The 576,716-nt window shown below is 37.9% G+C and overlaps 1 protein-coding gene, 2 long non-coding RNA genes and 1 other non-coding gene across 9 annotated transcripts; 3 read left to right on the top strand and 1 right to left on the bottom strand.

Annotated features, from left to right (window-relative positions):
• Positions 1–22,409: 22,409 nt before the first annotated feature.
• On the bottom strand, positions 22,410–37,612 carry LOC106782684 (uncharacterized). 2 transcript variants are annotated; one of them, XR_001379945.3, is made up of 3 exons: positions 37,500–37,612; positions 24,033–24,197; positions 22,410–22,597 (listed from the first exon to the last, which is right to left on the bottom strand). It is a non-coding gene; the product is annotated as an uncharacterized lncRNA (long non-coding RNA). The 2 variants fall into 2 exon arrangements; XR_001379944.3 differs by having other exon boundaries at positions 37,361–37,514.
• On the top strand, positions 37,366–430,455 carry TMTC2 (transmembrane O-mannosyltransferase targeting cadherins 2). 5 transcript variants are annotated; one of them, XM_001490789.6, is made up of 13 exons: positions 37,366–37,443; positions 37,526–38,568; positions 192,452–193,022; positions 229,150–229,978; positions 254,250–254,364; positions 281,108–281,193; positions 281,672–281,856; positions 283,149–283,227; positions 300,343–300,464; positions 337,604–337,685; positions 354,561–354,675; positions 367,216–367,279; positions 427,807–430,455. In XM_001490789.6, exons 2-13 carry the CDS (start codon positions 38,486–38,488, stop codon positions 427,984–427,986), a joined length of 2,511 nt encoding a protein of 836 aa, XP_001490839.1. In that variant the 5' UTR covers positions 37,366–37,443; positions 37,526–38,485; the 3' UTR covers positions 427,987–430,455. The 5 variants fall into 5 exon arrangements, 4 of the variants coding, with proteins under 4 accessions (XP_001490839.1, XP_070110323.1, XP_070110322.1 ...); XM_070254222.1 differs by lacking the exon at positions 37,366–37,443 and having other exon boundaries at positions 37,516–38,568; positions 192,452–193,150; XM_070254221.1 differs by lacking the exons at positions 37,366–37,443; positions 37,526–38,568 and adding an exon at positions 117,399–117,455.
• Positions 44,272–45,372, top strand: LOC138921243 (uncharacterized). Its single transcript, XR_011433668.1, has 2 exons — positions 44,272–44,408; positions 44,740–45,372. It is a non-coding gene; the product is annotated as an uncharacterized lncRNA (long non-coding RNA).
• On the top strand, positions 328,647–328,753 carry LOC111771139 (U6 spliceosomal RNA). Its single transcript, XR_002804807.1, has one exon. It is a non-coding gene; the product is annotated as a U6 spliceosomal RNA (small nuclear RNA).
• Positions 430,456–576,716: the final 146,261 nt, after the last annotated feature.

A 576,716-nucleotide genomic window follows, 5' to 3' on the forward strand; every position in this document is an offset into this window, starting at 1 on the left:
TTGTATTCCAGTGACTATTACAGTAATCTGCCCATAATGGATGTTTAACAGGTGCATAAAACAAATGCACACAAATCTTCTCTGTCCAATTTCCCCTTGTGGATGGGCAGTTTTTCTCTGTTAGAAAAGGAAAGTCTAGTTATAGAATGGCAAGACTATGTAACAGGTTCTTTTCTGCCTTGTGTCATTTTCCAGAATTCAGGAGTATGAACAGTATAAATCCTTGAACATTAAAATTATATAAGCTTCAGCTTCTAAATAAGCCAAAAGCATAAGAATGACAGACCCTTCAATGTAGCTGCCTTGGGAGAGCTATATTTAACTGGTGGGCAGAGGTAGTTAACCTCAGCTTGTATGCCAGTTTCCTTGGGCTAATTTAGTATCTTTTAGTGTCTATACTCATTTTGTTTCCCAACCTGTGTATACTGGAGACATATTAAAATTAGAAATTTAAATTGTAAATGCTTTTAAAGATGTATGTTTCCCCTTTAAAAAAATTTTTTTACATTTGAATCCACACACGTTTGGGGATGTTCAGGATAAACAGAAGTACTGACAGAGATCAAGTGGTGATTTATCTTTTTTGTAGTTTCTCTTTAATATATTACATTGAACATCTCAGCAAATAATTATCAATTGCTTTATTTGCCAGGTCCACTGCAATCTTACCTTACCTGTTTAACAAACATAATAGAAAATTGATTTTTCTCTTTTTTATGAAAAAAGGATCAATAAAGATTAAGTACATGCTAAATAGATTGAATAATGAGATCTCACTCAGAACAAATACTAGCTGCTGAGAAAAGGAATATTATAGAAAGAGTTGTGTAACGCGATAATGGTATCCCTGAAACCTCCCACAGGTTGGCATTAATGATATTCTTCTATGTTTAAATTCCCAACTGGAAGATAACAACAGATGAAAAACAACTACGCGGTTATGCATTATGGTAAATGGGTTTATTTCTGTGGGCCTGTTTATGGAAATTTTTTTTCTGACAATAAACCTTTTAAACCAAATTCCTACTAAGAAATGCATATATTTCTTCACATTTCAAAAACTGATAGAAAGAGAACATGGCCTCAGAACTCCCACGGTTCTAAGAAAAAGCTTTCTAAAGTAATCAATGGCTTTTCTTGTACCTGGCTGAAAATGACAAGGGGGAGTTTTTGTTTTAAAGAGATATTACACACACCCCATTTTTAGTTTTGTTTCATTTATTCACACAAATTTATTGAGCACTTACTGAGCCAGGGAATGGAGATAGTGAAAACACAAATGTGGTCCCTGCTCTGGTAAATATATGTTCTATGTGGAGGAGACAGACGATAGGCAAGTAGTCAAATTTATAAACGAGATAATATCACATGGTGGTGGGAGTTATAACTGAAATAAAAGCATCGAGCGATGGGCAGGGGAACGCTACTTTAGAAAAGGCGGAGAGGAAAGTCCTCTCCAGGGAGTCCAGGGAGTCATTTGGGCAGAAATGAGAATGTTGAAAAGGAGCCGGCCATGCAAAACTACAATAGAAGGTTGCTTCAAGCAGAGAAGAGTGAGTGGAAGGGCCAGCAGGGAGCTGGCCGGTTCACCGCACAAATCATTGTTTACCATGTCTGTGTGAATTCCATTTTGAATTAAAAGGGAAAGCGCTGCTATAATCACCAAAGCATGCCTTACCTAGTAGGTCAGTCAGTACCTGTCCTGAGAACAGTGATGATTTGCATTTAATTGGCCACTTTAATTTTCATACCCTTTAATTCAGCAATTTGCAATTTTGTGCCCAGCAAAATTTCCCTGTCAAACATAGTGTACAGATGAGGGGAAGCTTCTGATTTATCATTCAAGTCATTCAGGTCCCAAATCACAATCTCTTTTTTCCCCCAATAAAATAATATAACCACTTCACTGCACTGGCTGAGGGCTTTTCAGGACTCAGTGCATCTTACAATTGCCCGTTTCAGCAAGATTTGGCTGTCCACCATCTGCAGCGTGCATTCTATCAGGAAAGCAATGCCAATTCTGCAACATCAAACAGCATAACCGTGACAGTCATGGAAGGGAGACCATACCCCCCAACAATGGCTGATGGATCCTTCGTGCTGCTGTTAGAATTTTTCTTGAGAAAGATCACTTTCTAACATTAAGCCGGAGACCATAACTCATTAACAAGAATGAGAGACTCATTTGTTTTTAGTTAAAAATGAGATGAGAATGTTTTTCGAAGGGAAGAAAGTCTAAATTGGAGGGGGGAAAATGCAAATAACAATTGAAATCTGCCTTCAAAGATTTTAAGCAGGCTATTTCAGCAGGAAAAAGGGAAAATAACAAAGAATAAAGAACCAAAAGTTTTAATGCAGTTTCTGCTATTAACTCATTATTGTTCGTACTTCTTGTTCAACAGTATTATGACTGCATAGAATTATAGTGTATTTTCTCCATCATAGGTGAGTTGTGACACATAAATAATGAAAAGTAAAATGCTATTTAGCCACTTCCTAAAAGATGAGAGCATCTGCATTTACACCTCAATAATTCAGAATGGTTCAATTAATGAGAAGTAATTAAGGAATATCTGTAAAGACATAGATTTATTACTTTCAAGGGCACAGTCTCACTTAAGGTAATGAACAACAAAGTTCTTTCAAGCAGAGGTTATACAAGGGTCTATGATTTTGGAGTGTTTGTAATTAAGAGCATTGATTATGTGAAAAGTATAGAGAGCGCTTATAAAAATTTAATCTTCTTAAATGCATGCATTTCCTTTATAATCTTTTAACAAATTTGCTTTTGCATTTAGATGCATTTAGCATCATACAAAAATAAACTCAAATGCCTCTATTTCATAATTTTGAATCTCACCAATAAGACAATGTCAGACACCATCAATATTTTTAGAGGCCATATTTCCAGAACTAAAATTAGACAAATACAAGAGTCATAAATATTGGAATTTTGAGGACCTTGAAAATAATTTTTAAGAATAGGCCTGACCATTGATGAAGACTATTCATCAAACCTCAGGACATGTAATGGCCACACATTTATTTCAGTTTTTAGGGCTATGACCTGCACATTCAAGTTTTCAGCCAGGTTGGCATGCTCTTTGACAAGAGATTTTCACATATTGAGGTATATGGGGTAACTATTCGAGTTCAAAACTGAATCAGCTTGAACTAGAAAGCCTGACTTGGCCTATCAAACATACACTGCGCATCTGCTTATCCCCTAAAGTCAAGAATGCACTCTCTAAGACAAGAATGCACACTTCCCCTCCTACGCCCTTTTGGTAATGCACAGATTAATCCCTTTCCTGACATCAGGGTCATGTTGACCTGCTAATTTGCAACTGAATACCTCTTTGAAATTTTGATGGAAATGTATCCTGGGCATGTTTAACGTATGTTCTTTGTTCTAAAAAAATACAAGACTGGACTGAAACCCATGCTTCTCCAGAACGCCTTCTAAATCCTTCCCAGGTTACAATCCTCGCTCTGGCTCATAATAAACTCACCCCAATTTTGATTTATAGGTCGGTTATGGACTATTTGCATCAACAGCTTTCATAAATTCATATTTTTCTACAACCTAGGCCTGCTCACTAACCTTCTCCTTTAACTCCTTCACCTGGAGAATTTCTCCTCACTTTTAAAGTCCCAACTTAAATAGTGTCGCCGCAAATAATCCATAACCAACCTATAAATCAAAATTGGGGTGAGTTTATTACGAGCCAAAGTGAGGATTATAACCTGGCAAGGCCTTAGAAGGCGTTCTGGAGGAGCAAGAGTTTCAGTAGTCTTATATATTTTTTAGAACAAAGAAGATACGTTAAACACACCCAGGATACATTTTCAAAGAGGTATTCAGTTGCAAATTAGCAGGGCAACAGGACCATGATGCCAGGAAAGGGACTAATCTGGGAGTTACCAATAGGGTGTTGTTACCAACAGGGAGTAGGAGGGGAGTACGCATCCTTTATCTCAAGAGAGAGTCTTTAATGGATGAGCAGATGTACAATTTATGTCTGATAGGCCATAAATCAGGCTTTCTAGTTCAAGTTGAATCAGTTTTGAACTCGAATAGTTATCCCATATACCTCAATATGTGAAAATCTCTTGTCAATGGCAAGAAATTATGTATGTTAAAGCTAGCTCCTGTTTATTGCATGGCTACCAAGTGCCAGGTATCAGGCTAAACACTTTCCAAATATCTCATTTACTAGTTACAATAAGTCTGTGATTTTCCCAGATAAGAAAATTTAATAAAGGGTTTAATGCAAGTGCTCTCAAACTATCTGTGGTAAAGGACTATTTTATTTTTATTTCCAACCCATCATTGACCAAAATTTTTGTAAAATATAATAAAAATAAATAACTAAAAACATGAAATGAAAAGCCTATAAAAATACATACCCCAATTTATTATTGGATTAAATAGGCATAAGTTGCTCCATCAATCTGCTCTAAAGGTTTCTAATTCTATATTCTGTGCTTTCTCGTCGCTGACCGATAACACACACTTCCTGGCCTACCTCCGATGCACAGACTGTCCAGTGAGCAGTGCTGTTCAGCAGCTTGTTCCTGAGGAGCAAATCAGGATTCTTTTGACTCCCAGGTTTTGTCTGAACTCTTAAGCAATAAGACTTCCTTCCACACTTGAGGAATCTGGAGCAAACTGCCAAGGCCCCCAGAGAGAAATGCTTTTCTCAGACACATTTCACATTAAAGCTTGCCTCATTTCCTGTCCCCATTCTAACCCTTCTCCATGTGAAGGACAGTGGGAACATTCCTTAAGGAATTATTAAGGAAACCCCACCCACAAGGGTGTGGCCCTATGACTCAGTGGAACAAAGGGGCCACTGTCGCTGCAGTCAAGTTATTCGATGGTAGATAAGCCACAAGTGAAGCGTCAAGTTTCTCTGTCAGGGTGTCCTCCACAGTGAGCTTGATGCCCGCGGGTGTTTCCAGAACTCCCTACCATCTCAGTTACAGATTTCCTGGAAACAGTTGCCTGAAGGAGAACACCCACAACTCTCTGGGAAAACGCAATAATCCACAGCCCTGGGAAGTTTTTAAAAATTAACATTTCTCTCAGAGACAACCAAATCCACAGAGGCCAGGTTCTGCTACAAGGTACTCAATTTACACCTCCAAACACAACAAATGGCTTCTTAGACGCGAAACATTTGCGTCCAAGGAACTTCCCTGTCTTTCTTCAGGGCGGTGTGAGGGATCTAGTTTTACAATTTCGTAACGAAAAAGCCCACGGTGGTGTTTTGTTTTGTTTTATTTTTCCCCAAAAGCGAATGGGTGGTCTACCTCAAAGGTAAATACAAGTGTCTAAAATTTAGAAGACCAAAACGGATCACGTCATGTATTGCGTTTTTTCCTCATCTTGCTAACAGTTCAAAAAAATCTTAAAGTCCTGTTTCAGCTGGTCATTTTAATTCAGAATTTAATACACAAAGTCTATTTATTTCAGAATTTAATAACTTACTATAAATACCAATTTCTCCCTTCCCTTCAAACTGCCTGAAACTAAAATAAACACTGGAATATATTTCTGAGAGGTTTAACAGCATGCTGGAGGAGTCATTGTAATTTACACAACTGAGTACTGTCACAGGAGAAAAGGCAGGCGACAGAAGCACCTGTTTGAGGTGAGTCGCCTGACCTGGCACTTGACCAAGCCCTGAACACGCTTAGTGGCTTCTGCCCTCACCTGTGCAATCCTGTCATCGGGCATGCAGAGCTACATTTCAAACAGAAGACAAGCACAGGGCAGCAACCTCCCCACTCACGACATATTTGCAAACTGTGATGGCAGGAGAAGCTTTATTCTGAAGTCAGCTTCAAAAAGCTTTATGCTGGCAACAAATTATCATGTTGATGATCTCTATGGGTAACATTTAAAAATGAGGTACCATTTTCGCTTACAGAGACCACCAGCATGATAATTTTAGAACGTGATAGAATGTTCTTCATTGTTGTTATTTTATTTACATATCCCAGTACCTGAGATGGGATTGATGGGGTTCAGGGCAGGTTGCTCCAAAATATGCCATTTTGGCATATTGATTATTTTGAATTAAAGTGCAAGAAGGACATTCTGACCCTCCTTTGTCGCCCTGAAGGCAGGAAACAAATCTCCCGTGTGAAAGGTCCCCTTCCTGTACCAGGAGAGTAGAAGACTTCCTCATCACGAGAGAGAGGGAATTTGGGGCGGAGAAGACTGGATAAGCAAAGCTTGTTACTTCTTTACTAGTTTACTATCCCAAGCCCAAACCCCTTTGTCTTTTAATCTCTTCACAACTTTATTGTTTCTTTATCTAAAAGGTAAAAAATCTGCCTGCTTTGGTCACTTCTCTGAGCATCATATTTTTATTACGATATATATTATTTATATATTTTCATTCCCATATGTACATAATTAAATTTTCTTTCTCCTGTTAACATCAATTTAATTATTAGGCGAGGCAAAGAACCTAGAAGGGAAGAAGGAAAAAGTTTTCCTCCCCTACAGGGTTCAGGACAGGCTACCCCAAAACATAGCGCCTTGGCATATGGAAGATTTTAAGCTGAAGGTGTTTGAGAAACAGCAGAAGCGTGAAGGTCACCTTGACCTTCACCACTACTTCTCTCCTGAAACGGGTCATACAACCGTCATGAGAGAGTTGCTCTGCCTGTATCCCTTCTCTCCAAAGCATCCTTATCTCCAAAGACAAAGGGGCTGTGAGAAGAGCAAACAAACAGGGCTTGCTAGGCCTCCCCAGCTTATTATACGTACCTCACACTCTTTAACCTATCATATTCCTCTTGACTGTCCATTCTTCGCCAAACCTAGCATAAAAATGCTCACGTCTAACTATTTCTCTGGGTCTTCATTTCCTACGAAGGCTCCTATGTCATGCAAAGCTTACATAAATATTTATACTTTTTCTCCTGTTAACCTGTTTTTGTCAGTTTAATTTTCAGATCTAGCCTGGGACCCTAAGAAGGTTGAGGAAATCTTATTCCTCCCCTCCACCCAATTATGACCAAAATATTGACATCAACTTCTGCTTTTCTTTTTTTCTCTCCAGACTACTACCTCATAAGACCTAAAAAATTCCCTCTATCCATCATCAGTCATCTCTTAGTTACCTGGGACAGATTTTCCAAATTGAATATTATCCATTTCTTTTTATTTTCCTCTTCTGCTTTGTGTCCTTTGCCATTTCAGTAATTGAGTAATGCTTTCAAAGATCTAGTGGGAAGCGGGTAAAAAATGAAACCAATTCTGCTGCTTATTAGGAATTCTCATAAAGTTACGACTGAAACCAATGGCTCAAATAGGATTTTTCTATGCAATGCCTCCACATCATTAGCGTGGAGAATCAAGAGTTATCTGAACACTGATAAGCAGCCTGGCAGTTTAGAATTATCCTGTGGCAATGTTCAATTTCTGGTTGTTTTCTTTCTAAGTAATTCTCTTCTGCAGTGATACTGTTATTTAGTTATTTGTCTTGCATTTTCTCCTCTTTCAGGAGAGTAGATCTTCATTCTTGTGTAGCAAAGATTTTTAGTATTTCTCTTAAACTTTTTGCCAAGATCTCAAAAAATTTGCATCTATATTGTATTAGCTTGGACTTTTTAGTAGCAAGTAGCAAAACTCAACTTGAGCCGATTAAGTTGCAAAGGTTGATTTATTGGAAAGATACTGAAGTATCTCCCAAAATGAAAGTAACTGAAATAAACAGGGCAGCTCCATGGTCATTGGGGGCTGGAAATGAAGACTCTCCTGTAGCATCTCTCTCTTTTTTTGCTTCTTTCTGGATGTCGGCTTGTCCTTTCAGGCTTTCTCCCTGGGCAAAGGACATGGTTGTAGCAACTTTAGGGTGACATCCTTAAGGTTCCACGACTGTAGAGGAAAGGGAACTTTTCCTGTAAGAGCCACTTAGAAAATCTTGGGAGGGACTACTTTCTGATTCAGGCTGGGTTAGCTTCTCATTCCCAGCCTTGTTACAAGTCAGATGTTATTGGGGCAGTTTCTCTTTATCATTATTAGTTTTTTTTTAATATTACTTCTGATCTCAATTTACCAACTTTTTGTTCCCTTCTCTATCACAGATTAAATAATGACAATATAATGGTTGTAATACTTTCAATAACGTTTTAGATCTAACTTTATCTGAATGCTTACTGTGTGTCAAACTCCATGATAAGTGACATATGTATAACCACTCTTAGTTCTCAAACAACTATGAGATAGGCCTTAGAGTGAAACTGGAAAGTAACCTGTTTCCACTGATAACTGATCATCAAATAATGGCTTCACTACTAAAACCTAAACCCATCATTGTTGAAGTCTCAAAGTTGAGCTGATGAGACATAATTTTTACACATAGGCAGAGCCAAGATTTTAGCTTTTGTCACATTACGTGTGAGGTGAGGACCTCTGGCTAGCCACATCTGGTCTCTGTTCTTTGTGGACTCACATGTAGCTAGACTACATTTCTGAGTGTCCTTGTGGAAGGTGTATCTAACTGGTTGAGCTTTAATCTATGGCAAGCGACATGCGCATCTTCTAGACCCTGCCTACAAACCTACCCCCGTCTCCTCCAAGCTCTTTCCTCTTCCGCTGGCTGGATGCAGACAGTGACAAGGCATAGGGGGAGGGGAATGACGGGGCAGAGCCCAAGGAGAGTTATTCTGGCTACTTGAGCCGCTGCCCTGGACCATAACAAGAGATTTCAAAATCTATATGTTACTACAGACTACTCTACCCTAACCTACACATTAGAGATTTACCTTATATTTTATAATTAATTTCATAAACACATGCAGTTTTTATGCTTGTAACTAGCAATAAAGAAATAATAATTAATTACTTATTTTTTAAAAAATCGGTCCTGTCTGGCTAACTGATTGACTTAGAGCAATTGTGCTCCACGATCAGGGAAAATCATCTTAACTGACTTCTCTGTAATTCAGCCAGCTAGGCTTTTAGAGAAATCTTCTGCACTAGAAATGGAGAAGTGTCTTTACGAAGAGTCTACCATTTCATAAGCCTCAATTCTTACCCTTAAAATATTTGTTATGGGAGGAGCTCAGTCATATTTTAAATTTTTCCCAATACCAGTATTATTGGACCCCGTTGTGTGAGGAGACTGTATTAGTTTTCTATTGGAACCATAAAAAATTATCACATACTTAGTGGCTTAACGCAGCAGAAATTGATGATCTTTTTCTTTTTTTGAGGAAGATTAGCCCTGAGCTAACATCTGCCGCAAATCCTCCTCTCCCTGCCCAGGAAGACTGACCCCGAGCCAACATCTGTGCCCATCTTTGTCTAATTTTTTATATGTGGGATGCCTACCACAGCATGGCCCGCTGAGCAGTGCCATGTCCGCACCTGGGATCCCAACTGGTGAACTCCGAGCCACCGAAGAGGAACGTGTGCACTTAACTGCTGTGTCACCGTGCCCCAGAAATTGATGATCTTAACAGTTTTGTACATCATAAGTTCGACATGGGTCCAGTGGGCTAAATCTAGGTGTCCACATTCCTCTCTAAAGGCTCTAGGAGAGAATCTGTGTCTTTGCCATTTCCAGCTCCTAGAGGCTGCCCACATTCCTCGTCTCTCCACCTTCTTCCTCCATTCCACTCTTGCTATGTGGCTAACCCATCTTTGTGACCCAGATTTGGTTTGTACTCAGATACTATCAGCTATGTCTCTCTAGGATTTTTGACATTTTAAACACCTCTGTCTTGTACTAAAATAAAATTCTCCAAACCTAGTGGAGACACTTTTCCCCCCACAGCATAAATAAAAAAAGAGTGTGTCCACACTCTGCCACAGATCCACTCTCTGCTCCTATCTGTCATGCCTTGTTGCACAAGAGGCTGGCCCCTATGGACTACAAATCCCAGGCTTGCTTACATATGGCTTCTAAATGGGAGACAAGGTTGGGAAGGGAGTTAGCATGGAGTATTTCTCCCCTACACCCTCCCTTCTTTGGGGCCGTATTCCACATTCCTCCTCAACCATCAGTCCCACTGGGAGGCACCTGGTCCATAGCCCCAGCTCCCACTGAGCCTTGGTGTCACTATTTCCTCCCCCCTCCCTTTGGTACTAAGGGTAGTAATAGTTTCCCACTGATACTGGTCTCTGGAGCTTCACCATCCCTTGTTTGTTTCCTCCATTTGCGCATACTTCCATAAGAAGTTTTTCAATAAGTCTCTTCATCTGAAATGAATCTCGTTTTCTGCTGGAACTCTGACACAATATCCCCAAGCAAATTTTTCAAAAAGCTAATTTTTATCTTTTATTAATGGTAAAAACAAACAGATCTCCAGCTCCGTGGAGCTCTCACTTCTGCTTTGATGACATATAAAAATGGCCATGAAGAAAGGAAGGGATGTAGCAGGTAGGGTCTTCCTGCACTCTCTTTGTATTTTATAGCTCTCACCCTAGAATTGCGTAGTTTTCTCATAGAAATCAGAACCACCGTTCATTCATTATTCAATATTTATTTGGAATAAAATAGTGGTTTTATTACACTGATGTGCAAAACAGACACTGCAGGAGCTTGTAGCTAAGTAGGGGGAGGTGGAGCGAGACAGTTCTCAAATAATCACACAAATATAAAATTACAAACTGTCTTAGCTGTTATAAAGGAAAAGTAGAGGGGACTATGAGCATGGAAGTAGGGGGCTAATTGGCCTTGGAGGAGGGTCAACGGAAGCTTCCTCATGAAGTGATGTTTGTGCTGAAGTTTAAAGGTAAGGAGTGGAAGTGGGGACAGAGAAAGCATGTAGCGTGGTTGTACAAAAGCCTCAAGCAGAGCACAAAGCGTACAAAGGCCTCCAGCAGATGTAGAACTTAACAGTTCTGAGAAATCTAGAAACCAGTGAAACTGGATTGTAGAGAGCAAAGAGAATGGTAAAAGTTCATGTGGCAAACAAGTGACAGGCCGCATCACTCAGGATTTTGCATCCACGTTAAACATTTGGTCATCATCTTAAGAGCTATTGGAGGCTATTGAATGGTTTTAAGCAGATAAGTGATGACAAGACTTGTGTTTCTGAATAATAACTTTGGCTGCTACAGAAAGGATGGTTTGTAAGACAACAACAGGATATGAGGTTAGCAGGATGGAAGATTTCTCATCCAGGCAAGTGGTGAGGGTAGCCTGAACCAGGATATAGATACCAGAGATAGAGAAAAGGGGACAAATTTGAGGGATGTTTAAAACTGACAGGAATTTGTGAAAAATAGGATATGAGGATAAGGAAGAGGGAAACGTCAAGAATGGATCCTCAATTTTCAGTTTGTGCAACTGGATGAGGCCTTTAATGAGACAGGTACCATTGGATGAAGTCCGGGAACAGCACGTTTAGTTGACGACATGCTGTATTGATATGACTTTCATTTTTTTTTATTTTATTGTTTTTTATTGTGGTAAGAACACTTAACATGAGCTTTACCCTCTTAACAAATTTTTAAATGTACAATATAGTATTGTCAACTATACACACGTAAGAACACTTAACATGAGCTTTACCCTCTTAACAAATTTTTAAATGTACAATATAGTATTGTCAACTATACACACTATGTTGGACAGAAAAAACAATCCTAAAATTCACATGCAATCACAAAAGACAAGGCGTAGCCAATGCAATCCTGAAAGAGAAGAATAAAGTTGAAAGTGTCACACTTCGCCATTTCAAGATATGTTCCAAAGCTACAATAATCAAAAATACTATGGTACTGGCGTAAAAATAGACCAATGGAACAGAATAGAGAGCCCACAAATAAACCCATGTATGTACAGTCAACTGATCTTCGGCAAGGGAGCCAAGAATACACAATGGGGAAAAGATAGTCTCTCCAACAAGTAGTGTTGGGAAAACTGGATATCCACATGCAAAAGAATGATATGACTTTTAGACGAGGCACCCAACTAATTGAATCACCAAGTATAGAGGCAGAAAGTTCCCGCCTCTTTGAAGAGAGGGCTGAACAGAAGAAATATGCAGATCACTAGAGAACAGATAGTGGCAGACAGACTGAATAAGGAGAAGAGAGAATAGAATGAGAATAGATGATTTTCAAGTTTACAGTTTAGCAGAAGTAGGCATTGTGATTAATCCAGGAGGTACTAGATGAAATATGTCATATCCTTTAGAGAAATTTACTGAAAGTTTTAGGATTCCTTGACTCTTTGCCTCTCATTCCTTTACTTACGAGGCTATACTGTAGTGTATATACACGATACTATATACAGTATATTATCCTATAGCTATATTACTGGTTTCTAAAAAGAAATATTCTACTTCTCTTTTTCTGTTCCTTACCTTGTTGAAAGAAAATAATCCAAACAAACCTTGAAATTTTTTCTCATATTACAAAGAAAATAAATAGTTCAATTTTCTAGTATTTAATGATTACTTTATAATAAAAATCCAAATTTTTATTTTAAAAACTTTGGAATGGAGCTTTCTTTGCAGTGGATCTTAATTTTGAGATGTCACAGGACTTTGAGAATCTGATGAAATGGTAGACTCTTGTCTCAGAAAAAAGTGAATATGCCTACATTTAAAATTTTGTAATCATATTTACGAGGCTCTGGGACTGCCCAAAGTCCATCATCCAAGCATAGATTCCCTCGAGGTGGGAAATTAAATCCTTCTGCTCTAAAAGAACACAGCAAGAGTGTTTTGCTGTTTCTATCTTAATTTTAATGATATAACAAACTGCTTTGATTTTGGATACATTAGGCATCTTTTTTAAGGACTTGAATTTCTGATATTTTACATATGTTTTGTTTCAGAACTCATGACTTTTAATGATTGTATATTTTAATACTTTTCCTTACACTGAGCTTCTCCACAAATGACAAAATGGAAGATCAAAGAAGTTTTGAAGGAGAAAAAAAGCAAACCTTGGTTTCACAAAAACTATCTCTAGAGAGTAACTTGCAACCTGATAGATTTTCCCTTTGGCAACCAAATTATTTTTTCCTTATGCACAAACATATTTATTTGATTTTTCCTTGTTCTTTTCCCCTGGAGGAGTACACTGAAACTAAGCTGCATACAAAGTATGAGAAATCTTTTCTAGACCTTTATCTAAAACATAACAGATTGTAAACACAGTAATGCAAGACATGCAAAACTAATGTCTCTGCTTTTCCCATAATTTTTTAATAGCAACAATTCTTCCTTCTGACAGTCCCTTCCTGAGACTGCAAAGCCACTGGGTTTTATTGTGGGTTTTAGTTTTTGGCATCCCGTTTTATTGGCTTTCTAGATGCAACATAACTGTAGATATAGGAGATTCTTTAAGATACCCATGTAGTCAGGATTGCTTTATTCAGGGTCAGTATTGCTTTGGCCACGGGACAGGCCCTGAGTACAGGAGAATTCTGTTACCCTGACCCAAGTCCGTCACACAGCAAGCCCTCAATAAGTAATTGCTGCCACTAACCAAGCCAACTGTGACTTGCTGATGATATAAAGTCTAACTCAGAATCCCAGCAGCAGCCCTGCTCTCATGCAGTTTGAAGGCCAGCCCTCTGGGAAGCATCCAGTTGGTGAGACTGGTGTGCTTTGTAAAAACATTTCCTTAGAGACATAACCTTGTATCTGAAATGAAAATGAAGACGGAACGATTTCCAAGGCTCAAGCTATGCCACGAGGAGGGGAGAGGCTATCAGAGTTGGCAGGCAGAGAGCTGGTGATAACAGTAATGGAGATAGTGGTTCACAGAGTGAAAGGAAAAACACAGTAAGCCAAAGGTTGTGCTCGTGACGACATGCAAAGAACGTGCTGATTTTATATTTACCGCCTAAATGTGATAACCCAAAAGGAGGGACAGGTAGAAGATTGTCATATCTGTCCGTAGTTTCAGTTTCCGTAAGTACCGGTTTTTGGAATAATATAAGAGGAGCATAACAAAGTTGTTGCATTTTTTAAAAGCCTTTACATTCGTCATCAAGACAACTGTAGCATTAATGCAAATGCCTGTGGCAAGAATCAAACACAGATCCAGCAACATTTTCTTTTGTGGTTAGTTCCCATGGCTATGACAAGGTGGTCCTGAGAATTTGAATGCATACTGGGGAATTTTGAGACCCACATTGGTAGATCTGAGCATAGATATGCAAAGTCACCTACAGCAGTCATGGCTTCAAGGTACATGTGAGTGGTGGGGAGGAGGGAGTGGAAGATACCTTCAGGGGATACCGACTTTATTTTTTTATTCTTTTCCAGCTTAAAACAACAGAAACTTGGGGCTGGCCCCGTGGCCGGGTGGTTAAGTTCGCGCGCTCCGCTGCAGGCGGCCCAGTGTTTCGTTGGTTCGAATCCTGGGCGCGGACATGGCACTGCTCGTCAGACCACGCTGAGGCAGCGTCCCACATGCCACAACTAGAAGAACCCACAACGAAGAATACACAACTATGTACCGGGGGGCTTTGGGGAGAAAAATGAAAAAATAAAATCTTTAAAAAAAAAAAAAAAACAACAGAAACTTGTTTTCTTACAGTCCTGAAGTCCATAAGTTCAAAATCCAGGTGTCAGCAGATTGGTTCCTTTGTGGGGCTCAGAGGGAAGACCTGGTCCGTGCCTCTCTCCTAGCTGCAAGGGGTTGCTGGCAATCCTTGACTTCCTTGGCTTGCAGGTCCATAATTCCAGTGTTTTCTTCTGTTGTCACATGGCTGGCTTTCTTTTGTACATCTGTGTCTTCATATGGCCTTCTCCTGTTTCTGTCTCTGTGTCTCTTCTCTTTTATAAGGACACCAGTTATATTGGATTAAGGGCCCACCTTACTCCAGCATGACCTCATATTAACTATTACATCTGCAGTGACATATTACCAAATAAGATCACATTTGGAGGTCCCAGGAAAGACGTGAATTTTGGAGGGACACTACTCAACCCAGCACACCTTCCCTGACTGTCAAGTTAAAATAGGCTGGATTAGTGGAACTCTATCTATCAACACAGTCACAAATTGTTTATTACTGGCTAATGATTAGCAAGGCACTTCATTAGACCACATTTCACGTGTTGTACTCAATTTTGGGCACACCATCCTTGAGAGGGAATGTAATTGAACTAGGATGTGAACAGGGTTCTGAAGATTTTAGAAATCATGGTATATGGGTAAGAACTGGAGTTGCTTAGTTGGAGAGCAGAAGATCTGGGAAGTCATCACATCCCTCCGGAGGAGGACTGTCCCTTCAGAGGAGGGGTAGTAAGGAAGACTGGATGGTAAGTTAGAGAGGTCACAGGTCTAGACTCCTGTATGTGAGAAACGTGATTCTGCCTTTTGGGAGGTGGGCACTGGGTCTTTATCCTTTTAAATTATACGAGATACCACCCTCCATCTCTCAAAAGAGAGAGGCCCAGTGGTCAAATTTGCACACTCTGCTTCAGTGACCCGGGGTTTGCCAGTTTGAATCCTGGGCATGGACCTAGCACCACTCATCAAGCCATGCTGAGGCAGCATCCTACACAGAAAAACTAGAATGACTTACAACTAGGATATACAACTATATACCACTATGCGCTGGGGGGCTTTGGGGAAAGAAAAAAAAAAAAGAGGAAGATTGGCAAAAGATGTTAGCTGAGGGCCAATCTTCCTCACCCCCTGCTCCCCCCAAAGAAGAGGATACTGACTTTAAATACTAACCTCACTACAAAAAGACTGAATCGGTCAGATTATGAAGCCACTGATCAGACTTAGAGGTACAGGAGCCAGCCCTGATGGCCCAGTGGTTAAAGTTTGGCGCTCTCACCGCTCCAATGGCCTGGGTTCATTTCCTGGTTTCAGAACCACAGCACCCGTCTATCAGTTGCCATGCTGTGTCAGCGGCTCACACAGAAGAACTAGAAGGACTCAACTGGGATTTACAACCATGTACTTGGGCTTGGGTGAGGAGAAAAAAAAGAGGAAGATTGGCAACAGATGTTAGCTCATGGTGAATCCTTCCCTGCAAAAGGAAAAAAAAAAGTACAGGAAAAAAAGAGAGAAACCTGTCATATTAATAATAGCTAAAATTTACTGAGAACTTAGTGTGTGCAACCTCAGTACTATTTAGTTCTCCAATTATTTACTTACCAAACTATTCCTATTTTATGGAGGAGAAGAGAGAGGCCTAGCGCAGTTGAATAACTTGCCCTGGCCACACAACGGAGTGGTGGACTGTGAATTCTAATCCAGGGCCCGGGCAGTTACTAGCAGGGCATCCTGGGACAAAGAACGAAGATCTCTGAATTCAAGTGCTCAGTTCTTAATGCGTGCCCACTGCTAGCATGAGAGAGATGCATCAGGGAATCTCATCCTGGTGCCACCAGTATATATTCCACTCATCATTTGTTATTTAGCTATTTGGCTAATACTATTGAATATCTGTTATGGGCAAAATTGTGCAAAGTCTTAGGATACAAAATCATCCGTAAGAACAGATGCAATTCTTTCCATCCTGGATCTTACGAACGTAAAATGGCAACAACGATAAACGCTGTCAAGGAGGGTAATGGGGCCATGAGAGCCTACACCAGGGCAATTTGTCCAAGTCAGTGAGGCCAGTGAAGGGTTCCCTGAGGACGTGCTATTTGAATCAAGATCTGAAGGATGTGCAGCCGGAGCTCCATGCAGGCGGAATGGGTACAAGAGTGTGCTAGACAGGAGGAACATTACATGCAAGTTGCAGTGGCTAGGGGAGGTACAGCAAATATGAGAGACGGGAACACCAGGATGGTTGGAGCTGTGAGCTGGAGGGATGTGGAGGAAGACAAAGTTGAAGAAGGGCACTGAGACGGTGCAGAACCTCAAATGCATTTAGGAGATTTATATTTAGTTATCCTAATAGGAGCAGGAAATCACTGCTGGTGGAGGCTGGGGGTAGTTATAAACGTTTTAAATAAACCGTTGTAGTTATGACAGGAAGGATACATCGGAGAATGGAAGTGTGGAGGTCAGATGGAGGCTAATGTGGTTGGCCAGGTGAGAGATGAGGGTAAGCTGAACATGATTTTGTTGATGGTGATGGATTGAAGTGTAGAGTTTTGGGAGATTCTTTTCGGAAGCCAGGATCAACAGGCCTTGGAAAAGAATGGTTATGGGGGTGGTAAGGGAGAGGACATTATCAGGATGACTCTTTTTATTCTATCTTATGCAGCCAGATGAATGTGGTGCCATTCACTGAGACAGAACAGTGGGAGAGACGGTTTTGAGTGGGAAGCTTATGAGTTGGTTTGGCGAACGTGTTTATTTTGAGATGCCTTTGAGATATTCAAGTGGAAATGTCAAGTAGGCAGTTAGATATATGGGTTGGAATTCAGAGAAGAGGTTGAGGTTGGGAGATACAAATTTGTGAGTCAGCTGCCTCTATTAGTGATGTAAATGATGTGTGTGGGTGAGATAGCCCAGGGAGAGGATATAGAACGAGAAGAAGAGGGCCAAGAAGGAAAGCTGGAGAAGGTTCAACATTTATTCCAAACTCTCTATCCCTGGTTTCTGTCTTTCAAGCAACTTCAGGCTGGGGGTGATCTGACCATAGGAAGAGGAACGCACTCACCATGGGGGTACCAAGTGTCCTCATCCCTGTGCCACCCTTTCTCAAAATAGATCCAGCTGTTGTTTCTGATAATGACGGGGATTCTCATGTACAGGTATGCATGAGGAGAGAATGTGCAGATCACGTGTATCAGACAGTTACATTTCGTGTTTTAAATTAATACGTTGGCATTCTGCTGCTATCTCACTTCTGTGCATTTCAGGTATGGCGAGTCAGTTTCTCTGAGCCGCACCCCCTCCCCCCGCCCCCCAGTTTCTCTGAGAGACAGCCTCAGAACCTTTCTGATTTTTACATCCTAGCAGTCAATCTCCATAGAGCCAAAAGCAAGGTCCTGCCATCTAGAGATTCTGAAGAGATCCAGACCTTAAGGAAGATGAAAATGGTTGGGAACGAGCATGAAGTGAAGTTCTGGGGAATCAACGTGGTATGAGTTAATAATTGCCTGAAAGTAAAGACCCAATTTAAGGTAGAGATTCTGAATTTCTGGAAAACCTGGGCTACACTGTTGCATGATTTTCTTCTTCAAAACCAGGTAGCCTAGCCTTAATTTCTTATCGAGGTCTCTAGATGGGTTTTTTCGAGAGAAAAGCAGTTTATAGTTCAACATTTAACAGGGATTTATGTTTACAGTAGGGAAGTATAATGGGTAAATCTATTGTATTTTGGTTTATACTTTTATTATCAAAGGCATTGTTTAAAAAGTTTCTTCCCTAATTTTAGTCTTGGTAAATATATGTTCATGTTTCCGTAATTATGTTCACATTTGACACATTTTGCTTTTCAGACCTTTTGTTTGGCTGCCATGTAATTAAATGATGTCCTACAAATCAAAGTGTGAATAGAAGCAGATGTAGACAAGTTACTTAACCTCTTTGTCCCTCAATTTTCTCATCTCTCAAACAAGGACAATAATACCTTACAGAACGGGGAAAACAATTTTCTCCCAATTTTCTCATTCTTCTCACATTTCTGTCACAAAATAGAAACTTCTCCCTCTTGGAGATATTGGATTAAAGCTTTCTACTTTTTCTTTTTATCTTTCACACTGGCTTGTCCCCACAGGATGAGAAGCAATTTATATAATTGGTGAAATGAAGAGAGTCTGACATCCATTAGCCTGTGTTTCTCCATTGGGCAGAGATGATGTGTTGAAGCTTGGTGTACACATATGTCCTTTCTCTCTCTATACCTCTGTTTTGGTCAGGGTAAGACTAGCTACATAGACCCACATAGACCTAAATAGACCGCTAATGTGTGTTATGACTCACTTACAGTAAAGATTGATTTCTCGGTCTATAACAGTCTAAGGCAGGTGTTCATGGTCGGTGGGTGCATTTCCTTGGTGATTCAGAGGCTGAGAACGTTTTTATCTGTGGTTCTGCTGTCTCCTAGCTTGTAGTTGATCTGCATCCCCCTGGAAGAAGGGGAAAGACTGTTCAGGGACAAAATCCTTTTTTAAAAGTCTTGGTTCAGAATGGCACACATCAGAGGTTTGGGTGAAAATCCAGTAGTTTCTCAGGCTTTTAGCCATTCAGTCTCTCTGTGCTTGATGGGCTTTGAGGCAGGCAATAATTCTCCGTGACGCTCTCTAAGCCAAATTCACAGAGTGGGTCAAGAGAGCTATATCTGGGCTGTTATATTAGGAGGACTCTGCTGGCTTCAGGGCTAAATTAGATTCTCCAGTCCAGCTTCAGAGCATACTGGCTAAGTGCCATGTTCTGAAGCCAGTCTTCTTGGGTTCAGATACTGGTCTACCACTTACTATGTATCCCTCTTTCATTTGGTTACATAATTCCTCTCTGTCCATTTCTCTCTGTTGCCTCTCTGTGAAATAGGGACTACAATAGAGCGTTTGTGTTAGTGCCATCCAGTCACTTCTGACTCCTAGCAACCCTGTGTGCAACAGAACAGAACCCTGACCTGGTCATTTTGTACCATCTTCCTTATGTCAGACAATGCTCCACTGCTGTTCACAGGGTTTTCATGGCCAAGTTTTTCAGAAGTGGATGTCCAGTCCTTCTTCCTGGTCTGTCTTAGTCTGGAAGCTCCACTGCAACCTGTCCACCATGGGTGACCCTGCTGGTATTTGAAATACCAGTGGCAAAGGTTTCAGCATCATGGCAACATCCAGTCACCACAGTGTGACAACCAATAGATGGTGGTGTGGTTCCCTGACTGGGAAACTAACCTGGGCTGTGGTGGTGAGAACTCTGAATCTTGACCACTAGACCACCAGGGCTGGGTATAAAAACAGAGAGCATACCTCGAAGGATTATTAGGAGATTAGTTTAATTAATCCCTGTAAAGCACTTAGTAAATGCTCAATAAAAATGAACAATTATTATTCCTGTTAAAAAAAGGTTTATTTCAATCTCTCTCTGACTTCTGTCTGTGATTTCTCGGTTGGACTAGAATTCAAAGAGAATGGAAGTGCCTTAATGATCATCCTAGGACTCTGACACTTACTTTCAAGTAGTGCCTGGCACTGGTACATGCTAGAAATATGATAAAAATAGAAAATGTTACAGGTTTTCTAGTCACTGTCCCCAGTTTGGGGCCTTAATTTTTGTTTGTGTTTTGTTTTGTCTTTAGTCATAACACATGCTGCCATTCTATTCTCATTCATAGTCTGTAACTTGCTCTGTCAGGATGCTTAGATTTTTCAATTTGAATTTAATGCACATAGATTTTTCACAGATGACTCTTCACGTGGTCTCTGTTTACTTCTTAATTGATGTTTAGTCATGCTTAGAGACTCTTTCTCGTATGTTTAGTAGCCTGAGATCACTGAATATGATTTTCAATGCCCTGCTCATTCTATTAAGAATTACCATATCTTTTGATTTTCCAGAAAAGCCCAGTACTTTCTTCTGTGTCAACCCTTCAGATGCTCTGGACAGTCTACCTAATCTCCCCCCAATTAGAATCAGATGTCTGTTATTCTACATACAGACTCTCCTTTGCTGATATCATCAGGATAGCTCAGTCAGCTCATGGGCTAACTAATCACCACCAAACATTTGTCACTTTGGATGTGTAACTCACGGAGCCATAATTAGAGAATACTCTAAGTGTCTTATATTTGTACAGTTCTTCCAGCTTCACAAATTTTATTGTCCATCATCTCCTTTAACATCCAAGTAAACCCTTTGAGCAAGTTGCTCAATTTCTGGATAAGCAAACTAGGGCTCCAAGAGGTGAAGTAACTTTGTCAAGATCACCCACTTTTTAGGAACCTGGGCAGCAGCACAGGAGTTCTAGTCCCCTATCTGGCCTTTCTTTCCACTTAAACCACACTTCTTGTGAAATTGGTAAATAGACACAATTTCAGATTTCAACGCTGTTACTTTATGTGTTCTGCCTTCCATTTTCTTCAACTCTCAGATGGGACTAACAATATTGACCTCTTAGGATTTCTGTGAGGCTAGCCCTTAGCAAGCATTCAATTATTACGTTAAGCAAAAGGAAAAGAAATCAGAAGGAGCAGAGGGTTAAGTTCTCAGAGAGAAACAAAATGATTATGAGATATTGTCTTGTTTTGCTCTTTATAATTTTCTGTCCCCTCCCTGGATCTAAGAAGTTCTCCAGGGCCTTTGGGGTCCTTTGTCTTAAGAGGAGTATGTGGGGCACAGCTAAAAACAAAAGTACCTGAAGACAACTCCTTCTTCTTGTCTAAACACATAGATTAAAATATGCTTGGTATCTAAGATTAAAGGCTCAATGGGGTTAGTGGGGATTCTCAGCCATTTTCAGCATACTCCCTTGCAGTATATGAAAGAAGTGACAAGATCTTAAGAAAGGCTTGGTGGACCCTGGGAGGTGGAACACTTGGCTCTGAGATGTCGGCACCAGTGAGATTCCCGGGGTCCCAAGCGTGGCAGAAAGGCTGCTGACCTTCAGGGCTTACATGGACTTAGGCAATGAGAATTATCTGCAGCAACCATGATAGGCCGAGCATGAAGGGCTCTCTCATTTTAGTCAGCCACATAAGCCACAGGATGCTCAAGAAAGCCCAGAGAAAGAGAGCAGTTGCCCACCAAAAGATTGAGTTTTTTTCTACAAACAGCGCAGTGCAATAGGAATAGGGCTCCAGTTAGATTTCCTTGCTATTTAAATTAATTAAACAATGTGATGTTCCTTACATACCTTGTTTGGGGAACTAAGATTCACATCCACTAGAATAGCATTACATGGGGAGAGAGGAGTGAAGGAAGAGAGATTTATGCCAAATGTGAGAAACCACTAGAAAAAGAGAGAAGTGTGCACACGAGAGGAGAGAATGCCAGAATATGACTGAGACTAAGAAGACCAAGGGATTAAATACCAAAGGGCAAGAGTCACGAATTTCCATGAATCTTGCTAACTCTCCTGAGGAGGGTCACCATAGCTTCTGTGTAATAGTCACTATCGGACAACTATTGACCAAATGCCTTTGTCTTTAGAAACTAGGCTTAGCTGTGCCATCCATGGCAAAATACTAGAGGGGTATGAAGCCACCTCATGTTTGCATTCTTTGATGTTAAGAACTATGCTATGTCTTTCTCATCTTTACACACACAGCATCTTGTAAATAGAAAGTACTCAAAACTTCCCTAAATAGACAGTGGACTGAATAATGTAACAAATTTCACTTTATACAAAACCCTTGGGATGTCTTCTACAAATACTTCATTATTCACTAAAAAGCGATCCCAAATTACTTCCACTGAGATTTGTGTAAAGAACTAAGTGGGCCTAACCTCCCAATATCTTTCTATATCTATGATAACCATACCTTTCTGAAGCTGCATCTTACTCATTCTAAGCGATCATTGTTTACTAATCAAAACTCAGAGAATGCAGATTAACATTTATTTGCTTTAAAACAGTCAGCAGGACAGAGACCACATAATCACTCTCCATCTGTTCCTCGATGATCACATACGAAATTACAAGCGTCCTTCTTGTGAGCAATAGTTCTATGATGTGCATCTGGTGGTAGAAAAGAGGAATGCATTGCCCTCTGGTTTATGGTTCCATTTTAGTAACTGGAAAAAAACATAAAATAGGAAGACTGAATGTATAAATAAGTAACTGTGGTACATTTCTCTCCATTGTCGGTACTCATCACTTTCTAATAGAATTAACGATTTAACATATGCTAAGTTGGACTGTATCATAGAAACCAAGTTTCTTTTTAAAAAATCAATGTTCAAATTGCTACTTTATTTTAAATTGCCTCTTGTAGAGATAAATGCAGGGAAAGGATGCATTAATTCAGTCCAGCAAACACTTATTATGCAGCTACTGGATGCCAGCACTATTTTGCTAATTTGCCTTTGACCATAACAAGAGGGGCAAATCTCTGCTTTTTTTCAATCTATTTGGATATTTTCAGGCTATTTGAATTTTAAAAAATATTTATGCTTAGTGTGGAAGTGGAGGAGAAGGTCAAACAATTGTATGGCTTAACTGTGGGCAGAACATGGCTCTGCCTGGAAATGGAAAAAATAGATCACCCTATTTTTTTAAAGAAAACAAATTAGCAATTATATTGTGATCAAAATACCTATATGGAAGCCAAATTTTTGGTATTCCTAAAGGCAGGAGTCGTGTATTAGGTAAAATAGCACCATGCCATCAAAAAGTGTTTAATGTATAGCTGTCGTGGTACTGTTTTTATGTACACAATGCAACCGACAGAAGCACTCAGTCTTCAGTGTAATCACCAAGAGGAGTTGGCCTGTCCCTTCTAACTGGAATGTCTGGGAAATCTTAAAAGCTCAAAATAAGTATAACCAGGTTGTCTTTTGAAAATTAATAAACAAGTTGTGGTGGAGTGATGGAATATATTAAAATAAATGAGGAGCAGTTGGGAATACTTCAAAAGAATATTGTTTACTTATTTGGCAAATCTCAAACTTCTGCACTGCCTACGTATAGGAGAATCTCTGCTCTCCTGATCACGGCTTCTCACACATCAGATGCAACAGCTGTTTTAACTGGCACATCAACACAACCATTCCTGACAGGGAAGCGTGTTAGGACAGTGAATGCAATTGAAGCTGCAGAATTTGGGGAGGCAGCATACCATTGACCAACTGGGAATATGGCCAGAATATTGTAGCTTACACGTCTTTTCAGAGAGAGGGACATGTCTTGCACAAAGTTATACCGTCAACTCAGCTGAAGTCCTTCTCTCCCAGGCAGTCCTCTGGCTCTCCTCCTAATGACTGGCCAAGGTATGATTGTTCAAAAGTACCCTCCATGATATGTGAATGCCATCTTCTGGAAATGTATGTTTTGCATACAACCATTTTCATAGTTTATAAAACCAGATTTATACAGAATACACAGGGAAAGATAAATAATAGGACAGATAAAATAGTTGGATTATAGTATGGTGAAAGGATTAAAGAAAGTATTTTTATTTTACAAATTAAATTTTAAAACAGATCACTCGGGAATTGGACGACATACAACCTTCCTTGAGTGACGTTCGTTGATGGAGCAGGTGTTTTGCAAAAGTCTGGAGCACGAAAGGAATGAAGCTGTCTTTCAGCATTTTTATCTCAAGGGAAATTTTACAGAACGAACGACACAGATGGATACTGAGCCAACAGATGACAAGAGGACCGGCTTCATTCTCTGGAAAATATGATGATAAGAAACAGATTTCAGCTGTTCCTTGAGTTTTTCCTCTACCGGACAACAAATCTGCCAAAAATGAGGATACACAGATTATGACACACACACAACCCCTCCACCTGCATCACTTCCTGACAAGTCACAGCGTTTCTTTGATTCAAATGCAGGAAACCTACCCATAAGAGAAGTCATCTTCTCATATGAAACATTGTCTCCCATAGAAGAATCAAGCAAAACCAGTGGGTATTTCTGTGCCATTCTTTAGAAAGCAGTTTAAAACATCTTAACATCAGTAATCAGAGGCTCATATCAACATCAGTCTTGAAAGCAGCCTCCCACTTTCACCTCCAACAACACAGACAAATAACACCACCACCAAAGCTGAGAGAAATTAGGGGCAAAGTTCTGTCACTCTATTATAAGTACGCATTATTTTTCAGCTCTTGTGATATAAAATGGAACTTAGGCCTACCCCTAACATTTGTGGGGCCCAAAGCAAGAATATAAGTGGAAGCCTATATACATCTACCTTTTAAATCAAGCAAACAGTTCTTTCCTTTTTCTGTGACAAATATACTTTCATAGCAACAAAATCAGAAAATATATGTAAAGGTATGTCTTTTTCATATGACTTGAATTTGGCAAAATGCCAAAGATGAATGAATTTAATTACTGTTGCTCGTGTTGAGTGTTCAGTTGATGGGCTAGTGGCATCTTGATAAGTCATGAAATAAACAACCCTAATACATACACCATGTTTTCTATAAAATTTATTTTCTTCCATTCATCTCAGCAAACTCATTAATTTTGTTTTTGAAATCAAGATTTTCACGTAATTTGTTTTCTGATAACAGTAATGATCTAAAAACTAAATATGTAATTATATTAAAAGTGTACAAAATTTGAATATATTTTCATCAAAAATATTTATGCAAAAAATGTAAACATTTCAATTATTTTGTTTTCAAACTAAACTATATTCCTTCTAAAGTATTCATTAGAAGGAAAAATACAAATGATGACTATCAATGATACATATTTTAAAACAAAATTATGTAAATAAATATTAAATAATTTTGTAAAAATAGATCAATTTATAATTCTGTCATTCAGGGTTCATGTAATTGCCAATGTAAAGAATCAGTATCACATTTTATTACTAGATCTGTAAATACAAATTTCTAAGAAATGAATCCATATTCCACCACATTCTTCAGCTGCCATGTGCAACAGTTGAGAATACCACACTAAATTCATGAGAATCAAAAGAATCATGAATGGGGACATAAAAGAAAGCAAAACACACTGGGACCTAAGCAGCACAAGAAGGTTGAAGGTGGTGAAAAAGTAGTTACCACGGAATGAAAAACCACCCCAGCTGTTTGTTGGGCGACTTCATGAGGGGACTCTGTTGCAGTTCAACATGGAGAGTCCAAAAATGTTTGATGAATTTAGGCTTAAGTCCAGCAGGGATGGCTATCCAAGGAGATTCAATCTGCGGGGTGGGAACCCAGCCAGAGGAGTCCATAGGCATCAGGATATACTAGAAGTCATGAGATGGATGCAACTGTGGTTTCAAGCGATATGTAGTGGAACCCCCTTGAGTAGCAGGAGGACATGGGTAAGAGAGTCCAGCTTCCATTGACGAGCCTGTCAAAACTAGGCAGGATGTCAGGGCCCCAGCCAAGTGGGCTTGGGTGCAGGGAAAAGCTCTGTAACCATATGGGGTTTGAAATGATGAGCGAAAGCCAACACAACCAGGGTTGGGGGAAAGCATCGATTCAACAGGCAAATTGAGGAGGTGAAACAGAAAGCATGAGGCCCCCAGGTCCTCCCCACTTGCTGATGGTACACATGTATTTTCTGCCATGGTGAGAATTGTTTCTGGTTTGGGCTGAGGTTGAATGTGAATGGAAAGGGCATTCATGATTATAGTTGAATGGAGTTCAAGAAGACATGGGCTGAATAATTTTGTAATAGTATCATGGTGTGGCAGATTTTTTTAAGTGCATATATGGGAATGTTGGGGAAATTTAGTATGGTTTTAATCTATAGGTCCAATATATTGGTGAAGTTTAATTTAACTTTAATGATGATGACATTTTGACCTGATATTTATGGGCAAATTCCGTATGAAAACATTATGCAAGTTTTCATTATTTTAGGTGGCTGTATATATAAAATCAATTTTGGAAAATCTTTATTATACATCTTAAGACTCTAGAAACTGCTATTCCCTATGAGTCCATCTGAGGCCATGTGACGCTGCGATTACCTTCTTATGGATAGTTTTTGTGACAATGCTGAATGGCTGAAATTGTGTACTGCATTTTAGTATCAAGAGTAAAAACATATCTCTATTATGAGATTAAATTGATCCACGAATCAGCTCTGTTTGTGAAAATGCAAATTTATGAACACAAGATCTTAAAAGAAAGACAAGGTACACATATTCTTTCAAGTCCTAAAAATCAATTCTACATTACTTTTACCTTCTAAAGACAGATTTCAATGCTGTCATTTCAAAGAAAAAAGTTTTGGGTTTGGAATTTGAGTTTCAAGGGATTGACAAGGATGGGGCAGTATTCGCCTGCCCTTACTGGCTTTTACACTCCAAGGACTTTGTCTTTATGTGACACAGAAAAAGCATAATCAAGGAGCCAAGTGCCACTTAGATTTCAGGGCTCTACACTTTAATAATAAGTGGCAATCAGTGAATCATAGGAAGTGGAAATCATTTTTATTGCCTCTTTTCCTAAAAAAAGTCCTATCTTAAATAATATTTTAGCTGCACTGACTGATCTGAGCTAGGAAATGACCTCTCCTAAGAAAGCCCCTGTGTGGAAGATTTGTTTTGCTGATATTCAGGCAAACACTTTGATTTTAACTATGGCCTCATATTATATCCATTAGAAAAAGAGCCAACAGATTAATCTCCCTTTAAATGATGCTCCTATTTTGCTGAAATGATTGTACCAATGGTCAGCTTATTGAGGTGTGTTCCTGTTACCGAGATATACTGTAATGTGTATTTTAAAAATATATTTAGTAGAGTAACTTTAAAAAACATACACAAATGAATAATAATTCTTAATTCCAATGATTCTGACAACTTGAAATGGCATAAAATGGGGTTACTCTGCAAGTATTCATTAATTATCACTTAAAGTTGATTTCCCAGCATCACTTTATTTTTTTTAATTTTGGTAAAAAATACACGAGAAATCTATCTTCTTAACAACTTTTAAGTGTACAGTACAGTATTGTTAACTACATGCACATTGTTGTACAGCACATCTCTAGAACTTTCTCACCTCGTATGACTAAAACTCTACACCCACTAAACAGGAACTCCCCATCTCTCCCTCTCCCCAGCCCCTGGCAACTACTCCTAGCATTACTTCTAATGAATAATCCTTTATTTAATATTACAGTTTTAGAATTCCTTAAAAGTATCTGTACATATTATTAAAGAATTTTTTTGTTTTGAGTTGCTTTTACTGAATAATTGTTTCCAGAATCTTTGAATGCTCTCCAGGGAGGGATGGCCAATTTTTACTTTTTTGCTATCTGGCGTTTCTGTTCTAAAACATAAGTTTTAAGAGGTATTTTTAATAAGATGAAGAGATAGGAAATGTAAATTGTACATCTTTGTATGTGCATTGTATTTTTTAATCTCTGATCTGGCCTTAAGGTAAAAGGCTAATTTTTCTCTATCTACAAAATAGTTTTAAAAGGTATTCCTTGATATCTGTCATCTACTTGCTTGGCTCTCACAACTAGATTGGGAGATAAAACTTCCAACAGCGGGAGTTAGTCCATTCCGCGCCTCAATCTTAGCTTCTCAGCATTCTCTGAAGGAATTCACCGCCACCAGTATTTCTATCTTTTATATTCCACATTCTTCACATCCTGCCAAGATTCAGTAGCCATCTGGACTGTCCCTCCATATTTGTTTATGCAAAAACTAAACATGGTTGTGTTTGTACGGCCCATGAGTCTATCTCCTTTCATTCCATTATCGCACAAAAATGTCACCAGAGCAAAGAAGAGGACACTTTGAAGTCCTCTCCAAAGCTATTCCTTCATCATTTTACAAAGGGCTTAAGAAGAAGAGAATCTAAAAAAGTCATTTCGCTCTGAAGATGGTTCTTAATACTGTTAATAACATGGCCATTATACAAGATTTAAAATAAAATAAAAGACTTTTGGAACAAGACAGACATGGTGTAGAATCCAGGGTCATCATTTACTAGTTATGCCATCTCACAAAACTTACTTAATATCTTTGACCCTCAGTTTTGTCATTTGTGAAAAGACAATAATAATATCCATCTGGCCAGACTATTATGAGAATTAAGTTATATGGTGTATTTTAAATACCTGGTATAGTTCCAATACACAGTAGATGCTCAACAAATTTAAACACCTTTCTTTTTCTGTCCCTACTTAATTTGGCAGTGGGTATGAGAGACAGAGGGGACTTAGGGAGGAGATTAGGAAAAACATTGTATTCAAACAAGGTATAGGGACCCATGTGGGCAGCCACAGTGCTTGGCTTTTAGTAGTATTATCTGGACAACGGAATTGGTCCTTATACCCAGAGCCAGGTTAAAGGGTGGGTCAGCCAGGCAGTCACCCAGTTTCTGATCCACTGGGGATATGAAATCACAACTGAAATAAATTGGAAACATAGTGCATGTTTGACTCCTTTTGTAACTGACAAGATGTGAAGCCGATGGATCCCTTGAACTGCAACTCAAAAATCACTTTGGGTCAGAATCAGCCTTCTCCTCTGGGTCTTTTAGTGGCATGCTTCTGTAGGTTGGCGGCACGGAGCACTAACTGGCCAGGCTACTAATCCTGAGACTGAGGTCTGTAGTTGCTGTCAGCTGAAATGTTAGAACTGACTACAGCACATGATATATGCTATCTGCTGAGAAGCAGTGATTTACAACTAAAGTTTAAACACTGTAAGATGTTTCCAAAGATGCTGTCTTGTTCTGAAATATCACAAAAGTAAAACTGACAATAGAACAGGAACCACAGGAAAATGGGAAATGTTTTTCTGGCATAAATGCACGAAAGAGAGACAGAGAGAAGAGAAATTTAAACACTAGAGAGTAACTTATAAGTATATCCATTAAGATCACTTCTCTCGTGAATGCTAGTGAGTAGTGCTGTCATATGACAGTACCGATGTGAGTGGTAGTTCCAGCTAAGTCAAAGTGTTGTGTCACTTTCAACGCATATAATAAATTTCTCATCTTGAACATAAAGAAAAATACATAAAGAGAAATATAACCATTTTAAAGATACTGGTTAGAAGAGGTGACACATGCATTTTTAATCCCACCCTGCCCATTTCACTAACTGCTGTCTTAGGCCATAAAATGTTCACTCTATTCTCATAGAGAAAAACTCACTCAGGGGACAGATGTAATCACGTTTTTTATACCTAAATGACCACACATATATAATCACAAACTTACATATACATTTAAGAAATTAAAAAACCAAGAAGAGGTGGAAAAAAACAAGTGCCAAGTGGTGGGGGCTTACAATAGCAAATAGAAATACAATAAAAAATGCTGTAATTAAATAGAGGTAGGGAATAACTTTGAAAAAGAAGAATAAAATTATAAGAATTAAACTACGCAACCTCAAGACTTACAAAACTTCAGTAATCAAGATAGTTTGATACTGGCATAAAAATAGACAAAAGGATCAGTGGACAGAATACATGTCCAGAAATAGACCTACATATATATATCAATCGACAAAGGAGCAAAGGCAACTCAGTGGAGAAAATAGACTTCTTAACAAATTGTCCTGAACGATTGGTTGTCCAAAGACAAAAACAATGAACTTGGAGCCATACCTCATCCTGTATATAAAAACTAAGTCAAAATGGATAATAGATCTAACTCCAAAACCCCAAACTACATTACTTCTAGAGGAAAACAGGAGAAAATCTTTGTGACCTTGGGTTAGACAAACATTTCTTAGATATAACAGCAAAAGCATGATCTAAAAAAAGTAACAAATAAATAAATTGGACTTAATCAAACTTAAGAACTTCTGCTCTTTGAAAAACTCTGTTAAGAGAATGAAAAGACAAGCCACAGGCTGAGAGAAACGTTTGCAAATGTTACATATCTAACCAAGGGCTTGTATTTCAAATAAAGAACTCTCAAAATTCAATAACAAGAAAATAAATAATGCAAGTATTAAAATAAGTAAAAAAAAAAAAAAAAAGTCAGAGAGATTTGAAGCTTGGGAAGGACACCACGCACCTGTTGCTGATTTGCAAATAGAGGGGGGCCTGGCGAGAAGGAAGGCGGGCAGCCTCTAAAAGCTGAGAGGCAAAGAAATGGGGACCTCAATCCTACAAGTGCAAAGAACTGAATTCTGCCAACACCAGAATGAGTTTGGAAGTGGATTCCTCTCAGCTTCCAGATGAAGCAGCCTCGCTGTCTAAACCCTTGATTTCCATCAAGTGAGACTTTGAGCTGAGAATCCAGTTAAACCATGCTGGATTCTGACTACAGAACTGTGAGCTAACAAATTTGTGTTGCTTTAAGCAGCTAACAACAACAATAACAAAAAAAGAGGAGAGACAAATGATTTGAACAGATGTGCTACCAAAGATGTAGGGGTTGAGAATAAACATGAAAAGATGCTCAACATCATTAGTCTTAGGGAAATGCAAATTAAACTATAATGAGATACCACCACACACCTACTTGGATGTCTAAAATTAGAAAAATTGATCCTATCAAGTGTTGGCAAGGATGTGGAGTAAATGAAACTCTCATAAGCTACTTTTGGGAATATAAATTGTATAACCACTTTGGAAGTTTCTTAAAATATTAAACACTATCAACCGAATGACTGAGCTGTCCCACTTCGAGGTATTTACCCAAGAGACTTGAAAGCATATGTCCATACGAAGCCTTCTCATGAATGTTCATAGCAGCTTTGTTTGCAGTAGCCAGAAATTGAAAACAATTCAAATGTTATCAACAGATACATGGATAAACAAATTGTGGTATAGCCATACAAATAGAATACTACTCAGAGATAAGAAGAAATGAACTATTAATACACACAAAAACATGGAAGAACCTCAAAATAATTATGCCGCAAAAGAAGTCAAACCTCCCCCCAAAAGTACATAGTGTTATTTCCATTTATAGAAAATTCTAGAAAATGCAAATTCATCTGCAGTAACAGAAAGCAGATCTGTGGTTGCCTGCCTCACATGTTTGCAATATAAATCACAGGAGACACTTGGCCAAAATTCTCATAGGCAATGGGTCATAACCTTCCAGCCTAGCACTAGCATGTCATTAACTTCAGGGAAGAGGTTTGGAGGGACGAGAGGCTCCTGACTGAGGTTCCCCTTGGTGCTCAGCTTCAAGTTGATGAATTCAATGTCTTCATCATCTGTCCACTTTAATCCAAGGACTGACTCTCTGGAACTGACTGCCAAGAAAATAGATGTCTTAGTTTCAAATCTACCATTGCAGACAACCTGTTTTCTCACTAGTTTGTATATCTCAGGTCAAATCTTCACATGTGCCAAGGTGACTTTGTTGTTTTGTGCGTTAAGATTTAAATGCCTTTGTAGGACCAAAACAGGCAAAAATGAATTCAATTGAAAAGGACGAAAAAAAGATGAAAGAGGTAAAGAGCATTTGGAAAGAAAAATACAGGGTGGTGGAAGTCTATATGTAAGGCCATAAAGATGTTATTCACTTGTAATTATTAAATAAAGTAAGAGCATTACAAATTTTAAGATATTAATTCAAATGGGCAACTTAATTAAATCTATTGCAAAAGTTTTAAATACATTGACATTCTGTCATTTATTATTAGACGAAGAGGCCAAAATGCAAATAGACTTTCTAATCATTTAATAGGAATAATAAATGGATCAAATATGCTAAATGAGGTACAAATTTGTAGTGTAGTGGGGTTTTTAACATAATAATATTAAGGCACTTTTATGAATGCTTTATTTGGTTTTCCAAATTGTAATTTACATTAATACTTTCATTATTGTGTTGGAGTTTGGGTTATGTTACTTATCCCAACTATTTTTCTAATAGATGGTGTGGATTATATTAGGAAAATGTCTATGCATGATTTGAATACGTTTATGTTTAAAAATATATGGTGTGTGTGTGTGTTTATTTTAGCGGGAGAGTTTCTATTATTGATTAGAGTGTGGTCTTTGCAGGTTTCTATACCAGATTTGGGAAAAGCCAGGTAAAAGTGGTGGACAGAGAAAGACTTCCACAGTATTTTATCCCAAATCATCTGAGGGAGGATAGAGGAGGTAGGATATGAATTTAATTAAACCAACTTGGTTGTAGCCAGAAATGCCCTCTCTTGAAGTAGATCCTAGTGGATGTGTCTTTTTGAATGAGAGAAGGGGCAACAAGAGTATACTGAGTAGTGGTTAAAGTATAGATTTTTGGAATTAGAAGACATACGTTCAAACGTCAGCTCCACCACGTAGAGGCCGTAAGACAATTTAATAGACTTCTCTGAGCCTCCATTTCCTTCTCTGTCAAATAGGGATAGAAATGGTCCCTATCACCCGGGGCTATTGTGAGGATTACATGAGATCATGAAAATGCCTTCATAAGGTCCTCAGTAAAATGCCCTAAACCTAGAAAGTGTTCAAGCTGGTAGCTATTTTACAAATAAAAGCAGGTCACACGTGGTGCAGAGCAGGTCAGAGCAAGAGGTTTGGGACAAATCAGTGGGAAGAGCAGGCAACTGGCTTTTATGTGAATTCTCCTGCAACGCCCAGGGTGCGGGGGCCAGCTATGGAGGTCCTGGCAGTTTAAGATGTGCTGTCCAATATAGTAGTCGCCAGTCAGTGTTGCTATTTAAATTTAAATTAATTAAAATTAAACAAAATTTAAAATTTAGTTCCTCAGTCACATTAGCCACATTTTAAGTGCTCAATGGCCAGATGGAGCTGAAGGCTACCACACTGGAGAGCACAGATGTAAAACTACCTCTGCAGAAAGTTCTATTGGACAATGCTGCCTAAAAGGGTCTGTGTTGGGCCCAACATCAAGGCAAGATTCACGAATAACTGATTAATTTAACAAACGTCTGCATCAAAACTGAGCTGCTCTCTACTCTTTATCTTTTATTTTACAGAATCTGAGGCTTATCAAAACTCTGTTCCCCAAGATTCTGTGCAATTTTTCAAGCTGTTAGAATAGTTTTGATCACTGTTTATACCAGTGCATGTGAACGCATTCAGGGGATTCTATGAAGGAGGCCGTCCTTGCTTTTCTTGATTGAGTCTCTGAATTCTATCATTAGCCTCAACATCTCTGCAATTATCCATATCTGGTTATTAACATGTTATTTCTCCACTCCTCCTGCTCCCCCTCTCCTCCCCATCCCCACATCCTTGGAAGCTAGGAGACTGTGAGATTCTTAAAGTGATCATTATTTTAGTAGCAGCTGGTTCTTAACAGCCCGGAGTTTATGACAGAGGTGACAGGATCTGTTTCCGTGGCCACGTTGTCCTAATTATATTCCTAATGGATCACAAGTTGGGGGATAAAGCGATGTTACATATTGCAGTCTCTGCAGGCCAGCATTTTATGGTATGCTGGAGGACGTCGAAATGTAACATGTGTAGCCAATGCATTTACCGTCATTAGTTAACCAAGCAGCCCGTCTGCCTCTTTCAGCTCTCTGACCCACATTTCATCCACGCTCCGCTGTTTTTCTCCTGCAGGGTTATTTCCTGAGTAAAGCCCAGAGCTTATGAGTCCCCCAGCAGAGAGCTCTGTTCTGACCTCCCGAAACAGGCAGTTTCACCTGCTGGGCTAGTGTTTTTCTGCTTCCTAGTCAATCTGTTAAGATTTTACCAGGAGTTTCTTGGATACCTTTTCATAAAACATATGGGAGATTGTAATTACTTTGGCCTGGTACAATTTTAGAATTGAGAGAGCACGGAAGAGGTGCAAATCTTCTGTTCATAAATAACCAAATCCGTGGGCATTTGAAAAGGCATTTCATGCAGCAGGAGAATTTATGTGTCACGTTTCACCCTTGGCACACTTTCCAAATGAATTGTTCAAAGAGAAGTTATATTAGGACAAATAGAAATGACGACCGAGACCAGATGTGGATTTTTAGTTAATATTTATGCAACACCCAAAGGGAAGATGGTATTGCACAATAAACTAAAAATGTCTTAGGCAAATAAGGAAATCTTTACCCTGAGGAACTGGCACTGCAAAGGTATGAATTATACAACAAAGGACGGGAATGAAGAACAAATGCAGGGTAGGTCAGGGCGACTATAAAAAAGAATTCACTGAGGAAAGGGTGGGGTAGCAGATGTGTGGAACCTACTTCAGGAAAACAAGGGCTTAGCGCTTTTTTGGCCAGTCTCGTGTCTAAGGTAGAAAAGTCAAGCCAAACAGCCTAATTTCCTTCATCTGTGGAAAGCAACAGTAGCTTTAAATAGAATATACATATACATTCAGAACCGAGGCCGCAATCCCACAATGAAGTAAAGACACCTTAACAAACTAAAAAGCAATGTCCCCAGATTGAAATGATCTCCAAGGATGGCGATGACATCTTTAATCCGATTTCCCCCTCCATGTTGTTCAAGAAAGGTAGCGGCTGCAGGCACTGGCTGCTTCTCAGCCCTTGGAGAGCAGACTGAGAGTGACTGAAGCTTAATGCACTGGGAGAACACTGAGACCCACATTAAATTATAATAGGGAAATTTGTTAAAAGCAACTGGATTTCTCAAACACAGCTGGATTTTCAGCCTTCCATTCATCAGGAATGGCAAGATGTGCTACTTTGCGGCATTTCTCACAGTCTCCCCGGCTTCCAACTCAGAGGAGTTGGGGGTGGGGAGAGGAGAAAATATTTATTTAAAACTAGTGGAGCCTTGAAAATGGAGACAACTCTGGAAAATGCTTCCGAGCTTTTAGCACACTGGACCAAAACCACTCTAATACTTTTATGCCTCTGAGTCGCCTTAATTATTGAAGAGAGCTGTCTGTGTGTGACTTCCCACCACAGGATTTTCTGCAGAGTTGATGCATTCTTAAGAATTTTTAACCTACTTCCTCCTTCTCTCCTTTGTTAATTCTTCAATATCGTTAACATCGGCAACACATCAGTCTGCCCTCTTCTCTCGCGATGAAAATGTGTGGATTTACAGTTATACAGCTGCTGCTGAGCATATGTATTTGTTCATTTGTTGATTGTCAACTTTTTTTTTTTAGTTTCTTCTACCTGTTCAGAAGGCTCTGAGTATGACGTGGAAAACAAGACTGATAAGGTCCCTGCCCTGCTGACGCTGCCATTGTAGTGGAGATTCACACATCCTGTGAAGAAGATAACAAGAGGTGAAGGGACAGGCTGGGAAAGTCTTTCTGGGGTCACAGCATTTCAACTAAGACTTGAATGCTGAGAAGGAGCTAGAGAAGATCTGGGGAGAAAGGAGTCCATGTGGGAGGAAGAGAAAGTGTAGGTTCCAGAGGGGAAGGATGTCTGTAGCTGGAGCGCTGGAGCAGAATGCTAAGGCAGAGAGGTAATCACCGCCAATGAGGGCCTGGCTGGCCATGGGAAGAACGACAATTTTTTCGATGTGCAACAGGAAATCATAGAACATTTTAAAGCAGAGAGATTGTAGGTTTTCAAAAGAATCTTGTGTCTAATGCCCGAAGTTAAGACTGGGGGGGCGGGGGGAAATGCAGGAGTAGAAGTAAAGAGACCACTTAGAAGGCGACCATAACAGTCCATGCAGGAAATGAGGGTGCCTTGGATGTAGTGGGATATGTTTTCGAAGTAAACATCTAGGTTTTAGTTAACAACTAAAAGGAAAGGAGGCAGGGCGAAAACATAATAATAATAATAGCTAACACTTCCCATAGGTAACAGTACCCATAGGTAGGTATTATTATCACCAGCTTATAGGCGAGAAAACTGAGGCACACAGAGGGTCAGTGACTGGCCAAAGGTCGCCCAGATAATAACAGCAGAGCAGGGACTCACTGTCTGTAGGGTGCTCCTCCTCCCGTGTACTCGAATCCAGAGTCAGCATGTAAGCACAGTAACAGCATGTAAGCACACAGATCCAGAGGACATTGATGGGACAACTGACAGGATTTTAAAAACTTTTTGACGGTGAGCAGAGGGTATGGAATGAAAAAAAAAGCTAAAAGATCAGTCCCTGTCTTTAAAGATACAATTCCCTTTTATGTATATTTACGTGCAGTATGTTTTTCCCAGGGGACGAAAACGGGCCCATCGTGCATGGCATAATAGGTCTAATAAATATTCATCATTTCATCTGTGATTACATAGATTTCCTTGTGAAATTAGGAAAAGATGGAGCTTTGTTTTGCAGATGCCTAAACCACGGTATTTGCTTTTCAGGCCACTGCCAGACATCCAGGGGGCTCAATTTCTTTCCGCAGTTTTTGAGAGCTGGCTGGTTAAGTTCTGCCCTTGGGGAAGGGGTGGGGGAGAAGTCAGCCCTCTGCAGGACTGTTTTCCATGCACTGTGGTGGCCATGCAGCAGGGGGCGCTGCAGCAGTGTGCATCGTGGTCCAAGGGACCACTCGTTCAGCCAGAAAGGGGACAAGCCAGGAGGAGGTGTGGCAGGCAGCCCACGGTCCTCTTTGGTCTTGCAACTTTAGTACCCAGAGCTCGTTCTACACAGGCCATTCTTCTACACCATATTTCATCATGTTGGACGCCTTCCATCTAGTCCTGCATCCGGGCGGAAAGGAAAGGGCATTAGCTTCCCGCCTTCCTAGGTTTAAGGACAGCGCTGTCCTGGGCTGCAGAGGCGTCTCTTCCCCATGTTCTTAGGGTCGCCTGACAGTCTCCCTGAAAATATGAAAGGCCCCTGCAGCTGCAAGATGTGTATATATGCGTGCGCGCGTCTTTCCTCTTTTTCCCTCTCCACACGTCTTTCCTTTGACATTAGGGACAACGGTAGGCTCGGAGCTGAAATCTCTCCCTCCTAAAATGCCCCATCAGGCTCTCCAATAGCTCTCTCTTGCCCCCTTTTCGGCTCACGCGCTGTGAGCGTGTGTGAGATGTCGCGTGTGTGTTTGTGGCAACCGAGGCTGCGGCACTCGCCAAACCTGTTCTTTCTCTCCCGGTCCCCAGAAGTCTCTCCAGCTGACCGGACTTAGCCTGGCAGCGCCTGGCACACGCAGCGCTGGGGGTGAGATGGAACCGGTGCCAGGCGCCACCAGGCAGCCGCCGGGCGAGCGACCTCACCCTTTTCGGTCTCGTTTCTCCTCTAGCTCCCTCTCCCCGGGCGCACTCCAGCTACCCCTTTGGGCTGTCTTCCAGCAGCGCCCTTGGGTCCCAGGGGCTTTCCAGAGCGAAATCGAAGGTGAAAGAAACAAGGGGAGGGCGGGAGGTGGATAGGAGGAGCCTCCAGACCCGGGAGGGTGGGAGGAGCCTCCAGCCAGGGGGGGTAGTGTGGGAGGAGCCATCGGGGAGGATCTGGGTGGAGAAAGGGGTTGAGCAAAGCCGGGATGGAGGGTTGGCCACGCAGGCGCGGGGGGCAGCGCCGAGAACCCCACGCGGGAGCTTCTGGAGTCTCCAGCCACCGCTTCTCACTTCACTGGAGAAGGGGCTGGGGCCGGGAGGGAGCTAATAAACAGTGAATGAGCTGCAGCCGCTGTGGCAGCCGGAGTCAGCCGGAGCGGCACCGGGGCCGTGCGCCCGGGAGGCGGCGAGGGGAGGCGGTTCGCCTTGTCCCTCCCACCCGCCCCTCTTTCTCTCTCTTCCTCCAGCTGGTCCCAGAGCCCGGCTCGGTCCGGTTCCTCTGTCCCCATCCTGCACTCTTCCACCTCCTCCGAGTCCCACTCCTCACCTAGGGCGCCCTGAACTGCCATGGGTTAGGGTGGGGGCCGCGAGCCGCGCGAAGGACCAGCCCTGTGCATCCGCCGGGGGGCGCGGAGCCCGAACGCCGCTCGCCGCTCGCCGCTCGCGGGCGCCGGGCATGGGGAGCGCGGTGTGAGCCCGCACCCGGGGAGGACGCAGGAGCTGCGGAGACGGGCGCGAGGAGGAGGAGGAGAGCGGTGGACTGGAAGGACCCGAGGGAGGAAGGGAGGAAGAGGAGGGAGGGTGGGGAAGCGAGGGAAAAGTGAAGCTGGGAGGAGAAGGCGGCGGAAGGTGGGGATTGATGCTTCTGTTTTTTGTTGCCGCTGCTGCCCTCGCGCTGGGAGTCGAGCCGGAGGGAAGGCGGTGGAGAGATGATTGCAGAGTTGGTGAGCAGCGCTCTGGGGCTCGCCTTGTATCTCAACACCCTGAGTGCGGATTTCTGCTATGATGACAGGTAAGGGAGTGAGAGGAAGGGGTGACGGGCTGCGTGGGGACTCCACGGTGGCTCTGAAGCTTCCCGCGTTAAGGCTCGAAGTGCATCTTGGAGGAACTGGTCCAGCCCCTGAGGGCTTAGGAGACGCGTCAACATTAACACCTAAAGCAAACGCCGGGGACGCGAGCGCGCTGGGCGGGCTGAGGGAGTTTGGTTCCTAGTTTGCAGCAGGTTCTCTCCCTTGCTTCTCCGCTGTTGGCAGAAGCTTAAGTTTCTTAGCGGAAATCGCAGCAATTTGGGAAACTGTTTAATGAACGTGTGTTTTAAAAAAAGTCTTAGGTATTTCTTGGTGCAACAAAAGCACGTTGAGCGATTTTACATCTGGGCTGGAAGGAAGCTACTCCCCGCCCCCTAACAGATCTTCCCTGTAATGTTTCCTTTTATTGATGGGACACTTTTATTTCCCGAGGTTAAAACACGTTTGACAGTTGCCAAAATAGTAGAGAGATCGTACTCTGCTTCAGCTTTCCCTTTTGACGTGTACTGCACTGTACTTTGAGCTAAGATAATGCTGCTGATGGTCTCCCCCGGCCCCCGCCTCCCTCCCCAATCGATGGAGTAGCGCTTTATAAAAAAGCCTGGCTTTCATTTCTCTTGGGGAGTTTTACCTTAGACGTTAGCGATTCTTTTGTGCTAATTGGGGAAGAGACGCCCCTAGAGACTGAAGTTGTCTTCTGCATTTGGGCTACTTTGGGTGGCTAATGAGACTTGAACTGTGTTGTCAAAGAAACTGCATCGATTTCTGGAAAATGTCACAGTTGTGCTCGTGTCTCTACCTATTTTTTAAACGTTGTTAGTGTTTAGAAACTGATGAAAAGCTCCAATAGCCATTAGGGAAAATCCCAATTTGTGCCTTTCCGGTGACTTAATCTGATTACAATTAAAACAGATGCATAATTAAAATATATTAGAGAGAACAGCAGGCCTGCCTAAACTTATTAACCGTCCTGGGGTGTTTCATGCTCTATTGAAATTAAACCATCCAAAAAGTGAGCACAGATTTACTTTGACAGCTTTTCAGCAGCCTCTCTGGGCTGTGGAAAGTGAATAGATCCCCAGGGTCAGGGCGAGGCAGTGAGTGAACTTAAGCAAAGTGGTTGATAGTGAGGGGAGGTGAAGGCAGAATCTTGTCCTGGTGGTAATTAGCCATCTTCTGTACTCTCTGGTGTGCCCACTCTGACTAAAAGCATGTTCATGGATGTATGCCTTAAATCAGTGAATCTTGGTCTACACCCACGTCTGTTATGAAATCCCCTGATACCAGGTGCAAGAACATCCAGCAAACACTTCTTAATGCATTCTATGTAGTGTCTATCCGAGACTAGTTGATAGGAAGCTACCGTCAGACATAAACTTTTTCTCAACTTTTAAGCAGTGTACAGATTTTGGCAATTACGCTACATGCTTTGAGAAATAAATGGTCTGTGTGTAAGAGTAAAGTAAGCTGCTTCTGTTCCCTACAATTTTGTGTCACTGTGTACCTGCTGTTTCTAGGGTAGTGGCAGAAAAGGCTCTTCCAAAAATGGGTGACTTTTCATGAAATGAGCTCAGGGATGAATCTGGGCAGTTACTGGCTCTGTTGGGGACAGTTTGAATAGTAAGCATTTAAACCAAAAATATGGAGCTTAGAAAAAAAGTAACTTACTGTAATACTATAACTATTGTAGAATATTGTGATAATTCAAACATTCCTCGTGTATGCTATTCTTTAGTGTCCAGTTCTTTACAAGGTATGTGTCAGAAGAAACTATCCTGTAAAGATTAAGGCTGGAACTAAGCTGAATTTGCATGGACTGTAGGTCTGATGCTGTAGATCTAATGCTTATTTTGTATTCCTTATTCATCAGAAGTGTCAGGACTGTAACTTGGGGAGAATGGTGTGAGCGTGATGATAAATTAGTTGTGCTTTGATATTTGGAAGTTGTTATAAGTTCTTTACATGCTAGAACTCCAGAGGTAAAATGGAGTGTCAAAATTCCTGACTTCCTCCTGGCTACGTAGATGAATTTAGTGTGATGATTTGCCCATATTGTCTAATTGATAGTGTGCTCAATATATGCTATATAGACATTATATCCTGATATGATGTTGTGGGCCAATTAATATGAATAACACTTTACTACAATTTGAAAAGTATATTTTACTCTGATTTTCTTAGTAGCAGAACTGCATAAGCAATCACACACTCTTAAGAGCATGAAATCTTAAAAGTATCAAACTTGGTTTCTACGGATCCTAGAAATTGTGAAATGCATATTAATAGGAGCATGGCACTGACTTGGTGTCTGCATAGCGTGTTCAGGTGATTCTCTGCCAAGGTGCCCTGTGAATTGTGGCTTTTCAGATATGCTTTCTGTCTCCCTACTCTGACTCATTGGTGTGTGAAGGGGAAGAGAGCTACGGAGTCAAGTGGAAACTGTAGGAAGATGATAATGTGTTTATTTCCACCACTCCATTTCAGACTACAAAGACTCAAGTTTAAAACTTTGTTTAAAACTACATCTGTGGATTCTGCTGTCCCCCAGGAATGTTTGTGAAATACAGTTTTGTAAGGAGAGGCCAGTGCTGGAACTGAATGAACAGTACTCAAGGAGGAGATGGCTCTTATGCTTGACTTGCTTAACTAAATCAAGACTGCGTTTTAGCTGTAGGATCTGGCATTTACTGTAGGAGGGCTTTGTATTGCTTCAGCTGAAACATTATTGCTGTGGTACTTCTCCAAGTTATCATTTCTTTTAAATATAGTGATCAAGTTTACTTTATAAGCTATATATATAATTACTTTCAGTGTTTGATGTAGCTTGGTTGAGATTAAGTGGTAATCTGAAACTTTCTTATAGCAAAATCAATTTCCCTATGGTAAAATTTAATACTTTGCAAGTGTTTCTGTGCTAAACTTAAGAATATGGCTATGATGTGATGAAACAAACAGTAGAAGAGTAGACTTCATCATATCTGATGAAAAAGCATATATGGTTTCAGCTTCATCCCTCCCCTCTCTCCTTCAATCTAGTAATGACTGTATTGAATCTTAAGTTGTGGTTAGAGTAAAATTGGAATTATAAATATGCAGACTCGGCCAAATTTTAAGTCATGTTGTATGTGACTTTCTGAAGGACTCCTTCATTTTCTGGAGAGATCTGGTGTTTAGGTCAGTGGAAAAAACTTGTTGACCCAAAATTCTCTGCTTTCATATATATTTATTGAGGATAACATTGCATCATTTTCCCTTCATCCTTTTTAAAAATACTGTTGTAAGTTTTGCATAGAGATAACACTAAAAGAGGAGTCAGTTTACTTCAAAGCAGCATAAGTAAACCATGATTGTTGTTTGATAGTCTTTCGTTTGGTACACATTATCTAATTGATGGCATGTCCTTTATGATTTATAACAAGTAAATAGGGTAACGCAACTAATACATGTTTTTATTCTTGTGTGAATAAAAGAAGACAATTTGAGGTTTTGGAAGTGGGAAATGGGTTTGTGGCTGCTTTGAAAATTTTTTCCTTATTGCCCATTTTGCATTTGTTAAATCCAACCAGGATCGTTAGCATTACTTTTAGGTTTCTTAGCTATTCCATTGTGCAATAATTGTGTGTAAGATGGAGAAACAGCTCCACAGCAGAATTTCTACTCGTGAATCGAAACTGCCCCAAGTTCCTAATAGCACATTTCTAGTTTAGCGGTTCACTTTGGTGTAAATGTAAATCTCAGCTTTTATGGAAATACCAGTTAAGATTTTTTTTTGTAAACTCATAAAGATTTAGATTAACAGTACTTAAAATGAAGGAATGGAAGATTTAAGGCATTTAACAAATTTTTTAAAAACCTAGCTTTTTTCCTAAAGATATTCAACTCTTCCTTCTACATCTTCTTGTAATGTGATTGTCAGTTTGGGTTTTTGGCCTGATATGGTGAGAATTCCTTGTGAAATGATCGATCGCTCTAACTTCCCTCTAAAAAGTTCTCTCTAATAGACTTGCCTTGGACCAATCTTGGATCGTTATCTTAAAATTCTAACATGTCACATTTAGAAGGACCCACAACTAAAAATATACAACTATGTACTGGGGGGCTTTTGGGAGAAGGAGGAAAAATAAAATGTTAAAAAAAAAATTCTAGTATGTTCAGCTATTGAAGGCATGCCTGGTATTTAATAAAAGACTGTTTAGAAAGAATTATTATAAAATCAAAGTAAGTAAGGGAGAAGTTTGCTTTGTGTCAAAGATTGTCTCATCAGGTCTATATTGGAAGAAACGAATGTGTCCAAGTGTGTTAATTTACTGATTTCCTTCCCAGTTTATAATACACTGAAAAAATCGCAAATGAATACAATTTATAGTTTATGAAATATTTTATGTGACGTTTTATTTTCTAGCTAAGTTTCGATTATTTCATCAAATCTATGTGGAAAAAATTCATTTTGCTGTTTGAACAAGTACATCTCCTACCAGTAAGTTAAAATTTTATGAAGCCATTATGGACCACTTTGCATTACCTCCATTGAGCCTGTCACATGGGGTTTATCGTAGCAGATGACCCACATACAGGCACCGAAAGGACATGTACAAATGCCATAGGGAAAATTGCTTTCCAGCCATCTGTCTCTTAGTTATTTTCGTATATATATATATATATATATATATGTTTATGTTTATATATTTGATTATTAATTTGCGTTGTCTTAGTTTTTCAGTGCTAATGTGCCCCTATGGTTACACTGAATTCCCTGCTGCTATAATTCTGAAATAGCGACAACCTTTTGAATTCCAGCGTGAGTTAGGGGCACAGTTTGTCTTCCTAATCTCTTTGTTGCTGTTCAGCGTACTAAAGGCACTTGTTTAAAATGCCCGTGATAGTGCAGCTGTTTATCATGGGCGAAGGGTAAATTTTCTCTAAAACAGGCACCTTCATAATATTAGGAAAGGACAGAGTTTACCCTTAAGGCACTCTGAAGAATCTGTGGCTGACAAGCTACTTTCTTATAACTTGATTTTTGTCACCCAACATGCTTTTAACATAGGAACATTCATCTTTTAAATTTTTTGATTCTCTCTTGGAAGCTAAGTATTATTTCAGCTTTGGGTACTTGCTTTAATTGTTTCAACAAAAGTGATAAGTGTGGCAGCCTTGATGGAAAGGACAAGTGGGTTGTTGAATGTAAAGACCTCACCTCTATGAATAGCTGTCCTCATTTAGAGTCTGGTTGGAAAAAAGTGGAGAGAGATGTCAGCAGGAACTGCATAGCTTCTGTTTTCCATAGGATTGAAAAGGCATAAAATTTTGAATAATTATAGATGTAATTATGCACAGTGCTAGATGGTTTCTTTGAAGATTTGATTTGTATGTGCTTTTGAGGAAGAAATGACTACATTCAATAATTCACTAATTATGAATGCTACTAAACATGGCTTCTCATATATATGGTGCATAATACAGAAACCGGCTGTCCACGCTTGTAGTTGAGTATCCCTACCTGTCTGTTCTTTCCCACCTGTACTTTAGCAGGTACTGTAAAGTGTTTGAATCTGAGAATTTGATGATAGCCTTATAAAAATGCTAATAGTTTGTCCTTTAGCAGAATTTCCCTGGCATTTGCTCATGTTTATTTTTGATTGATACTCAGATTTTAAAACTTATCGGGACTCTCTTGGCTTCTTTGCCAGAACATCTGTGTGAAGGATCCATGGTAGATGGTGTGAACTGGCCTTGTTCTTGGTCTGGTGCTCATTGGCACTTTATTCTTCCACGTGGAAGCTTTGGAATACCTCTCCCAAATGTCTCCTTCCTAATTGTCCAGGTCAGTTGTTTTCCTTGGAGGTTAGTAGCAGCTGAACTCTTTAAGTTAACTAGATTTGCCTTGATTGGCCAGAAGGATTGAAGACTTTTGCCTCAGAGATTTTTTTGGCTGTATTTTCTAGACAGTCAATTCCAATAAGATGCAGCACTGTCAAATTTCTATTGATCTCTCTCTCTCTTTTTCTCCTCTCTGACAGTTTAGCTTTTCAGTCTCATTGGTCAGTTTCTGTGGTACTCAAGTTTTCTTAGAATAAAAGGTGTAAATGTTTCAGTCTTTAGAAACTTTTTGGGATTACAATTTTGGGTTCAACTGTGACCTTTTTTCTTTACAGGTAAATGGGAAAGAACTGAGTAAGCCTGTCAGGAGAATTGTGAAGAAGGCGGGAACACTGAAATGATTTGTTTTCAAGATTCTACATTAAAAGTTACTATCACGTTTTTAGAGTAGTTTATTTTATTTAAGGACGTTTCATAAGATGCAGTTAATTTAGACAACTAGAAATGATCGTTTTCAGGATGAGATGGAGAGAGAGATTTTGATTTGCTCATGTCTAAGAAATTAATATGCAAAAGACATTAGAATTGAGCATTCTAATTCACCTTTAGAGTCCATTTAATTGTAGAATTAAGTGAAATTACATGTACATTTCCTCATTCCAAGGCTGTACACATGCCACATTGCTCGAGGGCCGTGCTACTGTATCTGTTTCAAAAGTACCTTAGTATTTGGCAAAGGAGATGCTATTTGCTTATGATAATTTGATGTAAGCTTTTGTTTCTTGATTTCTTGGCCAGGGCATTCTGTGATATCTCAGTGAGGCAGAGTATGAAACGTGGCACAGCATGTAGTTATAGTCAAGGAGACTGACTAAATTATATGATTTGTCAAATGAGACACGCATCAGTGCCCTTGGAATCGCAGCTGTGTGCTAGGTGTTGTAGCCAAATAAAATGTTTCTGTCAGATCCTTTTGTCTTTGATGATTGCCCTTCCTTTCTGTGGAATTTATTGTAATAAATGTGTGATTATTCCTCAGGAGCATCCAGTTGAAAAAGAAAAGAAGGAAAGTTCACTATAGGTGTATGATAATGGTTTAATTAGGAAACAGTTTGTATAAATATTGCCATGGGGTGAAGGAATTTACTGACATGTGAAACTGACAGATTCATAAGTTTTGATAATGACAGTGTTTTTTTCCTAATTGTGATTCCAGAGATTATTTATTTCTTTAAAAGTAGAAAATTTTGATTGTACTTGCCTAGAAATTCTCACTTGGCATCATTTAAGAGTATTTTAACTTCAAAGGATGTGTTATTTGCTGAAGAGCGGCCACTGGGGCGCAATACGGCTCTTGACATTTTGAACAGTGTTAAATGATGGCACTGAAGTATTTCAAACAGCCGTGTTTCAACATTGTTTAAAAATCCAGTGGGAAGAATGGCAATCCATATAACCCTGCATACTTGGAATTCTTTGGGTATTAATTTTAAATGCAGTTCACAAGTTTGCTTTCTACAAATAACGTTTTTCTTTTTTAAAAGATGAATAAGGCTAGTAAAATTTTTACAGCTGTGGCTTATGAAATTTTGTTTTCTTTTTTCAATCGCTTATAAGTATTCTATAAAGAGATTGAAAGGATGCAGACCATAGCCTTGTTTTTTCTTTTTGCTTTAATCTCTCAGTTGGGTTATGTTTAGGAGATTGTTATAAAGCATCTCGTTATTGAACTTCCATTATAAACCTAAGATTATTATAAAGCATCTCGTTATTGAACTTCCATTATAAACCTAAGATTATAAAACTAGTCCTTGAGAGAGGCAGATAAGTGAAAACACTTTGGGGAAAGTAAATATCTTGTTTTTATTAATTTCCAATTTGTTCCACAATGAAAGCGTGTCTGCCCTGCTTTCTTTTCTGTTAGTGCCATCTCTTGGATTAAGAATGAGAGTCAATGATTTAACTCTTCACAGTGTCCGTGCATGTTTGAAGTGACATCCCTGCAAATTGTGTCCTCGACAGGGGGTGCCTTACGAGGTGGCTAGAGAGATGACATTGATGGGCTTGTCGACTTTTCTCAGTTTGGAGAGGATGCTTGTCATTCCAGCGCCCTGTGGGAGAAGGGCTTCTTGAGGTGGGGCCGGCGGCTGTGGTGTTCCTTGGGGCACTTTTCTTGTTTCATAAACTGTCCTTTGGTTACTTCTGCTGCCCTACCTTCAGGTTTTTCAAGGTGTCATAACACTGAGCCTGCTGCCTGGGATTGTAAAAGATGTCTTCAGTAGAACACTTTGGGTCCAAATATTTTGTCAAGGGTCCTTCTTTTAGAATAGGATGTTCCCCTCCTCCTCCGAATAATTAACTATAGGGCTGCTCTCCCAAAGCAATTGAAAAGAGCTCATTTTGATGAAGCGAGCTTCTGATGACAAATTTTCCAACTACAAATTTGTGGAAGAAAAGTTTTCAGGTGATGAAGAAGTTTAATCAGGCAAAAAGACATTTTTATTTGCAGAAATAGGCCCTTTAGAGGGAGGCGATTATTTATAGCTGATGTGAGAAACCAGTCTACCTGAATTCATTGGTAAGCCTCATTTAAAATAGGAAGGTTATTCTTGTTATTCTATTGAAAAAAATAGTGCGGAATTGTGTCACTGAATTTATATTAAAGAAATAAGATTTTACACTTTAACCTACTCTTATAAGGAAATGTACTGATTTAACCAAAGAAAATGAATTTGAGGTTTGAATAAAAATCTATTAAAGACACCTGTGTGCAGCCTGAAATTACCAACTGTAGTTTGCCACATATGTCTAGTCTTCTGTTTAAAAGGTCCCGTTAAAAATAATCTCGTTAGGTTTGCTTCCTCCACTTCTATATTTTAAGAGTCTGTGTATTTTTTCTTTTAAAAAACAGTAGTGATTTTGCTTTTGTTCTGTATTGAACAGAAAATGAAGTTTCACTGTTTTAAAACCTCTCATTTGTCATCAATGTAGATAACGTAAAGCATTTCTATGACAGTATTTAGTAGCTAGTAGCTGCTTTTAAATTCACCTCTGATAGGATATTGGGGATGCCTCTGGCAGGCAAGGGGCCTTTAGACCTGGGCCTCTCATAACTTCACCCCCCGCCTTCATCCTTTGATACGGACAATTGCCTTTTAAGAAATCTTTGAAAATGCAGTTTAAATCCCCAGTTTCTTTGAACCCGGTGGATCTCTCTATGCCTCTCCTAAAGGGACGTTTTTGAGCTGGGCCTCTTGTTGGATCTCTGTCCATCTATGTGTATGTATGTGTTTCTAGATCAGTGCTTCCCAAACTTCAATTTACCTGCAAATCAGGTTGTTAAGATGCAGATTCTGCCTGGCGTGGGCCTAAGAATCCTCATTTCTCTCATTCCCAGGTGCAGCAGATGCTTCTGGTTCTTGTAATGTACACATGAGCTAAGTGTGTTTTACAGACATTTGGAAAGTCTGCCTACATTCCTGGATTTAAAAAGACTCAGGATGAGGCACCTGTCTTCTGCGTATGAGTTTAGCCATTTTATTTAATCTCTCTCTGTTTTATTTTCATCTCTGTTCAGTCATGACATCTTGAAATTGATCGTATGGGTTGGAGGTATTGTGTAGATTTTGAAAAGGTAGAGAGCCTGTTGAAATTCAAGGAGATGATCTCTACTGAAATATCTGTCACCATCTTGTATTACAAGATCACCTTCTTTATGACATTACTGTGGAGACAGATGTCGGATTCTGATTTTGACCAGTCAACTGATACGCAGTTGCTTGACTTGAATGGATGCTGATGTCACAGCTGAGCGTCTGTTGTCACTGCCTTACTAGTTTACACTTTCATTGAACAATCCCTTGTAAAGAAACTTGGCTTACGTTGCACAAAGATTTTGTAGGCTCTAGGCAGGCAGCAAAATATAGGTATTTAGGCAGCTAAGATCAGGAAAGATAGATTTATTAATGATATTCAAGCACTGAGTGATGCTCTCAGATGAAGGTATCTACACAGGATTAGAAATGCTTGAGCCCATAGCTTTTGGGCACTTTGGGGGATCTCTGAGTAGGTGCATGCCCTGTATATCTGAAGTTTTAAATCTCTACTTAATAGTACTCTTTTTAAAGAACTCTTTCTAAAATGAGTTATAATTTTTCCTTTTAAAAATTTTTTTTTTTTGGTGAGGGAGATTGGCCCTAAGCTAACATCTGTTGCCAATCTTCCTCGTTTTGCTTGAGGAAGATTGTTGCTGAGCTAACATCTGTGCTAGTCTTTGTCTGTTTTGTGTGTAGGATGTTGCCACAGCATGGCTTGATGAGTGGTGTGTAAGTCTGCGCCCAGGATCTGAACCCACAAACCCCCAGCTGCTGAAGCAGAGTGTGTGAACTTAACCACTACAGCACTGAGCCAGCTCCTACTTCTTTCTTTTTCAAATACTGTGTACTAGAGGCAGTGTCATGAACCAACACTGAGCCAAGATAAAAGACTAGAGTTTTAGTCTTGGAATTACCACTTTATTAGCTAAGTACTTGAGTTACTCCGCTCTCTAAAATTTGGTCTTATAATCAGTCAGGAAATGAAAATAATAATAACTGCTGACCACAGAGTGAGGATTAAATGAGATAGTACGATGAATGGTCTCTGTGTGTTTTAACAAGCTGCCTGGTTATGCCCTTAGATGCAGAGGTGTTGGACCAGAGGATGAAGGACTCAGTTAGCACCCTGTGCTGGCACCTCACTCTCTTCTTCCCTGAGGACAGAGCGCTGTTCTACTCCACCTTGTTGCTGACTTTGTCAGCTCGAGGCCGTGGCTGAGCTCCTGCTGTCCCAGCTTATGTTGCCACCCCCACGTGCCATCTCTGCTTCTAACCTCCATCCACCGTTTTGGTTGGCAGTCCTTGGTCTCTGCCCCAGGAGCAGTTTTTGCTCTCCTCTGTTTCTTTTCTGTTCCTTTTCCTGTGTTGCTTGTCTCTGTGCTTGAAGCCTTATTTTGAATAGACATTCTGGCCCATCTGCGCACTTCTTTCCTTCTGCAGCGTGAAAGGACCGATTACAGTGCACAGGGTGTGAATAATCTTTGGTACTTTGGTTCTGCTTGGCAGGGCATATTGTTACTGAATACTCGAGGTCTCCCTCTTCAGTGACATCCCTTTTTCTTTTTGGAGTATGTTCAGATTCATAGTAGTTCTGGCGGCTCAGTGATCAGGAAAGCTGTACTATGTCAGATAAGCTGAAGCTTTCCTGCACTGAAGTGTTTGTGTTAATCAGTGGGGTATTGAGAATTTGCAGTAAGTATGCTTAGCATGTGTGTGGGATGGTGACATCTAATATCTACACCTGGTGATATGTGTTTTCAACTAACTAGAAAATATCTGTTTCTTTTAGACCTTTTCTAGCAACAGATTAGCAAAAAGTAAAAAGACCACAAGAACTTTGGAATCAGATAATCTAGGGATCTAATCGCAGAACTATTGCGAATTGTGTACTTTTGAGTGTGTTACTAAAACGTTGCTAGACTCTGTTTTCCTATTCGATAGGATGAGGATAGTAATACCTACTTTATAGAGCTGTTGAGAGAACTTAATGAGATAAACTATATAAAGTGTCCGGTACAGTGTCTGGTGTCTAGGATACTTGTTAAATATTTCTCTTAATCAAGAAATTATTCATTAACTCTATTGCCGATAGTGTAAAATCACTATATAATAATATCTGAAAGTATTGTGGCATTTAGGGATTTTTCTTAAAAGCTAATATTCAAAACTTTAAACTTCCAGTAATATTTAACGTAGTATTTCAGATAGATTTAGAGTAACTGGAAGAGTTCAGTGAACTGTATTCAATAATTACTAATTTTGGAATTTAATTTTTATTTTGAGTTTTAAGCTTGGAGAAATAATGTTGAAACTTAACCATTATACACCCACATACCAATTTTGCCAATAAAATGATTGCAGTATACTCAATTAAAAGTCCATATGAAAAACAGAACTAGGATATCTTCCATCTTCTTCACCATAATTGACTTCCTTCTTTAAATTAGATAATACTGTGCATAGGAACAAATGCAAAATTATGATTTCTTAGCATATTAGAGTTGTTCTACTCTATGATGTGTATCTTAGAGAATGAAAAATCTTACCCAGTGAAAATATGGGGTTGTTTTCAGTTTTGTTGGGAAAGATTATGTTGAATTGAGTTAGCCCAAATCCCAGGAGTATTTTCATTTGCTTTTTGTTTAACACTGAGCAAAATTGGATATAAAAGCTCTGTTTGTTCTTTGAAACCTTTTCTGGGAAGCTTGTAATTCTCTCACTAAATTGCTCTCTCCGGTACCTATAACTCGCATTAATTTATTTATGGATAGTTTTGCATTTAAGAATATTGATCTCTCTCCTAATTAAAACAGATCTTTCTCATGTTTACTTAACATTTTTCTAGGAATTCCCTACTTAAAGAGGGTGTATAACCTTATAACACTGACATTTCTGGCTTTCCTTTTTTTTCCCCCCAGAAAAAGAGAAACTTCCCTCCTGGAAGTAGAGGTATGCTAAGTATGTTGAAGGTTTACCATATTGATAACAGGGCTTTCTCTTCAAAGCCAACGTGTGGCTTTAAGGATTCCCCAGGGTCCCTTCCAACTTAAAACAGGTCACAATTCTAGTGTTAGGGTTCATTTACCCAGGAAATATATTTGAAATTGGCCATTTGGGGGCAGTTAATAATGTTTTAAGCAAAACATTGGCCATATTTCCACATAGACAGTGGGAAATGAGGCACAGTAATACAAAAAACCACATCAACCAAAGATGTCTTTACCTCAGCTGTAGTCGTCATTTTATTTCTTACGTGTTCCCTTATTCTCAGTTGGAATACTTACTCCATTCCTATTGATAACTAAATTCTAACAGCAAATGGCAAGCTCCTAAAAAGGAGAACACTTTTGGTTCTTGTTGGATAGCAGCCTAGTTTTCTCTAGTGCACATCTGTTCCTTGGAACATTTTTAGAATATTCAGGTGACAATTCATCCAGTATTTTAATAAACCAGATTCTGTTACTGATGGGTTAAAAGAAATCAGTCATACTGTTTTAATTTATTAAAGGAAAACAACAAATGATTTTTGCAGGATGGCTCTCAACTCTCTGGAATTAATTTAAATCAATACAAGAAACCAATAATTCAAGACCTTATTAAACATGCCTCGCAGTTGAATTTTAAGACTAAACAAAAGATTGGCAGTTGGACTTCTCCAGGGTGAGGAGGTGGATGGGAAGGCATGGTTATCTGTTGTGAGGGAGAAGGTTAAGTATGACATCCCTGTAAAAGACCTTTGGTGGAACTGAGAGAAGTTGACTTGAAAGGACTCGGCTTCTTTCTTGCTTACGATACAGTGCTTTCCCTTTATGGTATAGAGTAGGGATCATTTTAGAGCAGTTTGGATGAACTTTCCTTATGAGGGGGAAACAGAGGCATTGCAGTGGAAGATGGATAGTTTTGATTGCTATTTTTGTAAATAGGAGTCAGAGCATTAAATGATTGTCAGCTTCTTCCGGTGAAATCAAGACAAGTTGTTAGAATGGAAGTCCTCTGAATTCAACTGTTTTTGGAATTCACTCTTTGGTGTTTTTAGAAATTCTGTGATCTATTTTGACTGCATGCTGAATTTTTGGTATGTGTTATAAAATAGCAGCTTGTTTGTATTTAAAAAAAAAAAGGCTATCATAGTAATAAATACCCATATGCTCATCTTTGTGTACTTGGAATTTGAATTCTGAGAATTTATTATTTTGGGGAGGGAGTTGGGTTTTTTTTCTAAACTGAAGCCCGAAAGAATTGGTAAATTTAATGTTAAATTGGACAGTTTATTCATATGCCACTGATAGATTTAAGGTAGACCATGGATGATATTTAAAAGTTAACATTTTTTTAATACTAAGCATAATCTTAAGTTTAAATTTTCATTTTTATTTCTTTTTGTGTCATCATCATTTACGAAAAATGGTTGAAAATAAAGTTCAAAGATTTCCTGTAAATTATAAGATTTGACAACAACATTATTTACTTTCAACTTTTTCTCGAAACCTGAGTAAAAACTTAAACACAAACCAGGACTTAGCCTGCATTTTTTTTAAGCATCTGTGAAAGTCTGTATGAAAACAGAGTAAATGCTTTGCATTCGACTTACCTATTGCATTTGAGGAAAATCTTTTCTGTATGTCTGCAAGCTATTTGTGTGTTCAGAAAGAGTTTACCAGAATAGACTGAAATTGGTAGGAATAGGCCTACGTAACACTGCAGCTAGAATTTTATGAAAACTGGGATGGTATGCTCTCTCAACATCTTAAGTAAATGGAAACTAGTGAATGATTTCCTTTGCATAATATTATGGGTTTTCATTAACTTAAAGAAAGTTGTTTGTACTTTAAGGATTTTTTTCCCAGAAAATCACAATTACTGCTAATTCATTGGCACGCTCCATAAACTGGCTTCTATTCTGTGTCAACCATATTATTAGAAAAAGAAGTAGATTAATGGAAATTAAGAAAGCAACAGAAATGATAAGCAGATAATTCTCCTCATACACATATCAACCAAAAGATTTAATGATATTTAGTAATGACGTTGTAAATTGTTTTGATGTGTGTTCTAAGTCCTTACCTCAGAGGCCAGAAATGGCTGTTGTTACTAGAAATGATGGAAAGAAAGCCAAAGTAAGAGTGCGTTTACTATTTAAGTAGTCTGATTTCTGCAAATTTTAGTGTAAAAATATGATAATTCTATTCAAAATTTGGGAGAAAGATTTGAATGTGGTTTATTTTAAATTGAGGAAATCAGCTCAAATAGGCCGTGGCCTTTGATTTAAACATGTTACGTCATTCTTATCTAGAAATGTACTATCACCCAGGAAAGCATCAGTGCGGGGTGCTTTAAGCTCATGTCATCCCTGTATTCCTTTAACAAGCCTTTGTAAGTGGTTAACTGTGTCGGGAACCGTGTTAAATACTGAGGGCACCGACCCAGAAGAAGATATAGTCCGTAACCTCAAGGAGCCTAGAGTCTCTTGGGGAGACTAAGTAAGCAGCCAGTTTCTCTTCAAATAGAGACATGCTTATGATTCTAAGTGAGGACGTAGAGGGGCACTTGACCCAGCCTGGGAGGGAGGGGTGTGGGAGACACTTGGGAGAACTGACTCCTGAAGAACAAGTAAGAATTAGCTGACTAAGATGAGAGAGAGGGAGGAATATTTGGAAGAAATGTGCAGAAAGAGAAAGACGTGGTGTCCAGAGAGCAGGCATAGAGCTAGAGGAGAGGGAGGGAAGAAAGATGAATTGACGGGTCAGGAGCTGGATCAGCGAGGGCCTGTGTTCCATGATAACACTGGGAGAATTGTCTGAAGGAGCGTGAAAGCCAAAGCAAAGAGACCAGAAAGTTGTCCGTTATGGGATTATATTGGCTACATAGGATTATATAGGTTACATAGGGTTCTATTGGAGGATTTCTGTTTCCAGTGGTGATGAGGATTAAAATAAGCTAGAAATAGAGATGAAAAGGAAATTTGGGTATATTAGAAATGGAAAGGTGAAGAAAAGTCGATCTCACTTGGTAACTAGCTGAGTGTGGAGGGTTGGAGGAGAGAGACTCTCCTCAGGTTTCTGTCTTGTGCAAGTGGGTGACAAAGGAGACACACAGGTAGACCAGTTTGGGTGAAGGAAGGTGGAAGGATGTGCTTACTTTCCTCAGAGCCTAAGAGGAGAGGTGAGATGTCAGAACATCTCTGCGCCCAACAGGTGCATGGTGTGGGTGCTTTGCAGTTTGGCATGCCTGGATTGCTGCTTTGAAGTGTTGCTAAAACACTGTCATTGGGCCTTAATTTCTGTTAGCGTATTATTTATTTTTATAATAAGGACTCTTGGTTGTAAGTGACAGAATCCCAATTCAGGGAAAGTAGCTCCTCTCGCTTGTCTGAACCCAAGAGCTCTGACGAGGTCATGAGGACTTCATTTCTCTCTCCATCTCTCCATCTCCATCTCCAACCTCATATTTCTTCCCTGACTCTTCCAGAAATGGTCCAGGGTGGACCTTAATTACCCTGACTTAGGTTGCAAGCGCATCCGTGTAGCACAGTTGCTGGCCAGGGGAATGGTGGGGTACTTTGGCCAGGCCTAGGCCATGTGCCTGCACCTATGGTCTGGATATGAGTGGAGAGGAGGCAGATTTACCTGTCCCATGCCACATACAATAGGTTCACTAACGGAAACAGGGGCTCCATTAGAAAGAAGGGCAAGGTATTCTGGGAAGAAGGAGAGGCCACTGATGTCCATGGAACCCATGATAGGCACTGCCAGTCTATTCTTAATACCCTTGACAATTTGAGTAGTACTCTTTGGTGCTACTCCATCATAAATGCAATCTCAGAAGTCATGTGACCTTACTCACTTATTCGGTGGTCAGCCCATACGAGGTAGAACATTCATATGGGTGGATGTGTGTATGTGTGTATTTTGGATTATCATCTAAATGGAGAGTGGGCACTAAGACCCAGGGGCCAAATCTGCTGTGTAACCTGTCTTTTAAACAGCCATACTGGTTTGGGTATGTATTGTCTGTAGCTGCTTTCTCTCTACAATGGCAGAGTTGAGTAGTTGGCGACAGGGACCTCGGGGCTTGCAAAACCTAAAATATTTACTATCTGACCTTTAACCGAAAAGGTCTGGCACCCCCAGATTTAAATGGAAACACACACTTTTAAACTCTTCTAGCAATCTTACTGATCCTTGAGAGCACATCTGGGCACTCTCAGGGGTTCCCTGACATTAGTCGGAAATGCAGGTCTAAGATATAATTTTTAGGAATTTAAGGTCAAGGTCAGACTTAGAGATGTAGAATTTCGCTGACATCCCTTTCCCTCAGACAACACTACAGAAAGCGCTATCCAGTGACTTTTGTAGATCTTGGCAAGCGTGCTGCCTGTGAGGCTAGGATAGCAGTAAGGGGCTAGATGGCATGGACCACACCACTAGGACCATTACAGGGTTCGTCCTAACTGGTCCCTCGATTCTGACAGCGTTGGTGATCTTGGTTTTCCCACAACAGTAGGTCTTTGTGTGCTGGTGCATCAGCCCCTGCCCCGAGGCCCTGGCAGTCACCTTTGGCCTGCAGGAAGCGCCTGCTGCTCCATCTCAGAGTGGCGGCCCCTGGGATGCTTATGTAGCTGTTTGTGAACCTGGCCCCCCCCCCACCCCACCCCCGCCTCTGTAGCCGCAAGCCTAGGTTTCCAACCAGTTGTTGCCCAGCTGTCTGCTGCTTTGTTACATTGTTTCAGGCTCTGCTTCAATGTGCTCTCCAAGTGTTTTGCTTGACCTCCCGTGGGTATCTGCTTTGCTGTAGCTCAGCACTAAGCAGCTGTTTGGTATTCTTCTGGTATCCATTTTCTCATGTGGTCAGCCCACGGGTCCTGATTTTTTGTGATTGAGGTTTTGACACCTGCAAAGTGACTCTGCATCACTGCTTGGTTGTTGATAGCCTCATCTTGATGCATTTTTGTTCTTTGGCCTGCCCAGGAGGCACCCGTGATAAAATGTGTTCAATAATGCACTGCCGTGATAGAAGTTTTTTTCTTATTGGCAAGGAAAAAGGCCGTATGTTTTTGCTTTGAACTGGATTGCCATCTTCTGCATTCTTTGAGTCCCCATTTTGTTGAATGGTTGTAGTTTGGATACGGTTGTCCTCAGGTAGGAAAATTGGTGTCAGGACCAGGATTGCCTAAAATATAATCAGATTATTTCTGATTCTTGTACTTTTCAGGAATGTTAACTAATGGGGCCAGAAGTGTGAATTTTACAAACAGTAGCACCTAGTTTTACAAAATTTGTAGCTCAAAGGTTGGTTTGCAAATTTAAAATAATACATAGATTAATCCTTATGGAGTGGAAAATGCTGCCTTCAGTATAATTTTCAATAGCGAATTTGAAAAATAACTAATTATGTATGCATATGAAATGAAACTGTAAGACCTGGCAAATAAGTGGACTACATCTTAGCCAACAGCTACCTGTTCTACTTAAAAACAACACCTAAAAAACTCTTAATTTGATTTTCAAGAAGAGCCTATTAACATTTTTTAATTCATAAGCCAGGTAGTAAACAATACCTATAAAAACAGACTTTTAGGTAGAGACCATTTGACCTGAAGCTCGTGAAATCAATTTAAAAAAAATTAAGCTAAAGGAGCCACGTTAAATCCAACATATATTATAATACTTGTTTAAAGGGTATCACAATATTCTGAGTTTGGTGAAAGTTCAATCCTAATATTAAATTTTATGATATGTAATATATATGCATTTATATGCAATTCTCTACTCACCATAAGCCAAAGAAGGAGCAATCAATTTACAAATAACACAGAGGCAGTAAATTTGTTGGCGGAAGTTCTAGGCCTGTTGTAATTCTGTAGTTTTTGCAATATGCAAGTGGTGAATTGCTGATGTTGCTGTGAGCCAAAGATGCGGTGATATGTGAACGTGTCCAGGCAGCGCTCACATTATGTAAGGCTTGGAGGTATTTCAATATCAGTGAAATACTTTATGGGAGTAATAAGACAATGTGTACTGTTGAAATCATGTCCATAAAATCATTGTTATGTTGACGTTTCCCTCCCAACTCACATTTCAGGTTTAAAGGTTTTGCTTGGTGCTATGTGATCAATTGAGACACAGTTCCCCTCAGGCAGGGGTTCGTGTCTGAATCTAGACATCTGATCGGTTCTTTTCTAATCACTGTGATCATTTTGCGCTAACGTCAGGGAACACCGTGGCTTCCAATATGGATGTCCTGTCTTCTCCTACAGAGGTTCAAAGTACATTGCAGTCTTCCTTCCAGTGGCTCCTCCTCCATCTGGCTGTCAGAGTTTCTCTCTTTGCTTAGTCCAGGGTGACTGCTATAAATGAGCATAGGCTTGGAGTCTTGCTTTTGCGAGGATACTTCTTTTTCTTCTGGGCAGCCCAGTATTTCCATCACAAGTCAGTTCCAGTTCACCTGTTGTATACCTAAATGAAGATCTGAATGAATCGTGATCCTTAGGAACAGGATAAATGAGTAATGCATTAAAAAAGAAACATTTGGAAGTTGTATGTTTTAATTCTCCAAGGGAATAAGAACTTGAGAAAATGGGCTAAATGTTTCCTATTGAAGAGAAGAAAAATCAAATATGATGGATTGTTGACTAAGGGGTGTCCTTGGGTTTATTCTTCAATATTTTACTTTCTGGCAGTATTACAATGGGCAAGTCAGTGGCTTGTCTGAACCTAGGTTTGCTCATCTATGAAGAGGACAGTAATTCCTGATCTCATAGGGTTGTTATGAGCATGAAATCCAATTCAGCGTCATACACTTTAATTTTCCATCTAATATGTCAGACATTATGTTAGTGGAGTGGCATGCAAATGCTGAATCATATATGGTCTCTGGTCTCAAGGATCTCAAAAATTTGTCAGATAGTCATCACGTAATTTGGTTTCTTATAGAATGAACGCTTTGCTGAGGTATGAGGATATGCAGTAGGGGGCCTGAAAGAAGACTTGACTACCTTTGGAGAGACTGGAAAAGGATTCATGGAGGAAATGTCAGGTTGTTAGAGGGTGGAAACCTCAAAAGTGTGACTGCAGGATTTTACATGTGTCCTCAGCATAGAGAATGAGAGATGAAAAGAAGCCAGCTGCCCACAATGATGATCCTTGGCTAGCAGATAATGAGTGCGGAAGGAGGGAGTGTGACTCAATGTTGTCGGGTTCAAGGTCGGTCTTGTTGGTGAAGTTTCTAACGCAGTAGTTTGAAGATGGAAACAAGGATCAGGGAGACGGTGCTCTGGCTCCTAGACTCATATCTTCCTGGGCCACAAGTTTTTTTAAGAATAAAGTAGGCTCTGATTTTGATGGTTTGAGAGTGGCGTGATATTGGCAGCAAAGAAATTTTAGAGAATGGTAAATATCTGTGGAAATATAAATAGTAGTTTGAAAAACTCCATAAAAATGTTTAGGGATTCTTTTTAATAATTAAATTTTGTGCAAAATATCATAGTAAGTTCTTGACCTGTTTAATTTCTCTTAATCCTCTCAACCCGGTAAGGCAGTTATTATGAACAAGGAAAGGGGCTCTGTGAGGTTAGGTAAATTCCCTTAGGTCATTGGGCCATTAAATGATGAGTCAGATTTGAATCCACCCATGTCTGTCTCTGGAGCTCAGGCTCCTGGACCAACTCCATTAGAGGATTGGAATAGATGAGAGTTCAGGAGATCTGAGTTTGAACCCTATTTTTTCCCACTAACTTGTGAGCTTGCACATTTACTCAGGCAAGAATTTTGTTAGTATTACCCCATCTTGTTATTGCAGGGTACACAGAGATGAATCTGAGCGAATTTTGCTTTTAAAGAAGTTTTTATTTGCGTGTCAAAGATCCCTTTGGCCATTTTGTGAAACCTATGGACATCTTCCTGAAAAATTGTCTTAGATGCGTAAAACAAAACATATAGAAGCCAAAAAATTGAAGTACATTTATCAAAATACTAACTACCCCCCCCAGTTCATTCTATAATATATGTCCTTCTTTATTAATCCATTTAATCACAAAACCAAGTAGTAGATCCATCAACTGCCATAATATCAAGGTAGTGATGAATGTAAATGATCTTTTGAGAAACTTGCAATAACTGTGCTGTGATAGAAAAGCATCTGTGATTCCTACTGCTAATAGAGTCACAACCATGGTTTGTTGCCTTTATTCATAATAAAAGGCAATGCTGAGTTTCCTTAGGACTAGTGAAAACTAAGATGTACTTGTTTTTCCATCCAAGTTCAGGGACTCCTTAAATTCTCTCTGTGCATTCCGGGATGAGAACCCTTGGTAGGACTAGAAGACATTTATTAAGATCTTGTGAAGAGACAAGGTAGAAAATCAGGGTGCTCAGGCGTATAGAAGTATAAGATTTCTTGGGCTTTCACCTCTCTAAACTGTAGGAGTTTGGCTGGATCAGTAGCTTGAAGCCTGGGAAGGAATGTGGAAGTTCATGATGAGTCCGTCATCAACTTGCGTTGAAACCCCAAAGCCTACAGTTATCCAATACAGGATTGTATAGGCTAACAAAATGTTGAGGTTTTGTTTGTTTTCTCTTGGGTTTTGATCAATAATTCTATAAATTCAGGACTCTTAACACTGGGTAGCTTATATTCGTCAGAAAATCTGATTGTTAGCCTTGAATTTTGATTAGTAAAATGGGAAAATACATTGTGAAACGACAAAGTTAGGCATAGACACTATTTGAAAACCAGGCCTTGGGTTGCGTGCAGGTGGATATACTTAAAAAGGTTTGTGGAGAAAATGTTGGAAATCACTGATTTGGATAATCTCTAATACCTCTTTTAACTCTAATTCTTTCACCCAAATATCCTTGATATTTATGGCATATTGAAATAAGTCTAGTTTTCCATGGATCTTCTGATGAAAGAAAAGAAAAAAAGTGAAAACAGATGGAAAACCTGAAAAGTAACTCTTGGTTGATTGACAGTAAATGTGGAGAATGCTTTAGAAAGGAAATGAAATGTTGTCTCTAACAGATGGAAGTGTATAAATTTTTCCTCCACTTGAGAGCTAGAATCACTGTGAGTGGTAGTGTTTCAGAATCAGAAGAACAGAAAGAAAAATTGTACGATTATCGTCACAGGTAGGAGGAAAGGAAAGAGTTCATATTTTTATTAAAGGCACATGCCCAAGAGAAATGCCCCCCCCCCCCCCCCCCCCCGCCTCAGAGAACTGGGATTGACCCTTTCTTCCTATCTCTCCTCTATCCTCCTTTTTCCGCAGGGAGTGCCCTTTATCTTTATCTTTTTCCATTTTCCCTCCTCCCTTCCTGTCCTTTTATATCCTCTCTTTTCTTCCTCTTCCCGTTTCTTCTCTCTGCTTCTCCTCCTTTCCCCACTAACCTCTCCCCTCCATACTTTCCCTTCTCTCGTCCTTCACCAAGTTCAAGTGATGCTGAACTTGGGCTCAAGAAGAGCCACCTCATTGAGTTGCTGGTACTGCGAGAGATTCTCTTTGTGTGTTATCTCTTTCTGCTCTGGACAGAGGAGGCACCTCCGAATCACGCTAGGTGGTCCAGGGAATCTGATAAGCAATGTGATATTTGAACTAAGATTTGGGAAAGGCAAATGGCAGTCTCGGAGATGCTGTGAGTTGACTACCGCGCCTGCAAGCCCAAGACTGGCTTACACATTCAGAAAATTGCGGGTTGTTCAGAATGAGCAGTGCCAAGGGTGTGTTCTGGAGACTGACCAGAGGTGGAAATAGAGAAGTAGGCAGACATCAGTTTGTGATGGACCCTGGGTAACAAGCTAAGGAGCTGAACTGAAAGCTAGGGGGAGCCCTTGAAGGAGAGAAATGATCAGACTTGCATTTTAAGGGAAAATCCTCTGACAAAGCAGGAGGGATAGATTAGAGGAAGACCTAGTTGGAGGCGGAGAGGATGAGTAGGCAGCTTTTGCACTAAATCAGGAAAAAAAAATTTCAGAGCTGTAGCTGAGAGCATAAGAGAAGAAGGCACATTCAAGGGAGTAAAGAGGACTCTCACACTTACTGACTGGATATGAGAATGGGTAAGAAAGAGTTTAAGAATTTGTTGAAGGGGCCGGCCCCGTGGCCGAGTGGTTAAGTTGACGTGCTCTGCTTTGGTAGCCCAGGGTTTCGCCGGTTTGAATCCTGGGCGCGGTCATGGCACCGCTCATCAGGCCATACTGAGGCAGTGTCCCACATGCCATAACTAGAAGGACCCAAAAGTAAAATATACAACTATGTGCCAGGGGGCTTTGGGGAGGAAAAGGAAAAATCTTTAAAAAAAATATAAAGAACTTGTTGAATTTTCCACTGACTGTCTGGATGCTCGTTGTCCCCACTGTGTGAAGCAACGTAGTTGGAAAGCAGATTTGAGGGGAGAGGTCTGGACTTCGTTTTGGACGTGGTGAAGCTGAGGCCCCACTGGTGTAGAAACTGTGGTAGAGTTACAAGCACACGGTGGAAGCGTCTTTTCTTTACAATTAGTGTCGTGTGTACTTGATGTATGTCAGCCAGTGACCTAAGCAGTTCACGTGGATTATCTCGTTTACTCCTTATAATAGCTCTGTGAGGTGTAGGTACCATTATTTGGAGGAAAATGAAACATGGCCAGGTTAAGTCACTTCACTAAAGTTACATATTTAGAAAGGGGTGGAATGGTGTATGATTACATTTATATGAAATGCCCAGAAAAGACAGATCTCTTTAGAAAAGAGAAAATAGATTAGTGGTTACCTGGGAGTGGAAATGGGATTAATGTGTATAAACATCAGGGATCTTATTAAGGGCCATGAAAACATTCTAAAACTGATTTATGATGATGTTTGCACCACTCAGTAAATTTGCTAAAAATCGTTCAATTGCACCCTTGAAATGGATGAGAGTTTTGTGTGTGTGTGTGTGTCAAGGAAGATTGGCCCTGAGTTAACATCTGTTGCCAATCTTCCTCTTTTTGCTTGAGGAAGATTGACCCTGAGCTAACATCTGTGCCAGTCTTCCTCCATTTTGTATGTGCAGTGCCACCACAGCATGGCTTGAAGAGCAGTGTGTAGGTACACCTGGGATCCGAACCCTTGAACCCTGTGCTGCTGAAGTGGAGTGTGTGAACTTAACCGCTACACCACCAGGCCGGCCCCTTGGATGAATTTTCATCATAAAATAAACCTCAATAAAGTTGTAAAAAAAAAAGTGTTTGGAGTTAGGATCATTATAAATATTTTATTTTAGCTGTTGTTTTCACTGGACTGTAATAAAAAAATGCTGTTAAAGGTATCAAGGCATGTCAGAGTGCTTCAGAAATGGTGTCCTGAAAATTGTGCCTGTATTTAAAAATAGGTGTTTTGGTCTTTTCTTTTTATGCCAGTCTTTCAGTGTTGCTTGATTACTACCTGTGAAGCGTCTTCCTGTTGCCTCCTGTAACTTGCTGTCTCTCATCTCCTTTGGGATAAAGTGTGAGATAACCAAGCTGGCCTGGCCTCCCTCCCCCCTTTCCTTTGCTTCCTCTCTTCCTTCTGTCTTCAGGAATTGTGTTAGGGACTGGGAATTAAGAAAAAGAGAGAGAATAATTAAAACATTCTCAAATAACTGGAATTCTAAAATTAGATATTAAAAATGACTCAGTGGGGCAACAAAAACAATTGCTTGCTCTGCTCCCCCCTCAACTCCCAAATCCTGTCAATTATCATCGTTTACTTTTATGTTTTTCATTATGAAGTAGTATATTAGATTATCCAATGTTATATAACATTTAATAGAGGGATAATAGACGTTTGAATCTTTTGCTTTATTTGTTTTGGAAAACTGGGTGTCTAAATCATTTTTTGTTTTTTTGGCTAAATGAATCTAATTTTGAATGCAGTGGAGACTTTTCTGGTAAATCTGGCAAATCTGGTACATCCTTGGGCAAAATGTCAGTTTGATGTATTGTTTAAATATTGTGTTCTAAGCATCAAGCTTTTATTTCTAATCTTCTATTCTTATTTGTGCCATCAGAAAATGGCACAATGTTGGTGGTAGAATTAAAAATGATAATGATGCTATTATCGGAATTAGTGGACACTTGTCAAGTGTTAGTGGTGCATTCACATTTGGATGCTCTGGAATATTTGCTAAGTTGTTTCTGTGAGTGCCAATTAAGCGTGGGGTCAGATGTAGGTCAAGCGCCTGGATTTATCGCCCAATCGATGTAGAGTGTCTTCAAGGCTGTGCTGGTCCTGGAAAACAGAAATAAACATCCTTACATTGAAAGGATCACACATCTAAAGGTGGAAGATGAGGGAGTGATTACCTGCTGGGATGTGCGTGCTCATGAGGAGTGTATCACCTCCACCTGGTGTGCCTGGGCGTTGAGGTCCTTCGAGCAGTGTGGTGATAAAATTCCTCACCACATTATCAACCTGCCCCCAAGACAAATTTATTATCTGTTCCTTGATATTACTTGTAAGAGTAACATGTGAAGGGTAATTTTTATGTTGTGTACTCTAAAAGGCTTATTTTAGGCACCTAAATTCAACAAATAAAAATCAGCTCTTTAAAAAATTGGAAACAATTGGAAAATGTAAAGCAGGAAATGAACCACACAAAATACTTTGAAATCTTTAAGGGACCTCTCTTAATTATCTAGAACCCATTCATTCGGTAAATTGTTTAGCACTGACAATGTGTCAGGCATTTTGCTAGGTTTGAACTTGTAAATTGGCAGCCCAGTTTTTTAATGTATCCTGAACTGTGTTGCAAAAAAAAAAAACCAAAGGAAAACAGAACAAAACAAAAAACAGTTTGTAGCCAACACCTAAAAATTAGGACACTTTACTCTTCCGTTCATATTTAAAGGTTTCTTAATTTAGAAAAGTTAAAAAGAACTTGACAATGATGGGCCCGTATTCTGGCATGGAACCAATTAGCAGGAGCAAAAGAGTGACTGCCCCCTTGTTACCAGTTTTATAGATGAGACAAGTTAAGGAACACAGGCGGTATCCCCAAGGACACGGAACTCATTGGTGTGGAGTTAGATTTTTAACTTCATCTAATCCAATTAAAAAACAAAAAAGCTCCTTTGCTCTTTCGTGTTGCAGAATATTGTAGAGATTGCAAAGCAAGATATAAACTATTTCCTACATGTGGAAATGCTTTAAATCTATGAAAGCTGCATTATACCAGCATATCTCAACAACAAATTTGTAAATCCAGACTGGGTTTAATTCCCAGATTTCAAAAGGGAAGCTATGGAGGCTCAGAGCCTAATTTACTCATGGTCACAAATCTAAATGACAGTGTCCCATTGTAACCCTGGTCCACTGGCCTTTGGTACTGGAGCTTTTGGAACACCATGCAGATCAGGAGTTGGCTAACAATCTAATATTAAGCCCGAACTTAGAAAATGTGTAATTCTTAAGCGTAGGATGAACCATATGGCAGTGCTGTCTTTGTGTGTCAAGAATAGTTATTCAAGATCAGCAATTTCATGTGGTTCAGCGAGTACTTCTGAACAGATCCATCCATTCACCATTAGTTTTGATATGTTTTACTTTATGTTTACAGATTTAACCTTTCATAGGAAAGTGGAAATAGGAAGTTTTGGACAAGTTTATTGAGATCCAAAGAGAAGTTGTGGATCCAAATGAGCAGATTGACCATATAGACCTAGGATTTAGATCTGCATGTACCACATTGGTGCCCAGTGTGGATCCTGGAGAGTTTAATCTTGTTTACAGAGAGGAAGTAGCACCTTTCCATTTTAGCATATATTCAGAATTCTGAGTTCTAGTAGATAGAGCTTACTACAGTTCTATGTCTTTTTGATAATATATATATTTTTTTTGAGGAAGATCAGCCCTGAGCTAACATCTGCCAATCCTCCTCTTTTTGCTGAGGAAGACTAGCCCTAAGCTAACATCCATGCCCATATTCCTCTACTTTATATGTGGGACACCTACCACAGTATGGCTTGCCAAGCAGTGCCATGTCCACACCCGGGATCTGAACCTGCGAACCCCAGGCCACCAAAGTGGAACGTGCGTACTTAACTGTTGCGCCACTGGGCTGGCCCCGATGATATATTTTAAATAAGCCTGAATCAGCAAATACAGTAACAAGATAAATAAAGATTGAAAATGAACGAAATAGTCACTTAAAAATTATCTATCGGCTCGTTGTTTTTCTGATAGTAGACTAGGGAAATATTTATTTAAGGAATGAGTGGAAATATCATGCAATACAGGTACACAATGTTGGGTGAATGCTTTTTCCTTCTCTATACCTAAATTCCTCATGTCATGATTTCCTTTGGGCATTTGTCTGATAGAGGAAACATGATTCTGTCTTATTTTTATCATGAGGTCATAGTTAGGGAAAGAGCCCAGCTTTGGCGTCAGGCAGCCTTGGGTACATGTTCTGGTTCCATTGGTTTTCTGAGTGACCACAGGCTCGTTATGCATTCTCTTAGACTCTTATTTAATTGCATAATGAAATACCAGTGTCTGTGTTTCAGGAGGGTTTGAGATGAAGTGGGTAAAGTTCCTGGCAAATGGACAGGCTACATAAGTGATAGTTTTTATTACTTTTTTGTTGTTCATTGAAATGATCTTTTAAGTGAAATATTTACAATTGAAGTGATTCCAGTTTTGAATTAAAATGATTGATTTAACTAAGCTCTAAAATTGCATACTTTCTACTCTCTTTATCCTTTTTCTTTCTTTGGTAACAGGTTTCTATATAGATTTGCCAATTCTGGACTATTCATATGAAAGGAATTATATAATATGTAATCTTTTGTGACTGAAATGTTTTCAGGGTTTATCCTGTTGTGCAAATAATCCATAACCAATCTATAAATCAAAATTGGGGTGAGTTTATTATGAGCCAGATTTGAGGACCATATAGCCCAGGAGTGTCCTACCACAAAGGAATGGAGCACTTCAAAGAAGTGAGGGTGTGCAGAGTAGTTATATACAGTCAAAGAGCATGTATCACATATGATTGAAATGTCCCCTTGACAATAGTCATGAGATTGCCCCATCGGCACAGTGATTAATGGACACAGCAGGTAGCAGGTCTGTTGTCTCTGTGGGCGCAGCAGGTAACAGGTCTATTGTCTCAACTTGGGTGGTGACAGGGTGAGTGAAGCAGTCAACTCCTAGTCTAGGGAGAGATGCTTATCTTTAAGGAAATGCCAGTGTGGGGGAAGTTGCCTCTTTATCTTAAGGGCATTTGTTCTTGTCCTTGGGACATAGCAAATGCTTAAAGCAAATATACAATGCGTGCTCAATGGCCATGTCAGGCCCTTTTGGAAAAAGCAAGGTCAGGCCGAATTAGGTTTACACCAAATGCCTTCCTCATATACTACAGTATATCCTATTGCTTGCCATTTGTTTATCAATCATGTTGTAGCGTGCATCAGTACTTCATTCCTTTTTATGGCCAAATAATAATATGTTGTATGGATTCCATTGTTTGGATATACCACATTTCGTTTAGCCATTCTTCAGTTGATAGGCATTTGGGTTGTTTCTACCTTTTGGTTATTGTGAATAGTACTGGTATGAACATTCCTATACAAGTTTTTGTTTGAATACCTGTTTTCAGTTCTTTTGGGTACATACCTAGGAGTGGAATTCGTGGTCATATGGTAACTCGATGTTTGACCAGTTGAGGAACTACCAGACAGTTTTCCAAAGTGGTCACACCATTTTACATCCCCCCCTAGCAGTCTATGAACATTCCATTTTCTCCACATCCTTATCAACACTTGTTATTATCCATCTTTTTCATTCTTGTCATCCTAATGGGTGTGAAATGGTCATGTCATTGTGGTTTTGATTTACATTTTCTGGATGACTAATGCTATTGAACATCTTTTCATGTGTCCCCTTGTCATTTAATTGTGACTCTTGAATAAAGCAAAAAGCTCTAATTTTTGTCTTATTTGTCTTGTCCAACTCCCAATGGCCAGGGTTGGTGGGGGAGGTGGGGGGCAAGAAAGATTTATTTGGATCTAGAAAGCTCAGCAAAAGCTGACTTAAATATTTCTCACCTCTGCTGTATTTTACCCGTGAGTAGATCGGGAAAGGAAAGCAAGAATAGAGCTAATTGCTCATCAAGAGAGGAGTAACAAATATAAGTGGTTCTGATACTCATTTAAATTAGATTACACTTAAAGAGAGGTTTTCTAAACGGAGTTAATTTGAAAGGACACACAAGTCATTGAGTTTAATCTGTGTACCTTCCATTAAAATAGCTAAAATCCCCCCTCCCAGCTCCAGTTTCTGGTAAATAAATGTTACCCTTCAGAAGAGCATTTTACTCCCTAATCCCATGCTCCCAGTGAATGGCAGCTGCTGGCTTGTTTCACTGGGATATGCCACCCGGTTAGGGAAGAAACTCACACTTGTTGGTTTTTCATATGGACCAGAAAACGTGGGCATTTTGACAAAGGAGCAGGGAAAATAAAAAAAGATTTTCTACTTGCATTTGCCCTCATAATAGGTTATATTGTATTTTTTTATTTTCTGTTTTTCTTTTCTGAATTAAACAAATTCTATTTTGGTCAGTTTGAGTATTAATATTTTTTTTAAAAAAGAAAAAGACTCCTTTATTGTAATTTCCTACTGAATAGGGAAAATGTCTCCAATTATGTAGAGGACCTATTGTCTGTAAAGACTCTTTGAGGCCAACAGTTGACAATGAGAATTTCTAAAAATAGTGGAGTAAGAGGACAACCGACTGATTTTAGCAAACTCCTTGAAAAAAATTCCAAGTTAATTTTGGTGAGAGAAGACAGAAATAGAGATTAAAATATGCAGGCTATTTAGATATTTATGGAAAAGTCAGTGCCTTACCCTGACTGAATTTCTCAGATTTCTGTGATATGTGTGACCATTTATGTAGACTGCAATACTTTTTCAAAGTCCTTTCCCATCCAGACTTGCGTTTGCCTCCTCGCGAGAACTATGTGGTATAAATAGGGCAAGCAGTATCATCCTCATTTTAGAGATGAAGAAATTGAGGTCTTGAGATGGTAATGACCTACCGAGTCTGTCTTCTGGTTATGGATAGAGCGAGAATTAGAGTCTGGCTCTCCTGCCATCATCAGTGCTTTTTCTCATATGCTCTGTGGCTGTTTCACTTGTGCTGGATTGCTTCTGGAGGAACTCTTAACGTTTTTTCTTTGTGTATTTTGCAGATTGTTCACTGGCTCTCCCACTCCTGCCGTTATAAAGACTCTCCTAATGAATAATGCATCAGCGTTTGACTTAAAAAAGAAAAATCAAAGGACTGGGATTTAAGTAGTATTCTCACATGGAAACATACTACTTCTTACATGCTTTTCTTTTCCCCTAAAATTGTTGTGAAAGATGATTTAAATATTAATGTGAAACCTCATATAAATGTTGCCACCTCAAGAATATGTGATTTACTAAGCTGGGGAATAGAGATAGTTTTCAAGAAAAATTAACTTCATTGGCATTACAGAAATTCTAGTTCTTCCCTCCTGATTTCACTGAGTGTTGGTAAAATCCGTCCTAAGAAAACAAAGTGGATTTTGATAAGCAGCCCTCACTTTCTGCCTCATGTTAAAATCATTTGAATTTAACATGCTCCGTCTAACTCATCTGTAAGACTGTAGGTTTTCATGGCAAGTGTTTATTCATTGCATCCTCATGTACCTAATACAGAGCCTGACACGTAGGCATGCGTTAAATATATGCTGAAGGCATGAATTAGGATTTGCTTGTTCATTATCTCATGTGGAGGAACATAGCCACAGAATTAAAGAGAAATTTATAGTCATCATTAGATCTCAGGTCTCATAGCTGGGTGCAGGAGGGGGTTTGAGGCTGAGAGTAGGTGGTGCAGTAGCTACTCAGAAGCAGAGATTCTGTTTGTGAGGGGAAAGCTTGAGGAGTGGAGGCTCCCATTTGTTTCAGTTTAGGAACTCCCACTGCAGTTTTCTGTTCCCTCTTAGCTGTGGTTGTGCAAGGCTTTGAGAAGTGGGATGCACCATGGCCTTTTCTGCATTACCAAACTAAAGCATGGGCTAAAGTACATTATGAAGCATCCTAGGACTTCTGAAAACACTCCGGCCTGCTCTGTGCACTGAAAAGCAGAGTACAGGCTTTCTACCCAGTAACCACTTGAGTGCCAACCTTCCTCTGTCACTTCTAGCTAAGTGGCCCCAGATAAACCACTTACTTTGATTCTGATTTCCTCATCACTAAAATGAGGATACAAAGAACTTCTGGATTTGTTATAAGAATTGATTATTCTTATAATTTAAGAATTAGTGATAATATAGCTTAAATGACCCAGGGAAAGAGAATCTTGTCCACTTTCCTTCTGACATAGCTCAAGTTTGAGCACCCACCATTGAGACTGTGCAATTTAAGCTAAAAATTCAGAAATAATTGGTTATTAATTTTGGAGTCTTTGATGAAAGTACCATGGTGAGCATTAAGAATTTATTATTACCTTATGAAGAGTGAAGGGAGATTGGCTGGTTAGTCAGAGCCTCTGATCTGTCAGTCTTAAATAGGGGACACAGAACAATTACGCTGCTTGTTAGACTTGAAGGAAATGAAATTGTTGGATGGAAACTTGGAAAGGACTGATAATCAATTGTCAGGCTTATATCCATCATAAATCTTTTAGAGATAGACTGGTATGACTCTCTGAGGACGTATGGCCTTTACTGAGTGACGTTATTGTCTCATTTTTGTTCTTGTAGATTGCAGTTTCCATTTATACTTCCCTAGGAAAAATATCGACTGATGTCATGACCTTTGACAGTATTCATGCTTGTACAATAAACACCTCTCTGCCCCTGGTGTGGACGAGACGATACATGCCAGCTGTAGAGCATCAGAAGTCAGGGAAGGTAAAGGTAGCTGTAAGCTGCTCCCTTGAATTTTCGAGAGCTGTTACTGTTAATTATCCAAAGTTTAGGGTATTCTTTTCTAGCGGTGGGAGAGCAGGAAGGGAAATTATAGACTAGATATAGAGCAAGAGGCCTTTCCTTTTAATAAAATGGCTTTTTTCTTTCTTTTTTTTTTTTTAAAGAGAATATTTAGAGAATATCTTTGGAAGGCATCCAGAATTGGAAGTAGGGTTAGGGGAGATGATTTTTTTCAAATATCTTGCTGATTTGTATAATCAAAGTTTGTTTCTTTTTACCACTTTTCTAGACCGACTTTTCAATTTTCTGTCAGTTTCCTAATAACTGGAGGTGTTTTCATTAAGTGTGAATTTATTTGTCCCAAGTATCTTCTTTTGAACGAGTTGCTTTACAAAATTGAAATTATTTATGGGTCACATTTTTGGGATGAGTAGTTCAGGAGATTTTTATTGCTGTTAATACTTTGATACCATGGCAAGAAAGATTGTTCTGGATCTCTTTGCTGTTGACAGGAAGTGGTTCCTAGTTGTTAATCGTGCTCACAGATTGAGATTAAAAACACAGGGACAACTGTAGATGACTGAAGAGTGTGCTTGAAACATGCCCACCAGATGATGATAATGACATTTGTGGTTCTTTTTCCTAGCAGAAAAACATTCTTTGAGTTTTTCATATGTGCCAGGTATTGGCCTAGGCATTTTACATGTACTCTCCCCAGATAGACTTGACACTGACCTTGGCAGGAAGGTTCTGTTGTTATTGGCGTTTACAGATAAGGACACTGAAGCCCCCAGGTATTATGTAATTTGCCCAAGGTCATGTAGCCAGAGAGTGGCAAAGGCAGGATTTGAGCTCAAATAGTACACTTTTAACCAATTATCCTATACTGCCTTTGAGTTGCTGTGTTTCCTTGGGAAGCCCCTTTTCTTTCCTGAGATGCAGTTGAGTGACATATTAAGTAAGGAAAGTCTGGTATTTTCTTTCTTCCCCTTCTAATTCTGATCTTTTGTGTTGGCTTTCTTTTTTTTTTTTTTTTTTTTTTATCAAAGATTGGCACCTGAGCGGGGCTGGCCCCGTGGCCGAGTGGTTGAGTTCGCGCGCTCCGCTGCAGGCGGCCCAGTGTTTCGTCGGTTCGGGTCCTGGGCGCGGACGTGGCACTGCTCGTCGGGCCACGCTGAGGCGGCGTCCCGCATGCCACGGCTGGAGGAACCCACAACGAAGAGTACACAACTATGTACCGGGGGGCTTTGGGGAGAATAAGGAAAAAATAAAAAAAAAATCTTTAAAAAAAAAAAAAAAAAGATTGGCACCTGAGCTAACAACTGTTGCCAATCTTCTGTTTTTTTTCCTCCCCAAACCCCCCAGTACATAGTTGCACATTTTAGTTGTGGGTCCTTCTAGTTGTGGCATGTGGGATGCCGCCCCAGCATGGCCTGATGAGCCGTGCCATGTCTGCGCCCAGGATCCGAACCAGTGAAACCGTGGGCCGCTGAAGTGGAAGCGCGCGAACATCACCACTGGGTCACGGGGCTAGCCCTTGGTTTTCTTAAAATAATTAAAAAAAACACTTGTAACATTTATTTTATTTTTCCCCCTCATAATGCCATTATAGAAAATAGAAAAAAAATAGAGGAATTAAACTGTGATTCTACACTTCAAACATATAATCAGTCTTAACCCTGCATTATATTTTCTTCTAATCATTTTCCATGTATGTATTGATTTATTTCTTCTACTGAGATTAAACCGCACTATTTATTCATAGCAATATGCATTCTGCTTGTTGGGCTTTGGATTTTCAACTTGATTCTCTTTTACTGGTGTGACTGAATCTTCTCCAGAGATGCCTGGCACCTCATTCCCAGGACAGGGGGTCCACAACTTAAATAAAATGTGTATTTTTAATTCAAGCCTTCACTCAGAAACCTGAGGGGTTGGGGAAGAGATTGTTCTGTAATATAGCTCCACTTGAAACACACCAGAGGCAGGATTTTTCAACAAGTCAAAAAACAAAAGAAAAGAGAAAATGAAATGGCAGAATACTAAATCGCTGTACAAATTATAGGTGTTAAGCACTTTCATGTCTGTTATTTTGGAGTCTCATTTTAACACTTTTTTTGTGTGTGTGTGGGGAGGATTGGCCCTGAGCTAACATCCGTTGCCAATCTTCCTCTTTTTGCTTGAGGAAGATTGACCCTGAGCTAACATCTGTGCCAATCTTCTATTTTATCTGGGATGCTGCCACAGCATGGCTTGACGAGCAGTGCTAGGTCCGTGCCTGGGATCTGCACCTGCGAACCCCGGGCCCCTGAAGCAGAGGGCGCATATTTAACCACAGTGCCACCAGGCCAGCCCTCCATTTTGACATTCTTGAAGTAGAGTTTTGAGAGCTTAAATCAAAGGTGTGAAATCCCTCGCATAGTGACAGAGCCACGGCTAAGAATCTGATGTTTGTCTCCTCCATGACTCTTCTTCCCGTGGTACCAGGCAGTCTCCTGCATTTGCAACACACACATCGGAATAGCTGGAAATGCCAGGCCCTCCTGGCCCCCAGCATCACTTACCTAATTAGAGTGCTTGCTTCTCTGTGGGCCCTCTGGCTGTGAGAATTTTAGGAATAGAGATGAAGTCTATTCTGTATTTTATTTTGTGTACCCCTACAGCCTGTTATATAGGAGGAACTTTATTACTTAAAATTGGTGTGAGATTATTTAACTTTCTTAATTTTTATAGAAAGTTTGTTTTTATGAAGATAATCCTTCTAATTTGAAAAGTCAAAATACTGTCAGTCTTTTAACGAAAAACAGACCCTGCCTCACTCACTCCCTGTCTTAGAGTTGTGTTTCCCCGAAACAACTACTTTCATCTCTTTGAGCTTTCCTTCTGCTGTGGGTTTCTGTGTATTGGAATAATAAGAGGGTGGCCCCAAGGCCGCTTATCGGTTGTGTGCCCTTAGAAAAGAAGTGGAGGTGGGTACCCAACCGACAACTCTGTTCAGTTTGGACACATTGACTGTAGTTGAGATAGATTTTCAGGTCTCCAGTAGAGGCTCGTGACTGTTGACCATTCTCTTTAACTGATGTCCACTTCAGAGATTAACACCCTTATCATATTGTTTTGTGCAGTTGTGTATCACCAAAAAATATTCTTTAGTGAAGGCGTTAGAGTGAGGTGGTTAATTTCAGAATCAGAGAATGGAATGAGAAGATAAATTTAATGGAGCCATCCAGGAAAGAAAGCTGTGGCCAGACGTCCAAACCCTTACATTATTGTGGACATCTTCTCCTTTAGAATTCTAATGCACACACTTGCAAAGTGAGATCTATTTGGAAACTGTGGGATAAAATTTTCTAGGGACGTAAATGAAGAAGTGGGGCATAGAGATATCTATTTTGCCTTTTCCAGTGTATAAGTTGCTCTGACTAATGTGTTTGCACATGGAAAACTATCGCATTCAGAGTAGCTGGCAGTTATTTCTAGCAGCTTGTGGAGAAGCAGACATCTTCAGTAAGGTAATTATTTTAAGTGCATCTGTAGCTATGTAATGTGCACATGTGTTTGTAATTACAGTTGGTGAATTTAGAATCAAGAGCCAGATTCATCGGTGTTTATATATTCAACAAATGAAAGAAGCCCATTTAATGTTGGCTGCTACCTTTACAAATGTGCATTGTTGTGGAGTTGCAAAGCACCTCACTTGATAGTTGTCACCACCTAAATTTGCCGTGTAATGTGTAGCACAAAAGATTGTGGTGGGTAATCAAACAGGCTTATCGCCGAGCTGAGCAAATGAAACTTCGTAGGTTGCCAACGTGGGGCTCCAGAGTGTCTGGCCGTGTGGTGGTGAGACTTGGCATGTATGAGTTCAGGGTTTTTTCTCATCTTTTAAAGAAAGAAAATTATACATTACTGAGTGCAGTAATATTTTCAGTAAGTAGAAATAACATGTTGTCAGGACATAATTTATGAGAAGTATTTAGTAGGCCATATACAAATTTTAGAGCAGTGGGAATTTTTGGCTAGAAATTTATAGCTGTTTGCTCTTAACAAGACTGTAGGCACCAGAAGCCTGCATTTAAATACTTGATATGTATATTAATTTGTTTACTTATCAATTTATTGACAGTTTCAGGCTTTAACTACAAATAGGAGCCTTTATTTTTGGCAAAGTCAAGAAAAATAACAAATGTGAGATTTAGCACAAGTTGTGTCTTAGATAATTTAGTTATGTGTAGGTTCTACAATTAGGCTGCTGTGTAATCAGGAGCTAGTAAACCAAGGAAAACCTTGTTTAGCTGGCAAGGTTCTATTTTATAAGGAACGGTTTGTGTAATAAATGACTAAATGGCTCAGCTTTATTTCTTGGATCATGCTAATATATGTAAAAACAATATAGAGCCAATTCTTGATTAATAGAAAGTTTACCTAATTTGTAAGTCATGAGGGCTTTCCCTTGTCCCTTGTTCATTGCTTCATCCCTTCCCCCTGCTCATTGTTGTGTCAACTAGGAGTAATGCTTACAAAAGGTTTGGGTGCGAGAGTGAAGGGGATTTATTTGGTAGCAATTTTGGCTGCTATTTTTGGAAGCTAAGAATTGTTAAAATGTTTTGCTGGTGTTAAATTTCAGGATTCATTTATTGGTTTTATGTATTTAAAAAATTATTCAGCCTTCTTTACCAAAGGCAATTTCATGTTGGCTCTGGCTGTGTAATACTGGTTCTGGAAGTTTAAAATTCTGTATCATACTTTACTATCGATTTTTATACAGATTCTTGTCGGAGTAAGTATCTCAATGGGGCTTATTTATTTATTTTTTTATTTAGGCTACTGTTTTATTGAAGAACAGCTATAACCTCTCTGCATTTTGGTTCTCATTACATTTAAGAGTGAACAGTTGAACATGGTGGTTACGCAGGTGAGGACTAATTTAGGTTTCCAGCTGTGTGGAAGCACGGCTTATCTGTATTTCTGTAGGCCACACAATTAAGTAAAATTATAGTTCTAATTTGGAATATTCCGGCATCTCCCTAAAACACTGTTAGCTAGAGCTTTGAATATGATAAAACAGATTCTTCTTGGGTGCCATCCAAATAGGGTTAATTGCTCTAAGCAGACCTTGTAAGGGCGTCCCACAGCATGGATGTTAATACCAGCATCCTTGTGAGATGTTAATGGGCTGTATTCACATAATTACAGCAATTAAAGGCATTGACTAATATATAAGAAATCTTAAATTTTTTTTTTCATTTTCATTGTTCTTAGAGAGCGTCTCTTAATTTTCTTCAAAATACTTTCCGTTTGTGAAACCCTTTCCCTATTCATTATGTATATATATAAATAAAGTTAAGAAAGCAAAATGAATAATAGAAATGATGCAGTTAAGAAAGGATGAATATTAGAAAAGATCATTTCTATTTAGCCTGCTGAGTGGTAAATAATGAATTCATTGCTGTGAGGTGAGGGGAGCATATGTGTTTAAGGATACGAAAAATCATCACAGATTTTAGTGCTGTTTGAGTTCAGTAAACATAGTATTGAGTACCTACTGTGTCACCAGGCATTGTGATAAGTGCTTGGGATTCAAAGATGAATAAATACACTGTGCATGCCAGCTCCCTCCTGGGGCAGCATTTAGGGTTATGGAAAGAAGTCAACATTAAGCATCTAATTCACTGATTTCAAGGGTTTGTGTATGTGTGTGTGTGTGTGTGTGTGTGTGTGTGTGGGAGGGGTTACCTTTCTGAGAACTGCTTATGGGCAGTCAGTCTAAGAGATTAGTTTACTTTGTATTCTTTCCTCTTGTAAATGACATGTCTTTGAATATAGCTCTCTTAGAAGGTAGTAGTTTTGAGGGAAGTTTTTTCAGAGATTATGATTTTGCTTGTTAACACACTGGTCTCTGAAAATGTGTGTTCTTTCAGCTGCTACTAGGATGCAAATGGCAAAGTTTAGCCCACGAATGTTAACAGAGGACCCATGTTAGTTGCAAGTTGCTTCCTCCCCTTCATTGCTGTCAGTAGCTGAAGCCTTTATTGAAAAGCCAGTGTGTGAATTCCTTCATCTCTTCCTCATCGACTGTGCACCTCTCATGTGTCTGCCCTTGGGCAGGTCACAGCAGAGTGTGTGGGTAAATCCCTAGGTCTTGATAATAAGGGGCTCAGATGAACGGGTAATTGTCATGCTGTCAGCTGGGAGTCACGCTGCTCTGTTCCTAGAGGGCATTCACATTCCTTCTGTGGCTCCCTCCATCTTCAAAGCCAGCAGTGGTGTGTCAAGTTCTTGTGCTTTGAATCTCTCTGCCGTCTTCTCCTGCCACTAGCCAGAGAAAACTCTGCTTTTGAAGGGCTCATTTGATTAGATTAGGTTCACCCATATAATCACTCTGCCATAATCACGGGAGTGGCACCAAGGGGCGAAGATCAGGAGGGTCATCTTAAAATTCTAGCCACCAAAGTTGTTACTGGAAATAGAAAAGGAGCACCAAAATCCAGCTGGAGAGGTTTAAATGTGGCTTCCTGGACTTGGCGATCTCTGAGCTGGAGGGACATGTGCTCCGATTAAAGTCTAGCTCTCTACTCATGGGCTTTGTTGTTATCATCCAACCAATGTTTGCTGAGGGCCTGTGTTAGGAGCAAGTCACTGCGCTGTCAGAGACTCATTTTCCTCAGTCATAAAATGGGGAGAAGTAATATTTACTTTGAAGGGTTCTTGTGAGAATTAGAAGTCATATAGGTAAAGTAGCTGACAAAGAGGGGTGCTCATACATGGAGCTATCAAAAGGCTATACTGGGGGCCGGCCCGGTGGCACAGAGGTTTAGTGTGCACGTTCCGCTTTGGCGGCCCGGGGTTCACCAGTTTGGATCCCAGCTGCGGACATGGCACTGCTTGGCACGCCATGCTGTGGTAGGCGTCTCACATATAAAGTAGAGGAAGATGGGCATGGATGTTAGCTCAGGGCCAGTCTTCCTCAGCAAAAAGAGGAGGATCGGCGGCAGATGTTAGCTCAGGGCTGATGTTCCTCAAAAAAAAAAAAAAAAAAAGAGTATATAGGAAAGAGTCTGAGATTTGTTGCAGATGGTGAGGAAATATTAACGTAGGTGACTTCTCACATTCTGCTCGTCATTCAACAGGTGCTTCTTGAATCCTCAACAGCAGGGCTGAGACTAGAATGAAGTGAGGGAGGTACTGGTCTTGAGCACAAAATTTGAGGGGGAGGGATAGTGCCAAAACCTCAGCAGTAAGGTAAAATTATATGCCAATGTGATGTTTTAAAAAATAAAATTAATGCAAAAAGTCCATAATGAACCAAATATCAGAATAAAGACAGAATCAGTAACCACTTGTGCTGAGTCATATTGTGCTCTGAGGCAAAAGGGAAAGTCAGTAATATTGATGCTGTCTTTATTTAAATATTTTTTTCGCATTAACCTTGATTTTTAAAAATGTTGTATTAATTTCTTTACCTTGATTACTGAGTTTTAAATTTCGTGCCCTCACCTCACCCTAGCCCTGCCGTGCTCACCTGGTATGAAGTTTTCTTTTCCATTTAGGGACCTTGGAAGTGAGCAACAGCACAGCAGTTAAACAAATAGTACAGAAAAGCTAATCAAAGTGAAACTTCACTTTGAATATTATTTTGACTACATTTAAATATTATTTTCAGTTAGCATCCTGGTATTCTTCTCAGCAGTTCTTCTGTTTCCTCATTTATTAAAATAATTATCAAAGTTGTCAAGATGATTAACTTATTTTTTAACAAACATGTCCTATGTATAAAGTACAGAATTCCTTTTTATTTTGAAGTTGCCTTAAACATCTTCCAGTATCAATAAAGTCCCATTAGAGTGTTCCTTTAATCACAAGTCTGTCAGCTTTGACTATTTTGTTTAATTCCTCTTTGATTTCAATGTCTTTATAATCATTCTTCTTAGCTATTGCCTTCTGTTATGCGTGCTCTCCAGTAATGTCAGTGGTTAGGGCAACTGCAACATAATATCAGAATGACTTTTTTATTTCAAATCTTTACTCCATTGTGTTTCCTTCCACAGCCTTGTCAGAAAAGGCTCCCATTTTCTGTGGTCTGGGCATTATTCCCATGAGGGATATTTAGTCCCATGATTGCTATATTATTGCTAGCATTTTAATGTTTCTAAGAAGTACAAACCAAGATTGCCACTTGCTATTTTGAATGTATTCCAAACAATAGACTTTAGCTGAGAATAGATAGTTGGACAAGGAAAATACTGGTTGCTTCTAGCTAATCCAAGCTGCAGTGAGGTCTCTAACTTTAGTGAATGTCCCGGTGACACAGCTTTTAAGAGATGGTAGGGAGACTTCTTAATCTCCCTTTTACCTTACAAGTGAACAGTGGCCCACTTTTATTCACTAATATACTCATGGTTTGAGACATTCTTAAATCGTATAAAATGTAGGCAACTAAAGCTCAGTTAGAATTTATGACCATTAAAATAAAATATCCATCAGGGCAGGCAGCGTTAATTGATCTGAGGGCGTTATACTTCCATTTAGAAATTCTTCTGAATGGTTATAAGCATTAAATGACTAATGCCATGAGTGTTTTCCTTAATAAAATTTCGACTAGAATTGTAAAATTATGGTATTGTTTAATCTCCATCCTTTTGAGAGACTTAAATCACCTTGATGTAATGATGAATTTAAATAACAATAAATATAGCACTAATTTAGTCAAATAATTTTTTACTATATTACGTTCAACTGAACAGTTTAACGTGTTTTTTTATGTCAGGTCTGAAATGACACTCCTAGGGGAGTAATGTTAATAATTAAAATTGTTATGTGCAGCTCTGTTTAGAAATTAATTTGAACCTGTACTCAAAACATCTACACTAGGAGACTAGCAGTTCTGTTTACTGCTTTAAAGCAACCGCTCTGTGGGACACTTTTAAAAATAGCCACATTAGTAATATATTTATTTAAAATGGCAAGCCGCTCTGTCTCCCCCAGGAAAGGAACAGGAAGTAGATGCCACTGTAAGCAACATAATAGGCTTGCCTCTTGGTTTTGTTTGTGTACCTATTGCAAATAGTTCAGCAAGTATAAATGGATAAATAGGCAGAACTTAAAGTTTAAAAAAGCACAGAACTCTCCAACTACGGATTTGATTGTTTGTAAAGAAATTTGAGGTTGATTTGAATCTGTGATGCTCAAGCTTACTGATAGTAAGCCACAAACAGCCTATTGAGCTTTTTTGTATGCTTTTTAAAGGGGGAGTATTTTACCTTTCCGATGCCTAAATAGCAGTGCCCAAAGGGAGACAATTTCCTGATGTTTTTCAGAGGATCATATTCAAAAGAAAGCATTTCAGGCAATGATGTGGAATAATAAATATATGTTGGGAGAAGGGAAGAAAGTCCATTGGTGTGGAATGCAAGCTTTAAATTCTCTCTCAGCTTTCCCAGTAGTAATTTACCAGGCGACATTGAATTGCTGTGGTATTTTTATTTTTGCCTGTCTTAGAAATTTCTAATAGTTCCAAGTTAAATAAAATGGTATAAGTCATTTGATCTAGTATAATTAGCTTTTTTTTTTTCTTTTCTGTTCATTTGCAAGTTTGAAAAGGACAAATGGCAGAAATTACTGTGTTCCTTTAAATTAGTTTGCCGGGGGACAAAACTATATTATCTTTAGTAAACAAATGGAAGTATCTTCATTGTTCATAAGACTACATCTTTACCAATGGTGAATTGTTAGAGGGGATGTCCTAGAAGAATTAATTTTTATCCTGTGGTTTTAGCTACTTTTCACCCTTCCTACCTTTCAGTTAGTTTATGAGGATCTTTCCTGTGATTTTGATTAAGAAGAGTGATCTGTTGCCTTTTAAATTTTGTGATCACTTACTGAGTGACAGAGACATGCATTCCAAGTGAATGCCCACGGGTTGTTAATAGTTACTTGTTTTCCCTCTTAAACTGGCACAGGTAACTGGTGGGCTCTTGTGTTCGTTTTAGTTTTACAATGTTTTTCAAGTTTTAATGCTGTGTGATGAGTTTTATTTAAGACGAGGGAACATTTTCCATTGAGTCACTTGGCATAAATTGTCTGTTGACCTAGTAGGAACACATAATAGTTGAAAATGCTCTCATTATATGGAGTGAGAATTCCAGATCTTTTACCACCAAATATTTAAATATTTTAAGGCTCTTGTAGCAAAGCAGAACCAGCTATCATTGTTAGTTATTTTAATGTCAATGGTAGCTATTTTGATCAATGATGAAAAAAATTAGTAAAATGATCCTTAGTAGGTTTTTTTTAGTTAATTGAAAATGATCCATAGAAAGGTGTTTAATAAATGCTTATCCTGTGAATAAATACGTCAGTGATTGTAATCACAGTGGCCAGTGTTTTGAACAGTGCCAGATATGTGTCAGACACTTGAAATTCAATAGGATACATCTCTGCCCTATAAGAGCTCAGATTTCCTAGCCTCTTTATGGGTAGGTGTGGCCATATGATTTAGTTCTGCCAATGGGACGTAAGTAAAAGAGATATGTGTAATTTGATAGGCATCATTTCCTTTCCTCTTTCCTCTGGCTGGAATGTAGGTGTGACGGTAGGACCCAGATGGGCCAAAAGCAGGTGCCATGAGTTGAATATAGCAGAGCAACAAGATAGGAGTCTGGGTCTCCTGTTATCAGAAGACCTGCCATTTCCACCACTGGGCTATATATTTATGTAGAAGAAATGAAATCTCATCTTGTTTACGCCACTATTATTTTGGAATTTCTGTTTATTTTTGCTGAACTGAATCTTGTGTTGAAATCTAATGAGATAAATTTTGTAATCATTGGTCAGGAATCCAGGTAGGCTAGGTGAATTGAATAATGGATGAAAGGGCCGTCCTTAGGAATTTCTGGGCTGCGATTACGGCCAGAGTCCAGAGTTATCTATCTTTATGTGAATAGGAGATGCTAGATAGCAATCCAGGAAGACTGACTCAGAAAAACTTAAAGGAAAACAGAGAGGTGTGTTGGAAAGAATACTAGAGTTGGCTTTGCAAAACCAGTATCATAGAACCAGTATTACCACTTACTATTTAGTGAGCCCTAGTTCCTTAAACTGTGAAGGTGTGATTGATTGTTGTAAAGATGAAATGGAACATGTATGGTAAATTGCTCTGTAAACCATTCCCTGGGTAATTAGCACATTGAATAGCTACAACTCATAGGCTGAGATCATAATGCAAATTTAAGTTGTTTTTCCTACTATCCGTTAAAATATATTCAGAGGGGAAAGTTTATCCCCGGTTATTAATGAAAATTCTAGCCAAGTCCTCTGATGTTTCTGGTTCTAGAAAGCCTTTAAATTGCCGTTATAATCTCATTTCGGAAACAAATCTTCACCTCTGGTGACCTCGTTAGGGAAGGGAATCTGCATCCTGGAAAGGAGGGTGTGTGATGGGCTTTCATTCATTGAACAGATGTTTACTGAACACTTACTATGTAGCAGGCGTAGTTCTAGGCTGGGGAATACAGGAAGTAACAAGACAGAGAAACTCCTGCCTCCTAGAGTAGACTTTCTAGTGGCTGCTGCTTTCTTCTTTGCTATTTATTCTCCCATTTACAGCTGCTGTCATGGGCTTTTCTGAAATACAGGAATAGTGTAAAAGGTTCACAGAAAGTTCTCTTTCGTGTTGTGGATTCACACTGGCTTTGCATACTCTGGACCCAGCAGGTGTTCGGCGTGACCGTTTCCATGTGGGTGTGTCTCCGAATCCATCAGACCCTTCCCTGCCGGGATCCTCTGACCACAGCTTCCCTGAATTGTTTTGTTTTCCCCTCTGGCTGACACTTTCCCTCAGCCCTTGTTTTATGGGGATCTGTATCACAGTTTTTCTCTATTGGGGACCCTCCCTGATGGCCTTCTTAGGAAGGATTCAAAATGGCTCCAAGCCAGCTCTTTTTTTCTCCCGGATCTGCTGCTAATCCACAGGGAACATTTGCCCATCTTTGACCTCCTCTTGGAAAGGGAAAACGTCTGGGGCTTCCCAGATACAGCACTCTGTCGTGCTGCTCCAGGCCACCCGATGTTTCTCAGGTTAGGGCCACCAGTAAATGGTGACTTCCACCTGCAGGACAACATAAGTTTTCAGTGTAACCTTGAGTCCTCTCTCTTGAGGTGGAGGAGGCAGCACTCTGGCTCCTGTTCTCCTCAGACTCTGTTACCTGATACTTTTGTACCCACTAAATCAACAAGGGCAACCTGTGATACCTGCTTTGAAATTTGTATTTCTGTTTGTACCTCCCTATGGATCTAATATTTATCATCTGAGGCCTCTACCAAAATTCTTATTTTAATATCTAGTTACACATGGTTTTCAAATATAAAAGTGGTTTATTTGTATTCTCTCTCAAGAGGGCTTTCCTAGGGGCAGCATAGATTTTTTTTGAATATTAATGCTTGATTAAATTGCTTAATCTAAGCCCAGATGTGCAGAGAAAATAGAGCTTCTTTATGAGTCTATTAACTGATCTGGACTTCCTTGCTTCCTGGATAGTTGGGGAGGGAACTCCTACATAGTCAAATAGAAGAAACTTAGTTCAATGCAATTAAATTGTATCTTTAGATAAAATGGAAAGGCTGTAGGGTTTGCCTTCCTATCTGTTTTCATTCAAGAAATCGTGTGGGTGTATGGGGGAGAGAGTGGGACATTGGGTAGAGGGGGAGATGTGGTCCTTAGGTCTATATGGAGCCCTTGGAATTCTTATCTGTTCCTGTCACTGCTATTAATGTGATCAGGGCAAATGATTGCTGAGATGCAAGTAGTTCTTTCTTTTTTTTTTTTTTTGAGGAAGATTAGCCCTGAGCTAACTGCTGCCAATCCTCCTTTTTGCTGAGGAAGGCTGGCCCTGAGCTAGCATTCGTGCCCATCTTTCTCTACTTTACATGTGGGACGCCTACCACAGCATGGCTTGCCAAGGGGTGCCATGTCTGGACCCAGGATCCGAACTGGCGAACCCTGGGCCGCCAAAGCAGAACGTGCACACTTAACCACTGCGCCAACTGGGCTGGCCCCAGTTCTGCCTTTCTAATGAGAGAATCTGGACAAACCTCTCTGTTTGGATCCCAGTTCTCTTCTTCCAGTCTACATATATTTTTTAGCATCTGTATTTCCCTTCCTGAGTAACATAAAATTCTGGGTCCACTGCATGCCCTGTGGAGGCCATTGTGAACCTAGTATGGCCAAAGATGGTTGTCATTACCCCAAATGTTTTGGGGCTCGTCCTAAAGCACATCCTTTCCCCTTGAGTGCAAGACCACTCTACTTGACTTTCATGAACTCTTCGGCATTCTGTATCCTTATGACCAAAATCCTTCAAGACGGACAGAAGCACGCTTTCATTTATTTCGTTCTGAAACTTCCCCTATGTCATTTTATCTTCCTTGATGTCTTCAGCTTCATGGCTAAGCCTAAATGAGACAAGGAGATCTAATCAGGAGGTCTTTCAAAAATATTGTGGTATCTACAATATTTACATTATATTCCACCACTATATGCTAGATTGGAATAGGAAGAAACTGGATAGTGTTCAAATGAGAAATAAGAATTTAGAAATAGCTGTCTTCTGAAGAAGCTGACTTCCCACTATATCCTGTATATTTTTCATTCCCTGGATCCAGTTGAGTTTTATTTCTGCTCTTCATCATCCATCCCTAGACCATGTGACCTCCTTGCTTCTAGTTTTACTCACTCCTAGTGCACTGTGATTGCTTCATGTATAGAAGTTACCTTTCTATAACAATTTTGACTGTCTGTACCTATTTGCCAGCTTTATTATGAAATTTCTCTTGCAGCTATGATAGTAGCTGTGTGGCTATAGACAGGTTACTTATTTTCTGAGCCTTGGTTTATCCATTGGTAATAAAAATAATAATACCTGCTTCATATGATTATCATGAGAATTAAATGGAAGAGCAGATATATAACATAGAGCACCATCCCAGGCATGCAAGATTTATCAGGCACTCAATAAATGGTAGTTTTTATTATTATTCCTTTGCATTGTTTTCCAACAAAAGCTTTCCATTTCAGCCAGGCTGGTGTCCTGACTTTCTTAAACATTCCTGTCCAATTTTGATCTTGGTTCCTAAATTTGGCTTGTATACTACCATTTTTGACTTCCTTTCTCCCTCCACCTAGCCTATTTAAGTGCTATCCATCCTTTGGAATCTATCACAAGCCCAATTTACTTTACAGGTGCCCTTCTGATAGCTTTATTTGCCACAGATCTGCCCTTTCTTTTAACTCCCTTAACACTGTAGAAAATATAACTCTCCTGACACCGTAGAAAATATGACTCCCTAGTCACAATGCATTGCGACTTATGTATTTCAAGTATACATTTTGTATTTCTCCTCATTGTTTTCCTGTTTTTTCCATTGTTTTCCTTAGCTTCTTCAAATAGAGAATATGCTCCTGAAGAGAAAACTTTTATCTTTTTGTCCTTTTTTTTTTTTTTTTTTGAGGAAGATCAGCCCTGAGGTAACATCTGCCACCAATCCTCCTCTTTTTGTCGAGGAAGATTGGCCCTGAGCTAACATCCATGCCCATCTTCTTCTACTTTATATGTGGGACGCCTGCCACAGCATGGTGTCCCAAGCGGTGCTGTGTCCGCACCTGGGATCCGAACTGGTGAACCCTGTGACACCAAAGCAGAACATGTGAACTTAACTGCTGCGCCACTGGGCTGGCCCCCAGATTTTTTTATTTATAGAGGCAGCATAAACTTTTGTGGAACTCTTGCCAGCAAACCTCCACTTACATCTCCTTCCGTGGAATAGTGTCACGTGGTGACTGCTCTCTGGAAGGTGGATGGTAGCATGGGGCAGCTGAGGGGTGGGGCAGATGCCAACAGTGCGCCTCACAAATATTAAGCAACAGCCTAACGAACTATTTTCCTAAGCGAAGCCCCACTCTGAAAGTACTCTCTACTACATGTCTCTCAGAAAAAATAACTTTCCAGGCTAATGAAACTACTCGTTTAACTTTCTGAAGGGAAATTGATACTTTTTTGAGGGGGATTCTGATGCTTATTGGCTTTCCTTTTGTTGTCAAAAGCTGTATAGACAAGATATTGCAATCTCAGGTTTGGTTTGAAGAACGACTCAGAGTATGAATCCTAGTTTTCTTACTGGAAGGAAAAAAAAAGAGTGAGGCACCCGTGAGCATCTTGAAAGACGCAACAGGGATTCACTTTCTCTTCTGTTGTGTGTGCCCTTAATTTTTTCATTCTTCAAGCAGAGCTCAGGCAACCCCAGATGAAAGCAGTTCACGCCGCTGCACATGATGATGAAATCTTATCTGGCTGTTCTGGAGATGGACAGATAACAGTTGTTGCAGAAAACCTTCTGGAGTATCTGAAAAGAGCTGTCACAAAGAGCACGGTAACTCCCCTGTGCTACAAGATAAATTAGATCAGCTCAAGTCCTTTGCAGGTAGCAGTCCCTTTAATATGTTTGAGATGTGTTGACTGAACAGCCATGGAGCGGCCACCGTGAAGTTTCATTATCCTGGGGCGCCTGTTGTAAATACCACAGTGTTGTGATGTATGTTTAGCTAATTTCATGTTCTTTTGAAGCTGCTCTTCAGTAGTTTAAAATGCTTATTACCGGTAAACATTGTCCATTAGTGCAGGAGAGCCTAGAGAAAACACCACTTACCCTTTGGTAATGGACAAATAGATAATACCGAAGATGGGAATTAATTATCTTTATGCAGATATCGCATCAGCCTGCAATAGAGTGGGATTATTTGTGCTTTGGAAAAAATACCATTTTGTTTTTATGAAGATGCAGAGCAGGCAAATTGCCGCTAAAGAAGAAATTGTTTGAATTGGCATTAATTCAGTGGCTTATTCAGAGCATCTAGGAATATAGTGCACATTTTTTAACACCACCCCCAACCCCCTTTTTAAATTCAAGAGGTACTGCAAAATGCTTCAGCCGTCTGAATTAGGAACGGTCGCCGAATGATTTGTTCCTTTTGTCCTGTTCATTACATGGGCGGTCTGTTTGCTGGGTGGCACCATTCAAGGTGCTGATCCTAAATTGTAACATTTACCGAGCCTGGCTGGAGAGAGCATTGTTTGCCTGTGTTACTGTGCTAGTGAAAGCATTATGGAATACATTTAAGAATTCTTACATTCTTTCTTTGTCTTAGAAGTTTCTTCTAGTGATACAAAGAGCTTTTATAGCTGTTAGAAAAAGGTATGGGACGCGAGAGTTTTTGGAATAACCAAGATCTTACGTGCATTTGAAAAATTCTTTCTCCTCTCTTGCTAAATTATTTGTCTTTTGATTCATATCTGGCATTGTCATATGGAAACACCTGACATCATCAGCATTTTATCCATCTGTCTAAAAAAGTATAATAAAGTGTATGTTTTGAGGGAGTTATATCGCATTTGTATCTCAAGTGCCAGGGCTCAATTAATAATGGCATCTGGTACCATGTGTGTTGTTGTCTACTGGGTGTATTTTGTTGAATTGAACAGATATTTATGGGACATATCATATTTCATCATATGTGTATAATGGGGATATAAAAATGACTATGGCTTCCAGCTTTGTGAAGGGACACACACACACACACACACACACACAGAGACACACACTCACACATTGTAGGCAGAATCCCGAGGATAGCCCCCCTGTATTTCTGTCCCCTGGATATTCAGTCAAACATGAACCAGGCACTATTATGAAGGGATTTTGCGGATGTAATTAAAGTCCTGAATCAATTGACCTTAAGATGTACAGATTGTCCAAAAGGGCCTGACTCCAATAGGGGAGCCCTTTAAAAACTGAGCGTTTTCTCTGGCAGTGGCAGAAGAGGGGGACAGAGAGATTCAAAGCCTGAGAGGGGCTTTACTCACGTGGCTGTTGCTGGTTAGAAGGTGAAAGGGGCCACGTGAGAAGGAACGTGGTCCACCTCTAGATGCTGAGAGTGGCTCCTAGCTGACAGCCAGCGAGGAAATAGTGACGACAGTCTTAGAGTAGCAAGGAAACAGAATTCGTGCAAAGACCTAAATGAGCATGGAAGTGAATTCTTGCCTATAACCTCCAGATGAGAGGCCAGTGTGGCCATCACCTTGATTTCAGCTATGTGTGGGACCCTAAGCGAGAATCTGAGTGAGTCACGCAGAATTTTTGACCTATAGAACTGTGAGCTAATAAATTTGTCTTGTTGTAAGTCTCTACATTTGTGGTAATTTATTATGCCACAGTAGAAAACTAATACAGTCATGTGTTGCTTAACATTCTGAGAAATGCATCATTAGGTAATTTTGTCATCTTGCGAATGTCATAGAGTGCACTTACACAAACCTGGATGGCACAGCCTACTACACTCTAGGCTATATGGTACTAATCTTATGGGACCATCATTGTACACGCAGTCCTTCCTTGACCAAAATGTCATTAATGCAGTGCATGACTGTACACATATAGATAGACAGGGTGGTCATTTCCTCTGTACCAGGGCAAGTTAGAGACACTCAATTAATTTCAGTTTTCAGGACCAACAAAAACAACAAGTTGGATAACATTAACAGAATTTTATATTAACCATCAATATCCTAATTCTACACATGAGAAAATAGAAGTCCGGAGAAGTTAAGATCTTGTCCAAGGTTTTGGAGCTGGCTAACTAGTGGCAGAACTGGGATAGGAGCTTGTATCCTGCTTCAAGGTTCAATGTTTTTTCCATTGTATCTCCCTGTGGTGCATAATGAGTTCTAGCTTTAAATGGGAACGAAATTGTAAAGAAGCCAAATAACGGCAATTTCTCTGTCATAATGCCAAATGTAAGCAAGGAAAGGAATAGAAAGAAAGGTAATTTCAGAAGAGCATTATTATGTTTTGCCTAAAGATTCTAAAGCATGAAATAGTGCGGTGTGCGTTGCTGTGGCTGGTTTGGTAACCAGTATGCAAACACTGACATGTTCACCAGAGTATTGCTCTTTTCTAAGTTGACCCATGGCTGAGGTCTCCCAATGATGCTGTTTGGCGTGTTTTTGGAATAGCTTTTTTACTTTAAACACGTTTAGATCTTTCTTTTGAGCATCTTCAGTGTTCATATAGCAGCTATTTGAACCTTGAGAGTTAATTAGATATTATTTCCAGATACCTTTTGGATAGTTCTGATATCAGGAATCAGTTTTGGTTATCACTGTGCATAATATAATAAATATTAGTCTGGGTAATATACAAGAAAATTGACCTGGGGAGTATAATAAAAAGAAAATACTGCTCTCAAGTATTAAGATGAGCTTTCCTATTTGTTTCCTAAGTTAAGTATGGTTGACCATGGTCTTTAAAATGTTTAGAAGTCATCTGGAGCGATGTTGGTGTGACTGGAGTAAGTACCCACCTGTCTCTTCTGGTGAGTAGTTAAACAGAATGTATACTTTGGAGAGAATCGAATCTTGACTTGACAACTTCTTAATTGCGGGATCATGAGCAAGTTACTTAACCTCTGCAGACTCTGGTTTTTTAATGTGTAAAATGGAGACTAATAGCATTGACTTTATGCCTGTCACGTAGGAGGTAGTCCATAAACGAATGAAATGAGTGGATTAAGTGATATCAGTTGTGTGAAGCTCTTACATATAAACCTGGTACATAGTTTGTGCTTAAGCATAGGTTGTATTTTAAAATGTTATTTTTAGTGGTAGTTAAATGTAATGCTCAGGTTTGATGAATAAGGGTAGCTTCTTGTTTCATTTGAACCCAAGAAACAGAATTCCCAGTGCATTCCATTCTTTGCTATTTCATAGTAGATTGCATAGAGCCTCTTTGGTCATGGCCCAGAGTGTGTCTGTGGACTTTAGGAGGAGGTGGAGTGGCTGGGTTCTTTTCCTGCCCAGAGGCCCACATTACCATGGAGTCACTCTGGCTTCTCTTGAGTGCGGCAAACTCTTGGAATTTAGACTTGCTTCTTCTTTAGGAATCAATATTCATTCATTCATTTGTATTTGCAGAGTGAGAAAACGAAATCTTTGTCCTCCTTGATTTATATTCTAGTGAGAGAGACAGACGACAAACATTTTTTTTCTTATCACAATCCATCTGCTTGGCCCCTCTCACCTGAGTCTGAAAATGTGGGTGCAGGTCCACTTTGCGGACTTGATGCTTTTTTGGTGTGGTGGCAGCACTCCTGACCTGGAGGCCCAGCTCAGCACAGAGAACCCAGTCTTTCTGTTGCTTTTGGTCTGGTGGGCTCCAATTCTCTGATCTCGTGCAGCCTTACTTGTTCTGCCTCCCAGGGCAGATGGAAGAGTAGCAAGGCTGGTGCTTCAAGAAAGACGATTAAGATTGTGTTAACAGAGAGAAACCATTTATTTTAAAGCAGTTGTTGATGGAAAAGGGACTAGTTCTCACAGAAAAACACACAATAGGCTGATTCAGATGTTTGCGTGATGGCGCACCGTACACCTATTTGTAGTTTTTTCCCCCCTTTCTCTTTAATTGTATTTATTTCAACAAGTTATGAAGCGACTCCTAAGTTTTTTACTGTTGAGCTCTAAAAGTTAAAACTGTTTTTTAAACAAAAAATAATTGACTTTAAATACTTCCTGTTATGCTGACCCAATGAGGCAGCTTTCTGTTGGAAACCAGTGTGCACGATTCAGAGGAAGGACATGATGGCCCTTGGCATCTTTTCCTCATGTTTTTGAGAGGTGACCCGAAACAGCATGGGGTTTACCATTTCTTAAGAGACTTAAAAGATCTTATTGGCCTTCTTCGCTCCATTCTCCTTACCTACCCTCCCCAGTGAGTAGAGAGGTTACATCAGAAATAATCATGATGTTAATTATTTTATAACAGCTGATATGTATAGAGACTTTTTTTAAGCTGAGGCTAAGTGCTTGGTATGAATTAGCTCATTTAATTTTCACAACAATCCTATGAGATAATTATAGCTATCATTAGTCCTGGGAGATAATAATAGCTATTGTCAACCCTGTGACTTTATAGCTGTCGCCTTTTGTTGCCTTGTTTCCGACACCGCATGAAATGCTTTATGTGTATTATTTTTCTAGTTCTCTCCACAGCCTTCTGAGGCATTGTCCCAGCAGCATCTAAGCTCTCTGAGGGCAGTGACTTTGTTTATTTTCCTTCTTCTTCTGGGCTGAATCCCAGGAGAGCAGCTATTATAGTGCCTGGTGCATGGTCGATGCTCAGTAAACAGCTACTCGATGAACAAACTCCCGGTCTTTAGATGAGACTCTTGAACAAAGAGGACTTAAGTAATTCGCCCCCCATCAAGCGGTGAAGCTGGAATTCAAACCCAGCAAGTGTGACTTCAGAGCCTGTCATCTTTACCTATGTGCTGTGAGAGTTATCTTTTTGTTAACAAGTTTCTGGGATAATGTTAAATTCTGAAGCAGAATGAAGCGTAATCCTAGGTTTCTGAAATAAGTATAAAGTTATTTTGGAAACTGTTCAAAAGGTTACTTTGAAACTGTTATCCATCATCACTTGATTGAAAAGTTATAGGTTTTTTTTTCCTGGGTTAAGGGATAAGTAGTTTTTTTTTATTAGGGTCATAAAAGTTTCTAACATTGTGAAATTTCAGTTGTACATTATTATTTGTCAGTCACCATAAAAATGTGCCCCTTTACCTTGTGCCCACCCTCCAAGCCCCTTCCCTCTGGTAACCACTAAACTCTTCTCTTTGTCCATGTGTTTATCTTCCACGTATGAGTGAAATCAGACAATGTTTGTCTTTCTCTGTCTGACTTACTTTGGAAAAGCTATAGATTTCGAGCGGCTAATCTTGAAGAAATCATGGATGTGAATATTGCTTGTTTATGGGAAAATATGAATGTAAATGAATATGTTAATATTTATGTGACTATATGAGTCTATTAAAATTATATGACACATTCGATAATGTTTTTAGTTCTTTTATTTTTTTGAGGAAGATTAGCCCTGAGCTAACATCTGCTGCCAATCCTCCTCTCTTCTTTTGGCTGAGGAAGGCTGGCCCTGAGCTAACATCTGTGCCCATCTTCTACTTTATATGTGGGACACCTGCCACAGCATGGCTTGCTAAGCGGTGCCATGTCCTCACCTGGGATCCGAACCAGTGAACCCCAGGCTGGCAAAGTGGAATGTGCGCACTTAACCACTGGACCACCGGGCTGGCCCCTAGTTCTTTTAAAGAAGGAAAAATTGGGGCTGGCCCAGTGGCATTGCATGCTCTGCTTCAGCGGCCTGGGTTTCGCGGTTTCGGATCCCAGGCACGGACCTACACACCACTCATAAAGCCATGCTGTGGCGGCATCCCACATACAAAATAGAGAAAGATTGGCACAGATGTTAGCTCAGGGACAATCTTCCTCAGCAAAAAAGGGGAAAAATTGAAATAGTTTTAGCAAATTTGCCAATGTTTATTTCATAAAATATAATATATAATAAAAATATGGGTTTTCAAAATTTATTGATATTAGCTCCTACCATTACTATTTCTTAATGTTTTTCTTTTCCTTTCCCTTTTAGAAAGAATATCTGTAATTATAAATACGTATGTTGTATGGATTCTGAAATGTGTTTTTGATGCTTACATATTTAGAGTGTTTCTAATTAAGCAGTTTTGTGTTAAAGGGGTGAACAGAATCCCAAGGTATTTCAAAAAGGATTTCACCAATTTCCACTTCCCTCAGAACATTTTGAACATATACTTTATTCTAACCAACATTATTGGCTATTAGTTTTCAAATTTATTGCAATTTTTCTAGGGGAAAATGGCCTTCCATTTGACTTGCAGTCTCTATTTTTGGTGAAATTAAACATTTTTCTAAATGGTTATTAACTAGATATACTCTCCTGTAGATTGTCAGTTTTTTCATTTATTGGGAGTCCCTGTTTTTTTTAGCTCTCTAGTTGGTTACAAGAATCTCATGGCTGGGGTTGTCCTGAGTTACTAGGACGCCAGCTGTTTATATTCTTGGGAGCATAAGCTAGGGAGCAGCTAGCTACGCTTTTGTATATTGACTTAAAGAACTCCTAAGACCAACTGCTGCCTCCAGCAAATTAATTTTGTGTTATGGATATATGACTCCATAACATCATCATATACCTTAGTAGACCCTAAGAAACATCTAGGATTTAGAACTTTAAAGAAAATAAATGCTACAATAAGGCTTTCCTTTAAATAGAAACAATGAACTTCTTAAGTAATCATCTAAGACTTTTGGGAGCAGTATTAGCAGTATATTAAGGCACGTCCCCTCTGGCTTCTCTGCATCCCTACTTGTCTCTGTGCTGTGGGTGGCGCAGCTAGCTCTGAAATCTCCCACATCAGGTATCATTGTCTTGCTGTCATTAGGCCCCCAGGCTCCAGTCACCTAGATCAGTTGTCCCTGCTGTCCTTGAGGGCTGCTGCTGTGAGAGTTTCTCTCTTGGGGTCTTTTCATCCTCTTTTTGAATGAGCGCTGCTGTCTTAAGCTGACAGGAAGGAGGCATGTACCATGTTGACCTCGTGGCTTTTCTTTTCCCGTAAAGAAGCGTTCTGGCAGTTACAGATACACAGTTGGTCCTTAGGCTGCTCATCTTGTCTCTTCATCTCTCTTGCCCTCCTACTCTCAGGAGGCAAGTACCTCTCCATAGATTAACTGTGCAAAGTTAATTTGTTTAGAAAAATGTACAAGGAGGAAATCATTTATTGCTGCAGTTTTGATATTGTTATGCCAGTTTGCTCACTGAAAACAAACTGACATTTTTTTTTTTTTAATGAAGGAAGTAGTTTTCTTAAAGCAAAAAGACTGACCGTGTTGGGGCTGGCTGGGTGGTATAGTGGTTAATTTTGCACTCTCTGCTTTGGTGGCCCTGGGCTTGCAGGTTTGGATCCCAGGTGCAGACCTACGCACTGCTAGTCAAGCCTCGCTGTGGCAGGCATCCCACATAAAACAGAGGAAGATTGGCACAGATGTTGGCTCAGGGCCAGTCTTCCTCAAGCAAAAAGAGGAAGATTGGCAACAGATGTTAGCTTGGGCCAATCTTCCTCACTAAAAAAAAAAAAAAAAAAAAAAGGCTGACCCTTATGTAAACATTTTTAAATTATTTCCTCGTTTGTGGCTTTACTGTGTGGAGGACTGAGGTTTAAAAGAAAATATGATGTTATTATAACAAGGGTTTATAACTAGTTTTTCATATTGGCCACTTTTATATATTGGGTGGCTTAATAATTTTAACTGGAGAAACATGACTAGGAAAATAGTTATTCATTTCTGTTTCCTGAATTGAGAATATGTAAAAAAAGAAAACTTCAAAAGTTCATTTCTTTCAAAGAAGGTATGAAAACTTTACACATAACTTCTGAAATTTAGGTCTCTCCTGTGAGATAGCCAAAGGCATAATAAATTCTCTGAGAGACCCAACTGATTAATGTGTAAAGCTTTTAAATTTTCAAAGATCTTCTAAAATGCATTTCTAGTTTTTTGATGCAAAAGTTAATTGATTCAAATGTCAGCCTGTGTCTTATGGTGATGAAAGTGGTTGCCCTCTTCGGGAAGTACAGGTAGAAGTGAGTTGTACTCTATTAATTAGAAAAGCTTGATAGACTTAGAGCCATCATTGAGTGCATTCTCTGGGGAGTGTCAGTAGGTGGTGTTTTGCCAGGCATTGGGACACTCCAGGATCCTGCAGTTACATCTGTGAAAGGACGAATGGAGATGTCACTGAAATCAGGAGAATGAGATTTATGCCTGGGAATCAACCTGTTTTTCCAGGAGATACCCCAAAGGAATGACATCTGCTCATATTTCCATTATTCTGCCTTTTATTTATTAGAAATAAGTTGAGAGGAGATCAGGGAAACTCAGGAATTTCTTAGAGAATAATAACCAAGGGTAATTGTATTGTTTTAAATGCACTGCTTTCTTAGTGGCTTCTAGAAACAAATATTCTGTTATTGATTTTTCTCACCAGTAGTTTAATTCACTGAGCTAAAAAGACTGTTGTGAAAAACAGCAAACTTTTATTATAAGAAGTAGACAGCCCTTACTGAAAATAATAGATAGGCTCGGCTAATTTATTTGTAGAACAAAGTTTGGTAAATTAAATATTTGGATTGTACTAGGAGGTACTTGCTTTTAAACAGGACTTCAGGGGAGTCAGTTCACGCAATACTGTATCATTCAGGGTGTGAAAGAGCACTCCAGAGTTTAATGTGGCCTTGAAACTAGGTTTTCTTATATTTGATTTTCTCAAGGCACAGGACAACTGTATGCATCTCCTTATGAGCAGGAATGTCTGAGGATGGCTTAAGAAAGCTATAGAGGAGCTATAGAAAGCATTGCAGAAGAAGGTGTCATGTAAGGCCTAATTATTTTCCAAGTTCTATCCGTGAGCAGCTTTTACCAATCAAAGCTTCCGCGAAATAGAGATTACAATCGAGTTCGTCTGTGTACTCCTGTATTTGGAGTGCCTGCCAACGTTCCAGCTCACAGTCACTTTGAGGGAAAATTCTTCAGCTTCATCAGTGTTGTAGGCAAATGTAATTTAAATTCTGATGACTGGGAACCTTATTACGGAGGAGGCATTGGGCAGGTGGGTTGAGCTGCTGGGTGTGTCTGTTTCTTCTTTGTTTTTTCCGGGTATGGAGCAGCAGTTGACTGTGATGGGTATCTGTTATTTGTGCCTCTCCACCGTCAGTTCCGCTCTTCTCTTTAGGGTATCTGGAATTTCCTTTGGGAAACTGCTCCTCCAATATTCTCAGTATGTGTGGTTCAAGAGGGCCTGCTTGCACCCCTCCCTTTACTGTAATGGACAAGGGATCCATCTCCTGCCCACAGGGTTTGTTGATGGCTAAGAAACCAATATTGGTCAATTGAGAATCAATTTTGGGAACTTGTGTTGAATCACTGGAAAAGAGGCTTTAGCTTTTTCCCCTGGAATTTCCTAATTAGTAGCAAGCAGGATAGCCTGGTGTTGGTGGGATATCTTCATCATTCCTGAGAGGAAGGCAGAGCTGGAGCTGGAAATACAGAATCCTGACAGCTAGTCTGAATACCTCATCACTTACGTGAGGCAAGGAATTCTCCTTTTTTGTGTAATCAGTTCGAATTGGGTTTCTGCCACGTGTAACTGAAATAGACCTGATTGACACACTCTTATTAGCTTAGTGTCAGATCCACCTTCACCCGCAAAGCTAACTTTTGGTATATGTACCATTGATTTTTTTGGTGAGTAATTTGATTAAAAAGTATTTTTTGCCACAATAAAAAAGTAAATAACTACTAAATGTAAAATGGTACAATAGAAAAGACAAACAAAACCCTTACATCCACACTCATAAGTGACGTTAGACTGTACTTGTCTAGTTTGGGAGTCAATGGCTCATAAAATGAGTTGAGGGAGCATTTCCTGTTTTTCTATCCTGTGAAAGAATTTGTGTAAGAATAGAATTACCTGTCCTTTGAATGTATGTTAAAATTATCTGTAAAACTATCTAGTCATAGCTTTATTATTTTCTTGTATTTTCTTTGGGTTTATTCTGTTTTACTTTTCTAACGTCTTGAGTTGGATGCTTGGTGTATTTTCTTTATTTTCTAATAAAGGCATGTAATATTATAGAAAAAATATTAGCAACCCTTGCCCCCTAGTTTCCCTTCCATCTATAGTGATGTATAATTTTCCCATGTAGGAATGTTAGGACTCTGAGGTACATGAAACGCTTCCAAGGACAGATATGTCCTTGATGAGCAGAGTGGCTGGGTTATTATGGTCTGTGTCAAAGAGTTGAGGGGCAAGAGTGGATTTTCTTAGCCAAAGAAGAGATTGAGTGTGCTTGGGAGCAATCATCCTGCCAGCGAAGCTGCCTGAGGATTTCACCTCACTGATGTGGCCTCGCTGCCTTGGCAGGTATTCCTGCTTCCAGATTTGGTCACAGCATGGGACAAAGGCATATACAGACCTCCTTCCTGCCTTTGCATAATTAGCGTCTGCATAGGCTCCTGAACAGTGATCGGATCTAAACAAATCAAGCAGATAGAGAACCTTCGAGATGTGGCTTTGGGGAGCCATTTAGCAATAAGCACCGTCTCTGTTGAATGTGGCGACATTTGCGGATTTTGACAGCATTTTCCTTTGGCCCAGCAGCCGTTACATTTTTTTCGATGGAATCTACCACATAGTGGAAATGATGGCCCTACTGGTTGTCCACACAGATGGGCAGCCGCCAATCCAAATAGCACACTGCGACAGGACGTTCCCGCAAATGGCTCCATCTGAGCCCCATGCCTCAAGGGCCTTTTTCTTCCTGTGAAGAAATTTGAATCATTCTGCTGGTGCTGATCATAAAAATAGTGCTATTTTAGAAGTACTTCAAACCTCTTGTGTTTTTTAGTCCAGGTTCTTTTCCTTAAACAAAACCCTGATTTCCAGGGATAAAAAGAAAAGACGTGACAAAACAGTATAATCTCAATTTTGGCATGGCTCACCGTGTGTGGATGGCCTTCACTTTGCTCAGTATAGATATGTTCCTGTAAAGTCAAAAGTAAGTGGCTCCTATTTTGAACATAGCTGAAGAGCTTGCAGTTGAAACAGTTCCATTGGGAGTCTATTAGGAAGCAAATGAGGACCTTCCCAAGCGATCTTTGCGACATGCTGGGGAAGTATTCCTCTATTATTTGTCATTATGTGCTTTGTTCATTTGGTTGTGAGTCGAAATAAATATTGCTGCTTTTGTGTAATTGCTTTCTCTTGCAATTTGCTCACAAATGAAATCTCTGCAAAATATTAACATTTGATTAAATGTACTTGACTGTTTATGGAGTTTCTCATATAAATTGTCTTAGCTTCTTTATAGCAACATTGAGGGGCCAGCAGTTTATTGGTGTTCCCGTGGGTCAGTTCTTTGAAGGCTACTGGGAGGCTTTGTTGAGGTTAGGAAATGTAATTAATGTTTAGGAACCCACCTTGTGCAATGCTTTTTTTTACAGTTCCTGCAGTTTTGAGGTTGCTGTCAAAAACAAGAAAATATTGATTAATGATTTGTCATATTTTTCCTTATTCGTGGCTCTCTCTCTGCTTAATCCTACCAGCATCTCCACTCTTTGGTGTCAAGTTGACGAGTCTTTTGCTGTCATCTGTGAACATCTCAAAATCACATGCAAATGCAATGCAAAATACACAATCAAATTGGACATCTTGCAAAGGCTGCAGGATTCCGTGAAGGCAGTGGAAGCGGCTCAGTAAGATCTGAGTTAACACATAAACTCGTAGACAAATGGGGGTGTGACAGGAGTGGATCAGGCAATGATTACCATGGTTAATGACCAGAGAGGCCCTTCAAAAGAGAATGATTGAAATATCAAAGGATTAGGTGAGACTTGCAGGAAGATCAAACTCCTTGACTGTTTTGGCAGGAATAGTGTTTTTTAAGATTTTACTGTAATGTGAAGTAAGACTTGTACAGTGTGCTTATCACTTTAAAAATGTTCATATTGTTTTATACTTTAAAAAGGAGTATATGTAATATATAAATGTCTCAAGACTTCTCCTAAATCCTATATTTTTGCTTTCACCAGAAAGAAACGCCATTCAGAATTTTGTATAGATATGTTTATTATTCTGCTGTTTTCTTAAAGTAGTTTTACCATGTATGTGTATATATCTCTATTTAGATTTGTCACTCACTTTTAAAAAACTCAGTGTAATGTTTTAAAAAATCATCCTTGTTGTGGTATGTAGCTCTATCTTCCTCATTTCTACTGCTGGATAGTAGTCTACAGTGTAACTGACAATACCTAGAGTCGATATGGGTCCATGGGAATTCTTATATATTGAAAGTGTGAGTGTAAATTGGTATGAAACTTTGAAAAGCAGTTTGGCATTAACTTCTAAAGCTGTTTGTGCAGTTTCATTCCTGCACATAGATACTAGATCTAGAAGGATAAATTTGAATTATAAATTTTATAAAATTATCCGTGACTGTTCGTTTTTTAGATGTGTGAGCTACACATTATCCCTCATAGTGAGCATAGGTTTAACAATAGTACAAACCCTGAAGATAACATCCAGTAATTTTGGTTAGTTTAGCATGGTTTGATGTAGATATATATCCAGTAGAGCTTCCCATTTGTTAATCATTTAACATGAACTTGATTTGAGAAATGTGAGTCACTGTCTGAGATGTCGCGGTAGGAGGCAGTACAGGCGGAAGGGAAGGATCCTGGGTTGGGTGTCAAGGGTTGGGATCCGCCCAGAGCTCCACCTCTATTGCCTCATCTGATCCTCACCTCTGAACATCACTTTCATCATTGATAAAATAGGAATGATGGTACCAGACTTGCTTGCATGACTGTATGTCAATAAGTGACACAGAACACGGGAAAGTTCTTTCCATGATAAAGTGCTGTATAAGCTGATTGTTACCATCACTGTTGTTTGAAGAACCCTGCTCTAGGAAGCAAATCCAGATCACATCTCTTGACCGTTTATCAAGAGAACGGGTTTCAGTGCCCTAGTATTTATTGAAGCAGACTTTTTTAAAGAACACCTTGAACCCTGTTTATTACCAAACGTTGCTTTTATTTTGTTACATAAAATGAGGAAGAAACTGTCCTAAGAGTTTAAAGTAACTTTTCCCCCTTCCAATTGCCTGTGTGAAACATCTTAAAAGAGAGATAAGATTGTCATTGTAAATTTTGAATACTTCCTTTGCTCTTGATGGAAAAATTCCCAAGAATGATACAAAGCGCCTTTATGTGATGTGGATACGCCATGACCTTGAGGCCCTGCTCCTATGTGTTGGTAGCTGTCTGAGGTGATGACTATATGAGAGCAGAGTTCCAGCTCAAGCCCTGGTAAAATTCCAGTACTTGATTGATATATTATAAACTTTATTTATTCTTTTTAAAGATTGGCCCTGAGCTAACATCTGTTGCCAATCTTTCTCCTTTTTTTTGTTCTTTTCCCTAAAGCCCCCCAGTGCATAGTTGTGTATTCTAGTTGTGGGTCCCTCTGGTTGTGCTATGTGGGACGTGGCCTCAGCATGGCCTGATGAGTGGTGCTAGGTCTGCACTGGTTGGGTTTTACCCGAACCAGTGAAACCCTGGGCTGCTGAAGCAGAGCACGCGAACTTAACCACTCGGCCACGGGGCCAGCCCCTATTATAAACTTTATTAATAATAATTTTAAAATCTTGCTTTGTGAAAAGCTAGAACTGTAAAAGATTAAAAAAAAAAAAATCAACAGTTTTTCCAAACTCTAGTAACAAATAGAAGTCATGCCCATTTACAGGTAACAGACCAAAAACTGGTTTGTAAACTGTAAATAAATTGTAAATATCCACTTGAATTAATGCTTGGGTAAATTAATGCCTCTGGGTTAGAAACCTGGGAGTTGATGTATAAAGTAACTCAGATAAATGTGAGCGTCTTTAAACCTTCAGTATTCCTGTAAGCTAAGTACAAAGAAGATTGTTTTAACAGATTTTGGATTACCTCAATAACCTAATTTTAGAGAAGTATGTCTAAAATAACGATCTGATGGATGTTGATGCCCCTGGATTATCTCCTGTGTGTTGTCCTTTCCCATTTATAATTTCTTCCTTGTTCAAGTCGTGCTATTACTTTTGTCCAAAGTTGGTCTCAGGATTAGAAGAAGAAACTAACCAAATAAATTTAGAAAGTAACTCATTTATATAAAGAAAATAACTGGCTTGTTTTCTAAAATTTTATTTTAAAATGTGTAGTCAGCATTTTTGAGGCGCTCTCATTTAGTTGAACCCTTACACAAATATTTGTGGCATCTTCCTAGCAAGATTCCTAGCAGTCATTTGGCTATATCTTTCTATTTAGAGCCAGTGTAAAAAACCAGACAAACACATAAATATTCTTAAATTTTCATTCAATGACTTTATTTCCTTAGCTTTAGGAGAATATTAAATCATCTACTAAAATTATTCCCTACTGGTCTTTAGCTCGCAGAGCGCTCAAGGTTTCTATGGAGAGCCTCCAATGGCAAATTGGCAGTTAGAAGCTAAGCATTCGCCTCTAGAAAGGGACATCTTAGCTTGAGGATGCAGTAGAGTGAACAGGAAGGAGTGTGGGGTTTGGTCTCAGGCAGATGAGTTCAGTTTTTATTCTTGCCACTCAATAGCAGTGTGATCTTGATCCAGGTTTTTAACTTCTTGGATCTCCCTTTTCTCACCTCTGACAGAGTGGAGTATATTTTTCATTGTACAAAATGTTAAAAGAGATACTGCTAGGAAGTGCCTACCTGTCTGCCTGGCGTGTCATGGTGCTTGGTAATGGTTTGGTTAATGGTTTGTTGTTATTATGAATTATGAAGTGTGCACGTGATCACGTAGGAGAAATTGCAGAGCATTCAGTTGGAATGAGTATGGTGTTGGTTGCAATGGTGATGGCTCATCAGGGAGACACATGCAATCCAAGCCATGGCCACTAAATCCCCAGAGATCCAAGCAAGCATTAGCTTGGATTCCTGTCTCACATATGGTGGAATTCCCTGTGACCTTACTATCTGTAAGGGTTCATGGAAGGCTCTCGTTGTCCTAGCCACAGCCAACTCTAAGTTTCTGTTTTTGCTGAGGTCTACATGGATCTCGGTTACACATTATCTCCTGCATGTGATGTCTCTTTGCCACTCCCTGGAACCCTGCTGGGCTGAAGTGACCTCTTTATTTCCCAGAGCCCCACTGATGTCAGTGCTGTGTACCCAGACTTTAACAAAGGTTTGATGCAAGCGAGGGGTTTACAGTGCAACACAGCAACAACTTGAAACGGACCCTTAGAAACCTGTCTTTTAAAGCCCCTCGGCTATTACTGCCCTGGGAAATGTTCACTGATGGCTTCTTTCTCTGTTCTACTCGGGCGCCGGCCTTCTGCCACATTGCTGGGCGTCTTCTCTCTCCTGTTTACCTCTGTAATCCTGATTCTCCCAACTGCTTGAACAGTGCTACTGAGAGGTGTTTAAGTATCTTGTCGTGAAGCATCGTGGTCTTCACACATATGTACTGCCAGCCTTATCCCCAAACGCTTCTCTTCCTGAGAGGAACGCTATGGCCACTTGACCTCTTTCCCCCTCCCTGTTAATCAAGGCGTTATTTCTTTTGATAAAGCTTGAGAGCTTGAACGTAAGGAAGGGATGAAGAAGAGAGATCAACGAGTCCAGTATTTCTAAACCGGGAGACGAGAAGAATAGTACTGCCTACAGGGCAAATGGGATAGTTGGTGAAGGAAACTGACCTGGTGATAAAGGAAACACTAATCTGAATATGCAGGAACTCTTTGCCATATTTGGCATTTTCATCAGGCTAGATTTAGAATTATTGTCTTTATAAAGAAGTAGGCTAAAAAATACAACTATGGAAGGGCAGATGGCAGCAAAACCCATTCGCTGTTTGTTGTGGCTCCTCTAAGAAGGAGGAAATGAGGCGCAGAAACTAAGTCAAAACAATATAGCCAGTGATCAGTCGCGGGCAGATGTTTGTCCACTCTTCCGGGCTTAGGGGAGGATCATCACGCTGGAGGCACTGAGTCAACACCATCTTCTTTCCTTGGGGTGTTTAGTTGATGAAAAACAGGAAGCTGGGAGAGACGTCATAGCGCAGTTCCTTGGGATTCTTCCCAGGAGTGCGAGAGTGTAGTCACAGATAAGAGACCACATTTGTTAGGATGTTCCAGGAAACTTACAGTGGGAAGTGTGCAGCCTGAAGGCAGAAGGAGGGGGGCAGCTACAATCTGAAGCGTACTCAGCCCTGTGATGTTGGAAATAGGTAAAAGGCTGGAGCATTTTCTGCATCAGTGTTGAAAGGCCAGACACAGAGAAACTTCTAAGCCTTTAACATCCAAAGTGGCAAGAGGCTTTTAACTCTAAAGCTGTCAGACAGTTCTGGGTCCCGAGAGCCTGGGCCAGGACCTGAAACTCTTTTTACTTGGCTTACAGAGCCAGTGTACATCCTAAGTAAGTCTCGCTCCTCACAATCCTTGTAGAGTACGAGCTAAACCATGTTGAGACCCACTGAGTTCTTGAACATTTTGAAGTGTTTTCAATGAAAAACTTTATTTGGTAATCTATCCCTTTTTTTGAGTTTGCTCTCTCTCTCTCTTTTTTTTTTTTTTGGCTGAGGAAGATTTGCCCTGAGCTAACATCCGTGCCAATCTTCCTCTGCTTTTTAGTATGTGGGCTGCCAGCACAGCATGGCTGCTCACAGAGTGGTATAGGTCTGTGCCTGGGAATCGAACCTGGGCCGCTGAAGAGAGTGTACTGAACTTAAACAGTAGGCAACCAGGGCTGGCCTGAGTGTTCTCTTTTTTTTTTTTTTTTTTTTAATATTAATGTTATGATAGATTACAAGCTTGTGAGATTTCAGTTGTACATTTTTGTTAGTCATGTTGTGGGTACACCACTTCCCCCTTCGTACCCTCCCCCCACCCCCCCTTTTCCCTGGTAACCACCGATCAGATCTCCTTCTCAATATACTAATTTCCACCTATGAGTGGAGTCATATAGAGATCGTCTTTCTCTGACTGACTTATTTCGCTTAACATAATGCCCTCGAGGTCCATCCACGTTGTTGTGAATGGGCCAATTTCGTCTTTTTTTATGGCTGAGTAGTATTCCATTGTGTATATATACCACATCTTCTTTATCCAGTCATCAGTTTCTGGGCATGTAGGCTGGTTCCACATCTTGGCTATTGTAAATAATGCTGCGATGAACATAGGGGTGCAACGGACTCTTGAGATATCTGTTATCAGGTTCTTAGGATAGATACCCAGTAATGGGATGGTTGGGTCATAGGGTATTTCTATTTTTAACTTTTTGAGAAATCTCCATACTGTTTTCCATAGTGGCTGTACCAGTTTGCATTCCCACCAACAGTGTATGAGGGTTCCTCTTTCTCCACAACCTCTCCAACATTTGTCGTTCTTGGTTTTGGATGTTTTTGCCAATCTAACGGGGGTAAGGTGATATCTTAGTGTAGTTTTGATTTGCATTTCCCTGATGATTAGCGATGATGAACATCTTTTCATGTGTCTATTGGCCATATTCATATCTTCTTTTGAGAAATGTCTGTTCATGTCCTCTGCCCATTTTTTGATCGGGTTGTTTGTTTTTTTGTTGTTAAGCAGTGTGAGTTCTTTGTATATTATGGAGATTAACCCTTTGTCGGATAAGTGGCTTGTAAATATTTTTTCCCAATTAGTGAGCTGTTTTTTTGTTTCAATTCTGTTTTCCCTTGCCTTGAAGAAGCTCTTTAGTCTGATGAAGTCCCATTTGTTTATTCTTTCTATTGTTTCCCTCAACTGAGGAGTTACAGTGTCCGAAAAGATTCTTTTGAAACTGATGTCAAAGAGTGTACTGCCTATATTCTCTTCCAAAAGACTTATTGTCTCAGGCCTAATCTTTAGGTCTTTGATCCATTTTGAGTTTATTTTGGTGTGTGGTGAAAAAGAATGGTCAATTTTCAATCTTTTGCATGTGGCTGTCCAGTTTTCCCAGCACCATTTGTTGAAGAGACTTTCTTTTCTCCATTGTAGGCCCTCTGCTCCTTTGTCGAAGATTAGCTGTCCATAGATGTGTGGTTTTATCTCTGGGCTTTCAATTCTGTTCCATTGATCTGTGGACCTGTTTTTGTACCAGTACCATGCTGTTTTGATCACTGTAGCTTTGTAGTATGTTTTGAAATCGGGGATTGTGATTCCGCCGGCTTTGTTTTTCTTGCTCAGGATTGCTTTAGCAATTCGCGGTCTTTTGTTCCCCCATATGAATTTTAGGATTGTTTGTTCAATTTCTGTGAAGAATGTTCTTGGGATTCTGATTGGGATAGCATTGAATCTGTATATTGCTTTAGGTAGTATGGACATTTTAACTATGTTTATTCTTCCAATCCATGTACAAGGAATGTTTTTCCATCTCTTTATGTCATCGCCTATTTCTTTCAAGAAAGTCTTGTAGTTTTCATTGTATAGATCCTTCACTTCCTTGGTTAAGTTTATCCCAAGGTATTTTATTCTTTTCGTTGCGATTGTGAATGGGATAGAGTTCTTGAGTTCTTTTTCTGTTAGTTTATTGTTAGTGTATAGAAATGCTACTGATTTATGCACGTTAATTTTATACCCTGCTACTTTGCTGTAGTTGTTGATTATTTCTAATAGTTTTTCTGTGGATTCTTTGGGGTTTTCTATGTATAAGATCATGTCGTCTGCAAACAACGAGAGTTTTACTTCTTCGTTACCTATTTGGATTCCTTTTATTTCTTTTTCCTGCCGAATTGCTCTGGCCAGCACCTCCAGTACTATGTTGAATAGGAGTGGTGAAAGTGGGCACCCTTGTCTTGTTCCTGTCCTCAGAGGGATGGCTTTCAGCTTTTGTCCATTGAGTATGATGTTGGCTGTGGGTCTATCATATATGACCTTTATTATGTTGAGGTACTTTCCTTCTATACCCATTTTACTGAGGGTTTTTATCATAAATGGGTGTTGGATCTTGTCGAATGCTTTCTCTGCATCTATTGAGATGATCATGTGGTTTTTGTTTTTCATTTTGTTGATGTAGTGTATCACGTTGATTGACTTGCGGATGTTGAACCATCCCTGTGTCCCTGGTATAAATCCCACTTGATCATGGTGTATAATCTTTTTGATGTATTGCTGTAATTGGTTTGCTAAAATTTTGTTGAGGATTTTTGCATCTATGTTCATCAGTGATATCGGCCTGTAGTTCTCCTTCTTTGTGTTGTCCTTGTCAGGTTTGGGGATCAGAGTGATGTTGGCTTCATAGAATGTGTTAGGGAGTTCTCCATCTTTCTCAATTTTCTGGAACAGTTTGAGGAGAATAGGTATTAAGTCTTCTTTGAATGTTTGGTAGAATTCTCCAGAGAAGCCGTCTGGTCCTGGACTCTTGTTTTTGGGGAGGTTTTTGATTACCGTTTCTATTTCCTTACTTGTGATTGGTCTATTCAGATTCTCCATTTCTTCCTGATTCAGTTTGCGGAGATTGTAGGAGTCTAGGAATTTGTCCATTTCTTCCAGGTTGTTCAATTTGTTGGCATATAGTTTTTCATAGTATTCTCTTATGATCTCTTGTATTTCATTGGTATCTGTTGTGATTTCTCCTCTGTCATTCCTGATTTTATTAATTTGCGATTTCTCTCTTCTTTTCTTGGTGAGTCTGGCTAGGGGTTTGTCAATTGTGTTAATTCTTTCGAAGAACCAACTCTTTGTTTCATTGATCCTTTCTATTGTCTTTTTTGTTTCAATATCATTTATTTCTGCTCTTATTTTTATTATTTCCCTCCTTCTACTGACTCTGGGCTTTGTTTGTTCTTCTTTTTCTAGTTCTGTTAGGTGTTGTTTGAGGTTGCTTACGTGAGCTTTTTCTTGTTTAGTGAGGTGAGCCTGTATTGCGATGAATTTCCCTCTTAGGACTGCTTTTGCTGCATCCCAAATGATTTGGTATGTCATGTTCTCATTTTCATTTGTCTCCAGATAATATTTGATTTCTTCTTTAATTTCTTCAATGATCCATTGTTTGTTGAGAAGCGTGTTGTTTAGTCTCCACATTTTTGCACCTTTCTCTGCTTTTTTCTTGTAGTTGATTTCTAGTTTAATAGTGTTATGATCAGAAAAGATGCTTGATATTATTTCAACTCTCTTGTATTTATTGATGTTTGCTTTGGTTCCCAAAATATGGTCAATCCTTGAGAATGTTCCATGTGCACTTGAGAAGAATGTGTAACCTGCTGTTTTTGGATGAAGTGTTCTATATATATCTATTAAGTCCATCTGGTCTAATTTTTCATTTAATTCTATTATTTCCTTGTTGATTTTCTGTCTGGATGTTCTGTCCATTGGTGTTAATGGTGTGTTGAGTTCCCCTACTATTATTGTATTGTTGTTGATGTCTTCTTTTAGTTCTATTAAGAGTTGCTTTACAAATTTTGGTGCTCCTGTGTTGGGTGCGTATATATTTATAAGTGTTATGTCTTCTTGGTGGAGAGTCCCTTTTATCATTATATACTGTCCCTCTTTATCTTTCTTTATCTGTTTTGTTTTGAAATCTACCTTGTCTGATATTAGTATAGCGACACCTGCTTTCTTTTGTTCATTATTAGCTTGGAGTATTGTTCTCCATCCCTTCACTCTGAGTCTGTGTTTGTCTTTGGGGCTGAGGTGTGTTTCCTGGAGGCAGCATATTGTTGGATCTTGTTCTTTGATCCATCCTGCCACTCTGTGTCTTTTGATTGGGGAGTTCAATCCATTTACATTTAGAGTGATTATTGAGACGTGGGGGCCTACCACTACCATTTTGTGTCTTGTTTTCTGGTTTTCTTCAGTTTCCTTTGTTTCTCGTCCCATGGTTTAATCTGTTCTGATGTAGAGCTGCTACTCTCTGTTGTTGTCCTTCTACTTATCTCCTCTGCTCTTGGTTTTGTAGCCCCTTTCCTTTTTTGGATTTTTCAGGAATGAGGGTTTTCCTGAGGATTTCCTGAAGAGGAGGTTTTGTGGCAATGAACTCCCTTAATTTTTGTTTATCTGGGAAAGTTTTTATTTCTCCATCGTATTTGAAGGATATTTTCGCTGGGTAGAGAATTCTCGGCTGTAGGTTTTTGTCCTTCAGATTTTTGAATATATCATTCCACTCTCTTCTAGCCTGTAAAGTTTCTGCTGAGAAATCTGCTGATAGCCTGATGGGGGTTCCTTTGTAGGTTAGTTTCTTTTGCCTGGCTGTCCTTAATATTTTCTCCTTGTTGTTGACTTTTGCTAGCTTCACTACTATATGCCGTGGAGTTGGTCTTCTTGCATTGATAAAGTTTGGAGATCTATTGGCTTCTGTCACCTGAAGATCCATCTCCCTCACCAGATTTGGGAAGTTCTCAGCCATTATTTCTTTGAATAGGTTTTCTGCCCCTTTCTCCTTCTCTTCTCCCTCTGGTATACCTATAATCCTTACGTTGCATCTCCTAATTGTGTCTGATAATTCTCAGAGAGTTTCTTCATTTCTTTTAAGTCTTGCTTCTCTCTCCTCCTCTGCCTGCAACAATTCTATATTGCCATCTTCCAAATTGCTAATTCTTTCCTCCATATTATCGGCCCTACTGTTCAGAGCATCTAGATTTTTCTTAATCTCCTCTATTGTGTTCTTCATTTCCAATATTTCTGTTTGGTTCTTCTTTATCGTATCAAACTCTTTTGTGACATAGCTCCTGAACTCGTTGAGTTGTCGGTCAGAATTCTCTCTTAACTCAGTGAGTATTTTAATGATGGCTGTTTTGAAGTCATCATCATTTAGGTTATATATCTCATTTTCTTTGGGATTGTTTTCTGTGTATTTGTTACTTTCTTTCTGTTCTGGAGATTTAATGTATTTTTTCATATTGCTTGATGATGTTGATTTGTGCCTCCGCATGGAGATAGAGTTTAGTTGCTCCTTTCACTTGTTTCAGCTGCTGCGGTGGGGGGAGCAGCTGTTTATACTTCACCAACCAGGAACCCTGTCCGTAGTTGCTAACTGGGCCTGGGCCCCTCTTCGTAGCCACAGTGGCCCTTTGGATTCCCTCCTCTGCCGTGGGGGCTGTCACAGGGGGGCTTCAGGCTGCAGGTGCCTACTGTTGTTGCCCACCTAGATGCGCTCTCTCCTTGGGGTCTGCAACGGTGTTATGGGCTTTTCCAGCGGCCAGGGGTGGGATCACTTATATTTGTCGCTCCGTTGCTGTCGGCACCCACCAAATCTCACTTGTCCTCTATGGGTCGCAGGAGAGCTATTGGCATCTTCTACAATCTGTGGTTAGTACACCTAGCTATGCTGCTTTTGCCCTGGGGTCTTCCAGCCTTGTGGCTGGCGGCTGGGTGCCTTCTACTGGTGCTGTGCAGAGGCTTTCCCTAAGGCTGCTGTGAGCCTGTAGGGTTTCCCCCTAGGCTACTAAGCTGGGTCTCTGGAACTCTCTCCAGCCCCAGTCCTCTCCGAGATCTCCGGCAATCCCTAGCCTCACGGGGTGGGCAACGGCAGCTGGGGGTCGCCCCGCCCTCTGGGATTCTCTCCGGGCCTCTCCCGGAGCCGTGAGTGCTCAGCGTGGCCCCTCTGCTAACGGCACACAGAGAGTTTTGTCTGCTGCCCGGGCGGAGCTCCGGCACTTCCCCTCCGGGTCGCCGAACCGGCCTTTGAAAGTTCCCCCAGCCCCGGTCCTCTCCGAGATCTCCGGCAATCCCTAGTCCCACGGGGCGGGCAACGGCAGCTGGGGGACGCCCCGCCCTCTGGGCTTCTCTCCGGGCCTCTGCCGGGAGCCCTGAATGCTCAGCGTGGCCCCTCTGCTAATGGCAGACAGAGAGTTTTGTCTGCTGCCTGGCGGAGCTCCGGCGCTTCCCCTCCGGGTCGCCGAACCGGCCTTTGAAAGTTCCCCCGCCCCGGTCCTCTCCGATCCTCTCCGAGATCTTTGGCAATCCCTAGTCCCACGGGGCGGGCAACGGCAGCTGGGGGTCGCCCCGCCCTCTGGGATTCTCTCCGGGCCTCTCCCGGAGCCGTGAATGCTCAGCGTGGCCCCTCTGCTAACGGCAGACAGAGAGTTTTGTCTGCTGCCCGGGCGGAGCTCCGGCTCTTCCCCTCCGGGTCGCCGAACCGGCCTTTGAAAGTTCCCCCAGCCCCGGTCCTCTCCGAGATCTCCGGCAATCCCTAGTCCCATGGGGCGGGCAACGGCAGCTGGGAGACCTCCGTGTCTCTCTCTGGGACCCTCTGGGCGCCCCGAGCACCAGGCTGGGTCTCCCCGCCAATGGCGGGGAGAGACTCTCCCCGCGGGCTAAGGTGTGCAACTCCAAAGTTTCCCTCTGCGTTTAGGAGTAATTGCGGGGGGTTTAGGTAGGGTTCTGGTCACCTGTTTCCACCGTCGCTCCTCTGTTGTGTTCTCGCTCCTGCCCTAGATGTGTGTGGATCCTCTGGGGGCGTCCGTTGGAAGAAAGCCGCTTGCGGGTACTAGGCTGCCCGTCGGGGTCGGAGAGCCTTCACCTATTTCCACATCCTCCCGGAGGAAAGTCCATCCGCCTTCCGATGTATAGTCGCGTGGGTGTCTCAGACGTCCTGAGATGCTGTCTGGATATCCTTTGTCAAGCGATAAGTGTCCAAATAATTGTAGACTCGAAGGGCGAGAGACAAAGAGGACTACTCATGGCACCATCTTGGCTCTCTCCTCTCCCTGAGTTTTCTCTTTTAATAGATAGAGTCTTCCTAACTTTTCTTTCATTCCTTTTTTTTTTTTTTTGTCAAATACTTTTTGAGCCCCAATGACATGACGAGAATGAGAAAATGGTGAATATGATGACAGGGTACCTATTTTAGGGAGCTAATAATCTACATGGGGGAAGGAGAGAATTTAAGAACACTTAACATACTGTCTGACACAGACTAAACTTTAATACATGTTTATTATTGAGTGAATGATTAAATACTGTGATACAGAAAGGTACTGTGAGTACATGGGCGAAGTGTGGTCTTCCAACAAAATGTCCTTGAGCGTTTATACCTCTTAAAAAAATCCCTTCATTGATGTTTCACTGGGGTTTTGTGAGAGAGTAGAGGGAAATAAAATGTTACCATTCTGTTGTCTTTAACAGACACCCTCTATTTAAAAGAAAAAAAATAGGTAAATGTTTAGTTACCCATTTTTCTGCCTTCACATATTGATGTAAAGAATTACACTAATAATTTTCCTATAACTAAGTGAATATTACACCTGAGAATAAATCAACGTAAGTACAGGGTGATATATTAATACACTGCTATAGTCTATTTGCAAGTAGTTATTTTTGTACTTGTTTTTGTGAGTGAGATTAGACTGCGGTTTTCTTTTCTGAAACTGTCAGGATTATGCTAGCATCACAGTATCATTTGGGAAGCTTTTATGTTCTCTGAAACATTTTATATGACATGAATATGTGTCCCTTGGGTTTGTATGACTTTTCTCTATGTAACTACATTGGCCTGGTTCTCTTTAGAAGGTATTTCATTGACAACCTTTTATGTGTTGCCTTTGTGGCTATTGATATGTTCAGTTCTATTTTTCTTTTTTAATCATTCTTTTTTCTTTTTTTCTGAAGAGTAATTTGTGTCTTTGAGTACTGAAAATTTATTAGGTTAAAATGGTGAATAGTGTTTTCTTATAACTTGAAAAATCTTTGTCATGTTTTTGTTTGTGTTTCCTTCTTATTATTGAGTCCTTTTATTTATGTATTTATCTTTGATGGACTTGAGCTAGGTATAAAACATTTTCTGAAGTTCTCAAAGAGTTGTCCTCAGACCCCAGGAATCAGAACCACTGGGGTGCTAGTTTAAGGTGAATAGTCCTGACACCATCCCCTGCAGTTGACTCAGTATGTTTCTAATAATTTCTCCAAGTAATCTGCAAGTGCAATAAATTTTGAGAACTGCTAATCTAGAGGGTTCTCTTTTTCATCTACTTTTATTTCATAACAGTTGCTCTTAGATGTATTGGTCAGGTCTATAGTGGTTTTTCTGTCTTCTGATAAATTTCTGACTTGATTTTTATCTCTTTGTTCATTTTTTGTTATATTTCCAACTTACGTAGTTGAATGCTTATTGAACTTTTTCTACATTATAGCACTTAGAAATGAAAGCATTTTGTTATAAATTTGCCTCACATTACTACTTGGCAGCAAAGCATGAGTATTAATTTTATCATTATTTTCTAATGGTCTCTCTTTTTAGTTTTGACTTATTTTTATTATTTAGTAAAGTAATATGTAACTTACAAATTTTTTGTTTATACATTTAAAATTTATAATTTCAATTCATTTTGATAAAAGAAAGGCTCCCTTTTTAAAATGAGCTGAAGTTTTGTTCTGTTCTAATACAGGATTAATTTAAAAAATACTGCCTAACAGTGAAAGGTGTACCTTTTATAGAGTGTAGAACTTAATGTATGTTCATTAAAGCAGCCTTATCAATTGTAATATTCAAGTTCCCTGAATGTTCATTTCTTTTGCCTGTTTAAACGGAAAAAAGAATGAGAGATGTTAATATTTCCTACCCTATGTTTCTAACATTTATTTCTCTTTTATTATATATTTCTGCTTACATGAATCCTCTCTAATTTGCAGATTTTCATTTATCGTTTAGGGATAATGCCTACTCCACAGATTGTAGTAATGTTCGAACGTCCTGTGTTGACATTCTTGTCACAGTCCTTACCTTTGGTCATAGAATAGATTGTATGTATGTATGTGTCTCCCTCCCTGCTTCCTCTCTTCCCTTGCTACATACACAGACACCCCCCACTTATCTTTTTGCATGTGTATGTCAGTGTGTGTATCTTTCCCTGTATTTTATCTTTTCATTCTAAGACACTGTCTTTAAATATGGGAGTATATGTCACATATGAGATACGTAAGAGACACATAAAAGATACAAATATCTTGTGTCTTTTATAGAGTGTATCTTTGTATCTTCTGCTTTCATGTAGTTTGATGCTGTTGATAGTATTTGTTTTTTAAGTTATTTGAGAGGAATGCATCTTGTTTAGTTCCAGTAATACCTACCTTAAGATTTTAAAGAGCAGGAGCATGTATTTTTCTATTCATTAATTCATTACTATAAGAAGAGATACATTGATAGCCTCTTTTAGAGCTGACAATATTTACATAGTTTTACCTTCCTTTTATTGCTCTTCTCTCTCTATTTCTCTTTGGCCTATTCTTATTGCTTCTTTTTATATTTTCATAAATTTACATTTTTTCTTTAGAAGTTACTTGTGCCTTTTGCATTCCCCTTTATGACAGCATTTACAAAAGCTACATATTTTTTCATCATTATATCGGCCCTGTATGTGTCTGAATAGTGTCTTTACACACAAACTTGTAAGGCCTTTGCAGATCTGTTGTTGTTTTCTGTTTTCAATCATGAATCAACAACTTGTGAGAGGTGTTAGTCTTGAGTTATGATATTGCTCCCTTAGCTGCTCCGAAAGTTTGAAGCCAGTTTGATATTTTCCTCCTTTGTAGTTTTTAAATTTTTCTGATGATCATTTTGGGAGTTTTTAAAAATTATTACGTTTCAGGGGCTGGCCCCGTGGCCGAGTGGTTAAGTTCGCGCGCTCCGCTGTAGGCGGCCCAGTGTTTCGTTGGTTCGAATCCTGGGTTTGGACATGGCACTGCTCATCAAACCACGCTGAGGCAGCGTCCCACATGCCACAAGTAGAAGGACCCACAACAAAGAATATGCAACTATGTACTGGGGGGCTTTGGGGAGAAAAAGGAAAAAAAAAATCTTAAAAAAAAAAGTTTGTTTAAAAAAAAATTATTACGTTTCAAAGATGAACTAGGATATGGCTATACTTGGGTCAATTTTCATTACTTTTGCCCAGTATTTAGTATTACCTTGTCCTGAGTCCTTCAGCTTTTCATCAGTCTCTGGAAGTTTCTTCCCCACAAATGTTTGATATTTTCTTCCTTCTCATTTCTTCTGCCCTTGTAAGGTTACCTGTATATCAGTTTCTGCTCTTTCTACTCCTTACCTAGCTTTTCCTTCTTCTTCATCTGATATTTCTTTGTGTTTTCCTTGGGATGGAAGAAATTTGCTTTCTACCGATTGATTCTACTGTTGTTTTCTTCTTATGAAGATTTAAATTCTGCTATTGAATTTCCAGTTTCAGTGAAGTATTTCCTAAAGAAACACAACTACCTTGAAATTCTGCTCCTTCCTCAGCTAGTCCTCTCCTGCTTTTTACAAAATCTCATTCTATTTTCTCAGATCTCTTGTTTCATCAAGGCCATGTTTTCTCAAATTGTATTGAGAACACAGTGGTGAGTTTAATAATGTTTCCTGAAATAGCTGTTTTTTAAAAATAAGTTTTTCTTCATATTATTGTATGTTTTAAAGTTACTTCATTTTTTTTTTTTTCTGCTAAGTCTTCTTTACAAATGGAGAAGTCTGTTCAAAACTGGAGTTTATCTCCCTCTCCTGCAGGATTACCATGAGGCTCCTTCTCACAGAACTTGTGCTGAGTGCCCGTTGATAAAAATCAACACCACAGGAAGGTCCTAGAAGTTAAAGGGGAAGGCAGGAAGGAAGATGGATCTCTACAAAGTCAGACAGAGGCGTTTCGTGTCTTCTGTCTTTCCCTCTGCCATTTGATGTATCTGTAGTGCTAGAATTCACACTCAGTGTCTGAGTTTTTGCTTTGACCTCAGTACCAGGTTTCTGCAATGGCTGTGTCTTACTCCTTTCTGATACTTCAGCTTTTTAGAGAAGGAAAAGACCCTAACACACTTGTTTTTCTGCATGTTGTAGAGGCTGTGTGACTAGTGGGCCGTGTAACATGGGCGCTCTGCGTTATGCTAAATAGTGTGTGTCCATCTCTCATGGCCTGTCCACACTTCCCGCTCCCAACCCTGCGAATTAAGGTGCATTAGTGGAACTCTGCCAACCATGCTTTGTTTACTTCCTTCAATGCTGGGTAGTTTTCTGGTGGTGTGGCTAGTTCTTTAGGCCCTTAATGTCTTTTTAATTAGGTTCAATATGCAGTATATCAGGAGAAATTCCTCGAAGTTCTTCACATCTTCATAGGGCTGCTTGTCAGTTTATAGTGTTGATGCAGGATTTTCTACAGTTGTATGTTTATTGGTCATTACAGTTGAGGTTCTGAAAGCCTATCGTTTTTTGTGTGTGTCTGGGATCAGAACCAAGTGGGAGAGAGTACAAAAATCAATGGAGATCATGCTCCTCAATTACCAATAAGCTGTTTTGAATGTGGCATAGATGGTGACAGTTGGGAGTGCAAATACTTTTTTCTTAACAAGGCTTCCACACCTGGCCGCAAGCAGCACTGGCAATCAGAGACCTTCTCTTCCTAGCACAGAGTGGGCCTGGCTGCTGTGTGCCTAGAGAGCATTCCAAAATCTGCAGTTTCTGCAAACAGGTGGATCCAAGGAGTGCCAGGGAGGGACTGAACCACCCGTGCCCAGCTCAGTCCCCAGTTAACTCATCCTGTGAGTCTCCTCTCAGGAGGACCAGTGGAGGGGCCGCAGAGTCTGGCAGTATTACTCTAATAGCGATGTAATGTGAGATGGAGAAGTTAAGTGCAACTCCTGAACAATTAAGATGATGATCCAGAAGTTGCATATATTCAAGCCATCATCTTCCCTAGATGTTTCTGGAGCATAAAAGTGAGAGGTGATGTAAGAACACTTACTTTCATGGATCTGAGGTTTGTTTTCTTTTAATATAATTCTCTCAAAATCTGACAAACCAAGATGCCTATGTTCTGACTTTTTACTGAAAATTATATTTGTTACCCTAAGTATAAAATCCTACTACGAGTTTAATTTTGTGTGTGGCTGTGAATCCCATTAGAACTTAAGTATCCTTGAGTAATTTATTATTATACCCTTAATAAAATGCGTAACTGCAAGTCAAATTGTCACTTTTACTTGAGTTTACCTAGGAAATAGTAAACCTTCCAGTCTGTGAAATTTAGTATCCCATTTAATATAATATGACTGCAGTAAATGGGTAGGCAATTAAATTTCTTAAACATATGCATTCGATGAATTGATTTGTTTCTAGTAGCTCTCGGCCCATGGTTTAGAAGAGTTTCTGAAAGATTTAGAGTTTCAGATTTTCAAATACCTTTTGCTCTATTACAGAATGTTAGAGGAACTGAGTGTTCTGTTTTAGGTCAGCAGGATTTTTCTGTCTGTTTGGGGCTTCAGTAACTTTCTTTCAGAGTCTACCTTACAAAAGAGGATATGTTAATTCTCAAAGAAAGGTAAATAGACACAATCATTGACCTGAAAATAGCCACCCTGAGCCTTCCCTTGAGGTAATTTTATCTTTCATTTGTATAAGAAAAGCCAAGGGAGAGATTCATTTACCCTAAGCAGTTAATCTTAATGAGCCCATCGCTCTCGAATCGCTCTGCTTTACTTTAGCTGTAACCTTTATGATTATCTAACATTAATTAATTTTAGATAATAAAATTAATTAATGCATTAATTTGTTTTCTTGTTTATTATCTGGCTGCCATATCAAAACATAAGTTGTCCCAGAGCGAGGAACTTAAATATCTTTTCCATCAGAGCATTCCTGGCTGGGTGCACTGGAAAGATTGTTTGAAGCAAGAACAGTGAATTTGCCTAGAGCACTTATTCCTTAGGGCAGAGATCAGAAATCCGTGGCCTGCAGGATCTTGCTGGAAGAGTTTGTTTGGTGTATGCACTATCTTTTTTTTTCCCTTTTAATTGAGTAAGTTAAACATTTATAAATTGGATTTCAAATAAACGCCTGAGTTTCTGGCTTCTCGTGAAAACTTGAAAGAGTTGGCAGCCCTGGCCTCACGTCACTATGTGGCGTCACCAGCAGGGACTGAGTAATGGCTGTCACACGTTAGACAGGGCACCTTTTATTTTTTCAAACCTATTTGACCACTGAAGGCTTTGAGTTTGGTACCCTTGCTTTCAAACCAGTCCTAAATTTTATTATAAATAAGAGCAAATAGTAGCATAGCTTAAATGTAATCCTTTTGCATTTGACAATACAAATTGTTGACGTATGGGTAAGACAAAGATGAATAGTTGAGTAGGACAGAGAGGTTATGTGTAAATAGCTAATGAACAATAGAAAGTGGTAAGTCCTATTTTAGTGGAATTCCATCATACCTACCTTTCATTTACATGAATTGAAATATCTAAAATGGTTGTAAAAGAGAGAGAGAGGAGGCCAGAAAGGAGATAGATAGTTAAGGAAGAAAGGTGTGTAAGCAGAAGAGGGGAGCAGTAGAGAATAAAAGAGAAAGAGGTGCTATTCTGTGGGTTCTGCCTGTACTGCATCCATGTTTGCACCAGAATAAGTGTGATATGGGGCAAGCGAATCTTCCTTTCCCACTGTTGGTCTCATTTACATTGTGCCTTTCCCTCTGTTGCTGTCAATGAAATATTTAGGTGTGAATTCTGCTTATGTCTTGGCTCTTTAAATACAAATTTGCGGGGCTGGCCCCGTGGCCGAGTGGTTAAGTTCGCGCACTCGCTGCAGGCGGCCCAGTGTTTCATTGGTTCGAATCCTGGGCGCGGACATGGCACTGCTCATCAGACCACGCTGAGGCAGCGTCTCACATGCCACAACTAGAAGGACCCACAACGAAGAATATACAACTATGTACCAGGGGGCTTTGGGGAGACAAAGGAAAAAAAAAAAAAAATCCAAAAAAAAAAAAAAAAATACAAATTTGCTACTGCACTGCTGTTTAACTGAACCAGCAAGAGCTTGTTTTCCACCTTGGGAGAAAAACTGGCTAGACTTTGATGCGGGGTCACTGAGCCGAGGAGTCAAAAGAAAGATTTCTTGAACTCTCAAGGTCTGGCAGTAGTGCTCTTTTATTTAGAGAATAGTATGGAATAGCATGGGGACAGGACCCATGGGCAGCATGAGCTGCTACTTCAAACCTGGGTGGAGAGTAAGGCTAAATTTAAGGCATAGGTATGTGAGTTATCTCTGTACAAGACAAAGGAAAGAATATGTAAAAAGAGTTGTTAAAATGGTATCAGTGCCGGTAGGTTCTGGTTATTGGGTGGTCCTGTAACTTTTAGATAGGAATCAAACTGAATTAAGTAAATGGCAGAAGCCACCACTTAAATATTATCTTCAGCTAAAGACGAAGGAGGATGTTGGGGGGAGGTCACTTACATGAGGTTGCCAGACAGTAAATAACTTAAGTTCTTGCCTTCCCCATTAAGAGTTGACTTCCTTCACAAATGCAAATGTCTCTCATCAAAGGGCAAGCAAATTCCACTCCTCAGACCCTCCTTCTCATCTGCAGTTTTAAAAGTAACCAGCCTAAAATAATCCTCATCAGACTTGACTTAGGAATTACTGATCTTCTTTATAAGGGATTCTTTTTTTATTTTTGCTGAGGGAGATTCACTCTGAGCTAACATCCGTGCCCGTCTTCCTCTGTTTTGTATGTGGGTCATGGCCACAGCATGGCCACCGATGAGTAGTGTAGGTCTGCGCCTGGTAACTGAACCCAGACTGCTGAAGCACAGTGCACCGAACTTTACCACTAGACCATGGGGCTGGCCCCTGTAAGGGATCCTTAAAAGTAATTTTGATTAAACCAAATTTTTGCCTTATGTGCTGACCTAACCCCATGCAACTTCTCTATGTATATTTAAATTACTGGAGCATAGCAGAGGACAGAGGTCTACCTTCTAGGCTAGAGGATCTGGAAATGTTTCACTCTTGGAGCAGCATTTGAGTGGAGCCTCGAAAGATCGTGGGGATGGAGCGCCATCTAGACCTGTGCTAGCCAATATGATAAGCCACTAGCTGCTTGTGAGAATTAAAATTAATGAAAATAAAATAAAGAATTCAGTCCTCACAGGTACTAGCCACATTTCTGGAGTTCACTAAACTCTGTTGACTGGCGGTTATCTGGTACAGAATGTTTCCATTGTTCCGGAAAGTTCTACTGACAGTTCTACTGTCTTCTGATGGTAGACATAGGAAGTAGTTTTCATCATCACAGGAGGTAGAAAGGTAAGGTAAACAGTGGATAGTTAACTTAGAGGATTTCCTCTCTCCCTTGAACCCCCCACCCCAAATAAATTTAATTCTTCCCCAAGAATCAAAAGCTAAGCCAAATAGTACTACTTTCCCAAGAAATTCTGGAATTTTACAACTATTCTAATTCTATATTGGGTGCTTGTTTTTGTTAATGATCTGTGGAATTGCTCAGCTGTTGATACAAACTGGGAAGCAATGTTGGGGAGGTGGAGATATCTTTCCTAGGTATAAAAGAAAGAGGCAGGATAATTACTAATTACTTTAGGAAGTTGTCCTTGTAGTTCTTTATTGACACAGGTTTGAAAGAAAGTTTTGTTTGTTTTTAGGTGTGGTTTGGTATCTTGATGTATGTGTGGTTTATAGTTTTCCTTCATGTAATTTATATGTCATATTTTTTTGATGGGAAAATTGAACCCGACTGAAAATGTTATATGTTGTTTTGCTGCTTCTAAACTTTGTCCCACCTGTCTCCCCTCGCAGTGATTCCTGAATTAGTTATATTGGTTGTCACCAGCGACTCCCAGCTTCTATGTCTTTTTGGCAGTTTTAGAGTCTTGTTTCGAATTATATACAGTCAAAAGCTAGACAATGATTTGTTATTGCCCAACCTCATGTTCTTTTGATTGTATTGCAGTTTGTGATAAAATATCTGTTGATTTGTGATAAATAATTAATACTGTTTGGACTGTTGGAGTTTCCTAGGTAGTGGTTTGTGTCTTGAGGACTAAAGAAAATTTGTCTAGCATGTAATTTATCCACAGCAAAATGAAGAGGGGTATTTCTTTAACCAGGATATTAATGCTTGAGTCCTAAAGTAGTCCCTGGAGTCTTTTTTTTTTTTTTTCTTTTCCATTTTGTTAAAGCAGATGTTACCTTTTTTTTCCTCACAATTTCAGAGATGAGAATTTTAGGGCAGATTTTCTGTGTCAGAACGAAAAGAGTAATTCCTTGGTGTGATAATAGCTACGTAAATGTATTTTTTAAATGTAGAAATTGCACATTTTTTAGAATTGATATTGTCTTGCCAATGGTTAGGAAGAATCTCTCTTTCATCTAGGATATCTTTACCTTTTTCCCCTATTTTTTCTCAAAAATGAAGACCAATGAAGAGAATGAAGAGAATAAATTGATTTATTCCTCAATTTATAGATTGTTGCTGCTATAAAAAAATGCCAAAATAACAGTAGCCTCAGTGTGATAGAAGTTCATTTTTCTCTCACATAAAAATTCCTGTCTAGGGCTGTAGAGCTCCTTCAAGCCGACTTCAAGTCTGGGCTTTCATCTCATGTCCCAGATGGCTGCCATGCCTTCCAGGATAATGTCTCCATTCCAGGCAGTACTGTGGAGGAAGGAGTGGATGGCACCACTTTTTTTCAAGGGCAGAAGCTGGTAATTGTCCCGATCACTTCCACTCCGTCCCATTTTCTGGAATTTGATCACATGGCCTCAGCCAGCTACCAGAGGTGTTGAGAAACAGTCTGTGAGTATTCGTGGTCTCTGCCCAAACTGAATGTTCTTCTCTAAAGAAATAATGGGAAAAGTATATCACGGAACAGGAAGCTGCTTCTGCCGCAAACCAACTACTTGATTTCCATTCAACTTTCAAATAAATTGTGAGTCTTGTCATTGGTAAGACTGACACCAATATGCCATTGGTAAGCACGGTTTTATTTTAGGATTTATTTTGTTCCTAATTAAAAATCTTAATCACAAGGGGAAAATAAAGCAGGGGCTGCCTGTATTTTAGGGCCTGCGTGAAATAGAATCAGGATTGCCCTGCTCAGGAGTCATGGGGTCAGTGTCCATGAGAGTAAACTGTGTGAGAGGTACATCTGAAAGGAGTATTCGGAGAGAATGAGTCAAGTTATTATTGCTGATTTCGGGCCTCATGAAGTACATGGAGTTCTAGGTAACTAATAATGGTCACTGAAATTTTTGCAATCTCAAAAAGAAAAATATTTTTACTGGAGAATAAAAATGTTCTGCTTGAGGCCTGCCTTAGTCTCTAGTAGCAATAAAAGGCTGCGATATATAATGATGCTCATATTTCTTCCTTTTTCAATAGCACTGTGGTAGGGAATGTAAATGTACCAAGTCATATCTAGTGGAAGGAGACAAAATTCAGCCTGTTTTCCTTTTACGCTTGGTTTGATTTTTCTCTGACACATTTATAATCTTTCAGTTTCTTTAGTCTCTAGTTGGCTTGGCAGATTTTCATTCTTTGAGAGGATTGTGTTCTTTCCTTTTAAGAGGAAACATAATTTAGGAAAAGACTGGAAATGGGTTGTCTGAGTGTGTGCATAAAATGCAATTTCTGGTTTTACCGAGAAAATCAAGTATGTATAGGTACAGAGCATCCCACTGAATTGAAAACTTTTATTGAGTTTCTAGTGGTACATACATAAATATCGATACTAGCTAATGTATGTCAGGAATTTCTTGGCTTATTCGTGTTAGCATTTGCAATAGTGCCTGCTTTATGTTTGGGTTCTTTTTCAACATACATATGTTAAACATAACATAGCATGGAGCAAAGAGAGGAAACAGCCAACATAGGCCTTCCTAATGGTTCCTGGGCATTCCCAGATGGTGGGGTACTGTAACTGTTTCCAGGGAGTGAGAAAGCACAGCATCCTGTTTCCACTCTGGGTGTGTACTGGATTTAGGGTCACCTGCATATTTTATTTTTGTTCATTTTCTGCTGGGGATTTAGTTTGGACTCTAAAATCTACTGGACAAATGTGTATCATGTTAAACAATCTTTAAAAGTATACCTTAAATTGCCCTGAAAGTAGGAGGCAGCCATCTCCATGGTCGCCTGTTCCACTGTGCGTATGACACAACTCTAGGGGGCGTCATATTTGTAGATTTCAGTGTGAATAGTGCCCCTTCGGATTGTGTAAGAGGAAGTCTCTGGTCATAGCCTTGAGATTGCTTTGTTAGTTGTAGTATGTTATAGCTAGGATGACTTTATCATTTATCGTCCAAGCTGGGACCCCTTTGAGATTGAAAGGAGACATGATTAATAACTATACTAGAACAACACAGATGAACTCGGATTTTCTTGGAAAAGGGGCACTTATGGTTCTTCTACTTGTAGCAGTCAATATAGAACTTGGTTGCTTACTGAGGTAGGTTAAATAAGTTTTTTTTCTGTTTAAGACATTTCTATTGATACAGCAAGGCAGTGAAACGAAGGGATTAAAGTGAAATGCACTAAGAATGATATCGTCTTCCCATACTGTGTGTTTTCTAAAAGGAATCTTTAGAGGATGCGGTTATTTTTGTTTTGTGGCCATCTTTACAGAGGCTTCAGAATGTTCCTTTCTTTTATGTGTCCAAGTCCAAGTTTCTCCAGCTGCTGAACCGTTAAACTTCTATTGAATCCTAGTAAGGATTTTCCCAGTGAAACGTTTGGGAGAGTACCATTTAACATGTCTTTCTTAGATTCTTTAAATCTGATGTTGCCTTGCTTAGAAACTGCCGGTTGCAAACTTTTATATACAATCTCATTCCAAATGCCTTTTCTTGCCTTTGCATCTCTTTGCATTCTAGCTCCATTTCCTACTCCCCAGCTGAAGTTTTTGCTCTTGCAGATCTCTGTCTCCACTGGCTCTCAAATTGTTGATGTTCATTCTGTTTCCATTATTTTTCATCGTGACTTAGCTGTTTTCCCCCTTTCTACCTGTCAAGATGCTTGCCATTCTTCAGAGCTTCTATCCAAGCCCCTTTCCTCTGCCTGCTTTCTCTGTGGGGGTTGTACCATGGAGGAGAAAGTGAAGTGACAATGAGTTATAGTAATATCCTCGAATCATGTTCCATATCCATCATTAGGAAGAGTTGTATAACCTTGTGACGCGATTTTGTTTTCATTAAGTTGGGTATCATGTAAATCACTTCTTTACCTTTCTTTACAAGGATTAAATGTAGTAACATATGGAAATTACTTTATAAAATATAAAATACTATATAATCTTCATCATTATTATTCCAATCTCTTGTTTTTGGTCAAATTTTGTTAGTGTCTACTATTTTTTTTCGTGTACAATAGTGTTACCTCCCCAACAATATTCTGCATACCTTAAGAGGAGAGGCGATGTCTTATGATGTTTCATTATCCCCCAGCCATGCCTAGAAAGCTATGATGGGCACATTATTAAATATTGAGCATTCTAGGTCTATCCAGAGTCTTTTCTCTTCTTCAGCTTCATCCTTCTGAAGAAGTTTGAAATACAGCTTGCTGAGTTTTAAACTGGAGAGTACTTTTTATTGTGACTGTCAGTCGATTAAGAATTCTTGCACAGCCTGACACCTCAAGGCTGAGTAGCTCTCCGGGCAAACAATGTGGCAGAGAAGGACATTCCAGACAGAGCATAACATGAGCCAAGGCAGAGACGCCTAAAAGCAGGGCAAGGTAGAAGGTGTAAGGAAGTTTGCAATGGTTGCAGGCCTGGCTGATGGTGTTGGTAGTGATGGGAACTGAGATGGGAAAGGTTGTCAAAGGCCTGATGCTCATGGGCTTATGGTAACCATGCCAATGGGGAGATACTGAAGGATTTAGGCAGGGGATGTCAAGTATCAAACAGGATCTATTAAATAGATTATTGTAATGTAGTCACTCATAGAGGATAGCAAATAAGAATGTTTCATGTGGTAAGCCTTTCACATGTAACTCACATTTATTATAATTTTGAAACTTGATATTCAGGGCACAGTGAACATTGTAAAACCTACCAGGGTAAGCTTATGATTAATCTCTCTGTTATTCGGAAAGTGTATACTAGTGGGTATCAGTTGGACTGTGATCAAGAATAGTAAAGATGTGATAATAGATGGGATGTTTTAGCAATTTCACTTAGCATAAGCAATTAGACAAAATAGCCACATTCTTATGATGTTACATCTCAGAGTTCCAGCGTTAATGGAGTCTCATCGATTAGATTTCTACTTCCAGAGTAGGGGTTGTTTCTTTAAAGATGGATGTTTTATAGATTCCTTTCTGTACCATTTATTTGTAAATATTTAATTACAGGAAAGATTATTTCTACTAATTATCTGCTCTCAATCTTTTCTGTTTGCCTTTTAGCACATCCACACCCACTGTAAGATTGTTAATGAACTGAGCAAAGGAAAATATGAGCTTTTGGCCAATATCTGCTTTTTAAACTTTTGCCTTAAGTATTTGATGCAATGCTGCTGCTTACTTGTCTGCTTTGGATAATCTTAGAGTGAATGAGAATATTTTGCTCATTTTCATAATCAAATGAGTTTTAACTGACTAGTCTAACACCTAAGACAAACAGTTTTCTTCAGCTTCAAAGAGCAATAAAATACTTTATCCTTTTTGTGAGAAATACAGAGTAGATGGCTTTGAGTTAGTTTCTCCAAAATATCAGACTCTGGTGCTTTTTGACAGCAATCACCGCCTGTTTTGTTGAATGTCCATATTATGTAGATATTATTGAATACAGGATATGAAGTCTTTGTACTGTACTGATGCCTTATGATATGAATATATAAAAAGCATAAGTAAGTAGCATTGTATCAGAGAAGTTCTCAAAGTTAGTTTACACACTCCTTACCAGTCAAGTGGAATGATTGAGAACTGTTAGGAAACGTGCTTTTAAAAAGTCTTTTAGAAGGAGGATTGGTGGCGGAAGTTAGCTCAGGGCTAATCTTCCTCAAAAAAAAAAAAGTCTCCTAGAAATATAAACAGAAAAAAGTATTATTTGCCCTGTGAGAAATTTGAGCTAACACTTTCAATTTTGTGGTAAGTATGTATTTGTCTTCTCAGAGGTAAATTTTAAAGAATGCATGAGACACAAAATGTACTTAGGTATTTAAATGAAAATATTCTATCCTCCTTTTTTATTATTGATTTATATTATTGATTTCTCAACATATCAGAAGTTTTTTTTTTTTTAGTAGACTTAATGGGCTTTCTGGCTGCAAACACTTGTTTTTAAGTTGCAGTCTCTTTGGAGGAAGAGTTTCTTGGTAGGATTAGGTCTCATTTGTTTTTGTTACAAAGACAGCTTTCTATTTTAGAAAGTAGGGCTAGAATAATGAATGCTAGATTTCGTTTTGAGTTTTCTGAACTTCTGTTTCTTTTTGAGTTATCTTGGAAAAATTTTGCCTTTGCAATTATAAATATTTTCTGACCTTAAATAACTTATTGCTGATATAAAGTCTGTTCTCATTCAGAGTAGCTGAAACTTTTCTCAAGTTAGATATGAACAAAAGCAAGATTGAAAAAAAGAGGAAACCCGAATCAAAACAGGGCAGGGGTCTTGGTTGATGATCAGATCAAAAGTAAGAGGATTCAGAATGCTGCAAATATCTCTCTCAAACTTTTCCTAATCAAATTTCTGCAGTTATCTTGCAGTAATTTGAAGAAGGAAGAGTTTCTCTTGCTAGGAGAATGGAAAAACCAACAGTCCTTTAGTACATTTTGAGAAAGGGGTTCTTTGTCATATTTGAATAGCGTATGTGTGTGGAGTTTGCTCTGTATTATTTTTTTCAACGGAAAAAAAATCAACAAGTTGGCAGTTGGTTGTACGGATTTCCTCTTTGTGGTGGAAATACTGGGATGTTGTGGGAGAAAACCGCTGCCCATCTTAACACAGATGCTAATTGTGTTCTGTAATTCTTGTTGGTTGCCATTGCGATGTTCTTAGCTGCCTTTTATTTCTTGTTTCTCCGGGACAGAAGTGATTGCTAATTACGTATCATGCTGCACTGCAGAAGTGGGCCATTTGGTTTTCTTTTCTTTTGTTTCCTTTTTTTCTTTTTTAGGAGGGGAAAGTGAAAGGAGGATCTGAGGTCTTAGTGCTGCTGCTCATCCCCTACATGCCTGGGCAGCTTCCCTAATTTGCATGGGTACCTTGGGCATTGTCCTGTGGGACTGGGGTAGCTTGACCTCTTCTTTAGTTTAGTGACCCTTGTCATCTTGTTGTTCATTCCTGGGGCCTGTTTAATGCTAATTAGGCCTTCAACCAGTTGCTGTTTACAACTGTGTGCTTTAGAAAGCAGGGCCCTCTCTAAAGGCCACATTGGTGGTCTTAAACTGAACTAGTAGGATTGAAGACCACCCCCTCAGTCCCAGAGAAGAGCCTCTGAACATTTCTGTTTATTTAGAAATATGTAGCAATCACATCATTAATATAAATAAACTGTGAAGAACTGAGTTTTTAGCCTTAATGTTTCTTAATCATGGCTGATGCTCCTTAGGAAACTCCAGGGTCCTAAAAACATAGACCATCTCAGCCTCCCCTCCCACTGTGAACATTGGATAAAGGTATGCCAGGGGGGCTGAAAAAGAGAGGGCAGGTTAAATGACCCCAAGTTTAGGAAATATTTGCACTATGGTTATCTACTGTTTGATGAGACTGATTGAACAGAAGGAAAAAATTCTGTGGACCTCGTGCATGAATGTGTGTTTGACTTTGGTAAATATGTCCCAGAATTTATTACAGATTTATTTGATAGACATTGTGTCTGCATTTCAGCTGAGAGCTCTACTGGCCCTCCTGGTGCTTGGCTAATGGAAGGATCAGGAATGTTTTACAGACTCTGACCAACACTGCCGTCTGTCATTCTCATCTTTTGGAGGTGTTAACTGAAGCCAGTGCAAATCAAACACCTCACCTTGATCACTTTGGAGAGCTGGTTACAAAGCCACGTATTGAAACAGAACCTCTGAGATCAGTGTTTGGCGTAGTCACTGAACCACACTGTTTGTGAAAAGAGGACAATGGAAAGAAATCTCTGTTCTGCGAACATCGATAGTCTCCACCCTTCCTAGACTAAGTACAATGTGGCTGCTGAAAGCATTAGGATTCAGGGCTTATGTGATGCACAATACCTTTGAATTACTTCTGAGTAGGCTTTTTATTCCTAATTTTGATAACGTGACATATTTATTGCAATGAAATTAACAAAAAATTATTGAATGTTTCTTTTTGCACAGAAAGAGTATGTGGAGTTTATTGGGGGGGCAATGCTTTCCTTTGGTCTTTCATAACAAATCTCACGTTGACAGGCTGCTTGGCTTGAGAATCTTGTTTCTGCAGCTCCTTTACAATGAAAAAAGGGTCACATTAGAATTTTTGATTAGAAATGCTTCAATTAGGGACAAATGAGCTTGGATGCTAAATGGATTTGAATAACTTCCTGGATTTGGGGAAAATTAATAGGTACTGAACAGCAAGGAAAGCAGGTCATTTAAATAGAAGTCGTTGACTTAGAACAATTCATGGCATTAGAAGATAAACCTATTTTCTTGTTGTTTTTTGGGCAAGTTTTCAGCCTTTAAATAATTCTTTTGTCTCTCTTTTTACAAAAAGTTGGGGATATAAGAGAGAGAGTGAGTGTCAGAGAGACAGACAGACACTCTGAGGGGTCCTAAGGCCAACGTAAAGATCCTCCCTTGCCTTTTGTCTCTCAACTTTGTCTCCTTCTCAAATACAAAGAAGAAGAGGATGCATGGAGGAACACCTTCTCTGTCATTGGCATTGATCTGATACTAGGATATTTGTGCCCAGTGAGTAGAAATGTGTTCCACCTGTAGAATTCTGATTGTGGCTTTTTCTTTAGTGGGTAGTTGATTCTTTTCTCTACTTAAATTCTCGTTCTTCTGACTGAGGGACTGGCACTTGTGATTTCATCTGGTTTTTCATCTGGCAGGAAGAATGGTCATGTGGTTGTGAAAATCGCAGGGAAAGGGCTCTATACCAAGTTGTCATTTCATGAAGAATGTATCTTACTGGTTTTCTCCACCACTTGAGGGTCCTCAAGGGGGTGAATTTTATCTCAAGGGTACAAACCTCTGAGGCAAATGAAGTGGAGGAGTGGAGGAGCAGGCTGGGGAGACGCCGAAGCAGCAGTCACCCTCAGAAGGTTCTTTCCAGTTCTTGGTTTTCTCAACTATTAAAAATTGGGATTGCACCCCCTCTACCTGCTGTGTCATAGCGTTGTGATAAGTCAAAATGGGGTAATGTTTATAACAGTACTCTGCCAGTTGTAGAGTGGGATACGTCAGGATGGTGGCCATTCTGATTACAGCCATATTTGCCATTACTTACTCTTGGCAGACACAAATATGTAGAGTCAGCCTGCCTGAATGCTGGAGTAGTTAGTCTCTTTTTTTAGACCAATTCACCCTATCATTCCAAAAAATTTGAGAACACATGTACATTATATAAATATTTCTACAAAATATATACATATAATACCATAGTAATATATTTTTTACAAGCCTACAAAAATGGAAACCATAATAAATAGATACAAATGGAAGCTTCAGTTTTTTTCTCCATACCCCAGTTGATTGTCTTGTACCAGCGTTCCTCCCTGGAAGTTTGAAAACCCCCTCTGAAGCTATTGGCTGGGGGACCGTATCCTGGAGAAGATGGCTTTGTTGTAGGAGAACTTGCATATTCCAAAGGTGGAAACGGTGCATGACGTTGACATGGTGTGTCATTGTTAAGTATATCTCCTCGGTGGAGTTGAGAATTAGGTCTGATGTAATTGCTATGTTCCCGTGGCTTGAGAAGATTGTTGTTTCCTCCTTGCCTGTCAGAAATTAATAGAGGGCCACAATTTGATACTGTGCCATGCTTTCCTGACTTACTGCTGGTGGCTAGGCTGAAGTTGTGGACATTCAAAGGAAGCAGCCCACTAGCCTTTGTCCTTCTCACCCATCTTAAGTCCGCCTCACTTCTTTCCTCTCTCCAGCTGTAAGTGAAGGCCGACTTCCTTTTAACTTCCCTCAGGAAGTTAAAGTTAGGAGTTAGGAGTTGATTAGGGAATGTAAGGCTAGCATTTTTTCAGGACAACTCATGCTTTATTTTTTGGTTTAGATTTTTAATTTTCCCGGCGTATATTCAGCTGGAGGTAGCAGCATATTAATTTCCTTAGTGGAGAGCATCAGCTTTATTACTGAATTCTGCCCTGGAGCTTTCCGAGCATCATTGATTTGTCTTCTGTGAGTGTGTGTGTGTGTGTGTGTGTGTGTGTGTGTGTGTTCATTCCAATCACTTTAGATTTTTCCGAGAATAGCCTAGGTTATAATTTTTGTGTCTTTTTTTTTTTTTCCACTTTCTATTTGGGAAAGATAAGAGAGAATAATTGAAAGCTGTTACCTGGCACAGAAGGGAAGAGATTTGCCTTCTCTTCTTTGGGGTTTTTGCTTCTCTTATAGGTACAGTGATGTAGGATTCATCAAGATCCAGGTAGTGAGAAAGGACTCAGTTTTACTGTGCGGCTCTCCTCAGGGCCAGACGCTGCTGGGGCATTTCGTGAGCACTAAAACATTACATGGAAAAGGTATAGAGGGAACACTCCATTTTGCTTTGATTTTTGTCAGATTTGGGAAATGCTGCTGGAAAAGGAATTTCCTTATCCTGTGCTTAATCCTGAGTCCTCTTATTCTGTCTCTTGGTATCCACTATTTTAATTTTAATCTAAAACAAAACCCCCCAAAACAAAACAGAACATGTTCTTCCTGCACTGGGATGTGAGAATTTCACTTTTTCTTTTCTTTGTATTCTGCGAAGATTATTGGGTTTACCAAGTTGCTGGCAGTAAAGCTCTTTGTTATCAAACTGCAAAGTACATTTCGCAAAAAAAAAGAACTATATGGCTGAGAGTTTTTCTTCTTTTTTTCCCCACATGACTGAATTGTATGAAAAATATTGTGAACTGAAGGAATCTTTTCAATGTTTTAAAATTAATAAAATGATTTTATTAATCCCTTTATTAAGAAAATATATTGAGTTTGTTTTTATCAATATCATTTCCTACATGGGTTGTCCATTGATGGAATTTTTTTAAACCAAGTGCTAATTTTGCCAATAATTAAAACTAGAAAACTTATTTGTTATTTTTTTGATGGAGAAATTGCCATAGAGACTGTTGCATTTATCTCCTCCAACCCCCTCACTCTTTTCAGATAGAAGGGAGTTGGTTCTTAGATGCAGAATTTAAGTTTTTATAAGAGATCATACTTGTAGTTTTATATATATATATATATATATATATGCATGTATATATGCATGGGTGTATCTATATGCATGTGTGTATATGTGTTTGTGTATACATGTACATATATCTATGTCTATTTATTGCTAGACTGCGTAATTTAAGTAGACTTCACAAGACAGGGCAGCAAGAAAAGGAATGGTTTATTGCCACATTCATTCTAATATCCCAAATGCCCTAAAGAAAATAGTGACATTCAAGAAAAAAATGACAGTCTCTCATAATTGAAGCTGACTTCCAGACCTGAGGGCTGGTTCTCTTGGTTACTTTAGGGTTCTCTGATCTTTGTGATTCCAGAAACCAGGCCTCAGCGTGATCTCTGACCCTGGGGGTTCATTTCTGCAGATATTTGTTAAATAGCTGATAGGTGGAAGGCCTGGGTAAGAGTTTATGTGCCTGTCTCCATTTAGGTAAATATTAAAATCCTGAGTGAGGCAAGACTGCTTTGTATTTTGTCCTTTCTGATTTTTAGATTTCTTCCCAAGTTTTGGTCACTGAAGCAACTACTGTCTTTAAGTGTTTTTAAATTTTTAAAATAAATTTTTTTCCGTGTAGAACAATATAGAAAGTTCAGCTGCCCCAATACCTGATGGTTGTTTTGCTGGTGTCTTTTTCTTTTCCTTATTTCCCTGTGTTCTGTTTGCTGAGAGGTTTCCTTTCTGTTAAAAAGCAGTAGATCAGATCATCCAATATGTATCTATCTTCATGTATGCGAAGTGTTAGAAAAATTACAAAGAAACATCTAACCTACCTTCCTTTTTCAAAGGAATTACAATCTAGTCCAGAAATTATGACATACACACTGGAAAGGTAAATATATCTTCCCACCCCAATTTAGGTAACAGTATAAGGCAATAATGGAATGATGTCAGAAGGTGAGGTACAGTATATATTGCCCAAAAAATGTAGTGGCTCTCACAGTTCAGAAGTGGAGATTATTTTATTCCTTTTATTGCACTCATTTAATTCATGTTGACACAGAGATCAGTGGTACTGAATTAATTTCCTCCAATTTGTACTTTGAGAATTATTTTTGCCAGCTGGTATTTGATAGGGAAATAGATCTTTGATTACGTTTTGGGGAAGAAATGAGCATCTGCCATTATTTTGAAGTAGCACTGATGAGTTAGCATTTAAATGTTGATTTTGCAGACTCTCATTTATTGGGAATTCCTTGATTAGAATATTGCTTGCTGCATTTCTTCCCTTTGTCTCTAGCAGTGACCAGCCTGGCGTCTTTGCCTGAAAGGTCTCAAGTCCCTTAGAGCTCTTAACTGAGAGATTTTCCTCATCTCTGTGAGTCCGTTGGAGTGGGAATAACTCCAATTCCAAGGGATCTTGTTGTGGATATGTTTCTTCTTTCTAAGAGCAGTTTTACTCTTCAGTTGTGCTATAGTTCGTTTATGTATATAGGCATACCAATTTTCTTATTACAAGCTAGAGAAGATGAAAAAGTGCTTAATTTGTTTTATTTCTCTTTATCGTGCTGTGGGAGCCTATGTAACAATCCAGTTTCCGTTTAGCACTGACCCTTTTGTTTGCTCAATGAGCTTCATTAAGCGGATTCTTGCTAACACATGTTGTGTTTTGGTTGGGCATGGGGATATGCATTTTAATTATCATACCCAATGGAAACTGGCAAAAATCTTTTTCATTTTTATATTTTCACTATCTACTAGGTGAAGCAGTTTTTGTCATTTTCTATATTTCTGTGTTTTTTCCCCCCCAGAGTTAATTTTAGATGATGTGAACAGAATGAGATGGCTAAGGGATATTATTTATGAAATGTCATTGGACTTATTTTCTGAACTGAATTTCTACTTTAAGTGTAATAGCTTGTGTGCTATATTAGCTGTTTCTGAATTGGAAAGGAGATACTATTAAGCAATTGTTTATAATGATGTTTAGACTTTTAATCTTGAAAAATTCGAATAATACAGAACCCATCTATATGTAAATGAATTTATATTTTTCCCTGTGTGTTAGTATTTGCTGAACCTTCCCATACTGTTGCTTGCTAGGTTTGCTTCTTTTTTTTTTTTTTTTTTTTAAAGATTTTATTATTTCCTTTTTCTCCCCAAAGCTCCCCGGTACATAGTTGTATATTCTTCGTTGTGGGTTCTTCTAGTTGTGGCATGTGGGACGCTGCCTCAGCGTGGCCTGATGAGCAGTGCCATGTCCGCGCCCAGGATTCGAACCAACGAAACACTGGGCTGCCTGTAGCGGAGCGCGCGAACTTAACCACTTGGCCACGGGGCCAGCCCCTAGGTTTGCTTCTTAAAGTCTTTATCTCTTATAGTTATCTTGGGCCTAATTCATTTTATCATATTAGCACAGATTTGTATTTATATACTTCTCTTAGCTGATTAAAAACAGATATTGAATGTTCGATATTCCTACACCAACAGTGGGCTAAACTTTTCTTTCCTTGCTCCATTCTGTAAAGGGTGTCCTATTTTAAGAAAATAATATGTACTTCCCCAAAGTGCCATTTTGGTGTGAGATAAGAATAGACTTTCCAGTGTCCTGATAGTGTTCCGATGATTTCCTTACAAAAAGTCTGTCATGGGTTTCCTTAAGAAAAAAAGTCAAACCTGTTTCTATATTTTAAATATGACTTGATAAAAAAATTCTATTATTATATTATTATGTAACATTTTGGAAACATCTTTTATGTAAAGCGCTTTTTATTTTGGGGAGATTTTATTATAGTGATATTATTCAAGTACAGAGATGATACAACAGTACTTCTCACCCTTTATATAGATAGTTGGAATAAGGGAAATAAGTATTTTTCCACAAATTCAGTGGAAATATTCAAAATTCTTACATCATTGCAGGTACTTGTAACTACTAGCAAGATTGGGGTCAGATGGCACGTATTTGTCGAGGACTCTGTTCACATGGTTGTATGGTTTTATTTTAATAGCAGTGTTTGGTAGGCTAGGAACAGCAGTATTATATAGAATGGGTTTGCTTGACTGGGGGATTGGTGATGCTGGGACTGTAAATATGTCCTCTCTCCCCTTTGCAGCACCCCCGCACCCCCCACGGTTAGTTCCTCTTCTTACGTGCTCCTTTGTATTTTGCATATGTCTCTTCACCTTTTTATAATTTGTTTAGTTGCAATCTTCCCAGTAGGATGAGAAAAAAATTGCTAGTTTTGTTTGCTTTCCTTTCTCTCCCTCACAGCTCCCCCCAGACCTTTTTCATGTTCAAGAACTAACGTCCCCATCTTTTCCAGCTGGCACTTCAGTGTCTCTGGAAAATGCATATAATAATTATGTCCTTAACATCTCATTGCACTCACCATAAGCACTTAACTGCTCTTGGATTCTCGGCCTATTCTGTGTCTCCTTTTTCTAGAATTCTGAAGTTCTAAACCCCTGCAGCTTTTCTCCCACTTCACCTTCAGAACCAAGAAGTTCTGGATTGATTTTTAAGGGAAAGCTTGTCCCATATTTCTGTCACTGGATGTTCCTAGCTCACTGAGGGGTGCTCCTTTCAGGTGAGAGAGCCTTTCCTTTTGCCAAATGGCTTCCTAAGGTCTCCAGATTCATTCCTGTTGTCTTTTTGAAACAAACCACTGAAACGTGGGATAAACAAAATTAAACAGGTTTTCTAATCTTGTGAATGGCAGGTGTAAGAAGTGGGGTTTGCCAGGCAATCAAAATCAACCACACCAGCCTTGGGAAAAAAGAAGACTTGCAACCTGTGGGCTATACATATGCTGAATTCCAGACGTTGTTAATAAAGAGAGACGAATGAGTAGGTTTAAGTACACTATAATAATCAAGAAACATTTAAAATAAGAAATAGACACATGGACATATGGAGTCTATAAATATTACTATGATGAATTCATGGCATTAGCAACATGATCACTGAACAGATTCATTAAACAAACTTTGTCTTTCCATCTAGTATGAACAGTATTGACTTGAAGTAAGATGCCGTGTCTGATTTGAAATTACGTAGAAATATTGACTGAGTCAGGCTCTCTGCTGGGATATGCAAAAACTCTGGTTCTTGATCACCTTTGGAGAAACAGTAGTGATGAAAAAAGCAAGGGGACCTAAAGAAATTTGTGCTGTTCATGTGTATGGTGACACATTGTAATTAGTCTTTGGGTGATGTAATCACCCATCACATAATCTACACAGAAATGGAAATATAATGATGTACACCTGAAATTTATATAATGTTATAAACCAATGTTACCAAAATTAAAAAAAAAAAAAATTTGTGCTGTTAATACTCTGGAAAGAATCCTGACTGATGGGCATTTGATTCATCTTCCCTTCTTTGCTTATAACGTTGAGTCTATTGTAAAATTGTGATAGGAATACACAGAATACGAGTTTGTGATACGTTATGGTTCCAGCTTGCTTTCTATGTTCTATTGTATTTGCTTTTCGCATTTAACCTGTGGAGCAGGCAAGGCGAGTATTATTAATACGATCCTTCATTTTACAGAGGAAGAAAGTCTCAAAAAGATGAGTCAACTGCCCAAGGTCATGCTGTCGGGCCGGAGTCCTGTACTTTCGACGCTGAGCCAGGGCTTTGTCACAATTGGAGAGGGATGGGTTGGGCTGGTAGGAGCTGGTTTTCTCTCTGGCTGAGGTTTATTGTCCCTGTGTGAAAGACTCAAGATTTGAAATTTCTGTAATATCAGTAGTTTGTTTTGCTTTGGTTTCGGAATGTCATTTGATAAATCTTTTTTTTTTTTCCTTTTGTGAATTCCCTTTGGAAGAGGCGGGTGCTGACTTCTCTAGCAAGAAGTAAATTGCTGGGCCAGATTCAATGTGTTTGAAAAAATTCCTTCTTTTCCTTCCTTCCCTTACTTTCTTCCTTCTTTCTTAATATATTTGGAACAAAATGTAATAATCGCTGGTGTATTATAGTGCCACTTGACCCCTGTTTAGGTGAGCTGGTTGAATGAGCTCATCCATTTCACTCGTATGATGTAGGTGGAGGTGGGCATCACCTCTGGGCTCCTCTCTGAAGGCATTCTGTGTATCCAGCCCAGTGAACAAGTCATCTTGGGTGTGTTTTGTTTCTGCCCTGGGGAAGGAAGCCTACTCAAGAATATAAGTTTTAAACTTCAATAGTACAGTACTATTCTTTTGCAGATTTAGCAACATTCAGCTAACACATTATTAGATTTTTCTGATTAGAAAGCACTTTCGGGAGGAGACACATGCCTTTACTGTAGAGAGAAGCCACAGCCCCAGAAAACATTAGCCTGCAGTGGACTTACTAAATCCCTCCCTTCTGAAGTTGGTATTTATCAGGAGGAAAAGCTTTTACCACTTTTCTCATGGTAAGGAACACGGCTCCCACTCCTGTTAGGACTGTGTCTGATTCTTTTTTCTGAGAGTAGGTGCCTGTCTTAATTTAACCATTAGCTCTGTAACATGTCAGAAAACGTGTCTCATCTTTGACTGTTCTTTCTGCGTGACTTCCCTCTAGTTAGTCACTTCAGTAAAAAGTCTGTTCCCATATTGTGTAGTTTGTTTTGCTTTGGTTTCGGAATGTCATTTTAACTTTCCACATTGCTATGGTGTTTTATTTTTGACTACCTTAACTATAGGTTGTGAGTATGTTTACCTCCAAACACTTTCACTGTTATGCTAGTCTAAGTTTTCGTTGCTTTTTGCTTTGGACATTGCAATAACATCATGTCTATTCTCTGGTACCAGTCATATAAAATGTTATATACATTTATAACATTACATTGCTCTCCTCCTTAAAATCTTCTGATTATTTTATAGGCCAGAGGTTCTTAAATTATGGTCACCAGACCAGCAGCATCAACATCCCTGGGAACTTGTTAGAAAGGCAAATTCTCAGATCTCATCCTGGACCAAGTGAAGCAGAAATCTGTATTTTATGAAGGCTCCCAGTGACTCTGATACACCCTGTAGTTTGAGAGCTACTGCTGTAGGTAATGGGACAAAGTCTGTACTCCTTACGAGGCATGTAGGGCTTTTGACAGGCTTATACCTCAATATAAGCTTTGTCTTCACCACCCACATGTCCCAACCGTCGCTGTTCTAGGCTTTTTGTCAGTGTCAAAGCATGACAGATGCTTCCATGCCCTGTGCTTTGCTAAGCTGTTCTGACCTGATCAAGAGTGTTCTTTCTCAGCCCCAGCCCCACCATGCTTGGTGAATTCCCACAGATGCAGATATGCTGAAAAGAGTATGAACAGGCTTGATTGAAAATCTGCCTACTGTCATTTACTGGATGTGTGTCCATTTTTAGCCTGGTTTTTCTTATCTAAAAATGGGGGTAATTATACCTTAGCACGCTGTAAAGACTGAACGAGACGTTCTGTATAAAGCACCTATCATATATTCTAGAAAGAGTTCAATATTACTTTAATTTTTCTTCAGGTGAATTACACATAACATAAAATTTAACCATTTGAAAGTGAATAATTCAGTGGCGTTCAGTACATTCACAGTGTTGGACAACTACCACCTCTATCTAATTCCAAAACATGTCCACGCCCCCAAAGGAGACCCTGTACCAGTAAGCCATCGCTCCCTATTCCCCTCCTCTCCTCAATGCAAGTAGTGTACAGTTCTTTTTTCTGAGAGTAGGTGCCCAATGTAGGATGTGTACAATTCATGTTTTCATTATGGTAAATTAAAATGTGTTGAGTATCTAAATCAGATCACAAAACATGGTCAATTTTTGCCAGATGAAATTAGCGTATGTTGTACAGTCATTATAATTCCTTTGTGATTTCCTGAAGTGTGCTGTATTTTTATATTTACTTGAGCAGGGCGTCTTTTGACAGAATGGATACACATACCTCTATACACACAAGCTTTTCAGTGTTTAATCACACAATAGCAGTATGGTTAATTATTCTGAATAGTTTCCACAGTGTCCTTAACCATGTAGGTATTTACAAAAGCTTAACTGTCAGTGATGCAAAGGATTGAACATTATTTTCTTTTTTAGGAACCCCTCTCTTTCACCTTCTAGGTCTTGGGTTCCTCAGCTCTCAAAATAACATTTAGCGTTTATAAAGGACTTTGTATTTTGTGAAGTTCTTTCATTTACATGTTTCATTTAATCTTTATCCCAGGATACTAAAATGATCGACTTAATCTTTTTTTTTTAATTAAAACACGTCTTCCATTCTAAATATAGGTACAGATTGGCTTTGAAAATAAAAACTTCCAAAAAGCATTATTTAATTAATGTTGATTGAGTTTTCCAATGAAATGATACAAATCCAATTTATCCCTAATACTTTATATACGGAGGAACATGCTTTTATTTTAAATGACTAAATTAGTGTTACTCTCTCAAATGACACTTGATGTCACTTTAAAAGTCTTAATCATAATAGGGAATTGACAGCATGAGGATTTGGACAGTTTTTACGCAGCACCTTCCAGTGCCAGTTAGAAGTGATGTAGGAGTTAGTAACATGGTGTGGGATGGGAATGGGGGTTTCCGAGTTGGAACGCTGGAGCTCAGTAGCATCTTTCAAACCCTAATGCTGTTTTGTTTCGGATAGATTTATTACACTGTCTTTCTCCCCAATTCACTGCAGTGTGTGAAGGCTCAGTTGGAACAAACAAAAGAGATATATAACCCCTGAGCCAATTAGCATAGCTTACAATGTTCTTAATAGGCTTATCTACTGTATATGAGACTTGGGAAAATGACTTAACTTTCATGCTTCCTTGATCTCTAGGGAAGTTTTTCAGCGTCAGCTGCTTTGTACCCACAATGTAAACGTCACATATTTGATTTTCAGCTTTCTGATAGAAAACCTTCTTTACAATTTGATGGCTCCAGGGGGCCGTAGTCACTCACTGGCAGCTATTCATTTATTTGTACGGGGTCTGTTGATGCGTGAGAAGAGGGCACATGTGACTTGGTCCCGGGGCAACTCGCTGCCCCCAGCCGGCATGGAGGACAGGGCACAGGCCTGCAATTTGTTCAGCTAGTGCCGACTCCTGGGGCGCACGCCCTCTTTCTAACTCTTCCCGTTAGCCTTTCTCCTCTCTCTTTTTACTGCTTGTCATCGAGCTTTGGTTCCTCTTTTGTTCTTGAAAGGTATAAATGATGCACATTTCCCCTCTTCCACTATGTCTACCCCCTCACACACAAAAAGGGTTTCTGTTGGGGGAAATAAATGGAGGTATATTGTTAGCGGCATTTCGTAGAGCAGGCCAGGCCCTGCCTTGCTTACCTAGAGAATGTTGATTCCATGACCAAGCGAAGGACTGGACCTCTTGTGAATCTGGCTGTTTTACATTTTAAGTAACGGCATCTTATGGTTTTATTTTGTGTTAGGTCAAAAGAGGTGTTTGCATTCCTACTTTTTATAAAGACTGCTATACAAATGTATGAAAATGATACTCTAATTACCATAATGTATGATATTCCAATTTGAGAAGGTGAATTTAACCACCTCTTGACAGTATATTTGTTAAGAGATTAGAGTATGAAGCCAGAGAGACTTGTCTTGGTTATTGACTGTTTGATTGTAGGCACGCTACTTAACTACTCTAAGTTTCAGTTTCTCCATCTGCAAAAACGAGACAATAATCATGGGATCCTTGTGAATATTCATATAAAGCTCCTGGTAACAGTCTGTGTCTTGTAGTAAGCACTCAAGAAAAGGTAGCTGATAGAAACCTTCTGGAAAAATTTAGAAAAGGAGCCTAGGATCCTCAGAAATGTAAGGCATCATAGAATCGTTCATTAATGAATCTCTTGAAGCAGAAGTAGTTGAGAAAATTATATGGAAGGGCAGCCTGTTCATTCCGTGAATTCTGTCTTCTATAGAAAACTGTCACCCCCATCTTGATGTCCTGGTCCTGAATTCAGCCTACTGTTTGTATCTGAGGGGTAGAAATTGGGTTGCCTTACATGAATGTGGGTTCCCACAGATTTACAATAGGAAGCGTGACTAGATAATTTCTCCTGCTTTTCCCTCTTATGTTGTAGATATAGGCTTATGTGTTATTAGTGATTTTGACCTTTCAGAGATAATAAGATGTGTCAGAATAGCAGGTGTGTTCTGACACCAGACACTTAAAACAGTGCCAGCCACAGAGAAGCCACTCAGTGTGTGTATGTGAGAGGAGTATGAGAGAGCTCCTCTGGGTCTTTGAGTTGTTGCACTTCATTAAGATGGGTGCAGTGGGGGAGAGGTTTTGCTGGGAGGAGAGGGTGTTTGTAGCCAAGGTGACCTGGCCAGTTCGTTGCAGCCCTGTATTCCAGTGAAAGCATTGAGGACGACAGAGGGGAAACAATAGAGCTGGTTACTAAGGTTATCTTGAAACAAGGCTGAAGAATGATTTTATTTGCTGTGAAAAAATAAGTTTTACGATAGACTGACACCAGCTGAAGACGCTGGTGGTAAATTGAACCCTTTGGCTCCTGGTTTTACTAGTGAAAAAATTTCAGGGAAATCTAGTGAGATTTGCTCTAACACATATAATGACTAATTATTTCCAGTCCTTTACATATATTTTGTTACTCAACAGCCTCCTTTATCTTTTGGTGAAAAGAATTGATAAAAATAACTTCAGCCTATTATAGCAATTTAAATAGTTGGTCTGAGAATAGCTTTTGTTAGGGTGGTTGGTTTAGGGAAAAAAATGTATTCTGTGTAGCATATTTAATAAAGTACTAGTGGGATGTATGTTAAATTTGATGTGTCTTTTGGAAGTTAGGCATAATTCTATATATCCTAAAAAATAGTATTTCAAGAAGAAGTGATATTTGTAATCTATGTAATGACTGGAGAGTAGACTTGAAAAAAGTAGATGGCAAAAAATTTTAGAGAAGTAGTATATATTTAGGTGATAATGTAAACTTAATTTTGTGAGGGGAAAAATGATAAATCTTCGTTTTGAAGATTAAATTGTGTTTAATTTTGAATATGTATTAGCCACATGACTTCACTTTCATTCTTTATCCTTTCTTTAATAGGACCATGTAAATACTGTACATTTGAATAATGCAGCATCGTTTGAAAAATGTGGCCATTTCCTGAGCTAGATCCCTGGGGACGCAGAGGGCATGGGACACCTGAAATCTCACAGTCTTCCCGAGCCGTTTCATGTCCTGAGTCATCCTGTGTTCCCTTCGTGTGGCACAGCAGTGTAATGGAATCAGACAGGCCTGGCTTTAGATCCTGGGCTTCTTAGTAGCCACGTGACCCTGACGAATATGATTAACCTGAGAAACTCAGTATTCTTCTTTGTTAACTGTCCCTCACAGTACCTGGCACAGAGAAGTCACTGGAAAAAGTTCCCTCTATTTCTCCTCTATTAGGATATTTGAAAGCATTTTGAATAATGTTTAACATCTAGCTTAACAGATGTAGATATATAGGTGTATATTGAATTTATTTAGTCTCTTACCTTTTCCTGTCATTACCTCTCCCCCCTTAATATAGCTGAATGCTTATATTAAACAAGAATATGCATTTCACTTGATTGTCAGAGATTTTGTTACCAGAAATAGAAAACACCTGGAAGACATGGCTGGCCTCCTGCCCTTGTGGTCTTCTGCCGTGTAGTATGGGTTCTCTGGTGGACCTCAGGGTGATTCCTCCGCCTGGCGATGTTGAGGCTACATCGGGGGGTGCCCAGCTCTTCAGAGCCACGCTAAGCCCAGAAGGGACACCCAGCATCAGTTTCTGCATTTCCTTCAGAGGCCTTGCCTGAGGTGGGAAGTACCCTCCTCAGCAGCCTCTTTGGCCGAAGCTTGGTTGAAACTTCTCCCCAAGCTCTTTCATCCCAGGCTGGTTCTATTAAGAGGTAGAGTGGTCTGAGGATCAAGAACAAGGCATCTTGGGAGTCTGGGATGTAAATGCAGGTTCTCCAACTTGACAGCTACTGGCTATGACCTTGGGCGGGTTACTCAACTCCTCTAAGCCTCAGTTTTCTCACCTGTAAGATGGGAATATAAAAGTTCCTACCTCGTGTATTTGTGAAATTCTATTTAAATCATCATATGAGTGGAATAATCAACTTGAAATGAAAGTTAGCTCTAATAGTAAAAAAATAGTATTTAAAATATGTCTGTGTAATACAAGGCTAAATGTTGGTTCATGCTATGATTTATGTCAACAGAGTATCTGAAGTCATAGTCTTTAGTTGCCTTTCAAAGTCAAACTATTTATACTGTTCATACTTTATATTGTTCATTATCTTCCCTGCCTTGTTTTCTGCAACACTGATTGGCAGTTCTCATAACATTAGGGATATTCTGCAGGTGATTTTGGAGTTTTAATTTATACTATTGGAAAATAATTTGCTGTAGTATTATTTCCTCTGTAGCCTAGTAGATGCTACTGTGAGGCTCTGTGTTGCTGATTATAATTTCAATAAAAAGGGTGCGGGGCTGTCTTCTCGTTCACTGTTTTATTCATGATGGCAGTCTTTATACTTCTAAAGTGTAATGAATCAGGCAGTCACTCTGATGTACTGCAGAAGAATAGGCCTCCTCGTCCTTACAGTGAATAGCCCGGCTGAATTTCTCAGAAATCACCGTGTGGTATACTGATATGTGGTCTTTTAGGAATCACTAACTGTTTTTTCAAGTGTCATCATATGTAATTGGTTGCTGTGTGAAATCAGGTCTAGGCAGACAAAGAAATAAAAATCTTGTCAAGAGCATGTGTAAAAACAGTACCTCTATTTTCCCCATTCTGTGAATAATGCAGTAAATCAGTTCCTAAGTTAATAGGCTGTAGTTCATTAGCCTTTGAATTATCTGACAATGGTGTGCTGGCGTATTCATGTATTTAATGCATGTTTTTGAAGGTTTCTGTATAGGTAGAACCAGGGCAATATTACGTCATTTTAGGCTCATGTGGGGAAGATTGGGTCATGTGATTTATGTAAAATACTGTGAATCTCAGAATTCCTAGGTACTGTGGATGTCTCCAAGTTTTTGTTTACAGAACAGTTTTTCTTTTTTGAGAGTAATTCTTTTTAATGTAACTGATCCAAATTTTATTATAAAAGATGTAAAGGCTTGCTACTTAGAGAAATTGTGACTAATGAACAGCCAGAGGTAAAGAAAATATACATTTGAAACACATCCAAGTGATGATATTTACAGGAAAAATTTTCCTTTCAAGAGTCGTGATCTCTACTTGATGCGCTCAGAAAATCCCATGTTGCATTCGTCACGCCAGCAAAATTCTCAGTCCTCCCCTTTACAACATAAGGTCACTCTCTTTGCCAGCCTATGCATCAGTCTAGCTGATATTCTATCTCACAAAATATTTTCTTGGGAGAATTACTACCAGAGAATTATCTGTAGTCGCTATTTATAATTTTGAAACTTACCTAGAATTATTGCACTCTTGGTAACAGTGATGAAAAATGTCCTCAGTCCTGCAAAACAGAGATGAGGTTGTTCCAGACTGATGGTGGGAAGAACTGCCTTGCTTGGTAGGGCGTCACTTGGCTCTGTTGCTCCCAGCCTGCCTGTTGCAGGAAGAGAGGTCTGCCCTGCTGTTGCCCAGGTGAGAAGTGGGCTTTACATTCTAAGAGGCGTCTCCCAGGGAATACATGCAGACCTAGAACAGAAATACAGCCTCTTACTTGCTACTGTGGGCACTTGTCTTTTAAATTTTTGGAAGGGGAGCGTATTAGTTTCCTAGAGCTGCCATAACAAAGTACCATAAGCTGAGTGGCATAAAAAAACAGAAATTTGTTTTCTCCCAGTTCTGGAGCTAGATGTCTGAACTCGCGGTGTCAGAGTGTTGGTTCCTTCTGAAGGCTGTGAGGGAGCATCTGCTCCATGCCTCCTCCCTAGCTTCTGGTGATTTGCTGGCAATCTCTGGCCTTCCTTGGCTCTGGAAGCATCACCCTGACCTCTGCCTTCATCTTCACATGGCATTTTCTGTCTGCGTGTGACTGTGTCCAAATTTCCCCTTTTTATAAGGACACCAGTCATAATGGATTAGGGCCCACCCTAATGACCTCATTTGAACTTGATTATCTTTGTAAAGACCCCTTCTTCAAATAAGGTCACATTCTGAGGTAGTTAGGACTCTAACGTATTTTTTACGGGAGAACACAGTTTAACCCGTAACAAGAGTTGCTCACTGGGGTGTTGAATCCAGGAGGAACATGAAGAAGCATCGCGTGAGTTTTAACCAGCATATATGCCAGCATTTAGGCTTCTTTTATTGTCCAGAGTGCCCAGGCCCAAGGGCACACACCTACCTGTCTATTCAAGCTCGTTAATGAATCTACCAATTGTGATCAGAATGGCAGCCCCACTGCTCTGATTAATATTCTCAGAGCAGTTAATTGTGCTTGAATGTCTTGCTTTCTTGCTTTTATGACTAGATAAATAGAATACCTTTGGAACACACACACACACACAAACACACACACACAGAGTCCTAGGCCAAGTCAAATTCTCTGGCCTTCTGTGAGACCCACATAGGAATAAATAGTAAACTAATAAGGATAAATAATAAAGTATATAAATATAAACAAATAAAAACCACTATAATATATGTTTGTAGGTGTGAAGAAGAGAAGTTAGGAATTTAACCTGGTTTCAAATCTGGCCTCCACTAGCTGTGTGGCCTTGGGTGTGCTGCTTAACCTCTCCAGCCTCAGTTTCTTCATCTGTAAAGCAAAGGTAATAACAGTACCTTCCTCACAGAGGACTGCTTGTGGATTAAGTGAGATAAGACTCTTAAAACCTTACATATGGTGCCTGGCCTGTAGTACAAGCACAGTAAATAATAGTTAATAAGAAGCCAGACGAAAGGCCTGCAGCCCCTGTGGATGTGAGCAAGCAGGACTTGCCCAGAGTCGGGAAGCGTCTGGCTCGTTATCTGCAGTGCGGCTCACCTGTGTCTGCCACCACCCCACGCTGCGATGGTTTCTGCTCCCTTCAACTGTAGGGTTTGGGCACTTGATCTCAGCACTTGTCACCCAGCTGGACCTCAGCTTTCTTCTCTTTGAAGCTGTCTCATTTATTGTGTTTTCAGAGCAGGGCTCATATTTTTGTCATTAAAGCAGGTTATTGGAGGAAAAGGGAAAAAACGTGAACATCAGAATTTACTTAGGCTCCTAAAATAATAAATACTAGTTAACACCCCCTCCCCCCAACCACCGGCATTGTAGTAGTTTTAGTGGTCCCACACTTGTGAACTTGGAAATGTATGATTTATTGTCACTGATGAAATAATAAAAATGTCACATCCACACTTTTTTGCAGGGGTAGGGAGAAAGCAGGGTTTGTCCTTGTTGATTTTTAACTGGTAGAGTTGAATTCTATACAAACACATTTTCCCTGTTAGCATTTACTTGGAAACATGGAATGTGTTTGTGTGTGGCTTAGAGCTGTCCTTGTTGGTTGTAGATCATTTTTAAACAACAAAGAGGGGGTTAAATCAGAAACACAAGTTGGCATGCTTAGAAGGCATGTTAATGGAAGTTCAGAGTACCAGGCTGTGTTTTTGTAACTTTTATGTATTTTTTTATTGACTACATTTATTTTTAAGCCTTTTAAATGGGAGGCAAGAGTTTTGACAACTTCCAACATATGTGCTCATCATTTTGAAGAATCTCTTATGTGCAGGGCTGTATGCATGGGATGGGGATGAGGAAAGCTTCCGATGTAATAGGGACATAAAGTAATCAGCTGAGAGCGTTTGCAGAAGAACTGATTCCCAATTGTGGAATTCAAGGAAACTTTATTTTTTCTGTTGAGGAAGATTAGCCCTGAGCTAACTTCTGTGCCAAGCTTCCTCTATTTTGTATGTGAGATGCCTCCACAGCATGGCTGATGAATGGAGTAGGTCTGCACTCAGGATCTGAACCCATGAACCTGTGTCACCAAAGTGGAGTGTGCAGAACTTTAACGACTCGGCCATGGGGCTGGCCCCTCAAAGTAACTTCTTTAGTTTTCCTCCTTAAAGGATGAAACTGACAAAGAAAATAGGGTAAAAGAAAAGGGAATTCCAAGAAAAAGGCATGGCATATACAAAAGTGAATTGCCTGGTTTGATAAATAAAGTTTAGAGAGAAGGTTGGAAAGGCAGAATGCAAATAGATTGTAGAAGGTTAGAATGGGCAGGCCAAGGGGTTTAGACCCTGTGGTAAGGAAATAAGGAGCAACTGCTGTGAGCAGGCTCTGCATCGGGGGGGTTAGAATGATAGTGTCAGATACTTAGAGAAGATGGTCTGGTGATGTGGAGATAGTTTAAGGCACTTCTGTAGTATTCCTGGTTTGTCACCGTGAGGGCCAGAATGTTGCTCATGGAAGCTGGAATGTAGAGAAAATGACACGGTGTATGAAATAACGTAGAGGTATTATCAACAGGATTTGATGCAAGTTAGAATATGAAGGAGAATCAAAGATGGCCCAAATGTTTAGATCCAGGGTTTCTTGGAAGACTGGGTACCTTTAGCAAATGTAAGGAATGCAGGAAGAAGATGTTTAATTTTAGATTTGCTGAGTTTGAGTGGCCGATATAACATCATGACATCCAAATGGATACACCTAACAAGACAATTGGAAATGTGAAAGAGACTTGGTTGGTGGAACAAATATTGGACTCATTCTCATTGACACACTAAGACAAGACAGTTGAGTTCTGTGGGGTGGATACTATTTTGAAGAAAACAATAGAGTTAAAAGCTTTCTGATGTAGAGGAGGAAGTGGAAACAGAAGAGGAGAGAAAATGAGCTTCCAAGAAGAGGAGTACAGCGTCACAGAATAGTAGAGGAGAGAGTTTTAAGAAGGAAGGCAGTGGTTGATAGCATTAAATGTTTTTGTGAGAGTGAGGAGGTTGGCTACCTTTCAGAAAATAGTTTTGGGCAAAAGGTGGTGGGGGTCAAGATCAGAGTATATGGAGTTAAGGAGTCTGTAAATGTTAAAAAAGTGAAAACTGCTTATATTGACGTTTTCCCCTAAAATTTTCTAGAATTTCTTTAAAAACATCTTGATGGATTATTTTTGTTACTTAGAACCTGTTTCTAAAAGACAAATCTTGAGGTTTATAGTTAAAGAATGTTACTTCTTTGCCCCTGGGATCTTCATAAAGCAATGATGAATTCGATTTTGGTTTTAATAACAAAGGACAGGCTTTGCCTCGGACATAATAGGTGCTGAAAATAAATATTTGTTTAGATTCCTCTTTTGCCCTACCTTATCCTTTCAGGAATATTAAAGGACTTTTTACAAAGTAAGGGCTCATCGGATGCCTACTGATGAAATTATATCCATTTAAAATCGAAGTCAATTTTCAGAAGGAGTAACTTATTCCAATAATGGATAATGCAATGAGACTTTGTTTTCTAGAAATTTCTATAAGTGGAACTCAGTTTTCATGAGAAATCCGGTATTTGAAGACACTGGAAGTTGGAATTCTTCAGAACTCTAGGCATATTACAGGTCAACCAGATCTGTGACTTGACAGGGGCCCTGTGTAAACACAGCAGGCTGCCCTGTTGTATATTTACTTGTCCACTAATTTTTTGTAGCTTTTGCCTTTCATTGCTGCCATCAATGATGCTACATGTCTCTTTTTTTTTTTTTAATTAACTCCCAACCTATATTGAGGGTCTATTTTGTGCTACTTCTGGGCATATGGAGGTGAGTGATATGATTCCTATGCTTGAGGCATATGCAGTATAGTGAGGGAGACAGAGATGTGAATGGATCAATTGCTATTCAGCCCTCATAGGACATGAGCAAAGTTCTGTGGGGAGACCTAGGTGGGAGGAAAGCTAGGGAAATTAGAAGGGAGTCTTTCATTATATGCAGTTGAGTCAAACATTGTCAAACAGCAGCAGCTCAAACGGTTCACAAATGATAAAGGACTCTGAAAAATCTATTTCCTTTACTGTTTCTGTCAACAGTATTTTTTTTTTAAACAAGAAATGACTCAATTAGTTATACAAGTACAGTAACACTTAAAATTACTTACGTCCAGTAGTTAGGAGTTGTGACTATGATTTTCCATGGCAACTACAGTTAAATTCCTCTTCAACTTGCCCACAAGGGCCAAATAAATATTCAAATGATAGTATTTGACATTTGTATTTATTTTATCCTTGGTATTTGGCATTTCTGTTTATTTTATTTCCCAGGGGGAGAAGAATATTGAGTGTGGATATGTATGTACACCATTCTTAAATACATGGATCGCGTACATGTTTTATCTACTCTTAGAAAATCTACCCATGACTTTATGACACCTAGCACAGGATTCCCTTCTGTTCTGTGGCACTTAGTACATATGATTGATTGAGAAGTTGTTTGAAGCAAACAGGAAGGGGAATGTAGACTTTCAAATTCTAAATAATTAACAAATATTCAGAAATAATCTAGGATACAAAAGTACTGCCTCAATCAATATATGATTTTTAAAGCTGTGAAGTAGATATATAAGGATGTGATTGTGTTCATTGCCAAATGATGTTTCTCTTCATAAAAGGATTCACCTAGGGGTCCTTTAATTAGTAGTTTACCCAGTACATTTAAGTGTTGGTTTTCAGACCATTAACTCCTTGACAGAAGACCGGAGGGGTGGAGAGCTTAAACCAGAGTGTTAGGAACAAGCCTCTAAAGTGTATTGTTCATAATGGAGCAAAAAGAAGGATAACTAGTTCCTTTTGGTTCGATGTCGATTGTTGGGAAAATATCATTTCATTTTCACATCACGTGTGAGTGCCGCCTCTATGACCTAAAGGAAGTAGTGCAGTGTAAGTTTCACCTGTGACATAATGCACCAAGACTTAGATGCACCAGAAGGGTAATCTGAGACAGTGGACATTTCTGTCACTGATGTAAATAATATTCTGTAAATCTGTTCTTGGACTTTAGATAAATTATACATGGCCTCAGAATGTGAGGCCAAATTGAATGAGGGTACATGAAGTGGCATCATATGAGGCAAAATCCACCTTCACTGAAATAACTAACAAATACAAAATATCCAGACTCTTTATTGTGGGACAGCATAAATAGACCAGTAACAGAATATTAGTTCAATAGGTGATGGAATCATCAAAGTAGATTCATTCAAATTGAGATTTAGGCTGGAAAGGATTTGTCTGCATTTAAGAGAATATCAAATGAGTAAAATTAAAGGAAAACTATTTAAAATACAGATGGATGATTAAAAACAGAATTATCTAATTTATGTTTGTACCTATCTGAAAGTTACTAGCCCTTTCATATCTATAATGCTTTCTAAGAAATTCCAGACTGAAATTTATTTGAGACTGTTTAGTAAAGACTTGGATAAATTTTAATTGGATATTACAAGTTGGCGTTTCTAGATTCAGTCTTTAAAAACTGGGTCGTGGTTCCTTCTCTGGGGATTAAAAACCAGTAGAAACTATTAATATAAATTGAACATTTGTATTAATTACATTATAATATAATTACAAAATTATAACAATTTCATTAAAATTCCAGATGCCTCAGAAATTATTAACTAAATTACCTAAAAACAACATGAACTTTTTTGAAATATTTCAGAAAAAGAAGTGGTAGTATAATTAATGTACACATATCCTTTTTAAAAAGAATGTCGACAACTTTTCATTATTATGGCTTGAAAAATTGTTGGCAATATTTTATTTCCCTATGTAATAGGATAATATGTTAATTATGATCAAATGACTTGTATTTTTATATTGCTTTGTAGTTTTAAAAGCTCTTTTATGTTTATAATCTTATTTAATCTTTAAAATCACCAGGTAAGGGAGGAATTATTGCTGTAGGCTTGTTGATTCAAAGTCTGAATTGAAGATCAAATAAATTAATCATCAAGCATTATGCACTCTCCTTTGTTTCGTTTGTTCATTTATTTATTGTTCAGATGCTTCTGGATCATGCTTTATGTGCTGGGAGACCCTTTGTCAGTACTGGAGGCAAAGCTTGTGCGAGTTCTTTAATTTCTAGTCCACTGTTCTTTGCACTAGTCCTTGCTGCATCTCAAATACAGTTCAAAATGATAATCTAACTAATCTCTTCTTGTCTGTTTTGTTCAGATATCATAAGAAGCCTTTTTACTAAGCAGAATTTGGGATTAGTTCTTAATTTTTCTAATAATAGATATATTTTTCTTTTCTGTTAACATTTTTGTACTCAGGTTTTCAATAATCAGCTTTTTTTTCAAATGTAAATTTTTATAAGCTGAAAGTTGTGTCCATTAGTATATCATATTACACTTAAAGTCTTACATAATCTCTCTCTCCACTTGGCATTAGCCACTACTTTCAAGATTTCTTACTTTTTTAAATCCATTACTCAGTGATTTTTTTTTAATGAGAAAAGAAAGATATCTCCATTGACTTTGATTTATTTATCTATTTATTTTTTACTGAGGAAGATTGGCCCTGAGCTAACATCTGTTGACAATCCTCTTTTTGCATGAGGAAGATTTGCCCTGAGCTAACATCTGCACCAGTCTTCCTCTATTTTGTATGTGGGTTGCTGCCATAGCATGACTGAGAAGTGATTTAAGTCTGCGCCTGGGATCTGAACCTGTGAACCTGGGCTGCTGAAGTGGAGTGCACTGAACGTAACCACTAGGCCATAGTGCTGGCCCCTCAGTTGACTTTCTACCTTGAATGAGAGAAAATAAGATTCAGAAATTATTTGTTTGTAAATCTGCCAGTATTTAGAAATAGTAAGTGAAAATATCCATGATAAGATGTAAAGGATATTACAACTGGTCACCAGTAATATCTATTGGCATAAGGAGGAAAATTTCAAATCCAGTTCAATAATTTTTCTTGAGTGTCTGCTTAGTATCATGCTAGGTACCTTACAAGATAAAAAGAAAAAGCCTTTGATCTTGCTTTTAATGTCTTTGTAATCTTGTTGGGAAGAGGTTAATGGTATGTTCTCTAAGTATATTAAGAAGGGGAGTAAAATCAGTGCAACAGACTTCACTGCGTGTAAAAAGGAATGCCTAAATGCTCTCAGTGCAATTTTGGTCAGTTTAAGGAGAAAGTTGCATTGAAACTCATTTTAAAGGATGAGATTTCTTTGGAGGAAATGGACATCTTGAGATGATGCCACAGAATGAAAAAAGCACAGAATTAGTGTAAAAATACAGGCTATAAATGTGGCTAGAAATAGTCTTTTTGCGTTATTGCTTTTAGATATTCTTCCAAATACTTGTTAATTATTCATTTGCATTTTTTCTTGCTTTTTGAACCTGCAGTCTCTGGGCATAGACAGGGGTTGGAGGCAGGAGTAGATTCTGTTCCTATAATCAGTACTCGCTAGTTACCTGGAGCCCAGTGGTTTTGGGACTGGGGTGTGAGGGTAAACTGGGGGTTCATGTCATGGGTGACTAACATACAAAAAATAATCCTTTCTTACAAGTTTTCCCTGGACTAGTGACTTTGAGGAGAAGCATGGGAGTAACATACTCAGGATGTGCAGTGTTTCAGCTGCCTTTCGTATTAGATAGAAATGCTTGTGTTATGGGTTCTATCATTTGAATATCCTCTAAATTAGGCTACTCCTTTTCATGTATTTCGCCTTAATCTCTTTCCATTTTGGAAGAGCTGAAATGCTGAGAATTTATATACAGAGCCTTTTTCTGAAGAAACTTGGGATGCTTTGGTCATGTGTAATGATATTTACTTTTGTTTTGGATACAAAGAGAAAATGTCGCTCATAATCAAAATCTCTACACGCTTAGTGAGAGAGAAGACTGAAGTATAATCAGTTGTCCTTACACACGGCTTTCTTCAAAAGCAGAGTGAAAGAGGGGCCGGCCTGGGGGCGCAGTGGTCCGTTTTATGGAAAATGTCAGCAGGCTTAACTAACTCTTTTGAATGGAAGGGGCATTTAAAGTGACATCAAATCGATGTGAAAGGTGGGTAGAACTAAAGTCAAGTGTTTTATTAACTTAATCCATTGGATGTTTTCTGTATCATGTGGAATAGCGATGCCAAAGACAGTTAAGATAGAATTTTGGAGGCTGACTTTTAAATGTAGTAAAAGGTTGTCTCTGGGCTTATTGAAATCAATGAACACATTAGGTTTAAATCCTTGACTGCCTTGGTCTGTCTCCCTTCCTCCCTTTCTTCTTTTCTTTTATTCTTCCTCATTTATAAATATCTTGTAAGTCGGAAGAAAAATATTGAGAATTAGGTGTTTCTTTTTGTGCCAGAAATGTGACTGATCTAATTTTTTTTATGATTAAAGACAAATTTTAAGAAACAATAAAATCACTTATAACCTCTATTCCTAAAATGACAGTTTTCATTTTTGATTATTAGATTTAACTAGTATATATATAAAATACTTGATTAAAATCATACTGTACACCCAGATTTTTATCATTCTATGGAAACTCATATTTTAACAAACATATCAGACCAGTACAGTCACAGATTCCCTAGCCTCACTGTAGGTATGTTTATCAGTATCTTTTCCTTTTAATGTACGAGAATTCAGCTACATAGTACTTAGGGCAATATGTATATCTTAAAATTTCCTAGCATCTCTGGCAGATGTTATCTGGTTTCTGTTTGAATGCTTATGTTTATAGAGGACTCATTACTCTGTAACAGGACCCTGATATATCCCTGGGCATCTTTAATAGTTGTTCTGTTAGTTTGAGTCAAAATATTCTTCCCTTTACATTTTCCCTCATTAAGCCTTGTGAAGCCATGCAGAAGTCTGCTATTCTCTGTATCAAGCGACACCCTTTCAAATATTTTAAGGCAGTGGTCCTATCTCCACTTTAGCTTTTTCTTTTTAAATATTCCATGTCCTGTGTTCAGAAGTTTCTTATTTGGCTTTGTTTCTACATCGTTAACCATTCTGGTCACTGTTCTCTTGACACATTCTATTTAATCAATGCCACGTTTAATATATGGCCTTGACTGAGCACTCCCTGAGACTTCTACCTCGCTTGATCCATCAGGTATATTTGTGCAGTTTCCTAAGCTTTTCTGGCAGCCAGTTTATGCTACTGGGTTGGTAATTTTTTTCCCCTACCCTCCCTACTCTTTTGAGCTATGTTTCCTTCTGTTATCTTTTCTATATGCAGTCATGTTTTTACCATGTCTGCTGTATTGATTTCATATCTATCATATCTATTGATTCATTCATTTATGTATAATTTCAACAAATATATTTATTGAGCTATTAGAATATCTGGCACTATTCTAATAGATGCTGGTAGATCATGATAATCAAGATATAATGCCAAACTATATTTCTTTTGGTGTCACATTACATTGATTATATTATCAGAGGGAATGGGGAATGATAATGAAGATGGTGATGATGACGACGATAGTTGGCAGTTGTTGAGTGCTTAGCAGGTACTGGCACATTTAGCTCTCACAACAATCTGTAAGGTACAGGTACTGTTATTGTTCCCATTTTACAGATAAAGAAACTTTGACTTATAGAGATAAAGCAACTTGTTCATAGTCGGCTAGTGGGTGGCAGAGCTGGCATCAGAGTCCAGATGATTGGCCTGCAAAGTCTATTTTCTTAGCTACGATCCTAGGACAGAAACAAGGTGTTATAGAAGTTGAAGTAAGGGAAAGACTTTATCAGCACAAATGACAAAGGCTTCTTTGGAGAAATGAGCTTTTGAGGCAGATGTTTCTAGTGGAGAAAGTGTCACCTGATAGAAGTACTGAGGTGGGAGAGTACAAAGTGTTAAGGGGGAATCCTATTAGTGTAGTTGGGCTATAACGTAACATACGTATAGGCGTGTTGAAGAATATAAGATGGGAAAAAGAGACTAGAGACAGACTGTTGAGAACCCTAAGTGTCATGCCAAAAGAAGTGTATTTTGTTGGTAAGTAAGTAGGAAATCAAGTGAGCAGAGATGTTCCATAGTCATCTCATGCCTTAAAATTAGAATCTTGCTATAGTCTTCAGAGAGGATGAGAAAGGAAGCATATAAATAACAATCAGGTGGGAAACAAATTAGGGGCTATTTCAGTAATCAAACAAAGAAGTAACGAGAGCCAGAACTTCCAGTTATTAGTGGAAGGAACATAAAGAACAGTTGAAAAAGAGAGGGCATTGATCGAATTCTTAGACTTTGAAACCAAATGAAAATTGGAGTAAGCGGGAAGTGTACCTGAAAATGAAGATGCTGCTAACAGAAATAGTCAGCTGTGGTTGAGGAACTAATTTTTTAAGCAGATGAGGAGTAGTTGACCTTGAAAAATGTTGACTTTGAAGTCCTGCTGTGAAATTCAGATGGAAATATCTAGTAGGCAATTTGAGAATCAGTGATATGGAGGAAAAGATAAAAGTGGCAGATAGAAACCACCTTTACCTGTAAAGGGGTAGGTGTCAAGCATAGTACATAAGGGTGTGAAGGAGGGAGCGGACATCGTGTTATGATGAGGGAGGGAGTTCTCTGCCTGATTCGAGATCGACCTGCAAGAAGACAGGAGGCAAAAGCTCTCAGATCTTTCTCTCTGATTCAGGATTTGGGTCAAAATTTAAAAGGTTAGGGAGAACAGGCTGGTACATGGAAACGCTGGTGGGGCAGGTTTTGATTGGAGAGTTTTGAACATAAATGGTAAGGTTTAAACATCTATGCTAAGCTGTGGAAGCGGCTTTAACACTGGATCTTGTAAACAACAGACCCCTCACCTCTGATGACAGTCCAACGTTCAAGTTCTGATCATGTCTTGGTCCTTTGGTTCCATGAGAGGGAGAATCTTTGGTTCCAGTGTCATTTCAGGTCAATATTTTCTCTTCTGCTTATGCTCTAGCTATGTGGCTTTGCAGATTTTCTGAAAAACAACTTTTAATCACTCAGTCGATAAGATGGGGTCAGTTAGAACTGATCCTAGTGGGCCCATGGTTACAATTGCAGATGCTGCTTCCTGGCTTGAAGATGAACAACGGGATTTTCTGAAAGAAATATGTGACAGACATCAGTTTGCCTATTTTCTTAAGGACTTTGTATATAATTTCTTAAGGACTCTTCATTCATTCACTTCCTGAATTTTTATGCTTTATTCCATGAGTGGGTCAAACCTCAAACACTTCATTACTAAGACCAGATGCTAATTCCATTATCTTGCCAAAGTTTCAGATTTTACTTTAAATTTTACAACCAGATGCTTGCCTTATTTTCATTCCTTTCATCACTTGGCTGAAATTCTTCTTGCCATTTTGCTGAATCTTTCCTTTTGTACTCTATAAATTCTACTGTCTCCTCTGATTGCATATTCTTAAGGTCTCTTATGTGGTTAGCGTCTTGTGGCCCACAATCCTATGTACGGTAGGATTCACCGCCAGATAGGCTGTGTCTACTGATTTCATTGAGGTTGCTGTAAAGCATTGCAGTTTATCTGTATTGCAAAATGTAGCTTGATTTATATTATTTGGTGCTGATTTCTTTGGGACTTGCTGTGTGGTCTTCAAAGTCTTAGAAACTCATGGCCTAACATGCCTCTGGCAACCAAGCAAATTTGTACTGATTAGTGGTAAGATTATTATATTTGAAAATATTTAAAATCTTCCTCTTAAATACTATGCTTTTAATTTTACAGACTTTAAAGAAACAAACAAGAATTCCCTTGGGGCTTGATCTGACCTCATGTTTAATGTTTGAGAGGAAAATGTAGCTCCTCTGACATTTAGGGTCAGGAATTGAATTCTCTATTATCCTTGCATTTTAAAGGGATTATAACAGTCAATCCCATTGTGGGAAATCTCTCCTCCAAGTTTTATTGATGTTGGCAACTGTTCTGCTGAAGATAAATACATTTTTGCTTACTGTATCCCAAAAAGGAGCAGGAGTGAAAGTTTGTAGGCTAAAACATTTAATTAACTCCACAGTGAAGTGTGACCCAGCAAATTTAATGCTTCAGATTGACATGTTGAATCAGTCTGAAAGATAATTCTGCCCTTTCCCAGGAGAGGATAATGGGCTTCATTAACTTCCATTACACGGGATGATTCTTCATGGAGCGTGGGTTGAGGTTGGAGTGGGAGTGGTGTAGTCTGAGAAAGTCTTCTCCTCCCTCTGCTTCCTGAGGATCCCAATAGACCTATATTAGCTTCGCGCCTCCCCCCTCTGTAAGCAGATCGTGCTCATCCTTGCATTTCCGTAACTGAGCATAATACTTGGTATAATAAGTATGTCTTAAATAATTGTGTATAAGTGCATGAATGAACAAATTTTATTTAAAAGGAAGTTTGCCCATTTAAAAATTGTTGTTGAGTTGAATGTGCTAGCTCTTCTTTTTCTTATTCTTCATTTTAGAAAGGAACACTGAAATTTTCCATTTACAAAACATTTTACTTGCTATAAAATGTATAAACCTCAAGACGTTAGGAAAACCTAAATCTTTTCAAAATGAGTAAACATGGCAGGGCTAAAGTTCTTTTAGTGAAATTAAGCTTCACTTGTGAAGGCCATTTAAAAGTGAAGCATTCATTTGATGCTCATACGCAGTACTGCATACTCTGTTTCATTGCCCTGGAATCTGGGGCTACTTTAAACTCTTTAATTCCTGGAGGGCCACAGAGGTTTTAAGAGACTACCAGGAAGTCTCCAAAAACTCATTAGAGGGTGTGCTGGCTATGGTTTTAAAATGTTGTGGCCTCTGAGACCTAGTATAAGTTTCTGATAAGAGTGTGTGTCCAGTACAATAGACTTCCATTATCTTCCTGTGTGTGTTTGCATAGTGGCCCCCTTACCTTAGGACCACCAAAAAATCTGCTGTTTTTACTTCGAATAACATTAGGCTGAGGTTAAGACATGTTAAAAAAAAATGATTAAATAAGACAGTTTTGGTGGTACAAACAAACTTAATTTAACACTGCATGAAGTGGATAGTCTCCTTTCACACAACTGCAAAATGGGCCAGAAGGCAGTGAGCTTTTATAGGATAAAGAATACAGAACAGGGAAGAGAAAAATAGAAATTATGTGATTGGCTGGGGCTACCCAGTCAACCTTGGTTGAAGTTAGAAGGCCTAGAGTTGGTTTGGCGCTTGGGGATTGGTTGACCTATATACTGCGTTTCTGGTAAAGTGGAGCATTGACGAGGAGCACAAAAGTTACCGTGCTTCAGTTTGCTGATGTAGCACTCTGGGCAGGAACATCTCCATCTTGGGCCTAGAAATTTATTTCAACAGATGTGAGGACTTTTTTGACCTGTAGTTGTCTCTAAAAACAGGAAGGGCTGGCTTGCAAGTTAGTAAATTTTCAATTACTGGAAATATTTAGTGGAGATTGGAAAAATTAAAGAAGATTCTAATTGGAATCTTCTCTTGGAAGAAAGATTGGCTAAGATTTGTCTAGGCAAATGAAACTTTTCTTCTGCTTGTTCCAATCCACACTCTAGAAACAGTTTATGTTGAATTGTTGAAATAAATCTAGCGCAGTATATGAACATAGGAACAAACTCAGAAGAACCAAAAACTTTTCTTTCTTCTATTTTGTACGTTTTACCTGATATCTAAGAAGTTTTCTACATTCCCTAAAACCATTTTGTGTTTATTTTATTGTTACATAATATGCTTTCAGGAATTGAGCCTGTAGTTCAGTAGTTCTGTATAATGCCATTTGGCCTATATCATGTAATAATTCTTGAATGTGAGTCTCTGTAAGTAGAATGACAAAAGGCCATTTGTGCTGTTAAAATCTATTGCCCTTGGCAAAGGAAAAAAGAATCACTTTATGTGTGTGTGTCAGTGTTTACTACCGGTGACTTCTTTGAATCAAATTGTTCAATGTTCTTCATTAGGTCATTTATGTCTTTAGTCATTAAACTTTGTCTCATTTCTCAGCAAGAGTGCACACAGTGAGACCATAAAAGATGAAAATGACACTTCATTCGGTTACTTCATAATACGGACTTCCCTACTTCCAAATGAACTCAAGTTGGGTAGATGGCCCTGATAACTCTTATCTTTTTAAACACCGGATCGGTTGCCTTTTGCCTCTCTGCAATAAAGAAGATAGAAATTAGAGTCTAAAATTTTCCATTATCTCAAAGGTCAACCTACACATCCAAGAACCACTGGTGTGTGCCCCACGCTTGAGCCTGCCACTGAGAAAATGCAGAGAGGTGAAAGGGAATTGATCCAGAGTTTATACAGATCAGTTATCAGGGTCATCTCATCAACTCAGGTTCATTGGAAGTCCATATTATGGAGCAACCGAAGTACCAGTTTCTTCTTTTCTTCACTGGCAGGCTCAAGCTTGGTGGCACATGCCAGTCATTCTTGGATGTGTGGGTTGACCTTTGTGATAATGGGAAATTTTAGGACTCTAATTTCTATCTTCTCTATTTTTGGTAGCATTTTCTGTATTGTATCAGGTAGCACATTTTACTTACATTTACATTTTAAAGGAAGAAATGAGCTGGAGCTGTGATTTTATGATGGGAGTAAAATTGCTGGGTTTCCCCCTGCCTCTCACTGTCCAGTACTTGTATCTTATCTTTTCTTCATGAAAATAGTTTTTAGCGTTTCTTAGACATGGAATCTTAACTTTTGGACTTCCCAGACCTGTGTTTTACTTTTTACTTTATTCTAGTAATTGCCATAGAACTCTCTGACTAGCTATTTTTAATGTTTTAAGTTAATCAGTAAAAAAAAAAAAAAAAAAAAAATAGAATTTCAAGTACTTCCAGATGAGGTATATTATAAAAAAGTAATTTCTTTTGTTTTTGCTTATGTTGTGGTCTTTTCTTCTCAAGATGAGTTTTCCATAGTAAGTCTTTGCAAAATTAAAACTGTTTCTTACCTGGCGGGGGGGCGGGGGGGGGCGGGTCTAAAAATTGATGGATGCTTAACTTTAATGCTTCCATTCTTCTCAAACATGTAACAAAACTTTGCCTAACTCTTCCTATACACTAGGCCACATGCCGTAGACCACGCTCCCCATGCTCCAACAGAAAGGTTAATTGTAAGGTGCTCTAGGTCTGTGGTAACACTGAGCACTGATGGAGGTGAAGTATTTGTGTTTATTTCATTGTGTGAATGTATCAAGAGAAAGGCATCCCCTGGTTTGATGGTTAGCATTTTGAGGACTCTGTGAATCTCTGTAATGCTTAGTATGGCAGTGCCCACTAATAGTTGTTTAGTGAATACTTTGTCATGTTAAATAATTTTCTAGCATTGTCAGCCATCGTTTATTTACTCTCTCATGTTCGGCCTATTAGAATTTTATGATGACATGGGGCTTGTCCTGAAAAGACATCTGTTTTGAACCTCATGAACTGCAAACTAATTGAAGTTAATATGAAAATAAAAAGTGGATCATTTGATGGTGAAATGTGGAGCCATAGACTTCGTCTCAAATCTGAAAAAGTTGTAGTAGATAAACTCTTACCACTATCATGCATTTTAATTACTTTTGATTGCGCTGTGTAAAGATGAACTTTATGGGCCAAATTTACAATAGGCACAAAGTTAATGTAACCATGGGCCCTCTATGACCAGTTCAACTCACCCCATCTTATCAGTAGAGTAGTTGAGTGATTTTTCAGGAAGTGAGAAATGACTCCTTGTCCAGTTCAGACTGGTTGAGACCATCAACCCATTAGCTGGGCCTGTGCAAATGCCCTCTAAGTGATCCTTTTGACATCAAAGAGCTGAAAACTCCACCCTCAGATCATGCTAACACCACTATTTTGTGAACATGAGTCCTATAAAGAGCTATGAAGCTTGACTATGATTGTGCTGATCGTCAGTTACCTCACTTCTCCTTACCTCCAATCATCTATCTCCACACTTCCGACCGCCCTGCCCATCATCCCATATATTGTGCCTCAAGCCCTGGATCGGGGAGACAGATAAGAGCATATGCCTCCTGTCTCCTTGCAGATAGACCTTGCAAATAAAGCTACATTTCTTTTCCCAAAGCTGATGCCCTAATAATTGGCTCTTTATGCACATTGGGTGGCGAGCCCTTGCTCAGTAACATTAATATCTAACTTTTTCTAAATAATTCCTAAAAATTAGTCCAACGAGCATTCTGTAGTGTTTAAGTAATGTTTCACTTAATTTTTAGTATTATTTATATTTCATCCTAGATGTGAGGAAAGTGCTAGAATTACAGCATCTACAATATTGCTTAGAAATGGTCATCTAGTCCCTCTTTGAATGCTTCCTTTGAAAGGAAGACTACTGCTTTAGGACACAATTTCTTCCATTCTAGCAACAACTCTAATTGTTAGAAAATTTTTATTTCAATTGAAAGTTAATTTCCTTCCTAATCACTTTCAACATTCATTTCTCTTATAACATAGTGGCTCTTTTATCAGACTTAACATCTCATAGTTTCTAACCATTTAGATAACGCGGTTCCTAGACCCTCCATTCTTCTGATATTCTTCTAGATAATCTCCAGTTTATCATGGTTCCTTATGAAGTGGGGGATTCAGAATATGGGGTCACCTTTGATGACCTCACATTACTTTCTAAGAAAACTATATGTTTTTATTAATTCACCTTATGTTTGTATTAATCATTTGTGCAAATCATAATGTTGATTCTTAACCTTGGGAATAATTAAACACTCATCTTTTCTGCTATTAAACCAGAGCCCCCTCACGCTTTATTGGTGCAATTGATTTGTGGACCTGGATTCTAGGTTTTTATATTGAAGTACATTAAATATCGTTTTTCTTTTTTTAGTCTGTTGAACATGTTTTGAATCTTGACACAGCAAACAGGAGAGTGAGTGCCTCCTTAAATTTTGTGCCCTAGGTGTCTCACTCTAGTGCCGGCCCTGCCTTCCTCCTTCCTTCACCATTTTTATTTTCCTGGAACTAAAAAGATTTATGTCCCCAAGTTCAAAATATTGTTTTAATTAATTCATAGTAATAGTGACTACTGATAGTAGCTCTCTTTTAAATATATTCTTCTCATGTTACAGGTGAGGAAAATGAGGCTTAGAAAGATTAAATGACTTCATTTGCGTGTTGACTTATTGTATAACATATTCATTCAACAAGTCATTTACTGTATATCGTCTGTGTGATAGGAACATGGAAGTTCATAAACAGATAGATGTGGTCTCTACCTTATACATCTTGCAAGGTGCTGTAAAATTTTCACCAAAAGTACTCTAATACAATGGAATATTATTCAGCGCTAAAAAGAAATGAGCTATCAAGCCATGAAAAGATATGGAAGAAACTTAAATGCATATTACTAAGTGAAAGAAGCCAATCTGAAAAGCCCACGTACTGTTTAATTCCAACAATAAGACATTCTGGAAAAGGCAAAACTGTGGAGACAATAAACAGATCAATGGTTGCCAGGGGTTCAGGAGGAGAGAGGGATGAATGGGCAGAGCACAGAGGATTTCTAGCAGTGAAACTACTCTGTATGATGCTGGAATGGTGGATACATGTCATTTTACATTTGTCTAAACCCGTAGAATGCACAACAGCAAGAGTGAACCCTAATATGAACTATGGACTTGGTGACAGTGATGTGTCAACGTAGGTTCATTGAGTGGAACAAATGTACCACTCTGGTGCAGGATGTTGATGGTGGGGGAGCATGTGCATGTCATGGGGGAAACAGTGGGTATATGAGAACTCTGTACTTTCTGCTCACTTTTGCTGAGAGCCTGAAACTGCTCTAAAAAAATAAGTTCTATTTTAAAAAGTACTTTTATATAGCCTATATTTCTTCCTTTTTTTTTTAGTGGGGGGCATCTACAAAGATCATTAGGGCTTTATGAAATATCAAACTAAAATTCAAATACTCTCCTAACAAAGTATTCCCTGGGTATACGAGCCTAACCTTATCAGCCTGTGATACCAAAATGTTCCTGGGTGATTTTGTGACAAACTTGACTTCCAGTGAACATCTCCTTCAAATTCCAGTAGCAAATGGAGAATTTGACAGTGTTACTAAAAATAGATGACCTTTTTCAGAAATCATTTTATAGAAATGCCTGTGACTCTCCTACTGTGATGTGGTTGTTTTGTCCTGGGTACAGCTAAGCACGTGCAGTATGTGGTAGTCTCCATTTTCCATGTGGTGGGCTGGCCGTGACGAAACAAATTATCCTTATAATCCTTACACAGCCTGGGACGGAGCCACAGTCTGGAGACAGGTGTGGGGAAAATGCTAGAAAAAGACAAGAAAGAAAGAGGATGGAGGGGGCATCTAAAAAGGCTTCTTTGAAAAGATGTCAAAAGAAAGCCTAGAATATTTTCAGCATTTTTTTTGTTTCCTTCAGTTTTCTTTTATGGAATTGAAATTAACCTGTGGGAGTTTCTTTTCTACCACATTGTTGTTTCTGGGAAATGACGTATTCCATAAATTAATTCTTTTATTAATGTAATATTAGCATTTTATATTCTGACATTTCATTTAATAAAATGGTGGGAAATCTTTCTAGAATATATTCCATACTTCCCTTTGTAATTGAAATATATTGAATTCATTCTTTCACATGACTCATATGCCATCATTATGATGATCGAATGTTGTTTTTTGTTGTAATATGTAGACATATTCAGGAGCTCGTTATATGTATAGGAAACTTTTTCCCTACACAAAATGACCCCAGACTGTTAGTTTGATTTCAGTATTTTCAAAAATACCTTTGATACTTTTTCCTTCATAATTATACTGCCACGTGTTACTTCTTGCTCTTCACATGAGTACTGTACCAGGCTTTCCACATTTCCTGATTTGTTAAATTCAGTTTGCCGTGGAATGAAAAATAAAAGTACTTAGTTAGTGTTTGTAAGTGTTGAGTGGATAATTTTGAGCATAGATGTTTTCCTTGGCTCAAAGAGGGATGGGTAAAAATCTATAGTGGGAGAATGTACAATTATTTTAGGATTTGGACCTTTTGGTAGTTCTCATGTTGGCTCTCCTTCATTATTTCCACAGGGAAAGCCCAGCTAGTCCTAGTCCTGAGAAGGGGATGGGTAGCCATTGCTTCTTTTGCTGTTACAGTCTAGTCCTGAGCTTCTTCTTGTGCTGAAGGAGATGGGTAGATGTTTTTTATCTTGGCCTGTGTTCTAAACTTGAGTCTCTTCTTGTACTTCTCTTGTCCTTCTTGCCTGTATCTCTGTTCCCACTGCCTCCCTCCAAGAAAAAGAGAGCGAGGAAGAGTAATGTGTAGATACTAAGTCCTGGTCTAGGTGCTAATTGTTATTCCATTTCTTAAAAAACAGATATTCTTTCTGGATCTTATAGTGTATATTGCAAAGACTTGACCTTTAAAGAGAGACTATGTAATAATTTATGCAACAGGCTGAATCCATTAGCAGAGCCCAGAGCCCTCTCTGCTGATGAGGTTTAGTGGCCAGACTAAGTCAATATGTGACCTTGGTATGCTAATAAAAATGTGCATTATTAATTATAATAATTTGTCTCAGAATTGTTTTATAACTCAGTTATCAAGTCAAAGTCTCTAGCACATAGCAGACACTCAATAAAAATAGAAGTGAAATCCTGATTAGGTGTCTGGATGAAAATAAACTTGTATCACATATATCGATATATGCAGAAGAAGAGCGATGCCAGTATTTTATATAAGGAAAAGATATAGAATGGATTACAAAGAAATGAATAGGAATTTTATGCCTGTAAAAATTCAGTAAAATTAAATGGCCTGCGAAATCACTGTTAGCTAAGATGTTAGAAATGAATGCCATAGATACTATGATCTGTGATCATTGAAATTTGCATTTGAGTTTTAAGCTTTCTAGTTAAGTAATGGTAGGAAACTCACTTTTGATGAGATTATTTTCAGGACGTAATCTATTAAAAATAGATATGTAAGTGGTTTAGAAGCCACTGTGTGTGTTTCTTTCTGATTTACCATTCCTTCGACAGAAGAGGTAGGAAAAGTAGAAGATTTTGTTTCTTAAATTGATTCAAAGTTGACATCTAAGGTAATTTTATTTGAAAGTTTTTGATCTATTAATCACACTGGAAACAGAAGGTATTTATAAGGGGAAAAAAACAGTTGGAAATGTGGAGTGGGGTGTCCTCTTTTTTCCTTTTCCTGCTGAATCTGAATGGGAAGGGCAGACAGGACTCCCAGAGTCGGTCAGCCATAGGAGTACAGATTCGCAATGCGTGGAGAGCCGGCAGACATGGCGGGCACGATGTGCTCTTGTAAAGTAACTTCAATTTCTCAATTCAATAAAATGTTTTCAGTTCTTCACTGGTAGTTTGTCCTGTCACTGGCGCTTCTTTTTCTGCTTTTCACGCATTTTATAGATAATTGCTTCCTTTTCTAACTCCTTCTCTTCTGACAGTCTGCCTGCAATCTCCTCAACCTGGTAGGATGAAAAAAAATCCTATTATATGTTTAAAAGACAACAACAAGAACAGAAAGGAACTCTCCTAAATAGGTGTGTGTTTATATATGCTGTTGTAAACATAATTATTCAAATAATCAAATCGGATTCTCTGTGGAAGACTTAACTTTAGGAATTGGAAATTTTCCTATAATAAGGAAAACTGCCCTGTTTAGGTGAAATTTTATACTTTTGTTGCCTCCCTTCATATGTCTTCCAAGTTTGTTCAGTCTGTAATAGAGAAGAAAAAAAAACAACCCACCAGTTTGCTGGAGACTGAGTTTCTTCAGTATTAGTAAGTGAGAGAGTACACATAAATAAATAAAAGTTAATTGAAAATTTTACCAAAAGTTCAAAAAACTTATTTCAGTGATGGTTGTAGTAAGTTGAGGGGGAAGTGATAGATGATCCTGGGTTTGGATAAATTTACATATATCAAGTTATCTCCAAACTTCTTTTTTTTGTGAGGAAGATTGTTGCTGAGCTAACATCTGTGCCAATCTTCCTCTATTTTTTTTTTTTGAGGAAGATTAGCCCTGAGCTAACTACTGCCAATCCTCCTCTTTTTTTGCTGAGGAAGACTGGCCCTAAGCTAAGATCCATGCCCATCTTCCTTTACCTTATACATGGCATGTCCACCACAGCATGGCTTTTGCCAAGCGGTACGGTGTCTGCACCAGGGATCTGAACCGGCGAACCCCAGGCCGCTGAAAAGCGGAACATGCGAACTTAACCACTGTGCCACCGGTCCAGCCCCCAATCTTCCTCTATTTTATATGGGATGCCACCACAGTGTGGCATGATGAGCCGTGCTAGGTCCATGCCCAGGATCCAAACCTGTGAACTCTGGGCTTCCAAATTGGAGTGGGCAAACTTAACCACCACCCCTCTGGGCCACCCCCCAAACCTCGTTTTTAAAAAAGAATATTCAAGTAAATTTATTAATCTATCCTGAAATATAACTTAAATGTCTTTTCATCCAGTGAAGGCAATTGGTAAATGAGCACATGCTTCACTGTGGTTTGAGCTTTGATGACAGAACTGTATATCCTGTACTCATCGTGGTATGTCCTTCTTTCTTATGAAGATTTTAAATTAAAAAGATAATTATGATAGAAACATATGTGGGAGTGCCCTGACGTGCTTTCTGTTTTCATGCGTTAGAACCCCAGAATATCCCGCTAAAGTTGCCCCAATAATGGTTTTACTAAATATGTAGTCTTCTGGTTTTGAACTTTGTGCTGCATTTTCATCTTTTTACTCCATGCCTCTGAAGGTTTTTCTTGTTCCCTGGTAAGTTTGAGAGTCCAAAGTATAATTTTAATGGTCTGCTTAAAAAGGATATTTTTAAGTTTGCATTCCATTTCGAATCATTTACTCACATAAAAGGACTTGCAGAGATGGAGAGCCTCAATTATGTTCATATGTAATTATGCAGCAACATTTGCTTCAAATCATTGCACATCTTTGGTGGGAGTAGAAAGTATTTCTTAATTACTGGATGGACTGATTTTTTTTTTTCCTCTGGTTGAATATATGTGGTCTTCTTGATGAGCTATTTGAAATTCTCTCTTACGTGGCCGTGTAACATGCACTCTTACTTACTGGGGATTGAAATATCTTTTTGGGGACCAAAGCTGTGAGAAGCTTTCAAGCCTAACGCCTGAAGCCTTGCCCATGTTTATGAAGTATAAATGTCTGCAATTTGGCCTTCTTTTCGGTGAAAATTTGCTTATTAGATCAACATTTGTCATCTTAATATTATATATCCATTTTAGAGCTAGAGAAGATTTTAGGGAGCTCTAATTCCTTTATTTTACTGATGCAAAGATTAGAGTGTTGCGATGTTAAGTGATTTGCATATCAATTCTTAAAATTACTGACACTGTGACTTGAATCCAGCACTCTATAATTTTATTGTGTCATGAAATTATAATATAACTAGGTCTACTAACGTAAATAAATGGTCAGAAGGAATATTAGGAGTAAGATGTAAAACATCAAAGACATTGGAAATTGGCTAACCATGGTATCTTCATTAAGTAACCATAAGAAGCTGGTTTTGTTTTATGTAGAGTTAAAAACTTTAAAGATGCAATACTTACGTCTTTCCTTTCTCATATAAAAAGAATAGAAAGAGAAAGGTAGGTCATATTAACGAAGCACTGACCCCTTGTCAAGCGGTTGAGGAAAATGGGGCTCACAGAAGTTGAGAAAATGGCCCAAGTTCACTCAATTAGAAAGAACCACGCTGGGACCGGTCTCATGCTTGCTGGCGTTCGAAACTGTTTTTGTGCTTTGCATCAAATGATGCTACTTTTAAGTATAAGAGGGAAACATGTATGCAGCTTCTATGAGCTTTGAAGATATGATTTACTCTGAAAAGCCCAAGTTAAATTTTATGTTTTATTGTGGGAGAATAGATCAGAGGTGTAAAGTTTTATGAGAAGGTGGAGAAGGTTCTTATGGGACAGGGTCAGCTAGTAACCATATCCTTGCTTGATGTAGCGCAAGCATGACCATTTAATTGATTTCAATTTTTTTTTTTTTTTAAGATTTTATTTTTTCCTTTTTCTCCCCAAAGCCCCCCGGTACATAGTTGTATATTCTTCGTTGTGGGTCCTTCTAGTTGTGGCATGTGGGACGCTGCCTCAGCGTGGTCTGATGAGCAGTGCCATGTCCGCGCCCAGGATTCGAACCAACGAAACACTGGGCCGCCTGCAGCGGAGCGCGCGAACTTAACCACTCGGCCACGGGGCCAGCCCCACAATTTTTGTTTTTTTTAAAGATTTGCACTTGAGCTAACATCTGTTGCCAATCTTCTTTTGTTTTTCCCTCCTCCTTCTCCCCAAAGCCCCTCAGTACATAGTTGTATATTCTAGTGATGAGTGCCTCTGGCTGTGCTGTGTGGGACGCCACCTCTGCATGGCCTGATGAGCAGTGCCATGTCCGTGTCTAGGATCTGAACCAGTAAAACCTTGGGCCCCCGAAGCGGAGTGCATGAACTTAACCACTGGGCCGTGGGGCTGGCCTCTGCTTTCAATTTTGAAGGGCCTTCATATACTCTAGGGAGAATGATTTTTGTGAAATAGGCAAATATTTAAGCATTTACTATGAGTTGTTCAGAGGAAAAAAGAAATAAAGGACTTTTGTCCTCAAAATGTTTGCAGTTTAATTGAGGTGCCCTATTAGTGCCCATAAAACCCTTGGACCATGTACATAGTGTCCAAACAATTGCTGAATTGGCTAATACACATCAAGATGATAGGTACTTCAACTTAGAAAAAAACCTAGACATTGAGATAAAACAAGCAAGAGACTCAAATTTAGAAAGTTACTCTTTTCTTTCGCTGAAGAAGATTCACCCTGAGCTAACATCTGTTGCCAATCTTTCTCTTTTTTTGCTTGAGGAAGATTAGCCCTGACCTAACATCTGTGCCAATCTTCCTCTATTTTGTATGTGGGTGGCCACCACAGCATGGCTGATGGGTGGTGCAGGTTCTCACCTGGGATGCAAACCTGTGAACCCTGGCTGCCAATGCAGAGTGCACTGAACTTTAACTACTATGCCATGGTGCCAGCCCCTAGAATGTTTCTATTTTCAGGGGCAATAATTTGGGAAGTTAGGTACTGCCTAATATAGTGATTAAAATACATGCAGAAGTATTATTTATTGAAATCAATGGTGTTCTCAGTAATCTTAAGGAAAACAAAAATGGGAAAAGTAATTAGACCTTGTTATAGCACCAAATTATAACAATGTGAGTACTTTGACGATAAAGTGTTTAATGTGCAGACCAGGGGTTATGTTATTTGATGGTGATGCTTTTCTATGTGGTATCAGGGTTGTCCATATTAGGCAGTGTTGTTTAATTTCCTAACTGGGCCATGGTTTTATCATCCTTATGTAGTTGTGGGGTTTTTTTGTTTTGTTTAGTTTACAGTTGAGAAAACAAAGATATAACTGATTCAGAAAGCTTTTCAGGATTCTCATACATATCCACAGTCAGAACCAAACCTACTTCCTAGAGCTTGAGCTCTTTTCAAGGTTATATTGTAAAAACGTAGATTGCTAGAATTTGAAGGAGATTCAAACATCAGTTGTCTTGATCTGTCATTTAGAGATAAGAAAAGGCCTTTTGCTACAAAGCTTGTGAGTAGCAAATCAAAGATTATCTGCTAAGGTTTTATTCGTTTGAATTTTATTTTTAGAGTGGCTTTTTGTTTTCATTTAAAAGAGAATTTATGCCATCCAAGTTTTTGGTTTTTGTGACTATTTAAAAAAATATTTTACAGGTGAAGAGATCATTGACTTTAAGAAAAGAGTCCTCAAAGCAATTCTTTCTTGATGATAGAAATTAGAACTAATAAGCATTTAGCTAATTTTGGCAAATATCACCCCTAATTGATCGATGTTAGTTTAAAAAACATAAACAGGTTAGTGCTGTTTATATATAATTATTTTTGTTTTTTTTTGTTCAACCTCTTAAACTTTAAGAAGATTATATGACTTCATAATTGTATAGGCGGAACAGTGCCCAGTACATACCAAGGCTATGAAAGTCTCTGCTAAATAAATAAGGTAATCTGGATGTTAATTAGACTTATTGTGGTGATCTTTTTGCCATATATGCAAATATCCAATTATTATGTTGTATACCTGAAACTAAAATCACGTTATATGTCAATTATACCTTGATATAAATGAATAAATAAGTATTAAGTATATATAATAGAATATGATACATGATCTATGCTTTCTAGTTCTTTAGGAAGAGGATATATGAGAAAAATTTTAAATCTCAATATTCTGAATTGCCAAATTGAAAAATATAATTTATAAATATTAGATGGTTGATCTTTTATAATGTAGATGCCCTTAATCTTTATTCTGCCCTAATTTATTTTAAGTCAGCTGTTGTCGTTTGAAAATAGATGAAAAAGTAAATGTCAATGGAAATATAGACTGTGCACATATCAAGACACAGTAATTGCACAGCATTCGGATTTGTGAATGAGAGTATTTGTAAGTCATTTTATTTAATGGTGATGATTGTCATAATGCTATATTCATGTTTCTGAGGAAGAAAAGACCAGAATGTGTCCTGCAGTATTTGTACTCTGTGGAGGTACCAAGCCTGCATTTGGAATTAAAATTGTCTGCTGTTTGGTGTTTGGTATTATTTGAAATTTGTTTATTCAGCCAGCATTTGAGAGTGTCTACTGTGCGTCAAAACCTCTGACAGTCTCCCTTGCAGCATTTTTATTGATTTAGAGCAGTTATTTGAGCACCTGCTATCGTTAGGCACTCTTCCAGGAGTGAGGAACACGACGGTAGAAAAATGAAGCGTGACTCCCGCCCTGTGGCCCTTGTAGTCTAGTGGAGCGGAGGATCGTTAAGCAAATAATTACAGTTGTGATAGGTGTCATCAAGGTAAAAACAAGGAGACCTCATCTACTCAGAAATGTGAGGAGGGTTTCTGAAATCAGCTTTGAAGATGAACTTTGACAGATGAGGGGGGTGTAGCAAGGTAAAGGTGGACAAGGTGGAGACAGGAGGAAAAGCTTTAGAAGATCTTTCCAAAGATACTGAGGGGATTAAGAGCTCCGTAAGAGAAAGGATAAAAGTCTGATGTGGCTGAAGGTTTGATAGTCAGGGAGAACTGGCCTCTGATGTGGCTGAAAGGTGAGCGGAGGCCGTATAACCCTGAGCTCTGTAGACAGTGTTAAAGGTTTTCTTCTTTGTCCCAAGAGCAATGGGATGCACTTCAGAACATTTTAAAGAATGGAGTTAAGGATGAGGTTTGCAGATTGGCTGTAAAAGCAACTTGACAGCTTTCCTTTTTTCTCTCTAAGGGGAATCTGTTTGGGCTAAATGTTGAATGCGAGATTGGAAGGGTTGAAGCAGCATTTTCACAAACTAAATTGCATTGTCTCAAGTTGAGTTCTATTGTGTTTTTATAATTGTACCTTTGTGTCTCTGCCCAGCACAGTGGCCTTAAAGTGTTTATTGATCTACTCTTCCCTTAGCCAATATAAATGTCTCTGCAGTGTAGAACTATCTGTTTAGGGCCCCATTGATGCACGTTACATCTTGCCCTTTAGGGTTGAGGATAGTCTGTTGGTGATACTGACACTAATTTACAAATAGCTGGAGATGATGTTAGTGGAAGATCAGATAACAGTAGTGTTTTCCTAAAGAACAGTATGACCTGTAGCCTTTTTTTTTTTCCATGCCCTAATGGTCTCCCAGGAGATGTACTATATGTCTTCAGTTTTAATTTTTTCATATTTAGTGCATAATTGGAAGACTAAGCAATAGCTTTTAGTTTTATGTGTTAAAAAAATATACGTTAGGGGGCTGGCCCTGTGGGCGAGTGGTTAAGTTCACGTGGTCTGCTTCGGTGGCCCAGGGTTTCACCAGTTTGAATCCTGGGCGCAGACATGGCACTGCTCATCAGGCCATGCTCAGGCGGCATCCCACATGCCACAACTAGAAGGACCCACAACTAAAAATACACAACTATGTACCAGGGGGCTTTGGGAGAAAAAGGAAAAATAAAAATCTTAAAACAAAAAATATATATATGTCAACCAAAAAATTGGAAACAATCAAAATGTTGGTCAGTCCACCTGGATGGTAGAATCTTCATTCTGGAATACTCTATAGTAATTACAATGAAAAAGGTGTATAAATATGGATAAATCTTAGAAACTTGTTAAAGGTAAAAATGTGGGTTGCAGAATAAAGCTCAGCTTACAATATATTTCAGTAAGTCTTAAATACACAAAACAATATTATATGTTTTACACGGGAAAATATTTAAGTAGTGAAAATATAAAAACATAAGGTGAAGAATCGTACCAACTTCAGGATGATGGTAACTCCTGAAAGGGAAAGTGAGGAATAGGAAAGAGGTAGGTTGAAAAGTAGATTTGAATTGTATCTTTTTTTTGTTAAAAAAAAAGCATAGTTGAAATAAATACTACAAAAATTGAATTTTTATTCTGGATGATGAGTAAGATATGTGAAATATCAAATAAAGAGACAGATAAATAAGGATATTATCCAATGCTTTGACTTTGCTGGCAAATAAGAGCTGATTAAAAGTGGCTTAAACTATAATAATGTTATTTCTTCTCTATTTAATAAGAAGTCTGGAGCAAGGTGGTCTCAGGCTTGGTTTGGTGACTTAGCCGTGATGCTAAGAACTCATGGTCAGTCCATCCTTGTGTGTCAGCTATTTCTCTCCTATTTGTAAGGTGGTTGCAGCTCCATACATCATGTTCTCATAGGAAGTCACCCAAGTGGGAAAGGGAGGGAATGAAGAATACTTCTCTCTCTTATGAGTGAGAAAATATTTCCCAGAAGAGTCTATTATGTCTCATTGACCAGAGCCTGGGTTAAGTCCTCTCATAGTACGGAGCCTGGCAGATTGTAGGTGCTTCATAAATAATTACTGAATGGACATATCTTTAGTAAAGGGGACTGGGTTGGTCTCAATTATTCTCTGAGGTTTGAGTTTGTGCTTTATCTTTATCTTTAGGCCAAACTGTTGATGATGTACTTTTACTGAAATGCTCAGTTTAGAAATTTTCATGTTTTTTTTTTAATGAACTGAAAGGGAGCTGAGAGATCATTGGTCTCAATCTCTTAATTTTTTTTTTTTTTTTTTTGAGGAAGATTATCCCTGAGCTAACATCTGTGCCCATCTTCCTCTGTTTTATATGTGGGATGCCACCACAGCATGGCTTGATAAGCAGTGCCTGTGTCTGCACCCAGGATCTGAACCAGTGAACCCTGGGCCGCCCAAGCGGAGCACATGAACTCAATGACTATGCCACCGGGCTGACCCCTCAATCTCTTAATTTTACCCAGGCAAGAAAGTAGATATTCAAACAGGTTGCAGGTTGTGGCAGTACTGACACTGGAACTTCAAGCCCTTGATTTCTGCTCCAGTGCTCTCTCTCTGAACACTCAAAGAATGTCATTGGCAGCATGAATCTCCTGAAGGGCTATACTCAGAACATTTGGTGAGGCTGAGAGATGTGTTAGGAAAGCTTTTGAGACGTATAGAAGTCCTCTTCGCATCCCTTAGTATTGGTTATGTCATCACTTGACTAAATTTGGACTAAATTGGACTCGTAGCACAGTGTTGCCTTTATAATTGATAGGAAATGGCTTATATGGAATATTTTATCTGTGAAACTGTTACCATTTTGAAGTGACCTGAAGATCTGGGTGTGCTTCTTGAGCTAGATAACCATACTTCTTTTCATGGAGTCAAACATGCTTGGGGCCTTTATTCTCTCGTACTTGCCATCTAGCTGAATTCATTTGGCTGTGAAGTTAAAAAGAAACTAATCCTACAACATAACTATGCAAGCCAAGTAGTTATGTAGCAAATTTTCTCGCTAAACTTGTTTCGTCATTTGCCCTTCCTTACCATGGCCAGACTTGAGTAAATTTTGTTTGAGAAACAGTTGCGGTTTTTAATTATGTGTACAGTTCTTTTATAAGTGGAACTTGTACAACAAATTTTCAGGCGGAATAAATAATATACTACTGTGGACTGTTTCACCAGTTATTTATATCACAAATGTTATCTTAGCAAGGGGCTTAAAATACCTCTGTGTTTTTTCCTGAGTGGTAATTTGTCCTACATTATTGCCTGGTGTATATCTTCTATAATCCCAACAAAATTTCTTTTGCAAAGCAGTGGTGAAGTTTTATTAAACGCTTATTAATTTATAAGGCTTAGCCAACAGAAAGAGAAATCTACTGAAAGGCACAAGTCTTCACTACAAAGAAATCGCATGCCTGTGGCAGCTACTAATTCAAAGCAGCTTTTGAATCCGAGCAGAAAGTTTTTAAATTCTCTGAATTATAGCTTTAACGTAATTTGTCATCCACAGAAATGAAACAACTTGTCTAAAAGGAGGAAGGAGGGTTGGAGAACAGAAGAAGATGTAAAAGCTCAGTCTTGGGAAGCAAATGTTGTCATTCCAGATTTGCAGTCTCAGTTCCATGCTGCTCCCACCCACCACAGAAATTCAATGTCAAGTTTGGGCCATGGTCAAGGCACTATCCAAGAGATTCAGTACTATCCAAGGACTGGCCATGATGGCTTCAGTCTATCACCAAATTCAGTCTAATTGTAGTTAGACCTGGCTGCTTTCTCTCAGTGGAGGGTTCCCTCCTCCCTCTGCATATTTGTCTTCTTTTCCAAAATGTCAATAAACTTTATGGAGTGGAACATGTAATGTTGCCGTATTTTCTAGAGTGTTTTTTAATGACAAAGTTGTTTATTTTTTAAGGTAGCAAGATGGAACTGTTTTGTTTCACCGCAGCATAATAAACCAATAAAACCAGCTGGACAAACATTTATCAACTAAAGTAGGTACTGAAGCCAGGCGAGAATCCCCTTCTGAAGTTTGATCGTGTGTTAAGAGCCTTATTTCAGTTTATAGTAGATATTTTCAAAATTACTAGAAAGGCTACATAGTAGTGTCAACTGAAGGCTTCTATGTTTTAAAATTTCAGCAGTTGGGCTCTGAGAAGCCTCTGCTCTTTGTTGAGATTCTTTCTTGAGGAAGTTGTGGAGGAAAAGCAACTAGACACATCTATATCTTTTCCTTAAAATGCTTCTTTACTTCATTCACTTGTTTCACTCTCTCAAAATGTATGGTATATTGTCGAATAACTCTGTGAGCAAAGTGGAAATCCCAAACAAATCTGCCAACTATACAGCTGTTAATCTGCTAGCTAATTGGAATATTGACAAATTCCATAATGTATTCAAGATTTTTGAGCTCAACTTTAAGAAACATTAATGTTGACCAGAGCTCTATGTTGACACTAAAGGCTGTTATTCCATTATATGAATAATTGGTTTCCAAAACCTGAGGCAAATACAGCCAAGTAAGTTGGAAGCCTGCAGAATGCTTTTCCACTGTCTTCTCTTAAACAAAACAAACAAACACAGCAGCAATACCAGAACTATACCAAAATATGAATATGACCCAACAGGTCTCTTAGAGGTGATTTCCAAAGCTTAGAGATTTGGGGGAAAAAATCTAATTAAAAAAAATGTATGCACTTTTGTAACTGAGAAGCTACAACAGTGTGTTTAATGGGTGGTACATTTGTGACTGATTTTAGGAGTTGTACACATAAATGTTTTAATATTTAAGGGTTACTATTAAAAATGTAATTAGCATGTCAGATAGTCTATGGATATTATTGCTAAGAACAAGGCAAAATGTAATAAGGAACATGAAGGTGAGGCAATTTAAAGGTAGATATGGAGTAAATTAGTAAGTCTGTGTGGCAGAAATCATGGAGGTTGTATATGAATGACTAATGTGTGGGAAACATTAGGTTATGAGTATCTGTTTTAAAAGTGATATCCTCCAGAGAAAAAGAATCATTGAATCCTAATATTTGGAATACTCTTGAAATTTGTCTAATGTAGCCCTCATCTGCCAGTATTCTATCATGACCATCTAGCCTCTGTTTTCCAGTGATAGAGAATCAGTAACTCCTGAGGTGGCATGTTCCATCACTAGAAATATCTAACAGTTAAAGTTCTTCTATATAGCTCATCATCTAGCAATTAGTACTTCCATGATCTCGGTGTGTCTTCGTGGTAAGTATAGAACAAGTCTGATCTTTCTTTAGTGTGATGCAGTTTCAATAATTTGAAGAAATTTCTCATCCTCTCTGTTCTAAGTCACTTTTTACTGATAAATAAACGTATTTTCTTAAACATCCTCAGAGTGACATGGTTCCAAGATTCCCATGTCATCTTGGTAGCTTCTTTGAATACTTTGCTTTTTAAATTATCTTCCCAAATGGTTCCCTACAGTTGGGTGGCTTTGGATGATTTAGTTCATCATTCTGAAAATGAGGATATTAATTTGAATGTTGTGGATAGTGAATTAGGATTCTTCTATTACAGAATTTGTCACATAAACTGTAATTAATAGATACCTATCATCGTCATCATTTTTATTATTAGTATGTATAAGAATAATATAGTAATAATATAGTAATACTGATAATATCTAGCGATGTCATAATAATATTGAGAAAATGTTTTGAGGTTATTATATCCTTATTGTAAACACTATAGCTTTTTGATTATGTATTATCTTTGTTTTCATTACAGTCTAAATTTGCATTTGATTTTTTCTTTCTTTCTTTTTTTTTTTTGGTGCCCACATCATACTGTGACTCATTGAGTCTTCCTTTTTTTAAAATCTCGCAAGTATTTTTCCATGTATATGTTGCTGACTCACACCTTCTCATCCTGTAGCTCCTCGCTTTGGGCCCAATTTTAGGTCTTAGGATCTAATCCTTATCCCTGTTAAACTTAACTTTCTTTACATAGTTCGTCATTCCATTCTGTCAAGACCTGTTTGGATACTGCCCTCTGCTAATCTAATCATCCCCCTGATTAGAACAGTATCAACACATTTTTTTTTAAATTAGGCAATCTTTGCAATCTAGCTTTATTTCTCTGATTAGGAATGTGATGCATACTCACTGTGGCAGTCGTTGGCCACCTGTATCAGTTATGTTGGGACACTAATATTTAGCCAGTTCTCACTGTTGTGACCATGGAAGTATTGCCTTCTGAGGCTTCCTCTTCCTTGACCATCCTATGCCCTCACCTGAGATCACCTGGACTTCCCCAGGCTCTAGGTACTTCAAGTTTAATGTTGAACAAAGCAGAAGGCTTCCTAGAAAACCCTGCTCCAGTACTGTGGCCAGTGCCCATTCTGTGTTAGTTGTTAATATTTTGACTGTCTCTCCTGGGCGTAACATAATATGTGTGAAATCCATAGCTGTGAACTGACCACTTCCTTTAGTTGCAAGTTCTAGTTCTCTGGATTCTATTTGAGGTCGAGAAGGGATGTTAGAGGGGGTTTGGAGTGATGAGAGCTTGTGGAGCTCTGCTATGGAAGTTGTCCCTCTCCTCACATCAGGAAAACCTTCTGGACTTTCTCTGTTCTACATATCAACTTATTCTCCACTTTGTCTTAATTGCATGCTGCTTCAGCCCTTTGCATCATGTTTTCTTTTGGTAATATAGTGAAAAATAAGAAATGCTAGTAATTTTTATCTATTTGTTTGCACATATAAATTGTTGGCTCTTGTTTCTGCATGCCTAAGGAGATTGTACCTTGTATGTTTTAGTCAGGAAGTGATTTTGATAACCTTGTTAATATACTGTGCTAGGCAGAATAATGGCCTCCCAAAGATATCCACATCCTCATCCTCAGAACCTGTGAATATGCTATTTTACATGGTAAAAGGGATTTTACAGAGGTGATTAAATTGAGGATTTTAAAATGGGAGATTATCCTGGATTATGTGGGTTGGCTAGGTATAATCACAAGGGTTCCTCGGATGGAAAGAGGAGGGCAGGAGAGTCAGGGAAAAGAAGAGACCATGGAAGCAGAAGTTGAGTGATGTAATTAATTGCTGGCATTGAAGATGGAGAAAGGGAGCAGGAGTCAAGGAACGGCCTCTGTCAGCTGGGAAAAACAAGGAACTGGATTCTCCTCTGGAGCCTCCTCTCTCTAGGAGCACAGTCCGGCTAATGCCTCGATTTTAGCCCAGTGAAATCCATTTTTGTACTTAAGGCCCCAGGAATTGTAAGATGATAAATTTATGGTTTTTTATTTTTATTTTTACCCCTAAGTATGTGCTAATTTGTTATGGTAACAATAGGAAACTAATACAGACACTATTATCTATGTTTATAAGTCATCATCTCTGGTTATCTAGGATTGTAATTCACCCCTTTTGCCGATAATTGAGCTGATCATGCTGTAGTTCTTGTAATGGTAAGTACAATCCAGAGGAGAGAAGATACACAACCGTTTGGCCTGCCTCCATTCCTCCACTCTCGTTGAGACAGGAAGGCTTGGGACTTTGTGTGGTTGGTGTTCTCACAAATTTCCTATTCAAATACTCAAAATTTCCTACTGCTACTCTGCCAGCATTTTTTTTTCCTTTTCATTCTCTAATTCACTTAGTTTCTAATCTGTATAATATATGCATTAGTCAAAAATGACAAGATAAGACCATTTTAGATTAAAAATAAAAATAGAAGTCCAATTTTCAGAAGAATCTTTTGACAAAAACTATAATACCTATTTTTGAAGCCCCCCCTTGAGATATTATTTGGAAATATGTTGCCTCCTTGTCATAACAACAAGTTTTATTCTTAATATGAGTTATACTGGAAGCTGACTTGCCTCAGGGTTAACCATCTACTGGGGTCTGCTTGATGTAAAATAAGTACTAAGGCTGAAGTTCAAGAAATAAGATGGATTTAAAAATTAAGCAACTCAAAAAATTGTAATATGGCTTCTCAGTAGAGTTAAGAATTCAGTTAATTTTCATTAGAGTTGAATTCTGGAAGTAGGAAAACTATAAAGAACAGTTTGGCATTATTTTAATTGTCTGTTTTTGAAGTTATTTGAAAACCATAAGGCTTTTGATCAATAGAAAAATCGATGCACTCAGAACACTCCATGATGAAATCCCTTCCATTCCAGACAGCTTTCCAGTATGTTGCACTAATTTAGCGCCATTTAGACCTTTTAGTCAGTGCTGTTAGTTGCAAAAGAAATGGTGTGGGCCAAAGGGAATTGACTAAAACATAGTTGTGCTCCTTTATTGTGCATTATTTTTCTAGAATAACCCAAGGTTTTTTTTTGTTGTTCTTGTAAATTATCAAGGCAATGGGGACAGAGTCCTCCCCAATGCAGAGATCTCAGACTGGAGACACAGTGGAGTAGAAGTGGCATGAGAACACCAGTCCCAAGATCTGATGTTTGCCTGATTCTGCTCCTTACTCACTATGTGATCTTGCATGAGAGGCTTTATTTCCTTCACTTTTTTCATCTGACAGGAAAAGCATTTGTAACATAACATGATGCATATAAAAATACTTTAAAAACTAGAAAGTTCTATACACACATTAAATAATGGTGGTTACTATATAAACTTTCCCTCGTTCTTCTCACCTCCCTTAGCCACATTGGGGATCTAGATGGAATCACAAGATAAGGCTGGTGCAACCCGTGCTAACTTTATTGTGGCGACAGCATTGGTGTCACGATGTCCGCACCCCGTGACAACCATGGCAACCATGTTGTTCTGATATTGCATCAGTCTCCTACTGTCGTTTCCCTCCCTCAAAAATACTGATGCGCTGTAATCAGTGTAAAAACAATGTTAGTCCCAGCATAGTCAGTGGTGAGAATGATACGGATAATGAAACTCTCATTTTGTTTGAAAGTTAGGCTTTTGGTTGAGTGCACTTCCTACCATGATGATCATTTGCAGCATGTGGAGCCCATTAAGCAGTGTTGGAACTGGATTCACAGTTTAATGTGCTAACACTGCATCTGTTTCTACCCTGATGATAACACCTGGATCAGTTTAGAACTTATGTAGAAGTTTAAGATGTGGTGTAGTTAATTTCTAAAACAACTGTTGATCTTTTATATGTGTGAACCCCATGGTCTTTCACATTCCAGGCGAATTCACTGCCATTTGAACATGCTTATACCTGTGTGTGCTTTCAGAATGGGAAATGAAAAACATGTGCCTTCCCCTCTAGGAGCTTTATTTTCACTTAAATTCTGAGGGGTGACAATGATGAGATTATTACTTTTTTATTTCCTTTTGGGATGGATAACAAGATTCCTTTATGTTGTACTCTTATAACCTTTATCAAATGTTCATCTAAAATGAATAGTTGATGGATGATTTTCCTTCCTGCTTTGTCAAAACCCATGCCTACCCACAGCCCAACCCATTTTTGATGCCATGAATAGGTCATTGATTCCTCTTGGGAGCCCTGAAATGGACAGGCATTAAAAATTAAGGAAAGGCAATTCTGTTAGCGAGGTTGCGCGCCTTATCTCTGTGGCTGGCTAAAAGCAGAGTGCCAGTTCACTGGAGCTTTGAAAAATGGCTTTTCCCAATGACCTACTGCCTTTTAAAGGCAGCAAAGTTTGGAGTTCCTTTTTAAAGTGGTAAATGCCCTTGGAGTGTTGTAGTACAGTTATATTCCCATTAGAAAGATTGAACTTCTCTCCTGGATGCCCTCAGGAAAGAAACCATTAGAAAACAGGACCAGTATAGCATTTCGGGATGCCTGTTCTGTTATCCTACCCAAGGCAACTTTTAATGTTAGTTTTTTAATGTGGAAATCCATCTGCTCTGAGTGGAGTGACCAGACTAGAGTGCGTTACATTGCCTTTTTTCACAAGGTGACCACATTTCTGATCTTAAACACTTCTTGATTGTGTTCCAGGCCATCAGAAATTATAGCCTATTTACTGCCCACCTGCATGGGGTTGGCTTAAATGAAGACTGTCAAGAGGACATTTTCAAATATTATGTTGACTTTTCTATTAGCAAAGATACAAGAGGTTTAATATACATTGTTCTGCTTTTTAGAAGTCACTATCTTTGAAAACATAATGATGTGTGTGTGCGATTGGAAATGCCTGGAGTAATTCTTTTCCTACTTAGTGTAAGAAAAAAATAGGCTTGGGAAGCTAAAAATAGTTTGCAGATCATGTTATAGTTGTTTTGTTAGAATTCATGATCTTTAGTCGAAAAGAAATGCCGAGCCCAGCATCTTTGGTGGTATGCAATTGTTGTCCTTCCAAGGAGGCTGCTTTCCAGAATATTCTAATTAGCTGTGCACTATGACATAAGTTCTGTGACAACTTATTTTTTCTGTTATGTTTTTTGGTCCCCTCACTTGACCTTGCTGTCATCCATCCTTCCAGATGAGTTAGACTGCCGTGAGCATCATTCTTGTGCTGTTAGATTGGCTGATGGGCTTATAATTAATACACGTACAATTTCATGTTGGTGTGGTAGGAGAGAGAGAGAGGCAAAAGTCCTGAAGACTATGCTCAGAGAAAAGGTAAATGACACCAGTGACTGAATGCTAGATGTAGTGGTGTTGGCCAACATTTCATAAAAAAGTGCTCTTTTCTGGAGTCCGGGAAGACAAGGGACGCGATTCATTGTACTAATAGTCATTTGTTAACCACCTACTATGTGTCGAGTTAACCTTCTTATCTTATTTAATCTTATTTAATTTTCACCAGAGACAGCAGGTTATAGATGAGAAAACTGAATCATACAGCTAGTGAGTTCAAGAGGAAGAATTTGAATCAAGATTTGGCTAACTACAAAGTGTGTGATTGTGTGTGTTTAACACTTAACATGGATTTTAGGAGTTGTTTCAGATAAAAAATGAATGTGGTTTTTTTTACAGATTGGAGTGAAAAATTAGATCTGTTATGCTTAGATTCTTCTGATTGAATATTGTCCTCCATTCCTACGCTTAAATTCTGCTTGTACATTTCATGCCTTGTGAATTTGTTTAATTAGCATGGTTACTGTGTGTTGAAAAAATTATCTTTTATTGGCAATAGCCAGGGTGACAGAAATTATGTTTGGTGAAGGCAGTGAGAGTCATGATTGAATAAAAATGATCTTGTGGTCTAGTTTGGGGATTTCCAGTCTTATGGAGGTTAGCTGATTTAGCTGTCATAGATACGGAGTGCTGAGGAAGATGCTTCTTATCTCCAACTCTTCCAAGTTTGAGAATTTGGGGGTCAGCAAAAGGATAAAATATACCATGCTTAAGATTCTTAAAGGGACACGTTGCTGCCTTGTAATTTGTTTGTAACGTGAGATCTGAAAGAGCTGATAGTTTCCATTTAACGTTTCGCATATGTATTTTGAGCGCCTACCATATGATTTATTTAAAGCGCTACAGAGCAGAAAGTGTCAGGATTTCCTGACAAGTTTAACTTAATTTATTCGTTGATCATTAAAGTTTGGTCAGTGAATGACGTCTATATTAGAAAGTACTATGTATTGGAATGCAGATAAATTTTAACGGTGGAGTTAATCTCTCTTTCTCTCCTCATTCTTGGCTGAAATATCTCTTGCCTTCCATGACAAATTAGAGAGTTGTGGTTTGTGGACCAAAAGTTTGGGTACTTTGTGTAGGCTCATCTATGTTAGTTTTAAATTGGAGCGTTTTCCTCCTTGCTTATCTGTTTTTCATCAGGGATGATATATTCTTGTGTCCAAGAAGACTCTGATTTAGCTGTGAGGCTGATTTTATTGTGGGGCTGTCTGTGTATCCTGTCATCACAGGCGACCCTGGTGAAACTTCTCATGTTGTGCATGTGTGTTGCTGCAATATGTTTAAAGTCTGATCTTTCTCAGATTGTGTGTGTGTGTATGTAACTATTTTATAGCTGAAAAGGGATGCAGGCAGCAAAATTTCTGCCAGAATATGTTTTCTATTATATTTTGTAATATGAAATTATAGGTTAGTTTTTGGCTTTCATAAAGCTGCCTCTTTCACCCGTCACTGGGAGACAAGTAACACCTTCCTTTGACTCACGTTTTCCAGGACTCCTTAGTGTTAAAAGAAGACTTTCTTTTTGAAATGCAGAAATTAAAAGAATATGGTACAAAAGCATTTTTTATAGCTTTATTGAGTCTTGAGGGCAGATATATGGATTCCAGACAAAATGCAATAATAGACTAGGATTTTACTTTCAAATCGTCTTGCAAACACTTCTCATTGAAGATTTATTGTACATGTGGAGGAACAGAGCTGCTTTGAAGGTTAAATGGAGTAGTTTGGAGAACAATGTTCAAGGTCTTTCTCTGCCTCTTATTAAGTATGTGTTCTCTTTTAACTAACTTAACCTGTCCAGCCTCAGCTTCCTATTTCATAGTGGTATTGGGAGGATAAAATGAGATTAACGTGTGTGTGCTTTGTGAGCTTTGTCAATCTCAGTGTAAATACGAAGTAGCCCTAGTGTTTTATTACATGTGTTTAGTTAGCGTTAATGCCCCATTGGCATGAGCAGGGGATTTTTTTCCTCTGATCGAGAACGTAGATAAATCCTGGTAGAACGGAGAGTAAGATACCACTTAAAACCCTATTTATACTAACAGAGCAGTTCAACTCCTATCACCTAAAACACAGCACCAGACATAGTATAGGAGAAATATGGCTTTTATGTGAAATCTAGTTTCCCTGAAATGCTGAAGGATAAACAGGGGGAGCGTACGTCGTTGTATAGGACGGTCTCTGGTGTATTTGTTTGCTGGGGCTGCCATAACAAAATGCCACAGACCAGGTGGCTTAAACAGCAGAAATTTATTTTCTCACAGTTTGGAGGGTTAAAGTCCCAGATCAAGGTGTCGGCAGGTTTGATTTCCCCAAGGCCTCTTCTTGGCTTGCAGATGGCCACCTTCTTGCTGTGTCTTCACATGGTCCTTTTTTCTGTGCAGGAATGCCCCCAGTGTCTAAATTTCGTCTTCTGATAAGATTGCATTAGGGCCCACCCTATTGGCCTCATTTTAACTTAATTACTTCTTTGAAGGCCTGATCTCCAAATATAGTCACATTCTGAGGTACTGAGGTTAGGGATCCAACATAGAGTTTGGTGCGGGGGGACACAATTCAGTCTATAACACAGGGAGGCCCATAGACGAGGAACTGAGGTTTGGATTCCGGTGTGGGTAGCTTACGTCTATACTGATGTAGTTGTCTCAGGCAGGACTCTTAAATTTCTCGTGTCCACATCTGGCCACATCTGCTTACAGGGTGGTGACAAGGATTTAAGATAGTCATGAACATGAGCACATTTTGTAAAATGTAAAAGCGTGATGCAAATGCAGGGTGGTATCGTAACATAAATACCTGTGAGGGAAACATTGGCAGCATGTGGAGGATTTTAAGTGGACAAGACACAGGATCATTACAGGCATTTGGCTAAAAGAAGCTTCTTGGCTCTTCTCTTTGGCTGAAGGAAAGGTGTGGATAAAGCAAGGTGATTTGGTTAAGACTTAATTCAGAGAAGACAGGTTAGGCTAACAGATAAGCCAAACATCTGGATAATGCAGCATGAATGTGCTCCCACCCCCAATGCCTGTTTTCTTAGAGCATGTTAGTTTCTCGTTTTTAAATTTTTTTCCTTAACATCATGGTCTGGCTGTGCTCAGGCTGAGGACCCTTGGTGAGTTCCTGAGCAGGGTTCGTGGCCAGAGGGCACTTTTTCTATTTACCTTAAGTGAAGATTAGGACCCCTCCTCAAGGATGTGATGTTTTTTAAAAGTAATATTTGAATAGTTTGGAAAACTACAGTATACTGTAGTATATCTGTTCTGAAATTTGTGCATAAATGTGTATAATTCTTGTACACATTTCTGTATGAAGACAAGTATTTTAACTGAAGAGGTGTGTTCTCAGCTTGCCATGCCTACCCATTTAGAGTGTATTTGGATAATCAAATCCTTAAGCACAAAGAATCTAGGGTCTAATAGAACCCATTCATTTTTGAAAGATTTGAACTTCATAAAAAACTGTAATCAGATATTCATTTCTCCCCTTAAAAAACTAGTCAAGGGGCCAGCCCAGTGGTGTAGTGGTTGAGTTCGCGTGCTCCACTTTGGCGGCCTGGGATTTGTTAGTTCGGATCCTGGGCACAGACCTACACACCGCTCATCAAGCCATGCTGTGGCAGCCTCCTACATAGAAGAACTAGAAGGACTTACAACTAGGATATACAACTATGCACTGGGGCTTTGGGGAGAAAAAAAAAAGAGGAAGGTTGACAACAGATGTTAGCTCAGGGCCAATCTTCCTCATCAAAAACAAAAAAACCCCAAAAACTAGTTAAACTTTTGTAATTTTTTTACAATAGAAAAATTATAAGGAACCAGTTGTACTTTACAACATGTCACTAATCCTCAAGACCCACTGTAAAGGAAACAGTATAATATAAAAAAAAAATTTATGAAATCCTATGAAACTGAAATTCATAAATTATATAAAATAATATACTAAAGTGGTTCATGTGCTTGAGTTAACTTTTGGGAACAAAAAAGCGTCATAGTACCCCTTCTAGTGGTTACTAATTTCAAGTTGGAAATATTAAGAATAAAAATATTTTCATTAAGCTTTTGAGTTGAGACTCTGATTCAGTTTAGTCCAGTGAGAAGGAGGTGAGGTGTGTAGTAATGTTTTATTATGTTAGGATGGCATGATATGGGTACACTGAACACATAGTTGTGTAGAAAATATTAATACTATTTTCATCATGCAAATTGCAAGTCAATGAAAACTATTTCAAGTTGTTAAGGAGCTAACATTAAGGTAGAGGATGCGTTTAATCAGTGAAAATAAATGCTTGGAGTCTGATTTTCCCAATAATCTCATGCTGTTAATTTTTGCTTTAATCTTGCAAAATGCTTTTTGTATAAATACTTTCAAAAAACATCTTTAGGAAGCTGATGTTTTAATTTTAAATGATCCGCTTGCTTTTAAATGGGTTATGAATTAGCTTTCAGGGTCACTTAAAGTTTTGTCTTCAATATTTCCTGTAGAAATTCTGAAAATGATAACGTTGATTTATCCGGGGAACTAAAGGTACTTTAGAAATATTTAGCCCAGGTTGGTTCCTCCTCCTCATTTTCTTCCACTAGGAGAAGGGAGTGTCTGGGTAAACTCTAGACATGGGAGGAGGAAGGAGCTGCCTTGTCTGAGGAAGCTCCAAGAGAGTGAGTCTCCAGCAGCTCGGGCTGACTTCAGCAGCAGCAGGGGCCACGTTTAATCAGAAGCGTACTTTTCTGTTTTTTAGGGGGCATGGAGGAGGTTTGCTGTGTCAGATGTAGCTCATAAGACTCCTTTGTTGCTTATGGAAAAAACCCTACAGGGATGGAAGAGCGGTCCACCAAGTATATTTCTTTAGTTAGAAGGCCGAGCATTCTCACACTTACGTTTTCACACAGCAAGCGGTTTCTTGGGGCCCCGTTCCTTGGATGTCTGACTACAGGCTCTTTGTTACTCCTGCGGCCTCTTTTCATTCAACGTCTGTAGCCTGACAATTTAAAAATTTTAAGTGCCTGTTGCTTAGGAAGACATCATCTCTGCCACTAAAGGGCTACAGTTTAGTAAGGGGAGATCAAGATAGAAACAAGCGAGTTAGTTATGTGTTACATGTGTAAGGGTAAGTTCATGCCTAAAGCACAGGACCTTCCGTTTCCACTGGGACCTGGAAACCTAACCCTGCCCCCGCCAGTCCAGCACCTTACATTGAAATTTACCTGCCCCACCTTAAGTTCCTCCAGGAATCTGAAATACTTTGCTTATCCCCAAACTAAGAGAGCCTCTAGATGTTATAGTATTTCTCTCATTCCCCTACCCTGTTAGGCAAATATTTGCATATTAACTCAAACTTTCTAAATATTCTGATGGCTTATCCCTAAAGAGGGACTCTAATGAAGGGATTATAGGTTAAGTAGCAAATGAGTGCCAAAGACATTTGGGTGAGCCAATTAACCTGATAGTTTTTCACAGTTAATTATCGTGGAGTGAGCAGAGGTTAGTGCCCGGAGTGGGTGAAGTACTTTTAGATGAAAGTGATAATTCCCTATATACTTAAAACAATGTAGAATTTTCCTAAAAGGTGAGTGCAGCTTATTAGTACCAATCATTTCTAATTAGAATTCAGTTCATCAAATATATATTGAATGCCTACTGTGTGCTAGGCTCCAAAAGATAAATAAGATGCTTTTCTGGGGCCAGCACAGTAGCACAGTGGTTAAGTTCACGCACTCTGCTTCGATGGCTCAGGGTTCACTGGCTCAGATTCCAGGCGCAGAGCTACGACGAACTGCTTGGCAAGCCACGCCATGGCAGGCGTCTCACATATAAAGTAGAGGAAGATAGGCATGGATGTTAGCTCAGGGCCAATCTTCCTCAGCAAAAAGAGGAGAACTGACAGCAGATGTTAGCTCAAGGCTAATCTTCCTCAAAAACAAAAAAAAGATGGTTTTCTACTTCTTAAGAGTTTACAGTGCATTAGGGAGATAAAGCAAGTTCAACCAGACAATCGCCAAATCAAACCTGAGGACCATTGGGGAAATTGATTTCCAGCCAAATTCCTTTCTATTCTCTGAAGGGCAATAGTATGAGACAGAGTTAGGCCAGCGATTCCTGCTGCTCCATCCCTCAAACTTCACTCCAGTCAAACCAACCTGTTGTATTTGTTCAGACCCCAAGCTTACGACCTTCCCTCCTGCCTCATGGTCTTCGAAAATACTGACTGTCAGGCTGGGAAGGTCTCTACAGTTCCCTTACTTCTTTTTTTTGAGAAAGATTAGCCCTGAGCTAACACCTGCTGCCGAAACCTCCTCTTTTCTCTGAGGAAGACTGGCCCTGAGCTAACATCCGTGCCCATCTTCCTCTACTTTATACGTGGGATGCCTACCACAGCATGGCTTGCCACGCAGTGCCATGTCTGCACCCGGGATCCGAACCAGCGAACCCCGGGCTGCAGAGAAGCGGAACTTGCGCACTTAACCGCTACTCCACCAGGCCAGCCCTCCTGTACTTCTTCCTTTAACTCCTTCCATGTATGTAGACATGCTTTCCTCCAGGAAGCTTTTCACCTTCTAGGACTGTTGGGCGTCTGTTCGGTTCTCCCATAACAGTAAGGGTTTCGTGTTAGAGGAGTAGTGTTCATACAGAAGTGAAATGACCCGCGCGCTTCTTTGCCTCCTCTGCTAGGCTGACTGTTTCTTGAAGTCAGTGACTATTTTGCTCACTCTTGTGTCTGCAGTGCCCTTTAGGATGTCTAGCCCATCACTGAATGAATGAATAAATGAGTGAATCATTTTCTCAGGACAGAATCAATCCATTTTATTGGGCAGCGACTTTCAATAGGGGATGGAAGAGGGACTGTTAAAATCACCTGTGCCCTGCTTTCAAAACATGTGTTTCCTCCTGCTCCTTCTGAAGTGTCTTCCACATATCATCCCACTTAAGATCCCTAATAATTGTAGTAAGAAGTTAGAGTCATTAATGGGAGAGGGTCAGTGCTCGATGTCAAAATCAAGCATATTTGCAACAGTAGCTAGGAAACGCTTGGGGAGATGGTTGTCGCTAATGAATGCTGGAGATTGAAGCATATTTGGAGAGATGCAACTGATTGAAGAACAGCAATCCAGGCAGAGGAAGGGAAGAGATGGTTTGAGCAAAGGCCTAGTGGTTGGGAAGTTGGGCTGACGTTAGATGTACATGGAGGAGTAACGGGAGATTGGCCTGGAAGTCATAATGGCTATGGCTGTGAATGCTGGGCTGGGAAGAGTGATTTTTATGGTAAGAAAGAGGGCATGAAGAGGGATTTTTGTGGAGCAGAGTGCTGGTGTTAAGAGTTATATTTCAGGAAGTTTCTCCATCGTTGGTGTGTGTAATGGATCAAAGTGGGAATGAGAACAGGGAGGGATCGCTATTCAGTTTCCTTTAACAAATATTTATGTTGTGCCTCGTGTGTGTTTGGCACTGGGAGAAAACATAAGGCATAATCCCTTCCCTGAGGGGACTGATAGCCCAACAAGGAAAGAGAAGAATGAACAGGCCACTCCTGTGAGCAGGCTACGCCATCCAGGTAGGGAATAGAGCCTGAAGGAGGGCAGAAGAAAGAGGAAGTCAGAAGTTCCCCGGGTTCCAGGGAAACTTGTGTATTGGATTTTCTGTGAGGTCCTGAACAGCATGAAAATGTCCTTAACCAATTTAAAAATAGACATAGGAGGAAAGAGAGGAGCCCTCATGCATAACCTCTATGTCAGTGATGGAAGAATGATGGTACTTAATGAGGGGCTTGTATGAAAAAGGAGATTTTTTTGTGAGGAAAATTATTTAGATTCAGTCTTAGTAAACTTAAGACAGGGAAAGGACAACTAACAATATTACTTGATAATTACACAGTGCTGTTTTGTTAGGACTCTTTTGGTTGCAGATGTCAGAATAAACTCACTTATGAGTAAGGGGCATTTATTGGCTTATTTAACAGTGTTAGCTTCAGGCATTATGGGATCCAGCTGCACTAGGAATTGCCTCTTTGTCTCCTTGATCTGAGTTCTTTTGTGCTGGCTTCATTCTTAGGTAGGCTTTGTCTTCAAGGAATCCCCTAGCAGCCCTAGGATTTCATCTCATTCTCAGAGGAAGATGTCCCTTCCCACTAGATTATTGGGACTATATTGACCCTGATTGACCTGGCTTGCTGCTAAGTTAATGGTCGTGGCCGGGAGTAAGGATGGGGGGGATATAGTAGACTAATTGGCCAAATCATATGAGAGGGAACCTTTCATCAGGAGGTGAGGGCAGCCTTACCCTGTCCACATGGACTGAGAGTGGATTTGGGCTATTCTCCAAAGGAAAAACAGGACACTGTTAACCAGAAGAAGAAGGGGTCCAAAAAACAGCAAGTGTCCATTACACAAGGCTATGTAATTTTCAAACATTGTAAGTTAACATTGCCCTGTTTGATCTTTAACACAACAGCTTGTGAGAAGTATTATTATGATTATCTACCAACCATAGGTAAGGAAGCTGAGCTTTAGAGAGGCTAACTGGCCAAGGGTGACACAACTAGTGTTAGTAGAGGAACCAGCATTTCATTTCTCTTTCTCTCATTCAAGTGTGGATATCACCTGGGCAATTAGAAACGTAAGCTCATGAGCAACACCCCAGCTGGAGGTATAGATAGAGAAGGCATCTCTGGAGTTGTAGGTGTCAGAGACTATGACCACATAGGTGGAAAGTGTAGGAAGAAAGAAGGTCAAGGGACAGAACCAGGAGAGCAACATCTGCATTTGGGAGAAAAATGTGGAAGAGATGCTAGCCAAGGATAGTTAGAAAGATAGGAGGAGAATGAAAAGAGTAACATGTTGAAGACCAAAGAGAAGACTTCATAAATTATTGTTATTTATTATCTTGTTCTGAGAGTGTCATTAAAGCTTAAAGGAATTTTAAGTGACATTCTTAAGACTGTGATCCATAGATTGTGAAGGCCATAAACGGATAAAAGAGCACTGTGTTTGCATTGATGGCCAGCATCAGTTGTTTGCTGTTGATGGTAATGATAATAATATTAATAATGACAGCAGCTAACATGTGTTACATATATTATATTACACATACACAGTCTATTACGTATAACCATGTACTTTTTGCTTATTAACTCGTTTACTTCTCACAATAATCCTATAAGGCAAGTGCAGTTATTATCTTTATTTTACAGATGAGGAAACTGAGGTATGGAGAGGTGAAGTAACACTGTGCATCCACCATCTCATAGTCTGGACTCCAATCCAGTTGGCTCCAGAATCGGTTTTCTTAACCACTGCATTTCAGTGCCCTTCCTGGACGTGGATGGGCATGCTGGAGTGCACTGAAGCAGGGCAGGTTAACAAAGGCCATGATCACTCTTCTCTCTTGCAGAGCAAATTTCAACCCATCATTTAAAAAAAACATTTTTTTTAGTTTAAATTTTGGCCTTTACTTACTTTTCAGTAGAACAATGGAAAGCACTCTGGAATAGGGTGCCGTTTGATGTTTGAAGAATCTAAGTGGCATTCCTGCTCTTCCGAGGACAAATGGTCATCATTTCTGTGGGTGTTTGTGACTGAAAAGGTCAATGGACAGAAAAAAATAGCAGTGAGAGAAACACACCAAAGGGCAGTTGAGATAGCAGTGTCACATCATTCATCAGTTTTACAATAGCGATGGCCTTTGTCAACATTTGCTAAAGGAAGAATCATAAGGCAGCAAAAAACAAAGAGCCAAAATGAACAAAACTGGAAGCAGGTTCAGACCTCCTTGAAGACTGGAGAGACTGGATCTTTTTGCTTCCAAAGACAGTCTCAGTCATGTGCTCTCTGGAGTATTCTGCCTACAATTGTTTCTTTTCACCTCTGCTGCTCTGATGTTCGCCACCTCTCCCAGAGTGGAAAATTTCCTAATTCCTTAGCGTCTTTCTGAATTTTCAATACCAATTCACAGAAGTAATCTCAGAAATTGTGTTGGCATGAAATTTTGTTTTGAGTTCAGGTTTTTCATTGGCTGAGAAATAGCAGAAGAGGTTTCACTATTTCCAGTTTGGACTCGTGTGAGAAAATGCAAATGGATGAAAATCTATTATGGTTAGTGTTGGACAACTACCATTACTTCTCATTTTGCTGGCAGATTGTTCAGATTCTGTTAAAGCCCCTTTGGTCCATATCTTTTTTAATATGATGTGAGGGATGCGTAATGCATCCCTTATCACTGACTAGCATATGTGACATGACTTATATACTAAAGCCCAATACAATTTCATCTTATTTCATGTTCTTTTGCCATAATATTCATTGGTTAAATAAAACCTGCCTAAGCAGATAACACCTGTCATAGGACTCTATCATGCTAACATCTTCCTTTGTCTAGTGTGTTTTAACATCTTCCTTTGTCTAGTGTGTTTTACACATGGGTGAGGCATTGCTTTGCTTGTCCACTTTTCTTTTATTAACACTGTTTTATCCTTTAAACTTTTTCTACAGTATAAATTTAGGGCTGTGCTTCAACCAAGTGTTTTCTCACAGTGAAATTATGAGAATCGTTAATTTTGTTCTTTGTTTGGAAACCCTTGTTTTGTGAGACTTAGACGTATATCATGTTGGCTGTTGCAGATTACTAGATTTATTGCTATAAATATAAAAAATTCTGGCAGCTTTGAACAAATTTTTAAAAGTGTGGGTTTTATTTTTCCTCAAAAAGTCTGTACAGAGGTGGTTATGGTGTTGAACTGATAGCATGTAGAAAACTTGGTTTGACTGTCGTTCTCCGTCCTTTATGGATCTGCCACTGCTAGGGTGAAGTACTGTCCTAAACGAAGCGTGCTTCCCAGCTTTCCTCACTGCATCGGCAAAGCCTTGTCCCAGAATGCTTTGCTGTTGAACTTTCCACCACCCTGACTTAGCATGAGTGTTTCTGCATTGAGATTAGAGAAATTCACGTCAATGTCTAGGTTAATGTTTAGGAGAGCCCAGTTGGGTTTTCATTCTGAATACTTGAAATCGGCTCTCTCTGACTACACTGTTTGGCAGTTTTTCCTATTTCTTTTAAATTTTAATTATAACCCATCAAGTCTTAAGCAATTACTTCTGGGTTAGACTCTTGATGAATGTCATAGCAGGGTGTTTTAATTTGATGGATCCAGAATAACATCTGTTTCTAATATTTTAACAGCCAATTTATGTGGAAATTCACTTAATACACAGTCAATACATGGAGACTTGTAAAAATCAAAATCAAAATGGAAAATCAAAGCACTCTGATATAGTAGGTCTTCTGTTAACATAAGATTTCTCTTATGACTAGGTTCAGCTGCCACTAGCTAACATCCAAAATATCGCAGTTTAAACAAGATAGCAATTTATTTCTCATACTCACAAAATGGGGAGGTAGTTAGCCTAGGGCTGGTGTGGTCTACTGTAACAGGGGCTCAATTTCCTTCAGTCTGATTGCTCTACTGGGCATGATTTATATCCCTAAGGACACCTTATAGGCCAGGATGGCTGCTAGGATTCCAGCTATTACATCTGTGCTACAGTCGGAAGGAGGTAGGGGTAGAAGGGAAGAATGCTAAGCTGTTTTTTTTTTTTTTTTTTTGTGAGGAAGTCTGGCCCTGAGCTAACATCCGTTGGCAATCTCCTTTTTTTTCTCTTTGAGGAAGATTGTCCCTGAGCTAACATCTGTAGCAGTCTTCCTCTATTTTGTATGTGGGATGCTGCCACAGCATGGCTTGATAAGTGGTGTGTAGGTCTGCATCCAGGATCCAAACCTGCGAATCCTGGGCTGCTGAAGTGGAGCATGTGGACTCAACCACTGCGCCATTGGGCCAGCCCCTAAGCTTTTTCTTTTTAAGGACACTTTCTGGAAGTAGTGCATAGTATTCTGCTTATGTGCTGTAGGCCAAATATTAGTTACATGACCATATTTAACAGCAAGAGAGATAAGAAATGAAGTCTTTTCCGTATGACCATACTCCTATGAGTATGGAAGAAGGGGAGAAGAGACATTGGGGAAAAACCAACTATCCCTGCCACACTGAGTATTTTTTGAGACATGATTTCAATAGACCTTCTGCCTTTTTCTGTGACTCTAGAAGAGTCAGCTGGTTCTCCTAAGTAGATAATCTGCGTAAAAGGACTAGCATGGTGTTTGGCACAGAATGGATATGCATCAACTGCTGATCAGTGTGTTTTAGTTCTAACCCCCAAGTGCACCTAATTTCAGAGGTTGTGGATCAAGCAGACTTTAATAAGGGACTTTAGTAGATGTGCCCCAGTCTTTGTAGAATAGTAATAACAGCAGCTAACAGGGCCGAGATGTCATTTGCACTAGGTCTCCAAAACAGTCATGTATCTGCAAAGCAGTGTTCTCTGCTCCTCTCCGTAGAAGATAAATGAGCAGTTGCAAGTGTTTGTTAAATGATTTCAAGGTAAAACTGTTACCATCATAGAAACTGAAGCACAGAGGGGTTAATTGGGAAGCAGTTGAGAACCAGCACTGTCTAGTCATTTGATCCCAACCGGAGTACTGACTCTGCTGTTTTCATTGGTTGTGTGTCCTTGGATAGGTTTCCTAATGTGTTAGAATCTCTGTTGCATTTTCTTATTTCTGAAGACAGTGAGTAAATTACAGAGGTGGAACTCAGGAATGTTTCTCCTCAATCCAGGGCTTTTCTTTTTTTGAAGATTTAATTTTTTTCCTTTTCTCCCCAAAGTCCCCTGGTACATAGTTGTTTATTCTTAGTTGTGGGTCCTTCTAATTGTGGCATGTGGGACACTGCCTCAGCATGGCCTGATGAGTGGTGCCCTGTCTGCACCCAGGATTCGAACCAGCGAAACCCTGGGCCACCCCAGCAGAGTACACGAACTTAACCACTCGGCCACGGGGCCGGCCCCCCCTTTTTTTTTTTTAAAAGCATCCAGGGCTTTTCTAGTCTGATTTTTGGTAATGTTCATATGGAAATTCCTTTGATCATGCCTGCCCCACAGTGGAAGGTAGAACTGGTGGAGAGGCTCGAGGTAAAGGTCATCAGGTCTCCCCCGACATATTCTTAAGTTACACGAATGCCTACACTCCCTTAAAGAGCCCTGACATCAGACTAGGCAAGAGGTTTCCAGTTAGGGAGTAGGAGCCTTGAGCGTCTTATTCCTACTTCCTTCTAACTCTTGAGCCTCTTTTGTGTTCTATAAGTACAGAGATAGGCGCACTGGGGAGACAAGACTCAAGATGCCGCCCTGTTCTCTGAAAGGTATAGTGGCCTAGAGCAGGGATCCTCCAAACTGAGTCATTTACATGCCACTGTCAACATCTGTACCTTATCCACATATACCAGTACTGTAGATTCCTTCATATTTATCTTTACATTGACTTTTTAATTTTTAACAGCTTCATTCTCAGCAAACGTCTATGAAATCCAGCTCTGATGTGGTAATTAAATTTCCTTTCAAGTACACATTAAAATAAATATAACCATTACAAATCTTTACAAGGTTTGTGTATCTTCTCACATCCTCCCTGTGGTATGTAGATCACATTTTGAGAAGTGTATCATATTGGAGAAAGAGCGTGGGCCATGAAACTCTACCCTGCTGTTTCCAACTAGTGTGGCTGGAACCATTGTTATTAATCTTTCTCAACCATAATTTCCTCACCTGCGAGATGTATATAGTAATATACACCTCCTCAGTTATTGTAAGGATTATCTGAGAAGATATAGCCAGGGAGACCAGCACGGTGCTTGGCAGATAGCAAGTGCTCAGTAAATAGTAGGCCATTCTTTGTTGAAGTCTGTTTGGAAATATGAGGCATGCAAACCTGGAACTATTAATTCTCAAAAGCAGGGGACAGTGAAGTGCCATCATGATTGCTATAGATGATAATAAGTCCTGTGAGAGCTCAGAAGGGGGGAAGGCTGAAGTTTCCTAGAAGGAAGGAGGAGAAGAAACATTTGGATAGATAGAGAGCCATTCTTCCTTGCCTCTCCAGCAGTCTAGGTTCTTGCTACTCAAAGTGTGGTCCATGGACCAGCAGCATCAGCTTCACCTGGGATCTTGTTAGAAACATGGATTCTCAGGCTCCTCCCCAGGCCTGCTGAATCAGAACCTGCCTGTATCAAGATCCCAGATATTAGTGTGTATCAGGAGCGTTGCTGTGGCACAGATATCCTATCTAAGGTGTATTTCTGGTAGGGGACTAGTCCTCACTGTAAGTGCATGCTCTGCACCAGTATCACGTGGGACCGTGCTTCTTAAAATGCAGATGCTCAGGCCTCACATCACCTGGGGCCTGGAATCTGCATTTTTGGCTAGGATACCACATGATTTTCAGGGCAGTTGTTTGGCAATTTCTGCGTTAAGGCTTAAATCACTGACGGAAACTGCATTTATTCTTCAAAGGTATTTGCATTCAAACAAGGAAGAAAGCTTTTGAGGAAAAGAAATACAGCCCTAATTGTGGTGTTATTAAGCATGAAGGGGAGGATCTGAATTCAATCTATATGTAAAGCCTTCTGTAATTAATCATGCATACCTGGAATCTCATCATAAAACCACATGACGATAAAGCTTTCCAGGAAGGGGCTATCTCAGCAATGTCATGTATTTTCTTTTTTTTCTCCTTTCTATATTTTATGTTTGATTCTTTTTTAACATTTTGTTTTTTAGCCGTGCTATCAAGACTAATCAGGACCTTCTCCCAGAAACTCCATGGACGCACATTTTCTACAATGACTTTTGGGGGACTCTGCTAACCCACAGTGGCAGCCACAAGTCCTACCGGCCGCTCTGCACTCTCTCTTTTCGCCTGAACCATGCCATCGGGGGGCTGAACCCCTGGAGCTATCATCTTGTCAATGTCCTCCTGCACGCGGCAGTCACCGGTCTCTTCACGAGCTTCTCCAAGATACTCCTCGGGGACGGATACTGGACCTTCATGGCTGGCTTGATGTTTGCCTCTCACCCCATTCACACGGAGGCGGTGGCGGGCATCGTGGGACGGGCCGATGTCGGGGCCAGTCTCTTCTTTCTGCTCTCCTTGCTCTGCTACATTAAACACTGTTCAACCAGAGGCTACTCAGCCAGGACTTGGGGCTGGTTCCTGGGGACGGGGCTGTGCGCAGGATGCAGCATGTTGTGGAAGGAGCAAGGAGTGACTGTGCTGGCAGTGTCAGCCGTTTATGACGTCTTTGTCTTTCACAGGCTGAAAATGAAACAGATCTTACCTGCCATTTACAAAGTAAGTGATTGTTGGCGCTCGAGCATTGGATTACTGAGTAATCTCCTTGCTTGGTCCTTTTTCACCATTTAAAAAGCAAATTTGTTCCTCCTCAAAGAGAATTTAAAATAAGTTACATTTGATCTTCGGTAAGTGGAAGTGTCCTTTTTGACTTTTTCCTACTAACCTGGGTTTCAGTCATTGTTGGTTTTATGTCTCAAGTTTCTTATTTTTATGATTTCAGACATGATAGGACAGTTTTGCCTTGGAAAGAATATGCATCTTTATTTATTTTTATTCATTCTTTATTTCGGCCCAAATTCTCTGTAATCCAGTAAATTGCTAATAATGTGTATTTGTGAAACTATCGCAGCTGATGATAGAGCTAGACGCTCGACTCTGGAGAGGGAGACTCCCCTGCCATTTGTTATACTGCTTTTTCTGAGCTGACTTTGGAAAACAACCCTTCTCTGCATCGCGTGGGAACTCGGATTCTTAAAGGATGAATCATTTCACCTTTTCCTTGTTGTAGTGTCTAAGAATAGGAGTCAAAACAGAAAGTGGTTATTATAAGTTTTGCCCTGAGACCAATTAAGACCTTGGCCTCAGGGCTTAATATTTATTCTTCTGTATTCCCTTAGTGGTTTCAGATGCAGTGTTGTTTGAAGGTCATATAAGCGGGTTAGGATCCCATCCGCTTAAAGAGAACCGAGCAGTTTTCTGCTGGGTGTTAAGGGGGAAGGCATTGGGAGGAGAAGACAGCTTGAGAAGCTGCCTGCCTCCCCATCTCCCCATCTTCCCTCCCCTACAATCAACTCCCCATCGCTTTGACTGTAAGGACAAAGACTGAGTTTGGCTAAGCTTTGCAAACCTCGGCCACGTTTGAGGACAGCTCCCTTTTCCTTTTGGACACTTAAGGGAGGAATTATAGTTTTGAATATTTACTCTGAGAATACTGCCAAGTTTTCTAGTTTTGATTACTTTTTTCCCTTTCGATTCTTAATTTTACTTAAAATCAAATTGGGAAGAAATTGAAAAACAGACAAAATTGATGGAAATAGAAACATTTATGTTTTTTTAAATGGCTATTTTTTTCACTTAGTACGTGGAATAATTGCTGCTATGCTTCTGCTCGCGGGGAAGCAGAACCTTTTTAGTTAGAACTCAAGTATCAGGTGCTTAATGAAGTTCTTTTGTGATTTCAATTAAATGCTGAAACTTTAAAAGGAAACTTTGGTTAGAGTTTGACTCTTGAAAACAACATAAGGTTTGAAAGTCAAGCTGTTAATTTCAAATCAATTTTAATTATTCCTTCAAGGAGATTTAGGGAGAATAATCTTTCCTTTTAAAACCACGTCGTCAACAATAGCAAGCTTTCTGGTTTTACTGAAATCCACATAGCATAAATGTAAATTGCGGTTCTTGTCCCATGGAGGGTGAGACCCGTTTGAGGATGTAGCTCTGTGCTGCTTCAGGACCTTGCACTGATGGCCTGTGAAACATTGTGATTTCCTCTACAGAACTGCCATTTTATCATCTCCTGAATTAGGGAATTATTTTGATATGTCAATTCAGGACTTGCTTTTAGAGATCTTTTGATGTTTTCTTCTGAGGAATTTTCAGTTCTCTAAGCATATTTTCAAGGACAAAGTTGCTGATAGAGCTCCTTACCATTCATATGTCTCATATGATATTTGGGATGTACTTATAATAGAAAATTATTCTTTGTCTATCTGAAATGAAAATTTAATGGGCATCCTGTATTTTACCTGGCAACATTGCTCATGTAACTGCTGCTTAAGAACATGAGAACTGCCACCAGCAAAGGAACTCCTAGGAGTAGAGAGGGTGAGGTGCCCAATCCTATATGAAAGGTTCAGTGTCCTGAGAAGTTTCCAAATGGAAACTTGCCTGGACTATCTGGCAACTACTGCTCGCGGGCAACGGGACTAGTTGGGGCAGCAAAAGCTTTCATCTGATAGTTCTGTCTCAGTTGAGCTCTTTCTTTCATTCTCAGGTTTTGGGCCAATGAGCTTAATGAGGACACTGCATTATAGATTTGTAAGGAACTATGGAGACTGTCTATGCCAGTCCCTGATTTCCAGCTGAGGTGTAGAGAACCAGAGACGTGAAGGTCACCCAGAAAATGGTAGACTCACTAAGACCTGAACACATATTTGTGACTAGTGATCTTTCATCACACTGTAATGTTAGGAGGATGAATAAATAGGTAAAGTCAGGTGACTGCACAGTAGAAGAGAAAATACTATGGAATAGAATCTTAACCCACACTGGCTGAGTACCCTTGGGCTAGTTCAGTGACCTGTGTCTTCATCTGCAAATGGAGACAGTTAATGTTCTCTCCTCGAGATGTTGTGAAGATTATATGAAATTGTGGGCTCTTCATTGTGAACTGGTTTCCCACTATTTGGAAGGCCCCTAATGCATATTAGTTGAAGGGAAAGAGGAAGTATCAATGGAAATTGTAATTCTTTAGCTTAAGAAAGAGCAGGCCAAAAGATAAACTTGTAGTCATCTTTAAACATAGAGTGGTTTGAAAGCATATGAATTAGGAAACGACTAAAGCTGGGGCATGCATATTGAAGCACAAAGTTTCACTTAGAATCTCATGACTATGGGGCTGGTAAACACTGGCATAGATTACATATGGAAGTTATAGAAAATTCCATATTCTGTCTTTAAAATATATAGATTTCTATGCCTGGGGTGAGTTAGAAGAGATTCTGAAGGAAGTGCATTAAAAGACTTCAGAAAGTCCTTTTCAACCTTAAGAGAATAATCATCTTAAATATCTTACCAATTAACTCTGCGTCATAGTTATCATGGTTTGCCAGAAGAAATAAACTTCTCTGCCCTAGTAAAACATAACTTATATATAAACAGAAAACTCAAGTGCACAAATGTTTAACTTTATTATGCAAATTAGAGAACCAGCGAAATACTCAAAACCTAAAAATGGTGGTCCTTTTAAAGCTGGAGATTATTAGGACCAGAGGGGCAAGGCTCTCTGTTTTTATACTTTTGTCAGTAATGTTTTTCTCGTAGCAGTCACACTCAGCTTCTTTCTTCACAGTGTTGGTGGTTTCAGTTCTGTACCTCTTGTCAGATCCTGGCCCCCAGACTCCAAAGTGTCCCAGGGCCAGGTAGAGGGATTGTGGTCAACTAGGGGTTATGCTCTGCAACCAGTGCTCCTGTCCACCTTATTGCAATAGGAAAATAGAGGTTTCAGTTTGGTAGAGTTTAATATTTTTCTCAGAAGATAGACATCTGGATTTTTGTATGACATCTTCTGTTATTTAATATTGGTTACTAATTTAAAAACAAACCTTGTTTGGGCCAGACAAAATTCTTGGGATGGCTGAATCTGGCCAGAATTCTTGGCTGCCATTTTTTGACTTTTGAGACTCATGCAAATGGTGCACATGTCCATATTATGTATAAGGCTTTTACGGTTCTGTAAAGGAAATATGAAAGTTTTACTTTGATGAAATGTGGGAAGAATAGTAAGTACCTGGCATATTGCAGAAATTTTATTTAATATTTAATAAACACTTATAGTGTTTATATCTGCCGGGTACTAGTCTGTATATGCTAAAGACATTAACATTTAACTTATTTAATAAATGCTTTTTGAGAGAGTAATATGACTTATGAAATAATATGGTTGAATATGGCATGAAATAATTGGTTGTCAATCATTAGGAAGATTTGTAAGAAAACGCTAAATATAAAACCTTCAGAAATGTGTATGAACAAAAGTATTGTTAGTTAACTATTATAGAAAAAATTTAAAAATATTCCTAGTTCTAGCTTCAGGATTCTGTTTAATGTGATTCCTACATTATCCTTGGCATCTAGTGTACCATCTGGCACACAGTAGGTATAGGAAAATATTGAATTCACACTTGTTTAAGAATTTACCTTATGAAAGTATATGTTTGAAATGTTAAGGTGAAATCTTATACTCTGCCCTTTATACAATGAGGATTTCATTCCTGGTTAGTGGGGCCTGGAAGGTGGGATTGGAAGAAAGGCATGTCAGAAAAGCATTGAAAATAAGTATTCTTGACCTCTCACTGAATGATTGTTTTAGCTTCCTTAGATGACTTTCACTTACTTAGTTTTATGTGGTCCAAAAATAAGGGGCGGAAAAAACCCCCTTGAAATACGCTTAAACTAGCCTTGCAAATAAATGCTAGACTTTTATCTGCCCACAAAATTTTTTACAAGTCTCCCATGACCCCAGGAGGTACATGGGTAATAAAATCAGTAAAAGCAACATTTTTCTTACTTACCCAACATCAGTCATTGCTTGCCTAGTGGCCATTTTCTGTGCTTATTTAACATCTGTTAAGTGTTTTAATGTGGAAACATCTTTTTTTCTCTTTCTTAGCCTCATAATCACTTATTCAGTTACAGGTGGAAAATAAAAAAAAAATTTTTTAAAAATCTGAAAGTCGATGTAGCAATTCTAATAATAGCCCAAGATAATTTGGAAAAATGAAGCCCTTTTAGTTTGATCTTTTGAGAATTTTTCTAAAGATGACTGCCGTTGTTTTGCTATAGTGGCTTCCAAGATGTGCCGTGTCTGGACAGCCTCCTTTTCTTAAAATAAAATTTTGTAGCTCTATTTCATGTAAACAAGATAAAGAGACTATATTATTAGAGCATGAAATGGGAGGCGTTGCCGCTTTTGAAAAACGAGTCATCTCAGTTGAGAAATAACTTTTTTCCCGCTAAGCGGGATTTGAGTGATGGAGGTTGCCTATGGTGAATGCAGGTTACCTTCGTCTTGGGTATCGCGTAAGCTTGGTTCTACATCAGGTTGTAGAGTGATCAGACCCAAATTAACAAACAACCCTGTATTTCCAAACCATTTACAAGGTTTATCTTCAGAATGGTTTCCAAGGGTGGCAGTTTATGTTCTGTTTAAGGTTTTTGGTTTGCTACTCTTTGAACGCTGAAGATGTTAAACGTGATGCTTCTGTACCTCTTACTATTTTGTGTGATGCCCCATGTATAGAACGGCATGAAAAGCCAGTCGCATAGCCTGCAGGTATTTGCACATTGAAGGCACATGTGCTTTTTCATTTGATTAGCTGCTGGGGATGGCATTGGCAGAATCTGTTATCATTTACGGCTTTGTGCCTTTTCTTTCTAGACTAGATTGTGGTTTTACTCAAGATGTGACCCTCATGTTGATTGCACTGAATGAAATATGATATATTCGCTGTTTCTGATTTTTTTCACTCAACGTCTGTGCCATCCTATTTCAAGTAGTGTTCCCACCTTCTTATGATTTTCTTTCCCTTCATTTGCCTTACACTTGACTTTGTGGGAATCCAGATACAGCAAGGTACTCCCATTCTGATCGCAGTATTTCCTAGCATTATTGAAACTGGAGGGCTGTCATGCACTTACAAATGAATTTGGATTTCCTCCCAGTAAACTTGTTGTAGCATTTAATATTCATGACCTGTAGTACTTTAAAACTTTGAACAGCTGCCAACACTGCTAACCAGATAATACCACAAATAAAGGCGAGGTTCAAAAATATTTTACAATTCAAAAAGTCAAAGATTAATAAGGTATTTTATTCCTGTAGGTTGGCTTCTTTGCTCAGTTGATTTAAGCTGATTCTGTATTCTAGCTGCAATTTAGGTTCAAGTTGAGTAATTTGAATTTGGGTAGCCTCGCAAGCTTCTGTAATGCTTGCATTGAAGTGTTAATACTTGGAACAGCGGTCTATTCACAAATTATCATTTAAAAAAAATTCATCTTTGTGCAAGGCACTGTATTAGGTGAAGTGGAAATTTAAAGATGAATCGACGAAATTCTACCCTTAAGGACATTTTAGAGTAGTAGGAAGTTGAAAATAGTGGGGGTTAAATACAGAAGTGAAATTCAAGCTGGAAAGTGGGGAGGGCTGGAATGGAGGCCCTGGGAGTCCTAGGGCAGTTGAAAGAAGGGGAGGGTACTTTCAGCTGAGGGGATCAGGAAGCGCCTTCTGGAGCAGAGAGATTTGAGCAGGGCCCCAAAGGAGAGTTTGCATATAGGCATTTATAATCGGAGAGGCAAGGAGAAGTGGAGGGTAGAGCATGTGCACTGCACAGAGAGAAACTCATAGGAAGGTACTGGAGATCTTTTTGGCAGGTACATAGCGTGCATGAATTTACAGAGGAAGATGAGTCCAGAAAGGTAGACTGAGACAGCTAGTGTGTGCAATGATGTAGGGGCCTTTTAAGATATGTTGTGGCCCCAACAATGTTGGGAGACCATGCATGGTTTTTAAATGTGCTTGAGCTTTGACTTGTCCAAGGGAGAAGCCTGGGAACGTGCACACGAGCTCCATCTTGCCACTTGGGGGGACTTTCTTCTCTGTCCTTCCCCTAACCTCAGGGAGGATCCCTTTGGTGATGAGTCTAAGAATCAGACTCAGGAGTGGAGGTTGCATCTCATTCAGGGAATGTGTCTCCTATTAGTGTTTATATCATTCTTTAGCATTTAAAAAAAAGGTTATTTTCTGAAGACCCGTATTATTTTACTTTTTACTCAGTAATATCTGGCATATTTTTATACACTCCTAATGAGAAAAACAGGGAGCCCTTCAGGGCTTTCTCCTGTGTCCGTTCTTCCAGCATTGCGGAACAGTGTTCAAATATTACTGTGAATGGCCGCAAGGACAAAATCCCCTTTGTTTTGGCCTCCTTCATACAGGAAGACAGAAAAATTTTTAAAAAGGGTCCTTTTTATGGTACAGAATAAAATACTCTATCAGCACTGAATTTCAACCAGTTAACTCAGTATACCATCAGTGAAAATGACACACAAATTGGACCTTGTGATGAATAAATAATGAGTCTCATTGAAATCATCTATGCTGTTCTCATAACACCGTCTGGCATGTGTATTACGTCACTCTGCTCGATTTTTGATAACCTGCTTCCTCAGAGGATTCAGATTGACTGACAGGGATCTCATGACGATCAGGTTACTCATATTCAACTTGGTAGTGTCAGTTTCACAGACAGTGATATGGTTTGCACAAATTCGAAATCCATTGTCATTGCCTAGAAGTCAGATTCCTAAGTGCCTGGAACAATGGAAATGCTAATTTAGTGTTGATTTCTCAAATGAAATTTAAGCTAGGAAAGCCAGATTCCTGGAGTGCATCAGAGATTCCCTAAAAGGCATGAACAGGGTGGGAGATGGCATAGATAAAAGTGAAAATTCAATCAAATTCATTGATAGCTCAAATATTTGTGAAATGTGATTCCATGGTAAGGTTGCATAGTGTGATAAGTTTTGTAGTTTTCCATCCAGTTTCATACCTATTGATCACAGTATTCCTTTCTTCAAAAAGGATAATAAGAAATCAAAAGGGAAGAACTCAATCTTCTAAGGCCAAAATCTGCAAGGATTTGGTGCCAGGAAGGTCGGTGTGCCCTTCTCCCTGGGCTTGTCTACAACTCTGCAGCCCCCAGATGGCTCCTGCATGCTCTGTTGGTCTGATTATAACTCTTGCATCAAGTGAAATAGCATGAATTCAGAATTTAATACATGTTTCCTCAGTAATTATGGCCTTGATTAGTGAAGTCAGTATTTCCGTTCCAGAGGACACTTTCTTTCTCCACATGTTTATTTATTTAATTTTAGGAAATCAAATAAAATGCAGAGATCATAATACTTCTCTTTAATATGACAGGGGCATCTGCAGTACCTGCGTTTTGGTATGTGGTTATCATTTTGCTTGTAATTAATCTAAGATTCAAGGAAAATAGGGACAGCACGAGAAAAATGAAGGACATCTAAAAACAGATAAATAACTGTTAGTTTTTAATAGGCAAAGGGATGGAAAATATATCTCGAATTTCCATTAAAACTACATGCCAAGTACATTTAATAGAGTCCTTGATCATATACAATATCAATTGTATTTAAAAATAATTAAATTTTGTGTATTTAAAACCCAAAAACAAAGGAAAAAAAAGTTAATATTTTGGTTTTGTGAATTTTGAGTTGTTATAACTGTTTGCAGTACCAACCCAGCCTTTTGAGGGCATTATCTTAGTTTTTAAGGTATAAACACTGAGTCCCCGCCCCCTATGAAAGGGTTTATGTGTGAGCATGTGTGTGTGGTGTGTTCCATCAGAATGAACTGCATGAATGCGTGCTTATATAACATAGTCAGATTATACCAAGGTTATACGTGAATGAGTTGATTGTATTTCCATAACTTTTATGAAATAGAAAACTCTAAATTACATAGAATTTTTCCTTCTCCCGATTTGAAGATTCACGCAAAAATTTGCCAGTTTACATAATGTTCCATTGAGCGTAGTTTCTTTTTTCTTAAGGTCTCATGATGGAAAGTGATAAAAAGTTAAGTATCTCTAATACTGTGAAAACAACTGCTGTTTACTTTGAGTAACCGTTTGGTGTTTGGCTAATCTTCTCATGCACAGTTGCAAGCAAGGCTATCGTGGAAGGGCCATAGGCGTGGAGCCTGCACGTTTAGCTTTAAATAGCCATGTTTGTGCCCTCAGTGGGTCTCGACTCCTAGAGAAGCTGTGTACAGCAGTGCCATGTCTTTTGCACCATCCTCTCATCTTCCAGTGCTGTATCAGATAATGCTGTTGCTATTCATAGGATTGTCATGGTCAATTTTTTTGGAAGTAGATGGCCAGGTCCTTCTTCCTAGTCTGTTTAGTCTGGAAGCTCCGCTGAACGCTGTCCACCATGGGTAACTCTGTTGGTATTTGAAATCCGATGGCATAGCTTTCAGCATCACAGCAACATGCAGCTGCCACAGTATGACAACCGACAGACGGGTGGTGTGGTTCCCTGACCGGGAAATGAACCCGGATGGCCGCGGTGAGAGCTCTGAATCTTAACCGCTAGACCACCAGGGGTGGCTAAATTGCCGTGACCTTGGATAAATTACTAAACATTGTGAACATCAGTTACATGGTCTGTAAAGTAGGAATATAATATTTGCCTTGCAGGGTTGTTGTTAGGTCTGAATATAGTAAATGTACACTCTTCAGCCAAATTCCTTTCCTCCAGTAGATATCGTCGTGGTCGTCATCATTCTCCTGCGTTACCACAGCGTTTCAATAGCCCGAGCCGTTTGTCTGTCATTTTACAGAACACTCAGTTAGCACTGCGAGGCTTTTCAAGGGCATGTGGGGGTGAGATGTTAATCAACAGGAAATGTTTGCTGTCCTGTTCACCAAGGCTGACAATTTAAAGAATATTGAGAAAAAATCTTTTTCAAGGATTATTCTTCTGAACAACACGATTTGATAATTTACCTTTGGTTTAATTGATTGGAAAAAAGTGTATGTAAGTCATTCCTTGATTTTTCTCCATTGCTGATATCTAGCCATCATCTCGTAGTTTTATAGCCTGATTGTTTCCCCTTTGGGCTCAGGATGGTGCTGTTGCTTATATATCTGAAAGTGGAGGGGAGCTGGTTTTCCTGTTCTCTGCCCACCACCCTGTTTCCTATATATTTCCTTTTAGCAAGGTTTATAGTAAAGAAGATTAGTCCAGTAGCTGCAACAGCTTGCGGCATTCGAGTCTTATTCTTTGGAGAAAGAGGAAGCGCTGTGCCACCCAAAGGTGAATGTTAATCTCTTTCCCCTCCAATTTTCCCCCGACCTGGTAGGCAATACTGTTGCAGCTGATTCCAGAATCTCTGTTATCACAAACCTCTTCAGGGAAACATCGAGGCTGGTTTACGTTGTTGTTCAAAGGTTTAGTTTTTTTATTTCCCCACCTCCTAGAGAGAGAATAGAAGACAAAAAGTTTTGTTAAAAGTAATGCTATTTTCTGGTTGCCACCAATTTTCTCAAATATTTTGGATCCCTTAATCCCATTCAGGCCAAATTATTTGTACAGAAACCTAAATCCTAGCAACCTTGGCCTGCTGAGACAAGTCTACAGGTAAAATTGGTTTTGATTTCAGAAAATCCAGTATTTAAAAATCTGATTTAATTGACTCGATGCAGGGAGTGGGTGGGGCATGGCGACTGTTTAAAGATTTAGGATCATCCTGGGTTTCCTTTGAATATTCCAAACTGGGATGATCGTCAGCTTCTCATGGGGAAGAAACAGAGGTTGTAGCACAAATCTGGAAGCTACTAATAAGAATCTTGTGGTCGGCTTACTTTTTGTTTGTTTCTGAGGTGTGGAGAGGGAGCTGTTGGAGAGGTTGCAGGAGAGAAACTACTTTTTAAAAGCTCTCCCTAGGATTTTGATGACTAGCTAGGTTTGGGACCCGTTGATGTACGTTCAGAATCTGATACCTCCATACAATATTAAACAGTATAAAGTTTTTATAGAAACACAAGATTTTGTGGCTGGTGACGGATATTAGAAACGATCTATCTATTTACATGCTACCCCCTCTCTGTTGACCGAATTTGAGGCCCAAGAAGTTAGGCACAGGGAGAGCGGAGAGTAGAGCCACCACAGTATGCCAGGCTTCCTCCTCCAGGTCTGATGCTTTCATCACTGCACCCACTGCTTCTCTGCCTTTGATTTATAAGAACTTGTTACTATGGAAATAATTTTCTGTTTGCCAGTTAAGACCAGAGACTAGGAATGGACCGCCACATACCCAACCCTCAAATTCATCGTTAAGATTCTGCCCTTCTTACTTCACCCGAGGTTCTTGTTTGCTATGTTACTAATTCCAGGGTACCTCTTGAAATTGAGTGAGTGGTTTTTGTTTCCCTCCTTCCAGGCCCCTCCTTTTCCTGTGCTTGCCCCGCCCAAACTATCTTCAGTTAGAGGTTTAATATTTGCATATTGTCATCCTAGGGCTCCAGCTGGATTTAAGGCCACATCCAAATGGAATATTGGCTTTTGTAGCTGCCAGAAGCTTAACACAAAGAGACTAAAATCACAGTGTGTTTTTCTTCCTAATTTGATTAATTTCCTTGAAATAGATTTTCCCTCAATGGAGGGATCTTCTCTGCTGATGCTGAGCCTGCTATTGGTCTAGAAGTGGTGAATTAATCGATGCTGGGGTAGCTTCCTTCGCCACCCTCCTCCAGCTCTCCAAGGCACCACTGCACAAACTGGGGAGCAAGGAGATTTTTAGACATTAGCGGTAGACACATCAGCTGGGTGTGTAGTCATTCACCCTGTTACTTGTAACTCTAGGAATGTGGTGGGATTTTTAAAAATGCCGCCATTAGTGTGTTAAAGATGTTTAAGGTTTCATTTGACCACACAATATGACTTTAATTTCTCACCGTTGGGTGAATATTTGAATGGGTAACATCCCTCAGGTCAAAAGTGACAATGATTCCCCAAATGAACATATTTCTGAGGTAAAATAGCAAGAAAGGAGAAAATGTAGAGGTGCCAATTGAAAAATGGGCCGGCTGAGCGAGCAAAGGGCTGAATTTACGTTGTCAGAGCGGCAGCCTAAAATTTGTGGTCCTTGGACAGGATAATTTGTAGTCTTTGATTCTCCTGCACTCTGCAGTATAATCTTCTCCATGGCCGTGCCGACTTCCATGTTGTTCAAAGAGGAAGAGAAGTAACCTATTTGAATTCATTAGCCTTCATTTGCATACACACAGAGCTCGCGGTAATAATGATAACAGCCACCATTTATCAAGACTTACTCTGTGCCAGCAAAGTGTCTTCTGTGTAGTTTTTTGTTCCATTCTATGAGAGTGGGTATCATTAACCTTATTTACAGATAAGGAAACTGAGGTTTATAGATGTGGAATAATTCACCCGAGGATTCACAGATAGTACATAGTGGAGAAGGGATCTCATTCCAAACATCTGACTCCAAAGCTCGTGGTCTTCCTATTATTGAGTTTTTGTACAACTTTAGCTAAAAGGAAAGATCCAAATAGTATTGTGAAGGACACAACCATCCTCTCATATTACTTGGCTTTGGGGCCAATGCTATTTACCTACAATAGCGTTAACTACAGATAATCTGTCCTTCCACATGCAATAGCTAGTTTTATGGGGGCTAAAAATACAAAGATGGGTAATATCCTAGCCCCTAGGAAGTAAAAGACATGTGTACAATAATTCTGTCACTCTGGACTAAGTGCTAATAGAATTTGATATAAAGTGCTGGAGAGGCACAAGTGTCCAGCAAATTAATTTAGCCTGGTTAGAGAAGAGTTTGAGAGAGTGACAGAAAAATTGTGGCATCTGAAAAGCTTAGCTCATCCAGGATTTTTTTTGTTTTATTTTGTTTTTAATTTTTTAAAGTTTATTTTTTACTTCGAAACCATTTCGTGCTTGTGCACTTCATTTGGGTTCAGAGTCAACTTCCATTTTTTTCCCCCTCAGTGTCTGTCACGTGACAAGAAATTTGCTAGCTCCTTTCTTCTTTTTTCTTTTTTCTTTTTTTCCTTTTTCTCCCCAAATCCCCCCAGTAGATAGTTGTATATTTTTAGCTGTGGGTCCTTCTAGTTGTGGCATGTGGGACGCCGCCTCAACGTGGCCTGACGAGCGGTGCCATGTCCGCGCCCAGGATGGGAACCAGTGAAACCCTGGGCTGCCAAAGCAGAGCGCACGAACTTAACCACTCGGCCGTGGGGCTGGCCCCCCTATTTTTTCATTTTTTAATGAATATGTACTGAGTGTCTTCTAGGTACGAGGCACAGTTCTAGATGTTGAAGATAAAGTAGTGAAGAAAACAGACGAAACTCCTATCTAATGGAATTTATATTTGTTTTCTAACTGAACTGTCACAGTAGCTCTGTGGGGTCATTATTTGTACCCCATTTTACAAGAGGTTAGTGAACTCCCCTGAATCGATCAGCACGCAAGAGAAAGGATTTCAAAGCAGTGCTAGTTCTAAATCTGGGGCAGATCCTTGTCTCTCAGTTGAGTGCCTTGAAGTAAAACATGGTCTGATTATTTATTTAAGGTATTAGATGAATAGTAGGGGTGTGTGTGTGTGTAGTTGGTTTGGAAACCTTCTTGAGACCAAGGACTGGGTGCGCTTTTTCTTTTGCATCCCCCTTTCCCAACAGGAGAACAGGCATTGAGATCTTGGTATTTCGAGCTTGACTATCAACATCACATTGGCCTGGAGGGGGATATCATGTCTACCATGACCTTGCCCTACACTGGACAAATGTAAAAGACAGGCATTGTACATATATCCTTTGAGGTTGGGCTTAGATTTGTTTCTTAAGCTGCTATCAGCTTCCTCTCCCTCCTCTGAAATGCATGGTGTTTCTCAAAAGCTTGCAAAAAAGAATTAATCTGGAGTCAGTTCACATTCAAGCATTTGGTTCAGCTCTGAATTTAATATTGCTGCATCATTGCTAATCAACTATATTCACTTATTTATGTGTCCTCCACAGGCAGTGCATTCCTAATGGCTTCATAAGGAATAGGATGAGTCTATGCAACAGAAGTTGCTTTATAATTCAGACAAAAATTCCTTCTCCTGCAAATTTCATTAAAAGATGAAAGGCTTAGACTAACTAGCAGTGTTGTGATGCCAGGGAGCGCCTGTGTGTATTAGTGGGTCCTGCACCGCATAGGATGTCAAGTCTTGTTTGATGTGGATTGTAAAGACTGTTTTTGGAATCTGAGCTTTCTTCTATTTAGACAAAAATTGGCTACAAGGGCTATAGGTTTCTTGATTTAATACCCAAAAACCTTGGAGCCAGATGTGATTCTGATTTTTAAAAAGTCATTCAAAGTATAGGGTGCATAAACTCTGTATTATTTAACAGTCCTAACACGGCAGCATTTCGTAGGAAGAAACTTTTACTATTTCTAAAGGGAAATATGAATATTTACGGTAAATGGAATAAATAAAGACTATAAATAGTCTCATGTCAGTTGAGGTCAGGCTTTTTTGTTATTTTTTAACAGTTTTAATAAGATATAATTCACGTATAAAATTGACTCATTTAAAATGTACAGTTTATTGATTTTGAGTGTGTGGACCAAGTTTATGGGACTATCACTGTAATCTTAATTCCATAGTTTGAAATTAAGGATAAGGGACTTTGGACCTGTAGTTACCATTTTTCAAGGATGTAGGTTTTTCTTTTTTTTTTTTTTCCCCCACTTTTCAAGTTTAACAAGATCTGTAGAGGAAAATTTTGACCTCACACCTTATGGGTCAGTAAACCTGGCTAAAGGCTTGCTGCGCCCCCTGCATGTTTTCACTGGAGTCTTTCCTCTGCTCGCCGCGCCTGTTACTGTTGAACAAATTGGTAGTGGAGCTGGGTAATCAGGGTATCTTCTTTGGGGTTATATTTAGGTCAGAAGGCTTGGATCCTTATTTTGTTTTTTTCACAACTATGATAAATTGTAGGCCCCTACATAAATGTGATTTTTCTGGAGTAGGAATCTGACATCAGTATTTGATTGCTTTCTTGGCTGTGTGTTGGGCACATGCAGCCCTTGGTTCTTGAATGAGTAACCGTGGTTTACAGTGTAAATAGGAATCTGGTACATCTTATTCTTTCCCATGTATTTGCTTCTCAGTGTTGTCTTACACATGCCGAAGTAATTAGGTTGCATTTAAATACATAGAATTGACTTGTTTTTAGCTTTCACCAGGAGTTTTATCAATGTCTAAAGGTGCTTATAAAATCTAGGATAAACCCAACTGTTGTTCTGTTACCTTTTTGAGAAAAGGAGACATATTTTTAGACATCATAAACATATTTAAAGAAGGCACTGAATTTGGAATATTTCTTCATCCCTTTCAGGAAATGACCATCCTAAAATATGCCCCAGCTTATTTCCTAAAGGCAAATTCACTTCTGAACAATTTTTAAAAAGCAATATCATAAAGTTAATTATGGAGAATGATTCTGCAAAAATGTAATATGCGATTGAGACGTTTGCTGGTTTACACCAGATTTATATAAAGGTTGTTTGAACCTATACCTTTGCGTCCAGCTGGTAGCCTTTTTCTGGGTTAATTGCACAAGAGCCTCTGAAAAATGTTAGACACTGAGAGAAGTTGTGATTTCAGAGAGAAAGGGAACACGCTGTGAAAAGTATGACCATGTAGCATAATGACATAAACCCTGCAGTTCTAATCAGGAGGCCTGGGTTCTCACACAGTGTCTGCTGCTACCTAGTTGTGTAATTGTGGACAAGTCATTTTAACCTCTCCAGGGGTTACCTTCCTAATGTGGGAGTTTCTGGGGATGCTTCAAGAACCAAATTTTATCATACAATTGTAGATCATAAGTTTTAAAAATAATTATATTGCTATTTTTTTTGGTAAAACCATAACTTTCTTTAAAATAATCTGGTTGGAAAGATGGGTTTATTTTGCGGATATTAAGTTCTTCATTTATTCCCAGGAACAAAAGATTAGATCCCAAAGTACTTAAAATATTGTTTTTTGAGGACCAGGTATTTACTGCAAACTGAAGTGGGCTGTATGTTTTGTTTCATCTTTCAGAAGAAACAATTTGTATTAAAATATCTCCATATCTCCCTTTTATCATGGTGGTTTGAAGTTATCTTTTTCATTATCTTTTAAACTTAAATACAGTTAACGCTTGATTTTCTGAAATGGATTCTCTCAGACGTCAGTCACACTTTCAAATTTTAATTTCCTATTCTAGTCTACATAATTGTTTCATTATGTCATTTTACATTAGCTGCGCTATCATTTTAGGCATATAATTAGAAATTGACTTTGATCCTTTTCTTTATGCCAGAAAAATAGCATGTTTTCCTTAAATACTAAAATGAATTTGCCATTCTCTATAGGGAAATTTAGAAAAAAGGAAAAACTAAAAGAAATAATATTATTGAGTGTCAAACAGCGATCTGGATGAGAACTCACCATACTTTATCCTGTATTTCAGAGGTCAGCAAACATTCAGTGTAAAGAGCCAGAGAGTAAATGTTTTCTGCTTTGCAGGCCATGTGGGTGCCATGACAACTATTCAGCCCTGTTGGCCTACTGCAAACAAATAGGTGTAGTTTTGTTCTAGTAAAATTTTATCTAAAAAACGGGCGGGCACCAGATTTGGCCAACAGGCTGTGGTTGCTGACTCCATCTGGTAACTTACTTGATACACTCATGTGTTAACTTCTAGAGACTCTCCAAAGAGATTAAGTGTAGGACAATATATTTATAGTAGTATGAATCACTCAATTTCATACAAATTGCACGCACTTTACAGAAGGCTTTCACATTCATTTTTATTTTTATCTGGATCTTTAATTCTTCTGTCAAGAGGATATCAATCTTCCTCTTTTACAGTTGAGGAAACCTGGGATGGTGTAATTTGCTAGAGTGACCCTGAAATCAGAAGATTTTACTCTGTTTTCCTGCTCTGTGCTTTATCAGAGTATAGTGAGCTCACTGAGCAGGTATTTCTTTGTGTTAGTAGGATCTCCTTTACCCTAGAATTTTGAGAGTAAATTCAAGTCCCAATTTAGCACTATGACCATTCTCTGGATACCAATTTCATTCAAAATAATCATACAAAGTAAACTTTGGTAACAATTCCCCCCTAAAGGAAGCCCAAGTAAGCAGAAGGTGGTTTCCAAGAATAACCAGCTCTAGAAGTTCACAGCAGCTGTAAAAATATATCTTCAGTTGAAATTTAGTTTGTAATGTAAGGGTACTTGAATTTTTCATTTTCTTTATCTTCATGATTTTTTTGCAAATTACTTAGAAATATTTGAAGATATTTGTTTATTACTCTTGATACAAAGACCAAACACTTTTATCATGAAGGAGAGCTGTCACTGGAAAAAATTTGAGAAGTAAATACCAGTTTAATAACATTTTTTTTCTTGGCCAGAGTTGTTGTTGGTGGTGGTAGGGGATGGTGGTATGTTTCTTATTGTGTTTACCTGTTGAGTAGATATAAAGTCATTGGCTTTGGCTTTTTTTTTTTTTTTTACTGTGATCAATGCATTGGTGGTTTGACAATGTTATATTTACTGTGTTATAGCTGTCATCCTGTCTCTTTGAAAATGAGCCATTTCATTCTGCCTGAATGAGGAGCACTTAGGGCAATCAACAGCATTAGAATTATTGGTTCAGAATTTTGAAAATCCCAGAGAACTAAATCTGCAAAGATCATTGTGAATTTGGTGCCTTTTTTTCAAACTCATCCAGCCAAAAACTCAAATCCTGAATGTTCTTTAAATACATTCTAGTAAATATTGTTTAATTGTTCTCTTTGAGTGCAAGTTTATATTTGGCCCTTTTCAAACTTTTTTCAGATTCTTTTGCAATGATTTTTAATACTGTCTTCCCTTTCTTAATTAGGCAGCTGGTTGTATGAGAAAATATAGTGCCTGTTTCTTTCTCTCCCCAAAGTCCCCCAGTACATAGTTATATATCCTAGTTATACGTCTTTCTAGTTCTTCTATGTGGGATGCCGCCTCAGCGTGGCTTGATGAGTGGTCTTAGGTCTGTACCCAGGATCTGAACTGGCGAACCCCGGGTCACCAAAGCAGAGCACGTGAACTCAAACACTATGCCACTAGGCTGGCCCCTGCCTTTTTCTTTAATAGTGACATGACCTGAGAATTCTGGTTTTATTTCTTTGTACCTCAGTACATCTCAAATCTAGGGTTTTTTGAAGATCAAAAGCATGAATATGTAGAAATTTCTGAGTGCCTAGAACAGTAAATACTGAATGTGAGCTGTTTTATTTTTATCTGTTTTAAGATGTCACGTTCTCTGCAAATTGGCTGATTTTAGGATATATGCCATAAAGATCAAGTTTGGTTATTTCTGTTATTATTTTCTTTAGAAGTGAAGAGTTCATTAGAGAATTGTAATAAATGTGAATACACTGATACTATTGTGTAACGTTGCAAGGATATTAGTCCATTTTTATATTCATCACTTGTTCAGTTTTGTTATTCACTCCAACACTAAACTAGGAAGTAACTGTATTTTTAACAGGAATATTTAGGAATGAGATTAAAAATAGCTTCCTCCCTAGGACCAACCACAGTCTCCAGTCACTGGGAAATATGCAATTACATAGAAGTTTCTCAAATCCCACAATAGCATCCTTTTGAAGGATCTGACATTGCTGTTTCAAGACTATCCTATCCCTCAGATCTGTAACCTCTTACATGTGTCTAGTGCTATATTGTTTACAAATCTTCCTAATGCCTCAGATCACCTGCTAAAGAGCTCAGGAAGTGAAGTGGGTATTTTAAGGCTCTTCATATAGCACTGAGGATGCCCAGAGTTCTTACATAATTTGATTACTGTCATCTTGTTCAGGAGAACTTGCGAGTCTAATGATTGAAAGTCTGGTCTTCCTGACTCCTTTTCTCTTTCCTTCCTCTCTCTTTGTCTCTCCCTCTCCTTTCTTTCTTTGCTTCCTTAGGACACTGTATTCTTCGCCTATTCATCATTGATTAAAAATAGCCCTAAGGATTAAGAACTTGACCTGACTTTGTAGTTCAGGTATATTTAAAATACATTCATAACTTTTTCTACAGTAAGGGACAGGCCTTAATTACTACAGAGCTTTAAATGTTTTACTATTTGTTTTTTTTAAAGATTGGCACCTGAGCTAACATCTGTTGCCAATCTTTTTTTTTTTTTTCCTTTTTCTTCTTCTCCCTAGAGCCCCCCAGTACATAGTTGTATATTTTAGTTGTGGGTCCTTCTAGTTATGGCATGAGGGATACCGCCTCAGCATGGCCTGATGAGTGGTGCCATGTCCGCGCCCAGGATCCGAACCAGGGAAACCCCAGGCCCCCAAAGTGGAGCGCGCGAACTCAACCACTCAGCCACAGTCCGGCCCCTGCTTTACCATTGTTTTAACTCCCAAATCAATACAGTACTCACCAGGGGAAAAAAATCAAATTGTTAAAGGAAACTATGAACACTGGCATAAAATATCCAAGTCAAAGAAATGAGCAATGCAGTATCACCTAGCCATGTAGACGTCAAAAAACCCCAGGATGACGAACCCTCTCTTTATATTGTCCTATATAGGTGCATAGACTAGAGAGATCAAATTGGACTATTTGATCTTTATATCAAGATTCTGGTGTATCTAAAATTGCCCTCAAATACTGACCACCAACTTCCTGTAGACTGCTGTCTTGGTTCATTGTTCTTTTGTTCATTCATTCAGGTATGTGCTCAATCACTCATGTCCTCATTCATCCATCTGATATTGAGTGCCTGCTCTGTGTTGGGTGCTGGTCTAGTTGCTGTGGATAGTATACTTCAGTGAACAAAATAGACAAGTCCCTGCCATCTAGGAGCCTTGTATTTGTGTGGGAGCAATGAGACTCATTTCTGAAGAGTGAGATAGTCATTAAGATTATTTATGCTTAGTGTCAGTTTGGGCCTTAACAACTTCAGACTTGACCTTTTACGATATATATCTTTCACATATGGTGCAAGTGATAAAACTGGAAAGCTTTAAGAAGGCAGGGATTACTATAACCTGGAGAAATGGGCAAGTCTGGTGGAAGAACTGGAATTTAAGCTGGAGGTGAGGGAGGACGTTTTCAGATAGTGGCAACATTAGGTTGTTGGATGCAATTTGGTTTTTACCTAGAATAATGAGGAGACCGATACTGGTAAGGGAATTCTGAAATTTCAAACATCAAAGATATTCCTTGGGGATTCTGAAGTTTACATAGTAAAGATGGGCCAAAGTTTTGACAGCTTTGAGTACTAGGCCAAGGATATTGGAATCTAATGATTCATGCTTTAGAGAAATACTATAGATTCTTGCTGAAGAGTAGTAATTAAACATATAATCAGAGGGATAAAGTACTATGCCATGAACACAAAGAAAAAATTGCTTGTCTTGACCACAACCAAATAGTTCTCTGTCCTTGGGGAGCAGGTTTAAGCTCTATGGACATCTGTTTTCTCACTGCAAAATAAACATTGAAGAGATGCTCTCCAAAGTCCTGGGGTTTTACAAATATAGATTTCTAATCTCTCCATCTTTTCTAGTATTTACCCATCTGTGACTTCATGTGGTTTTCCTGTAGAAGTGAATGGTCTTTTTATGTCAGATATCACTGAGGTTGGAGAGGGTGAGAGGAGAGTGAGCATCCTGGCTGGACCTGGAGATGGTGGTTGCGAAGTGGGTCCTGTGTGGTTTAGGGTGGTGTGGGTGCCTAGCACCCTGGACTTATAAAGGACATGGCTTTGAGTCCTAGTTCTTCTGCCTATTAGCTGTGGGATTCTGGGCTACATATTTCACCTCTGTGAGTTCTCCCTGCCCTTTTAGAAAATACTAATTTACAAAGTTTATAAACATAAGGTTTTAGAAACAATTACTTGAGATAATATATGGAAAAATATTCTGTAAAATGTTTAATAAACATTTATAATTAGTGTTGCTGCTCCTAATAAATGATTTCCCCCACATTCCATAGTGAAATATGATGACAGAATAGAATGTTTTTTTTCCAGGCATTGCTGTCTTCACTAGATGCCAGGACCTCATCTGGGAGGTATAAAATGACTTAACAGGTGTTCGAATTCATTAGGCAATTATACACAATTCTCTCTTTCCACATAATATCTGGTCTCTCATGGAAAAATATAATGGAGCTTAATTTGTACTCACTTTAGCATATCATCTGGATGACCTGCATTTGCTTAGATTGTTGAAGGAACAAGATATGTGGGTTGATTTGAGATATGGTGCAGAATAGAACAGAAATGGATTTATTAGGAAATATGATCCTCGCTGTAAAATTTCTGCTGTGTTTCATTTAGGAGTTGTTATGGAACCTGTTTAAGAATGGAATTTCCTGATATGACTTAAAAGGGAATATTTGAGTTACAGAGGCTAAATAAAGACTCTAGCGCATCCTGTAATTTTTATTATTTTCTGGTGATCAAAATTTATAGCACAGTGTTAAGATTTTTCATCTTTTGGTTTATTAATGTTTGACTTGCCCATAGCGTGGGTTGTATGAATTTTCTGCATGTCTAGGCATTGCTGGTGTTCACTGCTGTATTGAAGGTGCCTAACAGGGAACAGCATGAGGGGACAGGGGCGACCAGTGCATTTGAACAGGGGCATGCTAAGTAGCAAGCAAGAAGCCAGAGCCTTCTAGTCAGGTATTTGAACCAACCCTTTCCACTTCTCCTTCGCTTAGTCTAGATTTCCTAAATGCCCGTCCTGCACCTGGAAAACACTTCTTGCTTGTCTCCCAGCAGGGTTCTCGGGGCCAGGAGCCAGTCAAACAATGATTGACACTTTAGTCAGAGACCGTCCACTAAACCCCAACTGTTAAAGCAGACAGAATTCCCATTAGACGAATGCTTTTTGGACCTAATCCAATGATAATAATCCATTAAAACAAGTTGTCTAATCTTACAAGTTAACTTGAAAAGAGAAGTGGATGCGGGTTGAATCATAAAATGTTTGCACGTGTAAGTTCAATTTATTTAATTTTAAATAATTAGGGCATGGCAATGATTAGTGCTAATTGGAGCTGTGTCAGGCTGAAAGAATTATCCAAATATGTTTTGAAGACTCATGAGGGATTTTTGTGGGAAATCTATTTAACTCTAGAGGGGTTTTTTTTATTGATAATGCTAGAAATCAAAGATGCACATCTTAATGAAAAAAATACCAGATTTTAACCCAGTCTGAAATAACTTGAAATATAATAGTTTAATGATCACTATAAAGACTGGACATGCTTAAAAAGGAAAATTAATAAGGAGAGTTTTAATGGCCCTCAAAATAGATATTTAATATATATAGAATTCTTTTTTTTAACTAATTTGAAATAGGATCAAACTTTTGGGTTGTATTGGAGTCTTATTCAAGTAGAGGACAAACACTGCAATGATTATACGAGTTACACAGTTTTCAAGTTCCTTTATATTTCGAAATCGTCTTTTGAAGTTGCCTGCAAACTTTCTGAACACCTCAATTCCCATATATAATCTTTAAAAGTTCGTATATGATTAAAATTTAATTTCAAATGTCATGTTAGAAGAGAAGAAGAAAGAAATTAGGTAGATTAGATTTACACAAAGATTTCATCTGTTTAGATTGGTAGCCACCACCATTAGGGTCCAGAAATTGCATTTTGCCAAGTTGCTTCTGGCAGGAAGACATTCTTGGACAGGCTATCAGAACAGAACCTGAACTGAAAAACTTTTTAGTATTTTTGTTTGTTCCCAAACATCTGGCTCATGGCCACTTGGCAGCTGTATCAATCATTTCTGTTTCTGCATAACAGGAAATATGCAACTTGTTTCTTATTCATAAAGTAAGTATAATTTGAGGATCACTCTTTGGATGATTAATTCCAGCTAATAAAAGCATGCATTTAAGAAATGTTTATTTGATGGTACAGATATATTAATTGGTGCTCTTAAAAAAGTTACCCCATTTGTTTATAATAAATATTGGCATCTAGATTTGCTCTTCTACTTTTCAAAAAGAAATTCACTTTCAGAATAATAAGATGTGTAGGTGTGAAAGATGACTCTTCATGAAAACTCGAATTGTATTTTTTGTCTTTTCCCATATCATCCATCCTTAGACTCAGTTTTTGTTTTTAATGTGTTTTCAAATAACTAGCCTTCGGTTACTGTTGGCATCACTCTGCTGCTGCTCCTTACATCTCTTCCTATATTAAAGGGAACAAATCAAATGGTCCGCCCCACAAAGATTTGCAAGTTGAGTTGTTTTTTCTGTAATAGATTCTAGTAACCAAAACTCCCTTTACTACTCTGATGTACTTGAAAATTTGGCACGGTCGTACATTTGTGCTGCTTTCTTTTAGGCAGGAGTGACGGGGAGGATAGGTGATGACCCCTTGTGCTTGCTCAGTAAACCCAGACTGCTCAGCTGATCGTGTGAGGATTCCAGTCCTGTCTGATTCTGCTCTGAATGACTAATAATTATAATGCCTAAGTAACATGCCACAGGGTTGTCTGGGAATTTCTGAATAGTTGTAATCACCAAGTATTGAAAGAAGAATTATAAAATTGATGGATGTTTTCCCAAGTGAAAATTCTCTTTCAAAAACTCTGATTACTCTGCCTCAGTTTCCCAATCAAAAAACCCATATGTTATTTTATAAATCAGTGTGGCATTTTGAGAATAAAGGCAAAATCTACGAGAAACAGATAGATAAAGGGCTACATTTTTATCTGTGAGAAAAAGTAATCATTTGTCGATTTTGACATGGAATATACTCTTTATGTTTAGCAGAAGACAAGTATAGTTATAGTGTGGGAGCATAGTTCCATTTATGAACACTAAGTGTTGAAATTATGCTTATTAATGAACACCTACCTATAAGGTATGTATATTAAGTTTTATTTGTATATATAAAATGTTCTTTTTCTTATTGGTGTCTTTTGTATCTTCAAAGGCAAACTTCCCACACTCATTAAATAGCTGTCTATTATGATATCTTTGAGAGAAGACGGCTGTATCTTGGCCTCCCCACTGAGTGAAGTCTCATTATAATTTGTCTCTTTATGTTTCCAAAATGCTGGGCTCACATGCTTAACTCATTAATGAGACTGGAACGCATCTCATAATGGCTGATTTGTCGCACTAAAGCCACACAGAGTTAAAAGAATGTTGCAGTTTAATCCATTGGCGCAGGAAATGCATTTGCAATGCAGTTGCCCACTTGAGGAGAGATCGATGGAAAAGAGTTCCTTTTCCGAATTCAATTAATTTTGAGCTCTTTTATTTCAATTTCTCCCCCTTTGAGGTGTATTCTTAAAGTACAGGGAAAGAAGTTTAATAAAAACCAAAAGTGTTTTGATACTCAAAGAGAGGTGTCTTCTTTTGTTTAAAGCATTTTTTGTTTCTTAGGTCACAAAGGATATTTTCTTCACATATTTTCTTCATAAAGCCTGGATTGTTTCGTGGCTAACCTGATTTGACCATAGCGGGCTGCCTGGTGGGAAGTGTTAAACCTCTTATTTTAAGCTAAACAAGATTACTCTGAAGGCTGGCATTCAGGGGCTTGCTTTTTAGTGTAATGGGTTAGGGGCTGTGCGCACCCCTTGCAGTTCCAGTAATTGAACTCTTTGGGTACTTCAGTTTCTAATAGTTAGCTCTAGAAGGAGCTTGCCATGGGTACGCAAGAAATTGCTAACGGCTTGATTTCCCCATGTTAGCTTAATGAGGAAGAATGGATCACCATGCCAACAAAAACACCATAGCAATGGGTTTAGAAGCATCTTTCCTTGATACTTGCTTCTCATTTGGGGGTTTATAGTGTTCTATACATTCAATAGAGTGTCAGACAAAAACCAAACAGGATTTGAAATCAATATGTCATCTCTCAGACAATATATATATATAAACAATTGTGCTCATTTAACCTGAATTTTACTTCTTTCTATTGTTCTATCTTTTTAGATTAATTTTGAAGGCACTTAAAATGTTGATATGCACTTATGTTGATGTTAATTTTCAGTTGTTAATATTTCTTTGCTTGCAGCTTTCAGATGTTGACCTATCAAAGCCCATCTATTTAATGTCATTTGGTTTCTAAAACTTTTATTCTAGTAACAACCATTCTTTAAATGGATTTTGTTTTTTAGAACAGTTTTAGGTATATAGAAAAATTGAGTAGACAGAGATCCCAAGTATATCACACCCAGTGCCACCTATTATTGACATCTTACATTAGTGTAGTATATATGTTACAATTAATTAACCAGCGCTGAGGCATTATTATTAACTAAAGTCCACAGTTTACTCAGTTTTCCTTCATTTTACATAATGTCCTTTTTCTGTTCCAGGATGCCATCTAGGATAGCACATTCCATTTATTGTCGTGTCTCCTTGGGCTCCTCTTGATTGTGACAGATTCTCAGACTTTGCTTTTGATGGCTTTGACAGTTCCGAGGATTCCTAGTCAGATATTTGTAAAATGTTCTCCATTGGAATTTACCTGTCGTTTTTCTCTTGATTAGACTGGGTTTATGGGTTTTGAGAGGAAGAACACAGGTAAACGGACATTTTCATCACACAATATCAAGGGACTAAGGGTCTGTGCTTCAGCATGACTTAATCACTGTCCGGGCTGACCTTGATCACTGGCTGACATAGTGTTCCTCAGGTTTCTCCACTGTGGAGGTACTCCTGCCTGCTTCCTTCCTTTCCGTATGTGCTTTTTGGAGGGAAGTCACTACGCACGGCCAACGTTTATGCAGTGGTGGGGAATTATGCTCCCCCTCCTTGAGGGTAGAGTAGATACATAAATTATTTGGAATTCTTCTGCAAGGGAGATTTGTCTCTTCTCCCTCCTTTATTTATTTATTATATCATTTATTTATCAGTATGGACCCATGGATATCTATTTTATACTTTGGGGTTATAATCCAATACTGCTTATTTTCTTGCTCAAATTTTTGCAGCTTTGGCCATTGGGAGTTATTTAAGCAGCCTCCTGTGTCCCTTTGGCACTTCGACATAATATCCTCATCTGCGCGCGCGCGCGTGTGTGTGTGTGTGTGTGTTGCACTTTCTCCCTTTCTGGCACTACAAGATGCTCCACGCCATCTTGTATGTTTCCAGCTCCAGTCCTAAAATCAGTCTGCTTCTCCAAGGAACCCTGGTTCTTTTTATTGGAAAGTAGTACTAGAAACTGAGAAGTGGACACTAGGTAACATCATTTAAGGAATAAAAAATCCACAAACTTTTAAGCAAAATTAAGAAGAATCTCAAGTATGACTAAATGAAAGAATAGATGGTCATCTTAGGTTTCTTCTGTTTGCATTACATTTTTTTAATATTCTAAATTTCCATTTTTACCAATATTAGTATCATATGTATGAATAACGATTATGAGATATTTCAAATAGGTTAATATTTGTGATTGTAATTGAAATGAAAAAGAAGCTGTTGTTTTTGGTGACCTTTTACTACCAAAATAACCCAAATATGTTTGATTTTAAACTTTAGATAAATATCATGTGTCATTCATTATATCAGATAGTACATGAAATATGCTTTGATACTCTTTGGATTGTTTATATAACCGTACTCTCCTTTGATGAAAACCTTATTTGTAAAGTATAATCTGGTCTAAAAAAAATCTGTTTTCATCAGTGAATTTCAATCTATAACTGATTTATTAAGCTGTTAGACATTTATCTGGATATATATGAGTGCTTTCTAATGAATGTTTGAACTCAGTGGAAAGTATTATGGTGTTTTGTAGAGTCAGCTTGAATGAATGAAAGAATTCCTTATAATTTAAAGTGCTGGATATCTCACTAGCATACTTTTTTATGCCCTTAATCTTTAAATTCTTTCCTTAGGAAGACTGAATATGCCCATCCATTGAACCTCTTTATATCTTTTGAAATGCCAAACATTAAAATTCTTTTATCTTGTCTGTTAATTGATATGGAAAAAAGTTTCTGATTCTATACAGAGGGTAATTATTAATAAGGAAACTCACCTTCCCTTTGAAGGGAAACAGAACTACCTTGACAATTTGATTATGGCAAAATTTTGATTAATCACATGAATATATTCTAGAAACAAATCCTAATTATACTTTTAGCCATGCATTCCTTCTTGTCACATATTCAGAAAAATATGCTTTTATATTCGATTTTGGGGTGAGTCTCCAATGATAACTTTTAGAAAGAGGGGCAGCTAGGAGGAATCCTACATTATTGATATGAGGAAAGCTTAGACTTCAGTGATGAATGGTGGGGACAAAATAGAGGATGCTAGATTTGATGTTCTATCTGGATAGCCTTTTCTCTCAGTTATTCTTATAGCATTCAGGTACTGATTTTTATCTACTTTCTTATTACAACTCTACTGTCATTGCCAAGGGTTTAATTTGGAATTAAATGAGCCTTGTGCTTAAGTAATTTATTTTCATTAGTTTGCCAAAAAGTGAGTCTCATGATGGTTTTAATACTCTAAGGCAGAATGTTTACATTTTTCTTTCATTGAGTCTAAAATACTCCTTTTCAGTTTCCTTTATGTCCTACAAAATCTGAGATCAGAAGACAATATTGGAGCTGCCATCGTGAATGACAGTTTTCCTTGAATACAGAGACGGGAGCTATTACAGTTGATTTTGCTCTTCTCGTATGTTATTTCTTTAGTCAAAGACTCTCATAGAAGAACATAGTTCACTGCAGGGTTTCTATAAAGGCATCACCACTAATTAATATGGCAGGGTCTTCTCATCAGCTTTGCTTTCGTATTTCGGGTGATGTGTGGGAAATATTTTCATATTTTATGATAAATTTCACATTATTTGCTTATTAAGCTACAACTACATGCTTTTACTCCAATAGTGTGTCCAAAGACTAAAGATAAAATTGTCAACCATGAGCTTTCTATTCTTAGCTGATTTCCTATGTGTGACCATTCGAGAAAAACCCCTCTAAAATCTTGTAATTAGAAATATATAGTTTTTATTTTTTCAATAAAATGGAGATTAGAGCTGATTTCCCTTTTTATGTTAAAGAAGAGCTTTTAAAAAGGTGAGCATATTTGAACTTTTAGATAAATTAGAGTTTCATAAAGCAGATTTATATAATTTTGTAAATAAATAGTGAATGAAAACATGAAGGAACACTGTCTATTCAATAATTGACATGAAATGTGTCGGATAAAAAATTTTAGGGTGCAGTAATTTTCCTATTTCTAATTCTGCTTTTGGAAGGAAGTTGTAGTCAGGAAAGTGTTTCTCTCGAACATAAGTCATTGCTTTCAAATGTGCTTTGCATGGAGAGAAAGGGAGACCGGCAGAAAATGTGATATAAAACTGACTAGGCCCAGTTTCTGTGTATGATGACAACCAAGTTATTTTTAAATGGCCTTGGAGTTGTGCAATATTGTTTAATTTATGAGCCTTCATGGGATATTGGGTGTGAGAATTTATCATAACGGGATTTAAAATGTGTGAGATAATGACTTATGGTTTGAAGGTCAGAATTAGTTTAAGAATCATTAATTTGAATGCCTACAAATATCAAGCTCTCTATTAATCTCTGAGGATTCAAAGATGGCAGTTATATTCCAGATCTAAAGAGTGCTTTTAGGTAATGTTATCTTAATTTTGTATCCCAACTGGTATGCATTGTGTTTTTATCTGATTTTCTTGTGAAATTAAGAGATTCTCTACCAAAATTAAGGCAAGAATCACAAAACAATTGTAGGTAGGTTGAATTGCGGCATGGAAAAGTATTTTTTAATGTTGAGAAACAATGATTATTAAAAAATATCTACAGTAAATACTAAATATAGAAAAGTATAGGAAGAATCAGATACGTGCCCACAACCAGAATTTAGATTTGTTAACATTATTTGTATATTTGTTTCAAAAATTTTTTTTAACTCAAGAAAGGTAAGTTTAGTCATATCAGATTGTCAAACCTTTTAGTTTTTTCCAATAAACTTTTTGGGGCTGTGAATAAATAGCAACCATTCAAAAAATTGGAATTTTCTCCAATTCTCTTTTTTTACTTAGATTAGTTTGAAATATATTCTTTTCACTTTAATTTTCATTTTGATTATCAAATGAGATCCAGCATCTTTTCAAGTATTTGTTGGTGTCTTTTCTCTGAATTTCCTGTCTATACTTTTAAATCTATTTTTTTCTGTTGGGTTATTTACCTTTTGTGATTCATATTTAGGAGACTAATTCTTTTTCTGGGAACAAATCCTCTGTCTTCTCTGTATTGCAACAAGACTTGCATATTTCAATCCTGAATTCTACTTATTATAAAGATCTCAATTCCTTTGTAGCCTGACCTTCCTGACACTCGTTTATTATACTAAGAATTCAATTTGTCCCAGAGCCTGGGAGAAAGCGTTATTTATGTTTCATTATGGTTTATTCATTTAGAATGAAGAAAATATGCCATAAAACTTTGTGAAATGAAAGCCAGAGTCCAACAGTATTTTTAATATCAGTACTAAGAATTAGACTTGTCTAAATATGTGGTGATTCTCAACCTCAGCTGCATTAGCAGCTTCTATGGAGATTTTAGTCAGACTAGGGCATTGATATTTTTTTAAAGCTCGCAATTGATATTGATGGTCCTTTAGGTCTGAAAACTATCATTTAAGGCTCTATGATTCTTCTCCTTCCCAAATGTTTTTCTAGACAAAATAGAATATGCAGATCTCCGAGAGCACAGGCTCTCTTGCCTCTCACAGGTCTATCTCCAGGGCATACGAGAGGAGTACCTGCCACATACAGCAGCCTTAATGATATGTGGAATGAACTGATCATGTTTTTGTTATTAAATTGCAATCTTTTTTTTTTTTTTTGAGGAAGATTAGCCCTGAGCTAACTGCTGCCAGTCCTCCTCTTTTTTGCTGAGGAAGCCTGGTCCTGAGCTAACATCCGTGCCCATCTTCCTCTACTTTATATGTGGGACGCCTACTACAGCATGGTGTGCCAAGTGGTGCCATGTGCACTCGGGTTCCAAACCGGTGAACCCCAGGCCGCCGAGAAGCGGAACATGCGAACTTAACTGCTGGGCCACCGGTCTGGCCCCTACAATCATTTTCTAATGCTCCCAGTCAAAGGTTATACTCAGATCATGTTTACGTTTCCCAAATTTTGAAGTTGCATCTTCTATGTGTGGATTTTTACTAGTTTTAATTTTCAGGTTTGTGGTGGTAACTCATCAGAACCCTCATGCCTTATCTCGGAAATACTTTTGTTGAATCAATTTGATACACCAAGCCAAAAACAAAGAAATGCTGAGGCTAATTGTGTGGTCACTTGGCTCCTAGTTGTAGCTCAGTAAAAATTTCTTTCTTTTTTTTGGGGGGGGGGGGGGAAGATTAGCCCTGAGCTAACATCTGCTGCCAATCCTCTTTTTGCTGAGGAAGGCTGGCCCTGAGCTAACATCCGTGCCCATCTTCCTCTACTTTATATGTGGGATGCCTACCACAGCATGGCTTGTCATGTGGTGCCATGTCTGCAGCTGGGATCTGAACCGGCGAACCCCAGGCCGCCAAAACAGAACGTGTGCACTTAACCACTGCGCCACCGGGGTGGCCCCAAATTTCTTAATTTGATTTAATCCATAAATCAGAGCATAGAATAAAACGTTTTCCATGCTTTCTTTTCTTTCACCTTATTTTTAAGGCCATCCCTACAGGAACCGTGAATGAGGTTAGAAGAGAGGTTTGGTTTTACCAGAATCCCATTTTTATGGGTGTTAATTTTTAAGAAAATTTTATGAGATGGCATTAAAGAGACTTGGAAGTTGCCATTTCAAACTTAGACTGATACTTCAAAAGTGATAGCCAATCACGAGGCCTTAGAAATTCTTCCACTTTAAGCATTTTAACGTCAATTTCCTTTTACCTATTAGTTGATTTTCCTTTTAATAGTGTCACTTATTTAGCCCTTACGACTTTACCATTGTTAGAATGAATGTGTGAGAGCTTCTCACTTCGGAACTTCCTTAGTGTCTCTCTCTCTTTTTTTTATTGAAGTATAGTTAACATACAATATTATGTAAGTTTCAGGCATACAACATAGCGATTCGATATTTGTGTGCATTACAAAATGATCACTATGATAAGTCTAGTAACCATCCAAAGTTATTACAGTACTATTGACTATATTCCCTATGCTGTACATTGCATCTCTGTGACTTATTTCTTTTATAATTTTTATAAGTTTGTGCTTCTTAATCCTCATCACCTCTTTTGCCCTTCTTCCTACCTCCCTCCCCTCTAATGACCACCAGTTTCTTCTTTGTATCTATGAGCTTGTCTTTGTTTTGTTTTGTGTGTTCATTTGTTTTGTTTTGTAGATTCCATATATATGTGAAAACATACAGTATTTGTCTGTCTCTGTATGAGTTATTTTACTTAGCATAATACCCTCAACATCTATCCATGTTGTCACAAATGGCAAGATTTCATTCTTCATGGCTGAGTAATACTCCATTGTGTATGTGTGTGTGTGTGTGTATATATATGCCACTTCTTCTTTATTCATTCATCTATCGATGGACACTTTGGTTGCTTCCATATCTTGGCTACTGTAAATAACGCTGCGGTGAACATAGGGGTGCATATATCTTTTTGAATTAGTATTTTCATTTTCTTTGGATGAATACCCACAAGTGGAATTGCTGGATCATATGGTGGTTCTATTTTTAATTTTTTGAGTAATCTCCATACAGTTGTCCGTACTGCCTGCACCAATTTACATTCCCACCAACACCGTTCACTTTTCTCTGCTTTGCCAACACTTGCTACTTGTTGTCTTTTTGATAATAGCCCTTATGGCAGGTCTGAGGTGATATCTCATTGTGGTTTTGATTTGCATTTCCCTGATGATTAGTGATGCTGAGCCTCTTTTCATGTGTCTCTTGCCATCTGTATGTCTTCTTTGGAAAAATGTCTATTTAGTTCCTCTGCCCATTTTATAATTGGATTGTTTTTTTTTTTGGATATTGAATTTTATGAGTTCTGTATATATTTTGGATATTAGCCACTTATGAGCTATATCATTTGCAAATATCTTCTCCCAATTGTTAGGTTGTCTTTTTGTTTTGTTGATCGTTTCCTTCGCTATGCAAAAGCTTTTTAGTTTGATGTAGTCACATTTTTACTTTCGTTGCCATTGCCTGAGGAGAGAGATCCAAGAAAATATTGCTAAGACCAATGTCAAAGACCTGACTGCCTTTGTTTGTGTCTGAACTTTAGTGTCTCTTGATCTTAGTTATGTCAGTTGTTTAAAAGAGAAACTGTATGTGACAATGTTTTAAAATGTAAAATACATCATAAAGTAATGCTAGCATTTTATTACTACTTACGTTTTTTCATTTTTGTCATTTTCTCAGTGTTTAGTCTCTTACATAATATTTATCATTGAACAGTTTTCATTACTCACATCTTTATTTTGTAGTTTATTGTATTTAAATATTTTTCCAGCATAATAAAAACTAGAGTTGCTTTTATCACGTCTTCAATCTTAATGTTTTATTTTGGTAATAATTTATTAACATTTAATAGATTAAAGATGTTTTTATTAAAACTTAATGAATAAGGTAGTTTTGCCTTATGACATTTCTATCTTTAGTAGTAAAATGGAATTACATAATTATTAAGGCTCACTTCTGGAGTTTCATGACCAGCAAAGAAATCCAATATTTCCTTCCCCGTGCAGTTCTCTTACTTCTTTGCCTCTCTTTCTGCCTGGGTACAGCTGTTGTTGTAATGCCTTCTTCCTCTCTTCCTCTCCACTCGCTCCCACCAGAAGATAGTTGTAATAGAATGGCTTAGTTACACTTAGTACACTTAGATACAAAATGTACTTTTGGTATAAACTCAAAATTAAATTGTTTTTCAAGATCAGTCTTCTCTATTCGTGAGATCTTGTCTCATTCATCTTTGCCAAATGCTATGTTTCTTTCTTGTGTAATCTAAGACTACTCAATTACGTGATTGATTCATCAAGTTATTGCAACTTTTAACATATGGTTTTGTGTTAGGTTTTTTTTTCTAAAATCAAGAAATTTTAGGACTATTGTTGAGTAGAATTTCAGAAGGGTGAAAGAAAGGTTTGCGAAAGTTATTTTTAGATGATAATGAGGCTATTGACCATTTCATTTTGCCAGAACAGACCTGAAAGTTGAAGACTGGTGATGGCTGATATGTTACTCCTCCTATGGTTAAAATTCCCTACAGCATTACGTGAATTAATTTTGAGCAAAAGTCTGCCACATGTTTTAAAACACTGGGGCAGTTAATTCTGTGAATTTAGCATTGTGTGATCTGATGTTAATGAACAATCCTACCTCTTAAAATTGTCCATAATTTTCCTATTTGCTGCTTTTCATTTTCCTTATTCTGAATTTTTAACTTCCAACCTCCTTTTCCTTTACTTCTTTTATACTCAGGATTACCCCTCTTTAGATATTTAAAATGTTTTTCAAAATAATTTTGAAATGAAAAGTGGATATATCACCAAAAAAACCCTCAATGAGTTACAAACTTCTTGTTTTGTAGAGAAAAAAACTTCCAAGTTCTTAGAGTAAGGTCCCATTAATGATTTTGAAAGTTGGGAATAACACAATCTGTGTTACAAAGGGCTGGCTCACCAGTTAGGAGGAGACCATTGTGGTAATCCAGGTGTTGGCATTTTGGACTAGAGTGATGATAGAAGAGATGGAGAGAAATGGACCAATTTGGGATATGTTTTGAAGTGAAAGTGAGAGGACTTGGTAAGGGATGGACTGTGGAGGGAAGGAGAGAGGCTGTGAAGAAGAAACTGATTACATAGTGTTACCGTCTGTGAGGTGGTGATGATTGGAGGAGAAGCCATTTCGTTTCTGGAGGATAAGAAATCACATTCTATTTTGTGCATTTTTGAGTGTGAGATACTTAAGTGAATATGCCCAACAGGCAATTGAATAAATGACTATGGATGTGAGGGAAGGTTATGGTGGGGTTAGTAACATATATTAATAATTTTAAAAATCATGAACCTTCTTGAGATCATTAGATCCAGAGTAGAGAGAGAGCTGATGGTCCATGACCAGTGGCTTCCAGCAATTAGGGGAGGAGTGACTGAGGCAGTCTGAGGAGGCAGTTTAGTATAGAATACACAGAGTCTGTTTTGATAGAAGTTGTACGTGCTGAACATATATTGTTCTTTGCGGGGTTTTTATTGAGATATAATTGACATTAAACATTGTATTAGTTTTAGATGTGCAGCATGATTTGATATGTGTATATAGTGCAAAATGATTACCACAATAAGTTTAGTTAACATCCATCACCACACATGGTTGCGAAAAATTTTGTCTTTTTCTTGTGATGACAACTTTTAAGATCTACTCTCTTAGCAACTTTCAAATATGCAATACAGTGTTGTTAACTATGGTCACCGTGCTATACTTTACATCCCCAGGGCTTATTTACCTTAGAACTGGAAGCTTATACCTTTTGACCACTTTCACTCCTTCAACCATTTCACCCCCCCTGCCTCTGGCAACCACCAATTTGTTCTCTGTATCTATGGTTTTGTTTGTTTGTTTGTTTTTTTAAGATTCCACCTATAAGTGAATCACACAGTATTTAACTTTCGCTGTCATACTTATTTCACTTAGCATAACACCCTCAAGGTCGATACATGTTGTTGCAAATGGCAGGATTTCCTGATTTTTTATGGCTGAATAATATTCCATTGTGTGTGTGTGTATGTGTGTGTGTTAACAGATAGATAGATAGCACATTTTCTTTATCCATTCATGTGTTGATGGACACTTAGGTCATTTCCATGTCTTGCCTATTGTAAATAATACTGCAATGAACATGGGGGTGAAGAGATCTTTTTAAGATAGTGATTTTGTTTTCTTTGTATAAATACCCAGAAGTGGAATTGCTGGATCATACTGTAGTTCTATTTGTAATTTTCTAAGTAAACTCCACACTGCTTTTCATAGCAGCTGCACCAATTTACATTCCCACTAATAGTGCAAAAGGGTTTCCTTTTTTCCCACATCCTCACCAACACTTGTTATTTCTTATCTTTTTGATAATAGCCATCCTCTTGGTGTGAGGTAAGATCTCATTATGATTTTGATTTGCATTTCCCTAATAGTTAGTGGTGTTGAGCACCTTTTCATGTACCTGTTGGCCATTTGGATGTCTTCCCTGGAAAAATGTCTCTTCAGCTCTTCTGTGCACTTTTTAATCAGATTGTTTGTTGCTTTTTTTCCCTATTGAGTTGTATGAGTTTTTTATATATTTTGGATATTAACTTGCTATCAGATATGTGATTTGCAAATATTTTCTCTCATTCAATATGTTGCCGTTTCTTTTTTTTTTTTAAGATTTTATTTTTCCTTTTTCTCCCCAAAGCCCCCCAGTACATATTTGTATATTTTAGTTGTGGGTCCTTCTAGTTGTGGCATGTAGGATGCCGCCTCAGCATGGCCTGATGAGTGGTGCCATGTCTGCGCCCAGGATCCAAACCAGCGAAACCCTGGGCTGCCGAAGCGGAGCACGTGAACTTCACCACTCGGCCACGGGGCCAGCCCCTGTCTTTTCTTTTTGTTCATGATTTCCTTTGCTTTGTAAAAGCTTTTCAGTTTGATGTAGTTCTGCTTGTTTATTTTTGCTTTTTTTGCCTTTTGTGGATTGTTTTTTAAATTAAACATTTGGCATACCCATTGTACGGTTTCAGGCACCATTTTGAAAGTCATTGAGTAAGACAGTCCTATACAATTTCAGAAGGTGTGCGGTAAGAGATTATGAATCATTAAAGATGGGATATAGTGTCCATCCTTCCCCCTCCCTCACTTCCTCTTCAGGACTTAGATTGTTTCAGGTCGATAAATTCTTACTCAAGTTGAAGGAGTTTGCCACAAAATTCTCATTAACTGTAATGCGCTTTGGCCTTCCTCTCACTATTTTCTGTCTTTCTCTTGAAATAAGTAAGTCCATTATTAAAGTCATTTTATTTTTAAAAAGTTGTCATCAACATGAAAAATTTGGGACTCATGAGGAGTGTTGTTAGAGTTTTGATGTCACTGGTGTCAGTGACAACATGGTGTTGCAGATGAAAACCTGGTTTATAATTCTGCAAGTAGATTCAAGACAATGAGAAATGGGGACTGGCATAGACTTAGTTAAATGCTATTTTTCCTTTGAGTCAAGCAGAATCCTGTCATACTCCATATTTTTTGGCATGGCTTCTCTTTGTTTAACCAGGAATCTAAACTATAAAATGAAAGAATACAGTCTAATATATATATATATATACACACACACACACACACACACACTATGTCCCATGCAGAGTGCTAACTACTACTTTTACACTGTAGTCTCATTTTAACCTGATACCAGTTCTGGGAGGGAAATATATTCAGCCCATTTTATAGAGGTCAAGCAATTGAAGCTTTGGTTATTGGTATTTTAGAGAGGAAGAAGAAAAGATACTCATCAAAAGTTATATACCAAGTAGGATTCCACAGTCAATTTTTTCAGGTTAAAATTTCCCTAAGCATGTTTAAAAGGAGATGGAAATGAAGTCATGTATTTGAGCCCTATTGCTATGTTTTAAACTCTCCCTTTAAAAATTTTTTTCATCTCTAAATGTTAAGTGAACTGTTCCCATGCTGTATTGATGCTAATCGTAATTATTTTCCCTTCTCTTTTGGTTTCAGAGGAAGAACTTGTCTCTTTTTCTCAGCATTAGTTTGTTAACTTTCTGGGGGACTTCCCTTTTGGGTGCCCGTTTATACTGGATGGGAAACAAACCACCAAGCTTTTCCAACTCTGACAACCCAGCTGCTGATTCGGATAGCCTCTTGGCTCGCACGCTCACCTTCTTCTACTTGCCAACCAAGAACCTCTGGCTGTTGCTATGCCCAGATACCCTCAGTTTTGATTGGTCAATGGATGCCGTGCCTCTGCTCAAAACAGTTTGTGATTGGAGGAACCTACACACTGTGGCCTTCTATATTGGACTCCTCTTCCTTGCCTACTATGGTTTGAAGAGCCCAAGCGTAGAAAGAGAATGCAGCGAGAAATTTGTAACAAATGGCAAGCAGAATGCGAATGGACATAGCTGCCATTCAGATGTGGAGTACCGAAACTCAGAGATTAAGCCCAGCTTTGCATCCAAAGTGGAAAATGGCATTAAAAATAATGCATCACAGAGAATACAACTTCCTTCTACTGAGAACATTGTTGTTCTGTCTTTATCGTTGTTAATAATACCCTTTGTTCCTGCCACGAACCTGTTTTTCTATGTCGGCTTTGTAATTGCAGAGCGAGTATTATATATTCCTAGTATGGGCTTCTGCCTCCTCATTACAGTGGGTGCCAGAGCCCTATACGTCAAAGTCCAAAAGCGGTTTCTCAAAAGCTTGATTTTTTATGCTACAGCTACATTAATTGTTTTCTATGGACTCAAGACTGCAATCAGGAATGGAGACTGGCAGAATGAGGAAATGCTGTATAGATCAGGGATAAAAGTAAACCCAGCTAAAGGTAATATTTTATTTTCTGCTTTTGCCTGGACAGTTTACTCTTTCTGCCTTTTTCTATCTTTGCTTCTTGCCTTAAACACAGTATTAAGGAGGAAGAGGTCTTTTTATGCAATGTCCATATCTTTCTTTCTTTTTATTTATTTTGTTTTTATTTATTTATTTATTTATGTTTTGAGGAAGATTAGCCCTGAGCTAACATCTGCTGCCAATCCTCCTCTTTTTGCTGAGGAAGACTGGCCCTGAGCTAACATCCACGCCCATCTTCCTCCGCTTTATATGTGGGACGCCTGCCACAGGGCTTGACAAGCAGTGCCATGTCCACACCCGGCATTTGAACCAGCGAACCCCGGGCTGCCAAAGCAGAACATGTGAACTTAACTGCTGCGCCACCAGGCCAGCCTCTCTTTTTATTTTTTTAAGAGGTGAGCCTTACACTTATTTAGAGACACAACTAACATTCCATATTTGGAATAGGGAAGTATTTTTCTATGTTCCTGACTACATTTGTCCAGGGGAATTAGACCTCCTGTTGTCTAAAAATATTGATTATCATAAGAATTTAGAAAAATGCTTGGTTTCCGCATTTTAAACTTCTGATATGGACATCATCTTTTTCATCATGTAATAAAAGTCAGGTTATCCCACTTAAGTATTCTATAGCTTTTCTGTTTTCCAAGCACTGCCTGAGGAAATACCATGAGACTTACACTGACATGTTTAAAATATTTGGAAGTAAGGCTATGTCTGAATCTTGGAACTGTGTCTCTAGGTGTCAGTGTGGGTGCATGCCGGTGTGAGTCACCCTTAGCTCTGCAGAGCCTAAATAATCTGAGTGTTGCCAAGCAGTTAGCACATTCTTATTTAAGAGTTCGTAAGTCCCTTAGGGAAATAAACGTCTCACTCTACAGTGAGAAGATTGATCATACTTTTCGTGATTGTTTTTGATTTAGAAAATTATTTTAGCAAATCTCAGAATCTATAGCCAGAGTAGAAAGTTGTCTCCTTTAAAGCATAAATGGTCAAAAGCTGTTACAGTGATTTCTCTGGGTTAGGCAATGAAATGGTGGTGGAAGCTAGAGGGCAATTGAATGAAAATAAGGTACATTTTAAGTGCAGAAATATATCATAGTAAATGGTGCCAAATAGTCTTGTTCTTCATAAGCCATCTTTTAGTTATTTATCTTTTAAATTATCATTGCTTGCATAGCATTTGAACTGGGCTTTTCCTATTTTTTCTCTACAATTCTGTATCAGTATTCAAATAATGAAAGTGTAAAACTGTTCCAAATGTATGGAGTGGCCTGCTGATACAAATCAGGGTAGACATGCAAAGATCTAGACATCCCAGAAGCAATTCTGGCGTCCTTATCTGATTACCAGTTAAGTCAAGAGTTCAGTGAGCAGCTACACATTTCTTTAAGCCAAGGAACTAATTGTTGATATTTATAATGCTTAATAGATTACAAGGATTTTAATGGGAGTAGAAACATTAAAATTAGCTACTGCATAGCATAGAATTCTTCAACTCTCATGGAGAAATCTTTACTATGTGACTTTTGTAGGTAGTGAATGCTGCACAGTTTATTGAAAGCCAGAACACAAATCTGGCTGTAAAAATTGTTGAAATCAGTTCTCACAGAATGCTTTTCAGCTAGTTTTTCTTCACTGGTAGATATGAGTATATAAAACAAGGTTATGTTGCCAGGTTATTTTCCTGTCGTTTAAAACAGATACATGGTAAGGAATTAAAAGAAAAAATACAGCATATTAATTTCATCACAGGGTTGTTCTGAGGATTTATTAAATTTATTGGTTAAATTTCAGGTTAAACTACTGTAACAAAGAACCAAGATACCAGTGGCTTAAATAAGATAGAGCTTTATTCTTTCATGCGACAGCCTAAGTATGTGCAGCCCAGAGCTGATAAGATGGCGCCATGGGTTTTCAAGATCTGTGCTCCTTCTCTTTTGTTCCCTTGCCATCTTAGTAGTGTCACCCTGTCCATGTGGTCCAAGATGGCTCATTATCACATCAGCACTTCAGCTACAGGAAGACAAAGAGAAAGGGCAAGTGGTGGGTGTTCCCATTTTCTTTAAGAACATATCACAGAAATTGCACACACCATGTTGGCTCGCAGACTATTGGCCACACCTAGCTGCAAGGAAGGCTGGGAAATGTTGTCTTTATTCTGGAAAGCCAAGTACCCAGCCAAATTTTATTACTCTTGAAGAAGGGGAGGGCAGACTCTCAGATGCTAGAGTATGGGTAGCAGTCTCTGTTCCAGAGTAGGTGAAAGCATTTTATAAACTCCTAGATATTTTCCAGCTTTAGCTACTATACTGTTGACACTTATGATTCTGATTTTGATTGTTATTTTGGTGACATGGTGAAAATGCTTGATCAATTCTTCATGCATCCATTTCCTCAGTAAAACTAATTATTAAGCATTTCCTTGATTTTTGATATGTTTCTTTTATCGAAACTGAAGTGGGTTCCCTCATGGAGAGTTAAATCAGACTCTGCACCGGAAGTAGTTGTCTCACAAATTAAGGTATATTTGCAGCAAATAGGAGACCATGAGGAATCATTTCCAGAGTCATGGTGTCCCCAGACAAGGGGAAGCAGGGACATTTATTTCAGATGGGGGATGAATATTCAAAAGGGAGCCGTGGGTATTTGCTCGCGCAGGCTCAGTTGGAAAACATGCTTCCACATACACTGCAGGTTGAGGTAATGAGGCCTAAGCTCCTCCTGGAGCGATCTTAGCATTAAAAAGAAGGCAAAGGTCATGTCACTCATGTGGTGAGTCTTGGTCTAGTTCAGGTGAGTGATTGTTGCCTCTCCTTAACATAACAAAGGGCAAAAACCAATTTGGAACAACAGTGAAAAGCTTCCAAACCCACTCTTGAATTCCCTGGGGCGACTAGTCTGTGACATTTCCATGTCTCCTTCCCAATACTTAAGAAGTGCTATAGTATTCAGGTATTCCAGATTTTATTAGTTGAATGGATACATGACTGACCAGTATTATAAGTCCTCCGAGACATGAAAAATTGAATTCCTGGACCCCTCATCATCACCTGCACCCCAGCCAATGCTTTAACTTATAGCCTTTACCATCTCAGTTGATGGCAACTCTGTCTTCCCAGCAGCTCTGGCTAACTCTTTGGAGTCATCCATACCTCTTCTTTTTCTTTCACATCCTACATGCATTTCATCAGCAGATCTTCTCTGCTCTGTCTTCAAAAATATATCCAGAACTCCAACACTTTTTACCACCTCTACTGCTGCCACCACGGCCCAAGCCGCCATCATTGTTCATCGGATTATATTACTAAACGCCTCTTACTTGATCTCCCTGCTCTTCTTTTCTTGCCTTTTGGCATACCTTGTAATGTTGTGTTGAAAGTCAGACCTGATGTATCAGGTACTAGGCACTAAGATGAATAGGCTTAGTGTAGGTTTAATGTTAATCTGTGTAGGAATGGACTAGGTTTAATGTTTGCTGTTACTGTAGGTACCAGAGGCTTCCTGTATGCCTGTGTCTTTGTTCTGGCCTCCCCATGTTGTCTTTGGGATCCTATGAGCACACAGAGTCTGTTTTGTATCTCCTTCTGCTGTGATCCACTGTTATTATCCCAGAGCCTTGTTGGTGTGTTGGTAAAATGTGGGGGAGGGGAAGTGGTCTCTTATTTTCTGATTAAATCCTAGTGTCTCTGGGCTGTGACCTTCTTGAGTGTTTCTTAGCTTCCCCTACCTCCCCTTCCAGGTCAGACAGGAAGGCTAGAGGGGGCTGGAGGGAGAGGAATGCCCGTCCCCCGCAGCTCTGGGACAAGGCTTTGCTAAGGTAGTTCTCCTGGCGAGTAGACCTTTGTTATGGAGAAGGATCAAGGCCTATTTCAAAAGGTTTATTTTTCCCTTCCTTCTGCAAAGCCAGCAAGGCATCTTTCTTAGCTCTCACTGTGAGAAACTTGTGGGGTCCCTGGAGGCAAAACCCACAAAGGGTTAGAAGCCATCAGGACTTTCTCACCCTTAATTAAGCTAGTCCACATTCAGCCTCCAGGAGCTCCTCACAATTGCCAGGTAATTGTCCCCATCAGTTTCAGTCTCCACAGCTTCTGCTCCAGCTAATCTCATCTCTGCTGTGACTCGGGATCTGCCTGTCTCTCCAGGTGATGTTTTGCCCTGCAACCTCAGTTCACTGACGGTTCCAAGAGAAGTCATTGATTTTTCAGTTTGTTTAGCTTTTTCTTGTAAGAATGGCAGTGACAACTTCCAAGCTCTTTACATGTCTGTGCTGTACGTCTGCTTTCATTTTTACATCCTTAGAGTCTACATTTAACTGGCAGCTCTAATGACCCTTTGGAAACACAGGCCAGAGGATGGCATTCACTGCCCCTGGTCCTCCTCCACTGGCTCCCATTTCTCTCAAAGTCAGAGCACGCAGTCAGGGCCTCCACCCTGTGGTTCTACCAGCCTTCCCCTCGCTTACTCCAATTCAGGCCTCCTGCCCCCTTTGACGGGTCTCCTCTATGCCATGTAAGCTCCTGCCTCAGAGCTTTTGCTCTCGTCCTTGCTTCTTTGTGGAGTGTATTTCCCGGGATATTCTCACCTCCGTCTCCCTCACCTCCTTCAGGTCTTTGGTCAAATGTTGCCGTATCTTTTAGGTGCTTTATGAAAAATTGGCTACCCTTTAAAAAATTGCAGCTACCTCTCTGCTTTATCCAGCATTCTCGATCCTCTTTCCATGCTTTGTTTTTCTCATAACACTTACTATTCGACATACTGTATTTTCATGTTTATGTGTTTGTTGTCTGAATGTGTTATCAGCATACACTAGAATGTATGACACAAGCAGGCAGGGATTTTTGCCCTTTTTAATGCCATATATGTGGCAACTAGGACAATGTCTGGTAGAGAGAAGGCATTCAGTAATGAATACATTGAGTAGTAAATGTTAAAGCTATAATTCTTCTCCTTAGAGAGCTTATAATCTGTTGAGATAAGATATATATGTATTAAAGAAGGCAAAATTGTGAAAAACATTATGCTGCTGATATACCAGGTACCGAGGCATGCTTATATTATAGGAAGAGGGATTGAATTGGGAGTGGAGTTCATTTTGAATTCCATGACCACCTTCTGTGACATATGCTTCCATTTGATACAAGGCAAAGCTCTTCAAATCCAGGTTCCTTATTTTTTCCATCTATAACACGCTAATATTAATTCTGGCTACAGTTACTTCCTTAGCAATTATGAAACTGGTAGTAATCTTCCTTAAGGCCGATTTTTCTTAGTCTGTTATGTTATTGGAGCCTAGCAAAAGATTAGAAACACTTTAAGTCAGTCTTTCGTAAGGTTGTCTGAGATTACAGTTATTTCCTCGAGTTAGGTTTTTTCTCCTTCTTTGAAAGCCTTTGCAAATTTTGGAGTACTTTAGTCTACTGTGTGCTTTAACAGAGTATGATTTTAAGCCTCATGGAGCATTATACATTAAAGCTGCTGCCTTCAGTAATGGGTCCTCTAGACAGCTGCCACTCATTAACTGATTGCATGCAAATGATGATGGGCAAAGCCTGTCATAGTGACTGTGCTGCTAATTTATGCTTTAAATCTGGATAGTGGAGAAATGATAGCTGATTTGGACTGTGTAAACCACAAGTCCTGTCTCATTATGTGGTTGATAATGTCAGGAAAATAGTAGATATAGAAGATTACGGTAGTTTGCTGATTTCACAATGACTCTGCATTTTTGTGCTTAGGAAAGAGGAAATTTTCCCTGACGACTGCTTTAATGAGCAGTACATAATATTTGAAAGTGTTTTTTTGTGTATGTTTAAAACAACATATTTTCTAAGCATGTTGATTAGTATTTGCTTGAAAAGAGCATTTCTTACTTTATTACAAAGTGGTTAAATGTATGATCACCCTTCTTCTTGGCCTCCAGCCTCATCTAAATCCCCGCGTCCTTGGCCCTTTGCAGGATTTGGCACCATTCATCTCTGGTACTATGGCTTTCAAGGCTCTACACAATTTGACTCTGTCGTTTTCCACAGATGTCGCTTCTACAGTTTTGTCTCCTCCCTAAATTGATTCATTCTTCAAGGTTCTGCCCAAAAATTGCATTTATTTTCCTTCCTGTATGGAATCTAGAACACCACCTGGTATAAAGTATGCGGTCAATAAATGTGTCATTGACTTTCTAAGTTATTTTCCTCGTGACTTCATATCTATGTGGAACTTCTCCACCTGGGTGATTTACTAGCATCTCCAACTCATTGTAAACCAACTGCTTGCTGATCTTTTTATTAATTAAGGTCATAAGCACAGACTAGCAAAGTTATTATAAGTAGAGGAATGAGCACACACACACACAAAAGAGTGACAGTGTGCAGTCAGCATATCTGGTATATGAAGGGCATTTAAATTATTTTAAGCCATACATTAAAAAACAAGTGGTTCTTTAGAATGGTTGGTTTATTAACTCTATATAATTTTGCTTTAAAAAACATGTGACTATGATTTTTCATTGTTTGAAAACAGTTTCTTAAAAAACAATGAGGGACAATTAAGCAGGGTTAATCCAAGGAAAATTTCTTAACAAGCTAAAGTGTATTTTAGTGATGCCTGTTTCTAATGTAAATATCTGAGATAATAGATATAAAAATGTATATGTAATGATGCCCATATTTGAAAATCTAAAGGTGATGGCCCAAGGGTTCTATATTCAACCCCTCCTTATGCAAATGATGGAATACTGCCCATTAAGATACAGAAGAACAGAGACAAAATAGTTGTTTCAGCCATGCAATGTTTGACAATTCTTCTTCCTGGATTTCCATAAAATTGATGCTTCCATTTCAGCTTCACATAGTTTTCGATTTCAAGAAACAAGTATGTTGAAGGGATATCATTTTATGTAGGAAACAACTCATAATTGAAGTGAAATCTAAACCTCTAAGCCATGTGAAGCTTGACTAATTCATCTTGGATTCTATGGTCTCAGTTTTTGTTCTCCTCTAATGGAGCGTCTTCTTTAACTATGGTGAATTGCAGTTAACCAGCTAGCTTTGAAATTGTGTAGTAAGTTTTATTGTCTTTCTTAGATAATTTGTCATGTTCTTTCTACAGTAAGATGAAAATTTTTCCAAAGAGGTTCAGATCTTTGTAAAAAAATAAATTTATCTGTTAAGTCAGGAAGGGAAACTGGCATAGTATTTTATTAAGACTGGCTGGCCTGAGGTAAAAAGCTGTAAAATACAGATTTCATTTTAACAGAGGGATGTGGTAGGAGAGAGCTAGCTGATGTACTAGCAAAGGCTGTTCTGAGAGAAAAATGATACAGAGTTGAATCGGGCTTCATACCGGAAAGACGTTCTGTGTTGCTGCTTCTCAGTTCATCGCTTCTCTTTTCAGTAGAAAAAAGAAATATAAAATAATAGGGCTGATGAGAATAAAATGAATTTGTCTCATTGGCTCAGTGAGACTAAGGTATTTTAAAAAGTAAATATGCTAAATTGTTAAATTAAGGCCCCTTTTAAACGTGATTCTCTAAGAAATCAACTAGGGTTGTTTTTCAGTTGGGATGGAGTGGTCACAGAAGTTCAAAAGCATATCGTTTCCTTGCCTCTAAGAATGGAGTGGCACATAAATCTTGTCCTTTGTTCCTGTTCTAGTGACTACAAGTACAGTTGTGGGGAGAAAGAAACCAGAGCACAACAGACTAAATGAAAATGGTCCTATGGTGTATTTATCTATGAAGCAGGTGACATACTGCTGACCCTGACTTTGAGATTATCCATAACAAAACTTTCAGAATCTTTAGGGGCTTTTGAAAACCCTCAAACCTAAAGTTAGTGTTGCTTTAGATTGAATATATTTACTAGTGGTTGTATTCACAGGAATTGAAACTAGCATATGATTAAAATAAGGATGAAGTTAAAATTATTCTGATTTCCATATTAGTTTTCATATTTGATTCTTAAAATTCTCTGACGTTTCTTTTCTTTTATTAAATATGTATGAAATATATCATTCATTGAGAAATATATATATGCACATACATCGTATTTGTACTGTTTAGAGAATAATATTAAAACAAATACCCGTTTTGTAGCTTAGGAAAAAATATTACCTGTATTTCACATTTTTTTTTTCTTTCAATTCATTCTATGCTAGAACCTCCATTACAATGTTAAACAGAACTGATAACAACAGGTTTTTTGTCTCATTCTTGTTTAAATAAGAATTTTTGTAATATTTCACTGTTAATTATGTACATTTTATGGGTTTTTCTGTAGGTAACTTATCAGTAGGGTTTTCCTCTTATTTCTAGTTTGATTTCTTTTTATGAATTAGTACTGATAATGATATGGCTTTTCCCCTACTCAATCTGTTAATTTAATGATTTATATTAATAGATTTTTTTTAATGTTGAATCTACTTTGCATTCCTGGAATAAACCCAGGAATTACTTATGATGCATTATGGTTTTTATATTCTTCTAAAGTTGTTTTCACCCCTGTTATTGAGTGAGATTGGCAGTTCCAATCTTGTGGTGTCATATTCTGGTTTTAGAATCAATTAACCTTACAGAATCAGTTTGGGAGTATTACATCTTTTTTGTTTCCTGAAAGGTTTTATATAAAATTAGAGTTACATTTTTCTTCTATATTTGGTAGAATTTATCTATAAAACTCTCAGTTTGATGATTTGTTTATGAGTTGATATACTTTTTTTCTATTGATTTAATTTCATGATTTTGGAAACATTCAGATTTACTTTTGGATCAATTTTGTACTTTTTTTTCTGGATTTTGTTCAATTTAGGTTGAGTTTCAAATTTATTTGTACAAAGCTATATGTAATATTCTCACAGTATCTTTCTTGAAATCTCGATTGCAACCGTAGTTTGAAATATTTTTTTACTTTGAGATTCTTTGGGCAACGGGCATCATCTTGCCCCAAACTCTGTGAAGGTAGATTTATGCATAGGAGGAATTCCCAGGGAATTTTTTATTCTTTTTTCTGTTCACCCAGATATGTTTGACAGACAATGCACCCATCTTCTCTTTCTCTGAGTTTTTTTGTCTGTTTGTTTGTTTGATAGTTTCTAGTTCGTCTACTCAGTGTCAGAGGGCTTGAGTTTATGTGGCTTCTGCAATGGGATCTCATCTGTGAAGCCAGTTAAAGCCTGGGCCGTGGTTCCTCAGAATTCCACAGATAACGCAGGGTGAATACCATCTTCAGAGCTCGTTTACCTTTCTAGATTCCTGCTTCCAAGCAGTTTCCAGACTTGAGGATTCTCCTTACTTTCCCACCAATTAATACATTCATCAACAAATATTTTTTTTTTTTTTTTTTTTAAGATTTTTTTTATTTTTTCCTTTTTCTCCCCAAAGCCCCCCGGTACATAGTTGTATATTCTTCGTTGTGGGTCCTTCTAGTTGTGGCATGTGAGACGCTGCCTCAGCGTGGTCTGATGAGCAGTGCCATGTCCGCGCCCAGGATTCGAACCAACGAAACACTGGGCCGCCTGCAGCGGAGTGCGCGAACTTAACCACTCGGCCACGGGGCCAGCCCCAACAAATATTTTTTATCTAGCATTTTTATGTGTTCTGTACAAGGAAGGAAGCTCTGGGCATTGAGTTTCCCCATACTACCAGAAAGGGAAACCTACGAAATACCTTCAAATCTGGCATCTGTTAAGGAATGCTTAGCTATGTTAGAAGTTATATTTGAGACTAGAATTGTTTAAGACATAGCTGATAATTTTGAAGTTTTAAATTCTCTTTCGACGAAAGAGAACTAAGCTGCATAAATAACCTAAAAAGTGTATTAGAGCATTATCTTATACAAAATCACATTACAGATATTTGACCCTTATAAAACACAAAAGGGTTAAATATGTTTGTTTCCTGCTGTTGTGTAAAATTACCAATAATGTCACAGATATAGCAGATTTTCAAGAAGACAAACACAACATGTTTTTTAGTTTTACCCTTATTATCCACACCTACTTCTGGTGGTCATGAATTTAAAAGAAAATTCCAGTTAAGTCTCCAGGGATTATGGAAAAATCTAAGATGTTCCAAGTCATAGAATTATGGAAAAAGGGTTGGCTGTAGAAGACCATTTATGTATAACCCTTTGGGAAGATGGCTAAAACAGAGTGTGAACCCTATTTTTATGCATATGGGTGTTAAATTAGAAATCTCATCTTTTTAGCTTTGCATATTAGTGTTAAATTTATTTGTAATTTAAAAATATGGATTTTTTTTTTTTTCCCATCCAGGGGGATCTAGCAGACACATACATATTATGTACTTACTAAAAAGTAAATAAGGATCAAACATTTAAAAAATTTAGATTTAAAAAATGATAATATTGTTTTCCAAGTAAGAAACCTCAATCCAATTTGATCAAATAATAGAGAGAAACAAATTAAAAAACAACAACAACAAAACTTCTTGAGGGTAGAACTATGTTAGGGGCTATATTGTATCTCTTGTTTAGGATTCCCGTTCCCAGTAATACTAGCTGCCACTCTAGACATTCATTCAGTCATCTTAAACAGCATAATTCAATTCCTTTACGTAAAACACCATGGGATATTATATTAAAGTTTCAACATTAATAACTTTTTTGGAAGTAGTGTATGCATACATTTTAATTAGGAAAACTTTCTCTCTAGGAATTATAAGTGTAGAAAGAAGGGACTGGATTAGATATGCAATACAGCAGCTGAGAGTCAAATCTTGACAAGAACAGATTGCTGAGGTGTCAACATACTTTTTTTTTTAGTGAAGTTCTTTCCCTGGATGGCAGAGGAAACTTAACAGTCTTATGATGTCTGGGGCTCTGTAGATTGCAACTGGGAGTTTGTATAAGAAAGAAATGCGGTAAACACTTTTTCTTCTCTTCTCTTTCCTTGGGAAGAGAGTAAATTTTTCAAATTATATATCATGAAGCTAGCAGCAAAGACCAAAAGGTCTAAGATATTTTGAGATATATATTACCTAGTTTTACTTTATCAGTAAAGTGGCTTACTTTGAATTTTACAGATAAACTTTAGTAGTTTGCAATACTAGTATAGAATACCTCATTTCTCTACTTACTCTGTTCTAGAATAATCTGAATGGCTTCAAGTCATGTTCCTTGTAGTGGGGAAGATTGAATGGTGTTGTCCATATTCATGTGAGTGTTGAAAACAATTTTAAAGTAGAATTGAGTTCCTGGGCTTATGTAATGAAAACATAAGCATATTAATTAATGATATTGTACAAATCTATGTATTCTGCTTTTCTTATCTCCAATCACAGTGATATATTTGAAATTACTTTGGCTCTTGAAATTCTATTATTTGGAAGCAATGGCACGGGATTTTAAAGTCTCTTTTGCTGTTAACCTTTCGAACAATGATTTTGAGATATTTTTTGAGGGCAGGGGTTAACCATCATTGAAGTCCTACTTGCGCCATACCTCCCTGCTCTGTGGTGCCATTCTGGAAGCAAGAGGCTATGTGGAGCCTTGCTCAGAGGTCTGCTATGCTTTGTTTGTGACTGTTGGTTCTCAGCTCATTCCCAAATTGAGCCTGGAGGAGATATTGACTTTTGAGGTTTTAAGTTAAAAGTTTAGGCTTAAGGAAGTGTATCCTAGCCCCAATTGTGATTATTTGATAGGAAAATACAGCTTCCCTATGGGTTTAAATCAACCTGACATGTAAATAGTCTGAATGTCAACATTTCTTAGAACTCATAGATGGAATATATGGATATGCTCCTCTAAAACCACATATCTAGTCACAATTTCTAGTTGGTAATATTCGTTAATCACTAACAGGTGTCCAGTGGATGTGTTTGGTGCAAAAGATCTTTAATAGCCTCTGAGAATTCCTTGTTGGGATCTAGTGTAGTTAAGATTGGAGCTTCTCCTGGCTGACCCCGTGGCCGAGTAAGTTCATGCGCTCTGCTTCGGCGGCCCAGGGCTTCACTGGTTCAGATCTTGGGTGTGGACATGGCACCGCTCATCATGCCGTGCTGAGGTGGGGTCCCACAGAGCACAACCAGAGGCACTCACAACTAGAATGTGCAACTCTGTACTGGGGGGCTTTGGGGAGAAGAAGAAAAAGAAGGAAGATTGGCAACAGATGTTAGCTCAGGGCCAATCTTTGGGGAAAAAAATGAAAAAGATTAGAGCTTCAGGAGAATGAGTCAGGCCTGCTCCTTCTGGTAACTACTCAAGTGGTGTGATAATATCATTTTAGCATGTTGAACTTTCTGATTCTTCCTGTTTATTTTACCCATCTATGTACTAGCTTCCTTTTGCTGTTTGGAAGTAGAACCTTCTGAGTTGTACACTTAAGATTGTTAAATAAGTAACAGCATTCTTTGTTTCAATATCAAGTTTTTCAAGTGATGCAAAAATGCTTCAAACTCAAGTATTTGGCTGCACAGCCTTTCAAGAAAATCTGTAGTAGCAAAAAGACCAAGAAAATGAACTTCCCTCTTTTCTGCTGTTAATAGCTGAAAGTACAGAAGAAAATACTCTAAAATCATAGTTGCCCAAGATTTATGCATATAGCAAAGGTAATTGATATTTAGTTTTAGAAATTTTATAGTTATTTGAGATAATTGCTCTTTTATTCTCATTAGCATACATACATATTTTTTACTCACATAAATATTTTATTCCTTAAATTTGTGTTTTTACTGACCATTTCTTCTTTTTTATTTTTATTTATTTATTTACTTTATTTTATTTTTTTCTGAGGAAGATTAGCCCTGAACTAGCATCTGCCAATCCTCCTCTTTTTTCTGAGGAAGACTGGCCCTGAGCTAACATCCGTGCCCATCTTCCTCTACTTTATATGTGGGACGCCTACCACGTCATGGCTTGACACTCGGTGCCATGTCCGCACCGGATCCAAACTGGAGAACCCCGGGCCACTGAAGCGGAACATGTACACTTAACCGCTGTGCCACCAGGCCGGCCCCCATTTCTTCTTTTTTAAATCCTATTTTCTCTAGTATTAACTCTACTTTTGCCATGTTTGACACTTGCTGCTGAGTTAATAAGAGCGATTGTCAAAAATTAATATACTGAAGTTAATATAGGGTATAACATAGTGTCCTGATGTACGATATTTGAGATGTACCATATATATATATATATATTTCCTTTTTGTTAGGAAGATTAGCCCTGTGCTAACATCCGCTGCCAATCCTCCTCTTTTTTCTGAGGAAGACTGGCCCTGAGCTAACATCCGTGCCCATCTTACTCTATTTTATATGTGGGACGCCTGCCACAGCATGGCTTGATAAGTGGTGCATAGTTCTGTACCTGGGATCCGAACCGGTGAACTCCGGGCTGCCAAAGTGGAATGTGCAAACTTAACTGCTGCGCCGCGGGGCTGGCCCTGAGATGTACTATATTTTATCTTAGAAGAAGATTTTTTATTTTTTTAAAAAATAAAATATAATCTTTAGGATTTTCATTATTTTTCTTATCTTAAGACTGGCTTCTAGAGTATTTAATGTTACTCTGAGTTTTGTGTTTGTTGGCCTGGATTTGCTGGGCCATGAAAGTGAATAGCCTGCCCAAAGATGCTGAATACAAGAGATGCACTATAAAAGTGCATCTCTGATTGGGGATGCTTTTTATGGATGATAATCTATTAATGAAATATCATTCTTTTTCCCTAATAATGTACTTGTCAGAGAGTTTATACATCTATTATCTCATTTAATCATCTCAGTGAGGCTGGGGTTTAACTTGGGCAAGCATTGTATACCTGTTTCAAAGATGAGAAACTAAGAGAGAAGCAGAATGCTTAAGGAGAGACAGCGTGGTGGAGGGCAGACTTTGCAGTGAAGTAGATGTGAGTACCCATCCTCACCCAGGCCTGTAATAGCTGTTATCCTCATCCTCGCAGTGTTAGCACAACCTCTCTGAGCCTCAAGTTGCTGATCTGTATAGTAGTGCAGCAGTGCCATTGTGTGGTACTGAGTATGTGTCACACACCTAGCCCAGGGTTTGCCCCACGTTACAGGTTGACTAAATTGTTGCTTTTACTGTTGCTAAGAAGAAATTGAAGAGCCAAGTAATTCACTTCAGTGTACTCAGATCTAATTGGTAACAGGACTAGTACTAAAACTGAGGTTTTCGATATTTTGTTTTATGTTTTCACATCAAAGTTCCTTTTAGTGACACATAGGAAACTAACCTGAGGCCATGATGGCAGGGGTCCATCACATGATGAGAGGATTCACTGTGAGGTAAAAGGAGATTATGAGAGTGGATTATAAAAGAACAAAGGAGTGAATTAAAAAAAAAATGCATTCTCGGGGCTGGCCCGGTGGCGCAGCAGTTAAGTTCGCATGGTCTGCTTCTCGGGGGCCCGAGGTTCGCTGGTTTGGATCCTGGGTGCAGACATGACACCGTTTGGCACACCATGCTGTGGTAGGCGTCCCACATATAAAGTAGAGGAAGATGGGCACGTGTGTTAGCTCGGGGCCAGTCTTCCTCAGCAAAAAAGAGGAGGATTGGCAGTAGTTAGCTCAGGGCTAATCTTCCTCAAAAAAAAAAAAAAAAAAGGATTCTCTTTTTCCCCTGGGGTTGTTTAGAACTCCTGCCATAGGACCAGCCCAATGGCACAGCAGTTAAGTTTGCACATCTGCTTCTTGGCAGCCCGGGGTTCGCCGGTTCGGATCCCCGGGTGTGGACATGGCACTGCTTGGCAAAAGCCATGCTGTGGTAGGCGTCCCATGTATAAAGTAGAGGAAGATAGGCATGGATGTTAGCTCAGGGCCAGTCTTCCTCAGCAAAAAAGAGGAGGATTGGCAGTAGTTAGCTCAGGGCTAATCTTCCTCAAAAAAAAAAAAAAAAAGAACTACTGCCATAGTTGTCCAAGAATTTGGCCTTTCTAAGGATTCTTATCTTTCAGAGCTGTCTTAAATGATACCAATTATGGTAGAAGCAAGTTGGAAGGGATTCTTTGGGACAATTCCATTCCTGATATGAAATCAGAAGTAACTCAACTACTTTTTAGAATTTGTGGCCAATCTAAAGGTACCAGTTGAACAACTTCATGTGCTGAGAGATCAGCCAGATAGGAGGAATGTCTAAAAAGCCTTTACTGAATCAGCGTGTCTGTTATATAAAAAGCATCATATTTGTGGCAAGCCAATTATACATTCACCAAGTGTTTCATTGACTACTTTCAACAATGTGATAGGCGAAAAAGTGTCTGTCGGTAAGATTTGAGGAGAGCCTCTAGGCTTACATGCTTCCAAATTCTTCCCCGTTGTCTCGTTGTTATATTTGTAAATGCAATTGTATTAACTATCTTAATATAGAGTACTGTAGGTTAGTTAATCGGAAACTTTGCAGAGTACACAGTGTTGTTAGAAAGGGACATAGAGCAGATTTTTTGTTTTGTTTTGCTGGAGAGGCCATGGGGAAAATTCTGAGCACAAATGGAAAATTAATGAGTGAAGGCAGGAATAGGTAAGGCCCAGCATCACAGACCATGAGTGGTACCGGTAGTAGACACTGGACAATGGATGTGGGGGTGGCTCATAGTCAAAGGCAGGAATATGGTAGAGATTGAAGATGGTAAAATGCTAAGGAACAACCTTAGATATATTAAAACAAAAAAACCTACACTGAATTGTATATGTGGATATCACAATATGCGCCTAGGTGTTATAGTGACTAATAATTGTTAAGACAAACAAGGTTAACATATTACTGGAATACAAAATTTTATCTTTTAATTTGTAATGCTTTTTTCCCCTTATTAGGAATAAATTTAGTTTCAGGTCCATTTGAAGTAACCAAAGATAGACAGACAAGAAAAATAATTGCATATTATAATATTGCTATATTAATTAGAATTACATGTAAGTATATGGTGTATGTATTATGGTTTTCTGGTATCTTATGAATCGTGATCTTTAAATTATGTCCATTTTTCCACTTAACATTTTAACTAGACAAATCTTTTTCCTTTACCCGTTTAACATTAGGTTCTTCTGTGCAATAATCCAAGGTATAATTACTTTAGGAAAAATAAATTCTTGTACGATTATGTGAGCTCTTATTTCCCTGGAGTCATATGAGCTATCATACAATTAGTAAAAAGCCCAGGCTGTAGATGTTGACCCCTACAGTCTTTACTAATGGATGGAGTGTGAAAGCATTCTAGTTAAAAAACAGTGTATTCACATTTATCTTCAGTTTCATGCAGCTGCTTGCTTCCCCCCCGACCCTTCCTCTGCTTTATTTATTTTCTTTTTTCCCTCTCCACTAAGATTAGAAAGTTTAACACAGTCAACCTTTATATTTTAAAATGCTGTTTATTTAAATTATATCTTTGGTGATATCATTTTTGGCACATATCTAAAGTGCACTATTCCATAGTGGTTAAAAGCAATGGCTTTGGACCCAGACAGACCCAACATTTCCCTCTGTTAGCTTTGAAGTGTCTTCTGAAAGATTTTACTTCTCTGAGCAGTTTCCTCATCTAGAATCAACTGGGTGATAATCTCCTTTGTTATGAGGATTGAAAGAGAAAATATATACACAGAATTTAGCCTAAAAATAGGCCTATAATCTGAATAGGAACAGCTCTTATCAGATACGTTAGACACTCCTGTATTTATTTTCTTTTGCAGCTGGTCTTGCTTAGATAACTGGCAAGATTTCAAATTTTAACCCTTTTCGGGGTAGCATTCTGCCTTCAAACAAGTAAACTCAGAATTGGAAGAAGCAAAATTTAGGATTTATCACCTTATTTAATGCAGTTAAATATTTTCAGTTTTGCCAGATCTTTACATAGAGCTCAAGGTTTTGATATAGGGACTAAAGACATATAAAAGTTCTAAGGTCAAAATAAATTATAGCTGAAGGTAGAAATTAAAAATGAGAGAGAATCCTCACTGATTTCGGTGGCTGTATTCAGTGCACCAATGAAATGAAAATGCTGATATGATAACCCTGAGGCATGATTGCTCACAGAGACCTGAATGTTAAGTAGCTGAAATTTAAATATTAATATTAAGGATTCATTCATCTTATTAGCTAGTTTTTCAAGGACCAGTGTATTCCAAAATCACCAGAAAATTATTTTAACTTCTTTATAATAAATCAATATGCATATCTTCAAAGTTTCCTTTTTTTTTTTTTTGGTGAGGAAGGCCCTGAGCTAACACCTGTTGCCAATCTTCCTCTTTTTTTTACTTGAGGAAAAGTGGCCCTGAGCTACGTCTGTGCCCATCTTCCTTTGTTTTGTGTGTGGGACAGTGGGACACCGCCACAGCATGGCTTGATGAGTGGTGTAGGTCTGTGCCCATAATCCTAACCCATGAAGCCAGGCTGCCGAAGCAGAGTGTGCCAAACTCAACCATTACACCGCTGGGCCAGCCCATCAGACTTTTAATATAGAGTAAAAAATCCTTGAAAAAATTGCTCAAATCTTCTTGCATTAATTTTGTAAAATATATCAAGACATGTGAAATTGCAATAGTTATTTTAGAGTAAGTTTGAATTTGCTCTATGAACTTAGAACCACTGTGTATTTGAATGAAGGCTTTGAAACGGTTTCGGAGGTATTTCTTGCTGTAGATCACTTAACATTTCTAGAGGGAGCTCACATTTGGTTTTCTCTTTCAAACAGCTTTAGCATGATAGAAATATTTAATTGTTCTTGTGTCTTTCAAAGAACATAAAATCAGCGGTAGCAGCTTGTGGACTAAGTACAAGAGGAGCTTTCGTTGTGAATTAAGGCCAAGTTTCTTAGCAAGTGAATACCTTTTAGAGGTAGTCGAATATCAGCGTGAAGGGCCCTTGAGATTTAAGGGTTATTTCTGCTTCTTCACTTCCTGATTGTTTTTAACGGAAAAATTTCATTTTCTTTTTGAAAATAAAATAACTTCACAAATTAGATTTTCTAAAGCTTATCCAGTGATATCTCGAAGCATCTGTTTGCCTTCCCTTAATATAGTCGTCATATATGCTTAGTCTTAGGAAATAAATCCTGTCCTTGTTAAACCTGCTTTTGAAATCTCTGTCCTGTGTAAGGAAGGCATCTTCAGGGCACTTAGATTGTGATAAATGTCCCAAAGTCCCCAGCATCTTTGAGCAGCAACCATTTGTTTACATAGGTAGAGTATGTTCTATTTCCAGTGCGTTAAGTGGAAAATGTAACATTTAAAATTACATTCCCAAAGAAATGTAAAACACTCAATATATTGTTGGGCATTAATTTTTCTGTGGTATGGAAAATACATTATGAAATATGGGTAACAGATAGCTTTGTTTTGTTGTTTCTGGAGGTTTTTGCCCCTAGCAGTTCTGAGGGGATGACTCATTTGGATAATTTATTTTGTTTTCATATTATACTCCATTTCATCAATTAAATATGAAAAACATTGAGTACTATAATATGCTCGTTCTACTTTGGATTCAAACTCAGTATGGAGAAGGTAAGACAGCCTTACCTCTAAGTAGATTCCCATGCCTAAGACAGATCTGGATCTACTTTGTCATTCACTTTGCTACTTAGGGAGTTAACCTCAGTTTTCTCATCAGTGAAATGGGTACAGTAATATACTTCTAAGGTTTTTATTAAGTTAAATAAGTTCTGGACACTGTCAAGCATGTAGTGAGCTTTAAATTAATGAAAGCATTATTGTTATTTTTATTAGTATATTTTCTTATTCATTCTCCATCTCCTCTTCTCCCTTCACCTTTCCTCCTCTTTTCCTCTATCTAGGCTCATGAACACGGCAAGGTAAGGCCATGAGATGGGACAGTAGTTCCTTCCAAAGAGAGCAGCCTCTTATAATATTCATTTTGTAAAATAACAGGCGTAAAATGAGTACTCTGAATATTTTTAAACACTATTGGGAAAAACTTAAAAATTACGTTGAGAGTTTATAATAAACTAATTCCATTTTTTCATCTTCAAATAAGTGCTTTATTATGTTATCTCCAGAGTTTAAAGTGTGAATTAGACTCATCTGTGCACACTGTCTATTAAAATACAGACTTTAGAAACATGGATACATTTCTTTCAGGCTTCATCACAATTTCTTGGAGGAATTTCCTGGATTTTAGTCCAATAAAACTGTACTTTTAAAAATCACCGCATGAAATTAATGCATCAATAAAATGCATGGGCTAAAAATGTAAATGACATTAAATATTAATGAAAATACAAGATCTTTAAGTTCTCTTGGTCCAAAGTATAATTACCAAGTGAAAATTTGAAGATAATCCCAAACATCTGTTTCGAATTGTCTTAGTGTAAGAAAACCTCGGTGAACGTTAAAACCCTGTATTCCTTAAGTGGGAAATAGGATAACCTCATCTCTATTTTAAAAGAATGTGGGATGTGACCATAATTTTCCTTTTCTCCCTTTCCACCTCTCTCTTCTGTTTCTCTTTTCTTCTCTCCCCTGAACCCAGTTGCACAGGGTTAGATTAATTATATTCCTCGACTCATGGCCAGTTTTCAGGATGCTCCCTGCAAGTTTCCTCTTTATTCATGTATTTATTCCTTTTTTATCTCTATTCCTAGCTTCTTTCTTTCTTTGCACCATAGGCAACTTCACTCACATACTTGATTTGCATCTTAGATTTATAACATACCTTTGTAGAATATGTAGTGATATTTTGGGGGAGAATGAATTTTTAATATTTATAACTGGTGTTGTGACATAGAATGCGTTCTATATTTTGATTCTTTGTAGGCTTTTTAAGGTCTATTCATGTTGCAGTGTTTACATGGAATTTGTTGGTCCTCACTGCTACATCATAATTCATAAAGTTTATTATGTCCTACATGGTACCCCATGATGGACAGGTCTTCCTTCCCCCTGTCAGCCAGTACTGGAGGCTTGCATTAAACACCCTCTGACCTGTGCTCTTAGGTGAGAATTTCTTTGGGAGTGGGATTGTTGGTCAGGCTTTATCCTTGACTTAGTCAATGATATTTGCTGATTTCATTAATAAAGGAGGCTAACATATTGATTGGAATTATGTAGAATTTAAAGATTAATTTGGGGAGAATTGACATCTCTATAATGTTAAATTGTCCCATCCGTGAGCCTTGCAATATTCCTTATTTTCCAAGTTTTGATTTGGCCACTTTCAAGTAGTAAGACCAGCTAGACTGAAAAATTAGTCTGATATAAAAGAGTTAACTTGGTAATGTGATCCAATTTGTCAAGTAATAGATAAGAAAATTAACCCAGGGGCTTGCCCAGTGGCGCAGCAGTTAAGTTCACACGTTCTGCTTTGGTGGCCCAGGGTTCACCGGTTCAGATCCCGGGTGTGGACATGGCACCGCTCAGCAAGCCATGCTATGGCAGGCATCCCACATATAAAGTAGAGGAATGCCTGAGCTAACATCTCATGGGTATGGATGTTAGCTCAGGGCCAGTCTTCCTCAGCAAGAAGAGGAGGATTGGCAGCAGCAGTTAGCTCAGGGCTAATCTTCCTCAAAAGAATAAATAAATAGATTGTTTAAAATAAAAAAAAAGAAAATTAACCCATAGCTACACTGATTAATTCTGTAAGTTGATTATATAGCTGTGAAATCATCACATTAGTGCTTTTAAGATGTACTTTTTATAGTTCACTTTAATATATTTTCCTTTAAACTATCGTATATCTAAGTCAGATTTTAAATGGTTTTCAATTCAACAATGATTTTTTTTTTCAGTTTTTGTTTCATCATTGAAACATGGTAAATGAACAGATTTTATGAAAAGAACTACTATTTAATTGACCACTAATAAGATTTTTAATTTTAGGTCTATTCTATAGGATAGCTTTGTATTTTTAGAAGTGATCTTTATGTTAGCATTGAGTTTTGGTAGCATTAATGCAAAAATCAGCCATATTTAAATTTGAAAGTATGGAAATAGTGACAGCAGTCTTCACACCAAAAAGAAATATATAGCAATTTTAGGCTTAGTTTTGGCAGCTCTTCCTTAAAAACCTAAAATCTATTTTGGTAAACACTGTATGGAAGAACAATTATCCAAGGAAGAAGGGATTTTGAAAAGGAATTCTTTTCATATTTGAGTTTGATGAAATCCTCTATGTCAGTGCCTTTGAGCCAAAGACCACCAGGAGCACACTGGTAGGAAAGAAGTTGGCTTACTTACTCCTTGCACTGAGAGACCACTGCACCATGGGAATCCTGGGGTATCTTATTATATGTCCTATCGGAGGATTTGGACTTTGGTTGGGTGATTTGGGAAAGGATCTAAGGAAGCAGGTGTGTCCCCTAGATTGGATACTGGGACAATTCTATAACTAGGTAAAGGAGTCATTCATTTAGCAAGAGGGGGGATGTTTGCTATTTTGTGGGTTGTACAGTGGCCTTTTGCTTTTTCAAGGTTAGTAGAATTTTGATGTGATTTTGCTTTGGCGTATTTATTATGATCTCGAAGTAACCTTGACCCAAGCTGGTATTCTGTAGGACTGTGTATCTACAGTAGGAGAATAAAGTAGCCTGGTGGTGACTGTCAGATGAGTTCAGGACATCAAGACCCACCTTCTAACCCCCTTCCTTTCTTCCTCCCTCTCTCATCCATAAGCAATTAAAGTTGTTTTCAAAATATATCCTTTATTGGGGAATTTTCTTTTTCTGTTCCCAGTCATCCAGGGCAATGACTTAATCATAAAGGTGTGAAATATTTCCGTTTGGACAAAACCCAAGAAACTTACTATCACATGGTGGCTTTGCCGCACATAACCTTGGCGATGATTTTTAATTTCTAAATTGTAACCTCACTTTGAAAAGACCATCTCCTGTGCTGCCTGTCCCTGTGGAAGCCACCTTAGCTCCTTTGCTCTGATTTTATTCCCCTTACCGGGGATCAGGGATCCCTGCAAGGCCAGCTCCTTGTCTTTCATTCCTTAGAGGTCACCCATTTCCCTTGTTTCTAAGATGTCTTACTTTCTGAAGTTCATTCATTTATTCTATTGTGTGCTTCTCCCTTCCCCACTCCACTTCACTTCCCACTTCAAACATAAACTCTGAGTAAGTGGGAATGTGTATTTATGTACCATTCCAAGTGCCCAGCCCCCAATAAAGTTCCTGGCACAAAATAGGTACTTAACAAATATCTGTTTAATAAATGAATACATTTATCAATGAATAAATGAACAACCACCCAAATGAGTAAACATATCTTCTAGACATAACTATATGTCTGTTGATGATTAACAAGAGAAACACTTGTTAGTTTGTTATTTAGTTGAGGTATAAGTACCTGGAAAAAAAGGTCCATCTGTTACTCTGAAAACACGCCCTAAAATATGCAAAATAGTGCCTTGCTATAATGTTTCTTTCAGCATCTGAGTTCTAGGACTGTGGGTTAGATGGGATAGCATTATATTGATGTTTTCTTGCTGCTTACCTTAACATTTGGGTACATTTTTCTGGAATGTTTCCAATCTAAATATATTTTCATTTACTAATGTCACTTCCCAAATATGAAAGATTATTATGCTCTATAGATAATATAAAGGCATAAAATACATTTGATATTACTTCTATAAGTAATACCTGACGTGGTAAATTGCAAAGAGCATCAGCCACAATAATATTAATGATAATGGCAAGTATTTATTGAGTGTTTGCCGTGTGGCAGGCACTGTCTTAAACACCCTATATATATTAACTTGACTAATCCTCATCACAAAACACAAGAGATACTAATTATTTTTCCCATTTTACAGATGAGTAAACTGAGGCACAGAGTGTTGAATTATAGGGCACATAGGCAAATCTGGGATTGAAAGATTTTATAGTTTTTTTTTTTTTTTAAAGACTGGCCCTGAGCTTATATCTGTTGCCAATCTTTTTTTCTTTTTCCTCCTTCTTCCCAAAGCCCCCCAGTACATAGTTGTATATTCCAGTTGTAGGTCCTTCTAATTCTGCTATGTGGGATGCTGCCTCAGCATTGCTTTATGAGTGGTGCTAGGTCCACGCCCAGGATCCAAACTGGCGAAACCCCAGGCTGCCCAAGCGAAGCATGCAAACTTAACCACTCGGCCATGGGGCTGGCCCCTATAAATTTTTATACATTAAAAGTTGACACCTCAAGGGCCAGCCCCAGTGGACTAGTGGTTAAGTTCAGCACACTCTTCTTTGGTGGCCTGGGTTTGGTTCCCAGGCACAGACCTATGCTGCTCTGTTAGTGGCCATGCTGTGCTGGTGACCCACATACTAAAAAATAGAGGAAGATTGGCATGGATGTTAGCTTAGGTCAAATCTTCCTCAGCAAAAAAAAAAAGAAAAGAAAAAAATTTAATACCTCAAAACTCCTTTCATTCTTCAGATACAGTCAGTCATTACCGAAATAAAAATATCTTGACCCATAGAAGCCTTCTTCTCATCCCCATCTTCTAGCTGAGATGGTCTCTGGTTTCAGGACTTGACACCCTATCTCTTAGGGAAGGAAGGAAGGCAAGAGAAGCATCCAGGTTTGAGGGCTAGGTCTGCTTGACAGCCATGCTTTATGGGCAGCTGTTGATGGTGTGCCTTTTGTTCTTTTTAATGTTGAGAAATCATGATTATTTGGGGTGAAAAATTAAGAGCATACAGAAAATACTGATTTTTTTTTAACATTATATATGGAAATACTGAGATACTGATTTTCTCACAAATGAATTTATTAGCAAGAAGGATATAAAAGAACATTATGTCTGAATAAACCATATAAACTTAACTGTTTAAAGAAGCATAGTGTCTTACTGATATTTTCAGATGACTATTAAGCCTCTTTATAGCTTTGATCTTACATAGTGATCTTGCTTTTTATCCCCAGTTCTTCGTGTCATTTATCAGTTTTTTCATATTTGATGGAATCTTTGTTTATTTTAAGAGGATTTCTTATAGTTGCTGGTCCAGTAAGTATACAATAATTTCCGGCCACGAAGACCCCTACCGAAATTTGAAAGAGCGGGAAGTCTTTGTAGGTGATCCTAAGATAACGTTGTTCTTGGCCTTCTGATGAACTGTATATATATATCAGATTTGAGACATAATAATTACTTTAACTTTTTTTTAGACTTTGTATTTAATCTCCTGGTTTGATGAAATGTTGGAGTAAAGAGGAAATAAATTTTCCTTCTTAAAAATATTTTGTGAAAGTTTTCTCTCCCTGTGGCACTTCCTGGTGGCCTGATATTATGTCATGTATAATTATGTTGACGCTCAGCCTGAATACTTCTTTCTCTTCTTGGCAGCATGGGGTAACCTTGGAAATGTTCTGAAGAGTCAGAGCAAAATTTCTGAAGCTGAAAGCGCCTATAGAAATGCTTTGTACTACCGTAGCAACATGGCCGACATGCTTTATAATTTGTGAGTATGCATTGCTCTCTCTGGCTTGGTTCATCTTTGAAACTGTGGTAAGAGTGACTATTGATTTAAGTGCTGGACACCAGGATGATGATAGCTGTTTTTCTGAAATAGTCTTTTCATTTATCATGCCTTAGAGACTAGTAGGTGGATAGTATTTGTGATTTCTTTCTTTTGGGCCACATTGATATTCATGTGTATTGATATAGTATGCCTGAATTTTTTTGAAGTACTCTGCCCTATAACATAAAAATTGTTAAAATGCTTTCAGTTTGTTATTTTTTGTTTGTTCTATTAATACTTAGGTGGGTTCATAAAATAAGACTGCTATGTATGATACATTATATAATTGATATCTTGGTTATTAATAATGGTAGATTTTGTCCTCTATTAAGAGTTGCTTGTGTCCAAGTATATATAGAAGATGTACTAAACCTGGGGAGTTAGTGGATAAGATAATGGTTCTTTCTCTTTTATCCATGCTCCCCAAAGGTACTGATGATTAGGTTAGGATAGTGGGGTAATTTAGAATATTTGCATATGTTGAGTTAGAAAAATTTATAGAGGAAAAATTGGTTCTGTTCTTTGAATGGAAAGCCCTAGGGTGTACAATGAGATCTGAATGGATAAATTTAGATTAAACTGAAAACCCTTCTTTGTCTCTTATATTTATACACTTTTATTTTTAAGTAATAGAAACCTAGTCTAAACTTCCTCAAACACAAAAGAGAATTTGTTAACTCCAATAGCTGAAAATCCCTGGGGTTGGCTAGATGTCGGCACAATTAGATCCAGGTGCTTTGTTATGTTGCAGGAATTTGTCTCCATTCTGTGGCTCTGGTTCCCTCTGGGTTCACACCATTCTCTGTGGGAGTCTGTCTATATCAATGGGAAACGTGACTTCTGTCACCTTATGCATGTAGCATCCTGACTCTTATCAGTCTCAGAAGGAATTGTCCTGGTGTCTCTATTAATCCTGGGAAAAAGGTCTTTGACTGACCCTCCTGGGATCATGTGTCCTCTCTTGAATGAAAATTGGGCAGTGAGGTAGGGGCTGTAAGATGCCTCCGATGGCAGTGCCTCCAGAGTCGGAATGGAATGGAATGGAGGGCCAGTTCCCTGTAGGACAGGACCAGGCAAAGTAAGATGCTTACTGCTTGTGTTTAATGAATGCTATGTAATACTGGCAGTTTCAAACTAATTCGTACAGTTAATTTTTAACCTATATTTGTGCTCTGGTTACATCTAAATCTTCTATACTGGCTAAATCTAAAACAATAGATACAAAGAATTAAAAATAAATTAAAACAAACAGAAAAAAATCTAGATTTTTAAGAGAGCTTCCTGGTCGTACATTTACCTTGTCTTTAGCCTCCTAGACTTTAACACTGGGATGTCAGTCTTGTGGCCTGTGGTCTAAATTAGGTCAGCATGTGTTTTGTATTGACCTGTGTAGTGTTAGCTTAATTTTCTCTTTCTTTACCTGGAATGCCTTCAGATTGAGCATACCCTCTCCGGTTTGCATGATCCTTCATAGTATCTGCTGTGTTTCATGCTTCACCATATATATTACCATCCTTTACCTTGAAATAATTTGAATTTGCATCTTTTTCTTTACTTGAATGAATATATCCAGGTACTCCTACAAAGGGATTTCCCCCATGTCCTCTTCATCTAAAGAACGTGAAGTTCCTATATTCTTGACTAATAGTATTTTTATTTCATAAAGAAGAACCTTATCAGTTTGATACATTTATGCAAATGTTCTTCATTTTTTTACATCTGACAGTGGCGTTGTCAAAGGGGCTTCTTGCCTTGAATATGGGGTGCCAATTTCCTTCTGGTGTCCATTCTCCATACATTTTCGGGGGAGAAAGTAAGCTGAACGACCTGCATCTCTTCATTAAGCTTGTTTTTCTCTCTCTTACCCACAGCCACTGGTTAAAAAGTTATCGACTTCTTGATGATAGCTGTTGGGCAAGGGTGGAAAGACAAAGTCTGTGTCCAGGCCTAATGTTTGCTGAGAAGAGAAATTCATTCAATTAGCCAAATCCATTTTACCTGTAATTTAAACGCTGCATAAAACTTTCTTTTTGGATACATATAAACTATGAAAGCGTATGACCAGACCTTCCCAAACCCAAATGAAAAATCTTTGCTGGAGAAGTGGTTTAGTAACAAGTTCAGGGTTTTTCCCTAATTGTATGAAATGAGATATGTCATAAATGCCATCTATAGCTCCAAAATATTTTTATGAATATGATAGATTTCTAAACTACATTTAACTGTTAGCTCCAGTGGAGAGACTTAAATTCCACAAGAAATGTTGGCAGTGATTTGAAGCATTGGGTTATATAACCCATGGGGTTGACAGAATTCTGATACTCAATTATTGTATTTCAAAATAGGTGAATTCTTCAATGATTTTGTATCAAATGTTGATAAAATACACCAAGATCGATCTCTTACAATCCATAATATTTTAAGTATATCTGGCATCATATATCCTTAGGAGCAAACTTTTATTTTTTCTGTTTATTTACATAGGTAGGAAAAAAGTCAAGTTTTCTCATGGACGGTTAAAAACTATTTGATAAATAAAACATTTTTCTTTTGAGGTGTATATGCTATTTTCATTACATTATTTTCTCTGATGTACAGAAATTGTTCCTTGTTCTATTTCAAATCCTGAAAGGAGGGTAATTTTCTTTGCTCAGTCTTATGAGTAAAGTTAACCTGATAACACTCCTTTATTTATTAATGAACTTTAGAAGCTTTTGGGAAGCATAAGGTCCTGTTAGATACTCTACTTAACTTTTAATCAGTAACTAGATTTTTTGGGAACACATTCGATGTTGATAAATCTGCTTGCTTTGTAAATTATTGAAAAAATTTTACATTGTTAGACATTTTTATTAGGAAAATAATCTAGAGACATACATCATTATGTAACTTCAAAACCATAATTACTAAGGTGAAGTACGTTACCACTGGCCAGATACAGGATGGTTCTAGGTCAGAGAGAATCCTTAAATTGATCCCGGTAATTTTATTTTTATGTTTATATTTTAAAAATATAACTGGCATATCTAAATAGCACTTCTGTTGCTCTGGATGACTATAGAGGAAAAAAAGGCTGATTTGGAAAAATACTAAGTGAGCAACGGTACAAATGGTATGTGGTTATATCTGAAGGTTAGGGAAGATCACTTTCAAGATTTTAAAACTCTGAGGACAGTTTTGTGCAGGATTAATAGCAAATTATATCAGAGAGCTACCTACAAATGGTTATATTTCCTATTTATAAAATGATGGAATAATTTTAATTTTTTTCTTTTTTGCTAGCAATTACTTGAATTACTTCTATATGCCAAGTGCTCTTCTTAGTTCTTTACACGGTATCACCGTTTGTCTTCAAATGAAGCCTACAAAGTGGGGAAAATTAAACTCAGAGGTAATTTGTGGAAAGTCACCCAAATAGTAGAGGAGCCAGTATTTGCACTTAAGATGCTCTGACTCCACATGCACGCAACCATAATATTTCTGCTTAAGCTGGCAGAAATAAACTCAAGGTGCGGGAAAAAACCCTCCATATATCTCTTTCAAATTCAGAAAAAAATTTAATTGAAATCACCTTCATATATGGAAATAAAATGGTTGGAATTAAATCTAATAGAGACTGTAGGTAAATTTTTATGACATTTGCTGAGTTTACTGGACTCATGCTGTAGAATTTTGTCAGAAAGATCATCCGTGGGTTTGTAAAACTGAGCTAAGAGTTGCTTTCAAGAAGAAAGTGCTGTGGAAAGCATTTTTAATTATCTTAATCCACTAATTATAACATTGACTTGATATCACTTCAATCCAGGCTTATGTAATAGTCATATAATGTGAAATTTAAAACAGTACTTAATTCTACTCTTAATAGCAATAGATGTAGTGAACTTATTGTATAGCCTTATGTTTAGCCCTTTATCTTGCTGAGTTCATTAAAAGCCAGTGCTTCACACAAGTAACTTTTTTAAGACCAGATTTAACAGATCTGCATTATGATGTTGGCTTTTCTTTTCAAGTATAATAAATTTCCAGGACAAAGCAGATGGACTATTGTGTAGTGATTCCCACTGTCAGGTTTTATAAATACATGTCAACTTTCAACCTTTTAACTGCACCACTCACTGCCATCTGAAATGTAATTGATTTCTAGGCTGAAAAATACTCAGTCGATGTCCTTTCATTGTTGTTATAGATTTGTCTCCGTCAGTCTATTCCAAAGGATATTTAAACAGGTAATTCTGTGAACATTGAATATTTCATTAGGCATTAGATTTCAGAATGCAGATGATAAATTTAATGTGGTTTAATCAATTCTTATCTTACATAATAGAGGGAATCATTTCTGTGGATGATAGAGATTTTGCCACCATAAGTTAGTTGTCATTTTTCTTCTCTGTTGTGAGAATCGAAGTAATCATCTAATCTGAGAAGCTAGAAAGAAGCAATAAAATAAACTAATTTAAAGGAATTAAAAAAGAAAATATTCATAAAGCAGAATATGGAGAAACAATGAATAAATATAAGAGCTTGTTCTGGGCCGGCCTGGTGGCACAGCGGTTAAGTTCACACATTCTGCTTCAGCGGCCCGGGGTTCGCCGGTTCGGATCCTGGGTGTGGACATGGTACCTCTTGTCAAGCCATGCTGTGGTAGGTGTCCCACATATAAAGTGGAGGAAGATGGGCACGGATGTTAGCTCAGGGCCAGTCTTCCTCAGCAAAAAGAGGAGGATTGGCAGCAGATCTTAGCTCAGGGCTAATCTTCCTCAAAACAAAAAAAGGGAGAAAAAGAGCTTATTCTTTTTTTGAGGAGGAGGAGGATTAGCTCTGCGCTGGCATTCACCACCAATCTTCCTCTTTTTGCTGAGGAAGATTGGCCCTGAGCTAACATCCACACCCATCTTCCTCTGTTTTATATGTGGGACGCCTACCAAAGCATGGCTTGATGACGGTGTGTAGGTCCACACCCGGAATCTGACCCGGCGAACCCGGAGCCACTGAAGCGGAGCATGCGAACTTAACCGCTATGCCACGGGGCCGGCCCCTAAGAGCTTGTTCTTTAAAAGATGAACAATTTCTGGCAATGATAATATAGGACAAAATAGAAAACCTCAAATATACAACACTAAGAATGAGAAAGGAACTTCAACGAGATATACGGAAGCTAAAAATAATTGGGGCTGGCCCGGTGGCTCATCGATTAAGTTCACATGTTCTGCTTCGGCGGCTTGGGGTTCACTGATTCGGATCCCGCGTGCAAACATGGCACCGCTTGGCAAGCCATGCCGTGGTAGGCGTCCCACATATAAAGTAGAGGAAGATGGGCATGGATGTTAGCTCAGGGCCAGTCTTCCTCAGCAAAAAGAGGAGGATTGGCAGCAATTAGCTCAGGGCTAATCTTCCTCAAAATAAATAAATAAAAATAACAAAGCATTAGTTATGTATATGAAATCTATGTACGAATGCTTTTCTGGGAAAATATAAACGACCAGCATTAGCCCAAGAAGAGGTTGTCAATCTGAATTAAAATCCTTTGAAAAATTTGAAAACCGTATGAAAGAATTTTCTCCACAAGGAACCAAGTTATTTCATGAGTTCTATCAAATCTTCAATAAAGTGATATTTCTTGCACTAGTTAAACTTTTCATTTATTTTTGTGAAGCCAGCTCAAACTGATAGCAAAAGGTCTGACTGTATTTAACGCCAAAAGAAAAAGAATAATAACAACAACAAAATCCTCCAAAACCCAAAAAACAAAACAATAAGCAAACAAACAAGAACAAAATAACAGAACCGCAACAGGCCAATTAGACTTACAAATATAAAATGTAGATGTGTCTTAAAATTAATCTAGTGGATGCAGCAGCATGTTAAAGATTAAAACACTGCTATCAGATGGCATTTATTCCAAGATCCATGGTGGAGAATTCAGTATCACAATTTCAATTATTATACTCTTTCAGTTTAAAAAGTCAGAAGAGGGAAAGAACATGATCATCTCTAGAAGTGCCAAGAAGGATTTTGACCAACATCAGACAACAAGACTTACAGATAAACTAGGAATAAATAAGTACTTTTGTATCATAAAGAATATCTGTCTACAGTTAACAGCAATACCGTATTTAACGTTGAAGCACAGTGGTCATTTCCATTCAGACTCAGCTTCTTGAGGTAAGGGCAATTTCTAATGGGTCATTGTATCTCCCCATACTTAGAGGAGTTCTAACTGAGTTTGTTGATTTTATAAATGAATTCTGAAATCTGTATCAGGACATAGAAGACCCCATTGATCAATGTAAGTGACAAGATTAGTAATGGGTATTGGACAACCACGTTCTTTTGAAATTCACGTGTAAATATGGGTTCCTTGTTGCAGACTTTGTTCTGTTCTATTGGTAACTCATACCAAGAATAAATCATTTTATTTACTATAGCTTCTATAAATTTTGTATTTTAAAGGGCAGCTTTCCCACACTTGTTATTTATTTTCAAATACTTATTGATTATTTTAATGTGTTTTATCTGTAATGTGAACTTGATCATAGCCTTAAGTTGCATTGGAAGTCCAGTTGGGCTATGATTGGTTAGGCGGTGAGTATATATTAAAAGGAAGAGAGCTGACATTGTTCTACTCTTGAAGTTTCCCCTCCAGGTACATGTATTTCTACAGTTATTTCAATTTTTAAATTTCCATTCATTAAAATTTTGTATTTTTGTTCACAAGGTCTGACATATTTGAGGTTGATTTATTCTTAATGTTTTTAAAAAACTATTTTTGCTAACGTGAATTGGATCCTTTCTCTCATTATGTAATGAGAAACTGGTTGTTCCTGATTGTTCAGATTTTGCTTTTCCTACATATGCCTGATTCCAAGTTTTTGTTGTTGTTGTGGCTCTATCATATATCTGATTTTTAGTTGAAGGTTCTTTCTTGGAGTTTTCACAAATATGTCATATTCTTACTTGCTGGGAGGCCTCTGCACGTACGAGGCCTGTCTGTTTGCCTGCAGCTCTCTGCCTTTGTCTCCCCTTCATTCCTCTTTCCACCCTACTCCCCATCCTTTTTGCCTGGCTGATACCAGTGCATCCTTTCTATCTCAGCTTAAGTGAAACTTCCCTGGGAAGATTTCTTGATACTTCCGCTATTTTCAGAGTTGGAAGAGAGGTACCCCTCCCAAATCTCACCAGTGCAACTACTACTTGGCTCTTTTTCATCGGCACCGTGGTTATGTTTGTGATGCCGTGTTCCCCTTCATTACAGTGGCATCTCCATAAAGCAGGGAGGCTTAGGTACTATTCTTGCATAACACCAGGCAGCAGGCTTGAAATTATGTATATGTTGATTAATAAACTAATGAATGAGTTAAACTGTGGATATGTTGATTAATAAGCTAATGAATAAATTAATAAACTAACAAATGATCAATAAACTAATGTATAAAATAATGAGTGAAAATAAATCAACAAGGTTTAAGTTTATTGGGCAACAATCCCATGTCCTGTCCATTATTCCTGGCTGATCTCCTTCTTTCCAAGCTCGTGTTACTGGCTGTGTTCACTTATCTGACTCTTCGTATTGATTTATTCTACAACTTTTTTTCCATCATATATATCTATGAAAATAGTCATTGTCCAAAAAACATAAGAGTAGTAAGATTTCTTCACAGAGACCATGGTTATTGTATCCATACTGATGTGGGATGAAGATTCTGGAATATCTCATCTAGTGTCAAGGCTTGAGTTCTCTTTCTGTTCCTCCCACCAAACCCTGGAAATATTTTCTTTATTAAAAATGTATTGAAAACAAACTTTTTTTCAGAATTGGTAGAGAAAATAACAGATGTGTTGCTTCACTGGATAACCAGCCAACGGGATGTTTCAACAAAACAAATTCTGATATTTCCATTTGTTAATTAGAAAAAATAAATAGTAAATAAAGTATATAATTCTATTCTAATTTATTAAATATGGGATAAAATGTTTCTTGGTTCTTAAAATATTTATGGCCCCTTTAAAATCCTACTTGAGTTATAAGTGGCTATACAATTGACTTTTGTTCATAGAACTGCATTATTTAAATTTGTCTTTGAGTAATTTTCAATTCTGACCTGTAGACTCACTGTGATATTAACCACCTCTACAAGACACAGAGATCAGCTAGAATACCAGTGTAGCCTTTATTGAGAATATCTTTGAAAGTAAAAATTAGTGATTATTTGAAACTGGGGCAAATTAACCATGCTTAATGATTTCATCAACCATATATGCATTTGTGCATGTAAATTCTTGAATATACTTTAGCATTAAATTATCCATTCTTGAGTTTTGGCCATGATATACTATATTCCGAAAATTTGGCCAATTTCTGTCTTGTCAAGATGCCAGAATAGATTATGGCAAGAGAATTACTGTATAATGACCTGGACGTCTGCAGGATGATAAAGAGGAAGTCAGAAATGATTTTATGGAGAAGCTATAGTTAGAATATGTCCAGGTCAAATTTTTAAAAAAGCACAGATGAAATATTTTCTGTTGTAAGTTTTATGGTGTTACGCATCATATGTGATTATTAGGTAAAATTACAGATTGCCTGTAATGTCAAAGCTCATCTTGCAGCATTCAGTAAGTTTCTGAAAGTGGTCTGAGGGGAGAAACGGGATCTGTTCAGGTTCCTGGTACTTAGTTGCCTGGGGTGATCAGTCTGAGAAAGACCTACTTATATTAACAAATACAAACAGAAGGATAAGAAAGACTCTGTGTGCCAGTGTTTTCATGGGATTTCCCTTACCATGTTGTCATAAGTACTAGAAAGAATCAAAGTGCAGTCAAGTCTAAATGGTAATCACAAGTTTGTTTGGTGAGCATACCTATCCTTGTGTTGAAAACATTCAGTCTATAAGAGCATCTGGCTAAGGAGTACTGGATGAATGAGTCTATAATGACGTTAGTGTAAGACAGCTTGAGGCTATGAAATCCCTTGGCTGAAGCTCCTCCTTCTCTGGAAAGTGCTGGAATCAGTGCTATTGACACTGTCCGTTTACAGAGCTTTCTTCAAAGTCATGCCACCTGCTTTTCCACATACACCTTTATATTTTGTACTCAGTTGTTGTGTTAATATAGTTAGACAACTTACACTTCATACCTGCTGGGTTTGGAGCCATCTTCTTTCCACAGTTCATTTGGCACATCTGTTCTCTGATTTGTTGTGAGTTGATTTTACAGTTCAGCTCTCAGGGTGAAGTCGCCTTTCTTGCCACTATAAAATCCCCAACTCTAACAACACCGATGTCAAACATCACTAGCTTTCACATAATATCTGAGAAGGAATGACCAATTTTAAAGTCTGATTAATACTGACTATGTCTTCTGAGTACATTTATAGATATTACCACATTTTCAAATTTGTACATTTTTAGATATTAGCACATTTGCAAATTCATTCATTAATTCATTCAACAAATGAGTGCCTTCAGAGTGACAGGCACTGTATTAGATGGTGGGAATGAGATGACAAAGAGTATAGTTTCTGCCTTCAAGTAGCTTGAAGCTTGGATTTAAAATATCTAAGCAATAAAGTAATATCTTTTCTAAGAAATATGCTTATATTATTCTGAGAAGGTAGACAAAGAGACCTAACTCAACCTGGAAGAAATGGAAAAATAATAAAGAAAAAGAAAAGAAAAGAGGACTCACACTAAAAAGACAAATGAAAGCAGTTTGGGGAAAAAATTGCTCAGTTTTAGCTATGTAAGTTTCAGGTGACTCTTGGGCTTCCACTAGGTGCCTGGAATGTGTTTCTCGTGAGAGCATTCTGAGATAGAGGGTGTAGATTTTGGAGTTATAATTATCTAAGAAGGTATATTGAAACTGACTGTAAATAATGTGTGTCGGTGTATGTGTGTGTGTAATATGTATGAGGATAAATGAAAGAAGGACCCTGGATGGGATTCTGGGGAATATCAACATTTAAGGAGCTTGGTAAAGAAAATGGAATCATAAAGTATGCTCAAGGAGAAGGAAAGAAGAATGAGGTGTTTGATGTCATTGAAGCTGATGGATAGGACAGTAAGAAGGGAGAAAATGGTTAAAAGATCATGTACTCTAGAGAAGTTAAGTATTTCTATGGTGCTTTCATGTCCCCATGGGAAAAAAATAGTGGCATCAATCTTGGGTCTAGAAACTTGGAAATATTATTCACTTCTCCTGAATGAAGTAGAGAATAGCATTTTGCCATCACAAAGCTACGGGATATCCCAGAGAATAATTTTATCCTATGAAATGCATGTACACAATGACAAAAGAACTGAAATTCACACTAGGAGCTCCTTGGTGGCTGGAGATGTAAATTATTTATGTCTTTGTTTCTAGCACATCTTGACACCTCCTTGATACTCATCAAATGCTTTTGAATAGGATTGAATCAAACCACTTATTTTTTCACACTCATTTCTTTTGTAGTAATGGAAACTACACATTGTAGTGTTGGTGTCTAGGATTGCCTGCTGGAACTAACTGCTAAGTCTTGCGCTCCCCACCCTAACCCAAAGTAAAATTGGAGGAAATCAGAATTCTTTTAGAAATTGGAGACTGGCAAGAGAAAGAAGAAGATTGAATCATTCCTGTGCTCATTTGTATTATAGGTTTCTGTTACAAATGTTGTTTTAAAATGGCGCTGTGTGGGTCATGCTTTTCCATGTAGAAATATTCACTCAAGATAAACTATTTTCCATGTTGGAAAAATGATGAAAGGCATTTTTCTGAAATCTCATTAAAATGGCCTTTAATTTTATAGTCATTTTTGTCCAGAGCACTGTAGGTAAATTTGAGGACACGTAATAGAAAGCCCATAAAAGAGGTTTATAAAGAAGTTCATAATCACATCCTATTTTAATGCCTTTTGTTTGGTTTAACTTTAAAACTGATTGAAAGTCATTTTAATGGCCAGGAGCATTTTTTGTTGTTGTTCCTAAAATTCTGCTCACATGGAAAGTGTAGGCTGCTATGCAGCAGAATTTCAAGTAAATTAATTTCAGCTTTCTCAGAAGGAGATTTTGCCTTATGAAAAAGAATTGTCTCTTTTCTTCTGCTCCTGAAGAAAAATGAACAGATGTAAATTTGGTATTTGGGTCTTTCCAATCAGTCTTCTGCAGATTTCCAATTACTATGACTTAAGAATTACTTCCTAGACACACCAGGAAATATAGTAATCTTGTCTTTCGTTTAATTTATTTTTTCTGTTATATAAAACCTAAGCAAGATTTGCCCATAAGATGAAGTTGCTTAAAGTGTAATAGAAATTTGAGGACATCTGGATATTAAGATGACAGTGAATTTTCAAAATTAATGTCTTCTGCTGCTTATTTTGCCTTTATATGTTATTTATATAAATAATACATTAAATTATTTCTGTGGCTAAATTCTATCTAATCACTCACTTCTTTCTATACTTCGCTTCAAAGAAGTGCGTGAGGCCTCCCAGCAGACCCTACTTAAATGACAGCCCCCTACCACTCTCACAGGCCTGTTTTCCTTCACTTGACTCCTTCTTTTTACTTTGCATTTATCACCTTCTAGTGAACTATGTAATTCCCTAACTCTATATAGTCGTATTAAAATTAATACAAATTTATAGTTTGTTTAGTATATTGCTAAAATGCAATCTCTGTGAAGGTAGGGTTTTTGTAGATATCTGAAGTGCCTAGCATAGTGCTCAGCTCAGAGTACAAACTCAGTAGATATTTGTTGGATGTGTGTTACACATGCTGCCCATATACATTTTCCTTAAACTCCTGGTGTGTGAAGGGTGCACCATGGATTATTTCAGAAACTTTCCTCTCTACTTTCTCTGTCTTCCTCTGTCCCCGTCAACCTCTGCAGAATCGAAGAGCACCTAAGAATGCCCTTTTTGCTTAACTCCTTCGTTGCTTTTCATTACAAGCCCCACATTAATTTTGCCCCTAGGGACCATTGTTGGAGATGACTAGATGGGAGCTGGACAAAAGGCAAGAGGGAGGAGTGGTCCCATCTTGCTGTTTGATAATGAGAACAGTGTGAGGAAACGCTCACCACTCATTTAGAGAAGGAGGCCCAGATCCAGCCTTGTCAGTATAACCACATCTTGTCATCAGACTCAAAATGTCAGGCAGGCACTTTCTTAGAGAATAGAAATTCCAGGTTAAGGGAATAATCTGAGCTATCCTGAAGCCTAAAGGTAGAATAATTTTTAACACCATTTATATTCTGTGAATAGCTTTTTGTTTGTTTTAATGACTGCGTATGTGTGTGTGCGTGCGTGTGTGTGTGTGTGTTCCCTATATATTTGCCTGTTTGAAGTAAAAATCTTTAGAAAAATCTCTGAATCTTTGAAGACCAGATTTAGGGGTGGGTGCAAACGTGGGAGGCAAAATGTGTCCTACTCAGTCTCTTGAAACTTAGAGTTGGAGAAGAGACTGCAAGTTTAATCAAAAGCAACAGCTGATAGGGATGAAAAACAAGCAAGTTGGCTAATTTCTAGGCACTGTTTAAGCAAAAAAAAAAAAAAAAAAAAAAAAGAGTAATGGGAAGCATTCATGGCTGAGAAGTTTCTCTGGGTCAAGGCTAGTATCTTTATAAAACATGGGGATGGAATGAATAGAAAAGATAAGAAAAAAGCAAATGCTGCTGAAAGTATTCTCTAATTTTCTCTTCAGTTAGCCCCTTAATCCACAATCTTCCGTCATTCCATTCACATCTTTTGGCTCCCCTCCAGCTCTTGTTCCCCATCTCCAGCCTTAGCCCCTAGTTTGCCTCCTGCTCTCACTGCTAGGACCTGTAAATGATGACGACTGCCACGAAGAGACCCTTGCTCTCTTTGACCCCTGAGTTGGGTGGAGGGACATCTCTTTTCGGCACCAAAATGAAATCTGCAAGGGCGGTTTTAGGAGCATGTTTATAAATGGTGTTTTCTTTCAATTCTTCAAGTACTTCAGGATACTTCACTTGGAGAAGCCTGTGAGTGAATTGTTTCTAGCTTGCAAAATCCATTTCAAGCAAAAAAAAGAGAGACTCAAACTTTCATTTTTGGACCGCATCTTGCTTGTTCTTAAGTTAGAAACTGCTTGTATGACCTAACACCTATTCCTGCTGGTCTGCGAGATACGTGATACCTTTTCCTCTTTCATAATTGATTGCTTCAACAGCGGACTTTTGTTAGAGCACTGCTGTTAAGGGACAAAGAAAACACCCACTTTGTTGAACATTTATGTTTAAAGTGAGTACATTGCACTAAATCACTGTGTGCCCATGGGAACATCTGTAACCCAAAATATAACCATATCTATGATGGAATCAGGCCCTGAAGCTTTTTTTCTTTTTGACTAATATTTTTTTGAGTGTGTTGATTCCTGTAGAATTCACAAATGTTCTTTCCCGCCCCCCCCCCCCCCTTGCCTGAACAAACTAATTTGATAGATTTTCTTCTATGGACTTCCACAGTGCGTTGTAATGTATCATAGTGCTCTGCACACAACTTTGTTACTGCTTTTTAAATTATCTCTCTTTTCTGCTAGTCATTAAATCTCTATAATGGCACTTTCAAAATATATTTTAAATGAATGAATGAACAAATCAACAGTCTAATTACACTGACTTTTACTGAGCAGTACAGACTTATCCAGCTTAGGGGTTCCTGTACCATGACTGCACACCACCCAGCTGTAAGTGTTTCTCTTTCAAGAAATTATGTAATCATGAGGCATCCATGTTGGATAGCCCCAGAAAATAGGAAAGAAAAGATTACAAATCTGTATATAGGTTTAAAGTGAAATCAGTGGTACTTAGTGCCTTTAATATATTAGGTGCTTTCTGGTTTTTAGTTTTGTTTGTTTGTTTTTGAGGAAGATTATCCCTGAGCTAACTGCTGCCAATCCTCCTCTTTTCGCTGAGGAAGACTAGCCCTGAGCTAACATCCATGCCCATCTTCCTCCGCTTTATATGTGGGACGCCTACCACAGCATGGCTTGCCAAGCAGTGCCATGTCCGCACCTGAGATCCGAACTGGCGAACCCCGGGCCGCTGAGAAGCAGAACATGCGCACTTAACCGCTGCACCACAGGGCCGGCCCCTAGTTTTGTTTGTTTTAAATCACAGAATTCTCTTAGAGGATGAGGAAACATTTGAAAGAGATTTGACTACGATCCCAGAAAATATATATAGGCCTACCAGAAACGTATTTGTTTTCATGAGAAGAAGGGAGTAGGGAAGAAGGAAAAGTTTCCTTTTTAAAAAATTTAACTCTTTGCCACTTTTGCACCCTGGAGAGAGTTTCGTGAGATATTTGATAGCCTGGGCTCTGACAGCAAACAGAATTGGATTCAAATCTCCCATTTACTGGTCTTGTGACTGACCTTGGTCAAATTGCTAATCCTCATTCTTCACCTGCAAAATTGGGTTATGATATCTCCTACTGTTGAAGCAAGGATTAAATAAAATGCCTGGAAACTGGATATAATTCTATGATAAAAGTGAAAGAGTTTGTTAGTTGTTAAGTTTATTCTATTTCTAGTTGTTCACGGCTATGCCTATGTGGGGATATGCCTACACTCACTGGTAAGCATTTCCATGAAGAGGAGTGGGTCCTGAGAACGAGAGTAGCTCAAGGAAACCCTTTTATAAGTTGTATTAGATAGGGTTCGCCAGAGAAGCGGAACCAATAGCATATGTATATAACAAAGAGATTTGTTATAAGGTATTGACTCATGCCATTATGAAGGTTGAGAAGTCCCGTGATCTGCCCTCTGCCAGCTGGAGACCCAGGGAGGGTGGTGGTATAGTTCAAAGGCCTGAGAGGCTGGCGTGAATTCCGGTCTGAGTCTGACGTCCTGAGAACCAGGAGGTCTGAGAGCAGGAAATCAAAGTCCCAGCTCAGGCAGAGAGAAGGCAGATCTTCCCAGTCTCCTTTTCGTTCTATTCAGGCCCCCAACAGATTGGATGATGGCCGCCCACATTGGGGAAGGCATCTGCTTTATTCACTTTACTGAATAAAATGCTAATCTCTTCTTGAAACATCCTTACAGACACACTCAGAAATAACGTTTAATCAGATTTATGGGCATCCTATGATCCAGTGAAGCTGACGCATAAAATTAGCTATCACACAAGCATATTGGTTATGACATATTTCTTGGTAAAGTTGATTGGCACTGGGGGCTATAGTTTACCCACATCTGAAGCAAATCCAAGATGTTTATATATTCGAATGGATATGTATAAATAAGGAAAGAGAGAAGAGAAATTTATTGATACAGACAATGAAGCAGCACTGGGTATATGAGCCAGAGATACAGGGCAATTGTTTATGCTTAAACTGAGAATGGGCACATATTCCCAATGGACCAATGTAGGGGAGTGGGAAGACCGTGTGATTTGAAGCCTGGCAGCTGTGGATTTGAATCTCATCTTAAGACTTTCCAGTGTGTTATCATGGGCAAGTTAACTTCTCTCCCTGATGTTTTCGTATCTCTAAAGTGAACAGATAAAGTGAAAAGAGTAATAATATTTTATACTGCTGATTTTAAGGGTGAAAAGAAATAATATGAAAAACACCATCATAAAGCCAGCTAGCATTAGTTCTCTTTCTTACTTCCTATTAAGTACTATTTGTTAACTAAGAAAATATATTCACACCTATTATTTTATGATGTGTAGAGGAAAATATAGCCTTAATTATATATTCAGAAGACAAATATAAAGCGAATTATGCATATACTAATATACAGTGTAGTTCTGTGAATCTCAGATTCAAAAATAATTAGCTATATAGGTTTACGTTGAGTAACCATTCTGATTTTTGGGCTCCTTATTTGTAAAATGGGGATTATACTTTTATGGGTTTTTTGAGAGAATTATACAAGATAATAATTGTGAAGTAATTGTTTAGAACGTGTCACACAGTAGAAATGGACTTACGTAGGCCATAAAGGCTTATTTAGATGTTATAGTCCCAGTTCTGACTTTATAATGAAGGTTGCATTTAATTGAGACTTCACATATTTTTAAGACATGGTGCTATAGTGAGAATACATTTCTCTTTCTTTAGACCCTAAGCAAAAACTAATTTTAAAATTCAAAAAAAAAAAAATGAAAGCTACAACTTGTTCATTTTCCCCCCCTAAGATTAATTGATAAGGTTTTTGGTAATGCATTTGAAATATTTTTAAAAACTTGATTTGATTGGATGCCCACTGCTCTAAATTTGACAGGTTAGAATAAAAAAAAATTTCTTTATGAAATAGGATGTCATTATTGTACATTTTTTAGTTGTCAAAGTCTAAACAAAATCCAATATAGAACAAATAAACAGATCTGTGTCAAAAGAAGGATCCCAGAGAGGAGGCTTAACTGCATTTTCAGAAACCTTCTTGGCAGTTATGTCACACTTAGAAGTGACACCCTATGAAGAGGTTTCAGCTTTGGGGAGCTATGTAATAGAATCATGTGTGTGCATCTGTCTAGTTCATGTCGCCTGGTTGCTGTCTTTCTCTCCGTCTCCGTTTCCACTGTTCATCATGCAGTAAAAGTATGGAGCAGGGAAACAACCTACTCATTACTCCTCCCCGTAGAATTTAACCTCTTCAAGAAGGAACATCTTTTTATTTTGTTCACAGTATATATGATATATAATAAGAATGTGCGATAACGTAGGAGTAATTTAAAATAAGTATTCAATTAAATTATGCTTTTTGTGGCACATGTATGAAGTATTCTTCTTTTTTTTTTTTGAGGAAGATTAGCCCTGAGCTAACATCTGCTGCCAATCCTCCTCTTTTTTTTGCTGAGGAAAACTGGCACTGAGTTAACATCCATGCCTATCTTCCTCTACTTTATATGTGGGATGCCTGCCACAGCATGGCTTGATAAGCAGTGCATAGGTCCGAACCTGGGATCAGAACTGGCGAACCCCAGGCTGCGAAGCAGAATGTGTGAACTTAACTACTGTGCTACCGGGCCGGCCCCCTGAATTATTATTCTAATAACTTGAAATTATGTGTTTTAAGTAAAAAATTAACCATTTACATTCACTTTCTTTATTAGTGCTTCTCTGCCCAAAGCCATCTTCGTAAAAATGTCATTTTTTTTTTTTTAAAGATTTTATTTTTTCCTTTTTCTCCCCAAAGCCCCCCGGTACATAGTTGTATATTCTTCGATGTGGGTCCTTCTAGTTGTGGCATGTGGGACGCTGCCTCAGCGTGGTTTGATGAGCAGTGCCATGTCCGCACCCAGGATTCGAACCAACGAAACACTGGGCCGCCTGCAGCGGAGCGCGTGAACTTAGCCGCTCAGCCACGGGGCCAGCCCCGTAAAATGTCATTTTTACCTATTAAATTGAAACAGTTTAAGAAAAGAGAAAGAAAATTGAGTAGATGATTTGAGAAAAGAAAATATGAGTGGAGAGAATTATTTTGCTTGGTCCTCAAATACTCAAATACAAAGTCTGTTATCCTGGGGTGGCCTGAGGGCCAGGGAAGTGCCAGGTGAGACCGGAAAATATATACACAACGTGGCCTCCGGCATCACCCTCAGAACACAAATTCAATCAGTTCTGTCTCACTCAGTCTTTTTTCTGAGATGAAAATCCTGCCTATTTCTCTTTCACTTTATAGTTCCTGTGAGTTTCCTTCTTTCTAGTTATTTGGGGATTGAGAGGATTAATTAAAATGCTTTTGTAAAAAACAAAATACGACTAATATCATTACCCTTTTGGGCAAAGAGTACTAACTCCGACCACTCTGATGTCTAGGAGCTTAATTTAAGAGTCACAATTTCATGCACCCATTACACTCTTAAATTTTAGAATTTTAATTAAATATTTTAATTGCAGTTTTTGTACTTTGCAGTCGCCTAGTCTGGTTATCACTCAAAACCAGACAACTCATGCTTTTTATTCCTTCAAATATAATTAAAAGAAGTTTTCCTTAAAATTCTCTATGAGAGCCATACTTGATGTTGCATATTTTATGGCCTTAGATTGTTAAACAAACAAACAAAAATAAAACAAAACAATGCAGGTGACATTTTAGCAGTTGGGAAGACATTGGTTTGCGGGTGATAGGAAACTCAAAGTAACATTCGTTTAAACTAGTTACGATTTCATTCTCTGTCTTACAAAAAGAAGTCCCGAGGTGTGCAGTGCCAGGGTGGTAGGACAGTCTCATGAAGGGCTCAGTTTTCTAGGCTCCTTTTGGGTTGCTCGCCAGCAGCCTCAGAACGGGGCTTTCACCTTATAGTCAGCAGAACAGAGGCAGGAGAAGAGAGAACACGCCCCTTCCTCTTCAAAGACACTTCCTACAGGTGCCCTGGCCACCGTGCTCTCATCTCATTGGACAGAGTTTAGTCACGTGATCAAGCCTGGCTGCTGATTGATCATGGTTCTTTTTATATGTTCAGTGGCATTTTAGGTTCTTAATCTCTAAGCTGTTATGTCACCCTAAACCTAGCAATTACTGCAATTGATTCAAGTAGTGGTAACTTACTCATTTTATTTGCAGTATCTGTTTTTAAAAACGGACTTTGAGTTCGATTCCATATACTACTGGTATAGTCACTTGAGATTTTTGCCTGATATCTATTTTATCAAGAAAGTTTTGGGGGCGTTTGTGTGTTATGAGTATGACGTTATTATTACTTCTTTCTGATAATAGAGATTAAAGATTTGTTTTTCCAAGTGTTCTATTATAAACATAGTCTAAAACTAAGCGTAAATCTTGAAATAACAAAAGAAATGCAACTGTGATGCCATTTCACAAATTATATAAAATCTCATTATTAGAGCCATTAGCTAAATTAGCAGATTCAATTAGGATATTTGGATTAATGCAAAGTTCAAATATGACTCCAAATCAATGCTAATTAATTCCGCTTGGGAACCTTCAAACATATAAATACTTTAGGAAAAAAATGAACATCTAAAATTCATAATATTTCTTCTCTGAGGAAGAAAATCTTAGTTTCAAAGTACCTACATGTATTAAAAGATAATCAAACAGAATGCAATTCAGAAAAATGTCTCAATTTAAGATGAACACGATATTTTTGTTGGTAATTAGGCCTTAGGGATTATATGTTATTTTGTGAACCATTGCCTGTAAACATTAAGTTGTCTGATTTATTTTGATTACTAAGTATTTTTGCCCAGGGAATAGCCAAACTATTTATTACTGAAATATTCTCAGTAACATAATCTTACTTTTAAGTTGTCTTAGCTTTTCAGTTTCCAAAATGCTTCCTACATAGATTGTCATTTAATTTCCATGAAGCTTGTCATTATTGCTATTGGTAGATTAAAATGTAACTTTGAGTTTTCATATGGATGGCTCGATCTGTCTGGAACTCCATTCCCTGCATTCTTGACTTCTCTTGGAACCCCACCTGACCTGTCATCTTGGGAAGGTGTCCTTTTCATGGGTTCCCAAAACATTTTCTGCTTTCTTTACACTGCATTGTGATTGTTTGCTTGTCTGTCTTCACCATAAGACAGTTCATTAAAAAAATAGCTATTCGTTGTTTGGTAATCTTATTCTCAATGTTTAATAAGTTGTAGGAGTGCCACAAATTATGCTTCAATGGAATCAAAGAAAAGAAAGAAAGCTATTATCCTTGAGTATTTCCCGAGTTTTAAAGGCACTTGACTCTCTGTAAACCACATCCTGTTTCACCTGCGTTCTTCGTAGACTTCAGCTTACTCAATACATATTCTTGAAAAGTATACTTTTCATCTATTGCTATGCATTATTAATACTTACTTTTGAATACCTCAGATTTCAACCATTTTTAAAGATGTTTGTTAGACCTCAGACAGAAGTTTTACTTGAGGATCCGTATGTTTCGACAGTTCTACATAAAGTACAATTTTATTACAAAGAGCAATTGACAACTGGTTCGGATCTGCTGACAAGAGGTGGGGAAGAGCATGCTTTTTCTTCTTAATTCTTAGAAAATTTCATATTTCTTTTACTTTTTTAAATGAAAACACTCAGTAGAAATGATGATAGATTAGATTTTTGGGAAAAATAATTTAATCCCTATAGTTTGTTTTCATATATTCTTTACATGGTTCATGTGTGTGATTGGCAGGGACACGAGGACCTTATTTTCTGAAGAAATGTGTTGCAGTTGGTACATATGAAATACTAAATGCGATTTCTTAACTTCAGCGCTAGTGACATTTGGGGCCAGATAATTCTCTGTGTTGGGGTGGTGTCTTGTGTCTTCTGACATGTTTATGTGTTTTAACGGCATTCTTGGCCTCTACCCACCAGATGCCAGTAGCATCCATTCCATTGTGACAACCATAAATGTCTCCAGACATTGCCCAGTGTGCCCTGGGGGGCACATGTCACCCCTGGTTGAGAAACACTCTGCTAAATAAAAGTTCCCCTCTGTCTCTGTCAATATTTCGAATCAGCTAGGGATTCGTATGCCTGTGTATATTTAATGCTTGTGTTAACCCTGTCCAATGCACTATTATCATGGGTTTAGCTGGTTTTCATTTACCAACTGTCTAGATTATGGTGATTTCTGAAAAATGGTGTTTTAGACAAAGACAAGGTTGTTCGGGGAGACTGGGGTAAAGATAGGCAAAACTTTCACAGGGAAAAGAAATTCTATACACTCAGTGATAATTCCTAGAACATATGATCAAAATCAGATAAAAAAGCTGAGAGAATTTAAGGCAGGGTGTTCTGTTGTCTTTTTCTTGAAGTAAAGTGGCCTTCCAGAATTTAACTGTTAGAGTAAATAATATATATCCAGATGTATATTCTTCCTTTGACTAAAACAAGTGTATATTCTTTCTGTTTCCCCAATTTGTATTCTTCTTTCACTGGCTGCTCCATTTCAGTGACTGTTGTTCTGAAAGATAATTCATTGGAGGGGAAATACGAGAAATAAAATATTTTCTTCTATTAAAAAATACTATATGTCTACCTACACACACAGATATATAAAAGTGACCCTATCACTTATTATTTAGAGATCAGTAACATTTTTTCAATTTCTCCCCCGAAAAGACACCTTAAGTTCATATTAATGTATAGCATGGGCAGGTTTTCTTAACTGTAAGGAAAAGCTTCATATAATATAAATGAAATTATTTCTCATTAAATTCTGGCTTGTTGGTCTATTAAAATGTATTCTTCTTTTTAATGTACATAGAAACCTGAAGATTTTGTTGACATGATCAGCATGTAAATGAACTATGTTATCAGTTTTGAAGTCACGGAAAAGCCTTTGGTATGAATGATTTATTAAAATACACATCCTCCTTTATAATCAGACTGCTGGGCTGGAATCGTAGCATGCTTGTTACTGGCTCTATGACCTCTGGCATGTGGCTAAAGTTTTTCTAGCCCAAGGTTCATCACCTGTAAAATGAAGCTGGTAATAGTAACCTGCCTCATAGGATTATTGTTGAGTAATAAGTAAATTAATATATGTAAAGCGCATGACAGGTAAGTGCTGAATAAGTTTAGCTGTTATTATTATTATTATTGCCATAACTAATATATGTGAGAGGCTCCTATTTCTCTATCTTGTCTTCGGTAAAATAAACAATGGGTTCTGCAAATGTGGAAAACAGCAATAACAGAAGCTTGATTGTTACAGTGCTAGAAGTGAACTCAACTCATCCTGAATTGCCAAAATGGCATCGATTCCTTTTCAGAGCATCTGTTCAAGTTAGTGTTCTACAAAATCCAGAGAGTTTTAGAGCAAAAGGAAGTATAACCTAGGATGGCTGTATCTGGAATTGAATTATTTCATCTCTTTCCTCTTCTCTTTGCCTTCTAGAAAAAGCATGGGATTTAGTATCAGAGAAACTGTGTTCCAACGCTGGCTTTGCCTCTTATTAATCATAAAGCCTAGAGTTGGTTGGTAAAACCGTCTTTGTGGACCTCTCTTTCTTCCTATGTAGCATGGAGCTGATGATAACACTTTTTACTGCTGCTTACTTTCAAGCCTCTGCCAATGTCACTTTGACCCTGTCAGCCTTCCCTTGTCCATTCCCAAGCTGGAGTGTTGTTGGTCCTCTGCCCTCTATCGTAGTGATTTTCCACACCGTTTATTTTCTTTTTGGTCTTCCCCAGTAGATTGTGCATCCACAGGCGAGTGCATCTCTGTCTCGTTTACATTTGCAGCATGCGTACTAGGGCATAGTTGATGCTCGATTAAATCCTTAGCCATGAGAATTCCATCTCAATAACCATCTGACTTGGACTCACTCCATTGCTAACTTTATTCACATGCTGCGGAGGAAGATACTCTCTCATTCGAACAGCCACATCATATATAATCCTGGAGACCTGCCTGCTGCAAGGCTCCGTGTGACTAGATTCCTCCCCAAAATGAGGCAGGCTGCACAGGATTGTCTAGGTGTGGTTATCATGCTATGTATCATTTTCTCTTCTTTGTATATTTTATGAATTGGAAAATGACAGGAATATAATACGTCAGCACTGGGGAGCCCATCAGGCTGGATACATCAGTTTTCAAGGTTTACGGGCTTTGGGAACATTGTCAAAGATATGTGCTCATCCCGTCAGGTTCTTTCTGTTTAGCCTAACAGCTATTTGCCCTTTAGAAATGTAATTACATGGAGAGTAATTAGTGGGCATTGCATTATTTAGGTGACAGAAAAGATAAAAAGGGCCCTGATAAAGCCATAAAGATGAACCTTGAGGGGCAGAGTAAAGAGTATAAGAATTGGGGCTTTGGTGACTTTATAAAACATAGAATCATGAGGACAGGTAAAAAGTCAACAGTGATAACCGGGTTTCTGATTTTAGCAACTGCAGTGAGTGGTGGTGCTGATGGCTGAGGAGATTTTTTTCTTCTTTTATGTATTTTATTTATCTTATCTATTTACTTTTGAGTGGGAGATAGTGTTTTTGATTTTTGGAAGTATTGATTTTGAAATTTTAGGGAGCAGCTGGATTGCTGTGGCTCAGTAAGCTGTTGAAAACTTATCTGCATGTCAGGAGAGAGATCTCTACTTCAGAACTGAGAACAGTCAGCATATACGAGAGCTCCTTGTGTGCATGATGTCATGCAGAGACAAAATTGATGGAGAAAAGAGAAAAAGACAAAGTCCTGTGAAACAGCAATTTCTTTTAAAGAAATATATGAAAAGACACTGTCTTCATTCTCTGTACGATGGTCCCAAGGAGAGCAGAGAAAGTAGGGGAGACCAGTTTCCCAGAAGCCAAGGAAGTACAGAGGTTCAGGAAGGCAGCTCAGTTCAATCGTCACACATGTGGAAGGGGAGAGGGCGGTTCACCTAAGCTCACTGTCTGCGGGGTTGGATAATTAGCAGAAATTTCATTATGACCTTTGTAGGGGAGGAAGACATTTCCTCTACACAATGTGGGTTCGTCTGGCCGGAGAATGAATTAAATTCATATGAGACAGAATAGCAGGAGAAAATTAAACAAAGCTTTATAACATGTATACACAGGAGGCTCAGGCAAGCTGAGCAACTTGCCAAAATGGCTGAAGCCACCACCTTAAATATCATATCCAGCTAACACAAAAGAGGATTTTGGGCTTGGGGGGAGTCAGTTACAGGAGGTTACCAGAAACAGGAATAAGATTATTATGCAGATTTAAGTCCTTGCCTTTGGTATTGATTAAGAGTTTCTAGAGATAAACTCATCCCCTTTCTTCTTCCTGGCACAGAGAGGGAGGGACCTTTACAGATGGAGATTTCCTTTACAATGTAAATGTCTCTTAACAAAAGGCAAGCAAGTTCCACTCCTCAGAGCCTCCTTCCCTGTCCCAGTTTATCAAAAGCAACCAACCCAATAATCCTCATGCCAAAGAGACATATCTTGGCATGGCCAAGACCAGTCCCCCACACCTTGCAGGGGAATTCTTGGAAAGAGCCTAAACTGGATTTAGAGTCATTGGACATATACGCCATAGATCATTCTTAAAGGAAATCTGACTTTGAAGGAAGAACAATAATAAGCAGTGGTTAGAGGCATGTGCAGGAATGGATAACAGTTGTAGGGGTTTTTCTTTCCCTTTATGCTGAGAGACACATAAACGTTTTTGTAGTCTTAAGGGAAAGGAAACTGTAATGGGGAAAGAAATTGAAGATATTGAATAGAAACAGGCTTATGGAAGGATTTTAATTCCTAAGGAAGATAGAAAGGATAGGATTAAATATCTGGGTGATACTCCTCCTCTGGTTCCATTAGCTTTGTATCAAGAGTAGCACTTCTTTATCTGAATCACAAAGTAAAGCGATAAAGACAATTGAGGTTGTAGATAAGTTTCTGAAATGAGATCATGTATAAGAGCTTACTTAACTCAGAAAGCGTTTTGTCAAAAAAATTATTGTTGGGGCCAGCCCAGTTGCGCAGTGGTTAAGTTCACATGTTTTGCTTTGGCGGCCGGGGGTTCGAAGGTTCAGATCCCGGGTGCAGACCTATGCACTGCTTGTCAAGCCATGCTGTGGCAGGCGTCCCACATATAAAGTAGAGGAAGATGGGCATGGATGTTAGCTCGGGGCCAGTCTTCCTCAGCAAAAGGAGCAGGATTGGTAGCAGATGTTAGCTCAGGGCTAATCTTCCTCAAAATAAGAAAAAAATTATCATTATAAAGAATATTATTTTTTTTGAAAAGTATGTGTTTTTTCTCTTTATCAGTTTTATCTCCTTTTAAAGATGATTGAATATTTTCACAAACTCTTGAACATTGCAGGCAGGAAGCCTTGTTCTTCCTTGCTCCCAGCAACTGAAAAGTACACTTAACAGCAAAACATATCAATTTCACGATCAAATTAATTGTTTAAATTAATTTTTTATAGAAATATATATTTATGTATATATGAAAGTGATGTTAATGTATTTTAGAATTATTTGATCTATTCCAATGACTTTTTAACAAATATCAGAAGTAATAAGGTTAATATACATTGATGACACAAGTGAGCATACTTTAAGTCAAAATGGTTTTCTTCAGATAGTTTTTCAATATTGCCCGTTAAATAATAAATGAATATTTTAAAATACCCTACAAAATGATAAGTTTTTATTGGTAGGCTTCTCATTTCACAAACCTCCATTTTACCAACCTTTCAGAGGCCTCAGGAGCTGGCAAGTTGAATCAGCAGTTTGAACTTGTTACCAGCAATACAGTAGTTCCCCCCCTTATCTGTGGTTTCACTGTCTGAGGTTTCATTTACCGACAATCAACTGTGGTTTGAAAATATTAAATGGAAAATTCCAGAAATAAACAATTTATAAGTTTTAAATTATGCACTGTTCTGAGTAGCAAGATGAAATCTCACACTGTCCCATTCTATCCTGCCTTGGACGTGAAGCATCCCCTTATCCAGCATATCCATGTTGCATACGCCACCCACCCATTAGCCACTTAGTAACCCTCTCAGTTATCAGATGACTGTCCATGGTATGGCAGTGCTTGTGTTCAAGGAACCCTTATTTTACTTAATTATGGCCCCAAAGTGCAAGACTAGTGATGCAGGAAATTTGTCCATGGCAAAGAGAAACCGTACAGTGCTTCCTTTAAGTGAAAAGGTTAATTCTTGACTTAATAAGGAAAGAAAAAAAAAGTTGGATGCTGAAATTGCCAAGATCTGTGGTAACTTTCATTATATTACATTTTATTTATTACATTATATTACTACTGTTCTATTTTATTATTAGCTATTTTGGTTAATCTTTTACTGTGCCTAATTTGTAAATTACAATTTGTCATAAGTATGTATGTATGTAGGGTTTGGTACTATCTACAATTTCAGGCGTCCATTCTGGGGTCTTCTAATGCATCCCCCATGGATAAGGGGAGGCTACTGTATTCAGACCCAATAGAGGTGCCCAATGTTTATAAGATACTTGCTGATTACCAAAGAATAAGGATAGGCCAATTCCCTGACACTTATTTCCATAGACATGGTTATAATGGATTCTCATTTAGGTCGTGAGGGTGGGATCTAGAATAGCTGGGATAGTCCATGTGGCCACTGCCTAAGGAGTGCCCCATGGAGTCTGTGGGTCTGTAGATAAAAGCGTGTCTCACAACAGTGAACTGGAATTTGCATGGTGTTCTGAAATTCAAGCTTATTTGACCAAATCCAAAAATAAGGAAATAACAATGTGAATAACCTTCAGTCTTTTTCTTTGTTGCTTTCTTGCATCTGATTAAAATCTGATTCTCTTTATCCTATTGACTAGGATGACCTTTGCCTTTTGGGCAGTCGTGGGCCAATATTTCCCCAGCAATATGGCCAGCGAGAAAGGCAGCTCATATTTAAATATATATATCTCACTGGCTTAGATAAGTTTGCTTTCTGAAGTGATGAAAAAATGTGTACGCTCCAGGAAGAAATCCAGGTGGTTTGTAATTCTAGTGGGAGGGAAAAGACAGCTGGAAAGGGGAAAGTTCAGTGGGGGTAAAGGGCTTTGTGAAAATACTTCTTAATACTTTCTAATGCTGTATAAATGCAACTGATACCTCTCCAAAATTTTCTCTCCTGAGGAATCGTTTCCTTCTATTTAGAATTTATTTTTATAGTACCCGGTCAGCATTTTTACGGCCCTGTTAACCATTTTTATTTTTGACATATAAAATAAAAATGTGTGGGTTTCTGTCTGGTGATACAGTCCTGTCTCCACACTTGTGTTTCCTCCTACAGAGGGTTACTTCTACAGGAGAACAGCAGGTTTGCAGAGGCGCTGCATTATTACAAACTGGCGATTGGGAGCAGGCCCACCCTGGCTTGTAAGTAATATTCAAGTTCTTTCAAAATACTTCTTTCCATCCTTCCTTACCCATGAAACTTATCTTGGTGACTTATAGCGTCACAGAGAAAACACCGTGGTACTCCTACTTCTGACTACTTGCCAATCAAATTATGAGCCTCTAACAAGGACATCTCTCTCAATTTAGTCATGTTTTGATATCTGTTTATCATTTTGTAATATATTGAGATAAATATAATTTTTATTCATCTATGTTTTAAGCTCAAAATATTTTGAGCTTGTTGAGGGCAGACTATTTTATATATTTTTCAGCGACACCTGTCCTTCTTAATACATCATTATTCCTGTATATATTTGCTCACTAAGTGTGTATTTCTTGGTTTTCTTTTAAAATTGGAAATAATCCTTAGCAACTAAACTGAAGTAAAGATAGCTTTGTTGCATCCACAGCGCACATCATCTTCTCATAATTATATTTCCACCTTTTTCCCTTACAGCTGCATATTTAAACACCGGTATTATTCTAATGAACCAAGGAAAAACCGAAGAAGCTCGACGCACGTTCCTAAAGTGTTCTGAGATCTCCGATGAAAACCTAAAGGACCCTCATGCTCATAAGAGCTCCGTCACCAGCTGTCTGTACAACCTGGGCAAACTCTATCATGAGCAGGGCCACTATGAGGTCAGCCGGATCCGCTCTGCCCTCTCCTTCCCTGGGTTCTGATCCCGTCTCAATGTTTCTACCCAAAGATCTCATCACAGGGACACTGGGATCACTAAAGAAGCTAATATGTGTTTTATGAAAAGTCTCATGGTGAAATTTGTTTGGAGAAAACCTCTGCGAAACAAAACGGATTTCCTTACTATGAGTTTCTCAGAGCAGTTATGACTCTTCGAGAAAGGGAAATATCATGCATTGCTTCTCAGACTTTTTTGGTCACCATCTCTTAGGTTTATGATCCAAGACACATTGTTATTGTTATCATATATCCGGTGTTTGAGGTTAAAAAATACACTGTGCTCTGAGTATGAAGGAAGTGATTTGATGTAAATCTTACCTATTCCTTTTTATTCTTTTTAAAACAATAATAAAATGAAATTTAATTTAATATTTTTTTAATTGGGGAGAGAGGAAAAGTGATGGAGACAGGGCTTGTACAAGAAGTGGAGGTTTACCCAGCTCGTCCTCCGTGTGTCTCACTCAAAGCATGCTGACCTGGGGGCTGGCCCTGTGGCACAGCTGTCAAGTTTGCTTGCTCCGGTTTGGCAGCCTGGGGTTCGTTGGTTTGGGCCCCGGGCACGGACCTACGCACTGCTGCTCAAGCCATGCTGTGGCAGGCGTCCCACATATAAAGTAGATGAAGACGAGCACAGATGTTAGCTCAGAGCTAATCTTCCTTAAAAAAAAAAAAAAAGCATGCTGATCTGGGTTTCTTCTCCCACGTTCCATATCGCTCCTCCCTCTCTCTCCCTTTCATCCACACCCCCAGTACTCTTACACGACGGATTAAGACTGCAATACAGGATGAAGACACAACTTTTAAAGTAATTGCATTTAATAATCTCAGAGAGTGTCAGCTAGAATATTTGTTAGTTGATATTTTAGTTAGATTCTACTTTGTTGCCTGATAAAGTAACTACAGATTTTAGATGACTATGGTGACTTCCAAATATGAATTTTTAAAATTTTTTATTGAATAATCTATGTGAACTGAAAAATTTATATTAAAAGAGCATTTGTAACATTCTACTCCTTGTTAAACTAAATTTTTATATGGCCTTCTTCACTGACTGGGTTCAATATTTTCATTCATTAAATTGAGGCAGTATGATATCAAAGGACAGCTCTATTATTTTCCTCTAATGAACCACTTAGAAATAGCGATGGAAGGTTTTAATTTTGGAAGGATGTTATTATTTTATTTTCAGTGAATATCCCTGTACTTTATCTATTTTTTTTGTTTCTTAAATTAGGATGCCCTGAGTGTATATAAGGAAGCAATTCAGAAAATGCCAAGGCAATTTGCCCCACAGAGCTTGTACAACATGATGGGTGAGTAAAACACTAATATTTTAATTGATATTTCAGGGATCTGTGGAGAAATTAAAACCTGTGCTTCTGTTAAATGGAATTCTAATAAATCATATCATTTATCCTCACACACACACAAAACCTCTTTCACAACTGAGTGTCACATTCAAATTTTCACAAAGCACACTTATTCTGACAAGAGCAAGTAAATGCATTAACATAGTGATTCTCAGCAAATTGGCCAGATCTCGGAACTGTTGCAAGGGGCTCCCAAACCCATTTGGGATTGACTATAGTTAGACTCTAGAGACTGAAAAAGATGAGTAAAGTATATGTAGATTTTAATGAATTTATCAAATTCATGATAATTTTTGTTATTTTCTTAATTAGAAGATCCTCAAAAGTAAGCATGCTATGATGTAGAGATTCATGATTTTGATGTTTGTACACGATGAGAGTAACTGAGCCAACTTGTATGGTTTTCATTGATCAGGCCTTGGACCTCAATAGGTTCTTTTCAGAGTAGTGTTTTAGAGTAGAAACAATAGGTGAAGAATGTAAATGTGCTACTACAATTATTCCTTTCCTACATTGAATAATTACTTAATTATCACGTTAGTCAGAAAGTACATAAACTAGGACATGGAGTTTTCTGGGTACAAGAGGTCAAGAACTAGAATTTCTAATAAAATATCTACCATTGATCCATGACTGCCTTATAGTAAGGTGTTACCCCAGCTCTTTGATGGTACACACAACTGAAAACTGCCTGTTCACGTGTGGCTCTTGGAAAAGATTCCCTAAAATTTAAGATGATTGGTTGATTGAGTAACTTTGCTGTTTGAAGATAGGGGAGAGAAGAGAACGGGTCACTTTTGTCCTAAAATCAAATATTTCTTTTTCTCCAGAACACAAATTGTGAAAAGTTTCCCTTTTCACTAAACTTGGTTAAGCTGTTGAGTATTTCTAGGCTTCCCTCGTGTGTATAAAATAAATGAGACTATGTGATCCCTAGGATTATCTTATGCTTCTGTATTCTATGATTTGAGAAATTCGATACTAGCTGTACGGCTCAAGCACACATAAAAATATCCCAACCTCTCCCAAACTGGAGAATACATACCTGGCAAGGATATTACTTTCTCTTTTTTCTAAATGACAGAAAGTTTAGAAATAGTTTATAGATAGAATGAGGCACAGGTCAGTAAACAGAAAAGAATTATGATTTAGAAGAGGTTGATATATTCATTTCATGTCTCTAGGAATCCCGCCCCTAGTTCGCCTGTGCAGCAGCGAAATGATTTAATGTGCATATTAAAGAGGACACTGGAGTATTTTTTCCTTGCTGTTTCTTTTTCTCTTTGGTATAATTACTAAAAGATAAAAATCTACCTTCGTTAAATGTACTTTTGCCGTTAAACTCTTATGAATTAAAACAGTGACTTTTTCTCTCCAGCATTTTACCACAATCTGTCCACCTAGATGAAATGTGCATGTCCATAAAGTGTGTGCCTAAAGTATGTAGATTTATAGATGAATAACTTTTCTATGTCAATACTAGATGGTTATTCATGTCAAAATGAAGACGTAAAGGATCGTTTTCTCTAGCTTTGTCTTTATAGTTTTATTCTTAATGCTAATGCTTGGGAAGGCATTATTTCCAGCTTCCCTCAATTATCAAACAAGACGTCTTTCTTTAAATTAGGAAAGGACTCCTAGACCCTTGGCAACCCGTATGGCATCTTTATTATTAATAGGAGTGTGGTATTCACTCTAGCTAGTCATTTCAGAAAGTTCATTCAATTATTTTATGTAAATAAATTTGATTGAAAGTTCAGCTGGTACCTTGGGATCTGTCTCTCATATGGTTACACAGATGCTGAGCACATACAGGCAGCAAAAGATAAATGTGTCCCTGGGGTTATTGCTTAGTCCTTTGTCTTATTTTCCATTATAGAAGGAGGTAGTCGTTTTGCCCAGACTCTGAATAGCACGCTGACAATTTGCGAGGGGGAGAATCCCAATGTGATTTAAAATTCCAGATTTCTTTCATAATTATGGAGGCTGCCTTCTGTTTAATTTTATGTGAAGTTCTGTCGGCTGACCAGGTTTTGCAGTTTCAATTGTTCACGAAACTATAATTTTCTGAGAGAGAGTTCACCTCCTGATCAATTGGGTGAAATCCTCTGAGTGTTTGCTCTAACTCCTAATACATTTTGATTAGCCTCCATTTGACAAAAAAAACAATGGCCCAGGAGATAAGCTGTACTATCAGTGCATCAGTTTCATTAGTCTGTCAGCATGTGCTGATTATCCTATCAAATTTATCAACGGCCTTGAATGTGCTTTCTAATTCACACATTTACATATTATTAGTGCCCTTTAGGGATCAGTGATGGATTATAATGTCTGGCTGGATTTTGCCTGTAAGTATTCATTTTTCTCATGGCTCATTCATTTACGCCTTCATGACCACTACCCCCAAGCACTTGTGTGTATATAGACAAACATTATTTTTTTCCACCCTATTTTTATTTTATTTCGACCTTAGGAAAAATAAAGGAATATGCTTGAAAAAAAATACAATTATATTTGAATGTTATTATTAATTTAATAATTCATTGTAGTATAGTTATTTTTTTTAAAAAAATGCTCTAGTCCTGTGCCTTTTCACTTCCCTTGAACATTTTATGAAAAATTTACATTACTCTATGCTACATGCCACTAGTTGACTTATCCTGAACACCAGGTGAGTGTATTTTTCCCATTTGTGTGTTAATAGAAAATAACAAGTTTGATTAATTTACTTCCCAACTTAAACTTTTCTATATTTTATCCTAAGACTGTTAATTTTTATTCTAGTGGTTCACAAGTAAACTTATATTGTCATTCTCATTCTTCCCTTTGGTTTCATGGGACCAAGATGATTGAGTAACCACAATTGAGGAAGATCATCCCACCCAAAATTATGTGAATTATAAACACATACAAATAGTATAAAACGGATGCTAAATATTGCTCTATAAACAAAAATTAAACTTTTGCCTAAGTGGTGGTTGTAATTAGCAAGAATCAGAATATATGATATATTCAGAGACCAAATCACAAAATAACACAAAATCGTTCCTAGCCAGTTGTATGACTATTTCTCTGGGCCTTAGTTTCCTCTCGAGAGAATAGGCTGTATTAAATGGAGATTGCGTGTAGTGTGGAGTCAGATAGCCCAGGTTCAAATATGGCTTTGGCACTTACTAGCTGAGTGGTCTTGGGCAAATTATTTAACTGAAGCCTCAGTTTCTCCATCCATAAGATGGCTGTTTAAGGTCCGTTTGAGGATTGATTGAGATAATGAAGGTAAAGCACATTGGACCATATACCCAACCAGTAAGTGTTTCATAATATTACCTTCCTTTGTAACCATTATCGTTTCTGTGGGCCTTTAAGCTCCAAGAGTCAATCAATGATTGTATTCGTTGTCAGTTCTTTTCATATTTACCAATGTAAATATGGTTTCTCTATAAATAAGATTTTGTCATAGTCATGGCCTTACAGTTGCTGACATTCAGCAGGATTCTGTTAAGTTCTGTCTTGTCTAGAATTGCAGTATTTTCTCTCAAAGTTTGTTTCCCCTTGTCTCTCAGCAACTGCAGTCAAAATCCTTTTGTCATTAACTATGTTAACTAAAATGAAAACACATACTCAGTTAATACTCAGTGAACTTAATTCCATTGATAGAGCACTCCCTCTAAATTAAGATTGTCGTATTTAGGTCAGAGTTTCTTCTCCTTTTCCTGTCATGACATATTTTCCCCCTACACTTAGCCAAAATTACTCTTTATTTTGATATTCTTTACGGGCCTTTATTCAATCTCAACTTCTTTTCTTCTCAAATAATAGATGTATTTTAGAATCATAGAATGTTAGAGATGGAAGATTCATATCTTAAAAATCCTCCTAACATAATCTTTTTGTTTTACAAGATAGAAATTAGCATCCAAATAGTTGAGTTGATCTGTTTAGGATTACAGTTTGTGTTAGAACCAGAAGTGTAGTTTCCTGCCTTAAATTCAAATGCTTTCTCTCTTTAGCCCTCCTCTCTTAGTGAAACTGGCATCGCATCTTTACTATGTCAAGATAGCTTTTCTTTACCCATTTAAAAATCAGCTGTATATCATAGATATATATATATTATTCTTTGTCCAAATATATATTAAAAACCTCTTCATTTTAACTAAAAAGAATAAAATACCTACAAAATTGTGGTTTTATTACAGATGCATGAAATATGCAGGATATTAAAATATTTTTTTAATGTAGGATCATTTTTAACCACCCTCAATTTTTCTCTTTTTTATCTGTAGTTGTTTATTTCCCTTATTATGCATAGTTAAGCATTGCTCTTGAATAATCCTAAGAGATTATGGGAAGCTAAATTAGGCTGTAACTTTCAATTACCTTTTATCAGTTCGAGCCCTTTTAATCCCAAAGGTCATTTTAAGCCTATTTACTCTTTAAAATAAAATTACTCAGCTTTCTCAATTGCAAAGTGATCGTTGGGTTTAATTATATAAGCAATTTAGGTCATTCCGTCTTGGTAGTATATGTTGAGAACAAGGAATAAGAGAGAATCTGGATTTACAGTCTGGTTATTGCCATCTATAATCACTATGTTTAGAATAACCTCTGTGTGCAAACTAATATTTTTTAAGTCGCAAGTGCTGAGCGTTGGGTACGGAGGTGGTGGTGTGAAACGGAAATCGTTCATAGATTTCCTGCTCTCATGGAACTTTCTAGATGATTTCACAGTTGGTCTGGAGCGCTTTAGTACCTTTCCTTAGTGAGTAAATACCTATAAATAAAATGGAAAATTCTGTTATTCTAACCTTGAGAATATGTTGTCTGTAACTATGTAGGCTGTGCTATGTTGACTGGACCAATCAAACCAAACAAACAAGAAAAATCTCAAGCTTTTTTCTTTCTAATGCGACATTAATGTCACAATTTGTGTCCATATTCATATTTTCCTGTTCTTTAAAAAATATGTGTTTACAATTACAATGGGTAACGTGCTTTTATCTTAGGGAGAGATTACATTCTTCTTGCAGGAGAATTGCATAATAATGATTGATTGCTACTTATTGCCTTATTTGCCTTTGCTTTGGTCATACCATTTTGATTCTCTTATTCCTGATACTTCCCAGTTTGTTTGTTTTTTATACACATCCCTGTTACTTATAGAATCCCAGATCAGGATTGGAAGATTGTATTTTCCTCCATCAGCCTGCAACTAACAAATCTTTTACTGACATAGATTTGAAACTGAAAAGATGTTTTCTCCTCATATTCTCTAATAAGAAGGGAGAAATCTTTTGATTTAATTTTTGATTTTGTGAAAACAGCCCTTTGATTATGAGAGATTTCCCCAGTTTTATTGAGCTATTCAGAGAGAATGGGGAAAGAACTAATGAATAGCAATCGCAATGAATTTATTAGAGCAATATTCAGAGCAAAAAACTTCTCCAAATTTTAGAATTGTATTTTTGGGAAAGAAGCTTGTGGAATGAAAGAGTTAAGAGCCATAAATGGCTGCCGGTGTGAACTTCCTCACTATTATTTAGGTAGAAGAACTGACAAATAAGATGTCAAATGCACCTCCTGAAAACAAAATGCAAAAATTCTCCCTTGTAAATTTATCCTAACTCTACTCAAAGTACATACACTATATGCTGAGTTTACTTGGTAGAATGTAAAAGAAGTCTGTTTTTCTCTCAGCCTTTTGTTTGGCTGGTTTGTTGGCTGAAGCATTTATTTTTTTTTTTGGATTATTCGTGTTTGTGTGTGTTTGTGTTTGCCTCACCTTATTCCAAAATGTATTTAGAATAGAGATTTTCAGAGTAATTGATGGTTTACATGCTTAATGTTTTCTCCTCTGACTGGTGGTTCTTAAGTGGATTGCTGAAGGCATTTAGCATCCCGACTGTGAAAGAGATGGTTTTTAACTGTGTGAGATTTGAACTTCACATCTTTCAAGTGTGGAAGCATTAACACTCCAGTAGTGTTAAGCTTTTTATACCACCTGCTTCCCCTATTTTGAGTTCTGGTGATTTTCCTATGATGGCTTCCATTGGCACTCTTGAAAATCAGTGAGTCAGCCCTACAAATATGAGTATGACTGTATCTCTGGATTAGCCATTGATCAATGTACCTCCAAAAAGAATATTAACTTCTGAGTTTTAAGATAAATCTATTCATTGCAGTTTGATTTCTCCATCATCAAAAAGAACAAGAGACCAGTGCCAGGTGTGTAGTTTATCAGTCCAGAAAAGTGAAATTTGAGAGGTTTTAGAAGTTTGCTTTGTAAGCCAACAAGGTAAGGAAATCGTGAGCTTTTGGCTGTGTATCAAAAAGAAGAAATATGCAAAGTTCATGCACAAAATATATAAAATTTTCTCCTGAAAGTTCATTTCTCATTATAAAACTGCAGTACTTTAATTTTTTTTCTTTTTACCATTCACCCTTGATGTGAATCCTACATTATGTACTCTGGTTACAGATACTAATTTGCTAGGCATTAGTCTATACACTACAAACGCCAGCATCCAGTTCAGCTGCATTAAATAGGTAATATATTTTGTTTAAAGTTTCAATTAAACTCAGGACCAGAAGATATATGGTCCCTATGGGGAGTTTGAATACTTTTATGCCAATAGAAGGGTTGCCTAAGGATCATGGTAAGGTCTAGATGTCGCTTTCTTTCCTGGAAACATGATATGAGACAGTTGATTATATTTCATTGCTATTAAAACCGCATGAGGCCACCTGTTACATTAATTCATACTTTTGCCAGTTTAGTGGTAAAGGAAAAGATCGAAGCTTAAAATCCATTTTTAAATTGAGTTCTAAGGAAATGAATATACTCAAATTAATACCTAATTATATCCTTATTCTCTGATTCCCAAATAGTTTCAATATGTTCGTCTTGAAAAATCTGTTTTCTGAGGCTTCAGTGAAAATAAATGAGAAAAGGTATACATTTTACTCATTTATTGGGCAATATGCATGGAGTGAATCTTTTACTCAGTAGTAAATGCATATGTGTTGGGTTGTTCTTAAAAATTAAAGTGATATTATGTTATAATTGGGAAATTAGTTAACTAGATTGCAAAATCTGGCATTCTTAAGAGGGTCCAATTTTGATGACATTTCGATGAAATGGACATAATCATGAGGAAGAAGAAAATCCTGTATAAAGGATAAAATTTTGAAAATCAATGTCAAGGAAAGGTTATTGTTGCATATATTTAAAATAGGCAAGTAATACAAATAAAGTTAAAAATGAAACACAACACTAATTGTATGTTTCTATGTGTGTATTTATATCTGTTTTTCCTAATACTTAGGGAAAAGTTGTTTTCTACATAAAAATCTCGTTTAACTCCCCAAATGAGCAGTTATTTAGTTTTAATTTTGTCTACACTGATAGAGGGTATTGTCATATTCAAATCGAATAAAGAATTAAAATATAGCATGCAAAGTTTTGTTCTAGAATGCGTGTCTTTTTTGTCAACATGTTAATTATGGGTATGGGGGTTTGTGAGCTCTTGTAGAATCTTATTTTCAAGTATTCATTAAAAATAGGATGAATTTTTAAATTTCTGATATACCTTAGTAATTAACATCAGTATAAAAATTTATGGCATAAAATAAATTATTTATTGCGTATTATAGAGACATATTGCTTGATCCAGGAATACATATGAAATGTATTCCTAAGAAGATACGCATAAGACTGAAAATGCTTTTATTAAACATTTCTGATATTTTCCTGCAAATATTCACATCCTGTTTCTCTAAATACTATTATTTTCATGAATTCTTTCCAGGCCAGTACAACATTTACTAATTCTTTTTTCTTTTCTCTGCTGTAAACCTTTTTTTTTTTCTTAACACAGTTTAGCACTTCCTTGCATATTTCTAGTGTTCTCTGATTATTTCAGTTATATTAAGACATTTTGTGTACTCCATTGTAATTCTCTTGAGGATAGGTATTATATTTTGCGGGAGAAGATTATCACCTCCTCCAACATACACATGAACACACACAGTCTCACTTTCTCTTTTTTGGAAAATTCTGAGCACTTAATAGGATTGGCTCCAGCGTTCATTGATAGATTATTTTTAGTGATTTATTTCCTTGAAAACATAAAGGGAGTTGGATTAGCCTGGAGAACTTCAGGATCCCCAGTTGCAAGCAGAGAAATACTGACACAGGCGCCTGGCTTTTTTCCAAGTTAAATTTTGATGGCACGTCAGATGTTTCCTGTGTATAACCTCAGACTAGAAATTAAGAACCTTTAAGTTTAACTGCTTTTTTGATGGTTATTCTTTTTCCTTGGTGAAACACTTATTCATTTTTTTCCCCTGCATTTCCTCTCTTTGCTTTAAAACTACCCTTTCAGGCTTCAAGGTTTTCCTCTTAAGTTTGATGATACAGGACTAAGTGAAGAGTTACATATTGAATGTTTTCATAACCCCCTCAGTTTAAGCCTTGGATTATATGTCCTTTTACTTCCAATGCCTTCACCCCAGTGGAAGAAGTTATAATTGTTGACGTATGTCATTAGAGACTAAGTAGCTTCTCTAATTTCTGTAATCATTTTATTTTTTCTTTGTCTTTTCCTGCTCTGTGCAGGAGCTATTGAGGATTTCTAATAAAAACTAATATATCTGAGGCAACTGGACTGTGTTATTTTTATAAAGATAAGAAAAGACTGAGGAAATTATTAGGATGGAAATACGAGAGATTCACAAAATTTGACAGCCAATAGTTATAGCAAGTTTATGGCATAAAGAAAGAAATAAAGCCAGACCCCTAATGTTTCTATGTTAATGCTACACTGTGAAGTAAAAAGTGAGAATTAAAATCGCAGCCAGTGAAACTCTTGATAGAGTAGGCTCCTGATGTCATATGTTCTGTCAGACTACAGATTCTGGAAAAAGGAATTACGTGGAAATTTCTCTTCAGTGACATTTTGGGTAAAAATGTAAATCCAAGTGGATACATAATATGGTCAATTATGTCTTAGATATTTAGCCAGAATCTTTGGAGTCAGAGGATTCTGAACTTAGATTGGAGGACAGATAAAGAGATGAAGGGTTTTAGGTGTGGCTCTACACATCTCATAGTCTAGTTTGAGATCCAGAAGATTATAATTGGTGAGGTAGGTCCAATAGGTACATAAAAAGGGGGAGGAGAGTTTGAATAAATGAAGAATTGGGTACTAAGCTTGAACAGGGAAACTCGATTTTGTAAAACTTCCCTTCTTAAATTGATTCGTAGATTATAATTCAATAGCAATAAACATTCCCAAAATAAATTTGACAAAATGGTTCCAAAGCTCTTCTGGTAGACTTGACAAGAAAATAGAGCCGAGAAAGTTTAGAGAAGAATATTGGGTGAGACCTTCTCTACTCGAAATTAAAATATTAGAGCTACAGTAATTAGAGCAGTGTTATAATGGTATAAGAAGAGAACCACAGACAAAATGGAGACTCTAGGAACAGATCAAAGTTTACATGATTTCTTGGAGATGATGACTGTAGAATTAAATAGTGGTAAGGGAAGAAAGTTCTTATAACAGTTGATCTCAGACAATTGATTAAATGTTTGGAAAGAATAAAATTAGATACTTGCATCACGGCATGTGGCAAAATGTATTTCATATAGAATAAGTAGCAAATTTTAATAATGAAACTATATAATTAGAAGAGAATATATGTCCCTATGATTTGGAGAATAATTTTTTGTGCATGGAAGATAATGGTAAAGCTACAAAGGAAAAGTCAACTTGATTTGCATATATAAAAATTAAAATATTCTGAAATGAAAATTAATTTGAAACATGTTTTGCATATCATAAGGGAAAGGTAAGTATCTTAATTGAAAAATGACTTAAAACCATTAAACAATAATCTGCAAATAAAAAATATTACTGGTAAAAATTTGTGGAAAAAAGGTGAAAGTATGTTATTTTCATTAATAATCAAAATAAAGAAAATTGAGAGCATTTTTTTCATTTCAAATGGACGTTTTAAAAAGCATTAGAATGTCATTTTGATGACAGCTTAGAAAAGTTGTTCTCCTCATATACCACTTGTGAAAGGGAATTTGGTACAGTATTTTGATGGGCTAATTTGATAATCTGTATCCTGAACATTAAATTTTCCAATGCTTTTTAGTTCAAGAATTCCACTGCTATATATGTATTCTAAGGTAATAATAAGAGACATGAAAATAGAAGATAATCACAAAACAGGATGAGAACTGTTGAAGTAGATGCTGTACTTGCATAAAAAGTTTGGAGGAGAATTTGAATGAACAAAAAATTGAACGTGATCTTCAATGAGAAATTGAATTTTGGAAAAATCATCATATTTTTATTTAGTATAGTAGAACACTAGAAGGAACCTAAATACTTCAAACTAGCAAAATATTTTACTTATTATTTTTAACTGATTTTTTTTTCAGTATGTAAAATAAATCCTGGAAAAACACTAAAACTTTACCAGTCACTATCTATGAATGATGGAATTCATTCAATTGAATAAAAGTAAGATCTTTCAGACTTTCTACAATGAGCAGATTTGTTTATAATGAGATAGCAATTATATAAATGTTAAAAATTTTTACAAAGGAATAATTAGGACTTAATCTAGTCAATCTTGAATAGATCATCTAGAAAATCCCTGAGTATAATACTTGCTTTTTATACTAACTAGGATATCGTCAGTGGTTTGTGAAATGATTAAGTATAAATTACTAGACAGTAGTGGATCTACAAATGATTATCTATATCATTTTGGGGACTAAGGAATTATTTATTCTTAGCCCCTCATTTTGTAGATGATCAAACTAAGGCCCTGTCAAATAACTTGCTTGTCTACAACCATACAACTATTTAATGGCAAAGTAAGAATTTGGAACCCAGCCGCTAACTACTATTTTTGTATATGGTTTATACTTCAATGCTGTATCATAATTGTAAGTAATTTCAATAGGTGGATGAAACAAACCAAATTAATCAATTCTTTCATCAATTAAAATGTATTTTCTTCATTTTAAAATTATGTGGCAAAATTAGTTCCTAAGAAAAGAATTAAATGTAACATATAAAAAGGAAATGATCATAACAAGCTTGGAAATTGGTAAAGTACTTATAAAAAGAAAAATGACCAGCACATAAAAACACTAAGCATAAAAACCACTAAAATAAACCTGATATGTTAAATGGAAAATAAGCATTTGTTACAAATGGATGATTACCTTTGTGACTAGCCAAATCCTCAAACTTGGATTAGATTGGTTATGAGAGAGTGTCTGCCCTTCAGGCAGAGTATCCTAAAATTCACAGTAGGGGCAATTCAATGCTTTCACTGTGCTGGCTGCAGGAAGCCTGCTGGAAATCACGTGGGGGCATTTTATGAGTGCCTCCATTCTTCAGAGGCCAGAAAAAAATGCTATAACTTCTGTGAGGCCTTTTACAAAGATACCTTTTCTCCCCAGTGTGCTGGTATAGCAGTTTTTTACAAACATACTCCTGAAACTTTCATATTCCTCAAATTATAGGTCAATGTATGCCGCTTGGGGCCATCCACATCACATTCACTCGTGCTCTGCTGTGATGATTTTGCTCTGTGTTATTATTAACTTAATATTTTTCTTCATTCTAAACCATGATATCAATGAAATCACATTTCTTACCACAGATTAAATGAAATTTATAAATAATAATTTTGAAAAAGTTTTTGTTTTGTTTCATGTGCACCTAAAAATCAAACTTCGGAATATAACTGATAAAAATATTTCTTTGTCACTAGACCGTAAGTACCTTGAAGGCATGAATGAATGATATCTCATTAACATTTATGTTAACCACATATGCATTATCCGTGTTGGTTAACCTTAACTGATATGCAAGATAAGTATTCAAGAATTAAAAAAAGACATTTAACAGTAAGAGTTGAGTAAGGGGTGATCACTTTTAGTACAGGGAATCACAATAGTTTTTTTAGAAAAAATAGGGAATCCGGGGGAAGGGGAAACTGGATGAAGGTAGTCAAAAGGTACAAACTTTCAGTTATAAGATAAATAAGTACTGGGGATGGAACATAGAGCATGATGACTATAGTCAACACTGCTGTATGGTGTATTTGAAAGTTGCTAAGAGAGTAGATCCTAAAAGTTCTCATCACGAGGGAAGAACTCGTTCTTCGTATTTATCTAAGACGGTGGAGGTTAACTAAACTTGATGAGGTAATCATTTCACAATACATATATGTAAGTCAAGTCATTATGCTGTACCCCTTAAGCTCATACAGTGCTGTCTGTCAGTTATATCTCAATAAAACTGAAAGAAAAAAGTAGGGAGTCTAAACTGAATCTTAATGTAGAAATATGCTATCTTGAGCAAGGCCAGGAGAAACAAAGGTAACACTGGCGAATATAGCTAGCATGTCCCACTACATGCTCTGTTCTTTAACTGCAAGTTGGAGCTGTCCAGTGACTTGAAACATGAGACTCACTGAGATCTGGACTATTACAGCATCAATAATCCAGCATTCTTTCCTTTAAGGAGTTAGCCTTTGCCTGGGTTATTTAGACCTGGAGCTTTTTACGGAAGAAGAGTGACATTATTTGTTCTACATCTGAAACTGGTTTCTATCTGCCTGAAGCCAGCCTGGAGACATCCAAATCCCTTTTGTCTGTGAGTGAGTCGGAAATAAATCTGGGTGATGAACCTGATCGCTACATCATTGCACAGCAAATCTCCTCATTCTTATGAAAGTGCCTCTATTATGTCATTTTTTGCAGGATGAGAAGGAAAAATAGTCATCATTGCTCCTTTCCTCCTGGGTACTATAAACATTTTTTTCTATTATTATAAGTTAAGAAGAATTACAGTACCAGAGAAGATGACTTAACTTAGCCCTCCCCCCTCCCCCGACTCCTGAGCAAGGATCTTTGTTTCCTTCCTTATTGAACACACTGAACTTCCTTTTCCTGTGGTCATTTCCTTCATGAAATTTTTATGATTTTAATATTTTAATCAAGCTTGAAGAATTACATATATCTCATGCTCTCCAAAAACTGAATCCACTGATGGCACTTTTTTGTGGTTATTGTGTCCCCTCTCTGGTTATTTTTTATACTATTTGAACAGAATTGTACGGTAGAAAGAGCCAGAGAGAACTCTAATCTGAATCCTGAGTTGGGCATTTACTTGTTTTTGAACACTGAGCAAATTGATTAAGCTCAGGGAGCCACAGTCACTTCATCTGTAAAATCAGACTGATAGTAATTACAGTGTAGGGATGATAATGTAAAAGTATAAAGATAATATGCTTAAGACTTTAGTAGATATTCGGTAAATACTATGCTTTATATGGTAGGGAGTTTGTTGCAATGGAATAAGGCATGGGCTTTAGACCCAGTCAAACCTTTTAGGGTAGGACTATTAATTGTTTCCATGCAAGTCACTTTTCATTCCTGAGCCTTCTTCCTCATCCATAACATGGGTATTCTGAGCCCTACTCTGAATTAGAAATGAGAATTGTGAAGCTCCCACTTTGGCAGTGCCGGGGATATAGAAGTACTTGTTCTTGTATTGTTTATTGCCTAAATATTTATTGAGTTATCTTTTAAACACGTTTAAATTCATCCATGATCATTTTCTTGCATTTTTGCATCTTGATTTTATTACCACTTTCAGAGACTGTTTTTGTGTTAAGGTTAACCTTGGCACTAAAGTGCGTCTTATATGCTACATATTCCCCTCTTAAGAATTTAGTAGCATATGCAGCAGAAGCATTTTTAAAGGTCAGCCATGGATTATTATTGCTCTTTCTTATTCCTTTAATTCAATAGATAGGCCCAAGGCAAAGTGAAATGAACTTGGTGGCCAATGTATCACAGCTAGGAAACAGTTTTCCAGGAGAGAGAGGGTATAATTTTCACCCGAGCTGGAGAGTTGCAAAGTTTGTGATTGTTCTCTGCCAACTGATTAAAGCAACGTGCGTTGAGGTCAGGTCGTCCTGGGCTTGAATTGCAGCTTTACTACTTTCTACATTTATGATTTTGTCTATTTTATTTATCCACTCTGCTTCTCAATTTCCTCATGTGTAAAGTCCAGGTAATGACATTCCTTAATAAAAATTGAGATACATATGCAAAGCAACTCATATAGAGATTTAAAATATGTTGCATCTTGCAAACCTACTCTGCACAGTTGGTTGGTAGTGGTTGAAAGGGGGAATGTGTTGAGGTAACTTGTAGGCTAAATGAGAAAACATTCTACATGCCCAGAGGTATAGAATGAGAGGAGTGGGTGCTCACAAATCACACATTTGCTCCCTGTGGTTTGCTAGCCTAACTAATAATAAACATTCGGGGACCAGCCCCGTGGCTGAGTGGTTAAGTTTGAGCACTCCACTTCGGCGGCCCAGGGTTTCGCCAGTTCAAATCCTGGGCACAGACATGGCACTGTTCATCAAGCCATGCTGAGGCGGCATCCTACATGCCACAACTAGAGGGACCCACAACTGAAAATACACAACTATGTACCGGGGGGCTTTGGGGACAAAAAAGGAAAAATAAAATCTTAAAAAATAATAATAAACTTTCAATGAATGATTGTCATTGCCATTATTGTTATATACAATAAATAGTTACACACAGTTTTTTCTAAGTTGTAATGAATAGTACCCAAGTAGGCTAGTTATTTATCATTTTCATATACTTGCCAGGATGCATTATTACATTATATTTCTTGTTTATAGCCCTTTGATATTTTTCCATCTCACAAGCTTTACAAATTAATAAGATGCTTATGAATTCTTACTGAAGAAAATGGGCCAGCCACTAATTATTTAGCAAATTAATAACATTTCATTTTCAAAATAGCTTTTAATAATGATAGATTTCTGACAGAAAAAAGTAGTTTACTTTCTGAAATGATTTTCAGACATCAACAACTTAAATGTAAAAAAGATTTGAATCTCCAAACCACTCTGGAATTGGAATTCTCTCACACTCTTTTCTGTACCGAAAACCTACTGTTATTATTCTAAAACTTAGTTGAATTTTTTTGATAGATGAAAAGTAGAGGCTATGTTAAATGCAATGATTGTACAACTTCTGAAAACTAATCTATGAGTACTTGAAGACCCAGAGTGTAATTTTAGGTTGATTCCAAACAGAGCTCTTAACGCAGACCCATCTTTCATCTCTAATTCTGAACTTAGTATGTGTTTTCTACTGGCTTTAGAATCCATTTTAGAGAAAATATTTGGATAAAATTTGTCATTAATTGCTTTAAAATTTTCAGTACTTTAGTGATTGTGCACTTTTTTCTGTTACATGAGTCATGTCTAGTATTGCTTTAATATGAAGCTGTTCACTTTCCCTAGGAAAAATTCCTGTTTTCTTTATTTGGAAACATTTGTTAGTTCAACAGAGCAAACAAAAAACAATTCGTCTGACGATGTTTCGATTTTTATAGAGATATTATAATAAAACCAGTAAAATTATTACAGAAACTTATGAATATTATAAAAAGTCTGTGCCTAATTTTATCATTCTATCAACTGTGAGCATTTTGTTTGTTCCATTCCAGTCTTGATCTTTGCTTCAGTGTTCCTTACATCTCGCCCTGGGCGTGCAATTTAATCTAAAGAAATTCTTCTTAAATTCAACACACTTCAGGCTTTAGGAAAAAAATAAATTCAGCTATCATTTTTATCATAGTATAGTTTAAAGATTGTTCTAAGAACTAGAAAGACATAGATGTGTGTGAGTGGATACGTACATTTTTGTACTTATTGCATATTATTTGTCATCAATATTTTTTACTAACTGAATGAGCAAAGGGACTCCTAAGGTCAGGAGATTCAAATCAATTCAATTCATCAAACATTTGTGTTGACAGTGCTGTGCTAATACAAGGAGAATACATGAAAATAAAAGGAAGCTAGCTCTTCTTTTGAAGCAAGGATGTACAACCAGTGTGGGTAATGCATTTAGGAAAAGCCTCTGCTGATGCTTCTACATGAAAAAAGCTATCATAATCATGATTAGTTAAGCTCTAAAGGTCCACTTGAAAAATAATACGGGTTACCAGTCTATTGTCTGATCTCAGAAGTTGAGTAGCTTCTACATTTGCTTTGCTTATTAAACCTACAATATTTAATTTAAATGCACAAATCATCTTAAAATATAATTTTCCCATCAGGTGAATATTCTTCCATACTATAAGCATGTAAGGGAGGGGGGATGATGATAAAGCAGGCAACTCATATTCTTTTGGCTCTATTTCCAATTTCTTTTTTTCTTGCTTGGCTGTTAGTGAAATGCTATTTAGTAGGTAGAATTTGTATAACTTGAAAGTAATAACTGATGGCTGAAAGGTCTCAGACTAGCTTTGTATGAGATGCTTGGAATGCTAAATAGTTGTCATATATTCACTGGATTTTCCAAATGGAACTGGTAAAGTTTATTTGCTTATTAAAATATAAAATGCAAATAATTTCAGAAAAAACTAAAATCTAGCACCAGTGCTTAATCCAAAATATTTTAACTCCTTCAATTCATCTTACTTTCTCAGCAAGCTTGTAAACCATGAAGGGTAGGATCTTAAACTTCTTTCGTCTAGGTCCTGCCTAATGCTCTCCACTTAGTAGTTATTCTATAAATCCTTGAATTTCTAAAGTAATGAATGAATGTGAATGAAAAAGAACAAATGATTGTACATAAGAAAGAATAAACCTATCTTTAAAGAAAAAGAAAAAGAATTAGTCACAAAGGGCATATGCTTGGGAGTCACATGTTCCTACGTTAAAAATCAGAGCTTTACCATTTACTATATTTTTAACTTGAGCTATTTCACTTAATTGCTCCAAACTCAAGTTTTCTTACCTATAACATGGAAATTATGATGATGTTTGAGGAATCAAATGAGACAATGGATGAAAGTGTCTGCCGCAGCATCTGAAATTTCATGGACTATAAACATGATGATATGATTGTTGCAAATGCTGTTGGAAAGCTGTGTCCTCCGACTGAGCTTTGTGATCACTTTCCAGGTGAAGCCTACATGCGATTAAGCAAACTCCCCGAAGCAGAGCATTGGTATATGGAGTCACTGAGATCCAAGACTGACCACATCCCCGCCCATCTCACCTATGGGAAACTGCTAGCTCTAACAGTGAGTAACTACCTTCCTCACCCCTTAGAAACTGGTTCTCTCCATGCAGACTGACGTAGGTGGGGTTTGAGGTACTGGTTCTTAGCCAGTTAACTCAGATTGTTAAGACATAATGATGGTAATACCAAGTTAGAACCTTGTACAGAAAATTTGGAAAGATGTATTCCTTTGGCTGTGAGGTTTTTAGGTAAAAATGTGATATGTCATGATCCTTGATGCAGCTTAATGAAAATATGTAAATGGAGAACCCCAAATATATGATTATGTAGTGAAGTTGTCATGATATGTTCTACAAGCCAATGTTAACCCCAGATTGGCTATAGTGTAGAACTAAGTCTGATTCTTTCCAGATAGCCAGAGCTTTTTTTTTTCCCCCTTCTTCTCCCCAAAGCCCCTCAGTACATATTTGTATATTTAGTTGTGGATCCTTCTAGTTGTAGCATTTGGGACGCTGCCTCAGGATGGCTTGACGAGCGGTGCTAGGTCCACGCCCAGGATCCGAACCGGTGAAAACCTGGGACAGGGAAGTGGAGCATGCCAACTTAACCACTCGGCCACAGGGCTGGCCCCCCAGTTAGCCAGAACTTTGCATGCATGTGGATCAGTATCACGTAGAATTCATTCTAATTGGAAATCATTACCTAAGAGAAGTGGAGCCATCATTTGGCCACCCGCTATGTGACCAGACCTCTTGGAAGCGATATTTCCATCAAAGTGGTGTTAGTTTGAAGCATAAGAAATTGCTGAGATTCTGCCATTGTGACTTACAAAAATTATAATTTTATGTGTTTCAAAGTAATATTAATGTTTGTATTTTATACAACAGGGAATTGTCCAAAATATTTAAATAAATTTTCTGAACTCATCCAGCTAATAAGTAGTAGAATTAGCCTTTAGTCCTAATCTGAATCTATTATCTTAGTTCTTATTATCTTATCTATTATCTTAGTTATAACACCTAACATCTCTCCAATATTAATAAAAATAAATGAATACTAGAAAAATGTAGAGTAAATGGTCAGGAAAATGATTCCTAAGTGAATTCATAAAAAGCTATCTTATAATTATGCGAAAGTAATAGCATTTTATTTTCCACAGATGATAGTAGACTAAACACTTGAAATTAGTATGTATCCATTCTAAAAATACCTCTAAAATGCTATTAAAAAATTATGTAGTCAGACTGGGTAACCAGAAGACATCCCACTAAAAAATACCTAGCTATGTTTAATAATGTATAACACATATGCTCTTAACACCTAGCTGAGCTCAAAAAGCCGTAGGAGAATTTCCCAGGGACTAGAGAGGAAGTGGTAACTGAACACCAGAACAGTAAGTAGTCGGCTGCCCCTGCAGCTGCTTTGAGATCCTTTACCAGTTGTGGCAGCCAGTGGGAAGGGGCTTTTTGTTTGTTTTTATTCTTCCTGGAATAAGAGACAAAGCCGTGGACTAATGGAAGGCCAGGAACTAGATGCCTAAATAAAGCAAGGAAGTTGATACCCTCAGTGAAAGGTTATGTAGAAGGAGTTTGCATACTGATGCATGAAGCAGCATAAAGATTTGCCTCTCTCATCTTGGGATCTGAAGGTAGAATGAATGAAGTCTCTCTTGGGAATTTGTCACTACCAACCTCTCTTACCAGGCTTTGGGTTTTGAATTTATTTTACTAGTATGGTCAGGCAATTCCTAGGCCAAGAAATTAAATAAAAATCAGTCCACTAAAAACTTTTATTGAAGAAATTACTCAAGATATCCTTCAAAAGAAGGCAATTAAATCTAGGAGTTACTGAGTGAAGTGCACAAAGAATGGTGAACAAAGATTGCTGATCTTGTGGGTAAATCAGAAGAAAATTTATTGAATAAAATAATGAGAAGGGAGGCTAGCCTGGTGGCGTAGTGGTAAAGTTTACGCACTCTGCTTTGGCAGACCAGGATTCATGGATTCAGATCCTGGGCATGGACCTACACACTGCTCATCAAGCCATGTTCTGGTGGTATCCCACATACAAGGGGGGCTGGCCCAGTGGCACAGCAGTTAAGTTTGCACGTTCCGCTTCTCAGCAGCCTGGGGTTCGCTGGTTTGGATCCCTGGTGGGGACATGGCACTGCTTGGCAAAAGCTGTGCGGTGGTAGGCATCCCACGTATAAAGTAGAGGAAGATGGGCATGGATGTTAGCTCAGGGCCAGTCTTCCTCAGCAAAACAAGAGGAGGATTGGCAGCAGATGTTAACTCAGGGCTAATCTTCCTAAAAAAAAAAAAAAAATAGAGGAAGATTGGCACAGATTTTAGTTCAAGGACAACCTTCCTCAAGCAAAAAGAGGAAGATTGGTAACAGATGTAAGCTCAGGGCCAATCTTCCTCACCAATAATAATAATAATAATAATAATAATAATAATAATAATAAATAATAATAATAATGAGAAAGAATCCCCCAACTCCCAAGAAATTGTTAAATTGTTATCTGGAGAAACTGAATCCCTGTAGAGAAACACTTCCCATATACCTACACTTGGAGGTCCCCTATGAATGACAAGCTCCCAAACCAGCACACAAAAATGAATCTACCCAATTTAGAAAGCCCACCTTTGCCTAAGGAATGTCATTCAGCTGTTATTAACTCACTCTTAAATAACAGTGGGCAGCCAAGTTCATCCATCTGACTAGGAAAGCCTCAAACGTGAAAGATCGGAACTGAAACAAGTTATTAGGAGAAGGAAATTGGGGGAAACAGAAGAAAATTAAAGAAAAAATCCATAGAAAGAGATGTTAGCATAGCATTTCATGAAACATGATGCCATAAAAACATAAATAATGAGAAAATGAGAAAGAGCTTTTAGAAATTAAAAATATGGTGGTAAAACAATTTTCTCATGAAGGATGGGAGAATAAAGGTGAAGAAATCTTTCCATACACAAACAAAAAGACGAGGGAGTAAAAAGTGCGAAAGAAGAAATTACGAAAGGAATCAATATGGGGCCCAACAGACAGAGAATGTGAAAGGAGAGCAGTACTCAAAGTTGAAGGGTAAAAGTTGTGGTTTCTGCCATTTATAGGATCATAATATGTTGAGTTTAATCAGTTGGGAAAAAATTATTTTATAAAAATCTTTTCCATGTCGTATTCTGATAGGGTGATAAGTCATGCAGCTCCACATAAGAATAGAATTCACATGTACCTCTTGCCCTAACTACTATCTTTGAACTGTTCTTATGGAATTCATATGGAAACATTTTTAATTAGGTTGATAAATGACCACCTTCAAAACATATTCTATACAAGTTTCAAATGCCTGATTTTCCAAAAAAACAAAAGAAAGCCGCTAATAAAAGAAAGAAATGGAAAGCTTAAATGTACTTAATTCTGAATATACTTAGATCGTGACACTCCTTTGGATATAGAAACTGTGTGTCCTTTTTTTCTTCTTTTCAAAGCCTGAATATTTTAAGTTTCCTGTATCAAAAATATGATTTTCAGGGGCTGGCCCCGTGGCCGAGTGGTTAAGTTCGCGCGCTTCCCTGTAGGCGGCCCAGTGTTTCGTTGGTTCGAATCCTGGGCGCGGACATGGCACTGCTCATCAAACCATGCTGAGGCAGCATCCCACATGCCACAACTAGAAGGACCCACAACGAAGAATATACAACTACGTACTGGGGGGCTTTGGGGAGAAAAAAGGAAAAAAATTAAATCTTTAAAAAAAATAAAAAATATGATTTTCAGGCTGCTTAATTTTTTTAGAAGGCATATTTTAAAAACAAGATTTAGAAATTTTAATTTACTGAAACATATGGATGGGAAGGAAAGACTCATGTATTACAATACAAATTTTAACCTCTCCCCCCACCGACAAAACTTGTATAGTTTCTGACTTGCTGATTAGATGAAATACAAACCCGATTATGGAATGTTTAAACTCACAGTGCCAGAACCCCCACAACCAACTTTAACAGTTTCTTTTTGAATTATGAGATTTGGCAAATTTCTGATCCCAATGGATTGCCTTTGTCTAATTTTGGGTTTCTTGGCTTGGTAATATGCCATTGACTTAACGTGGAATTGGCAAGGTGGAAAATGCCACACATTTTGACTTCTGAATGTTTTAAATATAAAATATTATAACATGGAATTGGCTATTAGTCTCAAGAGAAGAGGAATAGAAATGGAGTGGTGTTTTTACTGTTTTGTCAAAACTGACCAAAGGCAAAAATGTGTGAAAATGACATGCAACTTTATTAGACTTAGACTGTAGAGTAGGATTTCGTATAAGAATTATATTTTTATGAGACAAATTAGAAAAGAATTGGTTATTGGTGCTTTTATTATAGCCAGTGGAATGATTCACTCAATACTTTTTTTGTACCGATTTTTCTTTAAGAATTTGTGTAGTATTTACGGTATTTAGAAAAGTTCAAAGGGATTTAGAGTTTCCCAGAATGCTTGACAAATTCCATAGGTCAAATCCTTTTTTATTCCTCTGCCAAAAATGTCCTTTTCCTCTCTTGCCGCTCAAATTTTATTTCCTCTGTGAAGTCTTGCCTGAATCTTTCAAGCAGTTATTTTTTCCTTTCTCTGAACTTCCACAGCACTGACCTCAGTGTCTGTATAGTAGCGCTTCTCAGACTGAATGGCAGACGTAAATCTACATCTGTCTTTTGACCCTAGTCATGGGGCAGGGTCTAAATCTTATCTTCTTGTCTCTTCAGTGTATAGCATTTCAGTATCTTGGTAACTATCCCCACACCCTCTGTGCACTTCTCTTTTTAAGTTATTTAAGCACTGGGTATATAACTTTTAATATTTGTTTCCCTAGCCTGATTCTCATTTTCTCATTAATTCCTTCATTTGGTCAACACATCTATTGAGACATTACTCCATGCTAGGCATCACTCTAATTCCTAATGACACATACTGAATAAATGAATGAGAGTGGCATGATTATAGAGTGGACACAATCTTCTAAGACCCCTGAAGGGGATGTGGGCACAAGAGGGGTATACATCCCTTAAGTGCTTGTGCTTGACATATGTTATTTCATGATTTGTGTGTGTGTGTGAGCAAGATTGGCCCTGAGCTAACATCTGTTGCCAATCTTCCTCTTTTTGCTTGAGGAAGATTATCACTGAGCTAACATCTGTGCTAATCTTCCTCTATTTTATATGTGGGATGCCCCCACAGCGTGGCTTGATGAGCAGTATGTAGGTCTGCACCTGGGATCTGAACCTGTGAACCCTGGGCCGCTGAAGTGGAGTGTGCTAACTTAACCACTATGCAACTGGGCTGGCCCCTATTTCACGAATTTTTACAATGAGTATTATTCTCTTTTTATAAATGAGGACACCGAGCTTCGAAGATTTAAGGGACATGCCCAAGAATAACTTAGCTACTAAATACTAGAATTGGATGTGACCTCAAGGTTTTCTGAGTTGAGTATCATTAATTTTCACTTTATATTAAATAATTTTAAATGTGGAGTTTTTTCTCCTTGTTAGACTTGATTGGAGATTCTGAAAGTAAGCCAGTACTTCCTCCCTCCCTTGTTTTGTAACTTATTTTTAGACATTACCTCTAAATACTAGTTTAGTTTGAGTGGTTAAACACATTTTTATTGTTAGGCGTCGTAAGTCATGAACTTAGGACTTTTATTTTCTGCTATTGGCACTTTTAGGTCCTACATTATAACTAGAATACAAATTTTCCAGGGACCCTGGGGACCAGTTCTGCTGTGGGGTCACTGGTAGCCTCCATGTTTAAATACAATTGGGCCCAGGTGACATCTCTTTAAGAAACATGGAACTTTCATACCAATGTCATATCCAATTAAAATACTAAACACGAGCTGGCTTTAAAATTTTGATTTATTCCTTGTTTGAACTTTGTTACCTCGGGCTAATGCCATGAATTTAAAATTGGGCATGTATTAAGAAAGAAAGGAAGAATAACATTTCCATTATCATGGTATTTCAGATGATTATGTAGTCGTTCCAAAGCTGTGTGTGTTCTCTGGTTGTGTGCACATGCTTACTTTGATTTTTTTGGGTCTTCCTCTTTTTATTTGTCCTGTTCAATTTAGTTAAGCCAAATATTTTGCAGTTTTTGTGAGCCAGTAAAATTAATATTGACTTAAATTGTAGTAGAAGCTACTTGGCTGTTAGCTTATTTTCCAGATTTAGGTTAGTAAGAGAGAAGGAAGGATATGAGAAACTCTGACAGTAATTCTTGATACAGAAAACCTTTATTTTGGCTACTGCATGGAAGCACTGAGCCAGATTTCTGTGTCTAGCCAAAGTTAATTGGGCTACATAAAACTCCAGTTGTGAAAGTACTTGGGTTCTATAGAAAATTTCCATACCCCAGGCTAACACGGTGTCGGTGAAGTCTATCTGGAAGCCTAGTGCTATGTGTGTTTCCTTGGGTCTTTTGCAATAATTATAATAGTTTTATGGCGGAGATTAGTTTTTCACTTGGTTCTCGGTAGAATAAAGTTCTTCCCATTTTGCGTGTTAATTTTTATTTGGGTTGCTTTGTTATGTTATAACCACTGGATAGCCATGTTTAGATTGGTGGGAGAGGGGAACAAAAACTAATTTTTCCTGTGACTCTGACTGAATGATTATTATGGATATGTCCGACTGAAGTTCCAAAATTTATTCTGTGAAACGAGAAGGCATAATATCACATTTATCATGCTACTGAAATATTGGATGAAATATAGGAGCATGTTTAATTCAGTACAGTATTCAGCTAAGCATTTCATATGAAGTTGTCTCGTCTAAACTTTAGGATTTAGCATTCTGAAATAACATAGTTACCATTGTATTACTTTTACCCTGAAGCATAGTGAATCTGATAGTTCACTTCTTAGAAACCACCGTCTCACTCCAAGATACTCCTTTTGTTATCTAGAATAGATCTTATAGTTTACTTGCTGCCACTAAGTGACACAGAAATCCAAATATCTCCAAAATATCCCAGACTTTTATACTGCTCTTTCATATAATTTAGTAAAAGTTGTTGTTAGAGATATTTTCCGTTGCCAGATATTCTCACAAATAACAAAAATTAAAATACTCAAATTCCCAGCATTTAACATCACATGAAATAATTCTAGCTGCTTTATATCTGCATATACATGCTGCTGTGTTTGAAAAGAAATGTTGGCTTTTTATTAGCAATAAATAAAATTATATTGCTTTGAAACAAACTTGCCTTTTATTGTTATTATTTTGGTTGTTTGGCTTTTGTGCTTGGTCTGTCATGACCGTTTAGTGCAATCTGAACAGCCCAGCAGGCTCAGGCCCCATAATCCCCGTCCCCGATATCCCACGTTATCGGAGGGATGGAGATGGAGAAGCGGCGAGCTTCTTAAGTATAGCTTGGCTTTCCTGCAGGACTCTAGAAAAACAATCTGTTATAAAAACCTGCATTTGACACCCATTTGCTGAGCCTGACCTCCGTCTTCATGCTCTATAGTAAACAGTGGTGATATAGAGAGCAGCAGGGTGTTTCCCTGGCCTCTAGAAGGCCTCAGTGCATTCTCTTCAGGGGAAATTTATAACAAGAGCCATCAGCGCTGCTTCAGCTGTGACTGGTGGAAATAGCTTTTGTTTCAGAAAGGACAATTATGTGGGTACCTTAATCTTCTTTCCTCACTCTTTAATTTTTATGATAGCCGTAGGATCCCACACCAGTTAGTAGGCATTTTTCTCCCACTTTACAATCCTGTAATTTGTTAGGTAAGCCCCACTGGTACGCTAGACTACATGACTTAGCTTCGTGACTTCCAATTTCTTATTCTTTCTACCGCATTGTGTTGACTCTTCCTTCACGTAATAAAACATGAAAACATTTTAATGTGAGTTAAACTCTGTTTTTAATTTATATTTTCCTAGCTTGGTAATTTTTTTTTAATGTATCAAGTAGAATATTTGAATATCTCTCCTTATTAAAACAATATCCTAGTCTAAACCTATGTTTACCTGTAAGAAAGATGGTACAGACAACAAATATTTTCAAAAGTATTTTGAAAAGTGTCTTTCCTCCCAAGTGGACCAACGTTCGTATAAAAGGAAGTTGCCTTTTTTTTCTCTGTGGCATCTGAGTATGGATATGTATATTTACACAAACACATCCATACATACACACACGCACATATGTGTACACAAAGGAAGCCTCGTGTGTTCTAAAGCATGACAGCCCATTCATGAACACATTCACCAGTCCATAAGGTTTTTGTCATTTCCCTTTCTATTTTTCTGCATCGCATTTGAGGCCCATGAGCCTCAGCAGCCTGAACCATGAAGGCTGCAGAGGTGTGGATTAGAATCTTAGTTTTGATTAAAATTGTAGGTCCTCCAAACAGCAGTTAGTTGTGAACTCAACTTCATTTTTTCCCAAGTTCTGAGCTTCTAGGGCATCTGAACTCTTCATTCATTTCCTATCTTCCTCGACATAAATCCTCATCTGTTGCCCTCCTACCTAATAAAGAATTAAATATTACTTGTAAGGTGGCCCCTTACCCTGCGTCTTCCGTGGTCGTATCAATCACAGTGCCTCCTGTGATTAGCGGATACTTTTGATCATACAATGATCTGTGCATTTTCTATATGCTATTTCGGTACCTCCTCACGCAATCCCATGGTCTAGATGCCCACTCTATAGACGAGGCAGCCGAGGTTCACAGAGGCTAAATGCAGATCTGTGTCCAAAGCCTATTGCATACTACTCCCCCTCGGTTTTTCTGAAAGTTGTATTATTTAAACTGCTCTCTAGGCTTTTATTTGTAAGACAAAACATGCATAAACAGTGCATCATATGTATAAATGCCTAACTTCAAAATGCATAAAAATTTACTTTTAATACAAATCTTCATTCAGTTTTTAGATTTTCTTCTAATGCATTCTAAAGTGAAAAGACAATTTCGGTGTATATTGTTAAATAAAAAAAGAATTTTAACATGAGCGATTCTTAAAAGGATTTAGGTACCTATATATGTGAAGTAACAAGGAAATAGCAATAACGAAGTTTAATGTTCAATTTTTAATTTAAATATTGTGTATGTGGCGTATGGTATACCATATATGGTATGTAGTTTCTCCCATATTTTAAGTTTTGAAGAAAACATTATGATATTCCAGACTGAAAGGGAGGACAAGGTGGGAGGCCGGAGTGAAGTGACCACTGACCTTTACCTAGTAAACATTTACCTGGTAGAGTATTGAGTAGGAGCCAGAGCACCTGAGCACTTACCTACCTAGAAATTTATTTCTTCTCACAGTGGAAAGTATAATTCTTTTAAAAGGCTTAAAATTGCAGGACTCTCGTTTCTGAGGTATAATTGAGGCTCTTTGTAAAAAGTGACAGGATGAGGCACATTCTTGAGCCTTGACCGTAACTCAGTGTGCATTGCAATGACGATTCTTTAGGTGGAAAGCAGCAACATGCAAGAGGATTCACACATGAATAGGACCCTTTGGTCAGTTTGACATCAGCCATGCGGCATTGGGCTTATAATGGGCAGTGACCGTGGTATAAAGCCGTGTATTATAATGTCATCTAATGGAGAAATAGGTAGTGTGGATGTTAGATGTAATGGTCAGTCTGGCAAATTTTTGCCCCTGAGAAATAGAACTTGAAGATGTTATCTACTATATAGCTCTATTTCTTGTTTCTTGGGATGAAATAGCAATAGCTAGAAGAATAGCAGAAGTTCTGTCTGCCTGAATCAGAAATTTACTTACTCCATGCAGAAAATTACTGATCAGGAGTCTTATGTTTTAAGATAGCTTGCATATCTCAAAGAAATTACCTCAGCAGAGGTGTAGAATTAAGTTGAAATCTATTGCTTTGGCTCAAGATAGTTTCCTGAAGGTGCTTTTTCTCTTTTCCACCTAGGGTGTACACTGTCCACAAGCGGTAATTACCTTCTGCACTCTGTTTACACTTGTGTGGAAGAAGGGTCTTCCATCCTCTCCCCCTCACCGCTTCATCAGTCCTCAACTTATATATGTATAAATAACAGCATATGCAGTCAGGCACTGCGTAATGATGTTTCGGTCAGTGATGGACCATGTCTACAAAGGTGGTCCCATAAGATTCGTACCATACAGCCTAGGTGTGTAGTAGGCTATGCCAGCTAGGTTTGTAGAAATGCACTTTATGATATTTGCCCAACAACAAAATCATCTAATGACACGTTTCTCAGAATATATCGTTGTCATTTTGCAATGCACGACTGTATGATATCATGTGGTGATGCACTTACTGAACTTGATATCTTTTGACTATAAATATTAACAAAGCTGACTCAAATAGCAATGTTGCATAGCAAGGATTGCTCTTCCTTAATAGTAAAATTGGGAATTTCAAATATGGTGAAATTTAAGGATGCCAAGAAGATTTTACCACTGCCATTATTGCTTTGATAGTTTCTATTAAAGCAATATTTCCAGAAGGTACAAAATACATTCCCCAAATGTATGCCATAAACATTAATATGTCTAGATGTTGCTTAAAAAAATTAAGTTGTCAAACTAGTGTGGGAAAAGCTTCATACTATCTTTCCTTCTTAAAATATATTAATATGCATATTACCTATTAAAGACTCTGAAAGTCTTTTTGCATTTAAAGCCCTACTTAGTATATTTATCATGGAAATTTTTGGCAAGTTAAACCTCTTATCCAGAGAAAAGAATGTCCTCTGGATGTTCATTCAAAAGAATGATCTCTAAGGAACTTTATAATATGCTGGACTAGAGAGGGTGGGGCATAAAAAGTACAGAAATTCTAGAAATATGCATAAGTGAAAAGGCACTGATTTTTTTCTTTTTTTTTTTTTTTTTGGCTGAGGAAGATTCACCCTGAGCTAACATCTGCTGCCAATCTTCCTCTTTTTTGCTTGAGGAAGATTAGGCATGAGCTAAAATCTGTGCCAATCTTCCTCTATTTTGTATGTGGGTCACCACCACAACATGTCTGACAAGTAGTATAGGTCTGTGCCTGGTGCCTGAGATCTGAACCCACGAAGTCAGGCTCCTGAAGCAGAGTGCCTGCAACTTCAACCACTAGGCCATGGGGCAGCCCTCCACCCTCCCAAAAAAGGGACCTGATTTTTACCTGGTAGACCACTGGGTTGGAGACAGAACACCTGAGCCATTGCTAACCTAGTAATTTATTTCTTCCTTAAGTAGTCATTCACTTTTAAACATCTAAGAATTTAGTAAAAATGAGTATAGTTCACTGCTTTCCTCTATGATGGGTGAAGAGAGGTAGGAGGAAAGTTCTAGGAAATCAGAACAGAGTTACCACCCAGGTTAACGTTTTGGGAGAAAAAAATTTGTTATTCACATTGGAGCTAGAGCTGCCCTAAAAATAGCTATTTGGAAAAATTAGTCCAAAACCAAAATGAGTTGAACTACAGTTGAAAATGTTATAATGTGATGAGGATGTGTTTGCAATTTCCAGAACATTAGTAGAACAAAACAACTTTGTTTCATGCTGACTAAATGTCAGCCATAATTTTGAAAGAGGAAATTCACTTTATTAAATTGAGACCAGATGCAAATATCTTTTAATTGTCTTTAATTCCTGAAATAGAAATAGGATTTGATTATTGCAATATTTAAAATCTTTTCATCACATATCTGTACTAAAGGCCAATACTTGTAACCTACAAAGAATAATACATCAGAGGAAGTAATTATGATTTTGTTTGAGTTTTTTCCTTTGCCTGGAAAACTCTCACTCTCCCATTTAGCAGTTGGAGTCATAATAGGTTTTGAAAAAAATTGTTATCTTATGAACTTCTTGTTACAAACTATTTCAAGGATATAGAAAAAGAGAAAATGTTGTAACAGATACCCAAATATTTTTAACTCCAATAAAACAAAGGCTAAAATTTTGTGACATTTACATTAGATTTTTAAGAAATTAATTTTCTAATAAACTCTTTCTTTTAAGCTAGTTTTATATTACAGATTTGTTGCAAAGTTAGTAGAGAGAGTTGCCATGCACCCCACATTCAGTTTCCTCTATCATTAACACCACACATTAGTATGGTACATTTGCCATGACTAATGAGCCATTATTGATATATTACTATTAAGTGAAGTCATATATTATCCAGCTATCTTCAGTTTTTCCCTGTGTTTCTTCTGCTGTTCCAGGATCCCATCCAGGACACCACATTTCATGTAGCTGCCATTTCTCCTTAGGCTCCTCTTGCCTATGACGGTTTCTCAGGCTTCGCTTGTTTTTGATCACCTTGAAAGTTTGGAGAATTTTTCATTTGTTTTGTAGAATATTCCTCAGTTGGTGTTTGGCTGATGTTGTGTCATGATTAGATAACCCGTAGAGGTTATGGGTTTTGAGGAGGAAGACTACCGAGATAAAATATCCTTCTCACCACATCACGTCAAGGTTATATATTATCAATATGACTTATCATTCTTTATGTTAACTTTGATGACCTGGCTTGAGGTAATTTTTGTCAGATTTCTCCGTTGTAAAGACACTATTTTTGTCCTCCTTACCGTTTCCCTCCCAAATTGTACTCTGGGAGGAAGTCACTATGTGCAATCCACACTTAAGGAGTGAGGAGTTTTGCTGCCTCTCCTTGAGAACAGGGTATCTGGGTAAATTGTTTGGGATTCTGCATGGGAGATTTGTCTCTTCTCCCCACTTATTTATTCAGAATTTTATATTAGCATGGACTCAGGGATATTTAGTTTATACATTGTGTTATAACACAATACTACTTGATTTTGTTGCCCAGCTTTGACAAATGGGAGCTGTTTCATAGGCTTCTATGTCCCTTTGATGTACTTCCATCATTTTGTGTGTGTGTGTGTGTGTGTGTTTTCCTTTCAGCAGTTTCTTACTTTCTGTCACTATAACATGCGCCAGGCTCATCTTGTATATTTCTTGCCGAAGTCCTAGAATCAGACATTTTTCCAAAAAGCCCTAGTTCCTTTTAAAGGAGAATGGTTTAGAAACCAAGATCTGGGTTCTAGGTCTATCTGTTGCTATTAGGGTGCCATTGCTTCGAGACTCTCTCAGATGACAGAGCAAGGAGATATATGTCTGTATACTAACAATGTGTATACACATATCTATAATATATAAATATTCTATATGTAACCATCTGTATCTATATTAACTAAATGTAAGTTTGTACTGATGTCTTCAACTCTAATCTGTTGCCATATGAATCTTTCTAGCCTCTTCTTATTTATCTGTAACTTCCCATTACAGCAGAGAGAAATCTGTCTTCTACCACCCACCATCCATTTTCTTAGTTGTTCATATTCCAGTAGCCAGGTATAGTTGTTTTAGAATTGTTAACCTGTACCCATTTGGGAAAAGGTTTGTCACCTACAGTTTCTTTTGCCTCTGTCTTACAGACTCCACTCATTTCCTAACTTACAGAGATCAGCACCTTGTTCCCTCTCCCCACTCAGTGAGCTTGTTTCATATATTTGTAATATGTTGTGATTCTTTTGTCATACTCTGTGTTCCATCCTGGTATTCCCTGACCTCCTAAATGCCCCTCTTCATCTGTAATAATTTTCTTTGCACTGAAGTCTTCTTTGTCTGAAATTAATACTCCAGCTTTCTTTTGGTTATTGTTAACATGGTTTATCTTTATCCATCCCTTTGTTTACCTATCAGAGTCTTTATGTTTAAAGTAGGTTTCTTGTAGACAACATATAATCAGGCCTTTTTTATTATTGTTATTCACTCTGATAATCTCTTTTTTTTTTTTTTTTATTTTTTCCTTTTTCTCCCCAAAGCCCCCCGGTACATAGTTGTGTATTCTTCGTTGTGGGTTCTTCTAGTTGTGGCATGTGGGACGCTGCCTCAGCGTGGTCTGACGAGCAGTGCCATGTCCGCGCCCAGGATTCGAACCAACGAAACACTGGGCCGCCTGCAGCAGAGCGCGCGAACTTAACCACTCGGCCACGGGGCCAGCCCCCTCTGATAATCTCTTTTAATTGGTATATTTAGGCCATTCACATTTAGAGTGATTATTGATATATTTGAAATGTCAGCCATGTTTGTAACTGTCTTTTATTTGTGGCCAGTCTTCTTTTTCTTCCTTCTCCTTTTTTTCCCACCTTGCTTATTTTTTTATTGTGGTAAAAAAACACATAACGTAAAATTTACCAGCATAACCATTTCTAAGTATGCAGTACAGTAGCGTTAACTATCTGCACATTGTTGTGCGGCAGATCTCTAGAACTTTTCCATCTTGCAAAACTGAAACTCTGTACCCGTTGAATAATAGTTTCCTCTCCCCATTCCTGCAGCCCCTGGCGGCCACCATTCTACCTTTTGTTTCTGATTGCTAAGAGTTCAACTACTTTAGATACCTCGTATAGTTAGAATCATGCAGCACAGAAGTTTTTAAGTTGGATGTAGTCCCATTTGTATATTTTTACTTTTATTGCCTATTCTTTTGGTGTTATATCCAAGAAATTATTGCCAAATCCACTGTCATGAAGCTTTTTCCTTATGTTTTCTTTCAGGAGTTGTATAGTTTCAGGTCTTATATTTAGGTCTCGAATCCATTTTGAGTTAATTTTTGTATATGGTATCAAGTAAGGGTCTAACTTTGTCTTGCATGTGGATATCCAGTTTTCCCAGCACCATTTGTTGAAGAGGCTATTCTTTCCTCATGACATAGCCTTGGCCATATGTATAAAGGTTTATTTCCAGCCTCTTAGTTTTGTTCCGTTGGTCTATATGTCTGTCTTTATGCCAGTATCACACTGTTGTGATTACTGTAGCTTTTTAATATGTTTTAAAATCAGGAAGTGTGAGGCCTCCAGCTTTGTTTTTCTTTCTCAAGATTGTTTTGCCTGTTTGGAGTTCTTTGAGATTCCGTATGAATTTTAGGAAAGCTTTTTTTTCTTATTTCTGCAAAAAATACCATTTGGGTTTTGATCAAGAGTGCATTGAATCTGTGGACAGTGTGGGTAGTATGGACGTTTTAGCAATAGTAAATCTTCCAATCCGTGCACACATGATATCTTTCCCTTTATTTGCGTCTTCCTCAATTTCCTTCAGCAATGTTTTGTACTTTTCAGTGTCCAGGGCTCTGCCTCCTAGGTTAAGTTTATTCCGAAGTGTTTTATTCTTTTGATTCTATTGTAAATGAGATTGTTTTCTTAACTTCCTTTTCAGATTATTCATTGTTAGCATGTAAAAAGATACCTGATTTTCGCATGTTGATTTTATATCCTGCAGCTTAGTTGAATTTGTTTATTAGTTCTCACAGTTTTTTGCCAAAGCTTTTAGGGTTTTCTACACGTAAGATCATGCCACCGGCAAACAGAGTTGACTTTACTTCTTTCTTTACAGTTTGGATGTCTTTTATTTCTTTTTCTTGCCTAATTGCTCTGGTGAGAAATTTCAGTGCTCTGCTGAGTAAAAGTGGTGAGAGTGGGCACCCTTATCTTGTAGAGGAAAAGCTTTCAGTTTTTCACTGTTGAGTATGATGTTAGTTATGGGTTTTTCATATATGGCCTTTATTATGTTGATATAATTTCCTCCTGTTGCTAGTTTTTGGAGTATTTTTACCCTGAAAGAATATTGAATTTTGTCAAATGCTTTTTGTACATCAATTTAGATGATCATGAGAATTCCCTCAGTTTCCATTTGTCTAAAAAGTCTTTATTTGTTTTTCGCTTTTTTTTTCTTTTTGCTGAGGAAGATTTGCCCTGAGCTAAATCTGCTGCCAATCTTCCTCTGTTTATATGTGAACCACCACCACATCACAGCCACTGACTAGTGGTGTAAGTCTGAGCCCAGGAACCGAAGTAAAGTGTGTCAAACTTAACCACAAAGCCACCGAGGTTGGTCCTCTATTTCACTTTTTGAGGATAATTTGCAAAATTATCGGTGTGTGGGGTTTTTTTTCAACATTTTGAATGTTTTACTCTACTTTCTTCTTGCTTGATGTTTTCTGATAAGTACAATTACAATTCTTAACTTTGTTCCTCCATAGGTAAGGTGGTTTTTTTTCCCCTCTGACTTTTTTTCAAGATTTTCTCTTTGTCTTTGGTTTTGTGCAGTTTGGGTCTAATATGCCTAGGCTTATTATTTTGGTAATTTATCTTGCTCGTATTCTCTGAGTTTTGTGAATCTGTAATTTTGTGTCTGTCGTTAATTTTGGAAAGTTCTCCATCTTTATTACTGTAAAAATTTCTTCTGCTCTTTTCTCATTCTTCCCCCTCTGATATTCCAGTTACTCATGTGTTAACATTTTGAAATTTTGAAACTTTTCCAAAGTTCTTGGCTGTTCTGTGCTTTTCATTCATTTTTCTCATTGCATTTCAGTTTGGGAAGTTTATACTGACCTGTCTTCAAGCTCATTGATTCTTTCCTTGACCATGCTGAGTCTTCTGATGACCCCATCAAATTCATTCTTCATTTCTATTATGATTTCTAGCATTTCCTTTTAATTCTTTCTTAGAACTTCTCTCTGGTTACATTACCCATCTGTTCTTACATGTTGTCTACTTTTTCCATTACAGTCCTTAACATATTAATCATAGTTATTTTAAGTTCCCTTTTTAACAATTCCAACATCTGTTTCATATTCCAAAATCTGAGTCTCATTCTGATGCTTGCTTTTTCTTTTTGGATTGTTTTTTTCTTTTTGGCGTGCCTTGTAATTTTTTGTTGAATGCCAGACATGTTGAGTTTGTAATAGGAATTCAAATTAGTAAGCCTCTAATGTGAGGATTTATGGTAATCTGGCTAGGAGTTCAGCATTATTTAGTGTTCACTGTAGCTGTTGGTGCTGCAGGATGCACATTTATCTTCTGTCTGCTTTTGTCTCCTGTCTCGATGTTAGGCTTCCCTTGGTACTCTTTCTCGGAGAGATTCTGTGTCTTGCAGCTCTTTTAGCTGTACTCCAGTTTTATTATAATGAAGCCCTCTTGTTGTGGGAAGGTGTAGAGGAGGGGAGAGCAATCTATAATCATTGAATGAGATCTCAATTTTTGATTTGGCCTGTATCTCTGCCCCATGACCTTCCCAAGTTTTTCTGCTTTTATAGCGCCTCCCCTCCTACTCCCTTAGGTGAGACAAAAGGGCTACAGGAGGATGAAAGAAGAAGAGTGCCCTTCTGCGACAGCTCTAGGAAAAGGCTCTAGTAAAGTCTTTCATCCTGGAGAGTAGGCCTGTGCTATCTGGTATATTTCACAAGGATAACTTCTCCGCTGCCCTCACCAGGAGGGGATATTTTTTGGTTCTTCAGTATGAGAATCTGATCAGGTTCCTACAAGTAAAGACCGTGAAAGTTTAGGAGGCATCCCCCCTCCCCGCCAAAGACTGTGACCTTCAGGGGTTTCTCACTCTCCAGCTAGCCCACACTCAGCCTCTAGCAATTATCAAAGTTACCACTGAAATGTGCCTACCTGGTTATGGCTCCATGGGCTTCTGCATCAGATAAGCAGATCTTGGCTGTGACTCTGTCTCTCTCTCTATTTCTGTTTCTTTATCTTAATCTATGTCTGTACCTATTTCTATGTCTGAATATATTGGGAATTACAGGTATTCCTGGGATGTGTTATATGTTTTTGTATGTAGGAAATGGTCAGTAGACATTTTCTTAGTATTTCAAAAGTATAGAGTCAGATATTTAGAGAAATATATTTGATCGTGTAGCTTGTCTCCCTTTTCTGTCGGCACGCTGTCACTTTGGAGGGGATGCACCTGTGGGAACACTGACTCTGGATGGCTTGGCTTGTTCCACCACTTATTAGCCTCTGTGATCTTGTTCAAGTTATTTAACTTTTCTCTGTCTCTTCCTAATTGTGTGTGTAATTAGCAAAACTGTTTTTTGTTGAGGTGGTTGTTCAGAAGTTAAATGAGTCTGTACATGTCTGTAAAAGGATTAAGCACGCTGCCTGGTATGCATATTGTGAGGGTTCAGTGCATGTTAACCATTAGCAGTAAGAACAATGTCGTGATTCTTATTCAGTAAAATTTTTGTCTTTGTAGGACATGGAACATTGTTTATTATTTGGCCACAGCCGTCCTTGTTCAGCCTCATCAGCCATAATCCCCCACAATATTAAATTTCTGATGGCTCCCTAAGTGTGTTACGTCTATTCTTTCTTTGTCTTTACCAAACATGCTGCTGCCTTGGCCTGGAATATCTTTTTCCTGTCTCTCCACTTGGCAAAGTTCTACCCATCCATCTAGTTTCAACTCTAGCAGTCCCTTTCGTAAAATAGTTACTGATTCCTTCAGGCAGTCTTAGCGCTTCTCTTCCAGGGTTCTTATTGCACTTGAATGTCTATGTGATAGTTGAATACTAATTACAATTGTTTGGTTTTTTAGGCTGTAAGCAGAAAGACCCTGTCTCTTCACTACTGTTACTAGTTTGATCCTTATCATGTAGTTATTCAATAAATACTTATTGAATGAATGTAAGTAAAATGACTCTGAAGCAGAGATTGGCCCAATTCACATAAAAGTTTGCTGTGAGGGCATAGCACTGACGTGTCACTACCCTTCCCCGCTGAATTAATTCTTCTGTCTGGGCTCGCGTGAAAGTAGGTGGCTCACCTTCTAGGATTGCTGGTTAGTTTTGTGCTCACCTTCTATGCTTGCTGGTTAGTTTTGTGTCTGTCTTCTCCACTAGACTGAGAGCTAGTCTAGGGTCTCAGCTTTGTCTTCTTCATTTTTTAGATGACGAGGGAGGATCTTGTACAGTAATAACTGTTTGTTGAACAAAGTATTTCATGTTGCATGGTGAAAGGAAAGAGTGAGAGAAGAAAACTAAAAGTTTGAAAGGATAAATGTTAAAGGTGAAGGTTTACACAAGTAATTAGACAAAAAGGAAAAAATGATGTTTTAAGCATGTGAAAATAAGTAGAAAATATGATAACATACTTTTTGTTTCATCCTGTTGGTTAAAAATGTTAAAGATCCTCAGCATGAAAAAGGGATTGAAGAGTAAATTCAAAGGGTCAAATAATTGGGTCACAGCATTTTGGAAGCTAAAATAACTTTTTATTTCAGTAAAAACGATATGATAATCCTATACGTGTAGAAATGCTGATCATTATTGAAAGATCAAATGAAAAAACACAAAATTGAATATATTCCTTTATTTTTTTTCCGTTTGATAACATAGTAGAGTATCATCTTCTGGCTGGCTGTTTTGCTCTGATAGCCTTGGAATGTAATCTCAAAAGAGTGCATAACATAAATCATTCATTTCAGAGGGAGTTTGTAGAATTTCGTGAACAGTGGTGGTAATGATAATGAATATGTGTTCTTCTGACAGGTATAATAAAATATAGAGGATTCTCTGTTCTTTTCTTTTATTAACTGTGATGTATGGCAGCCAGGAATAACATTATCTTTTATAGAAATTATCATAGTATTTATATATTTCACTTGAAGAATCAGCTTTATATATAAATTTGATGAGATGGAGAGCAATATGAAACATTTGCTGCAGGAAGTGAGTAGTTTGAATTTACACTGATGACTATAGAAGAAGCAAGCTTTTCCTTTTTACATTTTTACTCTAATTTTGTTGAAGTTCGTTTTTGATCTTAGAAAGTATGAACTTTCAGTTAACACAGTATCACCTACTCAGTTTCAAACAAATATTAACATAACTACTGTACTAAAAGACATTTAAGAAATCTTTATTTGGAACTCTGAGGAATATTTTTTTCACGATGACTTTGTAGGTTTCCAAATATTTGTGACATGAATGGATTAGTAGTGTTATTGAAAGCCAATCAAAACTAAAGCAGTCACCGTTCCTGAAAGAATGAATATGTTCTGTTGCCTAAAATTTTTCTTAAAGAAATGTGATTTCTTTTAGGTAACCCTTGTTTAGGCACACAGCTTCGTCTTCTCATACTCTTCTAACTTCATTTGAGGACTTATTGATCACTAATCAAATCTAATCCTTAACTTCATTGGATCATTAGTTCATAATTAACGTTAATCATAAACATACTGTATTACGTTTTTAAGTGTTTTGCTTATTCTTTAGTGCAGAAGCTATCTGCTCTGGGTGTTTTCTGTTAGTTCCTTTTATGTTTTCCCTCCATTGCCCATCCATTACTTCTTATTTCAATACTGTGTTTTAAAAAACATAATGAAGAAATATTAACATAGTCATCTATAGCCATTTACTTTGAAAAAGAAGTGTGAAATATGACCAGTTTGAATAAAATTCTATTTTGGTTAACTCAAGTTTGGCTTCTTTGAAATGCCCGGTCTCTGACTTGCAATATTAAGAGTGAACTACAATTCTTCTACTTTCTTATTATTCTAACATTGGTAACAGCTTGAACTAAGCTAACTACTTTAACCTGAACTTGCCAAATCTTGTCAGCATTTCAAAGAGAAAATGAACCTTTTGGGAAATACGTAGTTCTGGATGGGGGGAAAAGTATTCTTAAACTGTCACCAGTATTTACGTGGGTTTTCCAGTTTGATCAAATCTGGTCCTAAATTCGTTTTACTGAAACTTCAGTTTTGAGTTATGGTATTCTCCCTGGTTTCTCTTTTCTTCAAATTCTTTGGTCCCAGAGGAAAATTTTGCCTACAATATTCTACGACATTCCAGAACAAGAGACAGTTTGGTTGATAACTAAGTGTTTTGGATCACAAAGTTCTTCATGTGGGTTTGTTACAAGAATGCTATTTTAAACAAATGAAAAATAATCATTTACTTCATGACTTTCCGTTGGGTAAATAGATTTAAGTATAAAAGGTCGAGTTAAGAAGAGAACTGACTTTTTTTGTGAGTGCTCACAATGTGTTGCTATGCTATGCTTTTTAAATACATTTTATCTCAGTGAATCCTTTTAAGATAATGCAGGTTGCTACTGCCATCCCTGTAACACCAACATCATAATAGCTAACATTTGTTGAACACTTACCATGAACCACTCATTGTTTTAAGAGCTTTGCGTGCACTGTCTCAGTCACAGATTTGATTGTTCTTATCCCTGTAATGTATCCTGGAGACAGTGAACAATTTGCCCACGTAGCCCAGCTATTTTAGGGATTCTTCTCAAGGAGCTGAGCAAACTCAGATCCATCCAATTCCCAAACCTGTGTTCTTTCCTCTATGCCCATGTTCCTCTTTTTATCACATATCTGTGCTTATTTTAAAAGAAGAACTGTTTTAAACAGTTTAGTAATTTAATAGTTTACATTTTCCCCCAAGGCTTCAAAGTGCCATGTTTGTGGTTTTCGTGGCATGACACCACGTCCCTAAAGGGCACATGCATCTCATTTTGAGAAGTTGAGTAAGTCAATGTGTTTCTTCCAAAGCCTGCTCTCTATTGTAGCAGTCGTGCAAGGAATGGTGTCAAGTTGACTACATGCCCTCTTATAAACTTCCGCATTACTTCGGTAAAAATGCTCTTGTGATTGGAGTGTCAATTTAGTCCCTCCTGGATCTCATAGATAAACCTGCCAACTGAGATGTCAATTAAACTGCAGAATGTGATGAAGACAATTTGAGAGGTTGATGTTTAGTGAGTTCTGTGCAGCCTTCATAGCATGTTTTCCTACCAAGGTCAACAGGGTGTGAGATGTTGACAAAGATAATTTAGCCCCGAGCCAAACTACTATTAAATTGTCTAGCTAGAGGCAAATAAGTTCAGACTTTCTATTCCCCATCTCCGTGTCAACTCTGTACTCAAATTTTCCTGTTAGTGGCCCACAGTTTCTTGTGATATTACACATTTTCTCTTACTGTAAGAAAAAGAGTGAGAAAGAGAATTTTATTTTGTAATAATGCCAAAACTTGTGTGTGTATGCTTCAGCTAGCACACTATACTGTTAGGACCTGGGAGTGATCCAGTTCGATGATAGGCTTGTCATACACATTTATACATAAAAACTCATTCTGCTGGTAATGTGCCAGCCTCTGACCATTTGCTATGTGTCTGTGTATTTCCCTCTTTCTGCCCAGTTTAAAGGTTTCTGTAATCTTCTATATACTATCGCTGGTCACTTCACACTTTAAAAGTGAAAGACAATGAGTGTTGCTAACAAACAATGCTGTTTTCAAGAGATCTTTCTTTCTTTGTAATTCACAGAAACTTATTATTCACAGAAGATGGCTCAAGAATGATTAGCTTTACAGAAAGTAGAAATTTGGTAATTTTAGTAGTTAAATAACTTATTTTGTCAAATAGATGTGCTTTGAGTTGGTTGGTATCAAATTAACCTTTGTAAGCTGCAGGTCCTTTTAATGGTGTTAAAACAAGGAAAAATGTCTCCATTAGACTGACTCTCTAAATAATTGTCTTAATTTGGATCTTGTGAAGGAACTTTTAAGCCACCAGTACTTGCACTCACTAGATAGTCAGTTGTCTTGATGCCTGGCCAACTTTTCCTCCATCTGTGAGCCATCTGAAGTATGCCATCTCCTTTTTGAGACCTCCCCTGACGCATTCAGACAGCATAGATGCCTTGGTCTCTGTTTTTTCCTTGTGTACTATACATATGTCTAACTAAAGAGCCCTTTTAAGTAGTATGTTGGAATTAGTAAGGGCCTGCCTGCAGAGTCACCACAATATTACTCAGTCTATAAAAGCAGGAGTTGTCTCATTTTATCTTCATCTATTCAGTGCCTGACACAGTTCTAGGCATATAGTAGGTCATCTCTAAATATGTGATGAAGAGTGGATGGATGGGTGGATGCACGAGTATATAGGTGGACCCCTACTCTATTTTATCTGGAAATAGCATAATGATTTCTGTTAGTGAACTTCTGGACCAAGACTATGATGTAATCGCACAAACCATGAAGCCAAATTCTCTGTTTGAACCCAGCTCTGCCAGAGCAAGCTTTTGTTCCTTGGGCCAGGTGCTTAACCTCTCTATGCCTTAGTTTCTTCTTAGTAAAACGGGTAATAATAGTATCTCGGGTGTGTTATGAGGATTTAATGTGACAATACACATAAAGTGCTTGGAACGGTGCCTTGCACATAGTAAGCTGCTCTGTAATGTTTCTGTTCTTGTTCTGTTCTTCTAGAACCTACAAAGAGAAAGTAGAATTGCAATGTTCTAGAACAACAGACTACTTCAAAAATGTGTTTTGGGAAGCAGAGATGAGGGGAAATTTAATTATGCTTAACAGATATCACATGGTCTTATGCTGTGAAAGGATGTCTTTGTTAATGCCTTTTTGTTAGGAGTGTGCGGGGGAATGGAAAGCTGAGGTCACAGTGAGACCTCACTGATGCTGCCAATGGAGCCGAGTGGTTTTATCTGGTGGGACATTGCAGAGTCATAAAAGCCATCGTTGGAGTCCTCTGACTTAGGTGAATATTTGTGAAAGGTAAACAAGAATTGCCATAGCTATAGAATATTTGTCCAAACCAGGAAGGGAGTACTGTTGTATTTACACTGTGGGCATGGACAAAACAGTTTCAGGCAAACTAGAATTACTTACAAGCACAGTGTACACTTTCAATATATATGTAGCCTGGTGGGTGTAGGAACCTTTGTAGGATATTCTACCCTTGATGGGCATCTTCACCTTGAAAGAGGTATCTTCAGAAGAAGATAAATGAATCATTTATCCCAATTTTGTTTAGTTCCATACATTACTACATAAAATAGATTACGGTTGATTTTAGGTCTCAGCTACTCTCCCCAATCTCAGTGTCTGCTGACTGGATCTGGGGGAAAAGGGCCAATTCCTCTTTCCTATCAGGGACTGGAAAGCAATGGAATCAAAAAAGATCACATGAATTAAGAATTTTACTTTGCTTTAATCTGAATTTTTAACCAGTGATTACTTCGCCTGAGTTGAACTCCATTTTTTTTAAACAGAGCATCGTAACCAGTAGAGTTCAGTTAACCCAGTACCTTTAATTGACAGCTGAGGAAAATGAAACCCATTCCGATTAGTGGCTTCTCGTGGTTGTTCACCTTCTTGGTGTCAGAACCAGATTCAGCATTCTCCTATTGAATACAGTGCTCTCTTCAGTACCTTGGTTAAATCATCAAAGAATTTTGTCTAAATGAATTGAATAATGCTTTATATCCTTTACTGCTGAAGCTTTCTACAAAAAAGTATAAAATCAGGGAGTTATTTACATCTGGCTTTATCCTCTTATGAGAGCATTTGGATTTGAGAGCAAGTGGCACCCTGCCAGTGACAAATGGAGGCACCGAGATTGCCTTCCCATCATCCGCTACCTTTTATGGTGTCGAGGGATTTCTTGCTCTCCTTTGTGACCCAGCTGCAGAGCAGCTGTTGTTGAGGTTCTTGCTTTTCCACTCTCACAATGCAGTTTTCCTAACCACCCCCATGGGCTTTAAACTTCTGCAGCACGAATGTCAGCTCTGAGCTCTGTGAGCCAAGGCCGGCTCTGTGGGGGCCAATCAGCGTAGCCGCTTCCCATGCGATTTATTGCTAAACAGTTTGGGATGGAGTGATTCGGTGAATGCTGATGAAACTGGTCGTGACGAACACGAAGCACCCATTGCACAAACAGCCCAGCTGAATGATTGGGGTTGTTGCTAATAGCTAAGATTCGGGGCTTTCCAATTGCACTAATTCCCTAACCAAGATTAAATCTAAACTAAAGTTTCCTATTGGAAACCATTTTCTATGAACTTTTGGTGCCATATTATGGAACACAGAATGCTGATAAAATTTGAGGTTTCTTTGTTTCTTTGTGCAAAGGAGGTGTTGACAACCGTGATGGTAGGGTGATGTTCTGGCTATCATTCAGGACTCAAGATTTAATCAGATCTCCCCGCTGGAAGCCATGCTGTTTATCACTCAGACAACAATACTTCTCAATGAGAGCATGCATTTAAGACGTGTGTTTTCAGTGTTTGCTTTCCCAAGATATTTAACATTTTCGTGCATTTATGACCACCTACTATGCATCTGGCCCTTCGCTAAGTGTTGATTAAACAACTCTCTGAAAGTGGTTTACAATTAGAAGAGAAGAGAACAAATGGTAATTAGAGTACATATGGTAAGTGTCACAACAAAAGTAGGAAGCGTTGTCAGAGCACCCAGGAGAAAAACACTCGCTTGGAGAATCCTGAGCATGTTTCATTCAGCCATGGCCGTAATTGGAAAGTTATCTGAGACTTCTAAAAATAGATTTTTGGAGATATTTTTCCTTCTAATTTTCAATTAAACTAAGAAAAAACCCCTAGACATTAATTTGTATGCTCAGTTGTGATTTATGTTCTCTTTCAAAATGTTCAATGTCTCATTCCCTTCTGCTGACATTGTTGCTCCCTCCCCTTCAAAGCCAGATACATTGACAGTTACCTGCAATCGTGGTATCAATTTCCTCACCCCGGGGGGGCCCCCCCAGGCTTCCTCCCACTCCTTCTGGCTCCAAGACCTCCATAGGAATACACCTTACTGAAGTTACCAGTGATCTCTGTGTCACTAAATTCAGTGGATATTTTTCAGTATTTGACATAATTGACTACTGCTATTTTCTGGAAATACTGTCTGCCTTGCCTTCGGCCTCTTGATTCCACCTGATTAACAGACCGCATCCTTGACATCTCAGATGTCTCAGAGGTACCTCAGTCTCTACAGTTCTCTAAGCCAGGCTCACAAGATTCCTCTCTACAGCTGGTCTTTTCCCATTATTTACCAGCTTTCCTTCGGTTTCGCATTCTAGGAACCTAGTGGTCATCTCTGTTACCTCTTTCTCTCACCGCACTCCCTAACTCTCCTATCCATCCGGTAATTCTGTCTTTATTACCTAAATATCCACTAATCTTCATCTCCATTATCAACACCATCACTCTTTTTTAAAAGCCTGGACTAATTACCCTTTTCCTCCCATTCCAGCTGTTACCCACACTGCTCTCAGAGCAATATTTACACAATAGACATCACCCATAAGCCAGGTGTGCGCTGCTCTCCCCTGTGTTTTCCTCCGGGCCACCTTTACTCCTCTCTGTCGCCCTCAACCTGATCTCCATGCAGGCTTTCTCTGTTCCTGCCACAGAGGTTTTACCTTCGCTGTGCCTCTACTTAGAATACTTTTCTCTCCCCTTCAACTAGTTAATCATACACTTCTTTTAGACTTTTAGATCAAGCAGCCATCCTTTTGGAAACCTTCCCTGAGTACTTCAGCTAGGTCAAACCAACTGCTCTCAGTGAAACTCACAGCCCTGGTGTCATGCTCATAACAGCTACAGTTTGGGAAGTGTCACGGGGTAGGGGTTGTGTCCGTTCTTCAACATTTCCATCCTAGTACTTAACACAGTGCTAGGCACATGATAGGTACCAAAAAATACTTGTTGAATTAAGGAAATCAGTGAATAAATTTAACAATTTTTGTTGTTTTAATTAAAAACAGATATTTTTCTGTTTGGTTTGTGATTCAAAGATAAGTTATATGCATTACTCTAAAGTCTAAAAATAGCCAATTTTAATATTTAAAAATGATTTGCATATTTTCAACTAAAATTTTAGGATATATTTATCTGTAATTTAATTATAAATTTGATTCAAACAAAATTTCTACTTACTTCACAACTTCCTCAAACATTTTTTTTCCCCAAGTGTGGGCTAGCAAGAGAGTGCAAAGCCCATTCTTTTATTTATTTATTTTTGTTTCTTTCTTTTTTTTCTTTTGGTGAGAAAGATTGGCCCTGAGCTAACATCTGTTGCCAATCTTCCTCTGTTTTTCGTATGTGGGATGCTGCCACAGCATGACTTGATGAGTGGTGTGTAGGTCCATGCCTGGGATCTGAACTGGTGAACCCCAGGCCACCGAAGTGGAGCATGCAAACTTAACCACTACACCAGCAGGCCGGTCCCATCCGTTCTTTTATTTTTAACCTCTCTGATTTAGGTATTTTGAATTAACATTGGTTTATAACATTATATAAATTTCAGGTGTGTATTGTATATCTCAATTTCTGTGTAGATTACATCATGTTCACCACCCAAAGACTAACAATCCATCACCACACACATGTGCCTAATGACCCCTATCCCTCCTCCCCCTACCCCCTTCCCCTCTGGAGCTATCTGAACACTGTTCTCATCAACTGATATTGTGGATGGAGAAGAGTTATGGTAAGATGTCGGTTTTAACTTGACTTTGAGCTTAGTATAGCAATGCAATGTAACAGCCTAAGCGATTTGCCCAGATGGAGCCTAAGATATGGTTGTATCTTACAATTAATTCTCTCCCACTGAAATGTTACTGCACTATGTGTGGACGACTGCTTTCAGCTAGAAGGAAAAAATATACAAGTGAACAGATGTAGAAAGGAAATGAAACCTTATAATATAACAGGAAATCCTAATAAGCTCAACACCTTCAGTTATGTAGTATTTAGAAATTAGCTATTTTATATTTGTATCTTAAAGTTTAACTTTTTTTACTCATGATGTCAAAGCTACATATATAGAGCAACATGCAATTTAAATTTTTTAAATTATCAAATATTTTAAATACTTATGAAAGCAAGTTACTTACTTTAAATGATTATTTAAAATGGCCCTATATGTTTACATTTTATAATGCTTTTCAATGTATTTTTTCTCTTTTATTGAACATATGATTAAAATGTAGGAGTTTTTGTGTTTTTTGTTTTCTCACATTTTTGCTCCCCTCCCGGCATTCTTACCTATCTTTTTCTTGTTTGTTCTTCTCATGCAAGGTACCGGATATCTGGTATTCTCCTTCCTTGCCAGTGCTTGCTCTGTGGGCTCCCATCTGGCTAATCCTTCTGAATTAGTCCTCCATACTTTCTTGCCCTTGCATCTTAATCAAACAGAACTTGATTACTCCACTTCACATGCACCCTCCTACCATCACTTGTTCCCACACAGTCTTTCTCGTGTGAATAAATGATACCTGCATTCACCTAGATGCGACAAGCCACAAACTTCAGAGTCATCTCTGACTCTTGCTTTTATGTTATAACCACACCCAGTCCATCAGCCACCTATCTTCAAGATATTCCAAATTTAAGCACATCTCACCGCTTCCATGCTAGTCTTAGCCATAGAGTATTAACAGCCTGCTATGCGGTCTCCCTGTTTCTTCTTCCTCACCCTCTACAGTCAGTTTTCCACCCAAAATCTAGAATGTGTTTGGAAAAATCTAAAGGAGATCGTGTTGTACCTCTATTTAAAATACTCCATGTTGTTACTTCCTAGTCAAAAGAAACCCCAGTGCTTGCTTCAGCAGCACATATACTAAAATTGAAATGATACAGAGAGGACTAGCATGGCCCGTGTGCAAGGATGACACGCAAATTTGTGAAGCATTTCATATTTTGTGCAGTTCCTGGAGGCTGTTCAAACCTTTGCTGGTTAATACCAAGAAAACAATATGAGGCAAAGCAACATGCAGCATCCAATATTGAAACTGATTTTCACTACCAAAAAAGAAAAATTAATTCCAACTCCTTACAGTGCCTACTCTGTTCTACACAATCTGGGCCCTTCTGACTCTCACATTTGTTTCCTGTGATTCTTTGTGGGATTTACTCCACTGCCACCATATTGGTTTTCTTCTTAGGCCCTACCACTCCAAACATGCCAGCATGGTCTGCTCACTCCCTTTACTTAGGTCACTTCTCAAATGTCACTAAAGGCCTTTCTTGACCATTTTATCAAACGTCACCCCACCCCACGCCCAGTTGTGTATTGCTCTCTCTCCTTAACCTACACTATTTTTCACCAAATTACTTAAGACTGACAGTGTCACCTGCTCATGTGTAAACTATCCACTCCACTTCTAGAATGTGAACCCCAGGAGGGCAGGACCTTTGTCTTGATTACCAAGACCTGGAACACAGCCTGTTACATAGCAGGAGCTTAATCCATTTCTGTGGAGTCAAATGTCACATCTCTGAAGCTTACTCTTACCCTTTCAGTAGATCGAGTTATACTGTGTTCTCAAGACACTTAGTTTGACACTAACACAGCGCCACTTTTTGACAGTCTACCCTAGATGTGTACTCCTTTCCCCATCAGTCTTGAAATACCAAGGGAACAATCCTCTCATTTATCTTTGAAGCCCCAGCAGTAAAATGGTTCAATGATACAAGTAGTGCTAGGTTCTTCTTTAAAATATTCTTTCAGGCTTTTAAAAAATGTAATTAGGGGGCCTGCCCAGTGGCGCAGCAGTTAAGTGTGCACATTCCACTTCTCGGCAGTCCAGGGTTTGCCGATTCTGATCCCAGGTGCGGATATGGCACCGCTTGGCAAAAGCCATGCTGTGTCGGGCGTCCCACAGATAAAGTAGAGGAAGATGGGCATGGATGTTAGCTCAGGGCCAGTCTTCCTCAGCAAAAAAGAGGAGGATTGGCAGTAGTTAGCTCAGGGCTAATCTTCCTCAAAAAAAAATTGTACTTAGGACATAATCTGCAATTTACAATGCTTATTTCATTGGGCAGTGGATCATGAAGATCTCTTATGGCTTAAGTCATTTTCTACAAGATCATTTTAATCAATACGTAGTATCATTGAAATTATATTTGGTTAACCAAGTCTATGCTGGTGGACCTTGAGTTTGTATAAACAATACTACAATGAAAATGAATAGCACCTTTTTGTATTTACAGGTATTTCCTTCAGACAAATGCCTAGAAGTAGAATTGTTTGACCCAAGTGTATCTGTGATTTAAGCCTTTTGATACATGTCAAATTGACCCTCAAGAAGATCTTATCACATTTTACTATAATTTACATGTGTTATTGAAGCACCTATTATTATGAACCCTTAGTAATACTGAGTTCTGTTATTCTGGGGGAAACTTCATTGATAGATGAATAATAGCATCTTAATATATTTATTTGCACTTTAGGTAAATTGAATATTGAATAAGTTTAACATGTTTTTATAGGGATATTGGCCATTAGTTTGTTGGCATTTGCAAACTGCTTATCTGTGCCCATTGCTCATGTAATGCGTCTGGTACTTTCAGGCCAGAAACTCAGCTCCATGTGGATGGTCCACTTTTTTATCTTCTTTGAATGAAATCCAGTGTACTGTGGTTTTTTATCTCACTTTGTCAGCCATTGAATTTCAGCCAGTTTTGTGGGCCCCTCCCCTCCCAAAAGTTCACCTAAATCTGGGAGACTTAATGGTGCTCAAGAAATTGGGAAGGAGGCTGCCCTGGTCAACTTGGTCTAAGCCGATACCTTCACCTTGAAGTCTGATGGCTCTGCAGTTGGATGTGGGATGGGTTTCAGGGAAAGTTTGCTCAGGGGAGTCTTGGTTTGGGGTTCAGCCTTGCCCTAGGCATATCACAGAGCCATCCTCCCTGTTGAGGTCTTGACACCTGCTCTTGATTCTGCCCCTGAACAATGTGAGGCGCTCCCTGTCAACACTAGCTGCCCATGGTGTCACTTGGCATCATTTTTTAGTGAGCTTAGGTCTTATGACAATAGATTTCAGCTGTCTTTTAGGTACCTTCTGCTTCGGGATGTTTAGGAAAAGAGGTCACAAAAGGCCTGACATTTATGGAAAGTGGGACTTGGGGGACAATTCAGGGAGGAAAAACACAAATTATTACTGTAAACTATTCGACCACATTCATCTTTGTATCTGGTAGCCTTATTCTATTTTATTTTAAAGGTTTCCAGAAGAATTTTATCCTGTCCCTAAAAACAAAAACGAATGTCATGGTCAAATTTTAAGTGTGACCATTTGATGGGGGAGTTATTTTGGTAGTATGGAGATAAAATATTTCATTGTGAAAGTTACCGCTGCCCCTGTCCCTTACTTTGCCTCTGACTGTTAACCCTGGTTAACAATATAAGATGACTAGGCAGGATGTTAGAATAAAGTGGTTCCATGTAAATCATCTTGTTTCGTAGGAATTAGTTGAAGTGTTAGGGGTTTTTTTTTTAAGGATTGTTTTTCTTTTGAAGAGGAAACACTTTTATATCCTGTAGATACCACATATAAGCAATGTGGTGTTAAAACAGACTATCAAATAATGCTCCTTTTATTTGTAAATGGTGGTCCTCGCAAATTAATTTTTCAGGACTGTTTAATTGCTTTTCCTTTTGCACACATGTGTGTTTAAACAACACATTCACCAAATTACACATAAGCTTTTGGACCTGTTTTATTGGCTGCTTCCCTTTCTTGTTTATTATGCAGGTGGGTATATACTTGAATGTGAAATGAAGATGTGATTTTCCTTGGTTGTGAAAAATGACCGACATTCACAATTGTCAAACATTCCAAAGAGCAAACGCTACATGTAGGGGAGTGGCTGCCAGATACACAGCTGCGGAAGGACACGCTTCCCGCCCAAACTCACAGTCAACCCTAAAGAAGGAGTAGGCCGCGGAAGGGAAACTCTCTGGTTTGTTCTTTGCATCATTCTAATTGGTGTTCCTACCAATGCTGAAGACATGGGTAGTGCCTGGTTAGGATATAAATACTTGGTTGAGAATTGGCCGAGTTCTGAGGAACTCTTTATAGTTTTATAGATCTTAGTTCATGTGACAGTTTCCAGATGTGAAATGGAGAAATTACTATTTTGTTCACAGGTCTGTACTTTACTGAAAACCTATGAACATGTAAACTAAATATCTAAGGAGTAACTATAAGCCATTATGTTATATAAAGAAAATGGTGGTAGCCTGTTTATTTGTTGACTGGTCATTATATTTGCAGAACACTTGAATGGCTAGTGAAGAAAAGGCAAGTCTTATGGGAATAATCTGGTTTATAGGAAAAGAGTAATACGCTAATTGCATTTTTGTATATATTCATAATACAATGCAAAGTCTAGATGTTTTGAGATGTCATTCAGTAAAATAGTTCTGAGCTATGACACACTTATAAGTTGATATAATGGTTCATATAATCAGTAATTTGCTACTAAAAATAAGTACAAGATTTGGTGTATGGTTTACTTTTTAAAATAAAACACTTTTAGCTGAAGCCATAATGTTATTATTATTATTATTTTTTAGATTGGCACCTGAGCTAACAGCTGTTGCCAATCTTCTTCTTTTTTTTTCTTTCGGCTTTTTCTCCCCCAAGCCCCCCAGTACACAGTTGTATATTCTAGTTGTGAGTCCTTCTAGTTGTGGCACGTGGGACACGTCCTCCACGTGGCCTGACAAGTGGTGCCATGTCCGTGCCCAGGATCTGAACCAGCGAAACCCTGGGCCGCTGCAGCAGAGCAAGAGAACTTAACCCCTCAGCCACAGAGTCAACCCCTGAAGCCATAATATTATAGTTCTCTTCTATGTTTAGTGTCCCTGAGTGCTTTTGAAGTGGGAGCTCTAGGATTGTTTGGGGGGGAATGTGTGTGTGTGTGTGTGTGTGTGTGTGTATAAAAATATACTTGTATCTATTTTTATATTTTGTAGTTGGCAAAAAGTATGATCACACATCAGAAGAGGTGCTGCTTGCCTAGCACACCCACTCAGGTGGGCACCTGTTTCTGAACAACGGTAGTAGCAGCCAATTTAATTAGAAAACAAAATAAATTAGCTGAAGACTAATCCCCCACTGTGGAACAGGCTGTATAAATTTTTTTGAATATTTATCTTACATGTATATGTTTTATTACTGCCAGACAGAAATAGATCCCATAGTCATTTGTGCTGCTTAAAGGCCAGCTGGTTAATTCTTTGTATCAGTGCTAATATACTAACTGCAGAGAATGTCTAATCTAGAATTGCTCAAAGTTCTGATGTTAGAATCAAAATAGTATTTACCAAGTATTTCTTAGCTCTATTTTATGTTCTTGACCTCCTAATCTTTTGCTCTGTCAGTTGATTTTTGCTTCAGTATACTGAGTTTTTGCTGTTTTATGTATGGGTACACTGGATGGTCATGTAAAAACTGTAAATACTTACCTAGAATTATATTTTGCAAAAGTTAAAATTCCACTTGCCAACCGCCTTATTTTATGTATGAAAGGACTTTGAATATGTTAGAGTTCAAGTTGTAGAATTCTAGAGTAGTAGTAATAACTCTTTAAAAAATAGTCATGTCATCACCATTAAAAGAAAAGGGACATTACTGGGAATTGGAGCCATCACAGAGGGCCTTACAAAAAAGTGGGACTTCAACGGAGACTTGAAGCAAAAAATGCGTATGAATGAGTGGAAAAAACTGAATAACGTCTCAGACCAGAAGAAATAATGAAGGGAAGACATAGGAGTGACGGTTGCAGTGAATGAGGAGAGCGGTCTGATATGGTCTAGGAGTTTATCCAAGAAGATTTGTGCTAGCTTGTGGAAGATTGTGAAAATTTGATTGATTATTAAATAGAATGAGTGGAAATAAGGAGCTATTAAAATATTTTTGAGCAAGGGCATAACATAAAAACAGTTCTGTTTAAGGAATATTAATCTGGAGAAATCAAGTTCCGTGAGTCAGGAAACCTGACCTCTGTCGTAGCACTCTAGATGGGAAAGGGGCTTTTATTTGACTGAGGGGAAAGTGTTAGGAATCCAAGACATTTTATAGGGAAATTGTGAAATTTAGTTTCTACTTTGATGTGAAATTCTGAAAAAGATTTTTGAATTTTGGTAATTAGCAACCAGACAGCGGCATTGAAGTTGGAAGAAAGAATTCTTCTGAGGAGTTAGAGGAGTGTGAGGAGAAGGAAGAAAAATCAAAGAATGTCAGAGCTGTATGTGCCAGATCTGAAGCTAGTTATTTCCATTTGACTTGTGATTTTCTTAGCAACCCTTGAAAACTGGTATTAATTATGTTCATTTTTCCAAATGAGGAAAAAGAGACTCAGAGACGTTACAAAAGATACTCAAAGTCACACAGTTAAATTAGTGGAGGCAGCAAGATTCACGCACAGTGTTGTCTGTCTCTCGGCCAGTTCTCTGAGTGAGAATTGGGGAAATTAATTGTTTGCCCACAGTGTTCCATGACTCATTTCCTACTTCTTGGGTTATATGGTCATTATGTGCCTCCTGCAACCGTGGCTTGAGGGCAAGCACTCTGTGCTGGTCGTGGTTGTATCCCCAGTACTTACAGGACAAGGCAAATAGTAGGCATTCAATAAAAGTTTTTAACCAACAAAAACAAAGGAACAAACAAATAAGTCGCAGAGCTGGCACGGAAACCGAGCCTCTCAAATCATTTTTCCCTTATTTGTCACAGCTGACCACGATCTCTCTTTTGAGGGTTGTGGAATCACCACATGTGTTCAAGCATCCCAACCAATATACAGAATGAGTAATGGTGCTTGAGGTGAGGAGTTTGTGTGACCAGTGGCTCCGCCATAATGCTTGTTTGTAGAAAATGCTGACATCGTTGAAGACACCAAGAAAACCTGCTGAGAAGTGACTACTTCTTCTCCACTTTCTTAACTGCCATCCCTCTAAAACAGTAAAAGTTGAAAGAGTAAATTTGATTAAACAGAGTGTTACCTCTCAGCCACCATAATCACTTCCTAAGACCCAGTAACATGTTCTGATTGGTTTATACATTGAGTTGACTTTTAATTTTATATACTCTTGTGAAGATTTTATTTTCCTCATCATTTGGCACTTGACTAAATAAATAGGCAAAGCAGAAAGATAGGTTTTTGCTTGATGGTTTCATACTTCCCTGTAGAAAGAATGTTCTGTCCTTCAATGTGTTCATTTGCATCAAAGAGATTGTGCGACTCATTACCTTTAATAACCCCGTCTACTGAGCAACCAAAGACCACTGTGCTTTGAGTTCTGTGCATGTGTTTAATGCTACATACTACTGTTGTGCCAGTGGACTACATGCAAGGATTTTACTGCCTGTTTACTGTGACATTGATAAATGAGCCAGTTTCTTCTCTTCTATCTTGAAAAACTTAAGTGGAAGAAAGTTCACAAACCCTTTTTATCTTTGCATATAACATTTGTATAGACTCTTTACCGATGATGGTTTTTATTTTGCATCTTTCTTTTAGCATCATCTTCTGAAAGTTCCTTGTACATCATTTTCCAAAGATGATTTAAAGGCTGACCATGTGTTCTTGAGGCTGTGTATAGAACAAAACATATTCTTTGTCATTCAGAACTCTGCACTCTATTGCATTCTAAACATGTATATGTATATAAAATAATATTTATTACAAACTTACAATATATTAAGTACTATAATAACTACTTTATGTGTATTGTCTCTGATAATTCAATAATCTTGTGAAATAGATTTTATCTTCTTTTTTAGCAATAATACACTTTATTTTTAGAGCAGTTTTAGTTTTACAAAAAAATTGAGCAGAAAGTACAGGGAATTCCCATATACTACCTCACCCTCCTATCGCCCTCCACAGTTTCCCTATTATTACCAACTTGCATTAGTGTTGTAACATTTGTTACAATTGATGAGCCAGTACTGATACGTTATTATTAATTAGAGTCCATAGTTTACATTAGGGTTCACCCTTTGTGTTATATATTCTATAGGTTTTGACAAATGTATAGTGACATGTATCCACTATTACAATATCATACAGAATAACTTCATGGCTCTAAAAATCCCCTGTGTTCCACCTCTCATCTTTTTTATAATAGAGAAAATTACAGCTGAGAGATGAATAATTTTCTCAGGGTCACATAGGTACACAAATGTGGCAGCTGTTTTGCCTGCCTAGAATCTGTTCTCCTAACTCTTCCATTAGACTGCCTGATTCATTACAGTTATTTGATCATTTAGGGAATCCTAACTTGGTAAGATTCTTGCAAACTCTTACTAACTTCATGAAAGTATGATGTGTGTGGGAAGCATTTTGCCTGTGCTTTCCTTTTTTTCTTTGAAGATAAAATGCTGTAAGAAATATTTCAGGGAATTAAAATTTTAATTATTGGATATTTGATGAGCCTTGTGAATTAAAGAGAAGTTATTGACTGGAGTAGCATTATTAAAATGAAAGAAGAAATGAGGATGTCAGTGTCTGATCATTTGCTTAAATGCTCTGCTATAGACCACTGCTATAGGTGGCAGAGGTTGTGGGCCAGGTCCTACCTGCTAGGATAAGGGATGAATAAAGGAGGTGGCAACGGAGTGAATTTTTTAAATGGATGAATGAACAAAAAGGAGGGAGTGTACAGAAAAATAAGTCAAAATTGTGTGGAATGTACAATACTAGGTTAATTATACACCTCTGCCTTTGGAAAATTTATCTCTATAACAGTGCTTTTAAAAATATATGTGAAGAAAGGAAAAAACATCACCTGAAGTTCATGTGATAGATAGTATATAAATTAGAAGGAACAAGCAGATAAGATTGTTCTTCTTTACTGTGGGCCGCAGCTTCTGGACACCACCAGTACCTTGCTACCACTCACAGTCAGCGTGGGTCTTCATTCTGACCACGCCAGACAAGACAGAACCGCTCCAGGAAAGTTATTCTTGGGCTATTCTCCTACCTCAGGCCACCCCTTTGTGTTACCCTGTAGGCAGTTTTGAGTCAGAAGCAATAACCAGGTGAAGAATGTACAATTTTAGGATCTGTCTCTAGATTATGATATTGTTTCATGAAAAGTCAGGTTTTTGCTTGTAGGCCTTTCCCCTTACTTTTTTGCTTATTTTCTTAGGGTGATGGTAATGTTTCCTTAAAACTATAGCTAGGAAGATGATCTAGTTTTAGATTAAATCCTCATAGCAGTATTTTAGTCCTGAATGACAGCAGCAAGGATAAGCAGTAGTTGGTTGAGATTCAACAAATTGTCGCTGAGTTTCTTCATATATAAAGTGAGCGGTTAGGACAACATCATCCCAAAAGCTAAAATGGCCATAATTCTTTACAAGGAAGAAGAAGGAATGAAGAGGAAACAAATTGAAGGTAGAAAATAAAATAGAAAAGGATAATGTTTCCCGCCATTCCTCACCACTATCTTATCCTTTTGGTTTCTGTGAAACCGTTTTTTCACTTTTTCCTCTTGCCTCCCTGGCCTCTTCTTTTTGATCTCTTCGATGAACTTACTGTCACCATCTGTTCTTCCAATCTTGGTGTTTCCCAGGATTCTGACTTCAGTCTTCTCTTTCGACTTATTCCCCTTGATCATCTTCATTTTAGATTTAAACAAAATACTTTTTTTGATGATGATTACCAAGCAGATGTTCGTCTCCTTCACTGGGGCCCAGGAGATGAAGAATTCCTCATGATCCACTGCTGAATCATCCATTTTCTCTGTTTTTCAAGGGTCGTAAGAGTGAGGCTGAAAAGTTCTTCTTGAAGGCTATTGAGCTGGATCCCACCAAAGGAAACTGTTACATGCATTATGGTGAGTGGTTGAGAGTTTTTTCCACGTCCCCCACATTTACTATTAATGTTGATGTGAAATTTAGGTTTTGAGAGGATGTTGACTTTGTTGTTGCAAATTTCGCCTCATTCTATAGTCTCATCTTCTTGCTTAAAACAGTCACATTAAAGAGGGCTGTGCATTATATTTTCCTTTAGTAATTTTCATAGGACGTCAATGGAGAAGGCATTTTCATAGTTGTTTCTTTCAAGTTCAGTGTGGAGTTTAAATGAGGTCTCATCCAGGAAAACATCTCAGTCCTGGCCTGATGCATGGTATATAATCTAAATATTAGCTCTCTTTTTATACTGAAAGATAATGTATCGCTCATTGAGTATACCATTTTGAAGTTTTAGAAGTTTACAATTTGGCCTCAAAATCTCGCTTTCTGGAAGATACAGATGTACACCAGCCTCTAATAGGCCTGAGAGTGGGGTCAAGGATAAAATGTAAAGCGTGTGAGGGATGACTCTCTCCTTCAGTTTAGCCTTGGCCTTAATCAGTCCAGAGTGAACTTGTATAACTCTGTCACACTCCACTCTCTCATTGGTAGCATGTCATGTGTGAGTGACACACGAGAAATGAGGCGAAGTAATGTAGCTGGTTTGGTGTTGGGTAAAATGTGCTTATTTCTACGACATTTGCAGTTGGAATGGCTTTTAAGAAGCCTAAAAGCATTTACTTTTGCTGATCCCTTGGAAAAAAATGTTTCTTTGAGCACTATTGGCTTTGATGTATTAGTTCTTATCAAGTAATAAACTTAAAGGTAGATGGAAATTAAATCTTGGGAAAATAAAACTAATAGGCTTGCATAATATTTAATTCCTTCTTCTATTTTCTAACTACTTGACCAATCACAAGTCCATTTGGTTATTTACATGGTGTGTCTGTGTTTATAAACCTGGGTTTGTGATGCTTTATCTTTCCAGTATAACGTAGCATGTAATTGCATACAACTTATTGCATAAACACTTCCGATTTTGTTTCACAATGCAGTTTTATTGCTATATTAAGATAGCGGTCAACTAATTTAAGTTTGCTGCAGAATTTATTTTATTTTTATAGGTTTTCTTATATGAAGTATTTTGAATTAGCATTTTCTCATGCATACTATTTTGAGATACCCAAAATACTGTGCATTAAAGTAGTTCCATGATTATATTCTCTGAGCACTAAAGGACCTCTTGTCATTGCATTTTATGAAACAAAATTTTTTTCCTTTCTTACTGCCTGCATTTCCTTTACCTCAAACTAATTCTGCTTACTGCATCTTCTAAGCTTATTTCTCATAATTTTTTTATTCTCTCTAGATTTTTCACAATCAATTCCTTTAAACTTCATCATTACTCCATTAGAATTGAAATTTTAAAAATCACTATTGCATTAGAGTGAGCCCCCTTGTTGTTCTGATTTGTCTGTCTTTACCCACTTCTATCTTTTTATTTATTATTATTATTTTTATATTACATCATACTCTTGACATTTTTTTTCCAGTGGTGGTAGTAGAGAGTATTGCTCCCAAAAGAAATTTTTGGATTTAATTTTAACAGAAAGTGGAACAAATTCTTTATTGCATATGTTATTTGGAAAATAGTGGTAACACGTGTTCTGTAAATGCATGTGTGAAAACTGATTCTTAGTGCCCTTGGACTCTTTACAATTTTTTGGCATACATGCATTATTAGAAGTACGTTTATTTTCTAAAGGAGGAATGCTGCATAATTCAATATAGCTTTATGAAATAGTTTCAATATTTCTTCCCCACTCTGAAGTAGGAAATGAAAAGGATTCAAGATGAGGCATTAAGAAAGAATAGTTAAGGCACAATAATCTACAAATGGATAGGAAGCCCATAACTGGGGCTTGATATTCCTATATCACTGTGCTCAGGTTATAAAAAAATATACATTTAAAGGAGTATTAATGATTTTCATTTAGGGGAAATCTACTTCAAATGACTAAAATTTAGAACTAGAAAGCTCATTTAAAATTATCTAATATAACCTCTCTCTTGTACAAATAAGCAGATTGAAACCTGGAGAAATGAAGTTGACTTGCCAAGTTTGTCGTAGATAGCTAAATTTTGGGTCCCTTGATAATTGTCGTTGCCTTTTCTCCTGTATGTTCCATTTCTTTTCACAACATTGGTAGATAGATAGACAGACAGGTAAGTTATTGGGAAGATAGATAGTTTTGATTAATAAGCCCTTCTATGCACAGTTTTAGAATGCCACATTCATGTAAGTCATGACTTCACTTAAACTTCTTAGGGAAGGGTTTTTATTAACTTTAATAGGTATGAAATATATCTATAGGTGCAAGGCACTGTTCTTTTTCAGAAAGTAAGTAGCACTATGTAGGAAATGAACAGGATGGTGTCGTTTTTAGAAGGTGATGAGGTGGGAAGTGGGGTACGTCTTGAAATCAAGTAGGCAGGTAAAGCATCTTTCAGGAGGTGATATTTGAAATCTGAAAGCTTAAGCCAGCTGTTTCAAGAGCCAGGTAAGAGCATTTTAGACAAAAGAAACAGAAAATTCAAAGGTCACCGGCAACACCAAGCTTGTGTTCACAGCAGAGAAAGGGAGCATATTGAACCAAAAGGGAGAGTGGGAGGAGATGAGACTGGAGAGGAAACTGGAGATCCCATGGAGCTCTGTAGACCAAGCTGAGTCTGCATTTTAGTCTAAGAGTGAAGGGACCACGTAGAGAAGACAGGATTAGAGAAAAGTCAGAGTAGAACTAGAGGAACTCTATTGCTGTGTTTTAGGCGAGAAATGATGGTGGCTTGAACTTGGGAGTAGTTGTGAAAATGTAAATATTTATATTGAAATTATACGTTTACCTTCTTTAGAAAATTCTAAGATAATGAGGAATAGGGAGGAGCTGTTTTCCATTTATGCACCATCAATATATAACATATTGCTGTACTGACGGTAATGTGCAATAAATGTTGGTTGAGCTCAGTTAGGAATATTCTCCATTTTAGAATTGGATGTAGTTCCCAAAATTGACTGAAAGGTTGTTTTGTTGGAATTTTTATTAATTTTTTTCCAGGAAAATACATACTATGATTCTCATATCAGTTCTTCAACTTACTAGTTATGGATATTCTTAGGATATTTATACCCATAGATTGAATGAATAATAAATGTCAGCTTAAAAATAAATGTTTAAATGAAATAAACATGCTGTTTGAGCATTTTTTTAAATGCTTTTGCAAATGTCAATGAAAATGCCAGAGTGGGTGAGTTTTGTTCTATTGGAAATTCACTCGCCTATGTGATTATGTGCTTTTGGTTTGCTTGTTAATGATACAAGTGACTTGGAAAATACCATCCAGTTGGGACTAGACAAAATTCCTAGAATTATAGGAATTTATATTGCCTGCAATGGCAATTAGAAGGCAGTAGTTAAAAGCGCTACCAGTTATTTGTATTTTGAATGCGCTAGTTTTATGTCTGAGGAGAAGGGATTGCATGGCTGGCCTTTTTTCTTCAGGTTGGCTCACAAGAAAGAAAGCTGAGCAGGTTTATAAAGTTGTTTGAATAAGTTGGCTAAATGTGGGACCCTGTGGTACCTCTAGTCTCTGGGATTAAGATTTCTCATCTGTAAAGTGAAAGGGTCGATGTGGGCTTTCAAAATGTTTTCCACTACTCAGATTTCATGTTGTTTCTAGTATATACTGAATTTCTCACTGGTCTTTCATCACAAATTTTAAGAAATGTGTAGAAAATAGGTTTCAAACTATCATATTAGTAATAGTATAATGTTGTATTTATATGTCATCAAGTTTATAGTTTATTCCAATGTCCATATGAAACAAATCATGCGAAGTCTTTATGGAATTTAGGCTATAAATGTCAAAGGTGACGGTCTGGTGCCTTGGTGTCTCACGTGGGCCTGTAATTCAAGGGATTCTCCATGGATCTTCCCTAGGCTCCCAAAGGCAGCTTCTGCCACAAGAAGGAAAGTCAAGACGTGAAGTCCTTCCATTTCTTTTTTTTAAGAGAATTACTAGAAAAACCATTTTGTTAGAAAGAATGTATTATACATTTTTTTCTTTACTTTACTTGCATAGCAGTAAGTTTGATGGATATTGAAACAACTTAAATCAATACACTTTTGTTACAAGATACCTACAATGTATAAATCTGGGCAGATGGGAATTCATTAGATATTAAAGACAAAGCATGAAACGTTGAGAGAGGGGCCGGCCCCACGACCGAGTGGTTAAGTTCGTGCACTCCGCTGTGGTGGCCCAGGGTTTTGCCGGTTCAGATCCTGGGCACAGACATGGCACCGCTCATCAGACCATGTTGAGGTGGCATCCCACATGCCACAACTAGAAGGACCTGCAACTAAGATGTACAACTACGTACCAGGGGGATTTGGAGAGATAAAGCAGAAAAAAAAAAAAAAGAAAAGATTGACAACAGTTGTTAGCTCAGGTGCCAATCTTTAAAAAAAACAAAAAACATGTTAAAAGAGAGCAGATTGTGATAAGTGCTATTGAGAAGAAGTATTCTTTTATGTAGCTCTTGGATGGTTTCTTCTTTTCCTGTCTACTTCCCCACTGTGTATTTCTAAGGGTGAAGCCTTAGGCTCATTTTCTTCGTGATTGATGCTCTCTCTGGGTGACGTTGTTCATGTCCAAGGGCTCAGCTGTACAGTGACGGCTCCTGAACCTCTTCCTCCAGCTCAGTATTTATTAAGCACCATGCTAGATGGAGGGACACAGCAAGGCACGAGACCTGTTCCAGTGGAGGTTGCAAACTGCATAGGAAGGCACAAATTGTAAAAGTAATGATTAATTTATAATTACAGTTAATTTTAAGGAGACACAATACAATTAAGGGGCCCTGGTCAGGGAGTGGGGGCTGATGCCTGATGACCTCACATGTAAGCTATTTTTGAATGTTCACTAGGAGCCCACCAGACATAGTATAGAAGTGAAGCAGTACAATGGAGAACATTAAAGCAGCGAAATACTTGAGGCAGAAGGCATAGCATTTGTCTGGGGAATAGTTCAGAGACAGAACTAGGACCATAGTTAGAAGCTATGAGAAACACATTCTGGCTCCATAGAAGGAGGAACATCCAAATTATGAGAGCTGCCAGCTATGAAACGAGTGCCCATTGAAGATTTTTCAAGTGTAGACTTATAAGGATATTAGAGAGAATCCAATCATTGGGAATGGGGAAAGGGCTCGTATAGACAACTATGAAATCATTTCTAATACTGAGGATCAATCATTTTATTATTCTTCCTCTTGGGCCCACAGAGAAGTGTAGAATTTTATTGTACTGAAGTCATAATAGTTTGTAACTTTGTGAAATTTCAGTTGTACATTATTATTTGTCGATCACCATATGTATGTGCCCCTTATGCCCACTCCCGAATCCCCTTCCCTTCTGGTAACCACTAATCTCTTTGTCCATTTGTTCGTTCATTGAGAAGTGTAGAATTTTCTTAAAGTATAATTACGTAGATTGTTAATATTTGGCTTTAATATCAATTTTAGAATCCTGAAAATGTCTTACTACATTTTTGAAACACTTTACCATCTTACCCAGTGTTTTCTTGACTCTGATCTTTTTTGATCATCTAACCCCTGTGAGGTAGGAATGGATCCCAACTACATTTGGCTGAAATAATGTAAGTTCAGAATGTTCAAGTAACTCTGTGGTTCAGAAATTTTCAACATGTGTTGAGGGAAGAACTTGAAAAGTCCAGCTTTTTCAACTTTTAAATCCAGAACTTTCTACTGTTAATATTGTAGTCAGTTTTTCTCCGGGATGGGTTAATACTACTAAATGTCATTTTAAAAAGTAGGTACTGGAGGAAATTGTTAAAATATTAGGTTTGATCTTTCATCAGTGAACACTAAAAGAAGATGGTTGAAAATATGTAAGAGGTTGAATTGGTGAGAGGCCTGTGGTTATTTTTTATTATTCATAATTAGAACTAATCAGAAGATAGTGGTGAACTGAGGTTAGTTGTGTTGTAACATTTCATTTTGAATCACTTCAGAAATTGCAAGTGTAATTTTAAAAATTAAATAACGAACTAAATAATGGTATTTCTTTGATTAAAAATGAAAATACATTGTTGGTGAGTCCTTGGAAAATTGCATTGAGATTACAATTATGTTTACTGCTTAAGACCAAAACATTTTTCGTGTGTGTATATGAGGAGATTGTTGCTGAGCTAACATCTGTGCCAGTCTTCCTCTATTTTGTATGTGGGATGCCACCACAGTGTGGCTTGACAAGCTGTGCTAGGTCCGCACTGGGGATCCAAACATTCAAACCCTGGGCCACCAAAGTGGAGCATGCGGACATAACCACTACACCACCAGGCCTACCCCTAGACCAAAATGTTTTATTAAAATATCAGTGTTTAGTGTCCCTTTATTGCTCCAACGACCCCATAGGCAGTTCACAGATATATAGAGTACGATTTTTCTAAATGTTGTTCCAAACTATTTCATTTTTTACCTATGATTTAAAAAAAATTCTCTATTATTACAATACGTCTAATAATTTATCATTTAATCTTCATATCTGTTTGTATTTTATGTGAAAAACTTTCCAAAGACTGTTAGAATTAAAATTTTCCCATGAAGAAAATGAGGAGAAACAGGAAAGGATTCTCTAAGCTTACAAGCAAAGAATAAAGGGAAAATTAAAGGATCATTGTGTTTCAAAAATACAGGAATACAGTTAAAGAATAAACAGTAAAGTGATAGAAAATAATTTGCGTAAAATCAAAAAGTAAAGATGTCTACTTAAGACATAAGAAACTTTGTAAAGCTACAAGTAAAATAGGCAGAATACAAAGACCTAGGGGTATGAATGAAAATTTCCAAAAGAGGAAATACAACAGGTTTTAAAAGATAGGTAAACATCTTTTTATTAGATTTCATTAGAAATCAAAGAAATTCAAATTCAAATGACAGTGAGTTCCCTTAAGCTGCTCTGGCATTTATTCTGAGTAATTCTTCTCCTGCTAATATATCTTAAGAAGTATGTTATGTTGTAATGTTATGAAATATTATGTCAAGTTAAATTTATGAAGACTATATAATGGAGATACCTACCTATGTTATTGTACATGAAGAGCAATTAAATTCTTCAGCATAACGATGTCCTTAAAGACGCGAAGCAAAGCAATGTTAAGATTGGATGTTTTAGCTTTTTGGAATTTTGCGGCCAATTTTTTTTTTTGGCAGGCTTAATGTTTTCTATTTATTTTGCATTTTCTTTAAGGAACATGTTACTTCATAAAGGAATATATACTTCAATAAAATATGCAAGAACAAGCATCTTAATCCATTGTTCAGATAGTTTGGAGGAAGACAGCAGGAAAATTATTATAGTAACCAAATAATTATACGAAAATTATTTAACAGAACTCAACGTGTAAAATTTAAAACATAAAATTTAAGTGAGAAAGGAAAAAAAAAATAAAGACATCTTTCCTGAATTCTCTATTAAATGCCGTATTTCCATGACAAATTCGTCAAATATAATAGTACAGATGTTTACTTAGTACTTTTGTGTCCTGAGAAATTCACGTGTAGCATCTTCTTTAATCCCCACAAAAGCCAAGTGGAGAGGTTACCTAATTGTCTCCACTTTACAGACGGGGAAAGTGAAGTCATCAAGCCGTAAGGTAAATTGCCCCAGTTTTCAGTACCCGTGATAGTGGAGGCAGCGTTAGAACCAAGGTGTTCCTGACTGCTATGCTGCACTGTCATCGTCCCTCATGTCAATATAAGAGATGAACAGGTCTTTTGCATCCATGGATGCTGTAGTGGTAGGTGATACAATATGCATCCAATACACTGAAAGTTGGGAATCACTCACCTTTTATTATCGTTAGGGGCATTCAGAGGCAGAAGACTATTTCTATTTATCTTGTAAAACATGGACAACTCATTTAAGGTCCAACCTTCATCAAACGATGAGCAATCTTTGGTCATCTGACAACTTTTTCCTCTTTATTCTGAAGACATAAAGGACCTGAAAGTAAGAGGGAGAAATCTTTATGGATTTCATGCATTTATGATAACCATTCCATTCTTAGTTCTATTTGAATTTTCTTTTGAGAAAAGAGAATTGGTTAAGAATTTTATGTACACATAATATTTATTATTTTTGTATCCACTACTTGCTGGCCTTTTGAAAGTTATTTCCACAAACCTTTGTTGTGAACCTTTGTATTGTTATGAAACAATACAAAATACTAATTAAAAGATATAAATACACCTTATATAAAATTTTAGTTTTCACAGTAAAACTAAAACTCTTACATATTTAAGTATGTAATATGTCAATGTATTATACACTGTATAGTGTATACTTTGAGTCTTATAAGCATCTTTCATAAAACATTTAAAAACTGACTGATTATGGTAATAATCAGGTGTCACCAAGCTTGGCATCATGGTCATGCAAATGGCACTTGTTAGCTGTGCCACTTTAAGCAGGTGTCTTAACCTCTCAGAGCTCACATTTCCTCAAGTAGAATGCTGATTACCATGCCTCTGAGATTCTAAGATGATATCAGTTCTGACCCACTGTCTTGGTCAATGCAGGCTGCTGTAACAAAATACCATAGACTGGGTGTCTTATAAACAACAGAAATTTATTTCTCATGGTTCTGGAGGCTGGAAATCCAAGATCAGGGTGCCAGCATGGTCAGGTGAGGGCCCGCTTCTACATGATGGAAGGAGTGAGGGATCTCTCTGGGGCCTCTTTTATGAGGGCACGAATCCCCATCATGAGGGTTCCACCCTCATGGCCTAAACACCTCCCAAACACCCCCCTCCTAATACCATTGCCATGGGGGTTAGGATTTCAACGTATGAGTGGAGGGGAGGCACAAGCATTCAGACCATAGCAACAATTTACATGTATTCTTTTGAACCTGTCTTTGTTCCAGACTCAAGAAGCCACAAAAGCAAGATGATAAGAACTGAATTAAGCTTTGGATTAGGGAGGAGAGAGTACAGTGGGTTTTGGACAGTGGATCATGGATTTGGAATGAGGCTCGCCCAGCCCTACTGCTGATTATCTCCTTGAGCATGTTCTACCTTCTCCTAGCCTCTCTGCTCCTCAACTTCTTAGTCTGGAGATGCTTGCTGCTGCCTCCAGTTGTGAGACTTCATTTGCACTTTTGTAAAATAACTAGCATGTAATATATGCTCAGTAAATTGCAACAGGGGCCATTTATTATTTTTAAATTATGATAGAAACCATACTGATATCCTAGAGAGTGAATGAGTTCTATAGAAAAAATTTTGAATAAGGTATATAAATAAGGACAGTAATTAGAGGACAAGGAGACAAAATAAAAACCTAGGAATTAAGAGAAAGGGGAAATCTTTATCAGCGTGCAGACAGAAAGATCAGAGAGAAAGGGAATAATTACTTGCAAGAAGAACGAGGATTATAAGTAAGAAGTTATTGGGAAGTGGGGTGGGGGGCAGGAAAGAGAGGGAGAGAGAAAGAAGAGTTACCGTTTCTCCAGTCTTAGCTATTTTGATTTAGCGATTGCACTTTGAGATTCTTGTTTGCATTCTGCCTTCCACTTCATTAAAGCCATTGTTCCCAAAGTTCCTGTGTCCTGCCATTAACTCCTCTGTGCCTCAGTAGACACATCTGTAAGTGAATCCCGCAGGAAAGCCCATTGGGATGGTGTGGGAGCACAATGAGAAGACTCCCCTCTTCTTGGGAAGAGGCTGTGAACTCCTTGAGCTGAGTCTCTCCATTCTCGTTACCACCCATTGTAATTCAGTCTCAGAGGCACACTTCTTTCTTTAGTGACTTCAACACCTATGTTTGAGTCCTTCCTTGTACTTCATCTCTCTCCTTACAACTCCCTTGTCTAAGAATTCACAAAATCCTGGAACAAAATGAGGCTGCTCACCTCTATGTCTTTGATTAGGTTGCACCCCTCATCTAGTTAGGTCTTTTCATCTAAGGTGATAAGACTCAGATTGAAGCCTAGCATGAACTTATTTTCCTTGATGAAGCGCGCAAGGTCCCTGTTGAATCTGCGCATTACTTAAACCTGTCATGGGATTGTGTCCCTTCCCCCTCCTTGCCCTTCCCCCACTCCTTCTCTCTCTCACCTCTTCGACTCCTCCCCAGTCTCCTTTCTTCTCCTCCTTGCCCTCCTCTAATTCCCACGCCGCATCTGACAGTCTTCATAACTCCCTCAGTGGTTTTACCGGCATCTCATAACCCTTGTGGAAAGAGTCAGAGCAGAAATAAATGCAGTAAAGCAACGCTAGCCTTCCTGACCTCCTTTCCAGTTGAGTCCAGCCCTGGCCTGCTCTTCCTCTAATCTCCTTTGCCCCAGACACCTTCATTCCACCTCTCCAATTCAGGGCAAATTCTCATCTCACATTCATTGAGGGACAGATCCAGGGCCTCCCAACCTCAAAGCAGGCAGTCCAGATTCATCTCCTGGGTGTCCTTTCCTTGTTCTCTTTGTCCACCTGTTTTCTTGGCCAGGAACTATGGCCCATTTACCTCATTGGGTCTACCTTGGTAAACCAGAGCTTTTATTAACCTAGGCTGCCAAAAACACAAGGAAACAAAACAGAAGAAAGGGGAAAGAGATTGGTTTTAAGGAGTGTGAGCATACCTAAAATTCAAGGAATATTCAGGAAGAAAGACACTCAGGCCTCCCTTCAGAGAACAAAAGGAGAAGATTCCTTTTCATGTTTTTATTTCCTTCAGGCATAATTAGCATTCATTAACAAGTAGCCTCTCATTAACAGCGTCTCCTTTCAACAGCTAGTCTAAATCCTGACCATTGCTCTGTTACCCACCCTGTTTTATCAGGAAGGCATTACTCACCTCCCCTAATAGACACCCCATGAACAGCTGACCTCAGCTCCCCTTTACCCACTTTTCTTGTTACCAGGAGATGTCACCAAAACCAGTCAGCCCTAATACTTCCACTGTGACTGTTCCCCTGTTCAATCATCTGAAGCTTTGAAAAAGTCCTCAGGTGTAGACACTTGCTTCTGGGCGCTAGTAATGTTCTTTTTCATGATCTGGCTTCTGACTCTATGGCCATAGCCGCTTTGTAAAAATTCAAGTGATACCCTTACATGTGCCCTTTACTCTATTTATAAGTTGAACAAAACCAAACAAAAATTCATCTCAGTCCAGAAATGATGCACTTAGCCTGTGATACCTTACATCCTCCCTTGTCAAATTTATAACCATTTTATGGTTAAACTATCTCCATAGTCTCCTCCTTCCTCGACTAGAGTGGAATTGTTTCAAAGATAAATGTTGCATTTATCTTAGTATATTCCCCACTGCAAGTATTGCCAGATCTTGTGTATACTAGGCACAATTTACGTATCTTGGATTGGATGCATTAACCTGTGGTTTTTTCTTTTACCAGATTATTCAACTGATTCCACAAAACAATGGAATATAATAGATTTTAGCCAAATTGCATAGTTTAAACTGTTGTGGAATTAAGATATCCTTGAAGATATGATGATGTCTGGATTATTTGTTGTATTCCAAGGGAAATTCACAGCTCTAAAACCAGGGCTGCCATATTGATGAGGTCCAGGTGGTACCATACACAGAGACTTAATTGCAAATGACACCCTTGGAAATTATGCAGTGCCCAGCATATGTGGCCATTTACTACAGTCTGCTAAAATCATTGTAAGGTGAGAGGATATGAGTAGACAAGTGCCTGGTGACCTGTGCTGGGTAGATTCCAGCTTGCTCTTGAAGGTGAAGCAAGTGGTTACATAGGGATATGATTAGTTAATTCAGTCCTGTCATTGAACACGTATTTATTGTATTTATTAAATCCCCACAGTGTGCCAGGAAATAAGCAAGTGAGCCACTGTGACATCTGGGGGAAGAACATTCTAGGCCTAGGGATGGCAAATGAAAGGACTCAGAAGCAGAAGTCTTTGTTCCTCCAATATGCTAGATGAACAGCATATATCAATAAGCCAATATAGATTGAATAAGTGACCTAAGGGGAGAACGGTAGAAGACAAAGGAGATAAGGTCAGAGAACTGAGGCAGGAAAGTGGGAGGGGGAAACCCGTGCTGGTCATATCAGACTGTGTAGTCCAGTGTAATGACTTTCACTTTCCCTAAGTCAGCTGTGGAATAACCAGATTTGACTTCCGTTTTAACAGGATCACTCTGCCTGCTGTGTTGAGAACACCCTGTGGGGTGAAGGGCAGAAGAATGGAGACCAGTTAGGAGGTTACTGCTGTAATCCAGGGTGAGATGCTGGCTTGAGACAGGGTGCTGTCAGAGGAAGTAAGACAATTCTGGATACATTTTGATAATCTGATGTCATTTCCCAAAGGGAACTGTTTTAATGCAAATGCTACGTTCTAGTTGTTATTTTTATAAATAAGATTTTCATTTGCCTTTGAACATTTTTTAAAGCTACATATGAATGACTTTTCCTAAAGAGAATAGTATCATCATGACACCTATTACAGATTGTTTCAGCTCCTTAATTTAGTTCATTGATCATGAGTGAATTTTTCATAATATTTTAGTAAGAAATGCTAGTCCCAACTAATCTAGGGAATTTATATGTAGAATTTTTACAAAGCAGTATTTGAGCCTATGGCTAAGGCCAGCTTACATTTTTATGGATTTCTCCCTTTCAGACAGCTTTTTAAATCCGAGAATTAATGAAAGATTGATCTTCACAGGCTTCTCGTATTGAAATGTTGGTCAAAATCTACCGAGTAGTTTAAATGGTTGAGTTAAAGAAATGTCCAGAGAAGAAATGGTGTAGCTCTAATGGTGAAACAGTTGAATCCAGAACTGTCGACTGCTTTTTCCCTCTTGCCTTTTAGCCTGTGGAAAGACTTAGAATCTTTGTATGTGGACCTCTAGAGAATGCTTCCTCGTTTTATATCCTCTTCTGGTTTTCCCTACTCAAATGTCTTTTCTTTTCTTTATGATTTATTTTGTTTTCTTCCTTTGATTGGAAACAATTAAATAAGATGATGATAATTAACTTGGGTAAGACAAATTACAAACCAGAGAAATAATGATAAAGTGTGGTAGCACAATACACCCATGAGAACAAAATATGTTTTACTTAAGATTTTTGTGGTTTCTTTATTTGAAATTCTACTCAATTACCAAACACAAAGAATGTGTTTGTCTACTGTATGTGAAAGAGAAGTGATTTCTCAGAAATCTATTCTGCATAGGAGGGATAGAACTCTTAAATCTCCTTACTTTAAGAGTTTGAAAGAGTAAACATGTTTAATGAGTATGTCTTATTCATACAGGTGTATCTTTCTATCTACACATATGTTTGTAACCTGGTCATTATGCCTATCTATGGGGGAGGGCATGCCGCATATAGTTGATTAACCAAAAGAGCTCAGTCTAACTGGTGGCTAATTCTGGACATGGAGTTCAGAGTATGATGCAAAACATTTTGTTCTTCCCCTAAGACACTGGTTTTCAAACTGTGAGCACTGGACTAGCAGCATCAGCATCAGCATCAGCTAGGAAGTTGTTAACAATGCAGATCATGGGCTCTGCCTCAGACCCACTGAATTTGAAACTCTGGAGATGGGGCCTAGCTCTCTGTTCTGTTCAGTCCTCCTGGTGATTCTGCTGTGCACTAAAGCTTGAGAACCGCTGAGGAAGGTAACCTTTCAGGCCTTGCAGAATCCACCAGTGTGGATGGACTCCTTGAAGTGCCTGCCTTCCTCAGGTTTTCTTGCTTCCCTTTTCTAACCCTCTTCACTCCCTGTGGTGTCCTGGCTCCATCTTGTAGCCTCCCCTCCCTCCCAGAGCCCCAGTACCCACCGAGCCTCAGGATCTGGCTCAGCGTTGCTGGGCACAACAGTGAAGAGCACCTGTGTCCCTTGCCACTATTGATCACTTTTCCTAGCAGTGGTTCAATGCCTTATTGTGTAAAATGGTTCACCTCCCAATAGTGATAAAGATGAGAGGATTGAGCGTCACATATGCTCTAAGTGGCTTGCTCATATTGGGACAATTCTAGTCTATAGCGCTTTGCTCCAGCCTAATTAATAATACCTTTCCCTTTTACTCTTTTAAGTGCTCTGGTTTAGATGCTAAATTATATTACAGTGAATTTAAATCAGAAGCAATTCTCATGCTACTGGAAAGTGGTCAAAGATGGATTCACTGAGAAGGAAATGTTTTAGGGCATAAAAATGAAAGATATCCAGTTACAGTAAGTAGGCAAGATAAGACTGGAGATTTGGGTGGGACAAGGCAGAGAAAGCTTACAGGCCCAAAATGCAGGACAACTAAAGATGTGGAGCAGCAGGTTAGACTGAGGGAAGTGCGAGTAGTTCACAGAGGCTGCAGCCTGCGTCTGGTGGGGGCAGTGATAGATGAAGCTGGTGCAAGAGACGTGAATGAGGTAGTCTTCCAGAAGGAGGAAGGGCAAATTTTGTTCCTTCTTATTCCCCCAATAATATATTAATCTAGGTTCTTTGGATGGTTATTAAAAAGAAACCTAGTATGTCTTTTTTCCCTTTTTATATGGGTTCTATGTATTTTAAATGCTTATTGCCCTATTTTTCATCAATTCTGGCGTATATTTCACACAAACAATCATTGTATAACATAGCAGAATAATAATTTACTTTCAATGGGTTCAAATTTTCAAATTCAGTTAAAAAAAAAAGACACCAAACTATTCATACTCATAATATTTTCTGCCTTTATCACAGTAGGACAGTCGTGCCGGACTATTGAGATAGATGACCTGTCAAGTACAGAATGGGGGGAATTATGCAAATAATTAACGAATGTGTTGTGGTATTGTTTTTCTGAACATTAATATGATGAATAAATTCTGTAATAAAATGATCATAAGGGAATTTTTTCTGTCACCGTTTACAGTACTAGAAATTATGTGTTTCATGTAGTTTTGGGATCTTGCAAGCTGCTTACAAAGTGCATGTTGCATGGCAAAGCTTACTTAAAGCATAAGAAATGTTTTTAAATTATGATAAAAAATGTATATTTGATTTTGCACAATTAGTTAACGTTACTAAATTTTGTTGTCGAACATTAAAGATGTATTTAGCATTAACAAAGCTTGAAAGACTTTGCCCTGGGGCATTGCATATAAACTGACCTCTTATGCCAGTCAATATCATTCTCTTTATCACATAGACTTCTTGTCACTGTTTCTCTCTGTTTCTATGTGGACAGTATAGATATCACCTCCTTTTTTTCTCTTTCTCTCTCTCTTTTTTTTTTTTACCAAAGCTAATATATCTCCTTTTCACTCTACAGTCTGGAGTAATGAATTTTAAGAAAATAACCTTCATTATTTAATTAATTGTTGCATTTTCCTAACTATTAATACAGAATAATTTTAGCCATAATAGCTGCCTAGAAAGGAAAAAGAACCATTAATAAATTCCTATATTATCCTTTGTTTAAATATCATTTAAGTAATATATTTATTAATGCATTTATCTAGGTAAATATCATGCTTTGAAGACAGGTAGCAATTAATATTGTGTTTTAATTAAAAAACAATCTGTGGAAAGCATTAACTAACTGAAGAAAGGGTTTAGCATGGTATGTTTTGCTAAGATATATATGAGGACATATTAATTATTCAGAATGCCACAGATTGTCTAATTCTTCTTTTACTTTTTAAAACCACATATAGTTTAAATTGAATCCATATCAACATATTTATAGAGCTAGCATATACATTAATTTCATAAGTAATGTGTTTTTCTATTGTGTTTTCTTAATAATTTTCTGACCCAACAATTATGTTTGTTTTGGGAGATGAGAAAGGCACAGAATAAGTGGCAAACTAAGAAAGAGATGTAAAACAATCTTTGGAAACAGTTAAGGGGTCTCCAAGTCCTGGTCTTAAAACTTTGTCACTTCTTTTTAAAAAAAGTAGGTTTGAAATCCTAGGCTTATCTTTACTCACCATTCTTTACCAATTAAGTTGAGAGATGCTTAAGTATAAGCAGTAGCTGTGGTTTATTATAAATCCTTAAAACAGAACATTTCCCCTTGTATTTTAAGAACTGATCCTTTTGGGTTAGAGATAAGCTAGTAAGCAATGGGCTCCTCCGACAGTCGCCAGGGAGGATTTACCGTTTTGAAAGTTTTTCTGTTTCTGTGCGCAGCTCAGGACTTGCAAATCATTTTGTAATTATTTTTCATGTTGTTAAGTCTTGAACTTTAAGCAAACAGGAAACCCAAAGCAAAAAGAAATAATCATTAGACCACAACTCTATAAGCCTGTCAATTGCGTGGATGGTTTCTACATATCTCCGTTATCCCTTGATTTGGTTTTCATTTAAATATCCATATCAGATAAGGCTTCCCATCATTACTTTTACTGTTAATAAATCCATAGCTATAAAAAAGCAACCTGTTCTCTCTGTTTGCATATTTACAGTTCAAAATGGAGCCCAACTTTTATGTTGTTTTCTTTGCCTAAATTGCAATATGAGTCTGGGATAACATGATATAACAATTCTTTAGGTACAATTTTAAAGAGTTGTGTGGCTCTATCTGTAATGATTCTAACCTTGCAAACCTGACCTGAAAGTAATCTCAAAAATCTGAACTTGGTAATATTTCTTCCACATTTATTAGTCAATCTAATAAGAATGAGTTAATGCTAAACCAAGCTTTCTATGTTCTTTCAGTAATTTTAGTGTTACTTAAATCACGTAAATCTTAGCTTCGTATCGCCTTTACCCCTGTTCTTATATTTTTCTCTACAGCAGCTTTAATTGTTCCACGGGATTATTATTTTCCAAGTTGACGCTCACTTGCTTTCACACTTTGCAGGTCAATTTCTTCTAGAAGAAGCTCGCCTCATAGAAGCAGCCGAGATGGCAAAAAAAGCAGCTGAACTGGACAGCACGGAGTTTGATGTGGTCTTTAATGCTGCCCACATGCTCAGGTTTGTTTTTGCTATTTCACCTTCAAAGAACAACTCTGTGGCTTTGGGAAAGCAAGTAATTACACTGACTACCCGACTGTATCACCTAATTCCACCTTCTTAAGGTGAATTCTGCTGCTTAACCATGCTAAAATCAGTCAGGACTATTTTAGCCGTTCTAGTTTATGTTCACAGTATGTAGGGCACTTTGAAAATTATTGAGACCCCTTTGCCCTTCCCTTCAAAAATTATTGGCCATAAGATACAAAAAGAAAATTGCAAAATTAAAATTAATAACTGTCTAATTAAATGTCTCCAAAACAAAACATTATGTCAATCAACTGCATCTCAATATTTGTGTTTTTATATTAATTATATTGAATGTGCATGTGGATACGTTTTATTACATTTGGTAGTAGAAAGAGTTATCAAATACTAATGTACTTAGGGCCTATCAAATTCTCAAAATAGCCCTATAATTAGCACTGTTGCTGTGTGTATTGAAACAATGTTTTTTAGACCTTCATAACTTCTATTTTCGGAAAGATTATTAGGAAGGCTAATTGCAGTAATAGCAAAACAAATAAAAGGCCAATCAACAATTTTTGTTATGAATATAAAAGTCAGTGCATCCATGAGTGGTGTTTTAGGTTAAAGGAGGATGTTTTTAAGAAATTTAAATGGTTTATACAGTTGTTTAAAAAGCATTGTTTGTTCATTTAGCAATATGTGTACCCCTTCTCCCATACTCTTATCTGAATTTCACTCTATTAAATCTCTACCAAAATGCTTCCTTAGGTGACATCCACACCATGGGCTCTGGGCTTGGCTTGTAGGAATAGGTTTGTAATTATGTAGATTACTCTTACAAAGGAAGAGAAATAGAGGAATTGGTTCACATTTGGATGGTTTTAAAACATAGACTTTTGAGAAAAGTAGAGGAACTTTTTTTTAACTTTTTATTTTGAGGTCACTGTAGATTTTCATGCAGTTGTAAGAAAGAATACAGAGGTCTCCTGTACCGTTATCCAATTTCCCCAAAGGTAGTATCTTGTAGAACTATCATGCAATATCAAAACCAGGATATTGACGTTGTTGCGGCCCACTGGTCTTATTGGGTTTCCCCAGTTTTGTTTGTACCCGTGTGTGTGTGTGTGTTGAATGAGTATGTGTATTTAGCACTAAACACTTTTATCACATGTATAGGTTTGTGTATCCATCACTACAGGCAAAATACACACTATTCCCATGACCATAAGCATCCCTTGTGTTGTCCTTTTGTAACCACACACTCTGCCTACCTCTGACCCTCAGGAACCAATATTTAAACCAAGTTTTGTAGGTTACTTTGGATTTATAATTTGAGATTGTTATTATAACTGTGTGTTAATGGCTTTCTACTTGTCTTTTTATAAATTTTAAATAAGAAATTCTAAGTCTATTTGATAGGAAAGAGTATATGTGAGGTTTCAGTTGAATGCCCTCATTCCACATTAATGTTTAGCATTCCTAAACCTGATATCTACAAATAGAAATCAGGATTGAATTGACTATTGGTATATTTATAAAATGAACTGTAGCCAATCTGCAAGAATCTTGGATGGAAGGATAATTTTTAAGACACCTTACTTTTCATGACAAGGTTAGGTGCTGATATAGGGAGAGGACTTTTTATTCTTCCTGAATAAAACACTATGCTTTTAGTCACAATAAGCCATTCGCAAGGATGGGTATGCACAAGTTTCTACAGGCTAATTCATCTTAATCATAAGATGTTTCATTAACAGGCATTTTTCTACATATTAAATTAGTGTCTGAAATTCAAGATCTACCAATGGAAATCCATTATAAGAACATTACAAAAAAATGTCCTTGTTAAATATATCGCTTATAACTTTTCCTTAGTTTCCGCAGTACTAGAAACCAGTGGAAAGTTTTTGTTATACGTTGGTGATGTGGAAATCTTTAGGATTCATTTTTCAGAACCTGCTCTCTAGCTTTCTGCAGCCTGCATTCCTCATTAAGTTGTAGTCAGTCAGTGCCTTCCTATATTGATTGCAGGTATGACCACAGATGCCTGGCCATATCCTAGTCGACTTGGTGGCAGTCCCCATGAATGTTTTAACTTAGTGTTTCTGGGTTTTGGCTCTGTCAAATTCAAGTATTTCTCAAGTGTTTACTGTGCAGGCTGAACACCAACCTCTTTCCTTATTAATCAAGAACATTTAGGACTTCATTTGCTGAAAGGAATAAGAAAAGTTATTGGTTTTCCCTTGAATGCAGCCTTATCAAAATGACTAGCCATCAAGATTTTGCTTATTTAATGTTATATATAACATTTCCCCTGGGGATGCCAAGTTGTTGTAAATTGAGTTTGATATTAATTCTTTCCTCAAGAGCTCTGTACTTTTGCAAGATATTTAGGAAACAAACTTGGCATGGTTTGATGATGAATTGAGTGTTAGGGAAAGGGCGGATGTCTCCTTGCTTGTGTCTTGGTTAGCTGGATTAATGGTTGACCTAATATCCAAAATCAGCAATTTAGGAAATGTCGTAGTTCAAGATATGGTTTGAGCACACTCATTTAACTTCCCTTTTCTTGGCTAATTCCCAATGAAATGACCCAAAGAATCCGTTAATGAAGAAAAAACTGCTCATTCCAAAGGCAAAAAAAAAAAAAAATTCATTCCATTTAGATGAGACTAGACTGGAAGAGTTGAAAGCCTGAGGCCAACCATCAAGGGGCAAATCTTTATCTTATTGGGACATTTCAAGAGGCTTAAAATTTGAAAAATTTCTAACAATCCATTTCAACTCTCAGTAATGGAAAAAGATCTGTCTCAGTAGAATAAACACATAGAAAGTTTTGAAATATGTGATTTCAATTTGACAGTTCAGATAAGGATGACAAATCAGATGTATCCATGTAAAGGGCCCTCACTGAAGCAGTGAGCTTTACATCAAAAACGTAAGAGCCGGGGCCAGCCCCATGGCCAAGTGGTTAAGTTCGCATGCTCTGCTTTGGGGGCCCAGGGTTTCGTCAGTTCGAATCCTGGGCACGGACATGGCACCACTCATCAAGCCACGCTGAGGCGGCGTCCCACATGCCACAACTAGAAGGACCCACAACTAAAAATACACAACTATGCACCAGGGGGCCTTTGGGGAAAAAAGGAAAAATAAAATCTTTAAAAAAAAAATGTAAGAGCCACTTAGAACATCTCTAATTCCTGTTGTCAAGGTGGTTCACAAGAACACTACGTGGTGTGGAACTATTACTGCTCTTCACCAAATATGTTTGGCCTTCCACTCTGAGAAACACAGTAAGATTGCACTTGCCTGCCCTCTTCCAAGATGAAGGCCTTCATGAGTCTTATTTGGGTCGACATATGTGTGTGAATGTGTGTATATCACTTTTGAGCCAAAGCTGTTAGAGTCAGTGGTCTTCCCTTTTTCTGACTTGGAAATTGTGGAAATGGATCTTGAAATGACCAAAGGGAGATAGACCTCCTTTCTCATCTGCACTGGATAGGTTGAATGAGTGCAAAATAAACTTTGTTGTCTTAATTCATTGAGATTTAGGATGTGTTTTTTTGTTTTTTGGTTTTTTTTTTTTACCACAGTGTAACCTAACCTATCCTAACTGATACAGAATGTGCCTGTGAAAATAAAATAGGTAGTTGGAAAGAGGAACAATGTAACATCCGAAAAGATTACTAAGAGATTAGTAGGATCTCTGAGTTTGTAACTGCAATGGAGGCCATGTAAAATTAATAAACTGATAATTTAAATAGAAGTTATAGATATTTTCCCAGAACTTAATGAAAAATACTAAAGACATGAAGATAATGATTGAAATGATAAAAGATTGGAGGATCGGTTGAGAACTATACACAAACTTATAATTATATGTTTGTATAATTATATATAGTATACAAGTGTGTATATATAGTTGCATATATATTTAGATATGTGGTTTTATTTGTCTGTATATATAAATATGTATAATTATATGCTATATATATGTATGGAGTTATATATAGCATATATACATATGTATAGTTTTGTTTTTGTATATATAAGTGTTATAAATAGAAAATTTCTGAAGGAGAGCATATAGCAGAGAAGCAACTATCAACAAATAGAGAAAATTTCCCAGATAGGATGAAGACCCTCAGTCATTATACTGAAAGCAAAATTAATGAAAATAGATCTGCTCCTAAACTTGTCTTCATGTGTGGGTTACAGTTTTTAGTTGTAAACTAAAGAATCCACTGTGGCAAGTTTAAGCAGAAACAGGATTTATTAAAGAATATTCTGCAGCCCACAGACTGTCCCATGAGCTTGAGAGCACTCCACACAGCCAGAAATAATACCCCACCACCTAGCTTTCCTTGGGGCTCAGCAGCTTTTACTGTCCAGAGGACCGCCACCTTCACCCACAAGGAACCAAGCAGAGCAAGCGCCATGTTCATTAGAAAATGATTCTTCTGGGCACAGCTGCCTCCCCATTATGCTTCCTTCTGACTTTGATTCTCTTGAGGTTGCACTTGATTGGTGGAACCTGAGTCATGTGCTGGAAACTTGGTTGGAATAAAGTTGCTAGATGAGGGAATTTCTGGCTTCTACCTTGCTTGGGAAGGTGGGATCCACATTGTGGCTAATTACCAAATATATTTATAGAGAGCATGATCACAGATGTTGGGTGGCCTCACATAATGGATGTTAACTATATGTGTAGACATTTTTGGTATTTCAAATAAAATGGAAAAAGTACTGGATGCTTCCAGATGAGAGCATTAAAAAAATCAGTTGGTTATCATCAACAGATAATATCACAGGAATTTAAAATGCTAGAACTCAGTAGAGTTATGTCTATAGAGTTGTGAGAGGAAAGTATTGAGTCAGTTTTTCTGTGAGAAGCATTTTGTATGAATGGATTTCGTCAGTGTTCTCGCAGAACCGGAAACTAGAAAGAGCACGAAGATCGTTAATACCTGAGAGGAGGTTTAGAGGCAGTAAGAGCAAACTACCTGATTCTCAGTGTTCATGGGCCCTGGTGGAAAGTTTTTTTTTTAAATCCATTTATAGGATAAGCGAGGAACAAACGTAGCTTTTATTCAAATATCTCCTGTCTGCCTGGCACTGTATTTTGCATTTTACATCTGTCACCCTCTTAGTTATAATTGCACATATGTGAAATAGACACTAATGTTCCCATTTTACAGATGAAGACACTAAGGCTCCAAGACAGTCGCTATTTCCCACAATTGGGAAAGCTGGTGTTTAAACTGAGTGTATTCTGGCCGACTGTAATACTGTTTCACTGTCTCATCGGCTCCCTCGTGTCTTTATAACTGGGTGACTACCTAGAGGCTGTGATTCTTGAATTTCTTGGTGAAGAATGGATTTCTAGACAGGTTATCAAATGTGTAAACCCTAAATTGTAAGACCCTTCCAATATTATTAAATTATCCCTTTGTGGTCAATTTTAGAAGTAAATTTATAGTCATGAGAGAGAACTCCAAGTTTGTACTCTCAAAGGGGTGCTAAGTGTTTAGAAATACCATCATGGTGTAGTGTCTGACAACAGACACACTTACAATGAGATAGGTGTGTACCTACCTTTCTTCTAGGCCTAAGGGCCCAAGTTGTCACTGCTTTCTAGGAAAGCAAAGCTGTGCTGTACCAACTGGTCTTCATTGTTTCCCTAACTTCTAGAGCAGAGTGAATATATGAGAAAGAATTGTTATCTTACATTTCTCTACTCCATTTCTTTAAAGTGCCACTGGAAGTGACATAAAATGGAAATTTGTAAGTCAGAAGGGAACAAAATCAGATTATTTTCTTGAAGCCTATTGGGCACTACACACACACACACACACACACACACACACACACATATAGTCAGATGTTGGAGATATATTTATATCCAAGGCCCTCTAGGTCATAAACTTTCTTCTTTGACACTTCCAAAATTACCAAAGACAACTCAAAAAGTCATGGGATTTTCTACTTATAAATTGTACTTTACTGCCAACTTTTGGTCAAGAAGGGCTTATTTCATATCACCGTACACCTGTTAGAATGGCAAAAATAACTAAAACAAAAAGGGACAAATGTTGGAGAGGTTGTGGAGAAAAAGGAACCCTCATACACTGTGGGTGGGAATGCAAACTGGTGAAGCCACTATGGAAAACTGTATGAAGATTTCTCAAAAAATTAAAAATAGAAATACCGTATGACCCAGCCATCCCACTACTGGGTATCTATCCAAATAACCTGAAATCAGCAATTCCAAAAGACCCATGCACCCCTATGTTCATTGCAGCATTATTTACAATAGCCAAAACGTGGAAGCAACCTAAGTGCCCATCAACTGATGATTGGATAAAGAAGTTATGGTGTACATATATACAATGGAATACCACTCAGCCATAAAAAAGGATAAAATCGTCTCATTCACAGCAACATGGATGGACCTTGAGTGAATTATGTTAAGTGAAATAAGCCAGATAGAGAAAGACGAACTCTGTACAACTCCACTCATAGGTGGAAGATAAACATGTAGACCAAGAGAACTGATTGGTGGTTACTAGGGAAAAGGGGGCGTGGGGGGAGGGCACAAAGGATGAAGTGGAGCACCTACAACATGACTGACAATAATGTACAACTGAAATTTCACAAGGTTGTAAACTATCATAATCTTAATAAAAAGTGAAAAAAAAAAAAAACAAACGGGGGGCTTATTTCAACAAGCTTGTAATGGACTGTAAGATCTCTAAAGCAAAGAGGAGTGGCAGATGAGGTTGAAGGTAGGCATCTTCCAAACCAGTGCTTCTCCAACATTACTGTGCTTGAGAATCACCTGGGGACATTGTTAAAATGCATATTCTGACTTGGTACGTTTGGATGATGCCTGAGGTGTTACACTTCTAACAAGCCCTAAGTGGTGCCTGTGATGTTGGTTCTTGGACCACCCCTGCAAACAAATTCTACCTTGCCTTTCATCTTTTCACCCCTCCCATCTCCTTCTCCCTACCCAAGCATTACACTTTGAACACAAGTAGTAATTTATTATATATGAATATTATAGATGACATTGCCAATACACGTTTCTTCCCATTTAATTTTTCCAGTGTATTTCATTATGTAATCTTTCCAGATATACGCTTAACCTGTCCTTAGCAGCCCTGAAAGATTTGAGGCCATGAAGGAAGGGGCTCAAACTCTCATGGGGCATCAAGAAATTTCTCACTCAGAGGAATCTTTTGTGAAATTACACCAGCAGCATAGTCTTTTCCTCTGTTATTGACAAATTTCTGCCTTATCGCTCCATCCTTTATGTTTGGAACTGAGACATATATCTACGGGTCATGAAGCCATTTTCGATGTCTTGACAGAGAAGGTGTTTTCATTTAAGAAGGCTTGATGATCATAAACAATTTTTCCAGAGGTTTCATTACAAGGACCTTTTCTGCTTCATTGTTTTTACATGTGTGTGACTCTGGTTTTGCTATTTTAAGATTTTCCGTACATTTTTATGTCCTCATTTATTTCAATTCTGCTTCTATTCTTGCTGTACAACTTAGCAACTAGAATTAAAATTTAGTGCTGCTTTGAGTAACTTAAAACTGAGTGTCAGTTTAGCAGTTGGAAAGAACCCAGGAAAACTCAGCTACGATTTCATTCTACTTTCATGATACAGGCACAAACAACTCTCTAGTAAAAAAAAAAAAAATACTCCTAAGTCATCCTTGAAAATAATCACCGAGACTTTAATAAAATATCATTATCTTTTGTATAAGTCAAACAATGTTTATTATCCATAGTAAATCATTTTTAATTCAAAATTAGCAGTTCACAAGTGTTGATCATTGTAGTTAAAGAGAGTCTTCTAAATGCTACTAGAGTTTTTACTTTTTACATTTTCAGGGAAGTAATTTTAAATTTAGCAACTTTTAGTTTTATAATTCTCACAGAATACATAAAAACGTAGATAATTATAAGTGATCCTTTTCATCAGATTCTCCTCACACATTTCACAGGGTATATTAAGTTATTTCATAACATAATTGATTCTCAAATTTCTTTTATACATCTTTTCTTGTAATAATATTGGGCCATAAACCTGTGTTCCAAAAGATACTTTTCTATCATAAAATAATACCAGAGAGAAGAAATAGACCTATGAAATATATTTCTGTACTTTTTAACAAATGTAAGTTTCATAGTCCCACGTGCAAAAGTAGAATTCTATAATCAAATAAAGGTGTTTGTTTGTGACCTTTGTTACTATTTGTTTTTACTCTGAGCGAACCTTTTCACTTATGGCAGAAGAACTGAATTTAAAAACCTTTAAAATATAATCAACCCAATCCAGTGATTTCTTGGGAATTCAAGGTTTACTTCCTAGTCCAGTTTACAAATATGATCTAGGCTTTTTCTGTTTCCTTACCTTCCCTGGCCCTGAGACGCCACAGGTAACGTACAAAGGGGGAGGGCTCAACATATATGATGGGCAGAAGTTGGTAATGAGAAAGGAGCCTCCATTTGAGTCTCCAGTGGGTAAGTCTGTTGTTGGCATAGTGACTGAATCTTTATTCTCTAGATGTGGGACATAAACTTAATGTTGACTCTTAGGGTGACAGGCGAGATGGGAGCAGTTGCCCATCTAGCCCAGTGTAGCTTCCTGGTAGGAGTGATTTTTCTTACTCACAATCTCATTCCTAGCTTTGTGAAGTGTGTTGTGGCCAGAACACCAGGTCATCTACATCTGACCTGGGAGATCTCTTGGCAGAGCCAACTGCTTCCCCCTTTACCCACCTACTGAGTCTTCCATGTGGACACAAGGGAAACTTACGTTTTCCCTCCATATCTGATTGTGACCGGCCCCCCATAACTATGGGAGATAGTAGGGATAAGAAACTGAGTATCTAGCAATGTTCTTGCTTTTCCTCATTTCCTATTTCTTTGCCTTTTCCCTGAGTTCCTCCCCTTCCTCCCTTTTGGGGAGAGAGTGAGGTATGTGGGGCAAAACACAACAGTGCATTTCACTCTGTCTCTTCTTAAAACTGTCCTCTGCAGTTTGGGCTGGTGAAGTTCACTTCTATCAGTTTGGGAGACAGAGTTGGGCAGGAAGTAAAACCTGTAATTGCAAATGTTCTCCCTATTCTCCCCTTTCAAATCTCATCTCTTACATTTAAATCATGGTTTTTAAGCATAATCAAAAGCATGTTTTCTTCCTTTCTTAGCATTTGATGTAGGAATTATGGTCGTCTGCCATGGAACAGTGTGTCATATATCATTCTGCTACATCTTGATGTACAAAGCTTTCAGCATTATCCTGTGGTTCAGATATTTAGCTGTAGAGTCCTTGACTCCCAGCTCAACCACTTACCAGCTATATAACCCTAGGGAATTATGAACTTCTATAAGTCCCATGTTCTTTGTGTTCTTTTGTTTTTGGTGAGGAAGATTAGCCCTGAGCTAACATCTGTTGCCAATCTTCCTCTTTTTGCTTGAGGAAGATTGTCCCTGAGCTAACATCTGTGCCAGTCTTCCTCTATTTTGTATGTGGGACACTGCCACAGCATGGCTTAGTGAGCAGTGTGTAGGTCCACGCCCAGAATCCAAACACCAGGCTGCCAAAGTAGAGCGTGCAAACTTAACCACAACACCACCAGGCCAGCCCTCTAAGCCTCATTTTAATCACCTTTAAAATGTGGTTAATGGTAGCAGTTCCTTTATGGTGGTGTGTAACTGGAATGGAATGATAAATTCCTGGTATTTTTTAAGTGATACATAGATAGATGATTTAGAAATTTTCCCTCCTGGAAGAGAAATAGTAAAGAAACAAAGAGTGTGGGTATTCAGAAAAAGTGTATTTTCTCAGCTGCTTTAAATACTTCAATCCTAATAGTCCTGGGAACCTGAGTCCTGCTATCAGTCTCTGACAATACAGTGGTTGAGGTTCTTGACAATATTTAGTAGAATCCCCTAAGCAACTGGCATGATATTGCTAATTTCCTCAGTTTTCCAATATTGATTAATGATTGTCATCTTTACAATCAAGATTTATTAAGCACTCCCAGGATGCTTCTTGCAGAAGGGAGTATGAAATATAGCATATGCTGTAAAGTGGACATTGGACAGTTCCTCATGAGTTTTCTCTTCTGTCTAGAGAGTAAAACAAGGATATGAATGAACATTCACTGGGTAGAAATGATGTACTGTGTTCCCTATAGTATGCCATAAATGCTTGCTGGTTGGTAGTTAGTAAAGACCATTTAATATTAGAAGCAAAGACCTAGAGTGAAAACTAATTTTCAAATTGCATAACAAATCTAATAAATTCCTTTTTTTTCCTTTTTTATTAGAATATCATCACTTCTACTTCTAGCTTAAGAAACTAAGTCTTCTAAACTAGATATTTCCTTTAGAAATCAAACCTTTGAAGACAATGAAGACTTTAAAAACTAGTAACCATTTTTGAGGGGGGAAACCTCTTTCCAATTGTGATGATTATTATTTTTAAAGCATTTCATCTAGTGAATTCCTCAGTTTCTCTTTTGATCCTTATCTACCTCATGAATTTGAATGTCCATAAAGATGAATATTAATGGTAGCTATACTTTCCGTGTTAGACATCTATTGGTTGATTTTTCTTCAAAGTAACTTACTTCTTTGTAGTATTAAGTTACTCTAATTTCCTACCTCCATGCCTTTTATTTTCCTCTGGAGAAAAGCCTTCCAGGGCATGACCTAAATGAATTCTGGTTCATATTTCCAAATGAATCTGAACCAAAGTGATTCTATAAGTCGGTGGAGGAAACCTTCATTAAATACCCTAGCAAGGGAATTTTTACTGTTTCATACCAGACTAAAGTACTTTTCTTCACATATTGAAATTGAACTTCAACATTTATGAGAATATAAATTGCAACAGCACGTTGTAACATGTCAAGAGTCCAGTAGAGCCTTAGGTCAAGGGTTTTTACTTTCTCTATAACCCCATTAAAAATAGCAGTGTTTCTAATTATTTTTCCTTTAAAAATTACAAAAAAAATATGTTCTGCTCTCAAGAGAGATGTTATCTTCAGTTATTGCTATAATTTATGTGGTTACATGGGGTATGTCCTTGTAGTTTTTATTTGGCTTGTCCAAAGTGCAAATTCAATTTTATAGGTATGGCTAGTTATCCTTCTCTTTTAAAACTTGAATGTGGTTTTCTAATTGAGAAAGTTAATTTTTGTTTCTCCTCTTTATTCCTGACCTCTCTGCCATCTTCTCATCTCAAAATCTTCTTCCCATCACAGTTTCAAGAGAGTGCTACTCCATTTTAACTGTAGGACCCCAAACCATTTACTACTATTGCTCACATTATAGCTGTGCTCTCTATATAATCTTCAAGTTGAATTTGACATTTTTCTATAGCATTTCTTCTGTACCCCTCCAACATGGTTACCAGATTACAGCACAACATGCAGGAGCCTTTAGCTCTTATCATCTACCATCTTTGAAGGTTTTTCTGAATCAGTATGGCATGATAGAAAAACATGCTGGTTTTCGATGGCTAACTGGTGGGGCTTCCTCAGGACCCTGAAATTGGATTTCTTCTGCTAACCAGTTGGTGGAAACTAAGCTATAAAAGTCAGTGTGCATCTTTTTTGTATAGGTCAACTATTGTGCCACTCATGGTGTTTGGTGGTAATTGAGAAACTGACTCTAGCTATTTGAAGGCTTTGGGAACTACAGAATTCACTATGGGCTGGAACACATAGCTTGAATCAGCGGGAAACAAGGTAGGCCCAGAGATCAAAAAGCAGGACATCCAATAGCAGTTCTTTACAGGAAAACTCTGGCCAGGGCATAGCCCCATTGCTCCCACCATTGTGAGTGAATTCTAGCCATCCCTTCATCTTTCTATCACTCACTTAGGAATGAAAGTCCCAAGCAAGAACCTCCATTTAGCTGAGCCTGTGTCGTGTGCCCACCCTGGTGGCCAGAAAGCAAGAAGAGGGAGTAGCTGACCTTTTTTTTTTCCGTAGGCTACACACAATGGAAGGTTCCCCTCCTGAATGAGAAAGAAAGTGGCTTTCTAGATAGATACAGAATTAAAAACAAAAATGGCAATGTTCATTATTTTCATAAACCAAAAGCAACTAATTATTAATTTTGACAATTTATTTTAAATTCCTAAGATTGTTCTGGGACATCATGTTGAAGGTGGCGAATCCCAACCTATAACATATTACCTGGGTTAGCTTGGAAAAGGGAAATAACATTTCTAATTCCTAATATGTAAATTTAAGATAACGCCACCTACCAAATAGGATTATGTTGAGATACTATTTATAATGCCTTAAAGACAATGACAACCAGGTTGCATACATTCAATTTTTAATGATCTTTTTCTGCTTAGGCAACTTATTGTTTGATTGGTGTGAATGTAATTTTTAAAAAGTTGATATCATTTTGTTGCATAATGATTCTGTTCACCTAGCTGCAATTTTAAAATAAATAATATAGTTTAAGTTTTTCTTTTTTTCTCTTTAACAGACAGGCTAGCCTCAATGAAGCAGCTGAGAAGTATTATGATCTGGCGGCCAAGCTGAGGCCTAATGTAAGTACTTTCCTAATGAGAAACATTACTCAAAGGGATAGACTCGCAGCATGTGATAGTTTTTGACATAGACGCCTTGTGATGCTGGATTTTTTTCTCTCTGATCTCTTATTCTGAATATCCACTAAATAGCTCATTCAACAATCACATCTGCCAGTCTCAAGCTTCTTGGCTGTTTTCTATCCTACATAAAGCGCCATAAGTTTTTATCATTTGAATGCAGGTTTTAGCATTATTAAATACTTTGCATTTGGTTGACTTGTGAAATTAACTCCTTGAAAGTGTTTTTTGCTGTGGTATTAAATACCTAAGGACTTCCTAACGTTGTAGGTATTTTTTGATTCTTATGTATAGTCAAACCTCGAGCTGTATGCTTCTTTCCTATTCCACAATCCTCATTTCTAATAAGTGTGCTTTTCAACTTTATCAAGTGTGTTTTTATTAGAATTTTTCCCTGGATAGTCACACTTCCATAAAGTGAGATGGATATAAATTAGATCATTACTATTGAAACAGAGTAACCATTTATGAAAAATAAGAACTGGTTTTATATCTGTCTTCTAAGCACTTCTTTATTCGCAGCACCTCACTAAATTCCAGTGCGTTGCTTTTATTCTCATACGCGCTGCTCTGCATCACTCTTCAAAACTAAAACCTCTGCCCCGCTCTCTAGATCTGCACCATCTATTGAGAAATGTAATTTTGAAACAGTAATGAAAGTGCACGTGTGATGTGACTGCAAATAGTGGGATCAGTCTCATTCTTTACAGTAACTCATCCGTGGGGCAAGCATCTATAGAGAGCCTGCTTTGTGATAAGATACAGAGATTTCATACCCTAAAAGGCCACACAGTGTAGCAGAGAAGACGGAACATAATCAACTAATTGAAGTACAGTGTGGCGATTCCTACACAGAGGTATAGATAGTCCTGTGAGAGCACAAAAGAGGAAGATCAATGCTCCTTGAAAGCAACCCACATAGGAAGTAGCTTTTTTTTCAGGTGATTCAACCACATGTAACCTTAACCCTAAATGTAAATATCCCGTTTCATTAATTATGAGGTTGTTCAAGAATCAGTGAGCAGTTTGCAACAGAAGAAAACAATTTAATAGTTATAATGGTAAGAATAATAACTAAAATTTATTGAATACTTATTATATGTCAAGCATCCTGCTAAGTTCTTCATGTGAATTCCCTCATTCATTTCTCACAACTCACAGATACTTCCATGATCCCCATTCTGCGGAAGCTCAGAGAAATTAATAATTCACCCAGTATCAGAGCTAATGAGTGGAATCACATGGTGATTAGGCTGCTGTAACTAGGAGAAAGCTTGATGGAAAAAATGCAGTTATATCTTAGAGAGCAAACGCAAGCCAGAAATCTATAAATGGTCCTCTCATTTATTTATTCAGTAAATATTTACTGAGTACTTATTAAGTGCTAGGCAGTATTCCAGGCACTGGATATACAGTAGTGAATAAGATTGGTAAGATGCCTGCCTGCTAAGAACTTATAATCTATTCTGAAGAGGTGGAGCTGAAGCAAAGAAGCAAAGTATATATATATGTCAGACAGTGAAAAGTGCTTTGGAAAAAGTGGGAGCAGGAAAAGGGAGTTAGGAGGTGCAGGAGGAGGTAGGCAGGAGGCACAGCTTTGTAGATGCCCGAGTTGGGCATCTTTGTGTAACATTTCTACGTAAAGGCTTGAATTTGAGGCCTTAAACTTATTTTTATAACCTCATTGAAGACAGGGTTTTATGTTTTTCTTTCTTCTGTTCCCTGCACATTAATAGAATGTTCTTAATATGCGTAATAAATAAGTTCAACTTTTATTCACTGTTAGTCACTTTTATTTTTGAGCGGTTGATCAAATGGTCTTCTTCGCTACATGGTAGCGGGTCTGTGAGAAAGAGCTCTCTGAGCTGTCTGAGCTGACCCACCACATGAAGAAGACACGGAGGCGCCACAAGATTTAAACCTGACTTATGAGATTGTTTATTTTAAATGACTGACCAAATCATAAAATCAATATTTAATTTCCAACTCAAAGCCATTTTTTTCTGAAACCCCCAAAAGTTTCTTCCTAAACATGCTGAGAACTGCTTTTGAAAAATGCGCTTAATTCAAATGATACTTCCCTTATCTGGAAACAGTAAATTAGTTATTTTATGGACTTGGATAGAATACAAAGTTCCTATTTAACAATAAGTAAGTGATGTTGCAGTTGATGGATCAACAGATGTGGTTTTTCCCTAGTCTGTTTTATCAATTGTGTTTTGGTTTTCTGTACATGATCTAGGTAAGTAAGATGCCTCTAAGCCAAGACTGATAAAATGCAAACCTTGGCAGTAACAGAAGTTTCTATTCGGAACCAGATACCTAATTAAACAATAGCCCATGTAATGACTTGTTAGCAGTTAGCACCTGATCTAAATTAAAGCATGCATCTAACATTTATCTTGCTCATAGCTATTTATTCCCTTTGTCATAAAAGTATTCTGTGTTATTTCTATGCTTTAACTTAATAAATTTCAGTTACCTGCTTATATGCGAAAATAGAAACAGACCTCAATTCCCATTCGCTATTTACGTAGTTCCACTCTCTTTTCTATTTTTCTTGTCTACTTGGTAATCTAATCTCACTCTTATTTTTTGTAAAGCATTTTCTCCTATTGTTTAAATGTTCCACTACAACAATCTGTAGCTGTATGTGCGGGACTCTGGATGTTTCAGCAATGCTTATGTCAGATCGTGACCATACAAAGTAAAAGATGCACTGTAACCCTGTATACTACCACTTATTATCATCATATTAGAAAGATTCTTGATTGTCTATGGGATGTATTTCTCTCCTAATAAAATACCTATTCCATTTCTTCAATATGTTCCAAGATGAATTTCTGTCTTTTTTCTATTCTACAAAAGCCATATTTTTCTATACAATTTACTTTAAAGTTGTTAATTAACTTTTTGGATTATTTTATATACCAAGAATTCCAGTGATAAAATGCTAAAATAATAAAAGAAGTCTAAATTAGCAGGCACATATAATTTTAAGTTTTAGATTCTGATATTGTCTCTGCATCAGGGATATTCAATACAGCGTCATTTACTAAAGAGTACAATTAGAGAAATATATTTACTACAAAATTGGCACCATTAAAATTTTGAATCCTATTTATTTGATCTTTGGGTGGGGATTTCTCTAAAATTAAACCTCGTATTATATTAAAACATATTTCTGTAATGGGAAAACTCTTTACCAAAATTGTCATTTTAAGTTTTTCCACTTTTAGTTTTTCATTTTTATGAATAAAATTGACCTCTCCATGAAGGTTACTTTAAAAAGACAACATGTTCTCTGTCTTTTCTCCCCCTTAATGCACATCAAAAAATGCTGACTCTTGAGGACTAGAGAGAACATTTAAATGAAACTGTTTTGTTCCTCTTGTGGGAATTAAGCCAAATTCTGCATTAACTTATGGTTTAAAAATTTTTTTTTTAATGTAAAGAATGGGAAATTTGCATAGTACAAAGTCACCCCCTCTTACTTGGCTTGTAGTACACTTTAAAGTTAGAAGAGAGTAGTTATCAGTGATCACGTCTATATATCTTGTGTTTTACTGGATGTAGTTGTTTTTTGTCTGAATTCATTCAACTTATTTTTTATCAAATTCCAGCTTTGCGTAGGACTCTATGCCCAGTGCAGTAAGATTTCAAAGTTATGAAAAACTAACCTTGACCTTGAGAAATGTACTATCTAATGTGGGGAAGGAATGGAGGCTAAAACACATGCATCCAAATTTTCACACTTCAGAACAGTAAATAACGCTGTCTGGTAAGTGCTTTGTGAGTGATATAAGCTAGGTGCTAGAAAAGTACACAGGAAAAAGAAATGACTTTCAGCTGGATCGATCCTAGAAGGCACTGAGTCAGAGTTGGCAAGCTTGGAGAATCTTAAAATGATAGGATGTTTATAGGTGGAGATTTTAGCAGGAGGAGGAGAAAAGAGAGAATTCTGGCCGGTAGAGGCATAGGCGTGAACAACGGCATGGAGCTCAGAAAGCATGAACTATGCCCAAGAAACAGTAAGCAGATATGGTTTATATTGCCAGGGGTGGGGGGCAGAGAGGAAGAGTAAGGGAAGATAGAACTGGAAACTGAGCTAAAACCAGATGAAAGGCGTTGAATACCATACTATGAATTAGGAGTTTGTATTCCAGAATTGTCTTTAAGTGGGATGACATAATGAAACTGGTAATTTAGGATGGCCATTATATGATGTAATGAAGGATGTGTTTTGCATTTGAGAAAGTAGAGATGAGAGATGCAGCCTTGGAAAAACCAGATGAAAGGTCATTGTAATAGTACAGGCAGGAGGTATAATAGACCTTAAAGTACAGAAACACAGTGGAATGGAAAAGAACACGCGGGGGAAAAAAGCCAATTATTTGATAGGTGTGAGAGGGAAAATTAGTTGGCCTCGCGAGTGTTCCAAAATTCTGAATTTAGGTAACTTGGGAAAAAGATACGCTAAGCAGAAATAGGACAGCCAGAGGGGTATATTTATTTCAAGAAGAAAGGATTAAGTTTGGACCCGAGTCTGAGTGAGAGGTAGGATATTCCCATTTTCTGTGGGCAGTTCGGGAAAAGGCCACAGTTAACGGATAGAGATTTGGGGGTCTATTTGCAGAAAGGAGATAGTACCAGCAGAGTGAATAAGATCACTAAGGGAGAGAAGGCACAGAAGGAGGGCAGAAAGCAAATTTCAAACCCGTGGTGAGCTCTACATTTGGAATGTAGAATAAGGAAGACATGAGGCAATGGCAGGACATAGAAGTCAATGTTGGCAAGCAGTTTCCACCGCTGCTAAAAGGGTGAAGGAAAACAAGGACTGAGAAAGTCCGTTGACTTCAGAGTAAGACAGCATTGACTATCTTCAAGCGCTCAGGTTCCTGCAAGTGGTGTGGGCAGAAGTTTCTAAGGTGTTAAGGAAATGGAGAATTGAGAGCAGAGTGTGAACTTATTCTGTAAATAAATTTGGAGGTAAATGAAAGAGTCAGTGCAACACCAAAGAAATATTAAGTATATATTTATTAAATATTAAAGAGAAGTGTTAAGGAATGTGTGTATATATGTATGTGTTTAAAGATGAGACTAAAAATGTGTCCAAGTAGGGGGGAGAACAAAAGAAATATTGAGGATCCTAAAGGATCATTTCCTCCCCAGAGACTGAAGAAGAAAAAGTAGACTTTGAATATAGAAGAGGGAAAAAACAAAATAGAAATGGAAGGGGCATAAGCTTAGATAATAAATTACTTCTCTCATAACTATTTGATTATCTGCTGATCCTGTGGAAAGAAGGGCAGAATTTGGGGTTAAAGACCTGTAAACAGATGGGTGTGCTGAGGTGCACAGTAGGTAATATTTGATATAGGCCTCGGATCTGTATGTGATAAATAAATGCCAGTACATTTGTGGGTTGGGGCATTAAGCCATTAGTCATTTTGTGATAATTCTAAATGAAGTTCTGAAATCTACTGGTAGATTACTTCTCGCTTTGATTTAGCTCTCTGACTTTTAGGCTAGATGTTGTACTCACCCTTTGTATTTCTAATGTGTATAATGTTTTATAAATGTTCTTCCATGTGCATTCATCATATATGAATTAAAGGGGAGTGTGTTCCAAGGATCAGATTATCCAATAGGAAGTTACATACATGCATTATACCTTCTCAAGGCACTTAGAATATAAATTATTTTAGAGTGTTATTATAAAATCAAAGCCAATGTTATCCATTTCGGCTCTTTAGCAATGATTATATGTCAAAAGATCAAAATGAGAAATACGGGATTCAAAGAAATGAGCTTACCTTAGGAGAGTGCAGCTGGGTTATCAGTCCGCATATTCTACAATATATTATGTTCAATTTGGACCATCATTTTTGTGGTAAAAATGGTGGAGTCGAGGAGATGGAGAGATGGCTATGGAGTACAGATAACCACTAAGACTGAAACCTAGGGGAAAAGGTTAGTTAATTATGGGCTGTTCTGATGGAAGAGAGAGAATATGTTCCAAGTTATATTTGTTTTCTGAGGAGAAAGATATTCTTCAACCTTAAATAGAACAAGAGACCATGAAATTAAGTTAAACAGGACAGATTCAGGTTTGACCATATAAGGGATGTTTTTGGGGGGGAAATTACTGAGATTGTTGTTTTGTTGGGAAAAAATGACAGGGTTAATAATAATTTGTCTGGGAAGCAGTTAAACCACATTTCTGCTTGTATATGGAGGAAGAACCATTTGGCTTTTTCCTAAACTTTCCACAAGCTTCTGTGATGTGGGAAAATTACATACCATGTGTCTCTTGACTTTCAGGCATTACTAGTATATGGATCCCAGAATTACCAGATCGACTTTATGAGCAAAATGTATCCTAATATTGCACATGTATTTTCCATTCTCACTAGTTATTTTAATTTCAAATATATCTATATATTTTACAGTTAGAAAATGGAGTGAGGTAAGGTGACAAACCCAGAATAAAAAGGTTTCAATCAAGAAGTAAAGTGCCATTAGTTTCCCCTCACATTTTACCTGGTCTTATTAAGTGGGCCCAGAAATATCACTGAAACAAGACTCTTGTTTCTTCACTTATATCCAAATTAAGTCAATAAACCCTTATTCTACTTCAGTTCATAAATAGGCTTCATCACATTGATAGTAAGCATATTTATGCACATCAGTAGAAATCAAACGTCTAATTCCTCTCATCTAATTTCAGCAAGGTAGATGCTCAGTTCCCTGAGAGCTTCAGTTATGCCAGGACCGATTTTAGTCTCATCGCTCCCATATCTGTCCTCAAACTCTTTTACACTATAGATCTTCTTTGCAGGTTATTTAGATGCCACCACTCTTGTCTTCTAACTAGTTACAAAGTCTAGTTTTTGGTGTATTCACTTCAGTCAGCTTACATTGTAGTTGCTTTGTGTTGTACTTCTATTTTGAAAATGTTAGATAAACCAGAAAAATATGTATTTCTGAAGTGGTTACTGTTTTTCTTCTGTTTATCATCTTGTATAAGTCTTCATGCTTGGAAGACAAAGATGGTTAGTGCAATCCACTTGTTTACTAACGGTTCTTGTGGGCTAGTTGTCGCCTAGGCCAGGATCGGATAGTTGGGCTGAACTAAGCTGAATTTACAGTTTTTCCATCATTGGAGTATTGCTATTCATCACAATGCACATGCAATCATTTCTAAATGTTATGTTTTAAAAATGTGTTTATGCACTGTGTGTGTGTTTTCGAGTCACAATCAGAAAAGGATGGGAGATGCAAGGCGTGGACAGGAACTTAAGTGGCTCTTGCCTATAAGGAAAATCAGTTTGAGTGCTTTAGGTTGACGAACATCAAAACCTTTGGGAAATTCCACTTAATTGTGTTCTCTGATTCTAAGCTTGTTTGTTTTTACTCACATTTCTCTGTGGGGGTATCCTTTGCATGGATTTATAGCTATAATTGTTTGAATTGTGGGACCACACACTAAAATTACATTTAGTCTCTTCTTCTCCAGAGAAACTGGATTCCTGCTTTTTTTGAAAACTCAGCTAATCTGACCGCACTGGCCCACTTTCCTACCTGGGAGGGTCAGTGAGGGTGGACTGGAGCTGCCTCCCGCCCCCACCCTGGGTCACCACATTCCTCATAGTCCCTTTCGGTTATTTCTACAGCTGGTCTCCTCCATTTCTGTTATCCTTTTAGGCATTTATGTTTTTGACCTTTGATTGGTCTTATGGGGCCATGTTTTTCTAAATATACATGGAAACATTAACCAAAAGCTGTGTTTATGTGTAAGTCTTTATTCTCTCCCTCTTCTAATTTTGCTGTAACATTCCATTCCCTTTTTTTTGTTTCTTTATCTTTCCTCTATTCCTAACTCCTTATTGTCTATTCGAACTCTTACTTATATTTACAGATTAAAATTATACTTTACCCTAAAGACTAGTAAAAGTTGGGCAGATCCTGAAAAATTAATAGATTAGTAGATTAATTTTTCTTGAAAGTCCTATGTCTTTGTTAAAGAAAAATTGTTCTGACACTTTTTGAAATGGTAAGGAAGATTGTATTCAGGACGGTTGTGATAAGTGTCAAGACTATTGCAGTAGGGGAGAGAGATCAGGTTCAACCTCAAATATAGCAAAGACAGCTAGGGATGGTCAATGGTTGGAAAATTACTAAGAGGAGACATCAAGGGTAGAAGGATCCTTGCTAAACTGACTTAACAGGATTCTTGCTGAAGGCAGCCCGGTGTGATCATATATCAAGGGCGGGGAAATTCTCATAAATTGGCTTAGCAGAATTCTCGCTACAGCTGGGCTAGGCAGGCCTAAGAGAAGGCCCAAGGATGAGGCCTAGTTGAAAAGAGGGCTCAGTGGAGTCTGTCTCCTTTGGCTAAGGAGAGTCTTTGTCATTTTGGATGACATTATTTTCCAGACTGAGTGGTTACACTGTTAAACTTCTTGTCACTAGATAATGTCAAAATCAAGAGTTTCTGTTTATCAAGTTGAGAAGAATTTGCTTAAATATGTTGTTTGAACATTATCTTTGATAACAAGCCCTAGAAGAGAGCTGAAAAAAAAAATGACATCTCTAAGAGGAGAAAAAAATGTGTATACTACAAAATTTTTCAGTCTTTGTCTTATAATCAACTGTTATTTCCTTAGATATTAAGTGTCAACTAATGGCTACTGTGGTACGGGATTCAGAGTTTTATCAGTTATTCTGAACCTGTATTATGGTTACATCAAAAATTAAACTATAGAGAATTCAGTTTCTTAAGAAGAGGAGATTTATATTTGACTAACTCTCCTTATTCCTGTGTGGTTGTAATCTTTGTGTTTTGTTGTGTTGCTCTTTAAAATGATTTCTACTGAAATACCTCCAAGAAATGCAGCTTTACAACGTATGCACGTTGCCCTTTTGAAGAGTAAATGGCAAGCTAAAGAGGGCATTTGTGGTGCCTTTAGAGATCTTGGGACAAGAAAGAGTTTGAATTGGTCCATCATTACACTGGCTCATTTGAAAAGTAACTTGCTCACCTTCGGAATGCTGAATTTTAAAGAAAAAAGCAATTTTGAAAAGATTTGTTAGAATGATTTACCAAATAATATATATTTCAGCTACTTCCAACAATTCGTAACTGAGAAAAATTAATTGCTTAAATTACATGTGGAAATAATCAACTGTGTTTATTAAAGTGTCACATGACAGATCTCAACAAGTTCTAGAAGGGATAGATGTAAAAGATTGCTACTGCTATCAATCACTTTTTTTTCTTATTCTGCAATCCAAGTTACTCTATCCTTGTCTTCTTGAGTGTTTAATCATATAAGAGATAGTTGGATCTACTTACTTGTACTAAAGTTTATTTCTTGATTCTACTTGTAATTTTCACTGGTTGTTTATATACGAATTCTAATAAAACCCACTAAAACAAACAAAAATCCTCAACATATATTAATTTAGTTTTCCTGAGAGACAAATTATTTCTCTTAAATATATAGTGCATTTTCCACTATAGTTCAAGAAACCAATCGTGGTTTTCTGTTTTTCTTAACACCGTTCAACTATCTTTTCCCAAAGGGTATACTGTTTGTTAAATTTTTGTAATCATAGGTTTCATCTGTTTCAGCTGGCTGTTTTTTACTTGTAACAAGTAATCTGTCAAACTGTCAGCAAATCAGACCTGGAGTAGTAAACAAATCCATAATATGCATTGATACTTCATCTATGATTAGGCACATTATTAAAATGATACCATAAATTTCAGATTATACCAGAAAAACCATATCTGAGAAAGTGTCCATATGAAAATATTGAAAGACCAAAGAATTTTTAAAATGCATTTCTGTAGGTCACTCTACTTAAACAATAAACCCAAAATACACAGATATCTGTGTTTATTTATGAATTGTTTTTAGGCAGACAGAGATTCCTATTCAGAATTTATAATTTCTCACTTATATTTGCTTACTTCTCTCTGCTCTAATATCTCATTTTTGATATAGTTCTCTTAGGCTAGCATTGAGAGCAACAGATTCCTCAGGTCTTGAGAACGACATTATTTCGCTACCTAAGGAGGATTATGTACTTGAATTCGTCTCGGAAATCTTTACTGGAGTCATGTGCATCTGCTTAGTTTTCCCTTCATTGAGTAAGAGGACATTGTCATTTTATTTTCCAGTATGCTGATTGACACAGTAACTCCCAAACATTTCCTACTTGTAGGGAACTTTTATGATAAACAGATGATGGATTATACCCTACGTACTATAGTACCATATCATTGCTCTAAACCCATTATTTACACTCGAATTTGTATAAACCGTGCTTCCATGTTTGAAAGTTAGGAGCCTTTTTTGCACATATCTAATGATGTAAAAAAAAAAGAGCATTCACCTAAATGGGAGTACTAATATTGAGAAGGTTGAAAGTTGAAAAAAAACTATTATAGATCCACATTTCCGTGTGTGTCTATTATAAATTATTACCCCTCAAATTTTTGTCTTTATAACTTGTAGAAGAATAAACATGATAATGTTGGACACCAGAAAATTGTCTTTTTTATAAATTAGGTTATGTCAGTCTAACAACATCTAGACTAGTTAAACATCAAAAGTTAAATTCTACCCCATTTTTGCAGATGGAGAAACTGAGACAAGATAACTTGTCTGGGATCTCACAGCTAGTGGAAGAGCCAGAATACAAATCCAGGCAGTCTGGTTTCAGAACTCCCTGCTTCTTGTAGATTTCTCACCAAAAATTCAGTAATGACCACAAATAAAACCCCAGGCACTGAAATCCAGGGACAGTTCTTGTTTAAAATGTGGTGATTAGAAATGCCTAGAGTTTTTATACTAATCCTTTTGTGGAGAAGAGCTGTTTAGCAAGATTAACACATTCTTGAGGTTAATTCAGACCGTCGAATCTATGTGTACATATCTACCGCACCCTGCGTAGTCTGTAGATCCCGATTGGAGAAACACCGGAAAAGTGAAAGGGCGCAGACTTTAAAGCTAGAGGAGCAGAGTGCCTATTATATGTCAGTTTATGAAATTGGCACTGGGGATATAAGGAGAAACAAGGATGTTATGATCCCTGCCCTCAGAGATGAAGCAGATGCAGGCTTAGCATTTAATTGTTTCTAAAATGTTTTCATGAGTGGTTTATCTAGATTATGAGTCTTGAAAGTTTGCATCTTCCGCAGCTTATACAACAGTGCCTAAAAATGCCTGAACGAACTCGATCACTTTGCTGTGTTGTGTCTTCAAAGACTGCTTAGGGACTTCAAGAAACATAGCACACAAATTGCTTTGTATTTCTTGACATGTATTATTACTTTCCCTTGGACTGATTCATACAATCACAGTAAACATGATTCTCATTTTCTCATAAGGATAATTTATTTCCCTTTCTTTAATAAGCCCTTAGGAAAACTGAAGCAAGCAAAATGATTTAGTGAAATGTTGCTTTAGGATTTGAAAAGCCAGAGAATTTGGACAATAGGCTCCTACTGACCTGGCAGTTTCTTTGGGAAGTGTTGCTATTACTGAATTTGTGTTCTTTATTATTTGTATTTTTTATTGTGGTCACGCTGATTTATAACATTACATAAATTTTAGGTATACATCATTATATTTAGACTCCTGCATAGACTGCATTGTGTTCACCACCAAAAGTCTAGTTGCTAGGGCCGGCCTGGTGGCACAGTGGTTAAGTTCACACATTCCACTTCTCGGCTGCCCAGGGTTCGCCGGTTCAGATCCTGGGTGTGGACATGGCACCACTTGGCAAAAGTCATACGGTGGTAGGCGTCCCACATATAAAGTAGAGGAAGATGGGCACGGATGTTAGCTCAGGGCCAGTTTTCCTCAGCAAAAAGAGGAGGACTGGCAGTAGTTAGCTCAGGGCTAAACTTCCTCAAAAATAAAATAAATGGTCTAGTTGCCATCTGTCACCTTACACATATTCCCCTTTACCCCTTTTGCCCTCTGCCCACCCATTTCCCCTCTGATAATCACCAATCTGTGTGTTTGTTTATCTTCCACATAGTGAAGTCATACAGTAATTGTCCTTCTCTGTCTGACTTTTTTCACTTAACAAAATATCCTCAAGGTCCATCCAATGTTGTCATGAATGGCAAGGTTTCATACTTTTTATGGCTAAGTAGTATTCCATTGTGTCTATAAACCATATCTTCTTTATCCATTCATCCACTGATGGGCAATTAGGTTGCTTCCAAGTCTTGGCTATTGAGAATAATGTAGCAATGAACATAGAGGTACATATATCTTTTTGAATTAGTGTTTTCATGTTCTTTGGCTAATTACCCAGAAGTGGAATAACTGGATCATATAGTACTTCTATTTTTATTTATTTATTTGTTTATGCGGAGGACTAGCCCTGAGATAAAACCTGTTGCCAGCCTTCCTCTTTTTGCCTGAGGAAGATTGTCGCTGAGCTAACATCTATGCCAGTCTTCCTCTATTTTGTGTGGGATGCTGTCACAGCATGGCTTGATGAGCATTGCTAGATCCACACCTGGGATCCAAACCTTTGAACCCTGGGCCATTGAAGCAGAGTGGGCAAACTTAACCACTAAGCCACTGGGCTGGCCCCCTATTTTTAATTTTTTAAGGACTCTTCATAATGTTTACGATAGTGGCTGCACTAATTTACATTCCCCCCAGGAGTATTTGAAAGTTCCTTTTTCTCCACATCCTCTTCAACACTTGTTATTTCTTGTCTTTCTAATAATAGCCATTCTGATGGGTGTGAGGGGATATCTCATTGTAGTTTTGATTTGCATTTCCCTAATAATTACTGATGTAGAGCATCTTTTCATGTCCTGTTGGCCATCTGTATATCATCTTTGGAAAACTGTCTGTTCGTATCCTCTGCCTATTTTTTGATCAGGTTTTTTATTTTTTTGAAGGAACTTTTTTGTTGTTGTTGAGTTGTATGAGTTCTTTATATATTTTTGGATATTCTGTTATCACATGTATGATTTGCAAATATTTTCTCCCAGTTGGTAGATTGCCTTTTCATTTTGTTGATGATTTCCTTTGCCACAAAGAAGCTTTTTAGTTTGATGTAGTCCCATTTGTTTATTTTTGCTTTTGTTTCCCTTACTGGAGGAAATATGATATTCAAGAAGATACTGCTAAGACTGATGTCATAGAGCATACTCCCTGGATTGTAATTGGTCTTTGGGTGGTGAACATGATGTAATCTACACAGAATTCAAAATATATTATGATATCCACTTGAAATTTATATAATGTTATAGACCAATGTTACTGCAATAATTTTTTTTTTTTTAAGAGCATACTCCCTATGTTTTCTTCTAGGAGTTTTATGGTTTCAGGTCTTACATTCAAGTCTTTAGTCTATTTTGTGTTTTTTTTTTCAAATCTTTGGTCTATTTTAAACTTTGGTGTGTGGTGTAAGATAGAGGTCTACTTTCAATGTTTGGTGTCTGGCTGTCCAGTTTTCCCAACACCAATTATTAAGGACACTTTTCTTTCTCTGTTGTATATTCTTGCCTCTTTTCTCAAAATTAGCTGTCCATAGATGTGTGGGTTTATTTCTGGGCTCTCAATTCTGTTCCATTGATCTGTGTGCCTGTTTTTGTGCCAGTACTGTGCTGTTTTGATTACTGTAGCTTTGTAGTATATTTTGAATTCAGGGAATATGATTCCTCCAGCTTTGTTCTTTTTTCTCAGGATTACTTGGCTATTCGAGGTCTTTTCTTTTCCGTATAGATTTTAGGGTTGTTCTATTTCTGTGAAAGATGTTGTTAGAATTCCAATTGGGATTGCATTAGGTAATATGGGCATTTTAACTATGTTAATTCTCTAATCCATGAACACAGAATATCTTTCTGTTTTTTTATGTCTTCTTCAATTTCTTTCAACAGTGCCTTATAGTTTTCAGTGTACTGATCTTTCAACTCCTTAGTTAAATTTATTCCTAGGTATTTTATTCTGCGATTATAAATGGGATTGTATTCTTGATTTCATTTTCTGCTGGTTCCTTGTCACTGTATGGAAATGCAACTGATTTTTGTATGTTGGTTTTGTACTCTGCAACTTTACTGCATTCGCTAATTATTTCTAATAGATTTTTGGTAGATTCTTTAGGGTTTTCTCTCTCTCTCTATATATATATAGGAACATGTCATCCACAAATAGTGACAGTTATACTTCTTCCTTTCCAATTTGGATCCCTTTTATTTCTTTTTCTTGCCTAATTGCTGTGTCTAGGACTTCTAATACTGTGTTGGGTAAGAGTGGTGAGAGTGATCATCCTTGTCTTCTTCCTGTTCTTAGAGGAATAGCTTTTATTTTTTTCACCATTGAGTGTGAGGTTGGCCGTGGGTTTTTCATATATGGCTTTTATTATGTAGAGGTACTTTCCTTCTGTACCCATTTTATTCATAGTTTTTATTATAAGTGGATGTTGAATCTTGTTAAATGCTTTCTCTGCATCTATTGAGATGATCATGTGATTTTTATTCTTCTTTTTGTTAATGTAATGTATCACATTGGTTGATTTGCAGATGTTGAACCATTCCTGAGTCTCTATTATAAATCCTGCTTACTCGTGATGTATGATCCTTTTAATGTATTGTTGTGCTTGATTTGCTAATATTTTGCTAAGGATTTTTGCTTCTATGTTCATCAGCAATAGTGGCCTGTAATTTTCACTTTTTGTATTGTCCTTGTCTGGTTTTAGTAATGTTGGCCTTGTAAAATGAGTTAGGAAGCATCACATCCTCTTCAATTTTTTGGAAAATTTTGAGAAGTATAAGTATTAAATCTTCCTTGAATATTTGGTAGAATTCACCAGAGAAGCCATCTGGCCCCGGACTTTTGTTTCTTTAAAAAGTTTTTGATTGCTGTTCCAATCTCTTTACTTGTGATTGATCTATTCAGATTCTCTATTTCTTCTTGATTAAGCTTTGAGGGTGTATGATTCTAAGAATTTAGCCATTTTTCCTCAGTTTTCCAATTTGTTGACATATAACTTTTCATAGTATTCCCTTTAATCCTTTGTATTTCTGTGGTATTCATTGTAATTTCTCCTGTTTACTTTCTAATTTTATTTCTTATAGCCTTCTCTCTTTTTTCCTTTGTGTTATCCTTTTTTGGCTTTAAGTCTATTTTGTCTGATGTAAGTATGGCTACACCTACTTTCTTTTGGTTGCCTGTTGTTTGGAATACCATCTTCTATCCCTTCATTCTGAGCCTATGTTTGTCTTTAGAACTGAGATGGGTCTCCTGGAGGCAGCATATTTTTGGGTCTTGTTTTTTAAACCACCCAGACATTCTGTGTCTTTTGATTTGTGAATTCAATCCATTTACATTTAGGAGATTATTGATAGATGAGGACTTAATAATGCCATTTTATCTTTTGTTTTCTGGTTGTTCTATATTCCCATTGTTTCTTTTTCTTTGTATTTCTGTCTGCCATTTCAGTTTGGTGGTTTGCTGTGATGTTTTCTCAGTTTCCTCTTTTTTTATGTTTGTGGCTGTGCTCTGAATTTTTGTTTTGTGGTTACAATGGGGTTTTTATAAAAGATCTCATAGATGAGATAGTCCTTTTTCTGCCAATAGCATCTTATCTTCGTTAGCCTGTGCAGGTACTGTACTTTTTCTCTTCCTCCTCTGTTTTTGTTGTCACCAATCATCCCTTTTTGTATTGTGAGTTTGTTACCAAATTGAAGTGGTTAAGTTATTTTTGGTGCTTTCTTTCCCTTTATCCTTTATGTTATAATTAAGTGTTTACTAACCTATTGTGTTATAGAGTTGCAATTTTCTGATTCTATCTATCACCTCGCTTAAAGTTTTGTATACCTTTGCCTTTTTGTTTCATGTAGGAGAGCTCTTCTCAAGACTTTTTGTAAGACAGATCTAGTGGCAGTGAACTCCTTCAGCTTTTGTTTGTCTGGAAGAGCTTTTATGTGTCTTTCGTATTTGAAAGATAACTTTGCTGGATAGAGTATTCTTGGCTGACAGTTTTTATTTTTCAATGTTTTGAATGTATCATTCCACTCTCTCCTGGCCTGTAGAGTTTCTGCTGAGAAATCTGCTGATAGCCTAATGGAGATTCCTTTGTAAGTTATTTTCTCCTCTCAGGCTGCCCTTAATTTTCTTTCTTTGTCACTGACTTTTGACAGTTTTAGTATAATGTGCCTTGGAGAAGGTCTTTTTGCATTGAAATAATTAGGTGTTCTATTAGCTTCAGGTACTTGTATATCCAGTTCCTTCCCCAGGTTTCGGACTGTCCCAGCTATTATGTCTTTAAGTAAGTTCTCTGTTTCCTTCTCCCTCGCTTGTATCCCAGAGCTTTTAATTTTTGTTGCTTTTAATTAAGTCAGATATTTTTGTAGAATTTCTCCATCTTTTTAAAATCTTACTTCTCTCTCCTCTTCCACCTGAATCATTTCTAGATTTCTATCTTTGAGCTTGCTAATTCTCTCTTCCATATAGTCTGCCCTATTTCCCATGCTTTCTAATTTTTTATTCATCTCATTTATTATGTTCTTCAGCTCCAGAATTCTGTTTGGCTCCTTTGTAGAGTTTCAGTCTCTTTGAAGTACTCCTTCTGTTCATTAATTTTATTCCTGAGCTCCTCGAACTAACTTGTTGAGTTTCTTCCTGACAGCTGTTTTGAATTCTCTGTCAGTTAGATAGCAATCTTTCGTGACTTCAAGTTTGGTTTCTGGAGACTGTTCATTTTCTCTTTGTGATACCATGTTACTGTAAGTTCTTCATGCTGCTTGATGAGTTGTCCCTCTGCCAGCACATTTGTGGTAGCAAACAACTTTCTATTTGGGTAAGGCTTTGGTTACTTTGATTTTGAGCTGCTTCTGGTTGTATTTGAGAGGCTGCACTTTCCACCCTCCAGTGGCTCAGCTAGAGGCATCATTAGTGCCCTCGTTGTGCTTCTTGTGCTTTCAAGGTTGCTGGTGCCTTGCTACTTATGATGTTGCTGCAATCATGGGTGTTACCACCAAAGTCCCCAGGCTGACAAGCACCTCTGCTGCTTCTGCAGTTTCCTGGGTCATGGGTTTCCCCACTACAGTGTAGGGAGGGAGAGAGTAGGCGGGAGGCAGAGCCACAGGTGCCTCCACCACATCTGGATTTGTTGGGTCTGCAGGTGCCACTGCTACTGGTGGGGTGGCCAAAGTTTGAGTGACCCCTGCGACTGAGGGCAACCAGAGTTGTAGGCTCCATTGTTGCTGTTACCTGGCTCTGCGAGCTCTGCAGGCTCAGGTGCTGCTGCCATGTGTGCTGACTGTGCTGCTGCTCTCAGGTTATCTGGGGCTGCTGGCAGTGCTGCTGCCAGGGGTGCTGGGTTTGTAGGTGTCACCACCACTGCCACATTGGCCAGGGTCATAGGCAATACCATCACTGCCATGGTTAGAGGGGTACCTGGGTCACAAGTGTTGCCGGGTTCCTGATGCCTCTGGTGTCCAGTGACTGCGCAGTTCCTGAAACTCAGGTCAGGAGCATGACAAGCACTGCTGGGTACTCAGGATCTTGGATGCAGCCCCAACTACTGGCAGCACTGGTGGTGGGGTCACCACTGCTGGGGGCTGGGTGGTGGGCATCACTGTGGTTCCTGAAGCCTCGGATCCTGGGCACTATCCGCCACTACTGGGAGAGGGCGAGGGGCTGAACCATGAGCGCCACTGTGGTTTCTGTAGCCTTTGGTCTTGGGCACCAGCACGTTTCCTGGATCCTGAGGTCATGGCCACTGCTGCTGCCGGAGCATCAGGGTCTTGGAGGTAGCCCTAGCTGCTGGAGTGGCTGGTATCAGAAGCGCCACTGCCAGGGGAGTGGGAGGGGGCAGGTTACGGGTACCACTGTGGTTCCTGAAGCCTCAGGTTGCAGGTACCACCTGCCACTACTGGGGGAGGATGAGGGGCTGAACCACAAGTGATGCTGTGGTCCCTGCAGTCTCTGGTCTTGGGTGCTGGTGCGATTCCTGGAACCTCAGGTCACATGTACTGCCACAGCTGCCGGGGGTATCAGGGTCTTTGATGTAGCCCCCACTACTGGGGAGGCCAGGGTTGGGGAAGGGGGTTGGGTTACAGATATCATCGTGGTTCCAGGGGCCTCCAGTCGCTGGCCCCACAGTGATTCCTGGTACCTCTATGAGCGTGAGCTGCATGGATTCCTGGGGCCTCCATTCATGAATGTTACCTCACTTCCTGGGGCCTCTGGTCTTGGGACCTGCTGCCACTGCTCCCCTGGTTCCACCGCCTCCACGAGGTCCAGTCCACCTGCTTTCAGATGTATAAATGCATGGATCTCTTAGGCATTCTGCTGTGCTGTGCAGAGAGTCCTTTGATGGTCTATGGATGTCCTACTATGTGTAACTTAGAGGAAAGAGACAAAGGGGACAACTCACTCTGCCATGATGCTGATGTCACCCTCTGAATTTGTGTTCTTTAAATGAGAGTTATGGTAGAATGATATGGGTGCAGCATATGAGATTTTATTTTGTTTCTACTATATATGTTTATTACAATCTGGAGATATATTTGAGGAAAGGCTCATATATTAAGGTTATTGTGATTTTCCTTCCTGTACAAAATGTTTAAGTACACTGGAATCTAGAATTCCCCTACATATACATAAAGCAATATACATTCTCCTTTAAAAAATTCCTTGAAAAAAATAACCTACTTAGAAATGTGCTAAATTGATTGCAGGTTTTTAAACAGTTTATTGAAGTTTTATTAGTAGAGTATTACAGGAAAACGTTTTTATTGAGTAATTCAGAATTGATCTTTAGTCCTTAATATTAATTGATCTGATCTTGGTATCTTTCTTATGTATCTAAACTGAACTTACTGGATATGATGAAGACACTTACGTAGTAGGAACAAAAGCATGAAGATATTATACAACTCAGTTCTTTTCAAAACTTGATTTGAATTTTCAACTTTGCTTTAATGGAAATTTATTACCTCCTCAAACGTGTGCGTGCTGTAGCACTTAACGTGTGCTAGAACATGCGAGGCTCTGGGAATAACCAAAGCTCCGCCAGATGGGTGTTGGCAATAGCCTGAGAACTAGTCAGGTCTCTCGTGCAGGCAGCAGTACTAACAAAACATGATACACACCATCACTGAAGAATGAGAATCAACGGACAATTTATTATTGCAGATTTTGAGAGCCAATTTTGAACTAAATGTTTTGATAAAATAATAGTACATAATGCTAAATGACCCTTGATATAGTGCAGATAACACCTTCAATATATATCAAGTTTTTATTTTAACATGTTGTTAGGAATAGCTATAGGTTAGCTGGTATATGCTGTATCTCAAAAAGTATAAATCTTAATCATGAAAATCTATTGTATACATTAATAGTATCGAAATTTATTAAATGTTTAGGCATAAACTGTATTCCACTCATGACAATGGAAGCAATAAAAAGTGTTTCTGCTTTCAGAACAGTATTTCACAAAGAAACTCTGGGTTTTGCCTTCCTGGGTATATAGAGACATGTGTCGCACGTAGGATTTGTCTATGGTGTTGCTATAAATAGCATTCTTCAGTGACTTCTCGGGTTTTAGAAGGGCGGTCTATGCAGTGTATTCCCAGTGGGATCATGTCATATTCACAAGCCCTGGGAGGCAATAAAGATTAGCAGTTTAGGCCCTGGAGTCAACGGGCTTGAGTAGTAAACCGGGCTTCACCCACCTCTGGCTCTGAGATCTGGGGTATGTTGCTTACATCCCTGAGCTTCATTTGCTTACTCTGGAAATGGAGGTAATCATAACGACCTCGGAAGGTTTGCTATGGGAATTAAACAATGCATACAAAGCACTTAGAATGCTGCCTGGTCCACAGCCAGGTCCGTAGCCAGTGCTAAATTATTTACGTTATAGGGATTTGTCTATATAGTCTTAACGCAGAGAAAATAATTTGAAATAAAGAAGTCAAGTTCACTTGCCAGATTACATAAACGGCAGATTGGTGTTGCTTGTGTCAGGCTCAGGCAGGCTCCTTGCCCAGGGCACTTAGACTCGCTCCTTTCCTCTGGCGATCACGCTTCTCCTCCAGATAGCAGCGTGGCTTGCTTAGGCACTATCTTAAATACCTGCTCCAATAGTACCTTTTCTCTGTAAGATTTCCCTTCCTGCCCCATATGAGACACTCCTGAACCCCTAGAGTGCCCCACCTCTTTTATCCTGCTGTACTCTTCCTGCTCAGTCTTAGCACTATCTAGTCGACATATTTCCTTCTATATTTGTATTATCTCCCTCCACTCTCTAGAATGTGAGCTCTGTGATGGCAGGAGCTTTGTTTTCTATACATAGCACCTAGAATGTTGCCTGGAAGACAATAGGTGCTCAGTCAATATTGTGAAGGAATTCACGTGAAGCTTCTGTCCGCTCCGTCTATGCCAGCTTCCTGTCCTTTCATAGTGTGGACATCTTGCAGCCCTGAGTGTGGTTCTGGTATTTTAAACATGTTGTGTACATCCTCCTCTCCCCCAATAAAACTTGGCCTCTAAATGCAAGCCAACCACAACATGGGATGCTCAGCACAAAACACGGTGATCTTTTACAATGCTGGAAATAAAACCAAAACGCAACAAGGCTGACTGCCAAGAACACGTGGAGAGGCTGTACTGTAGTTTCCTTCAAGAACAAGTTGAGTGATTTTTAAGAGATTTTCAAGGATAATGTTGATTTTTACCTCTGAATGTAGAAGCTTGAAATCTTCTCTCCCTACCCTGACATGCATTCCCCTGGGTCTTTTGGTTCTCTCAGACTCTCTACTTGAGTATCAGGAGACAGTGATCACAGTAAACTGAGATCTTGATCTAATTTTAAGTGAATTCATACTCTCATGAAATTCAGAATCACTCACAGATAGTTGGGTGTCTTCTTAAATGTTCATATATTCAGATTCTGAAACCCAGTCTGTGGTAGAAGTGACAACAAATCTAATAAAATACATGTTTGGGACAGCTGCTATAGAGCTGTATATTCCAAATAAAGTCCGTTTATTATTATCTAGAAACTCAGTAGAACCCTTAAACTTTTTTAGTTGGCCTGATGTGCTATGCATACGTTACAGGCTTCATACTGCTCAGGAAAACATGAACTAAATAATAAGGGAGAAGCTGATTTTGTAAATCCATTCAGATTTTACTGAAAACTTTCCAATGGTTTTCAAAAAGTTAACCCCTAAAGGGCATATCTCTCTTTCAACAGGTAATTAACTCTATGTAAGATTTGTTTTTAAAAAAACAATGACAAATATTTCAATGCTGAAAATAATAAGGATATGTGAAAAAATTTAGGATATAAATAATAAGCCAAAAAGTTTTCTTCCCCGTTAGTCAGTTTTATGAGAGGAAACAAAAGACTAGATTTTGTAATTTATTTTTCTATACCCTTATCTGTGGATGACCTACTTTGATATTTGGAGCCACAATAGGAGGAAAACACCAGCAAAGAGGGAAATGACAAAAACAACTGGTGACGCACCTATACTGAGAGGGAAAGTGTGCCAAAGACATAATATGATAAGCCACGGCCCTGCGAGTGAGCGGTTTTGTGTCAACCAAAAGAATGAGGGAAAGGCCATAGTCTCTAAAAGAGAAATACCCTGCACTTTAAGAAACCTGACTGTGGTTAAGAAATCATTTTAAAAATGAAAATAACAAATTGGCTAAACTAGTATGTGTGCTTTTCAGGGAGAGTAACTTTTTCCAGACTCTTCCTTCCTCCAGTGTGGCTAGCCTGGTAGTGAGTCCATTGGGGAAAGAAGCAAGGGCCAGAGTTTGACTGCACCTCCTATGTGGTGGTTTGGTTGTGACGGATTTTTTTATTGGGGTCATTGCATCAACACTGTCATTGGGAAGGAACACTCAATTTTAGCCGCCTCCACAGTTTGCGTTTGCTGTTAGTTCTTCCCTGAGTTCCGTTGGTTGAAGAAAACTAAAATATGGGGGGCGGGGGGGGGGGGGTGCGGACCAGGGAACGTGGTTACGTTTTTTAACTATGACTTTGAGAAAATGTCTTGATGGAGTCAGTATTCTTCCTCACTTCCCTCAACAGATTAGGTTTACCAAGAATGGTCCTTTTTAGCTTACTTTTCCTCATAGCCTTTTTATTTGCCCCAGAGAGAGAGGGCATAGTTATTTTTTTGTCTGTTTGTTTTTATTGAGGTATAAGTGACATAGAACATTGTATAAGTTCCAGCTGTACAACATAATCATCCCATATTTGTTTCTATTGTGCAATGATCACCACAATGAGTCTAGTTAACATCTGTCACCATATATAGTTACAGAATTTTTTTTCTTGTGATGAGGATTTTTAACTTTACTTCCTTAGCAACTTTCAAATATGCAACACAGTATTATTAACTGTAGTTGCTGCGCCATACATTATATCCCCATGACTTATTTATTTTATGACTGGAAGTTTGTACCTTTTGATCCGCTTCACCCATTTCGCCCACCCCCATGCCCTACCTCTAGCAAACACCAAACTGTTCTCTGTATCTATGAGCTTGATTTTCTTGTTTTTGACTTTTTGTAGTTTTAGATTCCACGTAGAAGTGGAATCATAGAGTATTTGGCTTTCCCTGTCTGACATCTTTCACTTAGCATAATATCCTCAAGGTCCGTCCATGTTGTCACAATTGGCAAGAATTCATTCTTTTTTGTGGCCGAATAATATTCCTCTGTGTGTGTGTGTGTGTGTGTGTGTGTGTGTGTGTGTGTGTGTAGGTAGCATGATTCTTCATCCATTCATCTGTTGTTGGACACTTAGGTTGTTTCCATATCTTGGCTATTCTAAATAATGCTGCAGTGAGCATAGGGGTACATATATCTTTTCAAGTTAGTGTTTTCATTTTCTTTGGATAATACCCAGAAGTAGAATTGCTGGATCATATGGTATTTCTATTTTTAATTTTTTGAGGGACCATCCTCTTTTCCATAGTGGTTGCATGAATTTACATTTTCACCAACAGTGCACAAAGGTTCTCTTTTCTCCACATCCTCTGCAACCCTTGCTATTTCTTCTCGTTTTGATAATAGCTATTCTAACATGTGTGAGATGACATCCCATTGTGGTTTTGATTTGCATTTCCCTGCTGATTAGTGATGTTAAGCCTCTTTTCCTGTGTCTGTTGGCCATCTGTATGTCTTCTTTAGAAAAATGTTTGTCTAGATCTTCTGACCATTTTTTAATCAGGTTGTTTCCTTTTGCTATTAAGTTATATGAGTTCTTTATATATTTTGGATATTAACCCCTTATCAGATAAATGATTTGTAAATATTTTCTCTCATTCCATAGGTTGCCTTTTCATTTTATTGATGGTTTTCTTTGTTGTGCAGAAATTCTTTAGTTTGATGTTGTCCAGCTTGTTTATTTTTGCTTGTGTTGCCTTTGCTTTTGGTGTCAAATCCAAAAAGTCTTCTCCAGGACCACTGTTAAGGAGCTTACTGCCTACGTTTTCTTCTAGGAGTTTTTGGTTTTAGGTCTTAAATTCAAGTCTTTAATCGATTTTGAGTTAATTTTTGTATATGGCGTAAGAGAGTGGTCCAGTTTCCTTCTTTTGCATGTGACTGTCCAGTTTTCCCAGCACCATTTATTGAGGAATCTTTTCTTTCCCCATTGTGTATTCTTGGCTCCCTTTTATAAATTGATTGACCATGTATGCATGGGTTTTTTTCTGGGCTCTCTATTCTGTTCCGTTGATCTATGTGTCTGTTTTTATGCCAGTACCATGCTGTGTTGATTACTATAGCTTTGTCATAGAGTTTGGTATGAGGGAATGTGATGCCTCCAGCTTTGTTCTTCTTTCTCAAGATTGCTTTGGCTATTCAGAGTCTTTTATGGTTCCATACAAATTTTAGAATTATTTGTTCTATTTATGTGAAAAATGCCATTGGAATTTTGGATAGGGATTGCATTGAATCTGTAGATTGCTTTGGGTAGTTTAGACATTTTAAGAATATTAATTCTTCCAGTGCATGAGCATGGACTATCTTTCCGTTTATTTTGTTCTTCTTCATTTCTTTTATTAATGTCATAATTTTCAGTGTACAAGTCTTTCAACTCCATGTTTAAATTTATTCCTGGATATTTTTTTCTTTTTGGTGCAATTATAAATGGGATTGTTTTCTGAATTTCTCTTTCTGATAGTTCATTATTAGCGTATAGATACATCACAGATTTCTTTTTTTAATTCATTTATTCAAAAAGTACTTAGGATACATTCGTTATAAACATGTATTTTTTATTGCAGTAACATTAGTTTATAACATTATATAAATTTTAGGTGTACATCATTACATTTTTATTTCTGTGTAGATTACATCATGTTCACCACCCAAAGACTAATTACAATCCATCACCATGCACATGTGCCTAATTACCGCTTATACCCTCCGCCCTCTCCACTTCCTCTCTAGTAACCACCAATCCAATCTCTGTCTCTAGGTGATTGTTTGTTGTTGTTTTTATCTTCTAGTTATGAGTGAGATCATATAGTATTTGATTTTCTCCCTCTGACTTATTTTGTTTATTGTAATACCCTCAAGGTGCATCCATGTTCTGTATATTGATTTTGTATCCTGCAACTTGACTTAATTTGTTTATTACGTCTCACAGTTTTTTGGTAGAGTCTTTAGGGTTTTCTATAGATAATGTCATGTCATCTGCAAATAGTGGCAGTTTACTTCTTCCTTTTCAATTTCCATGACTTTTATTTATTTATGTTTCTTGCCTAGTTGTTCTGGCTAGGACTTCCAACCCTATGTTGAATAAAAGTGGCAATAGTGGGCATGTTTGTCGTATTCCTGATCTTAGAAGAAAAGTTTTCACCATTGAGCATGATGTTAGCTTGTGGGCCTGTCATATATGGTCTTTATTATGTTGAGGTACATTGCCTCTATACACACTTTGTTGAGAGATTTATCATAAATGGTTGTTGAATTTAGTCAAACACTGTTTCTACATCTATGGAGAAGATCATATGATTTTTATCCTTCATTTTGTCAATGTGGTATATCACATTGATTGATTTCTGGATGTTGAACCATCCTTGCATCCCTGGAATAAATCCCGCTTCATCATGGTGTGTGATCCTTTTAACGTATTGTTGAATTTGGTTTGCTAATATTTTGTTGAGGATTTTTGCATCTATGTTCATCAAGGATATTGACCTGTAATTTTCTTCTCTTGTGATAGCCTTTTCTCATTTTGATATCAAGGCAATGCTGGCCTCATAAAATGAGTTTGGAAGCGTTCCCTTTTCCATTTTTTGGAAGAGTTTGAGAAGGATTAATATTAATTCTTCTTTGAATGTTTGGTAGAATTCAGTAGCGAAGCCATCTTTTAAATTACTGATTCAATCTCCTTACCAGTAAATAGTCTGTTCAGATTTTCTATTTCTTTGTGATTCAGTCTTGGAAGATTGTATGTTTCTAGAAATTTATCCATTCTTCTAGGTTGTCCAATTTGTTGGCATATAATTGTTCATAATAGTCTCTTATGATCTTTTGTATTTCTGTCTTATCAATTATAATGTCTCCTCCTTCATTTCTGGTTTTATTCATTTGAGCCCCCTCTCTTTTCTTCTTGATGAACGTAGGTAAAAGTTTGTCAATTTTGTTTATCTTTTCAAAGAACTAGCTGTTGGTTTCATTGATCTTTTCAATTGTCTTTTTAGTCTCTATTTTATTTATCTCTGCTCTGCTCTTTATTATTTCCTTACTTCTACTAACTTTGGGCTTTGTTTGTTCTTCTTCTTCTAGTTCTTTGAGGTGTAAAATTAGGATTTTTATTTCAGATTTTTCTTATTTTTTGAGGTAGGCAATTATTGCTATGAACGTGCCTCTTTTTTTTTTTTTTTGGTGGAAGATTAGCCCTGATCTAACATCTGCCACCACTTCTCCTCTTTTTGCTGAGGAATACTGGCCCTAAGCTAATATCCATGCCCATCTTCCTCTACTCTCTACGTAGGACGCCTGCCACACTGTGGCTTGCCAAGTGGTGCCATGTCTGCACCTGGAATCCAAACTGGAGAATCCTGGGCCACCAAAGCAGAACGTGTGAACTTAACTGCTAACGCCACTGGGCTGGCCCCTGAACGTCCCTTTTAAAACTCCTTTTGCTGCATTCCATATGTTTTGATATATTGTATTTCCATTTTTGTTTATCTCAAGCTATTTTTTTAACTTCACTTTTGATTTCTTTGTTGACCCATTGGCTGTTCAGTAGCATGATGTTTAGTCTCCACATATTTGTAAATTTTCCGGTTTATTCCAATAATAGATTTCTAGTTTTGTACCATTGTGGTCATAAAAGATGCTTGATATGATTTCAGTCTTCTTAAATTTGTTAAGACTTTTTTGGTGGCCTAATATGTGAACTGTCTTGGAGTATCTTCCATGTGCACTTGAGAAGATTGTGTATTCTGTTGCCTTAGATGGAATATTCTGTATATATCTGTTAAGTCCATCTAGTCTAATGTTTTATTTAAAGCCAGTGTTTCCTTATTGATTTTCTGTCTGGATGCTCTATCCATTGATGTAATGGGGTATTAGAACCCCCTACTATTATTGTATCACTGCCTGTTTCTCCCTTTAGGTCTGTTCATATTTGCTTTATATATTTATGCCCTCCTATGTTGGGTGCATAAATAGGTACAAATGTTATGTCTTCTTATTGGATTGACCCCTTTACCAATATTAATGCCCTTCTTTGTCTCTTAACTGCAGTCTTTGTTTTAAAGTCTGTTTTGCCTGATTTAAGTATAGCTGCCTCAGCTTTCTTTTGGCCTCTATTTGCGTGGAATATCTTGTTCCATACCTTTATTTTAGTCTGTGTGTGTCCTTTTCTCTGTAGTGAGTCTTTTTTAGGCAGCGTATAGATGAGTCTTTTTGTTTAATTCGTTCAGCCATTCTATGTCTTTTGATTGGAGAATTTAATCTATTTACATATAAAGTAATTATTGTTAGGTTTGTACTTTTGCCATTTTCTTCATTGTTTTCTGGCTGTTTTCTAGTTCCTCTGTTCCTTTCTTCTTCTCTTGCTCTCTTCCTTTCTGGTTTGATGACTTTCTTTAGTCGTATGCTTAGATTCCTTTCTCCTATTCTTTTGTGTATCTGCTATAGGTTTTTGTTTGTAGTTATGATAAGACTTGCATATAACAATTACATTTTAAGAGTCTACTTTGAGTTGATAACAGCTTAAGTTTGAATGCATTCTAAAGCTCCACATTTTCACTAACCACTCCCCCACATTTTGTGATTTTGATGTTATATTTTATGTATTTTTATCTTGTGTATCCTTTGACTTATTATTGTAGTTACCGTTAATTTTACTACTTTTGTCTTTTAACCGTCTTACTAGCTTTATAAGTGATGAATCCAGTACCTTTACTATATATTTACCTTTACCAGTAAGGTTTATATTTTTATGTTTTCTGTTATTAATTAGCACCCTTTCTTTTCAGCTTAAAGAAGTACCTTTAACATTTCTTATATGGCCATATTAGTGGTGATGAACTCTTCTAGCTTTTGATTGTCTGGAAAACTCTTTACCTCTTCTTCAACTGAATGATAACTTTGCTGGGTAGAGTATTCTTGGTTCGATATTTTTTTCTTTCAGCCTGTTGAATATATTGTGCCATTCCTTTCTGTCCTGCAAAGTGTCTGCTGAAAAATCTGCTGATAGTCTTATGGGGGTTCCCTTTTATGTAACAAGTTATTTTTCTCTTGTTGCTTTTAAGATTCTTTGTCTTTAACTTTTGACATTTTAATTATAACGTGTCTTGGAACGGGTCTTTTTGATTCTTCATCTTTGGAAGTGTGTGGATCTAGATGTTTGTTTCTCTCCCTAGGTTAGTGAAGTTTTCACCTATTATTTCTTCAAATAAGTTTTCCACCCCTTTCTCTTTTCTACTTCTGGGACTCCTATAACGTGAATATTAGTCTGTTTGATGTTGTCCCATAAGTCCTTTAAGCTATCTTCACTTTCTAAATTCTTTTTGCTCCTCTGATTGGGTGAGTTCCTCTGCTCTGTCTTCGAGTGCAGTGATCCTTTCTTCTGCTGCATCTAGTCTACCATTGAACCCATCTAGTCTATTTTTCAGTTCAGTTATTATATTCTTTAGTTCTGTGACTTCTGTTTGGAACTTTCTTATATTTTCCATCTCTTTGTTGAAGTTTTCACTGTTCATCCTTTCTTCCCCTGAATTTGGCAAGCATCTTTATGACCATTACTTTGAACTCTTTATCAGATAAATTACTTATCTCTATTACTTATCTCTATTAAGATTTTTTCTGAGATTTTATTTTGTTCTTTCATTTGGAACATATTGATTTGTTTCTTCATTTTGCTTGACTCTCTAGGTTGATTTCTATGCATTAGATGAAACAGACACTCCTCCCAGTCTTTAAGGGTTGGCCTTGTGTAGGAGATGAACCTTATTGTTCAACCCTGCCATACCTCTTGGTTATCTGAAACCTTTGTGATTGTCCAAGGAGCCTATTTTATAATTAATAGCTTCTAGTAGTTGAGGGTATGGTAAGACCAGTCACTGTCTCAATGAGGAGGATCTCAGTTAGCAGCTAGATTCAAGCTGATAGGAAGCCAGACCCTCAGGCAACAGCTTTTAAAGAATGCAGATATATACCTGCAAGTGTAAGCCATGCCTGCCATTAGAACCAGGTGCCAAAGTAGAGCCAGAGCAGCAGCCACAAAAATCACAACACCAGAGAAGGGTTTAAGCGCCTTTCTGTAAGATACCAGCTAGCTTGCACAAGGCAGAGGGAGAGCACAAAAGTTGCATTCACCAGCCTCGGTTCCCTGAGAGCCTCTCCATAGCTCCCTATAAGTGTGCCAAACCAGAAACCTGTTCCTCAGGCCAAAGTCCCTGGACAAGCAAGTAGGCCTTTCTCAGAAAGACTGCAGAGGTGTTTCAGTCCACTATCTGTGCAGTGCCTTGGGAGAGGTAGTCTGCCAAATACTGTCTCTCAGATTGTTACAGTCTTGTGGAACCAAGAAACACAAGCTCCCTTAGCCTCCTGAGCCCAGCAATCAAGGGATGTCCCCTGGGTGACAGCTGCTAAAACTGGGTCACCAGCTGTAAAAACTGGGGCACCAGATGTGTGTAGAAGCTCGCCTCTGGCAGATAACTGGCACTCTGGAGCATGGCAGAGGGAGAGTGTGAAGATGGTGCCCTTGGCTAGAGAGAGGCAGAGAGGGGGTGCAAAGATGGTACTCACTCAAAAAGGGAAAAAAAGAAAAAGAGAAAAAAGAAGGAGAGAGAGAGAAAAGGGAAATAAAAAGAAAAAAGATAGTACACTATGGCTTTAGCAAGGCAGAGGGAGAGCAGGAAGATGACACCCACCAGCCTCCATGCCCAGAAACTATCCCAACAAACTGCTGGGACCAACACTTCAAAATTAGGGAATGAGTCTCTTTCATGTAAGGTATGAGCACTTTTCAAAGGACTGCTCTGTGCTGGGCCCTGGGGTGAGTGAGTCTGTGCACATGCCGTTTAAGAGCTGTTCCTCAATTCACCATAGCTCTGTGGGTCTCATGGGCACAAGCCCCATTGGGCTTCAAAGCCAGATGTTTTTGGGGCTCGTCTCTCAGTTGTTGGTCTTGAAAGTTGGGGTGCCCGATGTGGGGTATGAACCCTTTGCTCCTCAAGGAGAAGCTCCGGTTTTGAGTTCCCTTCTGACTGTGAGTGGCCATCCGAGGTGGGGTTTATGTTGAGATTGTGTCTCAGCCTTTCCTACCTGCTTCAATGTGGTTTCCCTTTCGTTTGCCCAATAAGAAGGGATCACTATGCCAATTTTTAGGTTTTTTTCAGAGGAAATTGTTCCATATATAGTTGTAGATTGGGAAGGATGTCAGTTCAGGATCTTCTTATGATGCCATCTTGAACTGAAAGCTCTATCGTTTTTAAATTGCAGTCAGAGACAGTTTTCATCATGCTATAAACAATTTTACATCCTAGATTTTCTTTGGGATTTCACTTGTTTTTTGAAACCCTATTCATTAAACAGTGGGAAAATAGTGGTGTGTCTTCATTTGAATTGAGAGGAATATTTCTTATGCCTTGAAAATATTACCCTCTGTGTCTATGAAAAATAAAGTGCTGTGAAATATAGAACCCATGGAAGGAAATTAACATTTTAGAAATTAACCATCTGTCTGTGCTCAATTAAAAAAAGATCCTGCAAGGCCTGTCTTCGCATGGTATTCCTGAACTGTTTCTGGAAACAATAGGGTGAATTTACTATCCAATTAAAACTGATAAGAAAGTCGGCTTTGACATTCATTAAATAAACCCAAGATTCTGCATCCATTATGGGAGTTTTTGTTTTAAGTTACGTATAATTTTCTTGCTTATAATCAATGCTAGTAAATTTTCTACCATAGCAAAGGCAATAGCGGTACACTTCTATTATTTACTACTGATTTTTTATCTACCTCCTGTCATTGACCTTGAGCACAAATATAATTTGTTGAGAATAAAAATAGTAGTCTCGCCTTTGTGCAATAGAGTGGTTCGCAGCTCTGTCTGCTTTAGAATCACCTGGGGAGCTTTTGCAACATACTGAGCCCTGGCTCTCACTGGACCCTCTGATTTTAACTGGTCAAAGAGGGAGCCCATCATCCATGTTTTTAAAGCTCCCCAGGTGATGCTAATGTGCGGTATGATTGTGGACCACTGGTGTAAATGCTAGCATTCTGATTGCTTTTGTTTCCATCAGCCAGTTCCAGCTAAACCTCTTATGATGTGACCTTGGGTATGTTACTTAACCTCTCTGTCTTTCAATTTTCTCTTCTGTCAAATGGGGCATTCATAGTACTTAAATCATAAAATTGTTTTGAGAGTTCAAGGAGTTAATGGATTTTATGCATTTAAAATACAGCCTGAAACATAATAAATGCACAGTAAACGTTAGCTGTCATCAGCATTATCATCTTAGTTTTTAAAATCAAAGTGATAATAATGAGCCTTTAGGTGACTTCTTTATGTACACTTCCTAACTTGTGCTCTTCTGGAATATCTGCCTGTTTGTGCTTTCACTGTGTGATAAAACGCAGTGAAACTTTTGCTTTTATTCTGGTTCAGCCACTTAAATGTTGTATTACCTTGCACAAATTAACTTAGGTTGACTTCTTCATTATATCTATTGCACAGAGTTGGTGTGAGAATTAATTGAAAAAATTGAATGGCACGTAGTAAGTACTCAATTAATGTCACTATAATTATTGCTTTAATTAGCTTTACTCTTGCTATTTTTAGCTGTGGTGTTTCGGAAGATAACTAATTCACAGTATAGCAGACACATTTTTGTATTTTTAATGTGCTTTTAGCTAAACTAAGTAATCACTTGGGCACAATAAGCTTTCTGAAACTAAATCAAATACATAGCAATAGCCTGCTCCTAGCCAGCAGAATGCCTATATGGGAACAGTAGAACAAAAACACAAGCCATAAAATCCTTAAATTTTAAATCTTGAAAATCTTTACAGTCTCATCGTGAGAATCTCAGTTTCAAGCATTGCATGATGGTGAGCAAAAGAAGCTCCTTGAAGCTCCAGGTGCTGACCTCTCATAAGTCATGCCCTTTCCATAGGCTGTGCTGACTCCTGGGGTTTTCAATCGTGTATCCTCTCTTGATAAAGGCAAAACAAAGGGTTGGCTTGATAGTGTAAAATAAAAAAGGCAGATTTTTATGGTATTTTTTGTGCTTCTGTCCATGTTCTGTCTGTTCCCTGCATTTTGCAGAATTCAATGCATATACCCAGGCTTACAGTCAGCATGGGCTCATGGGTTAGAACTTGAGCTGTGATAGAAGTCAGGGAGAGAGGAAGCATCTTGCTGTCCCCATATTTAGCATTTTTTATGTCTTCATTTTCACACCAAATTCTTAATAATTTTGTCAGAAAGACTATGCACAGTCATAGTGTACTATAAGATTGTTACCATGGCTTAGGTATTTTAAGTGTGCCTTTAAGTTATGTAATTTTCAGAAGCATTAGAAGGGGAAGCCTAGATGTAGATATACTTTCCTAGATTTAGTCTGTGTCTTAAAGAAATTACTTAAATCCGTGTGCTGAGTGAAGGAGAAAAGAAAGAAACCAATTACAGTTGGAGAAATCAAATGAAATATAATTACTAAAGTACTTTATTCTAACATCATATCCTGCTAAGAGTGTCATATTCATGCCCTGTAGAGAGAAAACTCATTTGCTGTAATTTAATATTGAAGGTTCTATTTCCATTGGTATGCATCAAGAGTCATACAGCTGACATATCACAAGAGTCTGCGAAAAGTTAACCTCTTTGGATAAGATGATTCTCTAAGGTCAGCTCTTTCTCCTGATTCCCAGAGATTATGAGTGGTTCTGTCATCTGCCCTGGCGCTGAAGCAAGAGACACAGAAAGCAGCCCCAAGCCTGCCATTTTGCTAGACGGTTCATCTCTCCTTTCTCAAATCTGTCTTCCCCTCTCCGTCTCTGCCGACACTGCCCTTGTACAGGACCTCAGTATGACCCTACCATTGCTCGAGTTGTCTGCTTCCTTCTTAGTTCCATTTCCTGGGTTACTGCAGAGTGATATTTCTAAAATGTGAATCTGGTCGTATTACTCTCCTGAATGAAGTTCAAACTTGTCAGATGCCTCTTGCACCCAACGCTCCAAGAGTTTAAGAACTCCAAGAGCTCCTCTTGTACTCTACTCCACTGAAGTGTTCACAGATCAGCAAATACATTCATTCGTATAGGTATAACCCAGATACCCCAAGACCTCAACATACTGTGATGGCCAAATAAAGCCACATTTCCTTTAGTATACAAATTTCATTGACTGAACCTAACCGTTGACATAGTCTCTGGGTTTCCCCCAAAGAATGGCTCCGTGTTCTGCAGAAGCATCTTGGTAGGTTCCTAGTCACCACAAGAAGCCTTTCTCTGTCCACGCTCGCTCGGTTCTAGGGCCCAGCATACCATGTTTGCCCTCCCTCCACTGCCCTTCTCCCAGCATGCTTTGCCCCACATTCCCTTCCTCAACTACTCTTTGCACAGGTGACACTAGTCTTTGGCTTTTAACTAAATGTTTTAGGATGCTGGAGTATAACCAAAGGTCATTTTAAGGAAGAGAAAAGCTTAACCAAAGTATTATCATCATTTCATTGGATTTTATCCTATGGATGAACATTTCACTTGTTTCTTTTTGTTTTGTTTTTTCTCTCTAGCTGCTATTGTAAACAGTGCTGTAATGCTCTTTTTACATATTTCCTTAAACATTTTGTGTTTACTTCTCTAAGATAAATTCCTAAAAATATGATTCCTGGGGCCCACCCGGTGGCGCAGCGGTTACATTCGCACATTCTGATTCGGCGGCCCCAGGGTTCCCTGGTTCCAAGCCTCGGTGCGAATCTACACACCGCTTGTCAAGCCATGCTGTGGCAGGTGTCCCACATATAAAGTAGAGGAAGATGGGCATGGATGTTAGCTCAGGGCCAATCTTCCTCAGCAAAAAGAGGAGGGTTGGTTAGCTCAGGGCTAATCTTCCTCAAAAAAAAAAAAAAGATTGCTGAGTCAAAGAAGATGAACATTTTAAATTTTAATAGTTGCTATACTACCAGATTAGTTTTCAAAAAAGTTGCAGCAGTTTACATTCCTACCACTACAATTGCCAGATCTGAATAACATCCATCTTTCATATTATCATCAACAGAAGAATAAACATTGCTATCTTGTTTCAAGTTGCATCTTTCTTACTACTGCAATAACCTATCTTTTCATATGTTTATATAGAAATCATTTGTTTATCATCTTCTGTGAAGCTTGCCTGTCGCGTATCTTTTGCTCATTTTTATACTGAGTTTTCTTCTTCTTATCAAGATGTCAATTTTTTCCACTATGACATGTGAGTTTCCTGTCTTACTTAAGAAGACCTCTCTCACACTGTTTTGTTTTGTTTTTTTTAATTTTCAATTTTGTTTTTAATTTATATGGAATTTATTTCTTTTATGATTCAGGATGGAGTCTATATAGAGATCTTGTACTGCTATTAAGAAGAACACAGTTTGTTTATAAGATATCATCTGGAAATATATATGTGATCAGTGAAAATGCAAGTTGTAGATTGATCACTGTAGCTCAACACTAGCAGCTTGTACACACACACAGGAGGGGGCGTGAAAGCATATGTATGAGAGAAGAAGTACCAACAAGCGCACATTGGTTTGCATGGGAAGGAAGAAATGGACATTATGAACCTTCCTTGGAAAAATACATTTGTGTTCCTTCAAGAGCCATGCTTCTCATGGGGCATCCCCAACTGGCCTACTGCCTTTATGGCTGCCACTATGCTTTAGAGATAATCCTGCCTTCTCCCAAAGGGTGTACTTGTGCAGTATTCTCTCCTATACAGAGGCCAGACCCAACTGCTCCCAGGCTCAAATGGAGGCTGAGGGGCTCCTTCTTCCATTCTGTCATTGCACCATCCCTTAGAGCATTAGCCTCTTCTGCATGGTCACAGCTGATTGCAGGCATGGCTATCTGATAATGTGTTGGAGAGCAAAAGAAAGGAAGTTCAGGGTAAGGGTTTCCTTTTATGCAAATTACACACATCCATTCTGCTCACATTTCATTGGTGAGAACTTAATTATGTGGCCAAACCTAGCCACAAGAGAAAGTGGGAAATATTTCATCTAGCCAGCAGCCATGTACCAAGGAAGAAGGGAAAACCGGATGGTACTAGGGGAGCAATCAGCAATCTCCACCATATTATTTATATTGTTTTCATTGTTTACTCTTACATTTCTATTTATAATAAGTCGTTTTGCATAGTTCGATGAAATAAAAATAGTATCCATGTTCTTGCTATGCCCACAATTAGAAATAAACTTATTTTTTTATCATGGATCCCTTATCAGGGGTCCTCCATCAAACAGCATCAAGTTGTATTTGCTACAACTGTAAAGAGACAAGCAAAACTTGGGTTTCCCTTGTTTTGAGAAACAAACTGGCAAAGTTAAATAAACGCATAACACATTCTTCCCTCTTTGGTTATATAAACAGTTATTTACAAACTAGTTTGAAATTTAATAGAGGTAATGTGGCAACATTTTTAAAGATATGGTGTATTCAGTATTGAAGTTATTGCTCTGCTTCAGAGATCCCCTCATTGTCTCTTGGGATGAATGCAGGTAACTTGTTGCCTATTCAGGATGTCTGTGTGTGTGTGTATGTGTGTGTGTCTGTGTGTGTACGCACATTTTTCTATCAGAGTCTATTTTATCTTAGAAGCATGTGGAATTCTTGCAAACTTAAGATGCACAGCTAAATTTCTTGTCATCGAGTCTGTAAGTGATATTTCAAATATTTTATTTTTATATTTCTTACCCCAGCTGAACTTGACCAAAAAAGAAGAAAAGGAATACAAAAAGTAAAACACAACCCTCCAGACCTCTCCAGACTTTTCCATCTCCTTTGTGCCTGAGAGTTGAAATTGCCAAGTTGAGTGAATGAAGCTGCACCTCCAGTGAATTCCCAAATGTCTCATAGAGAACAGGGAAGAAGAGGCACTGAAATATTTTTATAACTCTTGCCTCAAACTTTTTTCTGTGTATTAAAAAAGTTGTCAGCTTATTTTTGAGTTTGTTTCTGTGACGGTCTAGAAGGTACCAAGGGATTGGAACAGATGAGTTTATGCTCAGCTTGTGCTTGCTAAATCTCTGCAGAGGGAACTTCTCTCCTGCCCCTCTTCCCTGAACAACGGAAGAAGTAAATTAAGGTCTAGGAAATGCAGAGAACACTAATAAGCTCCCCCAAACTAGGGCAGTGGTAAGTAGGGGAAGGAGGAAGAGATATTTTTGAGAAATATTTAGGAGATCAAATGGGCAGTATTTGGTGATTCCTTAAGAGGGGCAAGGAAGGAAGGAGGAGAGAGGAGTTTGTAGCTAGGATGGCTAAGTGGATTCTGGCGCTTGTTTTTTAAATAGGGAATCTTGAAGGACGAGCATATCTGATGGGCAAGGTAATGCATTGAAGTTGGCTAATGGATATCCTGGATGCCTATCAGGCAACTGAATATGAGCCTGAAGATTAGAGGAGAGGGCAGGCCTGGAGTTGCAGGATTGGAGGTGTTGAAAAAACCCAGAGAGAAGATGTACAATAGATGTTCTAAACCTATAGGCCTTGGAAAGATCTCAGGAGGTTTTGTGATTCCCGAACTTGACGTATTCATGCCAGTTAGAAAGGAAGTTTACAAGGGTGACTAAGAAGAATTCTTCAAGAGGTGGGTTGATTGTGTGTGTGTATGTGGTGTCTGTGTCTGTGTGTATGTGTGTTTAAGCTAGAGCCTTCAGCATTGGCTGATGGATTTGATGTAGGGTGTAGGAGAAAAAAGTCAAGACGACTCTGTGTTTTTCGGCCTGAGCCACTTTCAGAAGGGTGGAGTTGCCACGTCCTGAGATGGGGAAGACTCCGCAAGGAGCAAGTTTATTGAGTGAGCGAGCGAAGGACAGAAAGAATGAGTGATTTTTATAGAAACAGCTTTATAACTTTATCACAGCAACTCAACGAACGATCATGTGTTTCTAAGCCTTGCTAGACCACTGTAATGAACAAACTAATTTGCATTTAGTGGCTTCCCATTTGCATGTAAGCCATGTATTATAAAGCAGTTAGCCTTGCAAGTAGGTTAAATATGCCTCCAGGAAACCCTCTTCACAATATTAATTTGCTTTAACAAGCACTTTCTTCTTGGATGTTAGAAATGGAAATTTAAACTGAAAGAACACTGCCACCAGATCTGAAGTCAGAACCGATGATTTCTTACTGTTAGAAAAGTTTGACATCATGAGCATGCATGTGACTGAGAGAAAGACCTTGCAAATGTCACAGATGTACCCCTTTGGACCAACACAAATACGGTTGCTTTCATTCAATTTGCTTTGCAGATACCTCCCAGATTATTCAAGTATGCCTTCTACGTATCTAGGAGAGTGTAGAGTTTATAGTTTTTCGAGCCTCGGTTTGGAATAATATACTCTTTGCTACATTCAGGAAGTTTACCATAGGTATACACCAAAGGATGTGTGGTGTTATCGGTGTGAGAGAGATGAAGCCACCGTGAGGGGCAGCATGTAGGGGCTGCTTCATTCACTAAAGTCCTTAAGATGGCCTTCAGGCCCTGCATGATCTGTTCTCAAGTGGTCTTTGCCATCACATCTCACATTTCTCTTTCCTTTGCTCTCTGAGCACCGTCAGCCTGGTTTTCTATCAGAGTCGTCAACATGCCATGCTTAGTGCCAACTCAGGACTTTGAACTTCTCCCTCTACCTCCTTCATCTGTTAATTTGTACTTATTCATTTGATCTCAACTTGGCAATCATCAGGGCGAACTTCTCTGAACTGCACTTGCTCCCTACACGTGGCTTCATATTTACAGTTCCTGTCATAGTTGATCTTTATTTAGTTGTATGATTATCTTGGTTGCTCATTTCCCTGAAAAGAGTATGGACTCCATGAGGACAGAGTCTAGGTTTGTGTAGTTCAACATCACATCCATTACAACAGCACAGTGTCTGTCCATGGTGAGTGCTTAATCAATAGTTGTTGAATGAATATATGAAGATAGGTGATCTGCCTGAAGCCACACACCTAACTAGAGGCAGAGCCAAAGTTTTGATTCAAGCTACTCGTCATCTAACGAGAAAGCAGGAGAGATGAGATTTAGTTTGCTTTGTCCTAGAAAGGATATAATGAAGTTATTTGCAAATAATTATTATGGGAAATTTGTTCTTCTCCAAACACACACACACACATGCAAGTGGTAGCTAAGCCTTATAAGACATAAATCAATTGTAGTACAATTGTACCTAATCCCTCCACTGTTCTCCAGGCTTTATCTTTCCCCTGGGCTCACAGCTGCTTTCTACCTATCTGCACATGGGGGTACCACGGGGCCTTCAAGGACAGCATGCCTTCGTTCATTTAACACGTATTTATTGCATATCTGTTTGTCAGCAGCATTGCTGTAGGCATTAGGAACTAGCAGTAAATACAGTAAATAAAGTCCCTTCTATTTACAAAAAGGATTTTTATTCTGGTGGTGGGAAGTACATAAAAACATGAAATATTATTAAATGATGCATGTTATGAGGAAAACAAAGCATAAGCCATAAGAAAATAAGACATGGTCGGGGGGGCACATACTTTGGATTGGATAATCACTTATTAGCTTCTCTAAAAGGTGAGATGTAATCCGAGACTGAAATAGCAAGGAGCCAGCCCTGCAAAAATGTGGAGAGGAGCCGCTTATGTAAAGGCCTGAAGACAAGATGGAAGGAAGCTTGAAGCAGAAGGAAGGCCAAGGTGGAGGGAGCATATGAGTGAGAGAGGGAGGGCAAAAGCTGAAGTTGGAGGGCTAAGTAGGAAAGACTTAGGGAAAGACTTTGATTTTATTTTAAGTACAGAAAGAAACCTCTTGGATGATTTAAGTGTGAGAGTAAAATAATTTTATTTAAATTTTTCAAAGATGTCTGGGGCTACTGTGTGGAGAATGAATTATTGGGACAAGCTGGAAGCAGAGACAGTTAATCTGCCATTGCAGTAGTCCATGCGATAGAAGGTGATGGTTTGGTGCCAGGTAGAAATGGAACAAAATGATGTATTCAGAATAACTGACTCCATCCTTCCATCCCAGAACATCTCTTCCTCCTGGATTCTTCATATTAGTTATTACATTTACCCTCCACTCAAGTGGCCAAGCTAATAATTTTAGAGTTCTCTTCACTTTTCTTTTCTTTTTCCTCCCCTCAACCAACAGATCACCAAATCCTATCAGATAGCGACCAAAAATGGCTTATGGTGATATTTCTTCTTCGTTTTTCATTTCAGCGCCTTCCTTGGGGTTCCATAATTCTTCACACGAAATTTTTAAGGGTTCTTTAACTGCTGTTTCTGCTTCAAATCTCAGGTCCTTCAAATCTACACTCTAATTCTGCCACAAGAGCTGCATCTTTATAAAACACGTTCCTTTCAAATTATTATTATAAATACTTTTGAATTTCTCATTGCTGATAATAATCCTTTCTCACACTTTTTTCTAGAAACAAAACCATTTTTCTAACAAAAGTTTTATCAGAAACCAAATATGTAAATGATGAGCTCTTCTTAGCAAGGATGCCCATCTCCCCCTCCATGCATACAACCATAGTGCTACAAGACGCTTCCTCTTACTACTTCCCAACCTCCTAGCACCACTTGCCATCCATGAACTCAACATACTCTGAAATTCCATGCATTTTACTCTTCTATTCCTTTGAAATTCCTCTGCCCGTACACCCTGCTCTGTTCTTCTCCCTGGCCCCATGACCTCATCCTGGAAAATCTATATCAAGTATCACCTCTGCATACTGCAGTGTAGTGCTAATCACAAAGAAGGTAGAAACAACCTCAATGCCACTGCGAAGACTTGTGAGATTAGGGTATGTCATACCCTTTTAATGAATTTAGAGTAAATTAGAGTATGTCACATCTTTGAATGAACACTCAATGAAGATGCTATACTAAGAGATCCATTTCTGTTGCTGAGATAGAGTGATTTTTCTTTATAATCATCAGGTTTTCTTAATGCCAATCTTCCTATAAAGGTTTAATGCTTTTTTCATGCATTTCTACTTTGCAAAAGAATGAAATATGACATATTTTCCTTTCCCAACTATTTCCCAGGGAGCTCCTAGTTTCTTGATTGAAAGCTTAATTTCATTCTTTTTTCTTACACAGTAGGTGTTATTCTTTGGCATTTATAGTAAAGATTTATAACACTAATGAAAATTTCCAAACTAAATAGAAACAACCCCATAGGCAAACAAATGAATATATTTAATTTTTTTCTCTAATAAAATTCTTGCTATGCACAATATCCCCTCAGTCTCCTCACTTTGGATTTTAAATGTGCACTTGTAACTTAGAGCCAAAGTTTAAGCATATGCTGTTCAAATTTTCTTGAGCTACTATTAATATAGTTTACATTTTCCTAGAGCCCAAATTCCTCCAGCGTTAGGAATGGAAAAGAAAAATCTTTGTGTTCTCTGCTCTCTGCACAGATGTTTATGTTTCCTAGACGCCTCTTGAGAGTAAGGCAGATTAAGAGATTCTCCAAGGCCTATTATTGCTCTTCTTCAAATGAAGAATTCACAAAACAGAACTTATATTCCACCAATTAAAAGGAAATATAAGTTGTTGATTTTCTTCCACCTTTGGGCTACCTTACCCTTACAAATATTGCATTTTCACCCTTGATCTAGTTTTTTTTTTTTCCTTTAAGCAAGTAGCACCTGGAAGTTTACACATTACCACTGATGTTTTACAGCTGTTCTTTAGGTAACACATTGTAAAATAGTATCTTACATTTCTGTAGACTTTTACAATTTTGCAAATTGTTTGGATACCTACTCTATTACTTAGTCCTCATAATACCTAACAAGGAAAACAAGATCTGTTTTTGCAAATTTTTGTTTTGTTTAGGAAACTGACTTTACAATGTTGAGTAATTTTTCCAAAGTCATATGGGTAGTAAATGTTAAAGTCGAGGTTAAAGTCCAGGTCTTCCTAATTCAGAACTGCTAATCCAGAACTCTTCCCACTCGCCATTTTGGAGATGGTTTTGGTCTATTTGTCTGAAAACGTTTCCTCCTCATTCAGGAGTGAGGTCTGAAGTCTTTGTTATTTTCTGAGGTCTTTATAATCTGAGCTCTTTTTGTTATTTTCAGCAAGAATGATCTGTATGAACAAAATGTAATTATATAGATAAAGCAGCTTGGAGAAAAAATACTATTGAAATGTTTCCTAAACTAAATAATGTGTGTGGAGCTATTCTATATTTTACTTCCCACCCCCCCCCCCCCCCACTAACAAATACTAGCAAGAATGGTCTGCAATCAAAATAATTTTTACACTTATAACACCTAATAAACACCAAGCTAACTATTATCAACCCTCTCCCAGAAAGTGAGCATGGCACTGCCAGCACATGCTAGATGCTTCTGATTGATTAACAAATTATTTTATTATTGGATTGCTTTAGTGGCATTACAGTTCATGTTTTATAATCTTAGTTTTCTTTGTACTTCCATGGCTAGCTGAAAACAATATTGATCACATTTTTAATCAGTCTTCATTCAATAGGACTTGATAAATGAAAAGTAAATTTCTAAATCAAGTAAATTAAAATAACAGACGTTTAGCATGATTGCTTGTGACATTATTTTGCATTCAAAGACAAAACGTCAGTAGAATATTTGGTGTGATTAAATAATCTTGGACAGCAGTATTTTTAAATATCTAAGAAATTATACTGTTTGTCAGCAATGGGACAATTATAAAGATATAAATAAAATATAAATTTTGGGTTTCTTCAAGTAGATATTGATTTATTTTCATTCTTAGAGCACATGAAGCAAGAAATGAAGGCTAAAGTAAGAATAATTTTATCGACCCCAAAGACATTTTATTGTGTTTCAGAAAAATCATTGAAAATTCATGTTAGTACAAACAGATTTTCTGTATTTCCCAATACCTCTGGCTCTTGTTCTCTTCATCTTTCAGTTAGCTTTATGCCCTTAAATTACAGTTATAGGATATTGTCAATCCAATCTATCCAAATGCTTGTGACAGACACTGTGAATCACCACCAGTGTTTCCCAAAATGGAAAAAAATCACTGTATTACCACCATAATAAATTGGAATAGTAGAGTGGAAAGAGAGGAAATCGAGTGGAGAGAATTTGGTTTGGGACCCAGAAGTACTGATTACTGATTGTGTTACCTTGAACAACTTACTTAATCCTTCAGGGTCCAGGTCTCTCTGATCAATTGCAAGGATCAAAAGAGACCATGTAAGTATATATGCTTGGAAAATTTTAAAAGTAGCAAACAAATGTAAGGTACCTGTATTATAATTAACGCAAGACAGACTTTGTGACTCATGGAGAGACTAAGCCTAAAGAAGATCTAGGGGCTTTGCAAACAATGTATATTGAACAAACGATTGCCCTGAAAATGAAAGGGATTTTAATGTTTAAGGTTAACAACCAGCTAAAGCTGTTTCACTCAAGAAAGTGCGTGAAGAAAGCAGGTAACAAATTCGTATTATGAAGATAATTTGATAATTCTAAAATATTGCAGTTGACAGACAATAATCCATACATGACTAGCTTACATGTTGACATTAGCTCCTTGCAACTAGGTGCCCTTTGCTACTTTCAGGCCCTTAGAGCACATGTACCTGTGGGTGCATTTGTGCCCACCTGAGAAAAAGTTTGATTTTGGATAGAGAGCAAGGAAGGTAGGCACGTGAGTCCCTTATCCATCCTGTGAACATCAGTCCTGGCAGCGTGGGAGGCATGCTATTTTTTGCTTTTCTCTAAGTGAAGAAAGCAACAAACATCTGGGTCTGTGAAGTAGCAGGGCTTGGTACTCTAATTTGCTGCTTAATGATAAAGGGAAAAAATAGATGAAGGAAAGCAAATTCCTGCCTTCTCATTTTGTGGGGATGAAATTAGAGTTTATCTTGGCAAGAGGTAGAAGTGCTCTGCTGACAACATAATATTAAATTGAAATTTCCCTGAAATATAAGAAAGAGGTTGTGTCAAAATGCAAAACAGTCCTGTGTGTGATAAGTGTTCTTATAGGAAAAGCACTACAAACTTCTGATAAATAAACTGAGTTGTGTAGTGATTCTCAATTGTGAGCTAAACGTGGTGGAGTGCCGCCAAAAGTGGATAACATTCCAGGAGGATGTCAGAGTATCTCATGAGCTGTCTGTAGGCTTTTATTTATGTTACTTATCTGTATTTGCTACTTCTTCTCTTCCCTTGAATTAGAGAACACTTTGAGAGCAAGATCCACTTTCCTTTTAACTCCTCATGTTACTTGGAATGGCATCATACATAGGATATGGGCTCCATAATTGTTGCTAACCAAGTCTTCATTAATATGCCATCCTTGAATTTTGAAGCCGACTCTTAAAACTGTCAACATTTCGATGACTTTTATAATCACAAAGACTTCTACTTCTGTCTGTACAGCAGAGCACAGAGATTCCCCCCTGTAGAGGGTAGAATAATGTTCTCCTTCTGAAATGCTGTTGGGCTTTCAAGAGGGAGATAAGAACCACTCTTCCAAAGAGGGGATGAGATTGGGAAGCAAAAAAGGAAAACAACTTCAAACTGGAGTGTGTGATTCTAAGTGGTGAGCCACCTGTAGAAGCAGGGTTATCCTGAGCATGGAGTCAATAGCAAGCAGCCCTGCCTTCCGGTTGATGAACCTTGTGCCGGCACCAATAAGGTGAAGCCAAGGCTGTAATTGAGTCAAGACCCTCAAAGGAGAACATGTAGTTTCAGGTTGGCAGAGTTCCCTGGCCATTTGCAGAGGCAGATGCAAATCCTCTCTGGAGCAAAGCATCCCCAATTCAAGCCTGCTGGAATCCTCAGACTAAGATCAGGCAATTTGTTAAAGAAAACTCGAAGATCACTAAGACCACAAGGAAGGAACCACCATGAATGAAAGTCAGCAGAAACAAAACATTTAGGCCTCTAAAGACTGCAGATATTGAAATTCTCAGAAGCAGAGTATAGAATCTATCAAAAACACGATAGAAACTAGACTTTTGGTGGTAAACACAATGCATTCTATACAGAAGTCAAAATATAAGGATATACACCTGAAGCTTATAAAATGTTATAAACCAATGTAACCTCAATAAAATCAAAAAGAAGAATCTGTCAGAAACAGAATATTGTGTGAAATAGTTAAGAAATAAATGATAGTTGAAAGGAAAAGAATTATTGGAATCTAAACTCAGTGGTTAGGTTAAAAGCAGATTAGTTACAAATAAGAGTATCAGTGACATTGAAGATATGTGTGAGCAAATTACCTAGGATGCCACAAAAAAAAAAAGAAAATGAAGACTATGAAAGAGAAGTTAAGACTAGAGAATACAATGAGAAGATCTAATATCTATTCAGAGCCCCAGAAGTAGAGAATAGTGAATATCCCAGAATTTTATAAGTTGGTTAGAAGATACACAGCACAATATGTCTCAAATTGAGTAAATAGAAATCTATACCTGAGCCTAGCATGGTGATATTATAGAATACCAGAGACAAGATGATAATGTAAACACAGCCAGAAAAAAAGGAAAACTTACCTATGAAGAAATGCTAATTCGACCAAGAACACATAAAATCAACAGCAACCATGAAAGACACAGACAACGAAATAATCTCTCTAAGATGCTAAGAAAAAAAATTCTATAATACCCTCTCTTAGCATCCAGGAATATCTTTCAACAATGATGGTAAAATAAAGACACATTAGATAATCAAAAATTGAAAGATATTACCATCAACAACATTTTACTAAAGAAATCTCAAAACATCTACTTCAGGAAGAATGGAAATTCCAGAAGGAGAAGCTAAAATCCAAAAAAGAATGGTGAGCAAAGGAAACAGCAAATGTGATATGAATTTAAATAAGCATAAATAATCTAATGACAGTGGTGATTTTTGTGTGGTTAATGCTGGGGCATAGGATGCTATAGACATCTTATTCACGTGCCCTGACTCGACTTCAGCTGAAGGAGTATGGCAGAAGGGAGCTTTTTCTCTGAGTACGTGGGACTCTCTTTTGACTCATGCTAGCAGAGGAGCCTAGTAGAGGCATGGTCTTACCATAGATTTGTAAAATATATAATCTAATCTATGACACATAGAATATGTTAACATATATGTAAGTAAACATGCATAATAATAAACAGTTAAATTTATGCCTGTGAACACATCATGAAACTCTAAAACTGATAATTGCCAGTAACTTCCATCTACCTGTGTGCTTCTTCCCTTTCCTGTCCCTGTGCCCCACACCCACACGAGATAATCACTATTTGAATCACCACACTGAATACTAAAATTTAGTTTGTAAATGCAAAATCCTACTACTAGCTATCATGTTAAATATATAGTTGTTTAATTTACTTGATTTATAGGTTTATTGAATTCTACTGAGTGGACACCAAATAAAGATGTGATCAATATTGCTTTTAGCTAGCCATTGAAGTAACAAGGAAAATTAATATTATAAAACGTGGACTACAAGGCTGCTAGAGCAATCTAATAATAGAAGTAAGAATTGTGTTAATGATTAGAAACCTTTCAGGACTTGCTTTTGGTGCCGTGCTTGGTTTCTTGGTACGTGTTCCAGTAGCTTAAATAACAGCTGCTTTAGTGCTTAAAATTATGTGTTAATGAGTGCAGATTATCTTTAAAAAATTAACGTTACTGAAAAAGTTTTCCTAACTGAAGCCCATTCTTACTAGTATTTGTTAATAAAATTGTTGTGTTGTTTTCTCCCTTGCTACCATCAGGATTATCTCAGTCACCTCAAAAGGCCAGGTCTCATGGGTCATCCGTCATTCCCAAAATCTAATCCCCAGAAAACTGCATATCTATCTTTTGCCTGTGTCACCCATCACTCCACAGCTCTTGAAATATTTTACTAACTTTGGTCTCCCAAGAGAGCCTTCTTACCTGATAGCTGTTTTTTTCCACCTCCATGATCTCCTTTCACACATCCCACTACCTGACTACCTTCTCCAGCTGTGGCAGCAAGTTCCCAAATGCCTCAGCCACACCCAGGGCCTACAATCCATGGAAGTCACCAGGGTTTCAATGTTCTTGACCACATGATCCTCATATCTCTCTTAATTTAGATTAAATTCCAAGGTCAATCATTATAATCACTCCCTTGCACATAGGTCAACTCCTTTGTTTCTTTTTGCCTCATCATACCTGTTTGGCCAAATCAACACCTAGTTACATCCACCTCTGCCTACTGCATATCTATCTTGAAGCTAAACATAGCTAGAGAAAAACACAACTCACTTTAACTCAATATCACTAACCTCAAGTGAACCCTCAGTGCTGGGTGGCAATCATACTGTAGTTTTCTAGTCTATTCTCTCTGACATTTTTCTACATAACTTCATACTTCACTGTCTCACCTGAAATTTCCAACATTTACTCTTCCATTGCCACATTCAACTGGTGATCTTGCTTCCTCTTTCATTGAGAATATAGAAGTAGTCAGAGAGAACTTCCACAAGCTTCCATCACCTCTAACCATCTATTAGCATCTGTGCTTTTAAATGCTACATTTTCTCCTATTATTATAGATAAACTATCCAAAATTCTAGCTCAGTCCAACCTCTTTATGTCTTCACTAGGTGCCTCTGTTCTTGACTACTTAAGGACATTGCTCCTGCAGTTACTCTCTCTCCCCCTCTGGCTCTGCCTCTCCCTCTGTTTCTCTGTCTCTGTCTCCCTGTCTCTCTCCTGTATTAACAAATTTTTCCTCTTTGCCAGATTTTTCCCATCAGCATTTAAACATGATATTATTTCTCCCAGAATGGAAAAACAAAAAGCTTCTCAAGCCCATTTCTGCCTCTAGCTACCTCTCCAATTTCCTCCTTCCTTTTATAGCAAAACTTTTCCTTTTGATTTAGACCTACTCCAAACAGGCTTGTTCTCCAGTGATGTCACCAAAACTGCTCTTGTCAAAACTGCTAGAACGACACTCAGTGATATTAAATCTGTTTGTGTTCCGTTCTGATTTTGCTTGTCCTATCAGTATCATTTGACACGGATAATGACTCATTCCTCCTGGAAACAATTTCTTCACCTGGTTTCCGGGACACCCTCCCCCTGCTACCTCTTAACTCTGGTCCCTCTGATCCTTCATCCCCTTGACTGGTTCCTTCCCATCCATCCAATCTCTTAACCTTGAAATTCTTCTCTTTTTTTGACCCGCTTCACTCTTCTCTGTATACTCCCTCTTTGAGAGGTCTCATCCTCTCTCTTAGCCTTTAAATGGCATGGATACACGGCTGGCTCCCAAATTTATATTTCCAGCTGAGATCTCTTCTTTGGACTCCAGCCTAATCTATCCACTGCCTACTTAGTATCTCCACTTGTAGAGACCCCTCCCAACTATTAGTCCAAAACTGAGCTCCTGATTTTCCTCCCACACCTGCTCCTCCATGATCTTTTCCATTGCAGTAAATTGCTTCATTCTTCTAGTTGCATAAGCCAACTTCCACTGCTACTATCTTGTCTAAGATATCACTGTCGCCACTGACCTGTAAAACTGAAATTGACTCCTCCTTCATTAGTCTGCTTTCAACACAGCATTCAAAGCATGTCAGATCATGTCACTCGTGTCTAGCTTACTCTTTCACCTCCTTTAGTTCTTCACTCAAATGCTATCTTCTCCTAGAGGGCATTCCATATCTCCCTATTTAATATTGTAAAGCAGGGGTCAGCAAGCTTTGGTTGTAACAGGCTACACAGTAAATATTTTAGGCTTTGCAGCCACAAGCCTCTGTTGCAACTACTCAGGTATGCCATTGTAGTGTGAAAGAAGCAATAGACAATACATACATGATTGAGTATGGCTATGTTCCAATAAAACTTTATGGGCATTGAATTTTGAGTTTTATGTAATTTTCATGTGTCATGATGTATTACTCTTCCTTTTGAGTGTTTTCAACTATTTAAAAATGTAGGTTTTTGATGGGCCAGCAGTGGGATGCATGTGATCCACAGACTGTAGCTTGTTGGTCTCTCTTTTCACAAACATTCCTTAAATACCTTCTTTGCTGTATTTCTTACCTTATTATGTTTCACAGTATAGCATGCTATATATTTTACTTACTTTTTGTGTTTAATATCTATCTGTGTCTTACAAATAGAATATAAGCTTCATGAAGCCTGGAATTTTTAACTGTTTTGTATACTGGGAAATCCCCCATGTAGGTGCTCAATAATTAGATGTTAAATGAATGAATGAACAAATTACATTTCAAAAGGAAATAAAGAAAATTGCTATCATGGATATGATCATTGAAGAGCTCAAGTTTATTTTAGAAGTTATAGTCAGAGGACTGCAGGAGAGAGACCATTTTAACCATTTGCAGCCTACAAAAGGCTCCTTCAGCAACTTTCTTATTAAATTTTTCTTTGCAATAAATGTCCTTTTTATCCTCCCTAAATCTCATTTGTTTAGTAAGAGATACCTTAATGCGTTGATCCACCTTTTCTTGGGCCTGTCATGCTCTTCTGTTCTCTCATGGTTCTCTGGGTTCTGGAGTGAAATAGACCTAGAGACTAGCCACATGCACTCCTCCTTCTTTCTCTGCTGGAGGCTGCCCTTTGATGTGGCCACTGTAAGTTATCATGTTCACTTAGCATCCAGGACTTAATTTTCGAAGAATATTGCCTTTATAATTACCATTTAATTCCGACTTCTCTGGGATGAACCAAAGAAGTTAACACAGTTCTTAAATGTCTGTCTTTGACTGAAGTAAATAAAAGTGTTAAATTATAGGCATTAGAGCATAGCTTAATTTCTATGAGCCATTTCAAGATACTGAAATTGGATTTAATTATTATATGTAATGGACTTTAAGCATTTATGAGACAAACGGCCTACAATTTAATTAGATAGTGAAGTATTTATGAGATACTTTGTTTTAATAATCACTAATATGTAATAGCAGAAAATAATCTTGCCTCTAGTTTCTTACATGAAAGAGTCGAAAAGATGTGCCTTTCTTGTACTTCTAGAAAAGTCCTTTTTGTTTTGCTTGTTCAGACGTGAATCAAAAGTAGAGGTGACGTGTGACCAATCCTGTAGTCAAATATCAGATCACTGTTAAGGTTGTTGATTGCCAATACAAAATTATGTTTTTCGAGTAGATGAAAAGGTATTATTTTGTAATTTTGTAAAGCTATTTGACATGTATCATATAATCTTGACGGTTCCCTAACATAGTAGTGAAGATGAGTTTATAAGGAATCAGAATTGGCGTGTGAGAATTAATCATTGTGTCAGAAGTAATTTATTTTGTTCTACCTTCCTTTTCAAGTCTCGTTTTGGTTGTTATTTGTGAGTATGGACGAATAAGTATTCAATAAATATATCTGAGTCTAGCAGTTGCTTGGACTCCGGGTCTGTGCAATTGCTTTATTGATGACTAGCTTGCTTCCTTGTTTTATATTAACAGGGTAGACCAAGGAGGGGAGGCAAGAAAGTAAGGGTGTAGCATTTTCAAAAATACAGTTGCTCTGAGAAGAGACAAGACATTGGTAGAGTAGGTCAAGGCCATACAAAATCTGTGTTTTATACAATTTTGGAAGCTATCGTGCAGAAAAATGTCATCAAGTCAGTCTTTAAAACCTTCCTATAATGTGCTGACTTTACACACTTTAAGTTAAGAGATGATTGGTGCAGTCTGGATGAGGCGATTTCAGATATGAATATTTCAGAAGTAAAGGCAGAATGTACAATTGAATGTAGAGATCTTGAGGGTGACATGTGGGCTTATACTATGTGACTGGCAGTTGCCATGAGTTTAGATACACCCAACCCATGTTTATTTCTACATTTTCAGCAGGTGTGACCCTTTGGCAAGTGTAATGGCTTGGAATCCAGCATGACTTTACCTTGATTGGTGTGTCCTGACGGAATATGTTCTAAAATGATGTGTGAAGACCTTGCATCATTATTTTTCCGAGTGTGTATCATCAAAGTCTTGGCCCTATAAAAGTGCAAATAGAACGCCATGCATCAGACAGTGTGTTTACGTTTTATTTTTAGTCCCTGGAAAGATTTATAGTTTCTGGAGGAATTGCTTTGCTCTTGCTCGCTCTGTTTGATCTGGTCATCCTCACTCAGAGCATTCGCAAAACTTTCCACTTGCTGCATGCATGAAGCCCATGGTGAATTCTCTCAGTGAAACGTGTTTCTTCATATTCACTCTGCAGGTGGACAGTTGCTGCCTTCTAATGTCATGTTCCAATGTGATTGCTCTGAATGACACTGTCACCCTTGCATTAATCCTGCTTGTTCACAGCATGGTCCCCATCTGCTTTGTGAGAGAAAAAAATTGTCTTGCCCATCTTTAGAGTGTCTGTGCCTAACCTAAATTTCATTTTAATCCACTGTTTTGAGGTGTCTGATATGCTCATTTCCATCATTTAAAAAAGTGAGTATTTTCACTAAGTCCTGTTTAGGAACAAATTTGTCATTTCCACAATATGCAAATTAGTATCTCTCAGTTGACGTCCATCAGATCAAAGCTTTTTATTGGCAAACATAGAAGTCAATTAGAGAAGTGATGCACATAAGATTTTTAAAATGTCCTGAATTTGATTGTTGTGGCATCTGTCGAGTGTTTAGTACCACTTTGATTTTGTCAATGTAATATATCTGTACTTCTTGCTGTATTGTATTTTTTTGATCAGATGATCATTTACTTAACAAAAAGCCAGCAAAAAAAACCCCACAAAACTATAGCTCTTTGCTTCTATCTTCCATGACATTTGAGTCCTTAAGCCCAAATGTCAACTTCCAATATATCTGTGAAATACATTTTAATAACAACATGATTATTCCAGTGACCTGTTTCAACTGCTCAGAATGAGCAGTCATTTTATTAGATATATTTAAACTCACACTTCACACATACACACTTGGATGGCCTGTACAGCTGGAAATCCTTCTGTGTAATATGATTATGATTGAGAAAGCACGTACATGTTCCTCCCTCCCCTTCATGCTAAAAAGAAATGTATAAAGTGTAGAGTGAATTATGTTGCTTAAATCATATTTGGACTAGAAATAGGCAAGGAATTTGGTTCAAAGAAAAGGAGGAGATGCTGTGGGTTTTTGTAGCAGCTTCTAGATTAGTAAGGGCAGACAGCTCTGGGTGATGTAGACACTTAAATGATGTTTGTCTGTTGTGCAGATTCTTTTCTAAATTTCTTTCCTTCCATGTTTTCAACCTTCAATAAATTCTCTTTATTTTTATTCTTTTTCTACTCTAAGTGCACTTTGTCATCGTATATTTTCTCACTTATGTAGAACTTTTATTTAGAAGTTTTACTTCAAATGATGAGCTCCATGGTTATGACAAATCAAGGTAAGCAGTGTACTGATGGATTTTATGAAAGCTGGGAGTGACACTTAGGTGGCCCGGCATCTAGGTTCTCCATTAGGATCCCATGAGAGTTGTTTCTGTGAAATCAAGGACAGCAAGAAAGCCTGTCTTTGAAAGAGAATGATCTTCAGTGAAGAATAATTTCTGAGATCATATTCTTAATTTAGCAGATGCACTTTAAAATCTGTTAGAAATAACTACCACCTTTGAAATGACTCTGTTACCATCACTGTTTGCTATCCCCCAAACCACAGCTGTTGGCATTTTGATTGCCGTAGAAATGGATAGCACTCCACATTGTGGCAATCACACCCATCATAAAAGTTAAATGAACGTTCTTGTAGCACCCGCTGGGATGGTGCAGGTGTAGGAGAGAAGGATTGAGCCTACAGGATGAAATGTGTCACTGACAAATTGCAACTACTCCCTTAATACAGCGTCGTGTCTTGCTTGTCACCTATATCTGTTTTGTTTTATTCAAAGCTATTTCAAGAACACAAATACTGTGTTGAAACTGAGAATCAAGATGCATCATTTCTATTATCTGTCAGAATTTGCCTTACTATTGCTAGATTTCCTGTGTTGTTTTCCCTTGCTGTATGTACAATTTGGTAAATCTTTTCGCAAAGATACTTTATTCAAAATATGACTGTAGTCAAAATATGACTACAAAAAACTATCATTTCTGAGTTGAGAGTATTGCCTTACTTGTGGGGTTTTTTTCATAGAATTTTGTGAAATATCTTTTAGTTTGTTGTATTAATACTTCATTTTTAATAAGGACTTTGTTTTCCATTTTGATTTGTTCCCAGAAGGGTTACATCATGGCCATCATTATTGACATCCTAATCTCCAAACTAATTGAAATTCAGATTTTTCTCCATTAGAGTTTCTCTCCACTGTTGGCTCCTCTCCCGGCAGTTTGCTAAAAATACTTTTAAAAAGTAACAAATTCATTTTGCTGTGACCCACCAATTTCAAAAGTTTGTATAGCATTCTCATTTTGGAAAAATAAGAGACTTGAAGCAACCTGATAGTTCATCTGGTCCAATAGCCTCGTGCCTAAAGGAAGTAGTCTCCCTTCTCTCCACAACTCAGTCTTGGCATCTCCCTCACAGACGTGCCTGATTCTTCCTGGGAGTAGAAGCATTTGATTCATGCAGTGGATTATAAACTCCATGAGGGCAGTCATCCCTTCATCTGCGCAGTCCCCTATAGTGCTTAGAACAAGGCATGGATAACAGTTTCATAAGTATGAGGGGCATAAGTGAAATGGTGAATGTACATCTCCTCACAGTTTGTAGTAAATGCCAAGTATGCAATTCAAGTTAGCTAAAGCCACGCACAGACTAAAAAAAATATATTGTTTTTGTTACCACTTATCTAGAGTATCTGGCAGCAACTTTGACATCTAGTAGGTGCTTAATAAATGTTTGTTAAATTACATTGAGATTGGGCTAGGATTTACCTCTCCTATGTCAGTTCTTTCTGCTAAACCATACAAATCGTTCTTTCAGCAGGCATTCATTGAGAGCTTCTTACCTATGCCAGAGCCTGGCACTAGCGCTATAAAGACAGTTAAAATAAATTCCTTGTCTGTCTCACCCTTCAGCAAAGAGGACAGACACTTATAACAAGTAGCCATAGTTCATTGTGGTAAGTGCTGCAATTAATGTACGTAGACAGTACTATGGGAACATAGAGAAGCAAGCTATGAATAAGAGATTGCTCTAAACTCTTTTTAAAATGAGCAGAATTTTATTGAAAAGAGAATGGAAGAAGGACTTTGTCAGAGGAGCAGTTCGATAAGAAATGAATGCTCAGAATAGCACATGGCAGAAATAGAGGTTTCATGGGGCTCGTGCAGGATGTATATTAAGGGCTTATTTTGGGTGCCAAGTTGTAAAGGGTTTCTTAGTACCAGGCTGAAGAGTCTGTATTTTTTTTCCATAGGCACAGGTTGACTCTCTAAAACTCCGTTTGTGTTCAGAAAAAGACAAATGGTCAAGTGGGAGACAGATTGCAGTAAGGAAGAAATTGAAGGTGGGGAGAACAGTAGGAGGCTGATAGAGTTTAGGAACGAGATGAGATGCTAAACTAGGCAGTGCCAGTAGAAATGGAGGGTGGTGAAGTGCGGGAGCACAGGAAACACTGTTCAAAGACAGAGACGCCGGCTGTAAAGAAAAGTCCATTCTGTGTGCTAGCTAGGAGCTGCCATCCTTCTCCCACATCTGCTGGTCCAGGATTCCCCATAGTTACTGTGAAGCAGTTTCGTGGATCCCACTGCCCCTTTGTCCAGCCCACCCTCTAGCTGCCAAGATTTCTGTCATCCTCCCACCCACACTGAAAGTAAGCCTATCTCAAGGATTTCCATTTTGCATATAACAAATTTTTCATTTTAGAAACAGTGGTTATCTGGTTGTCAGTCTTGGGAAAGTGACTGAGGAAGAAAACACCAGGCCAGACGGCCCTATGTAGCGGCTATTTTCAGGTAGTGGAAGCTCTGTGTAATTACCTTTCGAATATCACCATGTAAGTGACAATTCTTACAAAACTTATGCTGACCAAATGTTAAAGAACAGTTGGATCACTGAAGACAAAATGCGAAAAGCTAATAAACTTATGACAATGTTATTAACCTCTCTAGTAATCAGGAAAAAGAATTTCAGCACAGAATAGGATTCTATTTTACAACTTTCAGTTTGCAAAAATTAAAAAGTCAGACAATACCAAGTGTTATAAAGGATATGGAATGAACGGACCCCTGTTACATTTTGATGCTAATGCATTTTGATACAACCACACTGAAGAGGAATTTGGTAATGTCTGGTAAAGCTGAAGATCCTCTCTGATCCAGCAATTCCGCTCTTAGATACTCTCCCTTAAATATGTGTAGAGATAGTCACAAGAATACTGATGGCAACCGTCTCTTATAGAGTCTGTGTATCTAACCTTCAGAGAATGGGTAGTCATTCAATGGAATTCATGTGAAAGAACTAAACCTTATAAATACCAACATGGACAAACCTGTAAAACAAAATGATGAGCAAAATATTCAAGGTCCTGGTGGGTGCTTGACAGGATGGCATCCCATGATGGACAAATTTATAAAATTAAAACTTATAGAAATATAAGGTTATGCATTTTTTATGGGTACATGAAAAAGTAAAAGTGTAATACCTACACTAGAATTATAAATACCAACTTCAGGATAGTGTTTCCTTGGGAGGATGGGGGTGAGTTCAGAAATAGGACAGTGAGAGATATTTGGAAGTTCCAGTTGTCTTTATAAAGTTTTATTTGTTAGGCAAGTACACAGTTTTTATTGTATTCTCTGAAATTTTTGTATGCCTCAAATATTTTTAATAAAAAACCTGCATATGACTTTACTCATGTGTCTATTCATTGATTTAATCTATCACCCATCAATCTGTACAGCTACCCATTCATTTATTCTTCTTTTTTGTCAAAATAATTTTATTTATATAATCCAAGAAAAGATGACTATGGCTTAAACGAAGTTGGGGAATGGGGCAGAGTATAATTAGAAGACAGAATTAAGGGAGATTTTGGGGTAAAGTTGCCAAGACTGAACAATCGGATGTATGTACATATGTGTGTAGGAGGAAGACAAGGAATCAAGGATAATTTATTCAGGTTTCTAGGTTAGCCTTGGACCATTCAGCACACAAGTGGTATAAAGGAGGAGGAGTGGTGTTGGAACTGAGGGAAATAAGGTATTTAACTTTGTCTCAGTCCATGCTAAACTTTTTTCCATAAGCCTGACAGATAATCTTAAAAACTTTAATTCAGGGGCTGGCCTGGTGGTATAGTGGTTAAGTTTGCACACTCTGCTTTGGCGGCCTAGGGTTTGCATGTTAGGATCCTAGGTGTGGACCTACACACCGCTCATTAAGCCATGCTGTGGTGGCGTCCCACATATAAAGTGGAGCAAGATTGACATGAATGTTAGCTCAGGGCCAGTCTTCCTCAAGCAAAAAGAGGAGGATTGGTAATAGATGTCAGCCCAGGGCTGATCTTCCTCATCAAAAAAAAAAAAACCTTTAATTCAGTAATTACTTATTAAACATCTACCATGTACAAGGCACAATAAATATAAAGAGATCCCTTAAATTTATGCATAAATACTTTTTCCTGAATATGTTTCTTAAAAGTTTATACCATTACTTTTTTAAGCATCATGGTGCAGTTACTGCTCCGGTAAATTCAACTGGGTAAGCAATTTCAACTGAATACAGTTGAATGGCAGTGTGCAGCCTTCATTAAGTTATTTGGTAACTAATTGAAAAAGAATGAGGATCCATTAAAGTTTGCAGACTCATTTAAGTTTGCAAATTATATTCAGAAGGGAGATTAAAAGTGACTTCAGACATTCTTTCTTAAAAGTTATTTAGTTCATACAACAGTAAATATACAACTATATGGAGAATTTCAGCAACACTTTGAATGAAATAAATATATTTATAAAATTAGATATATTGGGCAGTTATTTCTATCTTCATCTTTTTCATAGCTTCTCTTGCCTGTTGATTTACCTTCACATGAAGGAAGTGGTCCCAGGGACTAATGGGATACGGTGAACCCAATTACTCTGTGGGTTTCCAACTCTTGCTTAATCAGAACATTTCAACCAAGACCTTCTTTTCCTTTTCTAGGCTTCACCCAAATCCTCTGTTCAAAATTCTACATTTTAGTCCTGTTCCCAATAAAAACATGAATTCCCAATCCTAAATCCCCATATCGTCTTATTAATCCTCCTCCATAGATATCTTCTAAGACTATATAATAGGCAAAGGCCAGGAAAATGACTTTGTCTTCCAATCCTGTGAGCTCAGGAGACCCTGTGAGCTCAGCTGGGTTCCTGGAGCCTCAAGGGCATTAGACTAGAATCACACCTGCATAATCTTGCCCTTCCTCTCTGCTATCCCAATAGATAGCTCTTATTTTAATTTTGCTTATTTCCTCTGATGTTGGAGAAATAAGCCAAAAACCACAGTCAAGTATCAAGAAAGGCATAATTCCCTCGAGACTTGAAAAAGACATCATTTGTTGCCTCAGTATGGCTGCCAGTCAGCCCCTTTGATGTAAAGCATCTGTCCTCCTCAAGGAAACAAGAAAGGTCTGGTTCTCCTTTCTAGTCTGTGAAGTACAAAGCAGTTCATTTCTTGTACGGAGCCACAAGCCCCATGTTACTGAGTTGCAAGATGCTGACTGCCTTGTTAACATGCTGAAAATTTCATCAGCTGTCTTTAATAAAAGAGGATGTGTGTGAGGGAAGACATCAGCAGTTGTGGTTGGGTTTCTGTTCCCCAGCCCAAGAGTCACAGCTAGCACAGAGCAATGACACTAATATGTAATAGACAGCCAGTCGCCTAGACTTCTTGCATTTCAGTTACATAGCTAGGTAATCTTTAAGTCTGTTTAGAAACCTTTACAAGCTCTTATTTGGTTGTGAAAAGGGTTTTTATCCCCTCTCCTTCTGTCTAATAATATTTAGTCATTTATGGCTTCTGTTAAGAAAGTTTCCTTTGAACATTTACTACCTGAAATAACTGCATGGCCAAGAGAAGAATTCTGCTTTACAGAGGTTAGATGTTTGAACTGACATTCTTTGTGCTGTAGGAAGTCCATCCTTTTATAAGAAACTTCATCTCAAAAGTTATAAAATGATATAATCTAAGATCAGGAAATGACCTCTGGAACAATGCTTCTCAAATTTTAATGAGCCTACAAAGTACCTGGGGATCTTGTTAAAATTCATTTTCTGATTCAGTGGTTGGCACCTGAAATTCTGCGTTTCTGTCAAGCTCCCAGGTGATGCCGATGCTCCTCCTTGAACTACAGTTTGTGTAGCAAGGCTGGAAGAGCTGAAGGCATTCAGTCCAGCGGGCATCCAGCAAGCTACCCCTAGCCACTTCCGTAGAGACGAGACACAACAGGCTTGAAAGATAAAGTCCTTGTCTTTGAAGAAAGAAAACAACCATATAGAAAAGTTAGTCTATATTTAGTTTTATTCGCAAATTTTTAACAAGTACATGAAATTTTTTATGTCAAAATGTTGACACTTTGAGAGCAGTTATCTAAGGCAATGATACTTGTAACTTATGTCACTTTTGAGCATACCAGTATGTACATTTCATTAATTTCCATTGACTCAAATAAGAAGCTATAGTGATGTTTTAAAAGCATTACATAATGTATGTTTGTGGGTTTTAAAATAAAAAACTTCTTTTACTCTATTAAGATAGACACATTTAAACCAAAATGTTACATCTGAGCATAGGAATCTGTAGCTGCTTAAAAATATCAATGACATCCTTAAATATGCACATTTTTAGTTTACTTGGATTTTTACTCTTTAGGGAACACAATTAATGAGTATATGTGAGCTTCCATGAGATCTGTTATCCCACATTAACTTCATAATGTCAATTTTTGACTATTTTTGTTTAATGACTAACACCCTAGCGTGGATAATGCAAAATTAAAGTTATTCCAAAACACTATTATAATTAGCATTCAGAACTCATTTTGATAGCAGATTTAACTTCCTAATTGCATTTTCTTAGAATTATATTAAAATTTTTTCATCATTTGATGGCAGGGAGGTGACTCCGAAGTATTTGAAGAACAGAAGAACCCCAGGCTACAATTTAGTAACAATGATAAGGCCTATATATAGGCTTGGTCTACTTCACCACCTGTTTTCGTATCCATCTCTTCTAGGTTTAACCTAAGAAAGACTACAAAGCTCATAAAGATAGCGCCAGTTCGCAGAGCCTCAGCATTTGTATTCAGGGGTCATTCAGGCACACTGACAAGGAGATTCTGCTTTCTGTTTTTGAGATGGGGAGATGGAAGGAAAAGAATAGGAAAAAGACAATTTTGTATTCTAATTTAATTTCAAAAGCAACCCTATGAAGCAAGTACTGTTATCGTCCCATTTCTAGAAGAAACTGAAGTCTCAAGCACTCACTCAACTTGTTCAAGTGCAGACATCTCTCGCTGGAGCTGTCATTGGAACCTAGGCGTGTGACTCTATGACCTCTGAGTGTTTTTAATAATCCCCTTGAGTTGCAATTATGGTTAGGCACAGACACTTTGATAATAAAGTGATTCAAGAAATAACGACTATCCCACAGGGCCATCTGGTTTCTCTCAGCCCGTCGCTGGGCCTCTTCTATTTCTGGTTAGTAAGGAATGGTCTCCAACTGTGATTCTCCCCCCTCATTTCCTCTCTTCCCACTCAGGATGGCAGGAAGTCTGAACATTTTATCTACTTAGCATCTCCAGTGATTCAGGCTGTGAACACACTTCACCATCAGTTTAGTAGCTGTTTATTGATAGTTGTGCTAAACCCTGTGAGGAGACATAATTCAGAAGTGTATCTGGGCATCAAGAAATTCAAGATGATAATGGATGGTATGATAACAAAGTTCTTTTAGGAAGACAGAGTAGGTGGTGTTATTTTAGGTTTCCAATGTGGAGCTATTCACTGCACATGTAATTTAGAGCTATGTTTGTTTGGATTGGTGTTTAAAATTAGAAACTGACCATCTGTATTTTTCTTGATAAGTATGGAGTCATCCTAACCAAAAGGTTTTTGAAGGTCAGGAATAGCTTATATTTGCAATATTATTTTTGGAAAAGAATAAAGGACATAGAAAAGTTGGAAAATAATGCCCAGTAGTTGAGGACTTAAGAAAATTTTGGTATGAATCTAGAGACAGATAGCCATTGAAACAAAAATTATAAAGTCGTATAGCAGTGTAAAAATCCCAAACATGCACGTGCTAAACCTCAGGCAAAATGAGTTGAGGAAAAGGGAACTTGGCATTTTTAGAGTGTCTACTATGTGTGTGTACTGTGCAACATTTATTTATTTACTCATTTTATGTTTCTAACAACATACAGGAAATCTGATGTTATTTCAATATTTCAAAAATGAAAGAATTGGGGCATAGATGTGTTAGGGGACCTCACTAAGGTCACAGTTGGTGTTTGAGCAAGAACTCAAATGCAGATCTCTTAAAATCCAAGTCTGATCATTTTTTCCAAGTTGGTTTATTCTGAACTATTCACCCCTCTCCCCAGCATTGCTTTTGGATCAGAAATAATTGTTTTTACAGTAAAGGGTAGAGTCACATGAATTAAGCTAAAAAATGTGTGAACTGTGAAACTACTAAATCATAAAAATAATTGTGAATTAGGCTGTATCACAGAGTTGCCAGGACAATTAATAGTTGGCATCATCTGTAAAATGAAAACATAATCTTAGTATAAGCACTTTTAGTTTTATCTGATACTTGAAATATGCATTTATGTAACTGCCAAATATTAACTGCTTGCTGTTAGGCAGAAAGTTACAGAGACAAGACAAGAGCAGAACAGCTCTTATGTGCAGATAGAAAGCAAAATATTTTTTCCTTGTAGAAGAACTTTTGTTGTTCTTAACTAATCACTGAGAATTTTGGGATGGAAACCCTTGCATTAATTAAACTACTGCTACATAACATACTTTTTTCTAAACTTTGTTTTTCACATGATAACTTTGCATTGCAATTATCACACATTACAGAAAATTCTGTTTGAGAATTATTTGACTACTTTTAAATAAATAATATAAAATTTATAAAGGTTACATATTTCTGTACCATATTTTATCTATTTGATGTGTTTTTCCCTTGCTGTATTTATAGTAAATATTCACCATTAAAAGTTTAAAAACTGTTTGACTTAAAAATAAGGACGTTGTCTCATTAAACTACTTGGGTTAGGTTTGGAAAGGACTTTAGTGGTTGTATTTGAATTTTTTTCAGAGATTTTACCCTGGAAACATCAGTAAAATTTTACAATATATTTTACTTATTTATTTATGTTTGCATAAATGGCCTGGAATATTGCTAAGGAGAAGAAGAAAAGAGTGGGTGGACATAGATTTGTCAACTTTCACACTTAATTTTTTTATTTCTTGGCACCGAGTTGAAAAAAAATATTTAATTCTTTCCATCTGAAATTGTATCACGTTAAACTTTTTTTCTCAGAACATACAGTCTGGCTAAATTACGAAGTCTTCATATGTAACCTATGCTTTCTCATTAAAGAAGAAAACTATTTCTCTTGCTGCCTGCCTTATTTAAAGTACAAAGTACATAGCAGCTATTTGAAAACTTTTTTCCTTCCTAGTTATCTTTGTCTATTTGTATAAATTGCTAAATTGTTTCCATAAAATGCCTGCAGACATAAGGGAATCATTTGCATAAGTGGATGAAGATTTTTGTCTTCCATAAAGGAAAGCTTGAAATGGCCTCTTAATCGTTTTCCTTCCTCTCTCTGGTTCCAGTATCCGGCTGCTCTGATGAACCTGGGGGCCATTCTGCACCTCAACGGCCGACTCCAGAAGGCCGAGACCAACTACCTGCGGGCGCTGCGCCTCAAGCCGGATGACGTCATCACGCAGTCCAATCTCCGTAAACTGTGGAACATCATGGAAAAGCAAGGCTTAAAGACTTCCAAGACCTGACACAGGAGGGCAATGCCTCCTCCTCCTCCCAATGTCAAAGCGGCTTCATTAATGAACAGAACTTCCCAGCAGTGCTATGATACAAGCTAGTTTGAACTTCAAGACCAAGGCAGAGGTCGCTGAGGTCACTGCCACTTCTGGGAGTATCCAGTTTGCTGTTGGCACAGCCATTAACACCAAAAAGGGGAACATGGGAAACCTCCAGAAGGATGGAATTGTTACCCATAGCCTGTAAACCAGAGCACTTAAAACAGAATGTTTTGGCATTCTTAAGGGGGGAGGGGGGCTACACTACAAGTTTTGTTGAGTTTTGAAAGCTGATTTGGAAACTATATTGTTCCTTAAACACTGTGAGAGGAAGTCAGAGTGTCTATTCAGCCATGGTAAACTATTAAGGTCAAGTGTTAATGGGGAGTGATTGAAGTGTAGCGTGAATCCCAGTGAGCTGGCCGGTTGTCCTGACGCTGCTGTCTTCCCTCTTTGGGGCAGCCTGCTTATCAATTTATGAAACTTTGAAAACTTTTTTTTTTAGTACTGTGTCAGGATTTTTCATAATCTACAGTTGTTTCCCGACTAGTGCACATAACATTTTATGGTCTGGATGTCAGTCTTCACTCTTTTGAGCATCATTTGTTTTTCATGTTCTGGAGAGGATATGCAGAGCAGAGCTACCCAACCACGTTTCACGCTGGTGTCGCAGGAGGGGCTGGGGAGGCCTTATATGTGTCAGGCAGGCATTTTTTATTTTAACGTCACCAACATTTTCCCCCAAAACTGCCTAGGAAAATTTATTGTATTCTTAGGCTTTTGAAATGGCCTTTATAAATGACTATTCCTGGTTAATGCACATGCTTATATAAGGATTAAATCAAAAAGAAGCTTAAAAGTGTTCCAGTTCCAATAACTAACCAGCAGCTTTTAGACAAAAGGGAAGGTGTTTTGTACTTCCCGGATGTTACTGTTGAAACAAATCAAGTCTGTGCAAAGGAGTATATAATAGACAGTTGCCAATGATTTTATATTTTGGAAATAGTTGGTATGAAATGCTAATCACGTTCTAATAGCTAAACAGCACTGCTGATAAGTTTTTTTGCTCTTCCCAAAAGACATCAAAAATCACTTATGTTAAGCGGCAATAGCATGAAGCATTAGCCTGTGTTTCTGGGTCTTATGCCAAGTGCTTTTCACAGTTGAAAACCATTTTTCACTAGCAAATTTGGATCTTATTTCATTACCTATTAGTAACCACTTCAATGAGCATTTCACAAGTGAAAGACTATAAATGAAGTAGAGAAAAACATTTATTGAACGTTTTTTGACTTGCAAACTTTGCTACTAAAAATTAACTTTATGAAACAATAGTCCGCTCTCAACTTCTTCATAGAGAAAGTAGCTACACAATAGTCTACATATTTATTTATTTATTATTCTACCGTAGCAAAGTAACAAGACGAAACTTGATTCATTAAGCCAGTTCTTGGCAACTGAAAATTTGCTTTTTCTCCTTTCCTTTCACACTCCATGTATATATGATCAGCGCCGCCATTAAAGGGAAGCTGGACATGCAAATGCATCATATTATGTTTTCTCCGTATTTTATATGTTTTGCTGCATAACTCAATACAGTGGGATAAAGAATTTAAAGTAGTGTTCCTATGTCATTAGTGTTTTTGTCAGAAGGACAGATGTAGTGAGAGATTTGTTGATGGCATTAATAAGAAGGCCCTCCTAATATGTATATTATTTCTTAAACACTTCATTGAAGGGCCAAAGTTAAATTATAACAAAATCACTGTGTTTTCAGGATGATATTTAACATTTAACAGCAACAAACCCATGGTCAAACGAAAAACATGGGTTGAAGTATATTTTTCATCTTCTAGTGCATTGGCAATTACAAAAATAAATAAATAAATAAGGAATTTAATATAAGGATATAGAGATGAATTCACTATCTAACATTTTTATTTATTTAAATAGTTATTGACCTATGATGACTTCCTAGTCTTAACATTTTATGTCTTTATTGTTATTGTTCTTCCTTTCAAACACTTGGTTCTTAATAGGTTCGCTGATTGCACAGTAGAGGCACTTCATGTCGACCCAGTTCCCAAGTAGCATTAATAATTGGGCCTGTGTCATAAAATGCATGGATCTTTAATAAGGAAATGTCCCTGACGCCTTTCACTACAGGGCTGGGCTTAGTAACTGACCACCTTGGGGGGAGGGCTGGGGGGCCTATAGAACATGGTCAAAAATGTCTCCGCTCAGGGATTTATGGTGGATTATTGCAGACAGTGCTAAAAATATAGAGCACAAGACAAGTTTACTAAATTAAAATTTTATTTTTTGAGAAACTGTTATTTGTATAAATTATCAAGATTTGTAGGCTTTCCTTTTGTAGAAATAATTGTTTTATGTGCCAGAGAATTTCAATTTTGTTTTCAACAATAAAGCATTGATAACAAATATGTCGTATAAGCCTTTTTAAATCTTCTGCAGTAACAACACTTACACTGTCTTGCATTTTAATAGAACTAGGAGAAAGTTTAAAAAGATAGAGCTTGAGAGTCAAATAGAGAGACATTGTGGCTAATGTATAAGCAATAATAATCATTAATTTGGTGGAGTTAATAATAAGGGTTGCCAATATCATCAGATTTGCCATGTTCAGAAAAGATGACACAGTTTTTATTTTGTTTTGTTTTATTGATGAACTATAGAAAAGTGTTAAAAAATTTCCTAAGGAGGGCCAGTTCCCTGCTTCATTGGTTGGTTGGTAAAAATGGCTATATTTAGAAGACCTGATTCTGTAGTTGTGGTCCTGGAGGAAAGTGCAACCCTATTCTGCTGAGACATAGGGGCAGCACATTCAGGAGGAATATAAGGAAACGTCAGGTCCTAGACAAGGTGCGAACTGACAGTCAGAGAATTCGATAGTCTTATTAAAATTTTTGTTATATAATAACATGATTATATATTGCCTAATTCTTTTATTACAGGATAAAACTTAGCTATAAATGTTTTATTTTATGCTAAACATCCTGTGGATGTGTGAGGTTATGTTTCAGCTTTACAGTTAGGGAAACCAGGTCTCAGAGGTATGAAATAACTTGTCCAGGTCACAAAGCTAGCAGGCAGCAAGGCTGTCCCCATGTTGTCCTGTGCTCACATGTCCTGTGTCATGTGAGCACTCTGGCACTGAACTCGAGTCTGGAAATGAGGTTTCTCACCCCCATTGGCATTTCTCTAGCTATTCCATCTTCTACAAATCACATTCTTTACCCCTCTCACTGCAGATGATCATGAAGATTAAGCAGGTCGTGATGGTCTGGCTGTTTATGTCCCCCCCAGATTCAAATGTTGAAAACCTAATTGCCCGTAGGTGGCAGTATTAGGAATTGGGGAAGTAGGAGAATGATTAGGTTGGGAGAGCAGAGCTGTCATGAATGGGATTAATGCCCTTATAAAAGAGGTTCCAGAGAACTCCCTCCCCGCTCCCAACTTGTGAGGAAACAGTGAGAAGTCTGCACCCCAGAAGAGGGCCCTTGTCTGACCACGCTGACTCCCTAATCTCAGACTTCCAGCCTCCAGAACTGTAAGAAAGAAATTTGTGGTTTATGAGCTACCCAGTCTGTGGTCTTTCATTGTAGCAGCCCAAACAGACGAAGACAGAGGTAACGCATGAAAAACATCTTAAAAACTTAGATTGTGAGAGCCAAAAGAGACTTCAGTGAACATGTAGCTAAATCCATCTACTTTCCACCCGAGGAACATTAGGCCCTCAAGTTCAGTGATTTAACCAAGATCACAAAACTAGTTAGTGCAGTTCCACAGTAGGCTGTAGAAGTGTCGGATATCAAGAGGTCTTGCTATAGGAAGTGATGGCATAATTGATTTTCTTTATAAATCAAGGTACAGTTTTAAGTTGGGTTGCAGCACTGTGCTCTGAAACCAGTGAAGGTACAGGCCGTGTATTTCTTTGTTGGCATTGTTTCTCCAGCCTGACACATTGTTGTTGAGTAGAACGTAAATTACATCATAAATGAAAATTGCATCTATTATTTGCTCATGATGAATTTGATATTTTTAAAAACCTAAATTCTAAAAATTTGAGAGTTGGGGATTCAATGACTCTCCTCATTTGATATTTTCACCTCGGTAATGACAGTTTTCACATAGTATACATTTCCAGTACAAAGAAAGGAAATGCATCTAACTTGGTTATTCTTTCTATTATATGGAACGTAACTGTGTTTCTGTGGATAATGTAAGAAGTATAATAATTCCAATTTGTATATACCTTTGGAATATGATTACTTAATTTAAATATTATTTCCATATTATAGAACTTGCTTCTGACCATTTAAAATTCAACTCACTTTAATGAAGGAGTGTTGCTAGAGAACTTGGCCAAAGCGTTGGAACCACCAAGCGCTGTAAGGAGAGAACAAGCTGAAATGGTAATGCAATTGTGCTAACTCCATTATGCGTAGGTTCGCAGTAGACAAAGATACATGTATACCAGGACTTTAACCTTCTCGCTGTGTCACTTTGGGTGGTCTTCCTGGAGGATGCCATCAGAGAACCCTTTGAGTTGGCTTTCATTCCATCTGCCATTTCACCACATATTGGCCTTTGTTGTTGCTGTTATTCCATAGAGATTTGATTTGAGATGTATTTTTCCCCCTAGCGTACTCCTGAGATTTGAAGTTCTTGTTAATTTGAAATTTCTGTGAAGTTGTTCTTCTAAGTTTCCTGAAACATTCTCCCAACTTCTTACAACTGCTCTCTGATGTTATTTTGTTATTAATTATCTGCTTCCAAAGAGTGGAAAGAAGAGCTTTTGTTTAGCAAGAAAATCATTGGATCAAGTGAGAAAGTTATAAATATGCGAGACACCTTGATGAGGTCATTAAAAAATACCTGTAGGAATCTAAGAAGTTAATATATTTTCTAAAATGGTATTTAGGAAAAGTTTCTGGAGATTCCCAAAAGGAGAAAGTCAGAGTGGACAGACAAATGATAGACACATGGGAAATTTACTGTTAATTGCCATTAGCAATAATTAAAGTTATGTTGTAGAAGTGGAAAATTTGATCAGAACAGTTTGAGACTGTGTTTTTTTCAGTTGCTCAAGAATCTGCCAAGATTGGGCCACTGTATTGTAGGGGAAAAAAAGTATAACAAATAAGAAATTGGATAATACAACCACAGGAGAGCCTGGAAAAATGTTCAGCCAATTTGAAGTCTAGACTAGAACTGGCTGTCTATTCTGATCTGAAATATATTTAATTTTTATCCTACTCCTTTGGATTTGACAGGAATATCACTCATTGAAGACAAAACTATCAGCCATTCTCTAGTTGGATGGAGAGAATAGAGTTCTATATTTCAAGTAATAGCTCAACACTTCTAGAAACACTTTTTCTAATAATTTTCTATCATGTCTCTTTCTTTTCCATCCTAGAAGGCTCAAAATGAAATAACTCCTTTGAGAACTTTCTCTCCGTAATACTATTGAGCAACTAGAGACTATAATGAGTTTTCAAATGTATTGAGAGAGAAATCAAGCAATTTAATTTGTTTCCAAAACTACTAAAAATATCATTAAAAAATTAAAATGCCTTTTTTCGGCTGGACACTTCTCTCGTATAGTGTAAAAGATCATTAGTTACCAGAAAACCAGAACTGTAGAGGGCGGAGAGGCGAGTGTATGTGCACGGGGAGTGGATGCAAGTGATTACCTTTGATTTTAATGTAGGCCCTTCTAATCTCATTAAGCCAGTAATGGCCATATTGACTCTAGGAATAATTAGTTTTTTAATTCTGCAGACACCAACTTATTGAATTACATAGAACCAATTAATAATCTCAATAGGTTTTCATATTTTTAATTCTTTTTGTGTTATTTTAAATTTTTTGTTGTGCTTAATGTCTGGATATTTTATGTTTCTTTTGCAATAGACTACTATTACGTAAAAGTGCCTTTTCCTATACTTTATGATGATAAGAGTTTGAGAAATTTCCCTGGAATGATGATGTTTCAAAGTTTATCTTTTTAAAAACTGTCTTATGCCTCCAAATATTTTGATGTTACTACATAATATTCTATTAAAGTTTAATCGAATAATTTTTCATTATGTGATTTGGAAAAGTAAATCCATGTTATATTTTGTTGTATCCCACTGGGTCTAACTCTCCCAATTACCCTGGTGATAGTATTTATAAAATGTGGATATACCAGCAAAGCCTATCTCTTTCTATTAAGTGAGTCAAGGAATTTCATTGGTTAATTTGCTGACACTTCTGTTTATAAAACTAGTTATTGTTTCGACTTGTATTTATTCCAAAATTTTGCCCTGTGAGTGATGCTGAAGATGAGTCAGTCTGCTGCTATTTCTCAAGTGGCCACAAAGTGAAATCATAATCATATTGTCAACGTGAGAGAGGAGGAGAGAACATTAGATTTGACCTTTGCACTTCACAAATGAAGAAGCTGTGGTTTGGAGCTAAGCTTATACATTCACAGTGGATCCAGTGTAGCAGATAAAATGCTAAGGTACTAGGTGAGGTTGCATCCTGCACAGCTCAACACCAACCAGCCAGAGTTTGTGAAAGCATCTCTCCTTTGGAGTAGAGTGTAGGTGTCAAAAAAAAGGCTTGCCAGGAAAGATTTGATCATGGATTCTTTATGGATTGCATACATGGAAAATATTACTACTTGAAACTCCCATCTCACTACAATTCAATTTGGGTCCCTGGTTTAAGACATGAAATCTTCATTTCAGGATAAATTTATGAATCATACTTAACCAAACACAACTGGTTTAAGTAAAAGCGATACACAGAAGCATTAGGGTAGATTAAACCATTTCCGAAGATCCTTTCCTGTCATCTGATGACACTACTTGGTTATTTCTTCTGACCTGGCCATGATGCAACCGTGATGAAATGTTCGTTTGCCTATTGCAGCAGGTCCAATGTAGAAGATTCCAGTAGATATAACCAAATTGGATGTGCTCCTTCATGAAGAAATTGACTAGCTTCTTTTCTTTATTTTACCTGAAGCTATTCTATGTGAAATTAAAGGTTGTTGGAACGTGGTAACTAGCTGAAAGCTCTTCATAGGCCAGAAAAACATTTTAAAGTATGAATAGCATGCCATTTTCCTATTGTAATAACAGGAAATGTATTTGCTACAAGCCTTTATGATTGTTGGCTAATCTATTTGATTCCCTTTCACCAACCTTGTCCTCCTTCTCTGTGTTATACATACACACATGCGCACACACATACATGCAGACACACACACACCCTCACTATGTGGCTGGGAAGTCTAGAACTAAACATGAGTGCAAACATAAGCATCTGTACATTTGATCCTGTAGGAGAGGAAGTCATTATGAGGAAGGAGGCGTAATTTGAAATGTTTTTGATTAGCGGAGGAAGTAAAGTGAGATCAAAGTTTTTGTCCTTAGGTGAATGATTTCAATCCAGACGAGCAAGAGTCGAAAGGAGACGAGGGCAGACATTTCTTCAGATATTGTTATAAACACCTCGGCGCATCTCTTTTCACACTCCCCTCTGCCTGTCACAATCGGGCTCCTGCTGTGATTCATCCTGTCACTCCTTTATCCAGGGCACTTTCCTGTCCTGATTCTGAAGAAGAAACGCCAGTCAGATAAAGAGAAGATATGACAATTGTGGATATGTGGCTCTCCATTTTCAGGATAAAAGAAATTGCCAAATTGACCTTTAAATATCTTGGTTTTAAATGTATTCCATCTTGGAGGCATTAGCCAAATGATCAAGCAATACAGAGTCTCTAATACTGGCAGCAACACTCAGTAATTCTGAGCACTGATGAGAACGAAGTGACCCCTGGAACACCCAATTGTATCACTTTTCTTCTCTGGCTCTAGCTCCCCAGGTGACGTTGTATCCTATTACATGGCAACTCCATTCAACTTGCTCCTTGGAATTTGGGGCCGGTGGGGCCCTTCCCATAGACATAAATCTGAATGGACAGAGTTTTATTTCATTCTTTCACTCTCAAGATTTTCCTGTTGCAATTATATTTTTTTGCATGCAGAGCATTTTATAGTTTTCAAAAGACTTCATATTTTTTATATTTAGCTCTTGAAAACAATTTGGCAAGTAGACAGCAGAAACATAATTATCCTCAAATCCAAATTCCACATGGGGAAGAGAAGCTCAGAATGGCCATATGATTCACCCAAGTTCACATTCACTAGGAAAGCGGGTCTTTCTCCCAATCTTATGACTTTAGTCTAAACCTTGGGCAGGCATTGAGGGGTATAGACCCAATCAATACACTAGGGGCGTCCTGCTCCCCTTCCTTATTCCCTTAGTCTCTGAGGGTCAGATAGGATTGAGGAGTGTTTCCATCTAAAAGACTCTGCTCCAAACTGGTGACCGATTCCAACTACATCCCTATGTGGTGAGCGGACGGAGGAAGGAGGAGAGGATCGCTCAACTGTAAGAATACATGGGCTCGCAAAAATACTTTAGCTTTTGTCCAACCACCTTGTTATGTTCCTTTTTTCGTCAGTACTGGGAGTTTGGTATTAATTGCTTCTATTTAAAATATTGTACCTTTTGAAGCTTTCTCTTGCAATCCAGTCATCAACTGAGCTCAGTCTGATGTTCGGCCACCGCATCTTCTGTGGGATGTTTGTGCTGTTCCCCAGCTTTTATGAACACCAGCCTCTCACATCCTGAGGCTCTGAGCCCCCGCTTCTGCTGTTCTCGCATGGCTTTTTCTTCTTTTTTGCTCTGCCACTCACCAGTTGTGAAACACAATTTCTTCTGATTTTCCCCAAAACCATTCACATAGGCCTTTGTGTGTGTGGCTGCCTTCAAAGGTTTGGGACGGTAGAGTGGTTTTAATCAAATAACTTAAAATTGAATAGTGAACATCCTTGTCCTTAAAATTCCTCTAGCCGCCCCTGACAAGTGTAATTTCTCACTGGTTCCCTGTCTCCACAGGCTTTTGATCCATCTCTTGGGGGGTGCTCTCTCCTGCGCTCACCCCAATCTCAAAACTCTTGTTACCTTCTTACGCGAAGGCCTCCAGACCTGTCCTACTGCATGGAAAGCAGATTATCCACGGGTTTTCCTAGAACAGAGTTTTAAAACTGGCAGTCTACAGGCTGAATTTAGTCTCCATATATGTTTTGAAAATGTGAACAAATATTTAGGAATCTAGAGTCTTCAAAAAATAAAAAACAAACGTGGGTTTCTGGCTTTTCTTGAAATGTAAAGTATCTGGCAACTGGGGGCCACGTCTCTGTAGGCAGCTGCTGTTCCATTCATAGAGGACTTCCCTCTCTTGTTGGTCACTGTCCTGGGCACTCCTGCTTCTGCCTGGCCTCCAGAGGGCTTGGGTACGAGGTTCCTGCTCTAATCAGACAGTTCCTCCCTGTACAGGTGACTCTGACATCTGCTATTAATATATATATATTTTTCTCCACTACATGGTCTTGTAAAGATGTATTGGAAATGTTCAATGATGATTACTTCTAATTTTAAAAATATTTGAAAATTTCTTTAGGATTAAAAATTCCATCATACTATTTTTTTTATTGAGTTCTTTCCACTTTTTGGATATTCTGAATAGTGCTGCTGTGAACATTTGTGTGCAAGTTTTTGTGTAAACACATGTTTTCAGTTCTGTTGGGTAGACACCTAGGAATGGAATTGCTAGGTCATATGGTAATTCTGTGTCTAATTTTTTGAGCAATTGCCAAATTGTTTTCCACAGTGGCTGCACCATTTTACATTCCCACCAGCAGTGTATACAATTCCAATTTCTCCATATCCTCACCAACACTTAATATTTTCTTGGGTTTTTTTATTATAGTCGTCCTCGAGGGTGTGAAGTGGGTATCTCGTTGTGTATTTATTTGCATTTCCCTGAGGGCTAACATCATACCCTTTTAAAAATTTTTAATTTTAATAACAAAGTTTGCAAATAAATTGGAGAAATAATAGGCAATATTGTGAAACATTTTTTTTCTCTTCCTCTCCAGTAGCTTTAATGTTATTCACTAGTTCTGATAATGCCTGGCTTATAAAACTTAGCTCTTTGTAGATGTTTGACTAATGGATTTTTGCAATTCATCATGTTGGACAAAAGACCCCCTCCATATGCACCAGATTGCCTCAGAACAGAGTTATTTTTCACATCCCTTGTCTTGCAACCTTATCCCATTCATCTACATTTGTACAAATAGTTTTAAATGCCTCCTACTGCAGAATTTAATTTTGATTGATGGAGACCCAATCTCCAATCTACAAAGCATGTGCTGCTGAGAGAACCAAAAATTGAGAGAGATATTTAAGAACATGCCTATTCTAGTTCACCTTTTAACTTTAACTGGAGATAATGAATGAACACTGACAAAATAGTCCATATGCAAGAATTTTGCTTTTGAATTTGGTATAATTCAGTAGACTTTTTTTCCAATTAATAATAAACGTAACTTTTGAATCCATAAATACCTGATATACATAATTTGTAAGGTGATTGAAGTTAGTTTACTTAATCACTTTCTGTGCAGAAGTCTATGCCAAACCCTATTAAAAATTTCATCAGTTTAGGAATTTCTTATCTGAAAGGTCTGTTTGCCCTCTCTCTCCCCATAATTGTCTTCGATAAAGTGACCTTGATTAATGGGCTGTTTCATTTTTCAGGATAGAGCTAACATTTTCCTTTTCCCAGCAATGCTAGCAAATTACTTGATTAATATCAAAAAGCTCTCATTCACACATAACCTTTGAATAAACAAGTTATGATGCTGTTGGCAACATGTTAAGAGGTATTCCTGTAAGTAGGCTATAAAGGAAATTGCCTTTGTAATTAAATGTATAAAGTGGGAGTCTGTTTTTCACTTGCTGCAAATCGTTTTTTTTTTCTTTCTTTCCCTTATAAGTGGAGAATGTATAATGAGATGGGGCCAAAGCAGAATGCAGAATATCTTTTTCTGTGCCAGGGTTCCATTTGCAATTCCCTCACCACTGGAAGCCCAGGAAGAAAATGGTGAAACATTCATGAAACTGGAACAGAGTTTCTAGTTCACAATTTTAGGGCTTTCTAGTTTTCTCTTAGAGTGCGGCATCAGGAGGTAATCAATCCCACATTGATTGAAAGATAGATACCTCTCCAAAAGACTTTCCTAATGTTAATTCCTTAAAAACCAGAATCTGGATACCAGCTGCTCTAATGAAGCAGAGAAAAGGCTTTTATGAATAAGCAATGATTCTAGATTAAAGTGGAAGAAAGAGAAAGAAACTATTATGTCCTGATCATACACTAAATACATTATGTAAGTCCTATTTTACGTAGAAAATTAAACTTACCCTTTATCACAGCATTGGTAGTTGCCTATCCAGTATTCATTTTTCTGTCTTTGTCATAGCTTGTTGCCCAGATTCAGCTGATGGGTTGTCATTGGTCCAAGCCAGAGGTCAGCAAACTAGGGGCTCGTGGACCAAACCAGGCCCGCCATCTGTTTTTATACGACCTACGAGCTCAGATTGGTTTATACATTTTTGAATGGTTGGAAAAAATCAAAAGAATAGTATTTCATAATATGTGAGAGTTATATCAAATTTCAGTGTCCATAAATAAAGTGTTATTGGAATACAGTAACACTCAATCGTTTATGTATTGTCTATGGTGGCTTTCATGCTAGAATGGCAGGCTTGAGTGATTACAACAGAGACCGTATGGCCTCAAAGCCTAAAATATTTACTATCTGGCCTGTTACAGAAAAAGTTTGCCGGCCGCTGGTCTAAGCCAATCATGATACTCCTGTCTCTTGCTTTTCCAGGCTCCAATCCAGCTGGCAGTGCCCATGTGACAATGAAACACAAGCAGAGGTCTGCTGGGAAAAATTCTGGAAAGTCTTTGCTTTCTTCATTAAAAGGCTGGCATTTTAACTCCCCTTCAGGTCTTGAATATGAAAGTGAAATCTGGACATGAGAGCAGCCATCTTGCAACCATGGGGTGATGAATATAAAAGTAAAAGTCAATACCCTAAAGGAAAGAAAAGGACCTCAGTTCCTGATAGAATTGCTAAGCAGCTGAACAAAGGCCAATACCTGCCAGACTTCCTGTTATGTGAGAAAAATTATGTTTGTCTGGAAAGCACTGTTCATTGGGCATTCAGTCACTTGCAGGCAAATGCCTTCCTTACTGACATACCGTCCTCTTTCTTTCCATTAGGCACAGAACCTATTCGGTCTCAATTGTATAAGAAGAGATGTGGGGGCTGGAGGACTCTTCCTGGTAGTCTTTCAATATACAATAAATAGGTAGCCATCTACTCTGTCCATAGGTAAAGGCACACTTGATTTCACTTATCTGTAACAAACTCACATCCTCAGATCGTTATCTGGATACCTGGGGAAATGGTTATGAACGCAGTCTATTTCCCTTCATTACTACAAGTAGCTCCAGCAGAAGGTCATCTACACTGTTGTTGGTAGTGGCACCCTCCTCCTCCCCCACACCTCCCCCTGAGCTGAGTTAGACGCTCCACCACCGCCTCTCCCATAATGTTGAGGTTAGAATGTTATTGCACTCATTACACTATATTATGGGTATTATGTCAGAGTATGTACTCATCTCTGGATGTCTTAAGGACACCATGTCTTATTCACCTCTGTTGCTCTAGCATCTATCACAGTGCCTCATACATTATAGGTGATGAAGGATGCATGGAAGGAAAGTAAGCAGCACAGTTGTAGATAAAAGAGTACAATGTGGGACGTAATGAATATATTCTTTAATTTATCAGACATTTATTGAGTGCCTTTGATATGCTTTTTCTGAGTGATGGGAATAAGGTGATAAATAAAACTAACATCATTCTAAAAGTTAGAATTTATTGAGTACTTACTAAATGCCAGATACCAGTTTAAGCACTTTACAAGTATTGGCTTGTTTAATCCTAAAAACAATCCTATTGTCATTCTCATTTCAAGGATGAAAAACTTGAGGCACAGAGAGGATAAGTAACTTGCCTCAAAGGGCACAGTTAAAAGTGGGTGAGTTAGGACTGAGATTCTTATCCAGTAGGTCTAGTTTCAGGATAGTACTTTCTTTCTTACTACCATACTTCCAAGCTGCTTCTCTGACACACTAAGTACAGGGAATACAGTGTGAAGAAAACTTCTCCCCTCCATCATGGGGTTCCAAGACATAAAAACATAAGATGCAGTTTGCATAATGGAGATATACGTCCAGGCTGCTGGATTTCAAGTCCTGGCTGCAGTCTGTACCATATAACTTTGAGTATGTTAACTAACCTCTCTGTGCCTCAGTTTCCTTATTAGTAAATTGGCGTCATAATAATATCTTACTCTAGGGTTCTCGTAAGGATTGCATGAGTTAATACATGTAAAGTACTTAAAACAGTGCCTGAAATATTTTAAGTGTAAAACAAGGGTTGGATGTTATTGCTGTTGTTGTTGATGGTTTTGTAGTTATTAAGTGGTAATAATAGCAGTGATACTGGCCCTGATATCAGGTCCCCTACATTACACTCAGCATATATAGGGGTAAAACCAAAAGCACCATCCCCTTCCCCTGCTTCTCTAAGTTACATTCATATGTAAACATGGGGTTTTTTAAACCTTTGTATCCCTGAACTTCACAGGGCAAATAAAAGTTACACGTTGTCAGAGCCCAGGTGGCCTCATGCTAATATTTTGGCTAGTTATGGGTCCTTTAAAGTTTTATTACAGGGAAACTGATATCCAGAGACCATCAAGAAGCTGAAGCTTCCTGGAGCCCAACTCCCTGGCTTCCTGGCACCAGAATTCACCATCCACCATGGAGGCAGACAACCAAGGACAGCCACCTGTGGATTCCCTTGTCTCACCATCCTCCTCTCTTCAAGCAGTCTCACAGGGCCAAACACAGGCTGATGGGAAAGTGCCACCTAGTAAGGCCATAGGCTTCCCCTCCCTACAAACAGGCGCATTCCTTGCAGCATTTAGAATCCCTTGCCTCCCATCTTTCAGGGAGAAGAGACAAATTTAATGGCTCACTCTCATCTCCCAGCTGATATCATCTGAAATGAAAACTCTTTCCTTGCCATAAGCCTGGCATTCCAGTTTCTATTTGGCTCCTCTTGTGTGGTGGGTAAAGAACCTATGTTTGTAGCCAGTAACAGCAATAGCTATTATTTACTATCCCTACACTCAGGGGACGTGTATTCAGACCATAAATGATGTCATAAATAATTGTATAATGACGCATAGTGGTTAAGTGTTAAGCAAGTATATTAATCGGGGTTCTCCAGAGAAATAGAACCAGAACTAATAGGAGTTACAGAAAGAGAGAGTTATTATAAGGCACTGACCCACAAGATGATGGAGGATGAGAAGCCCCAGGATCTGCTGGAGACCCAGGAGTGCCAATGGTACAAGATCCAGTCTGGTTTGAGTCCAAAGACAGGAGAAGACTGATGCCCCCACTGGAAGATGGGCTGAGAGAGAAAATGCTCCTTTACTCAGCCTTTTGTTCTGTTCAGGCTTTCAACTGATTGGATGAGGCCCACCCACTCTACTTTATCAGTCTACCAGTTGAAAGGTTGATCTCATCCAGATACACCCTCACAAACACAGAATAATATTAGCCAAATGTCTGGGTACCCTGTGGCCCAGTCATGTTGACACATAAAATGTCATAATTCCACTGGACAAGATATAACTATCCTGCAAATAACCACAAGTGCACTAACCCTTTCCCTTTCTTGGGTGACGTTTACTCTTCTCCTTGATATCTCATGACTTAAATACGATGAAGTAAGTTAACAATGCTTAAATACTATGATATCAAGTCAATATATCTTATGTTACATGATAAGGGAATAAGAAAGGGAAGAAAACAATGATATTTGATACACACACACACACACATAAACATATCCATAACAAAATAAGGAAGAAATACTCACGGCAAATACAGTCCTTGTTTCTGTAACTGGTCATGCAGTTGTAGTTGGTATTTATAACTACCTTCTCCCACTACCCATTCTGTATTCCCTTTGCCTTCATTGAGTACCTCAGCTGGTCTTGATTCTTTACCTGGTGGGGTGACTCAAGCCATCATTCCTGAAGGGTCTGGGCCATTAGTAGTCCTGCCTGAATTGGGCTGTTGCAGTTTCCATTGACCTTAATCACAGGGCATGGTGATACTAAGAGATGCCCTAAGATATCTCCTATATTCCAGACATACCTTTCCTTACCTTCATTGTGGAGTAGTAGTCCAGTTCCCATTGGTAGTTGGGATCGATCACCCCAGTCCATACTGTAATTCTCTTCTTTGCCTGTTGATTCAGAGGAACAAGGAGTATAGTCATGCAGAAGTTGTACTTCCAGTTCAGTGGAATCATTGTTGTGTAAGCATTCCTTCCTCAGGAACTAAGATCTCTAGGCTGGTAAAGCATAAGTAGGAGAACAGGAAGCAAAAATTTTGCTAGTGGATTGTTGGGGGTAATAATGAGTGGTGACTTTCCCATTTCAACCGGTTGATACTTGGACCCATAAATCTTCGCTATTAGAGAAAACGAACCATATATTACAGGCTGATTCTGAGCATATACAGCCTTCTGGAGACTCTAATCCCAGCCCTGCAAGGTATTGCCGTCTACCTGTTGCTGTAACTCAGTCTTCAAAAGGCCAATCTACTGTCCTATCCAAGCAGCTTCTTCAGGATGGCGGGGAACATGGCAAGACCATTGAATTTTATGAGCATAGGCCCATGGCCACATTTCACCTGCTATGAAGTAACTTTCTTGATTGGAAGCAATATAAAACATAATACTGAATAAGACATTCTATAAGTCCATGGAGGATAGTTTTGGCAGAAATATTGCAGGGAAGGCAAATCCACAGCCCAAGTAAGTGTTCCAATAAGGGCAAAATACTGCCCTTTCTGTGATGGAAGAAGTCCAATGTAATCAACCTGCCAATGTGGCTGGTTGATCACCCTGGGGAATGGTGCCATATAGGGACTCAGTGATGGTCTCTGCTGCTGGCAGATCGGGCACTCAGCAATGGCCATAGCCAGCTCAGCCTTGGTAAGTAGAAATCCATGTTGCTGAGCTCGTGCATAATCTTCATGCTTGCCACCATGGCCACTTTGTTCATGAGGCTATTGGGTGATGACAGGGGTGGCTGGGGAAAGAGGCTGACTGGTACCCACAGAATAAGTCATCCTTTCCACTTGATTATTAAAATCTTCCTCTACTGAAGTCGCCCTTGGTGAGCATTTATATGGGACACAAATATGTTCACTTTTTTTGCCTGCTCAGAGGGCTATCCACATACCTCTTTCCCAAATGTCCTTGTGATCAATTTTCCAATCATTTTCCTTTCAAGTCCATGAACATTCAGCCAAAACATCAGGCACAGTCCATGAACTGGTATATAATTCATGCACTGACCATTTCTCCTTCCAAGTCAAGTGAACATCCAGGTACACTGTCCAAAATTCTGCCCAATGGGAGGATTTCCATTCATGACTGTCCTTCAGGGGGTCCCAGAGATGAGCTGTAGAGCTGCAACTGTCTCCTTTTGAGAGGTGCCTGCATATCACGCCAAACTATCTGTAAGCCAGGCCCAAGTCTTCTCTTCCTCTGTCAATTGATCATAGGGAACTCCCCATGAGGCCATGGGTGCAGGCTGGGAGAGAGAAGGCATTGCGGCAGGAGTGGAGACCAGGGGCATTTTGGAGATAAGATAAATGTTGCAATACGTTTCTACTCCTTTTCTCTTTGAATTCAAGATGATCCCTGACGCTGTGCTGTCAAGTGGTTAGCCACGTGTATTGTACCCGTATCACCATTACTGCTCATATAAACAAGACTTTTACTTCACTTTAAGCTGCATTCTTTACCCTCTTATCTCCTGGATTTTTTAAAATTGTGTTTTGTGTTGTGTTAGTGTTTGCTTCCATGAGGAGACCATGTGATGGTGGAGAGGCATGGACAAAATCACCACTGCCATGGAGGAACACGTCTGATTAGTTGGGAGAACAGCCTTGTCTTGAGCAGTTCTCCGCTGGGCAGGGAGCAGGATTTTGAGACCCGGGGGCTAGGCCTGGTACCAGGAGAAGAATGGAGCCTCAAGGAGAAGGGAGCAGAAAGCCCCAGTCAAAATTTGACTGGGCGGACAGGCTCAGAGAGTTCACCTTACCTGGCCATCAAGTCCAAGCTCTGGAGGGAGACTCAAAAGCTGGAGAAAAGAACCCTGAGTCAGTACCTGAATCCAGCCAACCAATGGGCAAAACTGACCGAGCAAGTCAAGCTGCTGAAAACGTCCTTGGAGTGTCCCTGGTTACTTCCCGGGGCCACAGCCTGGCTGTACCTCTCCAGGACACACAGTGGACTGTGATGCTACCGAGTACTACGTAGAGGTAAATGTAGGGTGGAGAGGACAAGAAGAATCACCTGGGATTTAAAAATACCATGCTTTTCATAGCCCTAAACTATCTCATTTTGATTGTGCTTTTTCCATTTCTCTATAGAGCTACTTACACTTTCATTTATTCATTCACTCATCTCTTACTTATTCCACAAGGAATGAAGATTTTAAAGATCCTATGTAATGAAAAGAAATGATACAATGGAAATAGAAGTGGAGAATTATAAAACAGAAAACATGAATACAGATAGAAAATTAAGACAAAGTAAAAAAACAGGGAACCATATTTTTGTATATTTTCAGTATTAAATTAAAGCCATCAAGAAAAGTAGGACAGAAGCCCATAGCGGGCAATGAGGTAAAAATGAAGACTGAACCAGGTTTTCAGGAGCCCAAATGTCTCACTCCCACTCTGTCACCATCTTCAAAACAACGAGGAGCCTGTAGTCTCACTTTCCTCTTGCATAAAAGGACACATCATTGCTTAGTGAAAAGAGCCAAAGTTAAGAATCAGCAATCTCTAGGTCGTTCTCTGCCACTTGACCTTGGGAAATTTATTAAACCTTTCATAGCTTCAGTTTTTTTACCTGTTAAACTGAGCTAATGTGGAATTTAAACAATACATGTGTTGTACTTAGCAGAACACTCCATGACATTTGAAAATGTTCCCTAATAGGAGCTGTTTTAAAATAAAGTCTCAAAGTAAGTGATTTTTAGAGTCTCATATGGTTCAAAAATTCTGATTGTTTAAATTGACTCATTTATCATGTGAACTTTTGATAACCGTTACTCTTTTATCAGTGTTTGCTTGAAGAATTTACCTCAGAATCACACAACTGACTGTATTCTCGGTGTAACCACTAGGGAATTCCAGTTAACTAAATGCAAACTGACAGGAAAACTCACTAGAAAAGTTTGTAAATCCTCATTAAAGAATGGGCTACAGATGAAAAGCTTTGCCTTGGTTTCAGATGAAACTAAGTTTGAGACAAAAAACTTAAACCAAAATACTCCAGTGTAAAGGAAAAAGACGTAAGAGCTCTCTAGGTTTTTCTCTCCTCATTCTATTTGGCAAAACAATAAAAATTCTAATAAAGAATTAATTGGAAAGCTACCCAGGATCACATGAATTTATGACAAAAGGATGACTTTTCCAGTGACTGTCATTGAAGTTTATAGGAAGAAACACAGAATACATTTCCTGGGGGAGATGCTGATTTTGGGGGGATGAGTGGGGAGTCCAGAGAGATGGGGTCTGCAATATATATTCTTGGTAGCTTCTTGGATGCTGCCAAAAGAATAGAAGAATTTGGGATGGGATAAAGACAAGATATACCATGTGTTGAAGACCTACTAAGTGGTCAAAACCGTGTCAGAACCTTCACTTAGTTTTCTCACTGGAAAGTAGTTTAAGTCTTTCTTATTTACCAGGAGGGAACTCAGATTAAAAGAATTACAAGGATTGAGTAACTGCCAGGGTTCAACTGTTGCTAGATAAGCAGATAAATTGTGATTAGAAAATGAGTTTGTCTCCCTATAAAACTTCTGCTCTTTCCCCTCTGCCAGGCTGAGAGAACATTTCTCTTGGGAAGCCAGCTGCAAACCTGTTTCCACCAGGCTTAGCTGCTATTTATCACCACCAAGGTAGCTGCCACCTTCACGATTGGGATACAAGGCATTTAGCTGACCTCACACAGGAAGGAGCACACATCTGTTCCTGTATCTCCTTAGGGCAGGTGACAAAGTGGGAAGCAGCAGTGCAGAAAACAGTCTGAGGCAGGGCACAAGGATGCCCATGGATGGCATCTTATCGCTCCTTTTTCTCAACTTCTTTGCAGAGAAGGGAGAGGTTACTGACAATAATAATGTTAAAAATATCTTGTACACAAACAGTATTTCTATCATTCATAAACCACCTCCAAATATATATATATGGAATATATACACCTTACTTTTTTTATATGGATATAGATACATACATTATTTCATTAATCTTCAAGGCCATAATTTGTGATTACGAAGAGAATACTAAAACAGAGGGATCTAAAGTGCTAGAAGGTGGCAGCCCCAAACACAAACCAAGTCCTAACTACTTTCCATTACAATCCCAGTACTCCCAGAAGATATCTGTCTGTTTAATATAATTTGCCAGTTTTGCAGAGGAATTGCAAAGCTTACTTCCTATTTGAAATTAAAATCCTTTACTTTCTCAGAAGAAAGCTTCTATACACAAAACATAATGGCATGGCAATGAGCTCGCCTGACTAAATCAGCCATCCAGGCACGCTCTCAAATGTCCCCCTCCCTTCCTTCCCGTGGTGTCCAAAGTAAAGATCCACAGGAACAGTCGGAGGCTGGGAGAACAGAGAAATGGGAGGTTCAAAAAGGTTGAATAACATTTAAGAATAAACCCTTATGAATGGTGACATCTTGGTTTAGAAAAACTACCTTTTTGGGAGAGCCCCTAGGGTGGAGAGAAGTGACTCTGTTACTTAGAGACAGATCTGGAACTATGGTAATCTGCTCTTTTTCTCTTTCTTGTCTTTCAAAATGTGTGAGCCTGCTCAAACGGCCCCCTGCCGAGTGAATGGCCATTGAAGAAAAACCGTAGATGGCATTCACTGGAGGTAGGAGATTCTGAGAATGTTTTTAGAGGAAGCTTCTCTGTTTCATGCTAATTATATTTGATCACCCAGATCTTGAGAGCAGTGTAAGGTATTCACAGGAGGTGGAATTAACGTGTACTAGCAGTTTGGTGTAAGAAATAATATCTATCTACCTTGTGTTTGCTGCCAACAGATGGGAAACAGTGCTGTGCAAATGTAATAGGAAAGTCCCTTTTGGGGCTCTTGATGAATTCTGTAGTAAACATGGGATTTGAGTACAATGATTTTTTTCATTTTCATTTTTTTGGTGTGTGTGTTTAAGGAAGATTAGCCCTGAGCTATCATCTGTGCCAATCTTCCTCTATTTTGTGTGTGGGATGCCTCCACAGTACAGCTGATGAGTGGAGTAGGTCTGCTCCAATGATCCAAACCTGCAAACCTAAGCCGCCAAAGCAGAGTGCATGGAATTTTAACCACTCCGCCATGAGACCAGCCCCATTTTTATTTTTTTATTGAAGAATATCAATAGCTAAAATAATGAAGACCAACCCACTTCGTCACAGATATTCAAATCTATGGGAGCAAAGAAAAGAAACCATCTATGGCAATGATTCTGAACTAATACTGAAACTGAAACATTTCTTGATCTCAAATTATTTCTTTTAAGTCGACTTGGGAAACAACATAACCATATTTAATTTCTCAGAGCAGAATTGTTCAGTTCCAACCATCTGCTAAATTAAGCAGCAGTGATTATAATGAACTCTTACAACAGACCTGATACAAAAGGGGATAATAACTTTATGCAGAAAACAAAGTCCTGGGAGGAAATTGCAATCTTGAAGGTGAAGATCAGAATTAGGAGAACAGATTCTCCTGTGCCCTGGAACTCTCCGGGTGGTGAAGGCCAACGTGCAGCACCACGTTTCCTTAGTCTTTGTTTCATTTTAGGAGTAATGACCGCCAACTTCCATCAAACAACCAGTTTTCCAGATTCTTTCCTTTACAATGTCTCATCAGACCACTAGTTTTCTTTTTCTTTTTCCTGGTGATAATGTCAATTTTGTTTCTTAATTCTTTATTGTGCCCTTTCTGTACAGGTGAAAGAATTTTTGGTATAACTTCTGACGAACATAAGAAGACCCAACAAATTAAATTAGCCAGTCTCCTAAGTACCAGTAGCCCAGAAAGATGTACTATTCATTAGTCTAGCCGTTTTCTTCCTTGGTCCTTGAATGAGTGTTCACTGTTTCTACAGTTTTCTAGCAGTGTTTATATATGTGTGCAGGTCCACACACATTTTTCATGAAACTAGTTGCCTCAGACTAGTATCATTGAGGTAAAATAATAACAATAATAATAATAATAATAATAATAATTTGGGCCTTGCCTGCCCTGGAATGTTGCCTATGTCTATTCTTCAGCTGGGGAACCTCTTTTCATAGCACAGGATCACATTATTAAATGTTAGCAGGGACTCTTCAGCAAAAAAGAAAAAAAAAATTGTGTTTACACACAGCCCCAAGTTAACAGCAAATAAAATACCTTTGAAGTTCTTTCCCATCTAAATGCCAACAAAGCTAATATGGTAGTGGCACTAAGCCGTCTGAAAGAGAACTAATTTATGTTTTTGATTTTCAAAGACATACTTCTAATTATGTTGCTGCCCCACAGACAGAATACGAAAGGCCGATAAACGGGTGAGCTCCCTCCCCTTCCTGACGCACACACCCACCCCTGCGAAAGATATTATTTGTAAGAGTCTTCACAATAGTCTCACTCATGAAATGCCTTAACTGCACCTGGCAGTCTATAGAACAAAGAGGTCTGGAAATTGATTACAAGCACTAATTATTGTCATTGTATTTAGAGATGTGATTGACAGGGCAGATCCCAGTGAAAATGCAAATGGTTTCTCTTACTCTGGTAACATGCTCACAGATTAATTTACTAGAATTTAAAATTTTAAGATTACATAATGCAAATAATATTCAGTTTAGGAATCCTAATGAGTTTAATAAACACAGGGCTCTTAAATGGGCTCCCTTCCTTTTATACCACTAACTGCACCTAAAGGAGTCAAAGCGAAGGTTTCTTCCTTTTTCTCTGATTAGCATATATCTTTAATGCCATTTTGTAGGGGTATTGGGATGATTCATTTGAAACAATATTGAACTTTGTAAGACCCAAAGACCTATGACAAAGTGTCTGCCCATCCATCCATCCATCCATCCACCCATCCTCTAAACATTTATTCATTCAACAAATGTTTCTTAAGCCACTACCATGTGTCAGGCACACAGTGAGCAAGAAAGATACAGTTTCTTCCCTCATGTGGTTTATATTCAAAATAGAAAAGGCAGAATATTGGCAAGCATGATTGATCAGGTACTTTTGACAGACACTGTTAGGTTCAGTAAAGAGGCAAAAATTTCACTTGGACGTCGCTCCTGGTAATGTAGGATCCTAGGCATGTGGCCTCCTAGCCTTTCTAAAGGTTCCCACGCTCTCGGGGCGACTCTGAGGCAGAAGTCTCCAGACCCTAGAGACCAGGTGGGCCGGTCCAGCGTATGTCTCTGTGGTAATCAGGGAGGATAGGTGTCAGAACTTAGATGACAGCCAGGAGTGGCAAGAAGAGGGAAGTGTTTGGTGAAAATGCTGGTAGTGTGCCAAAGCCACACAAATGGCTATTATTTTGGCCAAAAGCTACAGTATTCCTCACGTGACAAATGTTAAATTGACTAGAATTCTGCTTGTGTAAATGGAAGATGCTGGAAATGATACTTTCACACTCAGTGAGGCTCTGTAGAGAAACAGCAAATGCACAGCAGCTGGGGAGGAGGAAATGGACGAAATACTGGTTCTGGACCTCGCTCATCTCTCCAGAGGCAACAGCCATCTGGAGTTGTGCTTCTTCCCTGGGGCATTGCCAGGCACTGCTGGTAGGCTCACAAACTTCTATTCCCTCCCCACTTTGGGGATTCTCCCCCTCTCTCTCCCACCCTGTGGTCAGAAATGCTGCTCTGCAAGACAGCAATAAATTTGCAAGTAAACAGGCATTTACAATCTACTTCAGTGTTTATATACTAAAACTTGTCTTTCTGCCTTAGCTTTCTCAGTAGTTGGTCCTTGCTAAACTGGCTCTTTAATTTTGAGGCAATGTTTGCACTGTCTTGAAGAAGAGCCACGTTCACAGCCGAATGGGTCTTCTGCAAGTGAATGAATTCAATGAATTATTTACTGAAACTCTTGGGATGTAACTGCTGTCCTGTCAATAACTTTAGCTTTTGAATGAATTATGGGGTCTAGGAAACTGGCCCCAAGGAATTTCTTAGGGGAGCAGGAAAGGAATATATTTTACACCAGCCTTGAGGTAAGAACATGAGAAGTGAGCGGGTCGATGGGTTTGAAGAGCTGTCTCTTCAGACTGCCTGTGTTTGAATTATCTTTGCCAGGTTTATATTCAAAAATGAAATTCTGGCAGTGAAATAATTAACTGAATTACTAAAACAGCTAGCCAAAATGTGGGAATTCAGTCAATTCAGTAATTTATGATCAGACAGACAAAAATAACTCATTTTATTGAAATCAAGTTTTGGGGGAGACATATTTCTAGATGTGTTTATTCAGCTCTGTACATGTATGTGGCAGAAATAGTATTTTCATCGGATGTGGAACATTTGTAGCAACTGCTAAGGTGTAGACAAAGTTGAAAACAGATGTTTTTATGAAGAGCCATGGATTGTTTGCAAAGCTTGACCTCTCTTTGCTTTAGATCTGCCCTTATTTAAAGATCTAACACGCTATACATTTCTATATGTTAGATGAAGCTAATGACATATACCTATGATTTTCATGTCTGCTACTTAACATGTAATTGTGAAAATATTTTACTTATCTAGTCTGCATTTTGTGATCCAGTGACAAAATACCAAGTGTTTGCATGATAATGCAGCAATAAGACTAACAGTTCTTCTTTTCTATGACTCTGCCCCCACCCACTCTGTGATGAGTTGTCGCTTTCTCACAAGGGCTTGTAAACGGCAAGCTCTTGACTATGACATGACATTCTACCATTCTGGTCACTTCTCTGATTGTCCCAGTGAAGTCTCCTGCCCCTCAAATGTCTAGTGTTTGATTCCAGATCTGGTTGGTCCTGCTTGTGACTCAGACCATTGTGTGTCCAGGCTCTGTTCCATCCTATACCAACTATGACGACAGATGTAGAGAGCTGACTTATCATCCTGTACCACATGTACTTCCATGGGTCACAAGGACTTGCTTCATGCTCTCAGTGTTTTATAGATCTGTGGTAACGTGACTCTCGTCTTGTTATTATTTAAAAAAATTTCATCCCTCTTGCCCTAGACCCATAGGTCTATAGGGGGTTGAGAGCTAAACTGGAGGCTCCAGCAATCACACCTAGCACTATTCACAAATGTTTCTCTGACACGTTCATTCTCCAGTAACTATTTATTGAACAACTATGTGCTTGGCATCGTGGTGGGTGCTGGAAATAGTTTTGGACGAGAGAGATACAATTTCTACCCTAAGGGGGTGTAGAGTCTAATGGGGGCGATAGATACAAATAAGCAAATCAATTAATAAATTATTGTCTAAAGATAGATGTTGAGGAAACAATTACAAATGTAAGAGTTGTTGCAAAATGAGAAGTAAAGAGGTGCTGTGGGAAGTACAATTATGGAAAATTAATCTCAGAAGATCAGGGAAGGATTCCTGAGGAGGTAACATGTAGGCTGAGATCTGAGAGGTGAAAAGGAATTAAATAAGTAAATGGCTGTGGTAGAAATTGGGGAAAATGATACGGTGCCTTAAGCAAAGGGAAAGTATGCAAAGACCGTACACTCCCAGAGAGCAAACCCCATTTGAAGAGGTCAGACAAGAGCAGTAAGCCTTTTTCAGTGAGGCTAGAAAGCCCAAAGAAAACCAGTTTGAGTACTGCCTTGTAAGTCACAGGAAAAGGCTTGGACTTCGTTCCAAGATAATGAGAAACCATTGACGGCCTATTAAAAAATTTGAAATTATGAAATGTTCTAAAAGTACAAAATAGTGTAAAAAATAGTACATTAGACACCACTATAGTCATCAATGAGTCTAGTATTTTGCATTTGTTCACAGTTTTTGAAGAAATAAAATGTTTCCTTTCAGCTAAAATCTCAAACCCACATCCTTTCTGCCTTCCTCCCTCCCTTTCTGTCCAGATATCCACTGTCCTAAAGTTGGAGGCTATCATTCCTAAGCGATGAGCAAGCACCTAGTGAAGCTGCAAATGCGCGATCTCCATGACTTTGTGATTTGCCTTCTAGGTATCTATTTTAAAGGAACTCTCACACATGTGCACGAGAGACATTTTTAAGAAACTTAATCACAGCATTGTTCATCGCCGTGAAAAAATGTGACTAACATAATAGCCCTCAGTAGAGGGATGAATAAAGAAACCCTGGTTTAGTCATACAATGCAACCCTATTTGTCAGCTGAAAAAATGCCTTGGAGCTTATGAACTGCAGAAGGTAAGATTAAAAATAAAATGTTTAGTTAAAAATGCTAGATCTAAAGGAATATGGAGTATATTTTTTCACATATGAAAAATTTAAACACATGAATAAAACAGTATCTGTTATTTACAAAAGCAGATATATGTAGTGAAAATGTGAAAACATTGAAGGTTTCTTAGCAGGGCGATATACAGTAGAAATTGCATTTTAGAAGCTCAGTCTGGCTACAGTATTGAGATTGCAATCACAAGAGTGGACCAGTTAGGAAGCTGTTACAGTAGCACACTTGAACAACGATTGTCACTTCAATTAGGGAGAGAAGTAGACAGATTCTAGACCTGTTTAGAAGGTAGAACTTTTAGGATATGGTGTTTGGCTCCGAGAACGTGAGGAGCGGACAGGAGTCAAGTGACTTTCAAGTGTCTGGCTTGAGTAACTCGGTCACTTGTGCTTCTATTTACTGACGTGGGGAACAAGGATTGTGTGACAGCTTTGGAAATGGGCTGAGGTAATAAATCCAGTTTTTGCAAAATTAATTTGAGTTGCTTTCTCTGACTAGAGATTCAGCGATGTATGGGAAATGTGTCTGACAATCAATAGAGAATTCTGAAATGGAGATAAAGTTTGAGAGTCATCCCCATACACTGTGGGAGGTAATTAAATTCTTAAGAGTAGGTGAAATTGATTAGGTAGAATACACAGGAGGAGAAGAAAAAATGGCCTAGGACTCAGCCCTGAGGGCGACTACCATGGAGTGCTGTCAATGGAAGCTGAGAAGGAGAGGCCATAGAAACAGGAACAAAAGTGTGTGTGAGGGATATGGAGTCAGGGAATCCAAGGGAACAAGTTATTTCCAGGAAAAGTGGGTGGCTGTCAATTTTGAATGCTGATGATACTTGAAGCAAGAGAAGGAATGAAAAGTATCTGTTGGATTTTGCTACGTGCAAGTCGTTGTAATACAAAAATGGATGTTTTCAGAGGAAAGATTGGTCTGAAAGCCATTTGGGGTGGGTTGAGAAGTAAACGGAAGAGTGCAAACGGACATAAACAAGATGTACAGACATCTTGTTTGAGTAGTTTGGGCAGGAAGGGACAAAAATAGGTAGGAGCTGGGGGACTAGGGAGCTAGGGTGAAAGGAATAATTGTTTCATTTTTGTATATTTGTTTCTTTAAGATGAGGCAAGTTTGAACATGTTTAAATGCTGCTGGGAAGGATGCAATACGGAGCCAGAGGCTGAAGATATAGGAAAAACAAGACAACCAGTGGATGAACTCCCCCTACAATTTTTGAAGGTGAAATCCAGATCAGTCAATGATTTATTGTTGAGTTAACTGATAAACGAACAGGAAGAAGGAGGTCATTTCTCCTGAAATAACAGTAAAAGGTGAAGGATGACTGTGGAGCTCAGTAGGTTTCCTGATTTGGGCAGTGGGAAGTCGAGGGTTTCCACCTGATTGCTTCCATTGTCCCTGAGGTGGGAGGTGAGACCATCTGTGAGAGAAATTCCATTGTCCCTGAGGTGGGAGGTGAGACCATCTGTGAGAGAAATGGAGAGGGGAGGGATTTAGAAGTTCTAGAAGGGCAGAGTTTGCAACAGTTGTTGTGGAGGACTGGAATGAATTCCGGAGAGCGAAACAACATAGGATTTCTCTCACGATTTAGTTCCAAGTTGAAGGTAGACATTTTGAATTCATCGTGGTGCTAATCTTCCTGGACCACCCTTGTGCATCTACACTCTATTCCTGTTGGATTAATTCTTTCACGAGAGTCTCCTCATTTCCTCCTATGGATGGACTACCCTTCCAGATGTACCACACATGTCTGAATTTGCAGTCAATATAAAGCATAGGTCAGCTTCAGGGAGCCCATGTTGTTTTCTAAAACTACATCCAGCATAGTTGAAAGAACCCTATAGGATGGCAATATTCTAAGGCTTAGCTATTTCTAAGTGTGTTATAAGCTTTCATGGACTTCCAAATTTGTTGTGTTTTTAGGCCCTGAAGGAAGAATTGATTTTTGTTTCTGTTTTTGTTTTTTGAGGAAGATTAGCCCTGAGCTAACATCTGCCACCAATCCTCCTCTTTTTTTGCTAAGGAAGACTGGCTCTGAGCTATTATCTGTGCCTATCTTCCTCTAGTTCGTATGTGGGATGCCTGCCATAGCATAGCTTAACAAGCAGTGCATAGGTCCACACCCAGGATCCAAACTGGCAAACTCCAGGCCATCAAAGCGGAACTTGCAGAATTGGGTTTTTTAAAACTCTTTATAAATGAAAATGTGAGACTAAAGAGTTCCATTTTTCATGGGCAATTTATATAGTCTGTGACATAGGTTTCATCAACGCTTTGCTAGAAATAAGGGACCTGTGGTGTGCCTCTTCAGTGTGGCAATGATTATGTTGTACAAATTTTTATTGTTGTCATTTAGACATAGACTTAATATGGGAAAATGTAATAGGTATTCAGAAGTCTGAGAACACTGTGGAGTATTCCAGCATGGTTTCTGTGGTCTGATTGACCATTTGCTTTTCCATATATTCAAAGGGACCAATGTTTTCTTTTTAACAGTGACTTCATCTTCCATCATAAATATCTGTACTCTAAGTCCTGGTGAGAGAATTCCTTGGAAACCAAAAAACATTTAGTCATTTAGTGTTTATGTGGGTGTTTTTCTCTTTAATTTATGAAGTCCTTTGAGCGACTAAATTAAAAAGTGGTGTGTTAGTAATCCACGTTTGTGATTTTTGAGGAGAATTTATTTCATAAGCAAGTTTATAATTTAAATATGTTTGTGATCTTCTGTGAAACTTTTAGTTATGTCTATGCCATGAAAACTAGTTGAACCATTTTTGCTGGATTTTGATCAGGATAGAGCAGTAGAAGATCACCAGCAGTGGAGTTAGAAAACTTGGGTTCTGGTTCTAACTCTGATACTAACAGCTATAACCTTGAGTAATTCCTTGTCTGGGCCCCGGTTTCCTGACCTGTGAAAAGAGGAGTTTTATTAGGTGATTCCTAAAATATTTTCCAGATCTTAATCTCAATTTTAGGAGTTGACACAGCTGTTTGGCAGCATGAAAAAAAGGTCAAACATTGTTAAGTTTATTAATTCTTATATGGTACAATTAAAAATGTGTATGTTCATGCCTGGGGTTTAAGTTCATAGTATTCATTCATTCATGAATACATTTATTCAATAGAGCATCAGAAATTTGGGGAACAACAATGAACAAGAAATATACCAGTCCTCAGGTGGTTCTCATGGTAGCGAGGAAGACAGACGTGTCAGCTGATTTTGGGAATAAATATGATAACTGATCCAGTAATAATATCTACATCTCCACCTTTTCCTCTTAGTATATACAGCTTGCTATGTAGAATCTTCACTTGGCTGTCTGACAGCACATCAGACTTCACATATCTCAGATTGAGAAGTTGATTCCACTCTCTGCTCTCAAAACTTATTCCTCCTAATTTTTGTAATTAACACCACTATTCGCCTACTTGGTTAAGTAAAAATTTAGGAATATTGCCTGATTGCTGCCTCTTCTTCATTATCTCCACATCTAATCCATCAGCAAACCCTGATCAAATTACATTCAGAACTTTCAATTCCCGTGCCTACCACTCTAGTCCAAGCCACCATCACACCTTGCCTGGACCCCTGGAGGAACCTCCTTATTGCTCTCCCTACTTCCATTTTTGTCCCATTCTGACTTACTCCCAAAAAGCAGCCAAAAGCAATGTATTAAAAACTCAATCACAGGATCTCCGTTCTTGGAGGCTTCATTGACATCCTACTGTATCGCAAGTGAAATCCAGGTATTCGCACAATCTGCCCCTCCCCACATTGCCAGCTCATCACGGGAACTTACCTCTTGGTCATAAAGCTTCAATCACACCAGGGCAAGTTTTTATTCTTCAGATTTCAATTCCAAGATCCTCTTCTCAGAGATGACTTCTCTTACCATCTAAACAGATTGCATATAAAAACTTCTTTTTCTATTTCACTACCAACTGCTCTTTTTCCTTTAAAACACTTACCGCAACTCTTAATCTGATCATATTTTTATTTCCCTTATTTATTGTTTGACTCACCAACTAGAATGACATCTCCATCAGGGCAAGAAATTTGTTCATTTTATTGAGAACATTTAGCATAGTCCTTATTTCATAACTCATTAAATGTTACTTGGAAAAAAATCCCAATTATGACTTTTTCTGTTTCGCAACCTGAAAATATTGAGGAAATGGAGACAAAAGGCATTCCTTGACATTTCTTATCAATGATTTGTTTAAGACAGTTAACAATTATACAAACATTGGCATGATTAAAGTAATAATTTGTAATTTTTAGTATATCACATTCTTTGTTCTCTAAAACCATGCATCTATGAAGCAGCATAAAAAGGGAAACTCCTAATTGGACCAAGTCCAATTCTATTCTGGTACTTACTCATATAGTAAGTTGTGGAAGAGTTTTAATTAGTAATGTACCTAATGACTGCCTAACAATTTTCACACCATTCAACTTTTACTTTTCTACTCTTAAAAAAATAAACAATAATGTTATTCCTTCTGATTAATTTCTCTCTCATAAAAGCCTCAGTGCTAATGTGCTGGTAAATTGCCATGAATTTTGATGTGAAATAATTTACTTACTTTTGGTCTTTCCTGTTACATTGTGATCTTGTTTATTTTTACACGAGATCTAACATCACATCATGATGATAAATCTTATGTTTACGAATAATTGGTAAAGAGAAGGAAGGGGATATAAAAACAATAAGGAATACTTTTTCATTTATATAGTCATTTGGAATTAATAAAATCTTGTGGGTGATGCAAATGCAATTATTTAAGAAATCTGGCTATGGATACTTCAAATCTTGTAGTAAAATAGAGCATATTTTTCATGATGGGTAATACAGTAGGCTATTTAGACTCTATTAATACAGAGCTGCCTCTTTTTTTGTGCTATTCTCACTTCCTGGAATATTCATAGTCCTCCTGTGAAGTCCCACTACGTCTCCAGCATTCTTAGTATATAACAGAGTCTATCACATAATAGGTGCCTAATAAAATTTTGTTGACCTGAAGTAAAATATTTCTCCAAATTATTAACTCCTACAGTGCTTATACTCTATGCTATGTGAATTATCAAAACAGATCTGCATTCTATTTCATATTATAAAAATAAGATAATCACTAATATCTTTAGTTATTCACAGTTAAACTATACTTTGTTTTTGGATGGGCAATACATGCACATGATATGAAGTCAAAAGCACAGAAGAACAGACAGTGAAGAACAAGTTTGTGTCTCACTTCTCTCCCCCAGCTGCTGTGTTCTTCTTTCCAGAGATTTCTCTTATCGCCAGTTTCTTGCATGTCTCTAGAGGTATCTACAGAATTCAGGTGAGCATGCATATTCTTTTTCTTTGTACAAATAGGAGCTTTTTCTTTCATCATTTTTTAATATATCTTACATCTATAATAATATAGAGAGAGTTCTCTCATCCTTTTTATGATTGCATAGTGTCCCGGTGAATGGGGATACCATATTGTATTAACTCATCTTATATTAATAGACATTTCAATGATTTTTAATATTTTATAATAAAACTGCATGTCTTAGTCAACTTCAGCTGCTGTAACAAAACGCTGCAGACTGAGTAGCTTATAAACAGCAGAAATTTATTTCTCACAGTTTTGAGGCTGGAAGTCCAAGATCAGCGTGCCAGCATGGTTGGGTGAGGGCCCTCTTCCGGGTTGCAGAATTCTCCTTGTATCCTCACATGGCAGAAGGGGCAAGGGAGCTCTCTTCAGCTTCTTTTATAAGGGCACTAATCCCATTAGCTAGGGCTCCATCCTCCTGACTTAATCACCCCCCAAAGGCCTCACCTCTGATTCCATCATCATGGGGGTTAGGTTTCAACATATGAATTTTGGGGGGACATATTCAGACCATAGCACTGCTGTCGTGAATATTTGTGTGAGTTTGCATGTGTCTATAATTTCACACATGCACATAATATTTGTACACAAAATATCTGAGGTAAAATTGCTATGTCAAAAGCTACGTGCATTTTAAATTGAACACACAATGCCACAGATATTTAATGCCACCAATTTACATGTAGACTAGCAATATATAAGAATTCTTTTTTCTCTCTGTCATCAAGAAATTGTGGATCAAAATTTTGATACTTGCCAACTGAATAGTAATATTATTCTCTTTTAGACATTGATCTAGGCCTTCTACCCAATGCAATAAGACACGGATCAGAAACAAGAGGAAATAATTTGTATAATTCTTTTGAATTTCCTTTATAATCTATCATACTCCTTGAGACATTGGTTGCTAATAATCTAAATTGTTTTCCAGTGATGGGAAAGATGCTGTGCAAACCTATCGTATATTTTTACCCTGTTCCTCTTGTGAATAACAGCATGATTGTTAGTGTAAGAGCTTGGTAAATGCGTGGCCATGGAACAAAGAAAATCTGACCTACAGAGGAATTTAATCCATTTTTTCCCCAATCTCTTTAGAATGACTTTCTCATCAACTAAAAGAATGTATCACATGTTGGTCACCGTCACCAGATTTATATGAGATTCATACCTTGAATGGTGCAAATCTCTTAAAAATTGCAGTTCATTTCATATTTTATTTTTCTCTTCTATTTACTTTGCTATCACTGCATGATATGTTACTGACATAGTAAAATTCAGTGATATGCTTCTGTCTTAAACAGTTGTAGGGGAGGAAGACGTTTCCTCTACCCACTCTGGGTCCTTCTGCTGGCTGGGCTACAAATTAAATTCACATGAGACAGAATAACAGGAGAAAATCAAGCAAAGCTTTATAACATGTATACATGGGAAAGACCCAGAAAAACTGAATAACTCCCCCAAATGGCTGAGGTCCTCATCTTAAATACCATCCTCAGCCAAAGGCAAAGGAGGATGTTGGGGGTGTGGCAAACAAAAGTACGGTTATTATGTCCTTGCCTTCCACATTGTTAAGAGTTTCTAGAGATAAGGTCATCCCTCCTTCTTCCAGGTACAGAGAGGGAGACACCTTTACAGATGGAGATTTCCTTTACAAATGTAAATGTCTCTTAAAAAGGGTAAGTAAATTCTACTTTTCAGAGTTCCTCTCATGTCTGCAGTTTTTAAAAGTAACCAGTCCAAAATAATCCTCATGCCAAAGAGACATATCTTGGGGTGGCCAATTCCAGTGCCCCACACAGTCATTTAAAAGCTCAACATTTGGGTGCCAGCCCCATGGCCAAGTGGTTAAGTTTGCACGCTCCACTTCAGTGGTCCAGGGTTTTGCTGGTTCGGATCCTGGGCACGGACATGGCACCGCTCATCAGGTGACGTTGAGGCAGTGTCCCACATGCCACAGCTAGAGGGACCTGCAATTAGAATATACAACTATGTACTCAGGTGCTAATCTTTAAAAGAAAAAACTCAACATTTGAAAAAGTTCATATGTGTGTACATATATTCTGCATTGAACTAATTTATAAATCTTACAAAAATCTTAGAAAATGTTAATTTGTATTGAGGCCTGTTTAAAATCTCAAAAGACTAGAGAATACATGCATAATCTATCCCTTTTCTAAACATGCCCCTTTGGATTAATAGTTCCCTGTGACAGGCAAGCTATAAGAATCCTTTACAATTAATACTTTATCAGATCTATACCACAAATACTTGTTTACTCGTATATTCAGTCATATTAATATTCATATATTCAATCACTTATTAACAACCACTCATTCTATTCCACTGAGCTGAGTCCTGTGGGATTTAAAGAGATTTTTAAAGCTATATTGCTTATCTTTGGAGAGCTCACATTTTCAAGTGTTGGAAGGACATAGAGACCATGTCATTGCCTTTATTGGGAATTTTGTTTTTAACCCTGAGTTTCTTTTTAAAACTGAAATTAGTAGATAGATCTATATCTATATACAAAAATATCTATATTTGCATATATAAAAAATGGTAAAGTAATATAAATTATTTTTTAATGTTTTAACATTACAGGAGTTTGTATTCATTGTAAGATACTAGAGAATAGAGAAGACCCCCAAAATAGGGAAAAAACCCACCCATTGCACTTTTAGTGAAAGGCAACCACTATTAATATCTTGGCATACTCTATTTCCTTTTAGTCTTTTACCTAGATATATTTTATTTTGTTAAGGTCATACTGTAACAAAGTTTTATTGCTTTAATTTAATGTATAATAAATACTATCACAGTGCTGCTGAATAAATGTAAAATATTCTATCTATCTGCAGTTACATCACAATTTACTTACTGTGATCCTATTTTTAAATACCTGGATTATTTCTACTCTATGTTAATATAAACCACACTGTGATCAATATTTTGTGGTATGTATCTTTGCATTTTTTGTCTATTGGGTAAAATTACTGGACCTCATTGTAGAGATATTTCTAAGCATTTTGAGGTGTTTTGAAATAACATTACAAAAATCCAACAAGTTTTAATAATTGCTAAATTTACTGTGATTACTTCAGGTGTATTTTCTCATTACTTCTTTTTAGTAGGTATTATTATTGATCCTTTAAAATTCAGATATTGCCGAGCTCAAGCAACATGGTCAAGATCACATAGCTAGTTTGTTCTAGAACCCGGTTTCAAGCCTAGATTTTTCAGACCAAAGAGTACACCATCTGTGTTAGCTCACTTGGCTGCCATAACAAAATACCACAGCCTTGGTGACTTGAGCAGCAGAAACGTATTTTCTCACCGTTCTGGAGTCTGGAAGTCCAAGATCGAGGTGTTGGTAGCTTGGCTTCTGAGGCCTCTCTCCCTGCCTTGCAGACGGCTGCCTTCTGGCTGTGTCCTCACATGGTCTTTCCTCTGTGCCTGCAGGTCTGTGTCCTATTCTCCTCTTCTTATAAGGACACCAGTCATATTGGATTCGGACACACCCATAAGACCTCATTTTACCTTAATTATCTCCTTAAAGAGTCTGTCTCCAAACACAGTCACATGCTGAGGTACTGGAGAAAGGACATCAACATAGGAATTTTGGAGGGACACAATTCAGCCCATAATGCCATCTTATAATAAATAATGCTTTCCTAAAGGAATAACCTACATTATACTCAATTGTGAAATACCGTTTCTTTTACAATATAAAATAAAAGAAAAAACTTTATTTTTTATTTCAAAAAATGTCTTTTGTTTTTAACTTTTCTGGAACTTCTAGACAAAACAATTTGACATAAAACAACAACGGAAAGAAGTGCAGCAAAAGGGAGAAAACAAAATTATTATCTGTAGATGGTATGACTATCCAATTAGAACCACATCCCATCCCAAAATGGCTGAAAATGTCTTCCAATATTGAGGTATTCTTTAAGATCTTGGATAAAAATAAATACTCAAAACCAATAATTCTTCCATTATTCATTAAAAGGATGTTGTTCCAACCGCAATAATTTCATTGTAAAAAATTTTATTATAAAATAGATCATACATACAGAAGAATGCGTATAACCTGTATATATAGTTTAAAGTATAACAAAAAACAAACACACGTACACTCCACATCAGCTTAAGAAATGGAACAAGCACAGTTCCCGAATGCCCGTGTGTCCTTTCCTCCTCCAAGATATAATCAACATTCTGATGTATTTACTACCCATTTGCTTTTTTTCATAATTTTCTCACATCTGTGTGCATCTCTAAGCAATGTATTCTTTGTTTTGACTATTTTGGAATGTTATATAAGTGGAATGATTCTGTATTTGCTCGTCTGTGAGCAGTTTTTTCATTTGGCATTATGTTTTTGAGATTCATCATGCTTTTTTGTATAGCCATAGTGTATTCATTTTTATTGCAATCTAGTATTCCATGACATGAAAATGCCACAGTTTATCCATTTTCTTGCCTAACGATGTTCAGTTTTGCTAATTTTTTAAAGTTACAGTGCTACTGTCCACACTTGTGTCTCTTGGGGTACATATTCTAGTATCCTGGGGCAGCGGCTTTCGAACTGTTTTGACTCCAACCTTCAGTGAAGAATTCTTCTTTTTTTTTTTTGTTTGAGGAAGATTAGCTCTGAGCTAACTACTGCCAGTCCTCCTCCTTTTGCTGAGGAAGCCTGGCCCTGAGTCAACATCCGTGCCCATCCTCCTCTTCTTTACTTGTGGGACTCCTACCACAGCATGGCATGCCAAACAGTGCCATGTCCACACCCAGGATCCGAAACAGCCAAGCCTGGGCTGCTGAGAAGCGGAACATGGGAACTTAACCACTGCACCACCAGGCCGGCCCCAAGAATTCATTTTACATTGTAGTTCAGTACACATGCAAACACCCATGCGTGCATATGATTGTACAACTAAAACAATATTTTTACAAAATTGTCTTACCTGCATGCACACTGATATTTTCTTTTCTTTTCTATTCTATATTTAAAAATGTTGGCTGTGGCCCAATACATTGATTTTATGGTGCCAAAGTATCTAATTTAAAAGCAGTAAAGAATAGTATGGAATTTTACTCCACATTAGTCTGTACTAATATGGTAAAACTTTCTTTAAATCCATTTTAATCATCTCTAATCTTTTCTCAAAGTGCCTCTTAAAAGGGTAGATGTTACGTCATCCACCTTTCTGCTCTCTGTCTATCCAATTTTGCTAATTCTTTCTCCCATTTCTAGAGTTGGTCCACCAGTCTCTGACCTTTCAAAATGTTTCTCTTTGGTATCTCTAGTCTTTTATTATGTAGAAATATCTAGCCTTAAGATCAATTCATCTGGAAACAGGAGGTTTCATACAACGTAGTTTCTAAAATGGAGGTATTCATCCACTAATGAATCCTGAAATCAATGTAGCGGATAACACCAGTGACTTTGCATTGAAATAGAATAGATCAGAAAATAAGTAAGTTTTGTTTTCTAAAACTGTTGCTGCAAGTGTGCCTATGTATAGTAACTTGCAATAAGATGTATTTTTAATTTTAAGTCTGAAACATAAATATTTTTTCATCATATTTCCTCAGTGGAAAAAAACAACTTTTGTTTTTGAAAGATTTTATTTTTCCTTTTTCTCCCCAAAGCTCCCCAGTACATAGTTGTGTATTTTTAGTTGTGGGTCCCTCTAGTTGTGGCATGTGGGATGCTGCCTCAGCATGGCTTGATGAATGGTGCCATGTCTGCTCCCAGGATTTGAACTGGTGAAACCCTGGGCCGCCAAAGCAGAGTGCGCAAACTTAACCACTCGGCCATGGGGCCAGCCCCCAGGAAAAAAACTTCTTAATCTTCCTTACACTGGGTTGCACTATTTACTCTGACAAATGGTCTAACTGCTCCCCACTTTATCACTGAAACTTCCAAGGATGTTATTATGTGGTACAAACTGACCTTGGGACTCAGGTAAATCCTTTGGTATTAGAATTTCAATGGGACTGAGTGTCACAACTGCCCACTTTGGCTCTTAGCTCCACCTATGCCTTCAATAGGGACCAGATGATATTTCTCAGAGTGACTTTCTGACAATGAAGGCTGGAAGGATTTCCATCTCCCAAAGGTTAGGTATACTGGATTACTTCTTAAACTTTTCCTGTTAGCCTAATGGTCTGGTTGTAGGTGAACAGTGCCTGGGTGAGCGTGGTGATCTTGTTGTATCATGCTTCACCACATTTAATGCAGATTTGAGGGCCCTGGCTGGCTCTGAGGAGCCCTTGGACAGGGATTGGAAACTGATCCATCCTGGGAACCTCAGTGGTCAAGAAGCCAAACTCCTCTGGTCACAGAGGTAGGCCTACATCAGCTGGCTGCCCTGGGGCTGTGTGCACCCTATATTCCTTCAGGGCAAGCACTGCCTTTTCTCCCTCTTCTTTCTGATTTGGCTTCACTGATCTGCAAGAGCTGTCCAGGCTTTGGGGAATCTGAAGCTTTTTCAGTTCCTTGTGCCAATGTGCTCATACATTGTTCATTCTGACTTGTTCCAGTCATTTCCAATTCTTCAAATTGCACTCCACACAGCCTTCCAAATCTTGGTACAAAAATCCTTCAGGGCAAACCCATCTCTAATGTTTACACATACTTATAAATATAAGAATCCAGTGCCAACAACATTTTTCACAGAAGTAGAACAAAGAATCCTAAAATTTATTTGAAGCAACAAAAGACCTCTAATAGCCAAAGGAATCCTGAGGAAAAAGAACAAAGCTGGAGGTATCACACTCCCTGATTTCAAATAATACTACAAAGCTATAGTAACTAAAATTGCATGGTGCTGGTACAAAAACAGACACACAGATCAATGGAACAGAACTGAGAGCCCAGAAATAAACCCACACATTTATGGACAGCTAATCTTTGACAAGGGACCCAGGAGCATACAATGGAGAAAGGAGAGTCTCTTCAATAAGTGGTGTTGGGAAAACTGGACAGCCACATGAAAAGAACAAAAGTAAACCATTATCTTACACCATGCACAAAAATCAACTCAAAATGTATTAAAGACTTGAATGTAACACCCGAAACCATGAAACTTCTAGAAGAAAACATAGGCAGCACGTTCTTTGACATCAGTCTTAGCAGCATTTTCTCAAATACCATGTCTGACTGGGCAACGGAAACAAAAGAAACAATGAACAAATGGGACTACATCAAACTAAAAAGCTTCTGCACAGCAAAGGAAACCATCAACAAAACGACAACCTAACTATTGGGAGAAGCTATTTGCAAACCTCATATCAGATAAGGGGTTAATATCCAAAATACACAAAGAACTCATACGGCTCAACAACAGAAAAACCAACAACTCAATTGAAAAATGGGCAAAAGATCTGAACAGAGATTTCTCCAAAGAAGATAATACCGACAGCCAACAGGTACATGAAAACATGTTCAACATCATTAACTATCAGGGAAATGCAAATCAAAACTACAATGAGATACCATCTCACTCCAGTCTGAATGGCTATAATTAACAAGACAGGAAACAAGTGTTGGAGAGGATGTGGAGAGAAGGGAACCCTCGGACATTGCTGATGGGAGTGCAAACTGGTGCAGCCATTATGGAAAACAGTATGGAGTATCCTCAGAAAATTAAGAATAGACCTACCATATGATCTAGACTTTCCACTGCTGGGTGTTTATCCAAAGAACTTGAAGATACAAATGAATAAAGATACACGCACCCCTGTGTTCATCACAGGATTATTCACAATCACTAAGGCTTTGAAGCAACCTAGGTGCCCATCAAGGGATGAATGGATAAAGAAGGTGTGGTATATATACACGATGGAATACAGCTTAGCCATAAGAAATAGAAATCTGGCCATTTGTGACAACATGGATGGACCTTGAGGGAATTATGCTGAGTGAAATAAGTCAGAGGGAAAAAGTCAAATACCGCATGATCTCACTCATAAGTAGAAGATAAAAACAACGACAAACAAACACATAGCAACACAGACCGGATTGATGGTTACCAGAGGGGAAGATGGGAGGGAGGAGGGCAAAAGGGGTGATTAGGCTCACATGTGTGGTGATGGATTCTAATTAGTCTTTGGGTGGTGAACATGATGTAATCTACACTGAGTTTGAAATATACTATAATGTACATCTGAAAGTTATATAATGTTATAATCCAATGTTACTGCTATAAAAATTAAAATTAAAAAAAAGGAAAGACGAAGAAAAAAACTAAAGATTTTTAAGCAAGTTGTTAGTGATTTGGTGTTTGATGCAAAGCCCTAATCCTCTTTCTCCCTGAAAATCTTTAATAAAATTTATATTACTTATTACTGCTAAAAAAATAAAAAAGAATCCACACATCTCTCCATCTTTTCTTAAGCTCTTTTGAATGAAGTGCAACGTTCTTCTATAGACATAGACTTTTGAGGCATTGAGTTCCCATATATTTATAGTACTGGAATCCTATAAACTCCTAGGTCATCTCTGTTACTCATCTATTTGTGAGGCTTGATATACCAATATAATACCCAGGGGCATGTTCCAATCATGACTCAGAAGGCAACAGCCCATGGATGTGTGTATTTTCAGGTTTCAGTGTTTTAAGCATGTAACATACTAAATATAAATGTTACATACCTAAAATAAATATTTGCCCAAGCCCCAGCATTTCTAGTCAGCCTGTGCCAGATAATAACAAACCAGAGATTTCAGTGATAAAGGTGGCTAAATTATTCTACAAAATAAAAGAGACATCAAAGGGAAAGATTTTGAAATGGCAAGGATGCTAGTGGAACAGTGTTTTTAACTAATTTGATAATATACCCCACAGCCTCCATGCATTTCTCTCTCCAAAGGATAACTTTTGTGCAGGCGAAGCAGAGCAAGGCTCTGAACCAGCTCAAACGTTTATGCTTCATACCCAGTGTTGTGCTGAGCCTGCACCTATTGACTCAAGAAATCCAGCTGTGTGCAACTATTTCCAGGCTTGACTTCAGTGACATGATGTCAGCAACAACATTAAGGTTGAAATTGGCCATGGTAGGAGTATTTACACTCACCATGAGAAATAGGCAAATGTATGTTACAAATCAGTGCTTTTCTGTTTTTTTGTTTTTGATAGCCTTTATTAAACACTTACCAGCACACATCTGCTTATACTTGATCTTTCTTTGATCTTTCTTTTCCAGGAAATAACATAATTTATTAAGACACATCATGTATGGAAAGGTTGAGTTAAACTGTAATTTCCAGTTGAGAATTTCGTGCGGATTCTCCTGAATTATTTCATTAGAGTAAGCTTTTATAGCATTGTGTGCATCTGTCCTTTCAATAGAAACAGCCAGTCTTAACTCTTCTACCTGTCAAAAGCTGAAGGAGTGATTGAGGAGGGTTTTCCACAATCTTATTCTAAATTTGATGTGGTGTGTCATCACACCTTTTGTCAGTTCAATATCCACTGACTTGCCCTTCACAGTCATTACAAGGATGCAACTTTGACTCAATTCTAAGATGATAATTCAAACTGAGTTGCAACTGGGCTTGCATTTTAGGGCGAATATTTTAGACAGAAACCTTCAAGAGCTAATGTGAATATAAGTGGACCCACTTGGAAACCTCTGCTCTTGCCTTGGGTTACACTGAGACCAATCTACACATTCAAGGAAACAAACAAGTGAGAATACTGAAGTAAATTAAAACATTACACACATATACCTACCGCAGGGAAAGCACAGATAAGTATTGTAGACCTTTATCAAGAGTTTGAGATTAGATCAGCAGTTCTCAAGTGAGGGTGATTTTGCACCTCAGGAGACATTTGACAATGTCCGGAGACATTTTTGGTTGTCACAACTAGAGGAGTGCTATTGTCTCTAGGAGCTGGCACCTGCTTCTAGACTCCGTAGAATGCATTCGAACGTCCTACAATGAAGAGCTATCCAGTCTCAAATGTGAATACCTTCGGATTGAGAAACCGTGGATTGGATGGAAATGGGGCTTACAAAAACTTTCTTAAATCCATTTTAGTAACCTCTACTCTCTGTCTTTGGCAGCTGTCACATCTGTTTCCACAACTTAAATCTCCAGGCTACCCCACCCTTCCTCTCCTAGACTACACTTCCTTTTCTTATTTGGAAGAATTTAGCAATGGTTTATTTCTCTTCTTGTGTTTCGTCTCTGCTACATTCTCCAAAATTATCTCTACTTGCCACTCTACTCAGCAGGGCATATGAGTTTCCTTAAGATCTGTTCTTCTTAAAGAGAGCTAAGGAAAAAGGATAAGGAGAGTTGTAAATAATAAATGTGATTTTCTTCTCGCATACATGGAAGAGTTAAATTCATCTTAGAATACATGAGTAATATCTTTCTTCACTTTAAATTCATCTTTTATGTTCAAGTTTGCCATGCTTTCTTCTTTGTTCTTTATTTGGGTAATTAAAAGGTAGGAGCTCAGCAGGTGGATTTTCCCCAGCTGTCAGAATTCCTGCTAAAATATGATTTAGAACACCTTAACTCAAAAGGGACCTGACAATTAAAGTGGTTTTTTAAAAAATTGCACAATGAAGGTGCTTCTTTGGAAAGTTTATTTTCTAGCCATTACTATACTTTGAAGTAGAATTACTAATTGTTATCCAACTATATTTCATTACAGTTAATTGGCTTCCAACATTTGAAAATGATTTACTCGCACTACTTCAGAAACTACTAATAGCAGCTCCTAAATCACAATCTTGACAGAACAGCCTCACGTTCTTTCCTGATTACAATGTCTTTGTGATTCCAAATTTAACAAGATGATTACGTCCTTGAATTTTGGTACTTTGCGAATTCTTTTAGGAGGAGTGATATGATGATGCTAAAAGAATCCTGTTTTTTAATTGGAATCTTAAATCTTCTTCCCTCCTAAACGATATTCCCAAAGTTTATTATCCAAAGAGCAATTGGCCCACTGGTCTGTGGGAAAAACCACACAGAGTTTCACAAGGGCATTCATACGTGACCACATGAATGGATATAGAAGCACTTCAGAGATAAATTTTCTTCCTCCCAGACAGCTTCATCTGCAACTCATGGAAATCAAATGCAGTTAAACACAGCAAAATCACTGGAAACCTCGGGCATCTTCAAGAGAAAAATAAGTGAGCAGACATTTGGAAGTGGAGCAGTTACTGTCCTTCGTTAATAGAAAGTGGACGGTCAGATTAAGCCATGGTTCTGCTATTATGTAATCCATAGGCAAAGCACTTTACTTTTTGGAACTTTTGTAGAGTGGGCACAATAGCTTGCCATGAATCTCTCACAGTGCTGTGTGAATGATTCAGGGAGCTCGTTATTCTCTTAATAAATATTTATTGAAAACCAAGCATGCAATAGCTACTACAGTGGATAAAACAGATGTAGTGTGAACAGGAAGTCAAAGTATTTGCTCTTTTGTGACTGTTACTATCTAGAACTCTGCCATTCAAGGAGCACTAGTAGCATCTGCATTCCCTGGGAACTTGTTAAAAATCCAGAATCTCAGGCCTTCCTCAGACCTACTGAATCAGAATCTGTATTTTAACAAGATCCCCAGGTGATGTTAATGTTTGATATGCATTGGTCCAGCAAGTATTATGAAGACTGATTCTGAAGTTAGGAAAGTGCCATGCAAATATTTTTTTTTTAAAGATTGGCACCTGAGCCAACATCTGTTTCCAATCCTCTTTTTTTTTCCTTCCCTCTCCCCAAAGCCCCCAGTACATGATTGCACACTCCAGCTGTGCCACACGGGACACCACCTTAGCACGGCCCTCTCAAGTGGCACCATGTCAGTGCCCAGGATCTGAACTCCTGAAACCCCTGGCCACCCAAGCGGAGCGTGTGAACCCAACCACTCAGCCACCCACCGGCCCCCTACGAAAGATTTTTTTTTTCTTCTTAGGAAGAATAGCCCTGAGCTAACATCTGCTGCCAATACCCCTATTTTTTGCTGAAGAAGATTGGCCCTAAGCTAACATCCGTGCCCATCTTCCTCTATTTTATATGTGGGATGCCTGCCACAGCATGACTTGATAAGCAGTGCATATGTCCTCACCTGGGATCAGAACCACTGAACCCCAGGCCGCTGAAGTGGAAGGTGTGAACTTAACCGCTGTCCCACCAGGCTGGCATCCCTATTCAAATATTTTTAAAAGGACAGTTATTCATAAAACTAAGGAAAGGAAGACACAAATTGAATTTAAAATGCCAAAGGTATATATGCACATGTACTTACTTGTCAGATAATTTCTGTTAAAATTATAGGAAAAAGATAAGTTGTAATTATTATGTGTGTTACTGTTAGACATATTCATTTTAACACTAAAGGAATTCAAGAAAATTATTAGGAAAATATATGAGATTTCCAGATGAGACCATCCATTGAAGCTCACATAAAAGAAGGCAGGAGGGATGGAGTTACCTGGTTCAAATCAGTTTAACCATGGACTCATTCTTAGATCATTCTCGGAAAACATTATCTCATAGTACTTGTTCTTTGTGGAATGACAAATGAAAAACATGAAGAGAAAAAACTTCTTTCCTTTTGGGGAAGAAAATACAGCTAAGGCAGAAAATAAGAAACAGAGAGATGAGAAAGGAAATAACAGATATGACTTGAGACAAGAAATTGTCTGAAAGAGAAAGAATAAGTTAGAAAGTATATACTGCAACTTCTGTGGGTGCCCCAGACATCAAAAAGAAGAGTATAATATATTTTAGGGCTTGATATTCCTGAACAGTCAGAACAACCACAGACTACTGTCAGTAATTTAGCAGAGACACTACGTCAAGGACAAAATCCACACCCACAATCTCGTACTCAACCAAATTGCATGCAATTGCTTATGACAAGTCCTTGTTGGAATCCTCTTATAATGGCAAACATCCTCACTATTCTAAACGGCGTCACGAAGGAAGAAAAAATAAAGGTCCTGAGCCTAAGGCACACATTTTCTATGAAAACAAACAAGAAAAACTTGAACAACTCTAAGAGAAACTGTTGTTCATGTGCAAAGATGGTTATAAATTTATAGACGTTATACGTATAAAATACACACTCTCAAGCATTGTTCCCTAAAAGGTAAATAAATAGATGAAGGTGACATCTTTCATCACAGAGCAGTCAGTTTCAGTTTAAGGACTGAGAAGTTTCCAGAATTAACCCTCCTACTATTGATTCTAAGCTTGCTAGAAGAACACAAGTACTGGAACACAGTAAAAGTGCTCTGTCAACAGCATAGGATTAAACACTTTCCAAATTCTGCTCCTCGGGCAGCACACTCTTCATTGATGGAGTGCTTAACAACAGAGGAGAACTGAATCCAGTTCACCTGTTCTCGGGGGGTATTTATAGTGTGAAACTAATAGAACTTCAATCCATCTATTCAGCAAATATTAATTTGGCCACTTATGTGTGCCAGTCATGGCAAAGTGAGCAAGTTTTCAATCAAATTGAAGATACAAAAATCATGAAAGCAACTGAATGACTATTAATCTTCCATGTGGAAACCAACCCGAGACATGTCTTAGGTCCTATAACTGGCCTCTGTAACATCCCCGTCACCAATGTTATCCCCTATTAGTCACCAATGGTGAGACCAGTTAATTCTAAGTATATTGTATGGTTGGACTGTCATATATACAACACTCACATGGAGTGTGGAGGTGAAAGCTACCTCAAATAGAAAAGGCATCAAAGGATTTAATAATATTGACCTTCAAGTCTTTTGGTGTCAACTGTAATGATTGTCATTACCGTTAATTCATAGAGTGAAGTAAATTGCAAAGTAGTTGCCTCACTGGCCCCAGAAAACAATTGACAAAGTAAGAAAGAAAAAGCATTGCATGCTATACTCCCTTTATGATATTGCTTGCCACATTTATTATAGGGTAAATTCCTTTTTTATTACTCAACTTCCCAGCTGTGAGCTCCTTGAAAGCAGGGATTGTGTTTGTATTTGTCACCATTCTATCTGTAGCAAGTAGCATAGTGCTTGACGTTTATCGATTTTAAACTTTTACTGAGCGTGTATCATATGACATCTTTGTCCTAGACACTAGAGATGGCATAATTAACAAGAAAATTGTGGGCTCTGCTGTCTTAAATCTTACAAATTAGTGAAGAGGATGGATATTGATCAAATGATTTTATTTGAGATGAGGCTCTACTGCTATAGAAATGTGCTATAGGGCTACTCACATGAGTGTGGGGTTAGGGAAATCTTTCTTTGAGGAAGTGATGCTAAGTGTGACCAAAACAATAAGCCGGTAGCTTGTTGATATGGAAGAAGAGATGTTCCTAGCAGAAGATAACACATACAAAGGCCCTGAGCTTTGGAGGAGCTTAGCACAAAGAATAAAACCAAGGCTCATCTGACTGGATCTTAGAGAATAAACATAAGGAGAGTAGCCCAGGATGAAACTGGGGTTTTTGGCTAGAGGTGAGTTTATGCAAGTCCTCAGGGTCATTTAAGGATTTTAGAATTTATGGTCAGGTCACAGTAACGTAAATAGAGTTTTAAGCCAGGGAGTGATATGATATAGTTTTCATGCATCAAAAGATGAACTAAATTGTCTCGTGAAGACTGGATTAGAGTGGACCAGACTGAATGGGGGAAGACGGGTGAGAAGACTGCAATGGTGACAGTGAGAAAAGACAGGGAATTGGACGAGAATGATAACAGTGCACATCTCCAGATGCAAGGGTGCAAACAAGGGAGAAATTTAGGAAGTAGAATTTACAGGACGTGGTCATTGATGGAAGGAAAGATGAGAGGGAGAGAAAAGGCCAAGTCAGGGTCTCCAGATTCGAGTTGAGCAACTGAAGATGGTGGCTATCAAGAACTCTGTTTGAGACGTTTGTTTCCTGAATTAAAGCACCCCAGACAGTAAGTGAGGTGCTGCCCAGGACATCATACCTGGAAGTGCTGGATATAATATGAGAAATATTTTGTTAAGCATGTGGATGAACTGGTTTGAAAGCAAAGAAGTTCTTCAGAGGCCATGAACAAAAGGAAAGAATAAATCTGCAAGGTGTAAACCAGTTTTTGAGATTTGGCTATTTAGGTATATTTGCCAATCCCTAGATGCTGACAGCCTAGCTTTCTTTTTCTCTTTTTTTCTTTCTCCCTCTTTCTTTCTTTTCCTTTTTTTTATTCAAATATACGCAAAAATTGAGAGAAATGTATAATGAACCCCATGAATCCATCATCCAGGAGGACCAATTAGCAACTCAGGACTCATTTGATTGTATTTATATCTCTATCCCCTATTCCCCCTCCAGACATGGGATTGTTTGGAAGCAAATCCAAGACATTATATGATTTCATCTGTAAATATTTTAGTTTTTTATTCTAAAAGATAAAGATTCTTGATTTAAACATAGCCATAATACCATTATCACACCTGAGAAATGAACTTAATTCTTTAATATCAAACAATATCCAGTCAGTGTTCAAATTTTTTCAATGGTCTGACTTTTTTTTCTGTGTTTTTTAAAATTAGAATCCAAATAAAATCCAAATTATCACTGATTGTATATCTTTTATAATGCATGGGGATTATCTCACTCTCTTTTCCACTAATTTATTTGTTGGAGAAACCAGATTGCTAGTCTGGTAGGGTTTCCCATGTTCTGGAATCCGTAGAACCTAGATTTAAAGGGCCACTTATTCAAAGTTCAGGAGACAAATCCTGGAGCAAAGAGAGCAGACGCTTGGCACAGACAACCTTGTGAAAAAGACAGGAAACTCAAAGAGTGACACCCTCAGTAGAGGAATTAAATAAATATTTTGAAAGGTAGTCAGAAGAGATATTTGCCTCTCTTGTCTTGAGGTGGAGAGAGGAAACCGGCAAAAGAAAAGCAAACACTCTGTGAGTGGATGCACTGTAAAGCCGGTCGGAGACTTCCCACAGATAAACTTCCAGAATATGGGCTCACTATCAAGAATCACCAAACGTACAAGGAAACAAATCTCATCAATGAGAGTCATTAGAAACAATGAACTGCTGGTATGGAAATTATCATATACAGAATTTGAAGTATTTACTGTCTTAAAAATAGAGATATGTTGAAATTATGAAGAAGGAAAAACTTATATCTGCTGTTAAATATAACCACCTTGTGAATTAGTACTCAGTTTTTTAAAATTAAATTTACATAGTGGTTATTGCTTGGGGTAGAATGAGAAATTTTTTAAATTACCAATTGTGATAGACCAATTTGACAAGTCTGATTTGCAAAAGAACCAATCGGAACTTTTAGAATTAAAAAAATTAATTTATTTTAGAAATAAAATTCAGAGACATAATAAACAACAATTAGACAAAGTTAGAAGAAGTGGTAAACAGGAGATAGATCTGAAGAAATTAGAGAAAATGTAGCCGAAACATTGAATGGAGAGAGATGTTCCACCACACAACTAATTAAAGTTTCAGAAGAAGATAAGAGGGGCAATGGAAGGAGTTATAATTAAAGAGATTAATGGCTCAAAATTTTCCAAAAATGATGAAAGACACCTAATCCCAGATTCAAGAAGCACTACCTCCCCCACAAAATCTCAAGAAAGGTAAATAAAAGAAATCCACACCTAGAACCGACATGGTGAAAATACAGACTACCAGAGAAAAAGAACAGATCTTAAAAATAGGGAGAAAGAGAGATGACTTACAAGGGAACTGCAATTGGATTGACAGGTAATTTCTCAAGAACAACAAAGAATAATGTAATTGAGAAAGCCAGGCCAATTATCTTCAAAATGTTAAGAGAAAATTGTCATTCTAGAATCCTATTCCCAGCGAATTTTTTTTCAAGAAGGAAGATGAAATAAAGATGTTTTCAAAGAGTGAGAACCTTTATAAGAGTTCCTTCCTAAAGGAATATCTATGGAATGTATTTGAAGAATAAGAAAATTAATCTCGGAAGGAACATTGATATGCAAAGAGAATTGGTGAGCAAGGAAAATGATAAAGGCTGTGAGAAAATCTGAACAAACATTGTATAAAATAATAATGATGATACTTTATATTAGGGATTCATTACTAGAGAAATTCGTAAACGTACATCAGGAGACATTTACAAAAAGGCTCAAAATAGTCTTTTGAATAATAAAATCTACATACTTATAAATGCCCTGAAAAAAACCAAGTTGGGGCAAAAGGACAGAGAGTGACTTCGGGGGTATTGCTATTGAGGAGAGGGCTGCTTTCTATTAGGAGAGAAGGAAGCTCCCTCTGAAGAGGTGACCACTGGGTGGTCTAAAAACCCCTGACTATTTAAATCTGAAAACTAAAGACAGGACTCTGAGCTTAGAGTGATGCATAAATCACAAATTTATATGTTTGAGTAACCAACCAGTATTTCTCTTCCTCTAACAACTTAAGTACAACAGTGGATAGCATGAGATTTATTAAAAGGGGACCTATTAGTCTAAATTACAGATGTGGAAAATGGGACTGACATTTGGGAATCTTGCTTTCTAGGGTGGACAAGTTATGCAATCTTCTCTGTCTTTGAATTTATCAATTATAAAAGATAGACTTGGATTAGATGTTGTCTAAGGTTCTTCCTAGCTCTAAAAGTGCAGGATGATATAAAGCCAATTTGGGATAATTTTTTTAAAGAAGTTATCAGAGTAAGCGAAATATGTATACATACGTGTAAAAACTTTTAAACTAGCTTGCAGCCATTTGACAACTGCTAAAACCACTAGTAAATAGCAATATGCCTGTTCATATACAAAACAAAATTTCTTTAAAACAATGGAAGTTTCATCAACATACTTTGTATATTCAAATCACTGGTTCAGATATATGGGTTTTCATAAGCATACGGGTCAAGGTTCCATTATATGGTGGTTACATGGATTTTCATATTTGTCATGCAATGGTCATTTGATACAGCCATATATTAATTTTCTATTAATGAGGATCTTCTAAGGGTAAAGCAAAGATGATTTAGGTCCCTCTGAATTAGGCAGTAGTTTCTCAGATTCTCACAAACCCCTGGTTTTAGTATTAAACTCTGATAAGAGGAAAAATGAAGACAATCTGGTTTTATTTGTAGCTTGATTGCAATGTCGATTTTTAGATATGAACTAAGGAACTGGGCTATTTCTCCATAATTCCATCAGCCAGCTTATCTCATATAATCAACAAAACACAGCCTGGGTCAATTTTCAATTTACTAACTTACTAGTTACTAGAACAACGCAGCATTCTTTGCTTCCTATCGACTTTGAACATAATGAGATTAAACCTAACTTTTCAAGTGAACTGCATCTATGGATGGTCAACATATCACAATTCAGTCAGAAATGTACCAAAGCATCTACAGTACAGGTTTCCTCTCTTCCCTCCTACATTGAACTCAGTAAAGGAACCATTGTTCTCTGTTATCATTTCACTGTATTAAAAAAATACTTGAAGTTGGATTTTTTAAGGGAAGTTACTTGAAACAAACACATTCTATAAAATCTGATATGAGTGTGGCTTTAAAAAATAAGTTTGTGGCTAGGAACAGTTTCCAGGCTACGAATCAACAAGTTATATTTTATAATTTTAAATTTCAAAATTCTTTTTTTCTTTCACTTAAACATGTAGTCACTGTTTTACTCTGTCTGAAGTCAATACATACTTCGCTTAAATAGAGAAGTTGAACTATGTTTAAGTATGATTTCAATTGTAGGAGTTAAAGTAAAAAGAAAAGACTGTGTCTTGGCTACAATATTTAACACTCTTTACATTTTTGGGAAATGAAAAATGATGAGCAGGTTGCAGGGTAATGTATGTATAAGAGGAAAGGTGAAGAGTTATTCTATTACTATGTTAATTAAGTAGAGTAAGATTAGCATTTCACACAATCGTTTGTTTTAATAAATGTATTTAAGCCCATTCTACATGCCAGTGAGAAAGAATGTGCTTCAGATTCTGAAATGTTGTGGGACCCTGTAGTATTTTCAGCGTGTTTCATTGGATATTTGTCCTGTAGGATGCTCTGGGAAAAGTAGGATTTCTTTGTCAAATCAGTTTGGAAATTTCTAAACATTATTTCCATCTCTTAGAGAGTAACATACCTTCACATAGGGAAGGCTCCAAGAATTTCTGCTAAGGAAAAATCTGTTTAACTTTGCTTACCTGCTGTTTCCCTGCCATACTTGTCTATGGATCTCTTTTTATTATGAATGTTGTTTTCATGCAACGCGTGTTGTCATTCTATGGAAGTAGCGTTCTGAGAAATACACTCTGGGGAAGATTTGAGTGATGACAGTAGGATGAGTCTCTCAGTTTTGTTTATAATAACAACAACTAATCATATAACAAGTAACAATAGCCGACATTTATTAAACACTTAGGTGTCAGATACTGCTCTAAGGTCTTTACATATATTAATTTGTTTAATGTTCAAAAAACTAGCATGAGTCTTTTTTTCCCATTTTAGAAATGAGGAAACTGGACCTCAGACTAGAGTAACTTGACAAAGATTCGCCACCTTCAAGAGTGGAGTCCAGACTTGAACCGAAGCAGTGTGGGTCCAGAAGCCACACGCTTCACTCCCGCATCTTAGCCCCTAGCATTGAAGGTCTCAGTTTACTTGTTTAGGAAAAAAGAGATTTGAATGGAACTATATCTCAGTTCCTCTTCTGCGTGTCAAATCCCACATTTGTCTGAAGAATGAAAAAAATATTTCAGCATAATTACTGATAGCATTTATGTACTGCTTTTAATTTAAAGTAACAAAACGTGATCTTTCTCATGAAACTACACTTAAGACCTGAAACAATTATTTGACTTTTTATAAACCCGTCTCATTTATTGATGTTAATCTAGGGCTGTTTTGTATTCCTTTTACAAATTTGGACAAACACACACAGCATAATTTTCGGATTAAATTTCTGTCTGCAGTTTTATTTTGGGAGAGACAGTTCTGCATGAGATGCTTAAGTTTTTTTTCTAATTCTGAGATTCTGTGATTAACTAAGCTGATAATGGAATCTAGTCTGACTTTAGAGACTCAGCATGAATAGATTAACTACAAAAGATATATTGTGGAAAGTATAATGTTTACTCTTAAAATTATCTGAGAAGCAAATAAATGAAAATTACAGCTATCTTTCATTAAGCATCCATTAAATACCAGGCACTATACTAGATTTATAAGTTTTACAATAGTCCTATGAGATAAGTATCAATATTTATAGGAATAAATATTAATGAGAAACTTAGGTTCAGGAAAATTAAATAAATTGCTCAATTATAGAATTATTAAGTAACACACCCAGGGTTCAAACTCAGAATTCTTTGATTCCAAATCCTAGATTCTTTCGAATTTACCACTTCCCATGTAAAGCCAAATGTTTCTAGAGCATAAAGCATTACTTTAATCAAAAACGTAAGGGCTTTAAGTCATAAACGTCTGTTTTTTATACTTATGAACCTCCTTCTATGTCAACAGTCAGAATATTTTATTGTTATGTACCGGATTTAGTTACAACTATTTTTTTTTTTTTTAAAGATTTTTTTTTTTTCCTTTTTCTCCCCAAAGCCCCCCAGTACATAGTTGTATCTTCTTCATTGTGGGTCCTTCTAGTTGTGGCATGTGGGATGCTGCCTCAGCGTGGTTTGATGAGCAGTGCCATGTCCGCACCCAGGATTTGAACCAATGAAACACTGGGCCGCCTGCAGCGGAGCGCGCGAACTTAACCACTCGGCCACGGGGCCAGCCCCAGTTACAACTATTTTTAAAGTGAGTGATAATTATCAAATTTTCACGTTTTCTGTGAGTCGTAACACACAATTCTACAGAAGGGATTGCTTGCTTGGTTTGTCCACTCCTAGCAGTGGGAATCTGACTGCAGTAGCCAGGTGACATCCATCTCGCAAACCTCCTAGAGCAGAATTTATAACCAAAATCTTTGTGGATAATGATTTAGCTGTAAGTCAATGAAATCAATGAAATTTAGAAACGTTTTACTAGAAGATTTACGTAAGCAAAAGAACATACCGCAATTATAATATAGAATTTGATATTTTTATAAACACCCTATTATTGTGTACTGAGGAAATGAGGAGACTCCCAGGTCGCTGTGACTAAGAGAACGAAGGCCCACACCATTTCCTCTCATGACGTGACTCTTATCCTTAATCAATGACTTCCAGTTTTACAACTCTCATCAATTTCCCCCTTGATAAGCCTCCAAAACAGTATCTAATTTGATATTATTTCTTTGACATTTTCCCTTGTTATCTTTCATAGGATTGTTGAACTCACCATATTCTAAAGTGGAAACATATTCCCTATCTACTCTTCCTTCAGGATTCCCTAATTTAGCACACAGTGACCTACCTACTGAGTGGCTCAAGTCAGAAACTTGAGCATCATGCTTGATTCCTCATTCTCCCTGACTGTGTACATCCAATCCATTACCAATGCTTTTCTTTCTATCCTCTAAATAGCCTTCAAGTCTGCCTATTTCTCTTTGTCTCTATTCCTACCTCCTGAATCTAAGCTAACACATTTCTCTCATGAATGTCTTCAATGGCTTCCTAATTAGGCTCACTATATCTACTTCTGTCACCCCGACAATCCTTTCTCTGCAGTGTAGCTAGAGAGATCTTTTAAAAATATACATTTTTATCTCATCCCTCCTGTGTTTGAAACTCTTTAATATCTTTGCATTGCTCTTAGGATCATGTTCAAGTTTTCAAACATGGCCTATAGGGCTCTGAATAACATGATACCTGCCTTATCATGAAACACTTCGCACAGTCTCCTGCCTGTTCTACTCCAGCCATATTGATCTCCTTTCAGCTCCTGCTATACGCCAAATTCTTCTCTTCCCCGAGGTCATTTCTTATTAAGTTAGTTGTAGTTAACGTCTGCTGTGTGACAGAAAGCCGAATAACACTGGCTTAAGTAAGAGTTTATTCCTCTCTTACGTCAAAGTTCAAGTAGGGTTTCCAGGGATATGTCGCTGGGACCCATGATTCTCCTATCTTCTTGTTCCACCATGAATGCCCTCAACCACATTGTCCATAGGGGCATCTCTGACCTAGGAGCAGGATGGAATAAAGGACAAAGCAGAAGAGGCAAAAGGTCCGTGTACTCTTTCTCTTAATGCTCCTAGAAGCTGTCATATAGTGTTTCTGTATCTGTACTACTTGTTCAGAATTTAACGGGATGGCCACACTTGAATGCAAGGAAGGCTGGGAAATGTATCTTTACATTGGGTGCACATGTCCAGCTTTATCTTGGGTGCACATGGCCAGCTAAAAATTTGGGCTCAACAACTTTCTTTAATGGTTATCTCTTCTTCCTCTCCATGTTGTTGTGTCTGAATCTGCCACATGGAATATAGACAATCATCCTACCACCTGAGAAGAAAGTGTAGATGGACATGGAGAGACAATATAAGCATAAGCCAGAGATGCACCAGCCCCTTCTCTCCTTCCACCATCGCAGGTAGCCCACCTTCTTTGCCTGGTAATTCTTATCCACCCTTTGGGTGAATTCCTTAAGGAATCCTTCCCTGACTGCCCCCTACCTCTACACATTTGACCCTCTTACTCTACCACTAATTAGGGGTCTAATAGTATCTTTTAATAGACTTTATTTTATTTTCTATTTTTGCTGAGGAAGATTTACCCTAAGCTAACATCTGTACCAATCTTGCTTATTTTTTTTTTGTATGTGGGTCACCACCGCAGCACGGCTGCCGATGAGTGGCATAGGTTTGTGCCTGGGTACCAAACCTAGGCCACTGAAGTGGAGTGTGCCAAACTTAACCACTAGGCCATGGGGCTGGCCCTGAATAGACTTTATTTTTTAGAGCAGTTTTAACTTCACAGAAAAATTGAATGGAGAGTACAGAGTTCCTGTGTATTCCCTGCCCCAATATAGGCACAACTTCTTCCACTATCAACATCTCAAACCAGAGTGGTACATTTGTTACAAGCTGTGAACCTATACTGATATGTCATAATCACCCAAAGTCCACAGTTTACATTGGAGTCATGAGGGTTTACTCTTGGTGTTGTACATTCTGTGCATTTTGACAAATGTGTAATGACATGTATCCACCAAGGCATCATACAGAAAAAAGTCTCACTGCCCTAAAAATCTGTGCTCTGACTATTCATTCCTCTCTCCCCCCAACCCCTGGAACTACTAATCTTTTTACTGTGTCCATAGTTTTGCCTTTTCTAGAACGTCATGTAGTTGAAATCATACAGCATATAGCCTTTTCAGGTTGGCTTCTTTCACTAAGTAAATGCATGTGAAGTTCCTCCGTGTCTTTTCATGGCTTGATATCTCATTTCTTTTCAGTGTTGAATAATATTTCATTTTCCGGATATGCTGCAGTTTATGCATTTATTCACCTACTGAAGGAAACTTTGGTTGCTTCCAAGTTTTAGCAATTATGGATAAAGCTTCTATAAATATCTGTGTGCAAGTTTTTATGTAGACATAGTTTTCAACTCGTTTGGCTAAATATCAAGGAGCGTGATTGCTGGATTGTATGGTAACATGTTTAGTTTTGTAAGAAACTGTCAAACTGTCTTTTAAAACTAGCTGCACCATTTTGCATTCCATTCCTATTGCTGCACATCCTCATCAGTTTTTAGTACTGCCAATGTTTTGGATATTGGCCATTCTAAAAGTGTGTGGTGGTATCTCATTCTTTTAATTTGAATTTCCCTGATGACATATGATGTGGAGCATTTTTTCAAATGCTTTTTTGCTATCTGTATATCTTCTCTGATGAAGTGTGTTCTGAAGTCTTTGGCCCATTTTTTAGACAAGATGTTTGTTTTCTTATTGTTGAATTTTGAGAATTCTTTATATATTTTGCATAATAGTCTTTCGTCAGATATGTCTTTTGCAAATATTTTTTCCCTGTTGCTCATCTTCTCATTCCATTGATGGTGACTTTTGCAGAGCAGAAGTTTTTAATTTTAATGAAGTCCAGCTTATCAATATTTCTTTCATAGATAATGCCTTTGGTGTTGTATCTAATAGTCATCTTCATAGGCAAAGTCATCAAGATTTTCTGCTATATTATCTTCCAGGAGTTTTATAATTTGTGTTTTACATTAAGTCTATGATCCATTTCGAGTTAACTTTTGTGACGGTCTGTGTCTAGATTCACTTTCTTTTTGCATGTGGATGTCCAGTAGTTCCACCATCATTTGTTGAAGATGGTATCTTTGCTCCATTGTATTGCCTATGTTCCTTTGTCAAAAATCAGTTGACTATATGTGAGTCTATTTCTGGGATTCCTTTTCTGTTCCATTAATCTATATGTCTATTATTTCATCAAATACCACACTGTCTTGATTACTGTAGATTTATAGTAAGTCTTGAAGTCAGGTAGTGTTGGTCCTCTGAGTTTATTCTCCTCCTTTCAGATTGTGTTGGCTATTCTAAGTCTTTTCTCTCTCCATATAAACTTCAGAACTAGTTTGTTGATGTCCACAAATGATTTCGGAATTTGCTGGAATTTTGATTGGGATTGCATTAAATCTGTAGATCAAGTTGGGAAGAACTGGCACCTTTACAATATTGAGTCTCCTATACATGAACATGGAATGTCTCTCCATTTATTTAGTTCTTTGATTTCTTTTATTAGAGTTTTGTAGTTTTCTTTACATAGATCTTGTACATATTTTGTTAGACCCAATAATATTTTTAAAAGTTTAGTCATTCAGTTCTTCCCCAAATTTTAAAAATGTCCACCTTTTCAGCTAGACTGTTAGCTACTGAGATCAAAGCCAGTGACTACGTTGTTTACTACTGTATCTCTAGTGACTTAAAATAAACACCTAAGAAATATTTATTAAATAAGTGAAATAATGAATGCCATATGTGCTGAAGTATATAGTGAATACTGGAGTTATCTCCCCAACATCCATTCTACCCCAAAAGAATAGTCTAGTCTCATGGTATTTAATTACCCCTTGCCAATGATTTGTTCTGAAAAGGGTATGGCCATTCTGTCTCATGAAATGTTAAGAGAAGTGCTGGATGATTGTGGGGAAGATATTCTTACTGTGATGTTTTCCCTTCACAGGTATGTTGCTGGATCTGGGTCCAACCTGAAAATATGCAGCCATCTTACTAATAGACCCAGCATGAAGACAACATGAAGGATGGAAGGATAGAAAGAGTGAGAAAAAACAAATCCCAAAGTGATCCTTGAATAATGTAATTATGCTCCTGAATCAACCAATTTGGAGTCTGCCTTTCCTCTGGATGTCATATTATGTGAGATAATCAATATCCTAGCTATTTAAGCTAATTTTGTTCTCTGTATTATGGGAAAAAGTTGGGAATTTCTAAATTCTTTTAGATTGAAAAGTTGCTGTTTGAGGTCTACTTAAGTTAACTATCTCCAATTGGTGAGAAGCATGAAGATCCCAATAATGGTCTGTTTAATAAATCCACCTTCTTACACCCACTTCTAGGAGCACACTGTGTGCTTCGTTTCTGCTCTAGGCTGTCCTTGGACATATATCTTAACTGGATTCTGTTAGGTAATTAAGTAAGTATTTTTGTTTATCCACGTGTAATGCATATTTCCTATAAAAAAATCCAAGATATAATCCTCATCACCACCCTAAACTATTGGGGTACAAAAATAATGACCTCGGGCCAGCCCCAGTGGCCTAGTGGTTAAGTTTGGCTCATTTCACTTTGGTGGCCTGGGTTCAGTTCCCGGGTGCAGACCTATACCACTTGTCAGTGACCATGCACACAAAAGTAAAAAATGGAGGAAGATTGGCACAGATATTAGCTCAGGGCAAATCTTCCTCAGAAATAATAAGAATAATAATAATGACCTCAAATTCAACCTTCATACAAAAAAATCCTTATACAGTGTTTTAATGTCTCCTCACATAGCCTTTGTCTTTTTTACTTTTGACTATCAAATTGTTCTTACACAGACACATACACCCCACCTACTCTCTCTCTCTCACAAACATTCTTTTAAATTTCAACTATTATCTTTGTGCTGCCTGAATAACTTTGAAGTGAAAGGAATTTGAACTGTTAAGTAGATTAAAAGGTTAATTGCCTAATCTTGGTTTATTTCCTGAAAAGACTATTTTGACCTACACAAGTTCCCTGCCTGGAAGCTAGGAATCTTTTGAATATACTTAAATGAATCAGTCTTATCTCTAAGGTTAACTACTTTTACATGATGATTCTAATGTTCGTTCCTTGGCAACCAACATTTTTCTATCTTCTTAGGCTATGCTGTTTGGAAAATTATGTTCTCTAAATTTTGTCCTATTAACAAATATATTGAGAAAATCTTTTAGAAAATGTCATAAGTAATTGAATGAATTTAGTAGATTGTAGTCCTGGAAAAAAATAAAAATATCTGGAAATTTAAAGATATTTTAGAAAATGTTCTATTTTCTATTTTCATTAAATACATATGGTGAAAAAGTGGCCCTTCAAAGGCGTTAGAAAAACACTTCGTTTGCAATATCTTGCATAACAAAAACCTTTGCTATGTCCCAGTATAATTCTCTAAAGTGCTGGTGAAAAATTGCAATTATTCTGGGCATATGTTAACATTTAAGCATCTCACATTCAGTAATGGGAATTTGCAATGTTTCATGTCTTAAATTTCCCCAATGTGTTATTTGCTTGAATTTTCACACTTTGCTTACATGATAAAAATAAAGCTAGTATTGATTTTATTGAGCTCTCTTACTTGGCTTTCATCCTAAATGATCATACTTTCATTTCTACACGTTTGATATCTTTGATTCAGATTCAGGGATATTTAAAATATACTGTTTCTTAGGGATTTTAAAGCACTACACTTAAGAAGTGACATTTAAAAACTTTGCTAGTGATTCCACTCCTGCATAATTTTTCAAAATTTATAAAAGTAAAGAAAAACCTGTGGTAGGGCTGTCAGTGTTAAAATCTTCATTTCATGAAATTACTTAATTTAATTTTATTTTTTTGAGGAAGATTGGTCCTGAGCTAACATCTGTGCCCATCTTTTACATTTTTTATGTGAGACGCCAGTGTGTCTTGATAAGAGGTGCATAGGTCTGTGCCCAGGATCCGAACTGGTGAACCCCGGGGGCCGCCAAAGTGGAGTGCATGAACTTAACTGCTACACCACTTGGCTGGCCTTTCACCAATTTTTTTTTTCCTTTCACCAATTGAGAAGACAATGTCCTTAGTTAATGAATTTCAATTCCTTTTTTCTTTTAAAAATAATCGCCTTCATTTGGAAGAGACCTACGTCACTGTTTAGATCTTTGCATAAAGGGAAGGTAGGGGGAAGAGAGCACTCAATGGGATTGTCAGGAAGGAAAGAAGACGAAAGCCAAAGTGATCAGGTCTCGAGGCATAAACACAGAGAGAAAGGAAGCAGTAAGAGACAACAGAGAAACAAAAAATCAGAATAAATATCACAAACAAAAATGCCTGTATTTCTGACACGGGAGGTTTGCCAACCAGGGTGGAAGTCATCTGCCGATGAGGTGGTGATTGAAGAGAAAGAGCAAATAGAGCTGCCTGAGTTCAGCTGGGAATCGTCATTACCCCATGAGGGTGTTTACATGGATTGTCTCTAAGGCCAATAAACTAACACGTGACCTGGCTGCCAGGAAACACTGAGCAAACTGGGTCAATACCTCAGAGCAAGTCTCGGGAGAGAATTGCTTTATTCCCTGTTTCTTTGGTCTTTTAAAAAACTATGAAATATAAAATACATACAAAAGATATATTAAGAGTGCAAAACAATGTTTCTCAAACCTAGTTATGCGTTAGAAACACTTGGAAAGCATTTGAAAATATTGGTACCCAGACACCTCAGGATAATTAAATCAGTGCCAGAGGATCAGTTTTTGTTTTATTTTTTATTTTTTATTTTTTTAGCTCTTTGGATGAGTCTAATGTGCAGCCTGGATTGAGAGCCACTGGTAAAAAGAATGATATAAGATTAATACCCATCACAAGCTTAGGGAAGATAACATTACCAGTTTCTTTGAAGCCCTCTAGGTTTCTCTAACAGAATTACCAGCCTCCTCTCCCCATTCCAAACTTACAAATTCTTACATATTCTATATTTTGTTTTAGTCATTCCTTGCCCTTCTATCATATATCTCTAAGTATTTTAACTTTTGATTTTGTCATCTTGGACCTTTTTATAAATGGAGCCACACTGAATATATTCTTCTACAACTCATATTTCAATGATTTACCTTTTTATTTTATTTTTGCTTGAGAAAGATTTGCCCTGAGCTAACGTCTGTGCCAGTCTTCCCCTATTTTTGTATGTGGGTTGCTGCCACAGCATGGCTGACGAGTGGTATAGGTCTGTGCCCAGAATCTGAACCTGAGAACCAGACTGCTGAAGCAGAGTGTGCCAAACTTAGCCACTATGCCATGGGGCCAGCCCCTGAATTACTTTTTGAGTTGAATCTATTTGATGCATATAGCTATTGTTCCTTCATTTTTATCATTGAGTACTTCTATTGTAGGAACATAAACCATTTTACTGTAATTCTTGCAGAACCTTCTGTAAACCAGGCCTATATTTTTTCTCATGGCCAACTGATCATACAGAAATATTATAAAGCTGTTAAGTATGGACTAAGGGAGAAGGGGCAATGCAGCAGGATTAGGCACTCTAGGCATCTGAGCCAGATGTTCGTTCAACTTACTTGGGCTTTGAAGACTTGCTTTAGCTTGTTATCTTCTATGCCGTTTCCACTTGGTTGTGAATTGCTGCTTTACGTGCTCAACTAAGACTTGGTAGATCAGTTAAAAAACAGTTCATGACACATTTCAAGGTCTCCTGGTGCTCTCTGGTCAGATAGGCAGGCTCAGGAGCAAGCAGGCACTGTGTCTCTGTGAAAACAGCTGTCTCCAGAAGAGGCAATGGCTTTGCTTCTGTTGTGTGGGGGTTTGCAATGCGATTCCCCTATTTGAGCGGGCCAGAGGGTCTGCACAGTGCCCTCCTTGCCCTGGACAGTTTAAATATTACTAGGCTTGCTGAGTCATAACATCCAATTGATAGTACAAATTTTACTGTGCTCACACCTGCTACAGAGTCTTCTCTTGCTTTAAGCCCCACGACACTCAGGCTTAGAGTTACTTGTTTGATAAGTCTGAGCAGAACACTCACATGTGTGACCTTTGCCTTCAAAATTCAAAGATGCCCATTAAGTATTATGATTCTTCTTCAGGGTTAGGTGGAGCTAGGTATAACACTTTTTCTTTCAAGGGGGTACCCCAGCACTCTCTAGGCCACTGAACCCCTAGAAACTTCACCAGATGCTGAACCCAAGAAATATTACAGGGTTTATCTCCTTCTGGTATTGACAGTTTCCCAAGGTACACGCCATATCCTCCTCAACAGATCCAATTGGCAAGATAACAACAATGTAGTGAACCAGCGTGCGATGAGAAAACGAACCTGCTCTCTTTGGGCTCATTACGGCAGAGTGTGAAAACTGAAATAGCTTTGAGGCAGTGCAGTGAAGATGTACTGGGCCTATAACCGAGGTAGGCTCTATTAAATGTCCTCATGTCCACACTTCCAGAATTCCAGAAATTCTCTCCCTCTTGTAAGTTCCCTCCAGCATTCTGTACTAGGAAAGCTTAAGCTTGAGCTCATTTTAAAGGATAAAATCTTAAAGGAATCTGTTATTTGTCACAGGGCATATATTGTAGGGGGCATTCAGAGCTGAAAGGCAATAAATTGAAAAGTGACACAGCAGGAATTAAATAACAAAAGAGGCAGAAATACTTAGACAGTTGATGTCAGCCAATCTCTGTTATCCACCACTCTGCCACTAGTACAATGAGCTCATGCATGAAATAGCAATGGTGACAGGGATGGCGTTTGTGTGGGCTCCCGTTCACTACGGGTGATTAAATGTTTTACCTACCAGCAAAAGAGATCAGGGTTGTACCTCAGTATGGTACCATGCCTTGAGGAGACCAAATAGTTCCTTGGTAGGAAATTGAGTACATCAAATTCCTTACATCTTGGAAGTCCGTGATTTGTCTGGAATTGCCACGTATTCCAGATATGTGTTTGTCTTACTTGCCTGCAGAGCCTTAGCCAGCATCACTCTATGAGGGTTTGCAGTTGTTTGATTCACTGACAAGGTATGTGATATAACATGCCTGGTCCCAAGAGCCTCTCTAAAGCAAAGGAAGTGCCACAGTGAGCTCATGACTTGGGCTCCACGGGTACTATCACCTCCCATACCACCCAGAGGCCACTGGCCTGATAGAGCAATGGAATGGATTTTTAAAGGTACAACCAAAGTGCCTGCTTGGAGATGGTACTCTGCAAAGATAGGGCACCATCCTCCAGGACACGGCATCTACCCTAATTAGCATCCATGTAAAGTGGTCTATCTTGAGTAGTTAGAATACTAGAACTAGAACCAAGGACTGGTAATAGGAGTGGCTTCATTTACCATCACTCTTGGTGATATACATGGGGATTTTATATTTCCTGAACCTGCAACTGTAAGAAAGCCTGGTTCCCAGAGGAGGAATGCCTCCATCAGGAGACACAGCCAGATTCTTGTGAAATTTTATTCCATGGTTGCTGCCTGATCACTTTGCGTTCTTCATTCCAAGAGACCCAAAGGCAAGACAAGGAGTCACTAGATTGGCAAGGGTAATTGACTCTAATTCTTAAGAGCAGATAGAGTGTCTGTTACACAATGAAGATAGAAAAGAATATACTTAGAACACAAATGATCTGATTTTGTTTTCTTTGCCCAGTTTTGATGGTAAATGGATAAGGGCAGCAGCCATGGCCAAAGAAAGATTCGGTGAACAGAGGCTTAGAATTGGTGTTTGTGTGACCATACCATGTAAACCGCCTGTACCAGCAGAGGTGCTAGCCAAGGGTGAATCTGAAATGATCAGTAGAGGAGAGAGACAATGAACAGCAATTATATCTCCAAGAACTACATTGACTGTTGCCAACTCACAGCTGAGTTCCTGCTTGGCATGGCCATCGGCCAAAGCAAGCTGCTTTGCCCAAGTTTATGGCTCCTCCCCAGAGGCAACTACATTCAAGGACAGGTCAATGTGGAGGCAAATGCCCAGCTCCCTTGCCTGGGTTTGGGACATCTCTGAGGGACCATCCCAGCTCCAGAGCTCCTACAGAATTGACTAAGGCCTCTCTTGCAACTGCTTCTCAGTTTTACTTCTCCCTCTGATCACTCATGCTTCACTCCTTAACAGCGTTTTTCTGAGAGTTCTCACTAATAAATCTCCTGGATGCAGATCTTTTCCTCAGAGTCTGTGCCCCCCTCTCCCTGCATACGGTTTTGATTCTAAGTTGCTAGATGTCTGCCTCCTCGGCTTTGGAGGACTGCAGGCATTTCCGCTATGCCCTTCAGAGATCTCAGCCAGCTCTCCAGTCTCCTACTTTACATGGCTGCAAAAATACGGCAACTTCCTCGAAGGCAGAGCAGTGTGTTTGAGTTAGGTCACTTCCACAAGACTTCTGGGGGTTTCACTTTGCCTTCTGGAAGCTTTTGGCCTAGTTCCCTAGCTTCCTGTACAGCACCAAAACTTAGCAAATGTGCTGTGAGGAAGAGCATTGGTGCATTTGAAATGCCTCAGGTTTCCAGTTTGTCACACGAGTCCTGCAGAATCGCTGGGAGTTTGGCTAGTGTCTCATTTCCATAGCCGAGGCTCTGACTGATGTGGCCAGATCCTCAGCAAGCACCGAGAATCAGAAAATACCCACAGGGGAAAGAAAGATAAAAATCTTTGCTCACATACAAGAGTTTTTCTTCTTTCTGGAATTTTAGTTTGCTGCTTCTGAAGTTCTCTGATGCTTTGAAAATATGATATTTCTAATTTATCTGGCTTTGTCCAGTTTTGTAGCAACAGTGCATTCCTGTCCTGACCTCTTCTAAAACAGAAGTTCCCTTGTCATTAGTTTTTATTCCATCAATTGTACATTGTTATTGTTTGGTAAAGTCAAGCTTTCAATGATTTACTCATTTGTTTACCATTTTCTATCCTCACAAGTCATTTTTACATCTTAGCTTTTCTTCATGGATCAATTTCTCTCTTCTTAAAGCACATTCTTTAGAAGTTTCTTTAATGAGCATTTGTTGGTGGTAACACTCTTAGTAAATATTTGCATAAAAATGTCTTTAATTCACCCCAATTCCTGAAATATGGTTTAATTGGGTATACGCTGAAAGCTATTTTGTCTCTCTACTTTGAAAGTTTAGTCCAACTGTCTCTTGCCTTCCATTATTGAGAAATACATGGGTGGTCTAAAAGTAAGTCCTTTGTAGGTGTTCTGTCCTTTCTGTTGGGCTCTTAAAATATGTATATACTTTTTAATTTCTTTTTTTTTAAGATTGGCAACTGAGCTAACATCTGTTGCCACTCTTTCTTTTTCTTTTCCTTCTTCTTCCCAAAGCCTCCAGTACATAGTTGTATATTCTAGTTGTAGGTCCTTCCAATTCTGCTGTGTGAGACGCCGCCTCAGTATGGCTTGATGAGCAGTGCTAGGTCTGCACCCAGGATCTGAACCAGCGAAACTCTGGGCCACCTAAGCAGAGCACGAACTTAACCACTCGGCCACGGAGTCAGCCCCTAAAATATATTTTTTTTAATATTTGATATTCTTCAGTTTCCCTGGATGGGTCTGACTGTAGATTTATTTATTTATTTTGTTATGCTTGGGATGTTTTCCCCATTCTGAATCTAGAATAGGAAACTTTTATCAATTCTGGAAATTTCTGTCATTATATACGAATATTCCCTCTCCCTCCTTCTCTCTAGCTCTCCTTCTAGAAGTCCAGTTTAGTGTTTACTGTATTGTCTCACTGCATCTTCTCAATCTTTTACTCTCATGTCTGTATGTTGCTTCTTCCTTTCCCCAAGTTTTATTTGGGATAATTTCTTCTGACCTACCCACCAGTTTACTAGTTCTCATTAATTATGTCTATTCTGCTGTTAAGTCCATTTCTAGAATTTCTGTTTGGTTCTGTTTCTAAACACTGATGTCAAATTTTATAAGCATATCTTACAATATCTGATTCTATCTTATAAATTTCTTAACCTTTCTCTTATATTTTCCATATTTTTCTCTCTTTGCTACATTCTAAATATTATTTTCATATCTTTCAATTTGTTTATTCTCTTCTCAGAATTTAATTAGTGTCTAATCTGGAGTTTCTGCACTGTTATTACATTTTTATTTCTAGAAATTATATTTGGTTCTCTCCAAAAGTGCATGGTAAAGTTAGAGACTCTGTTATTCTTTAGTTATAATTTTAATATAGCATTTTATTTATATAAACATTTATAATCTCTCTGTGATAATTCTAATATTTGCAGCTTTTGCATTTTCTGCTTCTGCAGTTGTTTCTGCTTTCTTTTGCACAGTGTTTTGTTTCCATCTGTGTTTTGTTATTTTTATTTATAATATAACCCTGGATCGTATATTTCAGAATATGTCATCCTAGATTTAAAGTTTATTTCCAGAGGGAAAATTTGCATTTCATATACAATATACCTGGGGACTTTAACAATTTGGGGCCACTCTAAACTAATTTTTTCTTGGCCTTTTTTCACCACATCTATAAGTAATAATTCTATCATTACATTCTATTGAGGGCAGATATTCCTGTTATTTCTTTCTGTAGAGCCAGTTTTTATTTTCCTGGTTCAATTATTGTAACGATCAAGATGATTTGACCAATAATATATAGCTAAAATAACCCCACAAACTTCAGTGGCTTAAGAAAATGAAGGTTTATTTTCCTCACGCCAAGTCTGATTTGGAGTGGGCCATCCTCCCACATTTTTTAACTTCGTTGTGTGGAAGACATTACCTCTGGGGAGCCAACTATGCAAATGGAGTACGTCATTTCCACCCACATCCTACTGGCTGGAATGCTGTCAGACAGTCCTAAACAAACTGCAAGGGAGCCTGGGAAATGGAGTCTTCCTCTGTGTCCAGGAAGAGGAAGAATTATGATGAGCATATAATATTGTTTCTGTCCACCAAGGCTGAAAGCCTGTCGGGTGTACAGCAGTATGTGGAGGTCTCCATTCTGACTTCCCAGCTTGCACAGGACCTAGGCTTTTTTTTAATGCTGCCCTAAATCAGGCTTGTGGTCAGTTAAAATCTAACCCTCAGACTGCCAGTTTTAGTGCTTCAGGGCTGTAAGCGTTTGTACTTTGTTGACAATTCTGGCCTCTGAGAATTTTCCTTATTTTTTTTGCCAGCTCCTCCTCAATAAATTTTTTAGTAGTTTTCGTTTGAATGTGCATTTTGTCTACTATTCTTAGGTATTCTGTAACAGGAGGATTTCTTGGGACAACTAGTCTGACATATTGCTGAAAATGGAAGTCAACCTCAGTCTTTCTGAGAGATCATTCTGACCCCAACTAGAAGCCCCACGCTGTGGTTTCCCATGTTGAAGAAGTAACTAGGTGGCTTCCTCATTTCAAAAAAGTCTGAATTGTTAGGGCTACCAGATAGCTGCTCCTGTTTTCTAATATTACATGTCTCTCTCAATTTTATATTTGATATGAGAAAGCCAGGTTATTTCCAGACCAAGTTATTTGACTTGTTTCCAAGGAGCTGTCGTTATCCGACTTTCATTTAGACCAGTACTGTAGTAGCTTTTCCTTTCAAGATATCCTTCAGGAAATTATAGGGGCATTCAATCTGTGGGAAAGAAGAACTGATTTTGATAACACAAAATAAATTCATAATCATCCACATTCCAATTAAAACTAGGTAATATAAATGACCTCAAATATTAAATTATAGTTAGAGTATTAGCATTTCTTTATTTATATAAAATTTAATAAAGCTCCCTTGTCAGCAAAAGTAGGCTGAAGACTTAAGAATTAAGACGAGTGGCCCAATCCAAGATTATTTATTGTGAGCGATCATAGTTATAGATCACAAGCTAATCTAAATGCAATGTTTAATTACATATAAAAATATTTTGTATTTTCTTCAGAGCAATGATTAATATAGCATAATCGATTTTAAGTTCAATGGCTATTAACCAGGGCTATATATTCTTATATAGGCTTGAACAAATTTCTGGTGTAAAAAATGAATTACAATGACTTTTGAAAATTTTTGCAAACCTTAAGACAACATGAAATTAGGTTCTATTTAGGAATTTAAACCTATGTTAGTTTTAATTAATTCAGTGTCTTGATAAAGTGTCTTGTGTTTTTGTTATAATATTTGCATTCCTAAAAGAATCTCAATTTGGGAAAATTGCTTTAGCTGCTATTTTCTTTTCTATTTTATGAACTGACTTTGGGAGCTTCAGCGTAAGTGTTTGATATAGAGTAGAATCAGTACCATGTAGGCAGACCTAAAACTTTTTCCAACTTTTTTTCTCAGATCATATCTTTCAGTTCTTCAAATGAATAGGTTAATATTCCCTGTTAAAAATGTTTTCTATATTGCTTCCTTTAAATATTTTACATTTCTTCTAATAACTAAGAAAAGTTGATGTTATGATCTTAATTTATCTAAACTTACCTATTGTAGTCTCAAATTGTCAAATTCGTGACATGTACACCAATACCATAGCCAGTTTAGTTATAGAAGGCAATTATTGCTTTATAAATATTACCATTCTTGAAGCTTGCACTTGTCTTTGAGATTTGACAGATAATATTCCCTTGTTTCCCTCATTTTTTTTCCATGACAGTATGGATTGTTTCATAGATAAGACACTGCAGTTTATAAACAGCACCTGTGAGTCGAATTAAAAGGGAGTATGTATGAGTGTTTGCAATAAAAAAGAAGTCCTGTTCTGTGGCCATTGTGCAGTTTTTCTCTCAAAGACTGTTACTACTCTATTCACAATTCCAGCAGGGTTTCCAACCTCTATCAAATAAGTCATAGTTATTACAAAGAGAAAAGAATATCCGCTAAAGAAAGAGAAACTGGCAATAGCTGGGTAAAGAATATAAGCACCATTTGGGCAGCAGAGACAGAGGAAGGCAGAGGATTTGAGGAAAGGATGACAACCCTTGAATTGGAGAGGTTAGGATAGATCCAAGGAGGTGGTAGGACTGACTTGAAAATAATCTGTGATAGTTACTCTTTCTTTCTTCTTTTCTATGTTAAGCCCTAAGGTTCTAGACATTTTATGGGTGATTGTTTTTCTTTTTTAGGAGGACTATTTTACTAGGCTAAGTTGGCAAAGGAAACTTTTATTCATACATCAAACACCTAGAAGAACGCATTCTATAATTCAAGTAGGTAGATTTTTATGTCTTGAAGGAAATCTTGTCAGTGGATCCTGCTGAGCTTCTTTCACCAGAGGAATTTCTATATACCCCAAATTTCATAAATAATATTTGGGTGTTCTTGGAATTTATGCATTGAGCCCTGGTTAGTACCTCTGCTTAATATATTATAATAATTGAGTACCAACTGAATCAAGTTTCAAAGTCTTAAGAAAGAAAAAGTAGACTACAGTGAAAGTGAATGATTCGACAACTTGAGTAGTTTCTGCCACCTTTTCTGTGTCTTTTTGTAGCTTTACGTCTCTTTGTTGTTCAGATTTGAAGTATTAAAAACCATACTCCATGTGCTATATAACCAAGATGAAATAAAGTATTCAGGGAACCAGCTAGGTTACCGAGTTCACTGGTCTAAGGGGATGAGTTGTCTAAGGGAGAGGAGTTAACAGAAGGAGGCTGGAGATGGTTTCCAGAGATCCACGATAACCAGCTTCAGAGAGCTGTGTCTGTTAGCCTGCTCAGGCTGCCGTAACAAAAGACCACAAACTGGATGGTTGAAAAAACAGAAATTTATTTTCTCACGGTTCTGGAGGCCAGAAGCCCAAGCTCAAGATTCCAGCTGATTTGTTTCTGGTGAAGACTTTCTTCCTGGCTGGCAGACAGCTGCTTTCTTGAGATATCCCAACATGGCCCTTCCTCCGTGTGTGCACAGGGAAAGAGAGAGCTCTCTGCTGTCTCTTCTTGTAAAGACATTAATCCTATTGGAGCAGGGCCCTATCATATGACCTCATTTAGCCTTAATTACTTCCTTAGAGGCTCCATTTCCAAATGCAGCCACACTGAGGGTTAGGACTTTAGCATATGATTTTGAGGGGGGAGGGCACAATTCACTTTGTGACACTGTGTGTCTCATAGTAAGCTTATAAGCCAATAAGGAGTAGCCAAGAGTGTTTCTCAAATCCAATTTCCCAGCCACCTCTGTTCAACTAATCCGGCCAGATGCATATTCAGAGGTTCCCCTCACATACTTACTAAAACAATCGCTAGGAATTGGGCAAAAATCTCAGTTTTAAATAAGGTCAGGTGATTTCTTTGCCCCCTGAGTATTCAGAATCACTAACTTAAAATAATTAGAAAGAGTTGCTGTGAGGGGAAATCAGTACTTTCCATCAGAAAGAGTATTTGATTGAGCACTTATTATAAGCTCCTACTGTGTGTAAATGCAAGCTTGACAAATACTCTTTCTAATAAATACTTTTGTTGCACCCAAACAACAAAAATGGTGTTCTTGTCCTCTGATAATTTGCTGTCAAGTTTTGCAGTGGATGCTCCAGAGTCTTGTCACTTGGGCCCATTTTAAGAAAAGAAACAAAAAAAAAAAGCCTTGCTCTTTGCTGCTGCAGTTGGCATAATTTCCAAGGAGTGATTTATTAGAATTTAATGAAAGATTTTGAGGAAGGGAACAAATTTCTCACTGTGTAAAAGAACACCAATGAATGATTTAAAAACACAGCTTTCCTTTGAATTGTAAAGATCCATCTCAAATCGCCAAATTTACATGAGGGGAAGATGAAGGGAAGATTGTCTATTATTTGGTGGATTGATTATCGCACTGTCGGATGTCCAGGGGCAAAAATCAAGCAGGAGAAACAAGTTGCTATTTGCAAAGTGTTAAAACAACAGCCAGATTGTTTCTTCTTCACTTACTGCGCACAGTATGGGCTGGCACCACTGCGGTAGCTTAGAGATCTCAAATGCTGTCAGGAAAAACAAACCCAGCCCTCCAGACAGAATAGAAGGGTGAAAAAGCAAGCAAGGAGGAAGACCGAGAATTTATCTGTCGTTAACAAAAGAATGATGTATTTGCTAACAGAGGGGTGGAAACTTCTCTGTGAGGGGGGAGTGATCCCAGGAAATGTCGGCTTTCTTCCATTTTGCTGTCTTTGTTCCTGAATGTAGCATAAATGTTGATTTAATTAGCAGTGAATCCCTTTAAGATGTAAAATTTCCTTTAAGACCCAAAAGGCTTATAGCCTACATGATGATGTTGACTTGAAGAGTTCATATGTTCCTTAGATGTGTATTGAAAGATGTGTCTTAGGAAGCTTTTTCAGTGAAAACTGATGGATGAAAAGAGAAAGAAAAAAGACATTCTCTTTTGTTACACTAAACTAGTGTTAAGCTATTTACCTTAAATAGTATGCTGCAGGGCAAACAAGTGTTGTGGTAAACAGTCTCTCTCTCTTTCTCCCCATTTCCTACCCATAAGAAATATTAAATCACTGGAAATTTCCTTTTGAAGTGGTTGTAATATTAATCACCAATACTATATAGACAATTTCAGCATAAAAACAGGTTTAAATTGTTAAAGATATTCTGGTCACGGTGGCTGGAAAGATAAATTTTCTCCCAAAATTGAGTCAAGTCAGTTTTACTGAAACTATATGTTTTTTGACTGAATTGACCAAAAGATTAATTTTGTTCCTTCTCTTGTTTGATTGCTTTTTGCATTTCTTTGTTTTCTTTTCTTACTTAGTGAAGGTCAGATTTTATCTGGATCCTTTTCAGAGCATTTTCAGGGGGAGGGGTTGGTGGTAAGGACCTGCCTATCCTCTCAGTGAAGAATGTTCCAGGTGATTTGCCCCTTTGGAGAGTTAGCATGTCATGTGGTTTTAACTTAAAAACTAGAGATGGGAAAAGGGTTGCTACTACTTAGACATATTAACTGTGAATACTTACATAGGAATTTCTCCATGAGAGACTCTTTTGCTCACTAATAAATTATTCAGGAAATAGAAGGAACCACATTAAAGAATTTTAGCCACAGGATGACTAATCTAGACGGTGGGATAATTCTTTATATCTGTACACCATTTGGACAGTTAGAAAGGGTTCTTGTGAACTCATAAAAGATGACAGAGAGACAAAAATGGGAAGTTGAATGTAAAATTAATACTAGTTTACAATACAAGTTCAAATGCCAATACTGATTGTGTTACCACAAATGTAAGATTTTAAGCTTAAGTACTTAGAAAAGTTGTATAGTTGGATTTTTGTGAATAAATGCACACTCTTCAATCTTTTTCAACCACTAAATCAATTAGGTCACAATAAAGGCAGCCAGATCAGAGAAGGGAAATAACTAAAATTATTTTGTTATTTTAACATGAATGCATACTTTATTGTTTTAGCACAATTGTCTTGAAACAAGTTTATCACAGATTTTTGTGTGTTCATGTTCCACACATCATTTCTGATTATGCTTTTGACTAGTAAGTAGATGCTCAAAAAACAGTTCTTCAAATAATGAGTGAATGAATGAATGAAGCCTTCTTAAACATCCTAAGAAGAAAAAAATATATACATAACACTATATATGCCTGATATGTACTACATTGTATATTATGTATTTATTACATTATATGTCACATATATGTTTGCTAGTGTCTAGTGATTTGAATTGACTTTGTATTTTTGTGTCTGTTTACTCATTTACATTTCTGTCATTTATGGACACAAATAAAACATAAGTCCTTCTGATTACCTATCTTCTTAAGAACTTTGATTCTCATTATGTTCTGTTCTTTCGTCTATCCCAAAATTCATTCTTTCGTTGCTAACTTTTCACTCAACTCTTTCTATTGCTCCCATGCATGTTTCACTTCTTTACAGAAAGCTTTTGACGTCTTTTCTCCTCCTTGATTTAATTTCCTTTGTCCACTGGGGACACTTGGTCTGTGAAGTCATTTCAACTAAATGCAGTACATTCTCCCACATGTCCACATTTTTCAGATTTCCTATACCTTTAGATCAATTCAGCATTCTTTAAGTATTTTTGAATGACTGTGAGGAGATTATTATTCTTCCATCTCTCTGTAAAACCCATTCTTTATTCCAGGCTAATGGAGTCCAGCTATACTGTCCTACTTCTTAAAATGGCTCTCTTCTAACTTCATTATTTCCGCATATTCATCATGAATTTTTGGCTACTTGCCTTAATTTCTCTCTTTGTCCTTCTCCCTATTCAATATTCCTATTACTGGTCCACTTGATACCCTAGCATCAGAGTTTATTTCATTTCAAACCAATGTAAGCTATGTTCTACTCATTATATGGTCAGACCACAGACTTTCATATCATCTGGAACTCTGAAACAGATGGAATTCCAAACTTCCCCAATCCCTTCCATGACTAAAACTTCCACACTCCTCATCAGAGTCCTACCTTTATCATCTTATTACAAATGCCTTACCACACATTATAGCCACACTAACTCCTAAAAACTTGCAATATTTTTCCTTAGAACACTCATCACTATTAACAATTATTTATGTATTTGTTTGCTTAATAACCTTATTTCTCTCTGTAGAACGGAAACTGTTGGAGGTTCCAAGGAAAAAGAAGAGTTTTGTCTTGTTCACTAATCATTCCCCAAAGTTTATAACAATGCACAATGTAGAGTTTGCATTTGATAGTATTTGTTGAACTGATGAGTGATAAAATAATTCCAGTGTTCAGGGAGTTTTTTTTTTTCTTAAAAAACTATTGTACATCAGGTTAACTGTCTCTTTCAGTCATATCTACATCTGCTTTTGTTGATAGAAGTGGATTCAGGCTTAGTCTCTATGGTGAGAATGACTTTATGATGTGACTAAAAGATTGTTTCCCCAAGAGCATCTCAGAAGTGTACACGTTTCAGTGTGAGAGTTTCTTTTAGAGTATGTTTACAAATATGAGCTATAGTAAATGGGGCATATTGTCTTTCTGATTGAGTGACACTTTTATAGTCCTGTCTACTCTTTGATCACCTTCAGTAGGAAGGCTGCAAACATTAAAGAGCCAAAAGAACCATGCTTTTAGTTCTTTACAACCAAGGTATGATTTGGGAAGTGGTGTATATGTTACAGAAAATTTTGGAACAAAGGCTAGATAAGTGCGATATGAAACTTCTTTTGCATTTCATCCAGAAGCAAGAACAACCTCTAACTCATTTACTTGGGGTCATCTAAATAGGTTGCTTTATTTCCTTCCCTTTGCATAGGAGGATGTAACTTTCCTTAAAAAAAAAAAGCATAATTCCCATTGTAAAATGAGAATTAAGCGATGATATGAGCTTCCAGGAAGCGCTGGTATGACTCGTTTATGAAGAATTATGTCGAACGTAACTGAGAGCTCCGGAACGTCAGGGACAGCACTATGTTAATCCCTGAGTCCCTTCAAAAGCAAAACACTGTGCCTGACATTTGGGAGACAGTAGTGCTTGTAAAATGATCAGTCTGATTTTCACTCTTGAGATCTGGTATTTAATATGCATTTTTATTCATTTTCTCACAATTAGTTTTTGCTTTTTTGTTTGTCTTTCATTGTTGTTAAAGTCACTTGTTGTATGATGAATTATCATTTAATTATGATACAAAAATTATGTAGCTGTAAATTCACAGTCTCATAGGAAGAACATCTTGAAACCAGAATTTTAGGGCTGGTTGGGTCGTTAGAGATCAGCCAGTCCAACCATTTTATCTTACAGATGGACAGGCACGTCCCTGAGAGGTAAATTGACTTGCCTGGGATTTTCCAGCTTTTTAAATTTCACTAGAATCTAGGTCACTCAGTGCTGGGTTATTTCCATTATATTAGATGATTGTGCACCAGAAAGTACACTCAGAGAGTAATAAACCTATGTTGTACAACATTCTCTGAGGCATTGATTCCCAAACGTTTTTGATGACACATTCTAGTGAGTCAACAACCTTGAGAATTCTCTTCACATCTCTAAAATTGTTTATTAATTAGTTACTAAATTGCTATATGTAATTTACATAATAGACATTTAAAAGAATAGTATAAAGAGTAATAACACTTCAAAATAATTTTATTTTTAACGGTACAATTATCCTTTTCTGCTTTCACCCAAAATTGTTATTAATAAAATTTCAGAGAAGACGGTACATTTGAATGTGCTTTACTACTTTTGAAAATCTTGGTTTAAATATCATTTGATAAAGTAATTTAAAAGTCAGACTTAGAGTTTAGTTTATTTTCATTCTTGGTTTCATTGGCTGTCATAGAAGTAGGAGATTTAAATGGAAGAAATGTAAGGTACAAACTTTCAGTTATAAGATGAATAAGTTCTGGGGATCTAATGTACAGCATGGTTAACTAACAATACTGTATTATATTGTTGAAAGTTGCTAAGAGAGTAGATTTTAAATGTTCTCACCACACATACACACACAGCAATGGAGGTGTTAACTAACCTTATTATGTATCAAAATATACGTGTATCAAATCACCATGTTGTACACTGTAAACTTACATAAAGCTATATGCCAACTATATCTCAATAAAGCTGGAAAAAATAAAAAAGCGTGTAAAAATATGAAAATTTTTTTTTCATTTTTCAATTTTTCATATTCATACAGTTAATACAATATAATGTTCACTTTTAAATTTCATTCACCAATTATGCAAAATTTGTAGATGGAATTCATCTTGTAAATTCACATCTCCTCTAGGAGTCAATAATTTATTCTTGTAAACAAAATCTAGATTTGAACAAATGGCGTAATTATCTAACACATTTCCTTTGAATGAAAGTGTACAGAGATAAGTTTTGTTTTGTTTTTTTTTTTTGAGGAAGATTAGCCCTGAGCTAACATCCACCACCAATCCTCCTCTTGTTGCTGAGGAAGATTGGCCCTGAGCCCTGTGCCCATCTCTCTCTGCTTTACATGTGGGACATGTGACACAGCATGGCTTGATAGCAGTGCGTTGGTCTGTGCCCAGGCCAGTGATGCCCGGGCTGCTGAAGTAGAGTGCATGAACTTAACCTCTATGCCACTGGGTCGGCCCCTCTGCAGTTTTCTTATTGTTCAATTTTATCCCTTCCCTATATCATCAATCCATGTTTTTCACAGAAATATTCTATAGTTATTTACCCATTTAATGAGGATTAGTTTACTTGAAACTGGATAATATAATACATAAATCTCCTTCCTGGTTACTAGTTCACTGAAATATGGTGGTCTATGTTGAAAGCAAATGAATTGACTGAATGAGACCTCTATGTGAAATTCTCTGTTGTGGAACTTCCACTCTTTCTTTGGGACAGCAATCTTACAGGACATGAAGCTATCTGAATTAGATATATAGACTGAGTAAGACGTCAATATGAAATCGTATTAATGGTTAAGTTTACCAGTAAATATTGATTTTTCTCATTCTTTTAGTTAAAAATATAAGTAGAGATTCTAATATTTTTATTGTCACCCTAACAGATCATTTTCATACACAAGAGAGTACCTTCACTCCTGTTTAGAGACAACCATCATTTATGGTGCTACGTGTTTAGTTTGCCTAATCTGAAAACCAGAATCAAGCCTGTCGTAGTCTAGAGAGAGTTTGCAGACTAGATACATATCCAGATACAACTAAGGTATATCTTTATCTTGGTTCAGCCTAGAATTCTCTTTGGGAGTTGTCTAAATTTTGCTGATGCTTTGAGTGTCTTACTTTGATCTGTGCTAGGGTACTATTTTCTTGTATTGCAATTTAGTTGCTATTTACAAAAAAATAAAATTTTCTGACATCTGTGATGGTTCAGATTTTAAGTTTCGTTGATGCTTATGATGCTCTTCATACAATATAGTTAACAAAATTCCCAGTTCTAGTTATTTCTTACTTAAGAAATTGCTTTCTTTCATTTTGATTATTTTGGAGTTATTCTCATTCTCTCTGCTGTGAATGCTCTGTGAGCTGCTCGAGATTATGTGATGTGAAAGGTGATTAACTCAGATTGGATGAAATGCAAATGACATGACACGCCCAGTGTAACTCTACTATATGCGTGTCCTGCTGACTGTCATTTAGGATAAATTTTTAACATTAAATGTATTACTTTAAAAAATTGGAGTTGTATATATTTTCTATTTTCCTTTACATAAAACTGAAAGACATTATATTAAACCTTTGAGTAGAAGAGATCTTAAATGTGATGCTGTAAATATCATCTGGGTATCTGCTTCAACTATATCATAGTAAATTGTGTTCGTATTCTAGAGAGAGGATTTCTACCCTGCACCATATACACAAATAAACTCAAATCAAAACAAAGACTTAAATGTAAGCAGTAAAACTATAAAACTCTTAGAAAAAAACATAGGTGTAAATCTTTATGACCTTGGATTAGGCAATGGTGTGTTAGATATGACACTTGGAGCATGAACAATTAAAGAAAAAAGTAGATAAATTGGACTTCCTAAAGTAAAACCTTGTGCTTCAAAGGACACCTTCAAGAGAGTGTAAAGACGGCCCACAGAGTGGGTGAAAATATTTTCAAATCATATATCTGATAAGGCTCTAGTACCCAGAATATATGGAGAGCTTTGCTACTAAACAGTAAAAAAAATAAAAAAATGGATAAAACATTCTAATAGAAGTTTTTTCCCAAGAAGATTTGCTAATATCCAATAAGCACATGAAAAGATGCTCAACATTCTTAGTCATTAGGGACATGCAAATCAAAACCTCAAAACCACAGTGAAATATCAATTCACACTTAATAGGAAGGCTATAATATACAAAAAAAGGAAAAATAGCAACCATTGGTGAAGATGTAGAGAAATTGGAACCCTCATACATGGTGGGAATGTAAAATAGTGCAGTATCTTTGGAAAACAATTTGGCAAATCCTCAGAAAGTTAAGTGTAGAGTTATCATTTGACTCAGCAATTTTGCTCCTGGGTGTATACCAAGAGACTTGCAAACAAATGTTCACACAAATACTTAAATACAATAATCATAGCAGTATTATTTATGACAGTTAAAAAGTAGAAGCAACCCAAATGTTCATCAACTGATAAATGAATGAACAAAATGTGGTCCATCCATACAATGGAATAGTATTCATCAATTAAAAGGAATGAAGTACTGATACATGCTACAACATGGATGAGCATTGAGAACTGATGAAAACTATTACTTGTTTCCCCAGGACAAAACATTTCCAAATACAGACACAGACATTTTACCACAAATTTCTGGGCATTTACAAGCCTTTTCTAACGCAGTCATGAAATTCTAAATCTCACTGACCCGAAGGTAAGAATCCTTAGTCTGCAAGACGCTGGATAAAACGATTTGATTAGAAATAATGGTTTGGCATCCATCTTTATAGTAGCTACAATGTTTAAGTATTAATAACAACGAAAACAACTACAACAACACAACAACAAAAGTCAACATTTATTGCTAATTTATTCTATGCCAGGCACTGTACTTTACAAGCATTTTCTCATTTAATTATCTCTACATTACAGATGTCTCTGAGCTCCAAAGCACATACTTCTGCTATCCTCTCTGTAAAATGATGATTGTCAAAACCACCCTTCCTACCTCATAAGTTAGCTGTGAAATATATCACGTGGGCAAAGGATTGGAGTAGAAGTGAGGAGTTCTTGGTATCAGTTCAAGCTAATTCTACTAGTCAATGCTTTATATGACTTTGAGTCATTATCTTAGGTTCATGGACATCAATTTGCTTTGTCTATAAAACAGAAGTGCGGATAGAGTAGATTATTCTTTTAATTTCCTTACAAGCTCTTATATGTTGTTATTCTATTTTAACTTAAATTTGTGTTTGTGTGTGTGTATATGCGTACACACATAGATGATATTTAAAGTAAGAGATTGTTATTATTGTTAAAATACATCTAATAAATATGTTGTTTTCAAGTCAAACTGCTTTTCAGAGGATATTTTGGTGAGGGATGCTAAAAATATCCAGCCTGCGTGGGCTCCAGGGTCAGGGTCTTGTGACGATTAGATATGGTAGGAGTTCAAGATAAGAAAGGAAGTAGCTGTTTGTTGCCCTGGTTAAGTTAATTCTTATACAACAAATGTTTTCCCTGAGGTGAGAAACAATTAGTGCTGACTATTTGCTTTAGCACCAGAGAAACTCTGCAAAACGATTAGCCAGAAAGCTTCAAGAGAAGATCAAGTGACTTTTGAATATATTTGTAGAATAAAAGCAAATGTGAATCTGAGCTATTCCCATAAAGTCTTCCTTTCTAAGAGAAAATTTGGCTTCGCTAGGGTTTTTGTACCTTATTCTATCTGAAATTTTCTTAAGCTGTATGTTGAGGCAAAGACGAAATATCTAGCTAGAAATTTGAGTCCTCTCTATGAACCTTCTATTGGAGTAATCAGAAAGTGGAATTAATGCCTAAAGAGTAAAAGTCTCTCTAAAGCACATCTTTCCTCTGACAGCAGGGGGGCAGAAGTGCTCTGGCGATCCAGTTGCACCCAATCAGGCCTTTTGCTGCTGAGATAATGGTTACGCGGTCAGAAATGGAGAAAGATGTCTCTGGAAGGTTGAAGAGCACCAGCCAAGAAAGTGTCCAGAGAAAATAAGAAATTGAAGAAATGGGAAGAATACAAAGAGGTGATGGAAAAAGACGAAGAGAGATGAGGAACACTGGTAGTTCTCACTTAGGAAGTACTCTGTGTCTTGCACAGATTGAGGGAATAGTACAGTATTGTAGAAAATGTGAAATAGAAGATGTTATAAGCATAGTCTTTTTCTCTTTTGTTTGCAAAGAAAATAGTTTTCTAGTTTTAATGTATCCTTGTTTTTGAAATAGGAAAGCTTAAATGGAATGACCTTTGTTTGATAAACTACGACTTCCTCTTCCAGACCCATAGTTTCACTTTCTCCCGACTTTCCCCTCTCCTGCTCCTGTAGGATTGACCACGGTTCCTTTACGCTTCTATTATACTGTGTATATTTCTATATTCTGTGTATATCTCTAGAATACCACATGTCACATTATATTAGAAATCATTTGCTTACTTATAGGCTTCCTCTAACAGAATATGAGGCTCTTGAGGAGGATCACGTTTATTTCGCCTGGCTTAGGTCCGGCATATTGTATTCACCCAGTTTACCAAATGATTTAATGAAAATTTATAACCCATGGTCTTTAAGTTTTAGGAGCTAAAATATTGATAGTGACCATGACTTGATTTTGTCATCTATTCCAAAGGATACTTTCATGTTGATTCTGCCGCTACCCAAATTTCAGGCCTTCTGGACATCAAGGCTCTAGGATTTCATCCTCTTGGAGGCTGAGGTAGCAGAAGCTTATATAGTCGAGAGAATAGGATGACAATAAAAGTATGTATTTCAGGATTTTACAAAAATACGAAAGAAACAAAGTAAAGAGACAAGCAAAGTCCCAGCAGGAGTAGGCTGAGGATAGCCTGTTGGGAGGAAGGGGTGACACACAGATCTTAACTCGGAAATAGCATAATGCTGCCTGACATGAGAGTGTTAAAAATGGGTCACCAACTGTCCTTACCATTCCCACTGCTCTTTGCCTGCCTTATGTGTCAAGGCCAGTGGCCGTGGAAGGAGACTTCATAAACAGTCAGAGAAAGATCGTTGTTGACCTGGGTCACAGTGGTTCTTGTAGCTCAGAAATAATAAAAATCAAACCGTAGGAGGATGGAGGAGAGAGCTAATCAAAAGAAAGTGAAAAAGCATTCCACTTGAAAACTTTAGTGAAAAGGAGAGAAATGTAGGAGAGTAGAATGGTTGGGTCTAGAAAATGATTTTCTTAGAACTGAGGACATGCTTTCAAGTTGAAAGTCCCATAAAGAGACTCATACATTCAGTAAAATGTGAGTAGGGAGATGAATAATCAAACTAAAACTACAGATGATAAGCTGATATATGAGACTGTCATGAAAGTCAAGATAGAAAAAAAGGACAAATTTGGAAATTAATTTTTTCAGAAAAAGATGATCTTTTATTTAAGATTAAACATTCTTTTGTGATAACTAAGACCTGTATCAGTGGTTATCAACTTTATCAGCAGTAAGTATTGCTTTCATTTGTCCATTCGTCCACTGAACATACATTTTGAAAAAGATTGCTAACTCAGTTACATTCATTAATAGTAACCCATGTCTCATTAAATATTATAAAGAAAGACAATTGCCATCAGAGCTCTCATGAGCATGAAATAAGAAGTGAAACCACACCGATTTATTAAGAATTCAACCAAGAACAAAGAAAATTTAAATTCTGGTTAGCTTGTGCACATTGTGATCGTAGATAAGCACGCATTTTATTAAGCGTTTACAAGTTATTGAAAATAGCTTCAAATATTCATTGCTTCCTCTTTGCAGAGTTTCTCAATAGTGGCGCTACTGACACTTGTGGTTAGATAATTCTTTGTTGTGGGCAGCTGTCCTGTGCATTTTAGGATACAAAGCAGCATCCCTGGCCTCTACCACTAGATGCCAGCTGCACCTCCCTAGCGGTGACAATCAAAAGTAACTCCAGACATTTCCAAATGTCCCCTGGGGTGCAAAACTAGCCCGAGTTGAAACTTGATACAGAGAGGTCTGGGGTCCTGGTTTGAGGACCACACACCTAAAGGAATCACACAGTGAGAGAAATAAATAATACATAGAGCCAAACAATGCATCCACAAGGAGAAATAGAGGAGACTGCAAGATGGAACTATCCATCTTCTTTCACAGAAAGCCAACAGTGGGTGCGAGGAGAATTGCAAAGCTGGGCTGTCATCTTTCTGGTCTCTAAACAGGAGCGCATTCTACATAGCATCAAGTGACATAAACTCAAACTAAGACCACACACATAGGAAAGTAGCCCAGATGTCTCTTTGAGGTCCTCTAGACTGACTGTTTAATTCAGAAAGAAAGAAGCAATTCTAAAGAAAAAAGTAGGAGACTGGACCCATCAGTTTAGACGGTTTCTAATTCGGTGGACAGTGCTGCCGATCACAGATTTGCAATAAGAGATTGATAAGAGGTTACAAGCCCTTCAGTCTTGTTAGGAACAAACCTTAAATTACCTGATGTGCTGTCCAACTGTTACAAAACGCCTTTCGTAGCGGAATTTTGGAGATTTTCTTTGTTTCTCTCACTTTCTGAATTTAGTTGTTGATTCTAATCAAGATCTTTCCTCCCACATGGTTCCGTTATACAATATGGATATTGTTTGCCGATTTTCAAAACTTTAGCTGCTATTATGGTGATTGGACAGACTTAATGATCATCAATGCCCAGATTTATGTTTTACCACAATTTTCTGCAGATTTAAGATTTAAGTCATAAGACTTGGTCTAAGAAAAGCTGTGAATTAACATTGAATTGAAATTTTTTTCGTAATTACTGTCATTCTTTCAGCTGAAGAGTGAGTCACTGGGGGGCGGCCCCAGCTGGGTTTGAACGTGGAGCAGCCCGTTGTCACCAATGGAAGAAGTGGCTTGAGCAACACATTACCTGGGACAGAGGAACTAAAAGTGATCTTGGACTATGTGATTGAGTCATTGGTTTTTGAGCTAGATTGAGGGAACCTGGTTATTGTCCAAGAAGAATGAACTCAAGGCTCCGACACCATAATTCTCACATACAGGACTGAGGAGGAAGAGAAGAACATGGTTAGTTTAGCTCCACCGAAGTCCCCTTTTACACAGTAAAGGGAAAGTTATTATAATGTTACTAGCTAAGTAGTTTACTGTTAATGCTACTGCTATTAACTACTATTATTACTATTTCTGCTGCTAGTATCACTACTAATAACGAGAGCAACAGCACATTGGATCAATTTAGGAGCATCTACTCTGTGCTGATGCTTGACATTTAAAATCATTATTTCAAATCCTCACAACAACCTGCAAAGTGGTATTATCTCTGATGTAGAGATGAGGGAACTGAATTTTAGAGAAATTATTTTCCTCAGGTCAAATTTTGTGAAGTTTTTGAGCCTGGGTTGAACAGGTTTGATTACCTCCAAACCCTGTGGTTTTTGGTTTTGGTTTTTGATGTATCGTACAGGATTCATAGGAAGCTCCTGTGATGAAAACAAGGAGGGAGGTAAGAAGACTAACAAAGAAAAGCTGGCCTCTACACTTGCCATTTCACGGAGGGCCTCTCACGTAGGCCTTCTCTTTCATGGCAGAGGATCAGCAAGATTCTGATTCTCTGAACCTCCTGCCCAGCTGAATATCTGGGTGGAGAAGTTATGTTCTTGTCCTTGCTTATTTCTACATGTCATATGCCCTTTCTTCTAATTGCATTCACTCTTGGTGATGAGGTCATACATATATTTCAACTTTGTGGTGTTTTATTTATGTTTGAGAGACCAACTGTCTGTTATCCACTGCTTGGTTCCTGCCCATGCTTAGAGACTGAAATGACTGCATCCATTCATTAGAAAGATGGGGATTTTGAACATGTTCTATTCAGTACTAAATGTAAAATTTGGAGTCCCAATGGAAAATGACAGTCATCCTCCACCTCAGGAGGTGCAAATTTCTATTTTTAAGTATACTCTTTGCCCCATCACAGCATGAGGGAATATTCACTTTTGAAGAGAATGAGAATCATAAGCATTCTTTTTCTAATAAACGTTTTCCTCTCTAAAGCAGAAAGGTTGTCTAAATGATAAATCCAACAGGGCCATGATTTTAGTGAAATTAGTCAAGAATAAAATCTTCTGAGATAATTAGCAATAACTTTTTGCTGCTTTGTATATTTATGCATGATTTTTTTCTGATGATTTGGAAGCCAAGGCCAATTAATATTCATTTAAAAATATTCAAACTCACAGCTTCTTATGTCTGCCTTTTATAATGTTCAGCATTTCTTATTGTGGTAAATGTACAACCCTGTATACACATATATATTTTTATATTTATCTTAGTTTTTGACTTATATCCATGAAGAACGTAAAAGGCACTATACAGAGGTGGCAAAGAAGAATACGCCTGTAAACTCTCATTTATTTAGCAATGTCTGGGAAATGGCTACAATGTCCCCAGTTAGGTGCTGTGGACAGCAAAAGTGACTTGGTTCCTGTCCTCGTTGGACATAGGTTGGGGGAGGAGCATATATGTGCATTTCTTTGGATTTGCTTTTTCTTTTCTCTCCCTCCTTTTCTCAAATACTCTGAAAGAGCAGAGGACTGAGAGTCAGACTGAACTATATTAAACCTAGCTAGTTTTGATCTCACTTTCAACCTCAGCTTTCCCATTTGTAAAATGAGGTGATCACACCTTCTCCACAGGCAAGTTGTCAGATACAAGAAATACTGTATGTAAATAGCCCAGCACAGTCCCTGACAGAGGTGCTTAACGTTAGCTTTTATTACCACCATCCCTGTTTCTTTCTAACATCCACCTCCCTGCCATTGCACACTATCCTCCAGTGTGCAACAAGAGTTGTTGTCTTGTTGTCTTGTCTGTGAAGTCTTAGGAGACAAAGTACCTATGGATTCTAGAGCTGTGGATTCTAGTACTGAGATCCAAAGACTTTGGATTAGGAAACTGAGAGTCTTAGCTTAAAGGTTTGAAACAGGGAGCTCAGAGGCTCACATAGCTGGGAATTGAGGGCCCCCAGCACTATGAGACATTTAGTTTCATCACTTTATAGGGGGATAGTTTTCCATCCAAGTTTTAAAGACATCAGTAAGTTGAAGTCAGCATTAAGCAAAAGCATAGCTAATGGGAAAGAAGAAAAACCACTAATCACAAGAAAAGAAAACCATTATATGACTAATGTCAAAGCTTTTTCCCAAAAGCTTCCCACCACCCCCCCCGACTAGGTTTCTGGATGTTGTAGTAGACATCAGAAAAGCACAATACTTAGCACATAGTTGATGTTCAATATATATTTGCTGAACAAGCAAATAAGTGAAAAAAAAAAAGAATAAAAATACCCTGCCCTTGATAAAATAAAATTGTGCAAAGCTCTCTAGAAATAGCAATTTACAAGAGGTAGGCGAATCAGTTTAACAGTTTTGAATTTTATTGATATTGATAAGAATTAGGAATTTTTATTAAGTCTGCTTGAGTCTTTTGGAAGATACATGTTAGTTTTCAGAGCTGTCAGCCCAAGAATACATAGACATGTTGTTAGTGCTGTCCAATCAATTCCAACTCCTAGGGACCCTGCGTACAGCAGAGTGGAATACTGCCCGGTCTTTTTGAGACATCTTCTCATCTTCCAGTGCTATATCAGACAATGCTCCACTGCTATTAATAGGGTTTTCATGGTCAATTTTCATAAGTGGGTGGCCAGGTCCTTCTTCCTAGCCTGTCTTAGTCTGGAAGCTCTACTGAAACCTGTTCACCATGGGTGACTCTGTTGGTATTTGAAATATGGGTGACATAGCTTTCAGCATCACAGCAACATGCAGCCACTACGTTATGACAACTGACAGAGGGGTGGTGTGTTTCCCTGACTGGGAGATGAACCTGGGCTGTGGTAGTGAGATCTCCAAATCTTAAACGCTAGACCACCAGGGCCGGCACATAGGCACATAAGTAGTAACTTGTCTATAGATAAAAAATGTAACTACTTTACTCAATTAAAATTTTTCAGAAATACATCGTCCCAAATGCAGAATTCTTATCTATGATGATGATGAAATACCTAAATGAACTAAAAAGATTTCATTCTATTATCTTGCAGGCCTTGTTGTTTGGCAGCATTAATCAGAAAAATGTGTTACCTTGAAAAGAGAAGCATTATCCATTGGCTTAGGAAGTTCTCCAATCATAATTAATTCATTCAAAGCTTTTTAAATGCTATGTTGAGTTGTCATTCAGTTTGTGATATAACATTTCTTATTGAATATTATTGTAGTTAAAACTCTTTTTCTCATGAAAGATAAATGTGAAATGGTCAATGGCTTCATGTCCCTCATCCCATGACCTCATATGACCATGAAGTTCAGATAATGTTTAATTTAGTTTTATAATGATTTAGAAAATGATAAATGTTTAAGCAAAGACATTTCAAATTATAGATGTCTAGGAGCCTACAGAACGTGTTCTGTAAACCTGCATTTCAGGAACTAGAAAATTGAAGAAGAGGAAGAATAAGTGTGTGGCTCCAGGTTATTCACCTTGATTGGCAAACCACTGTTTTGTCTGTGAAATCATGATGCTTTATCCTTAGGTTACTTCTCTTTCAGATAAACAAGGTTATGTAAGTTTACACATACTCTTAACTTTGACCTTGCCCTATTTACTTGTTTTTATTTAGTACATTTACTTTCTCTTTGTTAGTTAGTTGGTCCGCACGTTTTTGCATGACTTATGAACATCCTTACAAGGAATATTTTAAAGAAGAAACTGTGAAACACAGAGAGTTATTTGGGAGAAGAGCCAACATTTGATAGCCATCAGTTGATTGGTTGTTAACAACAGTGAACAATGCTTTATTCCACCCCTAATAACCATTCCTTAGACTCTCCTCTGTTCTTCCCTGAAATACCATACAACACTAACGCAATGATAAGATGGCATTGTTGTTGTGTGCATTTATTCTTAAAATTCTCCCGATGTATTTAATTTATTATTGAGGTTTTCACTTTCCTTAATAGCCATTGAATAGAAATACAAACACTTTTATTTCCATTGATGTGTACAGATATAGACATCTGTATAAGCTTTCTATATGCAGCCCTCCTTTAGAGAAACAGTGGGGCAAACAGGTGGTAGACAAAATGACTTATGTGTCTGATAACCAAAGAAGTCAAGCAATGGGGAAATGGGAGATAAACATTAGGAGCACTTACATTATTTGGGTAAAATTGAGCCTCTTGGTCTGTTTGCAGTGCCTGACAATTTTGCTCTTAATGGTAAGAGATGGAAACTCAGTTTATCTTTGTTAGAAAAAGTCACTTCTCTAAGTAATGTAAATGGCAAATTGTGGTAGAGCAATAAAATATAACAGAGAAACATTAAATTGTTTCTTGTCTTTTTTACAAACAATAAAATTCCATGACAGTATTGTTTCTCTGTTCCCTATCACTGTGTCTAGAGAGAGGTCTTATTTATTTATTATTTTTGGTGAGGAAGATTGGCCCTGAGCTAACATCTATGCCAATTGTCTTTTATTTTGTATATGGGACACCGCCACAGCATGGCTTGTTGAGCACCTGGGATCCAAACCTGTGAACCTCAGGCAGCCAAAGCAGATCAAGTGAACTTAACCACTATGCCACTGGGCTGTCCCTGAGAGGTCTTATTTTGACATTTTTTGTTTGATTGTTTATTTAGGAGTTTTGGAAATGTGTTCTTCCTTTTGAAAAAAAGTCTGTGTAACACAGTGCCCACCATTTGAATGTTTGTGGCTTCAGTTTCCTCATCTGTAAAATTGAGTTTGTATTTAGATATTTCTAAGGTCACTTGCAGTTTTAAAAGTCAGATTCTATTGCTTAGTTATACCACATGAAACATTTCCTCCCTGTTGCAATGGATGTATTTGTATGTATGTGTTCAAAAGTCCTATCCACATAGTACCGAGTCATTTATTCAAATCTGAGCAAGTACACACGGCTTGGCTGACAATTTGCATGCACTGGGGACTTGATGTAAATCAAGCTTAGGCAAAATGTAGTCCTGGGGCTAAATATGGGATGCTGCTTATTTTTGTAAATAAAGATTTTTAGAACATAGCCACATCGTTTTGTCTACGGCTGTTTACACACTACAGTGCAGAGCTGACCAACTGTGAGAGTGCATATTGCCCACAAAACCTAAAATATTTATTATCTGGCCTTTTACAGAAAAAGTGTGCAAAGCAAAAACATATTTTTATACATATACTCATTTTATTGAATCTGTTGCAGATTTTTATTGATTGTAATATAATTAGAATTTCTGTTAGTGGTGATGTTCTTGGGTATGTGTGTATGTGTGTGTATTTGGTCTTTCTGGCAGTAAATGGTACCTTTGTTTTTTTTTTTCACATTTTAATCTATTGTTCTGTTCCATGCTAATAGTTTAATTGATTTTACGTTAAGTAAACAACTAATAACTGGTCATTTCACTTAAAAGCCAATAATTTATGGATAACAATCCTGACACTATTTATAGATGACTGTGAAATATTTTGAATAAAACTTATATTTTTGTTCATGGAAACACTGTCAGTGGATTGAAAAGCCATTTTCAAGGTCTGTGTAACTCTAGTAAGTTGCACTAGAATATCTCCTTTCTGTGAAAATCAGAGCACAATATGCAAGTAATAATTTGTCATAAATTATTTTAAATTTAATATTTATGGTATTTCCGGTAGATTGAAAAGTAAATCTTGTTTGATAAAACAGTGGATTTTTAGGCTGCTTTTCTTCTTTCTAAAATGGGCTTTTCGTTTAAGGGCCATTTTCAGTTTTCCACATTGTGTGGGGAGGTGCAGGGAGGATGTGGAAAAGAGAAAAAATTGCAGGAACCGTGACAGTCTGAGGCACACGAGGAGAAGGCTCTGCTTTAGTTAACATTTAGTCTGATGGTTGCTTAAGCTTCGCAGTCCTCCTCATCTCCTCAGGAAATTAGACTTCATACAATTTTTACATTTGACTCTATTATATAAGAGGATGATTAATGAAGATGACATTTACCCTGATTGTTGTGCTCTTTAAAATGATATTCTCCATGAAGAGCTTGCGTTTCTAGGCTCCAGATGGAGATGACATTCTTCAGGGAAGAAATACAGTTGAACTCTGTTTCACTAACCACATTTTCAGGTACAGATTCCTATCGTAGTGCTTCTTGTCAGACTCATCAGAAGACATATATTTTCTTTGAAGTACAGCGCTCGTACTGCGCTCGTCAGTTGCAGTGCCCTGAATCACATGACCTTATTCTCTTTTTTTTAAAGTCAATTGAAGATGCTAATGTTCTGCCTTAAATTAAATTGAATTATTTGAAAAATTCCAGGAAACTTGTTGGAGAAGCTTCAAAGTCTTCAACTGTGGCTTAAATTGGTGAGTCGAGACATGAATATCTAAAAGCAGACAGGGTTTACCTCCCACAAAGCTCCCTTTTGGGTCACACAAGCAGGAGGACTAACCAACTGCTCTCATCTTTCAGGGATTCTGACATCCTTGTCCCTTGGAAGTGGCATTCAGCCATTTTTGCTAGTTAGCATCAGACAACAAAAACCTTAGATCTGTTCTGGAGTTATTGGAAGCTAAATGGGCAGGAAATAGTGCCAATCTAATTGCAGTGTGATTTTATCAATACAGAAGGCAACAGGGATTTTGTATCATGGGGCAAAGTAGTCTAGAAAAAGGAGAACTTGTCTTAATTTCTTCCCTGGACAAACTGATGTCCTGGTTGCTGGGTCTGGACTAGATTTATTTGTTAATTGATTAGTTATTAATTGAGCTCCTCAGACACATCAACCACTGTATTTGTTCTCACAGAGCTCAGAGTCTAAGGGAGCCCCAGAGACCTGGTCTGAGTCCCTGTGTGGGCAGGAGAGACCCACAGAACTGGCTTGAGGACCCCAGAATATGACATCAGTGGAACCTAAAAGGTAGCATGGAGGGGACAAATCTGAAAATGAAATGTGAGGCAGATAGTCCAAATGAGGCATCATTCCAGAAAAATAAAGCTGAGGGGCAGAATCTAGGTATGAGGTCACAAGACTATACCAGAACTATTGGGCAGACATGAAAGCCTTCGGTTTGGTCATAGGATGGAGAGCTGGGACAGCGGCTGGGCAGGCGACAGTGTTCAGAGCACTGAGATGTCCAAGCAGAACTCACTTTCTTGTTCACGTTGGAATAGTCCCAAAAAGAGCCTCTGAAATAAAGAGCAGACTCAATTACAGAAAACTTTAAGGAAATGGTTCTATTACTTTTAAGTAAGTCTTTGTTTTAATATCTCAAGTTAGGACATCAAAGTTATTGCCCAATAGTGATCCGTTAGGAATTGTTTTAAAGAATAGATGCCATGAATTTGTAATTAAAACACAATATGTTTTCATATTCCTTATTGCTTCTAAAGTACTTTAAAATCGTTTTTGCCCACTCAGGTAAAAAGTTTTCCTTGCAATTGCATTTAGACTATTGCTTAGTTAAGTCGTTCTCTAGGGGTTGTGAAAAATCATCTTTCTTTCTTTAATGCTATAACTACATGATCACAGACCTCAGGTTACCAGAGTTCAAAATGAACCTTCCTTAGAAACATTTGTTTGTCATTCTAAATTAGAATAAATGGCAAATTTTTCTTTCTATTCATTGTTAGCTGCCACCAAGACCAGCAGGAACTTATGTATCAAAATAAATTTAGGAAGATCCTGCTCTGAATGTTGTGGGTCTGCTGAGAATATAAAGGGGGTCAAAGAGGAGACCTGTCTCCTGAAGGAGATGAATGCATTTCCTCAAATATATTTTCATATTTCTAGGATGTGGATGAGTCTTTGATTATAAAAGAATTTTGCTAGACACGATTAAAATTTCTTTTGTCCCTTAGAGTTGCCATTTAACTGATGATGTGCCTTGTAATTGAAGGTATTTGGGAAATAGAAAAACATGTGACTTTTAAGATTCTTTGCCATTTCTCATATTTCAGAGTTATCTGCTCTTTTGCATCTATCCAATTTCAACCATAAGTCTGATAAGTTTTCCCTTCTAACCCTAGTAAAGTAATCTGCTTCAACTCATCTCTTCTTTTGGCCATTTTAAAAACACTTTTACTTGTCAACTTTACTGCCATTCAATTCCTTTCCTGGTTCTGACAAGAACCGTTTATTATTTTCCTAAAGCTCTTCAGTCCATCCTTGAGCCTTCACTGTCAAAAGATGTCCTTTTGGTCTTGATAGAATAAAATACGCTTGTTGAACTTTTCTCCCAGTATCCACCACGTCAAACGATACCTTTACCAGTTTTCATTTCATTATCCCTATCTAAGAAAATGATCTTTTCATCCACTCCCATCTCTTCTGTGGCTTTCCCCTATTATTGACTCCCTCTTTCTATAACATCTTCCACTTTCTCCACATTGATTCCTTCTCTTCAGATTTTGACTGTAACTGACTCTTTTCTCATAGCACAAAATTACACAAAATAAATTTTAAAAAAGAAAAAAATGCCCTTGCCCTATATTTGTTCACAAGTTTGTTTTCCTTCTATTTACCACCAACCTGTAAAAAAAGATTAAATTCACTATCACTGCTGCCCACCTCAGTCCCTTAGTCATTCCTCAATGTACAGAAGTCTGAATTTACCTTTTGGTTCAAATTGTTCCCGGTGGTCAACAATGCTCCCCTGGTTACAACATCTAATGATCTTTTCTCAAAATTTATCCTTTTGACATGTGCAAAACTTATACTAAGGATCTCCCTCAGGCCATTGCTACTCTATCGTCTCTTATTAGTTTATTCTCAGCATCCTCAACATACTATTTTGAATCTATTCTTAACTGTTGGTATCTCCCAGGTTTCCATGTCATTCTTCATCTCTTTTTTCTTTATAATTTCTTTCACTTTAACGTCTTCACTTAAACTCTGACATGCCAATTGCTACTAAAAATATCTCTCTCCACTTCCTGCATATCTTTATTTAGATGGGTACCTCAAACTCAGAATGTCCCATCTTACTTTCAAAACTGACTTTGTTCCATATATCCGGGAACCAACTTGAACACTGCTAGTTATCATCAATTCCTCCCACCCCATTACCAAGTCAATATGTCAAATCATCAGCAAGCGCTCCTAATTCTACCTTAGAAATGTTTTTTCCTAATCTCTACTCTTTCCATTCTTATTACCAAATCTTTAGTGCATTTTTTTCATCGTCATCTAAAAACGTATTCAGACTCCTTAGCCTGTCTCAAAGCTGTTCAAATGTTATTTCTAACTGAACTTTTCAGTGTATTCTCCTTATATTTCCTCCCTATTCCTGCCACTGTGGCTCATATATCATCTCCTGAATAATAATTTAAGTGATAAAATAATGAAAAGCTTCCTGCTTTTATACTTTTGATCATTTTGTTTCTTGTGCTTGAAATGCCTATCTCTCCTTCTCAGCCTGGTAAAATTCTACTCATTCATAAATCCCAAAACAAGTGTCCTCTTCTTTATGAAAACCTTCCCTACTTTTGTTCTCAGGCAGGAATAAGTCCTCCCTTTTCCATGTCTCAGTTGTGGCTCTTGTTTTAAAGTAACAGAAACTTAGTCACATTAGATTAAAGAGAGAAAGATTCATAAGAAAAGAAAAGATGAAAATGTGCTTCACATATATTAACCATTTGTATTAGTTATCTATTGCTGTGTAACAAATTAACCCAAAACTTAATGACTTGAACATATATTTATTATGTCACAATTTCTGTGGGGCAGAATCCTGGGCATGCCTTTGCTGGGTCTTGTATGACATAGTCTCTCAAAAGGCTGCAACTAAGAAGTCAGTCCAGGGTTTGCAGTTTTATCTGAAGATCTGAATGGATTTTCTTGAATCTTTAATCTCTTGACAAATTCTCTTCTAAGCTCAGTTCCAAACTCTCAGTTCCTTGAGGGCTGTTGGAATGAGGGCCTCAGTTCCTTGCTGCCTGTTGCCTTGAAGGTTCCCTCAGTTCCTTCCCAAGCAGGCTTCTCCAGCATGGCAGCTGGCTTCATCCCAGCCAGCAGGAGAGAGTCCAATCACGAGACAGAAATGGCAATCTTTTATAGCTTAGTCGTGAAAGTGCCATCTCATCATCCTTCATTACTCTATTGGTTAGAAGCAAGTCACTAGGTTTAGCCCACATGCAAAGGGAGAGCATTACACATGGATGTGAATACAGGAGGTGAAGATCATGTGGTACCATCTTAGAAGCCTGTCTACCACAGACTGTCCATCGTTCAACACTCACAGCAATCCTATAAGGTAGGTAACAATAGTATCATTTTATTTGCCACAGGGGAAACTTAGCACTGAGAGCTTAAGTAACTTGCTTATGGTCATACAGCTAATAATTCAAACACAGGCGATCTGCCCCAAGAATCCTTGTGTTTAATCACCTTGCACTCTCAGGAAAAGAAGAAACCAGTGTAACTCTGGGAACAGCAGCAGCATCTCTGGGGAAGCAGCAGTAAGGAAGGCGGTGTTTCATTCTAGTATTTCACTAACAACATCACTCAGCTCCCAACTTTCTGTGTTTATACCTCTCAGTCCCTATTCTTACGAGAAAGCCCCTCTCAGCTCACCAGCCAGTGAGTAACCTCCTCTGGGTCTGATTTCTGCCCTTGATATAACGAATCATGGCCAAGAACGTAAGTTCATCTAGGATGGCAAATCTTGAGGATTTCCGGCAGAAGGGTATTTCACAGAGAAGTTGAACGTGGGCTGAGAAGATAGGTTTGGGTCATGCCCTGAGAGTAGAATTCACCAAATCATCCTATGTCACAAGGAGTTGCTAATATGCCTGTCTCCAAAGCTGTTTGCAGGTAAGACTGACCAGGCCTCCTTTATCTCTTCATTCGCAAATCTCTGGTTCAATGGAATTGAGTCTCATTGAGATTTTTCTGGGTAGATTAACTTTCTTTCCAAATGCTTTTGATCCTCATAGAACTGACAGTCTTAAGAGTGATAGAACTTGAACAATCTGAGTAGCAATGCTAGTACTGCTGGCGACAAGGACTACAAATAAAGGAAAGGCAGGATCTTTTTCTAGGGTCTTTCATTAAAGTTTGGTGCTGTTGTCTTTGATATATACTTGTGTTATTGAGGCTTAACACAAAGAGTGGTCTCATTCGGTGATATTGACAAGTGCTCACACTGAGAAGTAATGGAAACACAGCACTAATGGCATCTCACTCTTTCTCCAACTTGGAATATTGTCCCTTTACCACCTTTATATTTGGAATGTTTACATAGACTACAGAACTACCTCCTCCTTGCTGCCTGTAGTGGTCATTCAACACAGATTTATAAAATTTGCGTCATATATGCGTGAAAAGGATGGATATTAATGGCGCTGTGAATATGATGGCTTCTGCTCCCCAAGAACTCTGCCTACTGGGGAAAGCATCTTGGTAAACAGATATAAAACCATTGGTAAATGTATGGGTTATTTATAGGAGGAACAATCGGAAGTAGTCTCTCTTTCCTTGCAGGCCTCTAGTATTTGTCTGTATTAGTTATAGAAGTACTTGCCTTCTATTACATCTTAGTTATTTTTGTATTTGCCTCATTTCTTATATTAGTAGTAAATTCCTGAAGAGCATGTAACTGAATGAGATTGTTTCCTTCAAATCTCGGTTCAAGGGTCTCTTTCTAGTAAGGCTTCTCTGACTCCCCCTTCATATACCTTATGCTCCCAAAGCATCTGGCTACATCTCCATCTGCTTCTCTAGACAACAAATTCTTTTTTTATTGAAATAAAATTGACATATAACATTACGTTACTTTCAGATGTACAGCATAATGATTCAATATTTGTATGTATTGCAAGACGATCACCACAATGATTCTAGTGAAGATCCATCACCACACATATTTACACAATTTTTTTCTTGTGATGAGAACTTTTAAAATTTATTTTCTCAGCAACTTTCAAATACATAATACAGTATTATTAGCTATAGTCACCATGCTCTACATTACATCCCTATGACTTACTTATTTTATAACTGGAAGTTTGTTCCTTTTGACTCCTTTCAGCCACTTCACCAACCCCCCACCCCCCACCTCTGGCAAATACCAATCTGTTCTCTGTATCTATGAGCAATTTTTATAAGATTCCAAATATAAGTGTGGTCACTTATTTGTCTTTCTCTGTCCAATTTATTTCACTTAGCAAAATGCCCTCAAGGTCCATCCATGATGGCACAAATGGCAAGATTTCGTTCTTTTTTATGACCAAATAATATTCCATTGTGAATATATATACCACATTTTCTTCATCCATTCATCCGTCAATGGACACTTAGGTTGTTTCCATATCTTGGCTATTATAAATAATGCTGCAATGAACATGGGGGTGCTTATATTTTTTTGAATTGATGTTTTATTTTCTTTGGGTAAATACCCGGAAGTGGAATTGCTGGATCATACGGTCAGTTATTTTCAATTTTTTGATAAACCATCATACTGATTTTCATAGTGGCTGCATCAATTTATATTCCTAGCAACAGTGCACAAGTGGTCCCTTTTCTCCACATCTTCATCAATTCTTGTTATTTCTTGTCTTTTTGATAATAGCCATTCTAAGAGGTATGAGGTGATAACTTATTGTGATTTTTGATCTGTTTTTCCCTGATGGTTATTGATGTTGAGCATCTTTTCACATACCTGTTGGCCATCTGTACGTCTTATTTGGAAAAATGTCTCTTCAGATCCTCTGCCCATTTTTCAATTGGATTTAATATTTAATTGGATTGTTTGGGGTTTTTTTTGCTATTAAGTTGTATGAGTTCTTATGTACTTTGGGTATTAACGTTTAGTGACATATAGGATTTGCAAATATTTTCTCCCATTCTGTAGATTGCTTTTTCATTTCTTGATAGAGACTATAAATTCTTAATGGAAAATAATTACATTTCTTATATGTATAATACTAAAAATTCTGGCACTGTACTATGTCCTGGCTACTGAAAATGTGATTTTTGGACTGGCCACATTGGTATCACCTCTATGTTTGTTAGAAAAGCAGGCTCTTAGGATCCACCTTAGACCTATTGAATCAGAATATATATTTTATCAATATCTCCAAATGAGTGTGTACACATAAGATTTAATTAACATTTTGCTGAGGGACATAGTGTATCATATCCCAGGATTTTTCAAATATAATTGAAAACTCATCAATAATCAGCATCATTTCATTTGGGTTAGGGTGATGGTTTGGTGATGGTGGTGATGGTAGTAGTGATGGTAGTTTATGAGTTTGTAAAAAGTCTTGGCCTCATCTCAGCATCTACTCAAAAAGATAGTGTTCACATTTCTGTATTTTTAACAAGTTCTCCAAGGGATTCTTCTAGAAATTTGGGAAGATCTGGGTGGAGTGTCCAACCTCTGGAGCCAGAATCCCTGTTTCTTCCTTTATAATATGGGATAATGACACGACCCATCTATTTGACTTGTAGAGCTGCTAGAAGGATTATGTGAGATAATATATGCACAGTGCTTAGCACATTGCCTGGTGCCTAGTAATCATACGGTAACGTTAATTGCTAATAGCTGTAACACATACCTGGTGCTCAACAAAGGCAAGTCTACCTTATAAAGTTGCTGATAATGGAGGCCACGCAGTAACTATTATTTTCACTTCCTTTATTTTCTTCTTATTTACTCCTTTTCCCAAAATATATTGTGTGATTGTTTTTTTTTCTCTGCTTCCTGTGTTTCTTCCCTGAGGCTTTCCTTTTTTTGTATCCCTTGCAATATCCTTCACAGTGTTTAGCATAAAGAAGTTCCTTGATAAATTTGGTTACGTGGAACATTTGCTGACTTTAGTCAGAAGAGATATAAAAGAGCAGCAGGGCCAAGAAAGACAATAATGTGACCTTGAGAGAAGTGTGAGGAAAACAATAAGGAGCATGACTTTGTAGCCAGTTTGAAGTGGGAGCCACAATTCAACAGGCCCTGAGAGTCAGCCATGTCAGATGAACTCAGCCTTTTCACAGCCACCTAGTCATGGAAACTAACAATCTGGGCTAATCTCAAAAGCTTCTGACTTCAGTATGCCTCCAAATACCTTTTTCCTAAATTATTTCTGAAGATTACATATTTTAGATTCTCAAGCTTTCATTTCATTCGTAAAAAGTTAATTGTCATAAAAGTCAAGGTTTCCAAATGGAAAGAAGTTGTGAGCACAGAGAAAGCAAAATGCAAAATATGTTTTGATAGAGCTTAGAAAGCAATTTTACTAGAGCAGAAGGTTCAGATTTGAGAGTGGCTTGGTTTAAAATATGCTGGCTTATATTGTGTCCTTATTTAAAACATTTGAGTAGGTGAATCTTGCATTTGTAAGAAAATCTGAACCCTGCTCTATGCTAACAAGGCCTTACCCACGGGCGCCTGCCTATCTCTGACCTCACGTATCAGCACCAATTCCCTGGTTTGCTGCTCCACCCAGGTCTCCTTTCCAGTCCTTGACCACACCATATGGAAGTTACTCAATAAATACTTGTTAAATTGGCTGATTGAATGGATGAATGAATGAATGATAAATGGATGAATGAATAGTACGTTAAATGAAGGAAGTGTGTTCTGATTTATTTTTCCTTTAATTCTCGGGTGACTGAATTTGAATAAAATTAAAAATAAAAGCATTTGCTAGTATAAATACTAATATTGATAGAGTCAGAAAGCTTTGCCCATAGCAATAGGTCATTTACCCTGTACATCCGGATTCCTTTTCTATGAACCTGAGCCTCAATTTCTCATTCTATAAAATAAATCTGTATTTAATCAGTTTTCTTCTGAAAGAAACATTTGCTTATATCAGTTATTCTTTGGTATTTTAGACTGAAACCTCAGCTTAATTTTTAAGAGTGACTAAATCTGTACCTAACTGCATTTCAATTGGATATTTCTTATTAATTTGGGTCAAAAGGGAAAAATATCTTCTTTTGTTCTAATTAAACTTATGGACTGGTGGTCTAGTGGTTAAGATTCGGTGCTCTCACCACAGTGGCCCAGGTTCCTTTCCTGGTCAGGCACACACCCATCTGTAGGTTGTCACACGGTGGTGGGTGTGTGTTGCTGTGATGCTGAAACTACGCCACAGGCATTTCAAATACCAGCAGAGTCACCCATGGTGGACAGGTTTCAGCAGAGCTTCCAGACTAAGACTAGAAGGAAGGAACTGACCACCCACTATCAAAAAATTTGTCCAAGAAAACCCTAGCAAGAGCAGAGGAGCACTGTGTGATCTAGTGCCGGAAGGGAAGAGGATGGCGCGAAAGACTGGGCAGGGCTGTGCTCTGCTGTCCACTGGGCACTAGGAGTCGGAACTGACTCCACAGCACTAACAAAAAAAATTTTATGGAAGGTTTGAATTGACAATTGAAAAGTTGCTATTGTGTTCTTTATTTTTTTAAATTAACAACCTCTACATTGGTAGCCTCAAATATGTTTAAACATGGAGACTTAAGTCGCCAAAAAGGTCTGAGTTCAGCTTTGAATGAATCCAGAAATAACACAAGCAGATATTTTACAATAGCCAGTTTTGTTTGACTGCCTTTTCTTTTCACCTTATAATTAATCCTTCTAGGAGATGACCTGGTTTGGTAACAAGGTAAATAAAAATAATCTTTATGCTTGTCGGACCAGCTGTTTATAAACAGATGATTATGTAAACAAAAGAGAATGTGCATTGCTGAAGTTGAAGCTAACTGTGGTGTCAGACTCTAGAACTTACTTTGCACCGAAGGCAGCTGACCCATTGCAAGGGTGTTTTTAGCCAAAGAAAACTCTACCTACAGAAAATGTTCACACGTCACTGAAAACTTTTTTGTGCTCTGTTCTGTAGTTGGACACCACAAACACAAATTAGACTCTGCAAACCAGATGTTCTTACTCTGTGGTAACATTTAAGTGGTCTGTGGATGAGTGTTTGAGGGTCCTGGAAACCTCTGAAATTGTATACTAAATTTTGGTATAATGAGAATACGCATTTTCTTGGAAGAGAATCTATAATTATTATCAAATTCTCCAATATCTCTAGAATTGCTTCTGCGTCAAATGTGGTTACCTTGACTATATTCCTCACTAAACTCTAAACAAGGCCAAATATAAGATTTACTCACTATTGAAACCCTGGTACCAAGCTCAGTATTTAGTACTGAGAAGGCACTCAATGTTGATGAAAAAGTGAATAAATGAATGCATGGCTGAGAGAATAAACAGACTGACTGTAACATCTGTTGCTAGCATCTTGTGACTTGTTATGATGTTTAGTCCCTTAGACTCAACATTTTCCTTGAATTGGGGGAGGGATTGTCCCCGGATTGTGTTTGCTGTAAGTATTTCATGTCAGAGTTCATTTAATGTGGTATTTATCCTCCTAAAAATTTATATAACAGAGCTGAGATAAGAATAACTTAGCACATTGCATAATAAAACCATTTAAATTCTTCTCATGAGAATTAACAAAGCTGATAACATTTTGCAAAGACATCTTCCCTCCAAAATTATTTTATATTTTTACCATGCAATCCAATGTTAAATTGACATCTGATTTGTTGTTTATTATATCACTTAAGGTAGTTTACATGTGGGTCATTATTCAGAGCTCGGGGATCTGGTCCTCTCCTCCTCTATGACACGTTTGCAAAACACATGATGAAAACATGTGCCATACAATTATAGCAAAATATTCCCAACATTCATTATGTGATTGATACCCCATGAATTTAATGAAGATTTGATAAGGGGACTAATTGGGAACCAAAGTGCATTCTTGTGTTTATCTCTATATTGCAACTCATAAATACTTGTAAAACAGCATTGGATACCAAACTATTTTGCCAGTTCAGCAAAACCTTTGTGAGTGTGATGAGAGAAGGGTACGTGTATGTAGAGGAAAGAAGGTGGTTCAGAGCAAACATTTCTGATTAGAACCAGGTTTTCTTTCCAGACTTGGAGACATTTTGGTGGCACATCAATTTCTTTATGCTGAAGGGGTAGTAATGGATTCTGGTTTGCCGTATTCCACTCAGGTAAGGAGATAAACCCGTTCCAAAAGAGGTCCCTGGTCGTGTGCAGACACTAATGGGGAACTGGGTATACAGAATTTCTTAGCCTAAGTATACACTAAGATTTATAAGTAAATTCACATCTTAGGGCTAAACAATCTGCCACGTCTCTTATACTTATGGAGGAAAAACCAGAAACACAGCCATGCCCCATTCACAGAGACAGGAAGGAACCATGGCTGAAGGATTAGATATTTTCTCTCAAGCTATTTTTGGATCAAACTAAATTATTACTTTCAGCCACAGAAGATGTATTTTTTCTTTTTAAGCCATTGGTATAAGACATTTTAGTATAATAATACAGTTGTGTTTTCATTTATTTAAAATAACACACAAAAAAAATGTCAACCAAGGTTATTCAAATATGTTAAAGCATCTGTCATGAGTAGATTATGCTATTTCTCCCTCTTTGTTTCTATTATCTGTTCTATCAAGGGCCAATAAAACGAGATCTAAACCTTTGTTTTTAGACAAGATGAATGCTTTGAATATAGAAAATGCCTTCCTAAGATTTAGTGGACATTAGTGGATTTTTAAAAACTATTTTTGAAAGTATTTGTGGTGAGGCATGCTGGTTCTTTGTCATAATTTGTTGGTTTGAAATCTCAATGTGAATACAAAAGCTAAGCCAAAAGAATAAGAAGATGGGGAGACACACAAAAGCTGCTCTGCTGGGGTGTATGGAGTCAGACAGTTGGCCCAGCAGTCATGACAAAGGAATTCAAATCAAAGGAAAGCTACACCGAGCTGAAATCTACAACCAGCTTGGTGCGTATGAATCAGCTCCACTTTTCAATTTTCTCATGGGCAGGGACTATGAGCTCAGGGAAAAATCTTAGACTTAAACAATTCTTCCCTTTAATTTATGAAAGAGCAAATTTAGATCAGATAATATTATGGACACTGTCATTTGTCCAGTCAAGGTCGTGTACCTATTTAGGGTCTGAGCTACAACTGGAATCCTGAATTCTTTCCATCTTTACCACAATGCAGTGCTTCCTGTGAAAATTCTTTTCTGTCTAAATCTATATCTTTATGCCTATGGGAAAACACATGAAGAGAGTCCTCAGAAAAGTCTTCCCTGACATCGTTGACTGTATTAGTTGTCTATTGTGTGTAACACAGTATCCCCAAACGTAGTTAAAACAACAAATATTTATTATCTCAAAGTTTCTGTGGGTTAGAAATCCCAGTGCAAACTAGTTGGGTCCTCCAGCTCAAGGATACCGCGAGGCTGCAGTCGAGGTGTTGGCCAGGGCTATCGTCATCTCAAGGCTTCCACATTCACACTCACAGTTTGGGTGGGATTCAGTTCCTCACAGGCTGTTGCTCCGAGGCTGCCTCCATTCCTTGCTATGTGCCAGTTCCTTGCCTTGCCACAGGGCTGCTCACGACATGGCATGGCAGGAAGAGGGCAAGCAAGAGACAAGTATTGTCTTTTAAACCTAATCTTGCTATATTCTCTTTAGCAGAGGCAAGCCACTAGATCCAGCTCACATATCAGGATGTGAATACTAGAAGGTAGGGATCACTGGGGGCCGTTTTAGATGCTGCCTACCACATTGACAAAATCCCACTGCTCTATGCTCCTAGAGATCAGTATAACTTCCTTGGTAGGACTTCAATGATTGCAATATTACATGAGTAGAAGCATGGAGTGAGGGGAAGCAATAGGTTGTGGCCTCGTTCCTATTGTTCTCATTTGTTTGATTTTTCAATAATGGCTGTCTAGTCCCTTAACTATGAGTGCCATGAAGACCAATGCCTCGTCCTGCTAATTTCTGTCACCCTCCCGATCCCCCAACCCTCACGTTATTCCATTTCCAGGACCTCTCAGAGTTAATAGTACTAATAGGAATATAATAAATATTTTATGAATAAGTGATTTGATTGCCTCCAGAAAATGTTAGCCTTGCATACAGATCTCTGTTGGAGGAAGAAATCTGTAGAAAATCAAAAGCCAAAATAAATAAAGGCAGTCCCATAACTTGTTAGAACACTTTGATGCCTGGTTTCTTTACAACCAGATACCCCATGTAACATATATCCACATACCAAACATCATTATAAGCATAAAATTTATGCTTAAAGAGCAAGCAGACTCTCTGGAGCAAAGATAGACTGTGATTTAATCACTCACTCACCCACTAATCAATCAGTGCGGAGATTTCGAAGACATTATGTGTTTTGAGGCTCAGTCAGTGCTTTATGTAGTTCACAGTTAAAAGGAACAAAATATTCCCTGATGTAAGAGAATTTATCTAATCGTGAATTAAGACTAATATATGAAAAGGCAATTAATGTTGAGTATCTATTTTAAGGGTAAAACAAATGGGAAGGACAAAAAGAGGTTAAAGAAGAAAGAGAATGTTCCGTTGAACTGATCCAGGAAGTCTTTATAGAGTTTCCGGTAGTTCATCTGTATCTTGAAGGATGGCCAGCGTTTAGATGCCTGAGGGCAGGGGAGCAAGAGCACTTTTTGCAGAAAATACTGTGGGTAGCAAAGGGGCTGATATAGGGAAGCTCAATACATTTTAGAGGAATAATGAGAAGAAACAATGCTTAAAGGAGATGCAGTAGCGTTAAGTTTCTTGTTATTGGTTTTATTTTAAAAGGCAGAAACATAATGGTCATGACAATTTGTTTTCTTGAAGACCTTTAACTCTGGCCTGTCTCTAAGATTCAAGGGATAATAAGGCCAATGCTAGGTAAATTTTGGAAGAAATGCCTAGACCCGTAGTATGTTTCTGAATTCCGGTTGCGTTGAATTATCCTCTGTATTATCCCACTAAAGATCTTTCGATTCAAGATTACTTTCTTTTACTCTTATTTCTCAGATTTCTGTTATTTGAGAAAGCAGATAAAACAAATTCAGACGGACATGCGAATGACTGAGATTCCTGGAACTCTCCTGAGGTACTAAATTAAACACACACACACAAACACTCCAGGGTGGGAGTTAACGCTGTTTACTACTTTGGGAAAATGAAAGCTTACCTCGCATTATGCAGGTTTGGGAAGGAAGTCAGTCTGCATGCATCCACCTCCTTTAGACATTTAGTTTCCTCAAAGAGACCTCATTAGTTTCTGCCCAGTCCACACATCACACCAGCTCCATTCAATTGAAACCCAGTGTGCTTTCTTCACTTCAACTTCTACGGGCCCTTATTCTGACTCAGAGCCAGGACTGGACTCGTTTGTTAACAAATTGGGGTGTGGTGTGTTGGAGGGTATATTAGTTGAGTGGGGCTGCCGCAACAGAACACCACAGACTGAGTGGCTTCAACAACAAATACTGATTTTCTCATGGTTCTGGAGGCTGGAAGTCCAGGATGAATGTGCCAGCAGGATGGGTTTCTCCTGAGACCATTCTCCTCGGCCTGCACACAGCTGCCTTCCCACTGTGTCCTCGTGTGTCCTTTTCTCTGGGTGCGTGCATCCTTGACATCTCTTCACCTTCTCACAAGACACCAGTCATATCAGATTAGGGCCCCACCCTTATGACCTCATGTAACTTCATTACCTCTTTAAAGGCCCTGTCTCCAAATCTGGTCACCATAGGGTTAGGGTTTCAACAGATGAATTTTGGAGAGACACAGTTCAGTCCATAACACATGGATACCTTTCACTGGGTAACTTCACAAAGAAGAATTTTAAGGTTATGCTGTGTGGCAGCCTTAATAAGTAAAGAGTCAAGGCCCAAAGTATTTCAGTTCAATCAACATTTATTGAGCACTTGTTGGAGACCGACTACTAGACCAGCCCTAAAACATTCAAAAGCAGTGAAGACACTCTCATACCTCTTGCTTCTTCAATCTAACAGATGAAACAGAAGTCTACATGCATAATTACAAGGTGTGATGATTAATTTTATGTGTCAATTTATCTGGACCACAGTACCCAGATATTTGGTCAGACATGATTCTGGATGTTTCTGTGAAGGTATTTTTTGTGGATGAGATTAACATTTAGATCAGTTAATGTTGGCTGAAAGTAAACGTTTTCAGTAAAGCGGATTGCCCTCTGTAATGCGGGTGGGACTAATCCACTTACCTGAAGGTCTTAATAGAAGAAAGATTGCCTTCCCTGAGCAAGAGGGAAATCTGCCAGCAGCTTTCAGACTTGAACTACAACACTGACTTCTATCTCGGTCTCCAGCCTGCTGGCCCACCTTGCAGATTTTGGACTTGCAGCCTCAATTAATCATGTAGGCCAATTCCTTAAAATCTCTCTCTCTCTCTATATATATATACACACATCCTACTGGCTCGCTTCCTCTGGAAATCCCTGACTAATATGCCAGGTCAATGTTAATAACAGAGTGTACCCTGTTCCTTCAGTCACCTGCTCTCCCCTCCGTGGGCTTCACCTGTTCAGAGTGTGTCTCCTTTGGGATGGAGGAACAGATGCAAGGAGCTAGAATGTTGGTTTAATTGAACTTGGTTCAAACCACTAGCCAGAATCAGCCTCTGTGGCCTGGTTTACATACGATGTGTTTTGATTTTATGGTCAGCAATTTACAACTTTTCAAAAATGAGAATAAAGTAGATGACCAAACTATTCTTCTTTCTGATCTGATTGGACTGACTATAGCGCAGAGACTTCTCTGTATGAGAGTTGAATGGGAATTGTGCACACAGATATTGTGTGGCACTACTGGTGCAATACAGTGCAAAACTGGGCCAGGGGTGTGCACTAGGCTGTGTGCAATTTTATTTCTAAGAGTAGCATGAAGCTCTGTATCTCCAGAGCTTGTTTTTGGTAACTCACTAATTTACAGTCTTTTCTATTTAGCCTCCTAACCTTGCTTGAAGGGGATCAGCGATAAGCATTATTAACTCCTTAGTGGCATCTAGGGACACTAAAATGCAAGGAAGAAGGTGACCTGCCATCCATCACGCTGCCGGCCTTGAAGAGGACGCCACTGCACAAAGCTGTCTTCTCCTGCGTTTATCCTTTGAATTGCTGGAGTCTGAAGGGTCCTTCTTTTCTTCTGTTGGAAATCTCATGGTTGTAACTTGTGGTATATAAATAGAGAAAAAAATATTTCTTAATGAGCTTATAAATGAATGTTATATTTTTCATTCCTGAAGTGGCAAAATCAACCAGTGGAGGACCATTTTGACTTTAAACAAAATTAAAAAGGGAGTTTGACAGTTCATATTATTATGATGTTTATTTCTCCTCTTTGTTGGCATAGAGCACCACACGCTCCAGGGAGCTGAAGAAAGGGTAAGCCTTATCTAGTGAGTGTTTATAGGCGGCAAGATGCAAAAAGTCATGTTTTTACTCCTGTAAAGGAAATATGTATCTATTAACCACCAAATGTTTTCTTTCACCTCACCAAAAGCATGACAAATATATTGTAGTTTAGTATTTTAGCTTTTTACCACTGTCTGTAGGAGGATTGCCTTCAAGAAAACTTGAAAATGTTTTTATTTTCTTTTGCATCCCAGAGTCCTAGCTCTGAGGCCATCCTGCCAGATCCTCATTTTGCTTATGAGAAAACAGATTCAGGGAGGTGAAGTGACTTGCCATTTATCATGCAGTTGTTTTTATTTTATTTTATTTTTATATGTGTGTATTTGTGACTAAAGATAAAGCTGTTCATTTCCAGCAGAGTGAAAAGATTCCAGGTATGAAAACACAATAATGTTTGCTACCCTTTGTACTATTTCACTCAGACGTTGCCTGTTACAAATCTGATAAATTAAATAAAAAGTAACTGGTCGAGCCTAGTGTTGGAGTTGACTACTGTTCTAACCAAACTGATGGTGCAATTGAATCAAAGCCAGTGGTTGAAATGGGCATCGGGGAATACAAGGCCTGGAGTGTGTTTTTCCTTTAACAGTGTTCTTTCGTTATTGAGGGAGTAAAGTTGGCTCCCGAGCCTCCATCCTGTCTTCTCAGACTATTGTACATGAGATAAGAGCAAGGATTTTGGTGTCAAGCAAACCAAAGTTTTAGTTCTTTCTCTTTTATTTTCCTTCTATGTCACTTTGAAGGAGCGTACTAACTTTCGGTAGAATGGTAACTACCTTACAGGGCTTGGCAGAGGTTAAATGATGTGGTGCCTTTTCAAGTTCTTCTGAGAATAGCTTCTGTTATCTTGTGATTATTATTGTTAATAATTGTCATTATTGACTAGTATTGATTTTTATCCTTATCCATTATCATGGAGAATTCTAGAATAGGAAAATGAGATTGGAAGTTTATAAAACTTAAATCATCACGTGCTAAATGGCATGTAAACCACAACTTCCTATGAGTCTTGACCAAATAGCCTCCCCCATTGTCCAGTATTGTCCTATATGTAACACATATGTAGCCAACAAGATTTTGTGTGCAGAACATATAAAACATTGTTAGAAACAAAAAAGAAAATGAGACCAACCTGAAAAATAGGCAAAAGATATTACATCTGTTATAATCACTTTTAGCTAGCCAGAAAGTCTGAAAATAGTAGACAGAAATTTACTTCTTCTCACATACAGGAGTGACAAGGTAATCAAGGTTATCATGAATTCAAATGCTGGTTGGTAATTCAACTATCACTAGGAGTCCATGGTCCCTTTAACACGTTGCTCTGCCATCTTCCACATGTGATTTCCTAGTGTCCAAGATGGTCATTCCTGCTCCAGGGATGATATCCATATTTAAACCCACAAGAAGGGGAAAAGGAGAAGACATGGGCAAGCTCCCTTACTCTATGGTCATTTGCCAGAAGTCACACTCCATATTTCTGCTTACATTTCTTTGGTCAGAACCTTGACACTTGACCACACCATACTTCTATCAAGACTTGGAAATAAAATCTTTATTTTGGGTAGCCGTGTGCCCAGCTACAAATAGAGTTCTATTGCGAGAGAAGACAACTATTGGATGTAACCTAGGAGGCTCTGCCAAAGACATAAACAAGATCTTCACCAAAGAAGAAACACTAAAGGGTAATACATATTTTAAAAGATGCTTGGCCTCTTCAAAAATCAGGAATTGTAAATGAAACTAAATAGACATATCATTTCACACATATTAGATTGGCAAAAACTTAGAAGTCTGAAGTCTAACTACAGAGCAATATAAATTTTTATAACAGTACTTGTGGAAGTGCGTAACTTGGCAAAATCAATTGGCAAGCAATTTGGCAATATCTAAAATAGCTAAAGACATATATATACTTTTCAACCAAGCATATCCATTTTTAGGTCTATTACCTAAAAATATCCTGGTGTGTGCTCAAGAAAACGTATTTAAGAATGACGTTGCAATATGCAACATACGTACATATTTTATATATATAAACTCATCCTCTTGATAATGAAATTTAGTTTACTTCTACTTAGTCTCTATATAGAGACTATACTAGTGTCTCTCTTCCTGTGTGCGTCTCTCTCTCTTTCTATGTACATATCTCTCCATACATACATACATATATATGCAAAATATATAAAGAGATGTATATATACAAATATACATATGTATTCTAATATATAAATTTGTTATGTATATATATAGAGAGAGAGAGTCACGCATATGTGTATATATAGAGAGATAGAGATGGACTCTAGTATAGTCTCTGTATAGAGAGACTAATATAAATAAGTAGAAATAATGTAAATGTAATTATGAGTAGAATGAATAAGTCTATTGTGGTATATTCATAAATAGAATACATATATCATTGAAAGTAAATTAACTAGAGCTGAATATATCAATGAATACATCTCCTAAATAATACTGAGTGGAAAAAGGAGATGTAAAAGGATGCATATATTGTGATACAATTTATATCAGGTTTACAAAGATACAACATACCAGATATTACTTACAGATATACACTGAGGTAATAAAAGCATTTAAAGATACATGAGAATGAGAAATACCAAATGTAAGCTAGTGCTTGCCACCATCCAGAGCAGGAGAGGAATGAGTTGAGGAAGACACAGCAACTTCAATTTTATTTGTAATGTTTTATTTCCTAAGCTGAGTAGTGCGTATGTGAGAATTTAATATATCTTCCTTATACTTTTGTGTGATTGAACTATTTCATAATAATAAAAAAATCAAAAATGGGTAACTTCAGGACAATCATTACGAGGATAACAGATACAGGAAGATGAGGAAAGGAATGACAAGACTATCTATCTACCAGGACATCTGCTTAGTTAGAAGAAACCAGGGGAGTAGTGAAGTGTGAGGTCATCGAGAGGATAAACATCTATTTCTCTTTTCCTGTTTGAGAGCCACAGATTCTTGCTTCTGGTTGTCCTTAAAGTCCTGAGCAAAGCAGTGATTACAACAGCATGCACCATTTACGAGGTTCCTAACATAGCGTGTTCCTCAAGGCAGTATCTAATACTTAACAACGTGGTTACTATATATGATATCTGCTCTCCCTTCTTGAGGAGGGGGGTTGGTTGGAAATGTGTAGGGTTGTTGTTTGGTTATCACATTGAGGGAGGAACAACACTGTCATTTAATGGGTAGGGACCAGGGAAGCCGTATGTACCACAGCTCAGTCCTGGACAGAATGCCGAAGAGCTCCTCTGGGAGGCTGGGGGGGATACTGCTAAAACTACCCTTCACCTCATACAAGAGGGGGTGTGTGTGTGTGTGTGTGTGTGTGTGTATGTGTGTGTATGAAACACAAGATATTTATCACCTTAGAACTTTATTTCCTCTCAGAATGACAGGTATATAAAAGAATAAAGAAAAAACTCCATAAACTCAAGGAAATTATTCCACTCCCTTCTATGCTAAAGATGTGTACAACTAAATTTTATAGACTGGTTTCACATAGAATTTGTTCATCCTGACTTCCTGTTCCAGCCCTGTAAGCTTGTAGTTTCTAGAGAGCTAATTTTCACTCTCGCTTGTTCAAAAGAAAAACACAGGAAAAAATATCAAGGAAGAATATCCACATAAACTATGGATTTATCAAAACCACGTAGATCTGATTTTAGGCTTATTAACCCCTCAATGACCCTTTAAATTTGCTGCCATTCTAGCCTTTTATATAACAAACGATCTTGTGATAACAACATTTAGACCAAGTGTTTAAAAAACACTCTTTGAAGTAAGCAAGAGATATTTGATTTGGAAACTTTATCTCCTAAGTGTTGCCATGAAGTGAGATCTGTATGGTCTGAGGCCATTATTGATGCCAGAGAACTTTAAATCTGCAGACAGAGCAATTTGCATTCACTGTGACTGCTGCCACAGAGGCCGATTCTTAAATTATTTATGCAAAGAAGTCAATTGTTCTATTCTTCATCTGAAACTATGCCAATTGCATGCTTAACAAGGGTAAACTTTTCACTGAAAATTCAGCTTCTTTTTCAAGCTCATACTTTTTATCTTGTCTCTAACTGTTCACACTCAGGAAGACGAGTCATGATCACAAAGCAGAATACTTTGCCCAGACTCTGGAGAGAGTTATAACCTAACAGGTTTATACTTTAGTCAGTAGGCTATTAATGCTTCTTGAAGTTATACTGCTGCATAAACAGGTTTGGGGCACTATTATTTTTGCTCAGCAGAATATATTCTCAGTCAAAAAAATTGGGGGTTAAAAGACTGTCATCCAAAATCTGTTTGCTGTAAAACTAATGAACTTTACGTGCCAAAGAAAACTCAGCCATATCAGAGTGGGATTTGGTTTACTAAGAAAATTAAAGAGAACATAACCCAAGTGGTTTATAAGAAACACAAAATTTTAGAAAATCAGAATCATTTTGAACATTAATCACAAAGCCCGAAGCAAACCAACACATTCAACATTCATGCTTGCTGGGGATTGTGCTGTGTGGTTTTTACATAAATTGTCTCGTTTATTGCCAGCCACCCTCTTTGTGGTAGGCATGGCTGTCCAGACTCAGACAGGAGCAAAGGCTCAGTCATAACCAATAGTTAATTCCTCACAGAGCAGAACTGAATCTCTGAAGTTTCAATTTGGGACATGGGCTTTTGGCACCTAACCTGAGAAATTTTCATTCCAAGGTTTTTTGCAGTACAAGAAAGAAGGTTAATATCTTCTTTTGCATTTCTTAGTATCATTAACAGCATATTCACTGGCCCCAACAGGTATTTTTCTTTGGTTACTCAAACTGGAAGTGTGGTTAGCTCTTTATCATAAACTGCATGAGCTCTCAACCACATGGCTTTGCCTAAGCCCACACCAGGAAGCCAAATTCTCTAACCAGAAGGAGTCTCCTTGGGTCTGATTGAGCAGGCCTAGCTTCATTCTTTTCTCTTGTTCTCTTCCTATGCCAGTACCAAACTGTTTTTATTTCTTCAACTTTAGAGTACACTGAAGTTGCACTTTGAAGTAAAGCTACCTACTTTCACCTTCTCTCTATTTTCTTTCTTTCCTTCTGAATATCCTAGGTTGCTTTTGCTCATTTTATTCATCTATGTTAAATTGAGTATTTTTCTAGTTCTAAAAGCAAACATGTAAACAAATATACCTTAGGTTTATAACTGATATTGCATTAAATTAATACTAATTTGGGGGAGAATTGGCTTTTTTATTATAGACTTTCTCATCCAAGAACATAATATTTCTAATTGTTCAATGTTGCATCTTATCTTTCAATAAGACTTTATAGATTTTTTCATTTTTGCAAATCAAATATTTAATATCATTTCCATTTCTAAATTGGTTGTTGCCATTAGGAATAAGTTTTGTTAATGTATATACCATGATCTTTATTCTTTTATAAAATACAGTCTTTTTGCTAGAGACTCAGAGGAACATAGAAGGAAGAATTTAGTGAAGGAACTGACCTAGGCTTCAAGATATCATGAATGGTAGGACATTTCAATGCAGAGACTTTGGTCATGAGTGTTACATATTTTCAAGAAGTGAAGGAAACTGAGAACTTAGAAAATTGGAATAGGATTGGACATCCAGAGAGCAGTTTCCATAATGTGTCAAATTGCACGTGACTTAATCGTTTGTTTTAAAAAATTCTATGAGAATCCTTAAAGTGGAATGGGAAGCTGGAGAATGGCAGCTGGAGAGGAAGCAGTACAAAATGAAGGGTTTTCTCTTTTGGGCGTGTTTCTAGGCAGAAGGGAGTAGATCAGTGGAGAGATGAGATTGAAGGTAGGGATGAGAGAGAATAGTTGGGGGGAGCAAGTGTTTGAAGGATAAATTGCAGGCAAAATTTCTGGAATTATGCTTCCTGGGTATAAAATACTTTAATTTATATTAGGGATATCATGTGATATCATCCTCTTACTTAGTCCAAAACTGCAAATTATTTGACTTCAATTTTAAACTTGATTCTTCCAATTGGAAAATTCATCAGTCATATGTGTATTAGAGTCTTATATTAACATAGTTATTATCTCTTGACTTCTTCAAATTGATTCCAATGATGTTTTTAAAGAAAAAAAGTTCATGCAGGTAATTATATCTCAGATACAGAATGCCAAATAATGCTTTGACCATATTTTGCATTTTCTAGCAAGTTGCTTCAATGTCATGTAGGATGTTTCTCTTAAATTTTAGGCCATCATCTTCACTTAGATGAGATTTACCATGTGCCAAGAAGTGTTCTAGTGCATTTATGTGTACTATCTCATTTAAATTTCACAGCAATACCATGAGGAAGATAATGTTACTATCCTTGTTTTATAGATGGGAAAACTGAAACACCAAAAAGTTAAGTAACATGGCCGAGCTTCATAGCTGGTAAGTGGCAGAGCTGATATCTGAACTGCTAAAGTCTGGCTCCAGCTAATGTGCTTTTAACCCATAGAATTATGGACTCATTGTAACTTTGAAAATGTAACAAACTATAAAAAGTACATCTAAAATGTAAAAATAAAGGAAAAAATATGCATGGTAAGATGGGACAAACATTTGGAATTTTGGGGTAGGTTGGAAGATTATTCACTAAATGCAGGCATAGTGCATGACTAGCTCTCCAGTTCACGTTTTTCTTGTAGAAAACCTTTTGATTTGTAACGATCAACTTAGTAGAGAATACAACATATTTTGGCCAATGAAAAACTTATGTTTACACATCAAAAACGCAGTACAATGTTATAACACAATAATGTGTGGGCATTGTGTAGGATGTACCTGTATTCCAATTTTTTTTCCTGTAGGGTTCCCCTCTGTGGTGTCCCAATCCTGTGGGAGGATTTTCTGTGCCAGCCCTACCCAACACAGGAGTGGTCGTGCGACTTTCTTCAGCCAATGAAATATGGATGGAAATGTCCTGTGTAAGCTGCAGGCAGAAGCTTTAAGTGTCTGTATGAGGTTTTCCATGTTTTGTTTCTCTCTGCCAAAGATCTTCAGTCTTCCAGATAGAGGCCTTTGTCCTGGAAAGAGACAACATTCCGCTGAGCCTAACAATCCTTGACAAATACATAGCTTGAGTGAAAAATAGCCTTTGCTCTCAAACTCTCTGAGTTTTTGGGTAATGTTGTCTAACTTATTCTAGCTGATTTTGACTAATAAAGAGTTTATAATTTGTTGGTGTTATTGTTTTGACTTAAAAATGCTTTTTCTGTCATTACTGAGAATATTTTTGACTCTAACTTTGCTGCCCCAGTTTCTGAGAGTATTTGAATCTTTTCTCAGACCATTAAACAGGTTTTTAACCCACAACCAATACTGTCAAGATGATAAAATATCCTGAAGGGATATGTGTACATTGTTTTTCATTTCTAGTGTCTTGTATTCTTACTTTGCCAAAGAGACTTCAGAATGATCTACTTCATTTCCATATTAGTTTCTGATGAGATATAGTTCATACTTGATAAAGTTTTGTATAAAAATGAGTACAGTTACACATCTTGTTTTATTCCCTAGCTCAATAACTTGATTTGTCTCACTTTATTCCCAGAAACAAACATTTTTGGTGAATGAATAAACTTGAACCAGTGTGTTTAGACACGAACTTTAGATCATTTCTGGGCAGTTAATAAATACTTGAGCACCAGCTGTCTATCCATTGTTTAGAGGAATCATCATTAACTGAGTGTATAAAATTCTTTGATAGCAAGTTATTCCCAATTCCAAATGTCGGCGCTTATAATTTTGACTTGATGCTCAAATTTGAAACTATCTTGTTTTCTCTGACTTAAAATGTGTGAAAGGTTTATATTGATTAGCAGTCCATGTGCACCGCCCTTGACATACCTAAGTGCGCTGAAGGACTGGCTATCTTTTGGAGGTGCCTGATATGGACATCCCAAGAGAATTTTGCATATGCTAAAGTGATTACATTTCAGACCTCAAAACTCTAATCTGGGTGAAAAACTTCCCAGGTTTTTTGGTTGTAGTGTAGGAAAAGAACAACAATTAAGATTAATGATGTGGGTATAGAGATAGATAGGGAGGGAGAGAGATAGGTAGGTAGATAGATAGATAGATAGATAGTTGACGCTGTTGTTTATTTCAAATGGATGTATATTGCCCTGTTAAAAATTTCCAGTTAGGACTATCAGTTTAGAGCTACTTAGGATATTTGTCTTGGTTTTTACTTTAGGTAAGATAAGACAGTGATGAAAACTTGTGATTATAAACGCAGTGACAGAAACACACTTTCAATCTGAGGACCATATTTTTAGTAATGACTCCCTACTTTTTACTCTTGTAGACTCTATGCTGTCTATTGTTCTTATTTTTATATATTAGAAGAAAATAACACTTGTATTCTATACGCAATATCTTTTCACTTTGAACAATCATGAAATGTTAGAGCTAGGAGGGTTAGTACTGATCTAGCCAAATTCCCTGTAAAACTGAGACACTGAGTGACTTGAGTCTCTCATAGCTATTTACGGGCAGAACTAAGAGGACTGGCTCTCTGTCCAGTGCTCTTTCTCCTTTGCTAATAACCTGTGCATCTGCATAGGCTGAGCAATTTAAGAATAATAAATTTTTGTTTGCATTTGGTGTGCACTGGAGGAGCATTTTGAGGGGAAAGCAGGATACACAGGGAAATAGAAAATTTGTTCTTGTGCTTGATTTTCAATGAAAAAACCAATTTGGCAGACAGACATAAGAAATCATCTCATACATATGTAAATATGACATAGGAAGGACAGAAGGGACAGGGTCAGGAGGGTCAGGGTTATCTCTTCGTCACAAAACTGCAGTGATTTGAGAGAAAATACAACTGGCATGCAAATATCTGTGTTTAGGGCTGCCTTTCCCAAAATATTAGAATGTACACAGATTAGAAAGAAGCAATTCAGGCTAGATGTGTCATATTTCATCAGAAAGAGTAAAAGACTAGGAAAATTTAAAGTACTTCTAAGCCCTTAAGGTATATATTTTTAAAGCCAGAATACAAAACCGTAGGAATCTTTGAATTTAGAATGGATCTAGATGTACAGTGAAATGCTATTTGTCTTATCTGAATGCTTGGCTAAATGGCTCCATCTAGACAGTTATAAGTTGGCTTGTTTCCTAATCTCTAGCATTGGAATAAAAATAGACACTTTCTGTACTTTCCAGAGCCCTTGGGATGTCAGGATGAGCTAATGTCTGAGGTGGTTATGAAAAAGGTAAAATACATGTAAATTTTAAGCCAGTGTTTTGTAAATAACTGAGTATGGATACTTTGTTTCTTCTATAAGAGCTCACAGTGGCTCTATCAGAAGTAGAAAGTGACATTCACAGGTTATTTACAGTTTATTTTGGTAAAGGCAATTTTTATCCACTGCATAGCACTTGACAAGAAAACTAAAAGCTATCTCTGTCATATGCTGTGTTTTTTGGTTACATATTTTGCATAAATTTATAAATATTTTTGTAAAATATTTTAATATGGTGAGAGAACAAACTAAAGTCTCATTAGTTAAATTTAGTAAGAAAACATTTCTTACAAATCGGTGGTCTCATTTTATCCACTGAAAACAGAAGAGAAGAAGGTATAAAATAGCGATTGGTGTCCATTTAAGGGTGGGAGTTGGGGATAACATTTGTAGCCAGTTTTTATAAATTTATAGGGATGAATATCACTGTTAGATGTGGTCTTCCTAGAGTCAAATGCTGCTTTAACAATTTGTTTTTAGTTGTTTTTCTTTGATTATTAATAACCTCCCTCATTTGGGAGTGTTTGTATTTTATAACCCAGTGTATCAATACCATCTATAATATCAAATTAGGAAAATGTTTGGATCAGATCTTATAAACTTTTATGATGTTCTCTTGAGATATGTTCATGAGAGAAAAACAACGTAATAGCAAACCTACTGATGATATAAAAATGTAAATTCTTCCAGTTGTTATGTGGCTAGGAAACAAGCACTAATGTATTACTATTTCTTCTACTTCTGAGACACTGACTGATATGAATGGAAACTTCTCTATAACCTGGTCATAGCATTTTGAATAGGCATTTAAAAAGTTAAAATTGGTATTTTCTGTATAGAACAGTAACAAATAGACAAAAGTATTTGACTATGCAAAAAATTATTTTATTAAACCATGAAAGTTTTCATAAAGTAGATGAATATATAATACATATGATGGGTATATATAATATATTATGAGTGCCATTTTATTTATTTTTTTATTTTCTTAAGATTTTATTTTTTTCCTTTTTCTCACCAAAGCGCCCCGGTACATAGTTGTATATTCTTCATTGTGGGTCCCTCTAGTTGTGGCATGTGGGACGCCGCCTCAGCATGGCTTGATGAGCAGTGCCATGTCCGTGCCCAGGATTTGAACTGATGAAACACTGGGCCGCCTGCAGCGGAGCCCATGAACTTAACCACTCAGCCACGGGGCCGGCCCCATGAGTTCCATTTTAATTAGGATATTTTGAGTTGTTTTTTGTAAGTAGAGCTACTGATTAAATATGAATTATGTATATCTATTTCTCTCTCTCTCTCCACACACACACATATATATATATGTATACACATACATAATATTGTAGGGAAAAAATTCTTCATTTTTTAGCAATCTACTATTAAATGCTCTTTGTTTATTTACTTCTCCATCTACTCATTTTGAGCATTAATTAATCTATTCATTCAACATATATTTATGAAACATAGATGTATGCTCTATAATTTCTCAATTTCTTTCATTTTGATTTTACTGAATCTTTTAATTAAAAACATCTTATCTCCCCATCTATTCATGTCTATATCACTTTCCAAATCACCGATACTTCTGAATTCTAATTAAGATAACATATTGAATTCTCGTATATTTATTCCTGCTGGGTCCTGGCAAATCAGAAGGTTTGTTTTCTTTTGAAGATTCACCTTGAGCTAACATCTGTGCCAATCTTCCTCTACTTTGTATGTGGGACGCCTCCACAGCATGGCTGATGAGTGGAGTAAGGAGTCCACACCAAGGATCTGGACTCATGAACTCTGGGCACCAAAGTGGAGCATGCAGAACTTTAACCACTTGGCCACAGGCTGGCCCCCAAATAAAATATTTTTATGGGTGGTGGGTTGGGGAGATCAAACTCAATACAGAATTTGTATATTTTTTCTGGAGAGAAAAACTCAAGCTATATAGTATTCATCCATTGTGTTACATGGCAGTTTCCTAATGAACCCTACTACTAAATAGTCATTTCACAATTTAATTTAGTACTGATGTCTTTCATGAAAAATATACATTTTAAAATTACATGCATATATGTAGTAATCCCCAAAAGATAGTACCTGTATATTTCATTTTCTATTCTACTTTTTTTTTTACAGATTTTCGGTAGAAATTTGATTCTTTGTAATGCCCTAAGAACTTCTGCTGACAAATTAGTATGCTATCAAGGTCACTCATTGTAGCCCATTCCTCCACCCCTTTTTCGAAGGCCTGTTATATATCATTTATTTTATAATTAGTGCTGTTGAATGGATTCTTCTTTCAAAAGGCAGTAAATTCCAGACACATTTCTGTTCTGAAAATAGTAGACAGGCTTATTGAGATGACTGTGAAAATATCCATGAAAAATTCAGCTTTTAAATATTGTTGAGGTGCCTCAAATTTTCTAGGAGATGGGTCCAGAAAGGACTGAGAGAATCATGGAATTTAAAAGGTATGATTAATTGAAATTCTAGTAGGAGTCAGCAGGGTTGAGTGTCATTCATCACACTGATTTGATATGTGAGATGTGAGACTTCAAGGTTAGGCAAGGTGAGCTGTGAATTCATGAGAGCAATGCTTTTCTTTATTCTCTTCTGAATGGTGATTGTCAACCCATAGAGTCAAAAGAAAAGAAAAAAAGCCTTTATAGAGGCTACACTCTCTGATACCAAATCCTGTCTTTGGTTCATCTTTTAAATCTATTTGTATTCTTATTATTATTTTATTTAAATGCTTTTGAACTTTATGGCAAGAAAAAACAGGATTAGAGAAAACATTATTTAAATATCTTAAAGTCATGGTAATTCGATAAAAGGATACATGTAAATTTGTTAAATCACACTGCCATACCGTTTATCGAATTGAAAGGAAAACTGATGTGGTTGTTGGTGTCTTGGTAGGTCAAGGAGTAACATAACTCTTTCCACTTGTTTTTGGAAGCACTTGAGGAACAGACATAAGAGTTGTGTCTGGAAATCATATTTGCAAAAATGTGGCTTTGTCTGTAGCAAAGAAGTCCTGTTATTACTTCATGCGTGAATTCAAGCTACCAACAAAGTTACAGGCATTACTAAAAAGCCACTGACCTCCTGTCTGGGGACCTGACTGTATAAAATTTAGGGTAAGGAGGGGCAGAGCATCTGTGCTTCCTGTAGCCAGCTGCCTCTCATAAAGACAAGGGAGAGATGAAGGAGCACTCTGGGCTCCTTCTTTTGAACTCATCAAATACACGCGTGATTCCTCCTCCCTGCAGAAGAGTAAGTAAAGAGGCAAGACAAGACCAGGAATTTTACTGCAGCAAATGTGCCCCTTTGTTATTTTAAAGTCTTGGTGACCTGGAACGAATTCAAGCCCGATAACAATTGAATGGTGTGTTATATTGTGTTAGGTAATTAGCGTCATGGAAGATTATTAAATTAATTTGTCACAAGACATTTAGAATTAACTTCGGTTAATATAATAGGTATAGCAAAGTGGAATTTCAAAAATTTGGAATTTGCGAGCTGATTTTCCTTTACTTTATCTTTTGGGGGAGAATAAAATATTAGCTTTAATAAATCTTAATGTGGAGGGAAAATTTACACAAAGAAAAAAATCCAAACATTTCAGGTGCTATAATTCCACCTAATACTAGTCTCTTTACGTCTTACGACTAGGCTCTATTTCCAAAACAATTGGACTGATGTTTCAAGTGTGTGTTTATTATGAGACACCTATAAGATGAAATGTTCAATGTATTTCTTGCTTGTTTTTATTGTTAAATACCAGAAAAAAGTCTCTGCCCTCAAAGAACTTACCTTTTGGTAGGAAGGGCACATAATAAGCATAAGTACATGTATGAAGTAGTGACAAGTGTTGCGAGTAAAATTAAGTACTGAGTTGTGAGGACCAGAAGCTGGTAGGAGGTGCTATTCTAGGTAGTTGGATGGACAAGTCCTTTCCAAGGTAGAGGCTTAGAGCAAAGACCTAAGTAAAGTCATGTGAATGTCTTTATGGAGGTGATACCAGCTCAACACATGGTTGACATAAGGGAAGCCATATTGTAAAAAGAGAGACTGTTTAGTAACTTTGAATGACTTCGGACTAACTAACCCAGCTGGATATGCATCCTCCAGGAGATCCACCTGCTCTGTAGATTTTATGACCCCTGCTTGTGCATGTACCTCCCAGCTGTGATAAGACGATAGCCTCATTCTTTTGAGTTCCTTAGGAATGTGATGATCCTGGAACAGCGAGTCTATGGTGATGGCCATCATCAATGACAAATGAAAGATCTGGTGTGGTGACTCCTGGGCCAACATTCCCAACCCCTCTCCTATAACCCACCGGCCTATATAAGTGCTTTAAGATTCTGTGACCCCCTTAAGATGGTTCTTTTGGACATTAGTCAGACAACTTCCCTCTTGCTGGCAAGCTGTAATAAAATGCCCTTTCTCTGCCACCATCTTGCCTCTTGACAATTGGCTTCTGTCTCACGGTGAGCAGACTGTGCTCTTTGTGTGGTAACAGAGGAGCATTCTAGACTAAGGGATGAGGAAGTACAGAGGCACCGCGTGAGTGTCGAGCAGGCTGAGTGTGCTCAAAAATCAGCAAAAAGCCTGTGTGGGTGGCATGGAATGAGGAAGAGGAAATGCAGAGGTAATTATGTTAGATAGTAGCCAAGGGCTAGCTCAGCTAGGGCATCGTAAGGACTTTGGACTTTATTCTCCCAGTAGGAAGAAGTTATTAGAAGGTTTTGAACTCTACTGACCTGATTTAAATTTAGCGATATCATTCTGGCTGCTGAATTGAGACTAGAATTTTGGAAGGTATGAGAGGAAGCAGGGAGAAAGTTCATTCATTCCAAATATTTATTTCGTGTCTATTGTATGCCTGCTTTAGGAACTGAAGATACATTAGTGAATAAAAAAGAAAAAGTCCCTGCTTTCATGAAGCTTATGTAGAATAAATATATGATCTATTAAGTGTGATTATGTAGAAAAATAACATATGGTATAGAGATGGAATGTGGTGGTGAAGGTGTGTGGGCTATTTTATATGAAGGATTGGGAGAATGTTCCAAATAAGGTATCTTTTAAGCAAAGACCAGATGGAAATAAAGCTACTTCAAGGAAGGAAGTTTGAGAATGAGGAAGCAGCAAGTGCAAAGGCTCTAAGACGGAGCTGGATTGGAGTAAAGGAAAGTGAAGTGGTTGAATGACATCAGAAGGAGAATGAGGGGAGAGGTGGTGTAGAGTCTATTGGCCATGGATTTTATGTTGAGTGACATGAGAAACTATTGGAGGCTTTTGAACAGAAGAATGACATGTTCTGATTCACATTGAAATGGTAGAGGAGGAAGACTAGGTGGTTGGAAGCAAGGATGTTCTGGAAGATGGAGATTTATGCCAGTCCAACTCACTTCACAAAGCGACTCACTGCCCAGCTGGGAGGTGTATGGTTAACTGACAGCCTTCGTTGTAAGGTTCATCAGGGTTCTGCCTCAGTTTTTTGGTAAGGTCACACTCTTCTCGGAGTGGCCCCAGCCAATCACTGAGCAAGGTGGTGGCCTAAGGGCCTAGCCACTTCCACCCAGTGTGGGACTCCTCTAATGGGGAATCTTTGCTTCAGAGGCCCCTGTTGGGCTAGCAGAGACTTTCTCAAGTCGGCATCACTGTCCAACAGCAAGCTCTGCCCATCCTGCTTTTTTCTTTTCCTTTTCACAAGTGTTATCCCCCAATATACTTTCTGCACATCTAATTCCATCTCAGTGTCTGCTGCCTGGAGAACCCAATCCGAAACACACGGAAAAAAGGACCAGAGGTCCTAATGTTGGAAAATAATTGATGAAAATGGGATTACTAGAAAGAGTGAACCAGTCTTGAAGCCAACAGCAGGTAAAGAGCAGATAAACTCCACATAAAGTCAAAAGTACCATCCAGGGTCATTAGAAACTGTTTCTTTATTTTCTGTGAAATACAGTTATTCAATCTCAATGAATAGAAATTCTACTGGAGTCATTTATTATAAGTTTTAATTTGCTTAAGTTGTGGGATTTCTTCTCTGTGTGTTCAAAATATGAAGTGACTCCACTACTTGACTGTTTAGAACTCACTAGTGCTGACGGATATTATCACAATTTTCACTTGTTCTTCCTAATACTTTTTAGTCATCTCCTGAACATGTGCCAATGTGCAAGGTTTTGCTCATTTTGCTTTACCAAATTGTGCTCCGTTTTTGTTTTATTTACCTGCAACTTGCCCTTATATAATGATGCCATTAGAGGAAGAATTGTCAGTGGTGTTTGGAATAAATAACAACTATAATTTGATGCATGGGGAGACTGTTCTCAAAGGTTAAATAATTCATTCCAAGAGTCACATGAGCTGAGATGAAAATAGAAACTCTGTTTTGACTTCTTATTTTGCCTGTTCTTCCCTATTCTTATTTTCCATTCAGTGACTAATTTTTCTCTAGGGAAAAGTTGAACATTTTTTTTTATTGTGAGGAAGATTGGCCCTGAGCTAACATCTCTTGCCAATCTTCCTCTTTTTGCTTGAGGAAGATTGTTGCTGAGCTAACATCTATGCCAATCTTCCTCTATTTTATGTGGGATGCCACCACAGTGTGGCTTCATGAGCAGTGCTGGGTCAGAACCTGTGAACTCCCAGCTGCCACAGTGAACTTAATCACTATGCCACCAGGCCAGCCCCAAAAAGTTGAAATTTGATTTACTAATATGAATGATCAAGATACCATTAGAAATCTAAACTGGGATACAAAACACCTGGTTCTGTTTGACTCTAGGCATAGCTTTTCACATCAGTATATATCTGTGAAACGCTGTAATGTGGCATCGTTGCTGTAGCCTACCATAGTTATCATGAAAGGTTGTTTTAGAATTATTTTTTATGGAAAATTTCATACACACAAGTCCTGATTATATTATAATGAAATCCAATTTACATATCACTTAACTTCAAAAATAGTGAACTCGTGGCTATTTCTATCTTTGTGCTTTATAAAAGTAAGACTTTCTTAGTAATAGTAATACTGATAGAAATGTTTTGAAATACAGTAAGGCTAGTGTCAGAAAACCATTTAGGTAGCTATTATGTTAGTCCAAGCGAGGACCTGAATTTAAGTAAATGAGAGATTAGATTTAAAATCTCTGCATGTAAAAGATACAGGATCAACATAATTTGGCCATTGGTTGAATGAGTGATGTTCTAAAGTGTTCTGACAAGGAAATTATTGGTGTCATTTTCTTCTTCAGTTTAAACATCACTGGTGTGCTGCTATACATTCTTGTAGTACTGAAAAACTCCCCTTTGTAATACTTCAAATCATGATTACGTATTTATGTGATTTTCTGATTAAAATGTGTTACAAAATTTTGTAGAATGAAAAAATGAATTTAATTTTTGCCCGATTTCCTGGTTTTTGAAAGGGGAAGCAGAACACATAGAAATGTGTCTGACACAAAATAGAAATTTAATAAGCGTGCTTTTGGAAACAAGTAACTGTATTGTCCAAAAAATACTTTACAAGCAATTCTTTAATTTTTTTTTAAGTTTTACTTACTCCTAGAGATTGGTTGGGTATGTTTGTAGTAAGAATATATTAGAATATTGTATTTGCCAATTATACCTCAAAAAGCAAAAAAAGGGATAATACAAAAGAATAAGACTGTAAAAGTACAAATTAAAGAGTGAAGAGCCCAAAAATAAAAAGAAAATCAAGCAGGTAGACAACCGTCTCCCGTGGTTGGTTTAGTTACGCTTCTGCTCCAAGTCAGAGGGCTGAGCTGGTTTTATTATTCTATGATCCTGTGAGTTAAAGATCTATTTTCATTAAATGCAGGATATATATAATTAGTATTCAGTGACTCAGAAGGTTAACTTACAACAGTATTTGGTTTAACACTTAGATATCAGAAAGAGACAAGATAAACATGGCTTTAATATCTAAAATTTTTGTTGGAGTCCATATTGGCATTTCAAATACAACAAACCATGAAAAGTGACTCTTCTCCTACTCTAACTCCACCGCTTGTAACAACATCGGGGAGGAATCCTGTGCTTTGATGGTCAAAATGTAGTGCCTACATAAATTGAGCTCTTACAGGATCGCATTATGGGAGTTGATGCTTAGAAAAACACATCGGGGTAGATAAAGCGCAACCTTATCTTTTCACCTTAGACATTTCCTAATTGCCATCGTGAGAAAAGCTCTCCCTCCCCATCCTCCCACCCCTACAACTTGAAGAAATGTAGAACCTCCAGTAACATGTTTGATCACCAAACTGCCAAAAATCGGAGTGCAGCACTGTTTATATACAAATCTGGTTAGTATACTTTGGAGAGTATCCACCTCTTCGGTTCTACTCTGTCTGAGAACAGCCGGGGCTCTAATGTGAGACTGTTTTATTTTTCAAAAGCTAAACCTCTTCTGGAAGCTGTTCTCTTTTTAATGAAGTGAGCCATCAGGATGGAGAAGAATCTCTTGCTTGTCTTGCAACTAGTATACATGGATAACTGATTTCCTGATGTGATGTACATAACGCACTTGTGAGATCATGTTTTTCTCCAAACTATGAGCAGTGATTTATTTTAGACTTTAAAATGCCATCTGTATTGTCTTTCTCTTAATTTAATTTAAATTTTAATTTAATTTAAGTTGTGTTAAGATTTTATGAGAGTCCTTTTCCTCTGGACACTCTGCTCCCTCTGATTTGGTTATTTTGTGTGCTTTTTGGCATCCAGGGAAAGGCAACTTGGGTGAATCATGAAAGGAATCCTTTTAGGTTAGCAGTTTCACCCAGTGTAGAATCCTTTTCCAATTCCAAGAAATTAAAAACTCTAAGATTTCCTATATCTTAAAAACTTTTCAAAAGTCGTAAGAATAATGACCACATAGCAATGTGATTCTGCTTTTATATTTGCAAACATTAACAAAAAGAGCCATATAATGACAGACTTTCAGTTTGGTTAAATATACTATTTTAATTAAGAAACTGGAGCTCTGGGAGAGACACAAGCTTTTATTTATTCACTCCTTTATTATTTAATTTAATAAGTATTTGTTATCTATACGTATGTCCCTATGTAAAGAAGCTAAAACTTAAAGTATGGATAAAATTTATTCATACTTTATGCCCTGCGTATACCATAATTAAGTATAAATGTGATTGAGTGTCATAACAATCAAGGATTTGTTTTGGGGCTTAAAAGAGAATCCCTAAAAACTGGAAGCCAATTGACTTTATGAAGCACTGTGTCAATAAAGTTTCTGTGATGATTTGATAAGAAAAGCAATGAGTACCATAAGCACACTGGACTCAAAAAAACCTGTGACAGTACCATATTCAGCTTTTCAGCAGCTGTCTTATCACATTCTATTTCTGTATAGTTTCATTACCTAAAGAAGTGATTGACATTCAATAAATGTTTGTTAAATGAGTGAATGAAGCAGTAAATTACCATTGTCAACCATAAATCCTCATCAGAAAAATTTTCATTAGATGGTATTTGTATTTTGGATAGATCTCTTGCCCAAAATTAAAGAATCAAGTTGACAGGCAACCAATTAATGTCTTAAATACACCTTTCTACTTTAAAATTCAAAATTGGGGATGTAGTGTCAGGAATTTAACTTGATCTATGACATTAAGTGATATTTTCAACTGAATTTTAATGGTTATGTGGTCTTTTCCATACTTCATTTATAAGTTTGTTTTGGCTTTAGAGTTATATAAGAGTTAGTATAAAACATTTATAAGTAGCTATGGTTGTTATAAATTGTTCTCCTAGAAGGCATGAGAAAACTAACCTATGTAGACTTACTTTTGGAGGCCACTGCAGATTGTAAAGGGCAAAACGTGACATTTATTGTGATTGCATGAGTGGACTGGCATAGCCTTTAGAGGTGGGAGTGAGGATAGAGAAAACTCAATAAATCATTTTATTGTTTACACGGTCTACCTTTGCTTCCTGAAAAACACTGGAAAATTCCTTTTTTACTTTCTAGTTTTCAGAGGTTGCATAGACTGAGAACAGTAGAGAGCATTTTTCCTTATTGTTTGATTATGATCAGAAATATCAATTGGGAAATGGAGATTGAAAGCTTTAAGAGTAGAACTTAAAGACAAAAGTACTCCAAAACACACTACAGGAATCCAAAGAGCATGTTTGAGCACCAAATATGAGCCTGCCACGATTGTAGGCACTTGGATCCAGCAGTGTAGACAACAAAGCCCCTGACCTTGTGAGTTGATATTCCTTCTACTTGAGGACAGAGAGAAGAGGGGAAAGAATACTGCAATGGTGATTTGCAATTGTAGTGCCCACTCAGATGCTAGTTAGTTTTTTGACGTTGGTAGACATTTTGCCTTTCTTGCTTGTCCATAAAATGTGATAAAATTGGATATTTTATTTTGAAACAATTTCAAATTTACAGAAAAGTTCTAAGAACAGTACAGAAAATTCCCATAAAATGTTCATTCATGAAATAGCTTCCCCAACTGTTACAATAATGTCCTTTATAGCAAAAGTTTCCTATCACAAAGGATCATAAGTTGAATGTTGTTGTCATGTTTCTTCACTTCTCTTATATCTGAAACAGTTCCTCATTCTTTCCTTGACCTTCATGACCTTAAGACATTTGAAGATTGCAGGCTTGTTATTTTGTAGAATTTGGCCTTGTCTAGCGTTTCCTTTTATTAGACTCAGGTGATAAATGTCATAGTAGTGATTCCATGCCCTTTGCACTGCATTCCATCAAATGGCACTTTGGGTTGTTTTATCCCGTCACTGGTTATCTTAACTTTGATCACTCGAGTAAGATGATGCCTTCCAGATTGCTCCACTGTAAAGCTGCTCTTTTCTCTTTTATAATTAGTATGTATTTTTGGGAGAGATACTTTATACTACATAAATATCCCATTCTTCGTTCAATTTTCACCCACTAGTTTTGTTGATATTTCTTGCCTGAAATAATTATTATGATTATGGCTGAAAAATGGTAATTTTCAAATTGGATCATTTCTTCTACATTTGTTAGGTGTCATTTTACTGTATGGAAAACCTTACTCTATTTCTTTACATCAGTGTAGACTTACGGATTCCAATTTTATTTAGTGGGATATCATCTCCTATTTTCACTAAGTCTTTTGATATGGAATTGTCCCAGATTTTGCCTGTGGGGACCTGCTTCAAGTTGGCTGCTGTGTCTGTCTGATACAGTTCCATCATTCTTTGTGCATTACCTTAATTTCTGGCATAACACATTCCAGGCTTATTCCATCATTTTTTTGCCTTAGTCCTAGAATTAGCTATTTAATCCAAGGAGCCCTGGTAGGTGTTAGTGATGTGAATGCTGATTGCTATCGGGATATCATTGTTCCCAGGCCCTCTCAGTGTCCAGAGCTAGTGGATATATCTATATATCATCTAGATTTCCCCCTTTTAATATTTGTAACTTCTTTCTCTTTCAGTGAGAAAGCTCAAGTTATTTGTTTATTTGTTCAATTTCCTGATCCCAGTGGGCTGCTCTCCCATTTGGGAGCCTCCCTTGCCTCAACCTGCCAGGCCTTTCTCCTTCCTTGATTGGGATGGTCTAAAGGCTCTTTGTCTGAATTATTAAGGAAGGAAAGAAAGGAGGAAGGAAGAAAGGAGACTGCTAAGTTTGAACAAGGAAAATAGTGGTAACATAGGTTATTTTAAAACTAGAGTAAAAGTATGATGTTTGATAATTTATCAGGGTAATATACTGATGCTGGATTAAAAATGTGCTATCTTCTTGATAAAGTAAAATACAGAATATATTTTCAGTTCCCTATGAGTACCTTTAGCTGCCTTGTCCCTTAAAATCTAACATTCTTCTTTAATGCCAATGCTAGTGACTTTGGGCTCCACATTTGCTGTTGACACTGTTTTTCAGTCTTCAAAGGGGAAGGGAAAGAATACATGGATTTCTTGATTTCATTTGGCTAACTACTGGGGGATGGGCTGTCCAATTTTCTGAAAAAAAGATGAGCATTTTTAATTAAAAAATATGAATAAATTAAAAATAACTCTGTAAGAAGAAAAGAATCCAGAAACTCCCAATAGCTTATGAACCTTGAAATAAGTTAAAAACGGAAATGTCCTGACATTCTTATTTTGAAAGGTTGCGCTTAAAAATAAAACTGCCCACAAACTTTGATTAGACATTGAACCAAAATATTACAAAAACGAAGAGAGTGAGAATAAATAAGTCTGAAAAAGAGAGCAATGCTGAGGGACAGGCAATTTTCTCCCAAGAAAAGAACAGTGAGTGGGGGCTAAATGTATTTCAGAGGGCACTATGGTTAGATAATGCTCTGGGGAGGGGAACTGGCATATTTAGTGAGTGTTCTGACTAACGAAACAATCAGAACTTGAAAACCTTGCTCCCTTGATTTCCTCAGCTCTTATTCATTCCTCTAATCTTTCTAACACCTGGAAACACACCACTTTTGACTCAGAGGAGCATTTCATTTTCACAGTTTTTCCACGGCCATTTCTAAATTTTAAAATTCTCGTTCTTATTTTAAAAGAAGCTAGTTTTCAAATACATAATGAGTTTCTCCGGCTGTTTTCCGGGATCTCTGCTCCTGATTTCCCCCTCTGCCATGATGAAGGTGTATCATAGACTTGTTCCTGCACTGGCTGATGGGGATCAAGTTTCCTGAGTGAGAAAATTTATTCAGTCATTGAACAGCTGCTTTTAGAGCACCTACTATGTGCAATGTCCCCATTTGACAACACTGTCTCATAAAACATACCTGTAGTCACAGAAATGATTAGAAAATACATAATAACTATAGTATCCCAGAATTCTCCTTGTTGATTTGGCTATTTTAATAAGGTTCTTAGTTGCAAGTAGCTGAAACTAATTCTGTTTAACTTACGTAGAGAAGAAAGAATCATGGAAAGAATTAGTGGAAAGTCTGGAAAACCCGGTTGAAGATATCAGCAGGACACGAGTGTGGCTCAGCTGCAGGAAAGAGCCAGCCTCCGGATGGAGCTGGTCTGGGGAGTGGATAGCTCATACAGAGAACTGGGTTAGGTAAGGAAGCAATAGTGTGATTTCTAAGTGTCTAGGTAACTAACAGTCCCAGGTTGCCTGGGATAATCATGGTTTTAGCCCTGAAAGTCCCACGTTACAGGAAACTCCTTAGTCCCAGGTTTGTCACCCTTGCAGTAACATTTGGCTGAAATTCTATCTTTGTCCAAGAATGAGATTTAAATATTTCAATTAAAATCATACAAAAATATGCTTCATAGTCAATATATAAAACCCTGAAACTGAGGAGTAAATTCTGCTAAAATCGCAATTTAGCGAGTACTTTAACATTACTTGCCACTGTAGTTGTTAGGCTTATTGATCTATGATTCTATGTAGGCACAGCCGCCGTTCAGTTTATATAAAATTTCTCCACATACTTTGTGATCCATATTAAGCTCCCCATTCACCTAACAACTTCAGTCTTCCTTGGCATCTTCCTTCTACTACAACTCTTTGTTAACTCATGATGGAAGACATTACACTGTCTCCAATTTGCGGGCTAATGTCTTCTGATGAGTGCTCTGCTACATGAGAACAAGAGTTCTCCCTACATGATCTCATTTACTTCTGACAACAACTCCATGAGGTATTACGGTGTCAGCATTTTGCAGATAAAGCAATTGACTCAGAGAGGTTTAGCTACTTCCTTTGGTCACACATCTAGTAAACAGCAGAGCCCAAAATTGAATGAATATTTGTTTGACTCCAGAGTGCATGCTTAAACAACTTCATCTGAATTGTCTCCCGGTGGTCACTGACGTTTTTTTCAACTGTGTTATCATTTCAGAGGGATAATAACCCCCTCGAGGGCAAGTCATATCTGCTACAATAGTCGTATGTTGGATAGAGCAGTGATTCTCAAGCCAAGGGAGCTTTTAAAAGTATTGGTACCTAGGCTTTCACCACAGAAATTCTGATTTGGTTTGTTCGGTGTGGGCACTGGCCATTTCATGCATTTTTTTAAAAAACCTTACCCTGTGATTCCTTTTTTTTTTTTGAGGAAGATTAGCCCTGAGCTAACTGCTGTCAATCCTCCTCTTTTTGCTGAGGAAGACTGGCCCTGAGCTAACATCCATGCTCATCTTCCTCTACTTTCTTTGTGGGACGCCTACCACAGCATGGCTTGCCAAGTGGTGCCATGTCCGCACCCAGGATCCGAACCGGTGAACCCCGGGCTGCTGAAGCAGAACGTGTGCACTTAACTGCTGTGCCACCAGGCTGGCCCCTAATTCTTATGTACAGTCAGACTTGAGAAGCCACTAATATAGTATATTAACTAGTATCTCTCTAACCCTGGGGCTATGAACCATTGAGAACAAGGAGCTGATCCTCGGGAAGTTGAGGCAGGCTTAAAGGATCAGGTAGGTATCTGAGTAAACTTGTGAGACTTAATTTTGATATTCAAGCTAAATGAAGATATACATAGACATCAGGGCTTACATAAACTGCTGACCCAAAGCCACATGGACAGGCAAAAATGAAGCTTATCAAGTTCCTCATCTCAATAGAAGGACTCAGAATAGTCAGATAAAAGTGTTAATAACTTAAAAATTTAAGGCTCAAATTACACTTAAACATATACATGTATTATGGAAGATTTAAATATAATTGAACAAACAGCATTTGATTAGATCAAGTTTTTTCTGAAGAATGAGGATCTTATTTTTCTATCAACACCAGCACTGCAATTATTTCAACTGTTTTCACGTCTTATCACATCCATTCCCTTCGGCATCCGCTGTTTAAATAAAAATGCACAGAACCATTGAAACAAAGCAACTTATTAGCCAACCGCTATGTTACTCCTTTAAATTAGACATCTTCTCTTAATGAAATTGCATTATATCCGATCAATGAGTGAGCACAGTGCAAATCACATCCCTGACTTTGATTTCCAAAAATCCAATTCCAGTTTTGAACTCTTCCCGGGTAAAAGTGACTACCAAGATACAGAACAGGGAGAGGCTTCCAAGTCTAGACAGCTGGGAACTGGGAGAGAAATCAAAATTCCAGGCAGACACTTGGGTGATATACAGGCACTGAAATATAAAGCAGGATAAACAGCCGGAAAAGCAGCCACAATAACCTGAGATGTTTTATAACTCAGACCCTCCATCCTAGGACAGTAGCATTTCTGGAATCCTGTTAAGGCAGGACCTGATTCTTAGTTTAGCTAGTTTTGATTGTCAGGTTGAGTACTTGAGTGCTGTGGTCTGAGAGGCAGTAGGAGGGAAGTGATTTTTGACAGCATAATGGATGACTCCAAATCCTTTTTTATTGAATTATGTCACAGTTAAAGATAGGGCCATTATATTCTTTTGAAACAATTAACCAACTTACGCTAAATTATCTGAGTAACTGTTGATGCAAAATGGCTCTTAGCAGTAAAAAAAAAACCACATTGAATTTTTGAAAATTTCCCTTCTGGATTTGAAATGACCACATTAAAAATCTGAATTGAAAATACTTTCTAGTATAGGACTACATATATCACTTTATAGGAAAAGCACAAACACAGTGTGAAAGCAGATGTGGTACTTCGGAATAGCACCAACAGGGTAATATAGTTGTTAAATTGGCCCCAAACACCAGCACGTATATTAAAAAAAAAAAAAAGTTGACAGGGAAAACATATCTCTCAGGAGTGTAGGCTAGATCATCTGTCAAAGGGAGAATTGAAACCATATTTCCATTAGACGTGGTCATTGATCATTTGGTGAAGATTTCTGTAGACAAATTGCATAGACTATGTCATCTTCCACTATCTTATCTTACATGTACAGACCTCAGACATTCTTCAAGGAAAGGCAATTTGGTGCTCAGAATTTGAGCAGGATTGTTAAAAATGTGATTCCAGGAAAGGAGCTCTATAGACATCAGTTGGAGAAAAAGTAGTTGGAGAAAACAGACAGAGGCTGTATGCTGGATCAGGCCATTAGTAAATCAGCTGTAGGACTCTACGGCTAAAGCCCAGAAGTAGCACCCATTAAAAGAAAGTTAAGAACTTGATTTATTTATTTGATAGATAAGGGGAAAAGAGAAATAACCTATAAATGAATTAACTGGGAAATGAAGAAAGATCTGATATATATATATATTTTTTTGGTTTGGGGACCCGTAAGAGATAAACATTGCTCCATTAGTAGAAATACCTTGAATCATATAATGGCCTTTTCAGACATAAATATGAGCACAGGTAATATATTAATAGCATTATTGTCCTCGAACATGGACAGTGAGAGACAGAAAATGTATCTCTCTCTTCTCAGAAAATGGATTAGCTGCTCATTTCCATAGTAAGTTTTAGGTAATTGTTGGAACAAATGACATAAGTCCTAGCACTTTCTACATTTTGAATCTCCTATATGTATAATATTATTAACATCTCATAGGTTTGTGTACAGATCAAATAAGAAATATTGTTTATACTCATCATTATTAACCTGTGATTACCGTTTAACTTCCCCGGTGGATATATTTTGTTGTCTCCCTTAGAAGATACAAACTCCTTAAAGGTGTGGATTATATGATACATATTCCATATATCTTCTACTGCATTTAACACAGTGCTATGCAGCTAATTGATACACACACTTATTTGTCCATAATCCCTAGTATGCAAGTGAATAATATATGTGAGAGCCTACAAGAATTTTAAGTATTCAAGAAATATAAATTATAATGTAATTATTAGTTAATCCTATTAATTCACCCCTTCTGCTATAGCCAATACCCCTGAGTTGTTAGTAAATGAAAGAGAATATGCCGTTCTTTGGGAGCAGTACACAAACATTTCTTTTTTCTTTCTCTTGCTATCAATATTCACAGATAATATAAAGCACTTGACAAATGTTAGGTTTTATTTGTCCTGAATAGTTGTCTCAAAAATATTTGAAAAACATTCCAGGTCTATATCCCACTATCAGTGGACTTGCAGGACAACATATATGAAGAAGAGCAACTTTTTCTTTTTGGCGAGGAAGATTGGCCCTAAGCTAACATCTGTTGCCAATCTTCCTCCTTTTGCTTGAGGAAGAGTGGCCCTGAGCTAACATCTGTGCCAATCTTCCTCTATTTATACATGGGACGCTGCCACAGCCTGGCTTCATGAGTGGTGTGTAGGTCCACGCCTGGGATCCAAACTCTTGAACCCCCAGCTGCCTTAGGGGAGTGCATGAACTTAACTATTACACCACTGGGCCAGCCCTAGAAAAGCAACTTTTTACCTGAAAACCATATAGTTTGCTAACTGCTGATCCTCACTGAGAGTGGGCACAAGTCTATTCTTTGATGGGTCTTCACCCTGAGCAATTAACATTAACCCACGTCTGTGTGCACAAGAGCAAGGACTGGTGGACTGAATAAGGCAGGAAGTAAGGGTGGGGGTGGGATGAGATCAGAGAGGAAGAAAAGGCAACAGTTACAGCATCTTCCTCTGATTTCTGGCCAGGTGCCCTCTTCTCTGTCTACCTTTCTGGGATGTGACTGACAGGGTTTTAACTGCATTACAAATGTTTTTAATCTTTGCCATATTAAGAAGAATCTTAGAGATCAACGTTTCCTGGTTGGCTCTCTGTGATCAGTCTTGCCTGTGTATATTCATCATGCCTCATGCCTTGTTGTGTTAGCTCAGAAAAGAAGATAAGGGAAATACATTTGGGGTCAAACACAACGGTAATTTAGAAACACTTGCTTGGTCATAACTTTGACCTGGAGTGTCAGTGTAGGAGGTTTCAAATTATTCAAAGTCAAATATTTTAACGCGTGAGATTATTTTCACAAATCCTGTAGCATGGCCTGCTTCCTCATTCCAGTCTACATAAAGTTTTAGCCTTCTACAGACACATGAAGAATACCAGTTTTCAAAGTGCTCATATTTTTCAGAGGATGAAAACCTGGACAATCACAGTGTCAAGTACTCTTGTCACTGGCATTTTCTATTTAATTGTCAATTGGTCTTTTTTCTTCATTTTTGAGCACTTGGGAAATGGGCAAGCTGATCTTAAAAAAATCATTAAAAAAAGCTTGCAACATGCATCGACCTTTCCTACATCTGCTTCAGCACAAACTTTAATAATTCTAAAAGTCCTTTGACAATGAAATCGTTTCCATTGTTCCAAAATTTTATAATTAACTATAGATCTCAGTGATTAAGTGAAGTATTTTTAAAGTTTGTTCTGATTATAAGATTACCTCTTTCTGTGAAATAAACTCAGAAACAGTTAATACTCCTCCTCAAAATGCTTAATTTCTTCCCATCTTATTACAAAGAACACATTTCTAATTATCTTCAAAAATTCCTTTTAGCTCATTAACTCTATTCCTTAACTCCCACCACTGACTTTTAGATAAAATCTTATTTCCTAACACATCTTTCTAACATACAATAATGCCAGAGTATCATGCTAATGCCTCTTTCAAGCTCAAAGCTATATTTTACATGGAAATGGTTTTCTAGTCCTTGTTGAGAATGATTTCCTTATAGTTTTAATCAAATCTGACTCAAAGAATAGAATCTCCCTGATGATTAGCTAATACGGTTAAGATGAGTGAGAGTCCATCTGCAGGAAATGTAATTTGAATTTCATTTACATTTTCATCCAGCTACTTGAACTTTACAGAGTGATTCCAAGATAATTTAAAGAGGCAAGGATGTAAAGTTTTCAAAAATAACCTAATGGAGGAGAGTCACTCATTTAGATATTAAAAACCAAAATCAGGGTTCCAGCCCCGTGGCTTAGTGGTTAAGTTCGCACCCTCCACTTTGGTGGCCCATGGTTTCACCGGCTCAGATCCTGGGTGTGGACATGGCACTGGTCATCAGGCCATGCTGAGGCGGTGTCCCACACAGCACAACCAGAAGGATCTACAACTAGAATATACAGCTGTGTACTGGAGGGCTTTGGAGAAGAAGAAGAAAAACAAAACAAAAAGAGAGAAGATTGGCAACAGATGTTAGCTCAGGTGCCAATCTTTAAGGAAAAAACCCCCAAACCAAAAACACAATCATTTCACTTACATTTCAGAGCTCTCCTGAACTCTCCTGAAAACAATGTAACTTGTTAACTCTCGATCCTGACTAAGAGTGGACACAAGTATAATCTTGGAAAGGACGATTTCCACTTGTCCTTTCCAAGACTAATCCTCCCACTTGTTTTCCTAGGAACCGTGTTCTATGGATTCCTCCTCTTTCTCCTTTTCTTCCTCTGCTTCTTTTTCCTTTGCATCAATATGTGAGTAGGAATGGCTCTCTTATTACAAAACTAAATAAACTAAGAAAAGCTCCTTTCTAAGTAAAGAAAGGAAAACAAAGCATTATTATTATGATTTCCATTATAAAAATGCCAACGCTAAAGGTATATTCACGCAGTCAATCCAAACAGCATTTCGCTGAATGAACAAAGACAGCCTGTCAGGGCCTTTCTCTCAGGGAGAAGTCCCTTCCACTGCTCAGGCAAATGGAGCACATTTTGAAAGGCTAGATCCTGAGGATAGAAGAAAGCAATAAAACATGACTAGGAAGAGCCTTTTTCTCATGCTGTTACTAACATCCATCAAAAACCTAGAGTCTTTTTTAATACTACTTTCAATCTGAGTCCTTCCCATCAGACAAAATTACTTATGACTTCATTCACGAAAACAGGCTGCTGGTTTCCCGTCAGTAAGTGACAACATGCTTTTGCCAACCCAACCAACAAGTCAGGCTATTTTACATCTGCTATAAAATGCACTTTCAGTCAGTGAAATCATTTTTAGGTCTAAGGCAAGAGAAGAAAGCTTAAAGTAGACAGGCACTAACTATATTTAATCCACCGAGTATACTGGGCCATCCCAATGGAATCAGACTGAAGGATTTCCCTCACTAAGCCTTCCTTCACCATTTCGAATGAAGCTATGAAGTATGTTTATTATGAACTTTTGAACTGTCTGAAATTATTCTACCCACTGAAACATTGCCTCGAAAATGCTTTTTTCAACTAGTGACATGACAGCTAGAGCTGTTGTGCTCTGTATCATTCAGCTGGAAGGTATTACTCTGAGAATTACATTTACTAGCATTAGCCCCGGTTCCCTGAAAATGGGTAAGCTGCATGGTGAATAATTAATATCGGCAGAGTCATTATAAACCTCTGTAGACAGCCTCTATCATACACTACTGGAGTGCATCCCAAGTACAAGCAGCTTTGATTTGATTCATTGTCCATTCCAGGTTTGTTTTTCTTTTACTCGCCTGCCCTCTATGCAAGACATCATATAAATAAAATTACTGTTTCTGGCTTGAATCATCGCTAGACTTGAGTTAGTGGTTGCATGAAGGCTAATTTAAACAACAGGCAGGGCCACTGCCTTATACAGACGACAGGAAAGAGCTCTATCTATGACCATCCTTGGCAGTAATGCTATGTCCAATTAAAATGAATCATATTCACATTATATGTAAAATATATCATACTAAGGTAAACTAAGAATTTGCTCTCATAGAGTCAAAAATGAAAGAAAGCTTCAAAGGTTATTAGCCTGTCCTCTGGCTTTCTGCAGGCTACAATTAAAAGGTCCTTGGGAATTATCTGCCAAGTCCTTAAACTTATTCAGACAAGTAGGCACCACAGTCTCTTTCTGTAAGTCATTACCAGGTCTGCCAGCCTTTACAGTCAGTAAGGTCTGCTTGCTATTTAACCCAGCCATGAAAATAGTCTCTGGCCTCAGTACAGTGGTCCCAGCAAAAGATAGGCGGTGGATCTAATTTTAAAAACGGGATGGGAATAAAACAATTTAATTTTTTCTCTCTCTACTTTCCAGAACTTTTCCTTTTGGTTTTCTTGGTAAATCAGCCTTTTTGAAAAGCCTCAGCCCATTAAGCTGGTGAGACAGACTCTTATTACAATATGGAAGTTTGGCTGGACCTAACTGTGCCCTAAATCAAAATATATTCCCTGAAGAAGAGCACACAGTGAAAAGCAGGCAGCCTGTAACATGAGCCCGTGTCCTATGGCCTAGATACAACAACATAGTAATTTACATTTACTGAGAGTTTACTATGTATTAGGCATCAGTTTAAGACCCTCCAATGTATTAACTCCTCACAATATCCTATGAAATTACTCTTCCCATTTGATAAGCGAGAGCCTGCAGTCCTGAAGAGGTCAGTAACTTGCCCACCAGTCACCCACTAGTCAGTGGCAGAACTTGGGTCTGAACTGAGACATTTTGGAGTCAGAGTCTGTATTTAACCCCAACAAAGTGAATATCATTTGATAATTAAGAGTTTACATATTTCCAAGCTTTTGGGGTAAAAAACTGAGATAAGCATAAAGTGGAGAAGGTCATAGTAAATATTAAGAATTTGTGAAGGAAAATAATGAATTGCTTTCACATTTCTGATAGAATTATGAGAGATCTTGTGATTTGGTGGGAAGCCACTTTCATGTAGAGGCAGGAGAATTCTAAGGAGTATTTCTGGCAAACTATAGTTTGCTGTTTATTTTAATTATCATGATTCCTGAGTGAGGGAGTTGATAGAAATGGGCAATTCCAAGGTAAAGTTTTAAATATGATGATGAAACCTTGTGGTTTGGAAGAGGGAGATCCCAACAGGGAGTGACTCATTCTTGAATTTAATAACCCCTCTACTCCCTAATCCCGTCAATGGTTTACTTTACAGTGTTTCCAAACTTTTTTATTTATCTGTTTGTTTCTCAAGTCAGCAATCGTTTTACTATTTCCATGAAAATATGATTTCAAACTTTCTCCATTCTCCTCAGACCCCTGACCCTCCATCTCTGTCTTTAATTTTGGCAATGGCCAGATAACCTATTTTAACGAGAACACCGTTCTCTTCCTCATCACTGAAATGACAAACACGCTCATATTCTCAGACTTTCACTCGTCCTTTCCAAGACTAATCCATCCACTTGTTTTCCTAGGAACCATGTTCTATGGATTCCTCCTCTCTTTCTCCTTTTCTTCCCCTTCTTTTTCCTTTGCATCAATATGTGAGTAGGACTGTCTCTCTTATTATAAAACTAAATAAACTAAGCAAAATAAAATAATGCTATTCCTTGGCCGGCTGTCTACTTCCAGCCTCCTCCCTTTTTCTCTTTGAATGCAACTTTGTTGAAAGTGTTATCTACTTACTTTCTCAGCTTGTTAACTTCCTAATACATTTCTTCTTTAATGTTGTTTGGTTTCTGTCCTGCATTGTTGCATCAATATTTCTATTGTCACAATTACCACCTCTGTTTTAGAAAATGCAACAATTGTTTTTCAGTTGCCTTTTGGCATCATTTACTACTGTTGAGTATGACCTTCCTGAAACACTCTATTCCCTGGACTTTCATGACACCACACTGACTTGGTTGCTCTTTACTTCTTCACTCTTACCCAGTTTCCCTATATGTTAAGGATAAAGTAAATTTTATGCTCCATTCTCTTCTCTCTTGAGGGAGAATTGCCCACCAACCCCCCAAAAAATTTTGCATCCAACCCCATGACTCTAATTTACAGCTATATGCTAATGATTTCCAAATAAATAATTTCAATCAGGTATTTCTCATTAGCATCAGACCTACTCATTCAACTTTCTATAGGACAATGCATGTAGCTATTCTGCTGACTCTGCAAAGTTAAGACACGACAGATGAAACTCACAATTTTCCTCTGCAGTTCTCTCTTCTCCCTATGTTTTCTGCCTCAGTGAATGGCAAATCCTTTACTCAGTTGCCCAACCATCAGCCTGGGTGTTATTCTTGACTCCTCTCCTCTTCATCCCTCACATTCCTTCAGTCTCAGTGTCCTGGTTCTTTAGTGTCCCACAGATCTCTCAAACCAGTCATCTTTTCTCCATAGCTCTGACCCAAGCTCAGGGTACTACCATCTCTCGCCTGGATTCCTGCAATAGTACCCTCATTCATTTCTCAACCTTAAATGTTATCCCATCCCATTTTCTGGATTGTGTCTTTCCAAAAGGCATACCTGATCATGTCATGCTTCTGCTTAACACTCTTTAGGGGCAGCTCACTGTTCTTACTCTAAAATTCAAATGCATTAACAAAACTTAGAAACCACATCCTAATGGAGGCCCTCCTCAGTTCTCCAGCTTTGCCTTACGCCAGAATGAAGTGCTTTTAATTTCTTGAACTCATCATATTTCTTTGAACTCCGGCTTTTCATCGTTGTTTTCTTGTTCTTGAACTTTCATTTCTCCAAACTTCTTTTACAAATGTTTTAGATCAGCTTTTCCTGGTGCAACTTTTCCTCAACTGCTAAATCTGGTTTAGGCATTGTTGCTATGGATTTTCAGCAGCATCTAAGCCTTCCCTCCACACTTTTTATTTATAGTTATGCCATTTTAATTATAAGCTTAATGAAGACAGGAAACATTTTCTTCTTTGTTACAAATTCAGGATCTAGTACGTTTTCAGGCAATTTGTACTTAAGTTTACTGATTGACTCCAAAACAAAATAATAAAAGCAACTTCATCTTTGGACAATAATGTCTGTTATTATAGGAAATATGTATATCCCTTGCTATATGTGTTTTTAAAATTAGTTTAGTGATAATTTGCAATATGATAGGTGAATTTGGACTGTCGTCATTTGAAACTCCACATTATGTGCCATCAAAATTCCTATGATCCCATGATTCCAAAGTTAAAGTCTCACCACGGTTGAGGTGGGAATTTTCAGAAGTCATTTAATTTTAGGCATTTGGGTGATCTTGAAAATATGTCTGGGTCCCTGGGAGAAGGACATTAAGGCAGTTGGGCTGCTGTCCATTCACTTCTTTTCCCCAGGGAAAAAAACAGAGTCAGGTGACCTGGCCTAACTGTTTTGTCAACTGGCCTTCCAGGTAAACAGACTAATGATATTTGCTAGGAAGAAGAGCACTTATATCTGAAATGTCTTTGGGAGGATACCACTGGCAAAGAATTACCTGTAGGAAATGGAACCCCAGATCTAGAAGGTACAGCTCCCTGGAGAATGCTATGTCAGCCATGCAATTCTCTGGGGTATAAAATGAAGATATTTTATAATTGAAACCTGATTGAAACATCTCTAGTTATATGAAGAACCCAAGAACCTCATTTAGAGACCACACATCTGTTCTGGACCAATAAAACCCAAATCTGATGCAGGAAGGAAGGACGTAAGTAACTGCTTTCAATATCCTGAACCTCCAGCTGCTTCTCTTTTTGATATTATTTCATATGGACAGATCTCTGATTCTTATAAGTCTGATTTGGCAATCTGATACTATGTGGTAGCTTGGACTCAACACTTCCTTAGTCTAATTTAATGGTTTTCTACTGATATTTGTAATAGAGAGTAAGATTTTTATCAAGGTAGCCGGATTCGTGGCTCTTCTTTCTCTCTCTAAATTTGCTTAAGCAGAGAAATTTAGTTTTCCCATTTGATTGTATAATATTTGAAGAACATTCAAGCTCAGCCTTACAATCCATTACTAGCCCTAACAATTAGTCTGTGCACTTTAAGAAGATTTAAAGTGCATTAATAAGTTTTATTTCAAAAAGCATGTATATTCTTTCAGAGAACAATGCTGAGGACAAAAATGGGTAATTGCTAAATTGAGTATTACAGATGGATAATTTCATTAGATATTTTAATCGGATATCTGTGGATAAAGACTCCATCACACATTGTACTTGGCCTTATAACTTCGAAAAGCTAAGTATCCATTTATTACAAATGGACTGTGGTGACATTAGCTGTTCTGGGAGTTCCTGGAAACATGGTTATTCTATCTACCTCTTAAGGGAAACAATTGATATTTACTGCCTCAGAGACTCTGATGAGTGGATGGAGGAAGAGAGGGAAGGGAGGAGCAGGAGCGAGTTATGAGAACAAGATGTATTGCCATGTTTGTGGCGAAGGCAGATTGAATACAATGAGTCTCAGAAGATAGCATATAAATCAGGATATTCTGACATAATAATATAGGAGAGGTCTTTTAATGGAACTGATTTCATAGTCTTGGTGAGTCATAAAAAGCCTATTTGAAAAACTGCAATAATAATTAGACATCTGCCAAGTTTTTCTTGTTGACATTTGCTGGAGGACTAAAAACTTTCCTGAAATCTGTTTTTTTGAAGACATTTTCTCAGCTAATCACAAAAGGTTTTTTATCAGAGTATTCAGTGTGAACCCTTTAAACAAAAAATACGAACACTCTGACAAGGAAGGTGAAATGTGGCCCAGTTCCCTCTTGGAATTTCTCCTCTGTTAAAGAAGCCAGGAGAGGTTTCAACTCAATCAAAATGTTGTAATTTCAAAATAGCCAAATTGCTATAAGTACTTCGAAAGTTCTTGTGACAGTCTCTAAAATTTTGCTTTGTAACAATAAAAATGGAATTTGAATCTTACAGAAATAACTTCTAAGAAATTAGCAAGCAAGGGTGGAAAGAAACATGTTTGCTCAATTCAACACAACACAGAAAAATTTATGCTAAATGCATTGTTTTGAGAAGTGTGAAAATTCCATTTTTGCTATCACTTCAGCAGAATTTTTCCATTCATTGGTTTTTAGAAAATGAACAAATTGGACTTTTCTGAATTATACTCAAGGAATGATCTCATGAATGAGAATCCTGTGAAGGGAATTTTTCTCTGCCCACTCACAAGCAATTACCATTTTATTTTAGCAGCATGTTTTGATTTGTTCCTATGTGTGTGTACAACATATTCAGAGATGGTGAAAGATATGCCTTAGAGTAATTTAAGAAAATTCTCTGAATTTAAGATTTTTTTTTACCTCCAACCAAAATGCTGGAGAAGTTAGTGGGTAAAATTCATGTGGTTTGGGATACAAGTGAATCCTGAAATGCAACAATGTAACTGTTCAGTTCCTATTCCTTCTTTTTATGACTTTAGTCTAAAAGACATGGCAACCCTTTAATCCTCTCAGAATGATGCCCAGGCAGGTAATTAAAATGAATGAAGGGAGCCAGTGATAGACAAAGGATGAGCTCCAAGTGGTATCTAAAGGGCGCAGTGTCTACTCAGCTCCAGGTGATGGTGGCCGTGCAGGAGTGCAGACCCAGTAGGGTCAAATCTTCTGATTGAAAAGCTTTTGTGAATCACTACTGATATGTGAATTCAATCAAATTTAAATGTTGGCCAGACAAATCATAAGTGTAGATTAGTTGTGGTCCAAGAACTGCCAGTTTCCACATCGAATATAGGGAGTCTATATTCTATGTCCCTACCAAGCTAAAGATACCCTAAAATGCATAAACCTAAACTTAATTACATTATCTTCTTGAAGTAATATCTTTACTGAATTTTATTGAATGTTGCGTATTTGGTTCTTATTGAGAATTGATACATAAAACAACACTAAAGATTATACCTGAATATGCTACAAATAGACATGGTCTATTAGGTGTTAAATTTCACTTATGTAAGGACTCAAAACAAATTCATTCTAGAATTTAATACCAGTAAAAATGTTTTTAACATAATGAGCATTACCTAATATGTAATCTCCTTTAAGAATGAGCAAATACACAAAAAAGAAATTACACTTAAAATTCAGTCTCAATCATGGTAACTATATGAGTTTAAGAGAGTGTGCATTTGCATTTTTCTCCGTGTACAGGATTTTAGATTTCTCGTTTTCTCTTAAAAGCTTAGTGTGTGTGTTTCCATGTGCATGTTTGTGTACAAATGAGAGTGTGTGTATGTGTTTGTGCTTTATTTTAAGTCCTTTAAGTCATTCTTGCAAGGTGGGATGCAATTTTAAGTAGAAATTTAAAAAAAAACAGTTTGTAATCTTTCTGTAACAGTATCTGTGAAATGTTGATACTTTATCACATTTTTGACATCTGAATAAGAACCTGTATAGTGATAAAATTGGAAAGTGGTCAAACTGTTTTTTAAGTGCCCTCCCCTTTCTTAACTAATCTACAATCATTTATTGAGAGATGATAATGGTTTATTATTATTCCTCTAGAAGGGCTTATATTTTAACAAGTACATTTACTTCCCAAACCTGAAGAAATATGAAACAGAGGTAACAGTATATACCATTAGAGAAGATATATGCAGTGTTTATGTAGGCGTATATATATATACACAAACACTGGTTTTACTCCATCTTGTTACCTAAATAGCTTCCCTCTTTAGATAGAGGATTGTTGAGGATAATTGTGTTGGGCAACTATAGCCAGAAAATAAATCTACCAAGAAAATTTTGGAAGATTTGGATTGTACTTGTTTTAAAATAAGCTTTCTCTGATTATTTAAATTCATGAGGTAAGACTTTTTCATCGGGATCCTATTTGGGGGGCAATGTTGTATTTGATTGCAGATGGGCTTAAACTTTCTGGTTGAGAACAGCTTCTACATCTTTTCAATCTTTGTATTCTTTGTACTTTAAGCATAAGAACAGCCATATTGTGTGTTTTCTATGAAGGCTTGTTGAACTCTATTAAAGGCACACTCTATTTAAATAATTTTAAAAACATATTGACATCAGAAAAGTATTTTATGCATTTTGAGCTAAGCCCAACACAAATTTTATTGTTAAACTTTAATTATTTCATGTTAGGAACAAAGTTTTCTGAATGGTTATAGACTAATTGCCCCCTTCCTATATTTTGATCAATGGAATTGATAAATATTGTATTAAATTTTCATATTTAATATGGGCAATACAGGTTAATTACTGAGATGTTCCTAATGGATAAGGAGCATGCTATAAATTGGTCTCGAAAAATATTAAGGCATTGCGTATTTCCAAACTTGTATCCAAATGTACATTTAAATACATTTAAAGCTCTTTTATTTATGTTACTTATTTCTGCAAATGCTTCTACTGGGATCAGCTGATCTTCTGACTTTTCATTGACTCCAGAAGGAACATTTTCATTCAGTGATTCAGAGAAAATGCTTTTCCTAGTAATGCTAATCTAGCGTAGTGAGATAGGGCTGGGTTTTTTTCAATCAGTCTAAAAGAAGCTTTATATTCTCTGAGGTTTTGTCCCTATCTTGAGTGAATAATGGATTAAAAGATGGAGTTGAGCGTCTCCCTCCCTCCTTTCCTCCGCCAATGCCTAACCTTCACAGGAGAAAAATATGCATTTAGGGACAAAGCTCAGTAATTATAACTTTGCATTACTTCTCAGAAAATTAAGGTAAATTATATTTTTAGATTTCCAAATGGCTTTGAATTTGAATATTCCTAGAGAATTGGTGGAGTGCATGTTAATTAATTTATCCCAATGCTATTTGTAATCGAGACCCTCTCTTTGTGAGAATTTGCATGGCTCTCTCATCAGTTTGCCTCACTGCTGAGCCTCTCGCATATCGTTACACATTGTTTGAAGAATATTGCACGTTCAGTTCTCTATTCAATTCCATGTTTCTCTGCCAAGTCTCATCTGGGATCTGACATATCACAAGCAGCCACATGACTGTGCAGACTAATAGCTAATGACTAATTACTTTTTCTCTTCATTCAGTTTAAAGAACATTTCTATGGTAAAAATATGCTACTGTTGTCGGAATGTTGCAACATATTGCATGGGGAAAGGGAACTAATGCGGGGATTCATCATTAATATCTGGGGATTGATCATTTGCCAGTTAAACTAAATTAAGAGCTGGCTGATGAGTTTGGAATTTATTGTTTATTTGGAGTTCTGCGCTGTGCAGGTCTAGTATTTACAAACATACATATATAGATAAAACATTTGGATTTCCATGTGGTATAGTGAAAGAATTAAATTGTTCATTGAAGATCTGTATTTCATTTCAGCTTTGCTATTATTTACACACTATCTTTCAGACCTTGACAAACTCTCTTGAGCTCCACAAGCTTTTGCTTGCTCAGTTGTGCCAGCCTTCCTTCATAGAACTGACACAAGATTCAAGTGGGATAATATATATCAAATTATTTTGTAGTCTGAAAAATAGTATATAAATGTCAGTGCATTTGCCACTGTGTTGTTAATTGTTACTTATTTGATTCTCTAAATGTTCTGTGAGATAATCAAAGAAGATTCATTCATTTATTCAACAAATAATTATTGATCACCCGCAATTTTTTACGTTCTGATGGTTCAACAGGGATTAAGTTAACAGGGCCTCCTATCTTTCTAGAGTTCCTATCCAGTGCCAGAAACAGATAATATCTAGTTAACCCAGCCCTATGTGAAGATCATTTCAGTCCGCTGTGCATGTAATGATGAGAATAAAACAGGGTGATGTGTTAGTGACTGCTTAAGATGTGAATTCAGAATGTTCACTCTGAAGAGTGGAGGTTAGCTGAGATTTGAGTAATGAGCAAGAACAAGTTACATGAAGAACTGGAATGAGAACATTTCAATAAAGGAAAGGCCTTGATTGACAGAGGAATAGAAAGAAGTCTTTTGGCGCTGAACATAGTGAGTTAGGGGGAGTATGGAAGGAAATCTTCGATGTCACTTCCTCTGTGAAATCTTCCTTGTACCCCAGATCCTAGACCTTCTTGAGGATCCCTGCTGTGCATTCCCACTAAAAACTCTAGTTCTTCTATAAAATCACACTTAATTGTAATTGCTAGTTTAATTGTCTGTTATTCTCATTAGACTCTGAGCTGGGAAAAAGCTAGGAATATTTTTTCTTTCTCGTCATCATATCCCTAGCACCCAGATCAAATTAGCTCCTAGTGGATGCAGAAAATTATTTGATGAAATGGAAAGAGTATGCAATCAGTTAACACAGTATTGTCAAGCTCAGCTAGCGTCATCATCTTCAGAATATATAGTTCAGTCTTCTTTCCACTACTCCTTCCTACTTTCAGTAGGAGGAAGTGTTATCCATCTTAAAGGTGTGACAAATATCTTCTATTTTCTAACAATGTAGACTAGTGAGGATATACAATTATGTGTTAGTGAAATGCTGGAAATAAAGGTAAATGCTTTTCCAGTTAGAGTGGCATTTGTGAACTTGAGTGGGATGAAATAAAACAGATTCAAAGGGATTGTGTGAATTAATATCTATCAATAAGAGTGGGTGCTTTTATGTTACATGAATTAATGTACACAGCATCACTTAGTGACAAGTACGCTAATTTTTAAAACAAAGAGCAGAGTGCTGAGTCGTTCATTTGTGATCGTAAAGCTGCAAGTTGCCCGTGTAAGTTTCAAACCTAGGTTTGCAGACTTCAGTAATATTCCTATTTTCACCCCGCTTGTGTACACTGTCCTTTGCATTGCATAATACTATATGCTGTTACTGAACCATTATCAAAAGGTCACACATTTTGTGTCTTTTTTGTAAGATTACAGATGCGTAGACATTGATTTATTCACTTCCACTCTCTTGCTGGGTTCCCTGTTCAGCTTTTAAGATGCATGTGGCAAGATAACTGGGTCCAGAGACCTTGGGAGGATTTTAGCCATTAAACAAACAACTTAAGTGGAAGTTGACCCTATCGTTAGACTTACTAACATCAAGTTCTCGTTAAAGAAAATGTGGAAGACGAATTTAAAGTGCATATGGATGGAGATGAAGGTTAGCTTCTCTAATTCTTCAAAGAAGAAATAGTGCTGAGATTTTGAAAGAAATGCAGAAAGTGATATGCAACTAATTTGTTTTGTTTTCTGGTTCCTGCGAGACCATCAGTTTAATGTTAATCCTTTAATAATACACTAGTAAATATAATTACTTATTATATTTAATAATTTAATAAATAATTTTATTTTAATAATCACCTCTCAATTCCTTTTTTTTGGTGCATGTTCACTGTAACAGATTTGAATAAGTAGGAAAAATATAAAAATAAAAACATTTTTCTTGTTACATTAGTTCCAACTGTTTAATTACAAATGGTTTTCACTTCTGCATTATCTTTATTTATAGGGAATTCTTTTCTCTATGGCCAGTTAGAAGGAAAATTGGTTTTGGAGGCTAAGTCTTGAAATTTGGAGAAACACAGATATGGAATTCAGAGCTATGAAATACAGCTAATATTATAAATTACTTTCATTAGGGTTTAGAAACTAAAATGAAGATACATAATAGCTAATGTTAACAATATGTATGAAACATTTTTAATAAAATATTTTACTGCTATCTTTCTTGATAATGAGATCTATCAAAGTAATTATCATAGCATGGTAACCAATTTGGTCTTTAAGGTTTTTAGAAAAGTTATTTTATTTGGAAATAATTAATGTAACATTATATATGCAATGTAATAGCAATTCAGGATTATTGAAATTCTTCTGGATAATAAGTTATGCTATCAAATAACTGATATTATGATACAATGTAAAAAGTTTTTCTAAAAAGTTCTACTAAAGATACTTTCAACCAAAATTTATGAATCACAAATAATGAGACGGGAGGAAAGATGAAAGTTCTAACCGTCTTGCATTTGAGACAGAGAAATTATACAATAAACATCAAAGAGATTGAGCACACTTACTGAATGGGATTTTTCCAATTCACATTGCTGACTATACTTCAAGAGACAACCACAAAGTATTTTTCCTAATTTAAATTATAGTCACGACTTATCAGCTTCTTGATGATTTTGTTTAAAGTTAACTACAAGAGAGGAAAAAAAAAAGAATGACCGGAGAATTTCATAACGTCAAGAAAAACGTGTGCAGTAAAATTCAACATGGAAGATGTTTAACTTTTTTTGTAGCTAAGTGCACAGATTTTCTGATTTTTCGGCCATAAGGCCTGGATGTTCTACGTGGTATATCCTCTATCTAATAAACACAGATCTTCATTTTTTTTCTCATCTTATCTAGGGCAATTTAGATGAAATAGAGGTGGAGTTATTACTTGAAATAAGCAAGCTCATTGTCCAAGTTATTGAGCTTAGCTGTCTCAGGCCTTGTCAATTAGACCCTGTTCTCAGACTTAACAGCCTTGTCCCCTGTTCTATTCCATCTTGCCTCTTGTCTCTGTGTCTATGTCTTCCCTGAAACCGTGGTTACAGGCCAGAGATATCCTTTCTGCTGTTATTAAACCACAGATCCTCACTGACTGGCCAAGTGTACCTGTGAGGGTTAATTTTATGTCAACTTGACTCTGCTAAGGAATGCCCAGATAACTGGTAAAATATTATTTCTGGTTGTGTCTGTGGGGATATTTCCAGAAGAGATTAGCATTTGAATCAGCAGAGTTAGTAAAGAAATTGCCCTCCCTAATGCAGATGGGCATGATCCAATCCACTGAGGGCCCAAATAGAACAAAAAGATGGAAGAATGGTGAATTTGATCTCACTACTTGAGCTGGGACATCCATCTTCTCCTGCCTTTGGGCATCAGCCTTCTTGGTTCTCAGGCTTTGGACTTGGAATGAATTGCATCACTAGCTTTTCTAGTTTTTCAGGTTGCAGACATCAGATCCTGGGAGTTCTTGTACTCCGTTAGAGTGTGAGCCAAATCCTATCATAAATCTCCATATATATATATATATATATATATATATATATATATACACAGTAATATATATATACAGTCATGTGTCGCTTATTATTTCCTTAGGCAATTTCATGGTATGAGTATAGTAGAGTGTTTTTACACAAACCTAGATGGTGTAGCTACTACACACCTAGGCTATATGGTACTAATCTTATGCGACCACGGTATATGTGGTCCATCATTGACCAAAACATTGTTGTGTGGCACATGACTGTATTTATATCTGTATGTATCTAAATATATCCTATTGGTTCTGTTTCTCTAGAGAACTCTGACTAATACAGCACCTGGATCCAATCCTGGGCTCTTCCCCAAGGAAGAGATGAGGCAGAGGAGACTGATGTCACTTTACAACAGCAAAAACCTACTGGCAAATGCTCAACAACTTCCTCTCTAAAAACCAAAGTCCTGATTTGTAGTATTCACCAGTTTCTGTGGTGTAAATGCTCCCTTCATGGCTGATTTCAGACATCATTTGATGCAGAATTTGGAAGAGATATGCAGTAATCCTTCATTATATTGTTTCCATTCTACAGATATAATCGATGTAAATAAACTCAAGACCACAGAAAATAGGAAGATGCAGCAAAGTAGGAAGTGGTGAGATATGCATGTTTATTACCTTTATTTTAAATATAATTTATTTAAGTGTAAGTTTATATATTTTAATGTCTAATAATTGCCTTATTACCAGCTTGCACAGTTCCTGAAAATTTAAGAAACCACTCTCATAAATCTTTACAAACTGGCTCTGATACACAACTGGGGGAGGGGGGAATGGTAGGAATATTATCTGGGAGGCTGTTGCCTTAATCTAGACACAGAGTAATGAGAACTTGGACCATAGGGTGACTGAAACATGGAAATGGAGGAAAGCTCAGGAGATAAGGCAAGAGAGGATCAAGAAACCACTCATGGGAAGGGAGGTACCTTTGAGAGAAAGTAGCACATTTTAAGAGATGATAGGGTGTAATCAAATCAAAGACAAGATCTGGAATTGGGAAGAAAGTTGGAAAGTTTATTTGGTTTGTATCAAAGTGCCATTAAATTTTTAAGAGTCTTGGGAGAAAGATAACATAAAATTGAAGATAATGGTTTCAGGAGAGAGTCAAGGCTAACCATTTAGTCATATTGGGAGTCAAGGCTATGAGAGTGGAGTCAGTGAATATAAACCAGTCTCTCAGAACAATGCATATATTTCAATGAAGGAGAGATTTGAATTTATTTTAAGGAAAAAAGGGAAAGAAATCAATAAAGAGAGCAATGTTAAGTTACCTCTGTAATAGAGTAGTATAATTTGCTGTGTATTGAATCCAATTTTTCTATTACAAACTCAGGAGATAAAAATCGGTGCTAAAATGAACCCTTTTGAATGTGATGTTGTTTCATTTGAAAATGCAATAACTAATAAGAACTTCTTATTAAAAAGGACAAGATTAATGCCCAGAGAGATTGGAAAAGTTGGTCTAGTGAGCACAATTTTTTTCTCTTCCTCTTTTTTCTTTCTGCTTTAAAAATATCTCTTTAGGCTCACCAGGTTAAAGGGGGCTCAATTAAATTTACTGGCTGTTAATTTATAATCTGTTCAGTACCACACTATTTCTTTCTTAAGAGAGCCCTCATATCTTAACTGGTTTTGAGATTTAAGAGAATTAAAAAAGAGCTCAGAGCTGCAGAGTTATTTATTGACCAGCACTTCAAAAACAAAATGCAATTTCTTCTGGTACCCTATCGTTGAGGAGCCCTGGAGGCCTGCTATGTTGTGAAGTCGTCTGTCTTCTTTCAAAGACTGATACTCCATATCGTCCAAGATTGAGCAAGAAAGTGACGGCAGGTGTGTTGTAAACTTACAGGTCAAAAGAAGCTCAGTGGTGTAAATTACATCATTTTGAAGTTTACATCTACTGCTGATCCCTTTGGAAATCTAATTATACTTAGAAACTCCCTTCCATCATACAAATGCTCTTTTCAAGGAAAAGATGACATGGCTTTACAAAATAGAAATGTCTATAGTAGGCTATAACAAAGGGAAAAAAATTAAATTTATTCTAACTCCATGTTTAAGGGCGTAAGTCTCTGCTGGGACTACTGAATATTCCATGCTCAAATGAGTTTGTCCTTTTTGCCCACTATGAATTGGGGGGCACAGCATAGAGCAGGGGCTGCATATAGTTAGATTCCGTTAGAATGAGGAAAAAGATGGGTGATTTAGCAATTAACGTCAAGAAATTGCTGATTGAGATATTTGTGTCTCTTTTTCCTTCCTTTATGTGATGATTTTTATTTAAAAGTGATGTAGTGAAGTTCTAATTGATGCATACCTTTGTGGCAAGTGTGTTAAAAAGGAAGGGCAACTAGTTATGTGCTGATTTCTGACATAAAAAGGAAGTGGTAGGAGGGTTTGGAGGCTGTACCCTCAAAAATCTTAACGGGTCATTCTTACAAGCTGTGGGGAGGGACACAGCAGGCACACTGGGCAGGTTAGGGAATATGGTGGGCAGCTTCTAAGATGTGTCCCAATGATGCCCACCCCCTGATCTTCATGTTCATGTGTAACCCTCTCCCCTTTTCTATGGGCTGGACCCAGTGACTTGCTTTTAGTAAACAGACTATGGCAAAAATGATGAGATGTCACTTTAGAGACTGGGCTACAAAAGGATTCTGCCTTCTGTCTAATTTGTCCTCTCTTACTCTCACTTGCTTTCTCTGGCCATTGCCAGCTGTCATGTATGAGCTACCCTACGAAGTGGTCCATATGACAAGAAGCTGAGGATGGCCTCTGATTAACATATTAGTGAGCTTGGGAGCAGATTCTCTCCTGGTCAAGTCTTGAGATAACTGCAGCCCCAGTTGACACCTGGACTGTAGACTATGAGACACCCTGAGCCAAAGGACTCACCTAGGTTGCCCCCAGACACCTTACTCACAGAAACTAAGAATACTAAATTTTTTTAAAGTCGCTAAATTTTGGTGTGATTTGTTACATACAACAGATAACTAATACTGAGACGATCCCCTTTTTATTTATCTCATACCTGCACAAATAGGTACCCAGTGATTATATATTGAACCAAATTAAGTCTACAAGACTGATTGTATCAATCAGGGGCAAGGTGAGAAATAGATGGTACCTCAAAGAGTTTAAAGACATTTTAGTGAAGGAACTATTTACAAAGGAGTGGGAAAGGTTATGGGAACAAAGAAAAGATGGCGAAACACTAAGAAACTAGCCTTGGTGGGTTGCTATTAACACCAGTAGGCCTGAAGGAGTTGGAAGAGGAAACAGTCATTATGTACAATCCCACATACTCTTCTGAAAATTTGTCTATAATACTTCATTGAGATGTAAGGTCTATGATGTTTGCTCTTCTGAAATCTGGAGAGCTGTGACTACAACACAAATGATGCTATGTGATTTCCAAGGTTAGGTTACAAAAGGCGATACAATTTCTATCTGGTTCTCTTGGTACTTTCACTCTTGGGACCCAGCCACTGTGCTAAGGAGAAGCAGGCTGAGAGGACTACTCAGCTGCAAGCACGAGCTGTTTCTTATAGAAAAGAAAGGAAGACTCAGAAGGGGAAGTCAGGAGTCCAGAAGGTGGAACCAGGAGCTTGGAGGGAAAAGGAAAGAGCCACAGAAAACAACTCTTAGGCAGTAGGACTTGGTTTAATCAAGAAACATGCTAGATTTCAAAATTGTGACGGCATAATGCTTACAATATGTCTCTTATTTCACTCCTTTTAATGAAAGTGTCTGTAGCAATCGTTTTATGGATATCCTACCATTGAG

Source organism: Equus caballus, chromosome 28 (assembly GCF_041296265.1).
Source record: "Equus caballus isolate H_3958 breed thoroughbred chromosome 28, TB-T2T, whole genome shotgun sequence".
Classification (NCBI taxonomy): domain Eukaryota; kingdom Metazoa; phylum Chordata; class Mammalia; order Perissodactyla; family Equidae; genus Equus; species Equus caballus.

Bases quoted from the DNA above. Each gene is read 5' to 3' on its own strand.
- TMTC2 (XM_001490789.6), top strand. From the start codon at position 38,486: ATGATTGCAGAGTTGGTGAGCAGCGCTCTGGGGCTCGCCTTGTATCTC. The intron at 300,465-337,603 runs GTGAGTAACTAC...CTGTTTTTCAAG, and splicing joins GGAAACTGCTAGCTCTAACA to GGTCGTAAGAGTGAGGCTGA. The intron at 337,686-354,560 runs GTGAGTGGTTGA...CACACTTTGCAG, and splicing joins AAACTGTTACATGCATTATG to GTCAATTTCTTCTAGAAGAA.